Here is a 576,716-nt window from a genome sequence, read left to right on the forward strand (position 1 = left end):
ATAATTATATTCTAATTTACCAACGTGCACATGCTCCTGTAGCCACCAAAAAAGTTAATATGTAGTAAATCTATCGAACATTCTTCAGTAGTAGTATGCTGCTTATTCTATACTACTACTAAATCGCAGAATAGAATAAGCAGAATACTACTACTGAAGAATATTCTATTTTGCGAAGAAACATATAAAATAGAATATGTTTATTTATTCTATATATAAATAGAATAAATATTCTTCTCCCTATTTATATATAGAGAGAATATATATAGAATATTCTTCGCAAAATAGGGAGAAGAATATTTATTCTATTTATATATAATTACTATATATAATTATTTATATATTCTTCGCTGAATATTCTAGAATATATATGAATAGAATATTCTATTCTATTTATATACCCATTCTATTTATATACTCTATTTATATTCTGTTAATTATATATAGTAATATATAAATAATTACTATATATAATTATTTATATATTCTAGCTGAATATTCTAGAATATATAAATGAATATTCTATTTATATATTCTTCGCAAAATAGAATATTCTATTCTATTAATTACTATATATAATTAATAGAACATAAATAGAATATATAAATGTACAATCTGTAATATACATTTATATATTCTATTTATATTCTATTAATTATATATAGTAATATATAAATAATTACTGTATATAATTATTTATATATTCTAGCTGACTATTCTATTTATATATTCTTCGCAAAATAGAATAGACATCTATCGCATGCTTATTCTATTTTGCAAAGAAAATTAGTCGCATATTAAATTGTTTATGAAATTAAAATTGTATTTAAATTGTAGGATACTGCTGCGTAAATGCGGTAAAGGAATCAGTTATTATACCGAAAAAGAAAATAACTTACCAGCATTGTAAAAAGTATATAAAATATCACATTGCCTATACATTCAATACTCTAATAAATTTTTTATGTGTATGTACAGTAGCATCAATTACGCGCTTTGCTGGGTTAAAATAAGAAAAATTAGTATCATGTTCCGTTAGTCAATCACGTGTTACTATTACTGAAGCGCCCTCTGATATCGGTCATTTTCGATTATTTTTATATATACTGTATATATATATACTGTTTTATGTATACTGTTTTATATATACACTGTATATATATCCCCTTCCCCAAGTTGCAGGGCTAAATTTGAATTTAAACGTCGTCGGAAGTTCACTGTTCATCTCAGCGACCCCGAAAACTATAAATTGGGCACTAGTATCGGTCAGTTTCGATCATTTTTAGGTATCTCCCCCTCCCCCAAGTTGCAGAGCTGAATTTGAATTTAAACGGCATTGGAAGTGTTACTGTTCATCTCAGAAACCCCGAATCTCTTCCCTCCCCTAAGTTGCTCCGTCAAAGTGAAATGATAAAAAAAAAAAAAAAAAAAAAAACATCCCAGGCCCGAACCTCATGTTGAGAATTTGATCGAGATCGGTCTGGTGGTTCAAGAGTTATTGTCACAAATATAGTCACTTTCATTTATATAAAGTGTCAGAATTTCAGCTCTGCTTGCCAAGAGAATAATCCGGCAATAGGGTGTCATACAATTCTGAACAACGGGTTTTCGTCGGCCAAGTGGAACAAGTGACCGAAAAGAGTTCGTTGAGCATTCTGTAAGCAGTATGGGGTGAAACAGAGACCGACACGGCCAACACCGCGATCAAAAAATTCGAATTGGAAGCGTGGCGGTTGATCTAAAATATAATGTTGGCAGACCATACACAGCTACGTTAGCAGTAAAGATTGCAGTAATGCAAAACACTCTGCGAGCACAACCCACAACGATCACTAGGTTGTGCAGCTCAAACACTAGACATTTTTTCATATGAGCGTACTCACAATCCTCAAACGCGATTCGCATCAATACCCGGACAAATCTTTCGAATTTTTTGATCATAATATTGACCGTGTACCGTGTTAGTCTGTTTCATCCTATACTGTTTGCAGAATGTTTGGTGAACTATTCCCAGACTGTTGTTACATTTACAGTACTGATGAACGATGAAAATAAATCCATTGCTTGAAATTGTACAAATTGTGTGGCGCCATCTATTGGATTACCGGATTATTCTGTTGGCATGCAAAGCTGAAGTTCTGACACTTCGTGCAGCTATCCTTGAAGGTCGGTAATTTTAGCTACAACGAGAAGAGAAATATAAGACTTTTCTTTTGCTTGGTTCTTTTATCAACACCCTGTATATATATATAGTAATATCCCATATAATGTTGTAAACAAACAATTCCACATGTCAGTGTTTACAAACACCACCAGCAAAAAACTTCACACTAAATAAATCTACAATCACTTACAAACAACGACTTCTAGCCCCTCCCACGGAGCAAAAAACGGCATCAAAACAACGCCACCGCCACCCAAAAAACCCTATAAATTAAATAAACAAAAACAATTCAATACCAATTTTCTAATATCCCTCCTATTATTTACTTCAAAACATTAAAAATAACCTAACCGCAAAGCCTCTAATCTGCTTCAAAACTATAACTATCCTTTCTCCTAACTTAGCCTGCTTCGAGACTCTAACTAAAAATCCTAACCTCAGCCGCTTAACCTGCTTCGGGGCTCTGTTGGCCAACTTACCTACCCACTGCTTACTCAAAGCTTTAAGCACCTAATACCAGTCTGCCTAACCTGCTTCGAGGCTCGACAAAAGTCCTATCTGCAACCTTACGGTTAAAAACCACCTAATACTAAAAAAAATTAATTTATACAGTATTTTATTAAAAAATTTATAATAAAGTTAATAATAAAAATTCAATTCCAAACACTTTTTTTAATTAACGCTCTACCTATACCTATATAAAACAAAGTTTTATATGGTAGAGGCTTTGACCGGCTCAGTATTGATCTGAATACTTACCTACCGGACAGTATTTTCATTGAAGGATTTTTACAATATATATATATATATATATATATATATGAGGTCTGGCTAAAAAGTAGCGGGACTGGCAATCATGTCAGTAGTATACGTGTTGCAGTGGGAAGCGTATGTATGCAGAGCAACCTTCAACCTTCGAGAAAAGAATTATATACATGAGTTGCCTCTCTTAATCAGATTTAGTCTGTGAGCAGCGACTGAAGAGAGAGGTGTGTAATCTTGTTGTTGGAAGAATGGAAAATGTGAAAATTGAGCAGCGCATTAAGCTGAAATTCCTTGTGAAATTAAAGCAATCCCCGAGTGAGTGTGTGAAACTGTTGCAGGATTTCTATGATGATAATACGATGTCACGTACGTGAGTATTTGAGTGGCACAAACGCATCAACGAGGGATGCGAGAACGTTGTTCATGATGAAAAATTGGGTCATCGTGTCACACCAAGAACAGAGAAAAATATGGCAAAAGTGACTGACATTGTGCGGAAAGAGACATGGTGGAAATCGATAAAGAATCTGTCCGCGCAATTCTGCGCGACCCTTTGAACATTCCACAAAGTTTGCGCTAAAATGGTACCAAAACACCCCACACAGGAGCAGGACTTCTGGAAGCACGTGTGCATTGAACCTAGATGCAGAACCGGTGACGAGACGTTGATCTTTCAGTATGACTGTGAAACAAAAAGACAATCCATACACTGGTACACTCCATCACTCCGAATGAAAAGTCACGCAAGAGCAAATTGAAAGTGAAGGTCATACTCGTGTTTTTAATATCAATTCCTGCTCCTGATTGAATGGGTACCATCAGGTCAGACAGTGAATAAGCTGTATTATCAGCAGCTTTTAGTAAAGCTGTGAGAACGCGTGAGAAAGAAAAGGCCCCTCTTGTGGAAGGACAATAAATGGATTGTGGATCACGGCAATGCTTCTTCGCATACTGCTTTGACCTCCAAGCGGTTTCTCGCTTCTAAGAGACTTCCAGTATTGGAACACCCACCTTATTCGCTGGACTTGCACCGCATGATTTTTTCCCGAAAGTGAAATCTGTCTTTAATGGAAGTCATTTTCAGACTGACACTTTTAGTTACAAAATATTCTGATTCAAAATTAATTGAAAATATTTCCTGATGTTTCTCCCGAAAGTGTTATACTAAGCATTGAATCAAAATAGTTTTATTCGTACTTGAACTTCTAAATTTTAAAACCAGTAAATGATATTAAGGCCCGTTTTTGGCCCATGCTAGTTCCTTTTATTCATTGGTATCTTGTTAGTAAATGTAGAATATGCACTTAATGGTTATGTAATTAGAATATGTTAATAGTGCAATTTTATTTGCCACACCAAAGTAGTAGAAAATTGTATACATTCTAAATACGATATATCTTGGAGAGTCAATGTTGCCATAACAATATTGTAACAAATTTGGTAGTTTTTTCTTCTTTCTGTTTTTTTAATTTTGTTTGTCGATGTCTATCGGTCACGAAAGTCACGGAATCAGAAAACGGTCATGAAAGTCAAGAAAAAGTCACGAAATTTAACTTTTGGGTCACGATATTTTTATTTGTACAAATATGAGTCGAGACTGGAAAATTTTGTTCTATAAAACCTCAAAATTCACCACCGTCGGCTTTAGACGTTACCAAATCGTAAGCAAAGCACGTTTCTATCGCATATATGAAAATTCGACCTAATTCGCACCCAAATTCGCTCTTGAGATTGTCCTTCAGCTGGCATCATTGAGTAGTGGCGACGCAAATCGCATCGCATCGCCGAAACCACCTACGCATCTAACCAGTTTATTCAGCTGTGAGAAGACACCAACTTTTATCGCTCCAGGGAACAGCCTTTGAAAGTAGAGATAAGATAAAGATAAGTGCTGAAGAAAGAATGTAGATACTGTTATCAGTTTTTCAATATTACGAAATTTTATGATTTGGTAAAGAAAGGGTCACGAAATTTCATTTGGGAATTTTAGTAGACACTCTGTTTGTCCACTTTGTATAAAAGAGTTTTTAATGTTCTTTTTATGCCGGAATTTTGTAGTGTGTTCTATACGGTTAATGAGTTGAGTGAAGCCAAGCTATTTAAATCGAACTTATTTTCAGACAGTATTCTAGAACTTTTTTTTTCACATGTTCGGAATAATTGTAAATAGTGAAGACAAGCATACAGTTGTGTTACTACAGGATTCCTACTGGTCAGGGACGTCAGGAAAAACTCAGCAAAAATGGTGCAGGTTAGAGAAGCTCAGGATAAAGACTGGAAATCAGGGAATTTCAGGGAAATTTTATAAAATATACTTTTTCTAACATTAATTGTACACCAATTTCACTTAGCCAACCATTATAATACCTGTTTGATTTCTATTGCTATATTCTACATGCAATTTTGTTTTTTTATTGCGGTTTATTTTATCTTCTACATGCAGTGGCCCCGCGTAGCGTCCCGGGTTCGATTCCCAGTGGGGGCACTCGGTCGGAAAAGTGTAAAAAGCTTTTTTGGGCCAGCCATCCTGAACGAGGTTTTCCTGGGTTTTTCTCATTCACACCAGGCAAATATGCCAGCCTGCTTCCTTTCTTTCCTTTCCCCAGATAGTGTGCTCACCGAGGGACGTCATCCCTCATGATGGCCAGTGATGCTGAAAACCCAGAAATCTAAATCCTAAATCTTCTACATGCTGTGCTTTCTTTTTGTTTCAGCCGTTATTTATTCCTTATATTTGTATGCTAACGCCATCCTACACCTGTGATGAAAGCCAGGGAATTTCCTGCCAAAGGTCAGAGAAAGTTAGGGAATTAAATTTCTCCAAATCAGTAGGAACCCTATACTAATACAAATATTCTGGTTAGTTAATACAACCATAAAGTACATATCCAGTATTTACTTAAGATGATACCAATAAGAGAAAGGAAATGGTGAGTGTATCAAGGATCAGAGATGACCTTTGAATCTTAACAAGTTACATAAAATGAGGTTTGGTTTGGATAGACTTTTAAACTGGTCGGAAAGTTGAAATGATTGTGCGGCCACTCTGATGTGAAATACGAACATAATCTTTTTCTTCTTTGCGTACGCGCCTTTGGCGCGGGAGACCCAGGTATCGATTCCCGGCGGGAGCTCATGTGGTTCGGATTCCACGTTAATCAGTAGGCCCACGTCTCATATAGCCTCGCTGCTGAACCGGACGTTCAACTCAAAATCAACTCAACTCTTTTTCTTCTTTTCCAGAAATCTAAGGAATCCGCGTTGCAGGAGCAACAAAGAGTGATGCAGGAACTTTTGATGGACAGGCAAAATGTAGCTGCCCAAAGATCCCGCATAGAAACAACGGCTCGTTTACAGGGTTTAAATGTAGACGAAGCAAGAAGAGAACAAATTGTGTCATCAACTGATATTACTGAGGTAAGGATATCATATATATTGTAAAAAATATGCATAAAATAAATTATTGAATGTAGAGAGATGTTCAGACGGTAGAGCTTGTTAGAGATATCGAAATTTGCATTTCAATAACTCACTCTCATTCCTGAAATTTATACAGCATGAAATCGGTTTATACGATGAGATCTAATAAGCTAAAGAAGCACAGAATATGTAACTATCACCTATTCGTATTCTTTACAGAAGAATCATCTGCCAATATTTCTGATGGATACTCGAGTATCCAAGGAATTTGCTTTTTATTTTATTCTTAATGTAGAAGTAGTTTGTATCTTTTTTCAGAGATATGATTCATTTGATAAAACGTTTCCAAGAACCCAAAAATGTATGATATTATAGAATAAAGATTTTTTTTTTTTTTTAAAAGAATCGAAACGAGAGTGTTACAAAATTTACGAGAGACGAGAGAAAATTATTTCTCTTCTCGTGTCTCCCTTGAGCTTTCCTCTCTTGTTCTTTTAGTAATAAAGAGAACAATTAAGAAAAGGCAGATGAAGTAGGGGGAATATAGGTCCACGTCGTGTCTAATCTCGATACTGATATATATTAGGGCCATTATGTATCCGACTTATTGATTTTTGAAATGGAAACAGAACCATTTAAGGGTCTTATGGCTATATGGTTAGCATTATCACCTATGGTGTGGACTACTTAATTTCAGGTGTACCTCATGTGGTTCTGAGTTCGCAGTAAGCTGTCCTATATAACGTCAATACAAAGAAAGAAAAAGGCATTTTAGAACAAACTAACCAACCAAAATCCATTAAATCAGTTTTAAAGAAAGCCGCCATTTTCGACTTTTATTCAAAACATACCGCTTCTGTATTTGCGGGAAACAAGTGGATAATCATACATTGATTGATGAAATACGAACAAAATTGTCTGACTCTTTTCACGTCCCACGGTTATACTTTTAAGACTAAAGGAATCAGTAGAATGAAAACGTGGAAGAAAGTGGCAGAACAATTTTCCTTTTTTGCATGTTTTCTTTTGTTTTTGAGGTTAATGGATTTCCCGGTTGTTCCTCCTCTTCTGCCGACTCATTTCCGCTTTTAAATCGCTCATACCACTTGTAAACATTCTTGAGAGTTACAGCATTATTGCCACACACCAATTTCAACGTTTCATGAGTTTCTTTGGCACTTTTTGCAACTTAAAATAAAATTTAATGTTCACGCGTTGTTAGAAATCCATGATGCGCGACAGACACGGTAAACACAACCTCACTCTAGCGGCTCTAGACGCTGGGTGACAAGTCAGAACGTGTTCCAACTTGATGCTGCCTGTATCAACGGATCAGGCTATCGGACAAATTACATCAAATGGTTGTAGCGTCTCAGCAGTTGCTGTTTAAAAAAAAATCCATTCACCGTATTTTTTGATCACCTTGTATGTGTATCAAGCTTCGTGATTGATTTATGTGATGTTTGTCCCGAACCAATAACAGTTTTCTCACGTGTTTGTGATTTAGATGCAAGCTGAGGTGGAGGCAGCTCTTAAGGTTGTGGAAGAAGAAAGACAGAGGACCCTTCGTGAGAGGGAATTGCTGAGAAAACAACATCAGGCCTTGTCAGCAGAGAGACAGGAGGTCGAGAGGCAAAAGAGGGAGTTAGACGAGGAAAGGGAGAAACTGGAAGACTTGGCCCAGGAAATCAAGGCAAGAGCACTCGATGCGGAGGAGATGAATCAGGTAAAAATAGTGGAAAATATTATTTTACAATATTACTAGTATGTATTTACGTAAAGATGTATGAGTGTCACAGTTAGGAATCTACTGGTTAACAGTATATTTCGCAACACACACAGTGCGTAAATAAGTAAAAATTTCTTCCAGTCGTTGTATTGTTTGTGGTTTGTTCACATACACTTTGTTCTTCGGATAGCATCAAGGACAATATTCGTGCAGAAATATGGGCAGTCGGATGAGAAGTGTTGACCTCTGTCATGAATCATGTGCTACACAGGGCCCGTATCTGTGAGCCCCATAATGGTAGACACCTACTTGATATTATATTCCACACCTAAATGTAAACCATCTCCCATCCTTGGTCTATAAGTCTGTGAAATATCAATAAAAACTAATGATAAATAAAAAAAAAAAAGTGCTAACAGTCATAACCCTTTTGTGACCTTTGGCCCACCCTGTTAATATTAGCGTGTTATTTAAGTGGTGTCGCATCGCAGTTTGCTACACAAAATCACGGAATTGCGATGCAAACAAAAAAATGTATTGTAAAAGGCGATGTAATGGTATGTTTGTGCCGAAAAAAAAAAGCATAATAGCCTTTCCTTCAAGATAGTATTTCTTTGATGTCTCATATACTTGTGATATGTCTTCTCTCGATAATCCTACGTTTCCCTTTCGGTGCCTCTTTGGCAGTGGCGAAGAGTGCTGTAAAAACTGGGTAGACAGACACAAACACACACACACACACACACACACACACACATATATATATATATATATATATATATATATATATATATAACACCCTGTATGTATATATATGTTTTATATATATATATATAACATATATATACATAACACCCTGTAATATATATACAGGGTGTTACAAAAATGAGTAATAATTTGAGTACTGATTCCTCACATCAAAATAAAAAAAAAAGGTTCATATAGATCTGTGCTGAAAAGTGGATATTTTCGGAGTTACAGAGTGCCGAAGTCGTGAAATAAGTAAACTTTGGAAGTTTATAGCTCCACTACTATGAACCTATTGTAGTCGGGTTAAGACATCACTGAGAAACTGATATGTAAACTATCCAAATATCCATGTTTAAGAATGCTCCAGTACTTGCACACCAATTTTTAGAGAGGTAGGCGGAGAGAGATCAAGTACTCCCAAACAGCCTCTCTAAAAATGATTGTGCAAGTATCGGAGGTTTTGAAAGATCGATATTTGGATAGTTCACGTACTAGTTCCTCGGTGATGTTTTTACCCAACTACGATCGGTAAAATAGTAGTGGAACTATGTACCTTTAAATTTAATTTTTTCACGTTTTCGGCACCCTATAACTACGAAACTATGCACTTCCGACCGCAAGTACATATGAACGTTTTTTCTTATTTTGATATGAGGAATGTATTCTCAAAATATTGTGACAAATTTTTGTGACACCCTGTATATATATACAGGGTGGTAGGTAACTTCCCCGACAAACTTTGCGAGGCGATTCCTTGTACGAAATGAAAGAAAAAAGTTCTAATAAACATGGACCGAAAAAATGCCTCCTTTCAGAGTTATGATCCATTGAAAATTCGAAAAATCATTTTTCAAAACTCCCTAACTTAGAAACTATAGGACCTATTCCAAGCGGTTTAAGGAATTACACAGGAACTAGTATGTTCTCTATCTAAATATCCATGTTTTACCATCTTTCGTTATCGGTAAAAGGAACTGTGAAAAGGAAGTTGAAGTATAGGGATACTCCTTTTAAGTACTAATAGTGCGTTCGTTTCGCTGGTACCAGGTGAATTCTGAAACATGGATATTTAGATAGAGCGATCATAACTCTGAAAGGAGGCATTTTCGGCCCATGTTTATTAGAAATGTTTCTTTCATTTCGTATACGGAATCGCCTCCCAAAGTTTGCCGGTGGAGTTACCTACCACCCTGTGTATATATATATATAGGCGCGAATCCAAGGGGGGCTATAGTTCCCCCTTGACGCTCAGGTATACACTGGATAAAATGGGCTTCAATCCTGCTTTACACTGAATAAAACTGTAAACTATGGTTTAGCCCCTCCCTTGATCATATCCTGGATCCTCCACTGTATATACATATAGTATATATACACCTCATACATACATACATACATACATACATACATATATATATATATATATATATATATATATATATATATATATATATATATATACGAGGTGTGTTCAAAAAGTATTGAACCTTTGCTTGGCAAAAATACATTTATTGATTTGGAAATCCGAAACAGTAATCCCCTTGAAAGTAGTCTACTACTACTGCCATTGTTGGAAACACTTCTTGAACTCAGTATTTGGAATGCTGAGCAATCGTGTCGTCGCTTTCCACATGATATCTTCTCTTGACTCAAATCGGATCCCTTTTAATGGAATTTTCAGCTTGGGAAATAACCAAAAAGTCACAAGGAGCCACGTTGGGAGAGTACGGAACCTGACGACACACAGGAATGTAGTGTTTGGCGATGAAAGCCTGGATCAAATTTGCGCGGACACTCTCCTCATGCCCAAATTCTTGTTCAGAATTGAATGTACTGACTCGATTGAATGGTTTCCGCTTGGGTATCGCCAAAAAAAAAAAAAAAAAAAAAATTTGACGACCGCTCACTACAACTTTTTTACTCGTTGGCCGAGTGCAAGCGACTGACGCTTTCTACGGGCGGGGAAAAAAATTCACGACTGCGCATGAGTGTCCCCCTCTATATCTACACTTAAGAAAGTCTCTCGCGCTTCATTTGTTTACGCGGGAAAAATAGGATTCGATACTTTTTAAGGGTGGAGACTTACTATTCAACTTACTTGTTAAATCTTACAAGTTAATAATCACAATAGTAACTTTACAAGTGTTTTTCAGAGATAGACACAATTCTACAAAACTAGTTCTACTTTGTGTATATATATAGTTACAAAAGAAGTTCTAGTACAAGGCACGTATTTGCAGTATTAGATCGTTCAATTGAAGAATTATTCAAATATAAATAATTTACGTTGTCAACTGGTCAGACGAGAAAAGTGCAAAATGAAACTGAGAAGTGAAAAAAAAAACTTTCATCTGTTTTCCAGAGCATCTGACGAAGACAACAGAGATTGCTGAAAGAGTTGAGTGCATTTGGACCCACTAAGTTGTTATATTATTTTACAAATTACATAAATATACATTAATTCATAGTCCTAAATAAATATATTTTATTGTGGCTGCGTGTTATTGTTTAAAATTACTTGCTATTGTTGCAAAATTAGTTAATTTGTGCCCTTGTTTTGTTCTCTAAAACAGGTAGCGGTTTCCAGGAGGGAAGAAGCACGAATAGAGTTACAGGAAGCAAGAGCTATTGAAGCACAACACAAGGAACGGCTGGCTGAATTACAGAAACTTCTCGTCGAGTTACGAGATAAGGAGAAGACTGTGTCAGAGGTATGTTGGAGATTATGTACTCTGATATGTATGAGCTGGTGCATGTTTTAAGAAGTATTTTTAAGTCTTTGCGTGGAAACAGTTGAAGATTTAAAGTATTTCTGCATTTTCACATATTCTTCTTTAAAAGATTAACAAACGTATTCATTACTCCCACGTAATTGAATGGCAGGCAATGTTCACCCAATAATAATGAAGGCTTACACTACAAATACTGTAAAATTATTTTGATAACGTAGTAAGTATAGTAGTTTACCACTCGGGATTCGGTTCTCTCCCAAAACCTTTTTATTGTAAAATTCCTGTTATATACAGTATAACACAAAGCCATTATAAGTATAGTCCAAAGATCAATACAAAGTTCTCTAAGCAGTTTAGTTAAAGTAGGTGCCCCAAAACCTAGGCAGCCAAAGGATGGATTTCCACAGAGCTCGAGACAAGCTGAGTAGAAGGGGTTTAGGATTTCTTAATGCTCGAGGGAGGCAAAAACAGATTGATGTCCCGCAGAGCTCCACGCAAGCTAAGTAGAAGGGGTTTAGGATTTCTTAATGCTCCTGGGACGCAAAGAGAGATTGATGTCCCGCAGAGCTCCAGGCAAGCTAAGTAGAAGGGGTTTAGGATTTCTTAATGCTCGAGGGAGGCAAAGAGAAATTGATGTCCCGCAGAGCTCCAGGCAAGCTAAGTTAAAGGGGTTTAGGATTTCTTAATGCTCCAGGGAGGCAAAGAGAGATTGATGTCCCGCAGAGCTCCAGACAAGCTAAGTAGAAGGGATTTATAATTTCTTAATGCTACAGGGAGGAAAAGAGACGTTGATGTCACGCAGAACTCCAGACAAGCAAAGTAGAATGGGTTTAGGATTTCTTAATGCTCCGTGGGGGCAAAGAGATTGATGTCCCGCAGAGCTCCAGACAAGCTAAGTATAAGGGGTTTAGGATTTCTAAATGCTGCAGGGAGGCAAAAAGAGATTGATGTCCCGCAGAACTCCAGACAAGCTAGGTAGAAGGGGTTTAGGATTTCTTAATGCTCCTGGGAGGCAAAAGCAGATCGATACATCGCAGAGCTCCAGACAAGCTAAGTAGAAGGGGTTTAGGATTTCTTAATGCTCCAGGGAGGCAAAGAGAGATTGATGTCCCGCAGAGCTCCAGACAAGCTAAGTACAAGGGGTTTAGGATTTCTTAATGCTCCAGGGAAGCAAAGAGAGATTGATGTCCTGCCGACCTCCGGGCAAGCTAAGCGGGTAGGGAGACCACAGATCTCTAGAGAAGCTAGGTGGTTGCGATTGAGGATCTCCCAATGCTCCAGGCAAGTTAAGTGGCCAGGAGACCTCAGAACTTAAGGCAAGCTTAGAGGCTTGGGTTAGGTTAAATCTCTCAGAGCTCTTGGCAAGCTAAGAGAGTAGGAGTAACCAGCCGGAAGTGATGTCGATGGAGACCTTGCATGGAGTTTTATATTTTCTCCTAGTCAGTGGTGGCGCTAGTGTTCCTCTTCTGTTCTTAGACCTGATGATGACTCCTGCCGTCTGCTGCTTTTGGTAGTCGTAGTAGAAGAGCACGTATTGGTGTTCACAATTACAGACCACGTCTAGGATGATATAATACATGTGTACCAAGTAAGGACTGCAGATTTGCCAGATGGACGTATTTCTTATCACTCGCGTATATAAACTATACACCTTTAAACTCATATGGTTCAGATCACATAGTCCACGTTTCATATAGCCTCGACGCTGAAAGGGATGCTAAAGTACAATCTAACCCATCAATATTCTTCCTGTTGATATAGCAATTATCCATTTTAATTGCATTTTTTTCACTTTTTACTGTTTTGGCTCCACGTGTCTCCTGTTAGTCCCCCAGAATACAATTCCTACTTAGACAATGTCCCGATCAGCTTGGTACCCTTTTTTTAATTTTGTCGAATATTATTCTTTCTTTTCTTACTGTTCCTAAAAAGTTTCCTCATTGGTTTTCGTATTTCGTCCTAGCTAAGTTTTCCATTATTCTTTACACTCACCTTTGTCTCTGTACAGTCACCTAGTATTAGCTACGTGTATTAACAAGGAGAAACGGAGGAGGTCAAATGGGCTGCGCTGTTTTCAAGTGATTGTTACATTAAATTTAAGTAACCTTTTTTAATTTAACTAGTAATAGAAACCGTTGAAGTAGTTCTGCTTTACATTTATCGTCAAGTGTTGCAAATATGACATTATTCAAGACATCATACAAGAAGGAGTGAAGTGGCCCCGCGTAGCGTAGTCGCTAACGCTCTCGCCTTTGGTGCGAGCGGTCCCAGGTTCGATTCCCGATGGGGACACTCGGTCTAGAAAGTGTAAAAGCCTTCGGTTTTTATCATTTATGGCAGGCAAATGACCAAACATACAGGTTCCAGGCCGCTTCCTTCCTTCCCTACTCCCTCGAATAGTGTGATCGCCTAACCTAACCTAACCTCATACGTGACGGGCTAACATGACCATAGATGCCGAAAGCCCAGAAATCTAATTCCTAATCCTAATCCTAGTGACGGGCCAACATGGCCATAGATGCCGAAAGCCCAGAAATCTAATTCCTAATCCTAATCCTAGTGACGGGCTAACATGGCCATAGATGCCGAAAGCCCAGAAATCTAATTCCTAATCCTAATCCAAAGAAAGGATGAAACTAATAATATCACTAAAATATCAGAAAATACTCTTGTAATCTCCAGTGTTTATATAAGAGACAGTAGTAACTTTTTTCTTTTTAAAAAATGTAGATTATGAACTAAAAAGAAAACAAAAATTGCAAAACCGAAATGGCTTACACCCAGTACTAAGGGGGGGGGGTGAGCATATTTGCTTGGACCAAGTGATTTTTGTATATAAAAATAAAATAAACGGTATAAAACAAAAAAATGTTGACGCGTTTCCCTAGCGACTTTTGGATGTTTCCAACGATGAAAGACACTCTCTGTGGTCACACATTCACTAGCGGTGCCGCTATTGCATAAACTGTTTTCCATTGGTCAAAACAGACTCCGAAAGAAGCGTTCGCAGCGACCATGGAATCATGGCGTCGAAGTTATGAAAAACCAATCTTTTATAAACCTTTCTCAGATTCATCTTAATAAGCCAGTAACAACATATTTTCATATTTTATTCCCTTAACCCTCCTAAATCCAAACTATTTCTCCAACGTCCTGATTTGTCCTTCTATTGTTTCAATAATATACGTTACGAAATCACAGTATTCAAGAAGTGTTTCAACTCTGTTTAAATTGAATATTTCTTTGTACCAAATATGTATTTAAAAAAAAAATATTTTAAATCCCATTTCAGGAAAAATTGAATTTAGTGAAGGAGAAACTACAGCTTGAGCAAATGAGGAATGATCTAATGTGCCCTTATTGCAGAGGATATATCGATCGAGGATTACGAACAGATATCTCACAGATACTTGGTGGCGTCTCTGAATTATCAGGAAGTTCAGGATATGTGTCAGGTAGTAATAGAGTAAGTACTGAATTATTTTTATTTTCATTGAATAGATAAAGTTAATATATACTTAGCATACTACGTACACTAGTACTATATATGAATAGGTGAAAACCATAACGATATAAGTGACATTTTTGGTCAAAAATGAGATAAGTCTATGACCCATATATATATATATATATATATACTTGGTTATAATCGCACTTTTGTTAAGAAACTTCTGGGATCAGCCAACTTGTTGTTTTTGGGAACTGGATTTATGCAGGTACAGGGTTTGTGCAGAAAGTAGCAGGACTAAATTTGTTAAAAGTTGTTCACAATTTTGACACATTGACTTAATAGTTTTCAAAATATGCCCCTTCTGCATCAACACAGGTTTCCAGCAACTCTGCCAATCACTGAAGACTTCCTGAAACGCAAAAACTGGAATGCTCTTCAGTTTCCTCGTTACAGCCCCTTGAATGGCCTGGATCGAGCCATGGTGCCATCCCTTCATGACCCTTTTCAGTCGGGGAAGAGGAAGAAATCTACAGGGGCGACATCTGGGTTGTAGGGTGGCTGGGCAAACTGTGTAGTGTCATGTTTAATCAAGAAGTCCATGACAATAAAGACAATGCTGCTCGGCACATTGTCATAATGAAGTTTCCATGATCCAGCGATTGCTAGATGGACGCGGACGACACGTTTTCGTAGTCTTCCAAGTACTTCCACGTAGAATGCAGCATTCGCAGTCTGACCAGGCGGTACAAACCATTCATTGTGAAGATGACAAGACACCTTAAAAGGGGTTCACCTGTAATTCGATCTACATTTCGTGAAGGTTTGTAGGCGACTGGTGTTCTGGTAACTAAGACCCACCATTACCCAATCCCCCTCCGTCCCCCTCCCAAGCGCAATAACATCTCCCTCCGTCACCACGTTTTGGCAAAATCAGTCCTACTACTACCCGGACAAATCAGTTCTACTACTTATATACTGTTATGATTTTCAGCCATTCATATTTAGACGTTATTGAAAGTCAATAACGCTTGAGAAGCCAAAAATTACAGGGTGCCCGAAGTGGGACTGACAGATTTTAAAAGTGTGTCATTTTAACAAGATAAGAAATATTCATTTTAAAAAGTACTTACCGTAAAGGCACTCTGAATTATCAATTGTGAACGTATCGGTAAAGTATTGCCTATTTCAGACCAGATCCTTTTAGACCAGAAGGGACCCCAGAGCCGACGTACTGATAACACATCGCATAATTATATCCACTTTGGTTGGTCATATCCCTACTTAGGCTTTAACGTCAGGGAGTTTTCGTTTTAGTTTTAAAGATAATAAAGTAATTGTAAAGTAGAGTTCTGTAAAGACAAAAGCTTATAACATTCCCCTTCACTTTAACCACATAAACACCTAGCATCCTACAGTAAGGAATAATATTCGCAGTCGTTCTTTTCTTTCTTTCTTTTTTTAATTTCTTTCTTTCGAACAGGCAAGAGTTTATGAACACGCCCATTCCGTCGCTTTAGCAACCTCAAATTGCGGTGAATGATAGTGTCTACTGTCTTCAGTGATGTCTGTAGCCGGTTCGCGATACTCTGTGTGGGTTGGATTCTCCCTGGTGACCAGAGCCTCGACTTCCCGAATTTTAGCTCGTATGCGGCTAGTGGCAGGCCTAAGATTGGCTTGTTTCTGTCCCACAGGACTCATCCCACGCCTCGTTTTACCTGCACCTTTCAACACCCGTGAGAAGCCATTTTTGGACACAGTGAATCCATGCTCCTTGCGCAGTTTGATAATGGCACTATAACTGTAGTTCACGTCGGAAAAGGCAGTTAGGTAGCCCTCCCAATAAATACTTATTTTCGGTGGCATTTGCCCCGATATGCACATACCACACCTGTCACGCACAGTCAATGGTCCAAGGTGCCCACACGACTGACAGCTTCATTTTTTTTCCGCTTGGTGGTGCTGCACAAGGTGTATAATTTCGTGACCATAGATCGAAAACAACCTCTGTAGCTTATTATTATTATTATTATTATTATTATTATTATTATTATTATTATTATTATTATTATTATTATTTTATTATTATTATTATTATTATTATTATTATTATTTTCTCCGTCGCTTTTGTAAGCAGGGTGTCTATCGGTCACGAATGTCACGAAAAAGTCACGAAATCAGAAAACGGTCATGAAAGTCACGAAATTTAGTTTTTGGGTCACGATTTTTTTAAAACTGTACAAATGTAAGTACAGATTAGAAAATTTTGTTCTATAAAACGTCAAAGTTCCCCACCAAAAGTGTCCATGGTCGGCTTTAGACGCTACCAAATCGCAAGCAAAGTACATTTCTATCGCATGGGTGAAAATTCGGCCTAATTCGCACTCAAATTCGCTCTTGAAAATGTTAGGAAATTTTCTATGATTTAGTAAAGAAAAGGTCACGAAAAAGCCACGAAATTCCATTTTGCAATTTTAGTAGACACCCTGGTAAGTCATTAGCGTTTTGCGTGTTTATTATACTGTATTTATGTTAATGTATAAAAGAATGTGTTTTTGTCAGCAGACTTTCTCATTAAAAGTAGTCACCTCGAGCCACCAAGTTTAATAGACAGATAGATCTTTACCTAATGTAATCGCAGGCGAAACAGTCTTTTTTCTTTTCTTCCTTCGATTTTCTACTCGAGGAGGGATTGGGTTAAAATTCATGGATGGAATATAAATATGTAATAAATCATAGTGCCTTGAATGGAAATCGAAACTAGGGATTCTGCCATTATTGGTAAGGCACTTGCCACAGCTGAGAAGCTTCCATGCTCCACGGTCTTCAGCTAACCTTTTGTCTTGCGCAATTTTTCTGTTTTGATATCGTCCATTAATTGTAATCTCCTTCTTTCTATCCATCTCTTTCCTGCCACCATACCCTCTAGAACGTCTCTCATCATACATTTTCTTCTTAGCCAACGACCCAATCAGTTTTTCTTCCTCTTTCATTAATATCTAAAATTGTTACTTTCTCCCCCACCATTTCTAACGCCCTCATTCGTTTTCCGCTGGACCCAGCTAATTCCATTCTCTCCAGTTTTCTCCATACCGACATTTCCAAAGCTCCCTATCCTTTTTTCATCGTTTTTGTGTAATGCAGTACGATACTCCACAGGAAGCATTTTATGAGTCATTTTCTGAACTCTTTGTTCTAGGTCGCACAAAATAAAGACTTTTCTCTCTCCGAAAGGCTTCTTTTGTCATTCCTATCTTTATACTTTTATATCACGTTCACACTTCATATCATCATTAATAATACTGCCCAGGCATCGAAAGCAAGCCACCTGTTCTATTTGCTTCCCTTCTACTTCTAAAATGTTAGCGATGAGTATAACATACTTTTCGAGGAAATTGACAAAAATTTTGTGTGTACCTAAAAATATATGCTGTTTCCTCCCACATTCTCACTCCATCGAATCTTGCATCGTCATTCACTTGCCTTAATTATCCGTTTCCCTTAACCTAAAGGGCACAATCATGGAACGTGAAACTGAAAAATATCATTTGTAATTACCAGTGTAGTTTTAAATCTGATTTAAACTACTCGCTGATCAAAACAATACGTTTCCCAACTATCCACTTTAGCTTCATCAGACACTATGAATACACAGGTAGTGACAAATTTAATGTAAGAGACAGCGAAAAAATTTTCCTGATTCCTAATTGGCTACCAAAGGCTGCTACCTTTAGCCAAGTAGCCAATCAGGAATAAGGGATTTTTCCCCCTGTCTCGTATTAAATCTGCCAATATCTGTGTATGTATAGTGTCTGATGAAGCCAAAGTTAATAGTTGGCAAAACTGTTACACGTTATTTTTTTTTTTTTTTTTCAATAAACGTATTGTTTTGATCAGCGAGTAGTTTAAATCAGATTTAAGTCTGTTAAAAGAAAAAAACTTGGACAATGGAAAATGGTGCTGTTAATGTACTTTTATTTACATTGCGTTTCCTCCTCCTTTTAGGGTGGCGCTTTCCCAAATTGGAACACCATTCGTCTAGTTTGTTGCCGATAATAGCTGATAGTTTTCATTCTGCTGAAACAGTTTGGGACACCATTGATCTAGTTTGTTGCCGATAACTGATAGTTTTTGTTCTGCTGGAACAGTTTGGGACACAATTGATCTAGTTTGTTGCCGTTAATAGCTGATAGTTTTCGCTCTGCTGAAACAGATTGGAACACAATTGATCTAGTTTGTTGCCGATAACTAATAGTTTTCGTTTTGCTGAAACAGATTGGAACACACTTGATCTAGTTTTTTGCCGATAATAGCTGATAGTTTTCGTTCTGCTGAAACAGATTGGGACACCATTGATTTAGTTTGTTGCCGATAATTGATAGTTTTCGTTCTGCTGGAACAGTTTGGGACACCATTGATTTAGTTTGTTGCCGATAATAACTGATAGTTTTCGTTCTGCTGAAACAGATTGGGACACCATTGATTTAGTTTGTTGCCGATAATAACTGATAGTTTTCGTTCTGCTGAAACATATTATTTATGTGAATTAAATAAACAAACACTTTTAAGTAGCACATTGGATGTACTATCTGTGTTTTTCTAACAGTGATACATATACTACTTGTAGAATTTCTGTATGTTGCCAATTATCTAGAACGTTACAATATCTATTTGTTTTATTCTTAACAAAGTACAATATAACTACTACTTTCTTTTCAGGACATTGTGGACCCGAAACTAACCATTTTACGACTAGAAGCAGAAAGAGAAGGTTATTTAAGTGGACCAGATTACTTAGCGTCTTTCAAATCAAATACCTCGTTGTTATGACAACAATTCTTAATTAATTGTCTGTTGATAAAAACAAGAAGCTAGAGACATCTGTGTTAAAAGGTTTTCGGCATGAAAGCAGTGTGTTGTTTTCTCTTTTATTAAAGAAGTGAAGTGATGCATGCTGACGTTCCGTCCATAAAAGTGCACTTGCAACAATACGGTATATTACTCAAGTCGTGCGAGGTAATTGTTTTGTACCAGTATTTTAATGTATATAGAAAATAAACCACATTTTCTAAAGTAAACAAGGAAATATCCAAATATTTTAAAATGATTATGATATGCACGTAATATCAGTAGGTATGTAAGAGCAACCGTACCTGCGTTATCGTAGCCCAACAACTTCTTGTATTCGACACCGTGTTTTTGGATGTCTTTCCTACGCTAAGCTTAAATAAATTTAAAGAGAGAGAATAATGTAAAAAATATAGCGAGTGAGCCAGCTGGTAACTTCAAAATACTTTTAAATAAAACTAATAACAGTTCCCAAACCTTTTCGTATAGACCAGAAATTTGGATTTCGAAGTCATAATTATTGGACACACACATTTCTACACTATTGCGAAGGATATTGATAGCAATTATTAGTTCATGAAAAGCATTTGTTGCAGATACTTGATAGCAATTATTAGTTTATGAGAAGATTATTTTCGAAATTCATTACGAATAATTCGGTTTCCTTCATCAATTGACGTAGAAAAACAAAACATGATATCTACGGTGTCGCTATGACAAGTACTGTTTTTGAAAAAAAAAAAAAAAAAGCCACATGCTGGTTGATTTTTTTTTTTTTTTTTTTTTATGTAGAAGTTTCTAAAATGGTACATGTTTGGATGAATCATACTCGATGTGCTAATCCGAAAGTGAAAATAGGTGAGTCATAAATGACTTTGCATAAAATCGATTTGAAATTAATTATTTGTCAGCTACGACAGTACGAAATTACAAGTTGTATCATAACATTTAGGTAGGTTCATTAAAATGTTCGAAATGTTCTCCGTCTTCAGTGCACAAATTACATCTTTTAAGCACAGAAGAACATGTTACATCAGTAATATTGTTGATTAATAATTTAGGCAATTCATAAAACGATACACTTTTAAATACTCAGATCCATATTCTTTTTCTAGAAAGACTAGCTTTCATTATTTCCCAGAGAAGTCCATTGGGCCGAGATTCGGTAAACACGCTTCGTAACCTTGTATTCATAGCAAAATTACCTTTATTATAAACGTAACAAGTTGTAAGTCCTTCATAAAATCACTTCTTACAACGTATTTACGAAACGCACCATAATGTCTGGCATACGTCAGTCAATTACTGCTACTCTAGTTGAGAACTGAAAATACGAAGTGTGTTCAGAAAGTAAGGTTACAAAGCCTGCAGTAAAAAAAATGAAATGAAATCTTTAAGTTTTACGTCCCACGGTTATGCCGGTTAGGCTAAAAGAGACGGTGATGATGAGAGATGAGTGAAATGGTGGAATGAAGAAAGTGGGAGGAAACGGGAGAACCCCGAGAAAACTCACGAGCACGGTGTTTGTCCACCACAAAGTTCACTTGGCGGGGGCTGGGATCGAACCCGGGACCCCAAGCACCAGAGGTGAACGCTCTACCACTGAGCCACCGCGCCCCCCTAAAGCCTGCAGTAAAACATACAGTATGCATCCTGTTTCAAAAAGAATATACGTATTACGAGAATTATTTTGTCCAAACTGTCGATCGCTGCGCCTCGGCTCGGCTATTGGAGAAACGAATACATAGTCTAGTTTATATTAATAACCACTAGATGTCAGTTGTCTTCTGTTTTGCTTGGTAACCGTCATAGGTTTAAAATGGCTACTCCGCAGCAGAAATCATTTTGTGTTCTCGAGTTTGCGAAGCGAAATTCCGTGATTACAGTGCAAAGACGTTTCAGGTTGAGGTACCAAATTGATCCTCCCAATGGGTGGAACATTCGCAGATGGTATCGACAGTTTGTAGATACAGGATGTGTATGTAAAGGAAAGAGTCCTGGCCGCCCTCGTGTTCTTGAAGAAAATGTTGCACGAATTCAAACCGCTTTCTAACGTAGTCCTTCAAAACAAACTCGTCGTGCCAGTCAGGAGTTACAAGTGCCGACAACAATAATTCGGCGTGTGTTTGAAACGTCGGTTGGTTATAAAGCCGTACAAGTTACAGCTGTTACAAGCTCTGCGTCCTGATAAACACAAACGTGTGGCATTTTGTAACGAGATTCTAGATGCTATTGACAATGATAACACTTTTGCACAACGCATCGTGTTCAGTGATGAAGCGACTTTCCGTGTTAGTGGTCAGGTAAATAAACAAAATGTTTGAATTTGGGGCCTACAGAACCCACATGCAGTCACTGAACATGTACGAGATTCGCCCAAAGTCAATGTGTTTTGTGCTATATCTCGATCATCTGTTTACGGCCTATTCTTCTTTAATGGAAACATGATTAACAGTCAGCAGTATCTCTCTATGTTACAAAACTGGTTGTTTCCGAGGCTGCACGAAGACAGCTTCATTTTTTAAACAAGACGGAGCACCTCCTCACTGGAGTCGCCAAGTCCGTGAATATCTGAATGAAACTCTACCGAACCGTTGGATTGGTCGTCAAGGAGCTGGCCTCCACGGTCAGCGGATCTGACACCCTGTGACTTCTTCCTGTGGGGTTTCGTTAAAGACAACGTTTATGTACCACCACTCCCACAGAACCTGGAAGAGTTGAAGAACCGGATCCGTACTACCATAACATGTGACGCAGGACATGCTTGCCCGAGTATGGGAGGAATTTGAGTATCGATGTGATATTGTTCGTGTCGCTGAAGGAGGACATATTGAACATCTGTAATTTGAACTTGAGAGGTTCGTAAATGTGTGTGTAAAATTTCATATTCGTATGTCTTAAAGTTTTATAAATATATGCATTCGACATATGTATATTCTTTTTGAAACAGGGTGTATATTATTTTATACAACAATACAACCAACAGATAGTATATACACATTAGGTTATTTTTCGACATAGTCTCCATACAGGTTGAAGCATTTATTGCATCGTGGGATGAATTTGAAGATTTCCTGCTAGTAAAAATCCTGTTCTTGCGTGTTCAGTCACGTTGTCACGAAGAATTTCCCCTCTTCGTCTGAAGCGATGCGACGCGACGGCCTCCTATGTGCTACTTCAAGTACGGGAACAGGTGAAAGTCGCTTGGAGCGAGGGCCGGGCTGCAGGGAGGATGGTCGATGATGTCTCAGCTGGGTCGCCCACTGCGTTTGTCGGTGATGTTTTCTCTACCAACTGGGGGCCGCGGTGGCTCAGTGGTAGAGCGTTCACCTCTGGTGCTTGGGGTCCTGGGTTCGATCCCAGCCCCCGCCAAGTGAACTTTGTGGTGGACAAACACCGTGTGCGTGGGTTTTCTCGGGGTTCTCCCGTTTCCTCCCACTTTCTTCATTCCACCATTTCATTCATTACTCATCATCACCGTCTCCTTTAGCCTAACCGGCATAACCGTGGGACGTAAAACTTAAAGATTTCATTTCATTTTTTCTACCAACTGCCGGTGAATTTCAGCCGCGGTTACATGTTTCGCCCACAGAAATCGAATAACTGAGCGGACTTCTTCGCTGGTTTCTTAGAGACTAGTTTCCCAAACGAGTCGCCATTTGTGTTTACCTACAACTAGCGCCGTGGGTGTCGGGTGGCTGAAACTCTGCATAGTTGCCAACTCCATGTATTACAATTACCGGACACTCCTCATTCCTCTATAACAGAAGAAATTCAAGAAATATCGACCCTATAACCTGAGTTTCTGATCCTCTCTCCTAACAAGATGTAAATCCTTCATAAAATCACCTTGTACAATCCGCGGCAAAAAAACCTGCAACATGAGCATATAAGTTTATTGTGAAATGACGAAGTATTTTGCTCCAAAATAAGTGTGCACGGGAGGAGGCCGACGTTTATCCTGGCGTGATGCGTTCCACTTAGACGTTATGTTCATTCCCTGTGCTGTTAGGCGTAGTTTCACAATAAACTTACAACCTCATGTTGCAGGTTTTTTGCCGCGGATTGTACAAGGTATTAGTCACGAAGTATACCATAATGTCTTGCTTACATTAATCAGTTACTACTACTACTCTAGTCATGAAAACTGAAAATAACTGCTAGTGTCAAAACAGTGTAGACTTTCAAATCTGAAAAAAAAAAATCATCATGCAAGAAAAAGTATGTATTTTTTTATTGATAGGAACTCAAAAATACATTTTTTTACTGGTACATCTAAGTACTGTAACAATTCATTATTTGTGGTAATTTTGTTTTAATCGACGTAGTATATAGTTAGGTCTGTAATATTTTTCTTAAAATCAGAACTAGCATATATAATAATTTGTACACAATACAAGTTATTAACATTTGTTTTAGAGGACGAATAAGGCAAGAAGAGAGGGGAGAGAATCTTTTCTACCTCCCCTCCCCCATTCAATAGAAATGATGTACAGTATAAGAATAAAAATATTTCCTTTCTTACAAATTGTACAGAGAAAATTGTAATTTTTTTTTAAATTTTATTTTTGTAATATAAAACTAGTTTTGTGTGTGCTATAACGGACATTTTTTTTTTCATTCTTTTGACATCACATCACATACACCTAACATACGTTTATCACAGCTATTCTTCCCAGTTTTTCCAAAAAATGAAAAATAAAGGCATACATACCACGCCATCAGATCTACTTCTTTTAAAATATGAAGTTTTTCATTTGATATTTATCACAGCTGCCCACACTGTATATCTTGCATGGTCAAAAAACCCTGCACAAACTACACATACATTCATTTTTACACAATTATTTTTTTAAAACGCACATTCATGCAAATATATATATATTTATATATATACTGTACAACAGAACTTTTGTGAATTATCAGATTTATTCCGTATTTACAATTTTTTAGTAACAAATTCTCTCTTCGTTTTCTCTTTTTTTTCTTATCAAAATTGTCTATATTTTTAAATTACTCCCTGGATAGATAGTATATACAGGGCGGTAACTGTGTTAACACAATAATACATCTCACAGGTACCACTGTTAAGTCAGGTGAAGTCAGTCTCACTTCTTCTCAAGCAGCTGTGGATAGTTCTCGACGATATTCAGAAGAATTCCATCGATGTACGATCGCAATTGAGCGTTTACCTCTTGCTGCTCTTTCAGCGCACTCCGCATCTAAAATTAAAAGAGTACATATTTAAATGATAAATATAAATATTTACACGTAAATATATATATTGTAGACATGCACATAATAATATTAATACTGATGTCAATTCTTTGTCATATTTCTTAACGGTGTTTCTTTTGTAGTTCATTGATTTATGTGAGTAATTATTTTTGTGTTCTCCTTGAAATTATCTGGAATTTTAATTACTTTTTATCAAGTCTGGTTATATGTTCCTTGTTTTTTCAAAATGAGTCTGGATTATAAGAAAGTTATTATTTAAGTTTGACTAAAAAGGTAAAAATAAAAAATAAAAAATCCCTTTCTTCTCGATAGACACGCGATGGAGATATGTCTGTTTGAAGAGTTGTTCTATTCTGAAGAGAATGAAGTACGAACCAGAATGTCTCAGGAAATTTTTACCCGAGATCCTGTTCATGCGGAAATCTTGGTTATTGTGCGGATATTGGTAGCTCATTGATAAATATTTTCTCCCGCCCTTACTTTTGAAGATAGAAGCGTGAAATTTTGTACACACATTCAGTATACCTCTTAGTACTTTTCAGTTGATTTTGAGATCTGTGCGTTAATGAAATGAAATGAAATCTTTAGTTTTACGTCCCACGGTTATGCCAGTTAGGCTAAAGGAGACTGTGCGTTAAATACAGAGAGTCCAGAGGGGCTCAAACTTAGAAAAAAAAAGGATTTTCTACCAAAAATCGCTATTTCCACGAAAATTTCCCTCCTTGGGAACACGATAGGCTCATGTGAGTGATACCGTTAGAAAGGCCAGTGTATTCTGAAAAGAATGAGGTAAAAATGATCCTAGGATAAATAAGGATGTCCCAAATTTTTATATTACATCAAGGTCTTTTGGAGTCACCTGGGGCATTGTGAGGATGTTCTTAGCTCATTGGCAAATATTTTTTCCCGTCCTTACTATTCAAGATAGAAGTTTGAAATTTTGCACACACATTTAGAAAACTCTTTGTATTTTTTTTTTTTTTTTTTTAGTTGATTTTGAGATCTGTGCGTTACACGGAGGGTCCAGAGGGGCTCAAAATTAAAAAAAAAAAATCAGAAAAATTCCGATTTCCCTCGAAATTTCCCGCCTTACGGACACGATAGGGAAATGTGAATGGTACTGTTTGAAAGGCTGTTCTATTCTAAAGAGAATGAGCTACGAACCATGATCCTAGGATAAATAAGAATAATGCTTCAGCTTCTTGACTGAAAGTCTATAATTTATCTTTAAAAAAGCTAAAACTTAGAAGAGTTTTATTAATCTTTTATGTAACAAAAACTTTAATTTAAACTTTAAGACGTAAGAAATATTTAAATAAATTTAAGGAAGAAATCAGTAAAATTCCAGTTTATTTCAAAGAAAAAAATGGCGCAATTACTCGACATCGTTTAAGTGTCTTTTGAATTAATCTGGGATTTCATATTAGTTGAGATAAGGTAAACTTTTAAGGAATAGTTTTATGGAATAGTTTTGCATAATTTACACGAATGAGTAAAGAGAAAAAAAGAAAAAAATAGTTAACCGGTTTCCAGTTCTGCAATCTTTTAATCTCCGTTTCTTATTTCATAGTCTTCCTTTCACATTTTCATAGTCTTCATAATTTTGACGTAAGAATGATGTAAATGTAATCTAATTTATTCGTATGTACAAATCAGGAAAAAAAATCTATAAATATAATGGAGTAGCGACGCCGTGTTTTCTTCTTGCTAGCACTGTGGTCGCATTTCTGCCCCCTCTTTTATACAGGCTTGCTTGCTTTTCAAATTTTCATTGGTTATACCAGGGCCGGCTCTACCATATGTGCTACACGTGCATTTGCACGGAAGGGGGGGGGGGAAATCTGTCATAACTATTATTTAAAATAAATATTTTTTGTTAGAAATGAAATGAAAATGAAATCTTTAAGTTTTACGTCCCACGATTATGCCGGTTAGGCTAAAGGAGACGGTGATGGTGAGAGATGAGTGAAATGGTGGAATGAAGAAAGTGGGAGGAAACGGGAGAACCCCGAGAAAACCCACGAGCACGGTGTTTGTCCACCACAAAGTTCACTTGGCGGGGGCTGCGATCGAACCCGAGACCCCAAGCACCAGAGGTGAACGCTCTACCACTGAGCCACCGCGCCCCCAATATTTTTTGTTAGAAACGAGACTTTATGATGACAGTTAAATTTACTAAGCTGACCTATTTGAATAGTACAATCATTAAATCATGTTTGAAAATGAAATGAAATCTTTAAGTTTTACGTCCCACGGTTATGCCGATTAGGCTAAAGGAGACGGTGATGATGAGAAATGAGTGAAATGGTGGAATGAAGAAAGTGGGAGGAAACGGGAGAACCCCGAGAAAACCCAGAGCACGGTGTTTGTCCACCACAAAGTTCACTTGGCGGGGGCTGGGATCGAACCCGGGACCCCAAGCACCAGAGGTGAACGCTCTACCACTGAGCCACCGCGCCCCCCAATCATTAAATCATGTTTAGGTCGCACTAGTTTAAGGTCATAGGAAAATGGACAATGCTAAAGCAAATGGTCAAACAAATCCCAGCATGAATTGCTTGATTGTTGTCAAATACAAGAACACAATTCTTGAACAGTAGCGAACACCTGTTCCATTTAGTTAGTTAACACAATTTTGATGTGAAAACTAGTTTTGTCTTTGTCACAAATATCTTCCTTATAATTGAAGGAAAATCAAGAAATACCGATAAAAGAGCTAGTTGCACTGGAATTGCAGACTGATATATTAAGATGGAAGCTCGATATTGAATTCTATAAAAAGGATTACTATCTTCCGTCTACACATGTGTTTTCTTTATCTTTCACTTACCTAATAGAGTAAAAAAAAAAAAAAAAAAAAAAAAAAAGACAACGAGAATGTACTATTTAGGCCTTTCTCAATGCAAGTGCACCTTCCCTTCCCTTCGTTGTTTATAATCGGGTAGCATACTTAAAATCGTGGCTTTTAAGATTTGTTCTTTCTGGAGAAATGCGGCAAATTGCGTAGAGCCGGCCCTGGGTTAAATAACTTTGCTTCTACAAGGAATTTGATTTTATTTCTTGAAGGATCTCTGGTTCGATCCCAGCTCATCGTCGTATTATGAATTTTCTCGGGGTTCTCCTCGTTTCTGCCTACATTCTCATTCCATTATTATTCAATTCTAATAATCATGTACCCTCTTTAGCCTTAGGAGCATAACTATGAGTAGAACGCTATGAAGCGTTAAACTACAAATATAATTTAAAAACTTGTCAGATCTTTTCACTGTAATGCTTAAAATTTAAAACGTAGCACATCATCATCGTCACTTTATTTTCCTATTCTAAGAGTGTACTATATGGATTTAAACAGAAAGCACTAACCAGGATGTGACCATGGGCGCCGGTCCTGGGATGCCGAGCCGCCCCCCCCCAAGCTCATGTGGGCCTCCCTTATTGTATTCAAGAATACACAATATTTGGCATAATTTGAATGCAATTTGTCTTAAAATCCTCATATATGCCTTCTGTATCTGCATGCCACCCTTCCCAAATTTACAGAGAAATCGGCGCCGTTGGATGTGACGTCACACTATTTCAGTCTACATGAATTAACTAGTGGGAGTAGGTGAGAAAGTGGGAGAGAACGGGAGAATTCCGAGAAAATCCACGTACATGGTGTTTGCCAACCACAAAGCTCACTTGGCGCAAACTGGAATCGAACCCAAGGACCTCACGCACCAGAGGATGTAATTCTCGAAATAACCATCAATTTAATGTACACAAAAAAGAAGCTCAGTAAAATATATTCTCGAGATGCATATTATGATTAGCATCGCACGTTACGTTTATATACATGTTAATTTTTTTTAAAAAAAAAACATGCATTCATGCATATTCATAAAGTTGTTTCGCCATATTCACATATGTTCAGAAGCAAACTGTACAATGTCGAAAAAAATGGTTTCTTTCGCTTAAAAAAAGTAATTTATAGACATTGCAAAAGGCGCTTTATTCTAAAATTATCATGCCAACAAAAACGCGTTACTAGAAATAAAAATATGTAAGCAAGTTTACGAGGGTGATTCAGAAAGTAACGCCACCAAACCCACTGCTTTGGCAATAGTCTGCAAACATTCTGAACTGTTTATCATTAATGCACTGATGTGTAAGCTATAGAATGTCATTTGTTTCACCTTCCTATCTTTTCTCCCTCCAGAGTAATGACATTCAGTGTTGAAACAGCGGGCAGTCATTGAATTTCTGACTGCAGAAGGTTGGGCGCCCAGGAATATTCATCGCCGGCGACAAGTCTTGGATACACCATTACGACCCGGAAATGAAGCGTCACTATAGAGTACTGCCACACGTCCTCTCCTCCGTCAAAAAAAAAAAAAATCAAAGTTGACCCATCTGCTGGCCAAGTGTTGTTGACATTCTGCCTATAGTCTGAATCTTGCGCCCTGCTACTTTTGGCTCTTCCCCAAACTTAAGGATCACCTTAAAGGCCAACACTACAGTTGTGACGCGTTGGTAAAAGCAGCAGTTGGGCAAGAGTGTCACCAGCAGACCACAATTCTTCGCCGACGGAGTGAAAAATCCTTGTTTCGCATTGGCTGGCGCAAGTGTATTGCCCGTAATGGGACTATGTTAAAAAATGATACCACCATTTGTAACTGACATGTGCAAGCTTTCCACTGATACTTGTATCGGCGCTATCTGTCAAACACAAATAAAGGTCTCACCTTGGAGACATTACATTCTGAATCACCCTCGTATATAAAATACTTTTTTTTTTCTTCCTGGATTTGACCGTATCAAAAATACTAGATTACAGATTAAATTCACAATGCAAGTATTATTATTCAAGGAAGGAGACAACTTTCAGTGTAGTAAATTTTAAAAATGTATTTCACGACGTACTGTCGTCTGAAACGGTATGGCATTATGATGTATGAGGTGTATAGCAGGGCCGGCGCTAGAAGTTTTGCCACCCTGTGCAATACTTTCATATGCCGCCCCTTTATTATTTTCTTTCTCAAATTTTGCTGCCCCTGTATTCTTTTATTTTTCAAATTTGGCAGCCCATCAGACTTACCGCCCTGGGCGGTGGCACGACCTGACCCCCGCTCGCGCCGGCCCTGGTTGTATAGGGCGCGTCAAGTATCACATATCTAATTACTGTCGCCATAACGCTATTTGTTTCGTTTTGTCTTTAATTTTTATATTTATTTTTAGTGCAATAATTTTAAGAGAAGTGTCTCAAATAAAAGAAAATATAGCATCTTAGACTGACAGTGTGTCTACAATTTTTTTTTTGGGGGGGGGGGGGATCAAAAGATCCAATATATTTCAGTAAAAGAATTTCTTGTAGGCTTTACATCTGGAGAACTACATATAGTGTAGCCAAACCAAAACTATCACTTAACTCAGTATGACATGCTTATTCCGTAGACAAATACGAAAACTCGATTTAGAGGCCCTTCAAAAATTTTGTGGCCTCTGATCTAAAAAGTAATTATTGGCCAAGATGGCAACCTTTTGACTTTTTTGGGGGGAGGGGGATGATTCGTAAAAACCTTATTATTTTCAAACTTCACGATTTTTTCACGTCTTTCATTATTTATTTTTTTTCAATCTCTGAACAGTGCAATGAGAGCAACGTAAGTTAATAATTGTACTTTCAAACAAACGGAATTGATTTCACCAATTAAAAGGTGTAAATGTTATATGTGTACTAAACAAACACGATTTCTTTATGTCACTGTAAAGCACAAAAAACAGGATTACTACTGAATAAAATGCACAGTGCCAAAAGATATACGAGTATGTGAGTTTATAAATTAATTATCTTATCTGGGAAAACATGTTGAATATGTAGATCTCCATTGCAACATTTTGTAGGAAATGGCTCTATAGTTTCAGCTGCAGTTCTCTTACACAAAAGGTGCCAACATCATCATTTTGATATTATAAGAGGCAGAATATCCTCACCAAAAGACCAACTGAGAACAAACCAGTTGAGAATGCTCCAAGAGATTGCCAGAACGAACTTAAAAACAATGAAGAGATGGAGCGGGAAGGATAACTGTGATTGTTCTTACATGTAAAGTAAATATTTTTAGACGCACCTTCTTGTTTCTCGCAAAATATCATCTCTCTATGACTTACGGGTACCGAGATATGACTCCTTAAAACTCCCGACATTCGAATTTTTTTGGCCAATATCTGCGGATGGCCAGTTAGCCAGCGACCACCGGTTACTATTTGGTACCAAAATATTCACCATCCTCTTAGCTATTGATCAACACCAATATGATCTCTCTATGACTTACGGTTCCCGAGATATGGCTCCTTAAATCTCCCGAATCGGAATTATTTTTTGGCTAATATCTCGGGAACGGTAAAGTCATAGAGATATCATATTGGTGCTAATCAGTACCCAATTGGTTGGTAAACATTTTGATACCAATACCAACTGGTGGCTACTGGCCAAACCAGTGGCCAGTGGCTACCGCTTACTATTTGAGGCAACGACCTCATGAGTTAAGACACCTTTACTCTCACATGTATTCCTGCCTTTTAATTCCAGAATTCCAGAAGACTCTTGTCTTCGCTCTTTTCCGAATGTAAAATTCTCCAGGACACTTATCTGCCTCAGAACCATTGTCATGACCACCAAGAGCTCCTGACGTCACACAGGTCAATTCTTTTTGAGGAATTAACAAGGGGGAAGCATTTAGGCATCGTTACATCACAAAATATTATCTTCGCAATTTAATGGAAGCGACTTTCCGCACTTCATTGCGTGTCACGAAGGACGTACAAGTTCCTGTTTTCTGTGTACAACTTCATGGTACACTCATGTCCAAAATGATTGTCGCATATCTATAACTGTCTTCTTGTAAGAATATAATATGATAATGATTTTGCAGGGTACTTTTAATACTGATACTATGTGTATAATCGGGAAATGTATATTTGTGGTAAATTTCATAGGAAAAGAATTATAAATACGAAAATTAGAATGAGTAAAACAAAATGTTGTTAAATGAACAAGAAAGTTTTATTTTCGTTTTATTGTTCTTATTTACTGCTCTTTTGACATGAAATTTACCACATACATGTCTTTATCGATTATATAAATACTAACATTATAAGAAATACCGGGCGAATTCGTTATCAAATTATATTCTTACGTTAGAACAACATATTTATAGACATGCGACAATAATTTTGGACATGAGTGTACATATTACAGACGCCTGAAAAAAAAACTGTCAGGAATACGTTGATTTCTTGTCCACCTTATACAAAGCGGGGCAAAAGTCCTGCACCACAGGCAGATTTCAACAACTATTTAGTTTTCACGTGTTAGTTTTCTTTTCTGGTTGCAAATGAATCATATTGACTGCTGGGGGGAAAAAGTAGAAATCATTGTGCTGTGTGGATGCACCCACAGGAATACCGCAGTGGAATTCAATCGATTCGGAAGCCAGTAGCGTGCACACCCAAGTTGGTAGGCTGCTCCAAAAATTGAAAATGACAATGTGGCGAATATGCTTCTAGTTGGACAACTAACCACATCAGAAGATATCCTCGCAAAAGTGTATTCTAGCTCTCAGAAATGAACGCCGATTAAACGTGGAATTGAATGTTACCCGAACATCTATTCATCGCATCTTAAGAAGGCACAAGTATCATCCTTATAAGATGCAATTACTACACCATTTATCAGATGATCCTGATAGCGAGTGATTTCTAGAAAAGATGATATTTTTTTTTTCTTTTAGCAAGATCGTTTTCTTTGAAGAAAATTCTATGTTAACGGAGAGGTAAAATGGACAAGATATGAGTTACTAATCCATACACAATCCGCATTAGTTTACTGATACGCATGGGTTTGGACAACGGTACCAATCACGTAGAACAAATATTGTAATCCTTTACAGCACAGAACTTCTACTCTTGCTAAAGGTATATCTACTTCATCCGAAACTTGTAGCATAACGATTCTTAGAGAGCTGCCCAAGTCATTCTTAGATTTTCCACCAACATTGAAAGGAGATACATTATCAGTTGATTAACTAAGAGTAAGTTTTCCCTCTCGTTTTCCCCAGGGCGAAACAGCAATGGGCGAAACAAGACAGTGGTTGCACGCGCAACATACCCAGACACAAGCGGGGTTATCGTTCGAGAGCTATCCTGCAGATGGGGCCGTCGCAGCGTCTGCGCAAAGCGGAGACGAGTATCTCAGTCTGACCCTGGTAGATATAGAGATGGTCGTTTTTGACATCGTGGTCAAAGAAGGAAGTGCAAGCGGTTGTCCGCTATGAATGGGCACGAGGCGTATTGGGAGCAGAAAATCCATAATCGTCTCGTGCAAGTCTATGGGCCTAATGTGATGTCGAAACAAATGGTGCGGAAATGGTATCGCTAATTCAGTGAGGGGCGACAGCAAGTGCTGGACACACCGAGACCTGGAAGGACGTGCACGGCCACTACAGACGAAAATGTCAGGATTGTGGATGACACGAGGCAATGCTGAAGTCGCAGAAGCTGTTCGACGCGCCTTCAGTATGCAGAGCCCTGAATTTTTCCTGGAAGAGTCTTAGAAGCTTATAGACCGATACGACAAATGTCTCAAGGCACGTGGTACTTACGTGGAAAAATAAAGGTACATCTGATCTTAAATGTCACATGCTACTTTTGATCTTGCATCCCCACCTCTGTCCACAGTCACCTGGGGAAACTTACTTTCGGACTCCCCCTCGTAGTAATCTTTCTTCAATTTTCAATTTATCGATCGAGGAGGATGAATGAACTCACCGAATATATCAGAAACTGGTTTTATTTCTTATTGGGAAACCAGGGGCGGATCCAGGACGAACTTCTGGGGGGGATGGAGTTAGAATACTGCTACTTTTAAGAGGTCCAATCTCTGGGATTGGTTTTATTTATATATATAAAATAAGAAAGTTTCCTCTTCTGGGGGGGTGGGGCGATCGCTCCCTCCTGGATCCGCCACTGGCAGAAACGTGAGGAAGAGGTTGATTTTATTCCTCATTGTTCTGCGCCCCACCAACACCATATGAAGTGTTTTGACTTTTGTGTGTGAATATATGTTTGCTTAGGTTTTCATTTTGTATAGTGCTACGTTAATACTAATATTTATCATTAGAAGAGCAAAATCAGTTGACTTATATTACAAATTTCATTGGTATATGTAAAATATTCCTTACATCAACTGACTACCAAGTAATAACATTTCCCTCTACAACTTACCTCCTTTAATGAGAAAGTAAGTTATTAAAAAAAAAGTGCAAAAGTTAAATAAAGCAGTGCAACCCTACTTTACGGTATTAGAGATCTACATACAAGACACAAATGGTTAATATTTGACAAACCAATTAATTAGAATACGAAAACACAAGCTGTTAGCGACTTTACATACAGAAGCACAATACTGTGTTAATTGTTAGATGAATACGTGACACAAATCAAAGCAGTATTATTATATGATTATTATTGTCATCTGCTGCCTACCTTAACTATTGATTTTTGCTCTTCTGTACTATCCTTCAGCTGTGAAAACAAAAAGAGGAAAAAAACAGATAGAACAACATTCAAATCCCTTTCACCAACTGTGATCAGTGCACACTCTCTCTCTCTCTCTCTCTCTCTCTGATAGTTAATCACAACATGAAATACACAGATAGTCCTCATTAAACAGGGAGGTGAACTTACGAATTCTCATCACAAGCTATATAATATATATATATATATATATATATCCAGTGTCATAGAATAATAATTTCGATTGGTTGGTTCATTGAAGTTTAGCATCCTTTTCAACACTGAGGCTACATGATACGTGAACCTACATCTTAAAAATGGAATCCGAATCACGTGTGCTTCCACCGCGATAATAACTACTTAAAGTTAATAGTGATTTCAAGTGAGCCCTCAAACATTAGAAAATACTTAAACCTTCCGGTCGTCTGCAAATTGCTGTAGAGGCAGTGTAGCTAGCGACAATTATTAGCCTGACTGGCCTATTAGGAATTCGCGTGACTGACAAACTAAGACGTCTTAGTTTTATAAGGAACTAGCGTTGATTACCCGCTTCGCTGGGTTGAAATAAAAAAAAAAAAAAAAAAAAAAACTAAATGCACAACTCCTTATGTCATGAGTAAGGTAAAAATGACAGTAAAAATTATTTACTATTGTGGGCTGAATTTGCATTTAAACGGCATCGGAAGTATCACTGTTCATCTCAGCGACCCCAAAAACTTTGGGTTCGACACTAACATCATTTTAAAAACACTCCCATACCCAACCACTTAATTATCAGGATCCACGTTTCAACGTTCAAATTATTTCGTTGCATTTCTAGGCTTATTTGATGTAAAGGCAAGTTATATTTTGAAGTATTTGTTCCCAAATTATAAATTCTGGAGTATTGGTTCCCAAATAATTGATTCTAGAGTATTGGTTCTGAAATAACTAATTCTGTATTATTGGTTCTGAAATACCTAATTCTGGAGTTATTGGTTCTCAAATTGATTTTGGGGTATTGGTTACCAAATAACTAATTTTGGAGCATTGATTCCTAAATAATTAATTCGGGAATACTGGTTCCCAAATAACCAATTCTGGAGTATCAGTTCCCAAATAACTAATTCTAGAATATTGGTTCCCAAACGACGACTTGATTGGTTGAGTGATCTACATTCGAGAAAACATCGAATACACAAAAACACACTACGAGTAAATTTTAACTTTTGTAGATTTCATTTTCTTGAGAAATAAAGCACATAATATTGGCATTACATATACATTACGAAAGAATCTTTTAATCATAATTATTATGGAACTGAATCCAGGAATCTCAGAACTTTTATTTATTGTTTCATTTATTTGCCTGTTAAGGAGGACTACCTGTGCTTTAAACTCTCAATGAATTTGGATTAATCAGAGTGCGTCTGAAAAGAAGCAATCTATAATTAAGAAAGCCAAATAAAGAGAAAAAACATCTTCCTACTTCGACACATTAAACTAGAATTTAACAGAAACAAATTAATACTTATTAACTAATTAGTTCTAACAATAAAATTTCATCAGCCATCCATCCACCAATGCGATTTTTTTTCTCTATCTACTACATGAATAGCAGGAAAGTTTTGGAACTCTTTTCACCTTCGATACCGGGTGCATCACAAGCAATCAAATTGAGTGGAAGGGAGCTCTAATAGAGGCATTACCACGTGTCTCCTATCCCTCTCTTTTCTCCGCAGCAACAATATTCACATCAGCCGTATTCAAGAGATGGTGTCGAAGGACTTAGCCAAAAAACAAACTGAATCAATAATTAGAGAATGTCTCAAATTATTGATTTAGTAGTATTCCCCTTCAGTCTTCAATCTTCTCTTCAATATTTCGACCGAGACATTCGGTCACTCATTCTCAGGCACACAATAACTTAAGTCTTTTTTTACAACTCTACCTTCACATTTTGTGTGTGTGCGTGTGTCAATAAATAGCATGAATATTGCATAATCAGAGGACGATATATTCAATATTTAATTAACTTGTCTCATTCCAATCCTCGACTTTTCTTCCGTCTCTTTAGAGGCGCTAAAGATGGGAACCACCTTATTATGTTGGTGTTCCTACAGTTCAGTTCCTCATCTTTACAATCTCTACAGATTTACGAAGTAATTGCTCTCATCGTCTGGAGAGAAATTATATCTTTCGGAATACCAGAAAAGAAATAAGCATGAAAGTTAGTAGTTTCGAGGAAGATTATACGTGAATAAGTTAACAGAACCCAGTTAACGAAATATCGTAGTGATTTCCAATCTGTCACCGCATTCACGGGTAGTAACTGGTTTGATATTTATTATTTCTCTGTCTTACGTCTTGCTATTCGCTTTTTTCGATTATATCTTACTACTCCTTTTCTCTGATTACATCTTACTACTCCTTTTCTCTTGTTATGTCTTACTACTCCTTTTCTCTGATTACGTCTTGCTACTCCTTTTATCTGATTACATCGTGCTATTCATTTCCTCTTATTACATCTTACTACTCATTTCCTCTTATTCTTACTACTCCTTTTCTCTGATTACATCTTGCTACTCCTTGTCCTTTCCTCTTATGTCTTACTACTCTTTATCTCTGATTTATCTTGCTACTCCTTTCCTCTTATTACATCTTGCTACTCCTTGTCCTTTCCTCTTATTATGTCTTACTACTCCTTTTCTCTGATTTATCTTACTACTCCTTTTTTCTGATTACATCTTACTACTCCTTTTCTCTGATTACATCTTGCTATTCATTTCCTCTTATTATGTCTTACTACTCCTTTTCTCTGATTTATCTTACTACTCCTTTTCTCTGATTACGTTTTGCTACTCCTTTCCTCTGATTACATCTTGCTACTCCTTTTCTCTGAGTATGGCTTGCTACTGCTTTTCTCGGATTATGGCTTGCTACTCATTTTCTCCAATTATGTCTTCCTTGGGTATTATATTAAGATCAACAGGTATATATACATCCCTTTTTTTTAAAATAGTGACCTATTCGATTTAACTTTATGTCAACAATAAACAAAGTAAAATGTCGCAGTAGGTCGTTAATAATATTTTGATCATTGATTCAATTTGTCTTTGGGGACCATCTCTTAAACTTAATTGAATATTGTTACTGTTAGAAAAATAAGAGTCATCGTTTATTGGCTCTCTTTAAATAAAGCCTACAAGAAAGTGAGCAGTAGATGTTTTATGTTATTTATTTCAGATATCTTAAACAATTTTAACCTTTTAAAACCTTATTTTTATTAAAAGGGTTTATTCTTTTCCCCACTTTTATTTTTGTTTATGTGCATTTTAGCTTATTAATATTCACAAGGGTGATAAGTCTTATTACGTATTTATATGTTTTGACACCTACAAACCTAAGGTTTATGCAGCTTTGTAAGTGAGAATTTATGTGATAAACGCTATACGTATAAATTTTCTCCGAATATTTCTGATCTACCTCTTATTTCAACATTTCATTAGGTTTTCAAACCTTACTTGCATTTGTTAAGACTTCCTTTAGCGTAAAAGCCTGAACTTAAGGAATTAAACAGGAAAAGAAAAAAGGAAAAAAAAAAAAAAAACAACTAAACTGACCCACTCTACTGTAGCTACTGAAACAGGAGCGTCTAGATTAAGCAAGTTCTGCTCTCGTTTCGCGATTTTTAATCAGGGGCGTCATTTAGGAGGGACAGGAGGGGCCAATTTCCCCCCTAAGAGTTGGAGCAATACATATACTTTAATAGATTGTCTACTAATATTCTGGTACAAAACGTGAAAGTCTTATGTCTGTGGTGTTCTTGCCCCCCCCCCCCCTCAAGCGAAGTCTGAAATGACGCTCCTGTTTTCAATAGAGTTGTAAGAACTGATTGCAGTGAACTACCTACCTGAGTTAGCTACTGCAGGTTTCCAAAAATGTACATGTTATACAACTTATTAACTTCTAGACCAGGGCGGGCTCTACCGTATGTGCAACAGGTGCATTTGCACTGGGCGGCAAAATCTTGTCATATCTATATTATTTAAAATAAATATTCCTTACTGGAAACATACTTCATGATGATGGTAGTTAAATTTTCTAAGTTGACCTTCTACTTGAATACTACATTCATAAATCATGTTTAGGTCTCATTAAAGGTCACATGGACAGTGCTAAAGCAAATGGTCAAATCCCAGCATGAATTACCTGATTGTCGTCAAACACAAGAACTCTCGAACAGTAGCTAACATCTGTTCCATTTAGTTAGTTATCATAGTTTTCATATGAAAACTAGTCCTGTCTTTGTCACTAATAAGTTCGTTATCATTGAAGGTGGAAACAAGTTTTTTTTTTTTTTTTTTTTTTTTTTTTTTTTTTTTTTTTTTAAACAGGTATAGAAAGAAAATCAAGAAATAAAGATAAAAGAGCTAGTTGCACTGGAATTGCAAACTGATCTATTGAGATTAAAGCTCGATATTGAATTCTATAAAAAGGATTGCGATCCTCCCTCTGCAGTTGTGTTTGCTTTATCTTTCACTAACATAATAGATTATTATTTAAGGGAAAAAAAGACACAACGAGATTGTATTTGTGGTGTTTAGGCCTTTTGAATGCGAGTGCACTTTCCCTCCTCTTCATTGTTCATGATAGGGTAAATCATGGCTTTTAACATTTGTTCTTTCTGGAGAAGAGATGAGGGTGGGAAATTGTCTCGAGCCGGCTCTGTTCTAGACTAACTATAGATGTGCACATTATGAAACTAACTATAAATATTTACCTTTATGAATCATACTAACTTCTAAACTGATGGTAAATGTACATATTCTGAAACTTCCTCACTTCTACACTAACTATAGGTTTGTCCTAATCTTTGATTCCAAGTAATTGTAATGTTCCCTCGTGGATAAATGATCAGACTCCTCGCCTTTGACACCGAAGCCCCAGGTTCCATTCCCGGTGAGAGATCATGTGGTTCAGTTCCACGTTAAGCTCGAAACTAACCATCTAAATAATAATTATGATCAACATAACAATTATTAATATATTTGGCAAGGACGTCCAAAAGACTACGCACCCACCCTGTCATACAAATCTCGATCAAACTGCTTCATTTCTTGCAAAATTTCATTAACAGTTTTTATCACAGAATACAAATTTAAAATGTTTATAACAAACTATTTACGAAATGTATTTTGTTCATTAAACTATTAGTGCAACGTTATTTTTCCCATGCTTCTGTTAAAAATACTAAAGTAAGTGCTACTTGTGAAAGTTGGCTATGTTACAAGTTAAGTGTGCTTCACAAACACTTCCACACCATTGAAGTGCTGAGTGTAACATTGATACTTCATTTTACAACACACTCTGAATACCAACCTCGTCTTGGCTCATGGCTTCGAATTCTGCTGCCAGACTGTTGTTACCAATTCCTGTTAGAAGACTTCTCCCAGCTTCCAGGCTTCGATTCAAAATTTGAGCTTGCAATTCTTCATTTGTTTCTTTGAGATCTGAAACGAAAACAATCATTTTTTTAAACATGCACTATAGATGATCCTCCAAGTAGAACCTTATTGACTTAAATATATAGTGTGTCTCGCGAAGCTTAAATGCCTAACGACATCGCTAACTTTGAAAGTTTGACAGTTAATGAAGAAAGCCACGCATGTTTGCCCTCCCTACACATTACTTGCGATTTCACAAAACAAATACATGGCAGGGCTCTACAACACTAGCCCGCATGCCCATTGAGTTGTAATAAAGAAAGTAATCAACCTGGCTGCTAACCCGCCTTCACTCATATACAACTGAAATAAACCACAATATTAGGAGTTACGTTAAAAGCAATATACTTCAGCCATTCGATTTCATTATAAAGAACCTAGTATAGGCGGACTAGGCCCATAATAAGACCCAAGGAAAATATTTAAGAAATTACACATAACATTTAATTCATTATACATTTCTTTATATATGTTTCTAAGCTTATTCTACATACATGACGGTTTAGGTTATAGGTTGAAAAAAAAAATATTCACTACCAAACAAATTGGATATTACGCCATGAAGATCTGAATCTCAAGCCGCCATCCTACCCAATGGCGTGTTGATCTTCCCGCTTCTCTCACGAAGCCCTGACCACGGGTCTAGAACCAAATTGTAAAAAGTAACCTCGAAACCCTCATTTCATACAAAATTGTATTTAGTTCGTCTGCATACATGTACTCGGATTGGCTGAAACATTATTATGACGTATAAGCAAAGTCTATGAAAGTATATTATCTCTGTGGTTCCCAGGGGTGAGGCTCAAACGTGAATAAAGAGTCCATTGTAACAAAGTAAAAGAAAACGCAGAAGTAAAACTAAATGCACTTCCCCAAGTCCATTGCACAAAATAAAATGAATGTTCTAAAAGTTGGATCACTATACGCGAATTCACCAGTAGGACAGACCACATGTTCAAATGACTAATGCCTGGTTTGCCCATTGACTCCAAATGATATTCTTTCCGGCCTTATACACCAGGGTTCGTCATATCTTAATTGAAGCATCTGCTCAACTGTCTTACAATCCTGAGCGAAAAATCTTTACCACCAATGATAATTCAATCACAAACCATGCTCGTTAGCCATTCCATTACACAAAACCTATTCAACAAGTTCTGTCACTGAAATTATTTATAATGAAGGAATTTCATATTATTTCCACGATAATACACGCACAACAGGCAACAGCCATTTCTAAACATTTTAATAACATAAAATAAAGAACTTACTTTTATTCTCGTCCCTAAGACAACAGGCAACAGCCATTTCTAAACCCTTTAATAACATAAAATATAAAGAACTTACTTTTATTCTCGTCCCTAAGACAACAGGCAACAGCCATTTCTAAACCCTTTAATAACATAAAATATAAAGAACTTACTTTTATTCTCGTCCCTAAGACAACAGGCAACAGCCATTTCTAAACCCTTTAATAACATAAAATATAAAGAACTTATTTTTATTCTCATCCCTAAGACAACAGGCAACAGCCATTTCTAAACCCTTTAATAACATAAAATATAAAGAACTTATTTTTATTCTCATCCCTAAGACAACAGGCAACAGCCATTTCTAAACCCTTTAATAACATAAAATATAAAGAACTTATTTTTATTCTCATCCCTAAGACAACAGGCAACAGCCATTTCTAAACCCTTTAATAATATAAAATATAAAGAACTTATTTTTATTCTCATCCCTAAGACAACAGGCAACAGCCATTTCTAAACCCTTTAATAATATAAAATATAAAGAACTTATTTTTATTCTCATCCCTAAGACAACAGGCAACAGCCATTTCTAAACCCTTTAATAACATAAAATATAAAGAACTTATTTTTATTCTCATCCCTAAGACAACAGGCAACAGCCATTTCTAAACCCTTTAATAATATAAAATATAAAGAACTTATTTTTATTCTCATCCCTAAGACAACAGGCAACAGCCATTTCTAAACCCTTTAATAACATAAAATATAAAGAACTTATTTTTATTCTCATCCCTAAGACAACAGGCAACAGCCATTTCTAAACCCTTTAATAACATAAAATATAAAGAACTTATTTTTATTCTCATCCCTAAGACAACAGGCAACAGCCATTTCTAAACCCTTTAATAATATAAAATATAAAGAACTTATTTTTATTCTCGTCCCTAAGACAACAGGCAACAGCCATTTCTAAACCCTTTAATAACATAAAATATAAAGAACTTATTTTTATTCTCATCCCTAAGACAACAGGCAACAGCCATTTCTAAACCCTTTAATAACATAAAATATAAAGAACTTATTTTTATTCTCATCCCTAAGACAACAGGCAACAGCCATTTCTAAACCCTTTAATAATATAAAATATAAAGAACTTATTTTTATTCTCATCCCTAAGACAACAGGCAACAGCCATTTCTAAACCCTTTAATAACATAAAATATAAAGAACTTATTTTTATTCTCATCCCTAAGACAACAGGCAACAGCCATTTCTAAACCCTTTAATAACATAAAATATAAAGAACTTATTTTTATTCTCATCCCTAAGACAACAGGCAACAGCCATTTCTAAACCCTTTAATAACATAAAATATAAAGAACTTATTTTTATTCTCATCCCTAAGACAACAGGCAACAGCCATTTCTAAACCCTTTAATAATATAAAATATAAAGAACTTATTTTTATTCTCATCCCTAAGACAACAGGCAACAGCCATTTCTAAACCCTTTAATAATATAAAATATAAAGAACTTATTTTTATTCTCATCCCTAAGACAACAGGCAACAGCAATTTCTAAACCCTTTAATAACATAAAATATAAAGAACTTATTTTTATTCTCATCCCTAAGACAACAGGCAACAGCCATTTCTAAACCCTTTAATAACATAAAATATAAAGAACTTATTTTTATTCTCATCCCTAAGACAACAGGCAACAGCCATTTCTAAACCCTTTAATAACATAAAATATAAAGAACTTATTTTTATTCTCGTCCCTAAGACAACAGGCAACAGCCATTTCTAACCCCTTTAATAACATAAAATATAAAGAACTTATTTTTATTTTCGTCCCTAAGACAACAGGCAACAGCCATTTCTAAACCCTTTAATAACATAAAATATAAAGAACTTACTTTTATTCTCGTCCCTAAGACAACAGGCAACAGCCATTTCTAAACCCTTTAATAACATAAAATATAAAGAACTTATTTTTATTCTCATCCCTAAGACAACAGGCAACAGCCATTTCTAAACCCTTTAATAACATAAAATATAAAGAACTTATTTTTATTCTCATCCCTAAGACAACAGGCAACAGCCATTTCTAAACCCTTTAATAACATAAAATATAAAGAACTTATTTTTATTCTCATCCCTAAGACAACAGGCAACAGCCATTTCTAAACCCTTTAATAACATAAAATATAAAGAACTTATTTTTATTCTCGTCCCTAAGACAACAGGCAACAGCCATTTCTAAACCCTTTAATAACATAAAATATAAAGAACTTATTTTTATTCTCGTCCCTAAGACAACAGGCAACAGCCATTTCTAAACCCTTTAATAACATAAAATATAAAGAACTTATTTTTATTCTCATCCCTAAGACAACAGGCAACAGCCATTTCTAAACCCTTTAATAACATAAAATATAAAGAACTTATTTTTATTCTCGTCCCTAAGACAACAGGCAACAGCCATTTCTAAACCCTTTAATAACATAAAATATAAAGAACTTATTTTTATTCTCATCCCTAAGACAACAGGCAACAGCCATTTCTAAACCCTTTAATAACATAAAATATAAAGAACTTATTTTTATTCTCGTCCCTAAGACAACAGGCAACAGCCATTTCTAAACCCTTTAATAACATAAAATATAAAGAACTTATTTTTATTTTCGTCCCTAAGACAACAGGCAACAGCCATTTCTAAACCCTTTAATAACATAAAATATAAAGAACTTACTTTTATTCTCGTCCCTAAGACAACAGGCAACAGCCATTTCTAAACCCTTTAATAACATAAAATATAAAGAACTTACTTTTATTCTCGTCCCTAAGATTCTTAAGTTCCGATTGTAATTCGCTAAGTCTTGAAGGCAGTTCTAGACTGGATGGACTTCTGGCTCGCCCTGCTCCCTTCTCCCCTCTCAACCTTTCCACCTCCTGACTTAGCTCTTCTACAAGCTGAAACAAAACAACAAGTGAACATCAACACAAGGTCATACTTTCGGCTCTTGTTACCCTACAGCAGTCATTTCCAACAAGCCATTCTATGATGTAGGAGTTCGCCTTTATAGAAAAGAGAGGAGACAGATATAACATGTAAAGGAGTAAATAAGGGGAAACGATGAGATAGCAGAATCGAACAAAATTATTGTTGGCGGTGTACAAGTTGGCAATGGATCCACGAGCGGCGTATCTGTAAAACAACAACTACGCCATTAATATTCTTGTTCGTCTGCCACTATTGGCTTCTATTAACGCTAGGTTGGCTGTCTGCTGTTCCTTTTCCTCTCTGTATGGTTTGCTGAGAATATGAACATTAAGCGTTACGTCACAGAGCATCCAATTGGAAATGTCTGCTCTTAGAATGCGGCATTAAAAAATTAATATTAACAAGTAACAATTCCACGTGTATACCACGTTAAGAATTTTAATTTGTTTAGAGTGGTATTTTCTCAATTCAATTCTGAAACTACAAGCGTTGGTAGATTTCTACTACTTCCGGTTTTAATTCAATTCTGAAACTAGAAGCGTTAGTAGATTTCTACTACTTCCGGTTTTAATTCAATTCTGAAACTACAAGCGTTAGTAGATTTCTACTACTTCCGGTTTTAATTCAATTCTGAAATTAGAAGCGTTAGTAGATAACAACTACTTCCAGTTTTAGTATAGAGATTATAGAGTGGACACGGAATATGTTCTTGGGACGTTCAACTGATCGTAGGGAATCACTTCTCACTATTACCATTTTTACTCTATAGCGATCAAAGTTGAAAAGATCAAAATAATATCAAAATGTAGGTAGTAGAAGAGGCCAACCGGATGCAGCAACTAAACGAAACAGAAAATGATCGGAAGATGAATGAGAAGGAAAAAAAACGCCACCCGACAAAAAAATAACTGTAAAAGGAAGAGGGAAGTCTAAAGCAAAAAGGATGATGTGAACATTGAGGAAGAAAAGAAAGTAAAAGATGGAACAAAAAAGTGAAAAAGTGAGAATAAAAGAAAAAGATGATAAAGCCACGAAAGAAATCGAACGTAGAAAGTGAAACTGAGAGAGAATCAATGAAAGTTGTAGAAAATGGAGTACGACAGAAACATCAAAAAAGGAAAAGAAAGATAAGAAAGAAGGAAAAGAAAGCTAAGCAAGAGTTGAATCATCATCAGAAGAAAAAGGTAGATAGGCAAAATTTCCAAAAATCTTGGAAGAGGAGACTAAATAACCTAAAAGAGAATATTCTATGAAGACCGAAAGAAGAATTCTGAAAAGACTAAAGTTAAGGGAAAAGGGAGAGTTGAAAAGATGAAAAGGACAGGTGTTTGAGGTAAGTGTAATATGAAATTGGTCGGAAAAGGGAACCGAGAAGACCATAACTGAAGACAGCTGATCAAAATTCCCGAATCTGCGTTGGTTTGATAATAACCGGGTATGAGACCACGTTTATTAGAATAGGTAATATTCTGTTTAAGTTTATGAGTTACGTTGAGTTAAATTTTTACTTTATTTTAAGATCATGTTAGATAAAATAATTGTATCTTGGTTCTGAATGAACATATTACGGGTAACTGCAAGTACGTTGCCGATATTTTGAGTCGCTGTTAGCAGGTAGAGAGCAGAGAAGAATAGAAACATTCCATACGAAAGAGAGAGATGTCTTCGGTGTACGTAACGGTCATGAAATATTAGTTACATTTTCTTATTATTTCGTCCATTTGTTTTTAGTTTTACATACGTACTTATAGTTTGCACGTTTATTTTATTCCTTATTTAGCATTACATTATTAGCATGTAGAAACTTGACTCTAAAGAAAGAAGAAGAAAAACAAAACATTATTTGGAAAGTAACAGCCAGACTTTTTAGTCGAACAGACAACAAAGAAAGAAAATGAAATGAAATCTTTAAGTTTTACGTCTCACGGTTATGCCGGTTAGGCTAAAGGAGACGGTGATGATGAGAGATGAGTGAAATGGTGGAATGAAGAAAGTGGGAGGAAACGGGAGAACCCCGAGAAAACCCACGAGCACGGTGTTTGTCCACCACAAAGTTCACTTGGCGAAGAAAGAAAGAAAAATATGTGAAATAATCCTGACTTCATGAATTTTGCTACCAAACCACGAATACGCTGAAGAGCAAAGTGCTGTTTGACAGTTATATTTTAGGGTAGAACGCTGACTGAGTAACTAAATTTATTGTTTTCGTGTTTCCACAAAACATCCAAAGTTTCAACCAAGTGTATAGTTTTTTTTTAACATGTATTATTATCGCCATGAGCATCTAAATCATCTGTCCCCTGGAATTTATTTCGGGGGGTCCAAACTCAATATAAGGGTATTTTATATTAACATTCCTAAAACTGTCCCTAAAATTAGGCTAAATTTACACAAAAATCGAAATTTCGGACGGGGGGGGGGCGGGTCCGGGCCCCAGGACCCATCCCCTGCGTACGTCCCTGTCAGTCCCTATGAATTGTTCTTGTTACATAATTGTCGTAAACATTGTTTAGCTATCTAACTAAATTTTTTTTATGTAGCTGAATTTACGTTGAAATAACTATGTTTTATATAAATGTTTGAAATGGTACTGCTGAAATCAATATTAGAAAGCAGAATTTTATTACTTCATTGTTATTACGCTATTTAAGGTATGTCATTACATGTCAATTTTATAGGATTAGTCAAGGCTGTAGTTATGTAAATAACACTGACATCTAAAGACTGATGATATGGTTAATAATGAGATCTACATTTAAAAAAAAAAAAGTGTAACCGGTACATAATAATGTAGCTATAACTGAAATGGTCGATGATGAATATGAGATGAATGATAGAATACAATGAATTAACGAGTTCATATAATGAAATTAAATATATAATTAAATACTGCCAATAAGGATGAATATATATATATATATAATTTCTACATTTTATTTTCACTTCGTATTATTTACATTTGCTTTCTTTCTGATCATTTCGTATAACTTGATTTTCCATTATCACCAACCTTTTCTGAGATGTTATCTACTTAAATATACTTGCTGCTAACGGGTTAAATTACATACTGTTTATGTATTCTATAGGTTTTAAATCAATTCTTTCAACAATGCGGAATCCTTTAGTTCACGTATTATCCCAGGACTTCGGAAGATAGTGGGTCTTTTTTTTTCTGAATTCTGGTACTTCTGAAGCAGGAGAGGCGTTATCCATTTGTGTGATAACTAAAGGATGTCTCATAAAAAACGCAACTTTTGAAATACCCGCCATTTGTATTCTAGTAAGTTGGCAGCACTGAATGTTACACGATTTTCATCTGTTGTCTTTGTGGTTAGTAATCACGGAGCCCCGAATAGCACGTGATCGTCATTTGTTTTCTGTACGGGTAGAGATAGAGAGTTTGTAGCGGCAGTCTTGAAACCAAGTAATCCACTACCTATGCAAGGGTCAGTTATCCTTCCCTTAATGCAGAACAGTTTTGGGCAAGTAATCTTTTTTTCATTTAAATTATAATTCTCCTTCAACATGAACAATTTATTATATAAATAATTCAACGTGAGTATAGATTTTACAGTAACAAAATAAAGGTGCTAACACTAACAACATTAATCGAAGCACATTTAACCCTTACTCTTAAATTGAATTTAATATCCCAAATATTTAACAACATATAATTAATCTAGCGACCAAAGACATACCACTCACCAAAAACTTGCAGTAGTTGGGCCAAAAAGAGAGAAAAATAATAGATTAAAATTTCGTACTTACAAATTCTCGCCGAGTAATATATCCTAGCTCGCTTTACAAAAGTTTTACACTATTTTCTATCTGCCTTACGTCTAGGAGCACTTTAAGCCAAAAACCAAACCGAAATCACATTATACTAGTTTTCAACTTGACGAACATAATTTCTAGGCTCCTACTCCGGCTTACCTCACGTTTCATTCTAATAGAAACGTAGTAGTTACGGGTAGATTACAAAAGATAGGTGGCGTTTTAATCACTTCGAACAAACGAATATCAGAACCCTGACATTGACCTACAGAGTCAATGTTTCCATATACAAGTTTATTTAACTAATCAGCTGATCGCAAATGTCCAAAGTTCTTCGACTTTTTTTTAACTTGCAGAGAAATGTTTCAAGTTCCAGGATGGAACAGCGTATTGCCATAGTGAAAACTGATTACAAATGTGGTTAATGTTGTACAAAGACTGGTGAATGTTTAGCGATGACGATCATGTGTTATTCGGGGCTCCGTGACTACTAACCACGAAGACAACACATGAAAATCATGTAACGTTCAGTGTTGCCAACTTGCTAGAACAGAAATGACGAGCATTTCAAAAGCTGTGTTCTTTATGAGACACCCTTTATCTTCAAAGCAACTCTTGGGCTATCTGAACGTTACTCTCTCGGAAGATACGAAAAAGCGTGTCATCTGCATTTTGTAACAACCCTGACTCCAGCTGTCAAGACAACGGAAACGAGGACGTTACAATTGATAACTTGTTTTAAACCCAAAATATTCACAAATAAAGATTCAAAAGCATTTCGAACTATGGTAGTTCACACTCTATAGGTTTTTCTTTTTTCTTTTTTTTAACAGCATTTACAATTACTAATAAATTACAACTACTACCTTTTGTTATTTTCATGCAATTTAAATTTTGAAAAGTTGTATACTTGTCAGCAGCATGTACTTTATTTTACACGCAGTGCACCATGCAGGTCATTATAATTATTGAACCGGCATTATGGTTTTCTCTTCTAGATCAACTTTAAAGTTATTATCGTCAGTAAATAAGATCTACAGCCAGGATTTCGTGAAGGGGGGGAGGGGTGACATGAAATTCTCAAAGCCCAGGAGCTTGATCAATCTAAACTACTTTACTATCAACATATATTGGTTTGTTAGGACAACAAAATGAGGATATGTTGGTAGTATTTTAATAACAAACTATGAATAAATCTCGAGTAAAATAATATTTAAAAAAACGTATTGAAAAAGATTTTACATTATTTACGTCCTTCCTCTGTTTATTCAAATATAACAATTTTCGTTTCATTATGATCTCAACTATTATAAAAAATACATATTCACTATTATAAAAAGTACATACATACTCAATGATATCTTGTAAAATATTTTACAATATCTGCGTTCCTTTCTCTGTTGAATCAAATGCTAACAGAACTTTCTTTCCATATATATATATATATATATATATATATATATATATATATATATATATATATTATTTTATTTTATTTATTTATTTTATTTTATTTTATTTTTTATTTTTATTTTTTCTTTTGTTTTTATTATTCCGTCAACTACTGTCGGTTCTAAATGACAGGTTAAAGGAGCACTAGAAAATTGTTTTTGAAATAACATGTTTGATACAGCAAGGATGCAATGACGAAAAATTATGATAAAAAATGTCCACGCTCTTACACAACGGCACTATGCTTTTGGAAGCTTGAAATCTCCCTGATTAGTAGCAGAAATTCTGAAAATTCCTTAACTTTTCTAGAAATTTCAAATTCCCTGACTCTTCCAGGATATCTCATTCACCTCCCCCACCATGCATTGCAAGTAATACAAATCTCCTCGTAACAAAGGGTAACCAAAAACTTCCTGTAGTTTTTTTTATTGATTTTATTGAATAATGCTTATTGAAATATATACAGTATATATATATATATATATATATATATTTTAAATGAACCTGAGGTTGCGTACCTATCTAGTAGATTTAGGTGGAAACTAGCAATTCTTTATTGGCTAACCTCTGCCTTTTTCTCGGCGTCTAAGTTCTTGTTATTTTAAGTATTTCTCTCGACAGCAGGTAAGGTTGTGCTCCTCCCAGTTGTTTCTCTATCACGCGCTCTCTCCTTTAGGACTGTGTACATACAAGGTCGGATCCAGGATCTTCTGGGGGGGGGCACCAATAACTACTACATTTGAATTTGATTTTTCTTAATGACTAAGCATCTGTGGTGAATAACGAATATTGTTTTGCTTGGAGAATCCTTTTGCTTCAACCTTCAGAAAATCGACTTCAACTATTGGTTTTGCAAAGCTCTGCTTACTTCTAAGCCCCAAACGAAAACATGACGACAGAAAGTTTCGGAAAGTGTTGCTAGTTTCACTGCTAGCTTCTTATTTTAGATAGTGTATAATTACAACGAAGGGGGGAAGGGGTGCACCTTCCCCTAAATCCGGACCTGTGTACATATCTAGATTTTTGGCTAATTTGTTTTTTCTCGTCCAAATTTTTGTAATTTTAAGTGTTCTTCTCAAAAAGAGGCAATGCTGGACTCCATTTCCCCCTCTTTCCCCGTACCAGGCCCGTAGTTATGGGGTGGCCAGGAAGATTTAACTTCCCTGCGATCATCTTCTGTCTCCCTGAAGCTTTCATTTCTTTGTTTGTATGTATATAAAAATGTAAGATCAATTCAAGTTAGCCCTCAAAAATGGTGTCGGCCTCCCTTTTCTTAGTGTTCTAGCTACAGGCCTGCCCCCTATTCTTTAGGGCTGATATCTAGCTCTTTAATTGGCAACCATTGAGAAGTTCCCGTAAAAATTCTTTGGTTTGTTTTATGGTTGAAAGGCCTCTTCCTGACTATGATTGCGTACTTTCTAAAATATATTTATATTTTGGATACAAAATATAAGATGTTTGTTCCCGAGCAACATTGTCCTACAATAGCCAATCATGTGCTGCTAGTGAGCAACATTGCCGGTAATATGGTCAATTATATCTTAGTCTAGTGGTTAGAGTGGTCTCCGGTTCGATTCCCAGCCAGTGCTGTCCTAATTTTCGGCGTCCACCCAGCGTCGTGAGGTAAACTGGGGAGTCACGTGAAAACAAGACGTAACGGCCACTAGGTCTACAAAGCTCCTGATGCTCGCCGCTAGACTGGACGTAGTTCAGCCGGTCGCTAGCAGATGGCGCTGGAACAGGCTTAGGCTCACAAATGGGCCGTTACGCTAAGTGGTTTGGTGTGGTGGTATGGTCAATTATAATTGGAACATTTCTCAGAAGGTATGGTCAATTATAATTGGAACATTTCTCAGAAGGTATGGTCAATTATAATTGGAACATTTCTCAGAAGGTATGGTCAATTATAATTGGAACATTTCTCAGAAGGTATGGTCAATTATAATTGGAACATTTCTCAGAAGGTATGGTCAATTATAATTGGAACATTTCTCAGAAGGTATGGTCAATTATAATTGGAACATTTCTCAGAAGGAGTAATTATCAGCAATTTCTTTGAAATATTTCATACAAATTACGAAAACACGAATATAACAAACTTTCGCGGAACTCGGGGAAATAAAGCTCCTGCAGTAGTGAATTTGACTCACTGTCCCCTGTTACAACTACTACCGGTATCTAAGCAAATGATCCGCAAATCACGTATATGAATCTTGTATGAAAGCAGCAGTAATGCTAATTAAACGATCACTGAAGTTATTATTCGTGCATATAACGCAATAGAAAGCAATGTTTGATTGTACGCAAGAGGGTCAAATACAGAGCTAAACTTACCTGGGAATTGGCAGTTCTTTCTTGGCTAATCTCTGCCTTTTCTCGGCGTCCAAGTTCTTGTAACTTTAAGTGTTCCTCTCGAAGGGAGGCAAGGCTGGACTCCACTTCCCCTAACTGTTCCTCTACCACGTGCTTCTCGTGGCGGAGTCTCTCTACCTGCGCTCTGAGTCTTTGGATCTCCTCCTGGTACGCTGCACTTTCCTTTTCAAGGGTTTGTAACCTTTCGAACAAAAAAAAAAAAATAAATAAATAAATAAATAAAAAATAAAATAAAATAAGAACATCAACAAAATAAGTGCGTTACAGTTCGTGAAGTGCACGTCATTTAATGGACGAAAATTCGGCTGCATTTTTTTTTTTAAGACGCTAATTTCAGTCGCCTATCTGCAACCATGGAATGGAAATCAACATCGAAAAATCGAAAATAATGAGAATATTCGGTGGAAACGTGCCCTTACGGGTCAGAGTAGAGCAAAGAGTACTTGAAGAAGTCAAGTATTTCAAATACCTGGGAAGTATTTTGACGAAAGACGCGTACTGTTCCAAAGAGATCAGATCGAGAATTGCCACAGCCAAAGAAGCATTCAACAAGAAAAGATCACTCTTAAGTATCAGCCCTAATATTGGACTTAAGAAGAATTTGTTAAAGTGCGTTGGACTGTATGGTTCAGAGACTTGGACATTACGGAAGTTAGAGAAGAAATATTAATAGAGCTTCGAAATGAGGTGTTGGAGGAACATGGAGAAGATAAAATAGACAGAAAGAGTAACAAACGAAGATGTTTTAAAACGGATAGGAGCGAACAGGACGCTTCAAGCCACCATCCTTCGTAGAAAGGCCAACTGGATTTGATATATCTTGCGAAGAAATTGTCTTGTTCATACCGCCACAGAAGGAAAGATGGAAAGAAAGCGAGGAATAGGAAGAAGAAGAACACAAGTGGTCGATGATTTGAAAAACAGAAGAAAATATTGAGAGTTAAAAGAGAAAGCTGGAGATCGAGAAACATGGAAGAAACATTTCCACGCTCAAACTAAAAATTAAGAAGAAAAAAACCTTCATTAGTCCCAGGACCTGCCGAAAGGCAGAATACTTAATAATAGTAATAATAAAAATCTGCAATCAAGATGCTGATCCAAGTCAGAAGTTGATTCGAATGTAAAAGTTTAATCCCTTTCTTATAAGGGCCGCGGTGACTCAGTGGTAGAGCGTTCACGTCTGGTGCTTGGGGGTCCCGGGTTCGATCCCAGCTCCCGCCAAGTGAACTTTGTGGTGGGCAAACACCGTGTGCATGGGTTTTCTCGGGGTTCTCCCGTTTCCTCCTACTTTCTTCATTCCACACCATTTCATTCATTACTCATCATCACCGTCTCCTTTAGCCTAACCGGCATAACCGTGGGACGTAAAACTCTTCATTACATTTTGCCTTTCTTATAACATTGCTATACTTGGTATCTAACATATGATCACGAATTTACACTGTACTTTTATTCTAAATTATATCGCTGAGAATAAGAGAACTAATTTAAACTCATATACAAGACAAAATATGTAGAAAACCCCCCATACACAAGCTCTACCTGTAAAATAGACACAAAACCCAGTAACAGATTTCATTTTACACAAATTGTACCAATACGAAATAAATTAAATTTGTTTTCTTGTATTGATACTTTTTAACCTCGATATCGACTAACATATTCGAAGGTAATGCTTATAATAGATTTCCAACGTTTTCCTCACAAATTAAAATTGTAAGTACAGAATGAACAGAATGTGAAATTAAAACAAAGATATATAAAATATTCGCGCTTATCTGTACGTAGCAGTTTTAACCCTCAAAACGGCCACAGGAATACGAGTGGTTGAAGTATACAGGGGCCATTGAAAATTCACGCAACATAAGGTAACACATATTCGATTTATTTCATATGAAATTCGGACAAGTTTGAAATTCTGATCCAAAACAACACTGTTGCCAAACTATAATTGATTGTTAATAACTCCTTGGTAATTTTCAGTGCAAAAGGAATCCCAAGATTTCAACGTCATGGGTATGGAAAAATTTGTTAATTGAGGAGTTTAATGCAATGAGGGCGTAAGTGTGAAACATGCAGTTGGAGGAAAATTATGTTGAAAATTTAAGTAGTGTTTTTTTTTTCTTTCTTCTTACATAAAAAATGTAATATGCAGCATTTTATTCCGATATTGAATTGAAATGTTACCAGAGGCTAAACAAGCATGGCAAAAGCCACAAATTCGTTTGATGTAAAAACGGCGTAAACTCGCTTACGCACTTATTAGATCAAACTCCTCAATTATGTAAACCCATTATAAAATCGTGATTTACTTTGTCAAAATTCAACTATGGATCCTTCGTTTTGATATAATATCATTTCAAATCATAGCTGTCCATCGCTGAACCAGTTCTGTGAATAATTTCCACGAATTTAATGGAATGTTCAGAATTTCACAAATGTTTGAATGACGGATGCCGAAATCATCATCTCGAAAAAATAATGAATTGCAGCACGTATGGGTAAACAACTGTCAACCAACAATATATTCTCACTTTATCAGTTAGATAGTTAAGATAAATCCGGAAACACCAATCAGACAATCTACTGTACCATGCTTACAGAAAATCCAGAAACCTATTCTGTCCTGTGTCTATTCTAGTCGAATTATTTACCGAGACAGGCTACTAAAAGTTAATGACTTCTAGGTCTTTCCATTATATTTCAGCAATCAAATAGCAGTGCCTTTCTCAGAATTTTACCTTTTCTGTCATAACTATAATTACCACTTCTTTTATAGAACCTTATAAAGGACATTTAAGAATATTAGGAAGGAAGTCCCTGATGAAGGTATTCCCAGTGTGCTGAAACATAACAGCAGCCAATGTTTAACTAAACATTGTGACAAGAAGCTAAAAGTAAAACATTTTCCAGGAAAATATTCGGAGAAAAAAAAAAATAATAATGAGAAATTCTAATAATTCAAGTCTTGTAAATTTTAGCCAGGATTGCTAACAAACAAACAAAAAAAAATGTACATCCAGGAATGCCCACACATCTGCCGTGTCGTGACAAAACGCTGTAACTTTGGCGGAGCAGTTTTGCGAAAAAGAGCCGTAAAGTTTTCATCTGAAAATGTTATCTGTATCGTGTAGAACCAGTGTATCTTGACTTTGGAAACACGTGGTTACATGTAATGTTACGTAAATGCATGTTGTGTGATTAAATTTGGTGAAAATTGATTGGTTGACCATTATTGCCTAGTTACACTGGTTCTACACGATACAGATCACATTTTCGGATGAAAACTTTACGGCTCATTTTCGCAAAACTGCTCCGCCAAAGTTACAGCGTTTTGTCACGACACGGCAAACATACTGTAGGGAGCGGATTAAGCCCATGAGATTATTTGGGGGATGGACATAATTTTTCATTTAAAATCGTACAATCATAACGCCAAATCGTAAATTTGGGGCGAGAAAGTGTATTTAGGGGTCAGAATCGTAAATTTTGGAAGAAGAAACGTAAATTTGGGGAAGTGTTTCGTCCAAGCTCTTAGGGAAGATGGCACTCCTGGGTACAATGAATTTATTTCTACGAACTCTGAGTGATCAAAAACAAATTGTTGTACCAATCTTTTCTCTCCGTACTTTGTTACGTATGAAATTAGAAAAGTACATCATGTTTATTGCACTTGAATTTATTTTAAAATACCATTTCTTGTAATAGTATTTTTTCTCTACAAAAGTTTACTCGTTTTATCAACGTTTGCAGTAACTGCTGAATTAATAACTTAGAAACAAAACATGATATGTTTAATTTTATTATTACTATTGAACAGGTGTATTCATTTTAAACGGGGTGTAAATATATATTTTTTAAAAAAAAGGAAGAGAGAGACACGAAAATAGTTTCTAATATATGGATCGTGTATAATAAGGAAGGTTACAGGATGGTATCAGAAGCACATACTTCTTTTACGACTTTGAATACATATGTGTTTTGTTCCCTTATATATATATATATATATATATATATATATATATATATATATATATATATATATATATATACAGGGTGTTTCAAAATGAATATCGAGGTTTTTAAGGCTTTGTAGTATTTATTACATTTAACGTACAATTATAAATAATAACCTCAAATGAAAGAATAACTCAAATAGTTTTTGCTACAAGTGTTCAGTGTGAGCACCACTCGTCACACGGGACACATCGAGTCGATTAGCGAGTTCTTCCAAAACCTTGATCAGTGTGTTTGGAGTAATTGTTGCAACCTCTTCAATCCTCTTTCTTAAATTCCTCAATCTCCTTAAAATTCTCCACACAGACGCCACTGGAATTGTTAATTCACGACTAGCCTTCCGAATTGATTTCTTGAGGCTACCCGTGGAAGACTCTCTCACTTGTTCAACACGTTTTTCAGTCACTCTTGGTCGTTCCGTAATCTTCCCTTTGCACAGCCGCTGTTTCCAAATTGATAATACAATCTACGGATATTATTATCACTTGGTGGACTGCAATTGAACGTAATACGGAAAGCAAGTTGCACTGTAACCAAACTTTTTGAAACATCTTAAAAACCTTGGGGGGAGGTATGGAAAATTGACCTATTAGCCTTCTCCTCCTAGTACATGGTAGTGAAACAGATATTTTCTCCGAAATCCGGTGTTGCCAAGAAATTCTAGCTAGCTGACAATTCTCGACCAGAGGAGTGCGTATTTCTCTCTGTCACTTGAGAAAGGTTTTGGCGAAAAAGAAAAAAAAAAGTGGCGTGGAAACTCCGAATGGTTTGTGTTGTTTTGTTATTTGACACTTTGAGTGGAAAAATCTTCCTTCTTCCTTTGGAGAGGAATAAAATTCGAACTGGATGGCAGCTCTTGACGAAAATAGGGGGTGAGCAAAACCTGATCTTCTCCGTCATATGAATAAGGAATGGAATATCTCAAATGTTTTGGCGAAGAAAAAAGTAGTCTAGAAACTCCGAGTGCTTGATGTTGCTTTGTTATTTGACACTTTCAACAGAATATTTCTTTTTCCATTGAGAAAGAATGATCTATATATGCAGGCAAATTGGTCAGTGTTTGTTTATTTCCCCCTTCTCTATATAGAAAGAAAGAACCCACATGTGTAAGCCATCAATCACAGTGTAATGGAGACCAAAGCTATGGCAACGTCGTTGAACGTAAGTTAAGTTACAATGTTACTAGTAAGAGGATATGATTGTTCGGACAGTTCCGATTACCACCCACTAAGGGTTTTAAGAATCTGCCAGATCTATACAAATTCACTCTTCACAAAATTTAAAACACAAAAAGCTTTCTGCTCACTAGTCGCCATTTTTGCTACTAACGCTTTCTAACGGAAGACCGAGAAAACTGCATGCGCATGCGTGCGTACAAAACTGTTTGAGTTGCTCTTTCATTTGATGTGTTACTTATAATTGTAAGTTAATTGTAATAAATACTACAAAGCCTTTTAAACCCCTATATTTATTTTGAAACACCCTGTATATTGGCTACAAGCCTCTTTAGTATAGGCTATAAATTTTTAAAACTTATGCTTTCCTAATGCTCGTAAGTCGAATAGTGGCTTCTGAATGCCAAGGATAATAAGTTTTCAATTACTTTCGATATCTGACAATGCAATTTCTGAAATTTTTCCAAACTATTTATTTATTTATTTATTTATTACCTAATTCCATAATTTTCGAGTTCCAGCTGTTTCTCTCGTTCTACGCGCACCATCAACTCTCGATGCCGCTTTTGTTCTTCTTGAAGACGCTCTTCGGCTCTTAACTCCACTTCGCGTAGCTGTTCCTCCAACATGTGGACTCTGCAATGAAGGGAATTTAAAGAAAAATTACTTTAACAAAAACTTCAAAATAACAATAAGATCATATTTTTTTGGCACAAGAACAATCTTCTACACTAAAATAAATAAATAATAAAATAAAATAAAATAAAATAAAGTCATAGCCACAAAAATCAAACAAGTCTATTTTGTTTGAAAATTGCGAAATCACAGTAGACTTGCAAACTACGGAGATTCGATAGTGAAACCGGAAATGGTAGATAGAAACCGGAAATAATAGATGCATCACTTTCAGTTTCAATAGAAGGATACGGTCGAAGATGGAACGTCTTTTTCGGATGTTGAATCCCTACCACGAACATCTCACTTTATCTGATAGTATTTGCTATGAGAATCATATTGAGACAGGGATTATATAAACCTTCAGCCAGAGTCTGCTTCAGATTTGAATGTATGAATAAGGATAGAGATCAAACTTATTTTATGGATCCTGAATCTTAATCAGAAAACAGTTTCTCACTATCTATTATGGTTTCTGCTCTATCATGGTCAATGTTGAAGCATGAAATGGTAGAGTTTTCTAGTGCTTCTGGTTTGAATATAGGATTAACACTTTAACCCTAGTCTAGTTCTGGAAGGACAGGCTGTAAACTAACGTTAAATCCAAGTGTCGTTTGGAAACGTCACGGCCATTTAAAACTTAAAATGCCAACCAAAAATGCATTTTTGTATGCTCTTTTATTTGAGAAAGTAATTTTGAGTGCTTCGTGAATGTACTGGCAAATCTGATCCAAGAATGCCTTTCAGTCATTGTAGAAAGAGAACTAAAGAAGGTGTATCATTATCATTGACAAGACTCAAGCACTATTACTTTGCTAGAAATAAAGTTATTGTTTGCAAAGATTATTCGCATATGTCTTGTACTGAAACCGACATCGTCTAGTAGATTTGTACTTTTTCTTTCATTTCTCGAAGTTTCAATCGTTTAGAGTACAAACTTAGGAAGATATGATTTTTTTTAAAATAACCCTTTTTTCTCCAGGACATAGGACTGTCAATTTAAGGTTGGTTTAAAGGGACAAGTTTTGCTGATAGATGTCACTACAGTCTTCGTATTTCTCTCATGTATTTTTTACCTTTCACGAAAATTCACGATTTCTCTTACAAATTTCAACCTAGAGACTTCAAATTTTTAGAGAGGGAACTTCATAACCTATCGAAGGCAACAATCCGTGCCGTTTTTTATTTAGAATTTTCATTGTTGAAATTGCTTGATTGTTGAAATGCATATCGAAACCTTTAACAATATAACTTTGAACAATGAAGAAAATTCTAAATTAAAAATCGGCACGGATTGTTGTCTTCAATAGGTTATGAAGTTCCTTCTCTAAAAATTTGAAGTCTCTAAGTTGAAATTTGTAAGAGAAATCGTGAATTTTCGTGAAAGGTAAAAAAAAAATACATGAGAGATAAGAAGATTGCAGTGACATCTATCGGCAAAGTTTGTCCCTTTACACGAACCTTAAAAACTCCTAGGATCGAAAATGTTAAGGGAGGAGATGAAACAAATTCTTATATATATATATATATATAAAAGTGCACTAAAAAGGAACTTTTTGTGGGATAAAATGAAGAAATGAATCTAAAAGTAAGAATACTGGACGCTACTTAATGTTTATAAGGGACGTTTCTCGACCACATTAGGTCTCTACATACATGACAAGCAGTCTTCGGAGAAGCTCGTGAAGAAAGAACAGTGAGAAAAACACAATCTATGCTAATGATCACCATTACTATGCACTTTTCTATTACAATTTCATAGTAATGAGCTACATATATGTAACCTTGTTTCTGTGTTCACAGGTAACTTACCTCTTAAACGCCTATATAGCTACCGTAATTAACTTCTTTAAATTGCTTTTCCTTTCAGAATTAATCCTAGAATTACCAGGCTGTATCTGGTACTGGATTACGAAGGGTAATAGTACACAACAGTTCCTCATCGTGTTCCATACTCGAGGATAATTCTTACTCTTGCACCACGTACAGAAATGGTGGTATGTCATGTACAAGTTTCAGTCGATAAGTAAATGAAAGTCGCTTTGTTACCCCATTTTCAAGTTCCTAGATCCTCAATGAATAATCCGTAAAAGACTGAACTTCGTGAGTCCTCGGGAAATGGAGAGGAACTGTTGTATACTATATCCCCAACTACTTTCATATAAATTTAAATTCTTGTGTTACTTCTGAAATACTATATAGTATTTACAGAAACAGCTATTCTTAACTTTGTACCGTACATTTGATTGCAATGAGAAAAATAAAGTTCCTTACGAAGCCTTAACAGTTTCTAACATAACTTGAAATTGTTCGTTGTTTAATATTGTTGACATATTATACATTTTAGAATGAGAAAGACCCATTGAATCACCACGTATTATATCTCCAATACATCACTATTCATTATCATGTTTCATTTTCTCCAAATTACGTATTACATGGCACTGTTCTTTATCGGAAAGTCTTTTTCAAATTGACTACTTTGTTCGATTATTGTTTAAAGAAAAAGCTTCGTGCACAATTATTCTTCATTGGTTTAATGGGAATGTGTAAATTCTATCGTTGCACTTCAGTCTGTTTCATTGAAGTGGCACGTGCCAAAATGGCCGATTTTGCCTGTTTTAAATATACTTGTTTATCACACTATTACTGTAATAAGGAAGGATAAGCGGCGCATGAATATAGTAAAATTGAAAGACATTGTAGTAAGATTGTACTAAACAGTAAAATTGTCAAAAGTAATAAATTGTAATTATTAAAAATTGAATAAAAATGGAGAGCGAATGCTCCCCAATACTTAGGTTTACAGCGCCATCTCTTCCACCACTTCAGTCTGTTCTCACTGACATGAAAAAAAAAAAAAAAAAAAAAGCAGAGGAGGTGTTTTATATTACGATTTTGACTCAACATACCGGTTATCTAAATGCTGAAATACAGTGAGGATGTGTTGTATAAAAGATTGTATTTCTAATCATATAATGACAGAAAACCACTGGAGAGCTTCTCTTTAGTTACCGGGGGAGGGCATGGAGAGACTTTGGATCCCCACCGAGAAGTTTCCGAAGAAAATATTTAACAAAAAATATGTCCCCTTATGTTGTATTATTTATTTATTTAACAATCACCAGACACAGCTCAGAGGCCATTTTATACATACTGGATATCTAACTACAACAATAACAATGGAAATGATTTGGGAAGGTATCGGCCAGGGCCTGTTTAGTAGGTACCATCCCGGCATTTGCCTGGTAGGACTGAGGAAAACCCGTCAGGATGGTCGGCAGCGGGAATCGAACCCGTGACCTTCCGAATGCGAAGCTAACGCTCTACCACTTGAGCTACTTCGCTCGGTAGGGAATTATACACGAAAATGCTCAAAAACCGAGTTTTTATAGTAACAATTTCCTGCAGGAAACTCCCGAACTCCCACTCGAATGAGGGATATTCCAAACCCCCGTAAGAACTACCCCACAGCACACAACCTCTAAATCTGACCATGCTCAAAACACGACATTTATATGAATTAAGACAAGAAGACACACACACATACATACGAAACAAACAATTCCATATGGGACATCAAAAATAAACTAGGTGAACTTCTTTGACGATACCTCATTTTAAAAACAAAAGGTAGGGAAAAGATAAAAATGTTGGTGTTGATAACAGAAATTATTTCTAAGTAAGAAATAAAATCTTTTTACGTGCAAAACTATTCGTCAATTACTGTGTATATAAATGGATTTATTAAAGGTATTTCACATCTACTCTCCCGTGAGGTATGTATTGATCACTGAAAAACCAGAAGCGATATGGTATATCACCGCATACCGTCTCACTTCGACCACTGCGATACCTTCTTTGTGCAGTTCTAGTTTAGGTAAATATACATTCATTACATATTCACTTCTTTCATCAGAAATTCCTCTTACTACATTAAAAAGTGTTTCTTAAAAGTAGGACTTTGCATTACTGGGTGCTGATTCACTTTAGAAGCGCTTGGGTATAAATACAGCGTTAATGACTTAAGTAATAAAAACTACAATGCAAACACATTAACCAACTTGAGCTAGATGGCCACTAAAAAGTAAAGAGTTTTATTTAACCGAGTCTGGGCTGGAGCGCAGCAGGGAGCCAGCGCGGTAGCGAGCTCCTACGAAGCAAGAAAGATAAAGAATATGGTTTCCTCCTAAAGCTTTAGGTTCTACCGAAATTGAGGAGACTGGATAAAACACGAAAGCGAATTTTTGAATTGTGTTTCTGCAAAAGACAGCTAGAGCTCTTATCTCGGTCGACTTCGCTATTGAAATCAATTTGTTAATAACTTTAGGGTAACGGTGACCCTAACGATAGCTATCCATATCCCATTTTATACTATTGAAACAAAATAGCAGAAGTTATACATCTCGCCGTTAAGATGGCAGCGAACATTCTCGAGTGCATCAGCGGTTGCCCTCTACTGGATGAAACTAAAACTTTTAGTAAATTGTCTACCACAGTTTATTGGGATTTAACTTAACTCACACCAAGAAGCATGTCGCGAGAAATTATTTTGAAGCGGAGCAAAACTGTCTTGTTATTTTGACATTCAGTACTTTAATACACCTTTAACAGTGATGAATGAACAAAATGTATGAGTCAAATGACTATTGGTAGGCTAAATAAACTCTAAAAACCAAATCATTTGGTGAAACAGGTCTTTATGGACCTGAGTCGCTCCAACGCCATCTGTTAGCGACTGGCTGAACTATGTCCAGCCTAGCGACAAAGACGTGCTTAGCGCGCTGTGAGATCTATTCGCCGTCCCATCACGTGGCTCCCCAGCTTGCTTCACGACATTGGACGCCTAAAATTGGGAATCACCGGCCGGAAATTGAACCCGGGATCACATGGACGTGAGTCCAACGTTAATAACTTCTAGACACGTTGTCTCTAAATAAATTCTACTATTACATAACAAAATAAACTACTAAACTAAGAAAACAGTAAGAAAGACGTATGCTGATGACGTTAGAGCAGGGAGAAATGGAACGTTATATCTCATGGTCTTGTTGAACGTTTCCTTACCTTGCTTCCGTCTTCTCTCGTAGTTGGTTAAATTTTGTCAGGATCTTTTTAGGAAACGATTTTGCGAAATCTTTCATCATTTCTAACCGTGAGTCAATTATCTTTTCTTGTACTACGAAAAAGATTTTGAATTTCCAAGAAATATAAGTTTTAGTATTGTCTTGACAACCTTATTACATTTCTCTTTTTAAAATTTTAATTGTTAAAATTCATACCATTTATATGTATCTACTTAAACTGCGGTTTCTCAACCTGGCGTGACATGCAAAAATTAATCGAAAACTACTGATACTAGTGACCAATCCATAGTTTTCGGAATTGCTGAGACGGATAGTTGTACTTCGATCCCGCATAAGCGAAGGTCCAGCCTCCATCGGCATAGGAAGTAAGAAAAGGGGTGACATTATGCAGTGCTGTGCTGTGGGGGTGGGGGGCGAGCGGGGCGACGGCCCTGGGAGCCGAAGTAAGAGGGCGCAAAATTCGGGAGGAAGTGGTCCTATAATGTTACTCATGTTAGGAAAATGCATGTGCACACATATAAAGTGAATAATGGGAGGAAAAAAATACTCAAAATCAAGGAAAAGCCGGGTTTGGGAGTGCCGTCGTATACTCTCGCCCCGGGCGCTGATTTTCCACGCCACGGAAATGAATTACGGCTTTTTTTTTTTTTTTTTTTTTTTTTTTTTTTTTTTTACACTTTCATAGAAATGCATCCTAACGGGGAAATGAATTCAAATACTTCTCATAAATCTATTTTCCCCGTGTGAAGAGCAAGAACGCCGATCCCGGAGGGGCCAAGGGGGCCAGGGCTTCCCAAAGCTCATGTGGACCCCCTTACTGTATTTGTAAATTTACAATATTTGGCATAATTTGAATGCAACTTGTTTTAAAATCCTCATATATGCTTTGTGCGTCTGAATGGGCCCTCTCAAATTTACAGAGAAATCGGCGCCCTTGGTGAAGAATAAGAGTAAGCAATGATATGTGTGCACCAACAATAAGGTCTATTTGCACCTATCAAACATAATTATAATTGTGCAAGAAAAGATCTGACAAAAATTAAAATATGATGACAGCAAAACTAGTTTTAAAACGATAGACAAATGTCACAGCATATAATAGAAGATAAAAGGCTCTATTCAGACTATCACATATATGTGGTAAAAGGTTTTAAAAATGGAGGTGGCTTTTCCGGGGCTGCTTCGTAAGAGGTGTGCGCGGGGTTCGCACCAATTAGCAGGGACGGATTAAGGCTTTTGGGGGCCCTGGAGCCGAGTATTTCAAAGGGGGCCCTATGTTACGAATAATTCCAGCGAATAAACTTTCTTTGCTGCCTTTCACAGCCTCATAGGCTTATGGAAACACCAGAACTATGTTGTAATATTTTAATGTACTCCAAGTTTACAATAATTAGTTTAATTACATTCATTATTAACAGTTAAATGCTCATATACTGCTGTGTAACACACAAATGCCAAATACAAGCCAAATAGTCAACAGTCCCTGTAAAAATACAAATAGAGTACAGGAGATTCGGAAAACCTCCTAGATTTGCTCTAAGTAATGACAGGTATATCAAAGGAATTGTCACCACACGCTAATAATTTGTTTTGTAACAGAGGCCTAAAAGCTCACTGCCTCACAAAATAAGTATAATGAAGACGTTGGTGGAAAAAGACCTAACACTCTAGGGATACCGCGAGCGAAAAAAAAAAAAAAAAAAAAAAAAACGGGTCTAAAGCCTATAATATAGTAAGTTGATCGCTATATTTTAGTATTAGAGAAGGATTTTTGGGGCCCCCTGAGCCTGTGCTCCATTGGTTCCGCCCTTAATCCGCTTCTGCCGATTAGTAGGGATAAAACTGTGCAGATTTCTGTTTACTTCAGTTCCTGTGTTTACATTCTTCTCATTGCTAATAAAAGAGGACAATTTTGTTTTATTATTTCGGACGAATATTTTATTATTACAGCAAATAAACTTCTGATTAAAGCAACTCTGAGGAAACTCCGAACTAACAGAAATCATTTAACCAACGTTATTTTCCGTCGAAATCTGTCTTCATTTCTTCACTGTTAATGGATGAGTAAGTAGCTGCACACTTGTCATTTACTCCATTAGCAACTGGACTTATTGAATACTAATAGCCGTTCAAGGATATATCCAGCTGAAGGTGATGTGTGTCCCATCCAAAGCTATTATTAGATAAATGGTTTGTTTACTGTGGAAGAGCATCAAGAATTACTACGTTTCATGAAATTCAATCCAGTTATAAAATAAGTTAATGTTTCTAAAATACAGACAGGATAACGATAATTGTACAGTCGAATGAAATTGTACATACCCCCATCATTCCAGTCATTCCATGACTCAGTGGCAGATTTAGCCCGGGCCAGGGGGCCTAGGCCCCCCGCTTTTTTCAGCGACAAAAATAATTGACGCTATTATTTATATATTTTTGAAAGTTTATAGTGAACTCAAGATATACCTGTTACAGTCTGGTTTCTAGCTGTGCCTCCCCGTTTTTACCTTCTAGATCCTGCACTACAATGAATTATGGAACCCAAAGGTTCATCTCCGCAGAAACGGAACTCCATTGCATTCTATCCTATGCCAAGGAAATCTACTCTGAATTATTATTCACTTCCCGAAGATGTTGCTCTATATTATCCTCCCACCTTCTTCTTGGACTATCCTATCCAATGGTCTGCTTCCACAGAGCTTCCCGGTTCGAACTCGTGTTGCTTATGATTCTCGAAAGGGTTATCAGAAGTCCCTCTGTGTCACGAACAGTATAACAATATTTAAATTACATTTATTACTGAGATATATTGTGTAATGATTTGTGGGTCTTCAGAGTTGATAAATGGTAATTACTGAAAATTAAAATGAAATGACATCTTTCAGTAGATCTCTACAAAGAATTATTTGTATCTGTGTCTGCTCCTGTCTGTTCATATCAATTTAATAGTTCTGGGGTACAGAGCTCCCTTATGCTCCTCCCGTATCTTCGGTTATAATTTCGGACGGAACATGGCCTATCACTTAGTCAACATGAAGTCTCAGGGCCAACCAGAAAACGAAGACAATAATAACGTTCCTCGCTTAAAGAACCGTTCAGACCTGTTTTCACCTGAGTCAACACAGGAGACGTGGGTGGAATACCAATAGCTTTCCGGGTCGGCAGAAATCAACATTTAAGAATTCCGCAACCAAATATAGTATTTAAAAAAAAAAAAAAAAAAAAAAAAAGCTTACTTACCTTGCTTGCAAAGCGGCGTTTTCTTGTTTCGCTCGTGAATACCTATCGTCTGTAGACGTCTGATTGTCGGCCAGTGCGCTCACCTGTTGCTGGAGAAGCTGCACCTACAAAAACAAAAGAGCAACGACATTAACTACATGGAAATCCTCTCCTATCAACATTTTACTTTCAATCTTTTGATAGACCAGAGCACCTTGACATTTACAACGATTATCTTATCATGTTAACACCTGTGTTGCCAACACATGCCTTCAGAAAGTAGCTAAATGAAGCCAAGAATTTACTTGAGCTTCTCTAAACAATAATACAACAATAAGTCAAACATATACTTCACAGGTTTACTGTACACCTTAAGTATACTCGTACTGTAATACTATTATTCCTGGGATTATCAAATCACTCTTAACTCATAATTAAAATATTTACAGCATATCCCTTGAACTGGTCTCCAATTATTGCGGTGGAGTTGGTTATATACTGTATATACAAGTATATTATTTATTGCATCAGCATATTTATTTATTTGTTTGTCATGAACGTAACAGGCATAAGGCATAACCCCAATTATAGTGTTGGTGTATTACAAAATAAATTTACAATAGTTTTCGTAAACATCGAGTTCATATTACATATGTCAATTTCTTTGTGTTCGATACATATTTTGTTATAAAAGGAGCATATTCTCCATATTGGTGACTTCAATAATACGTTGGTTCTTGCTTTTCTGTAATAGAACAGGCAAGAATTATCAGCATTAGTTTCAAGTGTCAGGACATGAAAATTTAGTGTTCATATCAGATTCGTAAATCAAACTCGTTTTGCACTATTTTATGAAAAAAAAATCAATCTACCACGTGTTTCCTTTGTTGAAGTATAGGGATACAGAAGTTGTCTATTAATGTTAGATAATTTTCATAAGATGCATAGATTTCAATTCTCTTATATGCCAAGTATTTGATAAATTGAGATTGGATTTTTCAAGTTGGTGTCGGTATTGCTGTTGTGATGGGTTCCAAATCACAGCAGCATATTCCAGTTTTGATCGGACATGTTAAATTCCTTTCCAGTTCTAATTATGAACCCTAACATCTTGAGAGATTCGTTAACTATGTTCTCTATATGATTATTAAATGTCAGTTTCGTATCAAATGTAACTTTAAGATATTTGACTGAATTTAATCTATTTAGTAAGATCTGATTCATTGAGTAATTAATCTTGACTTGATTTTGGTTTCTAGTAAATGATAAAATATTACATTTGTTTATGTTCAAACCAAGTTTGTTAAGAGAACACCAGTTAGCAATATTTTCCATGTTGTGATGTAAACTTAGACAGTCATGGATGGTCTTTAGCCTACCGCATATTTTGAGGTCATCCGCAAAAAAGCAATTTGTCACTTAATAATATATGATCAGGGAGATCGTTAATGAATAAAAGGAACAATAACGGACCTAGGTTGGAGCCCTGGGGAATTCCAGAATATGCAATATAATCACTTGGTTTATACTCTTTGTAGATAACAATTTGTTTACGATTGCTTAAATATGATGAGAACTTGATCAAGAAGAAGATAAATTGTATTCACCTAGCTTATGCAATAATACTTTGAGGTGGATTCTGTCAAACGCCTTTTCAAAATCTACATATATTACATCAACTTGACATTCTAGATCTAACGAATTTGCTATAAAGTCTGTGACGTTTGAAAGGTTTGTTGTTGATCTATCAGTGATCTAGCACAAACTCAAAGTAGCCTATAAAGGGAAGATGGACGATTTTTGTGAGACGGTGGTCTTAATTCTTGATTGATTTTTTTAAAATTCAATCTATCCTTCTAGGTTTACAATTACGTAGTTGTAGATAGCTGAGTCAAGTTCGACCGGACAAGTTAATTTTGCTAGAGACCACAATGGGAAGCAAGGAAATTTTCCCCCCAGCCTGTAGGAAGTGAGGATATCATGCATGATATCGGGTTTCCGATATTACTAATAAGGAAGATGTACAACTATTTGAAAAAATATATAGTTGACGTAACATACAACGTTTTACTAATTACTAGTACATACGTGTATTATTGTTATAAAACATTATTGTATGTGGACTAGCATTTCTTTTTCATTACTCTTTCGTTACTCATTAATAAAATATACAATAAATATATTCTATATAATTACAGTATATTGTAGTTGAAAATACAGGAGTAGTCCGAAAATATGTTTCCCCTCCTTTTCCTTGAGAAATAAAAAAATGAGAAAAGCTATACATCGGTTGAATGAGAGACGCAACCATACGCCATTCGGTATCGTAAGTTCAAGATTTTGCAGATGGTACTAATGTAGTCCTTGCAGAAAATTAGGATGAGTGGTCCATTATGTGCTCGATGGACAATCAACGCCCAACGGTATTGTCAGGCACTGACGAAACTGAAGTGTGTAAATTAACCCCTTTTAGACGACAATGCGAGACCACACTCTGCGGCGGCAACGCAAAACCATCTTTCCATCCTCGGTTACTATTCCGCTGTACAGTCCCGACCTCGCGCCCAACCACCTCCATCTCTTTCTGGCATTAAAGAAAGCTCCCTGTGGAAAATACTTTGGAAGTAATGATTAAGTAACAAATCCTGAAGGATTTTTTTCCTATGTCGGACATTCTCTTCTTTTAAAGCTAAATATACACTACCGTATTTTTCCGACGTAACCATAAAAATTTTATACGCTAGTCTTGTTAGAATTTGTCATGGGACCTGTCGTGATTTTACGTACTGAAATCTTATATGCTAGAAAAGTTTGACTGACTTTAGGTGTATGAGCTAGATTACGGACGCAAGTTTACGACATTATTTTACGGACTGAAGTTATGGACTGAAAATCATGTCGGTATTTGGCCACTTTAATACGGATTTTTAAACCTTGAGCTGCGGTATTATAATGCATCGACGTCCTTAGTTCTTAGATGGATAAGGTTTGTTCTTTATTTCCGCAGTATAAACACCTCTTTATAGCCGCCAGGGGAAATTTATTTTCCGACTTAACCTCGTACCTAAGATCCAAGAATTACCCAAATATGAATTAAAAGAAAGGCATGGAATAATAATAATAAATATATATACAGGGTGTATCAAAAGTCCAGGGCTATAGGCCACCTCCATTATGGGTAAAATACGAAAAAGTGGAAAGCTGTTTGAAATGCATGGATTTCAATAGAAAATGGTGGAATTTCTCCACTCACGCTGCCCGTTTGGCCTCCACATAGGTAAGGCGTTCTATGTTAAATAAAAAAGTAATGTTGTCAATTTAGCTGGCTGTTTGAACTGAACGTAAAATCACACACACACATATACAAAATAATAATAATACGGGGAACGTGCACCCCAAGTAGCAAGAAAGCTTTCGGCAAGTTGGCGCGTGCTTGGCTTTTGGCTTTCTACGCTTCCATTTGAAACTGCCTTTTGTTGTACTTGCAAGGGATGCTTTAGACCGTCGCAGTCATAGCATCACTGGTCGTTCATTGGCTTTTGACTTACCACCATCGTAAAACGCTTGCGTCAAGCTTCAATGGAACACTGAATGCAAGGTTGCCCCAACGTAAATTCGTTGCTGGAACACACCTTGCGGGATGCTTGCACGTTTTCCAATCAAGCCGGATGCAACCTTGACGACTTGCAATGCAAGTTTATAGCAAGATGTATACAAGTTTCCTAACAATAATAGGTTGGTATGGTGAGACCCCAAGGGAATACCAGCTGAACTGGCAACATTGCTTTTTCGTTTAATACAGAGCAACTGCTGATGCTACTAAAAAAAATCCACATATTACATTGAAAACCACGGATTCCTAAGAATTTTCCCTTCTTTCCACTTTTTCATATCTCTATTCATATCGGAGTTTGCATATGGCCCTGGACTTTTGATACACCCTGTATGTTTGAGAAAATACTATGAACAGTTGACAATACCAAAAGACTATCTACTGTATGTATGAAATCACCGCGCAACTTTCAACTATTTCATGTATAAATAAAATGTCTACGGTACCGTTGAGATTTTAATTATTGAGAGCACGGTGGCTTAATGGTAGAGCGTTTACCTCTGGTGCGTGGGATCCCTGGTTTGATCCCTAGTCAAGTAAGTTTGTGGTGGACAACATCGTGTCCGTGGGTTTTCTCGGGGTACTACAGTTTCCTTCCACATTTTCATTCTATCAATTCTTACGTCATCATTCACTTGGCTTAATCACCGTCTCTCCCTTATTCTAAAATGCATAATCGTGGGACGTTGAACTAAAATATTTCATTTCATTTCATTTTGATTACTAATAGAAAATAAACAACTTTCTTATACTCATCAGAGTACAGACATTTCTACAGGTACAATTTCTGTATTTTATCAAATAATAATCGCTGCTTTAATTTCTGCATCTCGATTTAATCAGATAATGACAAACGTCTTCCAACATTTGGCGCCGCATTGTTGCTTAGTTCAGTAATTACAAAACCAAGCACTTCATAGTTTCTTACACACTCTTCTTTACTTACTCATTCCAAAAATAAAAATATGTAATGACGCAGTCAATATTTGACAGATTCTATTATTTTCGTGTTTATCGTCAAAGAAAATCTGTCAGTTTAAAGTGGATCACCACCCGGAACTCAGTATGTTTTAGCTCATTCCCTTAACTACTGCGCAATGAAATGTTACATATTATAAATATTGTAGTATAAGATAGAGTTATGTTTCAGCTACAACATAAGACACTGATTCATTGGATTGTGTCTTCTGATATCGTAAAAGATAACAAAACAAAATATTTGATTCCTTTTACAATAAGCACACAAGATGGAACTTGTTAGATCTTACTAGAAGTGCTCAGTTTTATGAAATGTTTATTTCTATTTATAAAGTATTTTAAAGTAACGACCTTATTACGAAATAGATATATTGTTTGACCATTTTTCGTGTTATTTTTCTCATTTTATATAAATATTAATTTACATTTAAGGAAATATATTTTGAGAAGAAACTTGCGCAGAACGCCATAATGCGTTGTTGCCAAATTTGTACGTTTACTGCATACGTAAAAAATTGTACGTTTAAGAACATTCCTGGATCCTAGTGTTGCGGTTCAAGAAGCGGAACTTAGCTGTGAATTGTGGTAAGGGTCGAAAATTAATTTCTCGATTAAGTATCCCAACAGAAATCCATGATTACTACCTTTATTTATCTGACATTAATAAAAATTTTTACACGATCTGGCAACGCCGCACTATTTAGCATAGCACCGAGAACACCTAGTGATCCACCATAACGTCCTACGATTATGCCTGTTGAGCTAACGGAAACTATGATTAAAGCAAGTGAATGATGATAGAAGAATTGACGGAATGAGAATGTAGGAGCAAACGGGAGTATCCCGAGAAAACCTAGAGACACGATCTTGTTCATCACAAACTTACTTGGAAATCGAATCAGGAACTCCACATACTAGAGGTAGCGCTCTACCACTGAACCACCCGTGGCTCCCTCGTCGTCAAAGAGTTTGACAATTTATTTTGAAGATAATCACAATTTTATTAATTACACCTCGTCCGTATTAGGCCAACATACTAATCACATTATGCGTTAATATGTTATATTCAGCAGTGAAGTAAAATGAAATGTTCGTACAGATTGAGAATATGGGGACATTTTATAAAATACTTATACATTGCTTTTCTTGACGTAAATAATATCATAATGCACTCTCGAGTCTTATTTTCTTGGCGCATACCACTAATTGCGTACAGACATAATGGGCATTATGCAGAGTCGTTCTAACGCGTGATTAGTGCCATACTAAAGTGTTCGACTACTATATCTTTCCTCTAATAGTCAGGATATGAATATAACGCTAATCATACGTCAAAACGACAGTGCATAAGGCCCAATATGTCTGCAAATTGATATAAAATAAAAACCATTATTCGTGTAAAAAGTGCGCACCAACTTGCAGATCTATCTTCGTTACATTTATAAATGTGTATCGTCAATCCATTCTTTATATACGAACGGTTGCATGAAATGGAGGAAACTTTGTAATGTTGTATTCAGGTTGATACAGAAGTTACATATTTTCCGCGTACCTAATAACTTTTTCTTTTTAACATTGCCCTTCCTGTGTAAATTAACAAATTCACCTGTTAATTTTACAAGAAACCGGACGCCATATTGTTAATCTCCAACGAAAAGTATGTACTTGGAGGGATTCTACTGAAAACTCCTCCATCGGAAAAGAACCAAATTAGGACATGAGAAACTAGAGAATGTTTGTGTTCAAAGGACTAAAATGTTTAGGGAAACGGCATCTATCAAAGGGAGATTTCGCCATCCGCTTCTCGCAGGAAATGAGTCAGAAGATAATGGGAACAGCCTCGTGAAGATGTCACCATTGTATGGGAGTGTGGGGTTTGATATCTGGCAATCAGCCAAAACAACAGCTCCCTTGTATTGCTGTGCGAAGACAGACTGACTCTCTCATATGTTAGTCTCTGTCTGTCTATACGTGTGTGATTAGCCAACAACCGGCAACTACAAAAGGGGTATTGATTTCCACTTCCTATCCAAGCGTCAGCCTTGCATCTAACACTTTAAAAAAAAAAAAAAAAAAACTATAGCTTCTTGTGATGTTCTTAGCTTCTCATTCACCACAACGAAACATCAGTAAGTTAATATAAAGGGGATATTAACATACAAAAAATTAGTACAGGATATCCTCGCTCGGAACTTCTTCACAAAGCGAGCTAGTAGAAGATGAATAATGGAACGTCCCACAATTGTGTCAATTAGGCTAAGGGAGACGATGATTAAGCCAAGTGAATAATAATGGAAGAATTGGTAAAATGAAAATGGAAGAGCAAACGGAAGTACCCCGAGAAAACCCACGGACACGATGTTGTCCGCCACAAACTTAATTGGCAAAGGATCGAACCAGGGACCCTACGTACCAGAGGGAAACGCTCTACCAGTGAGCCACCGTGCCCCCAAGATGATTAATAAATTCGATGACGTAAAATTTTCTACGACACTTTTACTTGATAATTTTCTTTCTTTAAAAATATTATTTTTTTTTTACATTTCAAAACAGCCAATTACGACTAGAAATTGCTGTTTGATTTGATTTTTAATTTATCGTTCCTTTCAGCAGTGAGGCTATATGAGACGTGGACCCATAGCTTAACGTGGAATCCGAACTACATGCGCTTCCGCCAGGAATCGAACCTGGGTGTTCCGCGTCAGAAGCGCGTGCGCCAACCGCTTAGCTACGAGAAAGTTCTAGAAGTTGTTGTGTAAGGAATTTTTACTATAAAAATCAATTAACATACATTTGTAAATGCTGTTTTTAGTTTTTCATTTTACCCAATAATAATAATGCTGCTCAATCATTATCATCAGAAATATTCCATGAAATACGTTTCTAATCGTTAAAAAAAAGTGATGTAAAAAATAAAGGGTAAAGAGGCCCGAGAGCAGATCCTTAAGGAACACCAGAAATCCAGAGATAAAAATTTCATAGAGAGAGGATCTACGCATTGTAATGAAATGAAAACATCCGAAAGGTAGTACTATGATGAAGAATAATTTTACGATAAACCAGGGTTTCTCAACCTGGGGGTCGCAAAGGTAATATGAAGAGATAATTAGAATCTAATACCGGAAAATATTTTTAAATATTATTTTGAATTTTGTTCTGATAGGTATATTTTTATTTTTATACATACTGTTAAGAACAACAAAAAATAGGTCTATTAAACATTTTCAATATGTGTAGAGTTGTTTAAAAATCAATTTAAATGACAGAGACCCCCTGTGTGAGTGAAGAGCAATGTGAAACTAATGAGAACTGCATATACCAGAAACACCAAAAAAATACAAATGTAACAAAACCTACATGTTGAAATACAATTAAAATTGAACGCTAATGAGATGCGTGAGCACGGTGTGATTATCAAGTCATTTAAAATACTTAACTTTTTTAACAAGTGTCTGAGTTTTTTTTAAAAAAAAAACGAAAATAGAAATCACTTTCTTTTTTGATTATATGACCATAAATTAAGGGAGTATGAAATTTAACAATTTTCAAACGGCCTCCATTTTGAAACAGTATGACGGATCGTATTCGATATTTGTAATATGAATGAACTGACCAAATTTGGTTTTAATCCATTCGCTTTTAGGGAAGTTAATGTATTCACTATATACAAGAAATGGATTCTACTATTATAGAAATAGATAGATATCGAGAGATCTCCGCAATAGGTTTATTAAAATTCCCACACAAGTTTATTACAAACCAGAAATTATACGGGGGTCGCTGGCAAGAGGATGTAATAAAATAGGGTCGTGATAGGAATTGGGTTGAGAAACACTGCGATAAACTGTCAAACACACATTTCATCAATTCATAATAAAGGATAAAATATGCCAGTGCAATGATAGATCAAGATTATCTATGTAATATTGTGAACAGAAAGGATATGCTACCGTTAGAGGGAAAAAATAATCCCACATAACGCTGCTTGCTCAATATATGCCTATCTATAACTCTTGTGTAGGTACGCGAGTAAACTGAATTCATGCCTTTCCGGAATTTTGTTCATGTCCTTGATCAGCCCACAACGAAACATCCTTTATGAACACGTCTCTCTGTGTACACTAACATACATGCCATCCAGGTCATTAGTTACAATCGCATAATGGGATTACAAGTGAATTCCGTTGACTTTTGGCATTTTACAAAATTACATATGAATGGCTAAAGCCTGCGCACTGTTTTTTTTTTTTTTTTAATTATGCCGGATAGATTTCTTTGCAAACTATGACATACTTAATTTCATAATAATTATCAGTATGGAAGAAACTATGAAGTAATTTTAACCCATCCCTGAAAACTTGTGTGAAAGTTGCGAAGAGAGCTCCTTAGTGGCTATGCGGTTAGCGTACACGCCTTTAACGTGGAAGACTCGGGTTCGATTCCAGAAGGGAGCTCATGTGGTTCGAATTCCACGTTAACCTGTAGGTTCACGTCTTATATAGCCTCGCTGCTGGAAGAGACGTTAAACTCAAGTCAAAAATCAATGGGGGCGTGGTGGCTCAGGGTGGAGCGTTCACTTCAGGTGCTTGGGGTCCCTGGTTCGATCCCAGCTCGCGCCGTGTGGACTTTGTGGTGGACAAACACCGTGCTCGTGGGTTTTCTCGGGGTTCTCCCGTTTCCTCTCACTTTCATCATTCCATTCCATTTCCTTCATTTCTCATTATCACCGTCTCCTTTAGCCTAACCGGCATAATCGTGGCACGTAAAACCTAAATATTTCATCTTCAAGTCAAATCAAATCAAATCAAATTTTAAAAAGGTTCAAATAATACGAAATTAAACGTTAGAAAGACAAAAGCAATGGTGACTGGAACGAAGTGATCTGTATCCAACACAGAAGAATGTTGTTCAGGAACCGAAAATTTTCCCAACGAAATTAATGTAGATACAATTGATGGGTTTTAGTGTGAAAAGAAATTCCTCTCACGATTATGGAGTTTAAGCTAAGGGAGACAATGATTAAGGGAAGTGAATGGCGATGGAAGAATTGATGGAATGAGAAAGTGGGAGGAAACGGAAGTACTCCGAGAAAACCCACGTATACGATGTCCACCACAAACTTATTTAGCCAAGGATCGAACCAGAGACACCATGCACCAGGGGTAAGACATCTACCACTGAGCCACGGTGCTCCCGACTATTATTTGTAAGGACGTGTGACATCCATTGTGTAGGAAACGCCAGTCGCTGATCTGTCTAATCTTACATGAACAAGTTGAAATGGTGTTCACACACATTTATTTATTTATTTATTTAACAATCACCAGATACAGCTCAGAGGCCATTTTGTACTGGATATTTAACAACAACAATAACAATGGAAAGGATTTGGGAAGGTATCGGCCAGGGCCTGTTTACTAGGTACCATCCCGGCATTTGCCTGGAAGGACTGAGGGAAACCCTGGAAAACCTCAGTCAGGATGGTCGGCAGCGGGATTCGAACCCGCGACCTCCCGAATGCGAAGCCAACGCTCTACCACTTGAGCTACTTCGCTCGGTAAATCCAACATATGCTCGATATTTTGGCCTGTATCTGAGACTTCATGTCGCGCTATGTCTGTATGAGTGTCTCCAGGCCAACAGTCAACACTTTCAACATGTTTTATAATAATACTCTCATGTGTTAAATTAAATTATGAAAATACTGTTTCTGTTTTTCTTGTCCTTAAAATTAAACCAAACCACTCGGAGTAACGTAACGGCCTATTTGTGAGCCTAAGCCTGCTCCAGCGCCATCAGCTAGAGACCGACTCAATGAACTACGTCCAGTGGTCAGCGCGCAGCGACGCCTTGTCTGTAACAGGAACATCTAGATCTAATGGCCGTCACGTTTTTGTTTTCACGTGACTCCCCAGTTTGCCTCACGACGCTGAGTGGACGCAGAAAATTGGAAAACATCGGCCGGGAATCAAACCCGGGACCAAGCGGACATGAGTTTAACGTTCTAACCACTAAACTACAGTGTTCCTAGAGCAACATATTCAGAAGCATCTAGCGGGCAAACTATCAACTTTTTGCCTATACTTCTCAGGAACATATTCTATTGGCCTCAAGGAATCATCTCCTGGACTATTTCCCACTTATTCTGGGACATCCTGTGTATATTCATATTTATATATAGTTTAAAAGCTTACACCAACTTGAAGGCAATAAATGTGAATATAAATAAAAAAACAAATTTTAGTAAGAAATACACATCCCTTCATATCTCAAGAATTAATGCGAGAACGTATGATGCTAAAAAAAAGAAAGGAACAACACCTAGAAAGAGAAAAGCCGTATGACAATATGACCAGAACCGGTGCGGCGTATGAATTTAAGACCTTCAAAATAACAAGGTCGATTTGCATCATTGAATTACATTTCCATCTCCTCCTCCCCTCTCCTCACTGGTGGCTCGCGCCCGCGCCTTTAAAGTACGGAGTCTAGGTTCGATTTCCGGTGGGAACGCTTTAAAAGTTGAACAAATTACGGTGTTTCGGATTCCACTTTAAACTAAAAATTTCACGTCTCATATAACTTCGGTACTTGAAAGGGACGCTGAATTCCGACCTATCAACCAACAGTATCCTGGAAGTTATACACTGCCGTAAAAAGCAGGTGGAAGGTGGGTTGCATATATCGCAGGCGTATGTCCATTAACCGTACTAAACCAGCTCCCAAAGTAACCGACATATCCTGGAAGTTATACACAACCGTAAAAGGCAAACGTGAGTTGGTTTGTATGTCAGGCGCACATTCATTAACTACGAATTTGCTTCCAAAGTTTAAGAAAAAGCGTCTTGTTTCACATGTTGCACTTGCCCCAAAATATTTTTTTTTAAAAATCGCAGTTTTATTTTTGTCATATCTTTAAGAGAAAATTCCATTACTAGTTTGTGTTGTTTCAATTGTACAAACATAAAATTAAAATATCCTTATACAATTGAATGATAAGGAATTGATGAGATAAAACATAATTCAAAAATCACAGGAACGAGGTGCTTTCGCAAGAAATATTATGTGTTTCCATACAATTGTTTAACCCTTTTTAAAATCCGTGACCCAGCGTATTCCAGAAAATGCGATTCGACTAGTATTTGCATATACTTGATTACAAGTGTGAGGTTATCAAATATTTTTACACATAACGTTATGGGCTACATTTACATACGAACACAAGCCCCATCCCCGCCTCTCTCTCTCTCTCGTTTGCTCTAAAAAAAAATCAGAGAAATACTTTCTATATTCTCGATACCAGAGTCTTCTACCTCTCTAAATCTACTACAGTGGTAGAGCGTTCACCTCTGGTGCATGGGGTCCTTGGTTTGATCCCAGCTCCCGCCAGATGACCTTCGTGGTGAGTAAACACCGTGTACGTGGGTTTTCTCAGGGTTCTCCCATTTCCTCCCACTTTCTTCCACCATTTCATTCATTTCATATCATCACCGTCTCCTTTAGCCTAGCCGGCTAATCATGTGACGTAAAAATTAAAGATTTCATTTCATTTTCTGAACTTACTAGCCGGACGTCAATGGAACTTGGCAAATATATAGGCTAAGATATTAGGATTTTTTTGGGGGGGGGCTACCTTTCGTAAAGATACAGAACAGATACTTAACGCAACCTCCAACAGCAACGCTAAATTTCCGAAAATATCGGGAAAATTTTCCGAATTTATGGGTTGTGACGTATGTGCATGGTATTATCCAAAAGCCTTCTTGATTCCAAAGACATCAATGTATGAATCGCAAAGTAATTAGAGTACTAGCAGGATCTTATAATTATTTTATGTTCAAACACATTTCTATCTTTATACTTACTAACAGTAAATCAATGGAATTAGCTCTATAGTTTTAGAGGGCTTCCTATGGACGCCCGAAACAAAACAAAACAAAACAATCTTATTTTTCGGAAAGTTTCCCTGATTTTTCCCGCAGTTCTTTGTATTTGTGGCACTTTGTACCCGTGAAGCATTTCCATTTTGGCGCGAGCAGTCCCGGGTTTGATTCCCGGTAGGAATACTCAGCCAAAAAAATAGCAGTTTTTTTAGATCAGCCATCCTGACTGAGATTTTCTTAATTCGCACCAGGCAAATGCCAGAATGATACCTACCATTATGGTCCTAGGTCGCTTCCTTTCTTTCTCCCCAATTCTTCAAGCATTGTGACCGTCGAGCTACGTCATCCCTCATACACGATGGGTTACCATGTCCATGCATGCCAAAAACCCAAAATTCTAACCCTAATCCGTAAGGTGTGTCCCCAATAATCTAATACCTAATCCCAATCCGTAAAGTATGTCCTTAAAAATCTAATCCCTAATCCTAATCCGTAAAGTATATCCCCAAAAATCTAATCCCCAATCCCAATCCGTAAAGTATGTCCCTAAAAATCTAATCCTAATCCGTAAAGTGGTCACTCGAAAACTTGATTCATTATCAAAGCAAAATGTACGAACTATGAATCAAAATTAATTAAGGTACATGCAGGAGCTTCCTAAACTATTATTATTATTATTATTTATTTATTTATTTATTTATTTTTCACCAATTTCACAATACGTATATGGTTCGATTATTTTATCTCAATATTTATTACACGTATTCAATAATTCCAAAAACATCTCGAGTCAAGAGAATGCTATTTTTTGAGGTATATTCTGTGACGGTATTTGCACCACGGGCATAACTAGGACTACGCAGCAGGCCCGTAGTCAGCTAGAGATGTGCACGAGACGAGTCGAGTCGAGACAGAATTTTCCTGACAAAATTCGAGTCGAGACAGCTCTTCCAATAGAGAAGAATACATTTTTCGAGTTGAGACACCACTTTTACAGCACATTTTCGAGACGTGACAGCTTCAAATCTTGTCTCGTGCGCATCCCTATAGTCAGCCCAAAAATGAAGGGTGGTGGTGGTAGAAGTTAGGGGAACCCGATCCAAACATATTATAGTTTTTTTCAATCCTACAGTGAAAATTTAGGGGAGAGGGTCTGGCCCTTATCTTCCCTCCCCGTGGACACGGGCCTGCTACCCAGATAGGTTTTCGGATTTTCATTTTCTCGAGAATTCCCGAACTATGTATCTGGAAGGCTTATGTATGGTATCATTCGAAAGTGTGATAGCCTACATTCTAATATTAATAATGAGTAACATAATTAAGTATAGAAACAGGACCTTCCTAAATTAAGCCTAGAATTTCATTTTTTTTTTAAAAAAAACGTGATTTTTAAAAGATTAAAATATGAACGCGTATCAATGACGACGCGAGTACCACTCGGTGGAAAGGCATTGAGTATTGTAATTTGGGTCAAGTAATTTTCCGTGTGCAAAAAATAGCTGCCACTAAATCGTTTCCGTCCCTCTCTTTGCCCCCTACCCTAGAAATTAAAGCTGGCATCACCACCAGCATTTCTTTCAGGCATTTTTGGGGGGCAGTGCCCCCAGAGGAGATATGGTAATACGTAATATAATAGTATCAGCAATGGGAGATAAATAGTTTCATAATATAATAAATAAATAAATAAATAAACGTTTTAATACTGCTACTTTTAAAGTGTTCTAAAACTACTGTTTTCTTATATATATATATATATATATATATATATATATATATATAGTGGCGGATCCAGGATATGATCAAGGGAGGGGCTAAACCATAGTTTGCCGCTTTATCCAGTGTGAGAATTGAAGTCCATTTTATCCAGTGTATATCTGAGGGTCAAGGGGAGCTATAGCCCCTATAGCACCCCTTGGATCTGCCCTTGTATGGTACCTTGGGCCTTTAGCTGCCACTCTTGAAGAGATAAGTAACAATTGAATGTGTTGTTGCGCGTACTTTAGAAAAAATGTAGGGCAAGTAGCTGTAGGCTTTGTTAATACTTAGTTTCAGAGTACCTCCCCCCACCCTCACTAGGCACGTTTTCTGAAAGAAACACTGATCACCACTGATATGCGTATTCAAAGTTTGACACCCACAAATTGTTAATTCGTAAAAAAGACATTATGGTTTGAATATACTTACACGTTCAGCAATCCCTTCGCACCATGCCTGAGCGTTTGATTTTTTAACGCCATTTTTTGGAGAACAAGAAACCCCTGAGTTTTGATATCCGCCACCTACGAAGTAAAACTGACCTTCCCACAGATCAAGGTCGAGTTCTTGCACCTCCTCTTCACTCATAACGATGAGTGGTCAGCCGTAAATACTCGATGTTTGGGTGGGAGAACTTTTTCTTGTGGTAACACCTTTGGTACACTATATAATGGCATTTTATTTACACTTTATACGAAAAATATCACAAGCACAGATTTTTTCAAAAATTTCTCTTTTAGATGATTCTGGAGCAGTTGTTATGCACTGGCTATTTTCCACTGCTATACCGTTTATCTTCTTAATATTTTGGGACCAATTACATACTTATAAATTTTACAAAATTACACACATGCGTTGCGAACAGAAGCACACATTAAGAGATTCTGTGAGCATCTATTTCTGGAGATGAATGCCTCACACGCACAGTAACACTGCAGTGGCATTCTGGGCAACTGACTGGGGACAGTTAAAATGTACTTCGAAGCACAGATGTATCTTATTATCTTCCTTCATTGGTTTACACATCGCCCATATTCAAATGAACACAGAACTAAAACTGTCCAAACACGATATCTTGTTAAAAGTTTTTAAAACACGGTAGTCGTGTTTACATACAAACTTTTGGAAAGCACTCCCACTGGTGCCACACAAGCACAAACATTCAAACAAAATTCCCCTCATGATCACATATACACACACACTTACACATGCTTGACCGTGTCATGTGTGACGTAAGTAAGGGTTATCGGTTTCCGCTGATGTTTGAGCCTAAAATTAAACCCATTGGACATCATTGGCACCAAGTGCAACAACATTCTATTTTTGAAAAAGTAATTCCGTAAGGAAGGAAGTAAAAACAAATTGCTCGCTAAGTCTGGTTTCTTCTTCTTCTTCTTCTTTGCATGACTCATTAGAATATTTGCAAAAACAAAATTTCCACCATGCTTTTTTGTGGTTTGTACTTGTAGACTGTATCGTCGTCGCGTACATATTCCATTCTGGTGTCTGACGCGCGGCGCGGTGAAAAAGCTCGTTCAATGAGTCGGGGCGCGGTTTGCTAGCGATCAACCTTCAGTTCGTCCGCTCGCTAACCTCATCCTGTGCATACAACGACCAGTAACAAGCCTAAAGGCTAAAGCCCACGTGATTCTCAACCTCCGCATTCACTCATTTCCTTCAATTAATCTCTCTAACAACAGTACGAGTCGTGTTCCTTCTTCCAAGACTCCGAAAGATTTCAAAGTATCATGTTGTTGTTGTTATTATTGTAAAGACACTGGTCATAATACTAGTTTTGGTGTTTAAAAAAACAAATAAAAAGAAGCGAAAAAAAATATCAGAACCCATCCGTTCTCACAGGGTGGGGCCCCGCCTCAACTCACTGACAGGAAGAAGTCTCTCAGAAGACATTAAAAGAAAAAAGACAACGTTGAATCCGGCAAGAAAACAGAGAAAAGGAGGAAGATAAACCATATGCAAAGAGGAAATTAAAAAAGAAAAGCAAAGAAACCCACACACACAACAAACGGCCTGTCTATTAAACTTATCAAGTGCCATCTTAAATTTTACCAGCTACAGAAATACTTTCTTTTAGGATGAACACTTCTGATTTAACATACGAATTTAAAAAAGAAATTTAAAAACTGTTCTATCATTTAATGGTCCATGTAAGATCGTGATTTTAGTTAGAATGGTCTTTCTTTTTTCTCCTTTTCTCTTTAAAGTATGGTTTATGACCCCCCTTTTTTTGTACTACTGAAAAATACAGTATGTGTTGGAATACTAATGGGAGATCTGGTTATTGTCAAGCATTTAATACTAAATATAGACTAACTATAGAGAAACCGAAATCATAAATTCCTACTCATAGTAGCATTTGAACAGGCGCACACTGAAAGGATCTTTTTCTAGGGGTGAGAATGGTACAACAGTACGTATTATACAGGGTGTTTCAAAACAACACCGACAACTTTTTGGAGGTGAATCCTGACAGCAACATAAGACAAAAATATAGATCAACCTGGGTGCACAAATGCTTCCTTTCAGAGTTACAATCTGCCGAAGACATGAAAAAATGTAATTCAAAGGTCTACAGCTTCAATACTATGGGACCTACCGTAGTCGGGTCAAGACTTCACTTAACGAACTAATATGTGCGCTATCCAATAATACATGTTTCAGAATCCTAAGGTATTCACGAACCAGTTTCTATAGAGGGAGTTTGGCTACTGACATATAATTTGAAGTACTCACAAACTACGTCTTTAAAAATTGTTGCGGAAGTACCGCGGGATTCTGAAACTTCGATATTTGGATAGGGCACATACTAGTTCCTAAGTGAAGTCTTGACCCGACTATGGTAGGTCCCATAGTTTTGGAGCTATGGACCTTTAAAGCTATTCTTTTTTTAAACATGTTTTCAGCAGCCTATAACTCCGAAAGGAAGCATTAGTGCACCCAGGTTGGTCTATAGTTTTTGTCAGAAATCATCTCCCAAACGTTGTCGGTGTTGTTTTGAAACACCCTGTGTATAAAACCCTGACCGTTGTTAGTGGTAGTACATGAGGCAAGGTAGAACGAAGGCGTATGTCGAAGCAGACAGACAACGATGACACACAAAGGAAGACTTTCTGAGCTTCAAAGAGGATAAATTGTGGATGTGTGATTAGTGGGCGCAAATATATCTAACGTGACTATTAGCTATATGCGAGGTACAGTCTTCAAAGGCGGTGATGACCTACACATAAACTCATGACAAAACAACATCGACAAACAGTAACAGTGAAGGTAGAGAAGGTTCAGTAACAGAGATCGTAGAACATTCCACAGAAATGTCATTAAGCATCGTAGTAGAGGGAATCAGGCAAAAGTGACTGCGGAAACCAATCAGCAAACGGAACAGTCTACTCGACAAGATAGTCTGACGTGAGTTCATGACCTTCCGCTGGAATTTCCAAACCGCTTGGCACTGCCAACAACGCTTTAGCGCGCGAAGAAAATGCTGCCACGATCATGTAAGGTGGACGGTCGACGATTGAAAACGCGAAATAATTCTGATAATTTCTCTTCTATCTTATTTCCAAGAGGCCAAGTTTTCTGTGTGGTGGATGTCAAAAGAAGATGATAAAGTTCCGACCTGTCTCCTCCCTACCAAGAAACGTTGCGCTGGTTCTGTGCTGCTATACAGGCCACAATTTCCAGGTATCCCATGGGTCTTGTGATTATGCTCACAGAATGCATTATTGCTAGTAATTACATGGGTATTTTAGGTGACAACTGCATTCTATGGTTCAGATCTTGTTTCTGTTCAATGACGCAACTTCCTAATTGCCAATGCACCAATTCACATTGAAGGACCACTTAAAGCGTGGTTTGATGAATATAGGAATGAAGATGTACACCTGTCTTGGCTCGCCCAATCCCCAGATCTCAACATTATTGAATACATGTTACCAATCCAAAGCAGATATCTTCCTCCATTCTCGTTGACATAACTGAGTGCTGCGCTAATTCATTCGTTTCGTATGAGTACCCTGTGAAAGGATTCGAAAAAATGAAATGAAATCTTTGAGTTTTACGTCCCACGGTTATGCCGGTTAGGCTAAAGGAGACGGTGATGATGAGAGATGAGTGAAATGGTGGAATGAAGAAAGTGGGAGGAAACGGGAGAACCCCGAGAAAACCACGAGTACGGTGTTTGTCCACCGCAAAGTCCACACGGCGCGAGCTAGGATCGAACCAGGGACTCCAAGCACCGGAGGTAAACGCTCTACCACTGAGCCACCGTGCCCCCCACGTGAAAGGATTCGAGTGTGTCTGCGGGGAAAGTAAATTTCATCGTCATTTATAAGCCGTTTATAATATGGAAACTGTGGACCAAAGTACGATGAACAAAAAAGCAGCAAAATCTCGGAATGGTTTATCAATGTCTGACAGTCATTGGACAACTTGGTGGCAAACACAATGATCTTTGCTACAACTATTCTTTTTTTCCGCCATTAAAATTTTAACCAATGCGTGTTATTTTAGCTGCGCTGACATAGATATACTTGACTTTAGTACACAGATTATATTCATACAACGTTGTTTTACCCGCGTTTATACAGTAAGTGTACTATCTCCATTTTACAGACTACTCGTGAACCATTGTTTTAGCTGCTTTAGCCGCATTGGCATAGCAGATGCACCAACTCCATTTCACAGATTATTCATACAGCAATGTTTTAGCCGCATTGATATAGAAGTGCGCTAACTTCATTTCATAGATTACTCCCGTTGTTTTAGCTGCGTTCACATAGCAGATGGACTTTACTCGATTTCACAGTCTACTCACACAGCGTTGTTTTAGTTGTGTTGACATTGCAGATGTTCACATGCTACTCATACAATGTTGTTTTAGCTGCGTTGATATAACAGGTGAAAATAATTCCATTTCACAGACTACTCATATAGAAAGTTCCACATACATTTTTGTAGTGCGGGGACCAGTTGTAACCAGCGGACAGCAATAGACACCGCCCTGTAAGACACGTTTTGTTCTGACATTATGTAACGGCAACTGTGTGATTTTTCAGCCAGTAAACATACATTACACAATATTAAAATTTAACCTTTCAATGAATTTTATATGACACTAGCAGCGTTCACCCCGCTTCGCTGCGGTCACCCCGGAACGCAATAAACTTTGTTACTTAGATAATTTTTACTTTTTCGCTTTCAAGTGATATGATAAAAACCATAGAAGATTGCAGTAAATCTTAACATTATATCGCCTGTCATTTATGTTAACCCGCCCCGCTTCGCTGCGGTCATCCCGGTGCTGGCATATTGTAAAAGTGTCTGTAAAAATAAGCAAATCAATTAAAAAATTTTAAACAGAAGATTCAAGCTATTTTCCGCTGTATATCGCCTGTCATTTATGTTAACCCGCCGAGTGACACGGTCATGCGGGTTGCATATAAATACGTTTATTTTTACCTATGATGAACTAATAACAAAGGATTTGTACGTTATGGACACTTGAATGGTCAATTATCTCAAGACACTGGTAATTAAAAATTAAAGTGATATGATAAAAACCATCTAGGGTCCAAATCCTAATAACCCCCCAAAAATGAAAGAAATTGGTTCAGCCGTATTAGCGTGATGAGCGGACAAAGGATTTTGTACGTTCTCTTTTATATATATAGATCTGCAACACTGTTCTTTCTTTCAAACTGAAATTAAATCTTCCAATTTCACACTGGGGCCGCGGTGGCTCAGTGGTAGAGCGTTCACCTCCGGTTCTAGGGGTCCCGGGTTCGATTCCAGGCCCCGCCAAGTGAACTTTGTGGCGGACAAACACCGTGTGCGTTAGTTTTCTCGGGGTTCTCCCACTTTCTTCATTCCACAATTTCATTCATTACTCATAATCACAGTCTCCTTTAGCCTAACCGGCATAACCGTGGGACATAAAACTCAAAGATTTCATTTCATTTCATTTTTCCAGTTTTACACTAACAATATTCAAGCCTCATCATTTTATTTTGCCCACATCGAGTGGTGTCGCTTACTTGATACATTCTGTTGATCACAAGTATGTTTCAAATTCCCTCAGTAGTTGGCAGCTGTCCGAGTCAGGGGGTGGTCATTTGGGTAAGGCAGGGGCAATTGCCGTTCCTCCCCGAGTTTGAGAAACTCATGCTTTAAAAAAAGAATTTTTTTTTGTACTAATACAGTGTTCCCAGTGGGTGTGTTGGGCAGTCCAATAGGTTGTTTGTGAAATTTTACAATTTACAAATCGTCAAATCTTTAATAAATGGGTTAAAATCAATTTCGAGACAGAGTCTATTAGTCAACGCCTTCAGCAGAATTAACAATGCTCAGTTCTACATACATAGATTCGTTATTTTATAGAAACTTATAAGCTTCCATTATTATCATTAATAAAAAAAAATAAATAAAACAAGTGTGTCGTTATCTCGTAGGAGTATCATCAGTCAAAAAAGGTTGAATACCACTGTAATAATGTACTATTAAGGGGGTAGACTACTAAATATGAACGAAAACACCAGAGGTGCAAAAGTGCAGCCAAGTTCGTCAGCCTCAAAAAGTGTTGAGATGAGGATGGATGAGCCAAGTTCCTTGGCCACTGCATCTGAAAGAAACACCGGAACTTGGCGCGAGGTGTCTAACATATTCGAATACATTAAGATGTCTGTTCCTAGTTTCACGGCCGGGACATTTCAGTCCTAAGGCTAGTGGTGACCCCCAAATCCACCACGCTCACAAACACCATCCCTAAGGCTCGTTAGCATCATTTACTTTGACACTTCGTCGAGGAATATAAGTTTTCCTTGTCTGGGTTTCGAACCACCAATCTTACTGCAGTATTCTGTATATGTGCCTTAGGGCATTAGCAAAGTTGATATTCCTAAGGTTGATGGTGGTCTCAAATCCACCACGCCCACCACCACTATCCCTAAGGTTCCTTAACATCATTTTCCTTGACACCTCGCGCCAAGTTCCAGTGTTCCTTTCAGATGCAGTGGCCAAGGAACTTGGCTCATCCATCCTCATCTCAACACTATTTGAGGCTGACGAACTTGGCTGCACTTTTTGCACCTCTGGTGTTTTCGTTCATATTTCACTTCTTTTTGTAGTTCACCATGTCAATATCGTATCTTGGAATTCTCAATTGTGGCATATTGCTGGATTTAAATTTTAAAATTGTAGATTTTTAAAGGAGTCATAGTGTGTCACATACAACATTAGTTCCCAAGGGCTGTCCCACCGGGAATCGAACCCAAGACTTGTACAAGAAAAGCGCACATGCTAGCCACTAGAACAGCGGGAAGGATTTATTCTATTAAATATCTGTTAGAGCGTTATGTCCAAACGAGATTTCAATTCATTTACACGAACTACAAAATCACGATCGCTAACATCTCATTTTTCATTACCTAAATACGAAGAGTATCAACAGGGCCCAAAACCCTTAATGCTGAATCCTCGCTGCTACATCACTAGACATGCTGGTGTTTCAATATACTTAATTGTTCTCTACCATTCCACATTGCGAAATTACGGAATTCATTACATGACGCGCATGTTGCGCAGTTTCATACTGCCTCGGGTTTTCCTTCCAATGATATACAATACACCTTTCAAATAGCTTGTAAACTTAATAATATTTGCCACCAACATATCCTAACTGTATATAAAACTACATGAACTGACATAAATTAAAGGGATGCTTCCGGTTGACGTGGAAAGTTGAAATGATGAAGAGGGATGAAGAATTTTCCCATGTTTTTTAAATGGGTCTTTTTTTTTTTTTTTTTGACATATAATCTCATGTTTTAGGAACTTGGAATTGGAATTAAAAAAAAATTGAAATTCGGTATGCTTGTACGTTTTCATTAGTACTACCTAAGTAAATCAGTAAAATAATTCCAAATTTAAAGTGGTTTTATGGGGAACTGAAAAATCTTTCCCATGGTACGTATTTATATGGGACACCTTTTACACCCCAAAATTATACGGCAATTCCTGTAGGGCTACAATGATTAAATTTGACGTGATTGTAGTTTTTCGGAACTAACCGACAGAAAAATTGCCAAAAGTGAATATTTTTAATTTTTAGGGAGTCTAAAGGGAAGATGAAGAAATTCCCCATGCTATTTAAATAGGCCTTTTTTTTTGGACAAATAATCTCATACTTTAGGTACTTGAAATTGGAATACAAACGTGAAATTCGGTATGCTTCAACGTTTTCGTTAGTATCACCTAAGTAAGTCAGTAAAAATGAAAATATCCAAATTTAGAGTGGTTTTATGAGGAACAGAAAAACCTTTTCCATGTTATTTATATTGGACGTCTTCTACACCCCAAAATGTTTAGGCACTTCCGGCAGGGTTAGAATGATGAAATTTGGTACGATTGTAGCTTCCCGGGACTAACCAACAGGAAAATTCCTAAAATTGAATATTTTTAATTTTTAAGGAGTCTAAAGGGAGATGAAATCACCATGTTATTTAAATAGGCGTTTTCGTGGAATACAAAATCTTATCTTTTAGATAGTTGAAATAGGAAAAGAAACTTGAAATTCGGGAATTGTAAGCTTAAGAGGTGTGAGGAAGTAGGACGAGCAAAGGCGAGGGTGTGGGGGCGAACCTCCGAAGGGCAAATTCAGGAAATATGAAGAGCAAAGGCACGAAATTCACTCTTGATGAAAAGGCTGATACGTAAGAGATTCTCACACTGTTCACAGATGGAGACACGAAGTATCAAGAACATTTTTACATAACGACTGTGGTAACTATAATATAACTCTGGTACCAATATATGTACGAAATCGGTTACATTTTGTTGCTAGCCTCACATAAATTCGAACAATTGGATTTCTCATTTCTTCGAAAACTACATTAATTATAAACATTCTCACTTCAACATTATCTTACTTATCAAATTAATTTCAATATCTATTTAATACCAATGACTGCAATAAAGGAAAAATATTCACCGAAAAAAGACAAAATATTGGCTTTCCTTGTCTGGGTTTCCAACTACGAAATTTACGGCAGTATGTACGTGTCTTAGTCCACCGGGAATCGAGTCAGGACCTCATACACCAAAGGCGCACGTAGTAGCCAATAGACCAGCAAGAAGGGCACCAACTCGACCACTCAGACGATTGACAACATTATCACTATGCACATGATGTGTTCAATAACGGAATCGTTCCCGATTTCTGATTGTAACGACAGTTTTTTTTTTTTTTTTTTTGCTAATGAAAAAATTTCCGTAGCAAATTTCTCAAATTTCATTTTCAAGCCGTTATAGTGTACCTTTATGGAGAATTTCGCATCTTTATCTCATTAAGAAGTACCTAATGGCTATGGACAGTTTTTCGCCCATAAAAAGTCCCCATAGTACATTCCTTAAATTTGGAACCTTAATTAACACAGGTCTTTACATAAGGTAGGTACCATTATGCAGAGTTTCAAATCTCTATCTCATTTGGAAGCACCTAATCAATGATGAGTGAGTAAATGAACCGATCTCTTTTTGAGTAAACACAATTTTTTGAACATAGAAAATTCCATAGCACATTCCTCAACATGTTAAATTTCGGATATTTTTCATATTCAAGCCATTATAAGCTACCTTCGTGTAGACATTCACATCTTCATCTCATTGGGAAGTACCTAATGGCTACGGACAATTTTTTGTCTATAAAAAATTTCCCATGGCACATTCGTCACATTTCGGACTTTTTCCATACTCAGGTCATTATAAGATATCTATCTCATCTCGCAGATATCTATCACAGTATTTCTATCTTATTGGGAAGTACCTAATCAAATTGATGAGTGAGTGAGTGAAACGATTTTTTTCCTGGCTAAGGACAGTTTTTTGCCCATAAAAGATGTCCCATAGCACATTCCTCAGATTTCGGACTTTTTCCATACTCATGTTATTGTAGGGTACCTTTATGCAAAGTTTCACGTTTCCATCTCATTGGGAAGTACCTAATCAATTTGATGAGTGAGTGAGTGAAACGATTTTTTTTCCTGGCTAAGAACAGTTTTTTGCCCATAAAAGATTTCCCATAGCACATTCCTCAGATTTCGGACTTTTTCCATACTCATGTTATTGTAGGGTACCTTTATGCAGAGTTTCAAGTTTCTATCTCATTGGGAAGTACCCAATCAATTTGATGAGTGAGTCAGTGAGTCAGTAAGCCTGAAAACTGCATATTTTGGGGGTCCAGTACTCGAATATGGTTGAAGGTAGGAATGTGAGATTTGGCATATGAGTAAATCTCTGGGATATCTTCTTACATTCTAAATTTCATGTTTCTACCCTTAATAGAATCGTTTTTACAACGCCTCGAAATCGGCGATTTTACCCAAAACTCTTGTTCGTGTATAATATGCTTACTGCTGTGCAGGCCAGTTTTCATTTTCTTCGCGGAACTTGGCTGCCATGCACTGCCGTGCATGTTGATATTTTTCAAAAGCTAACGATTTTTCTTTTGCCAGTTTTTCGTAAGTGAAAAGAGATAAAGAAATGTAAATTACTTCAGTAATAGACAATGTTATTCTATACCCAAAAATACAAGTCAAAAGAATTTTCAGTGTTGCCATCCATAGAAATTACAGTGTGACCAGAATTTGAATTACCCAAAAATCTAGGTTATGGCAGCAACTGGAAAAATGAACTCAACGGCAATTGATAACTTATCATACTGTCTGTGTTCCTTGTTAATTACTTTTTAAAATGATATTTGTATTTTAATTCTACCGTTTGTTAAAAATTATACAAAATAAATACAATTATTATTTGAAAAGTAGTTAACAAGGAACACAGACAGCATGATAAGTCATCAGTCACCATTGAGTTAAATTTTCTAGTCGCTGTCATAACCTATATTTTTGGGTACCGGTAATTCAAATTCTGGTCACACTGTAATTTCTATGGATGGCAACACTGAAAATTGTTCCGATTCGTATTTTCGGGTGTATAATAACATTATCTATTATTGTGATAAGTTATATTTCATTATCTCTTTTCATTTACGGAAATCTGGCAGAAGAAAAATTGTTAGCTTTTGAAAAATATTTAGTAGTTTGCCTCCTTAAAATGTCGATGAACATCCCCCCTGGCAAAATTTGAAATACTGTTACTGCTCTACTTGTATTGTAAGATTCTTTTTACAGAAAGTCATGCGTTAAAGGGTTAACTTCCGATGAGACGGCGTAACCCCCTTGATTTCAAAGTGAAAAAAAAAACTATGGGCCAATGTGATTCCATTATCACGAAACAAGTAATAACGCAATAAAGAACGACTTACCTGCATACATGAAACTTGCGAACTTGATTGAAATCAACGCGTCTTGAGTACAAGATTAACTAACACCTTCGAGTCAATTACGTAATTTGAGGGAGACCAATGTTATCGGAAATGCTTCAATGCTAAAGTGATTACAACAAATTTATCTTTGTGCTTTCTCACTGTGTGCTTTTGACGCGCTATTAACGAATGTTTCTGATCACTTGACTATCTTCTCACCGACTGGTTGATCAGGTAAAAACCCACTGAAGTGACTGACTGTATGAACCTATCACTTTAGCCTACGTTGTTTATTTTCATTTTTATTTTAAAAGCAATCGCATGGCACGTGACTTCGGCAGATAATGAGTAATCGCCATCACACCAACGAAGTGCTAATAAATACCTGTTTCTTTTTCCATCCTTCATTTCAAAGAGAATGTCAATAAGATTTGCCTTGTACGGTGCATACAAACTGAAAGAACCTGTGACAAATCATTTGGAACGGAATACTCTGTGATTATGGCACATTTGGTATAGTCTAAACTTTTTTTTAAAAAAAATCTGCCGGGAGTTTTATTAAGGAATCGAAAAAAAAATAATTCAGGATTTCGATGGATTTACAACGTCTGGTGGAACCTACAAATCGAAAACGTTATTTCTGGATGCAGGGTCGGACCTAGGCAATTTGTCCCCTCCTTCCCTTTCTCCACAAAGAACAAATCTTAAAAGCCACGATTTTAAGTATGCCACTCCAACATGAGTAACGGAGGAGAGGAAAAAGCACTCGCACTCAGAAACGCATGTACACTATAATATTGTTGTCTTTTTTCTTTAAATAATAATCTATTATGTTAGTGAAAGATAAAGCAAAGGCACCTGCAGAGGAAATATGGTAATCCTTTTTATAGAATTTAACATCGAGCTTGAGTCTCAAATATATCAGTTCAACTAGCTCTTTTATTTCTTGATTTTCTCCTACATCTGTTAAATTTAAAAAAAAAAAAAATGTTTTCACCTTAAATGATAAGGAACTTGTTTGTGACAAAGACAAGACTAGTTTTCATATCAAAAGTGTGATATCTAAATGGAACAGGTGTTTGCTACTTTTCGAGAATTGAGTTCTTGTATTTAACAACAACCAATAAATTCACGCCTGTAGTATATTCGCCTAGAGGCCATATCATTCAATTATCGAAACCAATTTTAAACTTAAAATTTCTATTAATTATCATTCAGAACTATAGAGTTCAAATTTTCTTCCTATCTCGAAAAATAAGGGTAGTTTATTGGAAGGTGAAAATAAGCAAATCTAAGATAAGCAAACAAATCTCGTACATTTTGATATGTATTTTGAAGAAGTAAATCCTTTCGAAAATTCAGAGGTGCAATTGCCTCACCCTCTGGGGAGCCATGATTTCCACCAAAGTAAATGCTAAAAAATTAACAAATAAATAAAATATATATATATATATATATTTTTTTTTACATATATAAATAAGAACGAGAACGTTTGCTTGGAACCGGAACTGGCAAAGGAGTCACCGATACAAGTCAGTCACTTCTTCATTTGTATGACTCTTGTACTAAACTATACACAAAAGTTTTCGTTCGCTCTTTTACATCACAATCATGAAGGAATTTCTTGGAAGGATTTTTCCACGCCGGAAACACGATCATGCGTGGTACTGAATACGCAAATAAATAACACGATTTTCCTTCAAACAAGCCCCTTCTTACTCCTTTAAGAATACTCAGTGAACTTTCTGTTTGTAATGTATTTAAAAATGAAACAGTGGGGGTGATTCAGAGAACAAATTAAATAACATGTTAGTTGTAATTTTTAGTCAAGTATTATCGATATAACTACGTGTTCTCCTCACTCGAACTGCTATGGGTTATGTTACAACGTTGACAGAATAAATTAGGAAACTTTTACGGATATTATACTCTCAGACAGGGCCGGATGTAGGGGGGAGGGGTGCAAAGGTGCACGTGCACCCCCGCCCCCTTTCGTTGTAAATATACACTATCTAAAATGAGAAACACTGAAAATAGCAACATATTCTGCCATCATGTTGCCGTTTGGAGCTTAAAACAAAGCAGAGCTTTGGAAAAGCAATAGTTTAAGTCGATTTTCGAAATTTTGAAGGAAAACGATTCACGAAGCAAAAAATAATAGCATCTGTCAAGTAGGTAAGAAAACAGAAGCCAGGAGGAGAGAACATTTTTTTTTTTCCCTGCATAACACTTGCGACCCTCTTTAAAATACTTTCCTCTCTTCTATGCAGTAGTGTTGTCAGGGGGTAAAGAACATTGTCACATGCTACTTTGAAGAGTTTCAGTGTGACTAATTATTTTGGTGGTTATTGGCATGGGCGTCTCTGGCGGGGGGACGGGTGGACGTGTCCCCCCATTATTTTGAAATACGAAATATTCAATATTTTATTTTAATTTAATTTATTTGGATACTCACTAGCTGTTAGATCATTTCCTTTGATGTCCCCCCCCCAAATTTTACATGCCAGAGACGCCAATGGTTATTGGTGCACCCTCTCAGACAATCCTGGATCCGGCCCTGCTCTCAGGTATCTTCTTCTGCATCGTTGTATTGTTATGCATGTTCAAATTCTGTGTACTTTACGAGAACAGAGGCGGCTACAGATGTGATACAGTGACATGCGCATTTTGAACATGATTATTTTGTCGCTGACATGATTTATCGTTGTAATTGACGATACTGGTAGGACTGGTAGTCAATCATCACAATCGGTGATCGATATTTGTTGTAAAGTTGATGTTGTCAGTTATAATGTAACTTTTTGTTTCTTCGATTTATTTTCTATTATTTTATAGACCTATTTGAAATCTTAAACAACTTGTGTGGAAAAGTATCACTGCCAAACTTGGCTGCAAGTATGACAACGCGCCACAACCAGAGGTAGTTCGACAGAAATTTCAAATTTGAAAAAAAAAAAAAAAATCACAAATTGAAGAAAACTTATAATAAAGTAATTTTATCACGCCTCCCCCCTCCCATGAAGTTCTGGCATTCCTTATGAGTAGCCCTATCCTACAGACATACAGAGAGAGAGAGAGAGAGAGAGAGAGAGAGAGAGAAAGAGAGAAAGGAACATTTTCAAATTACAGGCTATTTAATAATATTAGAAGGGTAGTCATAAATCATTCATATTCATAACTAGATTAACTTGGCGTGTGCGTGGGTTTCCTCGGGGTTCTCCCGTTTCCTCTCACTTTCTTCATTCCACCATTTCATTCATTTATCGTAATCACCGTCTCCTTTAGCCTAACCGGCATAACTGCGGGACGTAAAACTCAAAGATTTCATTTCATTTTTCTGTCTTTACTATGAGTTTCCAGCCAGAAGCAGCCTACCCTTAAATATATTTTAATGTTTCTTGTACATTCGCTGCTTATCTTTAAGCAGAAGTTAAAATAAAAATAAAACACTTTCAGAAGTTAAAGTAAAACACATCCATGCATTGAATTATTGAATGAAGCACTAGAATCGTCTTAAAATACGTGGGTCTACAGAGTATACTGCTTCGTTCCATAACGTAACAGGGCTCTCTCGTACTGCCCTGTGTTCAGTGTTGCCAACAGGAAGCATCAGAAAGTAATTAAGTTACTTGTAAAATATAGCTAAAGATCACAAATCTAAAATTATGGCTGAATTTACAGCTAACAAAATTTAAGGAAAAAGGACGAACGTGCCATTAATTTTACTGCGCATATTTAGAGCTAATGTAATATTTTCCCCTCACGTTGTCAAATCAACGATTTTCACCTTTTAATTGAAGTTTGAAATACTTACAGAATACTTTGCTTGCATCATTGACTAGTCATAATATTCACCCCTTGAATTCTTTCCCGTTCTCAATTCTTGCAGTAGTGTGGTTATATATCGGTGAAATATTGATCCAGCACAACACTAAAAGTGCGCAACCCTACCCAAAAATACCCTCAAGACACCAATATGCAATGTAACTACGCGTTGAAACATTCGAAACCACGATTTGGCGTTACACCGTCATGGAAGCGACAATAAAGTAATAACTAATGCAAGCAGAAGGAAGTCAGAACCATTTATTTTAATTTATATACGGTATTGAATTTTGATTTGACATTTACTTTAGCGTATCTTTCAGTAGCGAGGCTTATGAGACGTGAAACTACAGATGAACATGGAATCCGAAACACATGAGCTCCCGCCAGGATTCGAACCCGTCTTTCCTATGCCAAAAGCGCGTACACTAACCGCGTAACCACGGTATATACAATATTTAAAGAATTTTTGTTTGACAAAAGTGCTTATCTACCGGTAAAGAAAAAAGGTTAGAAATTGGCAATTATGAATGCAGAATTGGCGAAAATCATGACTAAGAGCTAAATTACAGCTTTAATGGCAACACTGCCTGTGTTAGCACCTTTCCTTGGGCTTATGCTTACATTAGTGTGAGATCTGTCCACTGACAATGAATTGTGTTAAAATCGCACTTTGATACAGCTTTCCGTGTTATGCATGCAGAAACGGATAACATGTAGTCTGATAAAGTAAGCGCTATTTAATTCATCACGTTCAGATTAGCGATTTTGCCAGATTATCGAACGTTAATGTAGATTTAACCAACGATAACTCACTCCAGATAAAAATCCAAACGGTTAAAACTTATATGTTATGCATTTACGCACATTCTGAACCTAGTCAGACGATATAAATATCTTACAAATATATATATATATATATATATATATATATATATATATATATATATATATATATATATATATATATATATATATATATATATATATTCATCATTCTAGCAACTCTAAGGTCTTTCTTTATTTTATTTTTTAGTTTAACATCCCATGATTATGCACGGAGGACCAAGGTTAAGGGAAACTATGATGATGAGATGGATAATAATACTGGAATGTCTAAAGCGGGAGGAAACGGGAAATTCCTTGGGATAATACATGCATACAACGTCCGTCTACCAAAAAACCATAATTAATAAGTTATTTATTGTGGAGAGGCATTTAATAAGTTAAAATCGATTTTGAGGTGGACTGTATCAGTCAATGCCTTCAGAGGCAGCAACAGAATTCACTACAACACAGAGTCACTATTTTTATACAAACTTACTGTCTCGCTGTATTATATTTTTTTAAAAAAAAATCAAACAGGGATTTCGTGGGCGTTCAGTAGTGTCTCATCAGCCCAAAAAAAAAGTTTGGGAACCACAGACTGACTCAATTAACGAACTCGGCCGAAGTAATCGCTTTAGCTGTGTATTGCGAAAAACAGCATTTAAAAATTCGCATGCGTTCAAAAGTTATCGTGAGGAGTAACAGGCAGACTAACAACACACGATTTATTGTGATTATGGTGGTGGTAGTAATAATAATAATAATAATAATAATAATAATAATAATAATAATAATAATAATAATAATAATAATAATAATAATAATAATAATAATAATAATAGTAATAGTAATAATAATAAAGACCTTTCATAACCATGTTTATATATATATATATATATATATAACTCTCAGTAAGTTACAAGACAACGATAAATTCAAAATCACTATAGGCTATACTTTGCACATTACCAATAACGAGTATGATACTTATTTCAAACACTCCAATTTAATAAAAATTTAGATTACATCATGAGAATAACACGATTTTCACAGCGAATTTTCTTGCAATAGCAAAGAATCCGGACGGCCTTGTGAATACTTTCACAGTTCCTTACTAGATGGCAGGCAGAATCAAACACGCAGTGCCACCTATCAGGAAAATATCGTACCAGTTTCTGCTACACTACCACGATTTTTCATCAAGTTTCTGCAACTGATCAGGGAGAGCGAGAGCTTGTGTTCATCATCGTGTTCATAAGGTGAAAAGTGAAAATAAAATAAAATAAAATAATTCCCATTTAGAAAGTGCTTCTACTCACCGATTTTTTAAAATCAAATAATAAACATGTGTTTCTTCCTTTAAAAGAGGATTTTTTTTTATTTCACACCATTTGTCTTCTAAATCTAAACTATAACCACCAGGTGCTAAAAACAGGTTGCTTACGCACATACCCTTATTAATTATATAGTACCTACCGTTTTACCCCACTGCGGGCGGCCATGATAACCACTCCGATCTCTACTGAGTGGCTACAGATAAGGTGTGAGTTTCTGAAGCTTTTTTTTTTTAAAAAAAAAAGAAGAAGAATGGAAACCGTTTACAACAAAATTAGTTCAACTTTAATCCGTGCTATAATAATAATATCTAAAAAATAGTTTTAAAAAGTACACGCGCCCCTATATTACTGCACTTTCTGAGGATATTTACTTAGTCCATTGTCCATTGCTATTTTTACCTCTTCCTACACATTTTGGTACAGGGTACGGAAACTGTTTTTGAAATCATATCAAAGTACAGTACAGTCAGGACGCTAGGTGGACGCCGAGTACTGGCCGGGAATCGAACCCGTGACGCTCTACGTGATTCTAACGCTCAAACCATCACACCACGATGACTCCCCCATACAGTGAGACGTTAAACAAACAAAAAAAACAGTACGTAGAAACAAAAAAAAATCCCTGTCTACATAATGCAAAAGTAGGAGTGTTTACTTTTACTTTGTCAACAAAGAAAGGAGTTGCCTTACCTTATGGTTGAGGTCAAGTACATCCTCCTCCAGAGAGACATCCGAGTACATATCATCCCCGTCACAGTTGGAGCTGCGACCAGACGAGTTGAAGCTTGAACTGCGGTACAGCTGACTGCAAAGATAAAATAAAACACCTTTCAGCTTTGAGTCAACAGAAACAATATACTTTAACACAGCTTTCAGTTTTTGTATTTTCATCTACTTTTAAAGCATTTCAATACGTATTAGTAGACACAAGCGTAACATTGAGTATTTAACATAAATTTTTAGCAACGAAAAACTGGTTACTTTCAATACTTCACAAATAGTCAAGAGCCGCGTGAAAGAAATGTTTCAGGGATATTTGAGACTTTTCGTGGACAATTTTAGAATGTTCTATGAATATTGGTACTTTGCTGCTAAGAGAATTCCGTAAAATACCCTCAATCCTACTTATATTAGCAGTAACAAATAGAATTTCAAACATTACAACTTACCGAAACAATTTACCCTTTCGGGTCTCACTGCATTCTCTCAAACGTTTAAACTTTGGCATCATTACACGGTTCTGAAAATTCGATCAATTAGTTTGTTTAGATTGATTTTTTCTTAATATTTCCGTTACTTCTTTCACTTATTTGATTTCAAAATCTTTTAAAATTATTATTTATAAGCTATTTCTATGGCAAATTCCATACATAAGAATTTTCAAGGAGTTCTTAGCAACGAATTTTCAACAATACGTAGACATCTATTCATTTATACATCAGCTGCGTCACCGAGAACAAAATGCTTGAGGAGAATCCCTTTTCTTCACGGAACCCACCTTCACCAACGCGACTAAAGTTGCTCTTTCAGTGTTGTCATCTACAGTGCATTATAACGAACTGAAGTGAACACTTCAAAACTAAGTAACTACCTTTATGGCCTCCGGAACACGGAGGTTCAATGCCGCGTTAACAAAAGCTCTCCATTGACTACATCCAGTTTCTACATCCAGTATTCCTATCTCTGCGAGATCCATCTTAATATTGTCCTCCCATCTATGCCTAGGTCTTCCTAATGGTCATTTTCCGATTAGATTTCTAGTCAAAACTTTGAAAAGTGTTTCTATTTTCTTTAATTCTAGCTGGATGACATGCTCACCTGAGCCCCTGACTTCAGTTGGATATCAGAGCGAATGTGTTAAAATAATAATAATAATAATAATAATAATAATAATAATAATAATAATAATAATAATAATAATAATAATAATAATCAAAGAATAAAAATTGGAAAGAAGTGTGTGTATAGATATACGTATATAAAATATGCTTACCTAGCCAGTGCGTTTGATCCTAACCTCTTGCCAGAACTGAAACAAAGAAAATAAAAATAAGAATTAATCACACGTAGAACCAAACAAGTAAATTATGTAGCCTTGATATGTCATCAAACTACCATCATGTTTAAACTTAACTGTCTTTTTTATTAATCAATATTTCCTTTTTCCCGCCCGCAATGATGATTCTTCGTCAATATAATTTTTTCAGAGTTCTTGTCATATTCCTGTTGTACTGTAAAACTTATGCACCGCAGTCGAATTGATGTTTAACCATGAGCTTTTCTCTCACGCCAGCCAACCAGTTTACAGCAATGTAATGTGAGGAATCCGATTAAGCAAACATGCTCCAACTGTATATTCATACATTGTTGGCGAGACGAGAAAATTTAGTGATATTTTGACTACTGAAAGCAATTTTCTCGGTGGAGATCTCGCAACAGCGCGTCGCAATTTCATTGGGTTATATCCAAATGTCAATTCGAGCTCCAATAGTAGTACAATGTTTGTGTTCTTCAGAAGCCGTTGTGTTTGACGCCATAATAGGTTTCCCAGTGGTGTCCACCCCCCCCCCTCATGTCCATGACGCACCCCCCCTCAATTGTCTATCCGTAGGTGTTCTTCCATGAAAAAAAATCTTTTCGATTAATTTTTACACTCCCTCAAACATATTTATATATATTTTACCCCCCCCCCAAATATTTCAATGACGCAGTTTGCGTCATAATCCCCCCTTGTGGGCACCCCTGGGTTTCCGAGGACACTAACACGAAAATAATACACAAATTATGGAATTACGATCATCTTTCAAACTACAGGAATTCAATATTGAAACCCAAATGGTAAATATAACATTACCATTTTTGACGAACGAGTCAAGCAATTCCGAAGCGGGCATAGTTGCTCAGTAGAGCGCTTATCTGTGGTGCATAGGGTTCCTGGTTCGACCCCCGATCAAGTAAGCTTGTTGTATATTAACATCGTGTCCGTGTTTTTTTAGGGTACTCCCGTTTCCTCCCTCATTTTCATTCCACCAATTCTTTCATCATCATTCACTTGCTTTAATCATCCGTCTGTCTTAGCTTAACGGACATAATGGTGGGACGTTAAAAGGATAGATTTTCATCTCAGTGACACCGTAAGCTATGGATTCGAGATTGTCATTTTCGATTCATCAAATAGTTACAATCGATTCTTTTCAGATGGCAGTTAAAGTGGACAGACGTTGACACTAGCTCCACCTATTAGCATAACTGTCATTCTAACAGTGTGATGGATTCGTAGAGCAATGGATAAGGGTCTTCACTAGAGCGAAATTAAACTACCGCTAATTTCAGAGTTTTTTCTGTAATATCTTCAAAACAAATAAAAAAATACTCGAAAAGCAGAAACGTAGTGAACTAGACAATACGATTTTGCATATGATACCGTTATCACAACTCATCCATCTGCTTTCGATTTGCAACTGTAGATAGATTTAGCATTTTTTTGCGGGTTCTGTAAATAGCGGGATACCAAAAGCGGATAGGTGAACTGTAGTAAAGGTATCACAGGCAAAATCATATTGTCTAGTTCACTGCGTTTCTGCTTTTCGAATATTTTTATTTGTTTTGAAGATATTATAGAAAAACTCTAAAATTAGCGGTAGTTTAATTTCGCTGTAGCGAAGTCCCGAATTAATCTGTGACGTTGCCACATAGTGATTTTTTTTTTTACTCCTAATAGCAGGTGAAGGATGCTTCAGAGTATACGATTAATATACTTTCGCGTTATTTTGACCTGTAAAATAGCGCTGTTGTCTACGGGCGCCATTTTAAGAACAACTCCACCCTTTACAATTCTGATTCCAAGTAAATTCTTATAGTAAAGACAGTACAACTGTGTGTAGAATCTCCATTCAAAAGAAAGGAAATAACGTATGTGTCAAGTGTTCCCTCCCCCTTACCAGTAAGCTTCGCAAACATGAAAAGCCAACAGCAGAAGAAAACCTGGATGACATGAGAAAAATTATAAGCATATTCTCATGAAATTGTTTTCCTCCTTATTTTGGGTCGAGGACACATGCTTACTCGGAACATTAGCAGTCGACGTATCAAACAGCTTGTGAGTGTCTTACACACACACACGTCAGTCTATCCTCGTAAACTTTCGCCTTAGTTATCCCACAATCTTCTAAAGACACATATATTAACAAGCATATACAAGACAACAGAATTATTACAAGAGAGAAAGTTAGTAAATATTTGATAAGTGAAATCATGCATTGTTCTGTTTATTAATACACAATCTGATCTCTACGTATATACATATAGTCAGTGGCGTACTTAGGATTTTGTTTCGGGGAGCACTTTTGGGTCCCGACAAATTTTAATGAAGTTGTGCATATAACAAATTTGTTTCCGCAGGCTTTGAGCCCGATATCCCCCTAAGTACGCCATTGCATATAGTATATTCAAACAAAACTCATATACTGACTATTAACAGAGTTTAACATCTGCTCCATCTTTATTTATTTATTAACCAATTGATTTGTATTGAAAAGTATTCTGTTTTCTTTCCAGGGATGCCCAACTCACCAATGGTTGGGTGCGATGCTTCCAAATTTACAATCTTCCCACAAGTTTACCTTTACCATTCTGCCCTTCAAATGTGTTTCTCCCCTCCCCCAAATTTATTTTTACCATTCTGTCCTCTAAATTAGTATATTCTAATCCCCCGAATATACCTTTCTTTCCCCCCCCAAAAAAAAGATTTCCATCCACCACTTTGATTGTATGGTGGCAGGAAAGAGATGGAGAGGGTGAAGGAGACTACAATTAATGCGTGATATCGGAACAAAGATCGTACATGAAGACGAAGAGGTGAGCGGAATACTGGAGTATGGAAGTTTCTCAGTTGCGGCAAGTGACCCGCCAATAATGGCAGAACATCTATGATGATGATGATGTTGACTTTGATTGCACCATTTTCAACGAAAAATTGCCCTCTCAAACAAACAAACAAACAAACAAAAGAATCTCTGGACGCAACCTGCCTGTGGGCATCCCTTGTTTCTCTAAAACTGCCTACGAAGCAGTTTTTTTCTCTTTAAATTTTCAACTCGAGGGGAGTTTTGGGGCCCCACGTTCTGGAAAATAAAAAAAAAGTATAGACTATCTCAGAAACCCTCAAGTTAGATAACCGCAAATACTCTACTGTATTGCATATTGCATGCTTCTTAGCCTGTACGAAGAATGAGCACTTTTACTAGTGTAATATATAAAGCTATCCTCTTCGGTAACAGTTACCCATCAAAATTTATTTATCTCTCCGCTTGCTGCCCTTAAAGAAATTAAAACTGGCGTCGCCACTGATACAACATATAATGAAAAATTATGATAATGTCTCATCGACCTGAATTATAACGAATCAGAATACCTTACGCCACAGAAATACTAAGTGTCGTTTCGAATTTCACTGACTTATCTAAAGATACTAAAGGATCAAAACAAGCCCTGTACAGTAGTCAAGTGGCATCATTCTCCCTCCCCGCTGAGTCTGATACATATGCTAATGAGAAACGTATTAATAGAGATACTCCCCGGCCACAGGGGAAATCATAGTCTCACTTCTGAGGACGACCATATTTTTACTAGGGATGGGCAAAACCGGTTATTATAAAAACCGGAAACCGGTTTCTAGAAAAACAGAAACCCTAAAAACCGACATTTCGGTTTTCTCCAAAAACCGGTTCGGTTTTTCACCGAAACCAGTTTCGGTTTTCACCGAAACTGGTTTCGATGAAAACTTTTGGAATAGACAAATCTATTCCTGTGGAAACAGATTCGATTTCCGAAGAACAACGAAACACTATTCTGGTCAGAAATAGAACAAATTTTGAAAAAAAAAACGGAATCGGTTTTAAAGAAAACCAATAACCGGTTTCGCTAAAAACCGAACCGGTTTTTTGACAATTTTTAAAAAACCGGTTGTGTTTTTCCTAAAAACCGGTTTTTGTGTCCACCACTAATTTTTACTCTATGGTCCAACGGTATTATGGCGCCAACAGTGTTCTGGAGGCTGTCCCCCTCCAGTTACGCCTATGACAATCACCCAGCCACGGGCCTTGATCGAACTATATGACAAAAGCATTATATGGTGATTTCAATCGGACCTCAAAACCTGAGACCTTCCTTTTCGAAAAATAAAATCGTAAACATTTCAGCGTTTCAAAGATTATTTTATGATTAAGAGTTATTATTTCATATCATGACTCCCTTTTATCACGTCCTCTTGCCAGTGAACCTGTAAGTAAATTACGGTTTGTCAATGATGGATATAGCCTGGAGCTTAGGCCAGGGACGTACGCAGGAATTTATTTCGGGAGGGGTCCAAACACAATTTAGGCGAAATTATATTAAATATTGTAAAATTGCCCCTAAAATTAGACTAAATTTACAAAAAAGTCCGGATTTGGGGGGGTCCTAGGCCCTGAGTACGTCCCTGGCCTAGGCCCCCCAAGGTTTTTCTGCCTGACAAGAATAATTGAAGCTATTATTTATATGTTTTTGAAAGTGTATAGTAAACTCATGATGATATAGTATCGATTCTGGATGGCCCCTCCAGTTTTTTCTTTTCATCTTTTAGATCCGCCACTGCAGTTTGTAATAAGCTCTTGATTGTTGCTGCTCATGGCTTACCCCAGTGGTTCTCAAAGTGGGGTCCGCGACGCCTACAAATTGAAATGTGTTATAATAAAATGGAACTCACAGCTGTTATGCAAAAAGTATCTCTTCAGTTACTTACTTACGTTCGTAAATTTAAATATTTTCCTACTTTACTAAATTTCTGCCCTGTGAGCATGAAGAGTTGTCCAAGAAAAGGCAATGCAGCAACATTTGATGCCTTTCTCTACCACTTACTTATGTGAACAGACCTTTTTTGCTCTTTGCAGTATTAAAACCTTAAAGCGAAGTCGTCTTAATGTGGAATCGGACCTAAGATTAATGGTGACAAAACTTATTCCGGATTTCAGTGCAACTATGGAAAAACAGAATTTCATTCCTCATATTAGTGACCCCACATTTGAGAAATTTGTTTATCAAGTGAATTTCCTTAAAAAAAAAAAAAAAAAAAAAAAAAAAGTACATTAATTTTCAGTCTTGAAAGTTACTGTATTTTCAATTGAAATTTCGCGAACAAGGAACCAATCATGTATCTTTAGAATAAATTACTTACTACAATATTTTTCTTGCCAGTGGTAATTCTAATCAGTATAGTTTTTAATATAATGTGAAATTTCAGAAAGCATTACAAGGGGGTCCGCGGATCATTTTCCGAATGCACAGGGGGTTCGAGTTATCGGAAAGTTTGAGAATCACTGACTTACCCAAATGATTTTTAAAAATTCTCTACTTCTCTAATATAGTTCACAAATATGGAAATAAAAACATGTCTACCAAACTAAGGAATCCGAAGTAATATGTAATAAAACCCTTTTCATCTCCCTTCGAGAGCCATAGGTTCAGGAACCACGAGGTAAAGAATTAGCAATGCAACAGTCTCTTTCCCTAGATTTTTTAAAAGTAATAACCAAAAACTAAAAAATCTATACCCAAAGCTTCTGTAGATTTCAGCATCTGTTAATGTGGAATTATTTTTAAGCTGAGTTTTTCCATTTCAACAGTTGGCACCTATTACTCGATGAGGAGGGGAACTGCATTATATTGGAAAAGAAGTTGCGTGGTGAAAATTTAAAGTTTGAAAGGAACCAGTTTATGACGTCACCTGTCAATTACGTCAAATTGGTTGGTTGCACCCAGGTGAATAGACCAAGGACACGCCAAGAGGCAGGAATGTGTCCGTAAAATGTCACACGAGCTCCACCCTATTGTAACAATAGAATTTACGAAAACAGCACGCTTTTCATTCTTTGTGTACTAAGGTTTAAAATAGTGTTTTATTAGGCCTATATAGAGTTTCTGGAAACGATTTCTTTCAAAACTTCTACAGAAATGTTCCTTTCTGTGAAGTTTACAAGAAATACATGGAGACCCGTAATTTGGTTTAGAAGAACTCACCTCCTTGTTAAAATGATTAACAATACCACACATCAGTGGCGTAGACAGAAAATCATCATGGAGGAGTTATTGCCATATCGAAGAAGCATATACATACAGAAAGAGATACACGAACCATTAAGTCGCAATACATATGCTCCCATGAGAAGTTGAGAAATTTTGAATTAGAAGCCGATGCACTATTCACATTATTACCAGACGGATTCTTGCTACACGAAGTCTAGTCAATATACAGACGTGAGACAAACTTGAAGAGAAATTGATAAGAAAGAAGTTACATTGTATGGGGATCGGCTACATATGAACAATCTATTTTCGATATTACTATTCAACGGAGAGGAGATCCGGTCATAGCCGGGTAGGCCGCTTCCCTCGCGGGCCGGACTCGGGCTTACAACGGATATATTACTTTGGGCCCGGGCCGCGCAGTAAATTTTTAAGTGTACAACAATATTTCTCGGGTCTAACTTTGTAAATATACTGTACAAAGTTATTTATTGGTCCGTTCTTTCTGAAGAAGTTTTAAAGGACAACTGCAAACTTAAACCTCTAATTGCTGTAAATAAAAGTACAATTTTGCATTAATTACCAAGTTTTAGTAATCCGGGCTTATTTCGTGCTCATTTGATTATGACACGAGCTTGGCCCGGGCCTAAATGCTAAAACATATTTCGGATTCGGGTCGAGCCTTAAATTATAAATCCCATGGGCTGGGCCGGGCCCAGACTAAAAATTTCGGCCCGTGCAGACCTCTAACGCCACTGTGACACGTGACAGGCACCTATCTTGTAAATTCCACAAGGAAGTCAAAGACTCCCTATGGCTAGAGAGGGTGCGGAAGTAGTCCTAAAAATTATCTGAGTGCACTAGTCCTGAACTGTACAGTACATGTCCTAAAGTCCATAGACCTAAAAATTTAGGACTTATAAATTCGTGGCTACTCCTAGTTTTTCTTGCAGGAGACCAGAGTTCGGTTCAAGTAACGGCCTTACTTCACTAAAGTATTAGAAATTTTATTTTTTCATTATTTCCGTAATGTACTTACTTAATTTAGGACCACTGTAACAAACCAGTGTGCAACTTTCAAATGACATATGGTAAGACCCGGGTCATTACCATATGTCAGACCACGCAAAAGAAGACATTTTTAGATTTCACTAAAAAATGAACAACAGTCAACAGGTCTGTTAATTGTATGCGAAAAACTGGAGCATCATTTCAGATTCTGCCTAAGAGCCAAGATTGTATATCTGGGGGGAGAAGAGGTAAGATTCTCCTCAGATATCCGTAAATAAAACTTAATGTTTCTCATCTATATATATAAAAGAGAACGTACAAAATCCTTTGTCCGCTCATCACGCTAATACGGCTGAACCAATTTCTTTCATTTTTGGGGGGTTATTAGGATTTGGACCCTAGATGGTTTTTATCATATCACTTTAATTTTTAATTACCAGTGTCTTGAGATAATTGACCATTCAAGTGTCCATAACGTACAAATCCTTTGTTATTAGTTCATCATAGGTAAAAATAAACGTATTTATATGCAACCCGCATGACCGTGTCACTCGGCGGGTTAACATAAATGACAGGCGATATACAGCGGAAAATAGCTTGAATCTTCTGTTTAAAATTTTTTAATTGATTTGCTTATTTTTACAGACACTTTTACAATATGCCAGCACCGGGATGACCGCAGCGAAGCGGGGCGGGTTAACATAAATGACAGGCGATATAATGTTAAGATTTACTGCAATCTTCTATGGTTTTTATCATATCACTTGAAAGCGAAAAAGTAAAAATTATCTAAGTAACAAAGTTTATTGCGTTCCGGGGTGACCGCAGCGAAGCGGGGTGAACGCTGCTAGTTAGTATAATACCATACTGTAGATAAGAAAAAAAAAATATTGTATACTGATTATGCATCTTAAACTTAGGCAACTGTCCGCTGGTCTCCCGCCAATGACGCCCTTGTTGGGAAATTGTTTATTGCCACAAGTAAACTTTCGGACTATCGATTACGGAAATATTACGAATCTTGAAGTTGGAGCAGCAGTTTCAGTCGTCCTCCCCCTTACGCAGAAAGACATTTTTTTTCCTAAAAACTCGCCTGAAAAGAGGGCAGAGGACGTCTGACAACTGTTTAACCCATTTTAACTATAGGGTTAGTTGGTGTGAAACAATTTATTCTTATCATACGACACAGGACACAATATTGTGAGAAATAACATTATCAATTACGTATGTAGTATAAAAAATAGGCTATACAGTATAATGACATTTCTCAAATACAATGCATTGTTTATAAAAATGATCGATTTAAGTTCTCACTGGAAAATAAGGGGGCGTGCCATTTGTTATCAGTAAGTCACATTTTCAAGGAACGGGTAATGTTTTTTTCACCAGCAACATTTGCCTAGCAACTTTGGGTAAATCAATAACGCAAGGATTTCCTAAACAGTCTAACTTACAGGCCTAGACACTAGAATTTTGCGCCTTCTTTTTGAATGGTGAACATGGACGTATGCGTTGGTTTTCCGAACAGCCGAGTTGTTAGCACACATAGTTTCCGGGCTCAGGATTCAGGGTTCGATGACCGATTACACATTTGGTCTTATCCGAAACGTTAACACTACTCACAAACTTGATTAGTACAAAGCCTATCATGATTTTACGCAAATACTTAAACAGTTCTAAACATTCATTGCCCCATTTAAAAGCCGTATGCATAGTACAAATACCAATAGCTATCATTAAACATGGAAACAAAACACATTTATTACCAATTTTAAAACGTAAACATGCAGTTAGTAACGCGATACAAAATAATCCAAATTCAGTCCATATGTACGCACCTGTAAATTCAGCGCATGACATCAGTTATGAAGGTAAATAATACAGTGACATATTCTCTAATCGTTGTTTTTAACAATTCCCACCTACCAGTAGTTTTGTGGAACTTCCATACGGAACGAAAACATCTGGAATGTCATTCATCACGTTGATTGCACGATATTTTTCACAAAATCATTTTTCACCAAGTTGATAGTTTCCACACAGTATCAATATTTACAAACTAAACTAGGGCTACACAGTCAAGTTTTTTTGTAAAAAGAATAACTTTCACGCCTTCTACCATCTCAAGAGTGCTTTTTCATAATAACACAACGTATGGTGTCTTTTATCTTTCGCTTGTTACCGCACAAGCGAATTCCTCGAAAGAACTACGTCACACATGCACTCACATATAAGAATACATACTGGCCCCTTTCTGTCTGTCCCCTTACGCCGCCCGCGCCGATCAGCGCGAGAACGCCCCGCGGCGTCGTTTACAACAACCTGCGCTGCGTGGTTACCTGGGAAACAGATTCACGAGCTTTGCTTTCACTTCCGCGCGGAATCGTTTCGTCGTGTGCGTCACGCGAGCGAAGTTCAACTGATCGATTTCGTTCTCTGAATCATTCATAGATGGCATCAGCATACATTTTCATCAATTACAAACACGCAACTACAGTTAATTTGAGGAATCGCTGCGAAAATTACTTTTTTTTTTTTTAGTGGAACAAATTACTAGTTTCTGGTCACATGTACAGTATATTGAATTGTTATTCATGTTAGCCTTTTAACTGAAGCCGAAATCAAAGATTAGTTGACTGAAACAGTGGCGTACACTGTCTCATTAAGGACATTCAATTTCATATGCTTTGAGGATACGCGCAGGCAAGGGCGCCCATGTTGTGGTTTCCAAGGGGAAGGCAAGAAAAAGCGACATTTCAAATATAGTTTCAAATTTTGCTGTAACTATACGAAAAATTCTATTGGGTTTTCGACATTCCGAAGTAAAATTTTCTCTACGGGGGGCAAGCGCCCCACCTTGCCCCCCCTTATGGGCGCCCTTGCGCGCGAGCGTAATTTTTAAATATCCATGTTTAAAGACGAATTAAACTCTGACCTCCCTTGCGTACGCTACTGGTGCCAGGACAAAGAGACAACAAATTTGTTTTAAGTATTATTATATACTAGCATCGATTACTTGCTTTGCTGTGTTAAAATAAAAATTTCAAATGCACAACTCCTTATCTGATGTGTTTCGTACCCGTGAAATATAGTTTTGTTTTTTGCGGCATGGATTTAAACGGCATCGGAAGTATTACTGTTCATCTCAGCGACCACGAAAACTATGGATTCAACACTAATATCGGTCATTTTCTAACATTTTATGTATCTCCACTCCTCCCTCAAGTTGCGGGGCTGAATTCAGTTTTAAACGGCATCGGAAGTGTCACTGTTCGAATCAGCGACTCCGAAAATTATAGATTCGACACTAATATCAGTCATTTTCGATCATTTTTAAATATCTAAGTCATATCATTATTTTTACATTATATTTTTGACAGCAAATTATTATTTTTTAAATGTAGTTTATTCTACAGCATAGCTCTAAATAGGGACGTGATTTGGGGAGTTCAGGGAGGAATCATCGTTTGAGAAACACATTACTATTACTACTACTATTACTTATGTCGGTGGCTAATCTTGCTCCAACCCCCCCCCCCCCCCCGCCCGGCAAAATGTGAATAAGACGCTACTTTTTAATAAGTTTACGTCTGCTTTCAAAGTATTATAACTTGAAAACGGTTAATGGTATTTGAATGAAACGTTTATCGTTCAGAAGAGGGAGTGTTCAGGTTTTGTTTGGTTGGGGCTTCCAATAGCGCTAAGTGAGATCTCTCGCCAATCATTAGTCAACTTGCTAAACTCCTGTCAATGTTCCAAGGCAGGCCGGTAGCCAACCCAAAAATTTAGGAAGGGGGCCTGTAGAAGCTAGGGGGGGCCGATCCAACTATATTATCACCATATTATAGCTCATTTTCAAGCATATTGTGAAAACTTTTGGGGGCCAGTGAAAATTTAAGGGGCTCCCCTAGACCCCCGTGGATACGGGCCTGTTCCAAGGTGTGGAAAGAATTCAACTATCAACTTGATTTGTGTCCATGCGGCCCGAGGAGGCCATATTGAACGTTTGTGAACTGAAACTCGTGTAACTACACTGATCTTGTATTTTGCAACTATCTTGCATTTATCTTGCATTATTTTAACGCCAAGAGCACCTGGAAATAGGATTGTATGAGTATATAAACATGTGTATGAATTTGAACTTAAGTTTGGGAGGAGTTTACGTTTGCCCCCCAAGCCCTTATGAGGATAGGTCCTCTGGTTCTCCTTCCTCTCTGTGTGTAGTTTAGTGAGAATACCAGCAGCCAACTGTGACTTGACGGAGCATAGAACTGGAAATTACTGCTTCAGACACATTGGCGTATGGATGAAAAAAATTCAAGTGAAAGTATATATTATCAGCTAACACAGGTTTGGACCAATTAGGATTATTTTAGTGGACTATTAGCTTCTTCATGGGACACTTAAACCTCTGCCTACAAGTAAAAGTACACATCCTTTATTGGTTAATGTTCTGATAACAGGAAAAGAAGAAGACACTGTTCACAGCTTTTATTGGAAGCAGGGGCGTCATTTAATAACGGGAGGGGAGATGTCCCCTGAGTTTGAGAAAGACAATTTCTAATAAATTCTGTATTAATAAAAAAGTGAAACGCTTATGTCACTGGACAATCTTGTCTCCCCCCCCCCCTCCCTTCCTGGCAAAATCTGAAACGACAACTAGTTGGAAGTATCACGCAATCATTTATTTGTTCATCGCCAATGCAGAAATTGTTCGTAAAATTTTATTACTATCAGTGATTGCAATAAAGAAGGATACAATTAAATTGCTACTATTGTTGAATTGACCGTATTTACAAGTAGTCCGGAACCCTAAACATCAAATGTTAGAATTTTTAAAAAATAAAATAAATAAAATAAAAATTAAAAAAAAATGGTATTACAAACTACTACTATTATTAGTGCATCAAAATATATGTTTAAAAAATGTATATTGTTAAGTGTTTCTATTATTTTAAAATAATAAAAATTAAAAAATAAACAAACACAGAAACCAAAATTAAAATACAAAGGTCATTTCAAAACTGCTCACTATGTACATGCGGACTGTGTATAATCAGACCTATTTTCGCGAACCTGCGAGATACCATTAGGCATAACTGCACATGATCATTGAGTATGATATCTATTACTGTGTGTCAGTGGCGTATGCAGAATTTCATCAAGAGTGTGTATTTAAGCATTAAATTCCATTTCCTTTCGAGATACGCGTGATATATATATACGAGGGGCGGTGAAAATGTTCCCGGAATTTTGTTGCAGCTTTTTACTAACACCGTAAGTCCACATTTACTTAATAGCCTTCGGAGCACACACACACACACACACTGCTCCTGCCATTGGTGGAAACACAGACGAAAGTCTTCTTTTGGCGTCTTCCCGAAGTTCAGGCGTCGTGTTGGTTTTGATCTCTTGTACAGTTGCGAATCGGGTCGGGTACGGCGCTGTTTCCTTAAGGGTCTTCACTACAGCGAAATTAAACTACCGCTAATTTTAGAGTGTTTCTGTAATATCTTCAAAACAAATAAAAAAAATATTCGAAAAGCAGAAACGTAATGAACTAGACAATACGATTTTGCATGTGATTGATTACCACAATTCACCTATCTGCTTTTAGTATGCCGCTATTTACAGAACCCGCAAAAAAAAAATGCTAAATGTAGCTACAGTTGCAAATCGAAAGCAGATAGATAAGTTGTGATAACGGTATCACATGCAAAATCGTATTGTCTAGTTCACTACGTTTCTGTTTTTAGAATATTTTTTATTTGTTTAAAGATATTACAGAAAAACGCTAAAATTTGCGGCAGTTTAATTTCGCTGTAGTAAAGACCCTTAAAGCACTGTCACCCACCGTAAGATGTTGTTAAGGCTATCGAAGCACATTTCCTGCGACATTACTCGAACTGATCACCACACACTCGTCTGTTCAGCTATACGTTATTCATGTACTGACTGCCATGGCTTGTTCACACTTGTTAAATTCATAAGTAGGTAAGTTAAGGACTATACCGTATAAGATTCATTATGATTGGATCACTAATACCGAAACGGCAACATCAATCCGGGAACTATTTCACTGTCCCCTCGCGTATATATATATATATATATATATATATATATATATATATATATATATATATACAGGGTGGTAGGAAACTCTACCGAAAAACTTTTGGTGGCCGTTTCTTATACGAAATGAAAGAAAAAAGTTCTAATAAACATGCGTCGAAAAACGTCTCCTTTCAGAGTTCGAAATTCGAAATATACGATTCAAAACAGCCTGGCTTAGAAACTATAGGGCCTATCCCAAGCGGTTTAAGGAATTACACAGGAACTGGTATATGCTCTATCTAAATATCCATGTTTGAGAATTCACCGGTACCAGCGAAACGAATGCACCATTAGTACTTAAGGGAGTATCCCTATACTTCAACTTCCTTTTCACAATTCCTTTCACCGATAACGGAAGATGGTAAAACATGGATATTTAGATAGAGAACATACTAGTTCCTTTGTAATTCCTTAACCCCTTCAGTGCGTAATTTTGCGAACCGCTGTAAAAAGTGTGGTTTTTGGGGGGAACTTTGGATGTTGATTCTAAATCTGTTTCAAAATCACTTACATCAGAATCACTAATTAATAACTCTTCCTCGATGTCAGCATCGTTGAAATATCGTTTTGAAGTCATTACTGTGCTGTCTGGTCTCAAACAAAACAAAGAATGAAAACTGTATTTGACGAAGCCCAAACTCTATTTTAATTTATTTCTTTTTCCTCTTCTTCTTTTAATTAAGCAACAATTGAAACCAGCTAAGCGCAAACTAGCTAAATATTGACGGGATAACATTACTCATATTATAGGCAAGTATATTCGCCATACGCAATACAAAATAGCCAAAGCAAAATGAAAGCGTATATATACGCCACCCACACTGAAGGGGTTAAACCGCTTGGGATAGGTCCTATAGTTTCTAAGTTAGAGAGTTTTGAAAAAATGATTTTTCGAATTTTCAATGGATCATAACTCTGAAAGGAGGCATTTTTCGGCCATGCTTTTTTCGTATAAGGAATCGTCTCCCAAAGTTTGTCGGTGGAGTTACCTACCACCCTGTATATATATAGTGTAAATGTTTAGTTTTCAATATCTTGCTCAAAGGAAGGGTTAAAGACATGAAACCTCTTCTTGCTTACGCCTCTGCTGCATGCTACTTGTACAGACTGAAATTTTCAAAACGAAGTTCCTGTCTAAGTGAAGCTACCATTCGACCGAGGTACTATCGAACTTGCAGCAAGATACGTTAGCATAAGCACTAGACCGGACAGTCTCCTGATTTTACTTTTTTTCTTTCTTTTTTTTTTTAATCCCATAACAAGTACTTATAGTCCTGACGAAAATTCCATTATCAGATTTCAAGTTCTATCCAGAGCTAAAGAAACCATTTTGTGTGGCACGATTGAAAGCATTCATATATTATTATTATCTTAAGTTTAGTTCAGTTTAATATCTCCGTTCCGATCTTTTCACTATCGACGCTGGATTTCAAAATTATCGTGAGATTCGAACCACATGCGTTTCGACTGGAACTGAAACAGAATTTTTCATTGTTAAAGAAAGGTACAAACGTAACTTTTGGTAGTTTGTACTTCTCAGGGTGTCCCATTCATAATTGAAAATAGTGCCCTTAGTTCACTGTCATCATCCTATTTCGTGGGATTCCCCAGAAATATAAAATATTCAAAAATTGAAAAATCCCATGTAGAAAGTAGTATCCATTTAGATGACGGTACTAGAACACGCCATGACACGTACTCTCTACTTATTCAATGATCTGCTGTTTGGTATTTAGCTCTATTTATGCTGGATCACTCATATACAGGGAGGTCCAAAAGTGTGGCAACTACCAAATAAACTTGGAACGGTAAAGCTTGTGAGTATGATATTGGAGGGGGTAGACAATCATGTAGGACATATGAGGACATTGGCGGACATTTGTGGTCGTACCGTTCTTGTGACAAAGATTCAAAGTACCGAAAGTTATTTTTGTGTTGTTATGAATGCAAGACCTTGAAAAATACTAAGTTTCAAAAATTACTATTGTGTCATTGTGCATGAAAGGACCTGAAAAACTCAAAGAATCGAATTTCAACTTAGAATAAATAATCAAGGAGCTAATATCTGAAAGTGCTCTAAAAAAGAAATTGGCACAACCCACACTACATCTACGGTTTGACACCACAGTTTGGTAGAATGGGTTGTATATAAACACCCTAAAGTCTTTCCAGCCTTAGAACAAAGTAGACGTAAACAAAGCAAAATGTAATACTCCGCGGCTCACACGTGCATCGGCAGCGAGAGACGATGAACAGCAAGATCGTCTGCTTACTTACTGTCGTCGCATAATTTCCAAAGTGTAAGGCTACCGTTGGTTGGTGAATAATTAATGCACTAACACTAACTACTGTTATGTTGGAGATATGCATTTTCTTAAACCCTTATATAAATGAGATTGTTGTCTGTTCCTGTTGTCCTCTTTTGTGTTTTATAACACGAGACGAAAATGGATTACTGCACATATCGTCGCCATGAAACTGCATTCTACAATAATTTTAAATAAGTGGGGTAGGCGCGCGAACGCATACGCATGCGCAGTAAATACTATATGTTCAAATACGTGTGAGGTTGAAATGAAGTTACATCTGTTGTTAAATATTATATATATTGCGTTTATTATCACAAAATGTAGGATACATTCAGATATCTTTATTTGAAATTATTATTTTAGTAGGGATTATATTGCGGTAGGATACTAGTGCAGTGAGGCCAACAACCAATCACTGGTCATCGACCCACTGATAGTCAGGTGGGTTTGTTTACATCAACTTTTTTCTAAGGCTGGAAAGAGAATAGGTAGTATGTCACGTCAAATTGTGGTATCGCTAATTTCTTGGACGCCATTTTGTATTTTAATCACGTGACTGTGGTCAAATTCGGGAGTCGTTGGCTTAAAATGTACATAATTCCGGTTAGAATGGAGCGATTTAAATAATTTTGGCACCAAATGAAAGACAATGAAATGCTCTACTAGATTTAAAGTTACAAGTCCCGAACGTGAGCGAAGTCACGTGATCATAACCCAAAAATGGCGTCCATAAAGTCAATGATACCAAAAATTGACGTGACAGGGTGTTTATGTATAACCCATTCTACCATGTCAATCCTTAGATGTAGAGCCGGTTGAGCGAAGCTTTATATATATAATTAACTCCTTGACTAAAAGGGAAGTGCATCTATTTATTTTTTGTTTGTTGCCCATAGAACTTGAATTTCAACACAGAATACAAGAATAAATACGTCTGTGTATTTCTCTTTGTGTTCAGAATTCAGCAAGACATAACAGGCTATCTTTATCAAAACTTCATACATAACCATTGGAATAAATGTGTCGAAGCAAAAGAGGAGACGATTACATTTAGAAGCGCCATATATTTTAATAGTTCTTTAATAAATTATTTCGAGGCGAAAGTTGACTTTATGACTTACTCCCGCATTTTGCAGAAGTAAATTCGTGAAGCATTTGAAATGACCCTCGTACTTTTAAATAGTGCTATAACTACAAGGCTGCTGCTCTCTACGTTCTACCAAGCATCTCGCTCCAACCACCACAGAAATTCAACTGAAAGAAATCACAGTTAATTGAAGAAGAAGAAGAAGCGATTTTTTTAATTATTGTTATTATTATTCAACTTATTAAAAAGGAAATGACGTCTTACTGTCGGAAGGATCCCCAACGCCTATTCGGTAGATGCTCCTGGTTGCTATGAAAAAAGAAACAGGAAAAATAGAAAATAAAATAACATTACCTATCCCTAGAAAAAATAAAGAAATTCCTGAAGTAGGCACGTACCACCAAGTAGAAATGATTTTCAATTAAGATTATACTACAAGTTCATAACTCTCAAAATATTGGGGAAAAATCCAAGCCAACTTAGTTTCATATATGTTTTGTATTTACAAAATGTTAGGACTGAAGGGAAGTACTTGTAGCTAGGACTATAAATTCCATTCAAAATCACCTCCATATGGTGAATATACTGTATTTCCGCTCGAAATGCTGAGATCTATAGGGTGTCTCCAAAGTCTTCATCCGATTTCAAAAGGTTAGGCCTATCAACTAGAGCCTTTCTACTTCAAGTGTGTCCTCGGAAAATATGTGAAACATACTTCGTCCCCACCCCTGCTACCCTCTGACGGAGAAAAGCCTCCCTTTGCTTTGGGGAAAAAAAGTGACTGACCTCAGCTGTGTTGCCAATTTGTCATTCAGTCGTTTAAGCTTGACGAATGAAGATCGTAGGTTACTTAGAATGGCTAACGAGACAGTTCACAGCGAACTCTGTGAAATAATTCATTATGGCAACGCTTCCGCATCCAATAATTGAAAGATCTCGGCCACAGCAATTTGTTCCTTCTCTTGGAAAGGAGGTATGGAAAAGCACACATCGACAGCAGCACCAGCGGAGGCACATTTGAAATAGAGCGGCACTGTCCGAGTTTGAAGAGTCTTGTCCCAGTGTCCCATTGATTTACATTTTATCTCTGTTTTTAGTTGTAGTGAACTTTTTTTTTTTTTTTTTTTTTTTGTCCCTTGTCATTGCAGTAGAATCGGAATATTATTTTTGATGGATTATAGGATGTTTATGGATTTGCGAAAATTAGTTTGATGTACCTTAAGGGTTTATTGAATCATTGACAGGGTGTCTACTCAAATTCCAAAATGAAATTTCGTGACTTTTTCGTGACCTTTTCTTTACCAAACCATAAAATTTCCTAACATTCTGAATAGCGAATTTAAGTGCAAATTAGGCCGAATTTTCATGCATGCGATAGAAGAATGTTTTGCTTGCGATTTGGTATCGTCTAAAGCCGACCATAGACATTTTTGGTGGTGAATTTTGACGTTTTATAGAATAAACGTCTCCAGTCTGTACGTATATTTGTACAGATAAAAAAAAAAAAAACTGTAACCCAAAAGCTAAATTTTGTGACTTTTTCTTGACTTTCATGACCGTTTTCTGATTTCGTGACTTTTTTTATGACTTTCGTGACTTTCGTGACCGATAGATACCCTGATTGAATTATATTAGCGAAGGTTCCCACTCATGCTTTCACACGAAAATTACTCATATTTGTTGAATATGTTTTATCAAAAACTTTGAATAATCGAGAAAGACAGGTAGAAGACTGATTTCCCCCTTATGTAATGAAAACATCTCTTATACCATGCAACCTCTATTCTACTTAAAAATAATCTTGAATCAGTTCGAAATGTCAAGAACCTTTGCCTCCATTTCAAGACATATCTAATTCTATTAAGACTATAGTACCACCTATTGAGGAATTTTTACCTAAAAATTACCAATATTGATACGACGTCTGTAAATAAAATAATGAGACTGGAGTCAGAACGCACGAATTGGCAACGCTGTGCATCTCGCTCCACAGCGCGCACTTGTAAATATCGCGTTAACGTTGGTTTAAAGGGACAAGTTTTGCCGATAGATGGCACTACAGTCTTCGTATCTCTCCCATGTATTTTTTATCTTTCACGAAAATTCACGATTTTTCTTACAGACTTCAGATTTTTAGAAAAGGACCTTCATAATCTATCGAAGGCAATAATCCTTGCCGATATTTTATTTAAAATTTTCTTCATTGTTGAAATCACTTGATTGTTGAAATGGATATCCAAACCTCTAACAATCGAACTGTTTCAACAATGAAGAAAATTCTAAAAAATCGGCACGGATTGTTCCCTTTAATATGTTACGAAGTACCTTCTCTAAAAATTTGAAGTCTCTAGGTTGAAATTTGTAAAAGAAATTGTAAATTTTCGTGAAAGGTAAAAAATACATGGGAGAGATACGAAGACTGTAGTGACATCTATTGGCAAAACTTGCCCCTTTACACTAACCTTAAGACTCAATGTGAGTGATGAGTCCATCGTGTTAATAGGCGAAGTGGGAGAGATCGTCTTGTGAAATGAGTTGTGTCGCGTCAAGAAAGTAAGCGAACAATGTTTCGAGCATCGGTGTCCCATGTCGGGTACAACGCGACCAAGGAATCAATCAGGCCTATGGCGATGCTGCTTTGTCGCGATCCCCAGTGTTTTAACTGGTCTTTTTCCGAAGGCAGTGAATCAGTGGAAGATGAGCTTCGGTCTGGAGAGAACGAGCCTTGGATCTTTGAGTGCGATCCCGAAACGAAACGACAAAGTGCAGAGTGACACATTCACAGCTCGCCACGGTCGCAAATAGACCGAATGAACAAATCAAGAATCAAAATCGCACTCATTTCGTTTTCAAGAGTAGAGGCCTTGTCCATAAAGAATTCGGATCTCAAGGCGAAACGATCAACAGACATTTTTACTGTGAACTTCTTACACGATTCACGTGTGGCAAGACATCTCAATCACCTGAATTTGAATCATGACAATGCTCCACTTTTGGTTGTGGAATTTTGGCACGGCAAACCATTCCTGTTTTTCTCAGCGTTTGTATTTGCCTGACTCGAATTCCGGCGGTTTCTTGCTTTTCTCGATTGTGAAAACATACCGAAAGCCCGTCATAAATAAATAAAAAATCAAACCAGCTGTAACCAACCAGCTGAAAGTCATCCCCTTTCCCACTTCCAGCATTGTTATGAAAATTGGAAACAACGTGTCCATCGGTAAGTGGCCACTCAACGAAACGACGAGGCGTGTCCGGAAACTTTAAAGCAGTTTTGTTCAAGCCACATTTATTTTTATATGAAAGAACACATATTAAACTATTTTTTTGACATAGTTTCCACCAATATTCAAATACTTGTCAGAGGAGGTTATTAATTTGTTTGAACCTTCCTTAACGAAACATTCCGCCAATGTCCAGCAAGTACACACCGTTTCGTTGGAACGCCACTGCAGCCTCAGTATTGGCGCTCCGCGCATGCGCGCTAGTTTCACGTGCAATCCAAAACAAAAAGGAAAGGAATATTCAGTAAAGGAGCTGTGTTGCTTCATGACAATGCTCGTCTCCATACTGCTGGTGCCACCTAAACGTTATTCCGACAGTTTGGTTTGGAGAGTTTGACTACCCGCCGTACAGCCCCGACTTGGCGCCGTCTGATTCTTCCTGCACTTGGAAGCGCGAACTTGGCGGTAAGCGCTTTGAAAGTGATGACGATGCAGAAAACGCTGTGGAGTTATGGTTGTCTTCACTGGCGGAATGTTTATTTGAGGAAGGTTTGGACAAGTTGGTCACCTGCTATGACAAGTGTTTGAACATTGGTGGAAACTATATCGAAAAATTGTTTGTAAAAATAAATTTGGCTCGAACAAATCTGTTTTAATACTTTTTTCAAAGCGGCACTTACTTTCCGGATATACCTCGTATTTTAAAGGCGACAGAGTGCAAGTGTAGGTATATTACAAGTATAAATAAAGGTAACCATTGAGTCTCATTACTTTATTCACAGACCTCGGCTTACAATTTTCTATTTACAATTCTTAAAAAAAAAAAAAAAAAAAATTACAGAAACAAATAACATTCTGGAAACACAGGGGTCAAGTATTTAATAAAAACGCATGGTTATAAAATCTGGAAAAAGAGAGAGAATGGAGCAAGTGTAACACATGTGTCTCACACACTGACAACCTCAACATATATTGTCAGTTATTTCATGATATGTCTATGCGTTCTGTTCAACATTCAGAGCATGCTTTTAGTGTGATCATCCCCTCTCGGAGACGACCCAAGTCTCATATTTTATGGTATAAGCTTTGAAAAATCTATTGGATTGAGATCAGGTGATTGTGCTCGCCATTCCACAACTTACCTTATCCAGTGGAGCGTTATATTATCCAAAGGAAAACAGATGATTTTACCATAATACTGAAATTGTTTCCATATTTTATAGACATTTTGACCAGCAGGGAGGTTGAAAATATAGAAAACAAGCACAAACCCCTTGAAGGTAAAATATGTATAGTATTGATCACAACCATTTACATTATAGTCGTCGACATTTGTTGCACTGTAATCACTTTGTACCCCAACATGTAATTTCTTACATTAAATGTATTATACCAGGGAAGCAAGAAAGTTCGTGCGCTTTTATACTATGGAAGAAAACTGTCAATTACAGGGTTTTAACGGTTTGTTTATTCGGCAAAATAGCCTCCATTTGCTTCTACAACCTTCTCCCAGCGCTCAACAAACTTGTAAATGCCAGTTTTGTAGAATATTTGTTCCCGAGACTCGGAAAACTCAGCAACTGCATTTTTGACGTCTTGTTCAGTCTTGAACTGCCTGCCACGCATAAAGTTGCCTATGGCCAAGAATAAATGGCAATCCGAAGGGGTGACATCTGGGGAGTAGGGAGGATGAGATACAAGCTCCCAACCAAGTTCTGAGATTACTTCCAGCGCCTGTTTTGCGGTGTGAGGGCGCGCGTTGTCCTGGTTATAGAGCACACCTCTTTTGTTCACTAGTGCTGGCTGTTTCTGGGTCAGTTTGGTGGCTACCGTTCTCAGTTGTGATGAGTACACATCTTTGGTAATTGTCTTACCACGTTCCAAGAATTCGTAGTGCACGATACCGTTTGTAGTCCACCAAACACAAAGCAAAACCTTGTGTTGATGGATGTTCGGTTTTGCAGTCAAAGGCTTCGGATCATTCGGTGATAGCCAATGGTATGACCGTTTTTTATTGTCATACATGACCCACTTCTCGTCACAAGTTATTATACGGTCCAAAATTGGACAGATTTTGTGTCTCGTCAACAAAAATGAACAGATATTCAGTCTTAGAACTTGGCTCATAGCGGTCAGCTCGTGAGAGACCCACTGACCCAGTTTTCAGGTCTTCCTCAACTGATGCAGACTTACCCGAATAATTTTCCTGCTTACCTCGAATTGGTGAGCAAGTTCCTCACATGTTTGACTGGAATAATTTTCAATAGAGGCCTTCAGGTGGTCCATATCCACTGATTTAGGCCTCCCAGAGCGAGGCTTATCTTGAAAGGTCTCGTCGCCAGTTGAAAAGGTCTGGAACCATTTTTGTGCTGTACATTTACTTATTACACCCTCTTTGAGCGCAACACATATTTTTCTAGCTGCTTCTGCACCATTTGTCCCCAATTTAAACTCGTAAAGCAAACAAGCTCTAAAAACTTCATTTGACACTGACATGATCACGAGCGATTTTTACACACTACACTGACAAATGCGTTATTATATTCACCGTGGCTGATGCGTCAATGAATAAGCTTTCCCAAACAGTCAAAACTTTCATGCTACGAGGACAGATGTCGCCGCAGCAGCCAAATGGAAGCGGAAGTGGTTCAAAAGCGCACGAACTTTCTTGCTTCCCTGGTAGTAATGAACTAGAGAAAAAAATATCGAATTCCCAAGAAAGAAATGCTGATCTTTTTCATGCTAACCTTCCTAGCGTGGCTGACCCGCAAGCACAAATAATGGGCCCAAGAGTGGGAAACGGTACGCTAACTAACCCCAAAACTGGAAAACGGTAGGCTAACAAGGCCTGCGAGTGGGAAACGATAGGTTAACTAGGCCTCTAGTGGGGAACAGTAGGCTAACTAGGCCCAAGGGTGGAAAACAGTAGGCTAACTAGGCCCGAGAGTGGGAAACGATAGGCTAATTAGGCCTAAGAGTGGGAAATTGTATGTTGATTAGGCCAAAGAGTGAGAAACCGTAGGCTAACTATGTCCAAGAGTAGGGAAACTGTAGGCTAATTAGGTCTAAGAGTGGGATGCAGTAAGCTAACTATTATGCTGCCAAAATGTCTTGAGCCGTGGCAAAAATGCGAACTAAAGCTCACACCCTCACACACCCATGCGTTGAGCCAATAAGGGTTCAGCTGTTGCTAAGCGAGAGAAAGCGAGTGGAATTCCTTCAGCCGATAGCAGCGCTTGCAACGAAAGACTAGGGATTAAGTGAATGTGGGATATCTTTAGGCCTAAGAGTGGGAAACTGTAGACTAACTAGCCGTAAGAGTGGGAAACACTAGGCTAACTAGGACCAAGAATGGGAAACGGTAGGCTAACTAGGCCCAAGAGTGGGAAAACGGTAAGAAGACGGAGCACCGCCACACTACAACATACCAGCGCGAGAGTGGCTGAACGAAACCTTCCCGAATCGCTGGATCGGTCGACGTGGGTCTGTGGAGTGGCCAGCTCGATCTCCCGGTTTAACACCACCCGACTTTTTTCTTTATGGGGTGTTTTAAAACACAAAGTGTATCAACATCACATAAGCAATTTGTCCGAACTACGGAAAGCTATCACAGAAGAGTTTCATAGGATACCAGTACAAGTCTGTCAAGATGCTTGTGACAACGTTGCTCTCCGTCTCCAGGCATGCATCGATTTGGATGATGCATTAAGAGTCTTCATCCCGGCGAAATTAAAATACCGCTAATTTTACAGTAGTTATCTGATATCTTCAAATAGATAAAAAGATAATTGAAATATGAAACAAGAGCGCCCTAGACAATATTATTTTGCGTGAGGTACCGTTATCACAAGTCACCTAGTGGCTTTCCGTTTTCAGCTGTTTAGAAACGCGAAAATAAATACCGATTTTCAAAATGGCTCGAAATGGAAAGCAGATAAGTGAGTCGTGATAACGGTTTGTCATGTAAAATAATATTGTCTAGGGCGCTCTTGTTCCACATTTCGATTATCTTTTATCTATTTGAAGATATCACATAATTACTGTAAAATTAGCGGTATTTAAATTTCGCCGGGATGAAGACTCTTAATGGACCATGCCATGGAAAACAAAGATTAAAATTCTTATAAGGAAATGTAAGAGAATAAAGTGTTTATGTCCAATTTTCTGTTCAAATTATGTTGCTAGTTTCTTTACTGCATTTTTTAAAACATCATAAACATAATAATGGGCCATCCTGTATATCTGGGGAAAACTTGGAGATAAAGATGGTCGTAGCATGATAATCACCTTTTGTATCTAAGTGTGTGTCAACGTCTTAAAAATAGGGAGTCTTATGTCCAGCAGGCGTGTCCCAAGTAAAAGCAGCCTTATTTCTTTATATATATAAACACTATAGTGAAGTGAGTAGGGGCCTTATAAAACGAGAAGCTTGATGTTAATTACTTTTGAACATTACTGTACAACAGTGTGTTAGTACACAAATAATATAAATAAATAAAAACATACCAAACTAACGCTACATTAAGAAGATCGGTATCGTACCTGGAAGGGGTTCTGCGTAGGCTTGTCCTAAGCCACGTGTTTCTTTGCAAAAAATTTCTTTGGTTCGGACTTCGACTACCGGGAGCAGGTTCATCACTAGAAACACAACACAGAAACACAAACATCAGACACAGCAGCAGTAAAAAAAAAAGAAAAGAAAAGAAAAAACATTAATGGAAGCATCCTTAATATGCACACACATAATACAAACATGCTGTTATTAAAGAAGAAAGAAGCCCCCGAAAGAAATAATAACATAACATAGACACAACTTGAGTTATTATCGAACAAAGTTTTCGAGTTGGTTGGACAATGTGACAATCGTAAACTGTAGGGCTGCAGACTTGCAGAACCGTAGACTCTGAGTAGTCTATATCAAATTCCATATCATGGGCGGATCCAGGAGGGACGATCGGGGCGGTTGCCCCCCTCCCAGAAGTGGAAACTTTTTCTTATTTTATATATAAACAAAACCCATCCCAGAGTTTGGAACTCTTAAAAGTAGCTCTAAGTGGCAGTATTACAACCCACCGTCCCCCCCAGAAGTCCGTCCTGGATCCGCCCCTGTTCCATATAGATATAATAATAATAATAATAATAATAATAATAATAATAATAATAATAATAATAATAATAATAGTTATATTTTTACTACGACTTACGTTAGTCTTACGAATATTATTTTAGCTGAGTAATTTTACATTAATTATATAAAATTTATAATTGTTATTGAAGATTAATTAACGCGTTAATTCAACTTAATGGGTTATTATTTCGGATAATAACGAGTAACTTATTACAGGAAGCATGTTACAGTAACTCATTAGGATGTTACCAACTCTAAAGATATGGGGCTCTTTAGAGTTATAACAAGTTGGTCAATAAATATTGCACAGTCCTAAAGATATATCAGTGTTGCAAGGTTGGGCGACTTTTTAAGTGGCCTCGTTACCAAAATTTCAAATTGGGCGACACGCTACTTTTTAATTATCTGCAGGCTATAAATCTTCAGAATACACTACTTTCTTGCTTTCATATTTGAAATCACAAATTGTTGGTTTCATGTAACGATGCATTTCCTGTCATATGCTCATATGAACTTTTTTGTTTCTCTACGCATAAGGAGTCCACGCCTGAAATTTTGTCGTACCTTTTTGTTACACCCTGTATAATACAATAAAGTTTCTCATTGTTTAATATTATACCTATATCCACAATAAACAATAGTTTTACTAGAACTAACATATTCGATACTAGTTCAATTCTTGTTTGTAGTACTTTTTAATCTCAAGATCTGGCAACACTAGACTTTTGTTGAGTTTGCGCTGTTGCCAAGGACGTTACAAAATAGAGGATCTGCCCATACGTATCTTCATTATATGAACTCAATGAAGCCGAAAAACAATCGAGCATCGTCTCAGCCGGCACGTCTGATTGGCTACTCTCCTTTCCGCCATGATTGTTGGCTCGAAACATTGCGAGCTTAGTGGCGCGGAGTGGGCAGAGTAGGTGTGGCGAAGCTGTGACGTATGGCTTCACGATTTTGTTGTATGGGCAGATCCTCTATTTTATAACATTCTTGGCTGTTGCAATACCACTGACGGTGTTGCCGTCTCAATTAATGCCTAGGCTTATAGTGATACGGAGCTATGTAAACGAGAACATCGCAAATTTAATTGTGTTATTGTATTACCCATATTAACATAATGAGTAATTGGAGTTACAATAAATCTCCCAGATAAACAATTTAGCAAATGAATTAGAGAAGTAAGGAAAAACAGTGAAAAGACTTGTGAAGTGTATTTCATGGCCCACAAAACTGAATTAAACAAATATGTCTCCTAGGAAGTCAGGGAGGTTGCTCATTTTATACTAACATCGACTGCACAGTTCATTGCATAATGTTATTCTACTGTCCTGACGTAGTATGAAGTTTACCCTAACACATAATCACGGCCAACAAATATAACATCTGATGTATTTCCAACTCTATGTGTTTCCATTAAGTCGATAAGGATAACTTACATACGATTCGTGAAAGTGTATAGCTGCAAAATAATCCATTTTTACATTTGAGCTACAAATAGTTCAAATACACTACTTTTGGAGCACAACCTCGCAACTTTTTAATCTTCAGATCTGGCAACCGTGTAGAAACGTAATATAGTTCAAACTATAAGCAGTTGATATGATTTGTAATTTCTGTTCTCCGAGTACTGATTAGGCCTACCACTTCGCTCACAGTCTACCGATCCAGTCTTCGTAATTTTTCGATTAGCTCTCTTACACTATTTCGATTAGGAACAGGTATAACTGGAAATGTAATAAAAAAAACAGGTTTTTGCAAGCTCATGGAAGACTAACGACAAATATTTGCTGCTCTAAAGTTAACACCATTCTGAACGCAAATGAAAATATATGGTCTCAATTGCCCAAACGCGATGAATGCAAAATGATCAGGACACGTATTCTCGTCTTAAGAGCCCGCCATACTAAAAATAATATAAAATTTACCATTCTTCTTTTGTTTGTTTTTCATAAGCGAAAGGAGATAATGAAATACAACTTACCACAATCATACAGAATGTTATTCTACAACAGTAAATATGACCCTCAAGAATTTTCAGTGTTGTCATCCATAGAAATTGCAGTGTGGCTAGAATAATATTTCCCTCAAAAGCTAACTTAAGGCAACGACTCAACCGCATTTGATTAAGTGCAGGGCCATGCCGTGGAAAATCAGCGCCCGGGGCGAGAGTATACGACGGCGCCCCATACATATATTCCAAACAATTTTTCCTATCTTTTTCATTTTTTCTCCCGAATTTTTCGCCCCTTACTTCGGCGCCCGGGACCGTCGCCCCGTTCGCCCCCCCACGGCACGGCCCTGATTACGTATCATGTTGTTTTGGTATCCTGTGAACTATTTTTCAAATAATAGTTGTATTTAGTTTGTAATAAACAAAATAGTTTTAACATACAGTTATTAAAATTAAATCATAATGTTATTTAAAAAGTAGTTCACAGAATACCAAAACAACATGATACGTAATGAAATGCAGTTGAGTTCGTTCCTCTAGTCACTGCCTTAACTTAGATTTTGTGAGAAATGTTATTCTGCCAACACTGTAATTTCTATGGATGACAACACTGAAGATTCTTCAAATTCATATTTTCTGTTGTAGAATAACATTATCATTTCATTATCTCCTTTCACTTATAAAAAACAAGCAAAAGAAAAAAATAAATATTTGTCTCGTGAAAACATACTGCACACCACACAGGATTACCAATCGTTGTGGAAAAGACCACTCCCTGCGGACGGAATGCAATCGCTCAACGTAAATCGCATTTAGATAGGTCTGTATACTTCTTGAATGCACTGTATGCAATAGGATTTATATATATATATATATATATATATATATATATATATATATATATATATATATATATATATATATATATATATGAATCCTATATATGCATCAAAACCATATTCATACGGTGCAGACTTTATCTTTAAAGTAGCTTATTATTTGGGTGATCGAATACCGCAAACTAACAAACGACATTGACTCCACATAATACAAACTACGTGTATAATGGAAAATATATTTACGTACCACACTACAACATACATTGAATAGCCCAAACAATTAAACACCAGTAACAATATGAATGTTCTGTTCTCACTTTTAAGAAGTCTTAAACCTCATTTGCTTAAATTTGATTGTTTTTGTACGGTTAATAAATCTTGAATTTCATGTATTGCGTGGAATACGATATTAATAACATTTGGTTGACTTTATCAATTATTCATCTTAAATTTTCAAGCAATTCTGAAACAAGATGAGATTGGCACGCGTTCTCTATCTTTGCTTCTTCCCCAACTCACCTTCATCTTTATCATTACATAGATTTTCTATTTATCTTTTGTATTACTCTTCCCTATGGCTGCATCTGGATAACTGAAAACACGTTAAAACTGTATTTCTCTGTTTGCATCTGTCCAACATTAAAAATTTTCAACTGTATTTACTTCGAATTATCCAAAACATAGGTTCAAAAGTTCGATTTATCCACGATTTTTTAATATTGTTTTCAATACAGTTTTCAAGGGGAATGAACTTCTGTTCGAATTATCCAATATTTCGAATTATCCAAGTTCGAATTAATGAGATTCCACTGTATATATATATATATATATATATATATATATAAAATAAACATCCAAACAGGAAAAAGTTTTAAATGCCCAGTTTTGTTTATGAATAAGCGTTACTCAAATATTAAAAGCGACAAGTTATCAAACTTTAAAAAAACTTTTTAAAAAATACTTACCCCAAAGGCCTGTGACCATTCGAGTCTGTCTCAAATTCTAATTCGACACCTTCCCCGTAGCACTCATAATTCTCACCGTCGGACATACTCGAACATTGGCTGTCAGAAAGAAACATTTTTTTTTTTCGTCAGTGATTTAAAAAAGCGAAAGAGTTTATTTATTTAAATACTTGTAAAACATAAGTTAATTATCAGCAGAGCTGATTAGATAATATCTAAGGAAGAAACATGATTCATTTCAGGAATGAACGTAAGTTTAATATTACCAAAGATACATTACTCACTCTTAATGTATGTATGAGACGTCATGAAATATTTTATCGTTACTAATTCTCAGTATTTCATAAAAATATATAATTATAATATTTAATATTTATACTTATACCTTCCCATTGAAGAGGAGATAACGTGTAAATTAGTAAGTATACGAAGCATTAGCTTCTCAAATTGATTTAATTAAACCGAATGTTTTGATACTAAACTAAATACATGGAAGTTCGTCGGGATCGTACACTGAGAAAAAAATGTAGGTGCCGTACTTAAAAAGATAGGTTACATGCGTAATTCCTGTAGTTTTTGGATTTAACGTACAGCAGACGTATTACTGAAAACGCATGTTTTATAATACTTTCTGTATAAGTGTTCCATCTATACGTACTTTCCGTATGAAACAATGTAGGCGGTCAGGATCTCACATACAAATGAACGTATATAACATATAACTGACGAAGGTAACATAAGTATATGCATGTGATATACGGAAAACTGTTAGATGTCAGATCCTACAACGGCATGATGTAATATCTAAGGGCAGTGCTTATGTAGCATACGGATAACGTATGCTCTGTACTGATTTCTATAGTAAGCAAGAGGATACCGTATATTTGTACAATATACCGCTGTTCGGAGAACGGATTTTTCTCTGTGTAATACTGCAAATTGTGGGTGCGTCAAAATATCAATTAATACTTTCGACACAGTAGATACTTGTACTTTTAAATATCTAGAGTCAGTGTTAACAGATCAAAACTATATCCATGAAGGAATTAAATGTCGACTGAAAGCAGAAAATTTGTTTTATTATTCAGTTCAAAATCTTTTGTTGTCACGAATTCTGTCGAGGAACTTGAAGCTTAAAATATATAAAACGATAATCGTGTCTGTTCTTCTTCATGGTTGCGAAACACGGTCGCTTACTCTGAGAAGACGACAAGGGCGCCCATGTTGTGGTTTCCACGGGGGGGGGGCAAGTATAAGCGACATTTCAAATATAGTTTCAAATTTTGCTGTAACTAATGTAAAAAATCTATTGGGTTTTCGATATTCCCAAGTATAATTTCCTCTTAGGGGAGGGGGGCGAGCGCCCCACCTATCCCCCCTCCCTGGTGAGCGCCCTTGTGAGACGAATATACTATTCGGACCCAAGAGGAACGGGAATGGTAGAAACTTCATAACGAGGAACTACACAATTTATACGGTTTACCAAACATTGTTAGGGTCATCATGTCTAGGAGGCTCAGGTGGGCGGGTCATGTAGCTAGAATGGAAGAAAGTAGAAACGCTTTCAAAGTCTTGACTGGAAGACCAATCGGAAAACGACCATTAGGAAGACCTAGGCACAGATGGGAGGACAATATTAAGATGGATCTCGCAGAGATAGGAATACAAAGTAGAAACTGGATGCAGTTAGCTAAGGATAGAAGTCAGTGGAGAGCTTTTGTGAACGCGGCATTGAACCTCCGGGTTTCACAGGCCATGGAGTTAGTTAGTTAGTTAACTGTCAAACCTCATCCGTAATTTTCGACAAAATAGCGGAGAAACTAATTTCTTTATAGACCTAAAAATTGATACTATACAAAAATCATGGAGACTTATTTTGATGAAATTGATACTGAAATAGGCGCTCGTTAAATTATTCATTATGATGAGTAGAAATACGCCAGTACATAGTGTGGTTAATTACATGTAGCCTAAAATTATGAATAATAGTTAAATTGGTGAAAGATTCTCTACAACCAAAATCTTTTACTTGCGTTCTCTAATACATTTTTATTCTTAATTTATGCCCAATGCACTGTTTAACTATCACAAATGATCTTTACAATTTCACTGCTAGAACACATTTTCTATACTCAATATTTTACTTATAACACACAGGGTGCGAATTACCGGGGGGATGAGGGGGATTTTCCGCATATGCTGGTTAGGCTAAAGCAGACGGCGATGATGAGAAAGGAATAAAATGGTGGAATGAAGGAAGTGGGAGAACACCGAGAAAACCCACGAGCACGGTGTTTGTCCACCACAAAGTCCATACGGCGCGAGCTGGGATCGAACCAGGGATCCCAAGCACCAGAGGTGAACGCTCTACCACTGAGCCACCGCGCTCCGTCCACAATATTAAGAGGGAGGACAATATTAAGATGGATATCATGGAAATAGGAATACAAAGTAGAAACTAGATCCAGTTAGCTAAGAACAGAAGTCAATGGAGAGATTTTGTAAACGTGGTATTGAGCCATAGAATTAGTTCTCGTAGTATTGCTCACGAGACTAGATTTTGGGGTTGTCTCGTCTCGAAAACGCTTTTACTCTCAAAATGAATATTTGTTTCTATTAGAAGAGTACTGTCTAGTCTCGCACCTCGTCACTAAAATACAGTGTAGTCTCGTCTCATGGGTAACACTATACTATGAGTTCCCGAAACCAGTTTTTAAAATGATCTCTCTCCCCCATACTACGAAAATAATTCTCTAGCAATATTTTTGAGAACTAGTGTATTTTTCTTTCCAGCTTTATAAACAGACAATTAACGGTGTGGAGTAACCATCTTTGATCTTTTTGGCCCATTGATTCAGAAGGAAAATTACATTTTTTATTTACTTTGAAATAATGGCTCAATGGTAGAGTAGTTCCCTCTGGTGCGAGGGGTCTCTGATTCGATCCCCGGCCAAGTAAGTTTGTGGTGGACAACATCGTATCCGTGGATTTTCTCAGGGTACTAACGTCTCCTCCCCCATTCTCATTCCACTGATTTTTCCATCATTATTCATTTGCCTTAATCACCTGTCTCCTTTAGCCTAACAGACGTTAAACTGTAAGATTTCATTTAATTTCATTTTCACTTTGAAATAAACTAAAATTTGAATGATGTGATTTTACTTATTTCTTCGTTAAGTGTAGTTAATTTTTTCTTTCTTTTTTTTTTTTTTTTTTTTTGTCAAATTGAATTTTTTAAAATTATATTTATAGATGTGATTATTAATCATTTCATGTTGACAATCAGGGATGCAAAAATAGTGAACACCTAAAAGGCCATCCACTCCTATGATTGGACAGCGGCGCCTATTTCTGCCTAACTTTTTGGTGAAAGATAGGGACGTTCAGGGATAAATGCTCGATTGTCACATATTCAAGAAAATATATCCACATTCTGGGAGACTCGGATGCCCTCGGACTTCGAGGGTCAGCGCTCATATCATTCAATATTGAATGGCTTACTTAACCAATCAAAGTCAAATGAGGCTTATAAACCACACCCGTTCTCCCCAACCAGATACTATGTTTATATACCATATATTATATAAATGGAATGATCAGCTGTGTGTTTATATGCCACGTTTTTCTCGATAGTAAAGACATGGAAAAAGATTTAATTAAGAAATCAGTCAAATCAAACCATAAAAAATCCCGTTCATTTCCAAGAAAAAGATAAAAATATTTATCCGTACAAATCAATAGGCTAAAACACGGAAAGATGTTATATTCTCCGTATAGATCAATAGGCTAAAACACAGATGGTATATTCTCCGTATAGAACAATAGGCTAAAACACAAAGATGGTATATTCTCCGTATAGATCAATAGGCTAAAACACAAAGATGGTATATTCTTCGTATAGATCAATAGGCTAAAACACAAAGATGCTGTATTCTTCATATGAGCCGTCCAATTTCAAAACGTCTCTTGTCCACTTTTTTTTTTTTTTTTTTTTTTTTTTGGAATTTATTATTTTTTTTCCGTGATTTTTGCTTTGTTAATTTCAGCTGATTTATCCTTTTAATAGTTCATTTATTTATTTTAAAGTTTACAAAACTTATTTGACTCGTTCTCAGATGTACTAATTAAGATAACAAAGAAAAACAAGATTTCCCGAAAGGTGTGTAAAATGGACAAGAAACGTTTTGGAAACAGGAAACACGTTATAAATGAATAGGCTAAAACACAAAGATGGTGTCGGTATTTTGACATTAAGCGAATTAAAATACAGGAAAAGTGAAAAATTGAAAAATTATAATGGAATGCCGTTGGATAATTCACTGTCAAAATTCAAGAAAAGTTCTTTTTCAACGTTATTTTTAAAGCGTACTAATTTCTTAGACCAATTCACAGCTGCAATGTTTCATTTTTATGTGGCAAGAATGAATGGAAATTATCAAGCATTGGCATCCAACTCTCTATTCTGAAAGGTCAGTCGAAACATCTACTCTCGAAGAGTTTCTGCTCTGTTTCCCTTAAGCCACAGAGAGAAAATTGTTGGGATTACTCTCAAACACAGATCTTGCACTTTAGCCTTCACACTCAAAGAAAAAAAATGTTTATTTCTCCAAGAACAGTGGCGTTACCTGGCCTTTCAAAAGGGAGTATTATGCTCTCACAAACAGGCTTAAAGTTTCCTCTCTTGACTGACACAAATTAATTCCTACAGTAACGTTAATTTGTCGTTAGGGTAAATAAATATGTATATTCTACACAAAATGTTTGAATTGAGATTCGTAAAGAAAAGTGGGTGGTTTCTGTAGCAAGTCTCAATGTTTTGTATACAGATAAAAATAATGTGTAAGGGATTTATCCTGCAGAGGCTGTTAGGTTTCTATAGACGAAGTACAAAGGGTATGCTACGCGAAAGTTGAACCACTGAGGCAGTAGTGTATGATGCGTTTGCTAGCAAAGTAGTCGTGTTGTGCGAAATCTAACAGCGAGTCCTGAACAGCGATTAAAGTGAATCGATTCTAGGAATTGTAGCACTTTCCGGTGCACGTTTCAGTTGTTCCAGTATAAGTAAAAAGTGCCATGAACACAGGTTTCACTGTGAGTGCCATAGTGTCACTTTATACAGCGCGACTCAGTATCCCGACTAAGCCACATCCGAACCAGACTTCAGTGAAGATGGCACCATCAATGTTACACTGATTTAAGACATTGACAGCGTCAGAGAATTCGCTGATACAGTGTATTGTAGCCACCCGGTTCCGTGTGTTTCAACTAACCGTTCACAAAAGTTTACTTCTCAAGATGGTCGTCCGTAACGCGAATATTTATGAGCTGAAAGCTAACCATATCGTGCAACAGAAAACCAACTGCCGAAAACTATACGAACACCACCTGACGGAAGAACGGTGGAAGTTTCTAGTCATCTTTGATGAGACGTAGATATACCGGTATATGATCGATTGTGGAAAGGTTCGAGCAATTACGTACGTAAGTGTCATTGAAAAAAATGTTCGTAAGTAAACCGAACGGATTCTCGCAGTTTCATGATTGGGGCTGGATTTTCCATGTTTTGACAGGTGTTTATAATTCCCACGCCGCATGAAGCGGACACTAACCAGGTTGAACTGCACTATGATAAGATATCCAGTCACACGGCTAAATCATCGCCGGCATTCCACAAATGAATGGAAGCTACGACAGTGATTCGTGCTATTCCCTTCACTGACTTCCCACTGTGAAGAGTGCTGATATCACTTCAAAGAAATGCTGTATATTTGAATTTTTAAAACTACCTTTCTTCACGCAAGAAGTTGCGCGCAGTTTTTGTCCTCTAGGAGCATCCCAACAAGAATGAAATAAAAATATCCTTTGTATGCCTACGTCTGCGAAGAAACCTTTTCCAGTGGAAAGTGCGCTGTCAGGTAATCGTCAAGAGTGTTGGTCGTCACACAGAGTACTACCAGTAATGGAAGAGCGTACTCTCATATGTGAGTGAACATTTCAAAGTCGTCTATATGGAAACAATCTGTCAGAAACTCACATAAATTTAGATCAAAATATTATTTTCTCTATCCATCTCCGTACTCACATTTCGAAAATTTCTCCGACTCTTTCGTAATGGCCCCTTTTCTACTGATATAACAAACGAGGTCCATTTGTTTGAAGACATCCTATTTGGCAATAGTGAACGTATTGACAACACAATTTTACTAATTGTAAATAGTGTTTTCTAAAAAAAAATAGGTGTAATCGATATTAACCCGGATTAATTTAAACCAGTAAACATAATCCTGTAAATCTCCCATCCTTTCTTTATCATTTGCCACAAACCATTTGAAAATCGGACTTCAGTTAGAAATTCTAGACCCAAATGAAATCCGCGAGTTTTTAAAAAATCACTCTGTATAATTATAGAGAATGTTACACTTCGATTATAAATATAGTTACAGAGAAGGTTGAAAAATATTTGAAAAATTGGGACTGGTCTGATGAGACCCCTAATAGCTGATATAATAGATACACACCTGTTGTTGCTTTTGCCGTTCATATCAGGCGATGCACTTCCTCCAATGGCAGAGTCGGCGTCGGTGAGTAAACTGTGAGGACTACCACGGCTGTCTTCGTGTGATGCATCCAAGTACCCGGGATCGACGTTCGTCGACATCATTTCGGACGAAAGACTCCGTGGTGAGGAGGTGATGAAGCACTGCGGTGGTGGACGGGGACTGTGGTGAGGATGATGGTGTTGGTGATGATTGTGGTGATGATGGTGGTTGGACGGCTTCAGTGGCGGGACGTGGTTTCGATGCAACAGAGACTTCGATGCTACGTCATACCGCGTAGTCTCTTTCTCCGAGATCTGCAAAACAAAAATATTTTGATCAACATCATCCAATCATGTAAATAAATAAAGCAAATGACCTTAACTCATATGAGATGTCATGTATTGTTTTTCTAGTAACACACACACACACACACACACACACACACATATATATATATATATATATATATATATATATATATATATATATATATATATATATATATATATATATATATATATATATATACCAATTAACATATATTAACATTTTATATATATTAGTTATTAACATATAACTAATATATATAAAACGTTGTGTTAAGGCAGTTGTAAAGCAACAGCAATCACCAAGAGGCACAACCATGATTTAGTTTAACATCATTCCAAATAATTCAACCAAATTAGAAAAAAAAATTGATGTTTATGAATTGAATCAAACCATCTGTGAATTTTTCAATTAGTTACTCTTACAAGCAGTGTTGCCAGATCTGAAAAATTAAAAAGTAGCGAGGTTGTGCTCCAAAAGTAGCGGATTTGAACTATTTGTAGCCCAAACGCAAAAAAATGAATTGATTTGCAACTAAATAAATTTACTAATCATGAAACTGGTCAGATGGTGATAGTATGAAATGTGCAACCTTTCTTATTTACAAGGAGACACGTTTGCTTAAGTCAGTTTTGTGGGCTCTGAAATACACTATAACGTTTACAGTATGTTTTTTCACTGTTATTCCTGACTTCTTTAATTCATTTGTTAAATGCTTTATCTGGAAGGCATAAATTTTGTAATTTTTTGTTATTGTATTTACCTCACTTACTCATTATGTTAATATATTGCAGATAATACAATAACACAATTAAATTTGCGTTTTCAGGTTTTCACACCTCCGTTCAACTATTAGGCGTAGGCAGTGGCGTATTTACGATTTTGTTTCGGGGGAGCTTTGCTAACTTTCGGAGGGGGGGGGGGGCTTTGCCTGAAAATGTGAAAATTCAGCAAGATATTTCATATTCTTTACTATAATATGTAAGATTTCGGGGGGGGGGGGGCTTAAGCCTGGAAGCCCCCCTAAATACATCACTAGGCGTAGGCATGAACTGAGACAGCAAGACAGTGATACTGCAACAGTGGAAATTCAACAAAAGTCTAGTTTTGTCAGATATGGAGTTTAAAAAGTCCTAAAACATAAATTATTGAACTATAATCGAAAATGTTCATTTTGGTAAAAATTTTGTCCATTATGATAGAACACTCAACGGATGAAACTTTTATTGTATTATATAAAACTAACAATTTGTGATTTTATATATGAAATTAAGGTGGATCACCACCCGGAAATAAGTACATATTTTAGCTCAGTGCACATGCATTTTCCTAACATGAGTAACATTACAGGAAAAATCCCTAAAGCAGAAAAAGGATTTAAGTACATACTAGTTTGTACTGATATGTTGACAAAACTAGTTAAATTAATACCTTTATGTGAAACCACATTTTTCTCTTTTTTCTTTCCTTCTTTTCTTTTCTTTTTCCTCCCGAATTTTGAGCCCCCTTACTTCGGCGCCAGGGCCGTCACTCTGCTCGCCCCTCCCCCTAAGCACTGCATTAGGCCTAATAAAAATTATTTCTTTTTAAATGTGGATCTTCTTTTCTACAAATTAAGGGTTAATAAACCTCAAGAAGCACACCTAACATACGCAATATTGCAATTAATTTGTATGTGGATCTTCTTTCCTACTAATTATTAACAATATTACATATTTTATGCCTGCCTGGTGTGATTTATTATTGCTTTAATTTAATAATATCGCCTTCAGAATGTATAATTCTTGATTGCAGCTTCCTGTTTCTATTACTGTTAAAAAAAAAAAAAAAAAAATCGCAGAATTAGTTTGATGGAATTCCAACCATTACAATTTATTCTACCGAAACGCGGAAACCCAGCCTACTGCCATCTCGCGAACTGCTACAAATTTCACTTTTGTTTCTTCATGAAATGAGAAAGTTATCGAGTTAATATTTTACATGATTTCTCCTTACATCATGGTATGATCTGTACATTAATTATTTAGAAGCAAAATTATTAAAAAAAAAAAAAAAAATTGCATTTGTAACTAATTGTTGCTTGTGATAGGTTAATGATCCTAACAGAAAGAAAATAACTTTCAACCGAATAGAATTCACGTAAAGGAAAGCTCGATTTAGGATTTAGATTTCTGGGCTGTCGGCATCAATGGCTATTTAACCTGTTACGTATGAGCAAGGGCGCCGATTTCTCTGTAAATTTGGGAGGCCCGTTCAAACACAGAAGGCATATATATGAAGATTTTAAGACGAATTGCATTCAAATTATGCCAACTATTGTATATTCATAAATACAAAAGGGGGCTACATGAGCTTTGCGGTGGCGTCTCCCCAGGATCGGTGCCCTTGCGTGTGAGGGGTGACGTCCCTCGGAAATAACACTATCCGGGGAAAGGGAAGGAAGGATAGAGGCCTGGGACCTATATGTTAGGTACCACCCCGGCATTTGCCTGGTGTGAATAAGGAAAACCCAGAAATATCTCATTCAGGACGGCTGGCCAAGAAAAAAGTGTTTTACACTTTTTCGACCGAGTGTCCCCACCGAGAATCGAACTTGGGACCGTTCGCAGCGAAGAAAAGCTTGAGTTTTTAATAATCCTCACGCTAAATTGAGGATTTTCTTTGTTTGTTTAGTGTCGGACTCACCACATATATAGTCTAGTGTTAAGTGTAGTTTTGGATCCGAACAACATACGATTCGCCAAGGATGGAATGAGTATAGGTGGTAAAGGCTTCTGCAGTGGCGGATCTAGAAGATAAAAACTGGGGGAGGGGGCAGCCAGAACTCACGCTATGATAGATATATCATGAGTTTACTATAAACTTTCAAAAATACAGGATAGCCCCAAAGTAGGTTACAGTACCGTACTGATCAGCTCATTGCATTTTATATCATTTCTTATCGTTATCCATCAGGTAGACTTAGTTTCTTTATTATTTGTTCTTAATGTGTTTTTACTTACATCTTAACCCCGAAGAGCCGAAGCAAATAAATCCTTAAACTAGAATGTTATACTTGATCAATGCAGGGGTTATACCTACTTTTGAGCCACCCTGTATATAAATAATAGTTTAGATTATTTCTGTCACTCAAAAAACTGGGGACCTAGGCCCTTCGCCGCAGGCTTATCCGTTACTGGGTCTCTGCAGATTCTGAAGTGCATGAAATTCATTTTCCGTTATCTAAGCATGTACTGCTGATACTATATTGAACCAAGATTCCTCATAACAAAGGCAGTCCTATTCATTAATTAGTTATCTTTGAATGCATAATTTTACGGAGATCTTGTAATTGCTAAAACTACAGTAGTTCTTGCACTTATCCACCACCCCATATGTATTTGGACCTCCGTATTTGTATGAAAATCGTTATTGATGTGTTGTTACACGATATCTTAAAAATAAAAAAATAATAGAACTTGCTACGACCCTCTCTGCCCCAAAGTTATACAGAAATCGGTGCCACTGTGGCCAAATCTTCAGCCCGTTGTACACTATGGATTAAAACTGAACCTAACCAAAGGTATAATTGTTTACTTTTAAGAAATTTTAATTTCTTTTTTCTTTTTTTTTTTTTTTTTAACTTTGCCTACCGACTACACCGGAAATCAATATCATATTTATAGTCCAACTATTCAAAGACTGATTTATACACAACAATCATGCAAGTATTGACATTTGTTAGCGTCACACAGGCAAGTGATAATATACTTAGCGGTGTCTATTAGCATCTATTAGCATCAGACAGACCAGTGATAACATACGTGGTGACATCTATTAGTGTCAGAAGGCATGCCCCTTGTCTTTATTCAACCGACATTACAAATTTGTTAAGCAAAGTTGCATAAGATTTCCGGATTGCGCGACGCACTGATTGACATGTTTCTCTTTTAGAATTAGGATTCTCGAAATACTATCTACGTATAAAAAATATCTTTAGACAATTCATTGTCCCATAAATATATGAAAAGTAAAGTAACAAGTATGGCCTTTAGCCTAAGTGACTAACTGTAACTAATTCTATCGCCTATGGAATCCGGAGGTTCAATGCCTCGTTCACAAAAACTTTTCATTGAATTCTATCTTTAGCCAACTGGATCCAGTTTTTACTTTGTATTTCTATCTCTGCGCTAGGTTATCCTAATGGATTTCTAGTTTAAACTTTGAAAGCGTTCCTATTTTCTTCCATTCTGGTTACATGATCTGCCCACTTGAGCCTCCTAGATTTGATGATCCCTAACAATGTTTGGTAAACGATATAAATTATGGAGTTCCTCGTTATGAAGTTTTCGACATTCCCCATTCCCGTTCCTCATGAGTCTGAATATTCGTTTCAGGATCTCGTTCACAAATACGTTCATTCTAGACTAAAGGACACGGATTATTAATGAAAGTGATTGGTTGTTTTAAAAATTTGGTGGTATGAAATGTGGGAGGAGACGGAAGAACCCTGTAGAAACTCGATATTGTCCGCTATAAACTCACTTGGCCTAGATGCAAAAAAAAAAAAAAAAAAAAAAACTGCTACATACGATACACTTTACAATATACGATACACATTGTAACGATCATACAATATAATATTGTAGGCCTAACTTTATCCAACGTCCCGAAAAATACATTTTTCTTTTCTCTATTGAATAATGTCTGACAATATTGGCTCTTTAAATTACGTGACATGCTGCTTCGTTCCTTTTGGAGATATGTTGTTGAGAGTGAAAATGAAATCCATACGAATCCAACAGCTGGAAAGTATATCTTGGAAGCTGCTTTGGCAGAGGGCGAGGCACACGACTCTCACAAACCCAATGAAACGCTCTGAGATTCTGTCTTCTCTTTCACCCTTACTTCCGAGGTTATTCTCTCTTCTCTTGTTCCTTGCCATCTTCTACCAATCAATTAATGCTTCCTGTCCCCGAGGCTCTGAAAGAACGTAAACAACTGAAAAGGTCCAAGCAGCGCAGTTGGTTCTCATAACTCATGCCTTCAGTCAATTCCATTTCCTCAGGGTTTCCATATCACACAACAAAAGAAGCAATCAAGGTGCGTTTTTATCCTGAGCAAGGCTTTTGGTGAAGTAAAACAAAAATAGATTTTGCTTTACATTGCAAAACAACGTTAGATTTCGAAACTATGTTGATTCAATATTGAAACAAGACGTAGTCATGTATCACAACTAGATATCAAACAGGCATCTGCACACTATGAAGCGATAAGGTGCTCAAGATTTATAGTCTGCGCCCAAACAAAACCGTCTTTTTTCTCTTATCCAAACAAAACAGTCTCTTTTCTCTCTCAGCGTTGAATATTTAAAGGAAAAATTTGATGGAAGAAGAAATCGGCATGAATTGTGTCGCATGCTGACACTCGCAAAAGACTAATTCTTTTTAACGTTAGCAATATTTGACTGATTTTCATTTCGTAAGTAGCTATTAATTTCGTCTCGACAGTTTTACTACTGATAAGAAAGGTTGGTTTGGTTTGTAATTGTACTATACAATATGATTTACAAGTACTATGTGCATTACTTTAGGTGTGTATGTGTCAGTATAGCGAAGCGACAATCTTTTAATTAACAGTTTTTTTTACAGTACACTAAAGAATGCGGAATCCAGACAGGGTGGTATGATCAGGACAGAGCAATGTACTCATAGAAAATACAGTAAAACTTCAATGGATCGTTCTCTCCAAGTATGATACAAACACAATATAGGCCTACATAAACGAACAATCTCCTCCAGGGGAATAACTATTGTCAATTGTTATCGGGAACAAACGATATACGAGGAGCATCCAGAAAGTGTTTCTCTAGGATGGTAAACACAATGAAAACACAGTAACCCTTGCAACATTTATTGCCTCAGATACAGCACAGAGGACATCAGTATTCATCGCCGGAATCCAAACACTTGTCATACAGTAAGATCAACTTTTGTATTTCGATGTCGTGAAAGTCAGCCGCCTCGGAAGCAGAACCACAATATTTGAAACCCAGATGTGTTGAGTTATCTGAAGGTCGGAAACTTACTTTCTTGATTAACCTCGTACTTCTTAACGCCATAAAAAAAAATCGTTTGTTCAGTTCGATGCCATCTATCGGCTAATATGTCCAATCTTTGGAAACAAAAATATTACCTGTAAAATTGTATGACCCCTTGACCCCTGTCATGAATCATGTGCTAGACAGGGTTTGTATCTGTGTTGTCCATAATGGTTGACACCTACCTGAGATTATATTCCACATATAAGTGTAAATAATATCTTACCCTTGGTCTTTAAGTCTGTGAAATATCAATGGAAACTAATGATAAATAATAAAAAAAGTTATTTACAGTTATAGCTCCTTTGTGACTTTTGGCCCATCCTGTATATTTATCTAAACAAACAACTGAAGGTTTCAGGAGGGCTCTACCCCCTAAATGTCAGATTGCCATTAGGGGGAGGAAGATATTAACATTCTAATTTCTTCACGATCTTATTGTTACCTCATGAACGCGAGTTTCATTCAAGTCAAAGTTTTTTTTTTTTTTTTTTAACCATTTCTATTTTGAATATAGAAATTAGACCACGTCGCCTGTGAAATATTGAAGTTGCATCAGACAATTTTATGTGAAGATAATACTTCTTTTTTCAGCTGGAGAACTTCCTTGTGTTCATTATCTGTTTCATCGACTATTCGAAAAGACAGTATCCCGTAAGTTAATCTTAAATATATTCTTTGTAGGTAGGTGGCCATTCTGTTCAACATATGTGAGTCCCTCTTTGGAAATCAGGAAGCTAGCGGAAGGTCAAACGGAAGAAGGTCAGTGGTTACCCCCTCTGGTCTCATATTTCAATCCCTAGAGGCGAAACAGGGAGAGAAAGATTTTGCGGCTAATTTGGGGGGATTTTTTTTTTTTTTTTTTTTTTAACTAGGCATAAATTGTCAGCTTCATTTGACGGAAGGCGTTCACGCACACGACAGCGGAAATAGAAAACAGGGAGAGGAGGAAGGAAAAAACTTTGTGATCATATGTGCAACATTTTTTCCTTCTTTCTTTTTTTAAAGTAAAGTAAGTCTTCCATTTCTACGAAGTTGGATTCTCTCTGCCTATGTAGCACAACATTCTAGTGCCTAGCGGGGCCGCGGTGGCTCAATGGTAGAGTGTTCGCCTCTGATACATGGGGTCCTTGTTTCGATCCCAGTTCCCGCCAAATAAGTTTTGTTGTGGAGAAACACTTTGTGCGTGGGATTTCTCGGGGTTCTCCCACTTTCTTCATTCCACAATTTCATTCATTTCTCATCATCACCGTCCTCCCCTTTAGCCTAACTGGCATAACCGTGAGGCGTAAAACTTCAATATTTCATTTCATTTCTAGTGGCTAGCGTGTTTGATTTTGGTACACGTTGTTTCAGATTCGACTGCCAGTTGGGGAGTCTTGAAAAAAATTAACGCATTATGGTAGTTCGAACTCCACCTTCATTTCAACGTCTCCTATAACTTCAGTGCTAAAAAGGAACGCTAAACTCTAAGTCGTGTTTCACAAGAGAGGAGAAATTTCTCCGTCTCGTCTCGAAAATAAGACCAGAAGTACATTTTTTAATTCGAGACGAGACAAGACATTTTACGAGTTTCACGGGCAGCACTAGTTCACCCAACTCTTAGATCTCATACAATTTTGTTACATTGGCTGAGGCTGCGCTATCTTCACAGTACAATGAATCTTCTTCCCACTTTCTCACTATTCCAGTGCATGTCCCTATACAAACACAAGTGAAAGATGAGCGAACTCGTTCGTGGCTAAGCGGGTAGCGTACACGCCTTTTGCGTGAAAGATCCAGGTTCGATTCCCGGCGGAAGCTCATGTGGTTTGAATTCCATATTAAGAGTCTTCATCCCGGCGAAATTAAAATATCGCTAATTTTACAGTAATTATGTGATATCTTCAAATAGATAAAAGATAATCGAAATGTGGAACAAGAGCGCCCTAGACAATATTATTTTACATGAGAAACCGTTATCACGACTCACTTATCTGCTTTCGATTTTGAGCCATTTTGAAAATCGGCATTTATTTTCGCGTTTATAAAGAGCCGAAAACGGAAATCCACTAGGTGACTTGTGATAACGGTACCTCACCCAAAATAATATTGTCTAGGGCGTTCTTGTTCCATATTTCAATTATCTTTTATCTATTTGAAGATATCACATAATTACTGTAAAATTAGCGGTATTTTAATTTCACCGGGATGAAGACTCTTAATCAGTAGGTCCACGTTTCATATAGCCTCGCTGCTGAAAGGGACGTTAAACTCAAAATGAACTCAACCCAACAACGGAAGATGAGAGAGGTTTCACAAAGAAGAGACTTGCTAAAGACAAACATAAACAACATTTTAATATATAGATGTTCGGATAAGTTTGTGCTAAACTTGGAAAAGTTATAGATGTTGGATTCTTTCCATCTCCCTTCCTTATAAATCCATATCTAAGTACGCCTCGTTGCAGCTCTGCAGGCCTGGTGAGACCCGGGTTCGATTCCCGGCGGGAGCTCATGTGGTTCGGATTCCACGTTAATCAGTAGGTCCACATCTCATATAGCCTCGCTGCTGAAAGGGACGCTAAACTAAAATCAACTCAACTCTGCAAGCCTGGAAAAATAAAGCATCTGCAATATCTGTCAACCTGCTATACGTAAGTCTTCTAGTGATTGCCTAACACAAGGTTATCATCTTTAGCAACGGCCTAGCGACAGTGTTAATCTTATGGACTCAAAATGACCCCTGAAACATTGAATAGAAAAATAGCTCATGCTTTTTTGAAAATTTGAATAATGAGAATTGGCAAATCTACACAAAATTTGGAATCGGCCAGTGAAAACGGCACGTTTTTAGAGCTTGTAGTTTCTGAGATCTCATTGTCGATAGGAATTAGCCACAAATATATAAACTTTTCTTGATCACAAACATAGGAGTTTAATATATAGACTATCTGAACCTGCGCTATTTACACAGCGTACAGTTCTAATATGAGCGTGAATCTCCTTCCCACTTCTCATTGTATTTGTGCAAGTTCCTTTACGAACACAAAGGAAAGAAGACTCTCAAAGGGAGTGAATTGCTATAGACAAAGATATAAATTTAGTATTTTAATTTATAGAATGTTGGGAGGAGTTTGTAGCAAACTTGAATAAGTTACAGATGATACCAAAGGCAAATATTTTTTCTTATTAATTCCATATCCGAATACGCGCCTCATTGTGGGTTCACAAGCCTTCGAAGTTGCGAGCTTGTAATAGGTTTTCTCATTCAGAGCGCCTGCAATGTCCATCAACACGCTATACGTAGCTCCTCTACTGTTTGCCTTTCACCAGGTTCAGTAGGGCCAAAACAACGCCTAAAATGTGGAATAGAAAATAGACAAGTTTTTTTTTTTTTTTTTTTTTTGAAAGTTTAACGAGAACTGCAAATTTACACAAAATCTCTGATAGCTTCTATATGAAATTAAGAACACAAATCAGAGCATAAATTTCATACATAAATTCACAAAATGACACGAGACGAGGCGAGAAAGAATTCTTCGAAAACCGAGACGAGACATGTACAAAATTTATGAGACGAGACGAGGCAACCTTATTTCTCCATTCGTGGGCAATACTAACTTTAAAAAACAAACAAAAAAGCGCAAAGACGACGGGGCTCAGTAGCACAGCACTCATCCCTAGTGCCTATGGTTTGTGGCTCGATCTGAGCTCGCGCCAATTGAGATTTATGATAAACAAACATGTCCGTGAGTTTTTTCTGGGTTCTCCCTTTCTTCATTGCATCATTTCGTGCATTATCATCACCACCATCTTCCTTAGTCTTGGAGCAAACTAAATTAAAAAAAAAAAAAAGCACTCAAGTCTACGGAACCTCTCACAGGTCCCATACCTGTCCCGGATTTCAATAAGATGTGCTTCTCACGGGACAGTATTTGGATGTCCAAAAGTTGTCATGGGATTATGACTTTCAGGGTTAAATATCGATCCGGCCACCGAGCACCACAGCAGATTTTAAAATGAAATAAGAATGAAATTTTTTAGTTTAACGTCTCGTAATTATGCCCGTTACGCTACGGGAGATATATGATTAAGGTGAGTGAGTGATGATGGAAGATTTGGTGGAATGAAAACGTGGGAGGAAACGGGAGTACTCCGAGAAAACCCATAGACTCAATGTCGTTCACCACAAATTTACTTGACTGGGGTTCGAACCAGAGACGAACGCACCAGAGGTAAGAGCTCACCACTGAGCCACCGTGCCCCTACACAAAAGATTTTAGTACGCCATACTGGGGTTACTAGTATATTTCCAATAACATTTAGTGTATTATTGTGTTAGCCAATGGCAGAAAGGTATAAACTAGTGATGGGCACAAAAACAGGTTTTTCGGTTGTGAGAAAAACCGAAATCGATTTTAGAAAATTTTCAAAAAAACGGTTTCGGTTTTCTAAAAAAACGGTTCGGTTTTCACCGGACCCGGTTTCGGTTTTCTTCAAAAACCGGTTCCGTTTCTACAGAAATAGTTTAATGTGTTTTCCAAAAGTTTTTTACCAAAACCAGTTTCGGTGAAAACCGAACCGGTTTTGAAGAAAACCGAAACTGGCTTTCGAGAAAACCGAACCGGTTTTTTTATAAAACCGAAACCGGTTTCGGTGAAAAACAGAACCGGTTTTGGAGAAAACCGAAATGTCGGTTTTTCGGATATTGGTTTTTCTAGAAGCCGGTTTCTGTTTTTTTTTTAATAAAAAACGGTTTTGCCCATCCTAGTATAAACAAAATTGTTATGATAAGAGTTTCCTGTAGAAATCACGTGCCTATCACACGTCTAATCCACAGAAGTGCAAGAACAAATACAAATCTATGTACTTCTAAACACAGAAAGGTAGAAGGTGACTGTCTTTTGCTCCAGAAAGTACTTCTAACATGATGAAAAACTGTACAGAATGCGATTTAGGTGGCATTTTGACTATTACAAAACCCTTCTAATTTTGCATTACGTGAACAAAAGAAGAGCGCGTAGCGAATACAATTAACCTAATTCTATCTCCAATATTTTACTATTCTATATGTAACCTTGTTCTTGCTCCCTCTTAGTTTCTGATCGATAGACACTGCACGAGTCAACACCTGAATGACAAGGGGATGGGACACGAAAAGGGGTCATCGATTCGAAGAATTTTGAATAATGTACTTCTTAATAATAATCTCAACCCAACACGTATAATAATTGTTAGTTATGTCCGGGATATTGTTTCGATGGAAGGTTTCCATTGTATTCTTATGTTTGCTCTGTCGCTCTGATGTCCATTTAATGTCCCAAACATTTAATGACAGAATGTGAAGGTACAAGACATTTTATAGACATAAACATCCTAGGAATCCCTTTAGAAGGAGAGACTTCGTGCAGGACATTTTATGGATATCTAAAAACATGCTAGTTATCAATTTACAAGGGGAAACTTCCATAGTATTCTTATGTTGCTCCGTCATTTTAGCATTCATTTCGTGTCCCAAACATATATGAGCAGGATATAGAGACGCAGGACATTTTATGGACATCCCGAAACATTTTAGGAGTCCCTTTAGACAGAAAATCTTGCATTGTATTCGTATGCCTGCTCTATCCCTTTGATGTCCACTTAATGTTCCAAAAATTTAATATCAGGATATGGAGGTACAATAATCTTTTTATCATTATCATCATAATCATCATCATAGGTTTTCTGTCATTATTGGCAAGTCACTTGCCGCAGCTAAGAAGCTTCTATGCTCCAAGGTCTTCCGCTAACCTCTTCGTCTTCACGTACGATCCCCATTATACAATTTCCTTCTCCTCCTCCCCCAAGTTGCGGGGCTGAATTTGGATTTAGACGGCATCAGAAATGTCACTGTTCATCTCAGTGACCCCAAAAACTATGTGTTCTACATAAATATCGGTCATTTTCTATCAATTTATGTATAACTCCCCTCCCCCTCCTCCAAGTTGCGGGGCTGAATATAGATTTAAACGGCATCAGAGGTGTCATTGTTCATCTCAGAGATCCCGAAAACTATAGATTCGGCACTAATATCGGTCATTTTCGATCATTATTAAATCTCTCTCCCCTTCCCCAAGTTGCACGATCGAAGTGAAATGATAAAACTACTCTCAGGGCCGAACTTATCTATGTTGAAAATTTGATCGAGATCTGTCTCGTGGTTGAACATTTATTCTTTTATTTATTTTTATATATTTCCCTTACCCCTACCCCTACGTTGTAGTGTCCAAATAAAATGATGAAAATCATCCCAGGACCGAACCTCATCTATGTGAAAAATTTGAACGAGATCGGTCGGGTGGTTCAAGACTTATTAAGTCACAAATTTAGTCGCTTTCGTTTTTATATACTGTATCTAGAAGACAGATTTAAGAGGCCTCATCCCAGCGAAATTAAAATACCAGTAATTTTACAGTAATTATGTGATATCTTCAAATACATAAAGGATAATCGAAATGTGGAAAAAGAGCGCCCTAGACAATATCATTTTACATGAGATACTATTACCACCACTCACTTATCTGCTTTCGATTTCGAGCCATTTTGAAAAATCGGCCTTTATTTTCACGTTTCTAAACGGCTGAAAACGGAAAGCCACTAGGTGACTTGTGATAACGGTATCTGACACAAAATAATATTGTCTAGGGCGCTCTTGTTCCACATTTCAATTATCTTTTATCTATTTGAAGATATCACATAATTACTGTAAAATTAGCGGTATTTTAATTCCGCCGGGATGAAGACTCTTAACCCACGAATTTGTTTCTCTTCGCTGTTGAAAATACAAATTCACACTTATACTAGGTTAGCAAATTCACACTTTTCTTTCTTTCTTTCTTTCTTTTCTTTCTTTTTTTTTTAATAGAGCGAACTGCGCAGAATGAAAGGAATTCCCTTTTCTTCAAATAGGATTGAATGTTAATTGACTTGGTTTGTTTTTCTTTGACTTTTTATTAACCATACTTGTATCGGCTACGAGAAGCAAGAGGCTGTCTCTACATTCTTCTGTAAACTAACAAAACAGTATCTATCGTCTCCACTGTTACGTAACAAGAAATCGTGATATACTCAAGGACAGTTTGCTTTTAGCATGCACGGTAGGAAGAAAATGAACACTCGAAACAATTCACACAACATAGCTCAATTGTTTTTAATTTTCGTCACGATTTAACGAGTCCACAGTGTTTGTTATCAATTGTAAAAATAAAGAAAGAAGGAAAGAAAAACACCATTTTAACACATCTCAATCCTTTGAGTAAGAATGTATCTTGCGTATGACTAAAATCACTTTTCAAATACTAGAGGACAATTCAGTGGCGTAGCTACTTTTAGTGTTGCCCCCGAGACAAGATTCGGTGCTATTTCGTCTCGTAGAGATATCCTGAAAATACAGTCTCGACTCGGAAAGTATTTATGCTTCTATTATAATTGTTGTCTTGTCTCGTATCTCAATACGAAAAGTTCAGTCTTGTCTCGTCTCGTATCTCAATACGAAAAGTTCAGTCTTATCTCGTCTCGTGGGCAATATTATACTAAGGGACAGCGTTTTTGGTGTTTGAATGTGGTACTCTGAGTTCCCTTTAAAAGCTGTTACCCAATCAGAAGGTTGCGGTGTTGCCATGTCTTTCTACATAGTCACGTCAGTTTACCTGTTGTATGAACACCTGCTGGCGCTCTAGTGCGTCTGTTTAGCTACATGGCAAGGCCGCATCGCAGCTGTCGTTTCATTCGCCAAGAACACCGACATCAATTACGTCATCCCACGCTTTAGATATATGATTTATCTTTCAGGAAAGTCGGCTTAATAATATTCCAGTGGCCAATAATTTCAATATTTTTTTGCCTATCACAGCAACTTCTGTATCGAATCGCTTTGCGAGACACCACAGAGGTAAGGATTATTCACAGAGAACCCAGCCGTTCCAAGCTGGTTGACTTAGGCTACTGGATTTACAAATTTCATCTCTGTCTAGTGGCTACAGCGCTTCGCTGGTGTACGGGATTCCGGGTTCGATTTCCACCTTAAACTGTAGGTCATGTCGCACTTAGCTCACGTCAATACAGTCGAACAAAGAGAAACATACGTAAATGAATGAAAAAGTATAGGAGAGAAGAAAAAGGCAGACGAAAAATTGGATCTGCCCTATAATCTTAACTTAGCATGCCAAGGCAAATGAGAAATGGAGACTTCAAAGCAATAATAATAATAATAATAATAATAATAATAATAATAATAATAATAATAATAATAATAATAATAATAATAATAATAATAATAATAATAATAATATATCCGGTGGTGAAAAAGGAAAGTAAAAAAAACAAAGCTACTAGTGGACTTACCGAAGTAGTAAGCACGCTTGCTTATCTTAGCTCTTACAACAAGAGTACCCAACCCACATGTCGCGGAACTTTTAACAGCCGCGAGATAAGCCAGAGGGTGTTGGTAAAATGTAGCAAAACCTATCAAAGAGTGTCCCTATGTTACGCACGCCACCCAAAAGAATACCACATGTGTCATCAAATGTTTGGGAATTCTTGTGTTAATAAAATTAAAGAGAGTCTGCTTACCGTTGCCACTTCGTTGTCTGCTTCGACGTCAGGGTGGTCACTGGGAAGAACACCTAAAACAAAAGAAAAACACCTTTTAATAACTTTTCATTTTATTTTCTTGTAACAATTTTGAGAAGAGTACCATCTACGGATCATACAGAATGCATCAAAGCAAAATTTTGACAAAAATATGTAAATAGAGAAGCTTTTTGCAATTATCGGTGCAGTATGATAAGAACTAGGTTAATTAATTCATAAATACTATTTTCATAAATACTATTTTCATATATTAAACTCAGGGAGAACAAGCCAGTGATAGCAAATCATAGCTAAAGACACTGGGAGTGAGAGCTACTATATGTTCCACTAAGGTTAGTGAACGACAGTCTGCGCAATACTGTCATACACACACATATATATATTATATATTGGAAAACTGGTTTGTGGAAGAACCAAAAAACTGACATTTCGGTTTACTACAAAATAGGTTCGATTTTCAGCCGAAACCGAAAGCCTTTCTTCTTCTTTCAGTACTCGTTTCCAAATAAGTTAACGAAATAAATAAATAAAAAGAGTTTAAAACTGAAACTGGTTTTTAATAGGAAACCGAACCGGTTTTGAAAAATATTTTTTTTTAAACTTTTTCAAAGAAACTGCTGTTGTGTCCAACCACAGAGCCACCGTGACCCCCTACTATAGTGATCATAGAAGTGGTTGTTCAATGATTTGAAATACTCAACTGGGCATATCGTTCCACATCTTTTGAGGGGTGTTGCTGTTAAACCATGCGTGATGGCCATTGCTGGACTGACTCTACATCTATAATGAAACAGAGTAGAGAGCAAATAAAAGATTAAAATATGAATTGATTTTTTTAAAAAAAAGAAAATCATAACGTTTCAGTACAATAAGGAAAAAGTAATGATGCATTGCTCAGAGATTCAACTTTAAAAAAATAAAGAACTGATTTTACTAAATTATGGCTTCCGCAAACACAAAAGAATCACTTTTCTGGAATCTACACATTTGGTTCCATGTGATGAACACTATTTCGCTCAGAAAACACGGAAGGAAACTTAGAACCTTTAGCAAACAGCCTGCGGATCATAAATTTTCCTTTAACTAGACTTGTGAAATGATGCAAGCAAAAACCATTTCCTAAAAAGAAAACAAAAAAAGCTGTATTTTGTTTTCAATACAAGAATTCTAGTAACACCAGGAGTTTTTTTTTTTTTTTTTTTTTAACGAACATTATACTCTTCCCCTTCGTTCTTTATGAGGGGGATTTTGTAAGAACATATGGAAAAGTAATACCATTCGACACGAGACATATATTCTGGAATGTAACTATAAAACACACGACAAAAATTCCCCCTCTTTAACAACAAAACCGTATCCACTGTCCCTTATTCGTGGCGACAAAGCATCTAATCTATTACAGTTTGTGTAAAATGTAGCTATATATATATTTATTTTAGCTTTAATAAATAAGCGAATCAAACTCTGGTAAAAAAAGTGTTAGTTATTTGTATAATAAGTTCCAGAGTCGTAATAGATAGAACTATATAAATTTAGTTTTTCTGCATTTTCTCTAAAATTACGCTAATATTATTCGTTAATTTCGCCAAACGATAAAATTATAATAGTATTTAGCGAAAATACAACACCACCACCACCACTACTACTACTACTACTACTACTACTACTACTACTACTACTACTACTACTACTACTAATAATAATAATAATAATAATAATAATAATAATAATAATTCGCTTTGTTTTTATCCGTGGTAGTGAGGACGTAAACAAACTGGAAAGGGGGTCGTCGACCATATCTTATCCGAGCTTTTCTGCTTCCCACTTTGAACTCAATAAAACTCGTTTCTAAATCTACCCAGGCAGGCCCTCTCTCGCTCACTGCGATTTGTGTGCTGTGTTTGTGGTTGATAAAAGGGCTTGCGTGATAGGTCGCACATCGTTCTGTTAAAAAAGGTGATAAAAAGCCAGCTCATTTACATATGATAAACGACTTTCAGGAAAGGTATCTGTCTAATGGTGCGCTTACATGCTTTTAAAAATCAAGAAAACTCCCGCCACATTCAAGGGGAAACAATAACTTTATTTTTTCGGGTATGTAATCAGAGTAAGCAAACGTGTTTTGTGACAATACATCTGCGTACATGAATTATTCTCATGTTCGATACCCGGTAGTAGCAATCTTTTACGTGGTTCTGGTCAGTGACCTTTGTACTCCTGTAAAATTGAAGATAAAAATCTTCTTAAACACCCTGTCACGCTAAAATGCCAACGCCTTTACTTTGCTTCCGTTACTTTTTTGCTGATGCGAATGGAAGGAATAATAAAAAAGCTTTTTGCACGGGCAGAAATATAGATTATGTTAATTAAAAGATTATGAGCATTCGTTAAAGAAATTAATTACTGAACACTAAAAGCATTAAGGAAGTAAACATAGAGAATACAATTTTGTTATGTTCTAACAGTATCTCGCAGGACAAGAATTCTGAATTATCTTTCCAAGAAAAGTCAGCGAAGGTATTTTCCGGGTTCAACGTAGCCTAATGGGTTAGCGCATTGGACTCCCGTCCGCGTGATTCCGGATTCGACTCCCGGCCCGATGCGTTCCACTTTTCGTCGTGAGGCAAACTGGGGAGTCACGTGAATAAAAAGACTAACTAGATCGATCTAACAAGAAATAGGAAAACCAAAAAATGGATCAAAATATTTGCGATCTTGAGCAATAATTAGTTTTTGGATCAGAGGGCCACACAATTTTTGAACGGCCCCTAAATCGAGTTTTCGTATTTTCTACGGAATAAGCACATCATACTGAGTTAACTGATAGTTTGAGTATGGTTACACTATATGTAGTTCTCAAGATGTAAGGCCTACAAGAAAATTTTTGTTTGAAATATACGGGATCTTTGGATGGATTCAGCATTATCAGAAACTGGTTATTAGATGGATTCAGCAGTGCCGGAAAACTGCTTTTACATGGATTCAGCATTCCCAGAAACTGCTTTTAAATGAATTCGACATTGCAAAAAAAATCTTTTACATGGATTCAGCATTCCTAGAAATTGCTTTTAAATGAATTCGACATCGCAAAAAATGCTTTTACATGGATTCAGCATTCCCAGAAACTGCTTTTAAATGAATTCGACATTGCAAAAAAAAAATAAAAAAATCTTTTACATGGATTCAGCATTCCCAGAAACTGCTTTTAAATGAATTCGACATTGCAAAAAAAAAAATGCTTTTACATGGATTCAGCATTCCTAGAAATTGCTTTTAAATGAATTCGACATTGCAAAAAAAAATGCTTTTACATGGATTCAGCATTCCCAGAAATTGCTTTTAAATGAATTCGACATTGCAAAAACACCTTGCGACATTCCATGTGCGCCCTTACCTCTCCAGTGAAACGAACTAATTTATCTACTTCCGGTATCAATCTTGAATTCCAATATGTTAAAAGTCTACCATGCTTTTACAATGAAACCCACTTGTTCTGGAAATGAAGTCCCCTTTGAAAAAAGAATATATAGTCTTCGAACTGTACGAACATGGGATTCAACTTGTCGATTTAATGTGATCCTACCTAATCACTTAATTCCTACTCACTTGGCAGAGAGAAGACGTAACCCTTAGTTCATATCTTTCGAATTAAAAAATTATCAAATTGGGACGATATGAGTCGATATGGCATACCAGTAATGCATTAATATGCCGCAAATCATACCAGCAGTGAAGAAAATTAAAGATAAGCTCTGCTATATTGTAAGTAAACCTAATACAAGGTCTATGCATACTAGCATACTGGTAGCAATATATATCCAAATCAATTATTGAATTCATATTAGTCTTTCAGTAAAATTAACAGTGAAAGACTGGCAAATATTCTTGCATTGCAACAATGCAAAATTAAATACAATGAAATATTGGCAAATGTACTGTCTTTAAGACGTTGTCAAACTACGGGTTAATCAAGCGTAGCATCAAGAGTATGCTTGACATTGAAATATACAATGATTAATTGTGATAAATTATTTTTTTAAAAAAACATCATTCATATTGCTAGTGCTATGGAAGTTGTAATTTAAGGACAAAATATTTGTTGACAGTGATTCATTGTAATTTTGAATGTAATATAAATGTAGTGGTGATCACTATTTTTTTTTTCTTTCTTTTTAAAAGCTGATCCATCCGATGATCTTACAAATGACAACAGTAACCTTCAACAGCATGTAGACCGCATCGGCCTAAAAGGAAGGGAAAAAATCTTTCCACCTTTCTCTTGTACGATGTTCCTTTGTTTTGCATGGACAAATGAAAGTAGATTTTACTCGTCTCACTGATGAATATAGCAATGGTAGTCTCCAGCTTCCTGTGTGTGTACATTCTACGTATATATATATATATATATATATATATATATATATATATATATATATATATATATATATATATATATATATATATATGTGTGTGTGTGTGTGTGTGTGTGTGTGTGTGTGTGTGTGTGTGTGTGTGTGTGTGCCTTGGCCTTTCTCCATAACAATCAGGACGAAAATAACACCGACAAACGGGGAAGGAAACGTCCAAGGATTCGGTTATGGTTGGCACTTGATGTGATTCGTGCTACGGTCAGTGGCGGAGCGTACATATTAGTTTTACACACCTGCCAAGTTTCTGCTTGCGGGCGGAACGAATAAAAACATGAGCTTTTAAAGTTTTTGTTATATTTATTAACAATTACAAGTTAACAATTATATTTATTAACAATTATATTTATATTTATTAACAATTAATTATATTTATTAACAATAATTGTATAATTATTATTGTTTCCTGCTGAGTCCGAATTTGAATATTCACACTATTTTAGAAGCATAGCACCAAATGTTCTCTTCTGTCTTCTTGCGCGGTGGCTCAGTGGTAGAGCGTTCACCTCTGGTGCATGGCGTTTTTGGTTCGATCCCAGCTCGCGCCAAGTAAACTTTGTGATGAACACACACCCGTGTGTGCGGTCCTCAGTGTTCTCCGGGTCCATCTTCCACTTTCTTCATTCTATCGTTTCATTCATTATTTCATCATCATCGTCTCCTTTAGCCTAGCCGGTATAAACGTGGGACGTAAAACTTGAAAATTTCATTTCACTCTTCATTATATATCTCCAGTCATTATATAACAGGAGTTTTTCATTATATATAAGACATTAGGAAAAAAAAACACAGTTCAATGTAAGCAAAAGCAGGTACGTTAACGCAGTTTTATCAATGGAAGTTTCAGAGGCAAATTGAAGCGGCAATTTAATATATTGGCAATAGAAAACTTCATAAGGAAATTTAAATAATAATAATAATAATAATAATAATAATAATAATAATAATAATAATAATAATAATAATAATAATAATAATAATAATAATAATAATAATAAACTTTATAGACTCGGGATATATCGGGTGTATCAAAACCTTGGGACCATACGCTAATTCCGTAGCGATAAAAGTAATTATCCTACGATGTAATTTTGCTCAAGAGCAGCCACTGATAATTTCAAACATCATTAACATTAAATTAGTTCTAAGAATGTTTCATTCAGGAATTTCCTACCAGATCAAAGTTATAATTAAACTCATATTTAAAGTGAGGGATATATAACTCAGCATTTATTAAAAGGACTGAATTCAGCAGTTACCAGTGTTAGCTGTCGAACGAGCCGATAAGGGGTTGTTAGGCACTGGTAACTTGTCCCTGATATAACAGAAATTTAATTTTAATAACATAACAAACACTTACAGTACATACAATATTTGCTATCATGTGGTAGTGGGATCTCTTGAGAAAAGACATATCTGTAAAAATTAAAATGTTATCGCTAACAGGAATAGGTAAATTTTCTTCCTTTAGTTAGTAGCTACAAAATCTTGCATTTTACCGATATCACCAAGGATCTTATAAAATAGAGGATCTGCCCTTACAACAAAATCTTGAAGCCGTACGCCACAGTTTCGCCACCCCTACTCTGCCCACTCCGCCCAATAGGATCGCAATATTTTGAGCCAACAATCATGGCGGAAACGAAAGTAGCCAATCAGACGATGGTGGAAACGAGAGTAGCCAATCAGACGTGCCGATGCTCGGTTGTTTTTTGGCTACATTTATTTTATAGGATGAAGATACATATGGGCAGATTCTGTATTTTATAAGATCCTTGGATATCACTTCCCTTATCAGTCGCCACTGAAAACTAGTCAAATTAAACCATCAATATCTTATAAGCAGAGATGACCAAATGGCGGGACGCGGGTGTTTTACCTGGCCCCATAGACTAAAATAAAAATGGAAAACTTATTAGAAGCCTTTCTATTACAATTGCGCCCCTTCTGGCGCTGCTGTCGATATGTGATTTCCCCGTACCTCCCTCAAAAGAGAAGGGGCAAGTTGCTGCGGCCGAGATTTTTCAATTGTTTGATGCGGAAGCGTTGCTACAATGAATTATTTCACGGACTTCGGTGTGCTCTGCCTTATTAGCCACTCTAAGTAGCCTACGATCTTCACTCGTCAAGACCAAACGACTGAATGACGAATTGGCAACACAGCTGACGTCATTCACTTCTTTTCTCTAACCAAACAAGGGTTTCATCAGCCAGAGGGTGACGGGGATGGGGCTGAAGTATAGTTCGCATAATTTCCGAGGGCACAGATGGAATAGACAGGTTCTAACTCCTTTTCTTGAGGTCATTCACTTCTTTTTTCTAACCAAAGGAAGGGTTTCATCAGCTAGAGGGTAGCGGGGATGGGGCTGAAGTATAGTTCGCATAATTTTCGAGGGCACAGATGGAATAGACAGGTTCTAACTCCTTTTCTTGGGGTCATTCGCTTCTTTTCTCTAACCAAAGGAAGGGTTTCATCAACCAGAGGGTAGCGGGGGTGAGGCCGAAGTATAGTTCGCATAGTTTCCGAGGGCACAGATGGAATACACATGTACTAATTCCTTTTCTTAACTCAAGAGCTAGGAAGAGTGTAATTGGCCATACCTGAATTAGGACTTGACTTTTAACTCTAAAATTACTTTGCTTGAATCTTTTGGTTACCACACCCATTATGAAAGGTTGGTATCGAGCTGATGTTTAGAAAAATGTCGATTTTATAGTTACTTTCAAATAGTCTTAGCCTTAGTAGAATGAGACATACGAAACTGTAAATACAAAAGCAAAGCGCGTAACTTAAGGCTTGGAGCCCACCCGCCCGCAGACAGCATGGAGTGGAGCCCCTTCTCCATGTCCCACTTCACGATTTGGAACCCCATGGTGGCTTGGGGCCTCCCACAATGCGAGGTCTGCGGGGTCTTTATTTACGCCCCTGCAAAAGCAATTCAGAAATTGTAACACTTAAACACATACCGTACATTGAACCGTAGTCTCAGATGAAAAAAAAAAAAAAAAAAGGCCTCCAAATACAGGGCAAATCAAAATGATGAATCCAATTTCAAAAAGTTATTCTGTGAAATCTATCGAATAAACACATGTTATTGTAAGACGTGTGCTAAGGAAGGTAAACTGTCAAAGTTTTCTTCAAACATATCAAAAGTGTTCTATATGAGAGCACCTTGCGTAACACAGAACACTCAATGGGACAAGACAAAATGAGAATTTATTTAAATTCAAAATGTCTGCTTATTATGTCCAACAATCATAATTAAAAACAGAAGAGCCTCATTGCACGTAAACATTTTCAGTAAGAACGAAAGAAAAGAAAGAAAAAAAAAACAATTATTACATTTCAAAGATTATTCATTGTTTGTTGTGTTTTCACGCTCAGAAACACGCACTTAGGAGGGAAGGGGGGGGGGGACTAAAGCGAAAGTGTAAACATTAAATGTTGATAATTATGTCATGAATTTCCTTTATTTACTCTTTGCTTACTTTCTAATATGTGATATATATTTAGTCTAATAAAAAAATGATTTTAAATCTTAGGTTTATAGCATATCTAAGACAATAAAAGATAACAAGATTATTAAAATCTTTACAACGTATAAAACAATTCATATCTTCTGTTATAATATAAAATAGCCGACTTTTTTTTAACCTTTCAGTAGTATAATGTGGCGGTTCCTGAGGGAAGTACCGTCGGTAAAAATTAAAATTTTACCAATTGTTAAGTAAGGAACGAACTTGTCAACCACACGATACTTTATTGTGATATACAATAATTGAACACTTTCACGCTGTATACCCGAAGTTCTCAATCTGTACTACGCGTACCACTGGTGGTACGTACAACTTTTGGTAGTATGCCTTTGGTGGTATGCCGATGGAAAAGGTGAGAAACCCTGCTATATACGTTAATGCCCTTGCGATAATACGTGAATATACGATAATTTTAGAACGCAAACTTTTTTGCAATTTTTGAATGTGTAAATAAATTGTAAATTTTCATTAAATAATTATAAAATATACACACACTGAGGACAGTGAAGCCGATTTGGAGTTCGAAAGATTACTAGATAAGTTTATTATATACAGTATATTATTCCCATTATTAGTAGTATTATTCTTGTTTTTACACTTATCACGTTCATAATGAATATATGATAATTTTTTGTAATATATGATAAAGACGAAAATTGATAATTTCGTTCTCAAAGGTTGGCAACTCTGCCAAGGAAAGAATACCTAAAAATAATGAAATCTTTGAGTTTTACGTCCCACGGTTATGCCGGTTAGGCCAAAGGAGACGGTGATGATGAGTAATGAATGAAATGGTGAATGAAGAAAGTGGGAGGAAACGGGAGAACCCCGAGAAAACCTACGCACACGGTGTTTGTCCACCACAAAGTTCACTTGGCGGGGGCTGGGATCGAACCCCGGACCCCAAGCACCAGAGGTGAACGCTCTACCACTGAGCCACCGCGGCCTCACCTAAAAATAATGTCCTCGATCTTGTGTACAAGTTTTTTTTTTCCTTTTGGGGAGAGGGGTGCTTGTAGCGATATAATTATAATTTTTAACGATGTGACTTGCCTCAGGAACCGCCAGTGGCAGTACTTCAGGTTAACGGGTCTCAACTTCTAAATGAGTAGTGATGGTCAGGCTTTAAATACTCTCACCGGTGCTTCTAATGTAAAAATATCTATACATATAGAACAATATGTCCCACAGGTCCCGGGATATTGAAGCTAATACCAATACCTACGGAATGTCTCTTGGAGTTATGGATATACCTGTCACGGGAGAATACAGTATTTGGATGTTCGGAAATTGTCCTTGTAATTATGCCGCAAAGAGCATAGAAATGTCCCACAAGAAGTTTCGTTTCCAGGACATAACCACATATGTGGATTTCCATAGGATATCCAAGAAATGTCCACTATCAAAATTGGTACGTCCAGTGGACATTCCAATATGCCAGGGGGGCTCATATCCCTGTCTCTGTTAATTTTGATCACGAGACGAGATTTGGGGCTTGTTGCATCTGTAAAAGATACCATGAAAATGCTGTCTCCTCAACACTACTCTCTATTATTTGGAATAAATAGTAATCTGTAATGATAGGTCACTCATTTGTGAGAAAAGTTTGAAAAGTATCTTGGTCTTTTTCTCTTAAGAGGCTTCATCCCGGCTAAATTAAAATACCGCTAATTTTACAGTAATTATGTAATATCCTCAAATAGATAAAACACAATTGAAATGTGAAACAAGAGCGCCTTAGAGAATATTATTTTGCGTGAGGTACGTACCGTTATCACAAGTCACCTAGTGGCTTTCCGTTTTCACCCGTATAGAAACGCGAAAATAAATACCGAATTCAAAATGGCTCGAAATCGAAACCAGATAAGTAAGTCGTGATAACGGTATCTCATGTAAAATGATATTGTCTAGGGTGCTCTTGCTCCAGTTTTCGATTTATCTTTTATCTACTTGAAGATATCACATAATTACTGCAAAATTAGCGGTATTTTAATTTCGCCGGGATAAGGCCTCTTAAACTCGTCGATTCTTTAGTAATTCGTTACTGATTTTTTTCTCGTATTTTCTTTGGGAGGGGGGCGGGAGGGCACGAAATCTCACTGTCTGAAATTACGGTCGAAATAAAACAGCCATAAATGAATCAATTTTCATTTATTTCGTGCTTTCTCTTTAAATTTATTCGTTTTTCCTACTTTACCACCTTCAATTCTTTTATTTTCTTCTTATTCCTACATTTGCTAACAAAATATCTTCTCATCTATATTTCCTACACCTCAGGAGGTGACGCGCGGGGGCCACCGATTCCGGACTCGCACTCCTCCCCCCCCCCCCCCCGCAAAAAAAACAACTTCCTAACTCTCCATATATATTTGTACACTTTGTCAATAAAACTCTACTTGTTTAACAGGGAAATGGTTAATATTGCATACATATTTGATCTTACACTTTACCTATGCTCTTTCTCTCTAAAAAGCGATCTAGTTCTATTTTTTCCCTTGAAAATATAGGTGGAAATATTTTACAATTATTTGTCGTCTTTTCGGACGCAGAGTAATACCCGTTCAATACTATGTAGACGTAGTAGTCTATAGTATTGGAGCCTCCATAAATCATGGACGACTCCCAACAAAATTTCTGGCTGCATGCCTGCTACACCCTACCTTCTTAATAATAGTTTTTTTTTTTTTTTTTTAACGAATGTTTAACGAAAACTGCAAATACAGTTTCAGATTTTATACGTATTTGTTAAAAATGGAATAATTAAAGATGTGGAAACAGTAGGACTGCAAAAAGGATTACCTGCTCTTCAACTAGAACCGCTCCAGTTTAAGAGGCCTCATTCCGACGAAATTAAAATACTGCTAATTTTACAGTAATTAAGTGATATCTCCCAATAAATAAAAGATAATTGAAATGTGAAACAAGAGCGCCCTAGACAATATTATTTTGCGTGAGGTACCGTTATCACGTCACCAAGTGGCTTTCCGTTTTCAGCCGTTTAGAAACGCGAAAATAAATGCTGATTTTCAAAATGGCTCGAAATCGAAAGCAGATAAGCGAGTCGTGATAACGGTACCTCATGTAAAATGATATTGTTTAGGGCGCTCTTGTTCCACACTTCGATTATCTTTTATCTATTTGAAGATATCACATAATTACTGTAAAATTTGCTTTATTTTAATTTCGCCGGGATGAGGCCTCTTAATTCTAAATGTAAATTCCTGCCAACACCACTGTCTACTTTGTTCCAAAATTTTCCCCTTTCTGCTCTTTAAAAATTCTCAATACCAGTTGTGAAATGGTTTTCTCATACTAACGATTATCTCGCTTTGTTAATGTGCCATGGATTGGCTTGGCCGTTAAGAATCACTTCTGAACCGTAAAGGAAAGATAATCATGTACAAAATGGTTATATTTCGTGTTTTATGAACACGAACGAACATATACTATGGTGACCCAAATCAGTCAACTTGGCAACTGTGTCTGACCTACCGTTCCAGTTGAGGTCACTGTTGTACTTTTTTTCCCCTACTTCTGGTTGTTAGGAGGAAAAGGATTCCTTCTTGAAAGAAAACCAAGAGAATCCTGTGTTTGTCGTCTATAGCAGTGCCTGCCACCAACCACGCCTGCGGCCCCTTCTGCATTCCAATCTAAACATCTATTTTCTGCTTTTCTTTTGAAACAGAAAGAAATGGTTTTCTATTAGCATCAGTGCTGGAATAACCATCTTATAATACGCTATTCTGGACTGGAAATGTAGCACACAGTTATGTAACGGTCTTTCTGTTTATTTAGTGTTTCCATTTTAAATTTCTTTTTTTTTTTTTCGTTCGTAGACAAGAAAAATGTATTCTATATGTAACTACAAAATTCGACAAGAAAATACGTGCACGTTATTTTGTCAGGAGTTTTATTCTCAAAAGAAACAATGGCTACCTCTGGTATACTTCTAAAACACTGTGCAAGAGCGTTACCAATAGATTTCGGCCTGAACAACTATGAATGGTGCTTATTTTTCAATATAATCTCCAGTGGCGTATTTAAGGGGGGGAGCTTCCGGACTTAAGCCCCCCCGAAATTTTACTATAGTAATGTAAATGAAATATCTTGCAGAATTTTCACATTTCCAGGCAAAGCCTTCCCGAAAGTTAGGAAAGCCCCCCCCCCCGAAACAAAATCGTAAATACGCCACTGATAATCTCCCTTGACTTCAATATACTTTTCACATCTTTTGAGTAACATATGTACCGCCGTGGAAAAATAGTCATCTCCAAAATGGCTTATAACGGGGGTCATTAAATTCATTGTTGTCTTTTAAAAAAATATATTGTCGAATGTCTTTCTTCAGTTTGGAGATTACTTGGCGCTAACTAAATCTGGGCTGTATGGTGGGTGCTGCTGAATATCCTCAAAGCCGTAGGCTTTCTCTACATCCTTCATCAATAACACCCGTATGTGAGCAGGAGCATTGTAATCCAGTGTTCGAAGATCGCGATTCAGCTTTGTCGCAGCGACTAATTCAAATGACTAAGAGTGACCGCTACGACTCGTGAAGCCTCGGCTCTACACCAATCATAGTACTGCTTTGCCTCACATGTGATACATCGGGCGAATTCGGAACGATTCGTGGAACTGCCTTCCGAACGCACACTTGAGAAAATGTGAAAGAACAGAAATGCACTAACAATGTTGTCAAACTTAGAGGATATGGCGAACTAGCAGGAAAAAAAAACAGCAGTTAAAGAACTATAACACGAACATTAACATTTATTCGAATTAAATGTAACAATAATAATAGCAAAAATATAAAACAACGAGAACAACAATAAGAACAAAACGAAACTTAGCGCTAATCGGACAGCAGCGCAATCTCAGGAGATGTTCTCCGTATAGCGCGAGAGACGACACTGATAACATTTCATGGGTGGGGAAATTAGCGACTGGGGCACACGCTCGCGTTCTATTGGATGGTGAATTTCATAGATCTACGTCAAGCTTCACGACACTTTGCGACCACTATACCTCCAACGAATTGAGCCAACTATAAATATACCACATTGACTTGACACCTAGTCTTTCGTTTCAGGCGCTGCTATCGGCTGAAGGAATTCCATTCTTTTTCGCTAAGGCTCTCTTGCTTAGCAGCTGCTGAACCCTTATTGGCTCAGCGCGTGGGTGTGTCGGGGTGTGAGCTTTAGTTCCCATTTTTGTCACGGCTCAAGACATTTTGGCAGCACAATAGACAGTTGAAACGAATACATTATTTCTACTATAGATAGCACTGTATGCCATGAACGGCTTATTACCAGTGGTGCGTAATTTTAGTGTGAGACCGAGAACTTTTAGAACTACCCTCCTAAAAGATCTAATTCTACAGTGTACGATACAGGTATTGAAGGAGAGAAATCATAAAGTAGTGCTTTTAGAGGTTGAAGTAGTATGTGCCATTAACATTTTTCAATATGTATATCAGATCTATGAATTTTTCTAGAAAATATGGCACAGTAGCTTAATGTAAACAACAGGTACGATAATGTAGCTCCATTCTAAGCAGTACAAAAATTTGTCTATCACTGTCGGTGTGCTATTTCAACACCAAACTATCTGCTTTCTAGTTTTCCATAAACATCTAATACCTGACAGTGATTTTTTTTTTTTTTTTTTTTTTTTGCTACGAGCAAAGCTTGACACATTATATTTGATATTTATAGCAAAGAAACGAACTACAAATTATATTTCCTGTAATCCTTTATGGAAATAGTTTTTGTAATCGTATGAATTTTCTGGCATTGGCATGAGTAGTTCTGCCATCTGTTATGCCTATGTATGTACACTAGGAACATAAAATGGGAACAATTGATAACAAGATATTAACAATCAAAAACGGTTCCCCATGATTCCTATGGAAGTAATTATGGATACAATCCTTCCTTGATAGACTACTCGCAGTGCTGCTGAGATTAGCAGGTTAGTATAGTTGTCAGGATACAAAATACTAATCTGTGGAATAAGTTAACTTGAAACTAAATTATTTTCTACTCGACAAATCTAAACATTTATCTTAATGTACAGGTCTAGGTTAGATAAAATTTAGTTTCTTAATGAAGAAAAACTAAACTTCTTCCCGTGGTGTACACTATGACACTGGTGCTGTACTTGTTTTTACGTTCACGAAAATCTGGCAACATGCTGCAATAATAACACCTGTGTACTACAAGTCATATAAGTACTTACATTTGACGTAATAATGCAGGCGTTGTTGCTTTGTATGATTGGCTGTTGGTTAACCAACAATCCTTAAACAATTCCAACAAACAAGTGAAGGGTCTGGGTATAAAAATACACAAGTTGTTGTAAAACTGAAGAAGAGTTACACGAGAGAACGTAAAGAGATTCTTTCAAGGTAAAAGTCATAAAAAAGGAACGACACAGTTTTAAAAAAATATAGCGAACGATTGTTTCTTTATAAAAAAAATTAACGACCTAGAAACAATGGGTACTGAAGAATGTGTTATATATAATATAAGAAAGATGGTGGGAACGCTTTCTTCAAAAATCATACCTACAACAATGGGCTGAAGAAGAACCTTTTAGCACATTATCATTACCAAAAGAGCTCCATTATTAATGATATTTATGTGCTAGTTTACATCGTTTAGCGGCAGTGATGGGTAAACTACTTCTCGCGAACCATATTCGATCCTGAAAGATTCTAACCGCCTCGCGACATGATTCCTAATCTGAGGGATAAAAAGAAATATGAAATGAAATATGTCAGTTTAACGTTCTATGATTAGGCTTATACCATTTAGGTTAAGAGAGAGAGATGATTAAGGCAAGTGAATAATCTATTCATCGATATGTTAATCTATCTTCTATATAATATATCATAATCTGTTAGATAAGTAATCTATCTAATGTAACTTACATCTCATTTAGCCTAACCGGCATAACCGTGGGACGTAAAACTGAAAAATTTCATTTCATTTTCATTTGTAACTTACATCATCATTTAGTAGATAAATTATCTATTTATTGAAACATTTGTCATCATCTTTTAGGTAAGTTATTTATCTGTTGTAACATACATCATCATCTGGTAGACAAGTTACCTATTTATTGAAACATTTGTCAACATTTTTAGACAAGTTATCTACCTATTGAAACATTTGTCATAATCTTTTAGGTAAGTTATCTATTGTAACATACATCATCTGGTAGATAAGTTATCTACCTATTGAAACATTTGTGAACTTTTAGATAAGTTATCTATCTATTGTAACATGCTGTGAAACATTTGTCATTAACTATTAAATATGTTATATTTCTACTGTAACATTTGTCATCATGTTAAATATATTATACGTCTATTGTAACATTTGTTATCATCTGTTAGATAAGTTGCCTATCTATTGTAACATTTCTCATCATCTGCTAGATAAGTTGTCTATCTACTGTAACATTTGTCATCATTTGGTAAATGTTATATGTCTATTGTAACATTTGTTATCACCTATTAGATATGGTATATATTGTCACATTTCTCACTATGCGTTAATTAAGTTATCTATCTATCACAACATTTGTAATTATCTGTTAGATTTATTATGTCTATTGATGAAAATAATGTTAGATAAGTTATTTACCTATTGAAATATTTGTCATCATTTGTTGGATATGTTATCTGTCTATTGTAACATTGTTCAATATATGTTAATTATGTTACGTGTCTATTGTAACATTTGTCATCGTGTGATAATTGTTATCTATCGTACCATTTGTCATTGTGTTACATAAGTCATTTATCTATTTTAACATTTTAAATAAAATATAACTTACTTTATTGTTATCAATCGAAGTTATTCTGGTCCATGTTATTTAACCATCTGTCAAAGTGTTCATAAACTGGTTCATAAACTAAAAATATTTATTAAATCACTTTAATAGATTTTCACGAGGAAACTGAGTATAAAATTGTGTTTGAAACCTGATATAAATACTATCAGACTCTTTGTTACATGTTCTACATTACGTGAGCAGTTTTTTCCTCAGTAATAAGCACTGCATGACCTTGTGTAAGAAAAAGTAGGCAATACACATTTAACGATCTCGCGGACGCCCCCGCTGTGTTAGTTAAGGTCAGATGCACGCTAGGTGGCGTGCACATCGTGATTCGCTTATTGGCACATTATACTGTACACACAAACTAAATGATAGAAGTAAATAAAAAGATTCCTCTTATATATATAACCAGGAACTAAATCCATATAAATTAGGGTTATTTTCGGAGCATAACCTGCTTGGCTTCTTAGTAAAATACACAATTTTTCTTTTCTTTTTATATTCTATGTAATATCACTTTCAATGCACACGTTATCTTTAAAGCACAAAACATAGTATATCACTGACAATGGCGTATTTACGATTTTGTTTCGGGGGGCTTTGCTAACTTTATTCCTGGAAATGTGAAAATTCTACAAGATATTTCATTTCCTTTAAAGTAGTAAATAATATTTCGGGGAGCTTAAGCCCGGAGCCACCCTTAAATACGCCACTGATCACTCATATTATTGGATGATAGTTTATACTGTACTTAAGTCTCTGGAATGATTCGTTACTGACCCAGTCTGTTCAAACTTTTAATTCAAGTTACAAATTTCTAGTCCGGATAGAAGTGTGTTAGGAAAACGTATACCGTACAAATAACTCATATATGGGTGATTGTGGTCATGAAATCATTACTAAAGTACTTGCACGCGTTCATTGTTTGATAACTTTCTATTCATTATAAACTTAATAACAAATGCAACAAGATTTAAATCTTTTGAAAATCGCTCCATTGCAACGTATTATTCACAAACTACTTATTATTCACGTATTATCACGAGCCACACCATATTGTATTGTTTATGTCAATTGTACTGTACTTTAGTCAATTAAAACTGAAAAACTGCCATAAGCGATTTAAGGTCTACGCTGTATTTTAATTCGTAAATAGTAAAATTTAGCCATGCATTATATTATGTTTGTCCTTTCAGAAGCAGGAGATACTATAGCTCAAAATGGCCTAACGTTTAAGTCTGCGTGAACGAGCTCACGGTACGAAGCGTAGCGTTCAGTAGGACAGATGCAGAGCCGAAGCGTGTATGCAACTACTATTAGGATTATCATTCCAAACTGATGACAGTTACTTCAAGAACTCCACTCTCAGACAAAAGGAACATGAAATATTGGTTCAGTGGACATTCATGCGAAGGAACGAGGTATGTTTTGCTCACTAGGATGAAGTCTTATCATTTTATTTATTTATGCAATACAATGCCCATCCTCATTCCGTCTCTTGTTTTGCTTGAAGAGCATTTTCTAGGAGGCTGTTGACTAGGATGTCGTGACCGTAATGAGTGGCCTCCTGATCTTTCGCGAGTTCTTGTGGGACTGTGCTGACCAGGGACGTACGCAGGGGGTGGGTCCTGGAGGTCCGGGCCCCCCCGAAATTTCGGCTTTTGTGTAAATTTAGCCTAATTTTAGGGGCAATTTTAGAAATTTTAATATATAATATCCTCATATTGAGTTTGGACCCCACCCGAAAAAAATTTCTGCGTACGCTACTGGTGCTGACTATGGAGCTTATCGTAGCAAACCACAAACTCTGGATCGAGGGTTTCATTTGGCATGTGCTCACCCACTGGACTTCCTCACTAAAGTCAGTAATAGATATTGCCAAATGTTTGCAGAAGCTAGTGGACGGACACCTACGCTTTAATCTTCAACTCGGAGGCAGGTTCTAGCCCACTCACCATAATGTAGTTAGATAATGGCACTGAACCAGCAAGTAAGGATAGGGTGGTAAGTTTCTTTCCCCTGTGGTTCAAAAGGCGCTATGGCAAATTGGAAACTGAGATCTGCAGCAGAGGAATAAGTTGAGAATAAGAATTAGAGATACGAGAACTGTGATTATGGGTTCATTACCCGGCCATTCACTTGTACGCGTCAATTGCTCCGATATTAAGCGTTCAAACTTCATATAGTGTCAAGGAGTCAGCCTTGACCATAGGTTGAGACAAGACGTAGCTCTTTTTAATAGAAACATATACACATTCTGATATAAGACATCAAATTCACACCATTTTTCGAGACGATACAGGCTCCATTCTTGTCTCTGTAATTTTACGTCTAACGATGATTCCAGGGGATGGTTTATTTCATATTAGCTCATGTGCTGAGAAAAAAAAAAAGTCTAAGCTCCTGATAATGAACTCAACAAAATAAGGCGTTTTCAGTTTGAATGAAAAGGTAACTTCTTAAAACTTTTAACCAAAAGCAAATTTACTATATATGGCAAACAGTAATTACTGGCAACGCTGCGAAAAATCCACCCACTTTTCGAGTTGTCTTTGGTCTTTTTCACATTGCAACCTCGACGTGTGCCTGTTTTCTGTCAACTGAAGCAACGAGTGTTCTTTCACAAACAGCAGATAGAGCTAACATTTCGGAATATGGGTGTCCTAACAACAACACAATGTACTTGCCAAACACTTTTAAAGAAACCCTGAGCAATGAAAAACTGCTGTCATAAAATAATTAAATAAATACAAGTAAGAAAATTCTCGGATGACAGTGTAAAGAGAGGTATCTCCGAAATGATGAAAAATTGAGTTACCTAGCAGCGAAGAAAGCCCATATTCTTCCGTACTGGTGTATTGCCGTTGGTTTCGAAGGAAATAGACTAGATCTCGAAGTAACTAGTGGTTTCGTGGGTTTTGTTGTCCAAAAAGCACACTTTTAAATTTCATTTATAATGAAATCAAATTTTCGGATATACAGTACCTCACTTTACACATCCAGCCAAGAATTCAATTTGGCTGCAATAGCAAATGAAATCTTTCAGTTTAACGTCCCATGATTATGCTCTGTAGGCGAAGGGAGACGATGATTAAAGCAAGTGAATGATGATGTTACGCAGCACAAACATACTTGACCGGGGTTCGAACCAGGAACCCCGAGGATCAGAGGTAAGCGCTCTACCACTGAGCCATTATAGAAGCTGGAATAGATAGTAGTAATAGTAGTAGTAGTAGTAGTAGTAGTACTTAATTACACCACTGAGCCTAATGCTATTGCTTACAGTAAAATTATACTGTTAATTTGGAACAAATATTTTTAACGATCTGGACCATATGTGCAACACGTGCTTTTGCACGAGGCGCCAAAATCTGTCACAACTATATTATTTAAAATAAATATTTCTTGTTGGAAAGAGACTTCATGATGATGGTAGTTAAATTTACTAGGCTGACCATCTATTTGAATGCTATATGCATAAATCATGTTTAGGTCGCACTATTTCAAGATCACATGGACAGTGCTAAAGCAAATGGTCAAACAAATCCCAGCATGAATTACTTGATTGTTGTCAAATACAAGAACTCAATTCTCCAACAGTAGCGAACACCTGTTTCATTTTGTTAGTTATCACAGTTTTGATAATAAAACTAGCTTTGTCTTTATCATAAACAAGTTCTTTATCATTGAAGGTGGAAACTTTTTTTTAATTATTATTATTTAACAGATGTAGAAGGAAAATCAAGAAATAAAGATAAAAGAAGTAGTTGCACCGGAATTGCAAACTGATATATTGAGATCGAAGCTCGATATTGAATTATATACAAAGAATTACCGTCTTTCCTCTGCAGGTGTGTTGGCTTTATCTTTCATAAACTTAATAGATTAGTATTTAATGAAAAAACTGACACAACGGGATTTTATTTATAGTATTCAGGCCTTTCTGAGTGCGAGTACACTCCCTCCCCTTTGTTGTTAATGGTGAGGTAGTATACTTAATTTCGTGGCTTTTAAAGATTTCCTCATTCTGAAGAAAGAGGGAGACGGCAAATGATGCGATTGCATGGGGGGGGGGGCAAATTGCCTAGGGCCGATCCTGCGTACGAGATCATGTACCTGAAAGTTGATCCTACACTCAACATAAACAAGCATAAACAAATAATGAAAAGAACCAACATACTTTAAACGTTTCCTATAAGAATATTTATTTAAAAAAAGAAAGTTATCTAAAAAAGTTCAACGTACTTTGATATAAAGCGAAGGCCTCTCGTTAATTAGTTGTCTGTTATTTGCAATGTATCATTATAACTTTCCATACACAAGAACAAAGAAATAATTTCTTTGCAGACGGAACGTGACGTATGCTATCGTCACGTGCACTTTTATAAAGAAGACAAACTTTAAAACACGCGTCCGCCATCTTCTTTTCCTTCTTGCATAATTATTCAACCTTGGAACATAGTTTGCAATGCAACTTAATCAAACGTTCCACAACGTATAAGCCAAGGTAGTGATGTATGGATGGCGGAGTGAAGTTAATTATCTAAGTGCATCGTTGTCACATTTTAAAAAAAGATTTATTAATTAATCCAATTAAGATAAAATAACGTACAATGTAGATTTTTTTTTTACTAAGCTGTTAGAATTTCACGAAGTAATTAGCAGTGGAGAAAACTCCGGAAAGTAACTAGGAACGTACGCAAAGAGTGGATCCTGGGGGTCTGACAGCACCGTAACTTAGATTTTTCTGGGGGGGGGGGGGAAGGGCAAGCATTAATATTTGGGTCCCCTAGAAAAAGTTGTTTTGGGTCCTCCCACAAAATTCGAAAATAGGCCCCTTCTTTCCATGCCTCTCTTACTCTTTGTGGGCTCTCCCGCACGCCCCTGGGCCTGTTCCATACATGACAAATTAAGGGGACAATAACGACAAATCTCTAATCCATACGAATAAGCATTATTTCTAGGGCTCCTAATAGTAGACATTTTTTTTTTATTGAAATGGACCCACGACTCATTTTTGTTTTCCTTACCCTTTGAGTGCTGTTTTGTTTATGTAATATAGTGAACCTGTTCTCTACATTTATACTTCATTTCATCTTTGTATCGTATATGGAGAAGAAATTTGTGTTTTAAAGTGGGCCCCCTTTGAACAGCGGGGAGCATCCCTGAGGGCATTTGTCACTCCTGCCTCCCATAAGTTACGGCCTTGGGGTCCGAAAACTCCTAGAAATCCCGAATTTTCTCTAAATTTTAGGGCAGAGACGAACCCACGGGAGGGCTCCACCGGCCTCGGACCTGATTCAACATACATTTGTATATTTTCTCTATAAAACTATGCTCACTTAAGAGTCTTCATTCTGGCGAAATTAAAATACCACTAATTTTACAGTAATTATGTGATATCTTCAAATAGATAAAAGATAATTGAAATATGGAACAAGAGCACCCTAGACAATATTATTTTACGTGAGATACCGCTATCACAAGTCACCTAGTGGCTTTATGTTTTCAGCTGTTTAGAAACGCGAAAATAAATGCCGATTTTCAAAGTGGCTCGAAATCGAAAGCAGATAAGTGAGTCTTGATAACAGTTTCTCATGTAAAATGATATTGTCTAGGACGCTCTTGTTCCATATTTCGATTATCTTTTATTTATTTGAAGATATCACATAATTAATGTAAAATTAGCGGTATTTTAATTTCGCCGGGATGAAGACTCTTAACAGGAAAATGATTGATATAGCATTAAAATATGATTTTTACACTTCATCTGTACTCTTTCTCTTACAACACCAATCTAATTCTATCATTCTTTTCCGAAAATATAAGTGGAAGTATTTTATAATTACTTATCGTCTTTACGGGTGCAGAATAATACCCGTTCAATACTACATAGATGTAGTGGCTTTTAGTATTAGAGCCTCCTCCCCAAAGCTTAGAACTCTCCTAACAAAAATATAAGTGGAAGTATTTTATAATTACTTATCGTCTTTACGGGTGCAGAATAATACCCGTTCAATACTACATAGATGTAGTGGCTTTTAGTATTAGAGCCTCCTCCCCAAAGCTTAGAACTCTCCTAACAAAAATATAAGTGGAAGTATTTTATAATTACTTATCGTCTTTACGGGTGCAGAATAATACCCGTTCAATACTACATAGATGTAGTGGCTTTTAGTATTAGAGCCTCCTCCCCAAAGCTTAGAACTCTCCTAACAAAAATATAAGTGGAAGTATTTTATAATTACTTATCGTCTTTACGGGTGCAGAATAATACCCGTTCAATACTACATAGATGTAGTGGCTTTTAGTATTAGAGCCTCCTCCCCAAAGCTTAGAACTCTCCTAACAAAAATATAAGTGGAAGTATTTTATAATTACTTATCGTCTTTACGGGTGCAGAATAATACCCGTTCAATACTACATAGATGTAGTGGCTTTTAGTATTAGAGCCTCCTCCCCAAAGCTTAGAACTCTCCTAACAAAAATATAAGTGGAAGTATTTTATAATTACTTATCGTCTTTACGGGTGCAGAATAATACCCGTTCAATACTACATAGATGTAGTGGCTTTTAGTATTAGAGCCTCCTCCCCAAAGCTTAGAACTCTCCTAACAAAAATATAAGTGGAAGTATTTTATAATTACTTATCGTCTTTACGGGTGCAGAATAATACCCGTTCAATACTACATAGATGTAGTGGCTTTTAGTATTAGAGCCTCCTCCCCAAAGCTTAGAACTCTCCTAACAAAAATATAAGTGGAAGTATTTTATAATTACTTATCGTCTTTACGGGTGCAGAATAATACCCGTTCAATACTACATAGATGTAGTGGCTTTTAGTATTAGAGCCTCCTCCCCAAAGCTTAGAACTCTCCTAACAAAAATATAAGTGGAAGTATTTTATAATTACTTATCGTCTTTACGGGTGCAGAATAATACCCGTTCAATACTACATAGATGTAGTGGCTTTTAGTATTAGAGCCTCCTCCCCAAAGCTTAGAACTCTCCTAACAAAAATATAAGTGGAAGTATTTTATAATTACTTATCGTCTTTACGGGTGCAGAATAATACCCGTTCAATACTACATAGATGTAGTGGCTTTTAGTATTAGAGCCTCCTCCCCAAAGCTTAGAACTCTCCTAACAAAAATATAAGTGGAAGTATTTTATAATTACTTATCGTCTTTACGGGTGCAGAATAATACCCGTTCAATACTACATAGATGTAGTGGCTTTTAGTATTAGAGCCTCCTCCCCAAAGCTTAGAACTCTCCTAACAAAAATATAAGTGGAAGTATTTTATAATTACTTATCGTCTTTACGGGTGCAGAATAATACCCGTTCAATACTACATAGATGTAGTGGCTTTTAGTATTAGAGCCTCCTCCCCAAAGCTTAGAACTCTCCTAACAAAAATATAAGTGGAAGTATTTTATAATTACTTATCGTCTTTACGGGTGCAGAATAATACCCGTTCAATACTACATAGATGTAGTGGCTTTTAGTATTAGAGCCTCCTCCCCAAAGCTTAGAACTCTCCTAACAAAAATATAAGTGGAAGTATTTTATAATTACTTATCGTCTTTACGGTTGCAGAATAATACCCGTTCAATACTACATAGACGTAGTGGCTTGTAGTATTAGAGCCTCCTCCCCAAAGCTTAGAACTCTCCTAACAAAAATATGAGTGGAAGTATTTTACAATTACTTATCGTCTTTACGGGTGCAGAATAATACCCGTTCAATACTACATAGATGTAGTGGCTTTTAGTATTAGAGCCTCCTCCCCAAAGCTTAGAACTCTCCTAACAAAAATATAAGTGGAAGTATTTTATAATTACTTATCGTTTTTACGGGTGCAGAATAATACCCGTTCAATACTACATAGATGTAGTGGCTTTTAGTATTAGAGCCTCCTCCCCAAAGCTTAGAACTCTCCTAACAAAAATATAAGTGGAAGTATTTTATAATTACTTATCGTCTTTACGGGTGCAGAATAATACCCGTTCAATACTACATAGATGTAGTGGCTTTTAGTATTAGAGCCTCCTCCCCAAAGCTTAGAACTCTCCTAACAAAAATATAGGTGGAAGTATTTTACAATTACTTATCGTCTTTACGGGTGCATAATAATACCAGTTCAATATTACATAGACGTAGTGGCTTCTAGTATTAGATCCCTCTCCCCAAAGCTTCGACCAGTGGCGTATTTACGATTTTGTTTCGGGAGGGGCTTTGCTAATTTTCGGGGGGGGGGCTTTGCCTGAAAATGTGAAAATTCAGCAAGATATTGCATATACTTTACTATAGTAAGTAAGATTTCGGGGAAGTGGGGCTTAAGCCCGGAAGCCCCTCCCCCCTAAATACGCCACTAGCTTCGATCCTTCCAAACAAAACTTTCTGGATGAACCGCCTATTTTAGAATGGAATTTAAAAATGTTTCTATAATTTTATTCTTGTATTGAATTCGAACCCCTAAAGATTTTTGACTTCTCCTAAAATAAATTCCTACCTACATGCCTGTCCAGGTCCGCAGCCAGAGGGGAGCTAGGAGAGGCCTGGTCCCCCCTATACTTTCCGTGGCCCCTCCAGATCTTAACACAAAATGCTATTATTAATACAAAAAACACAATTTAGCTATTTGTAAGAGATTTTTTAATGACTTGGCCCCTCCTAACATATTCATGGCCTCCCCAAACCTCTGTGGCTGGTTGCAGGCCTGTGTCTCTCCACAACTATCTGTAAATTCCACCGGAAGCCTTAAATTTTAAAATGAAACTACATACTTTTTTGTTTTGTTTTAAAATCTCAAATACACCTGAGAATTAAGCAAAGTAATAAGAAAAAGAAACTATGGAACTTCTTCTAGGTAAAATTAGTTTATAAGCAATGGCGGATGTAGAAGTTAAACACTGGAGGGCCAATCAAAAACCAGACTATGGTAGATATATCATAAATTTACTATAAACTTTCAAAAATACTTTAATTTATTTTCGACATTGAAAAAAAACTCGGGGGGCCTACGCTCCCACGGACCCTGGCTAGATCTGCCACTGTTTATAAGCTCAAAAGAATGTATAAAACATTAAAGGATTTTGACATTGAAAAAGAAGATAATTTTTTCAGGAATTCCCTTAAAAATTATTTCTCCCTAAATAACCGATAATAATAGATCCTTTAAATAATAATAATAATAATAATAATAATAATAATAATAATAATAATAATAATAATAATAATAATAATAATAATAATAATAATCTTAGTTAGCAACCCTGGGGACATAGCTTGCAGCAGGCTGTATAGGCGGCGCAAGAGAGCTTAATGAAATTTAACGGAAGCACATCGCATTTATAGTTCTCAGAATTTCTTCTATTACAGGGAATTTTAGAGTAGTTAAAATTTGATTAATTCAACAATCGAATGTTGAGAGGATAAAATTGTCACATTTGATTAATGTCTTCTCTGTGTCACGATTCATAATATATTTCATTCCTCAAAATGGACTTATATCTGGTGATAGCTGATCCGGAAACAATATTATATTACGATTTCTCCTTGTTATACACATAATACACGAATTCTTCATAAAAGCAATTGGCAAGCACTTCAATTTTTCCTTGAATAAATACACAAACCTGAACTCTGTATTCGAAGAATAACACAATGAAGGGAAAAGTACATTGTAGATTCGTATAGTGTTTCTTTCAGAAAAAATGTACAGGGGGGGCACACTGCTGGTACTATTCTATTTATTGTTATATTATAGAGGTATTATTTTAGTCTCTTCCGTGGGGCCACTCTTAGAACTCTCCGCCCCCCGCAAAAACATATCTGGAAGAAATACTGTTGTGGACTATAAAATGTAATTATTCTTATTGGATTACGAATAAGATCGAGTAGAAATTTCTAAACGATATAGTATGCATATGAACCAAGGAGAGTTCAATCCAACGCAAAACATTATAATCACTTTTTATTCTTATGTTCCTGCTAAAGGTACCTAGTTATTTTCACAGCGATATTGTACCAAAATTTATTCCGCCAAATTTTCTGCCATTTTTTGCATATGATAAATTTAGTAGCTCTGCTTGATAATATTGATGTAGAATTTTTTAACCCTGAAAGTAAGCTGCCGAGGATATACGCCTTCAGACCTCTAAAAAAAAACTGTTATATAATATGATTGTGGTTATATGAATCATAGCCTGGGATTGAATCACGGACCTGTCGCAGCAGAGATGATCGCTCTTGCACTGAGCCACACTACTCTTCAGAGTGGTGATTACATTAAGTCAACTAAAATGTGCGACATGGCTTCAACTTACACGCTAGGATAGGACTTCGCTATTAATCCTATATGATCTGCTACTTCATTCTATATCCAGAGCAAAGTTATATGACAAATGAGATAGCAGCCATTTTTGGGGTATCTGCGAATTGTTTTGAACATCTTGATTGGCTAATCGTTTGTTCCAGCATTCTCTATTGGCCATTCCATTCTCCATTATTCGTAGAACTCCCATTTATCCTGTTTTAAACTGCTGACTACAGCCCTGATTATATATATTTCTTTCTTTCTTCCAATGTCTCTTAAGAGCCTGACATTAAAAATACCAAATTTACCATTTTTCTTTTGCTTGTTTTTCATAAGTGAAATGAGATAATGAAATGCAACTTACCACAATCATAGAAAATGTTATTCTACAACAGAAAATATGTACCTGAAGAATGATTAGTGTTGCCATCTATAGAAATTACAGTGTTGCCAGAATAACATTTCCTTCAAAATCTAAGTTAAGGCAACGACTAGAGGAATGAACTCAACAGAATTTGATTACTTATCATGTTGTCTTGGAATCCTGTGAACTATTTTCTAAATAATAGTTATACTTAGATTGTAACAAACAAAATAGTTTTAACATAAAGTTATTAAAATTAAATAATGATGTTATTTAAAAAGTAGTTCACAGGATACCAAAACAACATGATACGTAATGAAATGCAGTTAAGAGTCTTCATCCCGGCGAAATTAAAACACCGCTAATTTTACAGTAATTATGTGATATCTTCAAATAGATAAAAGATAATTGAAATATGGAACAAGAGCGCCCTAGACAATATTATTTTACATGAGAAACCGTTATCACGTCTCACTTATCTGCTTTCGATTTCGATCCATTTTGAAAATCGGCATTTATTTTCGCGTTTCTAAACGGCTGAAAACGGAAACCTACTAGGTGACTTGTGGTAACGGTACCTCATGCACAATAATATTGTCTAGGGTGTTCTTGTTCCATATTTCAATTATCTTTTATCTATTTGAAGACATCACATAATTACTGTAAAATTAGCGGTATTTTAATTTCGCCGGGATGAAGACTCTTAAGTTCGTTCCTCTAGTTTCTGCTGTAACTTAGATTTTGGGGGAATTGTTATTCTGGCAACACTGTAATTTCTATGCATGGCAACACTAAAAATTCTTCAGATTCATATTTTCTGTTGTAAAATAACATTATCTATGATTGTGGTAAGTTGCATTTCATTATCAAAAACAAGCAAAAGAAAGATGATAAACTTTGTATTATTTTTAGTATGTCGGGCTCTGAAGCCAAAAACCTAGAAATATTACGAATAGAAATACTTACATTTACCGCAGGTGGTAGCTTGACTTGGTGTACGTAACGTTGGCCGTTTTGGAACTACAAAATTCTTCATTTTTGTCCCCACACACAACAAGTACGAATTCGTTAAGTAAAATTACCATCAAATTTCACTGCGAACTATACATAACACACTGCACACAGCAACTTCACGAGACCAAAAAGCCAGGTGAAATGCAACCACAGAACTCGTTTGTTTTCACACTTGATGAAACTGGAGTTTTCATGACCGTGACGTTAAAATCATAAACTATCACTGCAACGGTGTCAGGATCTCAAAATCAGGTTCCTGAACCGAAAATTCAACAGCTCGGCTCTTCTGCCATATCTCGTGAGTTCACCAACCACATACGATAACAGTTATTATTAAATCACAAGAAACTATGTTTCTCTTTCTTCTCTGATGGCTATGACATAATGAATAAAATTCGTTAATCTTGTTCGTATTTAATAATTATATCTAGAAATCTACATCAAGAAGAGGAAACAAAAGAAACTGTGATTTCCACCAATAGCAAACAGTGTTTTTTTAATGGTATGCTCTCTCTCTCTCTCTCTTTCTCTACGAGTGCAGTGGCATCTGTGTAGAAAAATATATAGCAAATTACCACAATGGACTTCACAAAAAGAATGCAAGATTCTCTGAGATAAATATCTCTTAATGATGTGGTGAAAGTACTCTGGGAAAAGATTGTTATCTTTGGGAATATTTTCTGTTATCGTTTCTTTCTTCCTCGATTCCAATTAGATTCTTCTTTTTCTTTTTAATGATAAACAATGCATGCATATTTGAAATACATATCTATGTTATATTTAGCAGCTATTGTAGAAACAATTTTTAACCGTTCATACAATTTAGACATGGTCTTTCACAGATAAACGATTTAACCACTAACAACAGTTAGTGTTGCCACGAGACAAGACATTTCTCGTGTCTCCAAAATGCAAACATAAATTTTGAATTTGTTTAAAAATGTATTAACTCAGAATAAATTATTTGCCTTCGAAATATATACCAGCCTTTATTATTTCAAATGAGGATTATCCCACAAAGAACATGGAATACCTAAACTTATCTTTTTTTTAAAAAAAAATGATTCTTACAAAGAGTTTTCATTTCCATGTTTCAATCGATTCAAGTTTAATTATTTTGTGATAGTGCTCCAGATTCAAGTACCAAGTTAAAGCATTTATCGATATCAGGGTTTTAGAAGATTTCATTCCGGGGGCTGCTGGGAATATTTATGTATAAAAATTGTCCAGTTATAGTAATATAAGTTCTCTTAATGGCAGTTTTATCAATAACTGACCATTGGTTCATTATCTTTCTCGTTCCGAACAAAGACTGAAACGTCAGCCTTTTTCGGTACTGTTTTAAAAGGATGCTGGTTTGACAATAAAATTTTGTTTTCTTTTTTTATTATTATTGTTTTATGATGTTATTCCAAACTTGGTTAAAATTTGTAATTTTAACTACTTGGCACAACACCTCTTTTATGTGGGCCTCAGCGTAGCCACAAAACGAAACGAAACACTAGATGAGACATGCTTTCCACGAGACGAGACGAGACAACTTAAAATCTCCTCTCGAGGCAACACTATAACATCATTTCAGATTTTATTTCGGGGAAGGTGAGCACGACTCTATGGTATCCGCAGTTTCACGTCATTTGTATATTGCTACATCACTGGTTAAATTACATAACTTATACCGAACTCACAGTGAAGTAACTAAGAGGGAAACGGGGCTTGTGCCCCAGACGCAACAAGGAAAGGAGTTTTCTTTTAGCCAACTAAAGATCATAAAAAATGACCTCAGAAACTTAAAAGGACAATAACGACTCACCAACTTTAGGATAATATCCATAGAACAAAAGTTAGCTTCAGAGCTATCTTTTGAGGATCTTGTAAAATCCCTGCGTTGTCGCCACTATTATTTAACTTTGTACTGGAATACGCTATAAGGAAAATCAAAGATAGCAACCAGAGCCTAGAGTTGAACGGTAATCACCGGGCTATGGCATATGCTGATTACGTGAATTTAATAGGGGATGATAGGAGAACAATAGAAAGAAATGCACAGGTCTTATTAAACGTTTGCAAGGACATGGGTTTAGAAGTAAATGCAGAGAAAACTAAATACATGGAAGCGCGTCGGAACCGTAATACAGCAAATTATAGATGCGCTAAAATATTAAATAATACTTTTGATAAAGTGAATGCTTTCAAATATCTAGGATCAATATTAACAGACGAAAATCATATTCACGAAGAAATTAAATGTCGACTAAAAGCAGGGAATTCGTGTTACTATTCGGTTCAAAATCTCTTGTCGTCGCGAATTCTGTCGAGGAAACTGAAGCATAAAAAATACAAAACGATAATAATGCATGTTGTTCTGTATGGTTTCGAAACATGGTCGCTTACTCTGAGGGAAGAATATCCCTTTGGTGATTCTATGGTACAGCGGGGGACACTTCTAAATGGTACAGCCATATGGAGATTTACGGCTAAGGTGTACCATTTAGAAGTGTCCCCCGCTGTACAATTTTGTACCATACGGGTGGTTCATGGTACATTGCGTTATAACTCTCCTATTTGAGCTTTTTCGTCCGTTTTTTTTTTTGTTTTTTGTTTTTTGTTTTTTGTTTTTCAAGTCCAGAGGCATTGTAGAAGACATTACGTGTGGTTTCACACCTTCCTGCGTCCAGACATAGGAGGTGATGACGTCATAATTCTAAAATTTATTTTTTCATTTATTAAGCCTATCTTCAATATTTTTTGGTGCGCTTATTTTTGCACGTAGAAGATTGAAATTTTGCACAAACATTCAGTCCACCGAGTAGTATTTACAAGATTTTTTTTTCAGATTTGTGAGTTTGATGGCCTCCAGGGGGAGCCAAAGTGCAAGAAAAAAATTTCCCTTCGACATCATTTTTCCCACTCCTGGTATATGGTATGAGCATGCAAGTGGTACCATTTGAAAGCCAGCTCTATTCTGAGAGAATGAGTTATAAACCATGATCCTAGGATAAATAGTGACGATGCAGTAGCTGCTTGACAAAGTCTAAAAAAATAGCCCAAAAAGCCGGAATCCGGAAAGGGATATAGACTGAAAGTATTTGAAAACAAGATCCTGAAACGAATATTCGGACCCAAGAGGAAAGAGAATGGGGAATGGCGAAAACTTCGTAACGAGGAACTACATAATTTAAATGGTTTACCAAACATTGTTAGGGTCGTCAAATCTAGGAGGCTTTCAAAGTCTTGACTGAAAGACCAATCGGAAAATGACCATTACGGAGACCTAGGCGCAGATGGGAGGACAATATTAAGATGGATCTCGCAGAGAGTGGAATATAAAGTAAAAACTGGATGCAGTTAGCTAAGAATATAAGTCAGTGGAGAGCTTTTGTGAACGCGGCATTGAACCTCCGGGTTCCATAGGCTATAGAGTTAGTAAGTTAGTTAGTAAAAGCCTTTGCATCCAAAAGAGTCCGGAAAGTTAAATTTTAGTTCCAGCTTTTTATGTTTTCATTTAAATGTCCGCGTATAATACTCGAGACATCAGCTTGACTGTTTGTCATAATTATATATTCTATTCTAAAGTAACGGACTATTGATTCATTCTACACATGTGCATATCCCGATATAATTCCAAGAACATTGTGATTTGCAGTTATTACGATAAGATTATAAGAATATGCCAAGAATGCTAGTCTCAGATTATTTGGGGATCAAATACTAATTCATTTGGTGTTATATCTTGTACTAAAAATTAAATTATGAACTGCAATTTTGAAATCAAGCTTTATCACTTGAAGAAAAAATGGAATAGGAAAATTATTGTGTTACCAATATCAGGTGTAGTCAGGGAGTGTTTTGGTTTGGTTGATCAGGGAGAGGGGGAATAAAGCGAGTTCTTGCCCCCGGGCGACAACTAGAATAGTTGCGTCATTGCGAACTCGGAGGAGAGTTGATCCTCCTTGTAGCCCCATATAACACCAGTAAGTAAGTTCTTGCTTGTTCAGTTAAAAAAAAAAAAAAAGAAAAAAAAACATAAATCACTGCTAAGCGTTAGGTTTGGAGAAAATACATAGTAATGTGCTTTGGGAGCATACGTGGGTAGAAGTAGGTATACGGTCTATATTTTGTATTCTTCTTTCTCACCCAACACCGTGTCCCGTCGGTTTTCTCTGGGTACTACGGGGTACTTCCGGTTTTAGTAGAGAGATTAGACGGAGATGGAATAAATTTTTGAGACACTTAATCGCTATCTATCACCGTTTATACTATATAGCAATCAACGTAGCTGTAATGGTCTCTGGTTTGAATATCAGCCCATATACGAACTAGATTCGTAACTTTTGTCCAAAATTGTCGGATATCCACCAAGTACTTCCTCAGATTTTGTCTTTCGAATGTACGGACATACGGACAGACATTTTCTAACTCGCGTACGGACGGACTACGTACATATATAAAAAATGGTTTTGGTTTTAGAGTATATGAACTCCATGCTGGGTATATGGTTGCCACACAGACATGTGCCTTCGGCGTGTTAAATTTAGGTTTGGTTCTCGGTGACAGGCTCACGTGGTTCGGATCCTACATTAAACTGTTAGATCCCCGTCTCATATAGCGTAGGTGCTGAACCGGACACTAAACTCCAAATCACCCCAACATACCCAATAATTGAGTATAGCCTGACATTGTATGCAGCCCGCAATTCATAATCGTTTTTCCGGTTGCATAAGCTCTGGGCTTTACACACAAAATCGAGTGTTGACACAGTGTCAACTTTAGTAATTCACAGTTAAAAACGTGTAGCGTCGACTTTAGTCGATTTAATAGTTCACATCCGATATATATATATATATATATATATATATATATATATATATATATATATATATATATTACTGAAACCTTTCATGGAGGAAGAGGTTGTGAATATTTAAAGTATCCTGCATTTAAAATACTTGGCAGAGAATGTGTTAAGAATTGTAATAAAAAACAATTATTGCTTTATTTCTGGCTACTTAACGTAATAAATTAAATGTTCCACCACAATTGTCGCACACAAATCCCTTTATTATATTAATTTACATGAACGCCTACTGTAAGATTCCGTGAAGCATAACTTCACTATTTAAATAACAACAACAAATACTGCTATGCATTACGTGCTTTTCAACAATAGAATAAAACAAAGTTCATAGCACACAGTCGTGTAATTCTTTTGTTCTATTAAAATGCCAAAGAAAAGAAGCTTTTTTGTTTGTTTTGGTGTCAAATGAAAGTCGTAGAACAGTTGCTACGTGTCACCTTCACTTTCTTCACTTCAATACTTAAATGGGTAACACGCGTGAGTCTTTTTGCTATTTCTTGATTGCTAAAAAGTTCCTTTAACATTTTGACGGTACCAGCATCAACATAGCATTTCCACGACAAGAGATTATAAAGCACGAGATGGGGTCTCAATTTCATTATAACGAAATACGAATTTCCGCCTTCAATTCAACGCGAATCATCTCATAAAATGAAATTTTCAATTTTACTCTGAATAAATATTCTGCAATATTACTAGCCAGTGGCGGATATAGAAGGTAAAAACTGGGGGGGGGGCACCAGAATCCAGACTAGAGTTTACTATAAACTTTCAAAAATATATAAATAATAGCTTAAAATGTTTTTGCCAGTCAAAAACTCGGGGACCTAGTTTCCCCAGCCCCTGGCCTTATCCGCCAATGTTACTAGCGTTAATCGATTTATTTGTATATATAACTTAACTTTGACGATTGAAATGCAAATTCGAAGTGGGAAAGAGGAGGTTACACGTTTTCGCGCAGAATAACCCCATAAGCGTTTTCCTGGCATGCGATGACTGGAATCAAAGGCTGAGATATGAGGTGCGAGCATCTGGGTGTGAAGTTTCCAGTTGCTCGAAGGCTGTAGTGATCGCAAGGAGTCGTGAAGCTTGATCTAGATATATCAATTTTTGTGTCCAAATCGTCAATCCCCTCCCATAAAATTTTGACAGTGTCGTCTCTCGTGGTATACGAAGAACATCTCTTGAGGGCGCAGTGTTGTCGGATTGCCGCTAAGTCTACGGCTATTCCATGCGTTCGCAACGCGTATTTATGGCTCATGCGTACGCTTGGAGTATGCTGACCACATATGTAGCGTGTCCTGCGAAAACGAACTAAGCGCCACTTTCATACTTTTAAGAAAATTACGTATAAAAGTTGATGTCCAGCATTAATGTAGCCGTAATCAAAAGTGAAATTATGTTTCTTTTCTTGGAAAGGTGTTGGTTTTCCTCTCTTTTCGATTGTGCAAAACGTTCTAGTGCGTATCAGAAACCAATCGTCGCATTTACGTGGATTTTCAAAGTTTGGTGCTTAGTTCATTTTTGCATAACACGGTACATATTTAAATGTGGATGGCTAATCACAATACGCTGCAAATGCGAAAGCTATATTAAAAAAAAAAAAAAAAAAAAAAACGCGCACAATAAGTTGGCTTAACCGTATTTGGAACGTTTCGGAACAATAGGCCGCCTGCTGTTTCTGAATCAGTAAAAGATGTCTAATGGAAGGGGAAAAAAAAGGAAAGACGTGTTGCCATGCAAGGGGATTTTAGCAAGAAACAGCTACTTGGAAGATGCTTTGTGCAGAGTATTAGAACTCTTCTATTATAAAGTATGTGCGTGTATAATAAAAGAAAATTCACAGAAATAAGGAAATTCCGAAAAATTAGCTAATCACAGAAAAATCTATGTAATACAATAGGGTTGCATAGAAAAAAAGACTTAGAAACCCTGACTGGCTCACAGTATGATTTATAACTCTGGCGAAACTAAAATTACCGAGTAGCCACCTAGATCGCGTTCGCTGCAACGGGGTAACGCATCGGACGGAAACTAATCCTCGTTTAGCCATAGCCTTAGTTTTGTTTTGTTTATTCTTGTTATTGTTGTCATTCTTTTATATGTTTGCTATTATTGTTGTTGTCGTTTAATTCGAATTATTATTAGTGTTCGTGTTATGGTTCTTTAAGTGCTTTTCTTGCTTGCCGCTCGTTTTCATTGCTAGCTCAGGTTCAGATCGGATTTCATTACTACCTCATTTGCTTTAGTACCCGGCTATTTGTAGCGTTTGTAAAGCGTTTTATTGCTCATACGTACGCTTGAAATACGCTGACCATGTACTGTATTTAAATGCAGATGGCTAATCACAAATGCGAAAGTAATAAAAAAAACGCGGAAAAAACTCGGAGTCAGCTCGAGCGTATTTGGTGCGTTTCGGAACAATAGACCGCTTGCTGTTTAAAAGATGTCTAAAGGAAGGGAAAAAAGTAAAGATGAGTTACCAGGCAAGGGGATTTTAGCAAGTAACAGCTGCTTTGAAGATGCTTTGTGCAGAGTACTGGAATTCTGCTATTATAGACCTGGATTTGGCAAAACAGACCTGGAAACCCTGACTGGTTTACAGTATGATTTATAACTCTGGCGAAAGTAAAGTTACCAAATAGCCACCTTGATCGCGTTCGCTCTAGGGGGGTAACACTTCGAAAACGCATTCTCAAATAGCCACAGACTTAACCTCTTCAGTCCTGTGTTTGTAACCATAATTTCTGTATTTGTTTCCATCTGCAGCCTTGGCGTGCATGCATATGGTGGAAGAAATGGGTTACAGTGTGGCCAGTGTCACGCGTCTATGTCTCATGTAGGCGACATTGGGAGTCAGTGAGTCACAAATTTCCTCTACTACGGTTGTCTCCTACAGGAGACGCGGGAACCGAAGAGGTTAATCCAACGTTAAGCTACAGATCCACGATTCATACAGTCTCGCTGTTGAAAGGGCGCAAACTAATCAAACCAAAACCAGACGTGGTCTTAGTAGAGACTTGTACGGGCCGGGCTTGGGTGGTCTGACGCTGCTTTCTCTTCAGGTCGGGCCGGGCTCGGGCCGATTAGTTGCAATTCTTTAATAATTATCGACCTTCGTTAAACGATAATTGGAATAAAACCAAACATTAAAGTCTGTGTGCACAAAGGTGGAGTGAAAGGTATTACAATTAATGCAAATTTACAGTTGCTGTTGCTTCGAAGTGGCTCAACTTTCGGGTTGAGCTGGGGCTAAAAACTTTTAAAACTTTCTAGACCCGGGCTGGACTGGGATTAGGTACATTCCGTTGGATTTGGTTTGGGCAAAAAAACTTGGCCCATGCAGGTCTCTAAATCTTAGTCACATCGGAATCGAATTATCAATTTTATTCTGTAGGAAACTTCAAACATTACTCATGGAAGGAAAAATAAACTTTTTCAACATCTTCCTAGTCATGTTTCGCGTTATTGTTCTGAAGAATGATTTACAGCTAATTAAAAATCGTTATTTCACGATTATGAAACACGGGAATGGAATGTAACTGTAACATTCTTCTTTTTTCTTTTCCTCTTTTTTCATTAAGTATATGTCATGTGTGAATCAGCACTGTTAATCACTGTACACAAACAATTGATTTGTTACGAGATAAGATTGATTATTGCTTGTTATTGTTGCAGACGATGAATCTGTACAGTACAACACGACGGTCGACTTTCACTACTACAATACTTCTTCCTTTGGAGGCTATAATGTTCTCTTGAGATATTGCCACAATTTACTACTATCAATAACTGACAAACTGAAACTAAATTGTCTGAAACGATTTACTTTTCTAGCCTGTACAATAAGTAAGTAATCACCTGTACATTCCATTTGTCGCTGTATGAATCACACACACACATACACAAAAGTGCTCATTTGAGCAATCACTGCTAAATTGCATTATTGTTGCAAGAAATAAAAGGTTAAACTATCTTTCGTTTCATATTCAGTTTCTCACTCAGTGCTGTGAAGTGTATGAGGCGCAGAGCTGGGCGGCAGCCCCGGCCGCAGAAGTAAGGGAGGCGCAAAATTCGCAAGGAAAAACAAAAGAAAAGAGAGAGAGAGAGAGAGGAAAAATTACTTGGAATATTTTAGATCAACAGCAGTATTTTTCAATCTAATATTTAACTTGAGCAGGGTCAGATTTATACTTTTTTTTGCGTCCCTAGACACTTGCTAAAAGCGCCCCATCCGTCTATTTACACTCGAATCACTGGGGGCGCCGTCGTATATTCTCGACCCGGGCGTTGATTTTCCACGGCACGGCACTATACTGACTAATAACTGTCCAAAAGAGCTTTAAAAGCACTTTTCATGGAATTATCTAACAAATATATATATATATATATATATATATATATATATATATATATATATACAGTGGCGGATCCAGGATATGATCAAGGGAGGGGCTAAACCATAATTTGCCGTTTTATCCAGTGTAAAGCAGAATTGAAGCCCATTTTATCCAGTGTAAACCTGAGCGTCAAGGGGGAGCTATAGCCCCCCCTTAGATCCGCCCTTATATATATATATATATATATATATATATATATATATATATATATATATATATATATATATATATAAAGAAACTTCGAAAGGACGCTGTCCTGCATAGCCACCCACGGGGAGAAGAGGGCAGTTGTGTCCCCGGATTTTCGAATGGGTTCGATTAATACATGTGAAAACATATTAGATTTGCTTACTCATGCATTACAGTATTTAATGTATTTACCGTAGTTACAGTTACGCTGGGAGAATAATTGTTTTACATATGTTAGACAAAAAGTTAACATAACGCCTGGTCGTTTGCAACCAGCCAAACTTATATGAGGACCTGGGTTGTATAAGCACCAGGCGCTCGATAAGTTCTTTCAAAACAATTAAGTTTATAAATTTTACAGTAAAACAATTAGCGAACCGCTACGGTAAAACGATAAACTAAAGCGAATGTTATACATTCCACGTTATTTTCACGAGGCTATCTGTACTTAGAAAACGCCATTTTTTTTTTATATTCCGTCCATGGTTTATTTATTATTTTATTGCAACATAATGTTTCAAACGCACTGACTGAATAGAATATCACCTAATTTCAAACCTTCCTTTCTGTTCATTGAACTATCACGTAATTCTATTTTCACCGCTTCTCTTAATAATCTTTCGGGGGGGGGAGCGCTTACCTCTGGTGCGTGGGGGTGTATGGTTCGATTTTCGGACAAGTGAGTGAGTGAGTGGTGGACAACATCGTGTCCGCGAGTTTCCGCGAGGTACTCCCGTTTCCTCCCTCATTCGCATTCCACCAATTCTTCCATCATCATTCACTTGGTTTGAACATCGTCTCTCTTAGCCTAAAGGACATAATCTGGGACGTTAAACTGAAATATTTCATTTCATTTCATTTTCAAGTTAGTTACACTCTGATGATGAATGCAATTAATGCGTTTGAAACGTAAATTGACATAAAAATTTTTAAAAACTCATGAAATAGCAAAAAATTGACCTTTTTAATTATAAAGCAAAAGTTATCTGAATCTTTTATATTTTCGACCGGTATACATATATATATATATATATATATATATATATATATAGTGGCGGATCCAGGATATGATAAAGGGAGGGGCTAAACTATAGTTTGCCGCTTTATCCAGTGTAAAGCAGGTTTGAAGCCCATTTTATCCAGTGTATAACTGAGCGTCAAGGCGGGGCTAGGCTATAGCACACCATTGGATCCGCCACTGTGTGTATATATATATGCACAATATTTCAAAGCAGAGCTCTCCTGGTATTGAAGTGCATGAATTTGTAGTTGCAAGACTTCATTCTAGCAAAGAGACAAGTAACCTTACAAAAAGCATTGTAAAAAAACAAAAGATGTTTTGTGTGAATAGTGTAGAAAGATACTTTTTTTTGCTTCTTGGTAATAACTGCAATGCACGAAATAATTAAATCGTACGAAAAGAAAAGAGATTTCTCACGTAACAGCTTAGCTTTTGTAAAAAGAAGAAAATCCTTGCAGTGCCGCTCCCGTTTGTTCAACGGATTTATTTAAAGTAATGATAATAAAGAAGGGAAGGCATACCGTGAGAAGAATATACACAGAGGACACATACACAACAAGGGAAAGCTGTTCCTCTGTATGAATAAAACCATTGTCTTCAGAATTACACGTGCATGATAGAAAAAAAACGCACTGCTTTCAACTTTTACAGAGCTTTGCATCCACCTTACCTATCTGAAAACTAAACTTAACACGTTGTGGCACTCATGCCTTTGGGGTAATGTGTGGTCAGTATATCGGCTACCTTTATCGTTAATACTGGCTTTCTAGACCGGAATTCGACATTTCTTTTCTTTCAAGTAGCTCCCCGATTGTCCACACGACGTTGGGTGGAGACTGCACTGCCAACACCGTCTGGTATGTCACCTCTGGCAAGGCCCGGCACAACTTGAGTTTGTTGATCTCCCAAGAAGTGTATACCAGTGCTGCCAGCTAGGGCGTTGCCCCTCCCTGTATCTCCACCGATCTAATGATCCTAATATATCTACGTTACTAACCACACAGATGGCATAATCTTCGGTGGTCCGCGCGTACGGAAAAACTTAAAAATCAAAACTTACAGTAAAAACTATAAAAATCAGTTGACATCGAATGTTTATTGTTTTATAGCTCCAAGAGATATTGTACTTACATATTCGCAACATTGCTCATACCATCCTCGTGTAATAGGGATGGTCACGTTTTTTCGAAAATACTTTTTCGAAAAATGAATTTTTCGAAAACGAATAATTTTTAAAAAAAGAAATACGAAAATTTTTCGATAAACGAAATACGGAAAATATTTCGAAAAACGATCTTTTTTTTGAAAAAAGATTTTTTTTCGGAAAAACGGAAAACGACAATTGAAAAATGAAATTTCCAAAAATCGAAAAAACATTTTTCGAAAAAGACTAAATTGAAACAAAGGAATTTTTTGTTAGGGCTATTTTTATTACTTTTTGGCTTACTTTTGCATATATAAGATTTAATTTTTTTACACACATTCAGTGCACCCCTTAGTATGTTTCAGATTTGTTTCAAATCTCTGCGTTAAAACAAGGGGACCAGAGGGGCAAAAAGTTAAAAAAAGAGAGACTTTTTTAAACTATCTTTTTTTTTCAATTTTCCCACCCCAAATACATGAAGACATGTGAAGGGTACCGTTTGAACGGTTATTCTATTCTGAAGAGAATGAGGTACAAAACATGACCCTAGGGTGAATAGGGATGTCTCAGAATTTTTTTTTATACTACTTCCGGGTCATTTGGGATCATCTGGAGTATTGTGGGGATGTTCTTAGCTTAATGGTAAATATGTTTTCCCAGCCTGACTATTCAAGATAGAAGCTTGAAATTTTGTACACACATTTAGTACACCCTTTAGTATTTTTCAGTTGACTCTTGAGATCTGTGCGTTAACACAGGGCGTCAGAGGGGCTCAAAATTTGAAAAAAAAAAATTAAAAATCCCGATTTTTCTCAAAATTTCCTGCTTCAGGGACATGATAGGGAAATGTGAATGGTACCGTTTGAAATGCCGTTCTATTCTGAAGGGAATGAGGTACGAACCATGATCCTTGGATAAATAGGTACGATGCTGTAGCTGCTTGACTGAAAGTCTATAATTTACTTTAAAAGAACCAGAATTTAAAAGGGTTAACATATTGAATTGCGCCCAATATTTTAAGTCTTACTCCAATGTCTTCATTTTACCCCGTAAAAAAAAATATTTTATTTTATATTTAGTTCATTTCATAAAAGCACTGTATTCAAGTTCTTTTTACAGTAATTTTCTTTTTCAGTTTGTTTGTCTTTCCTTTCTTCCTCTATGTCTGTATATACTTCTGTAAAGAGGTTTTTCATTTCTTCCACATTTTCAACTAAAATACTGGAAATTGTGTGGATAAGTGTGTGTGTGTGTGAGAGAGAGAGAGAGAGAAGAAAGAAAAGAAAAGAAAAAGAGAGAGAAAAGATGACGAAGAAGAAGAACAGTCCAATTAAAACTGTATCTCTGAAGGTAAATTTGTATTTCTTGTAAGCTCCCTTCCCCCCTCTTCGACCAAAGTGTGTGCGTAGCGGTACTACCTCCTGTAAAGCAAGCTGTTTTCCAATTGTCTTAGGGCAGGGTTGGAAAAAGGCAAAACCTTGCATGCATATATATATATAATTTTAATGTGCTTTGTGCACGCATCAGTGTGAGATGATACGAAGAACGCATACGTACGTACACGTCAGAGTTAATTTCCCCCTTTGTGTTCCTCTCTCTCTCTCTCTCTTATGAGTGATTTAACGGCAAAAAGAGCTCAGACGAGAAGCAATTTAACTGCAGTCATTACTTATTCACATAGTTTTATTTCTTTTTCTTTTCTTTTTCTTTTTCTTTTTTTTTTTTCAAAAGCAACGTTTCTTCGCGTATTTACCAAGAGAAAATTACTCTCTACGAAAAACAAGCTAGAGGAACTTTCAGCAGTAAACCAATCGTAATATCTAAAAAAGGTTATAGTGTACTCAAATAATATCGTTCCATACATAGATATAGATATACATATACAGGGTGTTTCAAAACAACACCGACAACGGATGGGAGGTGATTCTGACACCAAGATAAGACAAAAAGTATAGACCAACCTGGGTGCACAAATGCTTCCTTTCGGAGTTATAAGCTGAAAAAAAAATTTAAAGGTCCATAGCTCCAAAACTATAGGATCTACCGTAGTCGGGTCAAGACATCACTTGGGAACTAGTATATACCCTATCCAAAAATACATGTTTTAGAATCCTAAGATACGTAACAATTTTATAGAGGGAGTTTGCCTACGGACATATAATTTGAAGTACTCACCAACTACTTCTATAAAAATTGTTGTGGAAGTGCCGCAGGATTCTGAAACATGAATATTTGGATAGAGAACATGCTAGTTTCTAAGTAAAGTCTTCAGCCGATTACGGTAAATCCCATAGTTTTGGAGCTATGGACCTTTAAAGTTCACTTTTTCATATGTTTGGCAGCCTATAACTCAGAAAGGAAGCATTTGTGCACCCAGGTTGGTCTATACTTTTTATTGTCTTATCTTTGTGTTAGGAATCACCTCCCAAACGTTGTCGGTGTTGTTTTCAAACACCCTGTATAATATTTTTCATGCTAATGATATTGTAGAAATTTATTCATTCCGTATGCTTAGTTGCTCGACAGTTGTCAGTCACTTTTCCAGAAACACCCTGTTTCACAATCAAACATTACTTTCTGGATTTTGTGGAGCGTTGCTATCGCCACCCGACAGGAAAAGCGCAACAAAGGAACTGCTTTTCACCTGCAGAAAGAAGCTTTTTTTTTTTTTTTTTTTCATCCGCAATCAACCCTTTCTTTTCACACTGGTAATCTCCATAAAATACCTGCATTGAAAGTCGAAGGTTATTGCAGCTGGAACATGGAACGGGTAATGTAAACCTCGTGATTACTTGTTAGGTAAACGACACCCGGAGAAACTTATACTTATTTTCTTTATTCACATATACAACCTTTTCATTAGCAGTAATTGGGTCAAATTGTCCGGAAACAATACCGTCATTATTTACGCATTAGCTTTCCCATATTTACTTTTCACACATGAAAATATCAGCCTATATAATATACAGTACTTTAATATAAAAGGTTTATGAACATTAATTATGCATGAAAATTCATCAAATATTTGTTATATGTATAAAAAAAAAAAAAAAAGAACAATGAACGGAGAGATGGCTGATCAGTCTTACGACACTCACTTGTAATGAAAAGGGTCTGCGATTCGATTCTAGGCTACGTAAGCTTGTTGTGGACATACACTGGGTTCACTAGGGTACTCCTGTTTTATTTCAAGCTTCGGGAATAGATTTTTCTTGTATGTACCCACATAGCACAAGTACGTCCACGGGATGTCCGATACTGAGCCCGCAACGGACGACCACGGAATTATCCGAATGTGCTCCCGGGACATCCACAGGATTTCCGCGGAAGATCCAGATGTTCGCTAATATCCCGGGATACGGGATATTCAACGGGACCACGAAGGGATGTCTATTGGTTTTCCCTCGGACCTCTCCCCCATCTGGGACATCCCGTGGACATCCTATATGGGAATCCTTCAGGACGTCCCATGTAGGACGTCCATGGGATGTCTTCTCATTGTCCCGATAATCCCGGGAACCGAATGGAATGATTGGGATCAAAATGAGACATCCCAGAGACGTAGTGTGCTATGTGGGTAGTTATAGAGTGCCGAAAACGTGAAAAAAATGAACTTTAAAGGTACATAGTTCCATTACTATAGGACCGGTCGTAGTCAGGTCAAAACTAGTATGTGAACTATCTAAATATTCATCTTTCAGAACCTCTGGTACTTGCACAATCATTTTTAGAGAGGCTGTTTGGAAGTACCTGATTACTCTCCACCTACCTCTCTAAACATTGATGTGCAAGTACTGGAGTATTCTTAAACATGGATATTTGGATAGTTCACATACCAGTTCCTCAGTGATGTGTTGATCCGACTACGATATGTCCCATAGTAGTGGAGCTATGAACTGTTTAGAGTTCACTTATTTCACGTTCTTGGCACCCTATAACTCCCAAACTATCCATTTTTAAGCATAGGTCCATATGATTTTTTTTCTTATTTTTATGTGAGGAATCTGTTCTCAAAATATTTTGACACATTTTTTTGTAACACCCTGTATAGTTACGAAGAGAGCTCATACATTATCAAAGTGGTGAAGTGTTTCATTCACTCATGTATAAAATATTATTGACAAAGAGCAAATACATAGTCAATTGTAAATTAGATGTTTCCTATATTACAATAAAACCATGTGTTTACCACAGGATGCTCACTATGCACTTTGGCAGGATTCTTTTTTTCTTCTTCTTCTTCTCTTATGTAACCGGAATAACATTGCTCAAGAATGTTTACTTTTCACAACTGTATATAAGTTGTTCCACTTCAATGATTGCATTCAGAGATATATAATTTTCCTTCGTTTATCTTCATTTTTCTTTTCAAAAAAAGAAAGAAAAAACAGTGAAGTTTCACTCATGTCTGTCTACTGACTCTTCTCTTATATGAATACATTGACATTAAATCAAACTCAATTTCATAAATTTTGTTTCCACATTACTGAAAATGTTTACAAAAAAAAAAAAAAAAAAAAAATCACACTAATACGAAATATTATCTTTTGTTTCCACATTACTGAAAATGTTTACAAAAAAAAAAAAATCACACTAATACGAAATATTATCTAAAATGCACTGGCTACACTGAAAAATTATTAGTAAAAATACAATTACTCTTGACAAATATGGTGTCGTGAGATCATTGTTAAATAACGAAAGTACGGTTGTTATTACAATAAATAATTATTGTTATTTATTGTTAAGTAAGTTATTATTGTTTTAATATCAAAATCACTCTTCATGCTACGTTGTTGCAACTGAATATTCAACATATTTTAAACCTACGCACTCTATATATACGGTTGAATACTTGAATTGAAAAAAGTTGTTTTACTTTTTTGCTGATATCAATTATTTTATTTCAAAATGTAAACTGTGTTGACACGAAATCTCACAATTTGTCGCCTGTAGATTTGAAAAGGGCATAAAGAACATGATGTGAGTCGAGAAAAAGAAGAAAACTGAAAAAATCTCTATAAAAAAATTTGAAAGTGGACCCAAAGCATTACCTTGAGGTACACCAGATAATATACAACTTCCAGTTTTAAGAGCGGAAAGATGTCATTTCTTTTTTACTAACCGTGAATATTTGCGTCACGTGTGTCATTATGTTAGGTTGATGTGATATTTGGATAGATATGTGTGTTATCTTTGGACAGTGCTAACGGACTACAAAACACTATTATACAAGACAAAATAAAGCATATATATATATATATATATATATATATATATATATACCTACTAATCCAATGAATAGTTTCATCGATTCTTTGCAGATATCAGTTAAGAGTCGATAGACGTTGATACTAGCGCCATCTATTAGTGTAACAATCGATGTAACAGCTTGATGGATCCTCAGAGCAATGCTAATGATTCGAAGTTAACCTACGATGTTGCCACATAGTTAAAATTTTCGGTTGTCCGTAGCGGCTCAAGAAGGCTCCAAAAGATATATATATACCGTTATATAGCATTTTTTGCTTTAGTTTGACCTGTATAATAGTCCTGTCTGGTCCGTGGGCGCCATTTTTAAAACACCCGATAAATATATTGGCAAGTTTGATGATCGTATTCTTTAATATTTAATCTTAACAGATGGCGTGGTTACAGCACAGCAGTAACAAGAAAATCATTTTCGCGATTTTCTCATAAACTACGCATGAGGATTCCACTCACGCAAATCATTTTGTTTACCTCAATGGGATCTATTCTTGATATATATCTAATCTTTATGCCCTTTTTCTCCTTATTCGATAATAGACCTAATATAGTGGAAAATTACGGTATTGTCTAATAAGTATGAAATAATTTATCCTCAATAGCACTCAGGGCTGGATTAACTCTTCTGGAGGCCCGGGGCTAGAAAAAAAAATATGTGGCCCGTGCTGACTTCACCTGATACATTTTTGTAAAAATACAGTACGAAAGTTGAGGGAATATGTTTCATATTTTTGGTCACATTTTATTTTACGACGATGATTCTATTTTCATGATTTCTTTTAGATAGCTAGTTGAGATTTTCATCAGAGTGGAGGCCCAAAGCTATAGCCCCCTAAGCCCCCCTTAATCCGGGTCTGCTAACACTTAAAAATAATTTTAATTATTCCTAGAATATACATACATATTATATTAATTTCCAAACTTTCTCTTAGAACCATGTAATGTCATGCTGAGGTAATGGGAGTTACACAGAATAGCCAGGATTGTTCACAGAGAGGATTGAATTGTCTACAGCAGTGACTGAGAGATATTTCCTAAGTCGCCTTTTCTATTTGTACATAAACTTTGAACTTTCTCGTATGCCGTTTCTTCTGTTAAATGCATCCTTTGACCTTTCGTTTTCACTTTCCATTCGTGTACTGTGAGTGCCCTCGGTCGCTCACTTTAATAAATCCGAACCATTTTTTTTTCTTTCTTTTCATTGGAAAGGAAACGTTTCTTCGCCGGAGCAAAGGCCGATTTTTTTTTTTTTTTAACACTTTCACTTTTTCTCACTGAATCATCGCAGCTACATACATCAAATACTACATATGTTACAGTACTCTACATATGCTGATTCACATGTTGGAGGTATGTTCGTTCTTTTGGAGTTAGAGGTCTTAGTAAAGGATTTACCCCCCCCCCAAAAAAAAAAACAGCAAAACTTTGAAATTGTGCTCTGGCAACACTGACTGTTTTGGCGAGATTAAAATGTGACACCTATGTGCAGTAGCATTTATGATAAACTAGCATGCTAGATATACAAAATCAACACCATATAGAAATTATTCGAAATTATCATCAAACTGAGTGTTTACTTCGACAGATGTTTCGTATATTGAGAAGAATGTGTGATGAACATAATGAAACTACAGAACATTTGGGCACATACAGTGGCGGATGTAGCCTGGGGCCGGGGGGCCTTGCCCTCCATTTTTTCAATGACAAAATTAATTGAAACTATTATTTATATACTTTTGAAAATTCATGGGGTTCTGGCTAACCCCTCCCAGTTTTTACCTTCTAGAGCCGCCACCAGCGGCGCAAATCTGTCTTCATCATTGGGGGGGGTTAGATTGTTCCTATATGTATATATATGTATGTATATAGTGTATATTAAGCGATTGTTCAAAATATTTATGAAGTTGAAAAGCAATGCTGTGAAGGGTCAGGGGAGCAATCGGGAGGCGGGCTTATCCTGGGGGACATCAATTTCATCTCACTTTCCTTTATGGCAATCGGACACAAATCATCACATTAAAAAAAAAAATCAAATTGGATTATTGGGGGGCAGTCCCCCAGTTCCAAGATTGGGGGGACATGTCTCCGTCATCCTCCTCCGAAGGGGAGGAGGAAATATATAAAGGAGATGTGCATTTAAAGCTTTTATTTCAACCCAGCGAAGCGGGAAGTATATATATATACAGGGTAAACCAAAAGTAGGTATACGGTTCCGTACTGATCAACTCATTACTTTTTATATAATTTCTCATTGTTATCCATTAGGTAGACTTACTTTCTTTATTATTTGTTCTTAATGTCTTTTTACTTATACCTTAAGCTCATTTTGGACATAAAAGGCTGAATTTGGATTTAATCGGCATCGGAAGTGTAACTATTGGTCTCAGCGACCCCGAAAACTATGGATTCAACAGTAATATCGGTCATTTTCGATCATTTATATACATGTCCTCCATCTCCTCCTTCAAGCTGCAACGTCAAAGTGAAATGATAAAAAAATATCCCAGGCCCGAACCTCATCTATGTTGAAAATTTTATCGAGATCGGTCAGGTGGTTTAAGAGTTATTAAGTTACAAAGGTACCCACTTTTAATTTTTATATATCTCCCCCTCCCCTAAGTTGCACCGTCAAAGTGAGATGATAAAATCTATCCTCTCCCCGAACTTCATTTCTGTGGCAAATTTGATCGAGATCTGTCTTGTGGTTCAAAAGTTATTAATTTTTTTTTATTTTTATATATCTTCCCCCTCCCTCTCGTTCCTTACGTTGTACCGTCAGAGTGAAATGATTAAAATCATCCCGAGCCCGAACCTCATCTATGATTAAAAAAAAAAAAAAAAAAAAAAAGATCGAGATCAATTGGGTGGTTGAAGCGATGCGAAGTCATAAATACAGTGACTTTCATTTAGATCCTATAGATCGATAGATATATAGATTTGGACATTTTTTTAATTATTATTATTCGTTAAAACGCTAATATTACGTATTGTAAAATTAGTAGGGCAGATGTCCTGAACAGGACTCGAAACCAGGACAGACACTCACTCACTCCGTGTGGTCGGAATGTAGAGCTAGAAATTATATTTCACTTCCTTTCACATAACTGCGCCACTTTTCATAGCCAAGTTTTCTTCAGTGTATCGTGTAGAAATGACAAAGTGTTATAGCAGTGGACATAAATTATTGTTATGTTATATAAGCATCTCCCCATTTCCACAATTCCTTAGTTGCAGAAACCTGACGAAAATAGAAATGTTGCTTTAGATGAACCGAAGTCTGTTATTATTCTTTGCAGTAGAGAAATCCGTTTTGGAAATTATCCCATAGATTTGTCGCTCTACACGATTCTGCTGCGTTATAGATGTTATGAACCGGATGCCAAAGACATATTTACAACAAAATTCAACCAACAAGTACGTACATTGAGAAAAAAAGCAAGAAGCGTGAGAGGTATTTTGGAAGTTCACCAACATACACATTCATCTGTTTTATTGTTTTTATTTATATTTTGTGGTTGATGTTTGGTTTAATGGCCAAAAGGGCAAAACATTCCGATCTGACAAAAAAAAAAAAAAAAAATCCGATCCCACAAAAAAGAATTACAATTTCTTAGCTCCACACACGGCGGTAGGCAACATATCTATTTTCGTCCACTGTATTTAGTTTCGTAACAAAGATTTATCGTATGAAATCTACTCCAACCAACCAAACAAGCAACAAAAGAATTTTAAAAAAAGACACTAAAAAAAACAGAGAAGAAATCCGTGAGCATAACCGCCTCTAATCTCAGAGAGTAGAACTATTTAGGAATGTGAATTACAAGAATACAAAACACAGACTATTATTGCCTAGCAGCCGGTAGACACACGTTGAGAATTACCACGCGCAGTGGCAATCATCCAAACGATTGTCTATCTTTTTTGGTACAGGGTGTACATTAAAAAAATATCGAAATTTTGAAGCTGTTAGTATATCTTAATATTAAAAGCCTGATATACTACAACTAATACAAAATTTACCATTTTTCTTTTGCTTGTTTTTCTTAAGTGAAAGAAGATAATAAAATGCATCTTACCACAATCATAGATAATGTTATTCTACAACAGAAAATATGAACCTGAAGAATTTTCAGTGTTGCCATCTATAGAAATTACAATGTTGCCAGAATAACATTTCCTTCCCCCCCCAAAAAAAATCTAAGTTAAAGCAGCGACTAGAGGAACGAACTCAACTCCATTTCATTACGTATTATGTTGTCATGGAATCCTGTGAACTACTTTTTAAACAATAGTTGAATTTAGTTTGTAATAAACAAAGTAATTTTAACATACAATTATTAAAATTACATGGTAGTGCCCAAAAACTACAGGATTTACATATGTGACCTACATTTTTAGGTTCGCCACATATGTTCTTTTTCTCAGTGTGGTGCATGGAATCCCCGGCCAAGTACGTTTGTGGTGGACAACACTGTGTCCGTAGATTTTCTCGGGGGTACTCCCTACATTTTCATTCCACTAATTATTCAAACACCATTTACTTGCCTTAATCATCAACCTAAAGGGCATAATCGTGGGACGTTAAACTGCCAGATTTCATTTTCTAGAACTTACAGGCCTGAAAGAATGCGTTTCTCGATGCCGACCCACATTTATTATTAAGAGGCCTCATCCCGGCGAAATTAAAATACCGCTAATTTTACAGTAATTATGTGACATCTTCAAATAGATAAAAGATAATTGAAATGTGAAACAAAAGCGCCCTAGACAATATTATTTTGCGTGAGGTACCGTTATCACAAGTCACCTAGTGGCTTTCCGTTTTCAGCCGTTTAGAAACGCGAAAATAAATGCCGATTATCAAAATAGCTCGAAATCGAAAGCAGAAAGTGAGTCGTGATAACGTTATCTCATGTAAAAGGATATTGTTTAGGGCGCTCTTGTTCCACATTTCGATTATCTTTTATCTATTTGAAGATATCACATAATTACTGTAAAATTAGCGGTATTTTAATTTCGCCGGGGTGATAAAATGATAGACTGTTTATTCAGCACATGAACTTTCTAAATGGGTTTAGCACCGTATACATACAATTTATGTAACACTAGAGAGAAGTAAATGCTCATACTTTTCACCCTCTAAATATCTAGTGGCTAGTAAGAATACCCTAGCTTCATACCGGCACCCAAATATCTACACCTGTACAGTCCACAGGTAACAGCAGGTCAATGTAGGTTGAGCATAGGCCTTCATAGGTGAATGAACTGAATCACAATGGAAAAGCAAGGACAAATACACTACATTGAAAGAAGAATGAAATACACAGGGCTTAGTTTCCGGTCACTTGAAAGCAATGTTACAGAGAACGTGGGAAAGATTCTCCACGCCTCTTAACATAGAGTATACACTTGACTACATACATACGGAGGAACGCCAGTTGAATTTTGATTATGACAATGACCCGAAAGATGTATAAATATTTTTTTTTTTTTCGTATTCCAAGCTAAGTAGGATTTCAACCTAGTTTAGCTAAACTTGTTACGCTGGTTACAAGTAATATTTATAACACACCAAGAGTACGATTAATATACGCAACGGATACAAGAATCATAATTCCTATAATTGGTCTCGATATACGAGGGTCATCCACAGAAAAAAAAAGAGCAATATTGGCGTGAAACACAATGACAAAATGATGTGTGCAAAAAATATTTATGGTACGGAAACTCCCGCCACACACACACTCAAACACTTGTCATGGAGTGAAAGCAGTTTTTTCTACACCCAAAGTTTGCTCTTTGGTTGTCAATGTTTTCAATCATGTACAGCACTGTCTTTGAGAATATAAGGAGTGGAAAAGTGCTTTCCAGAAACATGAAATATTCGACTGTAGCACGAAACTTATTCCCCTACAACCCCTCGAGATGAATTCAAAAAGCGAGACCGTGTAAACGTTTGGTTGGTTCGATTCATCCATCCTTTACAGTACTGAAGTAATATGAGACGTGCATGTACACCTTAACCTGGGATCCGAACCACTTAAGTTCTCGCTGGGAATCGAACCCGGGTCTCCCGTGCCGGGGGACGCAGCGCGCTGACCACGTGTTTGTCGCTAGATTGGACGTAGTTCAACCAGTTGCTAACAGATGGCGTTCGAGCGACTCAGGCCCACAAAGTGGTTTTAATTGCCTTTGTAATATTAGAATTTATAAAGCAGGTTATGTAAGGGACGAATAGTAGGCTGTTCGATAACAAGATCTGAAATTGAAAAGCAATATTGACAAATAATCAGAAGTCGATCGAAATATCGACAATATTGAAAATTCATATCAATACGATTTTTTATATAGATACTTTGATATCTGAAAACAGTGCCGTGCCGTGGAAAATCAGCGCCCGGGGCGAGAGTGTACGGCGGCACCCCTATACATATACTCCAAGTAATTTTTCCTTTTTTTCCTTTTTTCTTCCAATTTTTCGCCCCCCTTACTTCGGCGCCCGGGGCCGTCGCCCCGTTCGCCCCCCCCACACGGCACGGCCCTGCCTGAAAATATCAATCGATCAACATGCACCAGTCGCGCACCTAGAAACTTTTTGTTGGGGGGAGGAAGTCTCATACTACAAGCCATGACATCTATATAGTATTGAACGGGTATTATTCTGCATCCGAAAAGACGATAAGTAATTTTAAAATACTTCCAGCTATATTAAAAAAAAAAAAAAAAAAAAAAAAACCTAGATTGTTCTTATAAGAGAAAGAGTGCAAATGAAGTGTAAGACCACATTTTCATGCTAAATCTATTATTTCGTTGTAAAACAAATACTAGGAATGCAATGGATGTACCCGATTACAATGAAATGAGCTGAGCGAGCTTAAACTACGTAATCATTCCTGGCCATTATGCAATAATAAATGCCATTTTTAATTGTTGACAAAAAAATCGCGTGAAAACTTTTTCCCCATGTTAAGTCTATGCAAGCGTTTTTCGGTGATTATTCCTCGATGGTACATCGGATTTTTGATTTCGACCTATGTTCTCACTCAGCACGACATACTCTATCAGCGTGCTAAGTTTGGTTGAGATCGGCCAAACGGTCTAGGAGGAAGCGTTTTTCGGTCATTATTCCTCGATGGTACATCGGATTTTTGATTTCGACCTATGTTGTCACTCAGCACGACATACTCTATCAGCGTGCTAAGTTTGGTTGAGATCGGCCAAACGGTCTAGGAGGAGTTCGCGGACAACCAAACGGCTAACCCGAGTATAAGAGCTTCGCTTCGCTCAGCTCAATTATAGTTTTATTGAGAAAGTGTACAAATGTATGCAGAGTTAGGAAGTTTTTTTTGGGGGTGAAGATGTTCGGACCCGGTGGACCTCCCGTGGATGCGCCTCTGTACTGCATACACTAAGAGAGTGGGCCATCTATACTTTTATGAGAATAAAGAAATTAAAGTTTTAACTTTCAATTCAGCAAATATATAGCACTTCAAAATGTCTTATCTTAATATACCTATACATACTGTTCCGCGAGGTATGAAATGTGAAAACAATGAAACCAACCTTCATATCGTAACAGTAAATAAAATATTATCTTTTTAAAGTATTTTGCAGAGAGAGAGAGAGAAGGTGATCATTTTAAAACACAAGTCGTGCAGTGAAAACGCACTTGTATAAATTCTTTTTAAAACTAACAACAGACTACCTGCCATTCTTTCAAACATGAGCGAGCGACAGTTGTGTTATGTGAAACGTATAAATATGTGCATATGTAGTATGGGAAGTGCTGGAAGGATAAATGTATAGGGGGAAGTGGGGGAGGCTCTTCCTTCCTCAACGTTTACGCAGGAACCACGGTAGAAGAGTTTTCTTTTTAAAAGAAACTTTTGTCTTGAAATCATTTTGTATTATTGGTCCTGTGAAGGGGAGGAAAAAAATACGAATTATTTTTCGAAATAAGACGCTCAACAACTAGGGTTGCCAACTCTGAAAAAATAAAAAACCGGCACCCCTTCACATAGGTCTAAGTGTGAAGTATCTCTGCTCTGATCCATCTATGAGAAGGAAACGTACTATCGTGAACAAAAGTGCATTAGCACCTGTATTCTGCATATCCTTAGTACATTCACTAATAAGCTTAATAGATACATTGTGCTATAAATGAGAAACTGAAATCGGCATTGATTATTTTATTGTCCTTACCAGTAATTATCGAAACAGATGAACAAAAGTATGTTAATCTTTACGTGACAATTTTGGATTTGGAAAATGAAATTTATTCTTTAAATTTATACTTCAACTACAGAAAATTGTTTTAAGAAGTACTTTTCCAGTCTCAATAAATGTATAAAATTCCTTACAAGTAAATTTTAAATTTTCCATGATAACAGTCCCTGTTATCTCTTTAAAATTATTTAAACCGATCATAAAATATCGTTGATAGATGGTGAAACGTGATTTACGAAATGAGATTTAGTTTTAAAATGTATACTTCGAACTAGATACAAATTTGAAAAAAAAAAAAAAAAAAAAAACTGGTCATAAAGGGTCTGGTAAGAAGTTTGTACCGGTCGCCGTCTTTAATCAAGATAATAGCAATATTTCCGGCGAGAACGGTGAAAAACAGGCCAGTTGGCAACCCTATCAACAACAGGAAGGTGATGGCGGGAAAAGGGGCCAAAGTGAATGGTGGACATTTTTATATTCTAAAGTAATAAGTAGAAAACCGTTAAAAATCATTAACACACGAAATTGTCAAGAAAAGCCTGAAAATTTAATTATTATTGTAGATACAAAACACTGCGTCAGAGTTGTTTTTCAATTTCTCTTTTCGTTATAGACAATGACATTTTTTTCTTTCTAATGAACAATTCATCACAAACTGTGTTTGTAGGTCTGTTTTATTTTGGTAGAATAGGATCTAGGTTGTCCACCATTTTGGCAATTTGTGTATTTGAATGGATATTGTAACAAAAGTTGGATATATTTCTGTATTTTCCTGTTCTATTATCGCCCAAATTCAGCCTTTGTCAAACAACTACCTGCAAAAATCTGAGGAGGTAAAAATGGCGGTAAGTATACCACCTATACATACAGAGGTGCATATGTAGTATGGAAGCGTGGACCTGAACTATAGTAAAATGACCATATTGCTCTGTCACGAATGAGGGTACACAGTAACGACCCCACCTTTAATTTCTTCGGGGGAGCTAGCGGTAGGGTAGAGAAATTTTAGGGCTACCTATTTTTTTGTTACGTTACAATACAGTATTTTCTACGTAGGAAACCGGGGTCAGATGTACCCACTGGGAGCAAGCGCCCTGCGCCTGAACCAGTGGTGGACTGGGAAACCATGACCCACCTGGCTTAGTTACCGAGTTGGCCCATCTACAAATATGCACTGGTTTAGGAAACTATAGCCCATCTGGCTTAGCTATAGAGTTGGCCAATCTACAAATGGGCAATGGACTGGACACTATGGGCTAGTTGGCTTAGGTACAGAGTTGGTCTATCTACAAATAGGCACTGGTCTAGGAAACTATAGCCCACCTGGCTTAGCTACAGAGTTGGCCAATCTACAAATAGGCACTGGACTGAGAAACCATGGCCCACCTGGCTTAGCTATAGAGTTGGCCAATCTACAAATAGGCACTGGACTGAGAAACCATGGCCCACCTGGCTTAGCTACAAAAGTGGTCCATCTACAAATAGGCATTGGACTGGGAAACTATGGCCTACCTTGTTTAGCTACAGAATTGGTCCATCTACAAATAGGCGCTTTCGTCTTTATAATGTTGGTCTACCCGACAACAGCCGCCCCTGGCCGGAGCCCGAGTAAGCTCTGGCTACAAAATGACAATTTCTGCGTCGATCACATGGGCCTGTCAAGACTTAACCATCTCATTAGATATTAGAATACTCTTAAATATGTTAAAGAAATGTGCTATATGGTATTTATTGAATCTTAAGTCGTAAGGAGTCTTTTCCAGTTGGTAGTCCGCGGACCCCGGGGATCCGTGGCATTACTCACGGATACATTTCAGAATTCAAAAATGATGTAAATAATGCCATCGAGCATAAACCATTTCTTCTATGTTTGTGCTGTAGGGTTGTATGCTTATAACATAAAAGATAAAGATATGTAATTTAATTGTCGTTAATATTGCTATCTACTTCTCAACTACTACTACTATTAAGAAGAAGAAATTAACGTTGCCTTCGAGACAATACATTTCTCGAGCTCCTCCATGGCTAAGCGGTTAGCGTACGCGCCTTTGGCGCGGGAGACCCGGGTTCGATTCCCGGAGGGAGCTCATGTGGTTCGGATTCCACGTTAATCAGTAGGTCCACGTCTCATATAGCCTCACTGCTGAACGGGACGATAAACTCAAAATCAACTCATCAATAAATTTCTCGTCTCGTCTCGGAAAGTACATTTTCAGGTTCAAGAAGAGACGAGATACAAGAAAATTATCATCTTATAATTTCTGGAATCTCATAGACAACACTAAAGCCTGTGACAAACATCTTCGCATTTCAGCTAAACGAATAAACCGCAAGCTCTGATGCGACGTTGCCAAGTGAGAAAGGGGTGTGGCTATGGCTTGGCTAAGCAGAGCGAACTATAGCGCGATCAGGTGACAGGGGGTGAATGTATACAAAATAAACGTGGCAATACCGCAGCCCTCTCATTTGCTAGCAGCATTTAAAGGGAACTTGGAGCGCCACCTTCAAATGCCAAGATGTATGTTACGCCGTTTTTAGTTTAGCCAAGACTTGCTTCTTAAACACTATTTTAGTGTTACATCATTCTCATAATAATAATAATAATAATAATAATAATAATAATAATAATAATAATAATAATAATAATAATAATAATAATAATAATAATAATAATAATAATAATAAAACGATATAGTGATTTATGAACATAATGAAGAGAATTTATCAACGTTTAAAGATACAGAAGCCATTACACAATAGGCTATACTCCATTAATAAATATAGTTTATTGAACGCTGTTATATCACAGTCTTCGTGAACGTGTCGTGACGCGGAAGGATACTGATAACTTCTAGTTGGAATTAAGAAAAAAATCCAGGCAGTGACGGATCTAGCCCCAGTTTTTTGAGTAACAAAAATAATTTAAGCTATTATTTATATATTTTCGAAAGTTTATAGTAAACTATGCTATACATATCGTAGTCTGGTTTCTGGCTTTCCCCCTTCTTAGTTTTTACTTTCTAGATCCGCCCCTGAATCAGGGTACAAATTTTGTATGCACAAATTTACAAAACGAGATGTGAAAATTTTCGAGATTGGAGGAGAAAAGTTGTCCGAGAATCCAGACCAGATGAGATGAAACTCTTCACGAATAAAGACAAGACGAGACTTTTCCAAACTTTTACGAGACAAGCTCGTCTCGTGAGCAAGGCAGGGGCGGATCCAGGGGGGAGGGCGATCGTCCCCCCAGAAGAGGAAACTTTCTTATTTTATATATATATATAAATAAAACCCATCCCAAAGTTTGGAGCTCTTAAAAGTAGTAGTATGACAACCCACCGCCGTCCCCAGAAGTTGGTCCTGGATTCGCCCCTGACCAAAGGTATGGTCCGTCCGTACTGTAGCTAAAAAATAAAAAGGGGGCCTCAGGGCCACGGAAACGGGGGGGGGGGGCACAGAAACAATACAGGATCTCCCGAATATCTTAAGTCCAGACGATTTTGTCTATAAGGTTCTCATTAGAAATAACTAAAGGCATGTTTTACTGTTTTTTTTTTTTTTTTTTTTTTAATTCTACTCCTACGAGGAGAAGTGAGCCAATTTATACAAAGTGTTACAAAAATGTGTCACAATCTTTTGGGAACAGATTCGTCACATCAAAACAAGAAGAAAAGTTTATCTGGATCTGTGCTCAAGAGTGGATACTTTCGGAGTTATAAAGTGTCGAGCTCCACTACTATGGAACCTGTCGTACTCAGGTCAAAAGACATCAGTGAGGAACTGGTACGTGAACTATCCAAATATCCTTGTTTAAAAATGTTCCAATACTTGCACACTAATTTTTAGAGATAGGTGGAGAGTGATCAAGTACTCCTAAACACCCTCTCTAAAAATGATTGTGCAAGTATCAGAGGTTCTGAAATATGGATATTTGGATAGTTCACATACTAGTTCCTCTGTAATGTCTTGACCTGACTACGATCGGTCCTATAGCAGTGGAACCAGGAGCGGATCCAGGGGGGGGCGATCGGGGCGATCTTCCCCCCAGAAGAGGAAACTTTCTTATTTTATATATATAAATAAAACCCATTCTAAAGTTTGGAGCCCTTAAAAGTAGCAGTATGACAACCCACCGCCCCCCCCCCAGAAGTCGGTCCTGGATCCGCCCCTGAGTGGAACTATGGATCTTTAAAGTTATTTTCTTCACGTTTTCGGCACCCTAAAACTACGAAACTATGCCCTTCCGACCACAGGTTCATATGAACTTTTTTCTTATTATTTTGATGTGAGAAATTTATTTCCAAAATATTCTGATAATTTTTTGTAACACCCTATATAATATTCAAGCCTTCCTTCATATATGCAAAACGTGCTCAATATGAAGATTCTCTTAAGTTGGAGGCGGGTTGAAATTCGGTTTATCAATTCTTAACTACAAATACGGAAACACATGTTTCAGTGTTTTTTTTAAAATTCCAAATGAGGGAAGGGAATATTGTAATTCCAATTCTACAGGGTGTTTCAAAACAACACTGGCAACGTTTGAGAGGTGATTCCTGACACCAAAATAAGACGAAAAGTATAGACCAACCTGGGTGCACAAATGCTTCCTTTCGGAGTTATAGGCTGCCAAAAACATTTTAAAAAAATGAACTTTAAAGATCCATAGCTCCAAAACTATGGGACCTACCGTAGTCGGGTCGAAACTTCACTTAGGAACTAATATGTGCTTTATCCAAAAATACATGTTTCAGAATCCTAAGGTACTCACGCGACAATTTTTATACAGGCAGTTTGGTTACGGGCATATAACCTGAAATACTCACTACCTCTATAAAAATTGTTGCGGAAGTGCTACAGGATTCTGAAGCATATATAGTTTTAGAGCTATGGACCTTTAAAGTTCATTTTTTTCACGTTTTCGGCAGCCTAAAACTACGAAAGGAAGCATTTGTGCACCCAGGTTGGTCTATACTTTTCGTCTTATTTTGGTGTCAGGAATCACCTCCCAAACCATGACGGTGTTGTTTTGAAATACCCTATATAATATTGTAATTTCCGTTTCTTCAATCAGTGAGATTCGGTGAAATTAGAAGTGTGAAATTCAGTATATAATTCCTTCTTTTTTTAAAAAAAACACGGTAATACGTTTTTCAGCATTTTTCGAAAATTTCACTCCGCAATGGAGTGCAATTTCTATAATAGTGAAATTAATAGTTCTTTCTTCAGAAAATATCCAAAGTGAGATACGCTTGAGTTAGAAATATGCAATTCGCTATTTAAATTCTTGCTTAAAACCCACTCCTAGGAGGGAAGGGAGGTCAATTTCTATAATATCATATAAATTTTCCATTATTAACTCAGAAAATGTCCAATGTGAGGATTCGCTTACGTTGGAGGTATATGATATTCGGTATATACACTATTAACTACAAATAAGGGAACACGTGTTTTCGAACCAGGGGCGTCCTTTAGGGAGGGCAGGAGGGGCAATTGCCCCTTCCCCAAGAGTTTGAGGAATACATATACTTTAATCTATTGTCTACTAATATACTAGTACAAAACGTTAAAGTCTTATGTCGGTGGTGCTCTTGCCCTCCTCAAGCGAAGGCTGAAATAACGCCCCTGTTTCGAACATTCGGCATCTAAACGAAAATCAAAAGTGCAACTACTATACACGTGTAGTATTGAAATTTCTGATTTTTCGGTTTTTAAACTCCATTCTTCTCGTGAGAATGAGGTTGCGATAGGTCAGTGGTGGAGAGCATACTTCTGGATTCTAGCTCGTGTCAAGTTAATTTTGTAGTGCATAAACACCGTGTCTTGGGGGATTTCTCGTGGTTCTTCCGTTTCCTCCCACTTTCTTCATGCCACCACTCTATTCCCTGTTATCATCACCGTCTCCGTTAGCTTCGAACCATAATGATGGGACGTTAAACTCAGAATTTCATTTAATTTCAATGCGTTCAAACAACGGATACCTTTTGCTAAAGCAGTGGTTCTCAACCTAATTCCTATCGCGACCCCCATTTTATCATATTCTCGTGCAAGCGACCCCTTATAATTTCTGGTTTGTAATAAGCTTGTGTGGGATTTTTAATATACTTTTTGCGGAGATCTCATGATATCCATCTATTTCTATAATAGTAGAATCCATTTCCTGTATATAGTGGATACAGTAAATTCCCTAAAAGCGAATGGATTAAAACCAAATGTGGTCACTTCACTTATACTACAAATATCGAATTCGATCCGTCATACGGTTTCAAAATGGAGGCCGTTTGGAAATTTTAAAACTTCATAACTCGCTTAATTTTAGGGCATATGATATAAAAAGTAAAGCGATTTCTAATTTTGGTTTTTTAAAAAAAAACTTGGACAGTTGTTAATATTATTGAGTATTATAAATGATAATGTGCGTCACAAAGATTGAACCGGGCATTGCCGCATTACTGAAATCACACCATACTCAGGTATCTCATTAGCTTTGAATTTTAATTGTATTTCAATATGCAGCTTTTGTTGTATTTATATTTTTCTGGTATTTCAATATGTAGTTCTCATTAGTTTCATATCGTACTTCTCTCATTTAAATTGATTTTTAAACAACTCTGCACCTGTTGAAAATATTTAAAAATATTTTCTGGTACTAGATTCTAATTAATATTTATCTCTTCTGCTTATCTTCGCGACCCCCGATCAAAACCCTCTCGCGACCCCGCAGGTTGAGAAACCCTGTGCTAAAGTAAACATTTGAGAGACGGCTATAATGCAGAAGTTAAACCGGTTTCGCGAATGCAATGAAAAAAATCTCACTTGGAGTCATTGATGAAGTTTTTTTTTTTTTTTTTTCTGGAACGTGTCTATGAGATTCTCAATTATTTATTATTTTAAATGGAATCCAATATTTCCTTTTAAATGAAACACGACAATCTACTTTAGGGTTCTCTAATCTAAATTAAGAGCGTTAATTTTCATCCGTTTACGTCATCAACAGTGCAGCGATACTTGCGAAATAATTTCCATTAAGGAATTTCCCACGTCTAACTCACCTGAAGTTCCAGCAGAAAGACGATCCTATGTGTTTCATTGGCGGCTGAGCATCAAGGAAACTCCGTTGGCACTTTTCATTACAAAATAAAACACATTTTATTAAAACATATCTGAAGTTTCAGCTCACACAGAAACACAATTACATTGAAAGGTATTTTAACAAAATAAATAAAGTTTCGGCTTGATTTAAAGATCACCTGTACACTTTTTTTTTACACGCACTAACACATACGCACAAACAAAACACATATGCTTTTAAAAGACTGTATGATTCACTCACGTTCACACACTACCAATTGGAGCACCTGTTATGATCCACTCTCCTCAGGTCGTAAGCTTTCCACTTTCAGAGTTTTTCTCATCCCTCCCACAATTCGCCTTCACAATACCGCGCTGGCAAAAACAGAGTTGCTAACTACGAACAAGTAAATTTACGTGAAAGCAATGTGCGTTCGCGAGTTTTAACTGTTTTTTTTTTAAATCTACATTCTACCAATCTTTTCATCTACCGCCCGTCTTCTTTAGTCTACAGCCAAGGGCAATGACAGTTTTATTTTGTAGGGTAGGTCACAACCGAGTCATGAAATAAAGAACAAAAATTATTTAACCCTTTCAAGATTTTTGACGAAGCGACTGTCATTTGTCGTAACGCACTTAAAGTAGATACGGTTTATTAGTTTGTAGAGCACTTACCTTTGGTGGGAAGGGTTCCAGGTTCAATTCAAGGCCTTGTGAGTGTGGTGGATAACATTGTGTCCACATGGGTTTTCTCAGAGTTCTCCTATTTCCTTCTACATTCTCATTCCCCAATGATTTCGTTTGACTAATAATTCTATGGACTATCTTTTACGTATGAAAAAGTATCTCCAGCTGTCTCTCTCAGTCTAGCATCAGTAGCGTACGCAGAAGTTCAAGGGGAGTTCTAGCACCTAATATCATATCTTTTCAGGGCACCGTGGTTTCTGTATATATATATATATATATATATATATATATATATATATATATATATATATATATATATATATATATATATATATATATATAAATGTTTATTTTTTCATAATATTTTGCTCAAGAAGAGAGTAAAACCCTGAACCCCCCTCATGCGCACGCCACTGTCTCTTATGTGCGAAAAATTGTTGATCTTGTTCGAAAAAGCTTTCATTTACTTTATACGTACTAATAGTATTTGAACGAAACTTGGCAAATATAAATACTTGAACATGCAGTATTTTTCGCGATGGCTTTCGTGATAGGAGCACACATAAAATAAATCAAATCTTTTTCGTGAAAAATCCCTGAATTTCTCCAGAATTTATCATCAGTGCGATGCCACTCGAAAACCTGCTTTATTTTGAAGACGACATGGTACGATACGAACATTGGATCTAACGTAATTACAATACAGGTAGCAACTTCATAAATGAAAGTCCTCAAATTCATTAATCAAAGAACGTGTAGCTTTAATAGAGTTAACGATACAATGTATCAAAACTGGTAGCACATACACTGTTTGTCACGATAAAAGATAAAAAGCATCATGGGCTACGTAAAATCAATGTAAAACTATGAATATCAATTTATGTAAAACAGTGTTGAAAATGAGAATATTCAGTTGAGATTTTAGCAATATATTGTATTATAGTTCATTCCAAGTAGTGTTGCCTACGAAGCGAGACGAGACAAGGCTTTCTCGTCTCGTATCCTCTCATAAAATTTTGTATAAGTCTCGTCTCGTCTTGATTATCGAAAAAAAAAGTTTTCCTTGTCTTGGCTGGTTTTGTAATTTTTTCGATTTCTGGCCGGCACTTTCCCGATTTTCGGCATTCACCCACTGTCCTGAGGCGAACTGGGGAGTCACGTGAATAGCCCAGCCATTAGATCTAGTAAGCTGTTAGAGACAGGGCAACGCAACGCGTTGACTACGTATTAGCAGCTACGCTGGACGTGTTTCATCCGGTCGCTAACAGATGGCGTTAATGCTGCTCAGTCCCACAAGGGGATGTCACGCCAAGTGGTTTTGGTTTGGAATTATTTCTTTTTCATTTCATTTTAAATAATACGTGTCCTTTAGCCCAAAGGGCACGGCCGAGGGGTCTTAAACTACATTTTTCTTTCTTTCTTTCTTTCTTTCTTTCTTTCTTTCTTTCTTTCTTTCTTTCTTTCTTTCCTTTTGTTTTAATAAATGTTGAATAAACTAGTAATAATTACTATTATTGTTTTCGCAGTTGGCAATAGAGAATAATATCTACTGCTTCTTACTTTCGCGACCGTGTCAAGGGTTAAAGGCAGGTGGCTCAATGGTAGAGCGTTTACTTCTGGTGCGTGGGGTCCTTAGCTCAATCCCTGACTAAGTAAGTTTTTGTGATGGATAACATCATATTGTATGTTTTTTCTCGAGGCACTCCCGTTTCTTCCCTCATTTTCATTCCACCAATTCTGCCATCATCATATGCTTCCTTTGATTAGTCGACTAGATTAAAAGTGTAAACGTGGGACGTTAAACTGAAAGATAAAGGAAAGAATGACCTCCTATCGAATGGTCAATGCACATAGAGACGTTTGTAAGTTCTAGACCTATACCAATGAAAATTACACGTTGCGATGTCAATATTTCACTTTCAAGCCTCTCAGGCAGTAGCGTACGCGGGCATTTATTTCGGGGGGGTCCAGATTCAATATGAGGGTATTTTATATTAAAATTCCTAAAATTGCCTCTAAAATTAGGCTAAATTTACACAAGTCGAAATTTCGGGGGGCGGTCCGGACCCCATAACCCAAACCCTGTGTACGACCCTGCTCTCAGGTCAACACTTATCCCAGAACCTTATACAAAAAATTGTAACCCCCCTCTTTACTTTGTGTTCTACGAAATTTTTCTCTGATTATCCACACCGTAAGGGAATTGAAGTGCTGCGTGAATTAAGAGGTATCGAACTTCGGGCTAGAAAGCCAGGAACAGAAGCGCACCTACAGGAGTCCGCCAGGTCCGAAAGCCCTCCAAAACTTCGTATCTCTTTTTTGATACTTTTGTTTTCTCATGCCAGGAGCGCACTCATGTGGGGTCCATTTGGTCTGAAAGTCTCAAATCTTAGTATCTCGATAGACATCTGTATACTTTCTTAATAAGAGAATACTTACTGAGAACTGACTGATGTGGTGTAAACGTTAGATCTCACCTTCATCATGGGTGGAGTTAGGGGGGCATAGGGGACAGTTCCCCCCTTTTTGACAAAAAAAAACAAAAATGTACTTATAAGCAGGGGCGTCATTTAGGGGGGGCAGGGAGGGGCAATTGCCCCCCTGAGTTTGAGATTTATATAGATTTTATCAATAGAATAGTAGTAAGTCAGTGAAAAACGCGAAATTTTACTTATATCAAGGGGTCTTGCCCCCCAAGCAAAATCTGAAATGACGCTACTGCTTATAAGATCCTTCAATTCTCACTTGTATTTACCGTGCCCCAGCCCCCCAAGCAGACAAAAGGTCTGCCTCCCCCCAGCAGACAATTCCTAAATCCGCCAATGACCTTCATCTGTACTCTTCTAATAAAAATTTAATTTTATCATTTTTCGGGAGCACAGTTGGCTCAGTGCAAGCCGGTGGGTGTAGCAGAGTGGACTGAGGCGTTAGGCTGACGATTGTGAGGTGAAGCCCATTGGGGGGTTCGAGTTCCTCTGAAGAGCAAGGCTGGAATTTTAACTGTTCTCGATGTTTCTGTGGACTACTACACACTGTGTAGTAGTCCTGAAAAATGGTTGAAGTATTTATAAAAAAAAATAAATAAGGAATTTTTGTTTCTTTAAGTGGTAGAGTTCTTATTTCTGGTGCGTAGGGTTCCTGGTTTCGATTCCCGGACATGTAATTTTGTGGTGGACAACATCGTGTCTGTGGGTTTTCCCGAGATACTTCCACTTTCTCATTCCACCAATTCTTCCATCATCATTCACTTGCCTTAATCATCGTCGTACCTTAGCCCAAAGGGTATAACGTGGGACGCTAAACTGAAATATTTCATTTAATTTTCTATCATTTTTTCTTCTCAGAATACGGGTGCAAGTTCTCGAAAATTACTTATCCTTTTATCGGGTGTAGGATAACATTAGTTATATATTACATAAGACATAATGTCTTGTAGTATTCCGCTCACACTCCAAATTTTGGACCCCCATCTAATAAAAGTTTGTGAATGCGCGTCAGACCAGGAACAAATGGTGCTGGGATGCATTGACCATGGGCGCCATCTGGCAGGACTTTCCCTGAACTTCAAAGTGACACTAAACTGAAACTGATTTAAATAAAAAAAAAAAAAAAAAAAGATACGTAAAAGTGGGATGTAAATTTACAATTATACCGAAATGAACATTGGAAGGAAATGTACTATAATAGATTGCGCGCATACAATTCAATAGTAGATGGCAACTTTGTTTCTCACGTAAGCATATGAAAAAGTTTTGTGCGCATGCGCTAGTCGTCCTGCTTTTACCTGGTACGAACGAACATCAAGCGCTTGGTTCGGAGGTGAGGAGTGGAGGAAAAAAAAAAAAAAACTCCGAAGGCGAGAAGTCAGCCAGTGAGTGGGAAGCAACGTTGCCACATTTGGATATTTTTAAAAAATTAAATTTCCTCAGGAAATAACATTATGAGTGCTTTTTTTTTTTAAAAAAAATAAACTAAAATAAAAAGAATATAAAAATGTATTTAAATGAAAGGAAACAGGAAGCTTAGCTGTGATAGAAGAGAGAAATCTGTCTCTGTGTATCGTCAACGATTGCAGTTTTTTTTCGAGTACGTTTTATTTTTGTTTTTCATAAGTTCCTAATGATCAAAGAGAATAGAAAGTTTTCCACCACAATCTCTCCCCTTTATAGTGTATATTCAGTACGGAATAAATTTCATTAAAAAAAAAAAAAAAAAGGCGTGAAATTTCCACTATAAGATTCCAATTTCCTGTATCGTCTTTCTCTCTCTTTATTTTCTTTCAAAAAAAAAAAAAAAAAAAAGCAATGCCTTTGCTAGCAATTATAGGTTAGGTAACACCCAGGGCCGGATTTAAGGAAGGCGCACCGGTGCACGTGCACCCTGTCTTCGTTGTAAATACACACTTATTTAAAACGACAAGCTAGCAGTGAAAATAGCAACACTTTCCGAAAATTTCTGCCACCATGTTTTCGTTTAGAGCTTTTTTCTGAAGGCTGAAGGAAAGGGTTCACCAAACAAAAAGAATATAACATTTCTCAAGTAAGGAAGAGAAAGAACCAGGAGGAGAGTTTTTTTTTCCTGAATGCCATTTGCTACCCTCTTTAAGATACCCCTTCCGTTCTATATATCAGTATTGTCAGGGGTAAAAAAAATTACCGCATGTCACTGAAGAGTAACATTCAGAAAGTCGTGTGTTCGATTCCTGAGACCATACACTAACCATTGAAGGGTAATTCCTCATTCAACAATTGATGCCTAAAGGCATTTTTTAAAAATCAAATTTAATTCAAATGTACTGGTACTTAATCATTGGTGCACCTCCCGTCAGAAAATCCTGGGTCTGGCCCTGGACACTCTTTCAATCTAATGAATGCACCGTCTATGTTTGTATATTCTTTCATTAAAGGGAGCTCCTTCATGGCTAAGCGGTTAGCGTATGCGCCTTTGGCGGGAGCCCCTGTGGCTCGGACCCCGCGTTAAGCAGTAGATCTTCGTCTCATATAGCCTTGCCTTTGATAGGAACTCTAAACTCCTCAAATCAAATCAAAATTTAAACATAAAGCTGTTGTATCATATAAAAAAAAGTCAAAAATTATATACACAGAGTGGCCCAAAAGTAGATATACACCCCTGCATTGATCAAATGTAACATTCTAGCTTACGGGTTTATTTTCTTCGGCTGTTCCGGGCTTAAGGTATAAGTAAAAAGACATTAAGAACAAAAATAAAGAAGCTTGGTCTACCTGTTTGATAACAATAAGAAATTATATGAAATATAGTGAGCTGATCAGTACGGGACTGTATACCTACTTTTGGGCCACCCTGTATAGTATCCAATTGACAGATGCAATTGAACTTAACAAAACACTTGAGTATAAATTCTCATGCGCAATTTTCGAGAAAATCAAGCAAAAACGTTTTTTCGTGCCGCTAAAAGATATATAATTCTGCTAGAAGAGGTTATTTATTTCTTAATGTGTTCCATATTTATTTAAAAATACATTATTACGTAGAAGATTAAGTATATATTGATGATTCTCTTTCCTAACTATGATACACATACTCCCACGTATGACGCACACATTAACTATAAAAAACCTTCTAAAACTCTCATTGCTTTATCCTGTTGGGATACCTCCAAGCGTCACATGTTATTGTCTGATCTGTCTGTAACATGACGGAACTTATGCAGATGACACCACACATGAAAACCACCACACCAAACTATTTGGCGTAACAACCTTGCTTGTGGCCGCTCCAACGCCATCTGTTAGCGATCGGCCAAACTATGTCCACCGTAGCGACGATTTTTTTTCTTTAGGCGGTACCGGTACTTAACTCTTACTTATAGCCTTTTCGGGAATAAAATAACACCGGTTCAATACTAAAAAGATATAGTGGCTTATAGTATGGATCCCCTTCCAAATTTTGGACCCGTCTCAAGAAAAAAAATGTGGGCGTGCGCCTGATCTGAAGCCATTTCGTTCCTCCAAATATTTGAAAATATTTGAAAATGGCCTAGTAGTTAAAAAAAAAACTTTCTTAGAAAAAAAGACTGTCTATTTCAGGTGTGCCCTCGGAAAATATGTGAAACATACTTCGGCCCCACCCCCACCATCCTCCCTTTGCTTAGGGAAAAGAAGTGAATGACCTCGGCTGTGTTGCCAATCTGTCATTCAGTCGTTTGGTCTTGGTGAGTGAAGATCGTAGGCTACTTAGAATGGCTAACAACACAGAGCACAGCGAAGTCCGTGAAATAATTCATTGTGGTAACGCTTCCGCATCCAACAATTGAGCGATCTCGGCTGCAGCAACTTATCTCTCCTCTTTCGAGGGAAGTACGGGGAAAACATATATCGACAGCAGCGATATATGGGGGAACAGTTGAAATAGAAAAGCCTCTAGTATGATTATCAGTTGCGTATTTACGGGGCGAGGCTTCCGGGCTTAACCCCCCTGAAATCTTACTTACTATAGTAAAGTATATGAAATATCTTGCAGAATTTTCACATTTTCAGGCAAAGCCCCGCCCCGAAAGTTAACAAAGCCCCCCGAAACAAAATCCTAAATACGATACTGATGATTATCTACAACCATTTCAAGGTTACAATTGCTATTATTAGACCTCCAAACTATGCTAGACAAGAATATGAAAGTCTAGCTAGTACTACGGCTATGTCCGTTGTCCGTCCGTATGTCTGTTGACAGGTATCAGAGGAAAAAGATAATAGATAGCGAAAACGCTTTTTGGTGTAAAAATATATTTGGCCACTAATGTAATGGCCCAATGTAAATAATGGCTTTTGAATGTAAATAGCGGACGAATTGTTCCGAAACTTTTATTCAATGTTTTATTTTAACTGTTTGCAGTATAAACTGACCTCACACTATTCACTGACTGAGCTATTCCTGGAACTATCTCCTTAAGAGGCCTCATCCCGGCGAAATTGAAATACCGCTAATTTTACAGTAATTATGTGATATCTTCAAATAGATAACATATAATTGAAATTTGGAACAAGAGCGCCCTAGACAATATTATTTTGTGTGAGGTACCGTTATCACAAGTCACCTAGTGGCTTTATGTTTTCAGCCGTTTAAAAACGCGAAAGTAAATGCCGATTTTCAAAATGGCTCGAAATCAAAGGCAGATAAGTGAATCGTGATAACGGTATCTCATGTAAAATAATATTGTCTAGGGCGCTTTTGTTCCACATTTCGATTACTTTTTATCTATTTGAAGATATCACATAATTACTGTAAAATTAGCGGTATTTTAATTTCGCCGGGATGAAATCTCTTAAGGAAATACAGTATCGTTGTGAGGTTTCCCACCTCGATGAAATTTCTGAACACGACAAGGTGAATTAACACCAACATTGAACTTGGGATGATATCTGCAAACATACTTATGAGTTGTTTGTTTATTTGTTAAAGTTTATCGATCTTTTTTTTTAGAACCGAGGTTATATGAAACATAAAGCGACAATTTAAGGTGGAATCCTACTTTATTTTTTTAGGGGGCGGACGGGAGCGGAGGGGCAGAAAAATTAAGGACAGTTTTTTTTTTTCATTCCAAAAACAATAGTTCTATTTTACTTGACTTATACTAAACAGTAACAAGACATGTTCTGGAGAGACAGTCGAAGCCAACGAGTGTGTCCGCCCATTTCCTTTCTTCTAGTGTCGTCACTGTGGAAGGTTCTCCCACTGGGAATCGAACATCCTGTACTGAAAGGGCGCGTGCTAGCCACTAGCTAGAAAGGAGGAAACATTATTGTGAAGTTACTCTATTTTCTGCGTATTGAACATATTTAAGTTTAAGTTTTGATTAGATTTGAGGAGTTTATCGTCCCTTTCAACGGTAAGAATATATAACACGAGAATCTGCAGTTTAACGTGGAGTCCGAACTACATAAGCTTCCGCCGGGAAACGAACCCGGGTCTCCCATGCCAAAGCCGCATACACGAATTACTTAGTCAAGAAGAAGCCCAACTTTAAATTTTGAAAACTGGAAAAAAAAGTGAGTATAATACAGAAATTTGGTATTTACAATGGATGTTCAGCTTTCGGAATTAATGTTCCGTATTTTTTCTTTGTTTTTTTTTTCTTTTTAAAAGTAGATGCAACCAAGGGCGTCCATATTGTGGTTTCCAAGAAGGGAGGGCAAGTACACGCGACATTTCAAATATAGGTTCAAATTTTGCTGTAACCAATGTAAAAATTCTATTGGGTTTTCGATATTCCGAAGTACAATTTCCTCTAGGGGGGCGAGCGCCCCACCTTGCCTCCCCTGACGGGCGCCCTTGGATGCAACAGACCGATGGTTCCAAAATTCTTCCTGAGGGGAGAGAAAAACTATCAACACCAACTGTTGAAATAAAATGAACAGTGACTACTTTTAAATTGCAAAGGCAAAACATTTTTTTAAAATTTTATTTTATTTTAGCACGATTTCCTAAACTTTATATTGAACAAAATTCCTAAAGATTAAGATGTTGTTTGTGTTTTTCAAACGTGTTTAGCAATAGTGGCCAAAATAAGGAGTGGGAAAATTATTAAAATAATAATGATTATAGTCAAACCTTTTGAATATTTGAGGATAAATTGAATAAAAATAGAAAACAATTTTACTATCTTGTATTTTATGTAAAGCATTTTACAGTTTGAAAAATATAATTTAACAACATCAAATACCAAGTTCTTTAAAGAAATAATTATGCAAAGTTACACCAACCGATTATTATTACGGTTATAATGTTATATCGCTCGATCCTCCATATGCCGTTCTTTACCTGATGATTATTCAACTCATATGCATCCCTATCTAAAATTTAACCTGGGATCACATGCACTATAGTTTATTTTTATTATTCAGTGCATGAAAGTGTAATTTCGAAGTTAATTGGAACTCAAAAATTCAATGAGTGTTCAGTACCCATTAACTTAAGGATGGTTTAAAGGGACAAGTTTTGCCGGTAGATGTCACTACAGTCTTCGTATCTCTCTCATGTATTTTTTTACCTTCCACGAAAATTCACGATTTCTCTTACAGATTTCAACCTAGAGACCCCAAATATTTTAGAGAAGGAACTTCATAACCTATCAAAGGCAAGAATCCGTGCCGATTTTTTATTTAGAATTTTCTTCATTCTTGAAACAGTTATATTGTTAAAGGTTTGGATGCCCATTTCAACAATGAAGAAAATTCGAAATAAAAAAATCGGCACGGATTCTTGCCTTCGATATGATATGAAGTTCCTTCTCTGAAAATTTGGAGTTTCTAGGTTGAAATTTGTAACAGAAATAATGAATTTTCGTGAAAAGTGCAAAATACATGAGAGGGATACAAAGACTGTAGTGACATCTATCGGCAAAAACTTGTCCCTTTACACCAACCTTAAATACCTCCAATGGGTGGGTGCTTGAGCCCCGGAGCGCCCACGTAGTCGTCACCTATGATTTCTACGTACGTACAACACCATACAACACTAACTGTAATAAATATTGTAGTATGTCACTGATGAATGCATATAAAATAACCTCATGAATTGTATATGTAGGTAGGTGCCTAAGCTATTGTTACGTGTATGACATGAATAACCTTCAGTGAACTACAAATGACTAATTAACCAGCTCCACTCAGCTGTGAGTGAGAAAAAAATGGTAAAATGAATTGATTAGGTTGTAGACCTTGAGTCATCTGAAAAAAATTGAGCGGCTGAAGGTTAACAAGTGCTGACATCTTGTAGTAAAAGTGAGAAGTAGGTCATTTGCAACTCAGCTACAACACAACACGATAATAATGAAATGAGGCCAAATGCTAGAATTGAGTATAAAGATAAAACAAACCATGATAATACTCAATAATATTAAAAACATTTTCAATCAAAGAGAAAGAAATATTTTTATATAATATATTTGAATGATTAGAATGCTTTCTTATGGTTCAAATCTTACTAGAGACAGGCCCGTAGCCAGCCCAAAAATGTAGAGGGGGCCCAAGCCAACAATATTATAGTTCATCAAATAGTAACATCAGCAATTCATAATATCTGCTCTTGAATGTTTAAGTATTTTGCTTCTACATAATTCTATTATCCCGTTGGATAAAATGACGGAAAATTCTTGACTGGCCAACTACGGTGAGCCAATGTCGGCAAATTCTTGGTCGACTAATATAAACCTTAAACTACGTAGGGATAACGTATTTATTTTTGCAATATACTAACCATTACCATATGTTGCTGCTTTTTCTTTTGTACATGCTTCTTGGCTATTTCTTCTAAATAGATAGGAAATGCCTTTGGTGGGAAGCAACATCTCTGTCGAACTTAGTGTCAATTACCTTTTCCACTCTCCTCTGCTGTCACCCATGAGTGTGACAGATCAGTCAAAAGGGAAGAAAAGGAATTGAAATTGACTCTGGGGACTGTAAAGTCAAGTTTCAGTATTTTGAAAAGTCATAAAGTATTCCTTATACCAGATTTTTTTTAAAAAAAGGGGAAAAGTCTTGAATTTCAGCGAAATTCAAAATAATTGAAGTCAATTTAAAACATATTTCTGGGTATCAATGCAAGGTAGGTATGTTTCCCAACGCGAGTCCGTGAGACATGGTGTCATCCTACTTGCGACAGTCTTATGTGCGACAGAAACAGTTAATTGTCCTATGAGCGACTGATTCCACCTGTTAACTGGCCTACGAGTCACCGATTTGTTCATATTAAGGTAATGAAAGAAGATAAGGTTTCCTCTCCTTTAACTTGTCTCATGCTAGTGTAATTTAGAACCTAACAAAATGTACTATGAAAAATTTACTTTCCTAGAGGTTTTATTTATTTCACATTTACAAGGAACATACCCTTTAACAATTAACAATTAAAAAAAACTAAACCTTAATGAAATGCCTATAGGAAAAGCCTCAGTCCCCTCCCTTATTTTATGTAATTCTGAAAACACGCTGTACCCAAGGGCGTCGATCCTGGGCTCATGTGCCCCCTCCTATTGTATTTATGAATATACAATATTTGGCATAATTTGAATGCAATTTGTCTTAAAATCCTCATATATATACCTTCTGCATCTAAATGGGCCCCCCTTGAAATGACACCAATGAAATTTTACAAAAATTTTCCGCAGGACATAACAGTTTATCTAGAAGGCATTATAACAGATTGCTATACAACAAGCTTTATGTATGTCCTAAGTCAAAACAAGGGGAGAAGGAGAATTAAGCAGTTAGTTTAAACTTTGGTAGCTTACAACAGAGGGGAAAGGTAATTTAAAGAGTTTGTTTACCTTTTGGATTGCTTAGAATGCACTGCATTGTAATTGGTGCGACTGCTTGGGAATAGCCAATCAGATATAAGAAATCTCAAAAGCTGTCTTTCATTATTGAAATGTTTTTCTCCTTTCATTAATAAAGTCTTAGGAATTCTAAAACGTAGATAGTGAAACTATTACATGTTTAAGTTTTCGTAAATAAAATATTTTGCTTTAGGTAATGAGTAATTAGATTTGAATTAAATTAGGTACAAAAAGCAGAGCTTTTGAGGAAAGTGGATATTACAATTGGATTTTTAATAATTAGTTATGTAGAAATATAATTTTCTTATATTGTCTCATTAATTTATTTGATATGTTTTATAACTCAAAATTAAGATACGTTTTATTTACATTCACAGTAAGGGGAAAATATATTTGACGAACACTATCACTGGCACGTACATTTTTCATAGCAAGGTTGTTCGGATGTTAATAACGCCAGAGGGAAACATATTTTACAAGATGGAATCATATCATTTTCCATTATGTCAATGTAAATGAATCGGTCGTTCGTAGGACAAATAACAGTTCCTGTCGCTAATAGGACTGTCGCTTCTAGGACTAATTCGTGAGATATATATATATATATATATATATATATATATATATATATATATATATATATATATATATATATATATATATATATATATATATATATATATATATATCATACAGGGTTTGTATGATAAGTAATGAGACCAGGTCTGGAAACATTGTTTTATTGATCTGATCTGTACAGGGACTTAAAAGCTTTCGAAGTACTCTCCTCTTGCGTCGATGCACTTCTGCAATCGATGTTTCCACGCTGCAAACGCCCCCTGGAAGTCAGCAGCCGGCATGTCCTTTAGAAATGTGGTCACGGCTGCTTGGATGGCTGTGACGTCTGCAAAACGGGTTCCTTTCAAGCGTGGCTTCAGCTTCGGGAAGAGGAAGAAGTCGGCCGGGCTCACATCTGGGCTGTAGGGTGGTTGTGGAAGGACTTCCACCCCAATCCGGGTCAAAAAGGAGGTCACTAAGAAGGCGGTGTGGGCAGGGGCATTGTCGTGATGCAACTTCCACCGGCTAGCGATCGCCGGTCTTTTCCGCTTGACGCTCCTGTGCAGTCTCTCAAGGACTTGTTTGTAGAAGGCGGCGTTGACGGCTTGTCCTTGGGGTACAAACTCCTTGTGGACCACCCCCACATTGTCAAAAAAAACAATCAACATTGTTTTCACCTTTGACTTCGACATTCTGGCCTTCTTGGGGCGCGGGGACGCAGGAGTGTGCCACTCCGCGCTTTGACGTTTCGTTTCAGGGTCGTACTGGAACACCCACGACTCGTCACCTGTTATGACGTCATCTTCAAAGTTAGGGTCACTGTTCATGAGGTTCAACAGTTCCTGACAACAATCAACACGTCGTTGCTTTTGTTCGTCAGTCAACACTCGCGGCACCAGTTTCGCACAGATTTTTCTCATTCCCAATTGTTCCGTCACAATCTTGTGCACTGTTGTGTGGTTCATATCGAGTTCATCAGCAATCAATCTCAACGATAATCGACGGTCTGAGTTCAGGAGATCCCTCACTTTTGCCACAGTTTCGTCCGTAGTCACTGTTGTCGGGCGTCCAGCCCTCTCCAGATCCTCAACGCTTTCCCGGCCGTTCCGGAACGCACTGTGCCAACGAAACACCTGGGCTTTGGATAGGGCTTCCTCTTTGTAGGCCTCCGTGATGAGAGAAAGCGTCTGAGTAGCCGTTTTCCCCAGGCGAACGCAAAATTTGATCGCATAACGCTGTTCGATGGAACCCTCCATGTTTGTTGATTTTCCGCCGTGACAAGAATGTTCACAAGGGCTTTGTCCAAGGCTTGTCCGCGCTCCACTAAGGCTCGGAGCCAACTGACGCGCGGTGCGTTGCTTTGCTCGGACCCCCCCCCCTACATCCTCCATCACCGACAAACCCGCTCCAGCGACACGCGCGCCGCGGCGCGGCGAGTCTCATTACTTATCATACAGACCTTGTATTTTCAATGATTTAGCATACCCAGAAGGGTCGTTATTTGAAGAGGGAAAGATAATCGTCTCCTGGTCGTTGAATTAAACATGAGATAAAATGAGGTGGATGTTATATATACGTATGCATTTAAAGTAGACCTAATGTACAATTTCGGAAAGTCATATAACAAATGTACCGCTGCCTTTATTTCGCGCGGATTCCCGGGGTTTTACAGAACTCAAGCCGTACTGGAATATGGGTAAATCAAGAAACAATTTCCGTCCCATTGGGAATCCAATTCGGGCTGCTCAGTTGGTAGGCACATGCAGTGGCGTCGATTTCTCTATAATTTTGGAAGGAACACGTTAAGGCATGTGCATTTTGTTATCAGATATCGAAGCAAAGATCCAAATAAACATAGCCATATTCTGGAGGTCCAAACAAATTTTGGGGTGGGTATCAAGGGTCTCCAGGGTCGGTACCCATTTCCACTATGCCACTGCTCTACTTAAATTATAATTATTACATTGCATGCTATTGTTGTGATAAGTTTTATTAATTTAATATGTACTTGATATCTCAATAGTAGACTGGTTAGATTCCAAGACACAGCCTAGTTCAGCGGTGGAGAACATCGTGTCCGTAAGTGTATAAACTTCATTTCAAAGGTTCAGTGGTAAAGCGTTCACCTCTGGTGCTTGGGTTCCTGGTTCGATTCCAGCTAGCGCCGTGTGAACTTCGTGGTGAACAAACACCGTGCTCGTGGGTTTTCTCGGGGTTCTCCCGTTTCCTCCCACGTTCTTCATTCCACCATTTCAATCATCTCTCATCATCATCGTCTCCTTTAGCCTAACCGGCATAACCGTGGGACGTAAAACTTAAAGATTTCATTTCAAAACAAAAATCACCATGTTTGGTGGGAAATGAACTAAATTGGCAACCCTGTCTTGATAACAACTGCCAGCACACTTCAAGTGTCACAAATGGAAAGTAAGATAAAGATATTAGTATATATTTGTTGTATCACTCTTTATCTGCTCAGGTGAAAGTAAATATTTTCAGTTGTTTATCTCAGTTTAAACCACAATTTTATCTTCAGGAACAGGAGAAAATGTCACTACTTTCTTATTGAATGATAGCTGTCCCAAAATTATTTTTTCCCTCTCAGACAATATCACGTTTTTACTAGTCTACATATCTCCGTGTTTAAAATTGGGGAAATTATTTTCGAAAAGAAACATTGTAATTTTGCAAAACGGAACATGTCCAAACTTTGAATGTATACATTACACATACTCCCTTGATTGTTGATCAAGAAACATAGTGTTTTGATAATGTTCTAGCACTCTTGTAAGCTACCTTTTAGGGTATTTTCCATGTTTCTCGATCAATGATATACAGTGGTCGAAGTGAGACGGTATGCGGTGGTATGCCATACCACCTCTGGTTTTTCAGTAATGACGACACACCGTCTCTGATTTTTCAGTGATCAAGACAATATTTAAATAGCCGGTATGTTGAGTCAAAATCATAATGAAACATATCGCCTCTGCCTTTTTTCCACTTCGCATAATACACACACACACACACACACACACACATATATATATATATATATATATATATATATATATATATATATATATATATATATATATATATATATATATATAGGGCGTTTCAAACAACACCGATAACGTTTGGAAGGTGATTCCTGACACCAAGATAAGACAAAAAGTATAGACCATCCTGGATGCACAAATGTTCCCTTTCGCAGTTATAAGCTCCCAAAAACCTTTTTTTTTTTTAAAAAAAAAATGAAGGTCCATAGCTCCAAAACTATGGAACCTACCGTAGTCGTGTGAAGACTTCACTTAGGAACTAGCATGTACTCTAAAAAATTATCCGAATTTCAGAATCCTGTAGTCCTTTGGAACATTTTTTCTAGAGGTAGTTGGAGAGTATTTCAAATTATATGCGCGTAGCCGAATTTCCTCTATAAAAAATGCTTCGTGAGTACCTTAGAATTCTGAAAGATTTTTTTTTTGGGGGGGGGGGGATAGAACACATATTAGTTCCTAAGTGAAGTCGAACCGACTCGGTAGGTCCTATAGCTATGGACCTTTAAAATTCATTTTTTCCATGTTTTCGGCAGCCTATAACTTTGAAAGGAAACATTTGTGCACCCAGGTTGGTCTATACTTTTTGTCTTATTTTGGTGTCAGGAATCACCTCCCAAACATTGTCGGTGTTGTTTTGAAACACCCTGTATATATAAAGCCTATAACCCTGAAATAACGTATCCTCATTCACCTAATTTTCCCTAGAGAAGTCCATATTGGAATGAATTTCACTAGACACAGCAGCAGTGACGACGCCATAGAGGCCCAGGGAACGCCTGCCCCTGGTTGCAATCCTCGACCCCCGACTGACACCTGGAAATGTTTTATTTTAATGAAAGAAAAATGAAATCTTTAAATGTTACGCACCCCACGGTTATGTCGGCTAGGCTAAATGGAGACGGCGATGATGAGAAATGAATGAAATGGTGGAATGAAGAAAATGGGAGAACCCCGAGAAAACCCCCACACACGGTGTTTGTCCACCACAAAGTTAACTTAGCACGAGCTGGGATCGAACCAGGGACCCCAAAGGTGAACGTTTGACCGCTGAGGGACTGAGTCTTACGTTACACATCCTATGTGCTGTCCGAATTTCAAGTTTCTAGCTTAAGTAGTCTGATCTGGACGTTGGTCAGACGGTCACTCAGTCACTCACGTAAGCTGCCAGTCAGGATTTCTTTTATCTAAGGAGATAGACAATCATAGCTTAAATTGCTTTCTTCTCGTTTGTCGGTTCCTTTCACTTATATTCTCCCCAACAAAAACAGATTTTTACATAAATGCTTTGTCACTCCTACTATAACAGTTATATACTGTATTTCAAAATGGAAATGGCCTGGCATTCATTTAAGACTCAGGGTTCATTAAAAAAAAAAAATCATTCTCACAGCATTTGTAGTTCATTCCATCAGAAAGTATTTTGAGGTACTGCAATAAGCGTGAAAAATATTTCTACAACAGCATTAACGTTTAACGAAAAATAATCGTCCAAATCAATCAATAGATTTTATTATTAAGTTCATCAAATTAATATGCGTAACTGTCAAACCTATGCTGATGATGTAAATTTAATAGGGGATGATAGGAGAACAATAGAAAGAAATGCAGAGATCTTATTAAACGCTTGCAGGGACATGGGTTTAGAAGTAAATGGAGAGAAAACTAAATACATGGAAGTGCGTCGGGACCGTAATACGGCAAATTGTAGAGCCGTTAAAATATTAAATAATACTTTTGATAAAGTGGATAGTTTCAAATATCTAGGATCAATATTAACAGACGAAAATCATATTCACGAAGAAATTAAATGTCGACTGAAAGCAGGGAATTCGTGTTACTATTCGGTTCAAAATCTCTTGTCATCGCGAATTCTGTCGAGGAATTTGAAGCTTAAAATATATAAAACGATAATCATGCCTGTTGTTCTGTATGGTTGCGAAACATGGTCGCTTACTCTGAGGGAAGAATATAGACTGAAAGTATTTGAGAACAAGATCCTGAGACGAATATTCGGACCCAAGAGGAACGGGATGGTGAATGCCGGAAACTTCATAACGAGGAACTACATAGTTTATACGGTTTGCCCAACATTGTTAGGGTCGTCAAGTCTAGGAAGCTTAGGTAGGCAGCTCATGTATCTAGGATAGAAGAAAGTAGAAACGCTTTCAAAGTCTTGACTGGTAGACCCATCGAAAAACGAGCATTTGGAAGACCTAGGTGCAGATGGGAGGACAATATTAAGATGGATCTCGCAGAGATTGGAATACAAAGTAGAAACTGGATGCAGTTAGCTAAGGATAGAAGTCAGTGGAGAGCTTTTGTGAACGCGGCATTGAACCTCCGGGTTCCATAAGCCATAGAGTTAATTAGTTAGTTAGTTAACTGTCAAACCTCATCCGTAATCTTCGAGAAAATGGCGGAGAAACTAATTGCTTTATAGACCTAAAAATTGATACTATACGAAAAGTATGGCGACTTATTTTGATACTGAAATAGGCGCTCGTTGAATTATTCATTATGATAAGTAGAAATACGCCTGTACATAGTGTGGTTAATTACATGTAGCCTAAAATTATGAGTAATACTTAAATTGTTTAAAGATTCTCTAGAATCAAAATCTTATGCTTGCGTTCTCTAATACATTTTTATTCTTAATTTGTGCCCAATGCACTGTTTAACTATCTCAAATCATCTTTACAATTTCATTGCTTGAACATCTTTTCTATACTCAATATTTTACTTATAACACATATCATAAACTCAACTTGAAACATCCAACATAATTCTACATCTTATTTGCACGTGCTACTTCCCCAACTACATACAAGACATTCTCATATTTGCGAGCATTTTCAGCCCAATCCTATTTCCAACAATTGTAATTTCTATTTGAATAAAATATTGTCTAAAGATGAGGAATATACCAAATTAATCCATAGATCATTTCGACCTGAACAAAATCACATGCTTGAACATAAATTCTAATGCGTAGTTTTCGAGAACATCGAAAAAAATGAATTTTTATACCTTAAAAAGTTTGTTATTTTGCTGGAAGAATTTATTTATTTATTTATTTACTAGTCGGATACGGAAAGATGGATTCCGAGTTTTAACTCTCCCTCTCCTCCTTAAGCAGGATACCATGAAAAATTTTAAAAAATTCTACATTAAAATATGTATGAGGAAACGAAATAAAGGTAAAGAGAGAAAGGAGTGAATTTCCTTTCTTCATTCATTCATTCATTCATTCATTCATTCATTCTCTCTTTCTGTCTGTCTGTCTTTCTTTTCTTGCTTTCTTTTTCTTCCATTTCTTTTGTTTGTTTTTTTCTTTCATTTCTTTTGTTTGTGTTTGTTTCTTTATTTATTTATTTCCTTTCTTTCTTTTTCTTTTCTTTTCTTTTATATAGAGAAAAATGAAATCTTTGAGTTTTACGTCCCACGCTTATGCCGGTTAGGCTAAAGGAGACGGTGATGATGAGAAATGAATGAAATGGTGGAATAAAGATAGTGGGAGGAAACGGGAGAACCCCGAGAAAAACCACGAGCACGGTGTTTGTCCACTAGAAAGTCCACACGGCGTGATCTTTTGTATAGAGAGGGAAGAAGAAGAAAAAGAGGCAAACTAAAAAATGGAAGAGCGAAAATAGAGTATAACAAAGAGACAGAGAGAGAGAGAGAGAGAATAATTTCTTCTTTTTTTAAGTATACAACTACCTGAATAATTTTGAACTTGGCAGCATGGAACCCTTCCTCCCTTGACGAAATTCTGCGTACACTAATGAACAAAATACGTTGTTAACTGGAAGATTTTTATGTGTTATATCTTAGGTGTTTTACTAATCTTCACACAGGCACTACTTTACGCACATAGGCCCACTACTTGTCATTTAAAGAACTGCAAACTGAATGCTAAAACCCTTAACAGTGTTATATAATCCCATAAAGCAAGTTATTCCTTCTCTATTTTTTTAACAAGCGCATACAAGCATCGAAAACAAGCATAAAAACTATATTTTCTTTCTCTCAGTACAGTTTTTGTCAAAAAAGAAAAAAAAACAATCGCTGAAAATGGATAAAAACTTGAAGTATCATTTATATCTTACAAATATAATATAAAATGTACAACACTTTTTTAAAAATTATATTTTACAAGTATTAAGAAACTGCGCTGGACGAAATCAATAACTTAGAAACAATCACGAAGTCAGGTCTGTAATTCAAAGGACCCCGCACTTTTCTTATGGAAAGTGGCTTTCGGCTAATGTTGTTGAAACTTCGCTGGTTGATAGTTCTTAACATGTGGATCAAAAGTCTCAATGGGCACAAAGACCGAAATCCACTCCTTCCCCCCCAAAAACCGCCTCCAAGTAGCTGGAGGGGATTGAACTGATTTCAGCATTAAAACAATTTGTTGTTTTAATCAACTCAACAAGGACCCCAAACAACCACATGTTAGACTATCAAATTACCCCACTTGACACCGCCCTTTTCTCCCCACATTCTCCCCCCCCCCCCCCGCGAATTACCTTACGGATGTTCCATATTACTGTAGTTTATAGTTGCGCGTATGTGTTGAAATACCTACAGTTTTGGTCTCACCGACGATATAATGGGTTTCACGTATCGCTGATTACGAATCTGAGGTGAGAGTTCTAGAATTCAAGATGGATGATCAATATGGCAGATCAAAAACACGAAACTCGTGAATGTAGCCACAAATAGCTGTTTACTAGGGTATTTTGGGTCGTTGGTTACGAATGTGAGGTCAAAATTCTTGAATTCAAGATTGCAGATCCAATATGGTGGATAAAAACGTCGAAGCCACAAATCGTAGTAGACTAGAGTGTTTTTAGATCGCTGTTTAAGTACGCAATATTCCTTGATACTTCAGCCACCATGTAGAATTATTCTCCACCCTTGCAATTTACCAAAACCCATCACAGATACCTTAATGCTGGACGGTGTTAAAAGAATTCATCAATTATCTGTTCATTATTTTCATCATTTCGGTTTGCAGCATCTAATGTGGTACTTAGCAATGAGTCATCGGGATATCTAATATTCTGTAAATGTCGTGCATGGCCTAAATACCACAAGACACTTGCAACGTGCGCACATGTACCTAATGTACGAGCACCGCAATGACATGTACACTAGTAACCTTGAATAACATTTTGATCATAATCCTGGTCATCTTCATCATTGGCTACATATGCTATGAAAACTTGATGCTTAGTTGCATTGCGGAACCTTGAGTAGAGACGTATGCGCAGGAATCCCGGTTGAGTTACGTTTTCGTCAAGCTGGAATTGCTCATCCTTATCTCGTATTAGTTTATCTTGGACGTAAGAGGATGAGATATCTACTTGATATGTGCCTACAGTCAAATCTCGTAAGTAGTTTAAGTTAAGTACAGAGAAATCAATTAGGCCTTGATCGTTCAGCGGTACCCATTGACCGTCCCTTCTAATAAGATTATCTACCTCCGCTCTTGCTTTAACAACGGTCGGCATGATTGACCTATTTCTCATTTCTCTAGCTAATTCAATGGTTGCATCATGCATGAAAATAACAGGATGGTATCTGTTCAAAATAGCTCCAGCTATGCGATAGAAACTATTCAGTTTCTTTGCATGCTGCAGATTCAACGTCTGTGCTAGAAACTTAAAAACAGATCTTAGATGCCCGTTTCTTGCCTCGAGAATCCATCGACTTTTAGTAACTAGTCGTGAAGTATTCGCTTCTTCTGTTGATAGTTGTCTTTCAAGTGGTAGTAGGAGTGCGGGCATTCTCTGATCAATTCCTAAATATTCCAGTAAAGGAATTGCATCGCGGTATCCTCTGTCTACTAACACAATGACGAGGATTATGATCAAAATGTTATTCAAGGTTACTACTGTACATGTCAAAGCGGTGCTCACACATTAGGTACAAGTGCGCACGTTGCAAGTGTCTTATGGTATTTAGGCCATGCACGACATTTACAGAATATTAGATATCCCGATGACTCATTGCTAAGTACCACATTAGATGCTGCAAACCGAAATGATGAAAATAATGAACAGATAATTGGTGAGTTATTTTAACACCGTTCAGCATTAAGATATCTGTGGTGGGTTTTGGTAAAGGGCAAGGGTGCAGAATAATTCTACATGGTGGCTGAAGTATCAAGGAATGTTGCGTACTTAAACAGCGATCTAAAAACACTCTAGTCTACTACGATTTGTGGCTTCGACGTTTTTATCCACCATATTGGATCTTCATCCTTGAATTAAAGAATTTTGACCTCACATTCGTAACCAACGACACAAAATACCCTAGTAAACAGCTATTTGTGGCTACATTCACGAGTTTCGTGTTTTTGATCTGCCATATTGATCATCCATCTTGAATTCTAGAACTCTCACCTCAGATTCGTAATCAGCGATACGTGAAACCCATTATATCGTCGGTGAGACCAAAACTGTAGGTATTTCAACACATACGCGCAACTATAAACTACAGTAATATGGAACATCCGTAAGGTAATTCGCGGGGGGGGGGGGGGAGAATGTGGGGAGAAAAGGGCGGTGTCAAGTGGGGTAATTTGATAGTCTAACATGTGGTTGTTTGGGGTCCTTGTTGAGTTGATTAAAACAACAAATTGTTTTAATGCTGAAATCAGTTCAATCCCCTCCAGCTACTTGGAGGCGGTTTTTGGGGGGGAAGGAGTGGATTTCGGTCTTTGTGCCCATTGAGACTTTTGATCCACATGTTAAGAACTATCAACCAGCGAAGTTTCAACAACATTAGCCGAAAGCCACTTTCCATAAGAAAAGTGCGGGGTCCTTTAGCAGTGAGCATTTTCACAATGTCCTTCACTACAATACTAATTTTCATGAGCTTCGTCGATTTCACCACCAGAGTGCACCTCGGAATGTAGGTAGAGTGTTCGCTAACAGATGGCAGTGCGATGCTGCTACAAAGCTATGGTCGAAGTTAGCTGGCATATGCTGCCATCTCTCAGCAACTTTGTGAGGTTCATACTGCATAGTACTTCATTTTAACACTTTTCAAGCATACGTTCCGGAAAAAAATAAAATGCTGTCGAGACTTTTTATTTATTTACTACAAATAGAAGTTTTCATCTATAATTTTGTATCAGTTATAAATAAATAAATTATTAAAGAAACGAGAAAATCAACGGGCAAAATGTTAAGCAGAAAATTACGATATCATTCATTGTCCTACACATTGTAAACTAATTTCCTTACGTAAATTATAACACCAAAAAATAACTCAAATTAACACTCGTTCGATGAAATTAATAATAATAATAATAATAATAATAATAATAATAATAATAATAATAACGTATGTGTGTTTCGTTTTACAGTATGGCAATACGGTAAGTTTCCAAATTATGTGTATTCAATAGTTTAAGTAGTACATCTATAGCCTATCTATTGATTGCAATAGATTAATAACATCCAAAATAGAATCTATCCCTCGGACATTGAATCTATATCAGGAAGGAATTACTTTGCTCTCCCATACTGTTTTCGTCCTATGGCGGATAAAGGTTGAAATCGGAAATCACTAATTTGAATAACTTCCGGTTTGAACATATTGTTCCAGGAGAAAATGGAACTTACTCTTGAGAAGCTAAATCGATCACAAAGAAATGCTCTTACCGTTTTAGCTCTTCGAAAACCAGAATTGAAACCGGAAATAGTAGTAAATTAAAACCACTTCCGATTTTGGTAGACGTTATCGTCTTTTAACACCACAAATCAGTTGCATAAAATCGCTTGTCGCTTTATATAACCATTTTTTTATTGCGATAAATGTTGAAACAGGAAATGGTCAATTTGAACCGCTTCCATTTTGAATAGAGATTTAATTGTGAACACGGAAGCTCTTCTTGGGACGCTGACTCGATTGCAGGATATCGCATCTAGAAATGTCTTATCGTTGTTGCTCTGTGAAAGTCAGTATTAAAACCGGAATCAATATTAAATTTAAACCATTTATAATTTAGATAGAGCATTCGGGATAGCCATGGTACGTTTCCTTGAGACGCTGAATCGTTTGCCAAAAACCGCTTCTCACTATCTGTTACCATTTCCATTTTATGCCGATAAACGTTGAAACCGGAAATGACTAATTTGAACCACTTCCGTTTAGAAAACAGAGTTAACGGAGTAGATGGAACCTTTTCTTGGGACGCTGAGTAGATTGCAAGAAACCTCCTGTCGATATCGTTTACCGTTTTTCTCCTGATACCTGTAAATAGACAGACGAACGAACGAACGGACAAAACCATTCAATAAGATTTCCGACATTTTTGGAGGTTAAGAATCTTCATCTCGGCGAAATTAAAATACCGCTAATTTTACAGTAATTATGTGATATCTTCAAATAGATAAAAGATAATCGAAATGTGAAACAAGAGCGCCCTAGACAATATTATTTACATGAGATACCGTTATCACGACTCACTTATCTGCTTTCGATTTCGAGCCATTTTGAAAATCGGCATTTATTTTGGCGTTTCTAAACGGTTGAAAATGGAAAGCCACTAGGTGACTTGTGATAACGTTACCTCACGCAAAATAATATTGTCTAGGGCGTTCTTGTTCCATATTTCAATTATCTTTTATCTATTTAAAGATTTCACATAATTACTATAAAATTAGCGGTATTTTAATTTCGCCGGGATGAAGACTCTTAAAAAAAAAGAAAAGACTATTTCGTCATACATCTAGAACCAGTATCATATACTATATTTTTTTTCTGATATTGATTTTATTTGCTTTAGATAAATAATAAAAACATTTTTTTTTAATGGAATACGTAGAGTTCTATAAAGCTCAATATTCGTTCTGTTAACTTTGATTTCTTTCTTACAATGGGTACATAGGGAAGTGGAGTGGAGGGGGAGAGTAATCTGGTAAGATATCGATTCTTATTGCGTGTGTCAATAAGAATTGTGTTCTGTTCATGTCATGACGTTTTGTTATTTTTTTCCCCCTAGACACGAATACAGTAAAAACACATGGAACATAAAACATATAATGATAACCAGTGGCGTATTTAGGGGGGCTATCGGGCTCAAGCCTCCCCGAAATAATTTGTTAGTTTTTCGCATTCCACGTACAACAATAATCCTTCTTACCATTTCTAAAAATTTCATCGACTTTCCATTTTCTTATGCTCTTTGTTCACAAATAATACTGTATTTGTCAAATTTCATTTCATGTAAGAACTGTGCTTTTTATTCTTTCTTTCGTCCATTCTACTCTTCTGTTTCTTTTTCTTAGTCGTTATTTTCTTTCGTTTCTCCTATCATACTTTCGATCATTGTTAGTTGTGATTCAAGTCGGCCATCGTCAATAACAACAAAACTAAGAGGAGCTGATAAGCGAAACTGACGTTCTACATCAACTTGTACGGATATCAACATAACGGGACTTGCGTTACCGTAACAAAGGAACATTTACATCGTTTAATTATTATTAAAAAAAGATAAATGTTTGAATTAAAGAAAATGAAGAAGGGGGAATAAGTAGCCTGGGCATTTAGGTAGGCCAAGGGATGTTTTCTTTTTCTTCTATGAATAAAATAAAAGGTTAGATTCACTGCTAAATTTTTGAATGTATCATATCATATATAAGATTCACCAGGCTGTAATTCTTGTCATTAAAACTGGAATCAGTATATTTCAGTTTCAGCTTGTCTCAACATTTTCTTTCAGGTAAAAACGTACACACATAAAAACTGAATATTTCCATATTTTTCTAAAATGAGATCAGTTAAGTTGAAATGAGATTACAAATATTCAAGTGTGTTTGCAGAAGCGTCATTTCAGATTTGCCTAGGGGTAAGATCCTCCATCGACATACGAGTTTCACATTCCCCCCCCCCTAGTATATTAGTAGACAATCAATTAAAATATATTTAATTCTTAAAAACTCAGGTGGTCAATTGCCCCCTGCTTCCTCGTGTTGTGCATAGCGCCCCCGAAACCAAAACCTAAATACGCCACTGATGATAACTACAATAAATCAGAGAGGGTCCTGGAAGAGAGAACTGATGCTGAATTTTTTCATGTTCATATTTCAGTTATAGTTTAATGATCCACTGTTATGGTGTTTTCACACTAAAGGAGACAAATTGGACTAATTGAACGGAATGATTATCGAATAGCTGGTGAAATGACAATGTGGAAGGAAACGAGAAAATCTCAAGAAAACTCATGGACACAATGATATCCACCACAAACTCACATGGCCTCTGGTCGAACCAAGGACTTCTAGCACCAGAGGTGAGCGCTTTACCACCTATCCACAGTGGCGAATATAGAAGTTAAAGACTGGAGGAGCCAGCCAGAACACAAATTCATGAATTTACTATAGACTTTCAAAAATATATAAATAATAGCTTAAATTCTTCTGTTACTCCAAAAAACTTAAGGGCCTAGGCCCTTTGGTCCCGCCCGAGCTCCGCCACTGCCTATCCACTGAAAAAGTTGCTCTAAAGCTCAATTTGCAGTGAATAATTAATTATCTCTGAAAATGATTATCTTTCTCAATGTTAATGCTTAAAAAGAATATGAGTTGGAAACATAAAATGACTCGTTTCATTAGTTTTTCTTTCTCTGGTTTGTAAGAAATAGCGAAGTTCATTTTAACGTTCCACGATTATGCCCGTTAGGCTAAGGGAGACGGATGATTAAGGCTAATGAATGATAATGGAAAAATTAGTAGAATGAGAATGTTGGAAGAAACACGAGAAAGCCTACGAACATAACGTTGTCCACCGCAAACTTACTTGACTGGGATTGAACCAGGAACGCCACGCACAAAGATAAACACTCTACCATGGAACTACCGTGCCTCCGACAGAGAAAGAAAAACAAACAAAACGTGATTGATGTTTCCAATTCATATTCTTTTGCAAGCCTACCAGCCTCGAATAAGCTCCTTCTTCAGTTATGAATACTTTAATTCTTTACCCAAATAAATTGTGGTGTGGGGGGACATAGGTTCGATTCCCGACGGAAGCTCATATAGTTCGGATCTTACGTTAAGCTATAGTCTTCATATATAGTCTCGCTGCTTCTATTTCCAATGTAGACGACATCATTTAACCTTTAAAAGATGGCAACCCATTTCACACAGATGTGATTTTGGTTGCATATATGCAAGGGATCGTTTCTCTTTAGACCAGGACTCTCCAATCTTTCCTTGTCAACGGGCTAGTACTAAGTTTCGTAAAAGATTTCTCAGTGCTTTTTTGATTTCATTTTATTTGATTTTTTTTTTAAATTTAGCATCCTTTCAGCTGTGAGGCTGTATGAGACATGGGCCTACAGCTTAACGTGCAAACCGAAGCAGAGGACCTCGCACCGGGAAACGAGCCCGGGTCTCTCACGCCATCGGGGCTTTTTAAAGACACAAATAGATGTTTTCTTACTTCATCTACAGACTTGCTGCAAATTTATATAATCTTTATGTTATTTTAGGGGGCTACAGTGGCTCACAGTTACGTGCCCCTCCCTAAAAATTGGAGATTCGCGGCTGTTTGTAAAACAACTGATCTATTACAGCTTCCATAATCCGTGAGAAAGAGAAACAAGCAGGTGTACTTGGGCACTGTCCCCCAAATCTTATAGCATTTAGTTCTAAACAAAGACCTTAAAATACAGCGCGTCGGAGAAGTCCCGGTTTTGAATAACAAAAGGAACAATGTTAGTGTAATTTTAGTTGTAGTATTGGTAAGGTATTCAAGGTCACATCAAGCAATTCATTTGTGACGCCACCGCTGATGCGAGTGGTGCAGTTACACAGTTCAGGAACGGAGTTCCTTTACGGCTAAGCGGCTAGTGTACGCGCCTTTGGCTAGAGAGACTCGGGTTCGATTCCCGATGGTAGTTCACGTGGTTCGGATTACACGTTAGTTAGTGATATGGCCTCCACGAAGCACGGACCTTACAGCCCCAGAGAACTCATTGTAAGTAATAATCAAGTTATATTTGTGTCATTGCTGGTACGCGACAAATTAAGAACTGCGTGAAAGAGTGGAGGAAACGTTTCGAGCAACAACTATTCACGTGCTTTGCAACTGTCAAAGAGGACGTAGAGACACATACATCTGTACGTACAGCACGACGGAGCACATACAGATAATCTGAATACTCACATGCCCCTCATCGTCGATAGAGGACAAATGAAGAACTGCGCGAAAATGTGGGGGAAGCGTTTCGAACGACAATCTCCTGAGATGCTCCGCAACATATCAAGGACATGGACAATCATACATCTGGTGTATAGAACAAAGGAGCACATACAGATCCACTAGACACATAAGTTGTATGTGGAAGTATTTGACTATGATATGCGAGTTCCCTCGTGGCTATGCGGTTAGCGTATGCGTCTTTAGTGTGGAAGACCTGGGTAGGGATGCGCACGAAACGAGTCGAGACAGGATTTTCCTGACAAAATTCGAGCCGAGACACGGCTCTTCCAATAGTACAATACAGTTTTCGAGTCGAGACATCACTTTTACAGCACATTTTTGAGGCGCGAGAGCCACAAATCATGTCTCGTGCGCATCCCCAGACCTGGGTTTGATTCCCGACGGGAGCTCATGTGGTTCGGACTCCACGTTAATCAGTAGGTTCACGTCTCATATAGCCTCGCTGTTGAAAGGGACGCTAAACTCAAAATCAAATCAAATCGACTATGGTATGTATGAAATTAATAAACTAAAAAAACGAACATTGATGTTGGTGATGCTGAAATCTAGGGATATCCTGTTGTTCTCTGGGATTCTCGGATACCCTGTTGTTCTCAAGTTTCCTTTTACAAATACAGTGAAACCTGTCAACTTGGCCACCTCTCTAAGTTGGCCACCTGCCTATCTTGGCCTAGTTCGTCTTTAACCTGCATTTTCCCATAAGATATTCGTTACTTACTACTCTTTAAGTTGGCCACCTGTCTATCTTGGAAGTTGGCCACACTGAAGCAATGTTTACCCTATGATGATAATGATAAATTCACCTGAGTATCTTGGCCAGTTTTGTTATTTTTCTTAACTCTTTCGAATTCCCATATGAGAGGCAGATGTTCTGTATTTGTGACTGGATACAAAGAAGCATAGATTCGCAATTCGCACGATTTGTTCTTGGAGGTCAATGGTCAAAACACTACCCTCATAAAGGGGTGGTGAAGGAAGGTGTGAGTAAGAAAAAGCACGTACAGGAATTCAGGAAATGGTTGTACGTATTTGTTTACCCTATCTGTTTTGGTAAAACCATTACCTATATCAACTCCTCTCATTAGTGGGGAGCTTTAGTAATTCCGGAAAATTCTCAAGGTTAAAATTAACCATCTCAATTGTCAACTATTGGCACCTGTCGGCTTGTCAAAAGATAGCGGAGTGTTTGAGATATCAATTCCCTGAAGATTTTCTTAAAACATCTTTTGCTCCGAGGGAAACACTTCTAGCTCATTAACAAGAGGTAGTTAACTACAATATTATGATGTGCATATCTGCCAAAAAGAATAAAACAAATACGTCTAGAATGAACCACCATTCAGTAACAACTGAAAAGATGTCATATAAATTGCATATAAATTTCTCAATTTATAACTTAGCTTTTCTTGTTTTCAATCTGAATAACTCAGTGTGCTATAATATCAATTTCAATAAACTGCGTACATCACTTCTATTTCATGGTTGTTTGTGTTATTGTGTTTTCAATCCGAATAATCCAATGTACCAGACTAGTTTTCAGGAAGAGAAAAGTATGCACATATATTAAACATACTATAGTAATATTTTCTAGTACTGTATATTTTTATGATTACTCTATATACATTATTTATAAGTAGCTGTCGTGCCACTGCTTATTAAAATTTTACAATCAAGTAATACTAGAAATCCTATTCTAAAAATACAGAAATCACACTTATTTTCTGTAAGTTGGCCACCTGTCTAAGTTGGCCACTTTTCGATGGAACCGATCGTGGCCAACATAGACAGGTTTCACTGTAGCATGCAAATACATTACGACGGATAAATTCTGTCCCGAAATTGATACAATGCAACAAAAACTTTAACGTTTATGTTTTGATATTGGTCTACAAAAAAGGTCTAATCATCCCACTGACAGCAATATCGCACAAATGACGTTGCAGAAGTTTACGTATACGGAACTTAGCCTCGTCCACTATATTCGCCACACCTTTCGCCCACTGACATCTCACATTTGTAAAGAATCTGGGTAACTTCTTTCAGGGTCATGTCTTCAACAACCAAAACCAAATACTCAGACTACCTTCGAACGCTTTATACGCTACAGAATTGCCGAGATATATGCTACAAAGAAACTTACAAACTCAACAAACCTTCATACAATTTCTCAATGAAACCATATTTGTTTAATAGGGATATGATTGATGTAGTATGAACATTTGATCTTACACTTGATCTGTACTCTTTCTCTTATAAAAACAATTTAGTTCTATCATTTTTTTCTGAAAATATTGGTGGAAGTATTTTAAAATTACTTATCGTCTTTTTGGGTGTAGCAGGCCCGTAGCCAGCCCAAAAATTTAGGGGGGGCCCGGCTGAAGTTAGGGGGGCCCGATCCAACCATATTACCATATTATAGTTCATTTGCAAGCCTACCATGAAAATTTTGGGGGGCAGCCAAAATTTAGGCCCCCCCCTAGACCCCCCCTGGATACGGGCCTGGGGTGTAGAATACCTGTTCAATACTACATAAACGTAGTGGCTTGTCCCGAAGCTTGGAACACTCCCAACAAAAGCTTCTGAGTGCGTGTCTACTATTGTACATGTTCTAACCAGTGGCGCCGGAAGAAAATTTACTATGGGGGGCATGATGGTTGCTATATTACGTCTGGTATCTCTAATATTTAATATAAGTGGTTTGCTATATTGCGTATATATTTTCGTGAGCCAGGGGGAGGCCCGGGCCCGACCCTGTCCCCTTCCTCCATCGGGCGCCCATGGTTCTAATATACTTTCCAGTAATTGAGAAGAAGAAAAAAGAAAACAAACTATTTGTTATGTCCACAATCCCATTATTTACTGAACAAACTCAGAAATCTTCCCAATGCATACAAAAAAGTGCTTGCAAGCATATTTACAGTAAGTGATGAATTTCCGCTCTCAGCCATTGGGTCCCGTCATTTAAAACTTCGCTGTTGTTGAATGCTTTTTATTATCTCTTTACAAATCTCGAGCCGCGGAAACCTGCTTATGAATTTAATTTTAATTAGAGAGAAAACCCAACCAAATAACTCCATTTTTTAAAAAAATAATAATCAAGAAATATGAGAACATATTATCCGGAAGAGAGCAATTTTTTTTTTATTTTAAATTTTAAAGCCACAGACGGGAGAATTTTTAAAATTATTTTCCCAAATTTTGCACGGACGAAGGATCAAGAAATATTTCCTCTACATGCAAAACGTCGGTTAATATGATGTAAACGATACCAGTTTTATTATATATATATATATATATTCAGTCAAAAGATAGCACAATGCATCTCGTTTCGTAATTACGTGGAAATAACACTGTGCATTGTGTTTCATGAGGATATTGTATGTTAAAAAGATTTTTGCAATGGTTAACAATCGGCAAGGTGATGCCTTAGTTATTTGACACCTGTCCTTGGGCTGGGTTATTCAACCCATCGCTTATTATGATATTTTACTCTTTTTGTTTCGTATTTTTTTTAACCATGAGAAAAACAATTTCTTTTTATGTTTGTTGAACCTGTTGTTGTAAGGTGTCGCGCAGATTCTTCAATTATTTGGCTGCATGGTGTCACGCACATTCCCATTGATTGTTACCAAAATTACAGCAACATGCTGGTTCAGTAGCGCAACGAATGGCGAAATACCATTCTATTGTGAGCCAATTGAAAGCTGAAGTACGACGAGAGGGGAGGCGCCTATTTATTTACAAAGGAGTCAATTGAAAATAGCAGGCCGGAGGCATTCAACATGGAGAAGAGTCGTTTATACATGGAGAAGAATCGTTTAATTTAGCGTCTAAGGTTTATATCTTTTTAGTTAACAAATAATTGATGAAAGATTTGGTGGAATGAGAATGTAGGACGGGGATAAAAGTGGGTCTGAAAAGGTGGGGGGACGGTAGATAGCGGCATGGATACCACGCCGTTCCCCCTGCCTATATTTGACTATTGTAATTTTTAGGAACTGGGAGTACGTCGTACAACTTTCTGAGGTGGGGGGACGGCATAGCCCCGCGTTCCCCCACTTTTACCCCTGATGTAGGAGGGAATAGAATCTTCACAATGAGGTAGAGGTTAGGGATGAGCACGAGACAAGATTTGAGACTGTCTCGTCTCGAAAATGTGCTGTAAAAGTGATGTCTCCACTCGAAAAACGTATATTTTTCTATTGGAAGTGCTGTGTCTCGATTCGAATTTTCTCAGGAAAATTCTGTCTCGACTCGACTAGTGCGCATCCCTAGTAGAGGTCAAAATAAGTTTCCTACTAATTTGGAATCTTAAAACGTACCAATCTCACATACACATATGAATAACATGATGGATATTTTTTTAATAAATGAAATGCAATTTTGCAGATTAACGTTCCACGAATATGCCTGTTAGGATAAGGAAAACGGATAAATGATGATTGGAAGAACTGATGGAATGATATTGTGAAACGAAACGAGGGTACTCCGAGAAAACCCACGGACATGATGTTGTCTATCACAAATTTACTTGGCCGGGATCGAACTAGAGACTGCATGCACCAGAGGTAAGCACTCTACCACTGAGCCATCATGCCTCCGAGTCTTCATCCCGGCGAAATTAAAATACCGCTAATTTTACAGTAATTATGTGATATCTTCAAATAGATAATAGATAATCGAAATGTGGAACAAGAGCGCCCTAGACAATACTATTTTACATGAGAAACCGTTATCACGACTCACTTATCTGCTTTCGATTTCGAGCCATTATGAAAATCGGCATTTATTTTCGCGTTTCTAAACGGCTAAAAACGGAAAGCCACTAGGTGACTTGTGGTAACGGTACCTCATGCAAAATAATATTGTCTAGGGCGCTCTTGTTCCACACTTCGATTATCTATTATCTATTTGAAGATATCACATAATTACTGTAAAATTAGCGGTATTTTAATTTCGCCAGGATGAAGACTCTTAAGTTTGATCTTCAAACAATGGGTAAAGGGCTCCTTTCCCTGAGTTTGGTGCTTCACACTGCTTGCACTGTCCACTGCTACGACTCTGTCGCTGAACTGCACCAATATCTTGCTTCCCCTTCACTGCTTCCCTTGCAGTAACTAAGGACGGCCGCACATTGATAAGAGACATGATAGCCAAGCCGAGACGAGAAAGAGGTAGGAGAGAGAAAGACGTGGAGAGAGAAAAAGGGATGAATGCATAGACTGCGTGTTTCAAACACAAGACTGGGGAGACCTTTGTCTAGCAAGTGCTTGAGTGAACATGTGGCATTGTTCGAGCACTGCACCTCGGCTCGACTGTCCTGTGGTCTAGTCAAGGTGCGGCCGACCTAATACGTAAAAAGAGATTAAAAGAGTTAGTATCACAGACTATATACAAGCAAAAGAGCTTAGACTTGTATCAGGATAAACAGCACTTGAGAGAAACCAATCCTCGCACTTAGGCTGACTTCTTCGTACTTCAAGATTTGAAGACATGAGGTCGGTTATGGGTAGCTTGATCTCAGAAAGAGAACACAAAAGAATGCTCTAAAAATGATTTTGCGTTCCAACTTACGTGAGGGTGGTCTTGTTCGTAAAAGTTGTGTTTTTCTTTCACTCACTCTATAGCCTGGGTTAAGTACAGACTCCACTTAAAGAAAAACAGATCTTGGTCTACAATGCAATACTAGATTATTATTTATTTATTTAGGTACGAAACTAAGAGGATAATTTAACGCTGCAATGATCAAATACTGTATCAACAGCTGCGAGAAACGGGTTCCGCTTCTCACATCCGGTGACCCAGAGAGTACCGGAACCCGGTCTGACTATAGATCATACCAACTCCACATCATTATAGCAGTTTTTTTTTTTTTAAAAAAAACTAGATTACTTGTATCCAGAGCTACAGTGAGAAAAAATAATGTAGGTGGCGTACTTAAAAGGGTAGGTTACATGCGTAATTTCTGCAGTTTTTGGACTTAACGTACAGCAGACGTATAACTGAAAACGTATGTTTTATGCTACTTTCTGTATAAGTGTTCTATCTGTACGTACTTTCCGTATGAAATAATATCGGCGGTCAGGATCTCACATACAAATGGACGTATATAACATATAGCTGACGAAGGTACCATATATATATATATATATATATATATATATATATATATATATATATATATATATATATATATATATATATTTTAAGGAAGACTGTTAGATATCATACATCATGCAACAGCACGGCATGATGTAACATATAAGGATAGTGCCTATGTAGCATACGAATAATGTATGCTCCTTACTGGTTTATGTAGCAAGCAAGAGGATTCCGTATATTTGTACTGTACAGTATACCGCTGTCCGGAGAACGGATTTTTCTCTGTACCATCAGAGGTAGAATTATTCACGCGTCCGATTCCCATGTAATATTATTTCTTAATCACGATAGATTTAATTTGTTTGATCCGAATGTGCCACCTTGCTGGAATGTTTGTTCAAATAGACACAGGTTTACAGTGTTATATGAAAAGAAAAAGGTTTGTCTGTGACTTTATTCGGAAACGTTAACAAACGAAGTAATATGACCAAAAATAAAAATAATAAACCATACTAATTTCACTAATTATCTTAAATTGGTCCCATCTGCGTAATTAGGACTTTCTAACCTAAGTCGCAGATAAATCTTTTTTCTTCTACACGTACGCAAAGTTTGTCGGTTTATCCCCAGAAAACTCTGTATATAGTTTAACGTCTTACTTGTATTCGCAGGCTAAGGGAGACGGTAATAAGGATAGCGAAAGAATTGGTTGAATGAAGAAAATGGAAGGAAACAGGAGAACCCCGAGAAAACCCACGCACAGATCTCTGTCTTCCATAAAGCCAACTTGGAGCGAGCTGGGATTGAATAAGGAAAATTATATGAAACGAAATCTTTCAATTTAATGATTCAGAATTATGTCGTTTAGGCTAAGAGAGATGAAAGATTAAGAGGCCTTATCACTGCGAAATTAAAATACCACTAATTTTACAGTAATTCTGTGATATCTTCAAATAGACGTTAAGATAATCGAAATGTGGAACAAGAGCGCCCTAGACAATATTATTTTGCATGAGGTACCGTTATCACTAGTCACCTAGTAGCTTTCCGTTTACAGCCCTGTAGAAACGCGAAAATAAATGCCGTGTTTCTAAATGGCTGGAAATCGAAAGTAGATAAGTGAGTGGTGATAACGGTATCTCATGTAAAATAATATTGTCTATCGAGCTCTTGTTCCACTTTTCGATTGTCTTTTTTCTCTTTGAAGATATCACAGAATTACTGTAAAATTAGCGGTATTTTAATTTCGCCGTGATGGGGGGCAAGTAAATGATGGTGGAAGAATTGATGGAATGAGAATGTTGGAGGGAACGAGAGGAAACCTATAAACACGATATTGTCCACTGCAAACTTACATGACAGGGGATCGAACCAGATACCTTACGCACCAGAGGAAGGCTCTCTACCATTGGGCCATTATGTCCCGCATGAATTGAACGAGGGACTCAACACACCAAATCCAAATTTGAAGTTCGTTGTCTCCAGGTCATTCCAGGTTATGGACATCTCCAGGTCACTTGATCTGGTGGGTCACCGAGTCAGACAATTTCTGGCAAGGATGTTATAAAATAGAGGATCTGCACATATTTATCTTCATCCTATTAAACCAATGAAGCCAAAAACCAACTGAGCATCGGCACGCCTGATTAGCTACTCTCGTTTCGACCATCGTCTGATTGGCTACTTTCGTTTCCGCCATGATTGTTGGCTCAAAACATTGTGATTTTATTGGGCGGAGTGGGCAGAGTAGGGGTGGTGAAACTGTGACGTATGGCTTCAAGATTTTGTTGTAAGGCCAGATCCTCTATTTTATAACATCGTTGGTTTCTGGGCTATTCAGGTCATTCCTGTCATTCGTATTACCTTGTGCCCACTCGGTTAGTAGGCTTTAAATAAAATCATACGGTGTTGTATTACATATCTTGATTATATATTCTTACTTTTGTGTAACCTGCCTTTTATTTCCATTTTTACCTGAAAATCTCTTGGGAAAGCTATTATTCCCTGCAGAATAATGACAAGTTACTTAAAACGTTCGACGGAAACTAAGAAAATATTTTTATATTTTCAATACTTTAGAATACCCAGGAGGAACTACCAGTAAACACGCATGACCAGTATTAAATTGTTCTGTCTTTCTTTTCTTGTCTATATTATTTTCTCTTAAAACAAATTCCTTTGTTGTCTTTGTTGGAACTGTGGGTATGTGGAGAAAACCCATCCCCTAAGGCTTTCCTTTTCCTCAGTGGAAGGCTCTTTTCTTAAGATTTGGTTTCTAATGCCAAGTTACATAACATAAAAAAATAAGAACAGACATGCAATAATATGAATCATGTTTTTCTTTTTAATTGTTACAGTCTGCAATATAATATTGAAGAAATACGTTAATCTATTGACGATAAATCTTAAACGCAACTTTGACGTAGATCAGAGGTTCCCAACATCTTTCAAATGGCGACTCCTTCCTGAATCCGGCTTACGTCATCCCCTCAGGGGTGTCATTTAGGGGGGCAGGGAGGGGCATTTGCCCCCTCCTGAGTTTGAGATTTATATAGATTTTATCAATAGAATAGTAGTAAGTGAATGAAAAACGCGAAATTTTATTTATATCAATGAGTCTTGCCAGGGACGTACGCAGGGGGTGGGTCCTGGGGGTCCGGACCCCCGAAATTTCGACTTTTGTGTAAATTTAGCCTAATTTTAAGGGCGATTTTGGGAATTTTAATATAAAATACCCTCATATTAAGTCTGGAACCCTCCCGAAATAAATTCCTGCGTACGCTACTGGGTCTTTCTCCCCAGCCAAATCTGAAATGACGCTACTGCATCCCCCCTCTTTCTCGCGTGCCCTTTTTGAGATTTCAGGTGCAGCATTGAATTATAAATTCACGGTGACTCAGTGGTAGAACGCTTATCTCGTGTGTATGCGGTCCAAGGTTCGATTCCCGGCCCAGTAAGTTTGTGGTGGACAACATCGTGTCCGTGGGTTTTCTCGGGGTACTCCTGTTTCCTTCTACTTACTCATTCCACCAATTCTTCTATCATCATTCAGTTGTTTTAATCATCGTCTCCCTTAGCCTAAAGAACATAATCATGGGACGCAGTGGCGTATTATTTACGATTTTGTTTCGGGGGGGCTTTGCTAACTTTCGGGTTGAGGGGCTTTGCCTGAAAATGTGAAAAATCTGCAAGATATTTCATAAACTTTACTATAGTAAGTAAGATTTCGGGGGGGGGGCTTAAGCCCGGAAGCCCCCCTAAATACGCCACTGGTGGGATGTTAAACGGAAATCTTTCATTTCATTTTCATAATTTCACAGTTTATTTCTGCATGTCAATAACTGGCCTGCTCTCAAGCCCCTTCCCAGGAAGGGCGCCCTCCAGGTTGGGATTCTCTGGATTGCATATTTTAAATGTAAATTGCGAGCCTTTCTGAGTCTTTATCTTCTCCTTTTCTTTTATATATTGTTCATTGTTACCCGACTCTACAGGGATACGAACACACAAACTTCGAAGACAGTTAAAAACTCCCATATTCTTTGTTGGGTCTCGAACCCCCAACGGGTTTCGACTTATGGTCGTTAGCATCACGCCTCAGACCAATCGACTACACCACGGCAGTATTATAAAAACGAAATATTATAAAAATATATAATAAATATAACAATATATAATAAATAATATATTACACAGGTGTATACACACATGCCCTTGTATATGTACTCCGCTGAAGATGGAAGGTTCATGAAAATAAATTCTTTTGAAAAAAATGGTGGGATGCGAATGTGCGAGGAAACGAAACAATCCCGAGAAAACCCATGTTGTCCATCAGAAAGTTACATGGCCTGGAATTGCATCAGGAAACCCTCGCACTAGAAGTGAACACTCTGCCCTTGTTCTGAATTGTGGTTAATATCGTGATATCACAAGCCAATTTCTCGACTTGACTTATAGGTATTGACTTCTAAAGAAAAAAAAATGAATTGGCAAACCTGTTTCGATTCGTAAATACAGTATGTCGCGTTAGAAAAAAAAAAAAACCTTGTTCAAGGTATTTATGTATATATAGGGTACATCAGACGTCTGGAGCCATAAGCCAACTCCGTTACGAGTCAAGATACGTAAAAATGGAGTGGAAAGTTGTCAGTAATAGGCGGTTCTCAATCTAAAATCATGTACTTTTTTTAAAACAATCGCACCAACCGTTTCCTCTTCACAATGGTAAAGCTCCGTATATTAAATGAAGAAGCAACATTGCTAGTTCAACAGATTGTTACGTTGTTCCCTCACATACCAACAATGCAGCATTGTTGGAAAAAGGATTTGAGGTGTTGTATATTGATCGCACGGAGTCGTGAAGCTTGACCTAGATCTATGAATTTCAGCAGCGAATGGAACGCGAGGATGTGTCGCGGACGTCAACCCCCATTCATAAAATTTTGTCAGTGTCGTCTCTCGCACTATACGGAGAACATCTCCTGAGTGTTGTCGGATTGCCGCTAAATTTCGTTTTATTATTATTATTGTGGTCGTTATTTTCTATTTTTGCTATTATTATTGTTATCGTCAAATCAAATAATTGTTAGTGTTAGTGTTATAGTTTTTCTTCTGTCACTCGTTCGCCATGCCTTCTAAATTTGGCAACATCGTTGGTTCACTTTTTTTTCCCCCTGTAGTTTCACGTTTTCTCAAGTATGAATTCCGAAGGCAGCTTCACGAACCGTTCCGAATTCTTCCGATGCATCACACGTGAGACAAGATAGTTCTATGATTGGTGTAGAGTCCAGGTTCCACAAGTCGTCGCAGTCAGTATAAGTACCTTCTCCTAATACTGCCCGTTTCCCAGATAAATTTTGCGTTGCGTGCCCTTACAACACCTTACTAAACTGGTAACGACCGCATCTTACCAAGGTAGAGTCTAGACAGCTGGTATTATTGGAAAAATTCCACCATTTTAGATTGAAAACCGCCCATTTCCAACAAATTTCCTCTCGTTCTTCGTTTTCGTACCTTTTCTCATAACTAGAGAAGAGACCGAATTTCCATGCACCAACTCCGAGATACGCATGCAGATATGCACTAAAAATATCAAAAATATGCATTTAAATTTTAACATATGCACAGAAATATACACTAAGAAAATAAAATTTCAAGAATGAAATGAAATCTTTGAGTTTTACGTCCTACGGTTATGCCGGTTAGGCTAAAGGAGACGGTGATTATGAGAAATGAACGAAATGGTGGAATGAAGAAAGTGAGAGGAAACGGGAGAATCCCGAGAAAACCCACGCACATGGTGTTTGTCCACCACAAAGTTCACTTGGCCAAAGCAGTGTTTAAACCCAGGACCCCATGTACCAGAGGTGAACGCTCTACCACTGAGCCACCGTGGCCCCAATAAAATTTCAATTTCTTATAAAAATATCTCATCTTAATGATCTATGTTGTTTGAATTATTAACGTCTTCCTTAGGTTTTCTTCTGTAAACTCACTGCGTTTATTAGTAAGAAACGTTTTGTAGATTAAAAAGTTCCTTTCTACATCAGCAAATGATGCATATTAAAAACACAAAATGTCTTTCTGTGTTAGGTCCTCTTCCAATTCCATGTTTTCACCATTTAGAGCCTGTCTATTCCACCTGTGCCCTCGGAAACTATGCGAACTAAACTTTGGCCCCACCCTCTGGCGGACGAAACCCTCCCCTTGCTTAGGGAAAAGAAGTGAATGACCTCACTTGTGTTGCCAATTTGTCATTCAGTCAGTCGTTTGGTCTTTACGAGTGAAGATCGTAGGCTACTTAAAGTGACTGACAAGACAGAGTACAGCGGAGTCCGTGAAATAATTCATTCTAGTAACAAACACTTCCGCATCCAACAATTGAAATATCTCGGCCGCAGGAACCTGTCCATCCTCGTTCGAGGGAGGTACGGGAAATCACATATCGACAGCAGCACCAGCAAGGGCACAGTTGAACTAGACAGGCTCTAGTATATTTGCAATGTTACATATTCTTTCTATTTGCAATTTTTGTCTAGTACTTTGCAAACTTTATCTGATTGTATTTTTAGCAACAACGTGAGTTTATTGGACAAAATCTGCGATAATTCGCCCAACAAGGTGAATAAATGCAGCAAAGCATGGTTACGGCATTCCAACTGTCTGATAATTTCAGGTATCCTCGAGAAATAATTGTGTACGCACTTAATTTTGTTCTCAATGCCACTTGTAGAGAAACATTTTTGTAATACATAAATAGCGGCTGCATCATCGGGATTTAGTGAGTTTACAACTGTCTTCACTTGATTTAACTTTTCTGCATAATACAATACAGCTTCTACGCACGAGCCCAATCGGGTTAAAACTAGTTGCGGAGTTAGCAGAACATTTTTCGCAACTTCGTGAAAGATACGTACGCGCGATGGAACTTTCACAAATACTTTCTTTATATTTGATACAAGCGAGTACACTTCCCGATATTGGTATCTGATGGTTTCTGCTACACGATGAAGACCGAATGCAAGACAAGTTAGGTGGACTAATTTAGGATACAACATTTTATTCTATTATTCTATACAACATTTTATTCTACATCTGTGTTTACAAAGTGATTCAGTTAACTCTAAACACAACCTACTTTCTTGTGATATACGTATATGCTAGCATGCAGCAGTAAAATTTGGAAATATTCCGCAATGCACTTATATGCGCTATCATATGTGTCTCAAAAGAATCCTTGGAGGGCGGTGGTGGCTCAATGGCAGAGCGTTCACTTCTGGTGCTTGGGGTCCTGGGTTCGATCCCAGCCCCTGCCAAGTGAACTTTGTGGTGGATAAACACCGTGCTCGTGGCTTTTTTCGGGGTTCTCCCGTTTCCTTCCACTTTCTTCATTCCACCATTTCAATCATTACTCATCATCACCGTCTCCTTTAGCCTAACCGGCATAACCGTGGGACGTAAAACTTAAAGATTTCATTTATTTTTTTCAAAAGAATCCTTACAAGTCCATCGGAAAGAAAAAAAAAATCCATACGTTTCTACATGTTAGTATAAACATGCACTTTGCATATAAATTCGGGCTGTACTCATATACCTATGGCTCCAAGCTTTTGATACACCCTATATTTCAATACAGAAAATAATTTGCTTACTGTTTTCTTGTCGCAATGAGCTCATAAATGCGAGCATAAAAAAATAAATATGTTCTGCATATATTATAGAGAGCAAGGTTACAATGTTTATGTGGGAACAAACACGCTGCTACGATAGCAGTTATCTTTGCTACTGTTTGGTTGGAACATATCAAAACATTGGCGAAGCATGCTTTGGCCGGAAACAACAGATTACATCATCAAAAAATTATATGTTGTCCTTCCTTGGGGTGGCTCTGTTTCGTTACTAGACCATGACGCTTTCAGATGTCTCTTATATTTTTCTTTTTACTTATGCATTTAAAGAAAAAAATAATAAAACAATGGTAAAACAGTTTCTTACGAGATGGGATCTATTCTTAACGTACTACACCTTTCAGAATGGATATGCACAGGTGAAGAAATATTTAAATGTCCTTGAAGAAGAAAAAAATAGGATCCGTCAGAAAATTACTTCAGGATTTCCCCATACGGAGCGAATGGTCTAATAGTCGTTCTCAACCTAATACCTATCACGATCCCCATTTTATCATACCCTCTTGCCAGCGACCCCCTTGTAATTTCTGGTTTGTAATAAGCTTGTGTGGGATTTTTAATATACCTATTGCGGAGATCTCACAAAATCCATCTGTTTCTATAATAGTAGAATCCATTTCTTGTATATAGTGGAAAGAATAACTTCCCTAAAAGCGAATGGATCAAAACCAAATTGGGTCACTTCATTCATACTACAAATATCGAATCCGATCCGTCATATTGTTTCAAAATGGAGGCCGTTTGAAAATTTTAAAACTTCATAACTCGCTTAATTTTGGGTCATATGATAAAAAAAAAAGTTATTTCAAATTTTGGTTTAAAAAGCTTGGACAGTTGTTTAAAAAAGTTATTGAGTATTTTAAATGACTTGATAATGTGCGTCACCAAGATTGAACCAGACATTGCCGTACTAGTAAAATCACACCATGCTCAGATATCTCATTAGCTTTCAATTTTAATTGTATTTCAACATGCAGGTTTTGTTGTATTTGTATTTTTCTGGTATTTCAATATGCAGTTCTCATTAGTTTCATATTCTATCTCTTTCATTTACATCTAAATTGATTTTTAAACAACTCTGCACGTGTTTAAATCTTTAGTAGACCTATTTTTTTGTTGTTCTTTAACAGTATGTATTAAATTAAAAATATGAAGATCAGAACAAAACTCAAAATAATATATTAAAAAAAATCCGGTATTATAATCTAATTATATTTCTCTCTTCCGCTTATCTTCGCGAACCCCAGGTTGAGAAACCCTGGTCTAATACTTATATTATCAAGATTATTTACGAAATGCAAACAAAATCGTCAAGGGCGTTTTACAGAACACTTACATTCTCGATTTTCATTCTCCTTCATAAACATTCCTTATTATTATTACTATTATTATTATTATTATTATTATTATTATTATTATTATTATTATTATTATTATTATTATTATTATTATTTTAAGCATAGGGAAAGCACGGTGGCTCAGTGGTAGGACGCTTTTCTCTAATGCCTGGGGTCCCTGGTTCGATCCGCGACCAAATAAGTTTGTGGTTGACAACATTCTGTCCATGGGTTTTCTCGGCGTACTTCCGTTTCCTCCCACTTTCTCATTCCACCAATTGTTCCATTATCACTCAGTTGCTTTAATCATCCGTCTCTCTCGGCCTAAAAGGGACGTTAAAGATTTCATTGAATTTTCATTTTTAAAGCGTAGAGGAAAATTAAAAAGATATTCTGCGGAACATCATGAAAACGGTAACATCTCGTCTTGATACGTTAAACCAGTGATGAACAAACAACGACTCGTGAGCCAAATGCAGCCCCCTGAAAAGTTCTATTCAGCCTGTGACATGATTACCAAGAACCGGGTCTAACATTTATACCAACTTCAACTATTTTAGGGCAGTTAATTACATATTTGCCCTAAGTTTGTCAGAATATCTGATTATTGAACTGCTTATGATGTAATTTACTCAATGAATGTTCCATGATAACACACAAAATAAAATAGATTTAAACTTATATATCTTTTCCGAAGACTCCACATTTACCGTTTTTTTTAAAAAAAGGAATATTTCTTTCTTTTAAATTGAATATACATCCATTCACAATGGCGTCCTCGCGTATTATATCTTAACTGCCTATAAATCTGTCTGACCACAAAACCAAACAACGTAAATGTACAGGTCTCGCCATAAAAGAAAACGATGTCTTCCGAACCGGACCATTGTCCATAAGACTTACATATTTATACATATTATCGGTATCATTACAAGGGTTATTTCGAAAGAGTTGTATTAGAGACATAGTCAGAGACGAGCATTTAAACTTCTCATCTGAGAATCAGTGCATCCCAATTCAAACCACATTATGAGAAATGTCAGTCATTAATAGAAGTTACTATTACAAGAATTTTTGTAAAAAGCGTTGTTGTTGTTTCAAACAAATTAGATTGGCCTGCCTACATTTTTTCTTTTTTCTTTGGCCATCTCTCCAAAAACAAGTTCGCCCATCGTTGCGTTAAACGGTGTGGTCTCGAGTTCTCTGCATATTGGAAGGAATGAACGAGTGAACAGATGGAAAAGTACAGAAATCTCTTTAAAAACATACGTAAATCTTTATCAGCATGTAGAGGTCCTGAAGCATTATCTAAGGGTCTTCACCTACAGCGAAATTAAACTACCGCTAATTTTAGAGTTTTTCTGTAATATCTTCAAAACAAATAAAAATATTGGAAAAGCAGAAACGTAGTAAATTGCTTTTGCTATGCCACTATTTACAGACCGCGCAAAAAGTGCTAAATCTATCGACAGTTGCAAATCGAAAGCAGATAGATGAGTTGTGATAACGGTATCACATGCAAAATCGTATTGTCTAGTTGACTACGTTTCTCCTTTTCGAATATTTTTATTTGTTTTCAAGATATTACTGAAAAAATTCTAAAATTAGCGGTAGTTTAATTTCGCTGAGGACCCTTAAATCCGTTAAGATCTCAAAGTTGACACTCGCTTCAGTCTCATCGACACCGTAGTTTAGTGGTTGGAGCATTGGACTCACGGTCAGTCGCATTGTCCCGAGTTCGATTCCCGTCTTGTGCTTCCCAATTTTCCGCGTTCGTCCAACGTCGTGAACCAAACTGGGGAGTCACGTGAATAAAAAGACGTGACGGTTAATTAGGCCTAGGAAGCTACTGATACGCCTGTTACAGACAGAGCAACGTAGTGCGTTGACCACGTGCTCGTGGCTAGGATGAATGTAGTTCAACCAACAGATGGCGTTGGAGTGGCTCACGCCCACAAGAAAGGCTGTTACGCTATGTGGTTTGGTCTGGTTTGTGCAACTAGTTGAGTACAGATTCTGTGAAGACACTTACCTTGGTTGCGGGACTGCGTTTGGAGGATTGAGGCAACTCCATGACAGAATTCCTGGAATCCAATGACTCCATGGCCGTTGGGATCCAGTTGCTGGAGAAGATGTTCCACGTCCTAGAAACGAACCAATATTTCTTTTAGTATTAAATAAACATTAATTGTACAATTTTCTCGAAATACTATATCACACATAATAAGTCTTGATAAATAATTTGTCAAAATCAAGGATGTTATAAACAGAGGATCTGCCTATATGTATCTTCATCCTATTAAATCGATGAAGCCAAAAAACAACCGAGCATCGACACGCCTGATTGGCTACTCTCGTTTCTGCCATCGTTTGATTGGCTACTTTCGTTTCGCCATGATTGTTGGCTCAAAACATTGCAATTCTATTGGGCGGAGTGGGCTGAGTAGGGGTGGCGAAACTGTGACGTATGCCTTCAAGATTTTGTTGTAAGGGCTGATCCTCTATTTTATAAGATCCTTGGTCAAAATAGAGTTCACTTAATGTACTTTGACTTTAGAAACTAGATAACCGGACTTAGAAATAAGTAGATAAGTACTAACTACACAGTACTTGTTTTTCATACATTGTAATGCTTAAATGTATAATTATAATATAACACTGATACGAAACGAACTTTCTTCTCCGCAAAGGAACGAGTGTCATCGCCAGAGTCCACAGACTGCATTATTTTTGACTATTCCAGCACAGAGAAACAATTTAAGCATATTGTCTTATGTTTATATAGATCTTAAGCAATTCTTTATAGTCTCCTGAAATCTGAAAGCGACTATTTCCTTCCGTAGCCAGGGAACCTTCCGAGAATAGGGTCCCATACAGTTGTCTAGTTAGCCTAGGCAAAATTTTTCCGATGAATATGTGAGATTTATGCTCCGTTAAGTATGTCAGTAACCGAATCTTAAAGGGCCTTGTGTTTCCAAAATAAAAAAAAAAAAGGTTAAGTTAATTTCGATTCTTCACATCTTACTGAACAAAAGTCATATAAACACAGCCACCGGGAAGACATCCTAAGACATCTAATCGAGCTTTCAATTGAGGAGTTTGACGTAATAAGAGCGTAAGTGAGTTTACACCCTTTTTGCATCAAACGCATTTGTGGCTTTTGCCATGCTTATTTAGCCTCCTGGTAAAAATTTCAATTCAATATCGGAATAAAATGCTAAATATTACATTGTTTTATGTAAGAAAAGAACACTACTTAAATTTTCAACATGCCGTTTTCCTCCAAATGCATGTTTCAGACTTACGTCCTTATTGCATCAAACCCCTCAATTATTAGAATGATATAAGTGAAATCTATAATATGCTGTTGGTACGTTACTCCGCGAAAATAACTGTTGAAGGACACCGAATTTTTTAGCCTTCTTCTTCTTCTTTTTTTGCAATAGGCAGCAAGATCGATTATTTCGGTGAAAATAATGTGCACATTAAGAATACGAGGGTCATTCATTTACGTTTTGCGTAATTCTTCTTACTGTCTTTACCAGAATTTATTTTTCGTTTTTCCCTATTATTTTAATATGAAGTCAAGTAAAACATAAACTTGCTGGGCTAGACCTCATTAATTGTCATCTTTCTAGAAACTTAATGAAAAAACTTGATTAGTGTACTTCAGTTTCGATTTCCTCTTAACAGGTGGCGTGATTATCGAACATTTTTGGTTATAAAAACAATTTGTTTTTCTCGAAAACTACTCATGAGGATTCTCGTTCATCTACACTAATTTGTTCAACTCTATGGGATCTAAAGATCGGTATACGGATGGACTAAAATTACAGTGATGTATTACACGCAGAAACCAGATCTACATAAGTCAATCTGTAAACAGAAAATGTAAGTCAGAACTTCATTCAACTCTCAACAGATGGCAGTGGAAGTTTTAATAATAAAACAAAAACAGCTGTTTTGATTCCGAATTATTTTTTACGGTATATTTTGCGTTAATTTCTGGGAAACAAAGGAAGCATGACTATAGATATACCATATTGACTTGACACCTAGTCTTCCGTTACGAGCGCTGCTATCGGCTGATGGAATTCCACTCCCTTTCGCTAAAGCTCTCTCGCTTAGCAACACCTGAACCCTCATTGGCTCAACGCGTGGGTGTGTCGAGGGTGTGAGCTTTAGTTCTCATTTTTGCCACGGCTCAAGACATTTTGGCAGCACTATAATACCAGTGGTTCTCAATCTTTTCGAGGCTAATATTTTCCCTTGGGTCAATGTGACTGCCCTGAGCGTCCCTCGTCATCTTAATTCCGTCTACTGATGCACAAAACTGAACCTAGGGTCACGGTGGCTCAGAAGTAAAGCGCTTACTTTTGGTGCTCGGGGTCCCTGGTTCGATCCCCGGCAAGTAAGTTTGTGGTGGACAAGATCGTATCCGTGAGTTTTCTCGAGGTACTCCCGTTTCCTCCCACATGCTCATTCTACCACTTTTCCCACAATCATTTACTTCCCTTAATCATTCGTCTCACCTAAAGGGAATAATCGTAGGACGTTAAACTGGAATATTTAGCTTCTTTCATTTTTTGGACCACGTCTGAAACAGTCTAACAATCAGAAAACACCTTCAGTTCTTAAAATCAGCTCTGAGGAACCTACATTGTTATAAGTAAAAAAGATCTAAGCTTTGAATAATTTGTAAAATGCATAATGGCTTTCGTCTAATAACAAGTCTAACAGGGCATGAAATCTCAAATGGCCCCTAAATGGTCTATCGCCCCCCAATTGCAATGTTTTGTTCCAGCGCCTTCTTTGGAAACGATAACGCCTCATTGTGGTGCGTTAACGCCCATGTTGAGAACCACTGACCTACACCATCGTAAGTATAATACGTACATTCATATGTCTCATCTATACATTTTTTTTATATCGTTAAACGCTAATACAGTAATACTGAAAATGAAAGGAAATCTTGCAGTTTAACGTCCTACGTTTATGCCGGGTACTAAAGGAGACGGTGATGACGATAAATGAATGAAATGAAGAAAGTGGGAGAACCCCGAGAAAACCCACGCACACGGTGTCTGTTCATCACAAAGCGCACTTGGTGCGAGCTGGGATCAAACCACAGACCCCATGCACCAGAGGTGAAACCTCTACCACTGAGCTACCGCGACCCCAATGGTTCTAGGTCTAAACTGCACAAACAATAACATTGATGAGTGAAAGCAGCACATGTAAATACAGCGACGACAAAAAAAAAAGCGCATGAACAAAACACATGCGTGGACAAAAACAGTGCATGCAAATACAGCGTGGACAAAACTAGGGGTAGCCACAAAGTTTCTGTTCCAACGGAACCGGTTTCGTGACGAACTGGTTCTTGGAAATCCGTTTTCAGAACCAGTTCCGGAACCGGTTCTAGACCTGGATCCAGAAATCCAGTTCCAGAACCGCATCTTAGAAACCGGTTCCATATCTGGATCCGAAACCCGGTTCCAGAACCGAAGCTTAGGAACCGGTTCCAGACCTGTATTCAAAAGCTCCCCAAAGACCCATAAAGGAGGCACAACGTTCACCTTCAAAACACTGCAAAGAGGACCACGCGCTTGTGCCCTCCTCAGCCAGACCAGCTTGTGCCCCCCCAGAAAAGAATTTTTGGTCGACCAGTGGGTGTTTAGCCAAATGAGTTGGCTAGTTTGCCTGTTTATCCAATGAGTTTGCTAGTTACCCAGTTTCTTTAGCCAAATAAGACAAGCGGCCGCCGCCTGGGCGCCTGTCTGTAGCTTCCACCATTTCATCTAGCACACTGTTCAAAGCCTGCCAGCAACTCGGGTTTAGCGTAGGGATGGCCACAAAATTCCGGTTCTTGGAGATCCGGTTTTCAGAGCCGGTTCCGGATGTGGATATTAGGAACCGGTTCCACATTTGGATCCGAAAACCGGTTCTAGACCTGGATCTGTTCAGAACCGAAAACCCGTTCCACCAAAAACCGGTTCCGTCCATCCCTAGATAAAACATCACATGAACAAAAACCGCACGTGGACAAAAACAGCGCATGCAAATACAGTGTGGACAAAAATAGCACATTGACAAAAAACGTGTACAGACATAAACAATGTGGACAAAACCAAAGAAGAATAAACGAATACAGTAATATTGTAGAATTTTTGAAGGTAAATCATTAAAGATTACTGATGGCATTAGGAACTTGTCTATCCCTTTCATATGCACATATTTAAGATAGAAGTGAATATGTATAGGTTCCCTGAGTTCGTAGATGAAAAGCAGATAAAAAAAGAACATACATGTGAGAAACAAGATAATATATGATGATCCAAAAGCATTCCTAAAGTCGCATATGGAAAACATTAATTTTTAACATAAGAAAAAAAGATATGGTATTTCCCACGTTTCCTTTAGGCAAAAGTACTTTAAGAAATATTTCATTACATCTGATTTCTTTTGTTATAAAAAAGTAATCAATTTAAAAATCATTTAACCTTTTTTTCACTTGGAAGCACCATTTTTGGTTTTCTGCTTATCAAAGGAAAGTTTTCCACAAATCACTTTTTACTGAAAGTTTGACCTTACACCATAAACGAACGGCGATGTGTTCCTCGTGTATGTTAAGTTGTATTTCTCTCTCTCTCTCTGTTTTAAACTTCAAAAAATTTTCACTTTAATATTTTTCTCAAACAAGAAGACATGTATTGTACCATTTAAAGACAGAAGAAAAGAATATGATATATTTCTATCCAAGAGGACATGCCATTGTTGGAATATGAGAAGCTTATATTGTTTTACAATCTTTCGCTGAGAGATGCTGTGACCCCGTTTTGTCACTTTTTTTTCTTTTCAAAAAGTGTTCTTTCCAGATGATATTTTCATTCATTGTCTCACATCGCTTGAGAAAACAAAGAGATTAGCTCTATTATCAAAAAAAACTTTCAACAATATATCACACATGTTCGTTTTTTCAGTATGTGTGTATTATTTGTCTAAAAGACATACTGATAAAGTGAAGGTGTTAAGAAGATGAGGATGGAGACCAACTCTCTCTAGGGCTTTCGTATTGACATATATACAGTTTACTTCGTGTTTGGAGCCAAGCTTTCTCGCAGGGATTTTCAAAATAACGGCGGCGTGTAAAGAACTCTGGGGATGTAACCACGCCAAGGGCGCACCCACAAACTTTTCTTGAGAGGGATCCAAGCCTTTGGGGCGGGGAATCCAATAATATACGCCACCAGTGGTGGATCTAAGGGGAGGTTATAGGGGCTATAGCCTTCCCCCTTGACGCTCAGGTATACACTGGATAAAATGGGTTTCAATCCTGCTTTACACTGGATAAAACGGCAAAATATGGTTTAGCCCCTCCCTTGATCATATCCTGGATCCGCCCCTGTACGCCACTACATCTATGTAGTATTGAACGGGTATTATTCTGCACCCGAAAGAACGATAAGTAATTGTAAAATACTTCCATCTATGTTTTCAAAAAAAAATTATAGAAGTAGATCGTTTTTATAAGAGAAAGAGTGCAGATGAAGTGAAAGATCAAATTTTCATCCTACATCAACCTCCTACTTCACACTAGGAATTCCCTTATTATTATTATTATTATTATTATTATTATTATTATTATTATTATTATTATTATTATTATTATTATTATTATTATTATTATTATTATTATTATTAAGTAATAATTATTATAATGCTTGTTTAGATTACTTTTCAGTTTGTTTGTTTGTTTGCTAAGAGTTGAAACCTAGTAACTTAAATTTCACAGAGGGGCAGGGTAGCTCAGTGGTAGGGCGATCATCTCTGGTGTGAGGTTTTCCTGATTCAATCCCAGGTCAGAGTATTGAAATTGTGAGCTTTCTCGGAGTTCTCCCAATGCATCCCACATTATCATATCCTCGGTTATTTTATATGGAGCGTTAAACTTTTGTGCATGAGGTCCCTTGGTTCGATTGCCGGCCAAGTAAGTTTGGTGGTGGACAACATCGTGTCCGTGGGTTTCCTCAGGGTACTCTTCTGTCACCCTACATTCTCATTCCACCAATTCTTCCATTATCATTCACTTGCCTTAATCATACGTCTCCCTTAGCCTAAAGGGAATAATCGTGGTAGATAAATTGAAATATTTCGTTTCATTTTTTTTTTCGTTTCATTTTCGTTTTCATTAATCAACCGTCTCCCTTAACCTGGAGGCAAAAAAAAAAAGAAAAAAAGAAAAGAAAAGAAAGAAAATCATTTTAAATTTTACGCATTTCCAAACTAACTACGTAAACCTGATGACAAGACAATATCTCCAAAATTCCAGTAATTTTCGTTTTAGCTTACTGTTTCACTACAAATCCTTAGAAATGTATTTTAGATTGCGTACATTAATGCGCAATGCGAGTTAATTAAGCATACTTCAATAAATGGCAGAGTCAGAGTTGCCAACCTCAGAGAACAAAATTATCGATCGTAGTCTTTAAAATTATCGTATGTTACAAAAAAAATATCGTATAGTCGTTATGTACTTGATAATTGTACAAACAAGTTTAATACTATTAATAATAGCAATAATAAATAATAAAAATATGTAGTAATTTTCAGTTTCGAACTTCAAATCGATATCACTGTCGTCAGCATTTTTTGTCCTTATTAACTCTACCCTCAAGAACAATATTTCCTCTCCCTCGTAAACGTAATTGAATTTAAAGATGAATGCAGGGTTGCCATTTGTCAATTCTAAAATCGTTATTGATTTATTTTTAGCGGGAATGAGTGTTAAAAACCTCAGAGTGTGTGCTTTATAATTTTTAATACACATTTAAAATTTATTTGGGCATTCAAATTCTGAAAGAAAAATAATGTGTTCTAAAATTATTGCATATTCACCTATTGTCGGAAGGGAGTTATCGTATATAGAATTAAAACCTTAATTATATTACATTCGCCTATTATCGCAAGGGGATTATCGTATATAGCATTAATTCTTAAATTATCGTATATCACAATAAATTATCGTAAGGTTGGCAAACCTGGATGGCAGAATGGTTATATTATGCTGCTACAGTGTTTATTTATTTATTTATTTATCAGGCTTCCAACCATACGCAGTGCTGTAACTTAGATTTTTTTCTGGGGAAGGTCAATCATTAATTCGCGTATTTATGCCCCCTTGAAAAAGTTGGTTTTCTAATTCTTGGCCCCATCTTTCAATCTTACTCTTACTCTTTGTGGGGTAGTCCCCGGAGCCTGTGGGTCCTCCCGCACGGCAAGATATACGGGACCCGTTAGTTACGCCCCTGAGCCAGTTCCATATATGACAAATTAATTAAGGGGACAATACTGACAAATCTTAAATCCATACGAATAAATATTATTTCTAGGGCCCCTAATAGTAGACTTTTTTTTTTGCTGAAATGGGCCCACGACTCATTTCTGTTTTACTGTTTTGTTTATGTAATGTAGTGAACCTGTTTGATTATTCATTTTTAGTTTCACGTTCGTATCGCATATGAAGTAAGAAAATTTTGACTTAAAATGTCCCCCCTTCGAACGGCGGGGAGCTTTCCTGGGAGAAAGTCGCCCCTCCTCCCACCTAAAAGTTACGGCCCTGACCATACGATAATGCCCTTGCTATGAAAGGTGAATATACGATAATTTTAGAACGTACACTTTTTCGGAGTTTTTGAATGTGCGAATAAATTGTAGATGTGCATGAAATAATTATAAAGCACACACACACTGAGGTTTTTAACCGTCATTCCCGCTCAAATAAATCAATAACGATTTGAGAATTGCCAAATGGCAACCCTGTATCCATTCTTTAAATCCAATGACATTTATGAGCGGATGGTAATATTGTTGTTCATAGTAGCGTTAATAAGGAAATGAGGAGAACAGTGATTCCGATTTGGAGTTCGAGACTGAAGGTTACTAGATACGTTTATTATATATTGTTGCTATTATTATTAGTACTAGTATTACAGTTGTTTTATTCAATTATCATGCGCATAACGAATATACGATAGTCTTTTGTAATATATGATAATTTTAAAGGCGAAAATCGATAATTTTGTTCTCTATGGTTGGCAACTCTGTTATTTACTTTTAATAATATACTGTATTAAATTACACAATTAAGTAGCAGTTGAATGTATTGTTTTAATCCTAACTGTGACCCACGTAGTGCTAAAAATGACACATTATTTTTGGGACTGATTAATACGTTTCTACATACTTTGAAGTCAAGAGTTTAGATTCGTAAATTTTTACAAAAATTCTTCTATATTCTGTAAGATACGAGTTCAGGCCATTTTTGTTCGCTTTTATCTTTTTCCTTTTTTCTTTCTTTCTTTGTTTTCTTTTTTCTTTCTTTTTTCTTTTTTTTACTTGTATTGAAGGAAGTTTTTGTCAAATTATTCACACTAGGTTGAGAATTTGTGACATCATTTTGTAATTATATAAATTGCAGTGCGTGGATATTTCCTGAGTTGTCATTCAAACATTGTATAAGAATGACATAATTTGACATGTAAAATGCATTTATTTATTCTAATGCACACGGCCTTGCATTGGCGGTCAAGGCAAAACCAATCTCTCTCTCTCTTTGTTCGAGTGAGAATTGTCACGAGATTAGCTTAGACATGCACTAGTATAGAACAGAGGTTCGCAACCTGGGGATCGCGAGAGGGTTTCATGGGGGTCGAGAAGTTAAGCGAAAGAGATAAATATAATTAGAATCTAACACTGAAAAATATTTTTAAATATTATGAATTTTGTTCTGATGAGATATTTTCTTTTTTATTATTAAGATACTGTTAAGAACAACAAAAAATAAGTCTACTAAACATTTTCAACAGGTGCAGAGTTGTTTAAAAATCAATTTAAATGAAAGAGATACGATATGAAACTAAAAGTAACTGCATATTGAAATACCAGAGAAATACAAATGCAACAAAACCTGTATATTGAAATACAATTAAAATTCAAAGCTAATGAGATACCTGAGCATGGTGTAATTTCACTAGTGCGGCAATATCCGGTTCAATCTTCGTGATGCACATTATCAGGTCATTTTTAACTGATAAGCGATTTCTTGTCTTTGTTTTAATACTTACCACGAAAAAAAAAACACTCTGGCCAATCGTATTCATTTTGAAACAGTGTGATGGGATCGGATTCGATATTTGTAATATGAACAAATTGACCAAATTTGGTATTAATCCATTCGCTTTTAGGGATGTTACTGTATTCACTATATACAAGAAATGGATTCCACTATTATAGAAACAGATGGATATTGTGAGATCTCCTCAATAGGTATATTAAAAATCCCACAAAAGCTTAGTACAAACCAGAAATTATAAGGTGGTCGCTGCTAAGAGGATGTGATAAAATGAGGGTTGGGATAACCTAATTAGGTTGAGAACCACTGTTCTAGAGCCATTTTATGGGTTTTTGCTACTCTCATCTTCCATTTTTTGGATTGTCAGTAAATAACATAAAAACCATGAAGGACAATCGATCTATCGATACACTGCATCAAGGTCAAAACAAGACATGCTCGAGGATAAATTTTGATGCGCTGTTTTCGAGAAAAACTCCTTTTCATAGCGCTAAAAGGTGTGTTATTCATTGTCAGTAACAATAGTTGTTTTTGTTATTGTATTGAATATGTTCTTTATATTTTATCCACTGGATACGCAAAACTTGCAGTATCACTTACACCCAAAAATTTAACAAAGTGATCCAAAAACACACACACACCTATATTTATAAAGTGTTTGAAAACAACACCGACGACGTTTGAGAGGTGATTTCTCACACCAAGATAAGACAAAAAGTATAGACCAATCTGGGTGCACAAATGCTTCCTTTAAGAGTTACAGGTTGCCGAAAACATGAAAAAAATGAAGTTTAAAAGCCCATAGCTCCAAAACTATGGGACTTATCGCAGTCGGGTCAAGACTTCACTTAGCAACTAGTATATGCTCTTTCCAAATATCCAAGTTTCAGAATCCTACGGTACTTCTGCAACATTTTTTATAGAGGTAGTTGGTGAGTAATTCAAATTAAATGCCCGTAGCCAAACTCCCACTATAAAAATTATGTGAGTACCTTAGGACTCTGAAATATATATTAACATGTATTTTTGGATAACGCATATTTTAGCAAAAATGATAGACACTTTTTGAATACCATTATTATTTCGTTTTAATAACTGTATGTTAAAATTATTTTGTTTATAACAAACTAAATACAACTATTATTTAAAAAGTAGTTCTCAGGTTCAAAACAACTTGATACGTAATCAAATGTAGTTGAGTTCGTTCGTCGCTGCCTGAACTTAGATTTTGGGGGAAATGTTACTCTGACAACACTGTAGTTTCTATGAATGTCAACACTGAAAATTCTTCGGGTTTATATTTTCTGGTGTAGAATAATATTACCTATGCTTGTTGTAAGTTGCATTTCATTATCTCCGTTCACTTACGAAAAACGAGTAAAAGAAAAATGCTAAGTTTTGTATTATTTTAAGTATGTCAGACTCACGATTTTAAATAAGGCCACGTAACTAAAAATGGGGTAAAATCAATCTTCTATATTTGTGATGACCTTCCCGTTAATGACAAATAATCTTGATGATGAACACATTGAAAGATTTGAAAGTCCAAGCTTCAGGTCAGGAACTCTTTTAACCCGGACAAGAACGTTGAGATTTTTTCCCTTCTACATCCCACATTGTGTATGGAATGATGATGTAACGTTTGTAATCTAATTAGAATAATTTTGCTGGATGAAAAATGACCATTTACAACTATGGGATTAGCAAATTCATTGCGCTATTTTCGTTCAACAGATTTTTTAAAATGGAAGAACATGCATCGTAAAGCTAGGTTGCCATGCTGCAAGAATCTTGTAGTTGTCGTTAAAAAATCTTGCAACCCGATCTTCCTATTTACTATTTACACATTAGAACTTTCTGAAAGCAAGAAAGATATCTCCACCCATGCAGCACTCCACTCTAGTGGACAAATAGTGAACTTCCTCATTAAAAACGTGTATTTTGGCGCGCTTTCCCTCCCCATTCAAAAGAATCCGTCGCTTCGGAAGCGGAGAAACCAGTGTTGCCACACTTGGTACAATTGTACCAAATTCAGCCCTTTTTGTCATTCATCGGCCCGTTGGTACCACGCTGGCATTTTCAGCCCCTTTTGTGAAAAAGTTGGTACAATTCTTCCCAATTCAGCACAATTTAAGAAATACATGTCACATTTTCAAAAGTATCAGTAAGAATTTTCCTATATCTCACGTTACTCATACTGTGTGTTGGACTTTTAAAAACTGCTGTTGAACATTCATTGTGTGACGTTGGAGACCGCATAACGCTACGAACTTTGTGTTGTGTAGAAAATTCGTAATTCGAACTACCGAGAAACAAATGACGCTAGATGGGCGAATTCGCGCAGCGCATAAAGGAGACGAGAAAGAAGCAGCGTAGTGGAAATTTTAGCCTAAAATCTTGAAAAGAAGAAGAAGCACATACACGTTGAATCAAGTGTTGAATATGCTGAAGAAGACCAGCGCGTGCTCAAGCAAGTTTATGTGTCGTTGCAAAGATTCTACACCAAAACGATAATAGAAAGAAAAAATACACTGACGTACCGTGCTAAGTTGTTTACTAGTGACGTCATATTGATGCTAAATAGAAATGCGTTTTATAGATCTATATCGACGCGTTGTAATAAAGTTTATGTAAGAAAAGGAGGAGTGTTCTGTAAGTTTACTCCTATTAATTTCGTGTTAAAGAGCCATTTCCATATATTAAGCTGGTATAAAATAATGAATTCAGCCCTTTTTGTTTCAATTTGGTACTATTTTTCAGCCCACTCCAGAGCTAGGATTGTGGCAACACTGGGCGAAACTGGGATTTTCTTTATGTCAGCGAAAGGGCGATAGCAGGTGGCAAGCAAGACGACCCAGAAAGTTGCACATGGTTTGACTCCTTGCAAGATGAAAAAATGTTGTATATCACTTTCAAGACTATGTTTACATGGAGAAATATTGTAGGGTTGCAAGATTTTGTTTAAAATGACAGCTACAAGATTCTTGCAACATGACAACCTAGCTTTAAGGGATCTATCTCCTAGCTCTACTAGTTACGCCTAATCGCCTACACTAGCACCTAGTCTACTTGTTTAGTAGGTAAATAGGCCACTGTCGATAAATGATCACTCTGTTAAGTTCTTAATATACCTTAACGTATTTTTGAGTTTGTATATTTTCTTTGTTATATGACACCGAGGTTATGAAGAAAAGACCATACTATTAACGGAGATCAGAATCACGAGCGGAGCTTAAATCTAGTGTATTTGGCGAATGCAAGATCAACACTTACAGAGATAGCTGCACCCCACCAGATATCTCACCTCCAAAAGACATGGATTACAGAATCAGGATTAGGAATTAGATTCCTGGGCTTTCGGCATCTATGGCCATGTTCGCCCGTCACACATTATAAGGGATGACGTCCTCAGTGATCACAGTACCCGGGGAAGTTGAGAGGAAGAAACGAATGGGAAAGGAAGGAAGCGACCTGGAACTATCATATAAGGTACCATCACGGCATTTGTCTGCTACTCAAGGAGGAAAACCCAGGAAAAGCTTCACTCAGGATGGTTCGCCTGAAAAAAAAAACTGTTACACATTTTCGACCGAGTGCCCCAACTGGGAATTGCACCCGGGACCGCTCTCAACCACTTAGATTACAGAATCACATCATCGATCCCAGCGACAAAACGATTCTCTTCCCATTTCACATATAATACAACTTCAGTTATGGATGTCCCCTCGAAATCCCGAGTTCTGCCTCAGGTGCCTTTAAGATTTTCAATAATGCAAATCAATCCATTGACGAGCTTTCTCAATCTGATGATCGGGAACTCCCTAGATGGATCGCGAGAGAAATATTTGGGGTTAGTGTAGGAAGATGAAAAAAAATAAATGAAACTAGGATCTAGTAGCGCAAAAATATATTTATAAAGATTATTTTGAACTCCTTATTTTAAAACACATATTTTTATGTCTATACTTATTGACGAATACAGGGAAGCACGGTGGTTCAGTGGTAGAGCCATTGTCTTTGGTGCATGGGTGACAGGTTCAATCCCCGGCTAAGTAGAGGTCTGCACGGGCCGGAATTTTTAGCCCGGGCCCGGCCCGGCCCGTGAATTTACAATGTGGGGGCTCGACCCGAGTCCGAAATATGTTTTAGCATTTAGATCCGAGCCCGGCTCGAACTCGTGTGATAATCGAATGAGCCCGATTATAAGTCCAAATTACAGAAACTTAATAATTAACGTAAAATTGTATTTTTATTTACAGCAATTAGAGGTTTAATTTTGCAGTTGTGGTTTAAGAGTTCTCCAACAGTATATTTACAAAGTTAGGCCCGAAAAGGTCCGAGAAATATGGTTGTATATTTAAAAATTTTCGGCCCGGCCCGGGCCCGAAGTGAAATATGCTTTGTAGGCACGAGCCCAGCCCGCGGGCTCGACCCGAGCCCGTGCCGACCTCTACGGCCAAGTAAGTTTATGGTGCAGAACAAAGTGTCGGGGTACTCCCTATCCTCCCACATTCTCATTCCACTAAGTTTTCCATTATCATTCACTTGCCTTAATCATCCGTCTCCCTTAGCCTAAAGGGAATAATCGTGGGACGTTAAACTGAAAGATTTCATTTCATTTTCAAATACAGCAAATCGTTTCAGAAGAAAGAAAAAAAAATAAAAGAGAAACGAAATTGATGTAAAAATTCGAATTAAGTAAAAACAGAAATTAGTTGTAGCGTCACTGGCAAGAACATGTCATAAATTGGAGTCCTGATTTGAAGTAGATTGACAAACCTGGGTCTATGATATGTATTTGTTCTCGATATATTTTCTATTACTATTATATATTATATTTTCATATACGAGGGTTGTTACCTAAATTCTAAGAAATATTAGAATTAGACACGTAATACTTTTAGGCCGTATTTATATGGGACCTTCCTATCATGTCATACCAAATTTGGTATTAATATCGACTTTTATTCTGTTGTTACAGTCCCAGAAAGACTGGAGAGATATCAAAGTGTAACCATATGGAGAAATTGAAGGCGTGAGTTGTTACTGAATATCTTCACAAGAAAGATTTAAAACTGCATTAGATCTACGCCGACGTAATTGCTACTTTAGGTGATAGTGACGCTTCATATGCCACAGTGATAAAATAGGCAGCCAAATTTAAGAGGCGGAGGATTTCCATTGAAGATGACAGTCGATCAAGAATGCCCGCGAAAGCTCTAACTCAAGAGAACATTGACAATGCGCATGGCATCATCATGAATGATCAGCGAATGCGCATCAGACAGATTGCTGAGACAATGGACTTATTTACTGCAAGCAATGACCGAACTATCACCCAGCATCTGGGAATGAGCAAGGTTTCCGCGAGATGGGTGCCAAAATTTTTGATTCCCGATCAAAAGCTTACCACGTTGAACATTTCAAGGGACAATCTTTCATCTCTTTCAGACAATTCAGATGCCTTTCGCACTTGATTCATAACAGTAGATCAGGCCTGGGTTCACTATTACCAATCAGAGTCCAACATCTCTCACTCCCCTCCGAAGAAGACCAAGTCAGTGCCCTCAGCTAGAAAAGTGATGGATACAGTTTTCTGGGATTCGGAAGGGATAGTGATGGTGGATTTCCCTCCAAAGGAGTGAACAGTGACTGGGAGGCACTATGCATGACTTTTACGACAACTGCGTGATAATATTCGGCAGAATAGTCGTGAGCAACTGACAGCAGGTGTGCTTCTTCATCAAGACAATGCTCCTAGCCACAAGTCAGTCATCACAATGACAGCAATTCACTATTGCGGATTGGTCTCCCACCCACCTTATTCGCCTGATTTGGCACCTTATGATTTTTTTTTTGTTTGTTTGTTTGTTTTTACCAGAAGCATTAACGCTTGAACATCGATAGACAAAATATGTTGACCTGTCAGCGAACGCTGTTGAAAAGTAACATCATCCATAAACTCTGCTGCTCCGTTCAAAGGCAGGCTTAGAACTTCCGTAATAACCCTCGTATATTACAAACCCAAAGCATACAATTTACAATGTAGATCGATGTATCATTTAAAACGAAAATAGTTGTTAAAAAATACAATTCTATCTTTCCGATGATCTTTGATAATTTGGTTATATTCTCATTGAGATATCCTTCTTGCCATCTATAAGGCAAGATTAGCAATGCTTGTATTTCATAATCAACGAAAATAACTTCTACCAACCTAAATAAACAAATAAAGTTTCTTTTTTTCTCTCTTCTTTGTAATTGAGAGAAAATATATATTATTTTCAAGGCGAATGCATGCGGTCAAACAGAGGAAATTATATTGCAAATGGTGGGAAAGAGGCGGAAACATAAAGGCACGTTCCCACTGTTTAATATCTGCTGATAGAATCACCTGCTCATAAGTTAACATGCAGAAGCCAAGGGATCCCATGTTCTCCAGAAGGTCACAACCTTGACATTTGAACCTCTTTCTCCCACTCTTTTTTTTTTCCTCTCTCCATAGAGAGAGAGAGAGAGTGACAGGTGGAAAGTTTCTAAATCCTGGGTTGTTTTGGAGGAGTAATTAAACCTTTGAGAGATGTTCTTTTGTCAATTTTTGTTTGCAAGGAAAGAATCTGTCCACGTGATTAATTGTGAGCCTCATGTTAAAACAGCGACATTGCATGACAAAGGAACCTGGGAACGTTCTCACATGCTTTAACAAAGGGAAACCTATGAGAAGATGAAGACGGGTAGCTGACATTCAGTAATAAGGGAAATGTCCCCATAACAACGCATAAAGATGGGATGACCAAAGGTATCCTTGAAACGTTTAAAAACTGAGAATTTTAACCATCTCTTTCTAATGTTATTATAGGGTTAGTTAGAAAACAAAGATACTTAACATTTGAACTAGGCGTTCCATGAAATGAGTTCCTTCTCGCATGCGATTCGTTTCTCACAAGTTTACAGCCACTTTGTACAGGGTGGGCGTGAATGAACCCCCCATAAAAAATCCTTATAAGTCTTTAAATCCTTGATCAATCCTAATTAACTTTTAAAAAATATTTTGTTCAGTGCAAAAAAAAAAATGAAATCTTTGAGTTTTATGTCCTACGATTATGCCGGTTAGGCTAATGGAGACGGTGATTATGAGAAATGAATGCAATGGTGGAATGAAGAAAGTGGGAGGAAACGGGAGAACCCCGAGAAAACTCACGAGCACGGTGTTTGTCCACCACAAAGTCCACACAGCGCGAGCTGTTGTTCAGTGCAGTGGCAGAATTTATTATATATGATATCTTCTTGATGTTATTGCAGGTATCAGTGGCGAAGCGTGGTGCAACGTTTAATGTAGCGTGAGTGGGTAGTTTTCAAAAACTTGATGAATTTGCTTCTCCATTTCATCAAGGGGATCGCGGTGGCTCAGTGGTAGAGCGCTCACCTGTGGTGGTTAGAGTCTCTGGTTCGATGCCTGCCCAAGTAAGTTTGTGATGAACAACATCGTGTACGTGGGTTTTCTCGGATTACTCCCGCTTCCTTCCACATTTCCATTCCACCAACGCTTTCATCATCACTCACTTGTCTGAATTATCGTCTCCCTTAGCCTAAAAGGGCATAATCGTGGGACGTTAAATTGAAAGATTTCATTTTATTTTATTTTCCATTTCATGAAAAGTTTTTTGGTTTTATGCGATAAAAAACATGAAACATAGTTTCATCAGTTCACAGAATAATGCTGAAAATGTACAGCCATTCTTCATACCAACCAAGCATCATTATCTCATGCTCAAACTGATTTTTACAGTCTTTTATCGGTAATTCCTGGCAGTAATGTGATTTCCATGGAAGAATATTCAATTCTTCCTTCAGACATCTTCGAGTTGTTGGGATTAACTACTTTTACCAAACGCTTGTCTTTGTGATTTCTAAGGACGTCGCGCTAACAATTCCTAAACCACTTTCACATTTCTCTCCATCCTGGATTCTGCGGATCGACCGCGTCTCTTAATATCTGCTATTTAAACTGTGTCCATTAGCTTCAAACACAATTCTTCATAGCATTTTCATCTATCGAGGCAGAAGGTCTTTTCACCCTTTCAAGCAAGGTTAAACGTTACACCACGCTTCGCCACTGATACCTTCAATGACATTTGGAGCCGCGGTGGCTCAGTGGTAGAGCGTTCACCTCTAGTGCTTGGGGTCTCGGGTTCGATCCCAGACCCCGCCAAGTGAACTTTGTGGTGGACAAACACCGTGTGCGTGGGTTTTCTCGGGGTTCTCCCGTTTCCTCCCACTTTCTTCATTCCATCATTTCATTCATTACTCATCATCATCATCGTCTCCTTTAGCCTAACCTGCATAACCGTGGGACGTAAAACTCACATATTTCATTTCAATGACATTTATGAGGTATCTAATAAATTCTATCATTGCAAGGGAAAAACTCTTTCTCTTTTATTAAAATTGACCAGGAATTGAAAGACTTATAAACGATTTTCAATAGAGAATTAACTCCGACACATCTTGTCTATCTTTCCTAGCAAGATTATTTTATTTTCATTTTATTTTATTTTCATCCTTAAGTCATACATAAAGCTAGAAGGTAGACGAGCGTATGAATCGGATACGTCAATAAATAAGACACAAAAAGAAATAGTTAATACATACTAAAAAACAATAACGAGACAAAATATGAGACGTGTTATATGAGAAAAATTACACTATTTATTTAATAATCACCAGATACAGCTCCGAGACCATTTTATACTGGATATTTAACAACATTAACAATGGAAAGGATTTGGGAAGATATCGGCCATGACCTGTTTAGTAGGTACCATCCCGGCATTTGCCTGGTAGGACTAAGGAAAAACCTGGAAAACCTCAGTAAGAATGGTAGGCAGCGGGAATCGAACCTGCGACCTCCCGAATGCGAAGCCAACGCTCTACCACTTGAGTTACTTCATTATACAATGTACAAGCTGCATTTAGCAGACAGGCACTCATCTACTGAATTAAAACAATTGTCCAGTAGATACTTCTTTGTAACTGATTTAAATATATTCATTGACTCAATGTTACGAATATCTTTAGGAAGGTTATTATATAATGATGGACCAAAGTATATGGGACCGTTTTGGAACAATGCTGTACGGTGATTTTGAATGTGGAGATTTTCCCTATATCTAGTATTATGACAGTGAAGGTTTCCTTTATTGGCGAAAAATGTATTAAGATCCTGGCACGTGAAAATTAATAACTATAACACATAAGCACATGGTAGTGGTGATACTTGTAGTCTTATAACAAGGTTTTTTTTTTTTTTTTTTTTTTTTACATGGTTCGTTTTAATTCTAAGGTAGGTGCGTGTATGTGTGTGCGCGGGAGGGGGCATAAACTATCCACATTTTGAAAATTTATGTTTTTATTCTGGAATATAGTGACATCTTACTTTATCTCTCTGTACTAAGAATGTAAAATATTTTCCTTTTAAATACTCGTGTTTTTGTTCTGTTTTCTTTGTTAGTGAATAATTACGGGGGAAATCTGGCGGTGAATACAACGTAACTACTCCCTTTTTCCCCATACATTTGTTCCAAGTAGTTAGCTTAACATTTATAAAAGATTCTTCTAGTTATACGGGTAGAGTACACTGATAAATATGAACAAAATGGCTGAATATACTTTTACTATTAGCAGGGCGCCGTGCCGTGGGGGGGGGGGCGAGCGGGGCGACGGCCCCGGGCGCCGAAGTAAGGGGGTGAAAAAATCGGGAGAAAAAGGGGCAAAAGAAAAGAAAAATTATTTGGAATATATGTATGGGGGCACCGTCGTATACTCTCGCCCCTGGCGCTGATTTTCCACGGCACGGCCCTGACTATTAGTAATACAAGGGTGATACTATTTTCCAGAGTTCCTGTGAAGTTTTCTAAACGCAATCAAACCATTGATCTTACTAGATACACGTAATTTGACGATATTCAAACGTTTTAGAGTCGTATCTTAAGCATTGAAGCCTCTGCATTAATAACTTAGTGTTACATAATAACTGAAGTTATTAAACATTCATCTAAAAGATCTCTCTTAAATATACATGAAATTTTCGGAGATACAGTAAATTTATCATTACTTGATCTTCGATTATTTTCAAATGAATAATCGAAATTGTTTAATGTGTAAGTGTAACCAGAACACGCGAAATGTCACATACGGTATGAATTCCGAGTCCTTGACCCATCTGTGTTCAGAAGGATCGATTTACAACACGAAATCGGTCAAGGAATATTCTCCATCAATAACAATTACATTACAAACAGGGAGCTTTCTTTGAAAACTCAAAAATTGTTTATTATTTATTTTCTTTTTTCGTTTGTTGTTAATCTCGTATATTATAACACATTGACCTGATTTTCTCATCTGCAACTCCAGAACGTCCGGTTACAAAACATGTTACGGAGATCCTAGCATGAAATTATTATTTGTTATAATTGGTGGATTATTTAATGATATTTATCTTTGTAATTCGATATTTTTGCCCTTTGTGTGTGGTTTGAGAACAACGGATGCGAGATTCCTCCGTCAATTGAGAATCTGAAATATGCAATCAACTTTCCTTTCCTTTAGAAAACCACAACAAAATTATAGTTATACTCAGTTAAGGTGGAGCAATATCTTCATACTTTTTGTTTGTTTGTTTGTTTGTTTGTTTGCTTGATTTCATAACCTTATCTTACTGTGTAACCTACCAAATGGAAAGTTTGGATCTAATTCCGGTAATGGAATATCATACTAAGTTGTATAGTACTAATCTCCAGTGAAGAGAGTTGAAACCAACGCTGGAAGCTTCTTGCACAAAGAAAAAGAAAAACGTTTATGGCGTATTAAAAGACGTGTAGTTTTTGAACGTAACATAGAATCCTATGTATCATCTTTGAGCAAACGTATAACTGAAAACGTTTTATACACACTTTCCGTATAAGTATTCCGAATCAACGCACTTTCCGTATAAGTATTCCGAATCAACGCACTTTCCGTATAAGTATTCCGAATAAATGCACTTTCCGTATAAGTATTCCGAATAAACGCACTTTCCGTATAAGTATTTCCAATAAACGCACTTTCCGTAAACACATTTTCCGTATAAGTATTCCGAATAAACGCACTTTCCGTATAAGTATTCCAAATAAACGCACTTTCCGTATAAGTATTCCGAATAAACGCACTTTCCGTATAAGTATTCCGAATAAACGCACCTTCCGTATAAGTATTCCAAATAAACGCACTTTCCGTATAAGTATTCCGAATAAACGCACTTTCCGTATAAGTATTCCGAATAAACGCACTTTCCGTATAAGTATTCCGAATAAACGCACTTTCCGTATAAGTATTCTAAATAAACGCACTTTCCGTATAAGTATTCCGAATAAACGCACTTTCCGTATAAGTATTCCGAATAAACGCACTTTCCGTATAAATATTCCGAATAAAAGCACTTTCCGTATAAGTATTCCGAATAAACGCACTTTCCGTATAAGAATTCCGAATAAACGCACATTCCGTATAAGTATTCCGAATAAATGTACTTTCAGTACGAAAGGAAGAACAGTTTATAGGCAGTCAGGATATCACATACAAATGGACGTATATAACATATGACTGACGTATATAACACACGTATACGTATATGATATATGGGAGATTGTTAGATGTCAGACATCCTGCAGCGGGAAAAGACAGTACATATGTAACATATGGATAACCTATGCTCCGTACAGATTTCCGTAGTAAACATAAGGAAAAAATGAAATGAAATCTTTGAGTTTTACGTCCCACAGTTATGCCGGTTAGGCTAAAGGAGACGGTGATTATGAGAAATGAGTGAAATGATGGGATGAAGAAAGTGGGAGAAAACGGGAGAACCCCGAGAAAACCCACGAGCACGGTGTTTGCCCACCACAAAGTTCACTTGGCGCTAGCTGGGATCGAACCAGGGACCCCAAGCACCGGAGGTGAACGCTCTACCACTGAGCCACCGCGCCCCCGTAAACATAAGGATTCCGTATATTTGTAGACCCTACAATATACTACTGTTCGGATAACAGATTTTTCTCAGTGTAAGATTTATAATACTAATTTCCAGTGAAGATTGTGAAAACAATTATGGAAGCTTCTTGTTTGGTTGATATCAAGTTTAGCGTCCCATTCAGCACCAAGGCTAGTATAAAACATGGACCTAAGTCAGTAGTACCCATCTCGCTTCCTCCCCCCCCCCCCAAGAATTTGGGCGCAAACTCTCTACATTTACCATTTTCCGCACAAAAGGTATATAACCGAATAAGGGGTTGAAAAATACCTTTACACGGATTGCTGTGATATTTATATCTAAAATACCTCATATCGTAAGATAACTTTAGCCAGAAAATCAAGTTAAAATTCCTTCGAATTTCGTAGTTATTGTTGAAAATTCGAAAATCAATATTTGTTCATATCTCGGAAACGACTTAGGTTACAAGGTGAAACAAAATGTGAATATATTTTGCTTGAAGGGCCTTATCAAAAACAAGAAACAATATACAGGGTGAGAATAAAGTCTTGCCCTGATTACAAAAATTTGTTACAGAAGAACCGTTTGACATAATAATGTAAATACTAGTCAGTTACATATGTTAGAATTACAAGTTTTCTAAGACCACTTACGTTAGACCACTTCAACGTGTGCCCCCTTGGTAGCTCGGAGAATGTCTAAGCGGTATTCCAGTTCCCGCCAGGTGTTTTGTAACATGTCTTCTGTCACAGTACCCACAGCTGCTTGTACCCTAGCCTTCAGTTCCTCGACGTCAGCAACAGGTGTGGCATAGACTCTGTCCTTGATATATCCCCATAAAACAAATGCACTTTCTTCTGCTTCGATGCCATTTTGCGAAATAACCAGCGCGCTCCAAGTAACGTAGTGCGTCACTCTTGGGTAGCACTAGTGCCATCTACTGGTCTTAAAAAAACTTGTAATACTAACCTATGTAACGGACCAGAATTTACATTATTCTGTCCAACGGTTATTCCGTAATAAATTTTTATAATCAGGGCAGGACTTTATGCTCACGGTGTATTTCACCCTTCAAATTTCTAGCGAAAAGCGCGTCGAAAATATTCGACTTTAAATATTTCTGCTTTATGTTTGAGTGATCTCCTTCCATCTTCCACTATAGAAGCAGCACGAACCCACCTATAATAGATTTTGACCATGATTTGATACCCTCGGTGTAATTTGGTATAAAAAGAGGGAAACTAAAGTCGGATACGCCTGGAAGATATGCAATCCGCGCAACGCCATAAGTGTTTTGGCCGGCACAAATACTGTCAGAAGTCAAAGATGGTTGAGTTTGAGTTTCTAACTCGTCATGAATTGTTGTACGCAGCAATATAACTATCATAATCGTACCCCTTCCAGAAACAGCGTGAGTGCCATTGATTTTTCAGTCTGCCTTAGTGGGATACCAATATTTTAAATCGTAATTTACAGAAGACAACGTTTTTTTATTATCTCTATACATATGTTATATACAATATTATGATGCACAAGATGATTATAATACAAAAATATTGAAAATGTTTTTGGAATGTCTTTCCTGTATTAGAAAACATTACAAGGAAAATGAAGGACACGACACGGTATGTGGAGCCTTCAATCTTCATCACTGTGTGCGTTTATCACTGGAGTGACAAGACCGGCAACACACAATTAGCTTAAAATTTCTGTAAGCCGAAGAATATTAAACGGTGTGACAAACATCTTGGCATTTGAAGGCGCCGCTTAAAGTTCCCTTTAAATGCTACTAGCAAATGAGAGGCCTCCGGTATTGCCACATTTATTTTGTACACATCCACGTCTATCCTCTGCCACCTGATGGCGCTGTAGTTCGTCTGCTTAGCTAAGTCATAGCCCACACCCCTTTCTCACTTGGCAACGTTGCGTCAGAGCTTGCCTTTTATTCGTTTATCTGAAATGCCAAGATGTTTGTCACAGGCTTTAGCAAAGTATTGAGCACGTGAAAGGTAATAAATGTTTGCAGCGACACTTGAACAACATCAAACTATTCGATTCCCACGTGCACATTCACAATAATACCGCTTTAGACCTGCATACCCTTTGGAACAAAATCAATATACCACCTGTATGTTTTCCAACTAATATGTCGAGATCGTACCTCGACTTTAACGGTGTGAGTATTTCCTTTCAGAAAATGGAGATTGATACTGGTATTTTCATTCATCATTGCATGAGTTGAGTCGATTTTCAATTTAAGGTCCTTTTCAGCAGCGAGGCTATGTGTCCGTGTCTGTCTTCAAATTTAATGTGTTGGAAACAAGGAGAGAGAAAGGCAAAGTACTAGAACAGAAGGGGAGTACTGGAAATGCAGTGTTGCCAGTAGCAATTACTATTTCCCAGTAGATGTATTCAAAGCAATCTACTTTTTTTAAAAATTTCTCCCAGTGTACGAAACAAATAAACTAAAATTACACTGACATTGCTTTTTCGTAATACTCAAATCTAGGAGCACGAGGATTTCTCGGACACCCTGTAGAGACCTTTTGAACATAATGTACTTTGTAAGGCGTATACGGAGTGTTACGTAAATGTGTCAGAATATTTTGGGAGCATATTTCTCGCATCAAAATAAGATGAATAAATCCATACGGACCTGTGCTCGAAACTAGGGATGGCCAGAACCGGTTCCTAGTGGAACCGGTTTTCGAGTCTGAACGAATCCGGTTCTAGAAGATCCGGTTCCGGAACCGATTTTCGGATCCAGGTCTGGAACCGGTTCTTCGGATCCTGGTCTGGAACCGGTTCTTCGGATCCAGGTCTGGAACCGGTTCTTCGGATCCAGGTCTGGAACCGGTTCTGCTGAAACCGAAACTTTGTGACCATCCCTACACTAAACTCGAGCTGCTGGCAGGCTGTGCACAGTGTGCTAGATGAATTGGTGGAAGCGACAGGCAGGCGCCCAGGCGGCGGCCGCTTGTCTCATTTGGCTAAATAATTATTATTATAATCAGAGTAACTGGCAAACTCATTGGCTAAATAGGCAAACTGGCCAACTCATTTGGCTAAACACCCACTGGTAGACCAAAATTTTTTTTCTGGGGGCACAAGCGGGTCTGGGCGGGGAGGGCACAAGTGCATGGTACTTTTTGCAGTGTTTTGTAGGTGAACTTTGTGCCTCCTTTACGGGTCTTTGGGAGCTTTCAAATCCAGGTCTGGAACCGGTTCCTAAGATCCGGTTCTGGAACCGGGTTTTCAGATCCAGATCTGGAACCGATTCTGAAAACCGGATCTCCGAGAACCGGTTCCTTGTGGAACCGGTTCCGCCGGAACCGGAACTTTGTGGCCATCTCTACTCGAAACTGGATAGTTTCGTAGCTATAGGATGCCGAAAACGTGAAATAAGTGAAGTTTAAAAGTCCATAGCTCCACTACTATGTTACCTATCGCAATCAGGTCAGGATATGACTGAGAAACTGGTATGTGAACTATCCAATTCTTCATCTTTCAGAACCTTCGGTACTGGCACAAACATTTTGAGATACTGTTTGGGATTACTCTCGACCTAACTCTCTAAAAAAAATTGTCTGGAATACTGAAACATTCTTACACATGGATATTTGGATAGTTTACATACCAGTTGCTCAGTGATGTCTTCGACCCGCCTACGATAGGTCCCATAGTAGTGGAGCTATGAACTGTTTAAAGCTCACTTGTTTCACCTTTCCGGTACTCTATAACTCCGAAACTATCCAATTTGGAGCACAGATCCATGTGAACTTTTCTTTTCTTTCTTATTTTGATGTGAGAAATCTGTTCCCCTAATATTGTGACACCCTGTATATTTGTTATAAAATTCAACTTCTAGATTTATCCTACTTCTGTCTTATACAAACTATGCATATCTTCTCGCTCTCATTACTACCTTGTAAATTTAATTAAAAGGATTAAGATTATTTTTAACGAAGAGTGCACAGATTATACTCTTCAGATTGTAATTGAACTAATTACATACAGATCTCACATCAAAATAAACACAGTCTTATAGTTTACAAAGCACATTTACAAATATATTCATTCTTAGTTATAAATTATGCTGTGTGTATGGCTACTAAAGTATGTATATTATTTTATAATCTTAACAGGACGAAATAGTTTATACAAAATATAAGAATTTTAATTTATTATATCGTTATCAGGAATCGTAAACTACACTTCAACAAATACAATGCAAGCATAGCTACACATATAAAGATAACATGTAACATAGGACATTTACTTTATGCTGATTTTTATGAGCGAGCAAAATGTGCTAAAAATGGTTTATTTTGTTGATTTACGCTCGAAAGGAGAAAAGAATTACATAAAGTAGCTTTAGTTTGTTCTCTCTTTGCATTTTTAACATCGTATTTCCAGGGGGGCGCGGTGGCTCAGTGGTAGAGCGTTCACCTCTGGTACTTGGGGTCCCGGGTTCGATCTCAGCCCCCGCCAAGTGAACTTTGTGGTGGACAAACACCGTGTGCGTTGGTTTTCTCGAGGTTCTCCTGTTTCCTCCTACTTTCTTCATTCCACCATTTCATTCATTACTTATCATCACCATCTCCTTTAGCCTAACCGTCATAAACGTGGGACGTAAAACTCAAGGATTTCATTTTCGTATTGCCAGCACTGAGATTCGTACCAATATTGAAGCACCCTATGTTGTAAGTATTTTGATTTTTTTTAAAGGCCCATTTACAGAGTGGTGGATGTAAAGAGTAAAAATCGGAGGACAGCCAGATACCAGGCTATGATAGCGCAGTGACGGATCCAGGATATGATGAAGGGAGGGTCTAAACCATAGTTTGCCGCTTTATCCAGTGAAAAACAGGATTGAAGTCCATTTTATCCAAAGGTCTGAATTGAATAAATTAAGTCAGGATTGTTTCCAAAATCTAATCCAGTTTATTGAAATAAACCCAAAGCTTATTTTATTCTATCAGACATAACACGTGGATCTTCCAAATAAGGGAATATGAAAGGAATGCGGATTGAGTTAATTGCGGTAGTTGAAGTAAGCCTCAAAGGTTTCGTCTCGTCTCGACTTATGTAACTTATAGACGAATGGCAAGTGTAGAGCTGAAGTGTGGTGGACTTGAGAATTGTGTTGACTGAACGTAGATGGTCCAATGTATACCTGAGCGTCAGGGGAAGCTATAGCCCCTATAGCCTCCTCCTTGGATCCGCGCCTGCTGATAGGTGTATCATGAGTTTACTATAACCTTTAAAATATATAAATAATAGTTTAAATAAGTTTTGCGCTCAAAAACTACGTGGTCTAGCCTCTCCTGGCTCCGGGTTAGGTTCGCCTTTACATTTAACATTAAGAAGTAGGAGGGAAGAATAGAACAGGAACTAGTTTTCGATACCTGGGTAGTATTATTAGTGATATAAAATGCGAACGTGAAATAAAAGCAAGGATACGAATGGCGAAACAAGCCTTTAGAAGGAAGAAAACATTATTTTGTGGGACCTTGAATAAAGAGATGAAGAAAAGTGTCTTAAAATGCTTCGTGTGAAATATTGTACTGTATGGGTGAGAAACATGGACATTACGCAAAAATTATGAAAAAAGGAAAGGAAGCTTTTGAAATGTGGGTGTGGAGAAGAATAGAGACAATTAGCTGGGCCAAGCGGGAAACGTATGAGAGGGTGTTAGAAATGGTGGGGAAGAAAAGAACAATTTTAGAGATTACTGAGAAGAAAAAGAGAAACTGGTTGGGATATTGGCTAAGAAGGAACTGTATCATGAGGGATGTGCTAGAGGGTATGGTGGCAGGAAAGAAAAAGAGAGCGTGAAGGAGGCTACAAGGCCTCATCCCGGCGAAATTAAAACACTGCTAATTTTACAGTAATTATATAATATCTTCGAGTAGATAAAAGATAATCGAAATGTGGAACAAGAGCGCCCTAGACAATATCATTTTACATGAGATACCGTTATCACGATTCACTTATCTGCTTTCGATTTCGAGCCATTTTGAAAATGGGCATTTATTTTCGCGTTTCTAAACAGCTGAAAACGGAAAGCCGCTAGGTGACTTGTGATAACAGTATCTCATGCAAAATAATATTGTCTAGTGTGCTCTTGTTCCACATTTCAATTATCTTTTTATCTATTTGAAGATATCACAAAATTACTGTAAAATTAACGGTATTTTAATTTCGCCGGGACGAGACCTTTTAATGGATGATATCGAAACAGAAAATTCGTACGTGAAGACGAAGAAGTTAGTGGAAGACTGTTGCTTATGATGACGATTTTGCAAGGGCGCCGACTCTGGATAATCATGTCGAGCAACCCCAGAATTTTTGTGGGGTGACTAGCATTCACACAAAAGAGGAACAAGAAAAACAAGAAAAAGGGGAAAAGAGAGGGAAAAGAAAGAAAAAAGGGAAAATTTTAGTCTTTTGAAGTATTTTCTAAATTACAGTAGGATCCGTTTTCCCCTAGAGCGAAAACGGAGGGGTTACATAGAGCTTTAATTTCTGAAGTAATGAGGAGCATTTACTTCAATTTACTGCATTGTATACATTCTCCTTATACAACAATGAGCACTTAAATTTTGATTTATTTAAGTAATTTAATTTGTTTTCTTTCCTTTTAATATCTCTAAATCCATAAGTTAGCGTTCAGAAATGGTGTAACGTGTTCTGAGATAGGTGAGTTAGAACCTTTTACAGCGTTATCTCCCATTGGAGAATAGTTTCTACCATGAAGAGAGAGCTATTTTCATTCAAAAGACACGTTTAAGATTCCATTTTCAGAACAATCAAATTATTAAAATTTTCCAGGTGAGAAACCCGAGACTCCTGTTTACCCTGGGAGTACCATCAGAATCTATGTTTGTGCGCTGCGAATTAGAGCAGCCCCACTGATTTTCGAAACCCAGGGTTATGAATTTATCCGAAACGCAAATGCAATTTGAAGAAAAAATTAGTACAACCAAATCATTTAAATTTATATTTTTTGCACAAGGAGAAAGCAAAATGCTTCCCCCATCAGAGATATTACTTGGGAAGAGGAGGAGGAGAAAACTGCCCCTTCTAAGTTTGAGAAATATGTAGTATACAAAATTTAAAAACGCGAAATTATTGAAAACATTTATTTATTTTGTAAATTTATGTAAACAATTCAAGGCTGGCTTGAGTACAAAGTATCAATTGTCTGAATTGAATAAATTAAGGGTCTTCACTACAGCTAAATTAAACTACCGCTAATTTTAGAGTTTTTCTGTAATATCTTCATAACAAATAAAAAAAAATATTCGAAAAGCAGAAACGTAGTGAACTAGACAATACGATTTTGCATGTGATACCTTTACCACAATTCACTTATCTGCTTTTGGTATGCTGCTATTTACAGAATCCGCAAAAAATGCTAAATCTATCGACAGTTGCAAATCGAAAGCAGATAGATGAGTTGTGATAACGGTATCACATGCAAAATCGTATTGTCTAGTTCACTACATTTCTGCTTTTCGAATATTTTTATTTATTTTGAAGATATTACAGAAAAACTCTAAAATTAGCGGTAGTTTAATTTCGCTGTAGCGAAGACCCTTAAGTCAGGGTTGTTTCCAAAATCTAATCCAGTTTATTGAAATAAACTCAAAGCTTATTTTATTCTATCAGAAATAACACGTGGATCTTTCAAATAACGAAATATGAAAGGCATGCGGATTGGGTTAATTGTGGTAGTTGAAGTAAACCTCGAAGGTTTCGCCTCTTCTCGACTTGTGTAACTTATAGACGAATGGCAGCAAGTCTAGAACTGAAGTGTGGTGGACTTGAGAATTGTGTTGACTGAACATAGATGGTCCTCTTTATATAAAACTGGGGAATATAATCCGTATGCCTTTCGCATTTCCTTGTCTGGAAGTTTTACTAGTATGTCTGATAAAATAAAATAAGTTTTGGTCTTTTACCAATAAACCGGATTAGATTTTGGAAACAACCCTGACTTAATTCATTCAATTCAGACAGTTTTGGTATTTTGTACTCAAGCCAGCCTTGAAGTGTTTACATAAATTTACAAAACATTAAATATTTACAATAATTTCGGGATTTTAAAATTTGGTATACTACAATAGTAATGTTTTAATCAATTGTATACTAATATAGTAATTTAAAAATGTGAAACTTTCATATGAGTAGAGCAACTTGACCCCTCTAGCCAAGTTTGGAATGACGCTATTGTTCCCCCCGAATGCCCGCCCGCATGGTGGGGCAAAGAAGGAGGGAACAATTGCCAACCCCTGAATTTTCGAAAAAGAGTCAGTTTCTCGAAATACATGTCAACACATACTAAATTTGCGCAATCACACACTATAGCATTTAATATCGTACTATCATAGCTACATTTACTGTAGTTAAATGTTATGTAATGTGCATTAATATGTAATCGGTTTTACATGAAGTATTATGTGGATACGTGCATTCCTGACTGCTCTTATATGTCGGTCTTCCTCCTGTTCTTGGAAAAAAGTCCTGAAAGTGTCCCTGTTCCCGACGGCTCCGATCCTAAGGTGGACAAGGCACCAGAAATTTCGTTGCACACCAAGACTGGATACCTTTGCTTAGATCTTGGTCTGACAACAAAACACATGTACTCAAACAGCTCTCTTCTTCTCCCATCCCCCTCCCCCAAAGATATAAAAACAATCGGTGCCACTCCCTGTTCCCCATATAAATCAATGACGTGAAAAACAATGATGGAGCGGATAGGGTACTCGAACAAACACCGTAAATAAAATTTTAAACTCTTTCGGATAAGATTACACGCCTAAGTAACTTGTAAATATTTCATAACGTAACACTCAATTAGCTCGAGTAAAGAAAAAGAAAAAAATGCTTAAAGAAAACACGAGAATACAAAGCAGTGCTATGATACTGCTATAGGCATGAATAAACGTATTGTCTGATGTCAATATACCGTAGAATCATTTACATGTGGACGAGTATAAATAAACTTCTATGTTAAGAAGTACACGTGCAAAGATAATCAGCGTGCTGAATGGAATTCGTTTCCGGGTTCGAAAATGTTTCTGGAATTTCACTTTAATTGGTGACGAACAAAATAGTTCAATGGAAATCATCAGTGTTAGTATCGCGCTAGGGTCTTAGAAGATTGCACTGGAAGAGTACTGTAAGTCCGTCCCTGTTACGAATCATGATAACTCTTGAACGAAATTGATTTTTATATTTTATTTTATTTTATTTTATTATTTTGCAATAGCTATAGCTACAGTGATTACCTCGTCCGAATTCGTTGATGGAATCAATCCGTTAACATCTTAACGGGTAACGGCGTGTATCCATATCCCCTTTAAAATCTATAACATTCCCTAGCTTATATGCAACCTGCTCAGTAGCAAAGAAATGTTGGTTGCCTATAATACAAGGATAAGAAGTAGCTTTTCTTACTGCAATTATCTCGGCCGAGTGTGTTAATAGAGTCAATCCGTTAACATCTTCACGACTAACGGTGGTTATCCATATTCCGTTTAAAATCTATAACATTCCCTAGCTTATATGCAACCTGCTCAGTAGCAAAGAAATGTTGGTTGCCTATAATACAAGGATAAGAAGTAGCTTTTCTTACTGCAATTATCTCGGCCGAGTGTGTTAATAGAGTCAATCCGTTAACATCTTCACGACTAACGGTGGTTATCCATATTCCGTTTAAAATCTATAACATTCCCTAGCTTATATGCAACCTGCTCAGTAGCAAAGAAATGTTGGTTGCCTATAATATAAGGATAAGAAGTAGCTTTTCTTACTGCAATTATCTCGGCCGAGTGTGTTAATAGAGTCAATCCGTTAACATCTTCACGACTAACGGTGGTTATCCATATTCCGTTTAAAATCTATAACATTCCCTAGCTTATATGCAACCTGCTCAGTAGCAAAGAAATGTTGGTTGCCTATAATACAAGGATAAGAAGTAGCTTTTCTTACTGCAATTATCTCGGCCGAGTGTGTTAATAGAGTCAATCCGTTAACATCTTCACGACTAACGGTGGTTATCCATATTCCGTTTAAAATCTATAACATTCCCTAGCTTATATGCAACCTGCTCAGTAGCAAAGAAATGTTGGTTGCCTATAATACAAGGATAAGAAGTAGCTTTTCTTACTGCAATTATCTCGGCCGAGTGTGTTAATAGAGTCAATCCGTTAACATCTTCACGACTAACGGTGGTTATCCATATTCCGTTTAAAATCTATAACATTCCCTAGCTTATATGCAACCTGCTCAGTAGCAAAGAAATGTTGGTTGCCTATAATACAAGGATAAGAAGTAGCTTTTCTTACTGCAATTATCTCGGCCGAGTGTGTTAATAGAGTCAATCCGTTAACATCTTCACGACTAACGGTGGTTATCCATATTCCGTTTAAAATCTATAACATTCCCTAGCTTATATGCAACCTGCTCAGTAGCAAAGAAATGTTGGTTGCCTATAATACAAGGATAAGAAGTAGCTTTTCTTACTGCAATTATCTCGGCCGAGTGTGTTAATGGAACCAATCCGTTAACATCCTCACAGGTAACGGTTACTTTAACGGTGACTTTTCATATTCCATTTACGTAAGTTTCGCATTATTTCTTCACTGTTAATAGCAGAGATTATTAAAAACGATTAGTCTTTCTTTATAGTTTTCGTTTGAATTTTTCCCAATGGGCAAGGTGATTGTATGCTGCCCGATAGCGTTAATTTAAGAATACGAAGGCATAACCGAATGAATTGAAATATTTTGTGGATGATGATGAATTGCAATGCCTGTCGCAGAACTGTTTAAACTAGTGATTAGTGCTTGGCACAAAAAAAAAAAGTTATCGGATTTTAGAAAAACGGAAACCGGTTTTTGAAAACTTAAAAAATCGTTTTTTTTTTATAACTGGTTCTATTTTCTACCAAAAACCGGTTTCGTTTTTCTATAAGTACCAAAATCAGGTTCAGTAAAAAAAAAAAAAAAACAGTTTTTCCCCCAAAACTACTGGCGATCCGAGCTCGGGAACTCAATCGGATCCGACCTCATTACTAGTTGAGCACGTGCCGATTTGCGCAATTTAAGTTCCCTCGGGCTCAGGTTTAGTAGGATCCTCAATGGGGCTCGTGCTCACCAACTTCAGTGAAGTTCGCACTAGCTCAGACTCTTATTTGCTCTAGCTGAGACTAAATATCCTCAACAAGATTCACCCTAGTTCAACTTTCATCTCATTAACCTCACTAAGGACTTGAGCTCTGTTCTCAATGGTGTTCGGGATCACCAACATCACTGGAGATTACACTCGCTTATCCTCTTACAGGATTTTTCCTCACACGAGCTAGCGCTCATTTATTATCCTCCAGACCGATTGAGTTTGGACACCTCTTATACAATAAATTGAGGGGGTGATTTGACCGAATAACGAAAGTCCGGATTAGCTTAAATAACGTAAAAAAAACAGTAGAAGGTGCGTTAAAACTGATTACGTATAGTAACCAGTGACAGGCATGAAAAGCGACTTTTCGGCTTTTAGAAAAAAACGAAACGGGTTTTTCAAAACTTTCGAAAAAGGGTTTTGAAAACCAGTTCCGTTTTCTATCAAAACCGGTTTCGGCTTTTGTGAAAAATAAGTTTTTGTAAAAGAAAAACGGTTTTGGAGAAAAACAAACCGGTTTCCAAAATGTATAAAGACTGGCGTTGCCCATTCATAATTGAAACAAAACACGTTTATTATGGCGCATTTAAAGGGTATGGGAGTAGATACATGGTTACTACTACTCTAGTGCAGTATACTGTCAACTGTGTTATATACTGTCTCGCTTTTGAGACGAGACGAAACGATAAATTTCTCGTGTCGTGAATAACAATAGTAGATGTTGTTTGGTTTAATATGCTCATCGATTACAATCCTTTTCTACCGCACCCTACTTTTCCTTCCACCATAGCTTCTACACCGTTACTTATAACAAAATTTCATTTTAAATCAACACCGTGCTCTTGGAGTTCGATCCTAAACCTAAGTACTGGTGCGTATCCAACTTCAATCAAGAAGTCTAAACTCAAACGGTGGTTAAAAAATAAAAAAAAAGTTAACTAAAATCAACCAGCTTCCCGAGCTAATTTTATCGATTTTCCCTACACTCATATTTTGAAAGCTTCTGGTCTTTTTAAAAATCGTTTTTGAGTAATGTTCTCTCTTCTTGAAGTGCAATATTCCACGCGAAATATTTAATGATTCTTTTGGATACGAAAGACTTGATGATATTACTGATATTACTATTATCTGTAGGTAGAATCCAGACAATCACCAGAAACTACCTACGTCATATTGCGCTCGTAATCTTGTTTATTTATTGCATTTGTATTTCTATGGCTTTGTCTGGCCGTAATAAACTTCGACATATGAAGAACGATTAATGGCAGTAAATAGGCACATCATAAGTTTCTTCCTGTTAAATTATGTAGAGGAGCAGGCCAAGCTCGGATTGGCCAAGGTAGGAGAGCAGGGATCCCTGCCGGGGCCCTCTCGAAATATATATAATAATGAAAATTGAATAACGTGAAAAGTAAGATAAAAACATATCTTCTGTGTTGGTGCATAGATACTCGTTGTAGTTTGTTCCATTTCCAGAGTTCGGTGGCCCCCAGCACTGAATGTGGTCCCATTATTGAAATGAAACTAACAGTATTATAAAGTCCTGCTTGGGGCCCTTTGTTTGTGGTCTAGTAAGGATATATTTCAATAATATCAAGAATGAGACCGCAGCATCATATTGTCTAAATGTGTATTGGGGCCCCATGAATGCTCCTACTTGCTATATGGAAAGGGAAGATGGGGCTCTCAAAGTGAGCCTCCTGACGGGGCCCTATACCCCCCAGTCCGAGACTGGAGCAGTCAAAAAATGATGGAGTGAATATGACATTTTTAAAATTAATTCTAGTATTATACAATGAGGCCTTGAAAGTAATACGTAGACAAATTCACCAGTGTTCAGAAGATGTTGTCTAAAATACACTGAGCAGAGTGGGTAAATTATATGTGGGTAAAGTGGATCAATATTTGTGAGTGAATCAGTGGGTCAACAGGACATAACCACTTTGACCACCGACGTACCACGACTCACTCTGCTCAGACCATTGTATCTAGCATCTTCCGAACACTGGTGAATTTATCTACGTTTTACCTTCAAGGCCTCCGTTTCTTCCTTTTTCATTTGTTTTTATTTACTTACCTGACATGAGTATATTTAAGAACTTCAGGTACTTTTGGATATTGATATTTGTAATTGTAATAATAGCAATAGAGCTTACTACTTGACTTTCGAGACACAGTTAAACTGTACACTTTTTTGTACATTTACGTTGGCCTACTTTGAGACTCAAATTTCATCCTATTTTCCACTCAAATGTATCTGTAATTCAATAAGGAAATCATTATATGTGATAATTAAATTGAAATTCATCGCAATATAGCCAATGACAAAAACTTTACCATATATATATATATATATATATATATATATATATATATATATATATATATATATATATATATATATATATATATATATATATATATAATATTTATCTTAAAGGTTAGATCCACCGCTTTTGTATTTACCAAAGCGGTGCTTGAGCGATTGACCGTAGAAATTCAACTCCGATTACTGATGATTTCACAGTCTTGTTTCTTTACTTTATGTGAACTCTTTAGTGAGTGAAGAAGAGGGCGTGCATCATGAGTCAGAGTTGATGACGATGGGTTTTGATGGATGGTGGGTCGTGGGTCAGTGGATCATGGATCAAGTTTTCATTGACCCATATCAATCAGTAGTTTAGAAAGTACATGTACTGGTATTATTGAACTCCTCCAGCTTATACAACCCAACACCCCATAAAAGTATGGCTGGTTGCAAACAACTAGGCGTTGACTTCATATCAATAACTGATCGTTTTTGTTTCCGTAATAAAAGAAAGAGGTTATAACATACCACAATGCAATTCAAATATTGAATAAAGACTAGAAGTAATAATAATAATAATAATAATAATAATAATAATAATAATAATAATAATAATAATAATAATAATAATAATAATAATAATAATAATGCTTTAAAAATGTTTTTATAAAAGGCACTAGAAATCATAATTTCTTCAGTGTTATTGCCTTATCATTAAAAGCTTAGACAAAAATAAACTGTACTAGAGGAAATAATTCGCGGGATGGGGAAGGAATTAAGAAATTAGCCTAAAACTAAAACCATCGGGGAAAGTGAACCACTTCCCTAGTATAGACCTATATCCAAAGATACTTTAGCCCAGCGTTCCCCAACCTTTTTTTAACTTGCGGCACACTACGTTTGTTACTTGGATTCTCGCGGCACACTTATAGATATTTGTAAATATAAAACACAGTGATATTTTTCTGTGATTATTGATCTCCTTCTCACAGAGAAGAAAACTCGATCACTGGTTTTTCTCCGTGGTAAATCGTTACGCTTATTTTTCATTCTAATTTAAAAATAGAAAACAATTGCAATGAAATATTGGAGTCAAGTTTTGAAAAATACGCTTTCTTTTTAAAAACTATATTCAACCTTTTACTAAGAAGGAAGATCACTAAATAACGAACGAACAAACAAATCTCTTTTCCTTTTAAAACACGAATGTAGGTAATTTGTCGAAAGGATTGAATGATATTTTAAATTTTCAAGTTACGAAATAATCTGCAACAATAAATAAGCAATAATGGTCATAACAATGATAACAAATACTTTTTTCAACATTAGAAATGTACAGAACAGTAACACGGTATGAAACTTAAAATTGTAGATTCGTAGTAGAGGTTCATAGTAATGTGAAATACATATATACATTTTCCCCTACGTTTTGCAATTTGATTGCTATAAAATAATTTTGTTTCGATTCCTCGCGGCACACTAGCGGCGCATTCACGGCACACCAGTGTGCCGCGGCACACCGGTTGGGAAACGCTGCTTTAGCCCTTAACCTAAAGTAAAGGCTTTAATGTTTTTTTTTTTAATATAGCCCTATATATTTTCTCCATATCAGTGTATTTTTATAAAATAATTGTTTTTATTTTATGTTATTTATTTATTTTTGATTATTATTTAACAAATAGTCTTATATTCAATAAAATACGGTATATCCTAAACAAATGTAGTAGTGAAAGTGAGACATTATTTCTTTTCAAGTCTGATTATGATGACTTAAAGCATATAAACAGAATACAAAAGAACAATAAACAGAATATTAAAATAGCCTGAAGAAAAGAAACTACAAAGAGCGTTCAAAAAGTTTTGCACAATGGGCCATAACTTTTTTAAATAGTTGCATTAAAACCATTAAATTTTGTATGCGTGTACTTGTGTCCTTTATGCTGAAGTTGTGTAACAAATTTTCCTCCTATACTTACAGATACGCTCACATTGGAGAAGGAAGTAGACAGCTGCATCCACTAACGTTCAGTCACTGAATTGCTGTACAAGACCGGCATTTACTCAGCCATATCCATTCGACACAAATTGCTTCGTGTGAATGGGGATGAAACATTGTACCGCAGTAACACAATAATGGGTTTGGACCAACATGGTACGGACCATGGGTTTGGATCAACTGCAGTGAAGAACGTAAACAAAGACCACATTGACAAATGTGTAATCACACGATAACTTTTTGAAGCGATTGGGTTATCTGAGGGTAGTATTCTAGTACAGTTTTTAGGTTACAAAAAATTTTGTGCCTGTTGGGTGCCACACATGCTTACAAACGAACAGAAACAAATCCACTCGGCCAATCACACACAGCAGAACATCAGAAGTATGGGATGGGAAGTGCTTTCTCAATCCCTTTACAATCCGGACCTGGCCCCACCTGATTTCTTTCTGTTTGGTTGTCTGAAACCCCACCTTCATAGCAGGCAGTTTGCTAGTGATTAAGAACTCACTGTGTGTGTGAAACAGTGGTGTAATAATCAGCGTTCGCGGTTATCGAAAGAACAGTGGCCTAAATGTGTCGCAGCGGATGGCGGATACTGAATAACGTGCGTACGTACATAAAGGACCCAAGTACACGCACACAAAATTTAATGGTCGTGGTGCTACTATTTAAAAATGTTATGGCTCATTGTGTAAAACTTTTTGAAGGCCCTTTTTATTTTTATTTTTGGTTACTCATGCGCCTAAGAAGAAACTTCTTAAAGCATATCGCTCCTGTTATCTTCTCCTGCCTATTCCCCTCTACTTAGAAATGTCTCTGAGTAAAGTTGAAAGCGTATAAATTTTGCATCAAACAAATGCATCTCTCACTTCCTTTTTTTTTTTAAATGTCAAAACACATTTATTTTCTCTTTAAAAATAAGAGATCAGAAATCTGATAACAGAGAGAAAAAGAAATTAAATTTATGAATTGCACAATAGCTATATGAGCTCAAGGACAGCTGGTCTCAAGGTAAACTTCATGCTCCCCCCTCCCCCAACGAAACTTTAAATAAATTCTCTCACGAGTGAAAACAAAACTATTCATTGCCACTTAGGATATGTTGTGAAGTTTCTAACATTTCTGCTATTTTTACGGACAAAGAGAAGGCTCCGAAGGAGGAAAGCAACTGTTTTCATGTTTATTATTTTTTTTAAAAAAAAGAAGAGCAATTGTATTAATGCCAGAATCCCTAAATGAGTTTTAGTTATTTATTAAATTTATTTATTAGCAAAACTTTAGATGTAATTTTCACCAGTTCATTTAAAATTGCACATAACTCAGTGTTTTATTCAGTCTTCTTGATTTCGAGAGTGAGGTGGGGTGTGAATAGCGAAACCAGTGGCAGCTTTAGCCGGTAGGCCAGGTAGGGACGGGCCTACCCAAAAATTTGTAAAATATATATCATCGCTAAAAGATACAATAAAGAGTGAATATACTTTCCGTTATTTATAGTAATGGTCAGTGGCGTATTTAGGGGGGTGGCTTCCGGGCTTAAGCCCCCCCGAAATCTAACTTAGTATAGTAAAGTAAATTAAATATCTTGCAGAATTTTCACATTTACAGGCAAAGCCCCCCCCCCCCCGAAAGTTAGCAAAGCCCCTCCCGAAACAAAATCGTAAATACGCCACTGGTAATGGTAGATAATTATTTAACAAATAGTATCAATCACTGCTGTAAAAGTAATTTCCTAATGTCATTAATTAATCAAATGCGTATATGAATCCATAAGCGAGGGAGCAGACCTACCAAAAGTTAAAATCCTAAAGCCGCCCCTGAGCGAAACGGAAGTACTCCGAGAAGATCCACGCACACGACGTTGATCACCACAAACTTACTTGTCCGGGGATCGAATAAGAGACCCTATTCACTAGAGGTAAGCGCTCTGCCACTGAACCACCGTGCCCTGCATAAGAGTCAACTGTATAACCGCAATTTAATTTATGTTGGATCCGGAGCCAAGCTGTCAAACTCCTGAAGTAAATCTGCACGAAACACTGGTAACAACTGTATGTAAAAATCTTTCTGTTTAACGTCCCATTGGTTATGCCTGTTACCAGTGGCGTATTTAGGATTTTGTTTCGGGGGGTGGGGAGCTATGCACAACACGTCAATAAACACTTATACCTTTCCCTTTGGCAGTGGTGCCCACCCCCCTCATGTCCATGACGCACCCCTCCCTACAATTGTCTAACCGTATGTGTTCTTCCATGAAAAAATCTTTTCAATTAATTTTTACACCCCCTCAAACATATTTATATAGATTTTTACCCCCCCAAATATTTCAATGACGCAGTTTGCGTCATAGCTCCCACTTGTGGGCACCCCTGCCTTTGGGTGCCGGCAAATTTTAATGAAGTTGTGCATACAACAAATTTATTTCGGAGGAGGGGGGGTTGAGCCCGAGAGCCACCCCCTAAATACGCCACTGCCTGTTACGCTAAGAAAGACGGATGATTAAGGCAACTGAATGATGATTGGAGGAATTGGTGGAATGAGAATGAGGGAGGAAACGAGAAAACCCACAGACAATATTTTGTTCACCACAAGCTTACTTGAACGGGAATCGAACCAAGGACCCCACACAGAAGAGGTAAATGCTCTACCACTGAACCACAGTGCCCTCCCACAACTGTATATACTTTATATAACATACTGTATTCATGTTGCTTTGCTCATAAATTCTGTTATACTTAACATGAAATAAATACTTGTGGATTTTACATGAGGTATTACAAGCTTGTTCATATGAAATATGGCTCTTGTCCAGGGCCGACCCTAGGCAATTTGCTGCCCTGTCCAATGACATCATTTGCCGGCCCTCTTTCTTCAGAAAGAACAAATCTTAAAAGCCTTGATTTTAAGTATGCTACCATATCATGAACAACGAAGGGGAGGAAAAGTGAATTTGCATTCAGGAAGGCCTAAACACTACAAATACAACCTCCTTGTGTCTGTTTTTTCTTTAAATAATAATCTATTATGTTAGTGAAAGACAAAACAGACACATTTACATAGGAAAGATGTTTTATAGAATTCAATCTTAATATATCAGTTTGCAATTCCAGTGCAACTAGCTCTTGTATCTTTATTTCTTGGTTTTCCTTCTGCATCTGTTTTTTTTTCTAAACTTGTTTCCACCTTCAATGATAAAGAACTTGTTTGTGACAAAGACAAGACTAGTTTTCATATCAAAACTGTGATAACTAAGTAAATGGAACAGATGTTCGCTACTGTTCAAGAATTGAGTTCTTTTATTTTGACGACAAACAATCAATTCATGCTGGGATTTGTTTAACCATTTGTTTTAGCACTGTCCACGTAACCTTAAATTAATGGGACCTAAACATTATTCATTGACTGTAGTATTGAAATAGAAGATCCGTTTGTCATCCATCATAGAATCCATCATCATGAAGTCTGTTTCCAACAAGAAATATTTATTTTAAATAACATAGTTGTGACAGATTGGGCGCTCCTCCAAACTTGCGACGTGTTGCACTCATGGTAGAATCGGTTCTGCCCTTGTCTTAATAATATTATAACGTTCATGTTCTTCACTGTCTCTTTTGAAATAAAGCCAGGTAGATAAGGTAACGGAGCGACAATTGTTAATTATTAGGAATCAGCGTTATTCAGAGACTGAAATATTTTGTATTATATGTAGAATTGCTCCGTCAAATATTCATTTGATATATTTCGTGTTCTATGTGTAGGAGAGACAAAACAGACACATTTACATAGGAAAGATGTTTTATAGAATTCAATCTTAATATATCAGTTTGCAATTCCAGTGCAACTAGCTCTTGTATCTTTATTTCTTGGTTTTCCTTCTGCATCTGTTTTTTTTTTTTTTAAACTTGTTTCCACCTTCAATGATAAAGAACTTATTAGTGACAAAGACAAGACTAGTTTTCATATCAAAACTGTGATAACTAACTAAATGGAGCAGGTGTTCGCTACTGTTCCAGAATTAAGTTCTTGTATCTTGACTACAAACAATCAATTCATGCTGGGATTTGTTTGACTATTTGCTTTAGCACCGTCCATGTGACTTTGAACTAATGCGACCTAAACATTATTTATTGAATGTAGTATTAAAATAGAAGGTCAGTTTAGTAAATTTAATTACCATAATGAAGTCTGTTTCCAACCAGAAATATTTATTTTAAATAATACAGTTATGGCAGATTATGCCGTCTGTGCAAATGTATCTGTTGCACACATGGTACAGCCAGTCCTGCCCTTGTCTTAATAATATTATAACGTTCATGTTCATCACTGTCTCTTTTCAAATAAAACCAGGCAGAGAACGTAACGGAGCGACAATTGTTAATTATTAGGAATCAGCGTTATTCAGAGACTGAAATATTTTGTATTATACGTAGAATTGCTCCGTTAAATATTCGTTTGATATATTTCGTGTTCTATGTATAGGAGAGACGGTACTAACATAAACCACAAGACAATACCCTGGAAAAAGAAATCGATAGCAGAAAGAAAGTTTTCTTCGCTGAGAATTTGGACTGGAAGCATAAATAAATGAGAGGGAAACAAAAAAGAAGTAATAATATAAACAATAATAATAGAAATAAAAAATGAAGAAGATTGTTGACGGATTTATTATGGTTAGAAATGAACAGAACAATTTGTTACATTCGACTGACTCAAGAAGGTAAAAAAAATTGCAAAAGAAATACGGTATCAAGCAGTTATTTTGATGAGATTTTGTTTTTAAAGGTAGATCTAGCTTTCCCACACTATCATCCTTGCCCAAAAGAATGACGTCATCACTTTCTCTTTCGCTACTCAATATTAATGAGATTTATAAAACATAAAAGACTTTATTATATCCGATGGCATATATAGAATTTCATCAAAACGGGGGGTGGGGGAGCATATTCAAGTACTGAAGTGCACATCGTTTCAGGATAATCGTAATTTTCATATATCATCATCATCATTATCGGTACTCCGCCATTTTTGGCAGGTCATTTGCAGTAACTAAGAAGTTTCCATGCTAGACGGTCATCCGCTAACTTGCGATATTTGACATTGTTCATCAATTGTAACCTCCTTCGCCCTCTCCCTCTCTTTCCTGCCACCACACGCTTTAGCACGTCCTTCATGATACAGTTCCTTTTTAGCCAATGTCCCAACCAATTTCTCTTCTCACTCTTCTTAATAATATCTAAAAGTAGTCTATTAGAAGTGGTCCCTCACAATTTCTAACATCCTCTCATTCATTTTCCGTTCGACACAGCTAATTCTCTACATTCTTCTCCATACCCACATTTCGAAAACTTCCAGTCATTTTTCGTCAGTTTTGCGAAATGTCCATGCTTCTGCCACATACATTACAATACTCCACGCGAAGCATTTTATGAGCCTTTTTCTTAACTTTTTTATTCAAGGTCCCACAAAATAGTATTTTCTTCCTCCTAAAGGCTTTTTTTTGCCATTCCTATAATTGCTTTTATTTCACATTCGCACTTCATATCACCACTAATAATTTTATCCAGGTATTGAAAACTATTCACCCGTTCTATTTTCTTCCATCCTCCTTCTATATTTGACACCGAACGCTTCCTTCCAACCAAAATGGCTTTTGCCTTTCTAACATTTTTCACCCCATATTGTTCATATCCCTTTTTCAAGTTTTCTAACATTTTATTGGTTTGCTTTTTAGATTTCGCAACAATAACGGTATACACCTAATCAGGCATATAATACAATTGAAAATCAATAATTTTTCTTAATATCTTGTTGAAGAGTATATGTATCAAACATGGACTTGTAATATGCCATTACAATTAAGGTTATAAAATTTTGTTTGGGGGAACCCAATACTTTTCGAACGTATCGCGTACTGTATTTTTTCCCGCACGTAATTTTCGCTCTATGTATTAAATTCATTTGTTCTTTACTCAAGCCAAAATTAATGTGGGAGCTTCGGAATAATCTAGGAAGAATTATATTTCGGGGAATAATTTCTATATTTATATATTATTTCATTATAAACTCTGTATATGGGCATTTCAAATGGATGATTATTGAAATTATACATCTTAATGCGATATAAAAACATAGGTCAGCAATTGGACAGAAATTTCCGAAATTGTGCACCAATCTGATACGTGTCAGAATAATTTAGACACCCTTCGTCCCTCTGAGATGCTCATATTCTCCCAAAATCCGGTTACATCCATTTTTTTTTACTATTTTTCATTTGCTTTGTAATTTCCGCCGCCAAAATTCTTTGCTCTGATTGGAACTATATTTTCCGCCTTAGTATTAAGGCGCGCCTTCACGTTGTTTCTTTTTGGACGAGCTTGGGGCAAGTCCACACTAGTTCTGCTCTTGATGGAAGTGGATTTTAACCAGGAAAAGCTGTATAATTCAGGTAATGCTAAGATGAATAATTAAATAAACCCGTTGGAAGTATCCAGAGTCCCAAGAGTATTCAAATTCTCACTTGAAAATAGACTAGAATCGGCAAAATATGGATACCCAATTCAAGTATCAGGATCGCCATGTTTGACTTCAAGGACGTGTTGACAGTGTTGGTGATCTAACTGTGAATTGTGTAATCGCCTCAAACGAATATCTGTGGATTTTAAAACGTTTAGGATTAGGCCTGTCCTTATATAGCTTTGTGTTTGTACGTAGTATATGTGATTTTTTATTAACATGGCGGCATTTGTAGGCTTCCTTGTAGTTAAGTTAAATTTCATTATGTCAGTGTAAGCTAGCACAGGGACTCTCATTTATTCCTAAATTGATAACAGTTTTCAACGCATCATGGGTTAAAAAATTCAAAAAGGTTCTTTTCCCCTCAGGAAATGGACCTTTCTTCGTTAATAGTTTTAATATGCCCCTTCTGGGGCATTGAAATAATCTTGTAATTGGAAAAAATGAATTAGTTAGATAGAAAGGGCCATTTGGCTCTGATTATTCTCTTTCTTTTCAGTTCCCGAACCGGTTTAGAATGGGGTAATATTAGTGATTTGTTCAGATTATACTTAGTAATTAGTATGTATTGTGATATGTGTTAGCATGCATAAGTGTACTTTAGTATGTAATATAGCAGAGTGATGTGTGTGAAAGCCATTGATTATTCATCTCTTAAAATTTATAGTAATTCCGTACCAAATTATCGATCCCCCCCCAATATTTTCATTTTCCTTAGTTTTTAAACTAGGTAGTATTTGAAATTAAATGACACCTCAAGATGTAGCGAATCTTGCGGATTGGGAGCTACTAGTAAGATTTAGCAGACAACTTACTAGTACAAAATTTATTTTAATTTTTTTAATTTTGGCAAATCCCTGTTAGGATTTTTCTATTTATTGACTTTAGTCCAGTTTTTCCATACTTTACTCGGAACTCTTCTCAGCTTCTGAGGAGTCGGATATTTTTTTTATTTAGAAATTCTAAATTAGTGACCGCACTGACCTTCCGGTAGGGCCGGAGTCTCCAAGGTCTCAGCCGGACACGGCGTGAAGTAGGATTTCCATAAGCCACTGTCTTTGTGGAAATCCCACTCAGGACACAGACTACCTTGTAGGCTTGGATATCTTAGGCTACATATTTAGTAGGCCACCTGCTTTAGAATATAAAAGTATATATGGTTGTGAATTGTTATATGTCTAAATTCGACCGCTTATCTTTGTGGTATTTAGTGTACTAGTGTATTTTCCTTTGGCGTGCCGCTTTTTCTTTTCTCTTTTCTATCTATCTCGCTATTCTCTTCTTCAAGATTTTTAAAAATTTTCCCATCTTCCCCTCCCCCGAGTTTTGAACTTGATAAATATCAACCATTTAACATATATCATTTGAACGTGAATTTCCGACTGAGCTGTTGCGAGACACGATTCGTGGAGGTATTTGTTGATGTTAAATTTCCATCACAATTTGACCCACCGCGATAGCGAGCGATAGTTCAGTGCACGATTCAATTTTTGCTTCGTCTCTTTATCATTATCCAGTTGAAATTCTTCATTGTACTATTCGTTATTTCTACTCTTGTTTTCATTGATTACCATAGAGGTGAATGTTGTGTAGATGTCTGGACCCATAAATATTACTAACATTTTTAGAGTCATTTATATATATAATTTCTGTGTTTACGTGCCTGCCTTGCACTTTAAACGTCCACCCTTTTAAAATTGTTTGAGAATAGAAATGTTTATCATTATGCGCGGTTAATTAGTCGAATTTTGTTATATGGTCGGCTTTTTCTTATGTGAAGTGTTGCATCATTGATTTGAAAGATTAAATGTTAAGTATATGTATGTTGAGATATAAATACGTGTTGAATATAAATGCGATATTAAAGTAAAATGTATAATGTTGAATTACGTATATAAGTATTTGTAAAGGGTCTTGGTACCTGCCCCGAACGGTTGTTGGTTGCCATAGATTCGAAAAATTCGACGAATATAAAATGTGAATTTAAAGTATACCGCCGCATGTTAGATATTCTCTTTAATCTTTGTATTAAGATTAATTAACATATGTAAATATTAACATCGTCTGTTGTTATACTAACTGCATGTGGCATGAAATTAAGGCAGGTCAACGTAACCCTAATTTATCATCAAATTTACCCTCAAGCCCATAAACCTGAAATCCTCCTGTGCAATTACATTCCAATTTCATCCATCATATACGAATTCTCGAACCTGAACAGTTTTACGCTTCAGCAATTGTGGTCTTGATATAAAAGCAACAAAATACTGAAATTCATTTTAATTCATTTATTTTATTTATATTTTCCTAAATTATCCGATTGGAGATTAAGTTTAAAGTTAGCGATTCCCCTATTCCCAATCACGACTTACGCTTTTCTTTAGTCTCGGTTTTGTGTACGCCACTGATTGTACTGAAGCATTTAATAATGACTGGTTACATATGCATATTTAGCTACGTCTCATGTACGTATCTTCAATATTTTGTTTTAGCTATAATTATATTCACTCTCCCCATTACAACAGCGCTTATGATTCAATAGCAGGGCACAAACAAATTAGAAGCCTTGCCCTACAAGAGGTAAAGTACTTTTAATTTCGTGAAAAGGTTTAAACTTCGGGGTCATGGTAAATAAGCTATGGTAACGACATTAGAGAGGATCACGCGAAATATTTCCATGTGTTGGATATGGATAACCACCTTTAAAGTCACCGTTACCCATTAAATTAACATTTTGACTCCATTGACGAATTCGGACGAGATAATCGTTCCAGCTGTCTATCGCAAGAAACAAAATTTAAAAAAAAATCGTTTACATGTATAGGATATGGGCTATAGAAACCCAGCGTTAAAGGCGCTGTTATCGATTCCAAAAAACATCTTCTCCCTATCAATTATAGTTTTTCTCTATGTTAGATCAACATTAAAACCGGAAGTTGTAGTGTGTTCCTATCACTTCCGGTTTTAGTAGTGTTAAGTATGGAGATGAAATGTATTCTAGGGATGCTTAAAGAATCACAAGAAAACCATTTCAAGCTATCTATTACCGGTTTAGCTTTAAAATGATCAACATTACAACCGGAAGTGGACAACTTCTAGCACTTCCGGTGAATGGACCACCTCCAACAACGAACTAGGTTTCTAATTTTTGACTCTGTACACCCTGGCCAGAATTGATGGTCATTCATTAAGTAGTTCTTAAAATATCTTATCTCCTGGACGAACACTAAGAGACACACAGACAGATATGACAGATGGGGTTAAATACACCTACAGGGTGGCCTAAAAATAGGTAAACAGTCCTACAAAGCATGACATTTTAGTTTATTAAGATGATTAGTTTATTTGCTTCCGTTTGTTCCGAGCTTAAGGTATGAGGGAAAAGAGATTAAAAACAAACTGTAAGTCACTGCTTGTATGGATAACAATAAGAAAATTATATAAAATGCCATCTGACGATCAGTACGGGACTGTATACCTACTTTTGAGCCACCCTGTATAAAGGAGTTTTGGTAAACACATCTCCTAAGAAATTAAATAATATGTTTAGTTTAACAAGTTTTGCCGATAGATGTCATTACAGTCTTTGTATCTCCCCCATGTATTTTTTTACCTTTCAGGAAAAGTTACAATTTCTTTTATAAATTTCAACCTAGAGACTTCAAAATTTTAGAGAAGTAACTTCATAACCTATTAAAAGGGAACAATCCGTGCTGATTTTTTTATTTAGAATTTTCTTCATTGTTGAAACAGTTCCATTGTTAAAGGTTTGGATACCCCATTTCAACAATCAACCCATTTCAACAATGAAGAAAATTCTAAATTAAAAAAAAATCGGCACGGATTATTGACTTTGATAGATTATGAAGTTCCTTTTCTAAAAATTTGAAATCTGTGCGTTGAAATTTGTAAGAGAAATCGTGAATTTTTGTGAAAGATAAAAAATACATGGGGGAGATACAAAGACTGTAATGACATCTTTCGGCAAAACTTGTCCCTTTTAACCAACCTTAAAAGACACAGATAATAGTTGTAAGGAAACGACATTTGAGCGAAATTGCAGGGATGAATACGAGAATGAGATGCCACGAGGTATACTCTGATACTTTTGTATCACCCTGTTAGATTAACAAATCTATAATGCCTGATAATCAAACATTCAGAATTGAAAAGGTAAGTCTATAGACAGAATCAGAAACACAAAACAATGTGATCGCTCTAATACGAATGTGGTATGTGACGACGCAAGAGACGCATTGTTTAGTTAAATTGAAAAGAAACAGGAAAAAGAAAAAAAATAGGACAAAGGAATGTGCTATAAAAAAAATATCCAATAGCGTATTTAAGAGAAATGAAAGTAACGTGTACGTTCTTTTAAAGTTAGCTTTTAATTGAAAAATGCAAAGTAACTCTGAACTAACATTGTTTGTATGCAGAATTGACGACAGGCGATGTTTAAAAACGGAGTTAACTTGAGAATTTTATTACCTATTGTGATTCTGATTGGAGACATAAATGGAAAATATTTTTCTTAGCGAGACTCAATACGTATTGCTTTCATTAAGGCAAACATTACAAGACTAATTCCTGTGTATAATACTATTAGTGTACTTTTAACAGTTCAGAAAAGGCTAAATATTGTAGCTTTACTTCGAGTACTTAAAAATTACTTTTTCTTATACTTCAACAAAGATAAATACTTTATAACGTTTTAAGTTATATAATACCCCTGAGTTCGTTATATTAAAATTATGGAAATATCTCAAAAATAATTCATATACGTATCAAGTGTTCAAATGATAACACAAGAAATCGAATTTATTTGAACTACTGTATTTTTCGTGGATTTTTTGCATATAATTAACTTATTGTTTTTATAATTAATCTTCTTTATAAACAAACTTAGTACATACATCCACTATGGCTTCCTTTCATACTACAAAACTATCCAGAAAGAACAAGTTTATACATGTTTGACCACAAAAAAAGAAAATTATACCATACGACAAGGTAATATAAAATAACATGTAGCCCCAGTTCGCGTTTAGCGTTCTGATTGGCTCCCTGTTCGTGACGTCATGTGGAGGGATTTTTGCCTATCTTGAAACAGTATACCAACTAGCATAATTGCATATGCAGTATTTCATTTGTTCTCTTGAACGATATCTCGCGATACCCAAGGATGTTATAAAATAGAGGATGTGCAAAAAAAAAAAAAAAAAAACTAACATTGACACGTTTGATGGGCTACTCTCGTCTCCGTCATATATGCTGGCTCAAAACACTGCGATCTTCATATGTAGACATGTAGTGTGTCTGTCGTTTAATTTATTCAAGTCGTTGCTTTAGATTTATAATATACAATGGTTGCATGCTGCACGTATGAATGTACAAATAGGGATGTGAAGAAATTACCCGGAATAACCTTTCACAGGTACGAAAATCACCAATCATAGGCCAGTATGGCTTCACGATTTTGTGCTATGAGCAGATCCTCTATTTTATAACATTCTTAGCGATATCTCTACGTGACGTCACCGACCGCAAAGTATCCTGGGAAAAATGAGATCAGAAAGGCTGAATCGAGAGTCCCCTGACCATACGATACAGACCATAGGATATAATATCATAAGATACAGATCTTTGAAAGAGCACTGTGAAGTTGGCCTACTCAACTTTATTTTGTAAATGATTCTTGATATTATTTTTGAAAGAAACTGTTTTTTTTTTCAAATAATTAATAACAAAAGAAGAACTAACGATTTGCTTGAGCTTTGAATCGAAATTTGAAAATTGAGTGATCAATTTGAAGGTGAACACCAACTTTATTTTGTAAATGTCTCTTGAAATATTTCGAAACAAACGATTTTATTTTTTTCTTCAAAATAATCAATAACAAACGAAAAACAAACAATTGATTTTGGTTTTGAATCGAAATTTGAAAGTGGGGGCGGGGGGACTTCTATATACAGTGACGGCAATTGGACGTTACAAGTGGGGGGGGGGGCAAGACATGATCTGAATATTTGTATATCAATGTTAGTTTTCCTGGTTGTTTCTAACACTTTGCTTAACGAAAGGTTGTAGAATAAATAGGATACTATCTTTTTAAGTTAAAATATCGTATATCGTATTTCATATTTTATTAAATCAATTGACCAGAGCAACACAAATAGGTACTAGTCCTTTGTACTCTTAAATCACGAAAGTGTAAGAAGAGATTTGATTCCTTGCTCATGAATATCTTAAAATTCTGTCTGGAAAATTGTGGGATCAGATTATTTAATAATATATTTGCAAAACAAATAAATAGAATGGATAATATTAATCATAGTAATGAATAATGGGGCTTGTTTTGTACAAGTTATATTGAAACTGGGAACTAATGAACAACTTATATTTTTAATTTCACACATGCCATTAAATACTCTTAGAAAATGAAAGACAGTAAATACTACAAGCATATGCTACGATATTTGAAGAAATTGCAATATGAATTGCTCCGAATTTCAATTAAAACGGTTTACATATAGCTTTCTTAACTCCACGGGAAGACAAATAACCAATACGTACTCATGCAACGGCAAATATTATATGGCACTATACATACAAACACTTTACATTTCCAAATGAAACTATATACATTAAGGCAGAGTTTCCCAACCTTTTTCAACTTGCGGCACACTACGGGTGTTACTTGGATTCTTGCTGCACATTTAAAGATATTATTTGTAAATATAAAATATAGTGTAATTTTTTCTGTGATTATTGATCTCATTCTCACAGAGAAGAAAGCTCGAACACTGTTTTTTCTCCGTCGTAAATCATTATGCTTATTTTTCATTCTAATTTAAAAATAGAAAACAATTGCAATGAAATATTGGACTAAAGTTTTTAGAAATACGCTTTCTTTTTAAAAACTGTATCCAACCCTTTACTAAGAAGGAAGATCACTAAATAACTAACGAACAAACAAATCTCTTTTACTTTTAAAACACAAATGTAGCTAATTTGTTGAAAGGATTGAATGATATTTTAAATTTTCAAGTTGCGAAATAGTCTGCAACAATAAAGAAGAAATAATGGTCATAACAATGACAACAAATACTTTTATCAGCATTAGAAATGTAACACGGCATGAAACTTAAAATTGTAGATTTATAGTTGAGGTTCATAGTAATGTGAATTACAAATATACATTTCCCTACGTTTTACAATTTGATTGCTATAAAATTAATAATTTTGTTTCGATTCCTCGCAGCACACCAGCGGCCCATTCACGGCACACCAGTGTGCCGCGGCACACCGGTTGGGAAACGCTGCATTAAGGGGTCACTTCAAAAAAATGGAGGGCAACTGCCCCCTCTTTCCCTCTTAATCACCGCCACTGCCCAGAACTTTTGGTACACCCAATGTAGTATTTGTACTTTCAACCGTTCATAAAATAAGATCAGAAAGAAAAAGGTTCACGCTACCAGAAATTTTGGCAATCAGTGCTGTATATGTTTTAATTCCATAAATAAACTTAAATTAGATAATAGCTTTCACGGTTATAACATTGATTCAATTCCTATATCATCACCGCACTGTACGGAATCCCTCCATAAAAGAAAAAAGCTTTCTATTTAAAAAAAAAAAAACAATAGTGTAATGTTCTATCATTGGATTATTTATGACTGACATAATTTTGGAAGTATCACATAGAATTATGTCCACATTGGTCACCATTGCGTGAAAAGTATATACGCTGTGAACTGGAACTATCTACCCAGATAGGAGCTACAATAACATATATTGTAGATCTTTATAAATCAGTTCATCAGACAGATAATAATTAATTAGAGGTCGTAAAAGGATTGTGAACGATATATGATTTGGTAATGAATTTCTCCAAAACTGACTAATTAACCATTATATATATATAAAAATAACCAAATAGCAGAAGACGGGATAGTATTTTGTAATGTAATAGTTAGTCAGTAGTCACGCAACATATATATTTTATGTCACGTGAATCCAACACAATGGTAACGCCCTACACACACACTTGAATATTGTTTCTTCAGTGAAGTCAAGCAGTGCCAGGATTGGTTAGAAGGAAGATGGGTTACTGTTCGTAGCCACCAGATAACTTGGTTGGATTGGTCTAGCGTCCCTTTCAGCAGCAAGGCTATATGAGACGTGAACCTACAGCTTAACGTGGGACTTAAACTATGTGAGCTCCCACTGAGAATTGAACCTGAGTCTCAAAGTCGCGTACGCTAACCATATAGTCATGACGTAACTGTACTCACTAGATGGCGTTGCTGCAGCGTCCACTTAGCGGCGTAAGGGCAATTGGGAGTTAACTTGAAGTATGAATTCGTCTGGAAAGCCAGCATTAACGGCGAGCGGAGCGAGTTTAGTTTAGATTAGAATACAACACTATGAACGAGCCCAGAAGTGGAAAATGTCGCCATTCAAAATATCAGCAAGAATATTTTCGAACACGTATGATTTCCCCTTTCTTTCCACTGAACTCCCACAATGCACTAGGGGACTATAGTGAAGAAAAAAGTTTACTCCAGCGACCTCGCATTAGTAAAACTACAAGATTTTCATTTAGGAATTGCTGCGAACCAGTGATGCTAGTTTGAGGGAAATTTCCCGCGGCGTAGGGTGATCTAGCAAAGATTTTTTTAAGAAGGGAAAAAACAGAGTTTACGAATATGAGATAAATGTAGGGAAATTTAGCTTTTCAACAAATGTTATGTTACTAAACACTGCGGCAGTATGACGAAAGAAGGTGCACTCTTTCCAGAATTCCACACACAAAGTGACTTTTTTTTTTTTTTCACAAGCCTTCCGCGATCTGCTTTTGAATGCCATTATACAAAATAACATTAAAATAATAACAGAAGATCAAATGCACAAATGTATGTTGTGGAGGCATGAGCAAGCACAGTATAATAATCCATAGATACGCAATAATCCTCTCTTTAAACAAAGACATATAGTGAACGAAAATTAGGGAAATTTTATCACGAAAAGGGAATTTTTGAGCATTCTTGAGGGAAATTTTAACTTGAGGACCTAGCATCACTGCTGCGAACTTCTGTAGATTACAAGACAACATATTGAGACCATTGTGTGAAGTTCGGTATATAGCTAATGCACTGTGTTCCACGTAAAACGTTTCATATACCACACAATAACTTGAAAACACTTACATAATAATGGTAAGTAATAAGTTTAAACATTGATAAAAAATTAGCCCTTCAATGTTTTTTTTTTTTTTTTTTTTTTAAAGTAAAGCTGTTGTCAGGCTGTCCCTAGGCAATTTGCCGCACCCCCCTTTGTTCAGAAAGAAGAAATCTTACCAACAACGATTTTAAGTATGCTATTCTATCATGAACAACGAAGGGATGGGAAAATCACTCACACTCAGAACGGCCTAAACCCTACAAATATAATCCCGTTATGTCTGTTTTTCCCTTTAAATAATAATCTATTATGTCAGTAAAAGATAAAGCAAACACACCAGCAAAGGAAACATGGTAATCCTTTTTCGAGCTTCAATCTCAATATAGCGATTTGCAATTCCAGTGCAACTAGCTCTTTTATCCTTATTTCTTGATTTTCCTTCTACATATTAAAATTTTAAAAAAAAATCTACCTCCAATGATAAGGAACTTGTTTGAGACAAAGACACGCCTAGTTTTAATATCAAAACTGTGACAACTAACTAATTTAATAGGTGTTCGCTACTTTTCGAGAATTGACTTCTTGTATTTGACAACAATCAAACAATTTATGCTGGGATTTATTTGACCATTTGCTTTAGCACTGTCCGTGTGACCTTAAACTAATGAGACCTAAACATGATTTATGAATATAGTATTCAAATAAAAGGTCAGCTTAGTAAATTTAACTACCATCATCTTGAAGACTGTTGTCAACAAGAAATATTTATTTGAAGTAATATAGTTATGACAGATTTTCCCGCCCCTCGAAACTTGTCGCCCCGTTGAAATACAAGTGTTGCGTGTAAGGTAGAGCCGGCCCTAAGCTGTTGTATATTTACAATGTAGATAATCACCCGTCGAATCATCATACCGTACTTTCTTTCAGAAATTGACGTGTAATAATTGTTTTCTTTTTTCATGTATTTTTCTTATACTCGAAAACAGCAGTTTTGTATTTTTAAAACAATTGGAAATACAACTCAGGGCTGTATTTATGAATCTCCCTAAATTCTTCCCCTAGGCGTTAAAAAATCACGGGACACATCCAGGCCCTCGCTTAGAAACGATATTAATACCTATCTTACCTAGCTAGATATATATAGATAGAATTAATAGAAAGGTAAACCAGATACAAGTATATTGCGTCCCTACCTGGCAAGTACCTAGGCGATTACAGACTTGAGATCTGACAACACTGTTTTGACGTATAAGCTCCAGTGTGAAGGCTGGCCAATGTAACAACATCTTCATAACATTGCATAATTAATAAACAGTTTTCATAAGCTACGATAATTAATAACTGTATAGATGATTTCCTTCACAGTAGAGCAACTTTTTGTATTCATACATTTATGTTAAAACTTCCAAGTGTTTGGTAATAAACAATTGCCATTGGTCTTAGTGCATTATGAACTACAGTTGATTTTGTTTGTATCGAGTTCGCGTATAGTTGGAACTTCAATAAATTCAATTCTTCATTTCAATTTATAAACTTCTTGTTTAATTGGCATTTTAAGTTCATGTAATTCTTTGTTATATTTCAGTATTATTGAAATAAGAAAATGAATAAAAATACTTAATATGAAAAAGTTATTTTAAAAACTTTGATGATGTGATACATTATAAAAGATATATACATCAGATACACATTTAAATGGTTTTACTATTGTTATATAAGGTATCACCGATATAAACTTCTACGCTTGAACTCGTGAGAAAATTCTGTGTAGGCTACGCCACTATTTCTTCTCTTCTACAATGTTCAACTTCTGTGCATGCGTGTGAGTGGGAGTGTCAAGGGACAATCTTGGATCAATATAATTTTTATTGATTATCATTTGAATGTCTTGAACATGAATGTAAACATTACGCAAAGTTCATACAACTGTTTCCTTTGTCAAGGACAAACTTCGCTGCCATGAAGAGTTAAGAGTTTTCATCCCGGCGAAATTAAAACACCGCTAATTTTACAGTAATTATGTGGTATCTTCTAATAGATAAAAGATAATCGAAATATGGAACAAGAGCGCCCTAGACAATATTATTTTACATGAGAAACCGTTATCACGACTCATTTATCAGCTTTCGATTTCGAGCCATTTTGAAAACCGGCATTTATTTTCGCGTTTCTAAACAGCTGAAAACGGAAAGCCACTAGGTGACTTGTGATAACGGTACCTCATGCAAAATAATATTGTCTAGGGCGCTGTTGTTCCATATTTCAATTATCTTTTATCTATTTGAAGATATCACATAATTACTGTAAAATTAGCGGTATTTTAATTTCGCCGGGATGAAGACTCTTAAGGCAAACGAAGCCATACCCAAAGTATCAGATGCATTATATATATATAAGTTATACAATTTTCATTCACACAGCAAGTAAAGTTTGTAGGTTAAGCCTTCACCGTGCGTCTAAAAATTATTTGATGGACTTCTCATTTTTGTTAACGAGGAACTACCTAATTTATACGGTTTACCGAACATTGTTAGAGTCATCAAGTCTAGGAGGCTCAGGTGTGCAGGTCATGTAGCCAGGATGCAAAAAAGTAGGAACACTGTTAAAATCTTAACTGGAAATTTATTTGGGAAACGACCATTAGAAAGACATAGGCGTAGGATAATATGAAGTTGGATCTCGGAGAAATAGAAATACAAAGCAGAAACTGGGCCCAATTTGGCGAAGCACAGAAGTCAATGGAGAGCTTTTGTGAACGCGGCATTGAACCTCAGGGTTCCATAGGTTATAGAGTTAAGTAGTTAAGGATGCAGGCAAGGGTGCCCATGTTGTGGTTTCCAAGGGGAGCGAGGCAAGTATAAGCAACGTTTCAAATATAGTTTCAAATTTTGCTGTAACTAATGTAAAAATTCTATTAGGTTTTCGATATTCCCAAGTACAATTTCCTCTTGGGGAGGGGGGGGGCGAGCGCCCCACCTTGGCTCCCTAATGGGCGCCCTTGGATGCAGGTGTTGAAGGCTTCAGACCTTTCAGCGTTGTCTGCCTCACTATATCCAATCATTTATCAAACAGTTATATTCTTGCTGATATTCAGACTTGTATACTGTCCTACGCATAAGTATGGGAAGTGGTTTAGAACGGTTATGTTCACATCTCCGTTCGTTGGCTGATATCAGAAAAAAAAAACAGTAAAAAACATGCTCCATCTGTACCATGGCTGCAGCCATTCACACATGCCGTTCCCGTCTTGTGGAGCTACTCTCTTTTAAACCATTTCCGACGATGAATTGCAAGGAAGAACGCATTTTTATTGGTTCTGGTAAACTTCGTGGCGCTTCGTGTGTTTCGAAGATATAAATAAACGATTTTTCGGTTTCAACGTTACCATCAGAGCTGTAAAACGATAATACAGGGTGTTCGGAAAGTCTCTATATCACCAATTTCGTGACATGTTCAGAGCCAGAAAGAGATATATATTTTATAGGAAAGTTTGCAACACTGTTTATGTGAAATTTAACAGTAGTATCAGAAGTCGCGATAAATATAGTTTAATTGTAGGGATAAGTCCACGTATTACACTGAAACTAAGAAGAGGAGGATGAATTCACACTGGCGTAACTAGAATATTTTGTTAGGAAGGTCATGAGTGTTGAATGAGGGATCTAGTCCCCTGGCTCCGTCTAGCTAATCCTCTGCTCGTCATTCTTCTTATTTAACCTGATTAGAATAAAATTATTTTAATTAAAAATACAATAGCACCAGGATGCAATCTTATTTTCTCTACTTTTAAAAACACGACTGTCTAGGAGACAAGATGAAATAGCATTTCCGTGACGAACTACGAGGTGAGACAGAAAGCTCTTCCAATAGAAACATAAAGCTACACTTTCTGAGACGAGACAGAGGCCTTACAATATAAACTTTTCGAGACGAGACAGATCTCTTACAATATAAATACAAACTTTACGAGACGAAATAGATCTCTTATAATATAAACCTATCAACTTTCCGAGACGAGACAGATCTCTTACAATATAAACATATAAACTTTCGGTGACGAGGAAGATCTCTTACAATATAAATATATACCGCCTTACGCAAAGTCGTTTTGACATATGATTAGACGCATACTAAAAGCCAGACTACTGCAGGAAACATATGTTAGGAGAACTCTTTAGTACGGCACTAATCACGCATCAAAACGACTCTGCATAAGGCCCATAAACTTTACGAGACGAAACAGATCTCTTACAATATAAACATACAAACTTTCCGAGACGGGACAGAGCTATTATAATATAAACATGTACAGTTTTTGAGACAAGACTATACTCCTACAATAGAAAAAATATACCGTTTCCGAGACGAGATACTCCTCCAATAGAAATATATTGCACATACTTTCCGAGACTAGACATAGCCTTTCTTTGTTTCTTTGGTTTCAAAAGGATCTAATCGACCTCACACTAGTGTATAGAGATTTTCCGAACACCCTGTAAACAACGAGAAGTGTTTTTTTTCTTTTCTCTAATGGACTTGGTGTCTCAAGAATAAGTCCGATCTCTTTTCTTATCTCTGTACAAAAAAACGGAAGTTGTAAAAGTCAATTTAGTATCACATCCGGTTTCAATATTGATTTTCATAGAACACAAAAATTTGTACGAGATAACGAGAAAACGTTTTCGATATGGATTCAGCGTCCAGAAATAAATTTAAGGTTAGTGTAAAGGGACAAGTTTTGCCGATAGATGTCACTAATATCTTCGTATCTCTCCCATGTATTTTTTACCTTTCACGAAAATTTACACTTCCTTTTACAAATTTCAACCTAGAGAGTTCAAATTTTTAGAGAAGGAACTTTGTAACCTATTAAAGGGAACAATCCGTCCGATTTTTTATTTAGAATTTTCTTCATTGTTGAAACAGTTCCATTGTTAAAAATTTAGATAACCATTTCAACAATCAAGCAATTTTAACAAGGAACAAAATTCTAAATAAAAAATTGGCACGGATTATTGTCTTCGATAGATTATGAAGTTCCTTTTCTAAAAATTTGGAGTCTCTAGATTGAAATTTGTAAGAGAAATCGTGAATTTTCGCGAAAGGTAAAAATGATATAGGAGAGATACGAAGACCGTAGTGCCATCTATCGGCAAAACTTGTCCCTTTAAACCAACCTTAATCTGTACGCTTATCTCTTTATAGAGCGGTCCCGGGTTCGATTTCCGGTGGGGACGCTCGGTCGAAAAAGTGTAAATGTTTCTTAAGGTCAGCCATACTGAGTGACTTTTTTTTCCTGGACTTTCCTTATTCACATCAGACAAATGCCGGAATCGTACCTAACATACAGGTCTTAGGCCCTTTCCTCGGATAATGTGATCGCCGTGGAACGTCATCTCTCATATGTGATGGGTTAACATGGCCGTAGACGCCAAAAGACCAGAAATCTAATTCCTAATCTTAATCTCCTATGCTTTTATTCAAACCGCAAATGATGTATCGATATTTGTAATTTCAACATTAAGAGGCCGCATCATGGTGAAATTAAAATACCGCTAATTTTACAGTAATTATGTGATATCTTCAAATAGATAAAAGATAATCGAAATGTGGAACAAGAGCTCGCTAGACAATATTATTTTTACATGAGATACCGTTATCACGACTCACTTATCTGCTTTCGATTCGCAACCATTTACAAAATTAGCATTTATTTTCGCGTTTCTAAATGGCTGCTGCAAACCGAAAGCTACTAGGTGACTCGTGATAATGGTATCTCATGCAAAATAATATTGTCTAGGGCGCTCTTGTTCCACATTTTGATTATATTTTATCTATTTGAAGATATCACATAATTACTGTAAAATTAGCGGTATTTTAATTTCGCACTAATTGGGCCTCTTAAATCCCATGGTTAGGAAATCTATCATGGTTTCACAATGTAAATTGTAACAACTTTTTCTCCTTTTTTTCTTTCTTTTCCAAAGGGGGCACACACTTCACTCATGACGACCTTGTATCCGCCTTTGAAGGTTATTAAGAAGACATTGAGGCAGACGATCAGCAGGAAGTATTTCAGTACTTCACCAGGGAAGGGATTAGTATCGAAATATATTACTTCTTCACTCATATACAATTAGAATGCATTTTTTCATTCAAGCAGGATGCTGGGGAAACTGACCTTCGTAACTCAAGTATAAAACATTAATTAAAAAAATATTAAAAGCTTACTTTATTTGGAATATAAGCAGAAAACAATATAATTCTATCATTAGTGTTTCAACAGAAAGAAAAAATGCATGAAGATGAGCTAATCGATTGGTTTGAGTAGACCAAAACGATATGTATCAGTGTAGAAATTAAAAAAAAAACAAAAAAAAAACTAATTATTTTGTAAACCTAAAGGGGCCCATACACTATCAGTATAACTGAAGGAAAACCTGATCGTGACGACAGAACTCAAGGAAAAACTGTGCGAACTGAAGGAATTCGTTCAGTTCAGTCAGTTCTTCATGCGGTTATTTGGACTGAAGAACGGTTATTTTGAACTGAACAAACGAACTGTCTTTTTCTACGATAACTGTGCTATTAACTGAAGGAAACACACAGGCGTCTCAGTTCAGTTCTCTCAGTTCAGGTCCTATCATCATGTCACCTATAAAAGTGAGGCATTGTTGGCTTTTATTGAAGCGTACCGTGTTCATCCCGAACTTCGAGACATGGAACATGTGCATTATGCGAATAGGTATAAAAGAGGGGAGGCGTATGTGTTACAAAATTAAAAGAATTTGAACCTCAGGCGACACGTGATACTGTTATTAAAGAAATAAACAACCTATGGTCGGCATTTAGGAAGGAAGTGTGGACAGTGAACAAATCCAAGAAATAGCTGCTTTCTTTCTGTTACTCCTACTAATGTCTACTTGCTGCGAAGACGTACACAAGACCAGGGGCGCCCGAAGAAAACTTTCTAGGAGGAGCCATCTCCATGGTTGCCATATTACGTCTGGTATTTAACATACGTGGTTTGCTATATTACGTATACCTTTTCATGAGCTAGAGGGATCCGGGCCCCACCCGGCACCCACCTTCGAGCGCCCATGAACAAGACGGCAATGCTTGTAGAAGAAGTGCACTCCACAGAACATCTGATGAAACTGAAGCAACTGAACTGAAGGAACTGAAAGACTGAACTCAATTAACTGACGGTACTCCACACATTATCCGTTCAGTTCATCGTACGATCGGTTAAGTCAGTTTCTAGCTCAGTTCAACTGATCAGTTAAAACTTAAAGTGTATGGGTCCTAAAAGACATATTGCAAATTATAGATGCGTTATAGTATCAAACAATACTTTCCACTAAGTGGATACTTTCAAATATTTAGGATTAGGACCAATATTAACAAATTATAACACATTCACGAAGAAATTAAATATCAACTAAAAGCAGGGAATTCGTGTTATTACTAAGTTTAAAATATTTTGTCATTGCGAATTCTACCGAGGAATTTGAAGCTTAAAATATATGAAACGATAATCGGGCTTGTTGTCCTGTATTGTTGCGAAACATGCTCGCTTACACTGAGGGAAAATAGTAGACTGAAAGTATTTATTTGAGAACAAGATCCTGAGATGAATATTCGCGCACAAGAGGGTCGAGACTGGAGAAAGGCGGAAACTTCATAAAAAGGAACTGCATAATTTATACGGTTTACCAAACATTGTTAGGGTCATCAAGTCTAGGAGGCTCACTGGGCAAATCATGGAATGGAAGAAAGTATAAAACGCTTTCAAACTCTTAACTGGAGGACTGGAGGAAAACGACCATTAGGAAGACCTAGTCGCAGATGGGAGGACAATATTAAGGTAGATCTCTCAGAAATATGAATACAAAGTAGATACTGGATCCAATTGGGTAAGGTTAGAAGTCGGTGGAGAGCTTTTGTGAACGCGGCATTGAACCTTCGTGTTTCATAGGCCACAGAGTTAGTTAGTTATCCAATGTCCAAATAAAATAGTAAAGTAAACAAATAATAAATCAAAATTAAACGTTATGATGATGAATGTTATCTAATCACTACTACTTCCAAACAAGACACAGCATATAAAAGGCACAACAGGTGTTCAAACTGAAGACGATTAAGAAAAAAAAATGTTAATATATCTAATGTATTCAAACTCCTGTAAACAAAGGCGTTGTGAAAAGAGAAACTGATAACAGTGGCGCCCTACAATTTAATTAATATCGCCCTCAAGACATCCGGATATAAATCAAGTTTTCACCTCTTCAGGAAACCAGTGCGCTTCTGTTTTCGGAAGAAAATTACCCCAAGGTATAGAAATTACCTTGTCATATATAATTATCCAATTTTCCAGTATTACTCACTTATAGTGAAAAAAAAAAAAAACGATATACAAAAGTACATGGAAAAAATACGTGTAAATTAATACATATTTTTTTCTTTTACTACTGAAACACAGTATGTATGTTAATCGACCAATAAAATCATCTTTCACTGTTTTAGTTTCTTTTTTGTTACGATGTGCTCATTTTAAAATCATATATGTACTAATTTTTTCCCCTTTCTTAAATGGAGTTTAGTTGTGAATAATAATTAATCCTTCATTAATGAAAATTCTCATTGGAAGTGAAAGTAGAACATAATCGTACATATGTACAGTCAGCGACAAAAGTTATTTCCCATTTGGTAACATTTATTTTGGGAATAACAGTACGGTGGTATGACGGAAACGTACAGAAAAATTACGTTTTTTTTTAATTCACTGAAAGTTGTACTTAAATTGTCCTTCCATTCTGATTCTGAAGTTATTTACGAAACTAATTTCAGCAAACGGAAAGAACTTTTGTCTCTGAGTGTACATCATCTCTTTTTGCTTCTTCCCTAGTAGCAAGAAAGCTTTCGGCTAGTTGGTGCGTGGTTGGATTTTGGCTTTCTACGCTTGCACTTGCAACGCATGCTTTCATACAATCTGCCTTTTGTTGTACTTGCAAGTGATGCTTTAGACCCTTCGCAGAGCGTCATAGCAATACTTGCCGTTCATTGGCGATTGATTTGACTTGACTTGTAAAACACTTGCGTTAAGCTTGAAAATGAAATGAAATCTTTGAGTTTTACGTCCCACGGTTATGCCGGTGAGGCTAAAGGAGACGGTGATGATGAGAGATGAGTGAAATGGTGGAATGAAGAAAGTGGGAGGAAACGGGAGAACCCCGAGAAAACCCACGAGCACGGTGTTTGTCCACCACAAAGCGCGTTAAGCTTGAATGGAACACTGAATGCAAGGTTGCTCCCATGTAACTTCGTTACTCGAATCCAGCTTGCGGCATGCTTGCACGTTTTCCAATCAGGCTGGATGCAAGCTTGGCCGACTTGCAATTCAAGCCTACAGCAAGCGGTTTGCATGTTGTCTCTGCTACTAGGGTAGGGTTGAGTTGATGTTGAGTTTACCATCCCGTTCAGCAGAGAGGTTATATGAGATGTGGACCTACTGATTAACGTGGAATCTAAAACCTATGGAGCTCTCGTCGGGAATGGAAGCGTGCGTAGGCGTACGTTAACCGCTGAACCACGAAATAGCTCATCTCTTTTTGCTACCTAACTTTCGATATATATATATATATATATATATATATATATATATATATATATATATATATTTAACAAAGCATATCGTGTGGATTTTACAAAACTTTAACAATTCATGCTTTATCCAACAATGATAGAAATGCCGTTTTGCAAGTTGTAATAATGTATTAGTATTTAATTAGTGCTAATAAATAGCATGTGATGATGAACTCAGCTGAAGACAGTAAAAATATGAAATGAAATGAAATCTTTCAGTTTAACGTCCCACGATTATACTCTTTAGTCTAAGGGAGAAAGATTGGTGGAATAATAACGTGGGAGGAAAGGTTTAGTTTTCAGCGTAAAATCATAGAAAATAGTTCAGATATAAAAACAATAACATTTGGATTTTAATCCTAATTGGCTATAAGTAGAACTGAACGAGGGAAAATACAGGAAATGTCAATAAAATAATGAGTATGGCTTCATACCATTATCCTTACTTTTGATGCAGACGGTCGCACGGAAGGAAGAGGGGGGAGCGATTTGGGACGGAAACCCCTAAACTTTTAGACATTAAGCTAACACTTTGAAGATAAGTGGAGGATTAGCTATTTCAATTTGTTAGCTCACAGCTTGAAAAAAAAAACGCAGGGCATGAGGAGTGAATGCTTTCTACACTTCCTACAGTACTGAAAGCCCGTCCACATTTTTCTGGCAAAATATAATAATAATAATAATAATAATAATAATAATAATAATAATAATAATAATAATAATAATAATAATAATAATAATAATAATAATAATAATAGAATCCAAAGATACTCACGCACCAATTTTTATGGAGGTAGTTGGTGAATACTTCAAATTATATGCCCGTAGCCAAACTTCTTCTGTAAAAATTCTTGCGTGAGTATCTTAGGATTCTGAAAGATATATTTTTGAATAGCGAACATGTTAGCTGCAAAGTGAAGTCTTGACCCAACTACGGTAGGTCCCATAGTTTTGGAGCTATGGACCTTTAAAGTTTATATTATTTTTTGTCTTATGTTGATGTCAGGAATCACCTCCCCAAACGTTATCGGTGTTGTTTTGAAACACCCTATATATACACTCTTACAAATATGTAATTATAATTACTGAGGCATGTAAACTGTTGAACACATTACTCAATTAAAACATTTCCTAAAGAAGAAAAGAACAAAAAAGAGTCACGATTCCGTTATGCACACGTGACATGTTGCATTTTATTTTAACATTTCCTTTTTTAAAGTAAAAGTATACACCCCCGCACGTAAAATGCAACAATTTGTTAACAACATACTTTTTATATACATAAACTGTTTAAACAAAACAATGCATCTTCATGATATAGTTTGATTATTATCTCACTTGACAATGATACAGCTACTGCACAGTAGCTCTCCACGTATGTCAGAGCGGTAAGAACAATTTAGATGTTTTTTTTAAAAAAAAAAAAAAAACATGATATCTCCTAATATTTTATTTTAAACCTTTCTCCCATGCAATAGTGTTTAAAAAGAAACGTGACATTAAAAAAAAAAAAAAAAAACTTTTGCTCTGTGCAGCAGAAAGGAACGAGAAGTCTTTCATTATGACTAGGTGCCGCGTCACAGACTTGAGAGTAAATTCCTTTTGCTTGCAAAAGTGCAACAAATGTTTATACAGGGTGAATCAAAAATGTCGCGATCCATTTGAATAAATGTAACGTGTTACGATCATCATTCCTCTTGTGGTGTATGATTGCGAAACATGGCCAGTTACTCTGAGAGAGGAACGCAAATTAAAAGTATCTTAGAATAAAATGCTGAGACGAATATTCGGACGCGTGGGAGGAACGGGAATGGGGAATGGCGGAAAATTCATAATGAGGAACTGCATAATTTATACCTTTTACCAAACATTGTTAGGGTCATTAAGTCTGGGAGGCTCAAGTGGGCAGGTCATGTAGCTAGGATGGAAGAAAGTAGAAACGCTTTCAAAGTCTTGACTGAAAGACCAATCGGAAAACGACCATTAGGAAGACCTAGACGCAGATGGGAGGACAATATTAAGATGAATCTCGCAGAAATAGGAATACAAAGTAGAAACTGGATCCAGTTGGCTAGGGACAGAAATCAATGGAGAGATTTTGTGAACGTGGCATTGAACCTCCGAGTTCCATAGGCCATAGAGTTATTTTTTAGTTAGTGTTACTGTACATTGTAGAGCGTAATGATGAATGGTATGTAAAACCTGCAACTTCAATCTTTGATTTCAGGTAAGAGTCATACACCTAAGCTTACGTTATTAGTCAAGATGACCCTGGACATATAGCAGTAATAACAAGTTACAGTTACAGCAAGGGCAATTGCATATTAGAATGATCGCGAGGCCGGGAGATGAACAGACATGATTTTAACGTAACAGTGCTACTGCCGATTGTGGGAAAATAGAGAGTACACTTAGAATGGGACACATCCAGGTAAAATAGCTTCCTTGTTACCAGTAATATCCATGCAGGAATATTGATTATTGCTGATTATGCTGGGAAAATCGGTCTTTGGACTTTTTTTTTTTTTTTTTTAAAGAGTAATACATTTTAATACAAAATCGGGAAATATGAGTGATGCGGTAGGCTTTTCTTGGAACCAGAGTGTAACTTCCGATTTCTTCCGCGCAGGACGCTGTTATCAATCAGTGGTTTAGGTACTTGGGACGTCCACACCATATAAGCAGCGAAGAATTATTCGTTTTCTATAGTGTAAATGACATACAATCACAGATATCCACTGAGAAATGGAGCCTGTATATGGGGACAAGCGTTAGCAGTGTAAAGTATGCATTGGTGATGCAAGGAGTTAAAAAATGGACTAGAAAATATCCAGGACAATGAGCGATCGAGCTGATCTTGTTCCTGCAGGATAACTCAAAACCGCACATGGCGAACAAAGCAATCGCCAAACTTCACTCTCGGAGAGGAAAGAGTCCCTTACAGTCCAGACCTTGCACTCAGTGATTATCATCTTTTATGTGTATTGAAGAAGTTCCTGACGGGACAGAGGTTCACGAAGGACACCGAAGCGGAAAATGTTGTTCGTCCTTGGTTCCGTGATCAGCCGGCCGCCTTCTACGCAGCGAGTATCAAGACACTTGTGGTACGGTGGGACAAATGCCTCAATACATGTGGTGATTGCGTGGGAAAATAGACAAAGGTACGCAGAATATTGTGCCTACCTCACTTTTCGCTTTTGATTTGTAATCGGCAATAAAGCTGTAGACACAAAGACTTCTATTTCCCCTGTACATAAACAGCGAGCAGCTTGAGGCAACAAAATGAGTGATATTTGGTATTTTGTATTGTTCCTTAATTAGAATTGTCTTTCAAAGAGGAATATTTCAGTTCATGTAGATATAATAGAGTCGTCACACAACGCGGTCAAACCTCTAGTCATATTTATTACTCATCTTGTAGAGCAGAATTTCTCAAACCGTTATCCACGTACCACAAACTCTACTCTGGTTAATACTGTACAGATGAACACTTGCTTTCGTTCAAGAGTTATCCTGCGGAGTAACGGACAGACGTTCTAACATTACAATCTTACAAGCTCCATTGCATAATCCTAATAAATGATCCAGTGGCAGCTTTTCAGGGATGTCGCATAGGTAAATTATAGTGTTATCGCTACAACCTAAGAAAAGAACATTTACCTAATGACAATTTTGTATACACCCTATTGTACATTTATATGAGGCAGTATGTAACTTTCCCTTAAACTAGTTATAAAGTATAAATATACAAGAATTACTTTGTAATTTGCAAACGAACTTACAAAACAAGCGACAAATCTTCATCAGTACTCTTCATGAATCACTCACCTAAAATGAAAGAAATAGTAAATATTAATTATCTGATTATCTTAATAATCAAATAAACATCTTACAAATATTTTTGTTTTTCAAAATTATACACGTCGGTTTCGCAACTATGTTACAAATTTCTGGAGTTGATATATAGGGTACAGAAAAACTATTCTGAATTTGGTTCCTGTATCCGAAACTACGGTTTGGCTGCTATATTTATCTGCGCTATCCTACAAACTAGGCAATCAAAAGAGTTGTCAATCCAGCACCGAAAACTGGGTTTACAACGTCAGTTACTATAAAATACACAAGGTAGTGAAACTAATTTCATTTTAGGGCAGTGCCTCCCACAGCAAGATTAAGAAGAGTATATAGCCTGTCCCAAACGGAAATAATTAACAAAATACCTAGAAGATAGTACCTAGGTATATATTCCATTTCTGATTTATTAATGCTTTGTGAGTTTGGAAAGTAGCATTCTTTTAATAGAAAAATAAATTATACGATTCAAGTCATTGCACAGTATTCAAAGAGAATTCGTTAATCAAGCGTTAGTCACTTGATTAGTTAGTGTTGTATTAGCTCGGTACCAAGGAGGGTGTACTTATTGGTATTCATAGTCTGCTTGGATTTGAGCTAATGAGTTGATTTGGGTATGATTAACTAATATAACCCCAATAATTCGAGTGAGAAAAATAAATGTGGCAACTACACGGAAATCTAGACGTGCATAGACTCTATGCATAGTCTATAAACATCGAGGATGTTATAAATAGATGATCTGCCCATATGTATCTTCATCCTATTAAATCGGTGAAGCCAAAAAGCAACCGAGCATCGGCACGTCTGATTGGCTACTCTCGTTTCTACCGTCGTCTGATTGGCTACTTTCGTTTCCGCCATGATTGTTGGCTCTAAATATTGCGATCCTATTGGGCGGAGTGGGCAGAGTAGGAGTGGCGAAACTGTGACGTATGTCTTCAAGATTTTGTTGTAAGGGCAGATCCTCTACTTGATAAGATCCTTGATAAAAATGCAAATATATGACATACGAAATTGGAAATGTTTTCTTTGTGGTTTGACATCACAACAACTTATAAATAGTTACATTATCGAATTATAATTAACTTATTGATTTCTGAGAGATGTATTTATGACAAGAATAAGTAGAAGTCAATTAATATTAGCGACAATAGAAGGATTATGTTGTAATAATTATAAGGGAAGATAATTTATCGATCAGTTGTAATGCAGCGCTCAGAAAACTGAAAATTTTCTCCTCATCTCTCATTGTTCACTTTAAGAAACAGTTCTGCTATTATAAAGGACTCGGCTTAATAGTTGCTTCATAGTTAATCTACTCGATGAGGTGAAGGAAAAAAAAGACATGTAGTTAATTGTCTTAGTATTCTCATAATGTAAGTTTACTGTAGCTAAACCAGGATACCATCTTAGTCACATGTGATTAACTTAGTCAACTGCTACGTGCTAATCAGAGATTCTGAATACACTTCTGATAACCATGTGTTAGTCAAACTCTTAGTATGGTGCTAATCATACGTTAAAAAGACTCTGCATAAGGTCCATTATCTTTAACTCTGTTAGTTGAAAACAAATTATTTGTTCTTAAGCACGGGATTCAGAACTCTTTGGAAATTAAATGAAGGCTCTTCTTTTATATGTGTACGATTATGCCCTTTAGGCTAAAGGAGACAGACGATTATGAAAGTAAATGATTATCATAGAATTGGTGGGATGCAAATGTTGTAGGAAACGGAAGAACTCTTGATAAATCCACGGATACAATGTTGTTCATTACCAACTCACATGACTTGGGGTCGAACCAGAAATCAATAGCACCAGAGGTGAGAGTTGTACCACTAGAAAACCGTGCTCCTATATGAGTACCGTATTTGCTTGGGTTGCCTAATTTGCAACAAGACACAGATCCAGTGTTACCAGATCTGAAGTTTAAAAAGTAGCGAGTTTGTGCTCCAAAAGTTGTAGCTGATTTGAACCATTTGTAGCCCAAACATAAAAATGACAGATGTCAGGTTTGGCAATGGTCAGGCGGCGACCGCAGTTTCGCAGACTGTTGGCAGTGGTGTGTTAGGACAAACTCTATGCTACATCAGGTGCAGTCGAACTGCAGTGGGTAATGGACTCGGCAGGCGGTAATAGTGTAAAATGGGCGATTCTGATTTTCAAGGAGAAATGTTTGCTTAAGAGTCTTCATCCCGGTGAAATTAAAATACCGCTAATTTTACAGTAATTATGAGATTTCTTCAAATATATATATAAGATAATCGAAATGTGGAACAAGAGCGCCCTAGACAATATTATTTTACATGAGAAACCGTTATCACGACTCACTTATCTGCTTTCGATTTCGAGCCATTTTGAAAATCGGCATTTATTTTCGCGTTTCTAAACAGCTGAAAACGGAAAGCCACTAGGTGACTTATGATAACGGTACCTCACGCATTATAATATTGTCTAGGGCGCTCTTGTTCTATATTTCAATTATCTTTTATCTATTTGAAGATATCACATAATTACTCTAAAATTAACGGTATTTTAATTTCGCCGGGATGAAGACTCTTAAGTTAGTTTTGTGAACCCTGAAATATACTTTACAACATTTACAGTATGCGTTTTCAGTGTTATTCCTCACTTCTTTAATTTATTTCTTAAATTCTTCATCTAGAAGCCATGAATTTTCGAAGATTTATTTCAACTCCACTGGCACATTATGTTAATATGGACAATGCAGTAACACAATTAAATTTCTGATGTTCATGTTTACACAGCTCCCCATAATTATTAGGCTCACGAACTAACTGAGACAGCAACACGATCAGTGATACTGAAACAGCGTTGTAGTGTTCCAGATCTGGAGATTTAAAATAATAATAATAATAATAATAATAATAATAATAATAATAATAATAATAATAATAATAATAATAATAATAAAACAAAGAATTGAACTAGTATTGAACATGTCAGTTTTAGTAAAACTATTGAAATGAAATCTTTGAGTTTTACGTCCCACGGCTATGCCGGTTAGGCTAAAGGAGACGGTGATAATGAGAGATGAGTGAAATGGTGGAATGAAGAAAGTGGGAGGAAACGGGAGAACCCCGAGAAAACCCACGAGCACGGTGTTTGTCCACCACAAAGTTCACTTGGCGGGGGCTGGGATTGAACCCGGGACCCCAAGCACCAGAGGTGAACGCTCTACCACTGAGCCACCGCGCCCCCCTAGTAAAACTATTATTCAATGTGAATAGAATACTCAACGAACAAACCTTTGATTGTATTGTATAAAACTAATAATTCGTGATTTTAAATCTGAAAATACAAAAGTGGCGCATTCTTAAGATAAGGCCTGCAAATAATTCAAAGTAGTCCAAAAGGTAGCGTGTCGCCCAATTCGAAATTTTGGTAGCGAAGACACTTTAAAAATCGCCTAATCCACTACTTGTAGCCCAATCTGGCAACACTGCACAGATCTAGTCGTATGGACATGTAGCAGTTAAATGATACATTTGTAATGATCATTTACAAAATTGCTTAAATATTATTTTATATTTGACAACATTGTTTAGTCAACCTACGCAATTTTGTAGATGAAGTTAGGATGATCTTCGAAACAACTTCCACCAAGATCAATAACCTTATCTCGTGTATTTTGTAATCATGATCTGATGATCGAGGCGTGAATAACATGTCTTTTCGTATTGCTCCCTAATTTTGCAAAACTGCTTCATGTGATTGTTATGTAGATATTTTGAATATGTTTAACAACCAACTTGTCGTCAGTGTGTAAAGTATATTTCACCGAAGATACTTAAAGGTTGCTCACACTTATTTGAATACATTTTAATTTTTATCACCTACTGATTCTATGATTGTCTGAATTAACGATCCTCAAATATACACTCATGTCCAAAATTAGCTGTAAGAACATAATTTGATAACGAATTCGCCTGGTATTTTTTATAATGTTAGTATGTGTATAATCGGAAAAGACATGTATGTGGCAAATTTCATGTCAAAACAGCAGTAAATAAGAACAATAAAACGAAAATAAAACTTTCGTGTTCATTTAGCAACATTTTGTTTTACTCATTCTAATTTTCGTATTTATAATTCCTTTCCTATGAAATTTACCACAAATATACATTTCCCGACTATACACATAGTATCAGTATTAACAGTACCCTGCAAAATCATTACCAAATTATATTCTTACTACAAGACAGTTATAGATATGCGACAATCATTTTGGGCATAAATGTACGTCATTCTACAAAATCGAATTATCACACTATTACTAAAAAGTGCCCACGCTTGGATCAATTTCTAATTGCATTTTTCAATGTTCTAGTTTTAGGATACTGAATCCGATGGAATTATTTCCCAATGGGGTCACAAGAAAAATAACCTCAAAATTGGTATCATTACGAGGGTCACCCAGAAAGTAAAGACCGTTTAGTTACACAAAGTGAAAAACACAATATTTATTGGGAAGAAACAATGCTGTAACATACTTGAAGCTTTCTTCGCTTCTCTACATATTCACCTCCTACATTTTAACATTTGTAGTATCTGGCCATGAGCTTCAGAAGTCTCATTTTATACTCTTCTAGATAATTTATCCTTGTCTGAATTCACGATCCCCAAATTTTCGTCGTGGCATATGTTTGTTATTTATAGTTATCGCTAACAATAACTTTGGAAAATGAAAACAAAAGTGAAGTAATTCAGTTTAACGTCCCACGATTATGTCATTTAGACAAGTCGTTCTTTCAGAAAAAAATGTTCCGGGGGCACACTTAGTATTCCGGGGGGCACTGCTGGTACTATTCTATTTATTATTATATTATAGACATATCATTTTGGTCTCCTCCGGGGGGGAGGCAGTGCTCCCCAGAAAAAACATGTCTGGAAGAAACACTGATTTAGACTGAGATAGACGATGATTAAGGCAAGTGAATGATGTTGAAAGAATTGGTGGTATGACAAAGTGGAAGGAAACTGGAGCACCCCGGGAAAACCCACGGACACGATGTTGTCCACCACAAACTTACTTGGCCGGGGATCAAATCAAGGACCTCACGCACCAAAGGTAAGCGCTCCACTACTGAGACCATTTCCCCCTATAACTTTAGAAAACGTCACACCCTCAAAGAATTTATTGCATCCTCTTTTCAAGAGTTTCAAAACTAATTATTCTGTTAAAAAAAAAAAAAACTTCCTGGTTAGAGGTACGTACACCAATTAGCTTGCTGATCATAATGAACTTACATTGTAGGTAGTAAAGCGAAAATCAGATATGAAATACCAAACAGATATTTGAAAAGGAAGAAAAAAATTCGTGTGAAAATTAAAAAGAAAACTGTATCCAAAATCTAATTACAAACACTTACATAACGGGTGTTATGTTTATTCTGAACGTAACCATACAAAAAAAAAAAAAAAAAAAAAAATCCTTACTTCGTTGTCAGTTACAAGTACAAATGCTATGTATGCATTACATTTTTATAGACACGCACGAATCGTTAAAACAAGCAAAAATGTGAGAATCCGTATTTGCAAAACGAAACTGTGAATATTTCGATTTTCGATTTACGTATGGAAGGAATAAATTATCGTGTATTTTTAGAGTAAATTTAAAATGTAAAATAGCGTCCAGGTGTAAATTAACCATTCTCAACTTCTTCTTCTTCTTGAGACGCAAATAAAAAAAAAAAGCTTGTTTTAAACGTTCATATTACGTATTACTCTAAAGGAAACTCTGAATTGGTAACAAATGTAAATCAGGAAAGAACACAAGATTTTGAGTAATAAAATAGATGGTGTGCCTATTCTGATGAGTTTGATTCTCAACAAGCGACAACTATGGAGAACTCACATTAAGCTATGGGTACTGCCATAGCCTCCTATATATGCATATGTAATTCATGGTAATGTTATTTTCAAATTACAATAAATGTATTCATAATTTTAACCTCTAAAAGCTCAATATTTTTTAGATAACCTTATTCATATACAGGGTGTTTGAAAACAATACCGACAACGTTTGGGAGGTGATTCCTGACACCGAGATAAGACAAAAAATATAGACCAACCTAGGTGCACAAATGCTTCCTTTGGGAGTTACAGGCTGCCGAAAATATGAAAAAAATGAAATGTAAAGGTCCATAGCTTCAAAACTATGGGACCTACCATAGTCGGGTCAAGACTTCACTTAGGAACTAATATGTGAACTATCCAAAAAATACGCGTTTCAGAATCCTAAGGGACTCACGAATCAATTTTCATAGAGGGAGTTTGACTACTGACGTATAATTTGAAGTACTCACCAACTACCTCTATAAAAATTGTTACGAAAATACTGCAGGATTCTGAAACTTGTATATTTGGATAGGGCGCATGCTAGTTCCTAAGTGTTGTTTTGACTCCCAAACGTTGTCAGTGTTGTTTTGAAACACCCTGTATATGGGCACAAACGCATTTTCTGTGAACTGTGACAAATTGTAATGAGTCTTCTCTAATGAAATTAGTAACATGTAATCAACTAAAATCGTATGGCTGTACAGAAGGAATGGTTAAGTTGGATACTGTTGGAGACTTTGCATTTCACAGCAATAAAAGCGTACGACCACAATGTTTCTTGACCTTTCAGCTGCAACGAAAGCCATGTGCAAAAATTCGACGTGCCCTGAACTGCAAACGTCTTCTGTACAATTGGTATTGTGTATTCCCTTGTAGCAAGGCGTGGACGTGGATGAACGATACGTGATAGCACGTGAAATGGAGCCACTGGAATACAAGCACGTTCTTTGCTTTCCCTCCCGTTTTCTCCTCCTCTCGACACATACATACGTCACGCAATTCAACAGCTCTCTGTGGAAACCAAAAAAAATATATCGCTCCCTTGGCAACTCATTGCCATGAGCTTTTTAAAACTTACATACAAGTGGTATTGAACATACTTGTTTCTTCTCACATAGTTACTACATTTTTACCAGTTGCTTGCAAATACACGATGTACTACATAAAACATATGCTTTGATTGGCTTGGATCCATCTTGAATCGTGAGATATTTTTTTCATACTTTCTTCAATGAGATGGCGTGATTTCGTCTTGAGTTGTTTTTTTTTTTTTTTTTTTTTTTTTTTTTAATGTATTGAACAAGCCTTGAAGCGATTTATGCAATAACGCCTGCAATTCAAAGAGATGAAATGAGTTCACGATTCTGGTAATCCTGTAATTCTTTGCCATTATGGCCAGGAGGAGTTTTTGCCGATACCCAGGGCCACATACCAATTTAAGGTCCGTACATAAATTTAAAAGTATACCAAGCAGATTTGATATTTTAGCTAAAGACATGTAATAAAGACAGTTGTTATAGTTTAAAAATGTGCGTTATGTAACAAATACTCTAATTGTAAAATACTACAGACAAGCCCCTGGTTTCTTAAGGTGTCCGACATCCTGGCGGCTCGCGTATTGGTATCTACGGACACAAATGATCGCTCCTTCGTCGTACTAATGCTAGTGATTCTCTAAAGCAGGGCTCTCCAAACTACGGCCCGCAGGCATACACTGGTCCGCCGCAAGCACCACTCAATACGTCGAATAACCAATCATAATTGACGTTTTGCATAATTCCGCCGCTCCGCACAAGATGGCGCTAGCGTTACAGTATGTTGGTAGTTATTTAAGTCTTGGCCCTTTGGATTTAGTGCAGAAGTCAGTGTGGTCCTTAGGCTAAAAGAAGTTTGGAATCCCCTGTCCTAAAGAATCCAGTCCTTCAATGGATAAAAATCAGTTTAGTTCAGTTTATTTTATTTTATTTTTAACATTTTAGCACTATTTATTGTGTTTTATTTTTCTTAAACCAAAGTATTTTTTAAGTATTTATTTTATTATTTTCAATGTGTTGTGAAAATCTGAAATTATGTTTGGACTTATAAATGTTAACCTCAGTGCACAAGATAATCCCGCCTTACTCAACAGTAAAGCTGGTTGCATACGAGAAAGGCTGATATCGATCTCTGTAAATCAGAGCTAGAACTACTATATATACCACACATAAGTGAACAAAATTACTGTCTTTTACGGTAACGTGTGGATAGCCAGCCCCCATTTCAAACATACCTCCATTCATCATACTCTTACAAAATTTTTCCACCTCCCGTCCCGTCCTTCCCTCTCCTAACCCCAGGTAAATGGCAACGTTGCATTTTCATTTAACATTGAGTGCAGAAAGAGTGTACAGCCCAAGCGGCTCGTCTGATTAAAAAAAAATCCTTCACTTTAGATTGAAAACATTATATTTGGAGACGATTTCCCCTCTTACATTTTGTAGTAACTCTGATAATAACAGTCACCCTATATCAGGGGACTTTTGAGACACCCTGTATATATATATAAGTAACAATAGAATGGTGTTGCCACTTGACTTATGAAACTGTTTCAAAATTGTATTGTTCTATGTCATCGAAATAAGTTGAAAGATTTAAGAACACAATTGGACCATTGTAAGTTAAAGAAAAGAATGTTTTATTTAAAAAAATACAGGGTGGCCTAAAAGTAGGTATACAGTCCCATACTGATGAACTCATTGATTTTTACATTATTTGTTATTGTTATCTATCAAGTAGACTTAGTTTCTTTATTATTTGTTCTTAATGTCTTTTTACTCATATCTTAAGCTCAGAACAGCCGAAGGAAATAAACCTACAAGCTAGAATGTTATACTTGATCAATGCAGGGATGTATACCTACTTTTGAGCCACCCTGTATCATATTTCACCATTTTTAGTACATCTAATTTGCATAACTCCACTTAGTTTTTAATAACCTAAAAAAATATGTAAACATAACTAATTGAATATACAGTTAATAATATTCAGTATTACCTTGAATTCACTGAATAAATCAACGCACCATAGTCTTAAGGTATTTGTTGCTACACTAATCTTGCCACTGAAAACTTTCAAAGAAATGTCAGTACACAATACAGGTGCTTGTTACAAATCACTCTTGTTTCCTTCAAGTAATTACTGGTGTTGAGAATTATTACTGTAATTGAATTAAGAGACGAAAGTATTACAAAATATTTCTTTGCCATTAATTATTCGTTTCCCTGACTATGCAAAATATTTGTAATAGCTGGAGATTTCTTTTCTCTTATTATTTCCAACGCTAGACATACTTTTTTCTTTCACCTTGCTCAGAGGAGAATAACATATTAACAGAGGATATGAGCGGTTACACGGTTCGTTGATTTTTAAACTCATTTCCCTTCATTATAATATGTGTAGGAGATAGACAACTAATTGAAAGTTGAGTTAATTTGTTTTTTTTTTAAAAAAAAGAAAATACTTGCCTTAAAAAAAAGAAATTTAACCTTCATATTTTTTTTTGGAAAATAAGAATTCGTCAATTTTCTAATTAAAAAAAAATCCTTTATATTTAAATTAATTTATGGGGGGTCGTGGTAGCTCAGTGGTAGAGTGCCTACCTCTGGTGCGTGTGGACCCTGGTTCGATCCCTGGCTAAGTAAGTTTGTGGTGGACAATATCGTGCACCAGTGGCGTATTTAGGGGAGCTTTCGGACTTAAGCTCCTCCCCGAAATCTTACTTACTATAGTAAAGTATATGAAATATCTTGCAGAATTTTCACATTTTCAGGCAAAGCCCTCCCCCCGAAAGTTTGCAAAGCCCCCCCGAAACAAAATCGTAAATACTCCACTGTCGTGCACGTATGTTTTTTTCGGAGTACTCCTCTTTTCTCCTACCTTCTTATTCCACCAATTCTTCGATTATCATTTACTTGCGTTAATCATAGTTTTCCTTAACCTAAAGGACATAATCGTGGGACGTTAAACTGAAAGCTTTCATTCAATTTTAAATCAGTTTATTCCTCATGAGGAGAAAATTTAAATACGTTCCATCCTTTTCGCCTGCATTTCGCGATCTGTTGATTTGACAGACATAGACTGACTATAATTTTTTAAATATTAAGTAAATTTTGCCAGATGCGATGCTTTATTGTACAGGGTGTTTCAAAACAACACCCATAACATTTGGGAGGTGATTCCTGACACAAAGAAAAGACAAAAACTATAGACCAACCTGCACTGAGAAAAATCCGTTCTCCGGACAGCAGTATATTGTACAAATATACGGAATCCTCTTGTTTACTACAGAAATCAGTATGGAGCATATGTTATCCATATGCTACATACGCACTACCCTTAGATGTTACATCATGCGGTTGCAGGATGTCTGACATCTAACAGTTTTCCGTTAATCACATGCATATACTTATGTTACCTTCGTCAGCTATATGCTATATATGTCCATTTGTATGTGAGATCCTGACCGCCTACATTGTTTCATATGGAAAGTGCGTATAGATGGGACACTTATACGGATAGTATTATAAAACACGCGTTTTCAGTTCAGTTATGCGTCTGCTGTACGTATAACATAAACACGTCAGCTGTACGTATTGCAAAAACTACAGGAATTACGCATGTAACCTACTTTTTAAAGTACGCCACCTACAACTTTTTTTCCCCTGTGTGGGTGCATAAATACTTCCTTTCGGAGTTATAGGCTGCCGAAAACATGAAAAAAAAAAATGAAATTTAAAGAAACATAGCTTCAAAACTATGGGACCTATCGTAGTCAGGACAAGTCTTCACTTGGGAACTAGTATGTGACTTATCCAAATGTCTATGTTTCAGAATCCTGTGGTAGTTAAGCAACAATTTTTAAAGAGGTACTTGTTGAGTACTTCAACTTATATGCCCATAGCCAAACTCCCTCTATAAAAGTTGTTGCGTGAGTACCTTAGGATTCTGAAACATGTATTTTTGGATAGCGCACATATTAGTTCCTAAGTAAAGTATTGACCAGACTACGGTAGCCCATAGTATTGGAGCTATGAACCTTTAAAGTTCATTTATTTATGTTTTCGGCAGCACATTGCTCCGAAAGAGAGTATTTGTGTACCTCAGGTTGGTCTATACTTTTTGTCTTATCTTGGTGTCAGGAATCACTTCCCAAACGTTGTCGGCGTTGTTTTGAAACACCCTGTATATATATTGCATTAAGTAAATTTTGATTAGAGATGCTTCATGCTTCATTATATATTAAAAACAAAGCTTGTCGAGACTACGCTGAAAACGCTCTCCCACACGTGTTTCAGAAGTTGCAGTGACGACACCAGAAGGGGACAGTTGGAGAGCGTACCCTTGTGGATACATACGCCGCCACGACTGACCTGCAGACATGTTGTCTTCTAAAGTAGGTAAAGCAATATAAAAGTATACGAGGACACTGTGGTCTAGGGTCAGAATGTTGGAATCACGTCCGTGTAGTCCCGAGTTCGATTTCCAATTTTCGGCGTCCACTCAAGGTGATGAAACAAATTGGGGAGTCGATTGAATAAAAGACGTGACAGCCACTACGTCTAGAGAGATCCTGAGACGTCTGCTAGGAACAGGGCGACGCAGTACGCTGGTCGCATGTTCGTCGCTAGACTGAACGTAGTTCTGCCGGTTGCTAACAGATGACGTTGGAGCGGCTCAGACCCACACAAAGGGCTTATGAGCTAAGAGGTTAGGTTTGGTTTAATATAAAAATATCCTGTTTGGTATACAAAAAATGGTTATCCCCAAAATTATCTGCCCATCCGCTTGTTTCCCTTCAGTAGTTGATCTAGCCGGGGCCGGTCCGGCCTAGGCCCCCACTTTTTGAGTGACAAAAATATTTAAGCTATTATTTATATATTTTTGAAAGATTAAGTAAACTCATGATATACATATCATAGTCTGGGTTCTGGCTGTCCCCTCCCCCCCTCCCTTGCAGTTTTTCGCCTCGCATATCAAAGTTCGAATGATACTTCCTTGGTTGTTCTTGTTTAAATCGTGTACGAAACCCACGCTGCATAGTCAAAACCAAGGATGTTATAAAATAGAGGATCTGTCCATACGTATCTTCATCACATGAACTCAATGAAGCCCCCCCCCCAAAAAAAAGAACCGAGCATCGTCTAAACCCGCACGTCTGATTGGCTACTCTCGCTTCCGCCACGATTGTTGACCCGAAACATTGCGATCTTAGTGGCGCGGAGTGGGCAGAGTGGGTGTGGCGAAGCTGTGACGTATGGCTTCACGATTTTGTTGTATGGGCAGATCCTCTATTTTATAACATCCTTGGTCAAAACCCATTGACTTACCAGGCACGTCATTTCAGGCTTTGCTTGGATGGAGATGAGGAGGAATGAAATGTCCCTTTCAGCAGCGAGGCTATATGAGACGTAGACCTACTGATTAATGTGGATTCCGAACCACATAAGCTCCCGCCGAGAATAGAACCTGGGTCTCCTATGCCAAAGGCGCGTACGCTAACCGCTTAGTCACGGAGCTCTAGAATATAGTACAATTCCAGGTTGTTGTTTTTTTTTAAATTAATATGTTGCTAATACTGTATTGATTTTTTAAAAATGGTCGACCCAAACTTATTTTGTAGTTGAGTTGCTTTTTCGTGCATAAACAACTTTGGGACAAGCATTTCTGTGGAAGTGAAAACTGTAGATTTTAATCCAGGTGCAATGTATGGTTACAAATTTCGTTAAAATTTAACCAACCAATATTCACCGTATGACCAACGTATAATTTTTGGTGATTAACTTGAAAGCTGGTTGTTAATTTGGTTGCTTTTCACGTGAAGATTTGTCGGTTGAAAACTTCTAAGGCAAAGCGAACATCATCAACGTAGGCCTATTTGTGAACCATTGAAAATTATTGATTCTACCAAAAATCAACCATTGACCAACAGTCATCTGGTTACTTGTGTATGCACCTTGAACTTGCTGGGGAAGGGATTAATTTGCCTAAATGACGTCCCTGCTACTTACGAGGAATTGTTAACATGCAAAATGTCGGTTGGGGGGAAGAAAAAAGGGCCCGCGAGATTTTAGCTGATTCTTGTAGTACTCGACGAGAGAAAAGGATTAGTGAAGGAATTTTCAAAATCGGTGCACGCAAACATGAAAATGCGATTTCCTTCTCCATTTTGAACCGGTACATGAAAATTTGATTTTCTCCATGTTTGCCTGCGCCGATTTTGAAAATCCCTTTACTAATCGATTTCTCTCGCCGAGTACTACAAGAATCAGTTAAAAATTCGCGGGCCCTTTTTTCTTCCCCCCAACCAAAATGTCTTCTCATCACTGGCAAGGCAGGGGTTTGCAACCAGAGTAAATGCAAGTTGTACGCGTAATACCAACCTATTCTCAAATCGAGAATGCAATTGCCAATGGAAAACTCCGGAAGAGTCAATTAGGCAATTAGATGTGCGAAACAATTTGCAGATACCTCCAAAATGGCTGACACGTTATTACTCGTATAACTTTCATATACTCTGTTTGCAAGTAGGCAGCCTGCCACCTAGCGGTATTATGAAATAATTTGGGCGCGTTTTAAATAAACATAAGAGTGTGTTCGAACGTATTAACGCCATATTTGATCCATGGTAATATATTATTGCTCATAAAGTATGCTTTGATCTTTCAAATCATAAATTGAAAATGCCCTGTATAAACTATATGACTAATGCAAATATTTAATACAAGGAAATGTATCACAATATATCGGCCAGAAGTGAAGCTTCCGATTGGTTATACTAAAGAAACTGTGTATCATGTTCTTATTATTCACAGAATTATGCAGAATGTTGGCGGGCGTTATATTTTCGTGCCAAGAAACGGAGATTTGCAGAAGTTGCCAACAGCCAAACGAGGAAGAAGTCCTTCCACTGAGAGAACAAAATAGTTTCTGTTGTGACACGCAACCGGCAAATGACCTTTTCTTCAGTTTATTCAAATGAAGGCAGAAAAAAACATGCTGATAAAACCAAAGGGAAGAAAGATTTCTTGATTACTAAAGCCAGAAACAAAATTATTCCCAGGCGATCTAGTGATAAATCGACCTTTCCTTCCTCAAGTAAGTACGTGTTTCACCTTTAAATTCTTCAAAGCTATTTTTAGTGTCAAATGCCAAAAAGTTTAATGGTGAACTCTCATGATCAATGCAATTAATCTTTTTCTAAAAGCTTGTAACAACGTAATTACAATTTACAGTACTATTTGAATATCTTCTATCAGGGGCGGATCCAGGGGGGCAGCGATCGGGGCGATCGCCCCCCCCCCAGAAGAGGGAACTTTCTTATTTTATATATATAAGTAAAACTCATCCCAAAGTTTGAAGCCTTTAAAAGTAGCAGTATGACAACCCACCGCCCCCCCCCCAGAAGTTGGTCCTGGATCCGCCCCTGTCTTCTATGGCAGTATATTCGCGGTGGCTAAGTGGTAGAGCGTTCACTTCTGGTGCTTGGGGTTTCGGGTTCAAACCCTGCTCCCGGTGGTGGACAAACACCATGCGCGTGGGTTTTCTCGGGGTTCTCCCGTTTTCTCCCACTTTCTTCATTCCACCATTTCATTCATCTCTCATCATCACCGCCTCCTTTAGCCTAACCGGCATAACCGCGGGACGTAAAACTCAAAAATTTCATTTCATTTTTTTCCTCCTGAAAATTTCATTGTTTCACAAAAATAACTTGCTAGCTATACCCTGGAAATACTTCAACAAGTACAGCTTATTTTTAAATTTTTATAGCTGATATGGTTTCTGGCATCTTAATTTACTCCCGATATACCATACCGGTTCATACCGTCCTAATTCAGTCACTCACTATCTCTCCAATTTTCTCAGCATTAAACATTGTGTTCCCACCTGGAATCAAATCATGCACCTCAAAATTACACGCGATGACAATATGGCCTCTTACTTTACATTTTTTTAAAAGCAATATTTATCAGTTTCGCCTCTCAAAATAGGCTATTTGTTCCCACACTCTTAGCGTATTCAAATTACACGCCAAGTTAGTTCTGTTGCAACATAATACAGTCGTCTTGAGAAAAAATTTGCATGAGATAACCACATCAATTGGTCCGCACTGGTAGTTAAACACAGAGGAAGCCACTGTTTGCAACCAACAACACTCATTCCCCGTCAGCAGCTGCTGAAAGAAAAGATTTGCGTGTCGTTTTTTTGTTTTTTTCTTTTGGGGCCCTCGCACCAATTCCCTCGAAATCTAAGAAAACGTACATTTGCGTGACTCAACAAGACTTTTTCTTTTTTTTTCTCTTGATTTTTTTTTCTTATTTCCTGTGTTTAAATTCTCATTCGTGTCTGATACCAAAAGCCGTTCGTTTGCTCTACATTTTGAGTTCTTAGAAAATGCATTTCAAGACGTTACTTAAACATACGTTTTATATACAGGGTGTTACAAAGAGTTGTCAGATTTATCACATCAAAATAAATAAAGTTCGTATGAACCTGCGGTCGGAAGTACATAGTTTCGTAGTTAGCTGAAAACGTGAGAAAAAATGAACTTTAAAGGTCTATAGTTCCACTACTATGGGACCGACCGTAGTCGGGTCAAGACATCACTAAGGACCTAGTGTGTAAACTATCTAAATATCCATCTTTCACAACCTCCCGTACTTGCATAATCATTTTTAAAAGAGGCTGTTTGGGAGTACTTGATCACTCTCTACTTATTTCTCTAAAAATTGGTGGAGCTCTCCCGTGGCTAAGCGGTTAGCGCACGCGCCTTTGGCGAGGGAGGCCTGGGTTCGATTCCCGGCGGGAGCTCATGTGGTTCGGATTCCACGTTAATCAGTAGGTCCACGTCTCATGTAGCCTCGCTGCTGAACAGGACGTTAAACTCAAAATCAACTCAACTCTAAAAATTGGTGTGCAAGTACTGGAACATTCTTTAACATGGCTATTTGGATAGTTCACATACCAATTCCTCAGTGATGTGTTGATCCGACTACGATAGGTCCCGTAGTAGTGGAGCTATGAACTGTTTAAAGTTCCCTTGTTTCACGTTCTCGGCACCCTATAACTCCGAAACTACCCAGTTTTAAGCACAGGTCCACATGAACTTTTTTTCTTATTTTGATATGAAGAATGTTTTCCTAAAACATTGTAACACTTATGTAACACCCTGTATACAGTAGGGCTCCAATTATCCGAACACCAGTCATTCGGATCGCCAGCAAGGAAAAATGCATTTTATTGAAGTGCAAATTATACGTGCTCTTTCGTGGAAAGTATTATATCATTGAGATTTCTATTTAAACCAACGTTAAATTTTATATTTAATTGGTATTTTCTGAACTTCATTTAACTGTTTGCAGTAAAAGTCCAAATATTACTTTGAACATACATTAGATTTACTTTATTATCATTATTGTTAAACAAAAGTGATTTTAGAGATTTTGTTCTCATAACATGTCCTTTGATTTCCTCAATTTTACCTGATTTCAGTGTGTCCTGATTACGTCCACAAATCCGCGATGCTTTAAGCGCTACAAAAAATTCAAATTGGGCAACACACTACTTTCTCGGTGACTTTTAATTTTGTGCAGGCTATAATTCTTAACAATAAGCTATTTTAAAAAAAATCATATAAATTCACAATACATTATTGGTTTTGTATATACAATAATACATTAAAGGTTTTATTTATTGAATGATTACATTCACAATGAACAGGAAAGTGTAAGAATTAGATTCTCGGGTTGATGTGTGCCGAATTACAAAAGGCATTCATATTGACGTGAAACATAACATGTATGTATAAAAATAGTGCTCTGAACGGGTCGGGTCGGGTTGAAGACCGACCCAACCCGACCCGTGACTCGAATTGACTGACTCGACCCGACCCGTGACTCGAATTGAGTGACCCGTCCCAACCCGTGACCCGACCCGACCCGAGTGACCCGACCCGTGATCCGATCCGATTGACCTGACCCGAGCTGACCCGACCCGACAACCTAACCCGAGCTGACCCGACTGACCCGATGCACTCCCATTGGGAAATAAACCCGGACCACGTGTACCGAAGTCTTACACGTTAACCACTAGCTAGATCAAGCGGGGGATTTGTATATGCATCTTAATGAATATTTGGCACTTTTGAGGTTTGGTTATTTCTTTTTATAACTGATACCAATGTCCGACGTGGGAGAAATTTATTTATTTATTTATTTATTTGCTATAGTTCTATGTGACGAAATGTTTATTCAAGGTCAGTGTTTTCACCTGCTCGGACGGCAGGGGGTCTTCTCGGAAGGCAGTAGCAAGAGTCTCTTGGCGGAGACAAAAGGAAATCGTTTAACTACAAAGATAAGGTTTGAGGAAACGGGAAAACACCTGTGATTTTTTCCAACCCTTCAACTTTCATTCCAAAATAGGTTCTTATAATTCCGGGACCCGCGCTTCTACTTTCAGCCCAACAAATGAAATTCAAACAATTCGCATCCTGGGTCTTGGTCATCAATACTATGTTTTATTCTTTGTCTTGCACAGTCAAGTCTTGGTCCTGCATTTCGTAGTCTTGGTGGTTTTTTATGCTATACAAGAGCCAAGAATGCTCCCTTATCGGTACAAATGAAGACCAAGTGTGATTTTGATTATGGTCTTTCATACTATACGGAAAGCAAGAAAATATGCTCATCGCTACTTCGTGATCACCAAAACAAGGCCAAGAGCAAGATTACTATGCACTTCGTATTGCATATCCAATCTTTATCTTGTTCTTGTATCGATGTTTTTGGGCTTGGTGAAATGAAATGAAATATTCAGTTTAAGGTCCCTCGATTCTGCACCGAGGCTAAGGGAGATGGTGACCATGAGAAATGAATGAAATGGTGGAATGGAGAAAGAGGGAGGAAACAGGAGAACCTCGAGAAAACCCACTACACGGCGTCTTTCCACCACAAAGCCCACTTAGCACAAGCTGGGATCGAACCATGGACACCATGCACCAGAGATGAATTCTCTACCACTGAGCCACCGCGGCCCTGCTTGGGCTTGGTCGTCCATATCCAATCTTTGTTTTGGCCTTGCTTAAACAACTTCTAGTTTTGTTCTAAATCCAGACTCCATATTGGCGTAGATATTAATATTACAGTCGATTGGTAAAATCAATCTTCCACATTTAAAAATTAAAGTACACACAAGTACAAAAATAAGCATTTACCATAAAAACACTAGCTGCAAGTGTTCAAAATAGATTTATGGTTTCCATAAAATCAATTGAAAATTGCTATTTTTAATTAGGCAGCTAGTGAAAAACAACAGCTTTCGACTCCAGCCGAGTTTAAGCTCAACCTAAACTCAGTTGACCAAAGTGCCCGACCCGACAACCCAACCCGAGCTGACCCGACCCGACCCGATTGAGAGCACTAAAAAAGATTCAGTTTTTCTTTTAACAGAAGTTGTATATTATTATTTTTTTTATAGTTGTATTACATGCATCTTCCCTATCCAAAATCGCTGAAGTTTTTCGCCCATAAAAAGGAATTGACACGATCAATCGTCCTGGGGTTGTGGAATTTGGATTCTGTAGAACAAAATACATCAAATTCATACCCTGGGATCTGCTGGAGAGAACTTTCATTTGTGTGTGTGTGTGTGGGGGGGGGGGGGATGGTTGTGTTATTAAAACAAAACTGATGTTGCTTTTGTAAGTCGCGTTTTGCTTTCGAGATTAAAAACATTGTATTTCTGTCACTTTATTAAAGTTCTTTAATTGACACCATTTACCTGGCAACAATGGTATTGTTTAAAGAAAGAGTTAAAATGTTAACCTTACAAGATGTTTGGCTGATATCTCGTCTTCTGAAATCAAAAAGAAAGCTTTCACTGTTTTTAAAATGTAATACAAACAGCGAATGATATTTTGTTATCATTATTTTCTACCGTGAAGACATGATTACGCATTGTTTCAAGTATAGTAAAGCAAAATCGCCCTCTTTTTCATGTCAACGAATGCTGGATAGAAGACTGTCTCGGCTTACTTGTATTTCCATTGCACAGTATACAGAGTATACTTTCCTTGTTTGTTGTGAAAGAAGCAAATAACAATTAAAGACTTTCCCCCTCTAACAAAGCTTTGGATGAGACAAAAGAATAACGTCACTGCAAATCGGAATCAGCTTTCTGTTCCTTTTCTCTCCTCTACGATAATAAAATATGCCTGGCGTTTGTCATGCGAATAAAGCCACAGTGTGTATTCTATTTGATTAAATGTCTACTATGCTCTGCCCTGTGCTGTGTGAGAATATGCGTAGACTAGAAAGCATAGATCAACTGTCCTTCTTCACCCCCATCAACAAATTCGATTCACTCCGACTTTCGACGCTCTACACTACATCCTGGTCAAAGTGAGTGATCCACAGTGGCGTATTTAAGGGGGGAGGGCTTCCGGGCTTAAGCACCCCCTCCCCGAAATCTTACTTACCATAGTAAAGTATCTAAATGAAATATTTTGCAGAATTTTCACATTTCCAGCCAAAGAAAGGCTCTCCCGAAAGTTAGCAAAGCTCCCCCCGAAACAAAATCGTAAATACGCCACTGGTGATCCATCAAGTACTTCTTGATGTATTGTTTCGCGAACAGAATAAATATAGAAGGAGTTCTGATAAAGAAAATTGCTTAATAATAATAATAATAATAATAATAATAATAATAATAATAATAATAATAATAATAATAATAATAATAATAATAATAATAATAATAATAATAAGAAGAAGAAGAAGAAGAAGAAGAAGAAGAAGAAAAAGAAGAATATGCAGAATTACTAGGCAAAAGTAATTTCTTCTCCGTTGTTCTTATTTTCGATGTTGTATTGCTATCCATGATCGTGACGTTGACTAGACGACAATTTCAGATGTTGGTATTACTGAAATTACACACCTTATCCCTCCTCTAAATGTTAACCACATTTTTTCTTGTAGGTGGAGTGTCATCATCATAGTTTAATGACATGAACAAAGCAACGACCTACTGTTTGCGGTTCATTACGTCATTCCTCATAAAAAGAATTAATTTGACCTTTTTTAAAAAAAAAAAAAAAAAAGACTGCAAACAAACCTTAACCAGTGCCACACCAAACGAAAAGACGAAAACTGCAAAGGTTGGCAAGCAACGCCTTCTTAACGTAACGTGACAATAAAACCTGTTCTTTCCAACTCGTATTATGCAACTTTCAACACTAAAAACTAGTTTGCGTTTATAAACATTGATTTCTAATTCTAATAAACCTATATAAAATTAAAGAATACTAGCTGAACCTGCGCTCTCTACACTACACATCACATCATTAACATATAAGCGTGAATCTCCTTGCCATTCCTCACAACATCTGTACATGTCCCTTTACAGACATAAGTGAAGGACGTTTTGATTTTTAAAAAAATCGGCAAGGGATAGCATGAACGGCAGATTTTTGTCGATTTTTTTCAATATGTCGCACCATTTACAAGATTTGAGCCTATTTCCTGTTGGAATTTCTAATTCATGTATGATCATGCATGCAGTATGTAATAAGCAAATACGGTACATTACACGCACAATTAATTATAATGTCAATGATATCAAGTGTTCATTGGGCAAAACATTCCGAACAATAAAGATTCATCTTGGACTAAGAAATGGTTATCCTTCGTTTTTATTATCATTTGTCTATGAAACAAACGCCTGAGACATATACAACCCCTGTATACAATTATGTAGCGTTGGAATGTATAACTCGTAGGATATGATGTTTTTTTAATTTCAACACTTCCAGTGTACCTCTAAAAAATGTAATAAAGAAATAACAGTCATGCTTTTTTTAAATATTCAGTTAGAACTGAACAATCTATACGAAATTTGGAATCGACCAGCGAAAACGGCACGTTTCTAGCACTTGTGGATTTTGAGATCCCGTTGTCTAAAAGATTGGAGACAAACATATAAACTTTTCTTTGGAGACAAACACATAAACCTAGCATTGTAATATATAACTTAGACTAGCTCAACCTGCGCTCTCTACACAGCGCATCATTCACATATGAGCATAAATCTCCTTCTCATTCCTCGCAACATCTGTACATGTCCCTTTACAAACACAAGTGAAAGACGTTTTGATAAAAATTGGCAAGAGATACCATAAAGGCGAGATTTTTTTTCGATTACTTTTTCAATATCTTGCACCGTTTGCAAGATTTGAGCCTACTTCCGGCTGGAGTTTTTAATTCACGTATGATCAGTGTTTTCTTTCTTCTTGCATACAGTATGTAATAAGCAAATACATTACACACACACAATTAATTATAATATCAGTGACATATGGTGTTCATGAGGCAAAACACTCCAAACAATAAAGATTCAACTTAAACTGGAGAAATGGTTATCCTTCGTTTCTCATTATCATTTGGCTCTGAAACAAATGCCTGAGAGGTATGCAACCCCTGTATACAATAATGTGCCGTTGGAATGCATAATGTGTGGGATATGATGCTTTACTTTTTTTCTTTTTTTTAATTTCAACACTTCCAGTGTACCCATAAAAATGTAATAAAGAAATAATAGCTATGTTTTTTTAATATTCAATTAGAACTGGACAATCTACACAAAATTTGTAATCGATCAATGAAAACGTCATCTTTCTAGAGCCTGTAGTTTCCGAGATCTCATTGTCGAAAGATATAAACGCCACAAAGATATAAACGCCCACAAACGTTTAGTTTAAAAGAACACCAAAGATGGCAGCACAATCATTTGCATTGATTTTGTAAAAGGCTTATTAAAATACAAAGGCTTTGAACAATAATTAAAAAAAAAAAGAACTTTATATGAAAAAGGTCTACTCAAATAATTTATTTAAAGTACACACAGTTTTAAAATATTTGTTTCTGTTAAACGTGAAATCACAAATAACCGTAAATCAAAGGTTTGAAATTATAGGTTATATAAGTTGGAGCTCAGGGGCTCTTCTTGCTATTGTAGCATTTCAATAGATAGATGTGTTACTTGTACTCTAATTGATTAAAGTAACTGTCCAAAGCAACAAACTCTAATTTATAATGATAAACACTTACGCTCAAGCTTTGTCTTAGAAATAGATATCACTAGCAAAGGAGCCCGCTCTCAACTCACTCAAACTCAGTCACGACATCATTTCGATATCACACTCACTCGATCTTACATTCATAAAACACCATTTCGACATCACACTCACTCGAACTCACGCTCACAGCATCATCTCGACATCACGCTCACTCGATCTTACATTCACCAATCACCATTTCGACATCACACTCACTCGAACTCACGCTCACAACATCATCTCGACATCACACTCACTTGATCTTGGGCTCACAATACCATTTTGACATCACGCTCCCTCGACCTCACACTCACATGATATGGAACTCGCGTCGATTCAACCTCACACTCACTTCGTGAGACTGAGGTCGAGTGAGCGTGAGTTCCGAACTCATGAGATCGGGCACCTTTGCTCACTAGCATGCAGACAATTCGCGAATTTGATTTAAAACTATTGTGAAGATCTGTGGTAGGAGTAGTAGGAACTACATTTGTGGACTCTCGCCAGCTATGGCCATTTTAGTCCATCACGTACGAGGGATGACGTCCGTAGACGATCAAACTTGTAGTGCCCTTCTCTTCCGCCGTTCTGGTACGGCGCAGGCAATCCGACAATAAAATCTGAGGTTAACATTAAAGCATCGGACTTCCGAGTGATGGTACCAAGGATGTTATAAAATAGAGGATCTGCCCATATGTATCTTCTTCATCCTACTAATTCAATGAAGCCAAAAAACAACCGAGCATTGGCACATCTAATTGGCTACTCTCGTTTCCGCCATCGTCTGATTGGCTACTTTTGTTTCCGCCAGGATTGTTGGCTTAAAACATTGCGATCTTATTGAGCATAGTCGGCAGAGTAGGGGTGGCAAAACTGTGACGTATGGCTTCAAGATTTTGTCATAAGGGCAGATCCTCTGTTTTATAACATCCTTGACTGGTACGTTGCCAACGTAGGACAGGCTAACAAGGAAGGAAACAGGACATACAAATTTGAGTAAAGCATATCAGGAATAAATATACAATGCATTCCATAAGATGACAATGGAAATCAAACACAACTATAGAATACTGAGCTGCTTTCATAACCGTCACTGTATATAGCACACAACTGCTGTCATCTCATCACATCGGCTACAGTTAACTCGGTTATGCCAGTACGATTATAAAAGTGTACACATTCATACATTAAGGCTCTTCGCTACAGCGAAATTAAACTACCGCTAATTTTAGAGTTTTTCTTTAATATCTTCAAAACAAATAAAAATATTCGTAAAGCAGAAACATAGTGAACTAGACAATACCATTTTGCATGTGATACCGTTATCACAACTCATCTATCTGCTTTCGATTTGCAACTGTCGATAGATTTAGCCTTTTTTGCGGGTTCTGTAAACAGCGGCATACCAAAAACAGATAGCTGAATTGTGGTGAAGGTACACAGAGAGAAATCCGTTCGCCGGATAGCGGTATATTGTACAAATATACAGTATCCTCTTGCTTACTATAGAAATTAGTACGGAGCATACGTTATCCGTATGCTACATAAGCACTGCCCTTAGATATTACATCATGCCATTGCAGGATGTCTGATCAAACAGTTTTCCGTATATCACATGCATATACTTATGTTACCTTCGTCAGCTATATGTTATATACGTTCATTTGTATGTGAGATCCTGACCGCCTACATTGTTTCATACGGAAAGTACGTATAGATGGAACACTTATACAGAAAATATTATAAAACATGCGTTTGTTATACGTCTGCTGTACGTTAAGTCCAAAAACTACACGAATTACGCATGTAACCTATCTTTTTAAGTACGCCACTTACAATTTTTTTCTCAGTGTACCACATGCAAAATCGTACTGTCTAATTCACTACGTTTCCGTTTTTCGAATACTTTTATTTGTTTGGAAGACATAACAGAAAAACTCTAAAAATAGCGGTAATTTAATTTCGCTGTAGTGAAGACCCTTAAATATGATCATCTCCAAATTGATCCAATTAGCATCTACGTTATAACAGTATTCTTGTTTTAGATGACTCATCCGCCAGCATTTTTTGTTACATCATCATATTCATGTATATATATATATATATATATATATATATATATATATATATATATATATATATATATATATATATATATATATATATATATATATATATATATATATATATATATATATATATATATATATATATATCAATACACATGTATATTACTTTTATACTAACTTCATCGCATATAGCACAGATATGAACATTTCATCACAGAAAGCTAAATGAATAAGTTAACATGACAAACATAATAATGTATTATATGAGTACGCTACCATATATGTACAGGTATCTGAATTATGTGTGTAAGATATTTTATTCTTCATGATGCGAAAGATGTTATAAACAGGAGAGAGAAGATAATCCAGTTACGGAATCCTCATAGAATCCGGACTATTGGATCTAGAACGACATATTTGTTTTCTTTCCTTCTGAACGACATTATTACATAAACACAGTTATTTCGATTTCAATCACAAACTCTTTTCTTTCTTTTTTTCAATTACCTCCCTTACAGAAGATTTATAAAGGAAGTCCCAGCCTTAGAGCCCTGTGGACTACGTCACTATATTTGTTTTAATTATAAATTGTTTGAAATATAATTATGTACTATAATAAAATGGCACGAGCCAAGATGGCCGAAATGCCTGTTTGAAATGAAATAGGGTTATTTCCTCAACTGTCTATTTCCCCAACTTTCCAGAAAGGTGTCATTTCCTCAAGTGCTTATCTTTCTTCTTAATCTGATGATCATTAACCAAAATAAGGAGGACAACTGCTGAAATTCTTAACTAATACAAGAAAAAATAGGGGTGGTACTTCGCTGCTGGCTATTTGAGCTGTTGCTGATAACTAGGGTTGCAGGGTGTCAAATAAAATCATACTTTATCGAACAAAATTGCATATAATGTTACTTGTTTTATAATATTAATCCAACTAAAAATGAACATAGGGTATATCTGAAGAGTATGAAATGTATGTTTTACAGTGAATTCATTGAACTGTTCTTTAGAAACAAATCTCAAGGCAGAATCACTACACGGATTTATTCTTTAAATCCCTTAAATCTAAAAGTGCTGGGTAAAGTATTGTGATACGGAACAAGCCACACGGACAATAAGAAGTTACGTTAATCAATTGCCGAGTTTCTATTGACACTGTTGGAACCATGTTCCTCCAATATTTGTTGAATAAATTATATATTATTATCACTTTTGAAGGAAATGATCTATTTTAATTCAAACTTTAGTTCATTGGTCAAACTTTCTGTTGACACGTAAGCTTACTAGTAGTTCTGTATAAGATCAAGTTAAAAGAGTGTGAGGTAAACAGTTTGCGCTGCTCTTTTCAATCGTGAGACCTTGGATTCAAATTTCAAGTCTGTATATCCTGATTAGGCAGGCTAATTTTCTCAGTCTTAACACGATGATACCTTCCTGGCTGGCTTTTTCCCAAATTTTCTTTTACTTGTTAATCTTTCAAAGTGAAAAGACTTTCTGGTTGTATCTTGAACTGAAAGTAAATAAGTTTCCTTGACCGCTTAAAACCTTGCACTTAGAAGAAACTTTATTTTTATTATTAAAATCGCTTATGTCTTCAGTGATTTGATGCTGTAACTGTCGGGAACTTACAGTTGTGTCGTACCCCAAAAGTTCTATAATACCTATTTATTTATTTAAATTTATTTTCATCATTTGAAAACACGACAAATTCTAATGAGATTAACAGTTTTCTTTTAAAAGCCATTCGACGTAGAATTGATGATATTCTACATTTTTAAATGAATCTAAAATAAGCAAAAGGCATTATTATGCTGTATAGAACATAGTGATCGAAAACAGTGCTATTCAACCTTTTTTCTCGGGTACCCCTAGACACAATTCACCATTCAATTGTGTACTCCTGAAGCTGTTTAAGAGAAATTAAATCAAAATGAACTTATTAATCTTAATACACGTTTTGTTGATTAAAAAGGGGGACAAAGAGAGACCCAACAAAATGACAATCTGTGGGCCAATCAAAACACTATTTTTAGGGGGACAAGTGCACATCCGAAAAAATTAACATGAGAAATTTAAAAATATATGGGGGAGATCCAGTTCTACTGAGGAGGATTTTCGCCTCATCCTCCCTGATAATTCGTACACTGAAGACAATGTTAAAAATTCAAAAACTAAAAGTAACTTTAGACCTAACCAGTTAATGAGATAACTGAGCTTGTTTCCGGAACGCCAACTACTCTATTCTTGGTCGAATCTTCGAGAGTGCGAAAATCAGAGCTGATTCTGGATTCAAGCAATTTCTGTGTTTCGTTTTTATTGATGTCAATGCAGAGAAACACTGTTCACACACATATGTTGATGGAATGGAAGAAGTTGTGAAATAGCACTGTCACTGGTTTCATTTTACTCTTTTCGAGCATAAATACAAAAGTCACAAATTGACAAGTTATCCAATTTCATTTGCAGTGAACTGTCAACGGACATTTCCAGCAGACCCCCAGAGGCAGCATTACGTACCCCCAGAAACATCTTCGCGTATCCCTAGGGGTACACGTACCCCCGGTTAAATAGCACTAATCTAGAACATGGGAACCACTAAGAAATAGAATAGTAAGAGTTTTGATATGGTATATTTAGGTGCTAAGCATAACACGATAAATTTATGAGGTCATAACATTATTATCAAACATATAATAATAAATAATTTATGAGTAGCAATCCTAGGGTTTTATTTACAGGAAATCTATCCTGTATCTCATTCTGTCAACTAGATCAAAATATATTGTGATGCATGTACATTATTTGGTCAAAACAATGATATTTTTTTTTTTTTTTTTAATAATAGTGTGACTCAGTTTTATCGAGATCTGTATTACCAGTGTTCGAAGTGGAAAAAAAGAGGCGGTATGTTTTATTATGATTTTGACTCAACATACCTGTTGAGTCCCAAACCGCCTCTGGTCATTTAAATATTGTCTTGATCGCTGAAAAAACAGAGACGGTATGTCCTCATTACTGATAAACCAGAGGCGGTACGGCATACCACCGTATATCGTCTCACCTAGACCACTGTGTATTACCATATTGTTTTGTTTTCAATACTAGAGAATTTACTATAGTTTTCTTCAATCAGCTGATTCGAATTATATTATACACAATCCAAGAAACTAATATGATTTACTGAGGCAATCGTGGGTATAGGACAATTTATTTAAAACAATATCGCCTGTAATTATTTATTGAGTATTTAAAGAAACCTTTTGTTTTGAATGGTTCAGATGTAGGGTTTTGCCTTCGTAATTCAAATGGGACACTGAAAATGTGGAAACTGCTATGATTTAATTCTAAATTGAAAGCTTGTGTAGTCTATATAGTTTGGGAATATTCAGATGTCCTTTGATATAAAAGACCTTCATTCTTAAAATTTAATAGTAAAATTTTATCTAACCAGTGGCAATATTGTATTTATTTTATCACGCATAGAAATCATATCCCCCCATTCTGGCTGTTGGCCAAGATTTGTATCTCTGTCTTGGATTTCTAGTTCATGATCAATATCAAGATAAGGCACTTGAGGAAATGTCCCACATTTTCTGGACTTGAGGAAAACGCACTTGAGGAAATAACCCGATACCGTTTGAAATATAATTGTTTATCACACTATTAATGTAATAACGAAGGATAAGCGGCGGATGAACATATTGAAAGTGAGACAGTGTGTGAAGATTGTAATAAATAATAAAATTGTCCAAAGTAAATAATTGTAAATAGTAAAAATTGAATAAAAGATGAGAGCAAAGCTCCCCAATACTCAGTGTTTACAGCGCCATCTCTTATCCCTCATCATAAACTCAAAACAGCAGAAAATATCAATTTAACAGAAGAAAACGAAGATAACTTGCTATAATTCCTCTGCCATTAACTCCAGTGCAACGGTAGTGCAGATTCTTTTAACCCAACATTAACTTTTACAACAAAATAACAGAAATAATTGCATAAATGCGATATTAAGAATATCTAATAAACTCTTACTTATGGTAAAAATAAACAATAAGGGCGCATAAAATGAAAGATAATCTTATACTGTAATGGAGATCAAACGGGTCCATTGCAAACTATTCGAGAAACTGGGGAGAAAAGAATAGGCTTGGGACCATTATGGTAGATGCTATCCCGGCATTTGCCTGGCGTGAATGAGGAAAACCCAGGATAAACTCAGGATGGCTAGCCTGAAAAAAAAAAAAACTCCTACACTTTTTTCTATTGAGTTATCCCCACCGAAAATCGAACCCAGCACTGCTCGCACAAATTATGAAGATTTAATTGCCACTTTTTTTTTTTTAAGTTTCTTTTTGATTTAATTATTTCAAAATGTGACGATTTAATTGCCCCTTTTATTTCAAGTTACTTATTTCAAAATAAGGCAAATCTCCTCTTGTGCGTTAATATGGTAGGTAGTTTGATGTGGTAGGCAGGTAAAAAAAAAGAAAAGGAAAGAAAAAGAAAATTAATAATAATAATAATAATAATAATAATAATAATAATAATAATAATAATAATAATAATAATAAGCTAAATATAACCAATTAGAGCTGTTACGGTGTTAATTAGGCACGATTTTAGCCTACAGTGTACAGGAGGAGGACGGGGGAGGGGGAGTCTTGGGTGCAACAATTAGTATTGTAAAAATTAGAACTTCAAATCTTCATTTGAGATAGAATATAATTCTCGAAGTTTTGTGGTGCTGTTTTTTTTGCAGGTTGTATCTTTGTGTTGAGCAATGTGGATTTAATTATGAAACATTGATTAATCCCCTATTTCCTTTCCAATGTTTCTTTCACGTCGACGCTTCTGTATGTACGACAGAGTTGCCAACCGCAGAAAACAAAATTATCGATTTTCGTCTTTAAAATTACCGTATATTACAAAAGAAATATCGTATACTCTTTATGCAATAAATAATTGTATAAATAGGTATAATAGTACTAATAGTAGCAATAGTATATAATAAACTTATCTAGTAATCTTCAGTTTTCGACTCCAAATCGGCGTTACTGTCTTCACGCTTTTTTTTTTTTAAGAAATCTTATGAACACTACTCTGAACAACAACAATGAGGCCACGGTGGCTCAGTGGTAGAGCGTTCACTTCTGGTGCAGCGGGTCCTTGGTTCGATCCCAGCTTTCGCTAAGTGAGCTTAGTGGTGGACAAACATCGTGTGCGTGTTTTTTTTCAGGTTCCCCGTTTCCTCCCACTTCCTTCACTCCACCATTTCATTCATTTTTCATCACTGTCTCCTTTAGCCTAGCCGGCATAAGCGTGGGACGTAAAACTTAAAAGATTTCATTTCATTTCCTTTTCTGAACAACAACAATATTTCCAACCCTCGTAAACGTAATTGAATTTAAAGAATGGACGCCTGGTTGCCATTTGCCAATTCTCAAATCAATATTGATTTATTTTTAGGGAGAATGATCGTTAAAGCCTCAGTGTGTGTGTTTTACAGTGGCCGACCCAGAAGGTAAGAACTGAGGGAGTAGCCACAAACCAAACTATGATAAGTATATCATGAGTTTACTATAAACTTTCAAAAAATATTTAAATAATACCTTAAATTATTGTTGTAAGTCAAGAAACTGAGGAGACCCAGGCTCCCCCGGCCCCCACCTAGATATGTCATTGATATTTTATAATGATTCAATGCACATCTACAATTTATTTGCATATTCAAAAACTTAAAAAAAAAGAGGACGTTTTAAAATTCTTTATATTCACCTGTTACCGCAAGGACACTATTGTATATACTATTAAGGTTTAAATTATCAGATATCACTATAAATTATCGTATGGTAGGCAAGCCTGATATACGACACTACGAATATGCAGTACTAGGAAATACGGATGATCCTTATCGCTTATCAAAAATCGCGCGAAAAAAAAAGGAATGGTAGTCTCATTGAAATGTCCCTCAATGGTACCGTAAGCTATGCGATTGTTTTTCATTCTGTGTTAACCAGTTTATTATCATGGGACCCCCTTTCCTTTCCTCGCAACCTGTTGCATACCGGAAGACCTACATGCGTGAGGGATCTTTTTGTGTGGACGAGATACGCTTGTGCTCTCTCGGCGGAAGTGTTTTGTTTTCGACACAATAGTAGGGCAACTTTTTTTTTTTTTTTTTTTTTTAATCTCGCGTTACGTTTATTTCTATGAACTCTTTGGACATTATTTTGCAGTCTGTTGAGACATGTTTCGTAAAACTTAACCAGCTCTAGGAGAAATACTAAAAATAATAGTAAAACTGGAAATAAAAGTCTTCCCATTGGGTTACATTTTATCACTACTCAGTGGCGTATTTAGGAGGGGGGCTTCCGGGCTTAAGTCCCTCCCGAAATCTTACTATAGTAAAGTATATGAAATATCTTTCAGAATTTTCGCATTTTCAGACAAAGCCCCTCCAGAAAGTTAGCAAAGCCCCCCCCGAAACAAAATCGTAAAAACGCCACTGTCACTACCTCTTTTAATTTTCCATGAGCGAGCAATAAGTATTACTTATCCTTCAGTCGTCTTTCTCCGCCGTGGTCTAGTGGCTTTACTCCCAGATTTGATTCCCATTGCGAGAGTATTAAAAAATGTGAACGTATCACGTAGATAGTACCTCAGACTTAGTTTGGATTGACTTCAGACTATAGGTCCACATTTTAAACAGCATCATTGCTGCTTAACTTCAATATGAAAACTATCCTTTATGATCTGAAAGGCACGGGTCTCAGTGGTTCAGTGCTAAAGGGCAGGGACGTACGCAGGGGGTAGGTCTGGGGGTCCGGACCTCCCCCTCGAAATTTCGACTTTTAGGTTAATTTAGCCTAATTTTAGGAGAAATTTTAGGAACTTGAATATAAACTACCCTCATATTGAGTTTGGACACCTCCCCAAATAAATTCCTGCGTACGCTACTGCTAGAGGGCTTACATCTGGGGTGTGTGGGGTCCGTGGTTTAATCCCCGAACAAGTAAGTTTGTGGGAGCAACATCATGTCCCTGGGATTTCTCGTGGTACTCCGTTTCCTCCCACATTCACATTCCACTATTTTTTTCATTATTATTCACTTACCTTAATCATCTGTTTCTCTTAGCCTAAAGGGCATAATCGCGGGACGTTAAACTGGGATAATAATGGGATGTTAAACTGGGATATTTCATTTCATGGGACGTTAAACTGGGATAATCATGGGATGTTAAACTGTGATATTTCATTTCATGGGACGTTAAACTGGGATAATCATGGGATGTTAAACTGGGATATTTCATTTCATGGGACGTTAAACTGGGATAATCATGGGATGTTAAACTGGGATATTTCATTTCATGGGACGTTAAACTGGGATAATCATGGGACGTTAAACTATTTAATTTCATTTTTGTGATCCCCAGTGATATCACTGAAGCCTATCCAAGATGCAAGTTTGACAGGTGTTGAAGTAGGTCGTTCTCGTTATCGGTAGTTAGAGTCCCGAAAACTCGACCTAATGTCGATCGAAGGGTGGCCGAGTTTTGTGAAGATGCCGTGGTATGAGGAATGGGGTTAAAAAAGAATAAGTACGAGTGTTTCCTCAGAAAATATAGTACTGTACTTGTATATATTAGTTGTTTGAGAATACAACAGAATAAACTGCTCACACACCCTTAAACAAAGGAAAAGTAAGTATTTTATGAAGGCATTTTGAGAGATTATGAAGGTAAGAAGGGTTCTTTTGCCTTACCAGGGTGTCGCCGAATTATCCCAATTGCCAGGCTATCGAGTGCCGAGTTTTAGGGACTCTATTCTATTTTCTTTAAGAAAATTTTCTTCCAAGATCCTACATACATATCGACGGGAGCTCATGTGGTTCGGATTTCACGTCTTATATAGCCTCACTGCTGAGCAGGACGTTAAACTCAAAATCAACTCAACTCAAACTCACTACATACATACTTCAAGAAAGTGATTCCTTGTCACACAGCTGTATCCAATACCGAGGTTAGAAAGATGGAGCTACTACTGTATGAACGTGGACTTAAAATCATGATTGGGATTTAAACACGGTGCATTTGTCGGCTGCACAGACTATCATTTATGATCAACTCTCACAGGCCGTTCCACACCTCACTATTTAGCTTACGAGAGAGTTGGATAACAGGCGCATGCCACCTGTCCCTTGAGAAAACTCGTTTTTTTTTTTTTTTTTTTTTTTTTACAAAACACTGAACTTCAAATCAAAAGTGCACAACGTATAGTAGTCCACTTCATGATGTACACAGAGGGTAGTCCCGGGGGGTCCGAACCCCCAGAAATCCCGTCTTTTCTGTAAATTTAGTCTAATTTACGGGCAATTTTTAAAATTTTAATATAATTTATCCTCATTTTAAATTTTGACCCCATAAAAACAGTACTCTGGTCATTAGAGTTTTGGACTATCGTCCACATGGTCACGCGTTCGATTCCCGACGGATGCCTACCAATTTTCGGCGTTCACCTGGCGTCGTGAGGCGAACTGCGTCATTAACAGTGTTGGAACGGCTCAGGCTCATAAAGGGTTTTCACGCCAAGTTGTTTGGTTTTAGAAAGTTTTGGATCCCTCCCGAAATAAATTCCTGTGTACATGTCTGGTCCACTATATTCCAATAACTTTAACGGCACTATACACCAAATTATGCAAATATTCCTACGTACACGAACGCCCATGTAAGTACACAGCTGGTTTTAGAACTTGAAACTACATGCGTTAATAAATGCCCTGTATTTCCTTCTCGAGAAACGCCTTTGCTCTGCGAACGAAAAGAGACGTAATTATGTCAAATTCTTATGCTCTCAAATATGCAATAAAATTACAAATTGTAACTGTGTATCAATTTTGAGTCAAGCTAAGGTTCTCTTTTAAATAAATAGTAATAATTTATTATGGATGCCAATGATAATTCTTTTAAATTAAGCATTTCCTTCCTTTAGAAAACTGAAAGAAGAAAAAAAAAAAAAACAAGTGCCTATAGGACATTCTTTTGTCTTCCACGTCGACATTTAAAGAGCATTCCTAACAAAAGCCAACTCTCATGACAACTCAATTACCGTTAACGGAAGAAGGGAAAAAAATCTTGTTATAACAATTAAAACAAGTCTGGTTGACAAATATTTCAACAACATATTTTGCCAACTTTACAAGTTTTTCCCCCCTTCTTCTTCTTCTGAAAAGCACGCTAATTTTGTAAGGCCAACATACACTAGCGTATTTTCAGCGCGCATTTTCGGTCCGTAAAATGATGTCGTAAATTTCGGTCCGTAAGTTGGCCCATACACCTAGCGTAAAAATAGGCGCGTAAAAGAAGAAGAAAAAGAAGCGGTCATTTTTCGCTCTTCCTCTTGCCTGTTGTTTGAGCACATGGACGTTTTCCAGTTTACTCAAGTTGCTTGAACAAGATGGATCTATCTGAGGCCATGGTTTTAAGTGCAGGTGCTATAAACATTGTGTTGTTAAGTAAAAAAATAAAAAGAAAGCATAGAAGAAACAGACTGGGAGCCACGCCGAAGAGAATTAAAATTAACATTTATCTATATTACGTCCAAGCAGCTCAATCCACTTGGCCTAGTTTTGGTACAATCTTAGATCATTGTACTTAGTGATCTGAGATCACTAAATATTTATATAAATCGTACTTCGAAGGAGGAGGACACAGGACAGGGAAAAAGTTATATTCAATTTTTTACGATGTAAATTGCAAACATTTAAATTTCTAAACAGACACAATGATGATTCAATACAATCTGAACGAGCTTGATGTGTGGTTTCCTCTTACCTTCCGAAATAAGCCTATTGTTTGGAACTGCAGTTTACAAAGAATAAGGGAGTAAAGGAGTGTTCCGATAGTTGAATAATTGATTAATTTTTTTGTTATACAATGTTTTAGACTGTTGACTTTGGTGGTTAAAAAGTGGGCTACTGAATGATAAATTCAATTTAAAGAAAATATGATTTATTAATGGTTGCAGCTTTCGTTTTTTTTTTTTCTTACAAAATTAACGAAGAATATAGTAGTAACAAATAGAATAAATTATCCCCTCACGGGATACCAATTTTTATTATGTTATCCACAGCTCAAAATAGGCCAGAAAGGAAAAACAAGAAAGACTTATACAACTACCTCCAGCCCCAGGGGCGTCGTTAAGGGGGGTAAGGGGGGAGCCTCCCCCTCAAAGTTACCAATTTCTTGACAAGTTGGCAAATTAAAATACCTAGTTGGCAACTTGAAGAATGCCGTTTTGTTCAATTGACTTATTTGGTTTAACATTTTCTTAGATACCCAGTTGCTGTAACTTATCAATTCTTTTATAGATTTGGCATAAATTTTGTGTAGTTTCCTATCTTGAAATAAATTGATATATTCGTTTAAAGCTTCTTTACTTGTTGCATGTGATCACACTTCACTTTTGTTCATTTGATATTCCTAAACATTTTGAAGAATCTTCAATAAAAAAAATCGAGAAATTGTACCACTGCAAAAGCACAATAGAGGTGGCGTACAAAATTAAAACAAAGACAGATAGAAGAGGCTTTTCGGTGGCAGTTATATTGGAAACAAAAGCATTTGATACAAGAGCGTATACAAGACAACAGGCATATTGTGGAGATTAATGAAACTAATAAGAATAGATATTAATAAAACAAGAACAAGGCAGTGACTGGTTAGTATAAACTTTTTATTTCAGTTCTGTTTTGCAGTAAGACTTTCTATTCACAGGGCTTTTCGAGTAGGGAGAACTGAACAGAAGTGTGTTTTGGGAATGGTATAGCCAGTGCCTTGTATAAGGGGGAGAGCGGGGCGACAGCCTCGGGCGCCGAAGTAAGGGGGCGCAAAATTGGGATAGAAAAAGAAGAGAACAAAAGAAAAAAGAAAGAAATGAAAAATTAGAGGAATATTACTAGTATGTACTTAAATCCTCTTTCTGGTTTAGGAGGTGGTCCTATAATGTTGCTCATGTTAGGAAAATATGTGTGCACATATATAAAATGGAAGGGAAAAAGTAACAAAAATTGCTCAAAATCAAGGAAAATCAGGGTTTATTTCTGAAAATTTTCTTACGCTTCGTGTCAACCATGGTGGCGCTTTGCGGTTGGTATGTCGATCTCACTCATATGTACGGGGGCGCCATCGTGTACTCTCGCCCCGAGGAAAATATATGCGCACATGTATAAAATGGAAGGATAAAGTAATAAAAAGTGCTCAAAATCAAGGAAGAGCAAGGTTTAGTTTTGAAAATTTTCTTACGCTTCGCCCTAACCATGATGGCGCTTCGCGGTTGCTATTTCGACCTCACTCATATTGTACGTAGGCGCCGTCGTATACTCTCGCCCCAGGCGCTGATTTCCATGGCACGGCACTGGGGGGCCACAGTAGGTTTCTCAGGCGTTCGATGGGGGGAAGCTACAATGGATGAGTCGAGTCATTTTGTAAACCTAAGTGCATGATTCCAAAAGTCACATTCTGGAGGGCCGAACAATACGTCTGCTGGGTGAAAGCATAGACCGGCGTGACTTTCACTTCATTTTGATACAGATGAGTTGTCATTCCTACCTTATTTTTAATCCCGTAGTTGCTTCTTTCGGAAAGTTAAACAAAAATTGAAGTTCTTCCTTTCTTTATAGTACGTATTTATAAGTCAAAGCATTACGTAACCATTGCATGTTACGTAGTTCACAGGGCCGCAACTATGGGGAAGAAAGAAATTCACGTGCCCCGGGCGCGTGACTGGTGGGGCGCCTAAAAGGGAGGTTAAATATTAGTGTTTTTCCTGCCGGTATTTAATACTTTTCATCAGAATGCGAAATCATGATATCGAAGTGGGAGGAGACTGGAGGACAGAAAAAAAAAAAAAAAAACTCTGCGCACTTCTCGTAAGGATTGGCTGGCGGGGATTACCTAAACTATGATAACCATGAGTTGTCAAATTAACAGTTATGCATCATGGGTGATGATAATGATCCTGAATTGAGCTGTGAAATTGGACTCGAAACCGGGGGGTTATTCGTATTCATATCTCAGATGGGGCATGAAATGGGACGAGTATGAAAATAAGGTTGCTGTAAAGTTTTCCACAGGGTTGGTAAGTGTGGCATTTTTTTAAATCAAGACTTGGCAATTTCAAGTTTCATTTCTTCCCCCCCCCCCCCCAAATCTTGTAACGCTCGCTACGCCGCTGTCCAGCCCCATTCTTTAGAAATAGTTTGATCCTTGTTACCTCGGCTTTTGTAAGTTGAAGGGATCCTCCCCGCTGCTTCCACCTACCTTTTTTTTATTTCAAAGTTTATCTTGCCATTTAGTTTTTATCTAGTTGTTAAAAATCATTTAAATATTTATTTATTGAAAGGTTGTGTGTTAGCGGACTTGGGTAATTTCATCACCGAAATTTTCGTCACCGATAATTTTGTCACCAAAATATTAGCATGTAGGTTATTTCGTCACCGGAAATTTCGACATAGTAATTTCGTCACTTGTAATTTTGTCACCAAAATATTAGCATGCAGGAAATTTTGTCATGGTCATTTTTTCATCTTTGTTGAACTAAGTAGAGACAAAGTAAACGACCGAAACAGTTGACCTTATCTTAATCAAAGTTGGAAAACAATTCAGTTAGTGTTCGACTCTGGAAAATCAAAGTTTCGGATACTCGAAGCAAGAACAAACAGCAGTAAAATAACATAACGTCAGTTTCAGCAAATGTTAAAAGCACAGGCAAAATGGGCCAGTAATGGACTTATATATCACTATTTACAAATGTAAGTTTTGGCAATATTAAAATTTCAGAACAGAAAATTAGCAAACAAAATATAACTTGTATTTATGCAATAAATGGTTTACATGTTCATTCTACTATAGGAAACAACAAGCAATTTTTTTTTAACATTTAGTTCCAGTGTTATACGTTAAGCACAAAGACTAGAGCCGTTTCCAAAAGATCTGAAACACTCTTCTAGTTTGCTGTTTGGGTGGTTGCCCCACAGAATCTTGATGAAGCACAGCTGAAACCGTTGCTTCAACTTGTTGAATTTCATGAATAAGCTTCCAAATAGTTGCGTGGGATATTCCTACTAGATGATGAAACTCCTAGTTCCACAATTCACAAATATTAATTATCCTAGAATTGCTGCTAAAGGTAGCCTGGTGAACGCTCCAATTGTCTGGGGGATATAAACGGGGCACATTACGCAAACAAATATTCCCAGCCCGAGCTTTAACAGGGCGGTACGTGTTTGACACGTAAGTGCTATCAAAATAGTCCAGAAGTTCCAGCTCTTCCTCCAAAGTCAACTGTATTAATCGATGCACATCTGCTATTGGAAGAAATGCAAATCTGTTTATTTTCTCGCAAAATAGACGAAAATTTTCATTGCTTTTGTACCGTTCTAAGAGTCCAAGCTCTTGGACCTTCCTCCATGTTGACTGAGTCAGGTGAAAAAAGTAACGCTATAAACGAGTTGAATCTCCAAAAGTTGCATTTACAGCCAGCATTTACGCTATATCAAAATCCATTACCATAGTTACAGGTCCGGATATTCACTAAATTCACTGCACTGATGCACCACCGCACGAAACAGTTCTTCATATGAATTTTGTGTCTTGGTCTACATTAGGGCGTATACCTAGTAAAGGAAGTCTCACCTCAAATAACATACACTTTTTTTTTTTTTTTTTTTTGGTGCCATTGAAAAGTTGGCGTTCACCATCCATGTTTCACTTTTTAATAGCTTCATAAGGCTATATTTAAAGGAAACATGCGGAAATATTTATACGTTTTTCTTCCTTTATAGAAATTTGGTCTCCACATATATCCAATAACAATTTGCCAATGTTTACTCAGAGTTGAAATATAATATAATTCTTTGAATAGCTCCTAAAACAAAAGCCACTCTTTTCAAATGACTCTGTTAACTTGGAAGGTCCAAGAGTTTGGGCTCAGAGAACGATACTAGAACGATGAAAATTTTCGTCTATTCTGCGGGAAAATTAACAGATTGGCGTATCTTCCCATATTTGTTTATTATTTTCTGTTCTGAAATTTTGATATTCGCGAAATTTAATATTTGTAAATAGTGAATAATGAACCCATTAGTGCCCCATGTTGCCTGTGCTTTTAACATTTGCTCAAGCAAACATTATTTTCTTCTACTGGTGTTTGTTCTTGCTTCGAGTAACAGAAACTTCAATTTTGCAGAGTTCAACACCAACTGAATTGTTTTCTAAGTTTTATTAAAATAACGTAAGCTGTTTGATCGTTTGCTTTGTCTCTATTTAATTCAACAAAGGTGAAGAAATAACCGTGACAAAATTTCCTATATGACAATATTTCTGTGATAGAATTACTGGAAACTTTTATCTCTTGTCTCAAATACAATATCTAAAATATGTAACCCTTTATTTAATAATAATAATATATTTTGATTATGCTGCATAGTTTTGGAAGTTGAAGATTAAAGAAAACAATTTCAAAAACTTTTTCGAGTTCATTCATTGTACTTGTATTATGTTCTAAAAGACACTGGTGATGAAATTATCGTGACATTATTTTCGGTGACGAAATTACCTATATGGTAATATTTTGGTGACAAAATTACCGGTGACGAAGTTACCGTGACGAATTTACCGGTGACAAAATTACCGTCGCCCGGTGTTAGCATGCCGGGTCAGGTTAAATTCAGTTCTACTCTGGTTTTCGTTTATTGCCAGTTTATCACTGTTTATTTTCATGGTTTCTTTAAATGTAGTCTTTAGTAATTTACTGTATTAAAAAAAATGTTTTAAACTTAATGACTTTTTTCTTCGTTCTTGCTGTCGGGTATGTGACATGAGGGTAAAATCCACCCGAACTTGAGGGTTTCCACATATACATACAAATCAATTGAGTAGTAGTAAGGGCGAACTCAACATCGGATAATTTTCTTTAAATTCGAGTGATAAATTTCTAAACTTAATACCTTTATCAGATTTCCAAGGGAAGGTTTTCGAATTTTCTTCCTATCCCCCAAAATAAAGGAAGTTCACTGATAGATGAAAATAAAAAGACAAACGCGATTTTATCGAAAATGACTAACGATTCTTCTCGTACATCAATATTTCATTACCACTTTTACTATTTGGCATAAGTTATTTCTGTGGTAAAAATACAAAAAGGTTAGTTTACTCTTGTCTATGAGTTTTTTCGAGATATTTTCTCAAACACGAGTCAGTTAATTTTGTTCGTAATTGATAAATAAATGGTTTATTAATAACCGGACAATATGACGTAACTAATTTTCCCTGAAAAGATCCACAACGGGTAGTTTACTCTTGAGGGAGAATTTTTTTCGAATTTCTGAAAAACGCCTTAGGTGATAGTTCATATTTCATAAATAAATGTTTAATTAATAGCCTGCAATATGGAAACATCCACACGAAGCAGTCTTGAAGATGAGTTTCTACTATGTTCAATATGTAATGTCTATGAAAAATATACACTATTAAGTAGCAGATTGCGTCAATTATGTCAATTCTCCTAATAATGATGCATATACTACTTACAAACATGGTAAAACGATTGAGTTGTTCGTGAAATAAATTATTTAAATGACAAGTATTGAGTGTTACATATTATTTTATGGCAATATACCTTAAGTTGACCTTTATCTAGGAAGGTTTGATAGAGATTGAGAAATGCTTTAATAAGTTAATATAAATTTATGAGTGTATTTCCTGTAAATGGGTGTAATTTTCAATTCTGGTCTTAGTTATGATCTCTTTTGGCCTTACATCTATTGTACTTTTCAGGTAAGTGTTCGTAAACATATCCTCATCATGATGAGATATAATACAATGTTGAAAAATATTCAACATGGCCGGCACCTCGAATTGAACCAGAACTTTTACGGCTGGGAAGCAACCATACAGAAAAAAAAAAACTGTACAACGATTTGCTATTTGACTTAGTATATAAGTATTAATGATGAAATAGGATTATTATTAGATTTAAATATTTGCACAAACTGAGGTTTGGAACAATATACAAAGAAAGAAACATTATATATCGTGGTTTATTGAATTTTTTTACGAGTAATATCAAGATCGCGTGAAAAAATAGTTACTTTCTGAACCTATTTCGCTATAAATTCGTGTAAAGTTGAGAAAGTATTTAAAATAACAAGCAGCACATTGTCAAAATGGCAAGAATCGTCATCGAATTTCGATATTCAAACTCAATTATTTGCTCCGTGTTATCAGGGAAATATCGGATAGTATCTTGTTTAAGGTCAGGATTACTACTATTTAAACTTACATATACAGCACTAGGCCATTTTACTCTGAAACATTTTAACAATTTGATAATTTAATAACAATTTGAGGTCAAGATGGTACAAGGCAACAGCAACATTACAAAAATAGCTTATTTATAGATGATCTGAAATTATACTCACTTGAAAAAACGTCTACAGTTTCTGGTAACTGATTATAGATACTGATCTAATTTTGTTTAGAAGAGACCTTTGGACAATATTAACTCTCACAGCTCGAGTGTAAAAGAGATCACTAGACCGTGTTGTTCTCGCGGGTACGCGAAAATTGATCTGACTTAACAACTGTTCATATGATATGTGGCCATTTATAATTTTTTGGAAAACTATTAGGTCAGAAATTTTGTTTCTCACTAGGGGAGGTTTGATATTGAGGGATTTTAAAACGTTATTTTTTGGAAGTGTTCGGAGGTGAGGTACTCGGTAGGATACAATGGCTAAAAAGAAATTAATTACGGAATTTAATTTTTTAAATGAGTAAGGCAGGCCATAGACCAGATAGGAGAACAATACTCAATAGTGGGAGTAACATATAATTTATAGATAATTTTCAATTCGGCAAGAATTGGCCAAATGCTATTGACAGTCATGCTTTTTTTTAAAAAAAAAAAAAAAAAAAATATCACAACAGAGGGCCACAGCGGCTCAGTGCTAAAGCACTTATCTCTGGTGCGTGGGGTCCCTGGTTCAATCCCCGTGCAAATAAGTTTGTGTGGGCAACATCATGTCCGTGGGTTTTTTCAGGGTACTCTCGTTTCCTCCCAAATTTCATTCCTCCAATTCTCTCATCATCATTCACTTGCCTTAATTATTGTATTCTTTAGTCTAAATGGCATAATCGTGGGAAGTTAAACTCAAATATTTCATTTCAGTATCACAACGTGGGTAACTCTGAAGGTGTGACTTCATCTTTATGTGCGCCTTTACCTGTTTGAAAAAAAAAATGTCCAAATATAAAATTAAATCTTAAATTCCTAGTCGAAAGGCATGAGGTTCGATAAGTTTAGCGATCCTATATGAGAAGTAGAACCCGAACCGCATGAGCTCCCGCCTAGAGTCGAACAGGGCGCCCCGCACAGAGGAGGGGTACGCTGACTATATAGCCACGGAGGAGCTCTCATAATTTGCGAATTCAGATTAGGAAGTATTGGATTTAAATACCTTTTTCTCTGTGCACTCAAAATGAATTATGAATTTTAATTACGAAATAATGTCTCGTTTTGTGCAATAGGAAATATTAGTTTAGCCGAAATCGTATCTTGTATGGAAAGACTGAAACTAGATTGGAATGATGATTTCTGGTGAGTCTACCAGCAAACCTCAGCAACGATTCGCGAGGACAACTCAAGAACAGGTTTTCTCTTCTGAAAACAAAAGGACCAGACCGGGAAGAAGGCAGTGGAAAGGGCAAGAGACCACCTGCTGCTCGAAAACCCTTTCATCTGAGCCGTTTTTACGCGCCGTATTTACGCTCGAAGTTAAAAGCAGCCAGACTTTTCCAGCGTATAAAAATTCGGTACGTAAACGTACGCCAGGCCCCATACACTAACGTATTGACAGCTGCTAACAAGACTAGCGCAAGAAATTTTATGGCTACGGCGGAAAAATACGTCAGTGTATGGCTCGTATAACTAATTCTAAATCGTGGTTTACAGGTTTAATAGGAAAGAAAAAAAAAAAAAAAAGGAATTTGACGGAGCAATTCTAACTCCCATGGGAATTTAAACAAGCGAAACCAATGTTAATAGTGGCGGTGCCTAGCGGAAATCTACTTAATTAGAAAGTGATGTGCCTGTTTATTTTCGCTCCTATGCGTTTTCCAATATTACTTAATTACTGTGATGTGAATCAGAAAAGAGCCGGAGTTAAGTTATGCGTTTGGTGACATCATTAGAATTCCGTCGTCATTAGTTGCAAATTTAGAAGTTTCTATGTCTCCATCTATCTCTTCCGATTGACATAAGAATTACCCTTGTTCCAGGGGCGTAATCATGCGGTGGTCAACCGGGTCCAGACGCCAACCTCCAAACTTCCTAATTCAACATACATTTAGTACATTTCCTTTATAAAACTATTTTTTTTTTTAAAGCAGAGAAGTGACCGATGTAGCATGAAGAGATTTGATCTTATACTTTGTCTATACTCTTTCTCTTCCTATAAAAACAATCTACTTCTATCATTTTCCCTAAAAATATAGGGGGAGGTGCTTTACAATTAATTATCGTCTTTTCGGATGGAGAATAATTGTAATCCCACTTTTTTTTTTTATGTCCACCCCATTTTCTTGCCTTCTAACGTAAGTCAAATATCAACAAATGCTGAAACATGCGTCTCATTTTAAATCAGAAGCCCAAATATCGAATTTTCTGACCTTAAGAGATTCCGAGATATGGTTATCTTATTATAATAATTGTAATCCCCGCACCTTTTACCAGCTTATTTTCCTCCGTTCTAGGTCAAGTATCAAGAAAACTCTGAAATGCGTATTTAATTATGTGTCCGTGGGATTTCTCGGGGGTACTCCCATTTCCTTCCACATTTTCAATTCACTAATTAAGAGGCCTTATCACTGCGAAATTAAAATACCGCTAATTCAAATAGATAAAAGAAAGTCAAAATGTGGAACAAGATCGCCCTAGACAATATTATTTTGTATGTGGTATCATTATCATGAGTCACCTAGTAGTTTTCCGTTTAGCACCATTTAGAAACGCGAAAATAAATGTCGATTTCCTAAATGGTTGGCAATCGAATGCAGATAAGTGAGTCGTGATAACGGTATCTCATGTAAAATAATATTGTCTAGCAAGCTCTTGTTCCACTTTTCGATTATCTTTTATCTATTAGAAGATATCAAATAATTGGTGTAAAATTAGGTGTGTTTTAATTTTGGCGTGATAAGGCCTCTTAATTCTTCCATCATCATTATTCACTTGCCTTAATCATCAGTCTCCCGTAGTTTAAAGATCATAACGTACAATAAAAACCATTTCATAATTACTTTGAATGAGAACAGTGACGTAACTACAGGGGAGGGGGCAAACTGAACTTGTGCTCCGGACGCCAGAATGGGAGGGCGTAAAATTGGGCAAATATTTTGGGAGAGCGTTTTGGGTTGGTTAGTCAGGAGGACGCTAAAGCGAGTTTTTTTCCTGGGCGTAGCGTAGCTGCGTCGCTGAATAAGACCATGTACCAAATTCCATGTCTCTAATTTTTAGATATTCCCTATCTCCCTCCTCTTCCTCGTCGAATTCCCAAATAATCTTTCGTTAGCCGTATACCTCATGCCACAATTCCTATGTATTGCCCGAATTTCAATATCCTATCTTAAGTGGTTTGGTCTGGGCGTTGAATATTGATTCTTTGTTTATGTTTTTGTTTTTGTGTTTTTTTTTTCTTTTCTTTTTCTTTTTTACTAGATGAGAAACGTTTAAATATACTTGAAAAATAAATCATTAAAATTCTGGTTTATTTCAAAGAAAACCGAAAAATAATTCCACGGATAAGATAATGAACTAAAATTAATAGATGGTTCTGGTAGTAATACTGGCAAATATTCCTTAAGGTTCCTACACACGTTCACGAACTCCTGAGAGGAATAATTGACGATAATTCTTTGAGAATTTCTGAATTCGATCGAAAAAGAAAAATCTTTGCTCACACACGTTCAGGAAATACGGAGAGGAATAATTGTGCAATTAGTTCCCTGCGGTTTTCCTGAACATGTGTGGGCAAAAACACAGTTTTTCCTTTTTGCAGGTCGCCACAGACGTTCCAGAAACCCAGAGAGGAATTCCTCTCCGGATTTCCGGAACGTGTCTGAAGAGGTGTCATAACGCTCCGACTGGGTACTGTTATCCAGAATCGAATTTCGGTTCGACTAAATCAGCCTGTACAGTTTAACTAGAAGAGAAAAACTGGGCAGTTTTTGCCCACACATGTTCCGGAAATCCGGAGAGGATTCCTGGATTTCCAGAACGTATGTGGCGATCTTTACTGACACAAAATAATTATAATAATAATCATTAAAAATGTGATGTAAAATTTAGGGGGGGGGGGACATCAAAGAAAGTGATTTAAATGGTACTACCTAGCCCAACCTGTTTATTAACTTCGATTCTATTTGTTACCTTTCTGCTTACCTTCACGGATCCCCTAAGGTATATCAAGAACTGGATTACAATCGTTTCACAGCCTGAATATTATATTCTAAATAAATATAATTATTATTATTTATATGATATTCTGTCGTTAGTAAATAAATTAAATTAGAATAAAATATTGAATATTTTGTACTTCAAAATATTGGGGGGACGCGTCCCCCTCGTCCCTCCGCCAGAGCCGCCCGTGATAATAATAAAAAGCTGAAATATTTAAAACGTGAAGTCTGTCTAATATGAACACAAAACATAAGTGTTACTGGTTTGTCTCAGCAAAGGTAATAAATGGTCCATCTTGAGCTTTCCAGAACATTCTTTTTCACAAATCCTCACAAAATAATACTACGGTTCATGAGCACATTATCGGAATCGTATTACCACAACCTAGATCATATCTTATTACCGAGATCATACACAGTAAGTGATGTTTATATTTCTGTTTTCAATAACCAACTTATATTAGTATTATAAATATTCTCTTACATCATCCGTGTTTCCTGCAAAATTCATTTTTTTTGATAACCAGATGCATTGTGATATGCAATTTCCGTTACCCTCAATATTCCTTAGAAAGAGATACATATCTTTATTATTTCTTCCTTTCTGCACTTTGTTTTTGTTTTTGTTTTGTTTTGAAATGGAATATTTGTTCCATTTTCTTTCTTTTTAATTATCATTTGGCCTTCAAGAATCTTGTATATGATCCAAGAAAAAAAAAAAAAAATGGGGCCAGGCATTGTGAGCGAATGTTTGAGCGCTAACCTATAGAACAGAAAGTTTCAATGTGATGTTCTGTGATGTCCAGTGGCGTAGGGATTAAGTGAGTTCGAGGTTTAACCCCCGCTCTTCAGCTAGATATTACGGAAAAATAAAATATTATGTAAATATCACACTCGTCCTGAAAATGTATGAGATTCAATGCTTGGGCCCCCCTGGATGAAATTCTTCATATGCCACTGGTGATAAGAGTAGCTTCCTAGACCGGAGTTCGCTACTTCTTTCTTTCAAGCAGCTCCCCAATTGTTCTCACGACGTTGGGTGGACCCCAGAATGCCAACACCACTTGGTGAGTACGAACTGTCATCCATTTTTCCTGGAACCAAACCCGGCACTGGCTAATTCGTTGGACGAGAAATGGTATTCCAGCACAGGTGCTCCCACGGGGGAGTCTATCCCCAAAACTTCGTATCTCAACATACATATTTACTTCCTCAATAAAACTATATTTGTTTAACAGGGAAATTATTGATGTAACAAAAAAATGTGATCTTACACTTCATCTACGCTGTGCTTTCTCTTATAAAACGATCTACTTCTATGTTTTTTATCTGCAATTTTGGTGAAAGTATTTTACAATTACTTATCGTCTCTTTGGGTGCAGAATAATACCCTTCAATACTACATAGACGAAGTGGTTTGTAGTATTGAAACGCCTCCAAAGCTCGGACCCTTTCCAACAAAAATTTCTGGATGCGCGCCTGTATTCCAGTATGTCTAGAGCATTGGATTAACACGATCATTAGATGGAACAAACCTCTATGGAGAATCAAGACCCCCCCCCCCGAAAAAAACTATTATTGTTTCTACCTCTTTTAATTGATGACCGTAGACAATTTATTAACAGCCGCGGCAGCATACTTGCAAGGCGTCTACTTGATCATAGGACAGCCCGAATTCAATCACCGGTTGGAACTGAACTTTATTTTTTCTTATCCTTGTTTTACAGTGGGTCAAGAGTTTAGCCAACGTCTCCAAAATGGATACTGGGATAAATTTTGGGGACAGAGGGGCTAAAGGAGCCTAAAGTGTATTCTTTGTAGTTTAACATCCCACGATTATGCACCGACGCTAAGGGGATGATGATGATATGGATGATAATGGTGAAAGTGAGACAGTTCCTAGAAAATCAACGCACACATTTTGTCCACCACAAAGCATACTTGGCGGAAGCTGGGATGGAACCAGGGACCTCACGTTCCAGAGATGAGACTACTGTATCACCACAGCCCCTCCTGAAGTATAGTTAGTGCTGATTACTTCACCTTCAATTCCTTAATTCCACGGGGGGCGCGGTGGCTCACTGATAGAGCGTTCACCTCTGGTGCTTGGGGTCCCTGGTTCGATCCCAGCTCGCGCCGTGTGGACTTTGTGGTGGACAAACACCGTGCTCGTGGGTTTTCTCGGGGTTCTCCCATTTCCTCCCACTTTCTTCATTCCACAATTTCATTAATTTCTCATCATCACCGTCTCCTTCAGCCTAACCGGCATAACGTGGGACGTAAAACTTAAAGATTTCATTTCGTTTTTCCTTAATTCCACCACACCCATGGTCATCCAGAACGGGACAGGAGGCCTCTCCTAAGCAATGCTCTTAGGGCCACCTAGACCTGTCTCGAAGAGGCTTACTTTCTATTTTATTTTGACAGTTACGTTGAAACAAAAACATAAGGTGGAGATAAACTTTAGATATTTATGTCAGCTGAACTTATAAATATTTACGAACATAGCACTCGTGTGTCCCATATTGAAACGATGGCCTTGGAAGATTCGCATAAAAACAATGGAATACGACAATTTCTAGTAGAAAGCACCCGGCCCATGAGATACTGCAAATGAGGAACCGTGTGTGATATGTTCAATCATAGGGGTTTGATAATTGTCTCCTGGTTGCATTGGGAAGTGAAGCGACAACTCTTACGGCCTTGTGACAGTTTTTTAATTACAAGCTTTCTCTTGTTTATCCGGTTGTTTTATTTTTTTCCGCGTATGCATACCATTAGTTTTTTTTTTTTTTTTTTTTTTTTAATGTCTGTCCCGTTAGATAGCTGAAAAAATGTGTACCATTTCAAACCTCAACGATGATATTCAGGAATATACCTAGATATCGCTGTCATTGTTGCCATGAAAAATACAATAGCAATCGAATCTACGATAAATCGGAATAAATAATGCGTGTAAAGGTAATTACTGTAAAGATTTTTTCAAATCTAAAGGTTTATTTAGAAATAACAACATAATTGTTTAATCTTCAATTATATCTACATGACTTCAGACAAAGGCAGAGAGTTACTTAGCAGTGTTGCCAGGTCGGAAAACCAACATATCTCTAGTTCTACTGTAACATATTTGTAAAATTCCCTACTTTTAGTAAAATATATGGGTAAACAGAGGTGCCGAATACGTGGATGCTCTGGGGCTTATAACGATAATATTTATAAATATGTATATGTTGACATGGACAACAGTCCGTATCGAATGATATCATTTTTCTTTATGCCCAGACCTGAACATTTAACTTGTTACGTTTTGTGGCCAGACATGTATACACATGTTTTGCTGGACAGTTCTGATATGATAAGTAAAGAAGCCATTAATTGTGGAAGTATTCACAATTATAAAGACGGAATTTAGTGGGAAAAAAAAAACGTAAATGCAGAAAAATCTTCGGAAAATACATCAGTTTATATATGTTTTATCTTAAGTGTAATTACAGAACATTTACTGAGTAAACTACGTTTCAATTAGTTCCTGAAATTATAATATAACGAACTTAGGGCTAACATATAGATGTTATAGGCTCAGGCACACATTGGAAGAATGGGTGCTAGGTGCTAAGCACCAATAGAATTTTTGCATCGAAATTAACTTCGAAATTACACTTTCATGCGGTGAATAACATAAAAGAAACTATAGTGCATGTGATCCCAGTTAATTCTAGATACGGATGCATATGTGTTGCATAATCATTCATCAATATCTATTTTAGACTCTTCAGACATATCGAGGATCAAGGGCGCCGATCCTGGGAGGCGAGGGGGCCCGGGTTCCCCCAAAGCTCATGTGGGCCCCCTTAGATTGTATTTATGAATATACAATATTTGGTATAATATATTTGGTATAATTTGAATGCAATTTGTCTTAAAATCCTCATATATCCCTTCTCCATCTGGATGCTCCCCCCCAATTTACAGAGAATTTACAGAGAATACACCCTCCATTCCAAAAGAAACCGAACATTTGAAAACAAATATTACCACTAGCGCCATCTGTTGTAATATTTTACCGGTAGATGGCGTAGTCCCTCATTGACAACTGGTATAAATGTCATGACATTTGGATGCACGGCAACAAAGTTATTGCGTTTCAACTGTCAGTGTGTTGTGTACATCGGTCGGAAAATGAGTTTCAAACAACGAGCTGCAATTGAGTTTTCTGTTAAACTGGGTAAAACCTTTAGTGAAACGCACCAAATGCTACAAAATGCATATGGTGATGAGTGTCTATCCCATACGCAAGTTTACGAGTGGTTCAGGCGATTCAAATCGGGTAGAGAGACGCTGGATGATGACGAAAGATCAGGCCGTCCCAGAACCGGATTATCGGAAGAAAACATCGAAAAAGTGCGTGAATTCATCAAACATAACAAAAAATCGTCGGTGAAAGTTATTGAAATGGAATTAGGCATTCCTCAAACAACCGCATACCGCATTTTGACCGAAGTTTTGGGCCTTAAGAAGGTTAATTCGCGGTTTGTACCACATAAACTCACCGAAGACCAAAAAGTTGATCGAATTGCGCATTGCAAAGACATCGTTAAAAGTGCTCGGCAGGATCGAAACTTCTTGAAATCGATTGTAACTGGTGACGAGACGTGGTGTTTTGAATATGAGCCCGAAACAAAGCGGCAAAGTGCTGAATGGAGAGCGCCGGATGAAGGAACACCCAAAAAAAACTCGCTTGGTGAAGTCAAAAGTTAAGGTGATGCTGATTTGTTTTTACGATTCAAAAGGAATTATCCACAAAGAATTTGTTCAGCCCGGCCAGACAGTCACTGGAGAGTTTTACTTGGGCGTCATGAAGCGTTTGCTGGCAAGAATTCGTCGTATTTGGCCCGAATATCGCGAAATCGGCAGTTGGACTCTTTTGGACGATAATGCACCATCACATCGTTCGCGACTTGTAACTGAATTTTTGGTCAAAAATCACATTATTCGGTTGCATCATCCGCCCTATTCACCAGATCTCGCTCCGTGCGATTTCTATCTGTTCCCGAAACTGCATTTGGCGATGAAAGGAAAGTGGCACGCATCGATTGATGCCATTGAGAAGGCGACGACCGCCGTCCTAAAGACCATTCCAATAAAGGACATGGAGAAGTCGTTTGACAACTTGTTGGAGCGTGCAAATATGTGTATCGATGCAGAAGGGAATACATTGATTAATAAAAATGATTTGTTCCAAAATGTACATTGCTTTTTTGTTTTTTTAAAACATTCGGTTTCTTTTGGAATGGAGGGTGTATATTTACAGAGAATTTACAGCTACTTTTACAACCTCAATAGACCTATTTAACAGATAGTGCAGTAACAGAGCAAATAAATCAATTTCTTCTTGCAACATTCAGAGGTACCACAAATATCAATCAGATATGCAATGATCGGTGTTTTTATCCATCTGATAGTTTAGCCCTTTCTGGTCCTTTGTCGAGTGTGATCCGACATTTAATCTTCTTCATTCCAGTCCGATGTGGAGTCCAGCTCGACATGCTTTCTTTGTTGTTAATTTTGTCCAATATAGATTTTTTTTTTTTTTTTGATCAAAAGATCTAATATATTTCAATCAAAATTTTTCTCGTATGCCTTATATCTGGAGAACTACATATAGTGTTGCCAAACCCAAACTATCAGTTAACACAGTATGATGTGTTTATTCCGTAGAAAATACGTAAATTCGATTTAGAAACCGTTGAAAAATTTTATGGGCCCCTAATCCAATTGGCCCAAAAGTTCCAATATATTTGAACACAAAAAAATCTTGGACGCCCTATATCTGAAGAACTATATATAGTATAGCCAAACCCAAACTAGCAGTTAACTTAGTATTAGGTGCTTATTCCGTAGAAAATGCGAAAACTTGATTTAGGGACTGTTCGAAAATTTTGTGGTCCCTAATCCAAAAACTAATTATTGGCCAAGACCGCAATCTTTCGATCAAATTTGGTTTTCCTAATTCTCTTGTTGCTACTACATTCAGAGCATAATAATAAAACTTTTATTTTCATTCCTGTTTTAATAAATGGTGTTAATGAAGTAGGTTTTATCTTTGAAATATAAATCGTTATACACCAAACGCTGTGATTTTGTAAATTAATTGAGGCCTGTTCAGACAAAGTCGGGAAATATAAAAGAAGACCTTACAGGGTAAAGTTCATGTGGCTCTAACTCGAAAACATTCACTAAAAAATAATTAAAAAAAAATAATCTGTAAATCACATCCAGGGTCGGATCCAGGATTTTCTGAGGAAGGGGGGGGTGCACCATAACTACCAAAATAACCAGTCTCATTGAAACTCTTCAAAGTGACATGTGACAACATTCTTTATACCTGACAATGCTGATACATAGAACGAGTGGGAGGATATTTTAAAGGGGATCGCAAGTGATGTGCAGGAAAAGTTGTCCTTCCCTCTTCCTGGCTTCTGTTTCCTTCCCTACTTTACAAATGTTATATTGCTTTGCTTGGTGAATCCTTTTCAGCCAAATTGTCACGTTACAAGAACTTGTAGCTGTCATTAAAAAAAAAAAAAATCTTGAAACCCTACCATATTTCACTGTGTACGCATAGTCTTGTAAGGGACATAAAACATTCTTTTCCAACTTGCAAAGAGTCGAACAGTGTCCAACTTTCTGGGACGTCTTGCTTGCTACCTGCTATCGCCCTTCCCCTGACATAAAGGAGAAACCAGTTTCACCGCTTCCGAAACAACGGATTCTTTTGGACAGGAATGGGGAGTGCGCCAAAATACACGTTTTTAATGAGGAGGTTAATTGTTTGTCCACTAATGTGCAGTGCTGCAATCTAAACAGTAAATAGAAAGATCGGGTAGCAAGGTCTTTTTTTATGACAGCTACAAGATTCATGTAAAATGGAAACGTGGTCTTCCTTCAACCTTAAGAAAATCAACTTAAACTATTGCTTTTGCAAAACTCTGCTTCCTTTTAAGCCGGAAACAAGATGGCAGAAAGTTTCGGAAAGTGTTGCTATTTTCACTGCTAGCTTCTCATTCTAGATAGTGTATATTTACAACGAAAGGGATGCATGGGCACCGGTGCACCCCCCTAAGTTCGGCCCTGGTCACAGCAGAACTTGTTTCCTGTATTGCTTTGAAAAGTCTATAGATAAATACGTAGATCTGGCAACGCTGATTATTAGTAACAGACAGTCGAATAGGAACGAAGTGCTATACAGAGTAGTCTACGCTAGTGTGGATAGTTCGATTCCCAGCGGGAAAACCTCCATGTTTCAATGCATTACGGTGGTTTGAATACCAACTTTAGACACACGTCTCATATCCCATACATTTGGTGTTGAGAAAAGACGTTACAGTCAAACTAATCATGTTACAGCTGCTGCCCTTCTTTCCAGCTTCGGACTGGACATTGCCTAGTCTAGTGGTTCTCAACCTAACTCCTATCATAATCCCCATTTTATCACATCCTCTTGCCAGCGACCCCCTTATAATTTGTGGTTTGTAATAAGCTTGTGTGGGATTTTTAATATAGCTATTGCGGAGATCTCACGATATCTATCTATTTCTATAAAATACAATCCATTTCTTGTATATAATTGGAACAGTAACTTCCCCAAAACCGAATGGATTAAAACCAAATTTAGTCAGTTCATTCATATTACAAATATCGAATCCGATCCGTCATACTGTTTCAAAATGGAGGTCGTTTAAAAATTTTAAAACTTCATAACTTCCTTAATTTTGGGTCATATGATAAAAAAAGTAAAGTGATTTCTAATTTTGGTTTTAAAAATTGGACAGTAGTTAAAAACGTTACTGAGTATTTTAATTGACCTGATAATGTGCATCACAAAGATTGAACCGGTGAACCGGACATTGCAGCAGTAGTGAAATCACACTATGCTCAGGAATCTCATTAGTTTTCAATTTTAATCGTATTCCAATATGCAGGATTTGTTGCATTTATATTTTTCTGGTATTTCAATATGTAGTTCTCAATAGTTTCATATCGTACTTCTTTCATTTAAATTGATTTTTAAACAACTCTGCACCTGTTGAAAACAGGGGTGTCATTTATGGGAGGCAGGAAGGGGCAATTGCCCCCCTCAAGAGTTTGAGGAACACATATACTTTAATCGATTGTGTACTAATATACTAGTACAAAACGTGAAAGCCTTATGACGGTAGTGCTCTTGCCCCCCCTCAAGCGAAGACCGAAATGACGCCCGTGGTTGAAAATGTTTAGTAGATCTACTTTTTGTAGTTCTTAACAGTATGTATAAAATTAAAAATATACCTATCAGAAGAAGATTCAAAATAATATTTAAAAAATATTTTCCGGTATCAGATTCTACTTATATTTAACCCTTCCGCTTATTTTCACACCCTCATCAAATCCTCTCGCGACCCCTAAGTTGAGAAACTCTGCCCTAGCCTGAATACAAGTTGACAGCAACGATAGACTTTTGAGTTAGTTATTGTGACAGGACATCGCTTCAGGTACACCTGGTTGCAGTCCCCCATATGCGACGGAAAGAAATCCAAACATATGTAATTAGTACTCTTCCACAATGCAACAACACATAATTTGTCCATCAAGCTAATTATGAAATATATGGAAAGTGTACATACACGAACTTCTACTGTTGATGTTATTAGCAGGTGAGTCTTTAAAAGAACCACAAACGCGGCGTCGGCATAACGACTACAGGAACTACTTTATTAGATACAAATAACTCGAGCACGTCTCTTCTACGGTAATGAGTTCTATTCAGTAAATTCCTCAATTCAACAGCACAGCCATCGTGTTGAGATATATTCGTTTCAACATGAAACCAAATTGAGCTTGAAACCAATAGTGAGTCTGGCCATAGCTGCGGGGGAACGACCGGGCCCTTTCCCCGGGCGCTGATAGCAAGAGAAAGCCGAACAAGGAAGCAGAAAGAAACACTGTTGGAAAAGAGTAAACGACGCGGCGCCCCGTAAAAGTATTGGTGCCCTATCAAATCACTATTATTGTCAGTTTGCAAAGAAATACATTTGGTATAAATTTTCTTGAATGCTCTGCTCGCAGCCCAAACATTTCCATAAGAGTTACAACAGGTTTATATTTATTACTTTAAAAAAAGTTATTCAAAATATGATTTCTTAATGACGATTTGATATACAAGGTGCCGATATGATGTACACAGGAAAGTCTTCAAAATCATAAACGGTCAAACTCTGAAATACGTGTTCGACATTTTCATGAGTCTGATTGGTTAATCCAGCTTTTTTACCCAATCGGATTAATCATGACGGTGAGAAGAAGATACGCAAATGAGAGAGGTGAAGAGACACACACAATATTCCCCGCTGTTTGCGCGGGAATATTAAAAATGAAGGTAAAGAAGGGGAATAATATCATTTTAAAACTTGAAGCAGTTGTAGAATAGGGGCCTAAGGGGTCAGAAATTAACCCAACGAATTTCGTCTTTTTCAAAGACTGATCACTACCAGTGATTTTTTAATATATGAAAAAAGGAATTTATTGGGATCATTTCTACATCAACTTCTTGTATCGAATATATATATATATATATATATATATATATATATATATATATATATATTTTAATTTTTCTGTATTGGTGTCTAATTGTGTGATCTTTTTATCTATCTACATACATACAAAACATACTCACACATTATATATGTGTGGAAGGATGTGTGTTGGTATAATTTTAATATGTTAATTAATAATAAGTAACCTTAAATTTAGAACTTTCGTTCATTAAGAAATTAAGTAATTAATGTAACTTCAAAAATACGTAGTAACCAAACTATATTTTGGATTTTAAATACAAACATTATTAAACATAAGTTACTCTTCAGCTACATCGATCAATATTGAGAAATTTGCAAAGAAGACTTCTGAATTTCTGTTACATTTCACAAAAGATTTTTTTTTTTACTGTAAAACAACGGAAATTAAAATGCTATTTGTGTGGTCACATAAAGAATAAAATTTTAAAAGTTTACAATTATTACAGGAAATTAATGCTGTAATTTATTTCAAACATTTTAAAAGCATATAATTTCTAATGTATTGAGATTTTATTTCTTACCGATAGCATGAAACGTTGTAATTAGTTGTACTGTAAATTTCCACAAATGTTCACCAAGTGGAACTGTATACCAACCACAGGTAGTTTTGTCAAATTTAACAAAAAAGTCCAAAATTAGCCTCTTGAAAACAGATCTTATTTTTAAAAGAATACATAATGATCACTTTTGGCTGTTGCAATTGTGGTCTGTCCAAGCAGGTTGATAAAAATTCAGCATAGTATAACAACAAAAGTGACTTCTCTTATACGTATGTTTTAAAAAAATAACTTAACGAGATGAGGGATTGGATCACCCGTTTCCCCCAGTGATTTTTAACGAATTATAGTGATTCTAACGGTTCATATTAGTTCATAATGAATCGGAATCACATGTTATACAGATTTAAGATGTAAATCTTGTGGTAAGGAGACTTTAGTATAAATAGTAGTAGCGGTAGTAGTAGTAGTAGAAGTAGTAGTAGTAGTAGTAGTAGTAGTAGAAGTAGTAGTAGTGGTAGTTGGTAGCAATACTAGTAGCAGTAGTAGGAACGGGTTAGAAGCCCCGCAGGGGTTGGTTGGGTTCTGTTCTCGATATAAGTAGTAGTAGTAGTAGTAGTCGGAATAGTAGTAATAGTAGTAGTAGTAGTAGTAGTAGTAGTAGTAGTAATAGCAGTAGTAGTAGTAGTAATAGCAGTAGTAGTAGTAGTAGTAGTAGTAGTAGTAGTGACTCTTCCAGTTCCGGTGACAAAGAACTGGGGGGAGCGGGCTATACACAAGCCTAGATGAGTATAGGGGCTCCGAATTCTACTTCGCCCCGTGCGTCGAGCTACGGCTCTGACAGTAAGTAAATTAGTTACAATATACTTTTCCCTTCATTAATATAACGTTTTCCAATAAATCAATATATTTATTAGCTTTACAAACAGGAAATTATAATAAATAAGAGATTTTATCATTAGCGAAGAGAAACAAAAGAATGGAACGCATCTATGGCGAAAGTAAACATAATCTCAGGGAACCGTAACTTCTTAAGCAAAACATTTGATTCATTTCACATGTACACATCACAATAATGAACACAATAACTATTTAAGCGTAAATTAATTAAGATGTGATAATATATGGTAGGATGAAACGAATTTACTTGCACGAATTTTATATTTATGTAACTAGAAACATGGATCTTATTAACAATTCCATTAGACAGAATAGCTTAAATTTTTGGTGAAAATTTAGGCCTACTGTACGTATCCACATATTTTTTAAAATTTAGGTAACAAATTTGTAATAATGCTTTAATAGACCACTGTGTAAATAATCAAAATATGTTATGTTCTTACTTGTGAGATGGGTATCTACGTAGAAATACATTAATGAAAGTCTCTAATTTGTTATGCACGGTTTCGCCCATAAGGTAGCCATTAACCACAGTATACAAAGTGAAGTGAAGTGAAGTGAATTATCTGAAGTCAGTGTAATAACTCGTGACGCGCAATCATAGCAGTGACCGAAAGTTCGCACCTTCTCGAGAAAAGTGACACAAGTCAAAAAAAAACCTTAAGGTCCAAGTTCGTATCCCTCGCGAGAAAAGTGACATAACACGAAATTTGTCATTTTTGTTCTAATACACTCTGATTTTGGGACAATTTTAAAGGTATATTTACAACACTTTTACACATAAAAGAAAAAAAAAACATTGTGATTATAAAATAAACTTAACTTTAAAACAAGTTACGAGTTATGTCATTTTTCTCGCGATGGATACGAATTTGGACCTTAAGCTTTTTGACTTGTGTCACTTTTCTCGAGAAGGTGCGCCAAGTGGACTTTGTGGTGGACAAACACCGTGAGCGTGGGTTTTCTCGGGGTTCTCCCGTTTCCTCCCACTTTCTTCATTCCACCATTTCATTCATTACTCATCATCACCGTCTCCTTTAGCCTAACCGGCATAACCGTGGGACGTAAAACTTAAAGATTTCATTTCATTTCGAGAAGGTGCGATATGTGTTATGTTATTTTGGAACCCAAAAGTATAAGCAATGAAAATATATCGGGATATTACCATATAACGTTCTTAGTAACGCATAAATACATAATCCAACTTGTTACGTGTTTTAGGCTATGTCATATACAGCATTTTGCATCATCTTCGTTTATGTGTATACCCACCGTCGCTGACGCCTGCTCCCTATGAACGCCCGCAACTGCTGGCCGCCCGCTGCGTTCCCGCCTTGATTCGGTTCGATGTGAATTATGTTTTCTACAATAGATAAGTAGAACACTTATTCTGGACTAATTCGTTAATGGGGAACACCGTAGTTTAGTGGTTAGCGTGATGGATTCATATCCGCTTGGTCTCGGGTTCGATTCCCGGCCATGCTGTTCAAATTTACGGCGTCCACCCAACGTCGTGAGGCAAACTGGGGAGTCGTGAATAAAAGACGCGATGGCTCCTAGGTCTAGAAAGCTCCTGATAGGGCGACGCAGTGCATTGATCACGTGTTCGCCGCTAGGCTAACGTATTTCCACCAGCCACCAACAGATGGCGTGAAGACGCTCAGGCCCTCAAATCGGACCGTTACGCCAAGTAGTCTATTTTTAGTTCGTTAATGGAGTCAAACCTTTAACAATTTAACGGGTAACGGTGACATAACGGACTGAAACCTTTAAAATCGATGGCATTCCCTAGCTTCCATGCAACCTGTACAACAGCAAAGGATTGTTGGTTGTCTATAACAAAAGGATAATGCAGCTTTCCGGTGATCTTTTTCGATCTCTTTATTAGGGGTGGCTACATTTTCCGGAAAAATGGAAAATATCGTAATTTTCCCGGAAACCAGAAAATTGGAAATGGAACACGGAAAAGTTTCCGGAAAATCCGAAGACGAAAATTTTTCAGAAAAGAGGAAACGAAAAATTTTCCGGAAAAGCGAAAAATGGAAAAATATGATTTCCGGAAATGCAAAACTATTTTTTCAGAAAACGGACACCCCTACTCTTTACCAGAGTTTCTATTTGTGTTACATAAATAGGAAATAAATAGTACGTCCAGTTAAAACAGCAGGCTGTCATTGAATTTCTGACTGCGGAAGGTTATGCTCCCAGGAACATTCATCGCCGGCGACGAGTCGTGGATACAGAATTAGGACCCGGAAACGAAGCGTCAGTCGATGGAGTACCGCCACACGTCCTCTGCTCCGCCAAAATAATTCAAAGTTGCCCCATCTGCTAGCAAAACGTTGTCGGCATTCTGTCTCATCCTCTCTATAGTCCAGATCTTGCGCCCTACGACTTTTGACTCTTCCATAAACTTAAGAATCAACTTAAGAGGCCTCATCACTGTGAAATTAAAATACCGCTAATTTTCCAGTAATTATGTGATATCTTCAAATAGAAAAAATATAATCAAAAAGTGGAACAAGACCTCCCTAGACAATATCATTTTGCGTGAGATACCGTTATCAAGACTCACTTATCTGCTTTCGATTTCAAGATATTTAGAAAATCGGCATTTATTTTCGCGTTTCTAAATAACTGCAAACACAAAGCTACTAGGTGACTCCTGATAACGCTATCTCATGCAAAATAACGTCGTCTAGAGAGGTCTTGATCCACTTTTCGATTAACTTTTCTCAATTTGAAGATATCACATAATTACTGTAAAATTAGCGGTTTTTTAATTTCGCAGTGATAGGGACTCTTAAGGGCTAAAGTTACAGTTCTGGCGTGGAGGTGGAAGCTGCAGTTCAAGAATGGCTTCGCCAGCAGCCACTACAGTTCTTCGATGACGTCATAAAAATCCTTGTTTCGCATTGGCGCAAGTGTGTTGCCCGTAATTGGGACAACGATGCCACCATTTGTAGCTGACATTACAAGCTTTCCACTGATACCGGTGCTATCTATCAAACACAAATAAAAGTATCACCTTAGACTTTCTGAATCATCCTCGTATATTGGGGTCAGGGCCGGATCTACGAAATATTGCGCCCGGGGCAAAGACGTATATCTGCTCCTTTTCCTCCCAATTTTGTATCGAAATGGCGCCCCCTACATACTCTCAATCAGCTGCGCCCCGGGGAAAATGCCCCGATTTGACCCTCCCTAGATCCGGCCCTGATTGGGGTTCTTGAGAATTTACCGAGTTAACCTGGCTCTGCTATTCTCTTGTTATGAGATTCTTTCTCGAGGTACTCTTTTCTCTTGTTGACAAATACTCGCTTTTAAAAAAAAGCAGGAAAAGGTATTGATTTCTGAACAAACAAAACTACAGAAAGCTTTCGCCATAAAAACAGTATTAATGAGCCCACTGTTCGCTGAGGAAAATATTATGTTAGAAGTGCAAAATATTTTGTTGCAACACTTTGTAAATATCAATATACATGAAGGCGTCCCACTCGGCTTTGTTTGAAGATCCTTTCACTTGAAGCTAAGAATGAGATATGCTCTGGTTTTTAGCATCATATTTCTAAAATTCCAGACCAAGAAAAGTGTAAGAATGAGCATATGTTTGTCGTGTATTAGCATCAAAACACAAACAACTTAGTTTTCTTTTTCACATTTCAAATAATTTCTACCATGATGTGTAAACAAAAACTACCCTAGAAATTAGCAAACTTTATCTTCAAGTTGGCTTAAGAAGAAAAAAAAAACTTTATTGACCCTTCCCATTTGGGACAGGCGAGATTGAGGTAAAAGACTTACATTTTCTTAACTTCGGCATATCCAGTGATATTGTTAGGACGTACGCAAACGGTGTTTCCGGATTTTAATCTCCCTCTTTGAACGCGATATTAAAGAAAAATGAATATTTAGGGTAAGGTGCCCATATTTCGGATACTTAAGCAATTGAGGTGTGTCAAGTGCATACCAATAGCCAAACTCAAGATGTCAGGGATGAAAAACAAAGTTTGAAGATTAATGAAAGTAAGGATAGCATGATAGAGTCCATAGCTAAATATTCAATCCTTGTATATGGTATATTATGAAACCGTACAAAAAAAAAGCATTCATTATTTTGGTTTCCCAATTTCGGATACGACAGTGCCTAATTTCGGATAGGATCTCAAATAACATTGATAGACGATAAACATGGTTTATTAGCACTGATTATGTTACACAAATGATAGCAAATACAAAGCAAGGAAATGAGATAACAGTTGTATCTGACTATTCACAGTAGTCGCACTTGTATGTCTGCCAACCGTCTTTCTCTGTTCCGGCACAAAGCTCATGCACCCATCTCAAACATCCAATACACCTAATCCATTGCTCTCCTGATGTGTCTTCACGATAAGCAACAGAGCAATAAACACATTCTTCGTCTGCACTGTCGTCCTCGTCAGTGGAAATTAGAGGAACAGCATGGTCTGAGTCACTATCTTCATCAGATGATGGAGACTTCTTTGAAGGCTTAGTCGCTTTCTTCTGCTTTGAAGGCTTCAGTGTGTCTCGCAAAATATTTCTTTTGGTTTTCCCTTTCTTAGCGGTAGAAAGTGCAGATTTTTGTGTAGCCAATGAATGTTTATATGGGGATGAGGTTATCACTGCAGCTTGTCCACTTTTCCTACTACCTGTGGATGGGCCTGGTAGTGTTGGAGGGGGTCGTATGTCAAATGGCGAAAACGGTAAGGATTTTTCAGGAATAGTCGTACGGATGGTAGGGCTACTGTCACTGTTGTGTTCCGACGGTAAAGGGTCACAGTTTGCAGGAACAGAATTAGTAGGTCTGACACTGATTTGAACGGGTAGGAAATCACTGTCGTCGAAAACATTCGGATTGAAGGGAATAATCCCACACTTTCTAAAACCGCTGATTGCAGCTTGCATACTTGCAGCTCGTACGTAGGCTTTACCGAAAATCGCACCAACATCAGACATAGAAACTGGCTGAAACGGGTGATTATCGAGCCAGAGATCGATTTCTTGTGAATAGAACTGCTTATATGGACCCATAAAACTCACATCCAGAGGTTGGAGCTTGTGCGTCGAGTGGAGTGGTAAGCACACAATAATGACTCCATGGATCCGTCCTAGGTGGATAATGTCCAGGTTACGGGTGTGCGAATAGTGCCCATCCAGTATGAGCACAACAGGGTCGCTAGATGATGGTTTTACAACTTTAACAAAATGTTCAAACCATTGTGTGAAAATATGCATTTGGATCCATCCCGATGGGTGGCATGCTGCTACGCTTCCTGGTGGTGTTCCATGTAGCAATTCAGGTTTCATACGGACGCGCGGAAAAACAATTAGAGGAGGAACGTATGTACCACAAGCATTCATGCATGTCACAATAGTTATTAAGGAGCCCCGTTCAGCGGAGGACAGTCTCGCAACCTGACGTTTCCCTTTAACACTCAGGACTTGCGAGCGTGTACCTTGGACAATGGATATACCAGTTTCATCGACATTGTACACATTTGATGGCTCAAAATTTACTTTTTGTAATTCCGGCCGCAACAGTTCAAAAAAGCAAGACACTTTTTCTTTTGTAAAATTTTTTACTCTTGCAAGTGAAACGTTCTCTGGTTTTCGAAAGGAATAGTTAGGGTGCCGGGTCAAAAACTTCTTTAACCATTTTTTGCCAGCAATGTTAGTTCTTGTTGAGAATGGGTGTTTAATGTTGTTCTTCACCGCAAGCTGATAGGCTAGAATACGAACATCTCGACGCCTAAGTCCATAAAAACGTTCATCCATTATTGTACAATACCAAGCGAATTCGTCTTCAAGCTCAGTTCCTAAGGCACATTTACGTCCAATTCGTGATTGGAAACGTTGCTGACTGTTTGCACATTTGACATAATCTAAGAGAGTTGACCTGGGAACTTCAAACACTTTGGAAGCCTTCAGAAACCCCATTTCCTTCTTCTTCACTGCATCGATGGCCTTTTCCATATTGTCCATGGACCATGACCTTCTTTTACGTCCAGACATCTGCAAGAGTGATGCAATACTTTAGTTTTTTTTTAAGTATGCTCAATTTCGGATAGTCGAAATTAGGCCCTCACTTTGTATCCGAAATTAGGAAACCACGTCAACTTCCAAAGATGGCTGCTGTGTGCTGTTACCGAACACTCGACTTGACAAACAACATACTCATATTTAACTACAATAGCTATTCTAACTACAAGCATGCACACAATTCATTCCATACTCACCTTCAAGTTTCATGTGCTAAGTTACACCAGCAAAATATTATAACGAAAATGTGGAAAACAAAGAAAACGTCCCTACACACTTCACACGCAACTTGCACGTCCAGCAGCTTCTTGACAACACAACATCGCCAGGGCGCGCTAGTTCACAACGTTGCCACATTTATGCTGTTGTATTGTAGCGAGATATTAATGTATCCGAAAATAGGAACCTATCCGAAATATGGACACCTTACCCTACCAATCTAAGATAGCCTATGTATAGCAAAAGCACGCTTGTTCAATACTTCAATCCTTCTTTTTCTTAAGAGCCCTCTTCACGGCAAAATTAAAATACCGCTAATTTTTCAGTAATTATGTGATATCTTCAAATAGATAAAAGATAATCGAAAAGTGGAACAAGAGCTCGCTAGCTAATATTATTTTACATGAAATACCGTTATCACGACCCGCTTATCTGCTTTCGATTCCCAGCCATTTAGAAAATCGGCATTTATTTTCGCGTTTATAAATGGCTGCAAACGGAAAACTACTAGGTGACTCGTGATAACAGTACCTCATGCAAAATAATATTGTCTAGGGCGCTCTTGTTCCATATTTTGATTATCTTTTATCTATTTGAAGATATCATATAACTACTGTAAAATTAGCGGTATTTTAATTTATCAGTGATTAGGCCTCTTAATGAAATTCTGTTTGTGCACGCCACTGGATGTTGTCACTATCACACTCCTGTCGTCTTTATCAACCAGGAATCTGTATTACAACAAAGGTTGAGTGGATGAACCTCTGTGCAGTTTGGAACGTATGTAGAACGGGAAATAAATCTAGTGCCTACCGGAGATATAACCTAGGTCGACTATGCTACCGCAGCCCAATCCTTGATCGATGCGAGCGTAGTGAGTTTCTACCATTCGATTCAATCGCCATTTGTGCATATACTGTAAATATATATATATATATATATATATATATATATATATATATATATATATATATATATATATATATATTGTTCCACGATAACATTCCTAAGATTTGAACTCCTTCGTGGCAGGGACGTCATTTACTGGGGGTACGAGGGGGCAATTACTCCTCAAGAGTTTGAGGAGTCGATTGTCTACTAATATACTAGTACAAAACGTGAAAGTCTTATGACGGTGGTGCTCTTGCCCCCCTCAAGCGATGACCGAAATGACACCCCTGCTTCGTGGCTAAGTGGTTAACGTACGCGCCTTTGGCGCGGGAGACCCTGGTTCGATTCCCGGCGGGAGCTCATGTGGTTCGGATTCCATGTTAATCAGTAAGTCGCGTCTCATATAGTCTCACTGCTGAAAGAGACGTTAAACTCAACAACATTCCTAAGATTTATCCGATTTTAAAGTATTTCGATGCTTATTCAGTATAGACCTACACCTCGCATCAAACTCCCAAAATAAGCGTATTATTTGGTGTTACAATCCATAAATGAAAATGGGATAAAAGGATGTCAAATGATACCTATGTCGCAAATTTGAACATATACACACAAAATAAGGGTTAACTGCTGTATCACCGGAACAATTCTAGGAAATTTAGGGGTAAATTGGAGAATTTATTTTGGCTTGTGAGGAAGAGTGAGTGAAAGTCAGGTGAGGGGTATAGTTGAAATTAAGAATATGGTTGTTGTTGTTGGTTGTTTTGTTATTGAAAGCGGCACTCTATGTGGAGACGGAAGGAACTATTTGGCGAAGAGGTACACTTGATATGATTTAGTGGCGGGAAAGCCAGTGTTGAAATGATGTGTATATGTCAAGGTTGTGCCATATAAACTAACCTAATCTAATCTAACCTAATTTAGTACATTCTGGTATCTTTTGAGAATTCCATGTGACTTCTAATCTAACTCACTCAACCTAACCTAATCTAATCTAGTCTAATTTAGGACATTTTGGTACTTTTTTTTTTCGATTTTCATGTAGCTTCTAAGTTAATATAACCTAACCTAATTTAATACATTTTGGTACTTTGTTTCGATTTTCATGTGGTCTGGCGACACAGCAGAAATGACCAAAATAATTTTGCAGTATTCGAAAAAATTTCAAGTTTTACGTCTCACGTTATGCCGGCTAGGCTAAAGGAGAGATGATGATGAGCAACTAATGGAGTGGTGGAATGAAGAAAGTGGAAAGAAACGGGAGAACCCGAGAAAACCCCGCACACGGTGTTTGTCCACCACAAAGCCCATTTGAAGCGAGCTGGGATCGAACCAAGGACCTCATGCAGCAGAGGTGAACGCTCTACCACTGTGCCACCGCGGCCCACAATACAGGGGTGAACTAACCATAGTGGAGTTGTGGAGCTTTTCACAGGGGCCGGTCCATTCCAATTTCAAGGGGCCGGTAGATCTAAAAGACTTTCAGACAGTACAGTATGACCAAATCGAAAGATGTAAACTATATCTGTAAAACATTTTTAAAATGTAGGCCTATTGAACAGTCAAAATAATTAATTTCTTAATTTCCAATCCAAAGCAATACTATTTAGGCTTTTTTTTTTTTTTTTTAACGAGATTCTTACGAGTGGAGTATGGGAAAACGCAAATGGAGTGGCCGAGCATCGAAAACGACTGAATCTCATTGGAGAAACAAGATGATGGGCAAAGGATAGCGCTTTGAAGAAAGTTTTCGGATCATAAGGCAATAAGGAATCAGCTCTCTTTGTTACTCACATGTCAGTTTGTAACGCTTGGCACAATCAGAAACAACAATCTACTGCCACCAGATACTAGACGAAATGCAGCATCACATAAAGAATCCCTACTCAAATTTAAAAATATTTTGACGGTGTCTATATTTTTATGCATTTTTGATCACACATCAACTCTGTCTAAATAGTTACAAACAAATGGTTTGGATATAATGAAAGCATTCAACATGGTGAAAGTGACTTCCAAAAAGTTACAGGAAATTAGAGAATCTTTTGAAACAATCAAGAATGATGCGAAAGAATTCATAGAATGGAGAATTAGCACCTGATGAACTTGTATCCAATCCAGAAGACGCCTATAAATATCAAGTTTTTAATGTTATTGTGGACACAGTAAACACAAGCTTGTCAAGGCGGTTTAATATGAATAATAGGGCTTTCTTTATTGACTTAGCTATTCTTGATCCAAAATGTTTCCAAAATATTAGAAACAGAGGACTTCAACCGCCTGCACTTGAACATTGGCATATTTTAAGTTACATATCACAACAGATCTATTAAGAACGGAACTGACCAGTTTAGCTAATCATTGGGAGAGACTGAAACAGTCCCCTTTAGATGAGTATAATGTAATTGAATTAGAAGAGGAGGTTGAAACCATACATATCTCTCCAGATAACGTCACTCTGAAGAAAAAGTGTATTCGTTCATGTCAGAACTGTTGTGTTTGTTGCTACTGACTTTTGTGCATGTATAATCGGTTGACAGCAACTTATTGTACCAAATTTCACATAAGTAAATCCCCACGCTAAGCGGGTTTGCATATCCAGGCTCCTAACTATGAAAATATTTACGATCACTCCAACCCCAATCATTTCACAGATTCAACCTGTTGTATATAAGTTATTAGGACGTAAAATTGAATGTAATTTATACGAAAAACCCTTTTATGCATTGCAAGACCTGTAACGTCCAAATATTCACCACAAACTTATAGTTGTATCGACATAAACAAACAAACAAAAAAAAAAGTGTGGAGCAGGAAACCACTTTACACAAAAGTCAAAAGAGGTCATTGAAGACATACGAACTGGTCGAGCGGTTTGTGTCACTAGTCTATCAATCAGAAGTTTCTGTGAAACCCTGTAGAAAATATTCGTTTTTTTTTTTCCTGAAAAGTGTGTTCCTATTTTCATCAGAGGACTCAGAACATTTCTTTGAATAAATCTTTGGAAACTACTTTTCTCTCAAATTCGATTAGAAGCGAACATTATATGAATTGCTAATCTAAAATCCACAGCTGAGAACAAAATATTAAGTATGTTCAATATGTCATTATTATCCTTTGATTTGTAATTAAAAACTAATTATAAGCATTGACGATTTCAGAAGATTCTCCCCCGGTAATGGTCAAGATATGAATGAGAAAAAACTGATAAAACATTATTAGTCTACTTTGAGCATGATCGAAAATAACTTATGGCTACGAAGGGGAAATTTATGTCGACAGGGTCTCAAATTCTCCGACGGGTCATGACCTGAAATTATCATTGTTTGAAAGGTTTCCTTAACAAATAGAATATTATATTTATTTCTCGTTCTACGTTTTGAAATGGAAAAATCATAATTTTAAATAGAATTATAATACGATAAGCATAAAGATTTATACAACTAATGAAGTAAATATTCTTGTGTAAGCTATCGATTTCTATTCGGATTAAAACTCGAATACTCGTTTGCATCGCACTTTAAAGTAATTCCTCTCTCTATATATATTTCCTACTGGAAAGCATGTTTAACTCCAATCACTTAATCAATATTTTTAATAATATATTTTTATTGTAATACTCTTACTATTCAATGTTGTATGCACTTAATTTCTCAAAGCAAAACCTCACAAATGTATAATTGACTAGTAAATATTATCAAATAAATTATCATTTAGTTTACGTAAACATTGCATCGCCTGATTTGAAACTTCGTATTTTAAATAATAATAATAATAATAATAATAATAATAATAATAATAATAATAATAATAATAATAATAATAATAATAATAATAATAATAATAATAATAATAATAGTAGTAGTAGTAGTAGTAGTAGTAGTAGTACTAATAAAATCATAGCCATATCTTTATCAGAATTTCAGGCTTAGTCAATAAATGAATTCAACATAGTCTCTATTCGAAGCTCTATTTAATCGAATCAGATAGAAATACGAAGAGGAACTTCGAGAACAGGTAAAAGAAAAATGTTACTTTGGTGGGTTTGGAAGTAACTTTTAAGAGTTTTTTTTTTTTTTTAACAAATTACAGACAAATGCCTTGGACACTTTTTTCTTTTCTTTAAGTTAACTGATTCACCGAACGTATCTGACATATGAGTAACTTGTCTCTATTTTCTACTCGGTTATACACGTTTTACAATCTTTTCCATTAACCTTGAACGACAAGAACACGAACACAAAAACATCCACATAGGTATGACAGTTAAAATTCCTAACTTCCCCCACGGGGAATCGAACCCGGGACCACATACACCTGAGGCACACGTGCTAGCCACTAGACCAGCGGGAAGAGCAAATGAAATGTATTTTGTAGTGTCTGAAGTTTATAGCTATTTCACCCTATTGTAGTATGTCTATTGATTTTTTAATGTTTACCGTATTCGTTACTTTGAGGAATGATATATATTATTGATATAGGCTTTATTACATATTCGGCCATAAATATTATATAAATTATCAGAATTATTCATGATCTTCCATGGAAATTCACTGGTGCATGCACAGTAGACAGACAGTGTAATTGGAAGATGAGTTCAACAGAGGTTATATATTCCGCCGATTATATTTTATTTAATAACTATTTAGAAGAGATAACGAAAACGAGTCTACATAATGAAGATGGAATTTCCGTAGAAGATAGAATGGTGAGGTGTATACGGTTTGGGGTTGATATGGTTGTTGTTGCAGAATCTAAAAAGAAAATTAATAAGATGTAGAAAACTTGAGAAAGGCTTGTGAAGAATATGGGCTGAAAATAAATGTTAGAAAGACAAAATCCATGGTGATTGAAACGAAGCGATCGGTGTGAAATATAGAAGTAGGAGCGGGAAAAAACAACAAGTGATTAGTTTTCGATATCTGAGTACTATTACTAGTGATGATATGACATGCGAACGTGAAATAAAAGCAAGGATAGAAATGGCGAAAAGAGCCTTTAGGATGGAGGAAATAGTATTTTGAGGGGACCACGAATAGAGTTGTAAAGAAAAAGACTCATAAAATGCTTCGTTTACTGTATTTTACTGTATTTATAGGACATAAACATGGACGAAACTGTAGAAACTGTTAAGAAGGAACTGTATCATGACGGATGTGCTAGAGGGTATGGTGGCAGGGAAGAGAGGGAGAGGACGAATTAGACTATATAGAAACAGAATTAGGCTATTGGCGATATCAAAACAGAAAAATCGTATGTGAAGATGGAGAGGTTAACAGAAGATCGTGGAGCATGGCAGCTTCTGAGCTGCGGTAAGTGACCCGCTGGTAATGGCGGAATACTTCTGATATAATGATACTGATTATGCACAGTAGGAACAGAAATATCCACTTTACTGTCATTGCTAATACGAATCACAATGCAAATTTCTACAGGTTGTCAAAATACCTCGCTCTAAAAGCTGTAGAAAACTATCTGTTACTATGCGAGGGAAAATCATAGGTCGAGCAACAATTAGACAAATTGCCATTCAGATATCTAGGGGTATGAGCTGTGACGAGAAAACAGTGAAGAAATTGATTTAGCGGTATGAAGAAGGTAGTGAATATTTCACATCTTGGCCAAGCAGTAGGAGACCAATAATAATAATAATAATAATAATAATAATAATAATAATAATAATAATAATAATAATAATAATAATAATAATAATAATAATAATAATAATAATAATAATCCCAGGAATTTATATTTATTTCCAGCAAGACTTTTGCATACCCTCCTAGTGCAATATGATGTTTTTGTAAAACGGCAATTATAAAATTGTCAAGCTGAATTTGAAAGTCATAATAAGTAGTGCTTTATTTATTTATTGCACAATTCTTTTATGCCAGTAGCTTTCGCCACCTTACTCGCTCTTCATGCTTACTCAGAAGGAAGCTGCGGGTCCCTAGGTTGGGAACTACTGCTTTCCACCAAGGAATTCAGACATCCTGTTAGAAATTTGTGTTCTGACCAACATCAGAAAGTTGTGTTCTTCTGTTTCTACTGCGCATGCGCCAGTGAATTTCCATGGAAGATCATGAATAATTCTGATCATTTATATAATATTTATGGCCGAATATGTAATAAAACCTATATCAATAATATATATCATTCCTCAAAGTAACGAATACGGTAAACATTAAAAAATCAATAGACATACTACAACAGGGTGAAATAGCTATAAACTTCAGACACTACAAAATACATTTCATTTGCTCTTCCCGCTGGTCTAGTGGCTAGCACGTGTGCCTCAGGTGTATGTGGTCCCGGGTTCGATTCCCCGTGGGGGAAGTTAGGAGTTTTAACTGTCATACCTATGTGGATGTTTTTGTGTTCGTGTTCTTGTCGTTCAAGGTTAATGGAAAAGATTGTAAAACGTGTATAACCGAGTAGAAAATAGAGACAAGTTACTCATATGTCAAATACGTTCGGTGAATCAGTTAACTTAAAGAAAAGAAAAAAGTGTCCAAGGCATTTGTCTGTAATTTGTTAAAAAAAAAAAAAAACTCTTAAAAGTTACTTCCAAACCCACCAAAGTAACATTTTTCTTTTACCTGTTCTCGAAGTTCCTCTTCGTATTTCTATCTGATTCGATTAAATAGAGCTTCGAATAGAGACTATGTTGAATTCATTTATTGACTAAGCCTGAAATTCTGATAAAGATATGGCTATGATTTTATTAGTACTACTACTACTACTACTACTACTACTATTATTATTATTATTATTATTATTATTATTATTATTATTATTATTATTATTATTATTATTATTATTATTATTTAAAATACGAAGTTTCAAATCAGGCGATGCAATGTTTACGTAAACTAAATGATAATTTATTTGATAATATTTACTAGTCAATTATACATTTGTGAGGTTTTGCTTTGAGAAATTAAGTGCATACAACATTGAATAGTAAGAGTATTACAATAAAAATATATTATTCAAAATATTGATTAAGTAATTGGAGTTAAACATGCTTTCCAGTAGGAAATATATATAGAGAGAGGAATTACTTTAAAGTGTGATGCAAATGAGTATTCGAGTTTTAATCCGAATAGAAATCGATAGCTTACACAAAAATATTTACTTCATTAGTTGTATAAATCTTTATGCTTATCGTATTATAATTCTATTTAAAATTATGATTTTTCCATTTCAAAACGTAGAAGGAGAAATAAATGTAATATTCTATTTGTTAAGGATACCTTTCAAACATTTAAGATTTTAGGGCATGACCTGTCGAAGAATTTGAGACCCTGTCGACATAAATTTCCCCTTCATTGCCATAAGTTATCTTCGATCATGCTCAAATGGACTAATAATGTTTTATCAGTTTTTTCTCATTCATATATTGACCATTACCGGGGGAGAATCTTCTGAAATTGTCAATGCTTATAATTAGTTTTTCACTACAAATCAAAGGATAATAATGACATATTGAACATACTTAATATTTTGTTCTCAGCTGTGGATTTTAGATTAGCAATTCATATAATGTTCGCTTCTAATCGAATTTGAGAGAAAAGTAGTTTCCAAAGATTTATTCAAAGAAATGTTCTGAGTCCTCTGATGAAAATAGGAACACACTTTTCAGGGAAAAAAAACGAATATTTTCTACAGGGTTTCACAGAAACTTCTGATTGATAGACTAGTGACACAAACCGCTCGACCAGTTCGTATGTCTTCAATGACCTCTTTTGACTTTTGTGTAAAGTGGTTTCCTGCTCCACACTTTTTTTTTGTTTGTTTGTTTATGTCGATACAACTATAAGTTTGTGGTGAATATTTGGACGTTACAGGTCTTGCAATGCATAAAAGGGTTTTTCGTATAAATTACATTCAATTTTACGTCCTAATAACTTATATACAACAGGTTGAATCTGTGAAATGATTGGGGTTGGAGTGATCGTAAATATTTTCATAGTTAGGAGCCTGGATATGCAAACCCGCTTAGCGTGGGGATTTACTTATGTGAAATTTGGTACTCGTAACATAGGATTTGGATTTGCCTACAAGTACCGGTACATACTCCCACTTTCTTTTATACAGGTAGCATGCGAGAGAAGCTTTTCTGTGTTAAAGTTCATTGTTAAAGTAAAAAAAAAAAAAAAAGACACACAGACTGAGAACGACTTTATCACAGGATAAGTGGGAATCCTTTATGCTTTTGTCAGTGGAGAAGGAAATGTTTCAATATATTGATGTAGACAACATCAGAATCACATCACATCATTTTTTTTTTTTTTTTTTTTAGGATATCACTTTTCTGTGCTACATTATCGTAGCACAGAAAAGTGATGTCCTAAAAAAATTACTCAGAACTTGAAAATGTAATCTGAGAGATATGTACACTTATATGCAAAATGATTGTCGCATGTCTATAAATATGTTGTTGTAGGAATATAATTTGATAACGATTTCGCCAGGTATCTGTTATAATGTTAGTATGTTTATAATGGGCAATGACATGTACTGTATGTGGTAAATTTCATGTCAAAAGAGCAGTAAATAAGAACAATACAAAGAAAAAATATTTTATTATCTATTTAGCAAAATTTTGATTTACTCCTTCTAATTTTCGTATTTATAATTCTTTTCCTATGAAATTTACCACAAATATACATTTCCCAATTATACACTTAGTAACATTATTAAAAGTACCCTGCAAAATCATTATCAAATTATGCGACAATCATTTTGGACATGACTGTACGTATGTGTCAATGTCTGGCTGTAGTTATGTGCTCATATTTCTAATTCACTTCACAATTTTCTAAAAGTTGCTAAAATATATAACAGCCAGCCAACTCCCAAAATTTTGTTTTGTATGAAGTTGAAAATAAAAAGTAAATACACACAAAAAATCTTTCTCTTAAAACAATAGAATACTTATACTATTGTGACGATTGTGTGCTAAAGGAACATTGAGAATACTAAGCACCAAGAAAACCTATCTCGAATTGAAAATAGTTCCATTTACAAGAGCACGTATTCCTTAATTTATAAAGGACCAATTTAAAAATATAAAAATTATTGGATAACAAAAAATAGGTTATTTTAATTATTTATTTATTTTTTAAAGGGGCTGATTGATGGAATTGTTCCACAGTGAAATTTTCATTCCAGTCCGCCCCTGTAACAATAATTACACCTTTTTAATCAAACTTAAGTAAATTATGCTTAACTAGTGAATTAACAATTTATTACAGTTAAATACAACTGCAACTACGTAACAAAAAATAACAAAATAAACAAATTTTTAAAATCTTGCGTCCTTCAAAAATTTTGCGCTCTAGGCACGGGCCTAGTTCGCCTAATGGGAAATGCGGCACTGGTTGTTACATCAAATTGGCAAGACATTTGGAAATGTTACGTGCAGTGGCAGATAGTATTGCTAATAATGCACTTGTAGAACTTGTGAACCGTGTTCGTGCGTTCAATGTCCTGAAATCAGTGAGTAAAAAAAAAGATAATTTACAACATGTAATCACGGACTCAGCGACCAATTTGGTCAGATGCTTTTTATGGCTTCGCTTTCACGTCATGTTTAAGCATTATGAGCAATACGCATTGCGCAATCAATTCCTATCAGAGAAAATGTGGGTGGTATACGTTATTCGTGTAAAATTAGAAAAATAAAAAAATCATGCGTGTGTGTAAGCATTGAATTGTTATTATAAGAAAACGTTATTGCGTATTAGCTTTTCTGCTTGGTTAGTTTAAGAGTTTAACGTTCTTTATAACACGAAGATTATATAAGATAAGAACTGCAGCTTGACGTGGGAGAAATCCGAATTACATGAGCTCCCATCGGGAATCGAACCAAGATATCTTGTATGCCATTCATATAATTTCAAGGGAGAAATATTTCAGTTTAACGGTACTAGCAGAATACCCGTTCTTCGCACGGGAAGAATGCATTTCTTTTTGGATACAAAGGGCTGAATTTGAATTTAAACGGCATCGGAAGTGTCACTGTTCGTCTCAGCGACCCCGAAAACTATGGATTCGACACGAATATCGGTCATTTTCAATCATTTTAAAATATCTTTTCCCTAACCCTCCCGTAAGTTAAAGTGAAATGATAAAAAATCGTCCCAAGCCTGAACCCCATCTATGTTGAAAATTTGACCGAGATCAATCGGGTACTTAGAAGGTACGAAGTCACAAAGAATGTAGTTGTATAATGGAGTAAGCTGAGAAATCCCATCGACAATATATTGTCCATCACGAATTTACATTGTCAGGAATTGAACTAGGAATCCTCACAATAGATCCACTACGCTCTACTACTGAGGCACTGCATTTCCTATGACGGATTCTTTTTCTGGTATTGAACTGAAGTAAAAACTTAACTATTGGTTCAACAACCCTTTGGGTCCACGGCCTTCCAGCCGTCTTACGGGGCTCATGACTTTGGAGTGATGTGTGGTTAGTAGAGCAGCTCCCTTTAGCGTTGACGCTGATGTTATTTTTTTCTTCTTTCAAGTAGCTCCCAATTGTCCTCACGACGTTCAGTTGATTCGGGAATGCCAACACCATATGGTGAATTCGAACACTCACTCGTCTCTCCCTCTTTACCAGACTCACCAATGCTTGACCATTATTTTCAGTTTTATTCATTCGATTTTGTTGAAAAATTTAAGTATATTTCTAAATTCTAAACAATGTAAAATACACAGCGGAAAAGTCAAAAACAATTTAAATTAGGCATTTTATAACAAAGACTCTTTCATTTCCTCCTCCATGAAAAAAGAAAAAAGTCTGGCTACACTGTATGAGCGCTCTTTCTAACTTCGTTTGCTACTAACCTCCGTGAAGTTGCCCCCTCCCCATAGGAGCACTAATGATGTCTCCAATGCAATCGTTAGTGCTTCTTAGAGTACCAACTACCAAAATTATTACTTCAATAGTTTGGACGCTGCAAGCAAAACACTTTGGGAGGGGGGCGGGTTAACTTCACGTTAATCCCCAAAAAACACAAACGATGGAATCTAGAATCCAAAATATTGAAGCAAATGTTGGAAGTTGCTGCTCTAAGAAGCACTAACGATTGCACTAGAAGAGATCATTAGTCTCTTATGGGGGAGCCAACTTCATGGAGGATTTTCACTTGGTCAAAACACTAAGTCTGTGGCTATTTGAGAATGCGTTTTCGAAGCCTAGGGATGGCCACAAAGTTCCGGTTCCGGCGGAACCGGTTCCACGAGGAACCGGTTCTCGGAGATCCGGTTTTCAGAACCGGTTTTGGAACCGGTTTCGGACATGGATCCGAAAACCCGGTTCCAGAACCGGATCTTAGGAACCGGTTCCAGACCTGGATCCGAAACCCCGGTTCCAGAACCGGATCTTAAGAACCGGTTCCAGATCTGGATCTGAAAACCCGGTTCCAGAACCGGATCTTAGGAACCGGTTCCAGATCTGGATCTGAAAACCCGGTTCCAGAACCGGATCTTAGGAACCGGTTCCAGACCTGGATCTGAAAGCCTCCATAGACCCGTAAAGGAAGCACAAAGTTCACCTTCAAAAATAATGCAAAGAGGACCATGCACTTGTGCCTTCCCCGGCCAGACCCGCTTGTGCCCCCAGAAAAAAAATTTGGTCCACCGGTGGGTGTTTAGCCAAATGAGTTGGCCAGTTTGCCTGTTTAGCCAATGAGTTTGCCAGTTACCCACTTTATTTAGCCAAATGAGACAAGCTGCCACCGCCTGGGCGCCTGCCTGTCGCTTCCACCATTTCATCTAGCATACTGTTCACAGCTTGCCAGCAGCTCCCGTTTAGCGTAGGGATGGTAACAAAGTTTCGGTTCCAGCGGAACCGGTTCTGTTTCCAGAACCGGTTCCAGACCTGGATTCGAAAAACCAGTTCCAGACCTGGATCCGAAGAACCGGTTCTAGACCTGGATCCGAAGAACCGGTTCTAGACCTGGATCCGAAGAACCGGTTCTAGATCTGAATCCAAAGAACCGGGTCCAGGCCTGGATCCGAAAAACCGGTTCCGGAACCGGATCTTCAAGAACCGGATCCGTTCAGACCCGAAAACCGGTTCCACCAGGATCCGGTTCTGGTCATCTCTAAGCGTTACCCCTTAGAGCGAACGCGACCAAGATGGCTATTTGGTAAGTTTACTTCAGAGTTATAAATCATACTGTGAACAAGTCAGGTTTTCCAGGTCTTTTTTGTCAAGTCCAGGTTTATAATAGCAGAGTTCCAGTACTCCGCACAAAGCATCTTCCAAGCAGCTGTTTCTTGCTAATATCCCCTTGCCCACCAACACGTCTTTCCTTTTTTTCCCTTTCTTTTGACATCTTTTAAACAACAGATGGTCTATTGTTCCGAAACGCACCAAATACGTTCGAGCTGACGTTTTCTCACGTTTTTATTGCTTTTGCGTTTGTAATTAGCCATCCACATTTAAATGCATGATCAGCGTATTCCGAGCGTACGCATGAGCAATAAAAAACGCTTTGCAAACGCTACAAATAGCCGGGGACTAAGGTTAAGATAACTCTTTAACATTGCTAAAAATTCGGAAAGAGGGCCCTGTTCTGCTTCCAATGCTGGCCTAATTCACCATGTTGCTATTTCCTATTACTCGGACGCTGATTGGCTGTAGATCAGAAATGTTTGTAACTAAAGCAGAACAAGACACTTTGAAATACATTTCTGAATTCAAAGGCTTTCAAATGAAATGAAATCTTGAAGTTTAATGTCTGATAATTATACCCTTTAGGCTAAGGGAGACGTATTGCTAAGGCAAGTAAATGATGATGGGATAATTGGTGGAGCAAGAAAGTGGGAGAAAACAGGGGTACCCCCAAGAAAACCCACGGAAACCACAAATGTAATACTGACTTTATTTTCATCCTTTATCCTTTTTTTTTTTTTTTTAATAGTTCAATCTTTCTTTGGACTATTATGAACACACTTGAAAATTAAAATTCTTTCAGATCTGATTTACCAGAAGGTACCATAATTTCCTATATTCTCTTAATTGATTGAAAGTTTACGTTTCCTTTCAGAACCGAGGCTACATTAGGCGGACTCGAGTGCTTAAAACAACACGATCCAAACTACTTGATCTTTGATTGGAGTTTAGCCGTCGTGAAATCATTTTATATCAGGGCTACCAAATATTGTTAACACGAATTATTTACAAATTGAAGGTTGGATAAAAGAAAAAAAAAAACTATTGAAGCCTTGCTGCAAGAAATTAGTGAATACGGTGCTATGTCCTTCAGTATTGAAGCATAATCATAGATGCTCGAATTATTTCCTGTATTGAAAACAAAACATCATATACACACATAAAAGTATGTCAAGGAATCCGCTTCCGTATTCTTTCAATTGTTTTTTTGCTTTCCTTATTATATATATCTTTAATAGAACAAATCGAGAGTGTGCTCAGCATACTTCGGGAATCGAAAGTGCATTAGCCACAAATCAATATCTCTTTATGTTACACAGAGTATCCGGGAAATCTTGAGTTTTTAACTTGAACCAATGACAACACGTTAATAATATGTGTTACTTGAATGACGATAGCATACACGTACGGTGCTATCCTTTTGTGCCCCCCCAAAATGCGCATAACCAATATGATTAACACCGGACACTAGGAGGACACATTCCCTAAAGGCAAAAATCGGGAAAATGATGGAAAATATCTAAAATTAGACAATTTGGAATTTTAGTTTACCGAATTATATCGATTTATGTTATTGTGTTAAGGCTAACTAACAAATTAAGCAGAAAATGAAATATTTTATATTGTCATCTAACGTCTTACGGATATGTTCTGAGGAGTAAATGTTGGTAAGCAAATAATAGTGACAGTTAATCTTGTTGCAACATCTGTTTTACGGCAACTGATTTCGTTAAATACAAAGACAATAAATTCTAAGGCTAAATATTATAAATATATATATATATTCTATAAGGCGTGGATCCAAGGGGAGGGCTATAGGCCCCGCCTTTTTGCTCAGGTATACACTGGATAAAATGGGTTTCAATCCTACTTTCTACTGGGTAAAGCGGCAAACTATAGTTTAGCCCCTACTTTGATCATACCCTGGGTGGCTGTAATATATCTATAGCTATATACACAAAAAATCAGATAAAATATTTTTGTTCCTGCTTCGAATAACTAATATTAGCTATCATTATAATGCATGAGTTATCATACCACAAATTTAATCAAACAGAAATGTAAATGAAATCTTTGAGTTTTACGTCCCACGCCTATGCCGATTAGGCTAAAGGAGATGGTGATTATGAGAAATGAATGAAAAATGGTGGAATGAAGAAAGTGAGAGGAAACGGGAGAACGCCGAGAAGACCCATGATCACGGTGTTTGTCCGCCACAAAGTCTACACGGCGCGAGCTGTGATCGAACCAGAGACCCCACGCATTGGAGGTGAACGCTCTACCACTGAGCCACCGCGTACCCTCAAAACAGAAATGTATCTGAATTACGCTGCCTACAAGACAAAGGCTGTCTCGTCTGGGAAAGTGTATCTGTTTCTATTGGAAGAACTCTGTCTCTACTCATATGTAATAGGGTTGCTTACGAGAGTAGAGTTGAGACTGTCTCGTCTCGGAAAGGTGTCGTGAAAGTGATGCCTCGTCTGGAAAGTGTATGGGTTTCTATTGGAAGAGCTCTATCTCCACTCATATGTAATAGGGAGCTCCTTCGTGCCTAAGAGGTTAGCGTACGCGCCTTTGGCGTGGGAAACCCGGGTTCGATTCCCGACGGGAGCTCATGTGGTTCGGATTCCACGGTTATCAGTAGGTCCACGTCTAATATTGCCTCGCTGCTGAACGGGACATTAAACTCAAAATCAATTCAACTCAACTCATATGTAATAGGTTGGCTTATGAGAGAAGATTTGAGGCTGTCTCGTCTCGGAAAGGTATTGTGAAAGTGATGCCTCGTCTTGAAAATGTATGGGTTTTTATTGGAAGAGATCTGTATCACCTCGTTCATCATAAAAAAAAAAGTATCGTCTCGTCTGGACAACCCTGTTTATTGTTTCTTCTCTGCTATTATTCCTAACATTTTCTTATTGATTTTCATTCAGTGGAGTTAGGGATGCGCACAAGACAAGATTTGTGGCTGTCTTGTCTCGAAAATGTCCTGTAAAAGTAATGTCTCGACTCGAAAAATGTATATTTCTCTATTGGAAGAGCCGTGTCTCGACTCGAATTTTGTAAGGAAAATCCTGTCTCGACTCGTCTCGTGCGCATCCCTAAGTGGAATATTTAATTAATGTGTGCCAAGAGTGATTACCTGTGTAATGAATGAAGCCATGATCACACAGATCTTCTATACGTCAAATTCTTCATCACGTGATTTCCCTAATCCTACTTCATAACTTACGCCTGGCTTCAATTGCTGATTTTCCATATTTCTTTACACTATTTTCTTATCTCTATAAGAAACATATGTCAAAGTTTATAGAAAAAGGGAAAGATGTATGTTGTATTTATTGATATAGAAAAGGCTTTTGACCGCGTGAATTGCGAATTGTTGTTGGGAGTTCTAAACAAGATTGTGTTGGAATGGAAAATTCGAAGATTCGTAAGGAACTTATATATGAATCAACAAGTAAGTGTTAGGATAGGGGAAGAACTGACGGAAGAGAGTGCAATTGGAAGGGGAGTTCGACAAGGATGCTGTCTCTCGCCAACATTATTTACTATATATCTAAAAGAGATAGTGAAAAAGAGCCTTAATGATGAAGACGGCATTTCGGTAAGATGTAGAATGATTAGACGTATAAAATTTGCAGATGATATGGCTCTTGTTGCAGAATAAGGTGTTAGAAGACTTGAGGAAGGGCTGTGAAGAATATGGAATGAAAATAAAATGTTAGAAAGACAAAAGCCATGGTGATTGGAACGAAGGTATCATTGTCAAATATAGAAATAGGAAGAGAGAAAATAGAACAGGTGACTATTTTTTGATAAATGGGTAATGTTATCAGTATTGACATGAAATGTGAAAGTGAAATAAAAGCATGGCGAAAGAAGCCTTTAATAGGAAGAAAATACTATTTTGTGGGATCTTGAATAGAGAGTTGAGAAAAAGGCTCATAAAATGCTTCGTGTGGAGTATTATACTGTATGGGTCAGAAACATGGACATTACGCACAAAAATTATGAAAAACGACTTGAAGCTTTCTAAATGTGAGTGTGGAGAAGAAAAGAATTTGTTGAGTAGAGCGGAAAACGAATGAGAGGGTGGGGGGAAAAGAAAACTTTTAGGTTTTATTGGGAGGAGGAAGAAAAACTGGTTGGGACATTGCCTGAGAAGAAATTATATCATAAGGGACGTGCTAGAAGGTATGATAGTAGGAAAGAGAGGAAGTGGTCGAAGGAGGAGAATTCATGGACGATATAAAAGCAGAAAGATCATTTATACGTGAAGGCTAAGAGGTTAGCGGAAGACCGTGGAGCATGGAAGCTTGTCAGCTACGGCAAGTGACCTGCCAATAAGGGGAGAATACCTATGATGATAATGATGATTTTTGTGATATGCTGGCTAAGTAGCCCAAAGATGAACTGGCTTAATGAAAAGGGAGGTAGTACAGGTATCGAGGAGGGCGCCATATTGATTGGTCGGAGTATTTGTCATCTATACAAAGACGTCTGTTGCTAGTATACTTTACATGCAATGTTTATAACCACATCGTATGGTTTTTAACTATAACATAAAGACTAATACTTTAAACGAAACTAAATGACTTTTAATTTCATTTTAACACTTATAAACACTAATTGTTCCTCCCAAACAATCGGCCTGCTGTATATTATAGGTTAAATTCGTGGGCAATTAAATGCTCTAATTGTTTACAGTTATCAAATTAATTATTATGGTTTTTGTACTCATCAAACCACTCCCACACTCTCATACCATTTTTATCCAATTATTCAAGGTCTTGTTTACGCATACATTATTTTAACTTAAAGGCAACACGTAGCTCAGTGGTAGAACTCTTATTCCTGTTGCGTGGGGACTCTGGTTCGATCCCCCGGCCACGTAAGTTTCTGGTGGAGAACATCGTGTCCGTGGGGTTTGTCACGGTACTCCCGTTTCCTCCTACATTTTCATTATACTAATTTTACCATCATGATTCACTTGCCTTAATCATTCGTATCCCTTTGCCTAAAAGGCCGTAATCGTGGAATATTAAATTGAAAAATTTCATTTCTTTTCTTAAAAAAAATTAAAGGGAGAGCAGAGATAGCGACATCTATTTGCGGACTGTTTATTATTGGAAATTAGTGTGACGCAAACACTCAGACGTTTCCTGTTTATCATTACGATATTTTATGTAGCATTTATATATATTTTTATCATTAAAAAATTGGGGTCGCGGTGGCTCAGTGGCAGAGCGTTCATCTCTGGTCCGTTGTTCGATTCGCGCTCACGCCAAGTGAACTTTGTGATGGACAAACACCGAGTACGTGGGTTTTCTCGGGCTTCTCCCGTCTCCTTCCACTTTGTTCATTCATTTCTTGTCCTCGCCGTCTCCTTTAGCCTAGCCGGCATAATCGTGGGACGTAAACCTGAAAAGATCTAATTTCATTATCAAATACATAATAATACATAAAGTAACAAGCAATGAATATTTTTTTTATTAATCAATAATCATATTTATAGGAAATTTAATAATTTTATTTTCGTTTTTAAATATTTTTTTGGGGTGAGGGCATTCCGGAGCATTTGGCCAATTTTCCGGCACCCAGTGTACCCTTGAAAACTCCCATTTAACAACGTTAGAGTAATTGGGCTAGAAAACTTTTTTTCTGGGTAATCAGACAGGAAACATAGTGAAACAAGGCAAAACAAAAATAGATAGCATAAAAATCAAGTAAACCAATCACTTGCTCAGGACTGTAACAACTTTTACTACACATTTCCTTAAGTACTTTCTTTGAAAATGTACGTTGCACTAAGAATTGATTGTACTGATAAAACAGGCGTGAAACACTTAAACAAGATAATTCGATGCAATATTACAAGATGAAGAACTGTTTCCCGTGCTGTGCTTCAACTTTCCGTTTGAAGAGAAAGGTGCACACAGTTTGTCCATTCGAAATGCTAAAGAAAGTGCAAAATTCCGCCATTAAGTTCTTCATCTGCAGAAGGAAAACAAAAAAAAAAAAAAAAAGTTATAAACTCACCAGAATGCTAAGTAAGGATTTATAATCTTCCGTCAGTGGTGGTGAATATTATTATAACAGAACAGTTGAAAGAACTTATAAAAACGACACAAAGAAAGCAAAAGTCTTACAAAAATTTGAAACGAGAGATACAATTCTCTTTATACAATGGGTAATGCTAATGTTATTGTAGCAGAAAGGCTGTATATTTTCTTTTTAACCTCACGAAGCAACATCCTTTTTATATTTTTACTCTCACAATCTGCAATTCATAGCTACTTCCGGATTTACTTTTTTTTTAATTTTATTTTATACGCTTGTTTGTCTAATGGTTATTACGTTTCTTTATTATTCACTTTCGTTCATAAAACGTGGACTAATATATGCTACATTAAATTAAAAAAAAAAAAAAAAAAAGCGTCGTATCACCAGAAACAGGGACGTTGCCATAGTGATCATGTTTGCGTTTGCAAACGTCGCGACGAAATGTTTGCATTAAGATTCTTCGTTCTAAACTGTATAACATGTCAAAGCTAGTTGTTCGATTGTTCTCCTACTGAGGTCCCATATAGTGCAGTGGCCCCGCGTAGCGTGGTTGCTTATAATCTCCCCTTTGATGCGAGCGGGTCCAAGCAGTTCCGGATTTAGGTTTGATGGGTCCCTAAGCTATTGATAGGAGCCCTTTATGTGTCAAGCTTTAGGGGCCTTTTATACGACACGCTTTCTTTTCAGCGACAAAACGTAGTTTTTTTTTGTTGTTTTTTTTTAAGATTTGAATGAAATGAAATGAAATCTTTAAGTTTTACATCCCACGGTCATGCCGGTTACGCTAAAGGGTGATGATGAGAGATGAGTGAAATGGTGGAATGAAGAAAGTGGGAGGAAACGGGAGAACCCCGAGAAAACCCACGAACACGATGTTTGTCCACCACAAAGTCCACACGGCGCAAGCTAGGATCGAACCAGGGTCCCCAAGCACCGGAGGTCACTAATTCGTTCTGTTTAGGTCAAAGATGTCATTCACCTTCATTTCTTGTCCTTTTGCTGTCACTGAGTCACAAGCTTCAAATACACTTATTTTGATTTTTAGTTATTTTTCAACCATATCCGCAACTTTGTCCGCTATCCGCACAGAAAAGAAATATATATCCGCACATACCCATTTTGATGCGGATATACGCGGATATATCTGCCAACATCCGCATCCGCACACGTCTCTATCCATAGGAAAACTACACACGTTGATAACATCCATTATTGTGTTTACTGAACCGAGCAAGTGTTACGCATTTTGATTTTCAGTTTTCTTGTAATTTCTTCTCTTGCACAAATAATAATAAGGAACGCAATAATGAGTTATATAAAGAAGAACCAAAAAGATAGAGATTCTAGTCGATCTCTTTCTGATGCGACTCTCTCCCTCTATCTCCTTCACCCGCGCATCATTCACATATAAGCATGAACCCTCTTGTCATTCCTCACAAAATCTATACATGTTCCTTTACAGACACAAGTGAAGGACGTCTTGATAAAAATCGGCAAGGGATATCATTAAGGAGAGATTTTTTTTTTTTCAATATCTCGAACCGTTTGCAAGATTTGAGCCTACTTCCGGTTGGAGTTTCTATATTCATGTTTCTGATACATGTTTTCTTTCTTCTTATTTTCCATAAGTAGAAGCTTTGCTCAGTCGGTGTCTGATGAAACCAAAGCGTTAATTGGTCAAGCTGTCACACTTATGTAGTTTTTGTTTTTTAAATGTGAATATATTGTTTTGCTCAGCAAATACTTTATTTGTGTTCTTTCTTCTTGCATGCACTATGTAATAAGCAAATACATTACATACATAATTAATTATAATATCAGTGACATATGGTGTTCATTGAGCAAAACACTCCAAACAATAAAGATTCATCTTAGCCTGGAGAAATTGTTATCCTTCATTTGTCATTATCAATTGACCATGAAACAAATGCCTGAGAGATATACAACCCCTGTATACAACTATGTGGTGTTGGAATATATAACTCATAGGATATGATGCTTTACTTTCTTAAAATTTTAACAGTTCCAGTGTGCCCATAAAAATGTAATAAAGAAATAACGGCCATGTTTTTTTAAAAAATATTCAATTAGAACTGGACAATCTACACAACATTTGGAATCGACCAGCGAAAACGGTGCTGTTTTCGAGTTCTCATTGTCGAAACGATTGGAGACAAACATATAAACTTTTCTTTGGAGACAAACATATAAACCGAGCATTTTTAGTATGTAGATAATACATTATATAATTTTTCATGTCTAAATTGAAGTAACAATTTGACAACTGGGAGAACATTTATCATTTTATTGTCATTATAAGCTTATATCATTTCACATTTAACGTTGGAAGGAAGCGTTCTTAACATCCGGTTGTTATGTTTCCGGTGTATTGTGTCGCTCATCAATGATACCAATCCTCTTCTTTTTTTTCTTCCTCTTCTTTCTTGTGGATGACACAAATATGTTACAATACTTCACGACAAAAATAAAACTTTTTTTTTTTTTTTTAAGGAACAAACTTATAGGAAAACAACATCTCAATTGGAGCAGAATGATTGGTGTGTTGTCGTTTTTGGACATTGGATTTTTAGTTCTGTGACAGGCCGTGGAGCGGCGTGCTTGTCGAGTTTATTTGAGTGGAACATCTGCCGTAAAGATTCTGGGACAAATCGTGCAAGTATTGTATCGAGTGCACTTAGTTTTTGTAACAACTTTCCTGTTGTTTTTTTTTTCTTTATTGCTTTTTAAACTGCATTCTTTTCTTTCGAATTTCTTTAGCTGTTGTTTATTTATTCTTTTTTTTTTTAAGCCCAACTATTGTTTCGTAGCTTCAATTTGCATGTCGCCTGCTTTCTTTTATCTGAACATTTTGTCTTTAATTTATCTGAAGAGATGTGCGGAAAAGTGTTTCAAGGTTCATTTAATTGCATAATGGCTGTTGAAGGAAGATGGCACAAGTATTTTTGTTTTCTAAGACAGCGAAATCCAACGCATAATGGCGTAGTTGATAAGTTTACAATAACGTGTTGACTCTTGATTATTTTCCTTTGAAACTATTTTTCAGAATTTTGTGCTAAAAGTGCAGTGTGGATTGTTCATCCTCAAAGCAAGGCGTGACTGATGCTATTTGAGAAGACATTTATGGACGATGCAAGTAGTGCAAAGCCCTTGCAGATGGTTGATTTGAGGCCTATATTGGTATTCAACCATGGAGACTGAAGTTTAGCAAATATCTCCGTTTTCTAGAATCAAAATATTTGCGAAGACAGAGAACAGAAAAAAGCAGAAGAAATATGGACCGATCCAAGATATTTTCCATCAATGCTACGTTGAATAAGCTGAAATCAGTATATTTTCTTTGAACTTCAACCAAATTACCCACGAGCAGGGTTGGCAAAAACCATGGTTTTTATTGAAAAAAAAAAAAAAAAAAACAACAACAACAACAGGTTTTTAGGTTTAAACCAGGTTTTTTCGGTTTAAATAATTTGCTCTCTGCATTTATATCACATATGAACAGAAATAAGTTTGTTTAGCCTTGGTGTTATTATGCAACAACCGGGTTATGTTGGAAGGGGCTTAAAGCGGAATCCAACCGCTTCTCGGGTTACATCCGAGGGAAATTGTCTTTCATTTGGACTCGAAACCGGGACTAATTGGCCACAACTGCGATACGTCTGCCGACTCACTCACGAAGGACTCCTGATAAAAATACGTTGTACTGATCTTTACATACTTATTAATATAATTGTCAAGAGTCATTTCAGAAGAACAAAAAGATAAATAGTTGAACAAGTGAAACCATTATACAGATTTACATATGGACAATTTCAAAATACTGCAGAGTACAGAAGAACTAATTTAGTCCAAGTTAGTTCACTACGACTTTTATTAGTCCAAGTTAAAGAAACACAACGACTTAATTGGCGTAACAGTACGAAAAGTGAAAAAAAGATATGAATTATTTGAGTTCACTTTGACCCATTTATACATAAATAGACATCAAAGATACTTCTGATTTCAATAAGTGCTTCTCGTGCCGTTTGTATGACACTCTCCCCTCCAAAGTACGGCATTTCGATGTATTTTATCAATAGTAAACATTATTAGAACGAAACAATATTTAGAATTTTTGTTTGATTGCAACTGCATAATAATAATAATAATAAACTATTAAAAAATCACATAAGAAACATTCATAAACTTATACAAAAAACAAAAGTTGCTTTTGTAGGATAATCCCTTTGAGTAATGAATGGGGAATTTAGGTCTGAATATAATACGAATAATATACGGGAGTCAAACGTGATAACACACAAATGTGTGTCCATCAAGATTTTATGAACACACACTTTTACGAACATTTTTTTTTTTTTTTTTTTTTTTTTTTTGAAAAACCCAGCTGGTTTAAACCAGCCAACCCTGTCCACGAGGATTAAAAAAAAAAAGTCTTGGCGACTTACTGTAGAACACATTTTCCAGTTCTAAGTAGACACGGCACACATTTCCAACTGTTTCATTTATATAGTGCTATTCATTTGTATATAACAACAAAGGATTAGAGGACAAAAATGGGGGCATGGTCGCTCAGTGATAGAGCGCTTATTGTACTGGTGCGTGGGGTACCTGGTTCGATTCTCGCCCAAGTAAGTTTGTGGTGGACAACGTCGTGTCCGTGGGTTTCTCCCGTTTCCCTCCACATTCTCATTCCACCAATTCTTCCATCACCATTCACGTACCTAAATCATCTGTCTCCCTTAGACTAAAGGGTATAAACGTGGGACGTTAAACTGATTGATTTCATTTTTTATGGACAAGAATTAATTATTTTTAAGTGATATCTGAACTACTTCTTGTTGCAGAAAAGACGTTACATCCCCGGATCAGGAAACGGACCATTACATCCCTGAAGAGGGGTTTGAACCTAAGAGCACGTGCACTGGAAATCAGCGCGCTTGGTATATTCAGCACCTCGAAATTTGTTCTTCTTGAAGCAAGTGTAAGCGTAGCACTCATCTCTGGTACAAGGAGTTCTTGGTTCGATTCCATACCACGTGAGTTTGTGGTTGACAATATTGTATTCACTGCGTTTCTCGGACTTCTTCCGTTTGCTCGCATGTTCACATTTCACCAATTTTCTCATAATCATTCCCTTCCATTGACCATTCCCTTTCATCTATCTTCTATATATATAAAAATGAAAATGACTATGTTTGTGACTTAAGATGTCTCATTCCGGCGAAATTAAAATACCGCTAATTTTACAGTAATTATGTGATATCTTCAAATAGATAAAAGATAATCGAAATGTGGAACAAGAGCGCCCTAGACAATATCATTTTACATGAGATATCGTTATCACAACCCACTTATCTGCTTTCGATTTCTGGCCATTTTGAAAATCGGCATTTATTTTCGCGTTTCTAAACGGCTTAAAACGGAAAGCCACTAGGTGACTTGTGATAACGGTACCTCACGCAAAAATAATATTGTCTAGGGCGCTCCTGTTCCACATTTCAATTATCTTTTATCGATTTGAAGATGTCACATAATTACTGTAAAATTAGCGGTATTTTAATTTCGCCGATATGGAGGCCTCTTAAGAACTCTTGAACTACCCGACCGATCTCAATCAAATTTTGAACATAGATGAGGTTCGGACCTGGGATGGTTTTTTATCATTTTACTTTGATGGTTAGCGAAGATGACCGATATTCGTGTCGAATCCATAGTTGACACTTCCGATACAGTTTAAATCCAGATTCAGCCCTCATTAACACTCCTAAGGGAGGAAGGTGACTAGGGATGCGCACGAGACAAGATTTGTGTGGCTGTCTCGACTAAAAAATGTGCTATAAAAGTGATGTCTCGACTCGAAAAATGTATATTTCTCTATTGGAAGAGCCGTGTCTCGAATTTTGTCAGGAAAATCCTGTTTCGACTCGTCTCGTGCACATCCCTAAAGATGACATATAAAAATAAAATAATTGAAAATGACCGGTATTAGTGTGGAATTCATAGTTTCTGGGGTCCGTAAGTTGATTGGTCACAGTTTTGGTGCCCCTTATGTCCAAACTGAAACGTATTCTCCCCGTGCGAAGATCGGGCATTCTGCTAGGTCAGTGGCGTATTTAGGGTGGTAGCTTCCGGGCTTAAGACCCCCCCCCGAAATCTTACTTACTATAGTAAAGTAAATGAAATATCTTGCAGACTTTTCACATTTCCAGGCAAAGCCCCCCCCCTGAAAGTTAGCAAAGCCCCTCCCGAAGCAAAATCGTAAATACGCCACTGTGCTAGGTTATAATAAAACAATCGCATGCTTTTTGAACAACAGTACTAGCAATATTAATAAACAAATATTTATCTTATTTTCGTGGTATATTCTATTTATTACCTTGTGCTAATGTTCTGAAAAAAAAAACAGTAAGATAAAAGGAATCTGTGCAATACAATAAGAACTGAGAAAGTGCTTAATTATCACCTTTAAGAACATTTAGTTGTTAATGTATTTGAATTATACATCGGCTTCCTTTTTCAATGTTATCTGATAATTTTTACCCATCATAAATGTTAGTACATACAGGGTATTCTTGATGGTATCCATTACACATAAAGATGATAAAAAAAAAAGCTTCTCTTTCTTCCGAAGAATCCCACCAGAAAGAACAAAACAAGCAGGCAATATCTCTCTGTCTTGACTTCTTGAATAACATAAAGCAAATGGGAATCAGGCTTTCTACTAATTTTCGTTTGCGGAGATGTTTTTTTGCACGGTGAAAGTTACGACATATATAAGTATGTGTGTGTGTACGACGACGACGGTACGCACTGTACAGTACCTGGAGGCGGTAGTAACTGGAAGGAGGTAAATAACAGCCAGCCAGTGTGCACTCCCATCTGCTCTCATGTACTCATTAACAATATATTTCCGTACTTGGGAGTTTTTATTTCAAAAACGAAATGTGTGTGCAAAGCAGTATATGAAGAGAAAACAAGTTATTATGTGTTTATTTTATAGCATATCATTATTTGGAGACTTCCATACTTAATAATAATAATAATAATAATAATAATAATAATAATAATAATAATAATAATAATAATAATAATAATAATAATAATAATAATAATAATAATACAGTTGGACTTCTGTAGCTCGAACCTCAATAACCCGATTTTTTCACATTCTCTTGAATTCACTATAACACTCAATGTTAAAATAATTTCTGTAACTCGAATGTTTAAAAAATTACAACCTCGATAAGTCGAATTTTAAGGGTTTCATAATCATATTTAAAAATCTCGAACTTTCTTATCTGTAAAGCCTCTATGAGTCGAAATGCACCTCTATAAGTCGAATTGCCCTTGATATTTTCTCGATAACTCGAAGCTATAACTCTATACTTCTATATATAACAGGGGCGGATCCAGGACCGACTTCTGGGGGGGGGGGTTGTCATACTGCTACTTAGAGTTACTTTTAACAGCTTCAAACTCTGGGATGGGTTTTATTTATATATAAAAAATAAGAAAGTTTCCTCTCCTGGTGGGGGCGATTGCCCTCCCTGGATCCGCCACTGTATGGTAATTGTCATTGTTGCTGGTCCTTAGGATTTAGGATTTAGATTTCTGGGCTTTCGGTCTCTATGGCCATTTAGCCCATAAAGTATGAGGGATGACGTCCCTCGGCGAGCACACAATCCGGGGAAAGGGAAGGAAGAAAGGATTGGGGAAGGAAGGAGGCGGCCTGGGACCTATAAGTTAGGTACCACCCCGACCGTTGCCTGGTATGAATGAGGAAAACCCAGGAAAACCTCATTCAAAATGGCTGGTCTGAAAACGCTTTTTACACTTTTTCGCGACGGAATGCTCCCAGCGGAAATCGAACTGTTGCTAGTCCTGTCATTGTTATTAATGTGCACTGTAATCGTATTTAACTCGTGTCTTTTATTTAATTTTTACTAGTAATCTTATTTAATTTACGGACCTTTCACAACTTGGAGTTACAGAGGTTGAACGAATAAAACTTCGAGCTATAGAGGTCTATAGTCACTTTTCATGAAGAACGTGGAAATCTGGTATCTCGAGTTTTTTGTGTCCGCCTTCATAGCTCGGCTTTTGATTGCTCGAAAAATTCGATAACTCGAATTTTTATCTATTCCCTTCGGCTTCAAGTTATCGAGATTTCACTGTAATACTACTACTACTACTACTACTACTACTACTACTACTACTACTACTACTACTACTACTACTACTACTACTACTACTAATAATAATAATAATAATAATAATAATAATAATAATAATAATAAGGCCCGGGTTTGATTTCCAGCTGGAGTTCATGTGGTTCGGTTCCCACGTTAAGCTGTAGATTCACGGCTCATACAGTCTTGCTGCTGAAACGAACGCAAAACCCCAATCTAAGGATTATTATTATTATAAATAGTAATAGTAGTAGTAGTAGTAGTAGTAGTAGTAGTTGAAATGAAATAACATTTACAGTTTTAATAACACTCTATCACTGGACCTTCATGCTTAAAGTTTGTTGTATCGGAAATCTAGACAAAAATTACAATTCCTTCCTTCATTAAAGTGTTTATACATCAGTGCAAAAGATAATCATTTGCATTCTATTTGTAGCGCATTTCTTTGGAGCCCAGGGGTGTATGGTGGTTCCGTGGTAAAGCATTTATCTCTGGTGCGTGGGGTTCCTGTTTCGGTAACCGGCTAAGTAATTATGTGGTGGATAACATTGTGTCCGTGTGTTTTCTCGTGATACCCTCATTTCCTCCCACATTCACATTCCACCATCATAATTCTCTTCTTTTATCATTCGCCTCCCTCATTGGTTGATTTGCAAGTGCTTGGCAAAAATTCCAATTACAATATAGGGCCATCGTTGGCCCACTGTTGGTAGCTAATTGGTTGGTTGACAAATGCTCGGCAATGAAACCAGTTACAATGTGGGCCCATCGTTGGCCCACTGTTGGTAGCCAATTAGTTGGTTGGCAAATACTCGGCAAAGGAGCCAATTATAACGGAGGGCCATCGTTGGCTCAGTGACAAGGCACTCACACAAATCTGGCCACATGTTTAATGTGACACTTTACGATATATTTATGCGCTATTAAATTATTATTTAAGTTTATGGACATTATCTTGTCAGTAGGCCTAAGAATGTATTCTATATGTAGTAAGCAAATGGTTTCACTATTACAATATGCTTAGGCAATAACGAAAAACTGCGTGTGAAGCATAAAAGGATTTAAAAAAATGTGTGTAGTCGGTTATTCTTTTCTTTCCTCACTAAACAAAAAAAAATGTCAACTTCCAAAGAGGCCGCAAAGTAACCGCTTCCTACTTTGCACATATTGACTCCTACTCATCGGTACACTCTTCGTATGACGTAAGCGTAAAGGAGAAATCGAACACATAATAACTGACTTACGACACAAGTGTTGGTTGCCCAAAGCTCCGAGAAATATCCAAAACAGGTGAGGAGGGTGACACATATGCAAGAACCAGGAAATGAAGTACGTACGTGAATGATTTGTGTCTTTGCGTGGCAAATGCAAGTTTGCCACCCTCAACAAAAGTTTTTTTTTTTTTTTTTTTAAATGCAAAACGTGTAATTACAATGTCCAGAACTGAGTCGTAAAGGTAGACTGTGATCAGAGAACGGAGTGATACGCCAATGTATAGACAAAGTTCACTTTCTCCTTGGGATTGCTAACATTTTCCTTGAAACTCGACCGTGGATTTTCTCCCATCATCATTCACTTGGTTTAACCATCGTATCCCTTAACTAAAAGGATATAATAGTGGGACGTTAAACTGAAAAATTTCGTTTCATTTCACTTCCTTGAAACTCGACATAATAGCAAGCTCAAACCAGAATGCTAATGCTTATCGCCAAACTAAAATATTTGGTCGTGATTAGCTGCCCGGCGACCGACAATTTCGTGAACCACCCTTCTCTCCGTTTCCGTGCTTATACTTATGAACTCTCCCCCTTGATGAGCTTCTGGCTACGCCAGTGCTTCGTCACGACGAGTCACTCATCTGTCTTTCAATTCCTCTTCTACTCTCCCATTCGTTGATTCATTTGTTTAAAAATAAACAACTATTTTCCATTCTCAATGTTAAGTATTTTGAGGGAAATGTTTGAAGTACGTTATAATTGTTCTATACTGGTTACTATTGTTTGGTCAGCTTATTATTATTATCTTATTGGCTATAAGTGACACGAATCGTGTGGTGCTGAAGCACCGTTATTTATAATAAGATACTGACTTTGTGTTAATAATAATAATAATAAAACAACCGTTAAGGTGCTCACAACGTTTTCTTGTTCTATTAAATTGCTCTGACAGATATCAGTCATATACAGACGACTGACTTCTTTCCACTCCCCCTCTTCTTATTTTTTTTAACCTTGCTATTTAGTTGTTTATGTTTAACAATAATTGACTTCTGTTTTGTGTTGGTAATTTAGGGATGACACGGTTACATTTTCTTCGTAAAACAAGGTTAGAAATGCACTTTTTTTTTTTTTTTTAAACGAACATTGCTTTTGTGACTTATATTACACTTGTTTGGACTATTTACAGCCAGTGTTGGTAGGTTTTCGTAAGAAAATTTCCCTCGACTGACAAAATTTTCCATTTTCTTATCAAAATTTCCCTAGTTTGTTAAAGAGTCCAATTCCTATGACAGAATCAGTGGCGGATCCAGAGGGGGCGATCGGGGCGATTGCCCCCCCAGAAGATGGAAGTTTTTTAATTTTATATATAAATAAAACCCATCCCAGTGTTTGAAACTCTTTAAAAGTATCTGTAAGTAGCAATATTACAACCCACCGCTTCCCCCCAAGAAGTCCATCCTGGATCCGCCCCTGGACAGAATTATGAGATAGGATTAATTTCCTCTTCTTTCTCACCTCAACAATAGGTTGGTGATCAACGTGGTAATTTTAAAACTTTTTTCTCCTTTGGAAGCATCATTTTATACGTTGATAAGGTGTCTTCTTCTTAACTGCATCTAGATATTCTATCCTTGGTCTTCCTCTTCCCGGTTTTCCTTTTGCCTTTCCCTCTATCAACAAGGTGATCCAATCAGAATGCCGAATAAGATGGCTAAGCATGCTGTCTTCTTTTTCCTATTATCTTCATGATCTATTAATTTAGTGATATTAAAAGAAGTGCTAACCATATTTGTTTTATTTATTTGCTTTCTGCTTCTACATTGCTTCTTTTACTTTTTCCTTCTTTTTTAAACAAAAGAATATTCACAAATACACCTATACACATATATATATTCTATTGGTTTATTTCTGAAGAACAAAGAAAAAATAGGCATTTATATTGGTCAATTAATCAGCGTGAGAATTTTCTTGTAGTAAGTTCTGAGCGTCCCGAGTTCGATTCCCGGTGGGGATACTCGGTCGAAAAAGTATAGCAGCATTTTCAGGCCAGCCATCTTGAATGAGGTTGGACGAGGGACGTCATCCTCATACGTAACAAGCTAAATGTCCTTAGATGCTGAAAGCAAGAAATCTTAATCCTAAAATCCAAAGTTTGTTGCTTGCTTTTTGAAACATTCAGGTCCTATTCCAGTACTTAAAGCAATGTTAGTTTCAGAGCAAAATAATACCTTGGCAAATATTTATTTTTGCCAGGAATATAGTGGCAGAGCTTTAAAATTACTTATCGTTTTATTGAGTGCAGAATACTACCAGTTCAATAGTACCCAGTCATAGTAACTACAACCAAGGGCGCCGATTTCTCTGTAAATTTGGGGGGACCCAATGCAGAAGGTATATATATATATATATATATATGAAGATTTTGGGACAAATTGCACTCAAATTATGCTAAATATTGTATATTCACAAATACAATAAGGGTCCCACAATATCTTTGGGGGGCCCCTCTGCCCCCAGGATCGGTACCCTTGATTACAACTGGTGGACCCTCCAAACTTCGGACACCTGCAACATAAATTCCCGGGTCCGCACCTGATTATGGATACAATTTTCTTACTTTTTAAATCAGCATTGTGTCAGTATTTGTTGACATTTGTTTTCTCTGTTAATGTGTAGAGGAAGGAGGTGGAAACTATGTGTGTCAGCATTCCTTCTAAGATCCAGCAGTTCCGTGTTTTCTTTTGTTTGAAATCAGTTCTCGTGAAACGCAAAAGCAACAAATTCGCAAAATGTCCTTCTCTCTTTGCGTTTCTTATATTCTGTAAGCTTTTTTTTTTTTTTTTTTTTTTTTTTTTACCTTAGCAAACAAGTTTCTTTCTTACAAACATACTCTTGGGTTTAAGAAGTAAAGAAAACAATTGTACACTTTATACAATGCAATGAAATATACAGTGTGTATCTTGCGTACACATTAGTCTATTGTTTTGACTTTTTTTTTTTGGAAAAAATTAAAAAAAGCTTATGCGTTCTGTTGCAACATATTTTTGTGCATTTTCCTTAATGCGAGTAACGTATATGTAACAAGAATACACTTTCTTTTGTCGGTTCCAAGCAAGAGCGCCGATTTCTCTGCAAATGGGGGTGGAGAGGGAGCAATCAGACGCAGAAGGCATGTATGAGGATTTTAAGACAAATTGCATTCAAATTATGCATCCAAATATTGTATATTCTTAAGTACAATAATGGGGCCCATATCAGCTTTGGGGTGCCCGGGCCCCCTCGGCACCCCCAGAATCGGCGCCCTTGGTTCCAAGTAGGTATGTGACAATCAAAGAGTGGAAGAGGAGGTACAGACCCTATGAGTAGGCTGTGATGGAAGATATTCCTACATAAAAGCAGGATCTCCGCAGATATGTTTTAGGGTGCAAGTTGTACCCAATAAAAATATTTGGGGAACAATTTCTCACTGAAAATAGTACAATTAATCTGGAAAACATAAATGAAATCTTCCAGTTTTAAAATTCCGCTGTTACTGGCTAGGCAAAAGGAGATAGTGTTGATGCGAAATGAATGAAATTGTGGAATTAATGAAGTTGGGAGGGAACGGAAGAAACCCGAGGAAACCCACGAACACGGTGTTTGTCCACTACAAAGCCCAATTTTGCGCGAGCTGGAATCGAACCAGGGACCTCCACACACCACAGGTGAACGCTCTATCACTGAGTCACCGTGTCTTCCTTGGAGAATGTTAAATTAGGAGGGGGGGGGACTGAGAGCAAAATTTGGGAGTAAGAATGTTAAAGTACGAGGGATGTGCTTAAACTCTTCCGAGGGAGAAATAACGATTATAGGTTCATGTGCTGACTTCACGTCACCTAACTAAAGATCAGGGTTCCCATAGGCTCATTCGTGGACTAAATATGAGTTGTTGGTTAATCTGAAGTTTAGAGTTCCATTCAGCACCGAGACAGTGTTGCCAGATTGGGCTACAAGTAACAGTGTTGCCAGTTTGGTCGATTATCTAAATGCCCTCGCTACCAAAATTTCAAATTGGGCGACACGCTACGTTTTGGGCATAGAACCGGGTTATGTATCTTTGTAAGTTTAGGGGTTTCTCTTTCATGCGTAAAAAATGCCAAAAATTTAAATTTCGGAGGTTTTGACCCAATTTATTTATTTATTTATTATTTTTTTAAACAATCACCAGATACAGCTCAGAGGCCATTTTACACTGGATATCCAACAACAACAACAACAACAATGGAAAGGATTTGGGAAGGTATCGGCTAGGGCCTGTTTTAGTAGGTACCATCCCAGCATTTGCCTGGTGAGACTGAGGGAAATCCTGGAAAACCACAGTCAGGATGGTCGGCAGCGAGATTCGAACCCACGACCTCCCGAATGCGAAGCCAACGCTCTACCACTTTAGCTACTTCTACCGCTTTATCCTCTTTGATGAGGTCTTATTACCTTATATGATTATATTAGTATGTACAGGGGTCCATTGTCTTTCATAAGGCACTGGTATATTGATGCCTTCCTCTTAAATTTGGGAAGGGTACATTGGCCCATCCCTTAAATTTTGGAAATTTCCAAATTTAAGGGGCTGGTCCTAGGTGCTTCTGCCAAAATATAGAGGGGTAGTCCTATGTACCCTGTTCATGGTCCCTGAACAGGAACCATGGCCCCTGGACCAGGGACGCAAAAGTTTGATTAATTGTCGCAATTACTACTAGCGGTAGAGCGTTTACCTCTGGTGAATGGGGTCCGTGATTCGATACTCGGACAAGTAAGTGTGTGGTGGACACCATCATGTCCGTGGATTTTCTCTCCTGTTTCCTCCCACCACATCATTCCACCAATTCTTCCATTATCATTTACTTTCCTTTATCGTCCGTTTCCCTTAGCCTAAAGGACGCAATCGTGATACATTAAACTGAAATATTTCATGTTACGGCAAGCAATCTGTCAGTGATGCTGTAATAGTTACCCTGATGATAATGATGATGATATTTAGCATATCTTTGGTTGGTCAATAGTTAAAAATAACCTTTTTATCATCGATAATAGCGCAGAAGCCTTTATGAACTATTTTTGCAGTACGTGCAATAATATCGATTTATACTGTGCAAGGTAAACTGAACGAGCCTAAGAAAAAAGTCTTACGTCACGTTCACCCATAAAGTTTACACATGCACAAATACACATTACATACACACACATATATATAAATCTTTGGCAACAACGGACGTCGTATAAAGTTTCCTTGCCAAAGCATCTGCTCCAACTGAGTCATTCTTTTTAAGATGGGTGGGTACCAGCTAGCAACAGGATGTTTGAAAACAAGAGGGGAGGGGGGGGGAACTTCAATAGTGCATTGAAGAGAACGGAATAAAATTATTTTGCTTAAAAAGAAAAAGAAAGAAAACGAAAGAAACAAAGACTCGAAGGCGCAATTAAATGTTCAATTGTCAACCTTTGGAGCGTAAAGACAAAAGAATAACTACGCTACATATATTGCACTTGGGTACTTGTAAGAATGTCTGACTCTTAAAAAGTGCTTTAAAGAGTCTGATCTCACTGCTGAGGTAAGTTTTTAACACATATGATCTCAATACTAGCTCAGCGAACTTCACTTTTGTTTATATACCATACCATATCGCAAAAGACTACACTGATGTTTGTTGCCTGACGAATGTATTAGTCATTTCATGTGGATTGAAGACACTTTAAACTATGAATAATACAACTAGCAGGCAATAGTGATATCAGAACTTTAAAGATGTTTTTTAAATTAAGAATGGATAAACTTCATTCCAACAACATTGATATGTTTGTTGTTTCAGGCAAAATAAATAAATAAAATTAAAAAACTCGTTCTTAGGCTTAAATTTTGACAAGTACTTGTTTTCACGACTTTCGGAGATGAATTTAGCAACATTCTGCCAAAAAGTTCGCAACAGCAGCTTTTTATTTATTTTACTGCGAAAACTTTATTATAATCTTTAGTTTCGAGTAACCGTTTTTTTACTCTCATTAGCAAAACTTATTGGAGGCACAAATGCACTTCCACACATTCAGTAAATAATGCTATTTTTGGATCAAAAAATCCAATATAGGCTATTTCAGCCAAAAAAATTTCTTATATCTGGAAAACTATATGCCTTATAGTGTAGCCAAACTCAAACTAACACTTAAGAGTCTTCATCCCGGCAAAATTAAAATACCGCAAATTTTACAGTAATTATGTGATATCTTCAAACAGATAAAAGATAATCGAAATGTGGAACAAGAGCGCCCTAGAGAATATTATTTTACATGAGAAACCGTTATCACGACTCACTTATCTGCTTTCGATTTCGAGCCATTTTGAAAATCGGCATTTATTTTCGCGCTTCTAAACGGCTGAAAACGGAAAGCTACTAGGTGACTTATGGTAACGGTACCTAATGCAAAATAATATTGTCTAGGGCGCTCTTGTTCCATATTTCAATTATCTTTTATCTATTTGAAGATATCACATAATTACTGTAAAATTAGCGCTATTTTAATTTCGCCGGGATGAAGACTCTTAACTCAGTATGATGTGCTTATTCTGTAAAAAGTACGAAATCCGATTTAGAGGCTATTCAAAAATTTTTATAACTAGTTACTGGCCAAGATCGCAATCTTTTGATCCATTTTTTGGATCATTCTTAAAATTCTCGTTTTTTTTAAAAAAAAATATTTTCTGGTCTTCTGCACGATTTATGGTGCAGGAACAGTCACAAATGCTGACTTACTATCTTCTATCAATTGCAAAGCAACCGAGGCCTATATTGAGAGACAGCGAACTCTGGTCTGGCGTTGGAAGTAGATACCAAAGTTGTGGATTACGTATCATTCACACCAAAGTACTCTCTAACTGACCAGCTATAACACTTTGTGTTCCCTCTGATGTCAGAGAGCTTGTAAGTAGTGATGAGCGCAAGAGTCTTGGTCTTGCAGTTTTTGCAAGAGTCTTGCATGCAAGACCAAGACCAAGACCAAGACCAAGACCAGGAATCCCGATGCACGACCAAGACCAAGACCATACCTGCAAGACCAAGACCAAGACCAAGACCAAGACCAAGCCTCTTGCGCAAGAGTCTTGCACAAGTATGGTACTACTTGATTTTTTATAGAATGTAAAAAGGAAGGGGAAAAATCATTACATCTTTCACGTGAACTTCTTGGCTCCAGTAAAAATACCGCCGGAGTGAATGTATTCCCAGTAGTTTATGCAATCCATGTGAGTCGATCTGTTCCTGTAACATATAGCTACAGTATGTCGTTTTTTGAATCGGTTGTTAACGAGACGACCGATAGCATAATTCTATGAATTGTTACAAGATATAATAACTTCAGTGTCTGATTTACTTTGGTCATTATTTGATCATTCACGACGGCCCATGATTTGATTTTGGGAAAACATACGAAGAATAGTTGTGTCCATAAGAAGTGGATAAGCAAAAATAAACTAGAGCATGTTATGGACACGGTAGCTCAGTGGTAGAGCGTGCACCTCCGGTACATGGGGCCCTGGTTCGATCGCAGCTTGCGCTATGTGAGCTTCTTTGGTGAACAAACACCCTGTGCGTGGGTTTTCCCGTTTCCTCGTACTTTTTTCATTCCACCATTTCTCATCATCACTGTTTCCCTTAGCCTCAGTGTAATAATCGTGGGACGTTAAAGTAATATTTCATTTCATTTCAAAACATATTAATGGTGTTCTTCTTCCAAAACTAAAGAAATGTAGTATTGAACATCGGCAATTCTGTACACCATAGATGTCGACTACATGGGTATGGCATTGGCTCTGAGGTTCAAGTATCCGTTGGAAATTTTTAATGTGTACTTATAAAATTAATATTGAAATAACATTTTCATCACATTGACAAAAACTTAGCGCATGTGACCGCAAGTTTGATTTCATAGGTGGATGCTTATACGTTGAATAATTGTTTATCAATATAACTTATAGCCTCCTTAGGTATACGGCATATCTAGGATTCAACGATATAACATTATACAACAATAAATAATCTATATTCACAACTGAGAGTGATTTCGTACTTACTTCAAATAACTTGAAGTTTGATGCCGTTATTATGTATTTCTAATGTAGGTCAAAAGTATTGATATAAATTGAGTTTACACAAAAGACTAGACAGTTGAGTCGTTATCAGTTTTCACTCAAATTATTTTAAAATATTGGGGCCGCGGTGGCTCAATGGTAGAGCGTTTAGCTCTGGTGTTTGGGGTCCCGCGTTCGATCCCAGCCCCCGCCAAGTGAACTTTGTGGTGGACAAACACCGTGTGCGTGGGTTTCCTCGGGGTTCTCCCGTTTCCTCCCACTTTTTTCTTTCCATCATTTTCATTATCACCGTCTCCTTTAGCCTAGCCGAAATAAGCGTGGGACGCAAAACTCACAAATTTAATTTCATTTCATATTCTAAAATATTAAGAGGTTTAATTATTATTTTTTTAATTTTTTCTCTCTATTTTGGTCAATATTGCAAAACATATCATCATCGTCATAATAATAGCTATTCTGCCATTATTGGCAGGTCACTTGCTGCAGCTGAGAAGCTTCGATGACTGTGGTCCTCAGCTAGTCTCTTCGTCTTAACGTAGCAATTTTCTGTCTTAATATCTTTCTTCAACTACAATCTCCTTCGCCCCCTCCCTCTAGCACGTCCCTCATAATACAGTTCCTCCTCAGCCAATGTCCTCCTCTTTATTACATCTAAATTCTTCTTTTCTCCCCTACTGCTACTATTTCTAAAACCTTCGCATTCGTTTTCCGTTCAACCCAGCTGATTCTCTCCTTTTTTCTCCATGCTCACATTTCGAAAGTCTGTTTCATCGTTTTTGCGTAATGTCCTTGTTTCTGCCCCATAAAAACTAACTAACTCTATGGCCTATGGAACCCGGAGGTTCAGTGCCGCGTTCACAAAAGCTCTCCACTGACTTCTATCCTTAGCTAATTGCATCCAGTTTCTACTTTGTATTCCTATCTCTGCGAGATCCATCTTAATATTGTCCTCCCATCTGCGCCTAGGTCTTCCTAATGGTCGTTTTCCTATGGGTCTACCAGTCAATACTTTGAAAGCGTTTCTACTTTCTTCCATTCTAGCTACATGACCTGCCCACCTAAGCCTCCTAGACTTGACGACCCTAACAATGTTGGGTAAACCGTATAAACTATGTAGTTCCTCGTTATGAAGCTTTCCCATTCTCGTTCCTCTTGGGTCCGAATATTCTTCTCAGGATCCTGTTCTCAAATACTTTCAGTCTATGTTCTTCCCTCAGAGTAAGCGACCATGTTTCACAACCATACAGAACAACAGGCATGATTATCGTTTTATATATTTTAAGCTTCAAATTCCTCGACAGAATTCGCGACGACAAGAGATTTTGAACCGAATAGTAACACGAATTCCCTGCTTTTAGTCGACATTTAATTTCTTCGTGAATATGATTTTCGTCTGTTAATATTGATCCTAAATATTTGAAAGTATCTACTTTATCAAAAGCATTATTTAATATTTTAACGCCTCCACAATTTGCCGTATTACGGTCCCGACGCACTTCCATGTATTTAGTTTTTTCTGCATTTACTTCTAAACCCATGTCCCTGCAAGCGTTTAATAAGATCTCTGCATTTATTTCTACTGTTCTCCTATCATCCCCTATTAAATTTACATCATCAGCATATGCCATAACCTGGTGAATGCCGTTCAACTCTAGGCCCTGGTTGCTATCTTTGATTTTCCTTATGGCGTATTCCAGCACAAAGTTAAATAATAATGGCGACAACGCATCTCCTTGTTTCTGCCCCATACAGTACATATTAAAATCAGTAAAACTAAATTTCAATATTTAATTGGGAGTTTGTTCAATACAAAGATGAGCTAATCGTGGTTAGAAAGAAAAAAATCTGACGCCTTTAGAGTGTAAAAATAATTTTGCAATTTATGGTATTTCAGTAATCTATGCCGTCTTGGTTTTCTTTCATGCGTCTCACTGTCAAGGGTAGCCTCCCCAGTTTGGGAACCAGTGGAGTATTGGATCTGTTAAAACATATAAAATATTACGAAATGTTGTGATTTATCTTATAAGTAGTGAAGCGTGATCACCCATTGAAAAAAAAAAAAAAAGTAAAGGTCATCGCCTATGTTGTACAGTCTCATCACACTTACACGAATGTAAAATATATTACATTTAGAAACATACATTGTATTTCCCTCACTATTGACGCAATGTAGGATTTATTACCCCTTATATCCAGAGTAAAATTTACTTATGAAAATCATAGATTTCTTAAAAGCAAAACTTGCAAGACTCTTGCAAGCAAGACCAAGACTGGGTGTGCAAGACCAAGACCAAGACCAAGACTAGGTGTGCAAGACCAAGACCAAGACCAAGACCGAGGGTTCCAGTGCAAGACCAAGACCAAGACCGCATGTGCAAGACCAAGACCAAGACCACCCGGGTCTTGGTCTTGGTCTTGCATTTGCTCATCACTACTTGTAAGTTTAGTGTTTCGTCGTAGTTGAATATGAAAAACGGTTTGAACATCGCTCCGAGTTTAATTTCCAATGTAAATATAGTATTTTTTTCCTGTTAACCTAACGTCGTGAGAGCGATCGCGGACGATAACTGAATTACGAAGTAGTGAACTACTATCTTGGAAGCCAGAGTAAACAGCGTTGGTTTTGGATATGTTGATTCAACGAACTAAAAGATGTCAGAATGACCATAGCGCTTCCTAAACTTCAACTCCAGCGACTTGTTAACAACATATCCTTAGGGAACAGTTTTGGAAAATGGAAAATAAAAAATAATGTTTCATAATTATGTCCTTTAGACTAAAAAAGGCGAACGATTTATGAATGTGAACGATTATGAAAAGAAAATGGTGAAATGACATTGTGGGAAGAAATGAGAAAACTCCCGGATACAGTGTTGTCAATCAGACTGATATGGCTTCGAGTCGAACCAGGAACCTCTAGCACCAGAGCAAAGCAATCAACCACTAAGCCGCTATACCCTGCTAAAATGTTTTGGAAGTGTGATTTTTTTTTTTTTTTTTACATTTAACAGAAACGCTATCAAACAGTCTTCAGACACAGTGCCATACAGTTTCATCAAGGGAAAGGGGGGGGGGGTTCGAGCACTCAAACTCATATCATAGAGCGCTTATCTCTGGTGTGTGGGGTTCCTGGTTCGATCCCCAGTCAGGTATGTTTGTGGTGGACAACATCGTGTCCGTTGATTCCCTCGGGCTACTCCTTTTTCTCCCACATTCTCATTCCACCATATCTTCTATTCACTTGCTTTACTTATCGTGTCTCTTACCCTAAAGGGCATAATCGTTTTCACTTTTTATGAAGCAAAGACTTCTAAAATTAGTGTAAGTCAAAAAGAAAAACAAATACAAGTATGAGTACAACAGGTGAAAGGCAAAACCAGTGGCGTATTTAGGGGGGTGGCTTCCGGGCTTAAGCCCCCCCCGAAATCTTACTTAGTATAGTAAAGTAAATGAAATATCTTGCAGAATTTTCACATTTCCAGGCAAAGCCCCCCCCCCCCGAAAGTTAGCAAAGCCCCTCCCGAAACAAAATCGTAAATACGCCACTGGGCAAAACAATATATAAACTGGGTGCAAAACAAAGAAAAAAAGAGATAGAGACTTGTTCATATTGAATTGTTGTTAAGTATTCATAATCACAGCAGGGGCGGATCCAGGACCGACTTCTGGGGGGGCGGTGGGTTGTCATACTGCTACTTTTAAGAGCACAAAACTTTGGAATATGTTTTATTTATATATATAAAATAAGAAAGATTTCCTCTTCTGGGGGGGAGCGATCGCCCCGATCGCCCCCCCTCCCCTGGATCCGCCCCTGAACCATAGTAACACTCTATTCAAGAGCTAAGATGGATAAGGCTGTACTACCTTCTAATTTCTTTCCGTAAGTTGAACCTTAGTTTTGGTTATAAAAAATAAAACAAATTTACAAGGAGTTCATATGCCAGGAGGTCTCCCTCCGTGCAGGTTTTTAATTTAAAATTAAGATGTAAGTATGTACTAAAATTTTTTTGTATGTTAGCATAAGAAAAAAATAGAAAATATGCATCTCACTTTTTTCTTTTATTTCTACCAATAGATACAATCTATTTCAGTATTTTGTAATTATCCAACCGCTACTTAAATTATCTAAACATTTATTTGTCTCAAAAATTAACTAAACTTAATTCAAAAAAATAAAACAACTAAAAATAAAAAGTACCAAAACAGTGGGACGTTAAACTAAAAGATTTCATTTCACTCATATTCTTTCAGGACAAGTGTGATTTTTGTACGTTCGTACGTCACTGACTAAACACTATTGAATAAATTTTGATTTTGGTTGGACATGACTTAAACTGGTTCTTGAACCTTCAAATGTAAATATTCACATGGGGCAAAATATGAGAGCTTGACCTAGGAAAACCCGCACACAAACAGTGGTGGATCTATCCCGGGGCCGGGGAACCTAAGCCTATCAGTTTTTTTAAGTGACAAAAATAATTTAAGCTATTATTTATATATTTTCGGAAGTTTATAGTAAACTGATGATACACTTATCATAGTGTGGGTTCTGGTTGCCCTCTCCCCGTTTTTACCTTCTATACCTACCACTACCCAAGGGCGCCGAACCTGGGAGGCCCCCCCCCAAAGCTCATGTGGGCCCCTATTGTATTTATGAATATACAATATTTGGCATAATTTGAGTGCAATTTGTCTTAAAATCCTCACATATATACCTTCTGCATCTGAATGGGCCCCCGCAAATTTACAGAGAAATCGGCGCCACTACCCATTAAGTGGTACAACTAAGGTTGGAAATAAAGATATGTAACTTGTCATTATGTAATACAATTTTTAAAAAATCCAGTGTATTTAACCCAAATAACTGCACGTAATATTCTAATATTTCTCGGATGATGGCGCCCTCTTTGTCTGGATTTCGTAAACCACTCACTTAGCTAATCTGCTGCTACGTTTAAAAAGAAGGCTAGTACATTAGCGGAAGGAAACCCAAGAGGAAGTGATGAAAAACAGGAAAACGGAAACCCTCTACAACACATTCCATGCGTCTGTTCTGTTCACTGCATATACTTAACACTCAAAAATGCCATCAAGCACTACAAGTGACATCACCTCCCTTCGCAAACTTTCACGCATATCTGAACACATTTTATTCAGACGAAATCCTACAAGTGTTTCGGAGATAATGTGTTCCCTCTTTGTACGATTTTTTTTTTTTTTTTTTTTTTGTAACTACGATGAAAGGGTAAGTATATTGTCATAAATCCATTCATATAAAAGATTACAATCACTGGCTGTATATTCAACGACCTTATTGTTACTGAATTCTCTATGTTTGTGTGTCTGTTCGTCACTTACGATCTTTTTTCAATTTTGAGTCCTCCATTCAGATAGAGCATCAAAAACTATCCGAGAAAGTGATGGATTTTTTCGCGTCACTCTTACCGTTCCCGAGATATTAGCCAAAAATTATCGATTTCCTAAGATTTAAGGAGCCATACCTCGGGAACCATAAGTTATAGAGAGATGATACTGGTGTTGATCAGTACCTAAGAGGATGGTAAATATTTTGGTACCAAATAATAACCAGTGGCCACCGGTTACTATTTAGTATCAAAATGTTCTCCATCCTCTTAGGGATTGATAAACATTAACATCATCTCTCTATGACTTACCGTTGCCGAGATATTGGCGGAAAACAAATCCGACTTCGGGAGACTTAAGGAGCCATATCTCGGGAACCGTAAGTCATAGAGAGATCATATTGGTGTTGATCAATACCTACGAGGATGGTGAACATTTTGGTATTAAATAGCAAAAGCGGTGGCCTTTGGCCAACTGGCCACCGTTCCCCAGGTATTGGCCAAATCTCAAGAACCGTACGGCATAGAGAAGTCATACGGGTGTTGATCAATACCTATGAGGATGGTGAACATTTTGGAACCAAATAGTAACCAGTGGCCACTGGCCAACTGGCACCGTTCCCCAGATATTGGCCAAAAAAGTTCAAATTTCGGGAGATTTAAAGAGCCATATCTTGGAAAGCGTAAGTCATAGAGATGATATTTTGCGAGTTTTCGCGAGAAACAGAAGTAAACATAAAAAGATTTACTGTTACATGTAAGAACAATCACAGGTATCCTTCCCGCTGCATCTGTCCATTCTTTTTAAGTCCGTTCTGGCAATGCTCTTGGGGCATTTTCAACTGGTTTAATCTGAATCATCAGTAAGTGTAATATTGTAACATTAACTGTTTGTGTTGTTTGTCTTTACGCAACAGTGTTAATTAATTAATTAATTAAGAAACATGTGCGTACAGTCTGCGATGCCAATTTACGTTGTACTCAACAAAAAATAATTGAAAAGCAAGAGGAAAGGAGTGGCCAAGGCATTCGCTTAAAGATACCATCATATTTTGCAATTAGACCAGTGCTCCTATGCAGTATGGTAGTTAGTTGTCCATATAATCTCAGCCTCGGTGTGAACATAAATTTTCGATTTTGACTCAGCATCGTAATGAAGTTTCGAAATGCTTGACCATCTAACACACACACACACACACACACACACAAAAAAAAAAAAAAAACCTGGAGCCCTGGTGGCTCAATGGTAGAGCGTTTACCTTTTGGTGTACAGGGCCCTTGGTTCGATCCCAGCTCGCGCCAAGTGAACTTAGTGGTGGACAAATTCCGTCTACAGGGGTTTTCTCGAGGTTATCCCCTTGTCTCCCACTTTCTTTATTTTATTTCTTATCACCGTCTTCTTTAGCCTAGTCGGCATAACGTAGGACGCAAAACGTAAAATTATAAAAAGAAACTGTGGGGAAAATAAGGCCAGGAAGTTTTTGAGGAATTTCATTGCTTGCAAATGAGAAGGGCCTCTTGAAAAGTGGTATTCCTCATCTTTCTACTGTATATGTGTGACCATTCTGACTACTGAAGCTTTGCGGATTGAGGTGGATTCCAAATGGAATTTGAAGTATTACGTCATAGAGTTACGCCCTTTAAGAATAGAGGATGCGAATGATAATAAAAGTATTATTATAGAATAATTGGTTGGAATGACAATGTGGGAGAAACGGGCAAATCCCTAGAAAACTTACGTTACCAAGGATCGAAACAGGGTCCCCCTCGCACCAAAGTTGAGCGCTGTACAACTGAGTCTCTGTGTCCTCAGGTGGGTTCCATTGGTTGTTTGGTTCAAGTGAAGTTCAGTGTTTCTTTCAGAACCGAGGCTATATGAGATGTGGACCAACCGTTTAACGTGGAATCCGAACCACACAAACTCTCATAAGGAGGGAACTGAATTCAGATCTTCCGCTCCGAGGGCGAGTAATCCAGTTGGATTTGAGTACTGTTCAACGCTCTTCGGATCAGGGTCTTTTTGTAATTGGGGTTCACCCAGGCTCAGGCCCAGGCTCGGCTCGTCATCACCAACCCCAATCAGGCCGCTTTCCTCAATACAGTGTAGTAGCTAACGCTCTTGTATTTGGTGCGAGCGGTCCCGGGTTCGATTCCCGGTGAGGGGGCATTCGGTCGGAAAAGCTTCTTTCAGGCAAGCCATTTTGAGTGAAGTTTTCCTGATTCATACACAGTAAATGCCGAGATGGTACCTAACACACAGGTCCCAGGCCGCTTTCCTTTCCTGGGATAGTGTGATCGCCAAAAGACGTCATCTCTCATACGTGACGAGCTAACATGTCCATAGATGTCGAAAGATCAGAAATCAAATTCCTAAATTCCTCAATACAGTTCATGGTAAGTCGTTCTCGCGCTCATTGTGTGTGAAGCTTTTCTATCCACACTGGGGCTTATAATCGCGTGTGGTTCCTACTCGGCTCTAGCTTCTGATCTACTGATAAATCCGTGCTCGATTGTTGAACTCGAGCCTGAAATCCGGATTCCCAAATTTTGGACCTCTCTCGTCAGGCCGGTAGCCAGCCCAAAAGTTTAGGGGGGGGGGTAGAAGTAAGGGGGAGCCGATTCACCCATACTAGAGTTCATTACCGGGGGCGATAAAAATTTAAGGTGGCCCGGCCCTCCAAGACCCCCCTTGGATACGGGCCTGTCTCTCATTCAGATCAACCTTGAGAATGGAAGTTTTCAAGGCTTTTTCTCGGTTGAATCTCAAAATTCCCAGGATCGACGAATTACCAGGTACTCATCCAGAAAGATGTCTATCCAAAAATAAGAGTATATTCCTTTCTAAAATAGATAAAAATCTCATTTCATTCTCCACTCCAATGTGAGAGCAAAATCACAAAGACATATTAGGAAAAAAAATCCCATCATGCAACTGTACCATAAAACTTTGTTTAAATGAACACACAAAATGTGTGAGATTCCCATTACGAGAACCAACTCCTCAAGATCACGAAATGATCAGCCGGCCGGCTCAGCTTGTCTCCCTGTCACTCAAGAAGTAATGAATGGAAGGGAAGAGAGAACACGTGGGGGGAAAGTGGGGCAGTGTCTTTTGCTGTTCGGCTTCGGAGGTTGAACATCGCTAGTCACGGTCTTCAAGGTTGGCCGGAAGAACATCTTTACTTCTGCTGTTTCTTCTTGTGCTGTCTTCGCAAAGAAAGTTGTTACAATCAAGCAAAGGATAAATTCCCTTCATTAATTTCTCACTCAACTGTAATTAGTAAGCACACATTTACCTTTCCTTAATCCACGAAGTTTTCGTAGAAATGATAATATAGTCTGTTGCAGTGGCGGATCCAGGGGGCGATCGGGGCAATCGCTTCCCCCGGAAGGGGAAACTTTTCTTTTATTTTTATATATAAATACAACCCATCCCAGAGTTAGGAACTCTTAAAAGTAGCTCTAAGTAGCAGTATTACAACCCACAGCCCTCCAGAAGTCCGTCCTAGATCCGCCCCTGGTCTGTTGTTGGCTTATCAACCTGTTATTGTCTTTGATGCTAACGTATCCCAAGTTCTTACCCAGAAAAAAGTTCAATTACTGAATGTTCTAATGAGCAGTCTTTTGTTTCTCAATTTTGTTATCACGTTTAATCGTAGTTTCATATCACGTGTATCAGCTATTAAAATATAAGCAATCACAACTTCAGAAACATTAGTATCATAAGAGTGCACCCAGAAATTTTTGTTAGGAGAGATTCAAGCTTTTTTGGGGCGGGGGTCCAATCTACAAGCCATTACGTCTTAGCCAGCGCCGTAACTTAGATTTTTCCGGGGGGAGAAGTATTGATACGCGTATTTGGGCTCCTAGGAAAAGTTGTTTTTCTAATTCTTGGGCCCCTTCTTTCAATCTTCCTCTTACTTTGAATGGAGCCCCGGAGCCTGTGGGCCCTCTGCACGGCAAAGTCTGTGGGGCCATTAGTTACGCCCCTTCCATACATGACAAATTAATTAAGGGGACAATATTGACAAATCTCAAATCCGTCCGAATAAATATTATTTCTAGGGCCCCTAATAGTAGGCAGTTTTTACTGAAATGGGTCCACGACTCATTTTTGTTTTATTTACCTTTTGTGTGCTATTTTGCTTACTTAATATAGTGAACCTCTTTGATGCTTCATTTATAATTTCATGTTCGTATTGCATATGGAGTAAGAAAATTTTGTCTTAAAATGGACCCCCCCCCTCGAACGGCGGGGAGCTTCCCTGGAGGGCAGTTGTCCTCCCAGAAGTTACGGCCCTGGTCTTAGTAGTATTAAACGGGTATTATTCTGCTCCCGAAAAGACGATAAGTACAGAAAGCATGATATAACTAGATTGCTTTTATAAGATAAAGAGCACAGATGAAGTATGCAGAGTCGGATCCAGGATTTTCTGAGGTGGGGTGCACCAAATAACAGCCAGTACATTTGAATTAAATTTGAGTTTTTCAAATGCCTTTAGGCATCTGTGGTGTGAATGAGGAGTTGTCCTGGAAATGCTAAGTATCTGCTCTCGATGAACCCTTTTCCTTCAACCTTCAGAAAATTGACTGAAACTTGATTTTGCAAAACTCACTAATAGCTTCTCACTTTAGGTAGTGTATATTTACAACGAAGGGGGTGTTAAACCCCCCTTTGCACCCCCTAAATCCAGCCCTGGAAGTATGAGATCAAATCTTCTTGCTACATCAATTATTTTCAGATGGAAAACGTTATTCACGTATTACGTTAAATAAATCTGGTTTTATTGATAAAGTGTATAAATGTGTGTTGAGTTTATTTATATACATAGTCTGGACCTGGTGGTATCCCTTGGTGGGTGCGTCTCGGGCATCATCAGCTTTGAAAATGGAGTGAGGACTTCCTAAACGTTAATATCTCCAGCTCTGATATTGGAAATAATAGCTAAAGCTTCTGAAACGTTAGCATCATCGGGTTTGAAAACAGAAGCAGTTAGTTTCAGAAGCATTCGAATTACCAGCTTTGAAAATGGAGTGAAAGTTTCAGGAACGTACGTAAATATCGTCGGCTTTGAAAATGGAAGCAGTTAGAGCTTCTGAAACATTAGCATCAGAAACTAAGTTACGAATAAAAAGTTCAAAACAGACTGATAATTACTCTTTCTGGATTGCTTCGAGCAGTGTTCGAAGTGGAAAAAAAGAAGAGACGGTATGTTTTACTAAGATTTTGACTAGACATACCGGCTATCAAAATGTTGAAATACAGTAAGGGTACGTCGCTTGAAAGATTGCATTTCTATCTACATAATGACGGAAAACCATCGGAGAGCTTCTTTGTAGTGACGGTGTGTGTGTGTGGGGGGAGGACATGCAGAGACTTTGATCCCCCGCCAACAACTTACTGAAAAAAATAAATATTCCCTTATGCTGTAATATAGAGAACTATACACGAGAGTGCTCAAAAACCGAGTTTTTGTATTAACAATTTCCTGCGAGAAAACTCCCGGATCCCAACTCGAATGAGGGATATTCCAAACCCCCGGAAGATGCGTCCCCCACAGCAGACAACCTTTAAATCCACCCATGCGCAAAACACGACATTTATATGCATTAAGGCATACATAAGAAAGAAACAATTCACTATGGGACATCAAAATATAAACTAGATGAATTTCTTTGAAGACATCACATAAAGTACTACTACTACTACTACTACTACTACTTCTACTACTACTACTACTACTACTATTACTACTACTACTACTACTACTACTACTACTACTACTACTACTACTACTACTACTACTAATAATAATAATAATAATAATAATAACAACAACAACAACAACAACGAAAATGTGTTGTCAACTTAGAAATTATTTCTACATAAGAAATCAAATCTTTTTTACGTGCAAAGCTGTTTGTTGATTTCTGTGTACAAAAATGGATTTATTAAAGGTATTTAGAATCTACTCTCCAGTGGCGGTATGTCTTGATCACTGAAAAATCAGAAGCAGTATGCCTTCATCAATGAAAAACCAACCGTCTCACTTCAACCACTGGTTTCGAGAGAAACAACCCAAGACATTTTCAACTCTTGTCCCGAAGGCAACATTATTCGTAACGAAGGGCTAACGCGCGTAGCTCTGGATTCCACTCCTCGCCCGAGTATCACATTTTATAAAGAAGTACAAGGTCGCATTACATAAACATCGATACTATAAAGGAACGTTAAGCTTACTTCAATAACAAGTCCCTCTGTCTCATAAATAATCAGCATCGTTCTCAGTAATAATTTCCATTTCAAATTCTTTGCAACTTTTCTCAACTTTCCTAACCCCAAAACATTTTATCTTGCATCTTGTGAGAGATAGTCTTTTTGTCTTCAACGTGTTCTAACTGGTGTAAAAGATAAGGCAACTTTGTACTTTCAATCTTCTTCAATGTCCCGTTCTAATGTTAGTCACATGTTATTAATGTTGACTGACCCACAATGCGTGAGATTTAGAAATCTGAAATCGTAAGCTTTTCACACAAGCTCACAAGACACGATAGCATAAAGCTCACCTACATTTTATTTGGTCTTTTCCGTGTTAACTCACATGACCAAAATAGATGGTGACACATATAGGTATGAGAATTTAATAAGTCTTGTTTCAAAATTTAAAAGTGAGCTTTTCCTTGTTTTAAGATAACAGTTATTACTTTGTGTCGCTTCTGTGAACCTTTGAGTAGGCTTGCAGACATCTCCAGCTCAAATGTAGAAGAAACTATGTACACTCTATATTTCTAAAGCAAATTGACCTAAAATAGAGGGAACATAGTCAAAAAAAAAGCACGAAACGTTAACGTTAATGCCAATGGAAAATCAATGGAAAAAAAAAAAATGAAATTGTCAACATATCTCAAAAACTATAATAAGCAGATGGCTAATTAAAAGGTTATTGCAAAGATATAATGAAGAACTTAAAAAAGATGTATAGCACATAAGGTAAATATGGATGAAACATTGTCAAAAACTCAAGTTGTTAGTAAAATCAATAATAATGATAAAGTATATGCATCTTCTTCGAATTACCCAGGGAGCCCTATGCCAAGGTTACGTGCTTGAAATATCTCACATCTGGATTTGGAATCTCCAGATTCGATTTGGCCCGCCAACGTGAATTTTGACCTGATCACGTGACACAGTCTGGTCCTTATTAAGGCAAACCGGATAGTCGCTTTAAATTTAACATCTTCCAGAAGTGATCAAAATTTACAGAGCTCTGTAATTATTGATCCATATGGTTATATTTAAAATTGTACAGCATAGATATTTAACCGAATTAACTGGTAGCCGTGCTTCAAGGTAATCAAGTTTACAGACACAATACTACGGGGAGAATGTGTATATACTATATTTATCTACTTTGCGAGTTTCGCATTGTTGTTTTTCTATTCTTTCCTTTCTAAGTATACAGAAGGGAAAAACAAAAATAATAGGTCTATATATATTTTTTAAGAGAAAATAAGATCATTAACCTCTGTTGAAAATAGTTCTGGACTGTGAGTCTAGAACCCTCAGTATAACTTTCTCCGAAATAAGATATTTTTATTTAAAAGAAAAGAAAAAGAACGAAATAAATAGAAGAAAAGGAAGTGGAATTAGTCTGTGTAACGCACTTAACACCGAGGTATTCTTTTAAACCTGAATCAAGATAACATAGTTGGCAATTATCGCACTGTGGTCTTCCTTTGTTTTTTTTTATTTTTCTTTCTTTCTTTACTTTCCTAGAACACAAATTCCATTATTCTTTTTTTTATTATTATTATTTCTTTTAAATTTATCTTGTCACGCGTTACTGAAATAGCTGTGTCTTGTTCCAATGATACACTTAAAGGGTCATTGGAGAGTTTCCATTTCAATGTTACACCACAGCAATGACGTCACACGGAACTTACTTCTTTCGCCTAGACGAGTTTCTAGGTTAAGTTCCACTTATAATTGCGAATTTTAAATGATGAATTGTATTATTATTATTATTATTATTATTATTATTATTATTATTATTATTATTATTATTATTATTATTATTATTATTATTATTATTATTATTTAATTGCATTTTCTTGTATGCATCCTACAGTTCCTCTTTGGCGAAGCTGTCAGCGTACGCGCCTTTGGCGTGAGAAGCCCGGGTTCCATTTTCAGCTGGAACTCGTGTGATTCGGGCCTCACGTTAAGCTGTGGGTCCACGTCTCATATAGCGTCGCTGCTGAAAGAGGCGCTAAACTCAAAATCAACTGAATTCGTATGCCTCCTTTATGTATCAGTTAATTTTCTAACACGTTTTTTCTTTGTTTTCTTTCTTTTTTTTTTTTTTTTTGCACAATTCTACAAATAATTGGTCATGAAAAGTTACTCCTAGATTGTGGGCTTTTCTGATAGTTTCTTCATATTATTATTATTACTAACAAATTTCAATTTGAATCATATTAAAGTATGCACTTAATATTGACGGATTATTAATACATACAGCTGGCTAATTAACGATTCTTACCTCTGATGCGCGAGAGACTATATTCATTTTCCGCTAGAGGTACGGTACGTTTAGTAATGACTAATATCTTCATATCCACGTAAGACAATGGAAAGCTACTTGAATTAAGACCTACTGACACTCGGGCTAGGAAGAAAAAAAATAGCGATGGAGCTAATATGCTAACTATACGCCGCCCAATTAAAATAAAACTTCTCTTAATAGCCATATTTCTTCTGGGCTAACGTTAGATATTTATTTTTGTTTACTAATGAATATTGGAACGAATATACTAAACCAGTGTTCGAAGTGGAAAAAAAGCAGAGGCGGTGTTTTATTGCAATTTTGACTCGACATACCGGCTACGGCTATCTAAATGTGAAAATACAGTAATGGTAGTTGCCTAAAAGCCAGCATTTCTATTTGCATAATGACTCAAAACCATGGGAGAACTTTTCGTAGTCATGGGTAGGGCATGAAAAGGCTTTGGTCCTGCGAATGATTAAAAAAAAAAAAAAAATCCCCTTCGTGTATTATAGAGAATTATACACCAAAATGCTCTAAAACCGATTTTTTTTTTGTATTATCATTTTTAAACAATTTTCCTTGGGTAATCTCCGGAATTCACAATTCGACTGAGGGGTATTCCAGACCCCCGGAAGGTTGTTATCCAACTATTAGAAAGTTGCAAAAATACGTTTCAATGAAAATATATAACCTCCATCAATTTAATCTTCTTGAAACACTTTAGAATTAAACGAACACTTAGGCAAAATAGCAGATTTTTTTTTTTGATTGCATAAACTATATATTTTTTTCTTGTAAATAACGGACTCAGTTGTGTATTTCTTTACCGTTGTAGACACAAAACAAGTCCCGGCGAACTCATAACAAAACTTCCCGGACGGTATTCAGAGAGAATTCGTTAATCGATGGTTAGTCACAGACTAGTTAGTTAGCATATTAACTCTTTACTAAGGAAGGTGTACTTTTTGGTATCCAGAGTCTACTTAGAGTACAACTAAAAAATGATTTGGGTATGATTAACTTATATAACCCCAATGCATCGGTGAGTAAAATAAATGTGACAACAACGGAAAAGTAGATGACAGTCTTGGGAAATAACGTAACGCAAGTAACGCGTTACTTGTAACGCGTTACTTTTTAAGTAACGTTTCCTAGTAACGCGTTACATTTTTTCCAAAGTAACTGTAACGGTAACGCGTTACAAATTTTTAAGTAACGTACATAGTTTGCGTTACTTTTTTCGCGTTACATTTCGGATGAGTAACTACAATATGTATATTTTTTTCGGAAACAAATGTTTGTTTCCTGTAAGTGAATTTTTCAGAATGGAACAATGGAGCATGAACGATGTCAGTGACCGACAATTCCTGCAGAGTTCGCATTTTCCCGTTTCGCCTTATGACCTCTAGCAATGAAATTTGCATGTAAAACCTGTTATCCTTTTCATCTTAATGTAAGGCGGAACGGGAAATCTCGATGTGAATTTTCCCGTTTCGCCTTACGAACTTTATGCTGGTAGGCTTGCAAATACATTCATAGATACAATTTGGTTTGTTTATTTACATAACAAAATATAGTGCCACTTGCTGTTTTTGGAAGATGAGGACAGCCTCAGGGAAATCACGTGTACTGATTGCAAGCACCTGGAAGATTTCGTCGTAGATTTTGACAGCTCCAAATCAATACATTCAGTGAGTGAAATAGGAGTGCGATGCTACTGGTAGTCTATTTTACTTTGATTGGTGTTGTTTTTATAAAGATGGAGAACGAAAATATTTTATCGTTCGAACATTTGAAAGAATACTTTTCCTTAAAAGCTGAAGATGATGGTGAACAGAATTTAAAAGAAAAGTGGTGCCCCTGCGGGAAATATTTGTCAACAATTAGGGTGTCATAATTAACGACATTCAGTAAGGGGTTAATATGAATAAACTGTGTTCTGATGAGCAGGCCTACTTTATTTTGTAATGTTGATGGTATGTAATATTAGAGTTCTTTTAGATCAGTTTGCATATTCTAAAGTCCCGTTGATTATGAGTTTGGAACAACTAGCTTTAAAAAGCATGTATCGATTTTAGTTATTGGCAAATTTTGATTCACCCCCAGTTCATGTGTTCTCATTTTGTCAGTTGTAGTGTAATGTTTCTCTATATTCTGTATTTTTAACTTTACATAGCAACATTGTTATTATTATATAATTAGTTTAGTAGAATAATAATAAGCAACCATTTTTTCTAACGCATAGGAATGGGCACGAGTCAAGCTAAAACTCGAATCGAATCCAAGTCGAGTTTCGAGTCGAGTCAAAAGTAATATTCTCGAGTCGAGTTCCGAGCCGATTCACTGTTTTTGGCGTCGAGTTTCGAGTCGAGTCGAGTTTGATAAATGGCTCGCTCGTTTTAACTCGTTTTGAAATCATGGCCTGATTACACTGGAAAGCGAAAGCCATGAGAAATATAAGCTAAGCAGTAATATGGAATACCTTTAGTGTTGCTCACGAGAGCGGACACTGCTCGTATCTCGTCTCGTCTCGATAGCGAGACTACAAGAATTTTTTTATAACAAGCTTAGCTCGGCTCGGCTTAACTGAGCCGATGGCTCGAGCCGGCTCGTTTGGGGGAACCATCGGCTCGAGCTGGCGTGGTTGGTATGAGCCATCTGCTCGGTTCGACTCAACTGAGCGAAGGGCTCTAGCCGACTCGGTTGGGTGAGCTGTTAGCTCAGCTCACTTCTAGGTTTGGGTCGATAGTGAAACAGCTGTCAGCCGATCTGCTCGAGTCGTTGATAATTGTAAACCTGGGCCGAGCAGTTTTGAAGATATTTGGCCAGTGCCCTATAACTTCTAACAATGTTTGGCTCGAGCTCGAATACTCAACCTAGACCCTCAACCCAAATTGAACAATGAACCTAGACCCTCGTGAACAATGTCCTTGACTCCTAGACTTCACCACTACCGAGGTTGGAAATCAACTACTTTTTTAGTATTCATATATAAACCGCCTATCTTTCATGTTTATACACAGTGTTGTTGTTATCATAATAATAATAATAATAATAATAATAATAATAATAATAATAATAATAATAATAATAATAATAATAATAATAATAATAATAATAATAAGTTGTAGTAGTAGTAGTATCATTGATAATAGTATAATTATATTGTCTATTTAAGATACTTGAAGAGAGTACTCGAAACTATACACCAGATTTGGCTCGACTCGACTCGAAACTCGACGCGAATTCGAGTCGAGGTGGAGGAAATTTTTCAAGCCGAGTTTTCGGGTCGAGCTCAAAGATGTCTGTTTCTAGTCGAATCGAGTTTCAAAGAAAACTTGCTCGAATTCACTTGTGCCCATCCCTACGAGTAACGCAGTATGGCATTTTAGTAGATGTTACATTACATTAAAATGTTCATATAGTTGTCAAGTAAAAATTTGTCCTTGCATTTACATAAATCGACTCAGAAACTGCAATAATAATAATAATAATAATAATAATAATAATAATAATAATAATAATAATAATAATAATAATAATAATAATAATAATAATAATAATAATAATAATAGCGGTAGTAATAGTAGTACGGGAAATTGAAGTAATAAGATTTTTTCACATATTCAAAGTTTCGGACCTAAAAGTAACGCGTTAGTAACGCGTTACTTTCAAAGTAAACTAACAGTTACTTTTTTGAGGCAAGTAACGCGTTACTAACGCGTTACATTTTAAGAGAAAGTAAAGTAACTTGTAACGCGTTACATTTTTACAAGTAACTTACCCAACGCTGGTAGATGAGCGCATGCGTAGTCTGTAAAAATGAAAATACATGAATTACGAAATACGAAATGTTGTGTCGCACGCTAAACCGTGGGTAAAAGATTAGACTCTGCTCTAGATTAATTAGTCACATATGATTAACTTCATCCAATACTACGTCCTAATCAGAGACTCTGAATACAATTTTGATAACCATCCGTTAGTCAACCCCGTAGTAAGGTTTTAGTCAGGCGTCAAAACGACTCTGCATAAGGCCCTCCGATTTTAGTTTAAACGAGTCGCCTCAATATAGTGCCTTTTGTTTGTTTGGATTGGGCCCATGACTGAGTCCTTTCTGGCATGTGACCCTTATCTGCAACCAACACGAGTTCTTGCGTAGGAGCAAGGGGTGAGCTTCTTTATAGAAACCTTATTTTAAAAGCAAAAGGTAGGAAAATATATAACAAAAATTTTGGTGTTGGCAAATTAGAAATTATTTCTATATAGGAAATAAAATATCTAATGTAAAAAGCAATTCGTCAATTATTATGTATAAAAATGGATTTATTAAAGGTATATTAGCATCCATTTTCCAGTGACGGTATGTCTTGATTACTGAAAAACCAGAGGTCTTCATCACTCAGAAACCAGAGGCGGTATGGCATACCACCGCATACCGTCCCACTTCGACCACCGTACTAAACTCCTTGGCATTTAAATGCTATTTAAAGATACTTTGACTAATTAATTTGTTAACTTTAAAGACTTGTTAAATTAAACACGTTTTGACTCTTTTAACAACTATCTCATGCAAACAAAAAGTGGTTAAACGGTCGTTTTGCTTGTAAGAATCGAATTTCTAAACGATTTTCGTTAACTTTTAAGGACAGTTGGTAGAACAAGTATTGTAAATAATATTGGACATAGAAGATTTTCTAGAAAAGTGTATATCTTTGCTTTTCTTTGACTCATATAAAATGCGTTCTTATAGTCATTATCATCATCATAGGTATTTTGCCACGGTCTTCCGCTAACCTTTTTGTCTTAACGTACGTTTCTTCTATTTTGACATCGTCCATTAATTGTAGTCTCCTTCGTGTCCTCCTTTTTCCTTCCCTATACACTAGCACGTCCTTCATGATACAGTTCCTTCTTAGCCAATGTCCTAACTAGTTTCTCTTCCTCTTCTTAATAATATCTAAAATTGTTCTTTTTTCCCCACCATTTCTAATACCCAGTAATTAGTTTACCACTCGAGCCAATTATTTTTTTCAATTCTTTTGCACATCCACATTTCGAATTCATCAGTCGTTTTTCATCATTTTTGCATAATGTTTATGTTTGTGACCCATACAGTACAATACTCCACACGTAGCATTTCATGAGTCATTTTCTTAACTCTTTATTCAAGGTCCTACAAAATATTTTCTTCCTCCTAAAGACTTCTTTCGCCATTCCTATCCTTGCTTTTATTTACATTCACATTTCATATCATTACTAATAATACTACCCAGGTATCGAAAATTAGTCATCTGTTCTAATTTCTTCTCTGTTGCTCCTATAATAGTACAATCTAAAATAGTTCAAATATTTTAATATCCACGGTAGTCGAATAAATTTTGTTAGATTTGCTTTGTATTCGATTGGTGCTTTTTCTATTTCTAAAACCGAGTGCAAATAATAATTTATATCAGTTTTCATATGCCATTCGGCCATTCGCACATCACAATATATATATATATATATATATATATATATATATATATATATATATATATATATATATATATATATATATATATATATATATATATATATATAGTGGCGGATCCAAGGGGGGCTATGCGGGCTATAGCCCCTCCCTTGACGCTCAGGTATACACTAGATAAAATGGGCTTCAATACTGCTTTACACTGGATAAAACGGCAAAATATGGTTTAGCCCCTCCCTTGATCATATCCTGGATCCGCCCCTGTATATATATATATATATATATATATATATATATATATATATATATATATACTGCAGCACTCAATATATAAATTTCCGTAATAATCAAGTATCACATTCATGCCCTTTTAATTTTGTTTTCCGTTTTTGCAAGTACACTCCCGTGTCACGGATTTTTCTATCTCTTTTCTCTTCTTTTTGGATCAAAAGATCCAAAATATTTCAAACAAATATTTTCTTGTACGCCTTATATCTGGAGAACTACATATAGTGTAGCCAAACCCAAAATATCACTTAACTCAGTATTATGTACTTATTCCGTACAAAATGCGAAAACTCGATTTAGGGGCCCTTCAAAAATTTTGTGGCCCCTGATCCAAACAGTAATTATTGGCCAAGATCGCAATCTTTTGATCCATTTTTGATTTTCCTAAAATTCTTTTAAGTGTGATTATGACTACCGGTACTCTACTTGTGACTAGAATAAATATCCATAAGATATTTTCGCTACTGTATACGTCATTGCAAAAAAAGAACAACCGAAATTTGACGCATTTGTCTGCAATATTTGATACATATAATTCTGGATAAAATGCTTTAATATATCAAATATTTGAGCTGCAACACCATTACACGTCAGTAGATTACATGTCTGTGGAGAAAACATGGCTTTACTCAGAGGATATTAGGGATTATCGTAATTTCCGAAATTTTAACGCTTACACTAAATTGTGTGCTAAGTTCAGTGATGGATCCAGAAAAAACGTAGGTTGTGATACCTGTGTGTATCTCCTGTTTAAATGAGTTTTTGAAATAAGTAAATAAATAAATAAATAAATAAATAAATAAATTGCACTTCTTGATGTTTTTCTCCGTATCGTCTTGGGGGAAAAAATCAAAGAGCTAGATTATTCACATGTCACATATAACGTTCACATTACAGTAGACAAATACAATGTGAGATATTTCACGGATATTCTAGTTTTCTCTTTATATTTTTTGGAAATTTTCCATATTCCTAAAGAAAATGAAAATGAAATTAAATAGTTTAACGTCCCACGATTATGCCTTTTTGACTAAGGAAGACTACAATTATGCTTTTTGCCTAAGGAAGACTACAATTATGCCTTTTTGCCTAAGGAAGACTACAATTATGTCTTTTTGCCTAAGGAAGACTACAATTATGCCTTTTTGCCTAGAGAAGACTACAATTATGCCTTTTTGCCTAAGGAAGACTACAATTATGCCTTTTGCCTAGAGAAGACTACAATTATGCCTTTTTGCCTAAGGAAGACTACAATTATGCCTTTTTGCCTAAGGAAGACTACAATTATGTCTTTTTGCCTAAGGAAGACTACAATTATGCCTTTTTGCCTAAGAAAGACTACAATTGTCTTTTTGCCTAAGGAAGACTACAATTATGACTTTTTGCCTAAGGAAGACACGTGATTAAGGCAAGCGAATGATGATGCAAGAACTGATGTAATGAAAATGTGGGAGAAAACGGGAGAACTCCGAGAAAACTCACGGACACGATGTTATTTACCACAACCCTACTTGCAGGGGATCGTATCAGGGAACTCACGCACAGCGCTCTGCTACTAAGCCATCGCCCCCCCCCCACCATTGCTAAACAAATTTTATATCGATACAGCAGGAAAAATCTAGGAATATTCATGCTGAAAGGGATTCAAAACTAAGAGACACTACGTCTATGTAGCATTGAACCGGTGTTATTGTGCACCCAAACAGGGGCGTCATTTGGGAAGGATAATGGGAAAATGCTTTCTCGGAGTTTGACTTGTTTACACATTCAGGGTCGGATTCAGGATTTTCTGAAGGGGAGGGTGCACCAATAACTACCAACCACACTGAAACTCTTCAAAGTGACATGCGATAATATTCTTCACCCCTGATAACAGTGGTACACACAATGAGGGGAGGGGTTAGTATTTTAAAGAGGGTCGCAAGTGTTATGCAGGAAGAAAATGTTCTTCTCTCCTCCTGGCTCCCGTTTTTTCCTCGTACTTGACAAATGTTATATTGTTTTCCTTCGTGAATCCTTTTTGTTCAACCTTCAGAAAATCGACTTAAACTATTGCTTTTGGAAAAGTCTCCTTTCTTTGAAGCCCCAAACAGAAACATGACGGCAGAAAGTTTCGGAAAGCGTTGCTATTTTCACTGCTTGCTTCTCATTTTAGATCGTGTACAGATATTTACAAAAGAAGGGGGGTCCACACGCACCGGTGCACACACCCCTAAATGCGGCCCTGTACACAGTTTAACCAAGAGTGTAAAAATATAGCTACTAATGAAAAAACATGAATGTATATGGGGGGTCTTCCCCCCCCCCCCACACACACAAGCAAAACATGAAATGATGCTACTGGACACAAATATATGTCAAATAGTTCTTAAGTACTGCACTTAAATTTTCATTTTTAAAAAATATAGAACTAGACTGCACAGACGAAATTCAACATCAAATCTTTAGGATATATCAATCATTTCTGTGCTATAAGAAAGTGTACAAATGTATGTTGAGTTCCGTTTCTTTTGGGGAAGTGTCAAAATCCGGTGGACCCCGGGCGTGAGTGTGCACCTAATATATACTTATATGTGTTTATTACCATGCAGGGTCGGCCTCAGAGGGTGCGGGTCCCCTTTAAGCGCGGGACCTAACTGGAAGCAATCAGACCAACCGGCATAAGGTCGGCCCTGTGTCAGGATAGGTCAAACGAAGGGGGCTCATTACATACATATCAGTCTTCACAAAATTTGAGGACTGCAACGTAATGCAAATGGTGCAACAAGCAATTACAAAATGTTATGCTCATTATCACAAACTAAAACGCAAAGTTTGAGTTGCAATGACGCAAACCGACACGTAATTAGATCGGTTCTAGGAATGGAACCTGGAGCCTTCCGAACTCCACGGCAAGAATATTATCAGTATCCGGTATGATCAGGGGCGTCATTTAGGGAGGGCAGGAATGGGCAATTGATCCCCCAAGAGTTTGAGAAATATATATACTTTAATAGATTGTCTCCTAATATACTACAAAACGTGACAGTCTTATGTCAGTGGTGCTCTTGCCCCCCCAAGCAAAATCTGAAATGACGCCCCTGGGTATGATTATTAATTCTAATAAAAAGAAAATGAAGTCTTACCTCTCCGCCCCTGGATCCAAGGTGATCCTTCCCCAGCTGAACGAGGTGTTCCAGTGATATATATCCCGTCTTTTCGGAGTCACACAACTCAAACACATCCCTTAATTGCTGTGTAAATTCTTTTGTTAAAACTCCGCCATTCCTATGTGGCATTGTATGGCAAACGACACCATATGTACACCGCACAATATCAAAAACGTTCTTTCACACATAAAGTAAATAAAGGCGGTTTTTTTTCCTTTGATGTCAACACAATAATATATCAATAAACAAATATATAATTATGCAATATTTTTCAAAAACATTTTCATTGCAATGTATCTGTACACAAACACAACAAACACAAATCAATTCACTTGTCAATTGTGTTTACGTATGACAATAAGATATTGACATTTTTGCATATGATTACCACAAACGGATGATTCATTGCCGATTTTTTTTTACATGCTTGAGAAACATATACACAACACGGTTGCCTCGGATACGGAAACGCCTTAAATCAACTGATGTGTACACGCATTTTGACTTCCAAACACGAGGAAAAACACTTTCGTAAACATTGAATTATTTCAGGCAGCTGCCGTCGTCCGCCCGAACAACCACACGGCACGGAATGCAGTGTTTTAGAATGGAATTCGTCATCGCAGTGAAGAATCTCCCTTTGCTTACTATAGCGCTGCGTGAAAATTGATAGCTACTTCAGCGCCATCTGTTAGCCGCCGTTTCAATTACTTCTACTTTCGCCCATTACAATGTGAGCTGGGAAATCTCACGGCTCTTCGCTACTGTTAACTGCTTTTAAATTGATTAATTCCTTCCTTTCCATTCTCCAACACTTACAAGAGTAGATATCAGCTGCTAAGTTAACAGTGTATAGGTCTCAAAGACAGTACATACACAAATAAAGAGTAACTATACTCTAGCAGACAGGCCCCGGATTAACCCATCGGAGGCCCGGGGCTAGAAAAAATATGTGGCCCCTGTTGATTCCGCCTGTGAAAGTTCAGCAGGAAGATTAAGGGAATATGTTTCATATTTTTGGTCATGTTATCTTATGGTAGTAATTGTCTCTCGTATGATTCTTTTTAGACAGCCAGTTGAGATTTTGATCAGAGTGGAGACCCATGTTCGCCTGGAGGCTCGGGGCTAGAGCCCCCTAAGCCCCTCCCTTAATGCGGCCCTGTTGGCAGAGAAAAACTATCAAGTATATATTCAAAAGGCCGGCCCTATGTAATTTGCTACCCCGTGCAATGGCATAATTCCCCCCCTTCTTTCTCCAAAAGAACAAATCTTAAAAGCCAGGATTTTAAATATGATATCCCATCATGAAGAACGAAGGAGAGAGAAAGTGCACTCGCACTCAGAAAGGCCTAATCAGTACAAATACAACGTCGTTGTGTCTGTTTTTTTTCTAAATGACAATCTATTATGTTAGTGAAATATAAAGTAAACATACCTTCAGAGGAAAGATGGTATTTTTTTTTAAATATAGAATTTAATATCGAGCTTCAATCTAAATATATGAGTTTACATGATTTTCCTTCTACATATGTTAATTAAAAAAAATTGTTTCCACCTTCAATGATAAGGAACTTGTTTGTGACAAATGCAAGACTAGTTCTCAGATAAGTAACTAAAATGAAACAGGTGTTCCCTACTGTTCGAGAATTGAGTTCTTGTATTTGACAACAATCAAGCAACTCATGGTGGGATTTGTTTGACCATTTGCTTTAACACTGCCCATATGACCTTAAACTAACGCGATTTAAAATGATTTATGAATGTAGTATTCAAATAGTAGAATGTAGTATTCAAATAGTCAGCTTTAGTAAAATTTAACTACAATAACTACAAAGTCTGTTTTCAACAAGAACTATTTATTTTAAATAATATAGTTGTGACAGATTTTGCCGCCCCGTATTGCACATATAGTAGAGATATCCCTGACTATATAAGATTTGCTAGCTTTTACAGGGCGGCTATTTGAAGCGATCGCAACGCGTTTTTATTGCTCATGCGAACACTTGGAATACGCTGACCATGTATTTAAATGTGGATGGCTAATCACAAACGCGAAAGCAATAAAAACGCGGAGAAAACGTCAGCCCGACCGAATTTGGTGCGTTTCGGAACAATAGACCGCCTGCTGTTTAAAAGATGTCAAAAGGAAGGGGAAAAAAGGAAAGACATGTTGGTGGGCAAAGGGATTTTAGCAAGAAACAGATGCTTGGAAGAAGCTTTGTGCAGTGTACTGGAACTCTAGTATTATAGACCTGGACTTGGCAAAAAAGACCTGGAAACCCTGACTGGCTCACACTATGATTTATAACTCTGGCAAAAGTAAAGTTGCCAAATAGCCACCTTGGTCGCGTTCGCTCTAAGGGGTAACGCTTCGAAAACGCATTCTCAAATAGCCACAGACTTAATGTAAGGTTGGTTCCCGACTATGAATTGACCTATCCCGGGACAAACATTTAATGATACGCCTATGCATACTCATTTAGGTGACTTTATACACATTACAACTTAAATTCTAAATTATATCTCTGAACACTAAGTAATTAGTTTTATTGTTAATGTTATATATTTAACTTCTGTAACTCTCTCATTTGTGATATCCATTTTTACAGCATCACTATTATACTTCAGCACTTCATTGCTTATGAGATGCAATTGTCTTGTTCTGTTTTGCATTATTATGTATTTTGTAATTTTATATTGTACCCAGCCATACACATAAATAAATCCTGTTACCCATCTCCAAATGAAACTACAAATAAATGAATACTCATCACCCAAGAGAAGGCGTTACCTTCTGTGGCCCGCCTATCTTTAGATAAGAATGAAATTACTCTGAAAAAAATACTATTATGAAAAAGTATCTGTGTCAGGTACACAGCACGTGAAAGTGCTTGGTTTTTATGGTGTGATATTTAGTCTATTATTATTGAAACCGGAAGTAGTTGTATATTTATATCACCTCCGGTATTAATAAGGAGATTTATATATTATTGTTACGCTTAATCGTTTGAATGAAACCACTTCTCGCTATCCGGTATAATTTTCACTCTACAAACATCAATGTTATAAACCGGAAGTTGTTGATCTGTGCAGGTTCTAGTTTGAATAAATGGTTCAACTAGAAGATTGTGTTTATTGTAAGAAAGCTAAATGGATTAAACAAAAACTCGCTATCTGCTATCGTTTTTGTTTATTGTAGATATTGGAACCGGAAGTTGTAGTGGAGTTCAACACTTCCGGTTTTAGTAGAGAACTAAGGATGAAGACGTAATGTATTTTAAAAACGCTTAATCGATTGTGGAAAACCACATGCATACATATTATTACCGTTTCCGTTCTACAGCGATCAACGTTAAAAACAGGAAATGGTCAATTTCCATGGTCAATAAATGGTCAATAAATGGAAATGGTCAATAATTTCTGACCCTCTACATTCTGACCAAATTTGGTGATGATTGGCCAAATAAAGGGTAGGGATTAAAAACATAACTTTCGAAATATCTGCCATTTCTGTTCTAGTAAGTTGGCAGCACTGAGCGTAACACGATTTTCATTTGTTGTCTCTGTGGTTATTTTTATAGTAGTCACCAAGGATGTTATAAATAGAGGATCTGCCCATATGTATCTTCATCCTATTAAATTGATGAAGCCAAAAAACAACCGAGCATCGACACGTCTGGTTGGCTACTCTCGTTTCTGCCATCGTCTGATTGGCTACTTTCGTTTCCGCCATAATTGTTGGCTCAAAACAATGCGATCCTATTGGGCGGAGTGAGCAGAGTAGGGGGTGGCGAAACTGTGACGTATGGCTTCAGAATTTTGTTGTAAGGGCAGATCCTCTATTTTATAAAATCCTTGGTAGTCACGGATAGCGACGTGATCGTCACCTGTTTACTGTATGTGTAGGAATAGAGAGCTTCGCGACAGAACAACGTGTTGCCATGATCAAACTTATTACAATGTGGTGATCACTCTATTCCTACGAGTACAGTAAACAGGTGACGACGATCATTCACTATTGATTAGATTTTTGTTTTTTTGTTTTATGAGGAAAGAAAGAGTAGATGTGAAGTGTAACGTGAAATCTTTTATACTATATCAATCATTTCTCTGTGAAACAAGTATAATTTTATTAAGAAAGTACTTATATAAATGTTTGCTGAGTCATGAAGTTTTATTATTTTGGTAGCTGGAATGTGTTTCGGACCTGCTTGACCCCTCGCGTGGTGCGCTCCTGGACACACATACATCTAACCAGCGGCAGAAATCTGTCTTCAACATTGGAGTGACGGGTTAACACTTTTTTTTTTTTATTTTTAGCCATGTTCAAGATATTTATTAAGTTGGAAAACAATGCTGTAGAGTAGTGGGGAAGGAGAGTTGTCATCAACATTGAGACACGGGCAGATTTGGGAGTTCTGATTCTGAGCATACCAATTTCATCTCACTTTTTTTGTAGCAATCGGACAGAAATTATCACATATTTCCTCAAAAACCACACTTCAAATCGGATTATTGGGAGAGACAGTCCCCTCCAGTTACAAGATACGAGGGGACATGCCCTTCTCATCCCCCCGGGATTTGCGCCAGTGCTTCTAACACTCATACTATTTGTATAATCACTATTTCCCGCCCCCCTCTGAATTTAATGGACTTGGGTCTCATTCTTGGTTTTTAAAAGAAATGATTTAGGGGTCGTCCACATATTATGTAAAGCGCCAGAGGGAAGGGGCTCGGCCTTGCGTTACAAAATGTGACAAGGGGAAAGGAGGGGGTAAAAAATGGTCAAAAATAGCGTTGCGTAATCAGTGTTCGTAGGTTCCTTTAAAAAAATTTCCCAGATTGAGACAAAATTTTCCCTTTCCTTACCAAAATTCCCCTAGTTTGTTGAATGTCTAATTCCTATGACAGAAATTATGTGATAAGATTACAGATGCAAGGACTCGGAAAAAAACCGGCTTTTTTGAAAAAAAAAAACTCGGTTTTTTCTGCTTCGCTTTTTTGCTTGGGAAATTTTGGGCTTTTTTCAAAATTCTGCTTTAAATTGATAAAGCAGACTTTGTTTCGCTTCTCTATAACACAAAAAGTCATTTAATTAGTGGTTGATGCTGATAATAATATAAAACCTCGAAAATGAACCATGAATTTCGAAAAGATATTTTAAACAATTTTACTTCAACATTTTTACATTATGAATTCCAAAGGATTAACCAATGTATATAATAAACACATTTTAACCTCCTATATACAAAAGTAAGCAGAGTTGGCAAGAACCATGGTTGTTTCTGAAAATGCCAAAAACCCGTTTTGGGGGGGCAGTTTAAACCAGGCTTTTTTGGGTTTTAAACCAGGTTTTTGATTTAGATATTTTGTTTTATGTATTTATATTACATAATCACAGAAATAAGTTTGTTTCGCCTTGGTGTTATTATACAACAACGGGGCTATGCTAGAGGAGGTCCCATAAGCTTAAAGAAGTCCGGTCAGTAAATTTCTTAAATTGAGAAACTCCCGCCCTAGTCATCGGGAAAATCCCGTCATTATTTTAAATGTAAAGCAATAACGGGAAAATCCTGTTATTGCTTTCCATGTAAAATTAAAAGGTCAACGTATTATAATCAGTACGCTAAATTGAGGTATTAAATTATAAATTTAGTATGTAGATATATCATTGAAAGTCCAATTCAAGCTAATGTTGGAAGCTACGTAGACAATCGATAAATTTTACCAATTTCAATCAATATATTTAAGCAACCTTGGCTTCTTTATAAAACAACAGGCATGCAGAAATATATAATTTGGTTTCGTTTCGTATGTTTAGGCTTAACATCCTTACGTAATACCGAGGTTATCAAGGAGAAGACTTTCGCTTAAAATGACATCCGAACCGCTACTTGGTTTACACATGAAAGAAGGGTTGTGGTTCGACCGAGAATTGAACATGGGACACCTTGATTAAAAGGTGAAAAGGAAATAAGACTAATGCAGATGGTTTGACATGTGGAAACGTCACCATGAAGTTCACACGATTCGCATTTTTGTTCTTTTTATTTTTTTGGTTTAAACCAGTTATTAAAAAAGCAGCTGGTGTAAACGAGCCAACCCTAAAAGTAAAAACTTCTTTTAAAAAAATATACAAATAACTAGCAAAATTCTATGTAGTATTTTTACTTCAAAATATTCCATACCCTCTTTTTGAAACAAAATAAAATTAAAATTAAACATAAGAGAAATACTTAGATTTATATGATACAATTAAAGATTGCACATCTGGAACTTTTGGTTCTGTATATTCTTGAAATTCTACAGTTAAGTTTTTATAACCACCATCGAGGGTGCCCATCAGGGGGGCAAGGGGGCGCTCGCCCCCCTAGAAGAAAATGTACTTCAGAATATCGAAAATCCAATAGAATTTTTACATTAGTTACAGTAAAATTTGAAACTATTTTTGAAACGTCGCTTATACTTGTCCCCCCCCCCCTTGGAAACCACAACATGGGCACCCTTGACCACCATCACGGTTTATCCAGTCCTCAAGTTTTCTGAATTTTTAACAAGAGGGATTCAACATATCATTACGGAACTTCCCCCCCCCCCCCAAAAAAAAGGACTACGGAATATATTTAAGTTAAGCTAAATACAACTGCACAACAAACATGACTGAGTGGTTGGCTTTTGCGCTTCTATCGGGAAGTCCGGGATTCAACCCAGCATTCGACCATTCTGACCAAGCTTTCCTTCATTCCATCTGTGAATGTAGAAATAGTGCGTGTACTGGCCGACTAGGAGTGTAGGAGTTGGCCGACTTCCTTTCTTATTGTTTTCAAATCGTTATTACAGTATTACTAATTACCAGCAGTGACGGTTTTGCGAAGGTTAGGGGGTCGGTCTTTCGGACTGAAACCTGTTCCCCAAAGTTGTGGAATGTCTAAAACTAACGAAATATCTATTAGTTATGCCTTTACTCATAAACTTTAAGCTCCCGTCAAATAAAAATTACGAATGTTTACAAAAACTAAACATTAGTAGTAAGAAAGCCCCTCCCAAAATACTTTTCTAAATTCGCCACGGATTCTCAGTATAAAATGATCTTCAAGCTTGTATTTGGAAGATTATTGCTAAACATATAAACGAAACGAAAATATTAGTTATGCCTGTACTCATAAACTTCAAGCACCTCCCAAATAAAATTATGATTTTTTAGAAAACGAAAGAATCAGAGAAACCCCTCCCAAAGTACTTTTCTAAATCCGCTACTGATTATTTGTATAAATTGGTATTCAAGGTTGTATCCGGAAAATTACTGCTAAATCGTTGCACAACTACAGTATAACAGAAATGTAGAAGTACGGTTTGACGGACATATTGATAAACGTATGCTTTGACGGATATATAGAAAAACGTAAGTTTAACTTTTGTGCTAGAAGCTAGAGTACTAAGCTCTTAGAAATGAAATACGGATGACAAACTAAAATGATCTAGAGAAGAAAAAAAATGTCTATAACTCAAAAGTTAAAATAAAGTTAAATAGCCTCTAAAATTGCACTCAAATACTACATTCTTCATGTTAGCTTTAATTCGTAAAGCATGTGCTCCATCCATCTTGATGGTGAATTACAGAGCTAAATATGGCATTTACGTCATGAAATTCTTATCTAAGTATAGAATATACTATAAGAAAGCTATTTGGATAGAAAAATCATGAAAATGAAAAAAGCCAAAATTTCCAAAATTCTCGTTTTTTCCCCCAAACCATCGTTTTGTTCCCAAACCATGAAAAAAACCATCGATTCAAAAAAGCCGGCTTTTTTGCATCTCTAGATAAGATTAATTTAGTTATATTAAAGGAAGTGTCAACTACATTTATTTCATTCATTTGCTTTTTGCTTCTGTTTTAAATTTTTCCTTTACTTAAAAAAAAAAAAATAGGCAAAGCCAAGCCAAGAGCGGGTGCAAATTATGCTATTTTGAACACACACATGAACAAATTATTGTTATTGTATTGGTTTATTTGTGAAAAACAAAAGAAAAAATTAAGTATTTAATTGGTCAATAAGTCGACCCGAGGATATCCCCTGGAAGACCCGGGTTCGATTCCCGGCGGGAGTTCATGTGGTTCGGATTTCACGTTAATCAGTAAGTCCCGTCTCATATAGCCTCGCTGCTGAAAGGGATGTTAAACTCAAAATCATCTCAACCGAGGATTTCCCTGGATTTATACCTTTTATCGGAAAAATTCCCTTTTTGATAAATTTATGAAATTTCCCTAGATTAGGGACATTTTCCTCTAACTTCGAACACACATTGTAAACAGCCCCTTATACTTGGATATTATCTTGCAACTCACTCCGACTATCAAATACGTGTAACATTCTCTGGCAGACAAAAAATATATCACTAAAAAATATTTTAATTGTAAGGAAACTAAAGAAAAGCTACTTAAAAATCAATTAAATATCTGCGAACAGGATTTGATCAATCAATTAAAAGATTTTTGTTCTCATATTTTCCTGGAATCAAGGAACTTAAGAAAGGAATTAACATGTTCGTTATATCCATAAAAGAATTAATTTCCTGAAGACTAAGGAAATGTGTTTATGGATTCTCATCAGTCATAAAAAATCTGTGTTAGATTTCATTTTTATGAACAAACAAAACGGATATAGATAGCAATGTCGCTTTCAGGAGGAAAAAGAAAGAAAGAAAAAAACATTAATTATCACATCAGAGATACGATCAACAGAAAGTCCACCTAAATTTGACGCCCACGAATAAGCAATCGGTACTGCGTTTTATGGTAGGAAAAAACGTAATTACTTAACTGGACTTCTTGAATTTTGCACACATGACACGAATTATTACCTAGGACGCACATTCATGGCGGATAGAGATGTAATTCCTTCTCTCTGTTGCAGCGATTGGGTAGGTATGTTTGTTTTGTACTTGAGATTTAACTTTTAAGACTTCCAAACAATGCTACGTTAAGTATGGAGAATGTTCTAGAACAGTGGTTCTCAACCTTTTATGTCTGACGACACATTTTACTGAAAGTCGAAGACATCACGACACAGTTGTTATGTATTATTATTATTATTATTATTATTATTATTATTATTATTATTATTATTATTATTATTATTATTATTATTATTATTATTATTATTATTATCTGTTATAATAGTGAAACCAATTAGTTTTTATAATAACTCTGTATAGCACTGAGCATTATTCCTACCGCTGGAGGTGTTGACGGGTGCAGTCTGTCTAGATATTAACTATGATTTCTAAATTCTAAAATTTCGGAGAATTCATGGGATACATTTTCCAATATTTCTCCATCATTGAAACGCCATAGTTATCTGATTTAAACTTCAAATTACATCTCGAGCTTGCGTGTTTTGTGCGACAAAATTTATCCTGTTTGGCCATTTTATATAACCGACACTGTCGTGCACTGCTTTCTTTTCTCAAAAAGATTGTGCTGAAAAAGAAACACGAGGGAAAAAAGTTACCCATTTAACTAAAGTGAGACACCCTCTATTATGAACAAAAACTCGCTTGTATAACATTTCGTGTCCTTATACGTTTTAATGATTCAAAAGAATGAAGTGGCAATAGTATAATTTAGCACCAGGTCCGTAGCCAGCCCGAAATGTAGGGGGGGGGGGGGCGATTCAACCATAGTTCATCACCATATTATAGTTCATGTGCAAGCCTAAAGTGAAACTTTTAAGGGGCCATTAAAAGTTTAGGAGGCCGGCCCCCGTGGATACGGGCCTATTTAGCACCCCTTAATCCTGGTGTAGTTTTGACACATTACATTTTGGAAGATTTACAGAAAAATTCAATACTTTGCATGAGAATACATATTATAAGAATTTCTGCAGGCGACAGAATTAAATAGAAAGTAACACGACTGTATTTTAGATTTATGTGTAAGGTTACTACTGTAAAATCACTGCAAGTGTTTTAGGACAGATGAAATAAGCAAGTGCATATAAAAGAATTTACTCATTAAATTTTATTTTCTACTGGCGGTGTATTTCTAAATAGTGTACAGAATCTCTATTTTACGTTTACAAGTGCAGTGTTACTAAGTATGAAACAATGATAAGTGGTATTGAAACTCATATCATTGCCAAAAATTACTTTTTTTTTCACGACCTCGCTTATGCGCATACTTACCATCGCTGACGCGCCTACTCCATTCGGACGCACCCTCGCCCTAGCACACGTGCCTACTACCTGACTCGGTTAAATAGTATTCATGTTTTTTAGTGGCCACCTAGCACATGTTGATTTGTTTTTGCATTGTACTTGTTATGCCATACACCCGGAACCATATTTATACGCACATAGTAAAAGAACTGCGATTTTTCAACAATTACTACTGGTGTCCCCCTTGAATTTCATTTATACCAAGTGAGATATTTTCATGTCATCCAGCGCAAATCTTTTAGGAAACAATAAGAAGAAAATGTGAAAGAATTTTTTTAAGTATATATATTTTTTATTATTTCTAGAATTATATTTTTTCAACAACTTACACTAAAATACAAATGCTGAGCAAAGCAACGTTTTATTATAAAATACACCTAATAAAATAATCAATGTGACAATTTTGGATATCTAACATATCCTTTTTCAGACACTATCAAATTAAATGAAAATTCATATATTTTTCGCATTTATTCTTTCATTTTTTCATCTGAATATAGCAAAGCTAGTATGAATCTGATAGTTTTTTCAACAATTATTTCGAATGGAGTGCCAAACATAAACCTGCACATCCCTTCTCTTTTGTAGCAACATTTTCCAACATTTATTATGACGCAGGAAATCATCAATCATTCTACCAAAAATGATTTCATGCTATAGAGTAGTTTTGCCGTGATGGTGGAATTCGCAAACGGAGTGTTTCGTATAACAGAAGATTATTCTCAACTTTTGACATTCTTGCGTAACAATGTAGCTTTGCATCTACGGTATCTTCATGGTCTGAAGAAAAAAAAAAATACCATAATAACCATTTATGATTCTCTAAAGAACTATAATTTCGTTATTCTTATTTCAGACCAGAGCTGCCAACCTCAGACAAGAAAATTATCGATTTTCTTCTTTAAAATTATCGGATATTTGTTATGCACGTGATAATTTAGAAACAAATAAAATAGTACTAATAATAGCAATAATATATAATGAACTTATCTTCAGTTTCGAACTACAAATTGGCGTTACTGTCCTTCCATTTTTTTAAAAATCCTTATTAACACTATTCTGAATAACCACAATATTTCTATCCCTTCGTAAACGAAATTTAATTTAAAGATGCAGGGTTGTTCTTTGCCAATTCTCAAATCGCTATGGATGTATTTAAGCGAGAATGACTACAGGTTGACTGCCATGAGCTCACATGTGGTGCTCACCTTATTTCTCTGTGGGGCCATGAGCACCATAGATGATGCTCATGTTTGATATCACAAATTACTCATCTATCCAGATTCTTGAGCATCATATATGATGCTCATTGTCACAAATTACTGAAGAGGCCATGAGTATCACATGTGATGCTCGGTTCCCATTGGTACATTTTCGGGAGAAACAAAATATCGAGACAAAAATGTGATATGTATAACTATCCATAATCGAGCCAAAGGTAAGAAGAAATTGTATTGGTCTCGTGGGACCAGTACCGTCAAATCACCTTGGCAGTCAATCTGTTAGCTTTAGTGTGTCTGTTTTATAATTATTTAATGCACATTTACAATTTATGTGCACATTCAATAACTGCAAAAACAGCATGCGTTCTAAAATTATCGTATATTCACCCAGATTATCGTATATTCGTACTTTCCGTGGCCCCTTCAGATCTCAATACAAAATGTTATTATTAATGCAAAAATCATAATTTATATATTTGTAAGAGAATTTTTAATGACTTGGCCCCCTCTAACATATTCATGCCCCTTCCCCCCTCAAACCTATGTGGCAGGTTTCGGGCCTGTATTCACCTATTGTTGCAAGAGCATTATCGTATAATGCATTAAAGCTGAAATTATCGTATGGTTGGCAAGTCTGTTTCACACTTTCACGAATTAAAAGATGATGCCTAGTGCCGACCACAGAAGCGTAAGAAACAAAGCACTTTTTTTAAAAAATAAAGAATATACCTATAATTTAAATGTGCTTCTAAAAATGAACACAATAATTATATTTTTTTTCTCCTTGTTAATATATTATATTATTGTACATCTCTATAATTCGAAAAGAAGAAAAGAACATAGTGTGCGATTTCTAAGTGTGCTACTATTGTTTCTTCCTTTTTCACAATTCGTTTTATGAAGTATACGAAAGGATCTTAGAATACAACGGAAAAAGCACATGATTCTTTTCTAATGCCACAATTTTTTTCATATAATTTAGCTTATTATCAAAAAAGTTATAATATTGAAAAATTGATGATTTCTTTTCTTTTCTTTTTCTAAAATAATTCGTTGATTTCAGGCAGGATGGGCATAAATACTGTACCGTAGAATGTTATTTTCTACTTTTAGTACCTTAACACGAATTTTAATGCTATTAATAAGAAGAGAAAGACGAAACCTTGTGAACACAATTAATTTTGCTTGGAACACTCGGTACGGAAAAAGCAACGAAATGGCAAAAAGAAATACATGAATTTTCTAAATTCACACTAGATTGCTAAAGAACTTTATGGTCGGATAACATCAATAACAAGCGGTTTTCTTTTAGATTGACTTCCTTTGGCTTAACAAGAGACTCTTACTGTTAGATATGTGAAGGAATAAACTTTTAATATTGTCCTTCCTGGAGTGCCAAGTAAAATATGCTGTACACAATTCCGTATTTCACATGCTAGTTTGTTCCTGATTAGTTATTTTATTTATTTATTTATTTATTTCATAAGGACAACACAACAGGCTCAATGCCCAGTTATAGTGTCGTATACATAATTATTTAACATACACTATTATACATACATTCAGTGGCGTATTTAGGGGAGGACTTCCGGTCTTAAGCCCCCCCGAAGTCTTACTTACTATAGTAAAGTACAGTGAAACCTCTCTAAAGCGGACAGCCGTGGGGAATCAAACATTGTCCGCTATAGAGAGATGTCCGCCTTAGAGAGGTTTCAATATCTTCTTACTTAAATTAGAACAAGGTACTATGCAATTAGAAAAAATATGTTTGCATGAATCATGTATTTACGAATATTTCCAAAATGTTACTCTACCTGCAATATCTTGCGCCATCCAATACTCTATGTTCGAAGCACAACATGGAAATAAGATGAAATAGATCTCTGCACTTTACACTTAATTTGTGAGTTAATTGCAGTCCAGTAATAACTTTTGAGACAATATATGCGTACCCGCGGGCAAAAAATACCAACCTTGTCTTCTGCTTGGTTAGAGATTCCAGCGGGACAGTAGAATAACTTGTCATCCCGTCAATCACTTTTGTGTCTAAAACAGGTTGGGTGAGAGTGAAATGCAATCAAAGGACATGAGGATATTGTTAAATAGAGACCTTTCCTCTGAGTTGCAGAACAGACAGTTGAAAAGGCAGAATATTGTCTGTCACACCCTCATGTGCTTCCTTGCTGACGCATGTATTAATTACAGAAAAAAATGTATTTTTACTTTACTTTTCAACTTGTTTAAGAGAAAGTGTCCGTAATACAGAGGTAAATAATACCTATAAAAGACAGGAAAGACTGTCCGTGTCCGTACTAGAGAGTGTCCACTTTAGAGAGGTTTGCCAATATGCTTTTTCCTACTACAGTGTTTGGGGATTACAAAATATGTCCGTTATGGAAGGTGTCCGCGTTATAGAGGTGTCCGTTAGTAGAGGTTTAACTGTATATGAATTATCTTGCAGAATTTTCACATTTTCAGGCAAAGCCCCCTCGAAAGTTAGCAAAGCCCCCCGAAACAAAATCGTAAATACGCCATTGCATACATTATATACATACACAAATATACGTCGTCTAATTATACAGAAGTTATTGCCTGACAATTCCTTTAACCCACAAACGCCCCTTGTGCCACCAGTGACCCACTTTATTTTTCACTACGTTGCACAGACTATATCATTCATTTAGCCAAACCACCGTTGTTCCACTTCCGGCACACTACCCGTTCTCTTGTTGTACGAATTTCGTTCAGTTTACTTCTCAGTGGAACGATGTAACACGGTATTGTTCAGGCAGTTGCTAACGAATAAAACTGGTCTTGGGCGTTTGTGGGTTAAACTTGTTTTCTGACATACTAAATACATCTACTGCATAAAATCTAATCATTTCGTTATATGAAGCACCCATTCTTCACAGAGGAGACTTTTGCTGGCTAGTACTTTATAAACAGTTATAATTGGTAATTCCTTATGTATAGAACAATGCCGGATTCATGGGGAGGGCAGTGGGGCAACTGTATCCCAAAAGATACCTTTTAATTGTTTTTTATAGTGGGATTTCGATAACTCAAGCCTGAAAGGAATAGATAAAATTTCGAGTTTTTCGAATACCGGTAATCAAGGTTCGTCTTACCAAAAAAAATTCAAGATACCGCAACAAAAATTCAAGATACCGAGGTTCCACGAAAAGTGACTATATAACCTTTATAATTCGAAGTTTTATCCATTCAACCTCTATAACTCGAAGTTTTATCCATTCAACCTCTATAACTCGAAGTTTTATCCATTCAACCTCTATAACTCGAAGTTTTATCCATTCAACCTCTATAACTCGAAGTTTTATCCATTCAACCTCTATAACACGAAGTTTTATTCATTCAACCTCTATAACTCGAAGTTTTATCCATTCAACCTCTATAACTCGAAGTTTTATCCATTCAACCTCTATAACTCGAAGTTTTATCCATTCAACCTCTATAACTCGAAGTTGTGAAACTTCCTTAAAATAAATAAGATGACTAATAAAAATGAAATAGTCGATATGAGTAAAACGTAATTACAGTACAGATTAGCAACACTGACAATTACATAAAAGCATAGAGTTATAACTTCTTGTTATCGAGGTCATGTCAAGAGAAATTTCGAATTATAGAGGTAAATTTCGACTCGTAGACGTTCGCAAATGCGAAAGTTCGAGTTAGCGAGGTTTTTAAATATGATTATCAAAGCATTAAAGTTCTACTTATCGAGGTTGTAATTTTTAAACATTCAACTTACAAAGGTTATTTTAACATCGAATGTTATAGAGAGTTCAGGGGAATATGAAAAAATTCGAGTTATCTACTCCCAACTGTATATCAAATATTGCAGTACATTATTCTAATCTGACGTAAAACTCTGTATTACAAGCTTACATTCATCATCCAGAACCACTAGAATCTTCACTTAAGGGTCTTTACTACAGCGAAATTAAACTACCGCTAATTTTATAGGTTTTCTGTAATATCTTCAAAACAAATAAAAATATTCGAAAAGCAGAAACGTAGCAAACTAGACAATACCATTTTGCACGTGATACGTTTACCACAATTCACCTATCTGCTTTTGGTATGCCGCTATTTACAGAAACCGGAAAAAAAAAAAGCTAAATCTACAATTGCAAATCGAAAGCAGATAGATGAGTTGTGATAACGGTATCACATGCAAAATTGTATTGTCTAGTTCACTACGTTTCTGCTTTTCGAGTATTTTTTATTTGTTTTGAAGATATTACAGAAAAACTGCAAAGTTTGCGGTAGTTTAATTTCGCTGTAGTGAAGACCCTTAAAACCATTTAACATCAAATTATGCAGATATTATTATTACAATCTTTCAAATGTCTATTAAGGATTAAAAATTACCCTTTAATGTCTGAAATTTACTTCAACACCACTTACTCAGAAAAAAAAAATAATACCTTACTTCTTAGGAAATAAAATTTTGCTATATATCTCTGTGTTACATATTCGTATCGTAACAGAAACTCATTTTTGCACAATTAATAAATTGTACGTTATGTTTCAAAGCTGGATTTTAAAAAGAATAATTAATTTAAGTTTATACGCGTATGTCAGTGGCGTACGCAAGGAGGTTTTAACCTCTCTTAGACAAAATAATATGTAAAAATAAACCGTCAACATACTAAAATATGCATACAAATACCTAAAATGATACGAATTTTGAAGCTTGGATTCCCCTTGATGAAACTATGTGCGCCACTGATGTATGTTATTCATTTAGCTATACCTTGTTTTTTTAAATGTATATTTTTCTGTCTATTTTCTTGGCCAAATACAAAGTGATGTTGCATTATTAAGACTTATTTACTTGATAAATCTCTTGGTATTCTTGCACGTTAATTAACCATGTAGATTAAGAGGGAGGTTGATACATGGAGGTGAAAGACTTATGGAATCAGAAAGTAGGTTGTTGTCAATTCATTATTAATACGGCGAGACTCATTGCTGCTTCTGTCTCTCGGTCTTCTACTTGTTTTCGATAATAATAATAATAATAATAATAATAATAATAATAATAATAATAATAATAATAATAATAATAATAATAATAATAATAATAATAATAATAATAATAATAATAATAAATTAGGAGAGAGGTGGGCAATGGCGATCACCTAAGAAAAAGGGGTTATTACGTAGTTTCATTTGCAAAATATATTGAAACAAATTTGTAAATACGTACTCCAATCCTTCTACAATAAACTAACTAAGTAACTAACTCTATGGCCTATGGAACCCGAAGGTTCAATGCCGCGTTCACAAAAGCTCTCCACTGACTTCTATTCTTAGCTAATTGCATCCAGTTTCTACTTTGTATTCCAATCTATGCGAGATCCATCTTAATATTGTCCTCCCATCTGCTCCTAGGTCTTCCTAATGGTCGTTTTCCGATTGGTCTTCCAGTCAAGACTTTGAAAGCGTTTCTACTTTCTTCCATTCTAGCTACATGACCTGCCCGCCTAAGCCTCCTAGACTTGACGACCCTAACAATGTTGGGTAAACCATATAAATTATATAGTTCCTCGTTATGAAGTTACCGCCATTCTCCATTCCCGTTCCTCTTGGGTCCGAATATTCTTCTCAGGATCTTGTTCTCAAATACTTTCAGTCTATGTTCTTCCCTCAGAGTAAGTGACCATGTTTCGCAACCATACAGAACAACAGGCATGATTATCGTTTTGTATATTTTAAGCTTGATCCTTGTACAATAAGTGTGTAAAATAAAAAGAGGATCATTCTTTCAGTTCGGGAACACGACGGGAACAATTCAAATTGCTACTTTGGTCGCCATTCCCATCACATGTTGGTAATGGCGATCACAGTACAAGCTTAATAAACATACATAGTTTCATAGGCAGTTCAAGTTTTTTTTTTTTTTTTTTTTTTTTTTTTTTTGCTAAACTGCGCCTTTGAAAGACTGAGAAACGTCAACTGAATGTTTTATTGACGTTTTTCAAAGACACGTCACAGATATATCCACGTGGTGAGTTCACAACAGTACAGTCAGCATGCACCCACGATCCACAAAGGTTACACCGATACCAAAGTTTCAGTGTTTGACTCAAGTAGGCGTATTACCTACCTTAGGTCTAGCCTCTTTTATAATTTTTGGCTACAGAAGTATTCCAAATGTTTGTTCGGTGATCACCATGATAGTAAACCGATCACGTTGATCGGCATTCCCAACATTGCGCCATTTTGAAAATTGAGCTGGTTATACTGTAAAACATAGTTTATTTGAAATATAACTATGTATCGTGCATTAGACGTAAATATAACTTTTTTATGAATCTTAGTAACTTCAAGACCTTACAACTTAAAATTGTACGTATCGTGAGTTGAAATATGCAGATTCGTATAAGAAAAAAAAAAGTTTCAGCACGCTGTAGACTTCAGTCTTCTCTGACAACTTCCTCGACAATACACAAGAAACCTTGCTACAAGAGGCAGATGGCAGCACTAGTTTGACTTCTCCTTTGGTCACGCAAGAGGGCAAAGTGCATCGTTACGCGAGTGTCATGCTACGAGAGAGTGGTTTCGCGCGTGGTACTGTGTAGTCGAGTGATTACATAATCGCGAGTGAAGTGCTGAGTGTTATTAATTGACGTGTTTCCTTACTTTGTTCTAATTGTGACAGTGATACATATCACTCATATTACACATTATATGATATAGGGAAGTGTTAATTATGGCTGAACAATCGGGAGGAGACCCTCCTCCTGCACATTCCATGGTCACGGACCCTCCCATAGACACTACATTTGCTGATTCTGCAATCCCTATAGCGACAGAGGTCACCGTTGAAACTATACCACCGGTGAATCTGTACCAAAACCATCACTTTCCTGATTTCGTAGTGCATGTGACATCTGATCATTCTTCTAATACCAATCCAAATATTGGGCGAAAACACCCCTTAAGTCTAGGTAGATTACTATTTCACAATAAGGTTCCAGGAATAAAATCCTTTCAACCTACGGGACGAAATCTAATTAAAGTGCTTTTTTATACCGGACAGCAAGCTAATGACTTTCTGACTAACCCAATTCTACGGGGAAACGGATGGAAAGCATACATACCAACCTACGCCACACATTCCGTTGGCGTGATCACAGGGGTGGACACTGACATAACGGATGCCGAACTCAAAACAGATATAAAAAGTAGGGCAGAAATAACGCATATCCGCCGCATTCATCGCCGGCACGATAATGAGTTCGTCCCCACCACCACAGTGGTACTTACTTTTGCCTCTCAAAATCTGCCAGAGGAATGCTCGCTCTACTATTCGAAATTCCGAGTAGCAACGTATATCCCCTCAGTCAAAGAGTGCTGGGGGGGATGTTTCCGCCTGGGACACCGAAAAGTTGGGTGCCGCTCCAAACAAACAATATGTGCTAAATGTGGAGATTCACATGATACTAACAATTGCACCAAGCCACTTTGCTACATCAATTGTCACGGACCGCATGCAGCCACTGAACGCACCTGCCCGGCCCGGAAACGACATGAGCGAATTAATCAACTCATGGTATTGGAAAAATTATCTTATAACGAAGCGCAAAAACGAGTGCCTCCTTTGCAGCGCTCATCACCTAACCCTTCCTCGGGTGTACCCACCTCTAATTTCTACTCCCCACTCCTTGCATTACCTCAGCAGCTCACACCCGAGCGCCAGCCAATTCCTTCCTCTTCCACGAAAGATAACAACTTTTCTTACCACTATTCTCCCAAACCCCAACGACCTCCTTCTCGTAAAGAAATAGAACTCCCCGATGAACATCGCCACGTTCTTTCTCCAAAACGACGACGACCTACTGGACATGATTCTATCCAATCGGCTTCACAGAAACAATCGTTTATTCCAACCTCAACCAATTACTCTTCCTCAGACGAACGTGCCTTACTAGATTCTACAGGATCCTCTCCGGTTAGACGAACTCGCACGTTCAGAGGAGATACCTTGTACACCGGCTCTTCGAAGCCAGTTTGGAACCAAGAACGTGATACTAGTCATGCCAAGAAACAAGAACTATTACAGGAATTGCATCAGTTAACTCCCAAACTTCAGTCCGACACCCAGCCACTTACCGCATTAGACTTACAGGCGCTTCTACTACGAATTATTCGCTTTCTGGAACATATCCAAGAATGACTCAGTTGCAGCAGTTAAGAATACTACAATGGAATCTCCAACAATTTCGTGGCAAGGAGGTGTTTTTATCGCAAATATGCCGCTTTTTTACTCCGGCTATCATACTGTTACAAGAAACCTGGACCCGCCTTGAAGACAACTTAAGAATTCCTGGATACCGAGTTTATCACCGTCCTCGGGATGACCACTATGGAGGGATCGCCTTGGGTATCCACACCTCCTTACCGGCTCGTGTTATAACAACACTTCCACCAACCGGCTCAACCAAAATACAAGTGCTCGGAGTGCTGTGTGCTGGACTCACTTTTATCAATATATACGCCCCACCAGACAGCCCTCCTACAGCTCATTACTGGCAACAATTATTTACTTCAATCCAAGGTCCCTGTGTTATTGGGGGTGATCCGAACTGCAAAAGTGTCAAATGGGGCAATCGTTACACCAACGTAGCTGCTCGGAACCTTCTCGCTGCTATGGACCATACAACTCACCTCATTGCAAATGATGGGACTGCTACTGGCCTCCCGAACCTTAATGGTTATCCCAGTGCGCCTGACATCACCATCCTCAGTTCTGCTCTGTATGCAAACCATGGTTGGAGTGTCTATGGATATACAGGTGGCAGCGATCATTTTCCTATTATAACTACACTTGAAGGAGTTACTTTTCCGAGAACGCCCAAGGCTCACCTTTCGCCATATGCTCCAACTGTTTCTCGCATTCCTCAATCATACAATCGTACAACATACCAGAATGCGACCGACGAACTTTTCCGGTATTTTTCAGTACAAGTCACTCCTATCAACACCTCTTCTTTCATACATATTATAGAAGCAGCAGCATCAGAAGCCTCCCCATCTACTTCTCAAATTCCTGGCCAGACTCGAACCCAAGCATCCCGTTCCCATTTTCCTTGGTGGAACAGACGTTGCCAACAACTCCTAAATGATAGTAAACAGAAGCAAAAGGCATTTTTTAACGAAAAGAGTCAACAAACATATGTACTCTATCGCCAGTCCCAAGCGATGTATAAACGATACATCCAGCAATGTCGCAAACAACACTGGCAACAATTTTGTGCCACGCTCCACCCACAGGCTACTTCGTCTTCTATCTGGACGTTTATACGGAACCAAATTTCAGAATCTCCTCCACGCGCAGTTCCTACTGACAGTCTACCGCCTTGGATTGATGAATTTCATCGCCTTCTCACGCCTCCAGAACCACTGAATGACAGACGAACTATACAACCTCTTCTTGATCCGGAGTGTGATTCACCAATCTACAAGAATATCACCATCCAAGAATTGAATCTGGTGTTAACTGCTCGGCGATCCACAGCTCCTGGGAGAGATCAGATTAGATATCAACACTTGTACGACCTATCTCCATATGGTCGATCTGTACTTCTTCAACTCTACTCTCAGATATGGAGGACAGGACATATTCCATCTTCATGGAAAGATTTAGCGGTAGTCCCTATACTTAAACCACACAAACCTATCGGGTTGGCTCAGAGTTATCGTCCGATTACTCTTATTTCATGCGTCGTGAAAGTTTTTGAGAAGATCATCCTCTCTAAATTGAACTGGCACTTGGAATATTATTCAGTCTTCCCACCCACATTAACTGGTTACCGGAAAGGCATGTCATCTTTGGACTCGGTTGCTGCTCTTCTTCTCGATATCTGGAACACATTCCAACATCGACAGTATTTGATTGCCGTTAAACTTGATCTGGAACATGCATATGACTCTATCATTCTCGATCGCCTCATCACTCACATGGCACAACTCCAACTTCCTACACCTTTTCTCCGATATACTCATAATTGGTTGGTACAACGTCGCATCTGCATCAAATACCATAACAGATATTCTTCTTATCGTTCAACATCATTGGGTATTCCTCAAGGCTCTAGTCTCTGTCCCACTTTATTTAATATATACACACTCTCTCTCCATCAACGACTTAGAAAACTTGTTCGTATTCAACAATACTGTGACGACATGTTGTTATATGTCAAAACTTCCAACATAGTGGACGGGATACGCATTTTGCACGACGCTCTCCTAGAACTTCACTCCTGGACCTCTGAAAACGGCATGTCAGTCAACTGGGCGAAGTCTTCTTGCACTCTCTTCACCCGTGAACGGTTTCAACCTCCCATCCATCTCACGGTAAATAACACTCTTTTACCAGTTACACCTACTTTACACTATCTTGGTTTTCATCTCGATTCTAAACTAAATTGGAAGCATCATCTCAAAACAATAGCACTTAAAGCACAACCTTATTTTAAGTTGCTGTCTTGCATCAGCCACAAGGGTTGGGGAACAGATATATCCTCCCTGCAACAAGTCAGTACTCAATGTGTGGATCCAAAACTTCAATATGGCGGAATATTACTTTCTCCATTACCCAAACGGATCAGCGAACATCACATCCGTCTTCAAGCCACAACACAGCGAATTATATTCCGACAACCAAAAACGGCACCTTCCTCCGCACTTTTAGAAGAAGCTGGAATAATTCCTTTCCCAGTGAAAACATATTTTATGGCTAAAAAATTCCTCCTGCAACGCATATGCTGCACCTCCTCCCTATTATTACCAAAATTACAATTCCTATACAATAGCAACCTTCATACCAGACTTCCATATTATAAACAGCTACCTTGGATATATCGAGCATTCGTTAGTATTCATAACTGGCTCAATCAATTACACTGAGGACCGAAATTACCATGTTATACTGCACAATACAATACTCTTCTACTTTCTCCCACACTTGAGCAACCGGTGGTCTCTTTCAAACGTCTTCGATCCAATCAGCCTCAGATAGTGCGCCATCTCTGGGAACATCACATTCAATCCCATCACTCAAATACCATTTTAATTTACACGGATGCTTCTAAACGGCATACTGAACATGGATCTGTGGTTGGAGCAGGAATTTATATACCAGCGCTTAATTACGCAGAGACTCACAGACTTCCACCGAATACATCCATCTATTTAGCAGAAAGCTGGGCAATTCGCACGGCATTGAAAGTCGCCATACAACGAAAACTATCTAACGTGGGAATTTGTAGTGATAGCCTTAGTGCGTTACAGGGAATATGTAGAACCCCATGGGTATCTGCCAATACATGGTTACACATCAATATTCGCCAACAGCTTCGAATATTACATAATAATCATCAAGTGGTTACGTTAATTCATACGCCCTCACACTGCGACATCCCCGGGAACGAAGTGAGCGATATCCTGAGCAGATATGCAACACAACATGGCACACCGATAGATCTCCGGCTCCCAGCATCTTCTTTCGCCGAGATGCTGCTACAGAAACGGCAAACCGAATGGCGAACCTACCAACAACAACAACGATCAGGACCAGGAATTTATTATTGGCAACTAGAACCGACTCCCACTACGAGAAAATGGGAGGCCCCTCATAATTGGACAAGAAAACATCATTGTTTATACTCTCGCCTTCGTCTACATACTGCTCAGACTCCCATCCAGCAATATAAACAGCAGCAGCGCCCCTCACGCTTGTGTTATTGTGGACTAACTGAAGGTTCTATTGACCACCTGACCTTTCAGTGCTCTCTAACGCCTGGCTACCGTCCGATACTCAACACAGTCATTCATTCTGTTTATTTCACTAGCCCCGTAACAGTGTCTTTCTTACTAGCTAACAAAAACCACCTTGTTCTGTATCATCTGCTTCAATATTACATAGTGAACAACTACGACTTGTAATGGTGTCAAAGTGATCAACAGTGCAGTGCTCATGTTATTCATCGCAGTTTGTAATATATAGTTTCTTCGACATCGTTAGTGTTCCACAGGAAGTGATTGTTTCTATTGTGTTTGTTTATTTTGTTCCCAAATTGATCCTGGACCATTCATCTCTACAAGTATAGCTACCCATTTAACCGTCTGTATTGCTCAGCGGACGAGTTCCTGGAGCATCAAAATATTGAGAGAGAGAGAGAGGGCAAAGTGGACTGATCGCCATCCCCTACTATTTTTTGAAATCAAATTAAATGAAATCTTTCAATTTAACGTCCGACGATTGTGGCCCTTGGGCCAAGGGAGACGATGATTAAGGCAAGTGAATGATGATGGAAGATTTGGAGGAATGAGAAAGTGGGAGGAAACGGGAGTACCCCGAAAAACTCACGGACACGATGTTGTCCACCACAAACTTACTTGGCCTAGGATTTAACCAGGCACCCCACACACCAGGGGTGTGAGCTCTACCACTGAGCCCCATATGACTAATATTTATCACTAATATACACAGAGCTGGATTTAGGATTGATGGGGCCCTAAGCTACTGAAGACAATGGGGCTTTTATGTTTCCAGATGAATGTAGGATCCTATATACAGAAACGAAACTAGTGAAAATTTAGGAAGCAGTTTAGCAGAAGGGGCCCATTATTTACATCATAGGGGCCTACACAAACGAAGCACTATTGCTATATGTAGATTTTATTTTATTTATTTTTTCTTATATTTTGGAAATGTACATTCAATTTTCCCTTTAATTTTTGGGGACCCCATGATCGTGGGACCCTAAGCTATAGCTTGTTTAGCTTATACGTAACTCCGGCACTGAATATACATAATAACTATTATATATTAGTAATATATATTACTAATAGCTCCTGGAGCTGGCTATTGTTGGATATTACTTAAGAAACACTGCGGTATCATGATTACTTGTGTATTTTGTAATTTGAAAACAATGCTGGCATTCAGAATGTAATCTCGAATTTTAAACTCTTGCCCCTTCCCCCTAATTTACATGCGTCTCGTTTTTCCAACTTGAAATTCTGGTCACCTAGTGTACCCTTGACTACAGTTCTGCCTAGAAGTAGCTTCTCAAAGAGGGGAAAAGAAATTAATAGGTCCTGACTCCAAAATTGCGTTATGAAAGAAAGATGAATCTATCACACACACTATCCAATCTGACAGTAAAATATAGTATTCCCTGCAAATATCCACTATAATACGGTAAATTCAGCATTTTTAGTTTAAAATCAGGACTTTTAAACTGAAAGTATACACTATAATACAGTATACTCAACGTTTTTCGTTTAAGGACTTTTTTTCAAACTGAATCGTCTACTGTAGACTTTGTTCGTTGCTTTTGAAATTTGTTAAATCGGGGCTCATAAAATCGAGGGATCAGTACTGTGGTTATTTAAGAGGGCCTTTCGACCTTAAGTCCCCTTAAATTTTATTTACTATTTCAAAGTAAATGAAATATCTTGCAGAATTTTCCATTTCAAGGACTAAAGCTAGCAAAGCCTCCTCCCCCGAAACAAAATTATAAATATGCCACTGATAAGTGTATAGACTATTTAGCGAGATTTTAAATTCTATTCCGTGAAAAAGCACAATATTGGTATTGAAGTTATTCCCTCACGAACTTCCATTCAATATCCACGAATTTCGGGTAAGTAATGTGTATATCAACAATCAATAAAACCTGTAAAATATATTCAGACGTGAAGTTTATTCCCTCTTGTCTAGAAATTTAATTCGAAAATTAGTTCTAAGGATTAAAAAAAAATCCTTAGAAATGTTAATTTTCAAATCAAATTTGATAACTTCATCTTAAGTAGTTAGCAACTCTGTGAACAATAGGAACAAATTAACATCAAAATTAAAATAGAATGAAAAGAAAAGAGAAATGTTACGTTTTTTGCTGTTACAAATATACTGCAGAGATATAAATGTATTTAAATAACAAATGATTGGTTTATCTAATCAGTTGGGTTGGCGATAATAATTTATGAGTGTTAAGATAGCTTGACACCTGTTACACTTCTCACACGTGTTCTGCGCAGGACTCTCTGATTCGGTTGTTTATCTGGTTCTGTGCTGTGTGCTCGAGTAGAGATGTTTTTTATCAAGCGTTCAGACGATGTGATGGAGCCGATGAGACATAATAGAATAATATTACGTAACGTCGATTTAACCTAACTAGGGGCTTCCTGTATCACGTGCTCTCAACAGTCACGGAATTCGAAGGCAAAGATACTTTAGTTCAGTGTTGCTACATTTTTAAGTGTGATTTAACAGCTCGTTTATTCATTGTTGTAGTGTCACTAATACTACTAACCCTTGCTTGACTAATTACAATCCTGATCAATGCAAGTGCTAACATTACAATGACGTTTGTAGGCGTTGTGAAAAATTTTTTCCACAAACACCCGTTGTTAGCAAATTCCGTTGTGTACGGAGCGCTGTATGTTGGCGCGGAGTTCTCACAACAGACAATAACACGAAAGATAATTGTAAGTAGTGATATTTTAACAGATTAATAATCAATTAATAACTTGCTTATTAATACTAATTTAAGTACAAGGGCTATTTAGTTGTAGAATGTCACTTGAATAAGAAACAATCTGAACTCAACATTGGAACGATGGGGACTCAAACCCCGGTCTACGACTTGTTGGGTGGATCTTTTAGGGCATCTCCTCACCTCAAGATACAGAACAGAGGTTTAATCCCCCGACTGTTCTATCAACCAATTCATCTGTGCTTTTGTGAACGTCAGTAAGCATAAACATTTATTTGTATGCAGCACCGATCGATTACATGGCTTCCAGGGCGAATGAAAGTTCCACGCCTTTGGCATGGGAGAGCCGGTTTCGATTCCCGGCGGAACTTATGTGGATCGGATTTTACGTTAAGCTGTAAGTCCACGTCTCACATAGCCTCACTGCTAGAAGGGACGCTAAACTCAAAATCAGATTAGATCCAGGAGAAATGATCTGTGCTATTGTATGAAATAAATGTCAAGTTAAAAGTGTACTAGGAGTAAATGGAATGCTTCTTAAATGCATATTTTTGTAAATAATTAATATTTCTTGAACTAAATAATGGATTTTTTTTTCAATTGCACTAGGTGCTTGGGCTCCACACTAGTAAGGTACCTTACGTTAGATAAAAAAAAAGCATCTTTGCTAGTTTTGCAGGCTGTTCTCTTGAGTCTGCACTATATCAACAATACAACACTATTGGGAAACGGAGGTTTCCCTTTTACAACAATGTGAACGTTCCTCGTGTCATTTTTGCGTGCTGCCATATTCCGTTTGAACAGCCTGCTGGCCTGGAAATGTTGCTTTTTCATTTAAGTTCGAACAGTCTGCTGAAGTGAAAAGGTTGCTTTTTCATTTAAATTCGAACAGCTCGAACAGTCTGCTGAAATGGAAACGTTACATTTTCTAACTTCGTAACTTTATTCCTAGAAATGTGAAAAATTCTGTAAGATATTTCACTTACTTTAAAATAATAAATAAAATTTCGGGGAAGGTTTAAGCCCGGAAATCCCCCTTATATACTCCACTGCTGATATACAGGGTGGCTCAAAAGTAGGTATACAGTACCCTACTGATCAACTTATTGCATCTTATATCATTTCTTATTGTTATCCATTAGGTACAATTCGTTTCTTTATTATTTGTCCTTAATATCTTTTTACTTATATCTTAAGCTCGAAGCAAATAAGGCTATAAGCTAGAATGCTATACTTGATCAATGCAGGGGCATATACCTACTTTTGGGTCACCCTGTATACGCTAATCACTGATACTATATTATTTTAAGTAGCCTTTGGCTAGCTGAAAACTCCGCCCCCCCCCCAGACCCTACGTTTGCTCGGCCCATGACCTCGCACCTCTTGAACCCACAATTCTGCCGAATTTCAAATCGAAAAGATAAAATTTTGTATCCCTACAAAATGCCCATTTAAATATCATGAACATTTCTAGTCCTTCCTTTAAACCTCCTTAAAAACTAAAAATATCCATTTTTGGCAATTTTCCTGTGGGTTAGTCCCGAAAAGCTACAATCGCACCAAATGTAATTATTGCAGCCCTACATTAAGTACCCAATAATTTTGGAGTATAAAAAGTGTTTCATACAAATAACATAGGGAAGATTTTAAAGTTCCCTATACAACCACTCTAAAGTTGGAAATTTTTATTTTTTAGTGATTTTGTTCATAATTTTATATAGAAAACATACAAGCATACTGAATTTCAACTTTTTATTCCAATTCAACTACCTAAAACATGAGATTATATAGGTTAAAAACAGACCCATGTAAATAACATGGGAAATTTCTTCATTCCCCCTTTAGACTCCCTAAAAATTAAAAATATTCACTTTTGGCAATTTTCTTGTGGGTTAGTCCCGAAAAGATACTCAATCATGCCAAATTTCAACTTTCCACGTCAACCGGAAGTACCCCTTATTTTATGTCAGTTCATGTAGTTTTATATATAGTTAGGATGTTATATATATACACAGGTGTTTCAAAAAACACCGACAACGTTTGGGAAGTGATTCCTGACACCAAGATAAAGAAAAAAAGTATAGACCAACCTGAATGCACAAATGCTTCCTTTCGGAGTTATGGGCTGCGAAAACATAAAAAAAAAAAAAAAGAAATTTAAAGGTCCATAGCTCCAATACTATTCGAGCTGCCGTAATCGCGTCAAGACTTCACTGAGAAACTAATATGTGCTCTATCCAAAAATACATGTTTCAGAATCCTAAAGTTCTCACGTAACAATTTTTATAGAGGGAGTTTGACTACGGGCATATAATTTGAAGTACTCACCAACTACCTCTATAGAAATTGTTGCGGAAGTACCACAGGATTCTGAAACGGATATTTGGGTAGGACACATACTAGTTCCTAAGTGAAGTCTTGACCCGACCACGGTAAGTCCCATAGTTTTTGAGCTATGGACCTTCTAAAGTTCATTTTTTCATGTTTTCGGCAACCTATAACTCCGAAGTGAAGCATTTTCGCACACAGATTGGTATATACTTTTTGTCTTATCCTTGTGTCAGGAATCACCTTTCCAACATTTTCGGTGTTGTTTTGAAACACCCCATATATATATATATATATATATATATATATATATATATATATATATATATATATATATATATATATATTGAAGGGTAAGGGGAAAAAGTAGGAAATCACAAAACTGCGTTTTTACATTCTAAACCGCGTAAAAAAGAATAGGGTAGTCAAACCTTTTGCCCCTTTTTACATGGACATTTCGATATCTACGCATGCATGGTATATACAGTCAAATAGTACCAAGAGTCACGAACAGATAGGACAAAACACCCGATAAAGCGCACACATGGACATTCCTTGTTCCTCCCCCCCTTACCCTTCATATATATATATATATATCAAGGGTGGCCAACTTTTTTAGATTTGAAGGCTACTTATCATTACAAAAATCCCTAGCGGTCTACTTACCTGTTCAATAGCCCGCTAGAGTGAATCGTAAACCAATGACAGCCATCCACACAGAACACCTCGGGCTACCTATCACGACTTGCCAATTGTGTTGGCCATGCATGATAAGTGACATCTTGTAAGTTTCGAGTAAATTGAAAAAGAAAGTTCACCATATCGAAGCAATGCAATATACTAACACATACTAAACAAGCTTCTCCTGCCATATAAAGGTACAGTTCCCGAACTTTACCTACATACTGTTCTGTGGTTTGATTCCACCTAATTACTTAATTTCGCCAGAAGTGGTCCTGATCATAATCTTCCCCCAACTTTTCATAATGTTACCACGTCGTTGTCTTTATCTGTTAAATTTTACGTTAATTTTTCACGACGGAAAACTGTTCTCATTACAAAGTAGTGAAAATTGTCTTAACCGTTTCTTTTTCTAGCATCAATTTTTAATTCAGTCTAATTATTTTTCGTAGACTGAATTTTACATTTTAATTCGTTAAAATTGGCATATTTTTTCGCTTTATGCTTATATATATATATATATATATATATATATATATATATATATATATATATATATATATATATATATATATGTAACACAACACTTTTCTTAATTTATTAGACGCTTAATATTATCTAGAGTGGCCCAAATGGTGTTTTCTTGCCTGCGGCAGTAATTTGTGAAATAAATAAGGCAGTTATCCATATCTAAGAAAGTCTTGGAACAGAGTTTGGTAGACGTGGTCCCGCGTTCGATTGCTGGTGGAAAAGAATTGAAATCTAAGCGCATTATGATGGTTCGACATCCACCTTAAATTCTAAACCCATGTTTCATCTAGCCTCGGTACTAAAAAATGGGGCCAAGTTTCAAGAAACAACAACAAAAAATGTTAAAAAGCCCATTTTTATCACTTGTGTATCTACAGGGTTTTCATAAAGTCTTGACTGATTTAATTTGCTTATAATTTTCATAAAAATGCTCATAATGAAATCAAATAAAGTGCAAACGGTAGCGGAAGGATTAAATTTTTTGTTGGCAACATTGTTAGTTGGAACATCTTGGCAGTTGGAACATGGCGACGTTCTCCTTTCAGCCATCATGTTCTCAGATGAGGCAACCTTTCATGTCTCCGGGAAGGTTAACCGACACAACTGTCGCGTTTGGGGCACGGAAAACCCAAAAGGAATTTGAGACACATGAGAGAGATAGCCCTAAAGTGAACGTTTGGTGCGCTGTGTCCTATGATCATCTGATTGGACCGTTCTTTTTTGAAGAGGAGACCGTGAATGAAGATTCGTACCTGGATATGTTGGACGTAAATGGCGCCCAGTTGGAGGTGTGGCGGTGAATGAACTGAGCTGGTGCAGATTACAGGTAAAAATTTAATCCTTCCGCTACCGTTTGCACTTTATTTGATTTCAATATGAGCATTTTTATGTAAATTATAAGCGAATTAAATCCGTCCATACTTTATGAAAACCCTGTATTTTCTATTGGTAAAACAAAGAACAATTTATGCAGAGTGTTAAAATTAGTGACAAACATTCGAAACCTAAACTCACGTCACTAACTGGTTAGATTTTCATAAGAATTTGCTCAAAAGATTTCCAAACTTTCAATAAAATAACAAATATTAATACATTAATAGATTCATTATGTCATCGTCTGATAGAGATAATGAATGTGTATGTCTATTTTCTATTTTTTTTTTTTAACTTAAACTCAGTAATGCCGAAATTTTCGGCATTTTAAATATTAATGCCAAAAATTTCAATGGGAACCTCCACTTTCGTCAGTGGATTTGTATTTGTTTGTTTGCACAAACATTCACGGCTGTCCTAATTACAACTCATGATTTCCATTATGTAACGAAAAAAAAAAGCTTACCTATACACAAGTCATACCTTGGTGGATAGTTTGTAACAAATATAATAGCTTCAAATACAATTTTCTCAAATACGTGAAGGAGAGTGGACCTCTGCTACTACACCCAGCTGAAGCTCACTTCTTTCCTATTAAGTAATGTTCACTGAGCATTTATTATATTTTCTTCATACTAAAGTCTTCAACTTTGTTTGGTCTTCCTCTTCGTCTTTTGCCGTCTACTTCCGCTTTCCCCACTCTCTTGTCGACAGTGTTTCTTTTAGAAAAAATGTTCCGGGGCCACTGTTGGTACTACTCTATTTATTATTATGTTGTAGACATATTTGGTCTCCTCCGGAGGATACTCTCAGAGATCTGGGGGGGACAGTGTCCTCCCAAAAAATGTATCTAAAAGAAACACTGCTTGTGGACATAATCATCATTTCTTCTCATAACATGACCATAATACTGTAATCTCTCCTGTACTTTTTTTCGACGTCTCATACTTTAACGCTGCCTCTTATTTGTTCCTTTCTGATCGTATCCAACCAAGTAACTTCACACAGCTATCTGAACATTATTATTTGAGCCACGTCTAATTTATTTTCTTCCACTCTCTTGATTCCCCAAGTTTCTGCTCCTTACAGCATCGCGAGTCTCACTACGGTCTTCTAAATTTTTGCTTTCAGCTTGACTCTTCTCCTTTTACACAAAGATACCTGAGTTCATCTTCCTGTTCGTCCATCCCACCATAATTTTGTGCTCTATTTCCGGATTCAAACTTCCAACCTTGTTTACAGTGGAATCTAGGTATTGAAACCTATTACTTTCTTTAGATTCTGTCCTTTCCTCTCCGTCTTCACTGAAGTTAATATATTTTGATTTCTTCCTAATTAACTCTATGATCTATGGAACCCGGAGGTTCAATGCCGCGTTCACAATAGCTCTGTACTAACTTCTATTCTTAGCCAACTTGATCCAGTTTCTATTTTGTATTCCTATCTCTGCGAGATCCATCTTAATATTGTCCTCCCATCTGCGCCTAGGTCTTTCTAATGGTCGTTTTCCGATTGGTCTTCCAGTCAAGACTTTGAAAGCGTTTCTACTTTCTTCCATTCTGGCTGCATGAACTGCCCACCTGAGCCTCCTAGACTTGATGACCCTAACAATTTGGTAAATGGTATAGATTATGTAGTTCCTCGTTATGAAGTGTCCGCCATTTCCCATTCCTGTTATTCTTGTGCCTGAATATTCGTCTCAGGATCTTGTTCTCAAATACTTTCAGTCTACGTTCTTCCCTCAGAGTAAGCGACCATTTTACGCAACTATACAGAACAACAGGCATGATTATCGTTTTATATATTTTAAGCTTCAAATTCCTCGACAGAATTCGCGATGATAAGAGATTGAATAATAACACGAATTCCCAGCTTTTAGTCGACATTTAATTTCTTTGTGAATATGGTTTTCGTCTGTTAATATTGATACTAGATATTTGAAAATATCCACTTTATCAAAAGTATTATTTGATATTTTTAACGCATCCATAATTTACCGTATTACGATCCCGACTTTAATTTCTTCCTACTGATTTTTAATCTTCTGTCCTACAAAGCTGTTCTCTACCCTACTAATTTCTCTTGTAACTTTTCTCTGTTCGTATTACGTAAGATATGCCTTCATAATGGATATATTGCAGATCCTTAAGACCGTTTGTTCATTTTTTATACCGTGTTCGACAATACTGCGGAAATTAATAAATAAATAAATAAAATGATAACACTGCCTTAAAAACAGATAATTGACAGTAGATCATTTTTAATGAAATCATTAATAAGAAAGTAAACACTTCGTTGATTGCGTCTTTCAGAGTTTTTTGAACACTTATTCTATAGCCTTGTTACCAAATTACATCATATTCACATGAAGATTGAATCATTTTATAAACATATATTGTGCTTTCGAAACTAATGTTCTAAAACTGAAATAAGAGATCTTGGTAAACATGTTTATGTAGATTTTATTTTCTCGATCGATATACATACACTGTGATCTCTTACTGAAAAAACTGAATTCTTGTTTGTGAATTCTGAACAATTCTTTCGCTGTGAAAGTCCATTAAACACTAACAATATGAATCTTCCTTAAGAGTTGCCTCTGCTTTTCTTGATGTAGTTTATACACTAAACTTCTGCGCAAAAATTAAATTATAGACTTTTGTGCAAAAATTAAATTATGTCATCTACCCTCACTGGTATGTTCTTTCAGGGCGTGAAAATTTTGAAATTTAATTTTATACCAGTGAAAGAGAGTTCTACTCACATTTTGTTGTGAGCGGCAAAATCAAACAGCCAAACAATGCATTTTTCGAATATGTGTCTTGTATCTCAATTGAAATACAAGAACTTTGATGGTTGAAAATGTTTAATTTTGTTTTTGGTGTCTTAAGTGTGTGTTTTAATTTATACCCGAGTGAATCTACAGATTGCCACTATTAACGTAACACAAATATGAGCCAAGACTAACCTGTATACAGAAATTTTGCTTTTCAATGATCCTCCTTAGTGTCGGCGCTAATGATCCTTTTCTCAGGCAGAACGGATGAAACTGTTTTTCTGTCATTCTAGGTGATTAGTCGATGTTTTCCGAAATTCGGTAGTCGATTAATCGTTTTTTAAACATGATGTAACTGAAACCCCTTTGGGATGATTTTGAGTTTAACGTCAGCAGTGGGGTTATATGAGACGTGGACCTACTGATTAACGTGGAATTCGAACCACATGAGCTTCTGCCGGGAATCGAACCCGGGTTTCCGACGCCAAAGGCGCGTATGCTAACCGCTTAGCCACGAAGGAGCTCTGGAACCCTTTTTACTGAAGTATTGGTGGTGCCGAAGTTTAAATACAACTTCCAAAGATGAATGATGAAATGTGTCAGAGTCTGACACAGACAGAAGTCTGGAGACTGAAGAACTAATTACTGATAACGACTCAATTTTTGACGAAGATGACTGAGAGCCCAGCACAGAACAGGACAGAACCACCACCCTGAACTTTTCCAGTCTCCGTATTATGGGTTCATCTTTTGTTCTGCTATTGTCTTCTTTCACTCTCGGGTTTTTGCTCCTTTCGTCCTGGTTTCAAAATCGGAGGTTTTTCATCTTAGTCTTTGCTCAATATATATATACATTCGTCAGTCAAAATTTTGACAAGTTGTGGATTTTGCTAAACATTCCTTGAAAAAACATAAAACTACAGCGTTTGCGGTTTCATAAGATTTTCGCATATTACAAGTGTAGATTACCTTGCATTTTCTTTCTCTTTAGAAGTTAACAAGTTGTCTTTTGTCTTATTTAATTCTGTTTCTTCCTGGTTCTAAGTTCATTGCCCCTTTATTTCCTTTTACGTATGATTTACATATTAATAATGTTTTTTTTTTTATTATTATCATTTTTATCAATAAATCAAAGGGATACCGTAATTATAGACTTCTGTGTAAAAATTAACGTATAATTAGTGGTGTAAGAATTATTGACTATATAACCATTATAATACACCTAGAAAAGAAGTTCCAGTGTGAAGAATTGCAGTAGTAAATCATTAGAAAGAATAGTTTTTCGGGCACAACGGATTTTGCATTAAGAAAAATTTAAACTTCATCATTTTTCAATTGGACTCACATAAAAAGTGCACAATGAAATCCCGAGGGGTGAAAATAATTTCCATATTAGTTTCCAAGCGCTACTAACGAAGGCAATAGAGATTACTAAAACAGTTTAGCGCAATTGAAGTGCATTTAAAGTTATTTATTATATATTTTTACTAATTGGCAATACATTGAAACATTGCATTCTTATAAATAAATAAAAACAACTCCCTCTTGGACATGTGGTTAGTATACACGCCTTTGGCGATTCAGAAAACTTACTGGAAGCTCATGTGTTTTGGATCCCAGGTTAAGCTGTAGGGCCACATCTCATATAGCCAGAGTGCTAAAAGTGACATTACACTTAAAACAGCAGCCAACTATTTTATAAAAGAGATTAAATTTTGACTGGGGCAACCTAAACAAAAATTGGCATAATATCTTTATTATAAAGAAGAAAATGTTCCTTTAAACGCTATCTGGTTAGGCTATTAGGTATATTCAAAATTCAATTACCTATCTGAAAAAAAATCCCATCATTCTCCCTCACCTTTTCATCTAACTGAACAGAGCATTATGAATCTTGAAAGCTCTTGGTGAATTCAAACTGATAAGAAGCAAGGAAACACTTGTGAGTCTTGAAAGCTTTCGTCGAATTCAAACAAACAAGAAGCAAGGAAACACTTGTGAGTCTTGAAAGCTTTCGTCGAATTCAAACAAACAAGAAGCAAGGAAACACTTGTGAGTCTTGAAAGCTTTCGTCGAATTCAAACAAAGAGAAAAACAAGAAAACCCTTGTGAATTTTGAAATCTTTCGTCGAATTCAAACAAACAAGAAGCAAGGAAACACTTGTGAATCTTGAAAGCTTTTCGTTGAATTCAAACAAACAAGAAGCAAGGAAACACTTACAAGTCTTGAAAGGTTTCGGCGAATTCGAACAAACAAGAAGCAAAGAAATACTTATGAGCAGGGTCGGATCCAGGATTTTCTGAGGGGGGTGCACCAAATAACAACCAGTACATTTGAATTAAATTTGAGTTTTTTTTTTTTTTTTTTAATATCCTTAGGCATCTGTAGTGTGAATTAGGAATTGCTCTGGAAATGCTCAGTGTCTGCTCTCGATGAATCCTTTTCCTTCAACCTTCAGAAAATTGACAGAAACTATTGATTTTGCAGCCAGCTTACTGCTAGCTTTTCACTTTAGGTAGTGTATATTTACAACGAAGGGGTTGGAGTGCACGTGCACCTTTGTACCCCCCTAAATCCGACCCTGCTTATGAGTTCTGAAAGCTTTCGGTGAATTCAAACAAAACAAGAAGCAAAGAAACACTTGTGAGTCGTGAAAGTTTTCGGCGAATCTAAACAAACAAGAAACAAGGAAAATTACATTAGCATTTGTCAAGGATTAACAGGATTTTGTGGCCACCTTGTATAACATTCGACAGGAAAAGTAAAACCTAGCAACTCTGCATGAGTATAGTGGCGATTGGATAATAAAACTAGCAGATAGAATGCCTTTTGGATTATATATTATTGGTTTCTGGTATCGACTCTAGACTATGTTTATTTATTTATGTAACTCCTTTTGTCAACCTCTAAAGTGGTCTGAAGTATTATTAAGGTTATCAATGGTAAGTTTGGAAGTTTCTTATTACATTTGATTTCCATTCTGGCAAATCTTAATTTGTTAAGTTATTTATTTATTTATTATTTTTTTTTTTACATGTTTGCTTTTCTATTATTATGTTTTTCTTTTGTTATTTTTATTTATGCAGGTCGAGAACAACAAGAAACAACCGTATGACTTTGATTCCCTCAAGAACTATGCCATTGTTGGGACTTTCGTATATCCACAAGTCCTGTACCCATGGTATTGTAGCCTTTTTTTTTTTTTTTCGTGCATGTGTGCTGTCTCTCTCTCATTCTTTCAACAATCAGTTTCTTCCACATTAAAGGGTACTTTTAAGTATAAATACAAGTAAAGTATTAGTTGACAGTCTAAATTAATAGTAAAAAAATTATATCTATATTCGTCGTAATTATCACAATGTTTTTTGTATTTCTGGAGTAATACAGTTACGATTCTAAAGAGTTATTATGTGTACTTTCAGTACCGTATTTCTATATCTTTAATTTAGTGATTTGTAAAGAGATATCTAGAGATTGTCCTTACGCGAGTAGAAGAACAGCATAATCATCATACAAGAAATAAACAAAGCTTTTCCATTGTAGAACATAGCACTGTATTATATGAAAAAGAGTGTCAATACGTGGGTATTATGCTTTGACTCAAAGATATAAAAACTCAGGTCTCTGTTGCTAAATTAAAAAAAAAAAAAAAAAAAAAAACTCCAGAAATATTTATTACAACACTGCTTTACTCGGTAGAGGAATATGTACATGAACTGCTAACTGAATAAAAATTTTACATGATGTACCGTAAATCAGTGTCATTACTTGTTTTTAGCATTAGATATATGTGCAAGCATTTCTGCATACAGTGCAAATAATTACTTCTCTACCTTTAATTTTAATAATGATATCTTACAAAGTGTAAGATATAATAATGATATGCAAAATATAAGACAGAAGTTACTAATCTATGCAATAACCTAATTACAAACCTAAATAGGCGTAATTTATATTATTATTGTTTCTTTTATTTTTGTGTTTATATATAAATGGCGTGTCCACTTCAGATGCATTGTAGTATGAAGTATGAAACGTATGAAAAGAGACCGAAAATACAATACAATACAATCTGAAAATATCTGATAAATATTTCCTTAATTTATGCTGTGGTTCAATTTTGACTTCATTATTTAAAAAGAAAGAACAGTTCCCACGTAAAGTATCCAGTAAATATACTATATTTCCATACGGTTTCGGAGTAATGTCATCTCCTTCCTCAGTGCCAAAGTTGAAAGCTTCGCTGCGAAACAAGTGGCATCGTGAACATGTCTCTCATGTGGCTAATCTCGTGTAATGAAACCATAAACTAAGAATTTAAAAAATCATTTTTTCATAAAAAATTATAATGGCAATTTGGTAGGTGAAAATGGAACGAAGTCTTTTGTAATGTTTTAACTTTTGGGTACGTGCATCACATTATTTTTAAAACTCACAAGGACAGCACTTGTAATCAAGAAATCGTTGGAAGCAGAAGCAAAACAGTCAAGAATCACCTGTAGTCAAATAACATTGCTTGTCAGTAGTAATTAACAATTCGGATAAAATCACGAAAAAGATGAAAGCAAACCTCAGGGTAAATTAAAGTTCAAAATACTTATTTGTACATCATTAGATAACAACAATATTTCTCAGAAAATGTAATTAGGACTTTCCTAAGATTTTGTAAATTTTTATGTTGGCTTTTGGCAAAGTAAAAAGGAAAAATAATTAAAGCAAACAAGGATAATAGTCCATATAAAATGACCAAGTTTGCAAGTAAAAAATCATTCTGCATTCTGCATTATGGGTCCTGTATCCAGCATCGCAATGGAATGGTCTATACGAAATTACAAATACCGCAAGAAAGACCATTGTCCAGTCAAGACCAAGCGAAATATGGAATAAGGTAAAGTATGACTACAGAGAACTTTAACTGTCTATTTTGCATGTGACATGATATTAGGAGGTCTCTAAAATGACAGGCAAAGTTTAAATACTTAAATATTTAGCTTATTTCCGTTTGGTTAAACATTGAGTAAAATTATAATGATCTGTTATACAATTAATCTGACATACTATGTCTGGTTATGAATTCAGTACTCTTGGATGTTCACTGTTAAATAATTTATATTGTTACAAAAATATCCACTATACTACCATTGTAAGTCAGTTGTTTCATTAATAAAATATTGTCATTTTATGACAATAAGAGATTGCAACCACTAGTTCAATTTCACTCTTTAATTAAGGTACAAATTCGCTATTCCTTTTGTAATTTATATAACACAATTTACGATATGATACAGCTTATTTTGATTTTGATTTCTTCAATATTTTAATTTTTTGACTTACGGTACACTCGACAGCTATTAGCAAGAAAAACCAATTTTCAAAATGTGTTTCAGTATTTCTCTTACTCCTCAAATTCTGTGTTAAAAGTCGATGGCTTTATATTCTCTTCTTGTGCACTTACGTGCTACATATCTATCGGTTTTTATCGCGGACTTTGAGAAATAAGAGGAACATAAAAACAATCTTTTTCCTCTATTAATGGTTTTCAGGATTAATTGGATGGGAGATTTGTACACTATGTCACTTAACAACGAAACTTTTAACGTGGGCATTGAGGAAAGAGTTCATATTACTCCGAAACCATCTCCACGTATTGTGAATTACTGGATATTTTAGGTAAAGAGATCTGTTATTTCCTTTCTTTTTGTATAATTCTTAGTTTCTAAATCCACAGATGAATCAAGTATTTTCTGATAAATGAAGAGATTCAATTTAATATAATTTATCTTTTATTTACCTATATAATTCAATAGTTTCAAAATAATTGTACCTCCTAAAATTATTTTAACACTGTTCTTGAATCTGTAACAGTTCAGCTTGTAACAATTTCCTCTAGGTTAACAAAGCATTAAGAATAAACAAGAAATTTTAAATCTTTTTGAAAAAATCAAAACTAAATTTTATACGTATGAATGTTATATCATTCGTCCAGGAGCTTATCCCCAACTTCCCCCCAAAAAGTGTATCTTGAATCCGTGACAGGCCAACTGTTGTGGTTTTGGCTAAACGAATAGATCTTTTGTTCTTATGACTTAGACAGAAATTGACTCATTTTAAGTCAACATACTCAAAAGGTAATATAACGCTTATCTTTATTGTTGCTGGTAAGTGTGTAATATGTATGGAAACTTATTACCAAGTAGTTTATTGGAGGGGGGGGGGATTTGGAAATACCTATAAGATTGTTAAAATAGGAAATCCTTCCTCCTCTGGTGAAATCATAAATCGCATTAATTATCTCGGTGTATGGATTTTGTATTCGAAATAGAAATACTTGACATAACGCTTATCTTTATTGTTGCTGGTAATTGTGTAAATATATGTAGTATAGACCAACCTGGATATAGAAATCCGTCATTTCGTTGTTATAGGCTGCCGAAAACATGAAAAAATGAACTTTAAAGGTTCATAGTTCCAGTATCATGGGACCTACCATAGTCAGGTCAAGACTTCACTTAGGAACCAGTATGTGCCGAATCCAAATATCCATTTTCAGAATCCAGCGATAGTTCCACAACAATTTTTATAGAGGTAGTTGGTGAGTACTTAAAGTATATGCCCGTAGACAAACTCGCGCCCCAGGATTCTTAAACATGTACTTTTGGATAGCACACATATTAGTTCCTGAATGAAGTCTTGACCCGACTACGGTAGGTCCCATAGTATTGGAGCTATAGACGTGTAAAGTTAATTGATTCATGTTTTCTGCAGCCTATAACTCTGAAAGGAAGCATTTGTGCACCCAGGTTAGTCTATACTTTTTGATTTATCTTGGTGTCAGGATTCACCTCCCAAACGTTGTCGGTGTTGTTTTGAAACACCCTGTATATATGCCTTTACTATTTTGTTTTATGGGCCTTTTGCTAAATTGTCATGTTTTTTGCTTTTGCAGTTGAAAGATGAAACTAAGCCATACGATATGAAAATCGTTGTTAATTATGGACTGATCGGCGTTGGCTTGTATCCTCCAGTATATTATTACTGGTGAGCATGGTATTATATGACGTCAATGTCTTCGCTGTAAAAAGCTAGTTTTTCTACTGACTAGTTTTCAAGTTTTGTTAATAAGTTGCATGCTATTTGGAAAGCTTAATGGTAGATTTTTTATGATCTAGCATTATTAGACTAGCAGATTAGCCCAACTTCCTTTAGTTATGTCCAAACTAATGCATGTGTAATCAGCCACGCGAAAAAAAAAAAAAAAATCAGCTAGAAGCTGCTAATGTTAATATGTAGATTATGTATATATTTGCTCCAAAATGATACTGTAGATTATTCTGAATAAAACAATACGGTGTATGTTTTCACTTTGAACCCGACTACAGTACCATATGACTGAAAAAGCCAATATGACGTACCAAGCGTTTCCCAGTTACAGCTTTTTTCTATAATGCAGAGCAATTCGTAAGTTGTACATAAGTTAAGAGGCACATCCAGAAAGTAAGTTTCCTACGCGTCCCATAGCTAGAAAACTGTGTGTTGCGCGAAGCAACTGCATGTACGCGAGAGAGTAAGGTCCTAGCATGGCACATACACTAGCGGAAATTCCGTAGTGCTCTCAGTAGCGTTGCGGAAGTGGTTGAAGATGGACGTTCCTATTCCAGCTCCCGCCGCGTGTGAAGTGCGAGCAATGATAAAATCTTTGAATGCGCAGGGCATACATAGCACCAATTGAAATCCATTGTTTGCTGTGCTAGGTCTATGGGCCTTTTTTTTTTTTTTTTTTAATTCCTCCACTACCCCTGCTCTTGCCGTTTTCTTACGGTCTTACCAGCAGACGCATCTGCCCCGAACTCTGTGATAATCTCTCTCCTTTTTTTTTTTTTTTATCTCATCTCTCTTTTCGTTTTGTATACCCAAGTGCTAGGGGGTGGGGCTTTTATGACCTGAGTCCTAAAATGCTTATCTCAGGTCTCAGTTTTCTTCTTCTTATATGCGTATCCTTTATTCTGGAAATAAAAGAGAAACATTTTTAATACATACATGATAACATAGATACAACACAATTTACAAACACACAGTACTCATAACACTACAATTACAACATGACTAACATAGGTGATCTCACCTGTATGAATTATCTATGAATTGAATTCAACTTTTCTATTTTCATTTCATTTCATTCATTCTTTTTTTTTTTTTTTTTTTTTTTTTTTAGTTCATTACCTGTATGACTATTAGGTTTTTCACCTTAAACCTTATTCTATTATAGTTATTAATAACACTTGGTTTTCACCTGTATTACTGTACCTATAGACTTCCTAATTTTGGCGGTCCTCCGCATTTCAGTTTTTATCTACTTTTTTACACGGTCCTCCGCACTTCATATTTCTACTTTAGATCACCATAAAACACTGAAATACTACAACTACACCATTACATTTCCCTTACTACACTACACTGATAAACACACAAGACACACACACACACACACACAAAACACCAAGGACTTGGTTATTAGACTAAGATTGTTTTGGCTATATTTATGATCTTCCCTAGACATGCAGAAATTTTATCTTCTTCTTCTTGCCAAGTCAAGGCTTATTTGCACTCTGTTTATTTCTAATATTTTGCTACACAGACTGCTAAGCTTTAGTCTTTTTTCTTTGTCTCTTATTATTTCCTGTATTCCATTTAGTTCAAAATCGTTTCTTAGATGTGCTCTTATGTTGTGGTCATCTTCGAACAAAGTAATGTTCTCACAGTAAAAGGTTATGTGATCGGGTGTTTGGATATTTCCACAATCACATACGTCATTATCTAAAAGTCCTAATTTATAAAATGTAGTTTTGAATGGTCCATGTCCGGTTAAAAATTGTGTCATGTGTTTATTAAAATGAAGATCTCCCATTTCTAGTCTTTGGTCAATGTTAGGAAAAATATTAAATAATCTTCGGGCTTTGGTGCTATTTGTCCAAGTTTCCTGCCATTTCCTCCTTATATAATTGTCCATTTCCTCCCTCGTGAGAAGTCTGTGTTTAAATATTCTTTCCACTTTTACTAGGTTGCCCTTTTGCAGCCAATATCGACCTGATTGTCTCAGTATTGATAGATATAAAGGTTCTATGCCTAAAAGAACTTGTAGGGCTTCCACAGGTGTAGTACCCATTGCCCCGGTCATTCTTATTAAAATACTTCTTTGAATACTGTCTACCTTTGTTCTTATTTTAGCATTTTCTAGTAGTCTGTGGCTCCAAGAACTTGAGCCATAAGCAGCGATTGTTACAAATATTGCCTTGTAATATGTTAGACAATGCCTTGCCGACAATCTAAAGTCTCTTGCCATTATATAAAAAATTTTATTTGCAATTCCGATTATCTTCTCTTTTTGTTTATTTATATGGACTGCAAAGTTCAGCAACTGGTCCAACCATATGCCAAGATATTTAAAAATTTCTACTCTGGAAATGGACTTAATACCAATTTTTATAATAGGATTTCTTTCCAATTTCCCATTAACTAACATGTATTTTGTTTTGTCAGGAGATATATTTAATTTTGTAAGTTTACACCAATTCAATAATTTTTCCATAACTAGGTTTGACCTTGCTTCCAGTTCCGTTCGGCTTTTTCCATTTATGATTAACGCTATGTCGTCTGCGTAAGCCACTAAGCCAGTTATTTCTTCTAAGTTATTTATGCTTTTTAATCCTGGTTGCAACATGATGTCCCAGAGCAGAGGTCCCAATATAGATCCTTGTGGACATCCCTTTGTTATGTTTTTTCTTATTTCCATATTAGAAGCTGAATAAGTTACTTCTCTGTCTGTGCAGTAACTTTTGACTAACCGTAGAATACCTGCGTCAATCTGTAGGTTCTGCAATTCTTTAAACATGGCCGGCCACCATAAGTTATCAAAAGCGCCAGCAATATCGACAAAAATTACGAGAGTGTACTTTCCTCCTATACCTTTAGCTCTTTCTATTAGATCCAAAAGTCTATTTATTGCGTCTGTCGTTCCCTTATTTTTTCTAAAACCGAACTGTAGTTTACACTTGCTTAAGTCTCCTCGCTTAGCATTTATTCGTTTAGCTATTATTTTTTCTAGTATTTTGCCTAAAATGTCCAAGAGGCATATTGGTCTATATGACTTGGGAGAGGTAATCGTACCAGCTTTTTGTTTCTGCAATATGATTAATTTGGCTTTCTTCCAGTTTCTTGGGAATGAACCTAATTCAATACATTTGTTATATAACCTGACCAAATATGGTACCCAACTTTGTCTGCAATTTTTATAAATTTCGGATTTCAAGCCATCTGGTCCTGGCGCTTTGTTACTTTTTAAATCCTTTATAATTTCCTCTATCTCCTCATTATTAGTTTTTATTTCTTCTAGATTTGAGAGTTCACCTGGATTATAGTTGATATAGTTTTCCCTGTCCTTCTTGTTTTCATCATTGTCTGTTGATGGGTCGTCATTGGGGAGTAACGTATCTATTATGTATTCCATTGTTTCTTTCATATCATTTGTATATGTTTCGTCGTGTTTTTTCATAGTAGACAGCACCAAGGACGGTTGTACTTTATCTGTTATTATTTTATAAGGCATGCCCCATGGGTCCATGCTTAGTTTTTCCCTGGCAAAATTTGACCATGCCTTATTTTTGTCTATTTTAAGTTTTTCTTTATATTCATTTATAAAGAATATGGGCCTAACGTCATGAGCAAGCAGATTGTGCCTTACTGGTGTAGACAATTTGAAGCAGGATGCCAAAATGTGTATGATAAGGAGTATAGTCGGAGGCCAACCGTCATCACAGACGACCTTGTGTACCTTGTTCGGGAACGCATCATGCAGAATCGTCGCTTCACAATAACGGAACTCAGCGGTCAGTTCCCGCAGATTTCCCGCTCCTTATTGCATACCATTGTCACGGAGCACCTGTTGTTCAAGAAGTTGTGTGCCAGCTGGATGCCGAAACAACTGACTCCAGAACACAAAGCAAGGAGCATGGGTCAGCATTGACATTTTTGCAGCGATACAGCTGACGATGGATTTCAATCGGCGCTATGCACTGTGCATTCAAAAACTTTATCACTGCTCGCACTCCACACGCGGCGGGAGCTGGAATAGGAACGTCCATCTTCAATCACTGTCACGACGCTACTGAGAGCACTGGGGAAGTTCCGCTGGTGCATGCTAGAACCTTATTTTCTCACGTGCACGCAGTTGCTTCGCGCAACATACGGTTTCCTAGCTATGGGACGTGTGGGAAACTTACTTTCTGGATGTGCTTCGTATATTATTCCGTGAGATAAGACCATTAACGAAGAGAAATACATTGGAATAATCCTGCGTGCAGAGTTTACCAGTTGCAAGAAGGTCAGGGAGGATATTACACTCCCTCTCCACTAGTCTTGTGGTTAGCGCGCGCAGCTCTAGTTAATGGGGTTCTGCGTTCGATTTCCGATGGGAGAGCCTTGAATTTTGGACGCATTGGGGATCGGATTCTACCGTAAACGTACGTTTCACATGTAAGGTCCATGTTTCATATAGTGGACGGCAAATTTCAAACAACGAATTGACCAGAGAGGCTTGTAAAACACTTTTGAATTATTGTGTATTGCAACTTTCGAGTCACCTTGTATTTATTTTCTTCTTATTTGTTCCCATTTGTATCTGCATACAGTTTATCGAAACTGCTTATGTCGTATTACTTGCACTGTTGTACTGTTTTCATTAATATCTGGTAAATGATTAATGGTATCATCTGTCTGATACTGTCCTTGTTGGATGTTGTAGCTAAAGTAGATACATTTCCAAACAAATTAGAATCAATATTATTTTTTTCTGCAAAAAGAGCTTTCCTTGTAGTAAATAAAATGAAATTTAGTTGCATGAAGTTGAGTAGAGTAATTGTATTTAAACAAAATATACTTGTATGCTCGTATTTTCGATAGTAATTATTTAGTCCAACTTGCAAAAATACAATCGTATGCACCCTTTGTAGAAAAGTTATTACTAGTCTTGTGCTAAATGTTTCTTTATCAACTTGTCTTGTTTTATTATTTGTATGTGGCTTATGTTATTACTAGGGATAGGCAAAACCGGTTTCTAGAAAAACCGAAACCCGAAAAACCGTCATTTCGGTTTTTACCGAAACCGGTTTCGGTGAAATTTTTTGGAAAACACATAAAACTATTTCTGTGGAAACGGATTCGGTTTCCGGAGAACAACAAAACACTATTCTGGTCAGAAATAGAACAAATTTTGGAAAAAAAACCGGAACCGGTTTTGAAGAAAACTGAAACCGGATCCGCTGAAAACCGAACCGATTTTGGAGAAAACCGATAACCGGTTTCGGTGAAAACCGAACAGGTTTTGAAGAAAACCGAAAACCGAACCGTTTTTTTTTGGAGAAAACCGAAACCGGTTTTTCTTAAAACCGAAAACCCGGTTTTTGTACCCACCACTAGTTGTTACTGATCTTGCTGCTTTGCTTGATTGCTTCTGTATGTATGTTGTTCTCTCGTTTCAGCTAATGCAGATATTCGATGGAAGTGCTTCAATCTACTATTCAGCTTTAAGAGTAAGAATTTTAAAAGTAGTAAAATAACTCTTGTTTGTTTGGGTCTTTTTAGTGGATATTTTAACCACGATTTGAATCAAAATGACTTGTAATAAATCTATCACAAACCCAGCTCCATTACCTGATCTACAAACCCCGACCAGTGATCTGATAAAAATAAGAATTAAATGTTTCATAAGAAAGCATCATATAGGATGAAGAACCAAAGTAAAATTTTACATTGTAAGTTTCTGATAGAAATTTTACTTCTTTTTTTTCTGTTATTAACACACATTTTACTAACAACTACTAACAAAATTTACTAAATTTGAAAAATAAAAGTGATTAACATGTATAAATGACGTTATTAAACTGATACGAACTAATTTTTGTTGGTAAGATATGTAATTCAGATACTAATATTCAGTTTAAATAATTTGGATTGTTTTTTTTAGTTATTAAATTAAGCTAAAATACAATAAATAATTAATAGTTTTGCCCTCAGATAATACTGTAACACGCTCAGGAATTTTAACGATTATTTCTTACTCACTTACTTACTTAAGCCGTTCTCTTCTACCTTCCGGTGCAGAAGGGTTTCCAGAGAGCTTTCCAATCGTCTCTGTTTTCTGCTGCTGTTTCCGCTGTCTTCCATGGAACCTTCTTGTTCTTTGTGATTTCTCGAATACCTTCCAGCCATGTTTTCCTCGGTCTTCCTTTTGGTTTATTTCCTATAACTTTTGCCTCGTATACTTGTTTCACTATTCTCTTTTCATCCTTCTTGTTAAATGACCAAACCATCTCAACTTTATCTTCCGTATTTCATCTTCCAATGGAGCTATTTCAAGCATTTCTCTTATTTTGATATTCCTTATCTTATCTCTTCTGGTTTTACCCTCTATTTCTCGCAGAAACCTCATTTCCGTTGCTTGTAGTTTCTTTTGTTGGTTTGTACTCAAGGTCCAAGACTCACAAGAATGTGTTAATTTCAGCTTATATATCGTTTTGAATACTGTTGTTTTTGTTCTTTTTGTTACTTCCTTTCTGTTCAGGAGCTGTGTCTTTAACCCATTAAAACATCTTACTGCAGCTGCTACTCTGTTTGAAATTTCTGTGTCTAGTTTTCCTTCATTATTTATCCAGGTTCCTAGATATTTGAAGTTATCCACTTGTTCTATTGTTTCATTTCTGATTTTGATTTGGTGCTTTTTGTCTTCTTTAGAAATTATCATCGATTTTGTTTTACCTTGTTTATTTTTAAATTTCTCTTTTCCAACTGCTCTTCCCACAGCTTTAAGTTATAATTCAAATTTTCTTCTGATTTGGTTATTAGAACTACATCGTCTGCAAATGCTAATTCTGCGATTTTTATTGGTTTCATTTTCCAAAAACCTACATCGTACCATTTGTTCTTCTTGCGGCATTCTTTCATAACGTCATTTAGTACAAGGTTGAACAAAATAGAGCTTAGTACACAGCCTTGTCTTACACCTGACGTAGCGTAAAATTCTTTTGATGTTTCATTACATGTCCTCACGTAGTTCCTTGTTTGTCTATAATAACTCTGAATTACATTTGCTAACTTACTATTTACATTTCTGTTTTTGAGGCTTTTCCATATTTCTTCTCTTCTGACAGTATCAAATGCTTTCGTTAGATCTATGAAGCAAAGACGGATTTCTTTATTTTGATTTATTCCTTTTTCTATGACTTGTCTCAGCGTAAATATTTGATCTTGTGTGCTTCTGTTTGGTCTAAATCCGCCTTAAGAATCTTCCAGTTGCGGTTCGATTTTCTTCCTTAGTTTTTCATCAAGAATCCTTGTAAAGATTTTAGCTACTGTACTCAGGAGCGAAATCCCTCTATAGTTATTGCAATCTTTGTTATCTCCTTTCTTATAAATGGGCACTATCACTGCGATTTCCCAATCCTTGGGCACTTGCTCTTCCTTCCAAATCAAGTTAAGTAGCTTTAGCAGCATTTTTCTTCCAAACGTTCCTATCATTTCTGGAGCAATTCCATTATGTCCTGATGCTCTTCCGGATTTAATTTTCTGTATTGCCCTCTCTAATTCTTCTTATTGGATGTTATTTTCCGTTTCTTCTGTTTTGTGTCTGTCGTCTTCTTGTGTCTGTTTCTCGTTTCCTCTATGTGCATATTTCCTTAACTTTTGCCTTATGTTTTCGACTCGTCTTTTTCTCTCTTGTATTGGGTCCTCCTTCTCTTTCAGGGTTTCTTCGAAGAATTCTCCCTATTATCTCCTCTTCCTTAATCAATATTTTCCCCTCTTTATCATATATTCCTTTAATTATTTGTTATTTTTTTCTTTTCTCATAGATTTTAGTGTGCCATAGAATAACTTTACGTTTGCTTGATAATTTTCCTGTAACCTTTTCCCGAAGTCTTCCCAAGCTTCCCTTTTACTTTTTATTACTAGATCCTTAACCTTTTTTCTCTGTTCTTTGTATCTTTCATAGTCGTTATCCGTTCTCGTTGATAGATAGTTTTTCCATCTCTTCTTCTCTTTGACTTCCTTTTGAATTTCCTCATTCCACCATGCTGTTATTTTGATTTGCGATCCCCCAATTTTAGATTTAACGCATACCTGCTATGCCTTCTTTATGATTGTTGTTTTAAATTGCTTCCAAAGTTCTTCTACGTCCTCTATTTCTTCTTCTTGTAGTAATCTTTCGAACACTTCTTCTGTTTCTTGTGTGTATGCTCTTCTAGGGCCTTCTTCTGCCAATTTCTTAATCTTCATTTTCTCTGTAACTTTCCTTTTTCTAGTGGCTGGTTTTCTTGTGCCTTCTCTAGTAACTATTAATTCCATTGCTAAAAGATAATGATCGCTCCCTATTTCTGGTCCTCTCATAACTCTTACATCCTTGATTTCTTTCTAGTTTTCTCTAGGTACTAATATGCAATCTATTATAGACTTCTCTTTCTTTGATGGTTCTTCTCTTGTATATAGATTAATATTTTTGTACTTAAATTTTGTATTTGTTATTACGAGGTTGTTTTCAACGCAAAACTCGAGGATTCTTGTTCCGTTGTCGTTTTTTATTGTTTCCCCATATTGCCCTAGTAGCCCAATATAGTTCTTGTAGTTTCTTCCAACTCTTCCATTTAAATCTCCAATTACTATTGTTGATATGTTACTGTTGTCTATTGCTTGTTGTAATGTGTCCCAAAATACTTATTTCTGTTCTACTGAGGCATCTTCACTTGGTCCGTACCCTGTAACTATTTTTTCTAGTCTATCTTCTTCCTGGTCTAATATAATTGTGAGTGTCATATTTTCATTCACAAACTCCCAATCTTGTATTCTGTTTATAATGTCCTGTTGTACTATACAACCTACTCCTCTCCTTGCCCTTTCGAATTTTGATACTCCTGAGTAAAATAAAGTATACCCATTCCCTATGTTTTCTGTACCTTGTCCTTTCTTTTTGGTTTCGGTTATTCCTATAATTTTCATGTTTAGCTCCTTTGCTTCTGCTGTTAATTCTTGTTCTTTTCCTGTTAATCCTCGGACATTCCAGGTTCCAATTCTCATATATATACAGTGCCGGAAATTGGTATAAAGGCAGAGAGACATTTGAAAATAGAAGAAGGCATGAATGCCGAGGATGGACAAAGATGATCTATTTACAAAGTAACATTGTATACTGTGCAAAATCCAAGGCATATCGTTTGCTAATACGTCACTGGCACGTGTAGTATACGCAAAATGATAAATTAGACGATTTTCGGGTGGAAATTAGTATAAAGGCACCTAGTGTCTTTGTCAAAAATGAAAGTATAATTTAAAGTGCAGAATGGAAAATGAGTGTTCAGTACTTGATTGTCCCTCCCTTCTTCTGAATGAGTTGGAATATGTGCTTCGGCATTGTTTTTATTAGATATGTTAGTTGTTGCCGTGGAACCGCTCACCACTCTTCTCGTATCGCGTTTTTCAACTCAGCAATGGTCCCAAATTGCCGTCCATTGCGATAAATATTGCGCGCAAGGATGCCCCATAGGTTTTCTATCGGGTTAAGATCAGGGCTTCTCGCTGGCCACTCTATGAACTTAATGCCTTTGGCTTGAAACCACTGTAGAGTTGCTGCTGCTCTGTGGATAGCAGCGTTGTCCTGCTGGAAAATCAGGTTTTGATCGTCAAACTCCTCATACTTCCGCAGCAATTCTATTTCTAACATCTCTGTGTACGTCGATGAATTCATCTTGGTGTTGAGCCATGCAATGTTGGTTGTACCTTTAACTCAAAACGCTGCCCAAATCATAACACTTCCTCCACCAAAATTTCTGCTCACTTGTACTCGCTCTTTTTCCCTAAGGTCATGCCAATAGTATTGAAAACCATCCGGACCATCTAAATTGAACTTCTTCTCATCAGTAAACACAACGTGATTCCAATCGGATGTCCACAACATATGTGTTTGCGCAAACTGGAGTCGCGCCTGCTTGTGCGTCGCACTTAAGGGTGGTTTACACTTCCGTTTCTTGAATGTAAGATGTGGGTCTTGATTCAAAATTTGACACACTCTTCTGGATGTGACAGGTAACTTGCAAGCAGCAACAATTTGGGAAGTTGACATATTTCCGGCCCTTGCCTTGCGCACAATTAATCGTTTCGTGGACTTCGCGAGTTTTCTCGTTCTACCATACTTCCCGTTCTTTCCATATTGTGCACCCAACCGAACGTAATTATCAACTACACAACTTGAACGATTTAACCGTTTTGCAATTTGCCGATTTGAGAGCCCCATGTCCTTGTACGCAGAGACACATGCTTGTTCCTCACTCGACAACAATTTTCCACGAGGCATGGCCCACACAACAGCTCACAGACGTTTACACCCACGCTTCTCTTATCGCACTGTGTCAGCTGATTCCTAAAGGCGTATCAGGAGTAGTGCTGAACGTGTAGAGGGCGCCAATCGACAAGTAACCATGGGTGCCTTTATACCAATTTCCACCCGACAATCGTCTCGTTTCTCTTTTTGTGTAAATTATGTGTGCCAGTGAAGTATTAGCAAACGACATGCCTTTGATTTAGTACAGTATACAACATTACTTTGTAAATATATCACTTACATCCATCCTCGGCATTCTTGCCTCCTCCTATTTTCAAATGTCCCTCTGCCTTTATACCAATTTCCAGCACTGTATTAATTCTCGCCTTGTTGTTATCAGATCATCCCAACCGGCTCTCTGTTTCCCTGTTCTTTTGATAGTTAACGATTTCGGACATACGAGTTATCAGCCCGCAGTATTCAATCATGATGAAGGGGTTGCCTTCTTTAGGTGCTCACGCTTACCTTTTTCTGGCTGTTGGTCTGCAAACTTCTTCTTTTTTTTTTTTTTAACAGGGAATTAATGCCTAATCCTCCTCCTTTCTCATCCGGTCTTAGGACCGGCAATAGCGGAATTAACGATCATTTCACTTACTTGAAATTCTTTGCACTTTCAAGTTTACGGCTGGAGATTGACGGAGACACGGTTCACAGAGGATAAAAAATGGTGTAAAATAAATAGTATTGTAAAGAAAATATAAGGGAATAGACTTACGGGGTTAGAGCAGTGTACAAATACCTTTCCAGTGTCGAGTTCTTTCCAGTGATACGTCAAATGATAGTACAGCACCCTGGAACTGACTGGCTCATGTTAGTCTATTATTTCGTTCAGGCAGGGAGGTTCTAATCCACACGTTAATGTTATTGTCTATTATTTCGTTCAGGCAGGGAGGCTGTAATTCACGTTAATGTTATTGTCTATTATTTCGTTCAGGCAGGGAGGTTGTAATTTACGTTAATGTTATTGTCTATTATTTCGTTCAGACTGGGAGGTTCTAATTCATGTTAACGTTATTGTCCATTAATTCGTTCAGGCAGGGAGATTCTAATTTACGTTAATGTTATTGTCTATTATTTCGTTCAGGAAGGGAGGCTCTAATTCATGTTAATGTTATTTTAACATTAACATAAGTCGGCAACATTTCCTGCCTGAACGAAATAATACATAACTTCAGCCTGCCAGTTCACAGTGTGCTGCACTACCATTTTGTGAGTCCATTCCTTCATATTTCCTTGATGATTTTAGTCATTTTACTCCTATTTTATATCATCTGTGAACAAGAGTCCAGGGAAGAGTTGAAGTGCAACGAATTTTCAGGAATCCGAATTTCAAGTAAGTAAAAGAACAACTTTGAATCATAGCTTTGTGTTGTAGCAGTGGTTTTCTGCTACCCGGTGAAACATTGTTTGCGCGATACATTGTTGTAAACAATCTATTCCTCATCACCGATTAACAGTCACTTCAAAAAGGATCGTTTCTCTCATGTGTAATGAACGCAACGCAGGTATTTATACATGGCATCAAATGAACCCTGTGTTTCTATCACTGAAATGTATCCTTTGTATGTTTTTTTTTTTTTTTTTTTTTTTTTTTTAACTGAAATGTATCATTTGTATCAATATACATCCGTATTTAAATAAAAATGTTCTTGTGTATTCATAAGCATGACCCTTATTTGTGTTGAGTCATCCATCCTGGCCAATACTGTATATACACACACACAAAAGTATTGATTTTTGGATGTATTGTACAATTTATTAGATTATTATTATTTTTGATACTAGGTATAAATGGCTTGATAAGACCCTTCCAGGAACAGCTGGAAAAACAGTGGTGAAGAAATTATTATTGGATCAATTCATCTTGACTCCACCATTGCTGACTGCCTTCTATGTATGTAAGTATTTTGTTAACACCATAAACTAAGAAGATATTGTTATTGTTGTATTCCTGTGGCTATATGTACTAGCATAATAGTGTTCACTATTTCAGCTTCAGGAAAATATTAATGGGAAACATTATAATTTTGAAACGCAGTGAAATGTTTCTTCAAGCCAATCGTGGCTCATCACCACCGACTTTTTCCGACACCCAACTTCGATTTTTTTGGCGGAGGGGAAGACATGTGGCGATACTCCATCGACTGACAGTGCTGATGCCATCACAGGCATTCCTGTAACCTGCAGTCATATTGCGATGAATGTTCCTGGGTGCACAACCTTCCACAGTCAGAAATTCAATGACAGCCCGCTGTTTCAACCGGACGTCACTACTGGAAGCCATGGATTGTTCCATTACTCTGGAACGAGAAGAGATACGAAGGTGAATCAAGTGACATTCTATAGCTTAAACATCAGAGTATTAATGATTAACAGGGATTGCTCCATTACTCTGGAACGAGAAGAGATAGGAAGGTGAAACAAGTGACATTCTATAGCTTAAACATCAGTGCATTAATGATAAAGAGTTCAGAATGTTTGCAGTACTATTGGCCAAGTAGTGAGCTTGGAGGCATTACTCTCTGAATGTCCCTCATATAATTAATTATCTATATTATTTATACGTCGTAATATTATACGTGTGTTCTACTTAGGTGTTAGCTATTTACAAGGGTTATATTGTAACAAAAGCCCAGGGTTTAATTATTTTCGTTGTTGCACCTGTATTATCACTCGACATTCATTGCTGTGCCTGTTTTCATTTTAATGACTTGACAGAGGTGTGACTGAAATCTTAAACTGGTTTCGACGGAAATGAACTGTACAATGAATTGTCTAATTTTTAAATCTACAGTGTAAACAGTTTGATACCCAGGATAATTCATGTTATTATTCAGTTCAAAATCTCTTGTCGTCGCGATTCTGTCGAGGAATTTGAAGCTTAAAATATCAAATGATAATCATGCGCCCTGTTCTATATGGTTGCGAAATATGGTCACTTACTCTAAAAGAAGAACATAGACTGAAAGTATTTGAGAACAAGATCCTGAGACGAATATTCGGACCCAAGAGGAACGGGACTGGGGAATGGCGGAAACTTCATAACGAGGAACTACATAATTTATACGGTTTACCAAACATTGTTAGGGTCATTAAGTCTAGGAGGCTAGCTCATGTAGCCAGAATGGAAGAAAGTATGAACGCTTTCAAAGTCTTGACTGGAAGACCAATCGGAAAACGACCATTAGGAAGACCTAGGCGCAGATGAGAGGACAATATTAAGATGGATCTCGCAGAGATAGGAATACAAAGTAGAAACTGGATCCAGTTGGCTAATGATAGAAGTGAGTGAAGAGCTTTTGTGAACGCGGCATTGAACCTCCGGGTTCCATAAGCCATAGAGTTAGTTAGTTTAGTTGTTGCATTTGATAAAGGCAAAAATTTAAGGCAACGTAAAACCACGCTCAAGAATTCTATCATTCTACTCACAGGTTTCTGTAATTCCTGAACTGTATTGAATAAGATCCGTACAGCTTCCGTACAGCTTTGAAACCCTTCCTTCCCAAAACCTTAAATAAATAAATAAATAAATAAATAAATAAAGAAAGAAAGAAAGAAAAGCATTACCCAATTTAAGAGTTATCACACGGATCCCATATGAAAAAAAAATTAGGTATTTATGAACTAACATGCAGTTGCCATAAGAGTTACATAGGCAGAACTAAAAGAAATCTAAAGGTCCGTGTCAAGAAGTATAATTATTATTTATTCAAAATCAGAAAGCCCAATGTCAGATCTGTCGAAACATCCAAAAGAAACACAACACAAGGTAGAAAATTCAGAAATTTTATTGGCTTCCAGAAATAAAGTAGAGAGACTCGTATTACAAAAACAAAACAAAAATTTAATCATCTAGAAAAACCAAACCTAAAGTTGGACAAGAGTTGATTAAGTAATGAATGCAAAGCAGTAATTACAAAATTCGTACGGCATTAACATAATAAGGCAAATAACAGCACGAAGTAGCAACTTTCCACTAAATAACAAAAGAGCGTACAAATCGACCCCACGACATCGCAGCGTGCATCACCACCATTTGATGTTCGATCGTTGAACGAAGTGTGTTCCAAAATTGCTCTGCTAATAAAACTCCAACTGACCAAAGCAGTATAGGCCTATATATATTTTTGAGATTATATATCTGTGTCACAGTTTCGGCTATGTAACATCATGAATTTTGCAAAGCTGCAATGAATAATTTACAAATTGCTCTGCCCTTAGTAAGTCCGTTCCATTTTATTTCCTGATGATTTTGTTTCTTCTTGCTTTTATCCTCTGTGACCAAGACTCCAGGCAAGAGTCGAAAGCTCCGAAGTAAAAATAATATTCAAGAATTACAGAAATCTGTAAGTAGATTGATAGCGAAAAGGTTCTATCCAGTTGCAATGATGTAAACAGACTTTAGGGAAGATGGCTGAAATTCAGTTCACATGTAGAAGAGATTATATAGATTCTGTATTTCAAAAACAAATTGTCCTAAAATGGATGGAACATAGTCAAAAAGCACGAAACATGAACACTAAAGTCAATGAAAAATTAATGAAAAAAAAAAGAAAGAAAGAAAAATGAAATCGTCCACATATCTCAAAAACTATAACAAGAAGATGGCTAATTGAAAGCTTATTATAAAGACATAATGAAGAGCTTAGAAACGATGTATAGCACGTAAGGTAAATATGGATAGAATATTGTCAAAAGTCAAGTTGTTTGAGTAAAATCAATAATAATGATAAAGTATATGCATCTTCTTTGAATTACTCAGGGCGTTCCACGCGGAATGTAAGTGCTTGAAATATCTCACATCTGGATTTGGAATCTTCTGACTTGCTTTAGCACGCAAGGTGACTTTTAACCTGATCACGTGACACAGTCTGGTAATTATGCCAAACCGGATAGGTCCTTTAAGCTGAGAATTTTAATATTTCAAAAAAAGTAAAATGTAAATATTCACGCCGTAAATTTGTACGAACAGAGCACTCCTTAAGAGAAAGGAGCTTCCGTACATAAGTTTTTATGTACTTGATGTATGAGATTTGTGTATATTCTCAATGTGAACGTTATTATAATTGTATTTTGCAGGCATGAGCATATTAGAAGGAAAATCAGACCTATTAGAAGAATGTAAAGCAAAATTGTGGCCAACATTTAAGGTACGTTTATTATTTATTATTATTATTATTATTATTATTATTATTATTGTTTACTTTTAATATTTACAGTGACTTCTGTAGTTGAACACTATGCGTAGTTATCTCAGTACTTGAAGTCTCTTATGAAACTCGGGAGAAACATATTCTAGCCTACTACGCTTCTGTGATCGCCCAGTAGTGGCTCTTGAGGTGAATAATCAGTAAAAATTTAGAATTTATCGCTACAAGCTAAGGAAAGAAAAGTTCTAAACAAACTAAGGGAGGAAAAGTTTTAAACAAACTAAGGGAAGGAATGTTCTAAACAAACTAACGAAAAGTTCTAAATAAAGGGAAGGAAAGTTCTGAACAAACTAAGGTAAGAAAAGTTCTAAACATTAATGGAAGGAATGTTCTAAACAAACTAGGGGAAAGGAAAATTCTAAACAAAGGGTAGGAAAGTCCTAAACAAACTAAGGAAAGGAAAGTTCTAAACAAACAAAATAAGGAAAGGGAAGTTCTAAACAAGCAAAGGGGAAGGAAAGTTATAAACATAGGGAAGGAAAGTTCTAAACAAATTAAGGAAAGGAAAGTTCTAAACAAACTAATTGAAGGAATGTTCTAAACAAACTAACTAGAAGAAAGGAAAGTTCTAAACAAAACGAAGGCAATCTAAACAAAATAAGGGAGGTTCTAAACAAACTAACTAGGGAAAAGGAAAGCTCTAAACAAAGGGAAGGAAAGTTTTAAACAAAGTAGTTGAAGGATTATTTAAACAAACTAAGGAAAAGAAAAGTTCTAAACAAACTAAGGGAAAGGAAAGTTTTAAACAAACTAAGGGAAGGACATTTCTAAACAGACTAAGGGAAGGAATGTTCTAAACAAACAAAATAAGGGAGGAAAAGTTTAAACAAAGGGAAAGAAAAGTTCCAAACAAACTAAGGAAAGGAAAGTTCTAAACAAACTAAGGAAAGGAATGTTCGAAACAATCTAAGGGAAGGAATGTTCGAAACAAACTAAGGGAAAGGAAAAATTCTAAACAAAGGGAAGGAAAGTTCTAAATAAAGAGAAAGAAAGTTCTAAACAAACTAAAGGAAGGAATGTTCTAAACAAACAAAGGGAAGGCAAGTTCTAAACAAACAAAGAGGAGGAAGGAAGGAACAAATTAATGCACTAATTCTTGTGTACAAGTAACGATAAAATTTTAATTTTTAGCTACGTAACTTCCCTCAAGAGCCGCCAATGCGTTACTCTAAGAACGTATCTTTCTCTGTAATAATACGATCTCAGCAACCGATAACAATATTAAGTTACTTCAGAAGGTATTTACCAGTACTTTAAAAAAGTGTTGGTAAAAGTCCTCTGTTATTCCTTTGTGTGTGTGCGTGTGTGTGTGTGTGTGTGTGTGTGTGTGTGTATGATCCTTCATTTGAGAAGTCACGTAGATAAAAACTAGACTCTAGTTATGTATTTGCCTCGTAATGCACGTAAACGTAGTCTGGAATTGTATTATTTTTACTTACAGCTACTTCTTTTGTTTTCAAAAATCGTTCGATATCAGTAGGTATAACTGATAAGCAAAAACTTCGGTTTGGCTGAGAAATGAACGTATCACATTTTCACTTAATTTAGTTGTACGCAACCGTTTGACGGGAGATCGGTATGAATTATAGTAGTAAGTCCCATTCAATTCGTACCACCAAAAATAATCTGGGAGGGGGGACTTGTGTTCCCCGAAAATCATGTATATCGTGATCAATCATCCCTCTTCAGTGCTTGAATTTCAACGTGAGGACATTCAGATTGCGCACGATTTGATTGATTTGATTTTAACGGCTCGTTCTGCAGTGAGGCTATATGAGGTACGGACCTACAACTTAATGTAAGTTCTGAACCAGATGATATCCCGCCGGAAATCGAACCAGGGTCTCCCACACCAGAGGCACGCACGCTAACTGCTTAGCCACGAGGGAGTTCTAAATTGCGCAGGAAACGGAGAAGTAACCAATGTATGGTGCTGAGGTCAAAAATCTCAGGTACTCACCGAGGAATAGGCATGTGGAGATAATAACGACAGGGAAAGAGTGTTGCCTTGACAACCCTTCACAAACTATTATCGAAAAAGCCTGCCATAATAGTACTACTCTTAATGTGGCAACATTTGGTTAGTTGTAAAACTCCTCTCAAGAAATTTCAAATGCTGCATTTAAATATATTTTTTTTTTTTCAAATTAATTCAGGTTTTAAAATTACAAAATGAAAGTTAATACTAAGTTTTGCACTCATAGAAACTGAAATAGTTTCTCATATTTCGGATACATAAGCGAGAATCCATTTTCAAGTAACATAAGAGGTTTAAAACATATTATGCAGGAAGATCTTCTTATGCTTATAACTTCAATACCAGTGAACATGGTAAGTTCTATACGAAATAACGTATTTTTATGACGTAAGTATTTTTGAACAACTATCATATGGAGGCTTCATAATACTATTCACTTCCCTATAAAATTATATGTGTAAAGTGCATTTATTCCTCAATTACAAATTTGTTATTTGTATCTTACAAGTGTACGTAAGTATTAATGTTTACTGGTACTCTTCTTGCCCTCGTCTTTTCCCTCCATCAAACAACAACTATGGAATCCACGTGCAGTTCAATGTTGCCAAATCATATTTATATACGTATGATGTAATTAATATGAATTGGCAACATTGAACTTCACATGAGTTCCATACATCATATTTGCATACGTATAAATGATTTTGTAAATAATATGATTTAGCAACATTGAACTTCACATGAATTCCATACACTATATTTACATACGTATAATTAAGTGATTTTGTAAATAATATGATTTGGCAACATTGAACTTCACATGAATTCCATACACTATATTTACATACGTATAATTAAGTGATTTTGTAAATAATATGATTTGGCAACATTGAACTTCACATGAATTCCATACACTATATTTACATACGTATAATTAAGTGATTTTGTAAATAATATGATTTGGGAACATCGAACTTCACATGAATTTCATACACTATATTTACGTACGTATAAATAATATGATTTGGCAACATTGAACTTTCCATACATTCCACAGTTGGTGTTTGATGGAAAGAGGCAGAGACCAGGATAAGAAAAGTTACCAGTAAACATTAATACTTACATACACTTGTAAAATAAAAAATAACTAATTTGTAATTGGGTTATAAGTGCACTTTGCACATAATATAATTTTACGGAAAAACAAATAATATTGTGAAGTTTCCATATAATGTTTATTTGCTCAAAACTATCTTATGTCACAAAAAATACTTTACCTTGTATAGAAATTAAAATGTCCACTGATATTGAAGTTATAGACAAGTTACATGTAGCACAATCACACAATAAATTTCATCTTCTATTATTTACTTTTTAGAAAAAATATCATCCTTTTTTTGACGTGCTTTCAAAGATTCTTCAAAATAGCACTAGAGGTGATGATTATGATTATTATGAGGTGATGATTATTATAGTCGTAAATACTGGATCTAGAGGGACAATTCTAACCGATTTTGAGAACATGAGAAATTTTTAACAGCCATTTTGTTCGATCCAGTGCAAACCGCCTGAGAGACACTACTGTGTATAAGTCAACTAAAATCATTACGTTTCTATGTGTAGTACGTATTTCTTTCCAACTCACCGGAAACAAATGATACTCCGGTATCACACTAAATTTATCTTCTATATATACAGTTTGTCCGTAAAGTTGCGCAACCCAAAGTTTGATTGCGTATATCTTTTGAACTAAGAATGATAAAGACCTGAGACTTGAAACAAATGTAAGCATGTTCTATGTAGATATTTTCGAGATTTATCACAAATTTATCGCAAATTTTGGAATAAAAATTCATGTTATCAATTACGTGCAAATTCTCATTGCTTATCATTAATTAACCTAAAACACACTTGTTACAGTAATTCTACGACAACAGTGTTGCCAGGGGCCGCGTTTTTGTCAGAAAACACCCATTTTACAGACTTGCGTTAAATAACCTTTTTATATGGCAACACTGCATCAAACCTTGTCACATTTTCGCACCAATGGATAAATGTTGGTGAATACTGTACATATACACAGGAATTCACCCGCAGGAAATGAGTTTTCTGCAACTGAATATTGATTTTCTTCATTTTGCACATTTTTTTTTTTTTAATTTTACACTTATACTAATTTCTTTCGTTACTACACAAAAATGTTTCAAGTTGCAGCATTGGTCATGATCTGAAAAAATATCTACATAGAACATGCTTACATTTGTTTCAAATCTCAGGTCTTTATCATTCTTAGATCAAAAGATATATGCAATCAAATTTTAGGTTGCGCGACTTTACGGACACACTGTATAAATGATCGAAAATGACCAGCCAGGATGTGTGTTTGGGGGGCCCAAGTGCTGTTATAGGTACATATAGAAAAATTACAAACAAAAAAATATATAAACATAAAAATATATAAAAATCACAAACATCAAAATACCAAAGTACATTGTCGGACCTCTTTGGGGGGGGGCAGCCCCTCCGGGCCCCCCTTCACTACGCCACTGATTAGAGAGCGCTTCAGTAATAGTAGAAAGTGACTGACTAACGGAACGTATTACTGACTTTTGTTATTTTAACCCAGCGAAACGGGTAATGGATGCTAGTCCATCCATAAATATTTTTTCAAGATTGCAGAAGATAAATAATAATAATGTTTTTCTTCCTTCAGTCGAGTGTTTACTATTGGGTACCTGTTCAGTCGATTAACTTCCTATTTGTACCACCACCTGCCCGAATTGTTTACGTAGGAGTCAGTTGTTTTGCATGGATCAACATCTTGTGTTGGTACAAACGACAAAAATATTTAGAAGAAGAAATTGAAGTCGAAGATGAATCAGAGCTGAATAAACATATTTAGAATCTCTTTACCTAGAACTCTTCTGTTGCACTGTGATAAATAAAGATTTATTTTTATAAATAACATTATATTTATTGATTATCACTCAATTTTGCACAACTAAAATGTTAAATTTATGTTCCATGAGCAAATATGTATACTGTAACAGCATATTGTTTTGGAAACTTTTGTACTTTATGAAATAACAATTTAATCATAATATACTATGTAAATGTATATGAAAGCAAAATTCGATATACAGAGTGTAAAATAGCATATATGGTGTTTTACTTTATATATTAACGATATCAATAGACTTAAATACAGGGTGATTCAGGAGAAATGTCACATAATTTGTGACGTGATTCTATATGTGAAAATAAACCGAATAAGTCCTATAAACATGTGTCCAAATTTCGATCGTTACGGAACTGGAGTGGATTGAAGAGTACACATATCCATGAATGATTATGAAGATAAGTGTGAATATTACTTACCGAAATACTGTGTAGGCGTTGTGGTGGATAGATGACGACTGATCCATCCTACAAGAGGTGTGGGGGTTCTCCAACAGATGGCAGCACTCTGACGTCGCACAGAGGCAACAGCTGCAAGCGTACCTAGCGTGCAATCGTGGGTTGGATCAATGAGCAGTCGTGAGGCCGTGTGCATGTCGTGCTTCAGTGTTGCACTATATCAGACAAGTATCCCAGTGTCTGAATAACACATTTCCTCAACGGTGAATTGGCCGTGGCGGATCCACCAGATCACCCGATCTAGACCCCCATTAGACTTCTGTTTATGGGTTGGTTAAAGGGGGATGTGTACACTACGAAAGTAGATACACGTGAAGAACTTGCATGCATCACCGACGCTGTTGCCCGCATTAAAGCCCGTCGAGATTATGTTCGTTGTGCAACACAACACACTCTCCAACGCGTTGACAAGTGCACTGAAATGGGTAGGGGACGTTTTGAACTCCTCTTGTAGGATGGATCATTCATGCTCATCCACCACAGCGCCTACACAGCATTTCGGTAAGTAATATTCAAAATTTTCCGAAAAAGTTTCATCACTGTACAAAACAGACAATTCTTCGATTCATGAAAATTTTCAGATTCTTTAAATGATCTTTCACTTTTTAACATTTCTATACATGATTTCAATCAATTTTATGAATACTGAGGAACTGTTACTTGATCACTGATATTTGTTAAGAACGGAAATTTTTCCGGAAAGATATAGAAGAAAATTTTTCACCTCACATCACGGCTAAACAATAATGTAGGAATAAGTGGAGTATGTTTTTGTGAATCGGAAAATTTTCCGTTTCGAAATTTTCCGGAAAATGTTCATCAGTGTACAGGACAGACAATTCTTCGATTCATGAAAAATTGTTTCACTTGTTCCTATATAGTACTGAAAATTGTCTGAGCCATGAAAATTTTCAGAGTGTTTAAACAATCTTTCACTTTTTAACATTACTATACATGAATTTAATCAATTTATGAATACTGAGGAATTGTTACTTGATCACTGATATTTGTTAAGAACGGAAAATTTTCCGGAAAAGTATAGAAGAAAAGTTTCCACCAAACATCACGGCTATACAACGATGTAGGAATAAGTAGAGTATGTTTTTATGAATCGGAAAATTTTCCGTTTCAAAATTTTCCGGAAAATTTTCATCACTGGTTGTAGGTATTAATGGGTAGTATCTCTGGTGACCGCTAGAGTGCAGCACGGTGACGCAGTTGCAGATAATCGCAGTTCGAAGGTGACAGGGCTACTGTAAACATGGTCAAAATTGAAGTGCGAAGTGTGATAAGTTTTCTGCATGCGAAGGGGAAGAAACCAGCCGAGATCCATCGGGAACTTGTGGAGGAGTATGGCAACAACGTGTTATCGAGGAAACAAGTGTGGTGTTGGTGTAGGGAGTTTGATAATGGGAGGACTGACATCACTGCTGAGCATCGAAGTGGCAGACCGTCAACGTCTGCTAGCGACCAGAACATCTGTCAGGTGGAGTGAATGATTAGGGACGATAGGCGAATCACACTGTCACACATCACAGAGGTACTGAACATTTCGTATAGTTCCGTTCACAGTATTGTTCACAACACGTTTGGCTACCGCAAAGTGTGTGCACATTGGGTACCACGGAATCTCACAGAAACGGACAAAAACACGAATGAGCATTAGTCTGAACTACTTGACCCGTTATCAACAAGAAGGATATTCATTTCTGTATCGCATCATTACGGGAAATGAGACACCTGTTCCATTGTGGACATCTGAATCGAAACGTTCCTCCATGATGTGGAAACATCCTTCATCGCCCACATCCAAAAAGTTTAAAACAGTAACATGTGCAAGGAAAACAATGGTCACTATCTTTAGGGATCACCTTGGTGTGATTCACTTTGAATTCCTTCCACCGGGTACCACGGTCACTGCTCGGACCTACTGCCAGACGTTGGACAGACTGAGAGAGTCCATACGTCGGAAAAGACCTGGAGCACTAAGGGAGGGTGTCTTGTTGTTACACGACAATGCTCGACTGCACACAGCCCATCTCACCCGTGACCATGTCACACATTTCAATTGGGAGGTTTTGGAACACCCTGCATACAGACCGGACCTTGCACCCAGCGATTTCCATCTCTTCGGACCAATGAAGAAGCATCTTCAAGGACAACACTTCAACATAGTGCAAGAGGCACAGGATGCAGTGAAAACCTGGTTGAACAGACTTCTTCCATAGAAACATTGATGCATTGATCACTCGCTGGAACAAATGTTTGGACAAATATGGCGATTATGTGGAATGTTAGTTTGCAGTTGTATATACCCTGCAACAGTATAGGCAACCGAGACAGAAAGATTTCTAAAAAAAAACATTGTTACCTTACTTTTTGATCCTACCTAAGTACCATTATATATTTTCTTAAAGTTGTAATGTCTACATGCTAACTTTTGTCTCGATGTAATACAAAATTGCTGATTTGAACCTCGTTGTTACCTCCATTAATACGCCTCTAGCTTTCGTATACATTTCAAAACTTGTATTCATATTGAGTAATATAATACCAACTGTATATAGAAATGGCATATTATTGATATTTAGAGGTAAATCATTTATTGTTATTAAAAAAAAAAGTAGAGGACTCAGAACAGAACCCTACGGTACCCTATATTTTACTTCGAAGATATTTGAATGTATATTGATAACAGTAACAATTTTTTTTGCTCTTCTAAAAAAAGATATTTTAAAGCTCCTGGACTACTGCCGTGGAAACCGTAATAAATTAATTTATCGCGTAAGATTACATAACCTATATGATCGAATTATCTATGATCTACTTAAACAGCAGAATATCACCAAAGCAAAACTCTGATTTTAAAACACTTCATATATTTCATTTGTTATCGACTCTACTGCATCGATAGTGTATTTCCCGGGTCTATACCCAAATTGAGCCTCCTGAAGTACATATATACGAGGTGTGTTCGAAAAGTATTGAACCTTTTGGTTGGCAAAAATACATTTATTGATTTGGAAATCCGAAAGACTAATCCTCTTCAAAGTAGTCTTCTTGGTAATGCATACACTTCTCCCAGCTCTCCCGCCATTGTTGGAAACACTTCTAGAATGGAATGGTGAGCAACCGTGTCGTCGTATTTTGCATGATGTCTTCTCTTAACTCAAATTGCGTCCTTTTTAGTGTTATTTTCAGTTTGGGAGATAACCAAAAGATACATGGAGTCATGTCGGGTGAATAGAGAGCCTGACGACACACAGGAATGTTGTGTTTTGGCGATGAAAGCCTGAATCAAATTTCGCGGACACTCTCCTCATACCGAAATTCTCGTTTAAAATTGAATGTACCGATCCGATTGAATGGTTTCCGATTGGGTATCGCCAAGCTTTTGGTAAAATTTGTTGCAATATCGCTGCTCAAGTTTTCCTCTCATTTTACAAAAAACCGAAATCTGACGACCGCTCACTACACTTTTTTATTCGTTGGCCGACTGACGCTTTCTACAGGCGGGGAAAAAATCACGACTGCGCATGACTGTCCCTTATCTACACTTAAGAAAGTCTCTCGCGCTTCATTTGTTTACGTTGGAAAAAATAAGGCTCGATATTTTTAGAACATACCTCGTACATGCTTCAATGTGCTGTTGTTTTAAATTAACAAAAATAAAAGATTCAGTGTAAATCTCAATTCTGACAATAACTATAGAATTGGCATAAGACTACTGTTCTGACATAATTTCACATCTCTTAATGTCTTAATTGGTAACATTTGGTTAATTGGAAAATGAATCATCTTAGAAAGTTATCGTGAAACTTGATATGCTGCATTTCATTGTACATGCTTGTTTGTTTTTAAGATTGAAGAAGGTAAAAAAAAGACTTTTTGTTTGTTTTTAAGTTTGAAGAAGGTAAAATAAGAATTTTTGTTTGTTTTTAAGATTGAAGAACGTAAAATAAGAATTTTTTGTTTTGTTTTTTCAAGACTGAAGAAGGTAAAACAAGAGTTTTTGATTGTTTCTAAGGTTGAAGAACTAAAAAAAAAAAATTGTTTGTTCTTAAGATTGAAGAAGGTAAAATAAGAATTTTTGTTCGTTTTCAAGATTGAAGAAGGTAAAATAAGTATTTTTGTTTGTTTTCAAGATTGAAGAAGGTAAAATATGAATTTTTGTTTGTTTTCAAGATTGAAGAAGGTAAAATAAGGTTTCTTCATTGTTTTTAAGATTGAAGAAGGTAAAAAAGACTTTTTTGTTTGTTTTCAAGATTGAAGAAGGTAAAATAAGTTTTTTTATTGTTTTTAAGATTGAAGAAGGTAAAATATTTTTTTGTTTGTTTTTAAGATTGAAGAAGGTAAAATATGAATTTTTGTTTGTTTTCAAGATTGAAGAAGGTAAAATATTTTTTTGTTTGTTTTTAAGATTGAAGAAGGTAAAATATGAATTTTTGTTTGTTTTCAAGATTGAAGAAGGTAAAATAAGACTTTTTGTTTGTTTCTAAGATTGAAGAAAGTAAAATAAGATTTTTTTGTTTGTTTCTAAGATTGAAGAAAGTAAAATAAGATTTTTTTGTTTGTTTTCAAGATTGAAGAAGGTAAAATAAGATTTTTTTGTTTGTTTGCAAGATTGAAGAAGGTAAAATAATAATTTTTGTTTGTTTTCAAGATTAAAGAACGTAAAATAAGACTTTTTGTTTGTTTTTAAGATTGAAGAAGGTAAAATAAGATTTTTTCCCTCCTTCTAGACGAGTTGTTGCTTCTGGCTGCCTGCCCAAACGATGAACTTCATGTTCGTGCCACCGCCTGCACGAGTTGTTTATGTAGGAACCTGTGCTTTTGCATGGATCAACATATTGTGTTGGTACAAACGACAAAAATATGTAACAGAGGAAATAGAAGTTGAAGATGAATCAGAGCTCAATAAACATCTTTAGATTGTCTTCAACAAGGATTTTCCTGTATTTTGTGATAAAGTTAAACAACGATTTTTTTTTTTTTTTTACAGATTTCAAATATAAAAAGGAAAGAGTATTTTTACAAAGAATTAGGACCCAGAAAAGTAGTAAAAGAATGGAAGGAAAGAAATATTAGGTATTTAGATTCATCTCATTGTCCGAGAAGGTTTGGGGTTCAAATCTCGCCCCTCTTGAACAAGGTATTATGGAAAAATAAGTATGTACTATATTAAGATGCAAAAATCACACTTGTCTTGGAAGGATGTGAGATTGAGGACTTACCTAAAACCTTCTTCCTTAGCTTAAAGGCATAATCATCATCATCATGCCCTTATTAGCAGGTCACTTGCCGCAGCTAAGATGCTTCCATGCTCCACGGTCATCCGCTAACCTCTTCGTCTTCACGTATGATCTTTGTTTTTATTATTTGTAGCCATTATTTGTAGCCTCCTTTACCTCCTCCCTCTCTTTCCTGCCACCATACCCTCTAGCACGTCCCTTATGATACAGTTTCTTCTTAGACAATGTCCCAACCAGTTTCTCTTCTTCTTCTCAACAATATCTAAAAATGTTATTTCCTCTCCCATCATTTCTAACACCCTCTCCTTCGTTTTGCGCTCGACCCATCTAATTCCTTTCTTTCTTCTCCATACCCACATTCCGAAAGCTTCCAGTCGTTTTTTGTATCACTTTTGCATAATGCCCATGTTTCCGCCCCATATAGTACAACACTCCACACGGAGCTTTTTGTGAGTAGGCTTCTTTTGGCGCCATTCCTATCCTTGCTTTTATTTCACGTTCGCACTTCATGTTATTACTAAGAATACTACCCAGATATCGAAAACTATTCACTTGTTCTATTTTCTCCCCTCCTACTTTTATATTTGACACAGACCCCTTCGTCCCAATCACCATGGCTTTTGTCTTGCTAACATTTATTTTCATCCCATATTCTTCAAAGCCCTTTCTAATTTTTTCTAACATTTTATTGATTTTCTTTTCAGATTCTGCAACAAGCGCCATATCGCCTGCAAATCTTATGCATCCAATCATTCTACCTCCTACCGAAATGCCATCATCATTACGTAGGCTCTTTTTCACTATCTCTTCTAAATAGATGTTAATGTTGGCGAGAGACAGCATCCTTGTTGAAGCCATAATCCTGGGACGTTAATCTGAAAGATTTCATTTCATTTTCCATTTTCCCCTCCCCCGCCCCAACTTCTTGTTCGTGATAAAAGTCTGCATAAGCCACTGTATTAATGTACTGAGTCCTATTATCTTATGTGATCCATGTTTGGTAGTCTAAGAAATGTTTCCTTGTAGATGTCGTTTGCAAAAATTTTTTTTTTAAATTTCTTTTTTTAAATTGCTAGATTGATTTTATATCTTTAAGTTACTTCTTGTAAGTTTAACTAAACTATACAAGGTGTATGAAAAGTGACTTTACAAATTTAAAAACTTCCATACATGGTTTTGGTGTCATTTTGTGGCAAAATACACCAAGTTTAAAAAAAAAAAAACTTATACCTAAAAAGTTTTAATGTGGCTTTCATTGGTGATACGGCCCAAGTCGATTTCTAAAGTCGATTTCTTGCCATCTCAAGTATGACTTGTTCAGTTGCGAAGTAGATCCTAGTTCTTGAGTTCTGGTGGTGAAGCCGGTAAGGGTGGAACAAACACGATATCCTTGATTAATCCTCATAAGAAGAAATCAAGAGGTTTCAGGTCTGGTGAATGTGGGGGGGGGGGGGTAATCCAATACACACAGCTAGCACGCCCGCGACCAGTAAAGACAGTCATTTTTGCTCCAACTGCCGCTAGCGCTTGCGGTGGCTTGTTTCTGAACTAGTGTACTACGTGAGTCAAAACTTGATGTATTTTGCTACAAAATGACACCGAAATCATGTCTGTAAGATAAATGAATCAATCAATGTGAGTTTTCAAATTTGTAAAGTCCTTTTTGGTACACCCTGTATTTACCATGTACTTGGCAAGTTGTTTTGAAGCGGTTTATGTCAATTTCGTCTTTTTTGTGTGGTATAATGCATATGAACCTCTTTTCTTCTTAATAACGGTGTGAAGTACGCGCGCCATCTGTGTTCTTTAGCCTATTGATTTACATAGGGGAATTAGTTTTTTTTCTGTTTTCTATTAAATGAACTGGAATTTTCGTTATCTGATTTTACAGATGTCTTATTCAACTCTTTATTTAAATATCTCTTGTTCTTTTTTTCAAAATTGATGTGCATTATATCGTCGGATGAGAACCAGAGAAACCTAACTCCATTTTCGTAGGTTTACAGGTGAGAGGACAAAAATATTATTTTCTTGGAAAGATGTGTTTTTAATAAGATGATAATTGAGCTACATTAGAACAGATGATCGACAAGAAGAATAGATGGCGTTACGTTCCATTTACACCAAGTGGGGCTTTCAAAATTAGGCTATGTCCAAACATGAAGAACACGAAAACCGCATTTTTGGAGTTACGTCCCTCTGGTTTTCATGCGACGATATATAGCTTACTATTACTTAAATATAAATTTGACTTTAACTGGTGTGTGAAATTCTCTGCGTGTCCCTCCTATTGAATAAAAATTAATGAGATATGCTTGAACTTCGATAGTAAGATTTCCTAATTTATAAGCAATGAAAATCCTTGGTATGTACTACATGAGATCACAAATGATAACCACTCAGTTGACAATCTTGAATTGGCTTTTCATGAATTGTGAAAACTGATGATGTAATATAAATCGAACATTGTTTTTAAGTTAAAATATTACACAGACAGTCAAGAATAATATTAGTGAATAGAAACTTGTTTTTAACTTAAAATATTACACAGACAGTCAAGAATAATATTAGTGAACCAATTTGTTACTCTTTCTACGAGGGTGATTCAGAAAGTAATGCCTCCAAGATGATACCTTTATTTATGTTTGATAGCACCGATACAGGCATCAGTGGAAAGCTTGCACATGTCAGTTACAAATGGTGGCATCATTTTTCAAAATAGTTCCCATTACGGGCAACATACTTGCGTCAACCTGAAACAAGGTTTTTCATGCCGTCGTCGAAGAATTGTGATGACTGCTGGCGACTCCATTGGCGAACTGGTGCTTCCACCTTCACGTCACAGCTGTAGCGTTGGCCCTTAAGGTAATCCATAAGTTGGAATAGGCAAAAGTCGCAGGGCGCAAGATCCGGACTATAGGCAGGATGAGACAGAATGTCAAAAACACTTTGCCAGCAGATGGGACAACTTTGAATGTTTTTTGGCGGAGAATACGACGTGTGTCAATACTCCATCGACTAACGCGTTGTTTCCGGGTCGTAATGGTGTATCCACGACACGTTGCCGGGGACGAATGTTCCTGGGCGCACAACTTTTCGCAGTCAGAAATTCAATAACAGTCCGCTGTTTCAACTAGACGTTCAACTACTCTGGAACGAGAAGAGATACGAAGGTGATACAAGTGACATTCTATAGCGTAAACATCAGTGCGTTAATCATAAATAGTTCAGAATGTTTACAGTACTTTTGGCCAAGTAGTGGGCTTGGAGGCATTACTTTTCGAATCACCCTCGTATATCTTTATTGTTATCCTTTTAAGTAACAGCAATTTGTTCTTTAGATGCGTTGAGAAAAAACCGAGGAGTGCTTCTAAACAATTCGGTGATTTTTGTGACTTTTGAATGCTTTCAGTGATGTGATATATATATATTTTCATAGAACGTAGTCTTGATCTTAAAAGGTCAAGGCTCTTCAATGGTCTTATTCCTGTTAGCTTGAAAATCTTGAATTCAATTCGTATCTCACTTACGAATCAGACTGCTGCTACACTAAGAAAACTCAATATCTTGCTGTGCCTCTTTATTCTTAATCTGTACGTATATCTCTTATCATTCTCGTATGCATCTAATCTTCTATAAACTCTTTTTCGTATATCATAATCACATTTCTTAATATCTTCATAATCTTCTTAGTAATCTTAAATCATAATCAAACTATTCAAACTATATCAATTCTATCTTATTTTCACAGACTACTCTAAGTTTACATGGTAACATCAAGTCTCACATTTATAAACACTTTGTGCCATCTCATATTCTTACAATTACCACTTTTCTTAATAAGACCACTTAATTCGTACAAAATACTGTGAAATAATTTTCCTACAGATCTTTCCTACAGAACAAAAGTTAAAAGAGTCCGACAATTATACAGGGTAATTTTAAAAACTCACGAATTTCATTTGAGTCTAGAATTTCTAACTGAAGTGTGATTTTCATGCGGTTTTTGGCAAATGATCAAGGATGGATGGAAGATTTATATGACTATGTTTACTGGTTTAAATCCTTCCGGAGTAATATCGACCACATCTCAAGAAAAACACCAAATATTCGCCAGTGTATCTTACAATTGGAATGAGGTTTTTGGATATTTGAAGCGAAATTGCAGAATACAAATTAAGTGTTCTTGGTAACACTCATAAATCACATGTTGAATAGCTATAGCCGGTTTCTTGCGACAAACGACGAATAAATCTCTTTGATGACCTAAGGTGTCGATAACTGACATCTTCCACAGCACCCAGCTGAGGAATCCGATCCTTCCTTGTCTCACTCAGAAGCAATTCTGGTTCTTCCAATTTATTCACTAGTGACCTATTATGTTCCTATCTGGGGCACAGAACGTGAGGCAAATTTGTTTCTATATGTCCTTTGCGTATCAAGAACAGATTCCGTTTTCCAAAACCTTTTAGCGATAAACTCATGTTGCTCCAAAGAGTACACTATTTTCACTGTCTCCTGATCATACTCACACAGTAGCACAGAACTGCACAGCACAATTCCCAATACAATGGCCTAGTTTCCTGTTTCTTATTGATCTTGGCGAGGTTACCATCTAACGAAGAAAACTCAAATCTTTACACCGCACCTCAGTTCATTCCAATTGTAAGATAAACTGGCAAATATTTACTGTTGTTCTTGAGGCGTAGTCGATATTACCCCGGATGAATTTAAACCAGTAAACATAGTTCCATAAATCTCGCATCCTCCCTTGATCATTTGCCACAAACCGCATGAACATCGGACTTCAGTTAGAAATTCTAGACCCAAATGAATCTATGTTTTTTTTTAAATCACCCTGTATTATAACCGGTTCAGCCAAAATTTTCTGGTCTATATGAAAAGAGTTGGGAGCATTTATTAACTTATTTACTGTTATTTCATAAATACTGTCTGGCATGGCTTATTTGTTAGATTTTTGCTCGAGCTCTCCTGTGAATATACTGTTAGCGTAAGTGGAATTTCAGGTTCATATCCCGCTAGGAGATGTTGTGGTTTGGGTTCCATGTTTAAGCTGTAGGTCCACTTCTCATATAGCCTCACTGCTGAAAAGAGACGTTAAAACTCCTCATCAAGCAATCATATGGTTTGTGTTGCGTTTTAAGTTATTCATCGAAGTTGAAAACATTGGTGGGGAGGGTAAAGAAGACTCAGTGGTAGAGCACTTACCTCTGGTGCGTGGGGTCCTTGGTTCGATCCTCAGTTAAATAAGTTTGTGGTGGACAATATCGTGTCCGTGGGTTTCTGTCGAGGTTGATAGCTTAGACCAGACTGGCAAGCAGAAAGTTTGTTGGGAGCAATCTTTTCTTAAGCGTTTCTCGAGTAACACGTACATAACTGCCTTCTCTCTTTACAACTTAGCATGTTGTTTGGTCAAAGTTAAAATTATTATCGTACGAGGGGTGATCGGAAAATAAGGTTACAAAGCCTGCAGTGAAACGTGTATATAATATTTCATACAACCAATACAGCCAGCAAATAATACATACATCAAGTTATTTTTCGACATAATCTCCATCTTGGTAGAGGCACTTATCGCATCGTAGGATGAGTTTGAAGATTCCCTCCTGGTAAAAATCCTGTCCTTATGTGTTAAGCCACGTTGTCGCGAAGTGTTTCACCTCCTCGTCTGAAGCGAAGCCAACACTTCTGAACGACATTCCCAATTCTGCCACCAGATGCCGTGACGTAATCCTCGTGGTGTCCTGAACCAGCTCCTCCACGCGAGCTATCTTCAAATCTGTTGATGCCATGCTGGGTCGGCCACTGCGCTCCTCGTCGGTGACGTTTTCTCTACCAGCCACAAACTTTCGATACCATTCTGCTTAATGGTGACGAGACGTTACACTCTCTCCGTAAACCTCTACAATGCTGGTGAACTTCAGCCGCGGTTACATGTCACGCACACAGAAATCGAATGTAACTGAGCGTACTTCTTCACGAGACCAGTTTTCCAAACAAGTCGCCATTTGTGTTTACCTACAGCTAGCGCCGTAGGTGGCAGGTGAATGAAACTCTGCACAGTTACCAACTCCATGTATTACAATTACCGGACACTCCTCATTCCTCTATAACAGAAGAAATTCAAGAATATCGGCCTCTGTTCTGATCCATATTTTCTAATCCTTTCTCGTATAAACATACTACACTTTTCTTTCAACTTAAATCGTGTCAGGACCACGCCACAGGCCCTGCTTTCGCCTTAGTAGCGGTTTCTTACTTTCTTGTAACTGTATATTTTATGTTGAATCATGTACACCACAGAAATAATTCATGCAAAAAAAAAAAGGTCAAACAATTTACAGCATTTAGCAGGCGTGTTAAGATCAATTCTATAATTGAAAGCATTTAGCAAGCGTTTTAAGATCAATTCTACATCTATTTGCAGCATTTAGCAGGCGTTTTAAGATCAATTCTACAATTTAAAGCATTTAGCAAGCGTTTTAAGATCAATTCTACAACTATTTACAGCATTCAGCAGGCGTTTTAAGATCAATTCTACAATTGAAAGCATTTAGCAAGCGTTTTAAGATCAATTTTACAACTATTTACAGCATTTAGCAAGTGTTTTAAGATCAATTCTACAACAATGTACAGCATTTAACAGGCGTTTTAAGATCAATTCTACAATTTAAAGCATTTACCAAGCGTTACAACAATTTACAGCATTTAGCAGTGTATCTACGTGTAAGTTTATTACTATGATTTGCTTCATTGAATTAGGAAACTAAATAAAAATTGTAGGATAGTACCTGTCTAATGTACGTACATAAATTATGTTTTGTGTATTCATTTATATAGCCCAAGGACGAATGTGATGAATCGTACGACCTTCCATTTTTCACATGTAAATGTTTTTATGTATATAAATTGTTACACAGCTCTATTTTTTGTTGTTGTTTCAACATATATATAATAATAATAATGTAATCTGTAATCTTTTATCAAAGTATACAATGTTTTGAATTGTTTAATAAAAAAGACTTCCTTAAAAGTGGTAGCGAAATTATTTCCTTTTATCCATTCTACCTAACATCTATTCTAATAAAGTTTTAGTACCAAAAGAAGATATTTTATTTGCTATCCTAGATTTTCAAAGGAATGCAAAGAGTATACATATTTGGATCTCTGTAGAATGACTAAAGTGCCTGGGATTTGTATATTCCGATACTTTGCGAATATTCAGGGCCGGCTCTAGCATGTGAAATACGTGCATTTGCACGGGGTGGCAAAATTTGTCATAACTATGTTATCTAAAATAAATATTTCTTGTTGGAAACAGACTTCATGATGATGTAGTTAAATTTACTAAGCTGACCTTCTATTTGAATACTGCATTCATAAATCATGTTCAGATTGCATTACTTTAAGGTCACATGGACAGTGTTAAAGCAAATGGTCAAATAAATTTCAGCATGAATTGCTTGATTGTTGTCAAATACAAGAACTCAATTCTAAAACTGAAGCAAACATCTGTTTCATTTAGTTAAATATCAGAGTTATGATATGAAAACTAGTCTTGTCTTTGTCACAAACAAGTTCTTCATCATTGAAGGTGGAAACAAGTTATTTAAAAATATTTTAATAGATGTAGAAGGAAAATCAAGAAATAAAGATAAAAAGGCTAGTTACACTGAAATTGTAAACTGATATATTGAGATCGAAACTCGATATTGAATTCTATAAAAAGGATTACCATCTTTTCTCTGCAGGTATGTTTGCTTTATGTTTCACTAACATAATGTATTATTATTTAAAGAAGAAAAGAACACAACGAGATTGTATTTGTAGTGTTCAGGCCTTTCTGAGTGCGAGTGCTTTTTCTCCACTTTGTTGTTCATGATGTGTAGCATACTTAAAATCTTATATACTTATGGGTAGCATCTTTATATATTAAATAAGCTATCCTTCTCATCAATAAATGGAAATATAAAGGAATAATCATACTACATTCTTAAGATTTATTCTTTCTGGAGAAGCGGGGGGGCGGAAAATAATGCCATTGCATCGGGTGGTAAATTAGCTAGAGCCGGCCTTCCTTGTGATATATGCAAGGAGAGTTCAAAATGTAACTAACACTATTTTTTCCTTATCAAAAGTCTTATAGATAGCCAAACCAAAGCGTATAGAGATATATAATGAAACTTCATGTCTTAACCTGTTTCTGAACGCAAAAATCTAAACGGTCGATTTTTTTTTTCATCAACGTGGCACTAATTTAGGCACTAACCTAGTCCAAAAAAGGCGGTATCCTTTGCGCATGGATGACTTGAACTTCTTCAGCCTAATCAGATCGTTGACGGCTCTTGAATATTGTCAGAGGACCACAGAGGTGAAAGCCTGAAGGAACCAAGTTTGGGCTGTATGATAGGTACTGGAAGATTTCCAGCTAATTGTATTAAGGTGGATTACCACCCGGAAGTCAGTACATATTTTAGCTCATTTCCTTAACTACTGTGCAATGAAACGTTACATATTATAAATGTTGTACTATAAGATAAAGTTATGTTTCAGCTACAACACAAGACACTGGTTCATTTGGTTGTGTCTTCTAAAATCGAAAAGGGTAACAAATAAAGGAAAATATTTGATTCGTTTTAAAATGAGCACACAAGATGGCACTTGCTGTTAAATCATACTAAAAGTGCTCAATTTTATGAAATATTTATTTGAATGTTTAAAGTGCGTTAAAAGTAACGATCTTATTACGAAATAGATATATTGTTTGACCGTTTTTAGTATTATGTTTCTCATTTTATTTAAATATTAATTTACATTTAAGGAAATAGATTTTGAGAAGAAAGTTGCGCTGAACGTCATAATGCATTGTTGCCAAATTGTACGTTTAATTCCTGGATTCTAGCGATGCAATTTGAGAAGCGGAACTTAGCTGTGAATTGCAGAAAAGGATCGAAAACTAATTCCTCCAGAAAGTATTCAAGCAGAATTCCATGATTACGTCCTTTATTATCTGGCACCAGTACACACTCGACACTACCTGGCAGTGCCACTATTCAAGCAGTGTTTAGCATAGCACCGAGAACGCCTAGTGATCCACCTTAATTGTGGCATGGAAGTCTTAAGCAACGCAGGGGCGAGCGTTGTTGTTTACCAGTCTAACATTTGAAACATGTACACATTTTTGCTTTTTTAATTTCTTAAATTGTAACCCGCAACTTGGAATTGAATGTGTAACGTAAAAATAAACATAAAAGCAGCTTCATTTCCAGAGGCATCTCTTGAGGGAAATCACATCAATAAAATATTGCTATTTATACAAGGCAAGTTTAATTTTTATCGATGTGATTTCTCTTCAACAGTAGCCATTGATTTTCTTTTGTTAACCTAATATGCATTTTTTCCCTTCCTTTATTAAACTACTAACTTGTGGATCTATAAAAACATAAGTTTCTTTCGAGAGTGAAAAAAATGAAATATTTAAGTTTTACGTCCCACGATTATGCCGAGTAAGTTAAAGGATACGATGATGATGAGAAATGAATAAAATGGTAGATTTTTGAACAAAAATGGAAGGAAACGGCAGAAACCCGAGAAAACCCACGCACACGGTGTTTGTTCACACAAGACCCAATTGATGCGAGCTGGAATCGAACCAAGGACCCCATGCACCAGAGATAAACGCTCTACCACTGAGCCACCGCCAAGGGCGCCGATTTCTCTGTAACTTGGAGGGGGGGGGAATTCAGATATGTGTTTGGTTGCAGAAAAGGGTCTAAGAAGGCACATGTGATAATTTTATGACAAATCGAATTTAAAGTATGACAAATATTGTATATTCATAAAAAAATACAAATAACAATAAAAGTATATATAAAAATATATAGGGGCTCACATGAGCATTGGGGGCCTGCCCCCCCCCCCCCCCAGGATCGGCGCCCTTGTACACCACGGCCCCTTTCGAGAGTGAAGTGTAAGATGAAGCCTCTTGAGAGGAAAAAGATATGTCATACAATTTATAATACCTTGCATTATGCATGTATACATTACATACCTCCAAGTGATATCTTGGATTCATTACAGGTGGTGGTATCTTTGAGGGGAGAATTTTCCCAATCGTTTCCCCGGTAATATGTACTCTTCATAATACGCCATAAGCTTATTGATTTCTTTTTAAAAGTCTTATCTGAGAAATGTTAGCTTGCGTGAATCATGAGCTCTGAAGGAAACCTTACAAGTAATTAGAGGTCGGAATGTTTCCATCTTAAAAGAGATGGGGGAAAGGGAAGAGGGAGAGGAAGAGTTCGTTTTTGTAAGATTTCAACTTTGGTTGAATAAGTTAACATTCAAGAGCCACTGAGTGAACGTTGTAGGCATTTCTCTCCATCCATAACAAGTATCTTGGGTAAGTTTACATTTCTATTTATATAAAAAAAAATATTGAGTATAAAGGGTGTCCCATAAGTCTGGAAAGCTAGGGAAAATGAGCATTGTGCTTGATGTGTTGCCTTTGTGTTGAATTCAGCAGCCACCTCTTGGAGACTCCGTCCAGCATAGAGCAAAATGACCTGGATGCGCTTTTCCTTGCTGAGTCATAATTATCTGCAACGAAAAAAAAAAAAAAAACCATCATATTTTCCCTATGTTTCCAGACTTACTGGAAAACCTGTATTATATTTATACAACTTAAATTTTATGTTTATTTCTGTCTCAAGATTATATATTGAGATTATAGATAAGTGCTATTATTGAGAGAGCAAATTGACAGGAGTACGAAAAAAAAAAAGATGGCTTTGGTTGAAATAAATTTTCTTGCATTCAAACCCAAATATCTTTAGATAAACTTCTAAAAAATTTATGCACAGACATACATAAGCTTCTTTTCAGAAAATTTTGTTAGGATGGAGGTGGGAACTAAATTGAAGTGTGAAGGGGACTGCACTAGAACATTTATTTGCTACAGGACGTACATTGCACAAGAGGCGAACGGTTAGCAAGAAGCATGCCTGGGAAAAACATTGTGTACATGCTTTTTTAAACAATGGAATGCTCAAATAGACATAGAAAATGAATTATTTGCCGTTGTAGAAAACTATAGTCATCCACAGTGAAGAAAATGGCATCCAATATGAGTCATTTCGCTAGATATTTCATCAGATACGGAGAACAGGTAGGAAGAAAAGAAAGAAAGAAAAAAAGTTCAATGGTAGTTGTGAAGTGTCTAAAGTGGGCACCACCAGCTTGGAATAGTTCAAGTGTTTGTATTTACTGTCCTTATGGAACACTTAGGTCATTAACATGAGCTCCAAACCACTACCGGGACTTGATCCGGTGCAGTTGGCGAGTTCATATATATCATTAGAGCAACCTAAAAGCATAAAAAGCATAAAAAGCATAATAGCGATTTACACATATAGTTGGTACATTAAACATATGGTTGGGGTTGTCTAAGGGTGCAGAAGAAACTAATTTTAAAAGCATAATAAAGCATAATTTTAGAAAATAAAGCATAAAGCGTAATTTAAAATATATAGCACAATTCTTGAAAAATTCTGTTTAACTGCAAGTTTAACATACTGTATTAATATTTTTTAGAACCAATATTTACAACGCAAAATCATTGAGAACATAACAATGCAACAATGAAAAGGTTATTTTTATTCCTGTAAACTTCATTTCGGTGTAATCCTTTGATGCGGAGAAAAAAGGAAAAGAAAAAGAAAACTTTCCGCCAACAATGAATAGTATACAAGAACTCCACACTGTATTGTTATGTGTACCTCTTGAACTCGAACACTTTCTGTACTTTTTGGTGGCATCTTTTACTTTCCCTTTCTGTACTGTATATACGCACCTCAAAGGTGCACACAAGTGATAAGGAAAATTGACTCGAGCAGATATCTCTTTACAGTGCATTAAGTAGAAAGTTCATTAAATATGAAAGAAACTGGTTGCATAAAAAATTAATAAATAGATCAAGATATTTAGAATATTTAATATATAGTAAATATTATACATTATACACGATTAATGTAAAACAATGATTGAAATTAACAATAAAGCATAATTCGGAAAAAAAATAAAGCATAATTAAACAAAAATAAAGCATAATGTGGGTTGCTCTATATATCATACAAGAGGAACCCTGATGGGCCGTTCACTATTATTATTATTATTATTATTATTATTATTATTATTATTATTATTATTATTATTATTATTATTATTATTATTATTATTATTATTATTATTATTAAGTATTCTGTCTTTTGTCAGGTCGTGGGACTGATGAAGGATTGTTTTCTTTTCTTCTTCTTAATTTTCAGTTTGGACCTCGAAATGCTTCTTCTGTGTTTGTCGATTTTCAGCTTCTTCTTTTAACTCCCAATATTTTCTTCTATTTTTAATATAATCCATCATTTGTGTTCTTCTTCTTCCTATTCCTCGCTTTCCTTCTATCTCTTCTTCTATGGCAGTATGAAGAAGACAATTTCTTCGCAAAATGTGTCCAATCCAATTTCCCTTCCTGCGAAGGACGGTGGATAGAAGCGTCCTCTTCTCTCCTATCCGTTTGAAAACATTTTCGTTTGTTACTCTCTCTCTGTTCATTTTATTTTCTCCATCTTCCTCCAACACCACATTTCGAAGCCCTCTAAATATTTTTTTCTCCAACTTCTGTATTGTCCAAGTGTTTGAACCATACAGTCCAATGCTCCATATATAGAACTTGAATAACTTCTTCCTAAGTCCAATATTGAGCCTGCTAGTTAAAAGGATCTTTTCTTGTTGAATGCTTCTCTGGCTATGGCAATTCTCGATCTGATCTCTTTGGTGCAGTACGCGTCTCTTGTTAAAATTTTCCCAGATATTTGAAATGATCGACCTCTTCAAGTACGCTTTGTTCTGCTCTGACCCGTAAGGGCCCATTCACTATCGCATCCAAATCAATGTGACTGAAGGTCAGGGGCGTACGCAGGGGATGAGACCTGGAGGTCCGGACCCCCCCCCCCGAAATCATGACTTTTTTTGTAAATGTAGTTTACTTTTAGGGGCAATTTTAGAAAGTTTCATATAATTTAGCCTCAAATTGTATTTGGACCCCCCCGAAACGCTTTCGACCCCTCCTGAAATAAATTCCTGTGTATGTTCCTGCTGAAGGTACAGTTCAATGGAGGTAGATGAAACTAATGGTAAGGGAGGCTCGGTAAGTGTGCAAAATAGTGAAGGAATATTACATGAATAAAAACAACTATAAATTAATGAAGAAAATGACAAAATAAATTAAAAACATATGTAGCTTTTTTTCACATTATTATTATTATTTTGCAGTGGGCAACGGTAGCACAGAGGTAGAGGGCTCACCTATAGTGTTAGGGGCCAACCGGTTCGATCTCAAGTCATGAGTTCATGGTGAACAACTTCGTGTGCGTGGGATTTCTTGTTCTTGTTCCGTTTTCTCCCACATTTTTATTCCACCAATATTTTCAATTCCAATTTTTATTGCGTTCCTTCGACCTCATTTTGTACATAACTAGAGTAACCCACATTATGCATTTATTTTTTGTTTAATTATACTTTATTTTTCCAAATTATGCTTTATTGTTAATTTCAATCATTGTTTTACATTAATTGTATATAATGTATAATATTATCTTGATCTATTGAGTCATATTTTATGCAACCAGTTCCTTTCATATTTAATGAACTTTCTACCTAATGCACTGTAAAGAGATTTTCTACTCGAGTCAGTTTTTTAATCACTTGTGTGCGCCTTAGAGGTGCATATATACAGAAAAGGAAAAAAAAAAAAAAAGATGCCACCAAAAAGTACAGAAAATGCTCAAGTTCAAGAGGTACATATAACAATATAATGTGGAGTTCCTGTGCACTTTTTGTACATTTTGAATCTACACTTCTTTGATTCGGGGGGGGGGGGGGTACTAACTATAAAATCTTTAAACGTTACTTCTACTTTTCCTCTCAGAACTTCACAGTTACACTTAGAAGAAAACTATTTTACTTCTTCTTTTCCTTTTTTCTTTTCTCCACTTCAAAGGATTACACCAAAAAATTTACAGAAATAAAAATAAGCTTTGCATTGTTGCATTGTTATGTCCTCAAAGATTTTGCATTGTAAATATTGTTCTTGTTTTTAATATATATATATATATATATATATATATATATATATATATATATATATATTAATACAGTCTCTTAAACTTGCAGTTAAATAGAATTTTCCAAGAATTGTGTTATATATTTAAAATTATGCTTTATTCTTTATTTTCTAAAATTATGCTTTATTATGCTTTTAAACTTAGTTGCTTCTGGACCCTTAGACAATCACAACCATGTTCTAGGTACCAACCATATGTGTAAATTGCTGTTTTGCTTTATATGCTTTTGGGTTGCTCTATACATAACGATACAAGGTATGGAACACGTCAACGTGCAAGTTTTCATAGATTACAACAATACAACATTAAAGAAATATATACTAGACTCTCGCTAATTCGGCCATTCCTGGCACATATGGGTACCGGATTAGCGGAAGTGCCGGATTATTGAGTGTCTGACATTTATTTGATTTATTTATTTATCTTGTTTTTTTATTTATTTTGAAAACATAGGGGATATAGTGTACTGTACTTTATTAAATCAAAGGATATAATTTTAAAACGTAGAGGGTATACTTTATTAAATCCAATTAATAAAGAATAATCCAATTAATGGAAATAATAATCCAAATAATAAACTATAAAGAAAGCTACAATTACGAATACGTACAGTATATAAAGCATTGTTTAACTAAGCATTGTTGCGCATGCGCACGATAATTAATTGTGCACGTGCCTTTTGGTTGGATGTGCGCCGGATTACTGAGAGGCCGGACTACTGATGGCCGGATTAACAAGAGTCTAGTGTATATGAGATTGTATGGAGCTAACAAAAATGGAGTCGTAATGTACAAAAGCCTCAAAATTACTGTTAGGTTAATTGCAAGAAAATACAACTTGCATGAATGAATCCATGAATATAAAGCATCGAGTAGATTTAGGATTTAGGATTTAGGATTTAGATTTCTGGGCTTTCGGCATCTATGGCCATGTTTGAGGGATGATCTCCCTCAAACACTATCCTCGGAAAGGGAAGGAAGAAAGGGACATGGGGCCTATATTTGCCTGGGGTGAATGAGGAAAACCCAGGAAAATCTCATTCAGGGTGGCTGACCTGAAAAAACTTTTTACACCTTTTCGATCGACTGCCCCCACCGGGAATCGAATCCGGAACTACTCGCACATAGGCGAGAACGTTAGCGACTACACTACGCGGGGCACAGACATCGAGTAGATTCAATTTATGAGTTTTATGCATCATTAGTCTTGTCATGGATAACGAAATGATTCAGACAGTTTTCCAGTGGTGGAGGAGCGGGGAAATAATATTTCTACGATGCCAAAGTAAAGAAGTTCATAGCCAGATGGCAAAATATTTTGTAGTGGCAGGGAATGCGTCGATAAATAGTATAGGTACATTCAATTCATATTTGATAAGGTCTAGACATTAATTTGTGGGGATATTTACTGCACGCCCTTCGAATTAGTACATTTTACATTGCGATTTACAACATTTAGCAGGCGTTTTAAGATCAATTCTACAATTTAAAGCATTTAGCAAGCGTTTTAAGATCAATTCTACAACTATTTACAGTATTTAGCAGGCGTTTTAAGATCAATTCTACAATTTAAAGCATTTAGCAAGCGTTTTAAGATCAATTCTACAACTATTTACAGCATTTAGCAGGCGTTTTAAGATCAATTCTACAATTTAAAGCATTTAGCAAGCGTTTTAAGATCAATTCTACAACTATTTACAGCATTTAGCAGGCGTTTTAAGATCAATTCTACAATTTAAAGCATTTAGCAAGCGTTTTAAGATCAATTCTACAACTATTTACAGCATTTAGCAGGCGTTTTAAGATCAATTTTACAAAGACCTATGCAATCAATAATAGTGAACTAAGTTGTATAGACTACTCCATTGAGTCACAGTAAATATTTCTTAACCTGTAAAACATTTGGTGAAAAGTATTTTACACTTGGAAGAAATTGATACATGAATTCACTGAAGGACTCTTTAACAGTGACAACACCAGCTTTGATTGCTTGGGGAGAGGCGAGGAAAGCTGAGAGATTGGATTTTGATTGGAAACAAGTTTTTGTGTATCCTAAAGGGTAATTTACTTCACCTAAATTACAATACAACATATCGCTCGGCCTCCTGCCCCCTTTTGGAATTGTCACTGATTCTTAACTTTTACATAATTCAAGGCATCACAAACGTATTAGGGCATAAAAACTGGAAGGACGTCGCGAAGGAAACGCGGCTCTGAAATTTAAACTAGAGAAACTTCAAGATTAAGATGAAGCGCTTACCTCTGGTGCGTGGGGTCCCTGGTTTGTTCCCCTGCCAAGTAAATTTGTGATAGACAACATCGTGCTCGTTGGTTTTCTCGGGGGTCCTCCCGTTTCCTCCCACTTTCTCATTCCTCCGATTTTTCCATTTTGAGTCACCTGCTTTAATCATCGTCTCCCTTACCCTAACAGGTATAATCGTGGGACGTTAAACTCAAAGATTTCATGTTTTTCAAGAGTAAGAGGGGGAAAGACAGGTAATAGTGCAGGTGCAATGGGAAATTCAATAGCGCATTAGTTCAGAAATGGAAACACACTAATGATGTATCCTACTTTTTTTTTTTATTATTATTATTAAGAGAAGTAAGAAATGGAAGAATGAAATGAAATCATTAAGTTTTACGTCCCATGATTATATCGGCTAGGCTAAAAGAGACGATGATGATGAGAAATGAATGAAACTCTGGAATGAATAAAGTGGGAGGAAACGGAAGAACCCCTAGAAAACCTACGCACACGGTGTTTAAGTAAGAAATTGAAATGGTGGACTGCGTAAAGTACAAGACATTCTTAATAATTAAACTTTGAAGAGCTGTGAAATTCCAGGGAACATTAATACTCATATTTCAATATTTTTGGGAAATGATAAGTCATAAAATCGAAGAATGTGTTCATTCAAGAGTTTATTTTGTACTAAGACAAAGTAGATCAATCAACCATGTATATCTCGCATTCTTCCGAATTCTAATAGTGTTCTTCTAACTTGAACGGTACATTATGATGTTTTGGTCATCGTAATTTTGTATTTGATTGTTGTTTATTTCTCTCATTCATTTTTTGATAAAATGTCCCAGGAATTATTCTGTTTCTTTGTGAGTCAGCCTTGCACCGTCCTTGCACTACATTATTGGAGTTTACGACTAAAACTAATGGACATTTCCTGTTACTCTACTTCGATCCGATATTTTGTTCTCGAGTTATGGCTGTTTTTTTTTTTTTTTTTTTTTTAATTTTTCCGACAAATTTTTAGTTTGTCAGAGTGCCGAAAGTAAGCATTTCTACATATGCCCAAGTTGATCTATAGTTTTTGTCTTATCATGATGTCAGGAATCATCTCCCAAACGTTGTTTTCTAACACTCTGTATTCAAAAATCACATTTATTCTAAAAAGAGCAAGAAATTGAGTGCTTGAATCCCTCCTCCTTGATGAAATTCTGCGTACGCCACTGTGTGTTGCTATATTTCAAGATGACGCCGCTTAGCAGGACAATTTCGCAGCTACTTTCCTGCTATTTATATTTCCCTTATTTTCTTCCTATATCCTCTCCTCCTATCTGATGAAGCATTTAGGGAAAGATCTTATAGTGTACCTTTTTTAGTGTGTGGTTGTTCCTGTATTTTCTGGTATATAAATTCATTATATATTTATGGCACACCACATACATTCACACACACACGCACATATATACATACATACACAAACACACAGGGCCGGCCCTAGGCAATTTGCCGCCCCGTGCAACGGCATCATTTGTTCTTCCCCACTTCCTCCAGGAAGAACAAATCTTAATAGCGAGGATTTTAAGTATGCTACTCCGTCATGAACCACGAAAGGGAATGAAACAGTACTTGCACTCAGAAAGGCCTACAACATAAATACAATCTCGTTGTGTCTGTTTTTATTTCTTTAAATAATAATCTATTATGTTAAAGCAAACACACTTGCAGAGAAAAGACGGTGATCCATTTTATTTTTTTTTATGGAATTCAATATCGAGCTTCAATCTGATTATATCAGTTTGCAATTCCAGTGCAACTAGCTCTTTTATCTTTATTTCTTCATTTTTCTTCTACATCTGTTAAAATATTTTTTTAAAAACACCTTTTCCACCTTTAATGATAAGAATCTTGTTTGTGACAAAGACAAGGCTAGGTTTCATATCAAAACTGTGATATCTAAATGGAACAGGTATTCGCTACTGTTCGAGAATTGAGTTCTTGTATTTGACAAGATTTGTTTTACCATTTGCTTTAGCACTGTCCATATAATCTTATACTAATGCGTCCCAAACATGATTTATGAATGTAGTATTCAAATAGATAAGCTTAGTAAATTTAACTACCATCATCATGAAGTCTGTTTGCAGAAAGAAATATATATTTTAAATAATATACTTATGACAGATGTTGCCACCTCGTGCAAATACACATGTTGCACATGAGCTGGGCCCACATACACACATACATACACACACACACACACACACACACACACACACACACAGAGAGAGAGAGAGAGAGAGAGAGAGGGTGGGGGGAGAGACAGACAGAAAACCAATTAATCAAAGCATTATACCGAACTATGATATGTTATCGTTTCGGTATTACATTAAAACCTTCATCAGACACAGATTATAACCTACATCTACCTTATTTTGACAAATAAACACTATGCTAAGAGAAGGAATCATACTCTTAAACCAATCACAGACTTAGAATATCAACAAAATTACCCAATAATATTACTAGACTTATTCTTTTGGTCTTCTTTAGCCTAAAGCTCAGAATTGTGGGACGCAAGATTAAATAAATATTGTATTCCTGGGGATTTATAACTATGTAGAATTAATATAAAGATATGTGAGCAGAAATTGTTCGGTTTTAGATACTAGCCGAATATATCGAAGTGCTGTGTTTCAGTTGTCAAAATTTTATGTTAGCATTGGTAAAGTTAGATTTAGTGCATGTGCAATATATGTGGTGGAATTCAGATGTTATAATGATGTATAATTGAGTATAAGCCTACAAGAGAATACTTATGTTGAATATGGATTCCTAGTATCTCGGTGATGAAGAAGAAGAAAGTGGATACAATCAATTATAATTGAGATTATAGCTTAGACTAATGTCAATTACGCGCTTCGCTGGATTAAAATAAGAAAAATTAGTAATGTGTTTCGTTAATTAGTCACTTTTTACTATTACTGAAGCACTCTGATATTGGTCATTTTCGACCATTTATATATATACAGGGTGTTTCAAAACAACACCGACAACGTTTGGGAGGTGATTCCTGACATCAAGATAAGACGAAAAGTATAGACCAACCTGGGTGCACAAACGCTTCCTTTCGGAGTTATAGGCTGCCGAAAACATGAAAAAAATGAACATTAAAGGCCCATAGCTCCGAAATTATGGAACCTACCGTAGTCGGGTCAAGACTTCACTTAGAAACTAATATGTACTCTATCCAAAAATACATGTTTCAGAATCCTAAGGTACTCACACAACAAGTTTTGGAGAGGGAGTTTGGCTACGGTCTTATAATTTGAAGTACTTACAAACCACCTCTATAAAAATTGTTACGGAAGTACCACAGGATTCTGAAACCTAGATATTTGGATAAGGTACATACTAGTTTCGGAGCTATGGACGTTTAAAATTCATTTTTTCATGTTTTCGGCAGCCCATAACTCCGAAAGGAAGCATATATGCACCCAGGTTGGTCCGTACTTTTTTTCTTATCTTGGTGTCAGGAATCACCTCCCAAACGTTGTCGGCGTTGTTTTGAAACACCCTGTATATATGCCCTCTCCCAACTCCAAGTTGCGGGGCTGAATTTGTATTTAAACTGCATCAGAAGTGTCACTGTTTATCTCAGCGACCCCAAAACTATCGATTCGACACTAATATCGGTCATTTTTGATCTTTTTATAAATCCCTCCCCCCCCCCCCAAGTTGCATTGTCAAAGTGAAATTATAAAAGCCATCCCAGGCCCGAACCTCATCCATGTTGAAAATTTGATCGAGATCGGTCCTGTGATTCAAGAAATACAAAATCACAAACATGGTTACTTTCATTTTTATTTACAAACTGTAGATAAGGAGTTTTCTTTTTCCCACTAGAACACAAGTAGTATTCTTGTGTGATAGTATGGCTACAACGCATATGGAAGTTACCTGTACGTACGTTTCAATCTCTGTATTTTACGCAGAACATTTTAGTTTGTAACATTGGCGCAGTAATATTTACTCGATCATTTTCAGAATGTGCTTCACAGCAAACAACGAAATCAACAACCAAATATTCCTCTACTCATAAAAGAACATGTCCGATAATTGACTTGGAACTGTCCTATCTCAACATGTATGAACACTTAACATGATATTAAACGTAACAATTGTATACCTATAAATATAATCTCAAAAGGGAAGAAAATGTACAATAACTATAAAATATTAAATAAATAATAATATAAAATGTTTAGTGTGGTCAATACCAATTTTTAGTCTATATATATAAAAATGAAATTTCCTATCTTTGTGACTTAATAACTCTTGAAACCACCCGACCGATCTCAATCAAATTATCAACATAAATAAGGTTCGGGCCTGGGATGGTTTCTATCATTTCAGTTTGACGGTGCAATTTAGGAGAGGGGAATATATATATATATATATATATATATATATATATCAAACGACCAATCTCGATCAAATTTTCAACATAGATGAAGTTCAAGCCTGAGATGGCTTTTATCATTTCACTTTGACGGTTCAACTTGGGGGAGGATATATATATATATATATTAAATAAAACTTATAACTCTGAAACCACCCGACCGATGTCGATGAAATTTTCAATATAGATGAGGTTCGGGCCTAGGATAGTTTTTTATAATTTCACTTTAACGGTGCAACTTAGGGGAGGAGGAGATACATGAAAATGATCGAAACTGACCGATATTAGTGCCGAATCCATAGTTTTTGGGGTCGTTGTGATAAACAGTGACAGTTCCGATGCCATTTGAATCCAAATTCAGCCCCGCAACTTGGTAGGGGGAGGAAAGATATATTAAGATATAAATAAGAAGTCATTAAGAACAAATAATAAAGTAACTATGGATAACAATAAGAAGTTATATGAAATGTAGTAAGCAGATCAGTACGGGTCTGTATACCTACTTTTGGGCCACCCTGTATATATAAAAATGATGGAAAATGACCGATATCAGAGAGCGCTTTAGTAATAGTAAAAAAATGACTGACTAACGGAACATGATACTATTTTTTCTTATTTTAACCCAGCGAAGCGTGTAATTGACGCAAGTAAATAATAATATAAAATGTTTAACTAACTAACTATCTCTATGGCCTAAGGAACCCGGACGTTCAATGCCAAGTTCACAAAAGCTCTCCACTGACTTCTATCCTTAGCTAATTGGATCCAGTTTCTACTTTGTATTCCAATCTCTGCGAGATCCATCTTAATATTGTCTTTCCATCTGCGCCTAGGTCTTCCTAATGGTCGTTTTCCGATTGGTCTTCCAGTCAAGACTTTGAAAGTGTTTCTACTTTCATCCATTCTAGCTACATGACCCGCCCACCTAAGCCTCCTAGACTTGACGACCCTAACAATGTTGGGTAAATCGTATAAATTATGTAGTTTCTCGTTATGAACTTTCAGCCATTCCCCATTCCCATTCCCATTCCCATTCCTCTTGGGTCCGAATATTCGTCTCACGATCTTGTTCTCAAATACTTTCAGTCTATGTTCTTCCCTCAGTGTAAGCGACTATGTTTCGCAACCATACAGAACAACAGGGATGATTATCGATTTATATATTTTAAGCTTCAAATTCCTCGACAGAATTCGCGACGATAAAAGATTTTGAACCGAATAGTAACACGAATTCCCTGCTTTTAGTCGACATTTAATTTCTCCGTGAATATGATTTTCGTCTGTTAATATTGATCCTAGATATTTGAAAGTATCCACTTTATCAAAAGTATTATTTAATATTTTAACGCATCCACAATTTGCCGTATTACGGTCCCGACGCACTTCCATGTATTTAGTTTTCTCTGCATTTACTTCTAAACCCATGTCCCTGCAAGCGTTTAATAAGATCTCTGCATTTCTTTCTATTGTTCACCTATCATCCCCTGTTAAATTTACATCATCAGCATATGCCATAACCTGATGAATACCGTTCAACTCTAGGCCCTGGTTGCTATCTTTGATTTTCCTATATAAAATGTTTAGTATGGTCAATGTCAATTTTTTAATCATTTAATAAAATAAAAATTAATTTTTGAAACAGAAAATTACTATGATCAAGTACCTATTGCACTTATATCTCAACATTTCAATATTGTAGTTCTTTAATACTATTTCAATATCTATTCTTTTGTTTATCTCCTATCTTCTGTCTGTAACAGGCTTCTCCACGCTTCATTTATCACTAGGAAATTATTTTAGTTCATTACATTCTCATCGTTTTCTTTTTATTCTTTCAATCTCTTTCCATGTCCTTATTAATGTCCTTCTCTGTACTTGCGCCCATTTCAACCTTCAAAGAAAGACTATGTTGCATGTAATATGTTTAACGTATTTTATATAAAGACCGGAAATAGCCGAAATAGCCTATTTAAATGCCCCTTATTTCGTGAATACATAATTATAACTGCAATGAACCAACTTTCAAGTTGGATGAATAAAAATGACCTAATTATTAATGCAAATAAAACATGTGCCTTAAATTTTCATAATGTTAAAAGTAATCAAACCAATACAATAATAAGAACAAATAATAAAACAGTTAAATATGTAGAAACTGCTACCTTTCTCGAAGTTAAAATATCGAATAATTTCAACTGGGAAGCACATATAAAACATGTAAGAAGTAAGTTAAGCAAATTGTGTTATGTAATTAGATGTATAAGAGATAAGATTAATGTAAAAACAACTAAGTGTATACAATACTCAAATTTTCATTCTATAATAAAATATGGCTTGATATTCTGGGGAAATACACCTAAAAGTCTTATCATCTTCGGGCTACAGAAGAAAGTGGTAAGGATACTAGCAGGGGTAGAATAGAACTCTTCTTGCAGAAGTGTTTTTAAGGAACTTGAAATAATGACTCTTCCCTCGATGTATTTGTTCGAAATATTGATGTATTTAAAAAAAAAAACATAGAATTGAATTTATTGTTAACAAAGACATTCACAGGTACAACACGAGAAGTAAAGAAGACATTCATTTGCATCTACATAGAACAAATATATACAATAAATCAGTTACTCACAAAGGTACTCTATTATACAATCTACTTCCAATGTGTATAAAAAATCAGGTCCCTCCCTAAATAGCTTTAGAATCAAACTTGATAGAACAATGCTTTTACTCTGTTAAAGAATATGTGCAAAATCATTCGTATGCGTAAAAATTAAATGTATAGTAAGTAAATTAGTGAATCTATAAGAATCCATATGTAATAATTGTATATATGTTTATGTATACTGGTATATATATATATATATAACTGACGTACAATTTCGTTGTATGATGGTGAACGGATGCAATAAACTATGATTATGATTATAACATTGTTAAAATCAAATGTAATTTAAATAGTACGTATTAAATGTAATTCTTTTTCTCTCTCTCTCTCTCTTTCTTTTAAGATCTGAATTGATCTGTTCAGTCAGAAGAGGATGGATGTTTTACCTGATTCGTTGGGAAATGATATATCTCAGCTTACAAGTTCCGACTTTGTTACTTACCAAGAGCCATTGTTTGTTCCCTCTTTAAGTCCTTTGCTAATCAATGAGGGGATCTTGGATATTTTACCATCTCTAAATTGGACGACACAAAATGCTTCTGAATTTACAACTGAGATAACCAAAGCTATCGATAATTTTGGTGAACTTACCGCAATTCGTTTGGGCCTAGCAACAGGATTTGCTCTTACTTTTTTCCACACTTCGAGAGTTGAGAAAATTCTGTTCTCAAGTCATCTATTTTCAATATTTCTTCTGTTGATTTTTGTTTTGATACTTCCTTTGTTGCTCTTCCTGATTTTGGTTTGTTTTATTTATCGTAATATCATCCACATCTATTTAAAGCTATCCTGCAAGGATTACCGTGGTCTTCTTCACGGAACTGACACAGTTTGGGCAGTGGAGAAACCAGAGTACTTGTCCATTATCAACGTTTTGGTAATTATGGAAGGTGAATCTGATGTCGAAAAAATACGTAAAATAATTGAACAGAGATTGTTCACAGATGTTTCTTCACGAAATGCACCAATTCAAAAATTAACACAGAAATATCAATATAAATTTGGATATTTTTACTGGGAAAATGTTCCGAATTTCAAAGTTGGAGATCATATTAGAAAAATGTATATCCACAATTGTGAATTTATCACTGAAGCATACTTAAGAAATCTGGTTAGTTTAATTAGTAATACTCCATTTCCGGTTGATAAATCTCCTTGGGAAATACTTGTTGGTCCATCTTTTGATGCAGGAACAAGTTCAGAGTTTAAATGTGCAGCAAGTACGACATATCCTGTTCTATTTCGTATTCACCATTCAATAGGTGATGGAGTTGCTTTAATACAGCTCTTGTTGAAATATCTATGCGATTCGAACGGTAACATTCCTAATTCGTTCATAATTGATAATCAAAAATCTTCAAACAGCATTTTAACTACAATTTGCGGAGCTATATTTACTCCTGTTATCCTTTATAACCAAGCTATGAAATCGGATTACAATATACTTCGTCAATCACACCTTTCTGAATTTAAAATCACAGCCTGGGCACAACCCATTGAAATGAAATTCATTCAAAATATACGTGCTAAAACCGGAGCCCGAGTTAGCGATATTCTTCTTACAGCATTGTCTGCTAGCTTAGAATGGTACTTTCATCAGCATGGATCTGCACCAGATAACGTCACAGTAGTTATACCTTGTATCTTGCCTACGAGATTTGCTACTGATAATTTCACACTTAGCAATGGAATTACTGTTGCACTGTTAACTCTTCCAACTTCTGGTGGATCAAATTCACAACAGAGACTTCACAGAGTGAAATTTCAAACAGATCTTCTGAGAAAATCTCCAGATTTCATAGTGAACTATTGGCTGTTGAATACACTTGCGACCATTTTCCCTGTACCTTTCACAAGAACTATTCTTCAACAGTCAGAGAGTACGCTAGTGTTTAGCAATCTACCTGGACCAGACTACGAAGTGTCAGTTGCCGGAGACAAGCTGAGAAACGTATATTTCTTCGTTCCTAATAGAGGGGCAACAGGTAAGACCCGAAACATATCGCAATGCTAAGAGTAATAATATACTGTATGTGTTTTATTATGTTCTAGCGACCATCCATATTTGAATGTATAGTGCACTAGCCAACAGAAGTTTTATATCCCCCCCTATCAGGTGTAACTCATGGGCAGTGGCGTGCCGTGGAGAGGGGCGAGTGGGTAACGGTCCCGGGTGCCGAAATAAGGGGGCGCAAAATTCAGGAGAAAGTAAAGAAAAGGAAAGAAAAAGAGAGAAAATTACTTGGAATATTACTAGTATGTACTTAAATCGATTGCAGGAAACTGCTTTTCCATATTCTCCATAGCTTAATCGATTGCAGGAAACTGCTTTTCCATATTCTCCATAGCTCAATCGATTGCAGGAAGCTGCTTTTCCATATTCTCCATAGCTTAATCGATTGCAGGAAACTGCTTTTCCATATTCTCCATAGCTTAATCGATTGCAGGAAACTGCTTTTTCCATATTCTCCATAGCTTAATCGATTGCAGGAAACTGCTTTTCCATATTCTCCATAGCTTAATCGATTGCAGGAAACTGCTTTTCCATATTCTCCATACCGTTTTTGCTGGATAGTGATCAACGTAAAGAAACGTAATTGTTTATTTCTATTATTCCTGGTTTGAATATTGCCTCTGTAATCGAACTCGTTTCCTAACTGTGAATCCCCTCCATAATGAACAAATTTGGTGGCGAGTATCAAGTACTGGTAATTCTTGAGATGTTTTCGTCTTGCGGACGGACGGAAACACGGATGGGATAAATATATAACGCAGTTTGATAAACCAATCTTCTTAACAAGATTTAAAATATTAGAACATTAAATTCTGTACGTGCTCATCGGTAAGAATAAACACTTTAGCCCACTTATGTAACAATTTAGTAGTATATGCGTACCCTTAAGAAAAGAAAAACAATGTCCAAATTATGATCTTGAAGCTTTGCTGGCGTCTACTATTAATCCAATGTTCTCGGGATTGCTGCCAGAGTGAGTGTTGCTGTGCTGAGCTTTCGTTACCATACAGCGGCAACATCACATAGCTCTGAAGATGTATGTTGCCGCTGTATGGTAACGAAAGCTCAGCACAGCAACACTCACTCTGGCAGCAATCCCGAGAACATTGGATTAATGTCCAAATTATTCATTTCCTTGGTGTTTGGGAAATTTTCGGATACAAACGGCAATCAGTCAGCGACTCTCTAAAGCATGACTTCTGAAGAAAGAAAGAAGGAAATGAATCATAAATCACGAATTGTAAACCAGGGACGGGTCCAGGAGGAAACTTTCTTATTTTATATATATAAATAAAACCCATCCGAGAGTTTGGAGCTCTTAAATGTAGCTCTAAGTAGTAGTATTACAACCCATCGCCTCCCCCTCAGAAGTCTGTCCTGGATTCGTCTTTTCTGTAAACTAACTAACTCTGTGTCCCATGGAACCTGGAGATTCAATGACGAGTTTACAAAAGCTCTCCATTGACTTCTATCTTTAGCCAACTGGATCCAGTTTCTACTTTGTACTCCTATTTCTGCGAGATCCATCTTAATATTGCCCTCCCATCTGCGCCTAGGCCTTCCGAATGGTCGTTTTCCGATTGGACTTCCAGTTAAAACTTTCAAAACATTCCTACTGTAAGCTAAGAACAGCGGAAAGGTTTTTTTTTTCTTAATAAATAAAAGCACTCAGTGAGATTCGAACTAAAATAAGTAACTTCAGAAGTTCTGAATCCCAATATATAAAAAGAAACTTGCACGGTTATCTTTCTTTCTTTCTTTCTTTTTTAATTAACTGATTTACGTAACGTTTCTCAGTAAGTTAATTTCGCTATTATCACTATATTTACTTTTCCCATTAACTTTTAAGAACGGAGACACGGACACAGGAACATAGAGAACAATTAAAATTCCGAAGACGCTCCCACCGGAATCAAACCCGGGATTATATACACCAAACCACGGACGCGCTAGCCACTAGACTAGCAAGGAAGGCTCATAAAACATTATAGCATATGCATGTTATTCATGGGCGCCCGAAGAAGAGGGGGGGAGGTAGGAGGGCCTGGCTGACGAAAATGTGTACGTAATATAGTAAGCTACATATATTAAATATCAGATGTAATATAGCAACCCCTAGAAAATTTTCTTCGGGCGCCTCTGATATTATTTTCTTCCTTTTTTTTTCTTTTCTTTTTTCTTTCTTTCTTTTGAAATTAACATGTTTGATGAAACTGTTTATTCAAATAATAAAGAAAAAAATATATAACACTGTATGGAATATTACAAGTTTTATGTACGATACTATGTATCTTCAATGGGGGTGTAGCTCAGTGGTAGAGCGTTCGCTTTGCATGTGAAAGGCCCCGGGTTCGATCCCCGGCACCTCCACTTTTATATATCAAAACAAACTGTGAAACTCCCTTTCAGTTGTATTGACAGCGAGGGAACTTCTGGTTTTAGGATTTTCTTTGGGTTAAAAAGCGCGTGTTTTCTTTAACTAAACAATTTTCTTTATTTGCCAAGGTATTATTTTGCTCTGAAACTAACATTGCATTAAGCACTGAAATAGGACCTGAATATTTCAAACAGCAAGTAACAAGGTTTGGATTTTAGGATTTAGATTTCTTGGCTTTCGACATCTATGGCCATTTAGCCCTTCACGTATGAGGGATGACGTCCTTCGACGAGCACACTATCTGGAGAAAGGGGAGGAAGGAAGCAGGCCTTGAACCTATATGTTAGGTACCACCCCGGCATTTGCCTGGTGTGAATGAGGAAAACCCAGGAAAACCTCATTCAGGGTGGCTGGCCTGAAAAAGCGTTTTACACTTTCCACCGGGAATCCAACCTGGGGCCGCTCACACCGAAAGTGAGACATGGTTTGTTGGAAAGGTTTTACTACGCTCTCTTCTTCTTCTTCTTCTTTTTAAAATCCACTCCTATTACTTCGAGTGTGTTGTTGCCAAACTCACAATTTGAAGGAACTTTGAAAAAATCAGGAGCCCAATTTATTTTGGAAAAGTATAGTGTTCAACATTTCTGTCAAATTTTAAAATTAAGTTTTTTATGTAATTCTGCATAGTTTTTTTTTTTTAATTTTCTTCTTATCCTTAAAAATAAGGGTAGTTTTCTGAAGGATGAAAGTAAAACAAAATGCTATTTTCTCAAAAACAGTTCAAACGGTTTCATAAATCAATTTTTCAATAATGACTCCATACTACGGTATAAGTTATTTCCCTCGGAAAAAGTGAGAAACTGTAGTGAGTTTTTCATATGATTTTCTCAAAAACGACTCGGAAAATTTGGTTCATATTTCATAAATGAATACTTTATTAATAACCTGATAATATGGCATAACTCATCTGCCCTAATAAAAATGTAGGAGGGGTACTTTATTCTTGGAGGTCAGCTTTTCCGGACGATTTTCTCAAAAACGTCTCAAACGATTTTGTTCATATTTCTTTATTTCTATAACTGCTGCATAAATATCCACGAGAGGTATTCCACTTTCTACCGCTAGGAGTCAGGAGCGAGCAGTTAAGCAAAATGGCGTTGAGGAGAACACACTACAAAAGGTTTGACAGGTGATAGACTATCAGCTTGATGTGTCCCGTGTTACGCAAGGTACTCACATGGAACACTTTTGATATGTTTGAAGAAAACTTCGACAGTTTATCTTCCTTAGCACATGTCTTACAATAGCATATGTTTATTAGATTTCACGGAATACATTTCTGAAATCGGGTCCATCATTTTAATTTGCCCTGTATTTGTGTTGGAGGCAGGGGTAGTGGAGTTCATCGTCCCATTTGATTATTACGCCTTCAGAGCTCATCAATGTTCTGGTGGGCCTCATTTTCCTCCAATATCAAGAACCTAATTCACATTGTGTTCTAATGATAAACAATAAATGTAGTAGTCTCTTCATCACGATAAACTTAATAACAAACCAGTCACGCCAATAGATGTCTCTACACACTGACCTCTCTGATATGTAAATTTTGGGGGGAACACCAAAGAAAGTGATTTAAATAGTAGTACCTAGCCTAGGGTGACCAAATCGTCAACTAGAAAAAACGGGACACCTTTTATTTCTGGATAGGTTGCTCCCCTAAATATATATATATTTTTTTAGCCTCTCCGTTCTCCCTCTCTTTTTGTATCTCTCACAAAAAGGGCAAATTTTCACTTTTTCGTTTTAAAACCTATTGAAAAGGTTGTGGAATTAATTAGATAATAAGTAACTATCAGCAGCTAACAAAAAAATGAAATATTTGAAAACATTACTAAAAATATATGAGCGCTCAAATCTATCACCGACAGGATTTATAATTACTATCAGTATCGGATTCCAACTCCTTTTATTTGCATTTTCTTAATTTTAAACATTATTTCACTTACAACTAGTTTTCTTATTACTTTCACTTTTATAGTTCTATACTTTTGTTTACCTTTCGTAAATGGAAGTATGTTATATCTTAGTCAAATCACGGAAACACTGTACTGTACCGATGACAGCGCCTCAATCTTCCACCGCCCGATACAGAGAGTAAAAACAGGTTACATTTGTTCTCCATAAGACTTTCAGCCCTTTGCACTGTCGTCTGCGGATAGGGGAGGCCTAGGAGGGAAACAGTGCAGCTTCCACATCCAATATTGCAAACGTTGTAATGACGTTGCTCAGTAATTAGACATAGACATACTCCAATATAATCACATAGCTTAGAAAATAATAATATAAATTAGGAAATTTTAGCGATTCGAAAGGTTTTTTGTAATAAATGTACGTAAATACGGGACATTTTGGCGTCCCGGGAGAAGTTTTCGGGACACCGGGAATGGTAGTGAAAAAATGGGACAATCCCGTTTTTACGGGACGGTTGGTCACCCTAACCTAGCCCAACCTTTTTATTTATTTTCGATTCCATTTGTTACCTTTTTGCTTACCTTCATGGACTCTCTTGAGACATATCAAGAACTCTGTTATAATCGTTTCATAGCCTGAATATTATATTCCAAATAAATATAATAATTATTATTTATGTGTTATGCTGTCGTTGTAAATAAATTAAATTAGATAGAATATTGAACATTTTGTACTTCAAAATATTGGGGGGGGACGCGTCTCCCTCGTCTCCTCACCAGAGTCGCCCATGTTTCTACATGTGTTACCGCTTGTCTGTCTGGCGCTAATAGATATTATACATGCACTATTTCTTGCCTATATAACAAAGTCGAACTATTCTGTGGTGTTTGGGTTGGTTAGTGGGAAAACTCAATAATAAAAAACTTGTTAGGTCTAATTACATATTTTAAGAACTTTTAATTAAGCGCGATTGTAATCAAGGGCTACCTAGATATAGTGTAAAGCGGGTCAAAGGCTCAGACGGATCAACTGGTTTCTTTGGGATAGGAATCTTAGGAAAATAAAAAGGTGTCAATATATACTATATAATAAAGCTGTTATGAATTACAGCACAATTTAATTGCATTTCTTGCGCTTGGTCAGTATTGTCTGTCGTATCAGGCTGGTGGCTAGGTCCCATTTTAATCGTTGCCTTAACAAATGCACATTTTAATACGATTTCTCTTAAAATCTTTTCCATGTTTTGCTTTAGAATCTTAACCTTCAAAAGTATTTAGAAAATGCTCAATTCAACTTTATGATTAAATGTATATTAAATGTCTCACTAAGAATCCAGAGAATTAATACATCTTACAATTTACTCTATCACATACCGCTAAATAATGTTTCCTGCTTTTATTTTAGTCAGAAATAATAAAAGAATTGTGAAAGCAAATCCAATAATCTCCAATATTAAGAGGTAGAAAAAATAAAAAGTGGAGGTGCCGGGGATCGAACCCGGGGCCTTTCACATGCAAAGCGAACGCTCTACCACTGAGCTACACCCCCGATGGACATTTACAGTACTTAAAACACCTAGTGCTTGTCGTACGCTGTCGTATAATGTTTTCTTTTATTATTTGAATAAACAATTTTATTGAATATATTTATTTTGAAAAAGAAAATAGCAAGCATATACTATAGTGTTTTATGAATAAGCTTCCTTTCACCAATACTCTGTACATTCGACGTGAATCGAATGATTTGTCCTATAGATGTATTTCACCAGAAATCATAACTTTACTTTCGATAGTTGTTAATCGACAGCAAATTGTTAACTGTCTGCGTGCATGCAATCTATCTGCTAGATACATAAATGGAATCTTGAACAGGACATTGTGGGGAAAAATCGGACAAAATTGATTTTGCTTGATATCGTTTACTGTGTACAAAATTAAGTATACTTTTGAATGCGTATTTTTGTTAATGAATTAAAATAGTAAGAACAAGCTTTATGCAGGGGTAAAAGTGAATATGAAAACGTAGTGGGACGCATGACGTCACACCGTCACCCATGCCTATCTTTACTCATTGTATTTTTTTTTTACAAAGTGGGGGGGGGCATCATAGGTATTTTTTGGAAGTGGGAGGACAACGTACTCCTACCTTTATGTCGATATTGAATACTTTTTTTTAAAAGTGTATAAGCCTACACAGTGGCGTATTTACGATTTTATTTCGGGAGGGGCTTTGCTAACTTTCGGGGGGGGGGCTTTGCCTGGAAATGTGAAAATTTTGCAAGATATTTCATTTACTTTATTATACTTAGTAAGATTTCGGGGGGGGCTTAAGCCCGGAAGCCACCCCCCTAAATACGCCACTGAGCCTACATATTCCCTTTCCGGAGTATGTTTCTCAATAGTTTTCATACTGTAAAAATTTTCAAGTGGAAACAGTTCTTACAACCGCAAATAGATGGCTCTGTACGTTTACTTGATTGGAAATTACGAACAGGGTAAGAAAAAGAATAATATTGGCAGATCCGTTCGATGGTGCTGAATATTGAACGTTAAATATAATGTGAAACATTGTTTATTAAATATATTAAGTAATTGTATCGTCATTAGTTCAACATAAATAAAGTATGGGTCCAAATCTACATCTTCTGAACTTAATGGTAAATGGTAACTCTTTATGTTTACGAAAACTGATATCAGAGTCTTTGTGTATTTGATTTCTGCAGCAATTTCTTAGATATTGAAAGCATGAAATTTCTATTACAAAGCAATCAGTGGCAGCTCTTTAGGGAAGTCCAACCGGTAAAAATAAAACTTTTAAACCTTAGCTCATCTTCTAATTTTTGTGTAACCACAGTTTGCTCAGTGGAAACCGATCAATCAGAGGAAAGCTTGTTTAATACTTGGTTCGTTTTCTTTTTATTTTCTCACTACCAGTGGCGTATCTTGAACATTATTGGCCTTATTCAGAGTCGTTCTGACCAAAGTGACCAGGCGTCCCTTTTTTCCAACCGTTGTCTCGTTTTTTCTGATTTTCGAACGGGACGCCTAAATGTCCCGTTTTTAAGTAAAAATGACCTAGGTGCCCCGTAATTATTATTCAAAATATAAATCGTCAATGCAAATTCCACTCTCTTCCGTATCAACACTCGTTGCCAAGGTTCAACCGTGTCTAGAACTTCTGAATTTTCAAATAGGAATTGAGTGTTCGTGGTTCAAGTGGGAATTGAGTGGGAATTCTGAGTGTTCAACTATAGTACTCGCGCCGAGTCATGAAGCTTGACCTAGAGCTACCGATTTCACCACCCAATAGAACACAAGGGTGTATTCCAGTCGTCAACCCCCACCCATCAAATTTTGTCAGTTTCGTCTGTCGCGCTACACGGAAAACATCTCCCGAGAGTACAGTGTTGTCGGATTGGCGTCAAGTTCCGTTTTGTCAATTCTTTTTTCTTACGTTATATTTTCGTTGTTCCTATTTGTGCTATAGTTACCATTTTAGAATAGTTGTTACAGTAGTTATTGTTGTGCACTGTTATTATTGGTAATTTTTAAATGCCTTTTTTTATATACTGGTTTCCTATGTCTTCAAAGTTTGGCAACATTGTTGGTGAATTTCAGCTGTTTGACGTTTCCCCAAGTGTGCGCTCGAGAAGCGGCTCCACGAATTGTACCGAAATTTTCCGATGTGTTAGAGCTCAAGCATAATATTTCTATGATTGGTTTAGAGCCCAAGCATCACGACTCGGCGCGAGTACTATAGTTAAAAGAATTGTTGGGTAGAGCTTGCAATCGGGAACCATTATTTGTTGTGTGGTACACGTAAAGTTAGAAACGCTTATCGCTCTTACTTGTGTATTTTGTAAATTGAGAACACTGCTGAGTCCCAAAATGCAATCTGGAAGTCCTCCCCCCCCCCGTAGCCGATTCGTATGCGTCCCTTTTTCGCAAGTGAAAATTCTGGTCACCGTGGTTCTTACGCGTGATTAATGCCATACTAAAGAGTTCGACTAATATTTGTTTCCTGCAGTAGTCAGGCTTTTAGTATGACGCTAATCAGACGTCGAAACGACTCTGCATAAAGCGGAAAATGTTTACGGCAACTTATAAATGATAACACGTTAAAAATACCAACTACGTGTTATGTTTTGATTTTTTTTTACAACATATAGATACTCCTGGTAGGAGGGTCCCTGGTTAGAACCCGGTCATGTGAGTTGGTGGTGGACAATATTGTGTTCGTGGGGCTTCTCAAGTTTTTCAGTTTCCTCCTATATTATCATTCCACCAATTATTACATTAATCTTCCGTCCTTCTTTAGCGTAAAGGGCATAACCTTGGGACGATAAAATAATAATAATAATAATAATAATAATAATAATAATAATAATAATAATAATAATAATAATAACAATAATAATAACAATAATAATAATAATAATAATAATAATAATTATTATTATTATTATTATTATTATTATTATTATTATTATTATTATTATTATTATTATTATTATTATTATTATTATTATTATTATTATTATTCTACAGATGTTTTTTTAATCGTTTGTGGCGGACAACATTTTGTCCGTGGGTATTCTCGGGATATTCCAATCCTTCCACATACTCATTCTATCGGTTCTTCCATCATCGTTCACTCACCTTAATCATTCGCCTCCCTTAGAATAACGAGCATAATCGTGGGACGTTAAACTGAAATATTTCATTTTTTGTTTTTAATCGTACTAAAACAATGCGTAGGCATCCATTATTTTAACGAACTTTAAAAGTTCATTACTATATTCTCTATGTCTCCGTGTCTGTGTGTCTGTTATTTGCGATTTTTTTTTTTTCAATTTTGAGCCCTAGGATGGTGAACATTTTGGTAGCAACTAGTAACCGGTGACCACTGTCCAAAGTGGCTACTAGTTTGGCCAGTGGCCACCAGTGAATACTGGTACCAAAATGTTTACCATGCTCTTACATATTGATCAACACAAACATCATCTCTCTATGACTTACCGTTCCCGACATATTGGGCAAAAAATAGTTCCGATTTCCGGAGATTTAAGGAGCCATATCTCGGGAACCGTTAGTCATAGAAAGATCATGTTAGTGTTGACCAATACCTAAGAGGATGGTGAATATTTTGGTACCAAATAGTAACCGGTGGCCACTGGACAACTGGCTACTGGCAAATTGGCCACCGTTTCCTAGATACTGGCCAAAAAAGTTCGAATTTCGGTAGATTTAAGGAGCCTTTTCTCGGAAACCCCAAGTCATAGATAGATTATATTTTGCGAATTTTTGCGAGAAACAGAAGGAGGTGTGGATAAAAAGATTTAATTTTACATCTATACATTATTCGGCGTAAGCTCTAAATTGCGATAAACAAAGCCACGTGAAACTAAATCTCGCTGATTTGCTGTTGTCCTACCGACGCTTGTACTCCTCCGCAAAATAGTTCATGTGATTGGATTATTACTTTTACTATGAAGCTTCACATAAAACTGCTATATTATTATAAATGACAAAAATATAATACGGATTATCTAATAATTCTGCAATCGAGTGTGGCTAATGAAACAATAGAAATAAACAGTAAGCATGCGCAGTAATTATGGCGCCAACTCAACTGTGGACGGGTGTTCTGCTTTTAAAATCTGAAAGATGGCTGGCATGAATTCCGGTTCCGCGAGTGTTGTGGTGAAACACCAACAAGGCAAAACTTTACTCACTAAGCAACAATTGTTTACGAGCGAAATTCAATTTTTTTTTTTTTTTTTTTAATCTTTCGAGTTTCTTTTCTTTCTTTTCTGCTGCTGCTGTAAGTATCTGGACAACACGAGACAGTATTGTCAAAATGCACGTGTATAATTTGCTCCTCCTCGTGGGGAGTGGGAGTGACACATCACTAGCCAATCGTATTTGTGACAAGCGGAAGGATACAAATATTTTGTTTATCGGAATTTAGAGCTTGCGCTGAACAATGTATAGGAACAATGACAGTTATCCTTCCCGCTCCATCTCTCCATTCTTTTTAAGTTCGTTCTGGCAATGCTCTTGGAAGATTCTCATATTTTAATAATAAAATATTCACGGTATACGAAATTTGTACTGCTTCTATGTTATTTAAAGTTAATGACAATCCAATAAATATTTTTGTCTAATTACAGGCTTGGGAGTTTCAGTTCTCGGCTATGCTGGGCGCTTACATATATCGATGTTAGCTGACCGTGCTGTGATTGGATGTCACCAAAATGCAGAGTTGATCCTGGAACATTTCATCAAAGAGCTTCATAACTTAGCTAATGATTAATGTAATTGTAAACAATACTTACCTGATTATCATAAAACCGAATGGGTGAAAAATAACTAGATGTTTTTAATACTCTATATTATAATTATAATATTATTGATTTTATTTTGAAAACAGTGTCATAAGATAAAGTATTTATCAAAATTTCATATTGCCTCTTTTCTTTAGTTCAATCGGTGACCGCTGCAAGCAGTACGGGCAATGTAAACAAAAATGGCGGATCGCTTATCTGTTTAGGAGCGAGCTCAGATCACTGCGCTGGGCATCACAATTGGCCAGCAAAATGTCCACATCTCATTCCGTGTGATTTTTGTTGTTGTTGTTGTAGAGCAATACTAGGGAGGAGATATAGAAACCCAAATCTCACACAATGGAGGAACCACGAGGCACACATGCAAGCTTATTTGCCAATATTCCAATTTCCTTCCTTCACGGAAAAGTGTTGACAAAAACTATATATATGTAGTTTTAGAATTCTAGCTACGCTCATCCCACTTTTGAAAATGTTAGTCGACTAACTTGAAACACAGCGATTATTACAAATAGATAGCAATGTGACGTGTAGGGGAAAGTGGTCGAATTCTGCGCACTTAAGGAAAAATCGTTATTTCTCCGCTGTTTTTGTAAGTATCACGACATAACTTTGCACAGCCATTGTTTGCTGTGTAGTACACAAGCTAAAGACGTAGTTTGGGTAAAAGCTCATACCAGTACTCGACAATAGACAAAAAACCTGAACTATACATTTGCGCAGAATTACCCAACTAGGTGGGTAATTCTGCGCGTAATATGGGGTAATTCTGCGCAAAGCAAATATATATGTTTTAAAGCAAGGAAACATTTTCATAACATATAACATACTTAGATATGTAGATGGCATGGGTTCAGAAAAGGAACGATAAGGTGGGCTACAGGTTTTACTATATACTTTATTCTCTACTCGTTTTATAACTGAACAAAATATTACATATTTTTGAGTGTATTGAAATCATAAGCGTGCTATGATAAGGGAGAACAATGTCATTCTGAGATGTGACACTAAAACTATGTTCTGTTGAAGTATGAATTCCACAATCACGACTAGTTTCCTCGACGTTTTATACCAACCTGTCCTCATCATCTCCAGCAGTAATGACTATGTTAGGTTCCTCCATAGTGACATCGTGAAAGTCTGATTTTGAAAATTTGTCAGACTTTAATGGTATTATTCCCACAGCCCTAAATCCAGCTATGGCTTTGTCCATAGTTGGAACTTTGACGTATGCTTCATCGAAAATACTGGCGAGATCTTACATGCGACGCCGTGAGAATATACACATGGGAGGGACGAAGATTCCAAATGCAATACAAGCATACACAACAGTGACTGTCTTTCCACGCTCGCACACCATAGCACTTCCTACCTGTTTCTGACCTTTAGGTGCTAAAATTCTCACAAGTTTTTGTGCGTTCGAAATACCCCTTTCGTCCACGTTGAAAATTCTACTTAGGGGAAAATGGTGCTTTTTCATCACTGTTTCCAAGTTATTGAAGAATAGTGTTACCGCTTCTTCATTGAATCAATTTATCATATTCAAACTTACTTCTTCAGGTTTCCTTAGGCTTATTCTTGGATTTCTTTAAAGAAATAGTCTCAACCAGTCCTTTCCAGCAAGTTAGGTAGTTCCATCAGAATTATGCGCAATTCGACTTGCTTCAGCAAATTCGTATGCCAAACGCCGATGGTCTATAGGTGTGATACCAAACGCTTGCAACGCTTATCACATAGTCCACCAATTCGTGTTTTGTTCTCGCGAGAACACTTACGAGAGTAACATGTTCCATATTTTCAGTTTTCATCCGTAGACGAATAGTAGATTCTAGATTCTGCTGTTCCGTACAATCTACCAACTTCTCGAATCGCACACTCACTTTTAACAGCACTGATAGCTTCTCTTAGTTGTTCCTCTGCATAACTACCTCTCGTAGTTGCTCTTTCTATTCTTCCCTGTATCTTTAATCAGAGAGTGACGATATTTTGCAGATCTATTACGTATGCTTGTTATTAACATAAAACTTCTTGAGGTGCAATTCTACGCACTGCGCAGAATATCCCATCGATTTTGCGCAGAATAACCCCACTCCGCCATTTAACAAAAAACACAAAACTACGAGCTATTAAAAATTGATTAGAACTACGAATTGCCGTAATTATAATGTCCATTTACAATATAAATGGAATATAAAAGTAACAATCTAGAAATATATAAAATATAGAACGTACCTCTTAATTCTCTTGAAGACAATTTAACATCAACAGGGAAGAAATAATTCAACTGCCACTTACAGCCTAAACATTTGACATATTGGCTTCCCTCTTTTAATGTTAGTTACTAGTAACGGTCGCTTCATGGCAGCAGCAACCAATGTGTCGTAAAGAATCTCCAAGTTGAAGAAACACGTGTGCGCAGAATTATCCACCGCGCAGAATTCGACTACCTTCCCCTACACCACGTGAAGAAGTTTGGTTTGTATGGTGTCATACTTTTCAAGTAATATTGAAACCGAGGGTGGTCGTAGATTTGTACAGAGACTATTCCAGACTTTTTTCTTATAAGACATACACTTTGCGCAGTTTATTACGTCATTATTGTGGAGCAGCCAAATTTCTGTGTTATACGAAAGGTCTTGATACACCAGCTATGAGGAGTGTTCGGAAAGTAAGGTTACAAAGCCTGCAGTGAAATGTGTATATATTATTTCATACAACTAATACAGCCAACAGATAGTACATACATTAGGTTATTCTTCGAAATTCTCTGCATATCGGTTGAAACATTTGTCGCATCGTGGGGTGTTCAGCCAGTTGTTACGAAGAGTTTCGCCTCGTCGTCTGAAGCGAAGTGACGGCCTCCTGGGTACTCATTCAAGTGAGAGAACAAGTGAAAGTCGTTTGAAGCAAGGTACGGACTGTAGGGAGGAGGGTTGATGATGTCTCAGCGAAACTGCTTCAACAGCGTAAGTGGTCGGTCACTGCGCTTCTCGTTGGTGATGTTTTCTCTACCAGCCGCAAACTTTTGACACCATTCTGCGACATGTTGACGAGATATTACAGTCTCTTCATAAACTTCTAGCAACTGCCAGTGAATTTCAGCGCGGTTGCATGTTTCGCCTACAGAACTCGAATAACCGAGTGGACTTCTTCGCAGTGTTGCCAACAACCTCTGAAGAAAATAGGCTAGATGTCGTTCAAAAATAAGCTTTTTGACCCAAAAAATCGCCAGAGTTTGAACTGCTAACCTGTAACCCACACTGTAGATTTTAAACCCCCTATTTTGTGTAGAATTATAAGTGAGTTATAGTAAAAATTGAAATGTTGAATTTTATTCGCTGAAGACTAACAAGCAACATACATGACTTTAAATTACAGAAAGTAAACAGCCATATTATATTATCAGTTGAATTTAAGTAAGTCATCATCGATGACGTCGCAGCTAGCCGAGGCGCTGGAACTGGATGCACCATCGTTGGATTGTGGATTATTTGTGTTTGTGTAGACTGCCATTGTCCCAATTTTCAGCAATCGTATTTCTTTCGGTAGGTCTAGTCCTTAAAAACACTTATTTCTTCGTACACCCACCCATATGAATCATCATCATGGCATTGAGAGTTCTCAAGCTAATTAGGTGTCCTATTTGTTTCCTTTAATTCCGGTAAACAAAAACAATCTCTATGAACTGAAGAACCGAACAGTTTACTAAATTTGTATTGGAAGACTTTCATTCTTACAATGAAATCCGAAAACTAAAATACAGTAATTAAAAAGTAGTAGACGGGACCGTTACGGAAGCGACATTAAAATTCCTACTGAGTCGATACATATTGTTAAGTAGTTGTAAATCTCTGGGTGGGAGAGAGAAGAAGAAAGAAAAACAAGTGTTCGTTGCGTAATAAAACACCTTTCGTCTAAACAAATCAATTAATAAGATAGTATATAATGACAAACAGGATAATTTTTAATAATTACGCTTCATTTTCAAAGGAAAAATATTTTTAGAATTAATTTAACGGCTAATAAAAAACCAAAAAATGGCAAAGGAGCTTCATAAAATAAGCTATATTTAAGGCTATAAGCATTTCGTAGATTTGTATGGCTAAATGCCTCCCTAAATAGGCTAGATTTAGCCAAAAATGGCAAAGGAACTTTATAAAATAAGCTATATTTAAGGCTATAAGCATTTCGTAGATTTGTATGGCTAAATGCCTCCCTAAATAGGCTAGATTTAGCCAAAAATGGCAAAGGAACTTTATAAAATAAGCTATATTTAAGGCTATAAGCATTTTGTAGATTTGTATGGCTAAATGCCTCTCTAAATAGGCTAGATTTAGCCAAAAATGGCAAAGGAACTTTATAAAATAAGCTATATTTAAGGCTATAAGCATTTCGTAGATTTGTATGGCTAAATGCCTCTCTAAGTAGGCTAGATTTAGCCAAAAATGGCAAAGGTACTTTATAAAATAAGCTATATTTAAGGCTATAAGCATTTCGTAGATTTGTATGGCTAAATGCCTCCCTAAATAGGCTAGATTTAGCCAAAAATGGCAAAGGAACTTTATAAAATAAGCTATATTTAAGGCTATAAGCATTTCGTAGATTTGTATGGCTAAATGCCTCTCCAAATAGGCTAGATTTAGCCAAAAATGGGCTAAATTGGCATCACTGCTTCTTCGCGAGAGCAGTTTCTGTGTTTATCTAGAACTAGCGCCGTAGGTATCGGGTGACTGAAACTCTGTACAGTTGCCAACGCCATGTGTTCGAGTTACCGCACACTTCTCATTTCTCTATAACAGAAAGAAATTCCAGAATTATCAGCCATGTAACCTTAGTTTTTGATCCTTCCATGTATTAACACTCAACACCAGTTAACAGGTATTTTCTGGCTCATTTCCTCGCTTTTCATGTTCTCTGTCTTTAAAATACTGGCTAAAATTAAAACAGTGGGGAATGGACGTAGTGTATAATCTTCCTTTTGAAACAACCTGCCATTCACGTTCGCACGTAGGAAATTTGCCTTACAGTGGTGGCTTTGCGGGCAAGTCCCATTAGTAGAAATGTAAATTTTGATCACTATAAGCCAATGGAATAAAGCTTCATGCAGGTTCAGAAAGCTGTATACAATAATTACTACACTAGGTACAATACACTGAAAAGCATTAGAACACCGCGGATTAGAGTGAGTATCTATGATGAATCTATTATTTTGGTACGATAAACTTTGGCGCCATGCGTCAAGAAATGCATACTTCTGCTTAAAGCATGGAATTTATCGACAGTTATATCGGAACATATCTATTTACAATTCTTAAAATGGACACGTAAAAAATACAATTTGTAATAGATATATTTCATATTATAAACGAAAGTGTCGATGGTGATGTAGGCCTAACATTGAGATTCCGAGTCAAAGCATTAGTAGAAATTCATAATGAAAACATGTTTTATATGATTTATAGTTCTTTGTACTTCGTTGATAAGCTTAAAAAGCTTAGTCTTTCCAACTTAAAGCAACGCTGCCAACGATGTTAGGTTTTAAAAGCTTAATCTTTCCAGCTTAAAGGAACGTTGCCAACGATGTTAAGTCTAAAAAGCTTAATCTTTCCTAGTTAAACGAACGTTACTAACGATGCTAAGTTTAAAAAAAATCTTTCCCGCTTAAAACAGCTTTGTCAAGGATGTTAAGTTTAAAAAGCTTAAATTTTTCTGCTTAAAGAAGTGTTGCAAACTATGTGATTGAGAGTCCGATTCAGCTGGTTAGACGAGAACGTGTCAATATGTCACAACATTCACTCAATGGAAAGCAAATTTTTCGTCGTTCAGTTTGGCAATAACACGTCGCGATCTCAATTCAGCATGGGATTACAACTATTCAACTCTCTCAGCTAGCACAGAAAAAAAAAAAGTGGTGTGTGCAAAGCTAAAGGACTGTCTACGTGTTAATCAGAATCGAATTACAAATTTAGATGTAAAGCATTTGTAACAACAACAACAACAACAACAACAACAACAAAAACTTATTCAGTTTTACCAGCCTGTATAGTAAGATACATTGAAAAATTTGTTAATGTAATGCATTAATACAAATTAATAATATATACCAAATAAACGTTACACATCAATAATTCTGAAATTTTATTTGCTAGTTTTAAATTCTTCAAATAAGCCTTTAGTTACAGATTTCTAAAATTAGTGCCAAACGATTAAAAAAACATTAGGGCTAGGGTTGCCCAAGAGATGAGGGAGGGTTCTTCTAACACAAGCACATAGATTTTCTGAGATGAGGCAATCACTCTACGGGAGAGGGTAATCTAGTGGTTTACTGTTTAGAGTGTTGACTCATGTCCGCGTAGTCCCAGGCTCAATTCCTGGTCGGTGCTTTGCAATTTTCGGCCACCCAGCGTCGGCAAACCAGTGATGCCAGTTTTGTAACCGCGAAATTCCCGTCTGAAGCCATGAAGTTTCCCGATTAGATGCAAAATTTCCCGTCAATCTACGTAGATATAATTTACAATATGTATAGCAGGGCAAAATTAAAAAAAAAATACCATGTACACTTTTTTTTTTTTAAAAAATGAACACTATGTTGTTTTTGTGATTTGGGAGGGAATAGTATGTTCAGCAAAGCAACACTTAATTCAATTGTATTCGCCTTAAGACGATTCTGGTGTTGCTTGTACAGAGGTTGTTCCTTGCCACAAAAATAAATAAATAAATAAATAAATAAATAAATAAATAAAAAATTAAGAAGTTTAAAAATGTAGCGTTAGGCAGGGTATTTTGCAATTGTTTTACATTAGCTTGATGTTTCAAGCCTTTTAAGTGCTTGTAGTGTTCACTTTTACCAAGAAAGAGCTCAATATTGCAGGTCTTACGCCTAGAAAAGTTGAGAATGCCAGAATTTCCCGTTCTCAGCCTATTTTAAAGAAAAATTCCCGCATTCCCGTCAGTGCTCAGAATTTCCCATTTTACGGTAAATTTCCCGCCAACTGGCATCACTGATGGCAAACTGCGAAGTAACATGCATAAAAGACTAGAAAGGTCCTGATACGTCTGTTAGAGACAGGGGAGAGGAGCGATGACAACGTGTTAGTGTCTTGGCTGAACGTAGTTCAGTCGATTGCTAACAGATGGCGTTGGAGCGTCTCAGGCCCACAAGGGCTATTACGGTAACTGGTTTGGTTGTTTGGTTTTAGACTATCACTTTTACGCTTTTTCGAGACTAGATCGTTTCCTCTCTTGTCTCGTGGGGCAACCCTAGAATGCATTTTTTTTCCACCGTTGATTCATGACATTTCCCGTAACTTTATCTTGCATATAGGGTTATTCAAAAAGCGCGTCGGTCTTTATTATGAACTATTTTTATTTATCAAAACACACTAACAAAATTCATGAACATGTTCATCACATATTCCGATTTCAGGTATGATGAATGAGGAGGTCGGATATGTGACCTCCTTTACTGTGCTGGCATGCAATAACTCTGTTCGTGAAATTCGCTATGACTGGATGCCTGACAAATTTCCACTTGGATTTCGCCGACAACTCGTCGAATTTCTTCCTTTAATTCACGGATAGCATGGGTTTTATTGACATACAAAAATAAGAGTACCCCAAAGAAAAAAAGTCACAAGGAGTTAAATCGCATGACTTCGGGGCCCATTTCTGGCCAGCACTGTGCGAAATGAGGCGATCCGTTCTGATAAAAAGTTCTCACAATTAAACGGCGTGACAAACACCTTGGCATTTGAAGGTGGCGCTCTAAGTTCCCTTTAAATGCTGCTAGCAAATGAGAGGCCAGCGGTATTGCCACATTTATTTTGTACACATCCACGTCTATCCCCTGCCACCTGATAGCGCTGTACTTCATCTGCTTAGCCATAGCCTCACCCCTTTACTACTCGGCAACGTCGCGTCAGAGCTTGCGTTTTATTCGTTTAGCTGAACTTTGGCGTGGGAGACTCGGGTTCGATTCCCGGTGGGAGCTCATGTGGTTCGGATTCCACGTTAATCAGTAGGTCCACGTCCCATATAGCCTCGCTGCTGAACGGGACGCTAAACTATAATCAACTCAACTCGTTTAGCTGAAATGCCAAGGTGTTTGTCACAGGCTTTAGCACACGTTGCGCTATCGTAAACTGCTCCATGGCTGGACATAGACTGAAGAAATGCGGGAAATTCAGACTATGGCGACAATCGGAATGTTTGTGGATAGAGTACAACACAAAACAATGTTGGCAACCGTTGATTCCTTGCTCATGAATATCTGTGTGGAAAATTGTGTGATCAGATTAGAGGCATATTTAATAAATTTGCAAAACAAATAAACAGAAAGGATAATATTAATCTAATAATCATAGTAATGAATAATGAGACTTATTTTGCAAAAGTTATATTGAAACTGGAAATTAATGAACAACTTATATTTTTAATTCCACGCATGCTATTTTATATGTTATTACTCTTAGGATGACAGTGAATACTACAAGCATATGCTACGACTTTAAAGAAATACTTTTGCAGCTTCCCGAAACATGTTCGCTGCCATTAAGTACAGTTTTCACTTTCTTGGAATATATCAAAACTCAGCAATACTTAAGAGTCACGCCACATTTCAGTTATACAAAATAATCCTAAAACCTAGAATTGTGCTAAATTTAATAAATTTAATTGTATATACAAAACTGTATATGTACACCCCTAAACGCCTATATTATACTGAAAAATTAATATTCCTTACTGAGCTCCTTCGTGGCTAAGCGGTTAGCGTACACGCCTTTGACGTGGAAGACCCGGGCTGGATTCCCAGGGGTGAGCTCACGTGGTTCGGACTCCACGTTGATAATTAAATCCACATAACCGCTGCTGAACAGGATGTTAAACTGAAAAAATCAAATCAAAATATTCCTTATTATTAGAAAGAACAAAATACATTTTAGGAACTGTTAATTTTTGTGCAAATAAAGAATAACTTGTGAAGGACTTATTTTCTTGCGTAATGTTATCTCAATTAGTTCCAGAGCGGCTGACTAACATATCGAGCCCTTGCAAGAAGAAATTAAAGTACGCTCGAATTGTGGCGCTCCAATAGGTAAATTTTTAGTGGTACATTTTTTGTGGCAGTTCAAGCGCAATTCCTGTAGCTTTCTTAATTCCACGGGAAGACAACCAATACGTACTCATGGAACGATAAATATTTTATGGCACCATTTTTATTTTATGAACCAATAATATTTCCAAATGAAACTATATACATTAATGGGCAATTTCAAATAAAGTGGGGGGGCAACTGTCCCCCTTTGCCCCCCTAATCGCCGCCCATGTATATATATATATATATATATATATATATATATATATATATATATATATATATATATATATATATATATCTTACTCTTTCAACCAAGTAATTTTAATTATTCAGAGATGCATGTTCATTATATTCTTAAATTTAATTATAAAAAAAAACACTAAGGTCTCAACTTTCTACCCTCTGTGTACAACAGCACTACTTGAAGTTGGAGTTTCATATAACAAGTCTTGGAGCGAGTTTCTTCCAGGCATACTTCCAAGTGGCTTTGCCTCTCAGAGTTGGCCACCCGACCGTCCCCGACAATTAAGAAAATTAAATACTCTTGCCAATATACCATCACAATTTTAATTGCTCCCTCCGCCCCCGGACAAAACTTTCTGGAAGAAAGCCTGCTGATAAAGTCCACCTATGATTATCTACTTGAAGTATTTGCGTTCAAATAGGCTGATGTAACAAATGCGGAAGGATATGTAATGTAACGAGACACTTGTATATTCTTCCGTATGGAATGTGTTCCAATATTTGTTTAAGAAACTGCCTTGTCATGTCTCTTCGCCACATTTTATGATCTGTAGCTTAAGGTCCGCATTGTTATCGCAAGAACAAACTCAGATAAGATAGGTAAAGTGCAAAGAGCATGCTAATGATGAGAAGCTGTTGGGTAATGCATTTTGGGCAACAACACAGTTGCAGTCAAATCATGGCAACGAGTGCGATTCTATAATCCTTGAACTCTGCTTTGAAATTATTCACATATAGTCAGAGAGCGTAGTGGTAGAGATCCCTGGTTCGACTCCAGCTACGATTTTCTGGTGGACAACATCATGTTCGTGAATTTTCCGATTTCCTCCCGATTTCTCATTCCACCAATTCTTTCATTATCATTTACCTTCATTAATTATCTGTCTCCTTTAGCCGAAATGTTATAAGCGTGAGACGTAAAACCATAAATTACATTTAGTCAGAGAAAAAAGTTACATTCTTCAGTACATTTATTTTCAGTTCAGCTAAAAAGACCCTATGCCCAGGGCCGGATTAAGGAAGGGGCTTAAGGGGTCTATAGCCCCGGGCCTCCAGTTGCACAGGGCTCTCTACACTGATAAAAATTTCAACTGACTATCTAAAAAGAATCATGAAGATACAATCACCATCATAAAATAAAATATGACCAAAATATGAAAATATTTCCTTAACTTTCTTACTGTACGGTACTTTCACAGAAATGTATTACATGAAGTCAGCGAGAGTCACATATTGTTTCTAGCCCCGGGTCTCTAGATGTGTTAATTCAGCCCTGCCTATGCCCCACCTGCAAATTGTCCACCGTTGCACAAGCTACCCTCTGCAAAAAAATGGCTTTTAGTTGGAAGCAAGCAACCAATGCGCCGCTTCATTCACCTGTTGATCGGAGCTGAATCGATGGCCTCTGAGAGCAACTTTAAGTAGACCAAACAAATGGTAATCCGACGGGGTGAGATCGGGACTGAACGAAGGATGCTCCAAGGGCGACACAACTACACTAGTTGTCACCCGAGACAAGAACTCGCCTTAGCGCCCCCTGTTCAACCAAACCAAAACGCTCCCTCAAATATTTGCCCAATTTTGCACCTTCCCAATCCGGTGCCTCGAGCACAAAGCTCGTTTGTCCTCTAGTTACGTCACTTTGCTCCAACACCTCAAAACGCAGCGTCTGAAGAGTTTGAGCGGTGTGAGCGGCGATATGTGAACGCGCATTGTCATGCAATACAAGAACGCCTTCCGACAATCGACCTCTGCGTTTATTACAAATTGCAGGGTTCAACTCGTTTACCAGCATATCACTGTAAATTTTACTGTTTATTGTTGACTCCTTTTCCAGGTAATGTGACAGGATTGGCCCTTGTGAGTCCTAAAACACTATGAGCATCACTTTTCCTGCAGAAGGTTGAATCTTTAATCTCTTCCTTGATGGGAGACCTCGCGTGGTTCCATTCCATGCTCTGGCGTTTGCTCTCTGGTTCAAAGAGATGAATCCACGTTTCATCTCCAGTGATGATTCGTCTGAGAAATGTTTCACCTTCGTTAGAACAACGGTCCAGTAGGTGCTAACAGATTCTTACACGGTTTCGCTTATGCTCTTCATCGAGTTTTTTTTCACTAACTCATCTCGCACAGATTTTGTGAAAGTTGAGCCTCTTATGCATGATGTTATATGCAGAACCATGACTAATCTGCATATGAGTTCCTACTTTATCAACAGTCACTCGTCTGTTATTCAGAATCAAGGCACGGACTCGTTCAATAATATCACCAGTTGTTGCTGTAGCACGACGCCCTGCTCTTTACTCATCCTTCAACCTCTTTCGACCATTTGTGAACTCTCCAATCCACTGATTAACGCTTCGCTGTGGCAACACATTGTCTCCGCATTGTGCTGAAAGTCTTCCTTGAATTTCCGCTCAGCTCCAGGTACACCTTCAGACCATAAAAAGCGGATGACGGAACGCTGTTTTTCATTAGTCCACACATAGAGTAGCGCGGCCATCTTTACTTCGCAACAGCGCAAAGCAGACTGACATGATAGCGCTGTAACCTTCTACAGGTGAAGCTAATTGTGACACTAAGCGTCTGGTAAGCAAAGCACACAATGTCGTAGAGCCAATCTGAAAAAAAGAAAAATACTGCATTTAGTTATTGACTTATCCTCGTTGAAGCGGATATTCTATTCGACTCAACCTAATAGGTTTAAGTGTCGGTACTCATGAGCAAATCGTATTTTGGAAAGGGGCCGCGGTGGCTCCGTGGTAGAGCGTTCACCTCTGGTGCATGGGGTCTCGGGTTCAAACCCTGCTCCCGCCAAGCGAACTTTGTGGTGGACAAATACCATGTGCGTGGGTTTCCTCGGGGTTCTCCCGTTTCTTCCCACTTTCTTCATTCCATCATTTCATTCATTTCTCATAATCACCCTCCTTTAGCCTAGCCGGCATAATCGTGGGACGCAAAACTCAAAATTTCATTTCATTTCATTTCGCATTTTGGAAACTGAAATTCACATATACTGTAAGATGTAACGTGATCGATTCATTCCTTCATGTATAGGCACAACAGTAAACTACCTCTGATTGCCTAATGGCACAGTAGGCTAAACTTACGTGACCGACAGGCTAGATAATGAGAGAACAATGTTAAAACAGCAAATCGACTATAAGAATAACGTTACCATATATTCAGAGCGAGAAATCGGGATCAGTGTTTCTTTCAGACATAATGTTCCGGGGGAAGCACACTTAGTATTTCGGGTGGCTCTGCTGGTACTATTCTATTTATTATTATAAATGTTTTATTTTTATCTTTACCGGGGTACTCTCAGAGTTCCAGGGGGCAGTGCCACCCCCCAAAAAAACATGTCTGGAAGAAACCCTGATCGGGATATTCTCCGATTGAATGAAAGAAAGTTAAGAAGACAATTTAATTTAGCATGAAATTTGGGGTACAAGAGCAAAGATTGAAGCGGGTTGGACCACAGGAATTTCGTCCCAGTATTCAGTCTCTTGTAGGAACTCAGTTACATTTAACTGTAACTTTTGGATATTTCTTTAAATTATTTTTATGATATTCATTTTGAGTTTATCTATCTACTTACTATTAATATAGCAAATTAAAACATATGGGATTTCCGCTCTTCATTGGCACCCATCATTGAGTGCGTTCTGGAAAATTAATGTAGTAAGCACTCCAGCTATTTTTTGAAGTCAATTTCAGCTCTGACCAGGACGGACTGCATTTTCAGGAAGCTAACATTCGCTATTATGATATTACATTAAGCTTTGTAGTATCTCAAATTCTAGCAGGAAAAAAAAACTATCTGGATGTTACAGTTTTTATTCAACTTTCCGAAGTATTATTGCGGTCAGTGATGATTTCAGGGGGACAGATTCTCCGCACGGAGCTACGAAATTCCCCGAAGCCATATCTCCTATCATCCTCAACGTAGTTACTCAGTAATTTCGTCCCCCAGTATTGAAATCCCCTCTCCCGAGGAAAATATGAAATAACCACTTTGTAGTTGATACTGCACATAATAAAAATTACTTCTCTTCTCCATTCCTTCGATTTTCTTTATCATGACTATAGAGCACTACTATTTAAAGAAAAATTTTTGCTTCTATATAAAATATTGTAAGCAGTGTTGGGAAGTGGAAAAAAAAAGCAGAGGCGGTATGTGTTATTACAATTTTGACCCGACATACTGGCTACCTGAATGTTGAAATACAGTGAGGATATGTTGCCTAAAATATTGCATTTCTATTTACATAATGAGTGAAAACCACTGCGTAGCTTGTCTTTAGTTACGGGGGTGGGTGGAGGTATGGTTCCTCGTCCTTTGATCCCTCACCAACAACTTTCTAAAAAATTAAAAAAAATATCCCCTTATGTTGTATTATAGAGAATTATACACGAAAATGCTCAAAAACCGAGTTTTTATCTGAACAATTTCCTGCGGGAAAGCTCCCAGAACACCCACTCGACTGAGGGGTATTCCAAACCCATGGAAGAAAAGTCCCTACAGCAGACAACTCCTAAATCCACTCAAAACGCGACATCTGTATGAATTAAGGCAAGAAGACACACAAACATGGGCCTACATACGAAAGAAACAATTCAATAAGGCACAGCAAAATACAAACTATACAAACTTCTTTGAAGATACCTCATTTTAAAAACAAAAGGAAGAAAGAAGATCAAAATATCGGTGTTGTCAACTTAGAAATTATTTCTAAGTAAGAAATAAAATCTTTTTATGTGCAAAACTATTCGACAATTACTGTGTATAAAAATGGGATTTATTAAAGATACTTACAAGTAAACCTTACGTTTGGGTGAATCGAGTTGCTGACTGAGACACATATGAGAAAGTAGTACTAAATGTGGTCAGTATTTCAGTGAAGTTTTAGGTGCGAAGCTCCAGGGGTTTAGGAGATACAGCTACCAGAACATCACATGGAAGTACAGAATAGTCTTCATACAGTTGGAGGTAAAAGCTCTGTAAGACCTCTTGTAACGACAAAAGATGAATAACAAATATATGGGTACATATTAGGACTCGGGGGAAGTCATATAGTAAGGTTATACCTGACGGCGGCCATCTTGAAATCCGCCATTTTGAATTAAGATTAAGTTTTTAAAAAAGGAATAGGGTCATGTGATACATGATTTAAGGCACAAATTTAATCAGAAGAACAATGGTGACGTTAATTTTGATTTACGCGCAATTGGTAAAAAGTTACAGGGAAATTAAATATTGTTGCTGCATATGTATTAGTCTTTTACCCCACCTTGTAAATTTTGTGTTAATGATAATAATTAAATAAAAAGCAGATGGATAAATATTAGGTGTATGGTAAGAGTTGTCTTGATGGCGGCCATGTTCAAATCTGCCATTTTGAATCAGACAAAAGTTTTAAACAAAACGCATAACAGTGGCACCTTATTAATAGCAAATTTTACCATAACTCCAACAGTATAACCATTTTTGCTTTATCATTAACCAGCACAAAACTAATGGATCGCACCTTATGACTACTGCTTTGACGGAATTATTAACGACAAATGTGTCAAGTGTAACTCGATTGCCTTTGTCAGGTGTACTCACTGTGAGCAGAGCATTTGTGCAAGTCATGCACTCTTTTCTGAACTACATATTGATTGTACTAATTAAAGACTTTTCTGGAAGAAAGACCCAAGTTCAATTATGACTCAATTCCACTTTGGTCATTTTTCCTTAAATTAGCAACTTGTTTATGCGATAACAAATGCTCGTTAATGATAAAGCAAAAATGATTATACCGTTGGATTTATGCTAAAATGTGCTATTAATAAGGTGTCACTGTTATGCGTTTTGTTTAAAACTTTTGTCTGATTCAAAATGGCGGATTTGAACATGGCCGCCATCAAGACAACTCTTACCATAGACCTAATATTTATCCATTTGCTTTTTATTTAATTATTATCATTAACACAAAATTTACAAGGTGGGGTAAAGGACTAATAAATATGCATCAACAATATTTAATTTCCCTGTAACTTTTTACCAATTGCGCGTAAATCAAAATTAAAGTCACCATTGTTCTTCTGATTAAATTTGCGCCTTAAGTCATGGATCACATGACCCTATTCCTTTTTTAAAAACTTAATCTTAATTCAAAATGGCGGATTTCAAGATGGCCGCCGTCAGGTATAACCTTACTATGTGACTTCCCCCTAGTCCTAATATGCACCCATATATTTGTTATTCACCTTTTGTCGTTACAAGAGGTCTTACAGGGCTTTTACCTCCAACTGTATGAAGACTATTCTGTACTTCCATGTGATGTTCTGGTAGCTGTATCTCCTAAACCCCTGGAGCTTCGCACCTAAAACTTCACTGAAATACTGACCACATTTAGAACTACTTTTTCATATGTGTCTCAGTCAGCATCTCGATTCACCCAAACGTAAGGTTTACTTGTTAGCATCTACTCTCCAGTGACGGTATGTCTTGACCACTGAAAAAGCAGAGGTCGCATGCTTTCGTCATTGAAAAACTAGAGATGGTATGGCATACCACCGCATAACCGTCTCACTTCGACCACTGATTGTAAGTTTCCATGACTAAACGTACAACATCCACTTTTTTACTACGAACACGTGTTATTACATTTAAACATAATCAATAGCAGACGACGGAAGGAGACCGTCAGGAAGATACGAAGAGGAATCGGAAAATCTACGAAGTAAGCCGACCTTTTCCTCATAATCCTCCCCTCAAAAAGAGGCCTATAAAAGAGGACTTCAAGAAGACAAATCTATCATACTGAGATACGGTAGTGAAATAAGTGAGATGTGCGCTTTTTCGCTCTCGTGTTCCGAGTGATAATTTGTGGAAATAAAGACAATTTTTCCCCAAATTTATTATAAACAGCATCATAAACACTCAATGATTTGTTGTGATTTGATTTCAGTGCGGTGCAAGTGATAAATTTAGTGTAAAGTGCTGTGCTGTAGCTAGCATTTGTAGAGTAGTGTGTGCACGTGCATGTTTTGGTCAAACAAAGCACTGCACGCACACTTCCCGCACAAGTGACTGTCAAAAAGTAGTCGTTCAGGAGCGCGGACCCGAAAGAAAGCACCCTATCGGGATTGGCCAGTTTGACTTCGAGATCTCGCTTCTGATTGGCTGTTTTAAACAGGCTCCCAGCCAGCCCTTAAAAAGGAGAACTCAGGCGCTTCACGTTCAGTCCGCCACGCTGTGTGGAGGAAGCAACACGTTGCGGCCACTCCCCATAGCAAATACATTATATCAATAAACTCTAGTGCAAGTGATTAGAACGATACACTCCCATATATGAATAAACTGATATCCCAACAGGTACAATTTCACGAGAAATAAGCAAAAACGCAGTGAAAGGCAAAAAGAAAAATAGGCCGGCCGGAGCACGCCCAAAAAGCTCACGGCACCCACGGGCACTCCCCCCCCCATAATAAGAGACAGTGCTATCAAGACCCTGCGGTCCTTTCAAGGGCCACCGGAACTATAGTGCTTGAGTGGGATTTCCATTCAGTGATTCCAGCCATGAATGAAGGGAACACCCAAGCCCCCGTGCCACGCAAGGGCAGACCAACGACCAGCAAGGGGCCCCGCCCCAGGAAAGCCCCCCCAGCAATCTTAACACCGTCACTAAGCAGCTCCAGGGACTCAAATTCACCGCCCTGGGCACAGTCCGTAAGCGAAGAGTAACCATCACCAAGGCCAAGAAACCAACGAAAACCCCACAGGAGCCCCCCCGATGACCCCACCGCAGGAGACAGCGCCCGATACCCAATCACCACAACAATTTCCCCCTTTACAACAAAAAGAGGAGGAAACTCCATACCAGTCAGAACCAGGAGTCTCAACAGAAGTACCGCCGCCCCCCCCAAGGCCCACAGAAGAAACCACCACCTCAGACGATGGATTCCTGCAGCCCCCCCGAAAATCACTGAAAAGAGCACCGACTGGACCAGTGAGCTCCCTAGTGGAATTCAGGACCGAATGTAGGAACAGATTCTCCCCCCTAACACCAGACCAGCAAAGCACAACCCCCCCAGGATCAACCATCAACCTCTAATGAAGTGGACATGGAAGAAGGAAGTGAAGAACACAGTGCCACCATACCCCTCAGAGCCCGACAAGTTCCCCCCATATTCATATATGGAGTGGAAAAACAGAACACTTTAATGAAGACACTGGCGGCCGCACTCGCAGCCCCCCCCAAAGTGTGGTTTAACAAAGACTTTATTAAACTTCACTGCAATTCAATGAGCGACCACGCAAAAGTAGAGGCGTTCTGCAAACAGCAGAGCTACCCCTACTCAACAGAGCTCCCCAAAACTTCCCGCCCACTGAAAGTGGTAGTGAGGAAACTACCCATTGACACAGATCCGGAGGATGTCAAAACTGCACTGGAAGCACTGGGACACTCCGTCCTCGCAGTTCACCAGATGAGAGGCAGACCGGATGCGCAGGGCACCAGACCCCTATTCCCCCTGTTTCTCGTCTCGCTAGAAAAGAAGCAAGTGAAACCTAGCATCTACGAGCTCACCCGCCTACTTTGGTACAGAGTAGTGGTAGAGCCGTACAAAGGGAACGACCTGCTGCAATGCCACCGCTGTCAACGCGTTGGCCACTCACAACAAACGTGCCATGCAATACCACGATGCGTGAAGTGTGGGGAAAAGCATTCTACACAGGAGTGTCCCAAGAAGACCAGAGACGCCCCAGCAAAGTGTGTAAACTGCAGTGGCGCCCACCCTGCAAACTATCAGGGATGCCCGTACCTCCAGGCGGAGAAGAAGAAGAGGACAGGCAAGAACCAGCAAATCACCCCCCCACCACGCAAACAAGACAACTCTGCCCCACGACAAGAAGAACCAAGTCAAGACAAGACAACCCAGAAGACACCTCCAAAAAACCCAGAATCACCACCATCGCCAACGCCCACAGCGACACCCTCAACATCTTCCACAGCGACATCACAAGCCACCACGTCACAGCCTGACCCGCCCGAGAAACCAGGGCCCAGCAGACAGACAGAACAGCAGCCAACGGAAACACAGTCATCCGAAGACGCCGCAGCAGAGGACCCCAGCCTGGCGTCATCACTCAAGGAGATCCTCAGCCTACTGACGGGGCTGAACGTCAAGAACTTCCTGAAGAACCTGAAGGAAGGACTGAAGAAGATCGCCGCAGCCAAAGATCCCATAACAAAATTGACGACACTCCTGGACGTAGCTGCAACACTCCTTGATGATGGCGCACAGTAACTCCCATATACACCGAGCCTTACGGGTGGCCTGCTGGAATGCTGAAGGCATTCAGAAGCAAAAAGAAGAGTTCAAGGACTTCCTGGAGCGAGAGAACATCGACGTGGTACTGCTCTCGGAGACACACCTGAAGCCCCACCTCTCCCTCCGAGTCAGGAACTACACCACATATAGGGATGACCGTCAGGGAAGGAAAGGCGGCACAGCAATTCTACTCAAACGGCAGATCGCACACGACCGTCTCCAACTCCCTGTACTACAGTCCCTGGAAACAACTGGCGTCACGTTGCATTCTCCAGATGGGCCACTACATATAGTCTCTGTTTACCGGGCACCTGGGAACAAACTCCACCCTCCGGATCTCATTGCTCTAAGAAGACTGGGACACAGGGTTCTGCTGGCAGGCGATTTCAACTGCAAACACCCGGCGTGGCATTCCAGAGTATCGAATGCAAACGGCAGAGCACTCCACCACGCTCTACGGCAGATAGATCTGATCCCGGCAGCACCAAGGGAACCCACCCATTTCCCAAGGAACGGGGGACTACCAGATGTGCTGGACATCACCCTGTCAGCCAACACAGCGATACTGGATGGCCCAGGTGTACTACATGACCTCCAGTCGGACCACATACCAGTGCTGTTCACTATAGCACTTAGACACCATGTTCCGGTGAACAGCTTACCCAAGCAAGCCACCACCGACTGGAATGAGTACACTCGCCTGCTAGCAGAGATGATCAACACCCGGCTTCCAGTGAGCACTTCAGAGGAGATCGACGATGCAGTCCAACACCTCACCACGGCCATCAGATCAGCCTATCGGCTGGCAACCACAGTTCAACTACAGGAGCAACAACAACAACCTGAAGACCTCCGAACGGCGGCCCTGATCTCTCTCAAAAGGTGGACCAGGCGCCAATGGCAGAAGACAAGGCACCCTCAGCTCAAGGTACTCTGGAATTCACTGGTGAAACGGGTGAAAAACCGGCTCCGGAGACAAATGTACTCAGCGTGGAACGAAAGACTGCAAGCCATAGACGCCCCATCCAGGGAGTTCTGGAAACTCCTCCGCGCCATAGCAAGACCCCCAGGCCCACCTCGTACACAACCCGTACGAGGGCAGCAGGGATTAGTGTATTCACCAAGAGAAATTGCATCAGTGTTTGCAGACCATCTCCAGGGGACCTTCCAGGAGAACAACACCCCTCCAGACGCCACCACGGAAGAAGCAGTGCAGGCCAGCCTGTGGGACATCCAGCAGGACTACCATCTCCCGGCGACAGACCTGGCTACTCCGAGGGAAATCACCAGAATAATCAAACGACTACACAACCGCAAGGCAGCAGGACCAGACGCAATTCCAACCCTGGCGATAAAACAAGCACCGAGGAAAGCTGTGGTACTCCTCACGAGAATTACGAATGGCATCTTGAGAACGGGACACTTCCCATCAGTGTGGAAGGAAGCTCGAATCATAATGCTACCCAAGACTACAGGACACAGGACAGAGGCGAAAAACTATCGGCCGATCAGTCTGCTCTCCCACCTAGGAAAGATCGTGGAAAGAGTGATCCAAAGGAGAATCATGGACCAGGTGCAGGAAAGAGACAGCTTACCGGACCATCAACACGGATTCAGGCCTGGGCACAGCACCACCCTTCAGCTAGTCCGGGTAGTCGACAGAATAACTCATCAGTACAACGAAGGAGGCCACACCCTAGGCCTCTTTCTAGACATCGAAAAGGCATTCGACAGGGTGTGGCACAATGGACTGGTCCATAAACTACATCAAGCCGGCCTCCCCACATATCAAATCCGGATCATCCGGAGCTACCTGACCGATCGCCGATTCCGGGTGTTCCACTCAGGGCACCTAACAGACACCAGGCCAATCCACGCAGGAGTACCACAGGGGTCCTGCCTCTCTCCACTTCTGTATGCACTCTTCACTGCAGATATTCCTACGGACCATGGCACACTACTAGCCACCTACGCAGATGACACGGCAGTCTTTGCCCAGAATCGCAACCCACGGTACGCAGAAAGGGCAATGCAGAGACATATCATCAAACTCGAAGAGTGGACACAGAAGTGGAAGATCAGAATCAACCCAGCGAAGACCACCTTGGTAGACTTCACTAGAAGATACGCAAACCGGAACTTTACCATCATGATGTCTGGAACCCTGCTACCTCTCGCAAAAGAAGCCAAGTACCTCGGAGTTATCCTGGACGACCGCCTAACATTCCGAAGACACCTAACGGAAACCTCCACCAAAGCAACTAGAACACTACGAGCACTGCTGCCAATTCTTCTCAGCGGGAGCTTCAGCCACAGTACCCGAAGACACATCTACGAAATCAGCATACGGCCCATCTTGTTGTACGCTCACCCTGCTTGGGAGCACGCAGCACGTCATCACCAACGTCAGCTACAGGTGATCCAGAACAGGGCAGCAAGAGCCATAACCTGGCACGCACTCGGAACCAGCATTGCACAACTACATGAAGATTTGGACCTCCCTCTCCTCCAGGAAGTTCGAGAGAACCTTTCAGCCAGATTCTGGGCACAGGTCACCAACCACCCCAACCCCAGCATCGCAGCCATTGGAACCAATGCACCTAGAAGACAAGTCTACAGGATGCCTCGACCACCCTAAGGAAAACAAACCGAAGGATCTGCGACAGTAGCGATCCGAAAAAGATAAGATGATGTAACACAAACGCCAAGAAAAGAACACTCAAATGCAAGTCAAGAGCACACGCTCGTTACTTGTAAAACTAAAATCCGCCAAGAACAACGAACGAACGAACGAACAAATCTATCAGTTGGCCGCTGATTACTCACTCATTAATACCTTCTCCCGGGGCTACCATGCGCTACAGAGAATTCCTTTACTTAAGCCTATCTTACGAGACTGCTATGCGCACAGGAGATTTTCTTTAATCATCCATTCCTGAGGCAGTATTGAGCGAAGGAATTCTGGCGCAACACATTTTGGAAGATTTACAAGTATATTTCAATGCTTTGCATGAAAAGACATGTTTATAAGGAAAAAAATCTGCTGGCGACAGAATTAAATACAAAGTAATACAGCTGTATTTTAGGGTTACAAGTACAAGGTTACTATTGTAAAATCATAACAAGTGCTTTACGACGTATAAAATAAGTGGGTGTATATGAAAGATGACTCTATTAGATGCTATTTTACACCGGCAGTATATTTCTGTACAGTGTACAGAACCTGTATTTTATGTTTACAAGTGAAGTGTTACTAGTTCAAAACCATGACAAGCATTATTGTAACTCTTATTATCGGCAAAAGATACTTCTTTTTACTACCCTCGCTTACGCGCATATCTACTATCGCTGACGTTACCACGTGGGCCCACCAGCTTCGCCGTGTTCTGGCTCGGTTACATAGCATTTGTATTTTTTTGTTACACATCCTGAAACTGTATTTATACTAAAATCTTAAAAGAATTGTAAATTTTCAACAATTACTTTTGGTGGCACCCTTGAATTTTATTTATGCCGATTGATATATTTTCATGTCGCCCAGTGGAGACCTTTTAGGAGACAATAAGAAGGGAATGAGTGAAAGGATTATATTTTTTCAACAATTCTTCTTAGTGGTGCACCAAATGTAAATCAGTACGCCAAATAATACTAACGCTACTCAATGTTTCTTAAAATTTCGTCGTACAAATACGGGAAAATATATTTTAACTCATTTCTTGAACACTCTTTAATATCAAAATATCACAGTATATCTTAGATTAACAATCTGTTACAACTTTTTTCTCACGATCCTCATGAGTTGAAGTGTTTCGACTTTCTTCCTAAAATTTTCTGCTATTTTGTCCATAAAATCCGAAGTATTTAAGTAGTCAGAGCGCTCTACGTTCTTTTTCGTACACAATGCGAGATCTTTGGTCATGTAACCAGATTCCACTGTTTCAATGCAAGTCCTTTCAAGTTCATCAGCAAATTCGGCTAGCAGTTCATTGCTGTCCAACTTAGCACGATGTTTTAAAGCTCTGCTCCAAGCAAAAATGGAAGCAATTGGGTTGGTTGACGTTTCCTGGCCCTTTTGATGCTTTTGAAAGTGCCGTGTTACTGTTCCATGGCCTGCTTCTGTTTGTAATAATTTACCATCCGAGCACACAAGAGCTGACGTCATCATTCCTAATGAACCAAATCCTTGAGCCACACTGTCTGACTGAACATCCCCGTCATAGTTCTTACACGCCAGAACAAAACCACCTTCTGATTTCATGAGAAATGCTGCCATATCATCTATTAATCTATGCTGAAAAAATAGGTTGTTTTGCATGTATCTCTCTTTATAATAGCCTTCATAAATCTCCTCAAAAATTGTCCTAAATCTACCATCATACTTAGGCAAAATAGTATCTTTCGTGCATAAATATAAAGGCAATCCTCTATTGAAAGCATATTTAAAACATATATGAGCAAAATCTGATATAGATTCATCTGTATTAAACATACCTAAAGCAACACCAGGTCCCTTAAACTCTTTAATCAAACGTGTGGTACACTCTTCTACTCCCGACGGTTTAAAGGTTAGACTCAAAATTCCTGGCTGTTTTATGAAAATTTCCTTTGCACTATATTGGTCACCACGACTGTGGCGAGCTATTACAATTGGCTTATTCCACCCAACCACTAGTCGTGGTATATTCTGGCAAAGTATAGGTTCACGAAATATCATTCCTCCTAATATATTTCGAACAGTGCAATTAGGTGATTTCCACATCCTACCCAGACGCAATTCTTCAACTTGTCTTTTATTGGGTGTGATTGTGGCACATTTCACCCCAACATGATGTTTTCTAATTGCTTCCGCACCCTCGATAGTAACGCGATCTTCGGTGCGGTCTCTTGACAATATTGATAGGTCATAAGAGTGAAGTTCAATGTCCAGAAACGGGAAGAGTAATTTTCCCTTAATTAAATCCCACACAACTTTGGCCATTTCATCTCCTTCCAGATCCACAATAGGACCAACTTTTATCTTTGCCATTATACAACGAAAGTTGCACTTTCCACTCTTCCTTATCACCAGGAAAGCTTATCGATTCTCATCAGTTTCTGTTAAATCTTTCAATTCCAAACAGCTACAGAATAACACAATCGCATACCTAACGGCATAACTACAACATATCACAATCACATAGCCTAACGGCATATCATAAGCATCTAGATCAAAGCAAAGATTGTTAGCTATAGTTTATAATGTGATAATGTGTCTATTTTCTTTCTTCTTTTCTTAACTGTTTTCATAGGTTTTATATCTTCTTTCATTTCTTTCTTTCAGTTACCTCCCTTACGGGAGATTTATAAAGGAAGTTCCAGCCTTAGAGCCTTGTGGACTATGTCACTATATTTGTTTTAATTATAAATTGTTTGAAATATGATTATGCACTAAAATGGAACGAGCCAAGATGGACGAATTTGCCTGTTTTAAATAAAATTGTTGATCACACTATTAATGTCATAAAGAGGGATAAGCGGCGCATGAACATATTGTAAATGTAAAATAGTATATGGAAATTGTAACAAATAATAAAATTGTCCAAAGTAATGAATTGTAAATAGTAAAAATTGAATAAAAAATGAGAGCAAAACTCCTGAATACTTAGTGTTTACAGCGCCATCTCTTATCCCCTTTTATGTATTATACTTTAAGTGCACAACTAGGCTGCAAGGTCTCTTTCCGTAACGTTTTGCGTCAACGCATCAGCTTCCTCACAGCAAAATGTAACATTGAGTGAATTTTATAATGGACTGCAATATGTACACAACATAATCCATCGTTAGTAAACTGAAACCTTCAAACAGTGAGGATTTCTATGGATTTTCCAACAACCTGTTAAAAAGAATTGATATTATAGTTGAACGTTTAGTTTACCTATTTAACTGGATGCTTCTGTAGAGAATCTTCTCTGACTGCCTTAAATTAATGATCACCAGTGGCGTATTTACGATTTTGTTTCGGGAGGGGCTTTGCTAACTTTCGGGGAGGGGCTTTGCCTGGAAATGTGAAAATCCTGCAAGATATTTCATTTACTTTACTATACTAAGTAAGATTTCGGGGGGGGGCTTAAGCCCGGAAGCCACCCCCCTAAATACGCCACTGATGATCACAGTACTCACGTGTAAGAAAAAGGATAGAAAGCAATCCTAATAATTATCGTCTTATATCCTTAGAGCCAATAATATCCAGTTTTTCAGCAATGTATTAAAAATCAATTATCAAACTTTCTGGAGTGAAATAAACTACTCCGCGCTTCGTAATTTGGATCCAGATCGGGATTTTTTATGACTAAGACTGTGGAAAATACAGTAACACATATCAATCGCTGATTTGAGAAACATCATAAGTCAATAATGGCAATAATTTCGTAAGCCAGTGATTTGTGACGTTTCTCAACCCAGGGACAGTTGTTGCAGCTCGATATTGCACGAACTATGAGCGTGATTTCTGACATATCATAACCCAACGTTGTAGCTACCCTTCAAAAATCAAAGCTGCATGTAAACTCATTTTCCGCATATGGCTGACTTATGACATTTCTCAAATCAGCGATTCATATATTAGACAAACTTGTAAGAAATGTATATGTATGCAACATTGCTACATCTGAGTAGAGCTTTCGATATAGTGTCACATGATTTATTGGCTGCAAAATTAATTTATCATGGTGTTTGGGGAATTGAGAAGTCACTAATGAAGTTAAGTTCTATCTTAGTCAGTGTTCGAAGTGAGAAAAAACGAGAGGTGGTATGTTTTATTACGATTTTGACTCGGCATACCGGCGATCTACATGTTGAAATAGAGCGAGGGTATGTTGCCTACAAGATTGCATTTTTATTAACACAATGACTGAAAACCATTGAGAGGGTCTATGTATTAACGCGGGGGGGGGGGGGCATGGAGAGACTTTGATTCCCTTATATTGTATTATAGAGAATTATACACGAAAATGCTCAAAAACAGAATGAGGATATTAATAATTTCCTGCGGGGAAATTCCTGGTCCTCCAATCGACTGTGGGGTACTCCAAACACCCGGAAGGTCCGCTGTCACAGAAGACAACCCCTAAACGCGCCCATGCTCAAAATACGGCATTTATATGTATTAAGGCAAGAAGACACACATACACAACAAAGTAACAATTCAATATGGCACATCAAAATATAAACTAGGTGAACATCTTTGCAGGCACCTCTTTTTTAAAAACAGAAGGTAGGAAGAATGTCAGGTTGTCAAGTTAGAAATTATTTTTAAGTAAGAAATAAAATCTTTTACGTGCAAAGCTATTTGTCAATTAGTGTGTATTAAAATGGATTTATTAAAGGTATTTAGCATCTACTTCCCAGTGACGGTATGTTTTAATCATTGAAAATCCAGGGACGGTATGCCTTCATCACTGAAAAACCAGAGGCGGTATGGCATACCGCCACATACCGTCTCACTTCGACCACTGATCTTAGTAATAGACGACGTGCTGCTCGTATTGCAAATGAAAGGTCAAGTTTTTTGAATGTAACAACAGTGATGCCTCAGGTGATGTGAATGAGAAAGACCTTTACTCTTTCTTATCCGTTTAAATGTCTTTCCAAGTTTTCTATCATATAAATCTCTTTTACTCGTATATGCTGACGATACAACATTTCTAAATACAGATAAGACCTTAATGGGAGTAAAATTAAAAACAACGAAGTGTTAGAAATATCGTCAACATGGTTAAAAAGTACAACAAACTTTATCTCAATGCATCTAAGACCAGAGCGGCGCAATTCTGTCTTCAACATTGGATGCGTACAAAGTAAGACTTTTTTTTTTTTTTTTTTTTGTTAAGCGATGCTCAAAATATTTGTGAAGTTGAAAAACAATCTTGTGGAGGATCAGGGAGCAGTTGTCTTCAATGTGGAAGGCGGGCAGATTTGAGGCTTATTCTGGAAGGGGGAGGGGGGCATCAATTTCATCTCACTTTCCTTTGTGGCAATCGAATACAAATCATTACATTTCTCCCCAAAAAAACACATTTGAAATCGGATTATTGGGGGGTGGCATTCCCCCCAGTTCCAAGATTGAAGGAGACATGTCCTCCTCATCCCCCCGGGATTTGCGCCAGTGTCTAAGATAGAAACCATTTATTTTATCTGGGTAATCATGAGTATTGCTTCTACTAGACATGTTTTTTGGGGGGCACTACCCTCGAGCTCTGAGAGTTCCCCCCAGAGGAAACCAAAATAATACGTCTATAATGTAATAATAGACAGAATAGTACCATGTGAAAATAACATGTATCCCTCCGAATACTGTGTGCTCCCTCGGAACATTTCTTTTTCTGAAACACTGATCATAAGATTGGTGTAGATGCATGCAATTCTGTAAAAAGTTCTGAGAAAATATCTAGATTCAAAGCTAAACTGGAATATACTGAAAATATATGTAAAAGACTATCTAGAATATTGTTTTCAATTCACAAACTAAGGACAACAGTTCCTGAAACTGTGCTTCTTACACCATATTGTTGTTTTTTCATTGCTAGTTTCATTACAACATTTAGATAGCCGATATGTGGAGTCAAAATTGTTATAAAACATACCATCTCTGCTTTTTTTTTTTTTCACTTCGAACACTACCACAAGTATAGTACATATTTGACGAATATAACGTCGATTTCGAAAACCATTGTGAAGTATTTCTTGTAAATAATTCTATTGATAGTATTAATGAATTTGAAGAAAAGTGTAAATTACAACAGATAATCTGATTTTTGTGCATTGCAACATTTGTTGTCAATAGATTCAGAAACAAAAATGGCGCAGAATCAACACCATTGTATCAACAATATCGTCAATTATCAGGTTGAATTTATCGTAACCTTCTTGTATAGAAAGCGAAGGCATTCTGTAATATTTGTGGTCAAAGGACATTAGGGTATTATTTATTTCTATCTAAACCCATTAAATATATTCATAAATAAATTTAAAAAAAGCAAAAAGTTCCCATGCCGGGAATCGAACCCGGGCCTCCTGGGTGAAAGCCAGGTATCCTAGCCACTAGACCACATGGGAGAACTGAATAAGCCTCTCTTCGAAAGCAGGGATATTGTTTGTAACGTTCCCAAATTTGTTTCTTATTTGTGTAAAAGTTTCAACATGCGTTAATCAAGTTTAATGTTTCCTGTAGAAGCCAAAGATAAAAATATAAGCCAAGCTTGACTTAATAGAGATTGTATCTTGACATTTTATAAATTTCCTGCGTCACCCAAGGAAAGAGGTTAGCAATTTAAACCAGTTTTATTTTTTAAATGTTGCTTTATTTAATTGTATGAAATGAAACATTTGTTTATAGGCCTATCTAGGCTATTATTTTTTTTAAAAGAAGCATCTGGTAGCTATATTTTAAGAATTTTTCTAAAGCAAAAAAGTTAACGTACAATACGTACCGTACCAAAATGATGTAGGCCTAGCAACTGTTATTGTGATAGCTTTTGTACAGTACCTCAATTCGTCCAGTGATGAATCCACATAGGCCATCGTTCGTGCGGAATGTTTAAAAATTCGAGGAAGACCTAGGATACCAAAATATCAATAGTCAAAGGCGATAAGGAGGAAACGGGAGCGATCAGCCCCCTCTTGTAGCCCATATTGCGATGAATTTCAATTTAACTATCATATATAATTATTTCCTTGTTAAACAAGAATTTTAGGAAAAGTCAGAAATGGATCAAAAGGTTGCGATCTTGGCCAAGAATTAGTTTTTGGATCAGGGCCCACAAAATTTTTGAACGGCCCCTAAATCGAGGTTTTTTTTTTTTTTTTTTTTTTTTTTTTACATACGGAATAAGCACGGCTACACTATATGTAGTTCCAAACGTATTTCTCGACTCGAATTTTCGAGTCGAGTCGAGCCAGCTGGTAAAAATCTCGACTCGACTCGAATGTCTCGAAAATCTTTCTATAATTTTTAATATTATTTTGAAGAAAGTACTCACTCAGAAACACTCGGCACGAGAATTTCCGAAACTGCAGGACTTGTCAGGTGTTCGAGGAGTGCTGTGGTTATTGTCTTCAACAAGTGGCGAAACCAAGGGGAAAAGACGTCCAAATGTCGAGGGGTTGGGCCCCCCCCACCTCATTACAGATATCGGACGTCGTAGGTTGGGCAGACTGGTAAAACAGAACAGGCAGCGAACTGCGTCGGAACTAAGATCAGAGTTTAATGCTGGGCAAAGTACAACTGTGTCTGAGCTAGTGTTATCAAATTTCCGGAAATTTTGAACCTGTTTTTTAAAAAAATAGTTTTTTCGATTTTCCGAAAAAAAAATTAAAAAATGTTTGTATTAGGTTAATTTTACTAGTAATGATATCTCTTTTTCTTTTCAAACACGTGAAAAATGTAAGTTCAAAATTTCAATATTGCGAATATTAAAAAAATAGCACTCGAAAATAAAACTATTCTAATTATTGTCTACTAGCAGCGTTCACCCCGCTTCGCTGCGGTCACCCCGGAACGCAATAAACTTTGTTACTTAGATAATTTTTACTTTTTCGCTTTCAAGTGATATGATAAAAACCATAGAAGATTGCAGTAAATCTTAACATTATATCGCCTGTCATTTATGTTAACCCGCCCCGCTTCGCTGCGGTCATCCCGGTGCTGGCATATTGTAAAAGTGTCTGTAAAAATAAGCAAATCAATTAAAAAATTTTAAACAGAAGATTCAAGCTATTTTCCGCTGTATATCGCCTGTCATTTATGTTAACCCGCCGAGTGACACGGTCATGCGGGTTGCATATAAATACGTTTATTTTTACCTATGATGAACTAACAAAGGATTTGTGGACACCTGAATGGTCAATTATCTCAAGACACTGGTAATTAAAAATTAAAGTGATATGATAAAAACCATCTAGGGTCCAAATCCTAATAACCCCCCAAAAATGAAAGAAATTGGTTCAGCCGTATTAGCGTGATGAGCGGACAAAGGATTTTGTACGTTCTCTTTTATATATATAGATATATTAAAATACTAGATTTACGCGTATATGTTTCTCCTCACAGAAAAGTTTATATGTTTGTCTCCAATCCTTTCAACAATGAGATCTCGAACCCACAAGTGCTAGGAACGTAATATAACAAATCATGCACATTAAATGCCAGACTAATATAGCAAACATTGAAGATGCTCCCCTAGAAAATTTTCTTCGGCCGCCCATGTATGGAGGTACACAATTTCGCAACTCAGTGGATACGATGTGGATGTATTCAAAGTCCACTGATTTACCCATCAAATTTAAAGTTTATAAAAATATTCTCAGTGAATACTAACCTGAGGAGAACTATTTTTTTTTAATTCGATCGCTAAATGATTTTTTTTTTTTTTTTTTGTTCAGCAGGTCTCGGTAATCGTCCGGCACGAAAACAGAAGTTTCTACAAGTGTTTCCCCAGCAAATTTTTTGAGAAAGGGGTCCTCCAGGAGCGTTATTTAGGGTGTAATTCCTGCGTTTCTTATATACATATATAGATATAGATAGATATAAATATAGATATACTGTATATAAATATAGATATACTGTGTATATATATATATATATATATATAAAGATAAGTAGGAGCGGGTCTTTAAAATTAGTTCGGAAAGATAATATGAAAATCTGGCATAATTTGCAAGAATCTATCTAGTCTAATATAAATAAAATAAATAGTATGTTTGTGTGTTTGTCTGTTTGTATGCGGCCTGGGGACCAGACGAGTGGACCGAGAGTTACCAAACTTTGTTCAGGGGTACCTTGGCCCAGGCCCTAGATCAAGACGATTTTTTTCTTAAATTCGAACCAGGGGGTCTCAGGGGGCGCTTACAGGGAGGAACATGTAAAAGTGGTAGAAAATGGCCGATATGACTGTCGAATTCACAGTTTTCGCGGTCGCTGAAATCAATGGTGAAACTCTGATCACATTAACTTCCAAATTCACCCTATCCAGGCCAGGGGTCCCCGGCGGGGGGGGGGGGAGGAATCAGACACCGAGACAAGTAAAAGTAATCGAAATGACCGATATTAGTGTTAAATCCATAGTTTTTCGCGGTCGCTGAAATCAATGGTGACAATTCCATTAGCGATGATATGCAAATTCAGCTACAATTGCATGCGGGCCGGGAGTCAGCTGGGGGGGGGGGGTTATACCGAGACATGTAAAAGTAATCCAAAATGACCGATATTTGTATCAAATCTATAGTTTTCGCGGTGTTATTGTTGTTTCCTGCCTGTTGGTGAGCAGTTCGAGTGATGCACACATAACCGTCTTGTGTCATGAGCCATGTGAACAAGGTTTTCCGTGCCCCAACACCAGTATATGCCCCATTTTTCTAGTGTATCTTAAAGCATTCCTTCTTGTATGATATATATGAGTCAAACACAAGCTTATTCATACACTATCTTAAGGTCTTGTGTGATATTTCAGCTGAATCCCTAATTTTTTTGAGCATTATATATGTATAGTGGCGGATCCAGGATATGATCAAGGGAGGGCTAAACCGTAGTTTGCAGTTTTATCCAGTGTAAAGCCCATTTTATGCAGTGTATACTTGAGTGTGAAGTAGATAGATATAGATATATATACATGATCGAAAATGGCCTCGAATCCATACTCACTGAGATGAACAGAAGATGCCGTTTAAATCCACAAATTCAGCCCCATTAGTACTCTAAGGGGGATGGTGGCATGTAAAGATAATTGAAAATTATCGATATTAATGTCAAATTCATAGTTTTGGGGCTCCACAAGTTCATTGGTGACAGTTTTGGTGCCCTTTGTGTCCAAAATGAAACGTATTCTCCCCGTGCGAAGAACGGGTATTCTGCTAGTCTGTAATAATAACTAACGGTAGTTTCACTTGATATATTTCTCGCTGCTCAAATTTACTCATTTGTGCGGTATATGTGTGTAAAGTAGAATTAAAACCTGTTGCTTTAAGTATTTTTCCATTAGCGAAATACATTGTATATACAGTAGGACGTCGATAATCCTAACGTCAAAAATCCGAACGCGGTCCCTAGAAGCTTTTTACATTTTGACTTAACCCTAGCGATAAACAAACAATAGCGTGTCCGTCGACGTTATGTGAAGTCAGTGTTTTTACAAAAGTTCATTTATATGTAATTGTTTATCATGTATTTTTATTTTTATTTTTTCTTAGGCCTATAAGTTTTAAGTGTGACTTACAAGAACAGTGTTATTTAGAGTACGAGCAGGTTCTTCAGAAACATTAAATGTAAGTAGCCTTACGTACGGTGTTGTAATTTCTGTATGCCGAGTAATGAATAATGTTCTATGTTTTCAGTAATCGGTCACAATAATATTGTTGTAAACCTGTGAATCATCTGACAACAGTTACACAGATAGCTGTGCTTCCATTTGTTTTCTTTATCTTGTTATATTCTTGTGTCTTAGCATATATGAACATAAGATGGTAGAACTGTTGCCTATGTTACTGTTGTCAGACGATTCACAGGTTTACATTATTATTGTGACCGATTACTGAAAACGTAGAACATTATTCGTTTCTTGGCAGAAGTGCCAAAGATATTTCGCAAAGCTTCGCTCATATTAAAGGATAAATACCGATGCAAATTCTCTCAGGTAGTAACTAGTTATTTTTGATATGCTCGGAAGGTGATGACTTTGTGCTAAATTAACCCACAAGTAACATGCTAAAGTGGTAGTCATTTTGTGTTGTTTCAACACTTCATTGTTTACAGTGTAGTGCTATGTATTTTAAAGATAGACCACTTCCAAAAGGTCCTGATGATATTTTCATAATGAAAGGTTTCATAAACTGGAATAAAAGTACAAGTAAAAAATCCAAAAGATAATAAACTTTTAAAACATGAACAAAGCGAATCTCATAGAAAAGCTCGTTTTAGTGATTTG

The 576,716-nt window shown here is 36.8% G+C and overlaps 4 protein-coding genes, 3 non-coding genes and 1 pseudogene across 15 annotated transcripts in view; 4 read left to right on the forward strand and 4 right to left on the reverse strand.

Annotated features, from left to right (window-relative positions):
- The window catches only part of LOC145682409 (uncharacterized), an 81,695-nt gene extending 61,121 nt beyond the window's left edge, over window positions 1-20,574 (forward strand). The window contains exons 12-16 of one of the 2 annotated variants that reach the window (XM_081754026.1): window positions 6,173-6,346; window positions 7,857-8,075; window positions 11,402-11,539; window positions 14,853-15,026; window positions 19,728-20,574. In XM_081754026.1, the coding sequence (XP_081610152.1) occupies window positions 6,173-6,346; window positions 7,857-8,075; window positions 11,402-11,539; window positions 14,853-15,026; window positions 19,728-19,838 (816 nt within the window). In that variant the 3' untranslated portion in view covers window positions 19,839-20,574. The remainder of the gene's footprint in view (window positions 1-6,172; window positions 6,347-7,856; window positions 8,076-11,401; window positions 11,540-14,852; window positions 15,027-19,727) is intronic. The other variant, XM_081754025.1, reaches the window with a different exon arrangement.
- A 3,492-nt stretch (window positions 20,575-24,066) lies between these two features.
- Window positions 24,067-441,977, reverse strand: nuf (rab11 family-interacting protein nuf). 6 transcript variants are annotated; one of them, XM_081754027.1, is made up of 16 exons: window positions 441,359-441,977; window positions 254,162-254,273; window positions 149,949-150,001; window positions 134,928-135,262; window positions 128,410-128,508; window positions 124,066-124,161; window positions 116,567-116,611; window positions 99,714-99,749; window positions 98,411-98,525; window positions 66,188-66,291; window positions 57,681-57,821; window positions 51,955-52,174; window positions 44,219-44,363; window positions 40,011-40,141; window positions 34,620-34,658; window positions 24,067-25,078 (listed from the first exon to the last, which is right to left on the reverse strand). In XM_081754027.1, exons 1-16 carry the CDS (start codon window positions 441,509-441,511, stop codon window positions 24,965-24,967), a joined length of 1,938 nt encoding a protein of 645 aa, XP_081610153.1. In that variant the 5' UTR covers window positions 441,512-441,977; the 3' UTR covers window positions 24,067-24,964. The 6 variants fall into 6 exon arrangements, with proteins under 6 accessions (XP_081610153.1, XP_081610155.1, XP_081610154.1 ...); XM_081754029.1 differs by lacking the exon at window positions 116,567-116,611; XM_081754028.1 differs by lacking the exon at window positions 34,620-34,658.
- Window positions 441,978-466,719: 24,742 nt separating this feature from the next.
- LOC145682411 (mpv17-like protein) lies at window positions 466,720-514,880 on the forward strand. Of its 3 annotated transcripts, none has more exons than XM_081754034.1 (5): window positions 466,720-467,352; window positions 477,637-477,731; window positions 493,755-493,867; window positions 497,049-497,119; window positions 507,317-514,880. In XM_081754034.1, the coding sequence occupies exons 1-5, from the start codon at window positions 467,227-467,229 to the stop codon at window positions 507,503-507,505; spliced, it is 594 nt and encodes a 197-aa protein (XP_081610160.1). In that variant the 5' UTR covers window positions 466,720-467,226; the 3' UTR covers window positions 507,506-514,880. The 3 variants fall into 3 exon arrangements, with proteins under 3 accessions (XP_081610160.1, XP_081610159.1, XP_081610161.1); XM_081754033.1 differs by lacking the exon at window positions 507,317-514,880 and adding an exon at window positions 501,871-502,307; XM_081754035.1 differs by lacking the exons at window positions 477,637-477,731; window positions 507,317-514,880 and adding exons at window positions 481,497-481,588; window positions 501,871-502,307.
- A 3,302-nt stretch (window positions 514,881-518,182) lies between these two features.
- Window positions 518,183-546,006, forward strand: LOC145681383 (putative diacylglycerol O-acyltransferase tgs1). The gene is made up of 3 exons (XM_081753035.1): window positions 518,183-518,249; window positions 531,733-533,374; window positions 543,924-546,006. The coding sequence occupies exons 2-3, from the start codon at window positions 531,763-531,765 to the stop codon at window positions 544,064-544,066; spliced, it is 1,755 nt and encodes a 584-aa protein (XP_081609161.1). The 5' UTR covers window positions 518,183-518,249; window positions 531,733-531,762; the 3' UTR covers window positions 544,067-546,006.
- On the forward strand, window positions 535,702-535,773 carry TRNAA-UGC (transfer RNA alanine (anticodon UGC)). Its single transcript has one exon. It is a non-coding gene; the product is annotated as a tRNA-Ala (tRNA).
- TRNAA-UGC (transfer RNA alanine (anticodon UGC)) lies at window positions 539,228-539,299 on the reverse strand. Its single transcript has one exon. It is a non-coding gene; the product is annotated as a tRNA-Ala (tRNA).
- Window positions 546,007-566,457: 20,451 nt separating the features above from the next.
- LOC145682412 (isocitrate dehydrogenase [NADP] cytoplasmic pseudogene) lies at window positions 566,458-568,016 on the reverse strand (annotated as a pseudogene).
- Window positions 568,017-571,782: 3,766 nt separating this feature from the next.
- TRNAE-UUC (transfer RNA glutamic acid (anticodon UUC)) lies at window positions 571,783-571,854 on the reverse strand. The gene has a single exon. It is a non-coding gene; the product is annotated as a tRNA-Glu (tRNA).
- Window positions 571,855-576,716: the final 4,862 nt, after the last annotated feature.

Source organism: Thermobia domestica, chromosome 3 (genome assembly GCF_964235325.1).
Source record: "Thermobia domestica chromosome 3, izTheDome1.hap1.1, whole genome shotgun sequence".
NCBI lineage: Eukaryota > Metazoa > Arthropoda > Insecta > Zygentoma > Lepismatidae > Thermobia > Thermobia domestica.

Excerpts from the sequence above, each read along its gene's own strand:
- LOC145682411 (XM_081754034.1), top strand. The coding sequence starts at position 467,227 with ATGACGTTTGTAGGCGTTGTGAAAAATTTTTTCCACAAACACCCGTTG. Across the intron at positions 477,732-493,754 it reads CCACAAGTCCTGTACCCATG|GTATAAATGGCTTGATAAGA; the intron begins GTATTGTAGCCT and ends TTTTGATACTAG. Across the intron at positions 493,868-497,048 it reads GCTGACTGCCTTCTATGTAT|GCATGAGCATATTAGAAGGA; the intron begins GTAAGTATTTTG and ends TGTATTTTGCAG.
- LOC145681383 (XM_081753035.1), top strand. The coding sequence starts at position 531,763 with ATGGATGTTTTACCTGATTCGTTGGGAAATGATATATCTCAGCTTACA. Across the intron at positions 533,375-543,923 it reads TCCTAATAGAGGGGCAACAG|GCTTGGGAGTTTCAGTTCTC; the intron begins GTAAGACCCGAA and ends GTCTAATTACAG.
- nuf (XM_081754027.1), bottom strand. The coding sequence starts at position 441,511 with ATGCCACATAGGAATGGCGGAGTTTTAACAAAAGAATTTACACAGCAA. Across the intron at positions 150,002-254,161 it reads AACGCAGTCCCGCAACCAAG|GTGTTCTTCCCAGTGACCAC; the intron begins GTAAGTGTCTTC and ends CTTTTGTTTTAG. Across the intron at positions 25,079-34,619 it reads AGCAAAAATCAATAGTTAAG|ATGCGGAGTGCGCTGAAAGA; the intron begins GTAGGCAGCAGA and ends TTTTAATTTTAG.